Raw genomic sequence first — 576,716 nt, 5'->3', positions numbered from 1 at the left:
CTTCTGCGGCTCCTGGACAAGCATGATCAGAGAGGGCTAGGGGGCATCTTACTGGAAGACATAGAAGAAGGGCTTCCCAATGCACAGAAAGCTATTAAGGTATCGGTACCCTCTCTATTGTAATTGATTTTCACATGAGTTATGACATGTAGCCAGTGTTTTTTATTAACCTTATGAAACATGGTTATTATTCTTTAAGTGTAGTGCTGGATACAGGGTCGGACTGGCCCACAGGGGGTACAGGGTGGGCCCCACTGTCTGAGGGCCCACCTTCTCCTCTAAGGATCAAGTTCTAGACTATGCACATGAGTTATACATATGTCTATCATGCATGCACTAGCAGTATTTACTATATATATTCATTAAGGGGCCCATGCACTCTCTAATGGCTAGCCAAAATCTCTGGGGTGGCTGACCACACCCCTAAACAATGGCCTCTACTACTACATTTCCCTGGTTGGCCTTTCTTGCCCCAGTCCGGTGCTAGCTGGGTATGCAGGGGCACTAATATGTTGCACTGTTGCAGGCCTAGGTTTTTGACCTATATCAATATAGGACACGTGGGTGGAGCTTTAGCTGTATGTAGCAGGGTAGTAATCACTTTCTTTTTAACAGCCGTGGAAAGTATGTAATTTACCTCCTGTGGCTCAGTTTTACGATTTAGTGATCAAGTGAGTTGATGCTCAGTGCCAAAGGCAAAATTAGCGGCGGAGCAGCCAGTGCATTGCACCAGGGCTCACTGCTATGATGGGGCCCACACCCATTGGCATTATAATGAATTATACTGACTCATTACTATGCAGCCGTGCCACTGCACCGTAGGCAGTGACAAAAAGCATGCAAATGCGTTCTGGCTGGAGGGGGGGGGGGGGGGGCAAGAGGCCCTCCGATCATCTCTCCCTACGTCTCTGTCTCTTTAGTTACTGCTGCCAATGAGGGAGACATGGTCTGCTCTTGCTGCTGGGCTTGCCTGGGATCTCTTGATGGCCCTGCCACTGAAACACATCCGTAAGACCAGGTCTGCCCCCTTCATGATTTGCCCCATGGCCCTGTCCCCATACCCCATTACCCTGGTATCTCCTGGCCAAAGAATCACGCCTACCCCCTTCCCCCTATACTTTGCTGTCTCCCGGCAAGAAGACCAGGTTTGCTCCTCCATCCATTGTACCCTGTCTCTCCATTGGACAGATAACCTCGTCATGATAAGTGCATGTGAAGGGAGGTTGTAGGAAGTGTTCATGTTATTATATGGAATGCAGTGCAGTCATGTAGTGCAGCGTACAGTATAGGGGGTATGTAATGCATGGATGTGATGTACTGCGGCTTGTAGGTGGGATGTAGTGCAGCGGATAAGGGGATGTAGTGCGGCTTGTAGGGGGGATGTAGTGTAGTGATGTAGTGTGGCATATAGGGTGTATGTAGTTATTTAGTGCAGGGTATAGGGGATGTAAGGTAGTGATGTACAATACTGTGCAAAAGTTTTAGGCAGGTGTGGAAAAAATGTTGCAAAGCAAGAATGCCTTCAAAAATAGAAGTGTTAATAGTTTTATCAGTGAACCAAATGCAAAGTGAATGAACAGAAGATAAATCTAAATCAAATCAACCACCCCTTGCCTTCAAAACAGCAACAGTTCTTCTAGGTATACTTGCACAAAGTCAGGGATTTTGTAGGATTATAGTCAGGTGTAAAATTAACCAGTCATACCAAATAGATGATAATGATAATCCTTTTCATATGTAGGTTGAAATAGTCATTAAGTGAAATAGAAACAACTGTGTAGGAGGATTAAAACTGGGTGAGGAACAGCCAAACTGCTACAAAGGTAACGTATGTCACAGGTCAGATAGACGGTAGTTATACTGCATCAGCAAGGACTCTCCCAGGCAAAGATTTCAGGGCAGACTGTGGTTTCAAGATGGCTGTTTCAGCTCTTTTGAAGAAGCACAAAGAAAGAGGCAACGTTGGGGACCGTAGATGCTGTAGTCGGCCAAGGAAACTTGCATCAGATGAAAGATACCTCATGCTTACTTCACTTCAAAATCGAAAGATGTCCAGCAGTGCCATCAGCTCAAAACTGGCAGAAACCAGTGGGACCCAGATATACTCATCTACTGTTTGCAGAAGTCTGGCCTGAAGTGGTCTTCATGGAAGAATTGCACCCAAAAAGCCATACCTTTTACGTGGAAACAAGGCCAAGTGACTCAACTATGCACAAAAACATAGGAACTGGGGTGCAGAGATTGGCAGCAGGTGCTCTGGACTGATAAGTCAAAATTAGAACTATTTGACTGTAACAAAAGGCAGTTTGTTGGCCGAAGAGCTGGAGAGCAGTACAAATATAAGTGTCTGCAGGCAACAATGAAGCATTGTGAAGGTTCCTTGCAAGTTTGGTCTGCATTTCAGCAAAAGGAGTTTGGGACTTTGGGCCTAATTCAGACCTGATTGCAGCAGCAACATTTCTCATACGTCCTAGAGGATGCTGGGGTCACATCAAGAACCATGGGGTATAGACGGGATCCGCAGGAGACCTGGGCACTTTAAGACTTTTTAAATGGGTGTGAACTGGCTCCTCCCTCTATGCCCCTCCTCCAGACTCCAGTTTAGATCTGTGCCCAAGCAGACTGGATGCACTCTAAGGAGCTCTACTGAGTTTCTCGGAAAAATACTTTTGTTAGGTTTTTTATTTTCAGGGAGACTGCTGGCAACAGTCTCCCTGCTTCGTGGGATTTAGGGGAGAGAAGTCAGACCTACTTCTAGTGAGTTTAAAGGCTCTGCTTCTTTGGCTACAGGACACCATTAGCTCTTGAGGGTTTGGAACACTAGGTACGCCTAGGGGTTCATTCCCAGAGCCCGTCGTCACCTCCCTTGCAGAATACAGGTGAGTAGAAGAAGAAAAGAAGACTTCAGTGACGGCTTCTGAGGTACCGCACAGTGATCGCGCTGCACGCCATGCTCCCACACACAGCGGCCCTGGGTAGCATAAAATCCTCATATGTGACTGGAAAACAAGGGTATGTGTGCCTAGGCACTAAATCCTGACCCCCGCCAGTATAAATATAATAAAAAATAGCAGGGCTGAAGCGCGCCATTAAGGGGGCGGGGCTTAGCCCTCACAGCTCTCATCAGCGCCATTTTCTATGTAGAGACGCTGGTCCTTCCTCACACTACTGTATACATGAAAAACGGGGGGGGGCGGGGGGGGGGGGCACAGTTTATTTGAGGCAATATAAGTTACTTATAAGGTCTGAGGCAATATATAAAGGTTTCAGAATCGGGATTGAGCGCTGGGTTGTGAGCTGGCAAACTTAATCTGTGTCTTCCTGACAGACTTTACTGTGGGTATGTCCCTTATATGCCCGGGGTGTCGGTGGGTGTTCGGTACACGTGTGTCGGCATGTATGAGGCTGAGTGCTCGGCCCACAAACGGCTGTGGGAGTGACCCTGTCGACACCGCCGGCTCTTGATGCTACTTGGTACTTGTGTGTCGACACGTCGGTGGCTGAATGTTTTTCCCAAGAGAAAACGATACTAGGGACACAGTCGGGTGTGGGTGGCCAAGTATGCACCACCATTAACTGACTGGGTAGAAAATTTGCATATCAGAAAGGGCATATATATATGTATATATAGTAAGGTTGAATAACTCTGTGTCCCCAGCACAGACGTAGAAATGTCATGTTCATAGCTATATTTCCCTCAGACCCCTCGGGGTCGCAAAAATTTTATTTTGCCCAGTTACTACTCCCTGATATCGACACGGATACGATTTCCTATGTCGACCATGATGTTTCCTGATTACATCCGCAAGAAAAAAAAAAGAACATTCAATACATGAGCAGTGCACATTAAAAACGTCACTGAGGACTCTGACTGTTCCTGACAGAAGGGTCTATGTGTGGATATATATATATATATATATATATATATATATATATATATATATATATATATATATATATATATACATACACACACACACTTCCAGGTACGGCGGCGCTCGGATATAAATGCTTTTAAGGCAGAAAGTACAACGTTTCAGAGAACTTTATTTCCACTCCGTCATCAGGTAAGACAAACATTTAAAAAACATACCTTAAATAGAATCCCCACCACGAGTGATGCTTGGCGCGCGGGTCCGGTGGGCGGGCGCCCGCTGATGACGTCCGCACTCAGCACAATCCCGCAAAGGCCCACATGTGACCCAGCGTGCAATGTCAGAGGGCGGACGCTCGTTGATGACGTCCGCTCCCATCCTTGCGTCACCATAGCAACCACTGTAATCAAGAAAAGGAAAATACATTATATTTAAAAACGAAAGGACATGACAAAACCTGTGTCAAGGACACTTTAGCAAAACCCACCCATAGATACAATATAGCTGAAAACATCTGGATGTCACGCATAATGAAATATATCACTTCAATCAGGAAATCAAGCTGTAAACCACTAGAGTACATACAAACTCCACAAAAATACAAAAAAAATTCACAATGATCAAAACAATCTACAAAAAACAATGTTGACCAGGAGTTTCATTAAGACCTCTAGGTGAAAGCGTTCCTAGCTCATGGATCCATCGTGCTTCCTTCTGCAGAAGGCGTAGAGACCGATCCCCACCTCTGAGCTTAGCCGGTTCATGGTCTATTATCATGTACTTAAGTGATGCCAAACTGTGGCCAGTACTTAAAAAGTGGCGTGCCACAGGTTGGTCACTATTACCAGAAGTTAGTGCATTATTACCATGGGTGGGTTTTGCTAAAGTGTCCTTGACACAGGTTTCGTCATGTCCCTTCGTTTTTAAATAATATATGTGTGTGTATATGTATGTATGTATGTATGTGTATATATATATATATATATATATATGTATATATATATATATATATATATATATATGCAAAAAAGGAAAAAATAGCGCCACTTGTGGTATGTTAACCTTCACAGTTATGTATAATATATGTCCAAAAATACACTCCCTTGGTACAAAGGGTGTCAGCAGGCCCCTAAATAAAAACAGCAGTGGTAAGCTGCTGTAAAAAGTGTTATAGAAACCAAGAATATGGGCACAAGCGACCAATGGTGTCTATAGTAAAGGAACGTAAAAAGATTTTTTTATATAAAAAGATAGAGCATATTTATTTTACATGAGTAAAAACACTGATATACTGAATATGGGCACAAGCGACCAATGGTGTCTATAGTAAAGAACGTAAAAAGATTTTTTTATATAAAAAGAGCATATTTATTTTACATGAGTAAAAACACTGATATACTTTTATTTAAAAAAATGCTTAAGCATAAGAATTCATAAAAAATGCATAAAAAATACCCGAAAATGTGATAAAAAGAAGAAAAAAATCTAAAAGTACAAGGTACACATCGGTTTGTAATAAATGTGTAGAAAGTGCTTATCTTAGGTTCAGGAGGTTGGTCTGGGAAAGATCATAGAATACTTTTAGATTTTTTTCTTCTGTTTTTATCACATTTTCGTGTATTTTTTATGCATTTTTTATGAATTCTTATGCTTAAGCATTTTTTTAAATCAAAGTATATCAGTGTTTTTACTCATGTAAAATAAATATGCTCTTTCTTTTTATATAAAAAAATCTTTTTACGTTCCTTTACTATAGACACCATTGGTCGCTTGTGCCCATATTCTTGGTTTCTGTGTATATGTGTATATGTATGTATGTATGTGTATATATATGTATATATGTATGTATGTATGTATATATATATATATATATATATATATATATATATATATATATATACATACATATATACATATAATATATAGAACCCTTTATTTTGCGCTAACGCTAATGAATAATATAGCTCGCACCACTAAGAAATGCCTCCTGTCAGACAAGGCACAGAATTGGGAATAGGAAAAAAAGAATTCTCGTGGGGGCTGAACCACCTCAGATGTCACATATAAATGTATTTATTCTTAAAATTTACCAGTAAATACTGCAATATTACATAAAAACATCAATAAAACAAATGAAAAGTCATATACATTGAGTGAACAATATAGATTTGTAATCGTCTGGCGAATTTTGTTTGATGATATCAACACTTGAATAGGATATCAATTCTTCCACCAGAGATGTCACGATCTAGGTAATTCCTTATCAGTATTTACCTTCCAAATGCCTCCTGAGACTGTCCCAGTGTTCCAAGCCTGGATTCCATCTGCACTGTCTGTACAGCACGCTGCATCTCATTGTCTCAAACATCTTTACTGTGATTCTGGCAGCTTCATGGTTAAAGCTCACATTCAAGTTACAAACAATCTTTCCCTCCAAAAGCTACCATGGGCGCAGCCATGTTTTCCTAATCACATGTTACCTTTCAGCCTATCAGCTGCACTCTGCTCTCAGCCTGATTACACAGCAGCTGCACTCTGGTCTCTGGTTAATCAGCCAGCCAATCCCTGCTTCCCAGCAGGTATAAATATCCTGTTCCTGGGATGGAAAGATGTCAGTGCTTCAATTGTCTTCAGTGATTCCAGTGTGCAGTTCTCCCATGGACTTTCTCTGCAGTACAGCCTGACTCCCTGGTGATTATACTCTGCAGTGTAACCCGACACTCCAGTGATTAACCCTCTACAGTCTACCCTGATTCACCTGTGTCTGAACTCCGGCTTCCCAGCAGCCATTCCCAGCTTCTTCTCCAGCGATCCCCAGCATCACTTCATGCTTCACCTGTGCTTCTAAGTACAATAGTGCATTTCTATCTGCGAACCCCAGCTTCACTCAAAGCTTACCAACGATCCCAAAGTAACCATCGGTGTTCCGTCATCGATCCCAAGTATTTCTCTGAACTGTGTTTCCTATTACCAGTACCAAGTCCTCAGTATTCCTCTGAACTATGTTTAATAAAACCTTTGAACTTTCCCTTGTTGTCGTGGTCACGCCTTCGGGCATTTGTTCTAAAGGTTCCCTGCATGTCCAAGAACCCTGTACTGCCTCCCAGGTACACATATACCTCAGCCCCTACAACTGAGGCTTCCCCCTGGTCAGCACCAGCCCTCAGTTGTGACAGTAAGCACTGACCTAATGGATCCGGCCGGAGACCAGGTCCAAGCGACCAGGCCGATGCAAGAACTTGCAGCCTGCATTGAACGTCAGGAGACTGCACAGGGCCATGTGATCCGCTGTCTCCAGGACCTCTCCTCTCGGCTGGATGGAATACAAGTAACCCTCCGTGGTTCAGGGGCGTCCAGTGTGCCGACTGCAGTACCTTTTGGTGGTATCCCCACCCACCATTCCCGTTTCTGCTCCTTGTCTCCATTTACCGACACCTGCCAAGTTTGATGGTTCCCCAAAAGCCTGTCTGGGTTTCCTAAATCAGTGTGAGATATATTTTGAGTTACAGCCTGGCAGTTTCCCAACTGACCGCACCAAGGTTGCTTACATCATCTCCCTCCTCAGTGGCTCCGCCCTCGATTGGGTATCACCTCTATGGGAGAAGTCTGATGCCCTGCTCTCTTCATATGCAGATTTCGTGGCATCCTTCAGGCGCATCTTTGATGAACCAGGTCGTGTGACCTCTGCCTCCTCTGATATCCTCCGGCTACGTCAGGGGACACGAACAGTCGGTAAATATCTGGTACAGTACCAGATCCTAGCGTCCGAACTTTCCTGGAATGATGATGCTCTTTACTCAGCCCAAGGAGGGGCGTCTGTGTCTACAGCCCAAGGAGGGGCGTCTGTGTCTACAGCCCAAGGAGGGGTATCCAATGTTCAAGCTCTAGTAGGGGCATATGAGTCTTCTCAAAAAGGAGTTTCTGATCTGTCAACCCCAGGAGGGGTGCTGGAGAAAACAACCCTGAGAGAGGTGTCTGATTCATCAACCCCAGGAGGGGTCACCAAAGTTTCAGTCCCAAGGGAAGTATCCAGAGCCAAGTTCCCAGATGGAAATTTTTGTGCTACAGATGCAGTTATGAACTCCTGTTTGCCGTCTTCAGAGAGCACCACCCTGTTGGCATCCAGCATGGACCAGGTCCAGGATGGTCTAACTGAACACTCGGATACCACTCATTCCGGTTCTAACCGGATTCTGACTCCTTCAGTTCCAGCTGATTCAACTGTCTTTAGACTCAATCCGGTTCCATCCGTCTGTCTGAAGATTCCTTCGGTTCCAGCCGATTCCGATATCTCTGGACCCAATCCGGTTCCATCCGTAGGTCCAAAGACTCCTTCAGTTCCAGCTGATTCAACCGTCAATCCGAAGACTCCTCCGGTCCCAGCCGGTTCAAGCTTTTCTGGACCCAATCCGGTCCCATCCGTCTGTCCGGATCAGCCTCCTTCGGTTCCAGCCGATCCCAATACCTTCGGATCTAATCCGGTCCTATCCGTCGGTCTAAAGTCTCCGCCGGTCTCAACCGGTTCAAGGTTGTCTGGACTTAATTTGGTCTCGTCCATAGATCCGGTACAGTCTCCTCTGGTCCCAGCCAGTTCAAGTTCATCAGGATTCAATCTAGATCCTTCCATTTGTTCAGGTAAAGAACTTATAAGAAGTGTCCTGGGGCCACTCCTAAAGGAGGGGGTGCTGTCACGATCTAGGTAGTTCCTTATCAGTATTTACCTTCCAAATGCCTCCTGAGACTGTCCCAGTGTTCCAAGCCTGGATTCCATCTGCACTGTCTGTGTGCAGCACGCTGCATCTCATTGTCTCAAATCTCTTTACTGTGATTCTGGCAGCTTCATGGTTAAAGCTCACATTCAAGTTACAAACAATCTTTCCCTCCAAAAGCTACCATGGGCGCAGCCATGTTTTCCTAATCACGTTACCTTTCAGCCTATCAGCTGCACTCTGCTCTCAGCCTGATTACACAGCAGCTGCACTCTGGTCTCTGGTTAATCAGCCAGCCAATCCCTGCTTCCCAGCAGGTATAAATATCCTGTTCCTGGAGTGGAAAGATGTCAGTGCTTCAATTGTCTTCAGTGATTCCAGTGTGCAGTTCTCCCATGGACTTTCTCTGCAGTACAGCCTGACTCCCTGGTGATTATACTCTGCAGTGTAACCCGACACTCCAGTGATTAACCCTCTACAGTCTACCCTGATTCACCTGTGTCTGAACTCCGGCTTCCCAGCAGCCATTCCCAGCTTCTTCTCCAGCGATCCCCAGCATCACTTCATGCTTCACCTGTGCTTCTAAGTACAATAGTGCATTTCTATCTGCGAACCCCAGCTTCACTCAAAGCTTACCAACGATCCCAAAGTAACCATCGGTGTTCCGTCATCGATCCCAAGTATTTCTCTGAACTGTGTTTCCTATTACCAGTACCAAGTCATCAGTATTCCTCTGAACTGTGTTTAATAAAACCTTTGAACTTTCCCTTGTTGTCGTGGTCACGCCTTCTGGCATTTGTTCTAAAGGTTCCCTGCATGTCCAAGAACCCTGTACTGCCTCCCAGGTACACATATACCTCAGCCCCTACAACTGAGGCTTCCCCCTGGTCAGCACCAGCCCTCAGTTGTGACAAGAGAGTTCAGATGTATACTCAAATTCACAAACACGTAAAAATCCAACGCGTTTCGTCCATGTAGGACTTCATCAGGGGTCGTGATCAAAAAGTCAATATTTGCAAATTTCAAAATCCCATCCAGCCAATGCCGTGGGCATGAACAGTATTCTCAAAGGTAGAAAATATTACAATATTCGTGCATATCACATATAGTTCACCAATATGCAATAAAAGAGTAAAAAATGCTGTGACAATGACCTTTTAAGTATAGTGATATCAACTCCAACTTTGAGTGAGAGCAATAAGATAGGCTCTAAAATCGGTCAACTATATACCCTTAGTAATACCTCAGGATTCACTCCACAGCTATCATGTTTTTACACAAAATCGCGGGACAGAAGCCTGCCGCTGAGGGGGCGGGGCCTTCTTCCTCAGCACTCACCAGCGCCATTTTCTCTCCACAGCTCCGCTGAGAGGAAGCTCCCCAGGCTCTCCCCTGCAGAAGCACGATAGAGAGGGTGAAAAAGAGAGGGGGGGCACATAAATTTGGCGTAAAAACAATATATACAGCAGCTACTGGGTTAACACTAAGTTACTGTGTGATGCCTGGGTCATATAGCGCTGGGGTGTGTGCTGGCATACTCTCTCTCTGTCTCTCCAAAGGGCCTTGTGGGGGAACTGTCTTCAAATAGAGCATCCCCTGTGTGTGTGGTGTGTCGGTACGTGTGTGTCGACATGTCTGAGGTAAAAGGCTCCCCTAAGGAGGAGATAGAGCAAATATGTGTGTGAGAGGGTGTCTCCGTCGACAACGCCTACACCTGTTTGGATATGTGTAAGTGCTAAGGTAAATTTGTTGCACAAAAGATTAGAGAACAGACAGGAAATCTACCCATGTCTGTCCCTATGTCACAGAGACCTTCAGAGTCTCACAATGCTCACTATCCAAAATAATAAACACTGATCTCGACACGGAGTTTGACTCCAGTGTCGACTACGATAATGCAAAGTTACAGCCAAAATGGCAGAAAGGTATTCAATATATGATTATTGTAATAAAAGATGATTTGCATATCACTGATGACTCATTTGTCCCTGACACAAGGGTACACATGTTAAGGGGAAGAAAGCTGAGGTAACTTTCCCTCCTCTCATGAGGAAAAAGAGCGGGAATCTCCAGACAAGAGACTGCAGCTTCCCACAAAGAATTCTCAGGCAGTATCCTTTCCCCAATAGGGCCAGGATATGATGGGAATCTTCCCCTAGGGTGTCACGTTTGCCCAGAAGGTAGCACTAGCTATTCTCGGGGATCTTGCAGATAGCGTGCACATTCTGATACACTACTCAGACCGGCGATTGCGTCGGCATGGGTTTATAGCGCTGTGGCAGCGTGGACAGGTACCTTATCAGCAGAGATTGAGACCCTAGTATGCATATAGATTTATATATGTATATATAGAGATATATATATATATGTATATATAGAGATATATATATATATATATATATATATATATATAGAGAGAGAGATATATAGAGAGAGATATATAGAGAGAGATATATATATTCAAGATGCTGTCTTAAGAGATGTGTATATATATATATATATATATATATATATATATATATATATATATATATATATAACATGCCCAAAGAGACATGAGTATACTGGGTCCTAGAGTCAAAGCTATGTCGATTTCTGCTTGACGTGTCCTGTAGAATATGCAATGGACAGATGATGCCGAGTTAAGAGGCATATGGAAGGCTGAGGATTGTGTGGAGAAGGGTTCTCTGACCTGGTCTCCACAGCTATAGCTGGTAATTCTGATATTTTGCCTTATATTCCTGCACAGCCTAGAAAAGCACGACATTATCAAATGCAGCCTTTCAAATAAAGAAACAAGAAAGTCCGAGGTGCGTCCTTTCTTGCCAGAGGCGGGGGCAGAGGAAAGAAGCTGCACAACACAGCTAGTTCCCAGGAACAGAAGTCCTCCCCGGCCTTTACAAAAATCCACCGCATGTTGCTGGGGCTCCACAGGCAGAGCTGGGCCCGGTGGGGGCACGCCTTCGTAAATTCAGCCACAAGTGGGTTCACTCCCTGTTAGATCCCTGGGCAATAGATATTGTGTCTCAGGGGTACAAGCTGGGCTTTGAGAAGATGCCCCCTCACCGACGGCCCTGCCGGCTTCCCCCCACGAGAGGGAAACAGTGTTAACTGCAATTCACAAATTGTATCTTCACCAGGTGGTGGTCAAGGTTCCCCTCCTTCAACAAGGAGGGGGTTATTATTCGACCATGTTGTAGTCCCGAAACCAGACGGTTCGGTCGGACCCATATTGAATTTAAAATCCTTGAACATATACCTGGAAAGGTTCAAGTTCAAGATGGAATCGCGAAGAGCGGTCATTGCAAGCCTGAAAGGGGGAGATTTTATGGTGACTCGGGGCATAAAGGATGCATACCTTCATGTCCCCATTTATACACCTCATCAGGCGTACCTCAGAATTGCGGTACGGGATTGTCATTACCAATTTCAGACGTTGCCGTTTGGTCTCTCCACGGCCTTGAGAATATTCACCAAGGTAATGGCGAAAATGATGGTGCTCCTGCGGAAGCAAGGTGTCACTATTATCACGTACTTGGACGATCTCCTCCATAAAGCGAGATCAAGAGAGCAGTTGCTGAACAGCGTATCACTTTCTCTGGAAGTGTAACGGCAACACGGCTGGATTCTATATATTCCAAAGTCGCAGTTGGTTCTTACAGCTCATCTGCCTCTCCTAGGCATGATCCTAGACCCAGACCAGAAAAGGGTTTATCTCCCGATAGAGAGAGCTCAGGAGCTCGTGACACTGGTCAGGAATCTATTAAAACCAAAACAGTCCGTGCATCACTGCACTCGAGTCCTGGGAAGGAGGGTGGCATCATACGAGGCCATTCCCTTCGGCAGGTTCCATACGAGAACCTTCCAATGGGACTTACTGGACAAGTGGTCCAGATCACATCTTCAGATGCATCGGTTAATCACACTATCACCCAGAGCCAGGGTGTCTCTCCTGTGGTGGCTGCAGAGTGCTCACCTTCTCGAAGGTCGCAGATTCGGCATTCAGGACTGGGTCCTGGTGACCACGGATGCAAGCCTCCGAGGGTGGGGGGTAGTCACACAGGGAAGAAATTTCCAGGGGCTGTGGTCAAGGCAGGAGACTTGCCTTCACATCATTATCCTGGAACTAAGGGCCATATACAACGCCCTAAGTCAAGCGGAGACCCTGCTTCGCGACCAACCGGTTCTGATTCAGTCAGACAATATCACCACACCGCAGTGGCTCATGTAAACCGCCAAGGCGGCACAAGGAGCAGGGTGGCGATGGTAGAAGCCACCAGAATTCTTCGCTGGGCGGAGAATCACGTAAGCGCACTGTCAGCAGTGTTCATTCCGGGAGTGGACAACTGGGAAGCAGACTTCCTCAGCAGGCACGACCTCCACCCGGGAGAGTGGGGACTTCATCAAGAAGTCTTCGCGCAGATTGTAGGTCGGTGGGAACTGCCACAGGGGGACATGATGGCATCCCGCCTCAACAAAAAGCTACAGAGGTATTGCGCCAGGTCAAGAGACTCTCAGGCGATAGCTGTAGACGCACTGGTGACACCGTGGATGTTCCAGTCGGTTTATGTGTTTCCTCTTTTTCCTCTCTTACCCAAGGTGCTGAGATTCATAAGGAAAGAGGAGTGAGAACAATACTCATTGTTCCGGATTGGCCAAGAAGGACTTGGTATCCAGAGCTGCAAGAAATGCTCACAGAGGACCCATGGCCTCTGCCTCTAGGGCAGGATCTGTTGCAGCAGGGACCTTGTATGTTCCAAGACTTACCGCAGCTGCGTTTGACGGCATGGCGGTTGGACGCCGGATCCTAGTAGGAAAAAGGGATTCCGGATGAGGTTATTCCTACGCTGATAAAGGCTAGGAAGGATGTGACTGCTAAACATTATCACCGTATACGGCGAAAATATGTTGCTGGGTTTGAGGCCAGGAATGCCTCTACAGAGGAATTCCGTCTGGGCCGATTTCTTCACTTCCTACAGTCGGGAGTGACTTTGGGCCTAGAATTGGGGTCCATTAAGTCCAGATTTCGGCCCTATCCATTTTCTTTCATACAAAAACTAGCTTCTCTACCTGAAGTTCAGACGTTTGTAAAGGGAATGCTGCATATTCAGCCCCTTTTTGTGCCACCAGTGGCACCTTGGGATCTTAACGTGGTGTTGAGTTTCCTGAAATCTCACTGGTTTGAGCCGCTTGTGACCGTGGAGTTAAAATATCTCACGTGGAAAGAGGTCAAGAATTGGCGGCTTTGTCATGTAAAAGCCCCTATCTGGTTTTCCATATGGACAGGGCAGAATTACGGACTCGTCCGCAATTTCTGCCAAAGGTGGTGTCATCTTTTCATTTGAACCAACCTATTGTGGTGCCTGCGGCTACTCGTAACTTGGAGGATTCCAAGTTACTTGATGTAGTCAGGGCTTTGAAGATTATGTAGCCAGAACGGCTGGAGTCAGGAAACCTGACTCGCTGTTTATCCTGTATGCATCCAACAAGCTGGGTGCTCCTGCTTCAAAGCAAACTATTGCTCGCTGGATCTGTAACACGATTCAGCAGGCTCATTCTGCGGCTGGCTTGCCGCTTCCAAAATCAGTAAAAGCTTATTCCACAAGGAAGGTGGGCTCTTCTTGGGCGGCTGCCCGAGTGGTCTCGGCATTACAGCTTTGCCGAGCAGCTACTTGGTCGGGTTCAAACACTTTTGCAAAGTTCTACAAGTTTGATACCCTGGCTGAGGAGGACCTTGTGTTTGCTCATTCGGTGCTGCAGAGTCATCCGCACTCTCCCGCCCGTTTGGGAGCTTTGGTATAATCCCCATGGTCCTTACGGAGTCCCCAGCATCCACTAGGACGTTAGAGAAAATAAGATTTTACTCACCGGTAAATCTATTTCTCGTAGTCCGTAGAGAATGCTGGGCGCCCGTCCCAAGTGCGGACTTCTTCTGCAATACTTGTATATAGTTATTGCTTAAATAAGGGTTATGTTATGGTTGCATCAGGTTTGTCTGATGCTCTGTTGTTGTTCATACTGTTGACTGGGTATGTTATCACAAGTTATACGGTGTGATTGGTGTGGCTGGTATGAGTCTTACCCTGGATTCCAAAATCCTTTCCTTGTAATGTCAGCTCTTCCGGGCACAGTTTCCTTAACTGTGGTCTGGAGGAGGGGCATAGAGGGAGGAGCCAGTGCACACCAGTAGTACTAAATCTTTCTTAGAGTGCCCAGTCTCCTGCGGAGCCCGTCTATTCCCCATGGTCCTTACGGAGTCCCCAGCATCCACTACGGACTACGAGAAATAGATTTACCGGTGAGTAAAATCTTATTTTTCAAATTACTGATTCTCCTCCGAACGGGGAGGTATTTTGCGACGCAATACAAAGGTTGTATCAGGATCAGATCATTGGTCTGGTTTCCCCTGTCACAACAGGGAGAAGGCTTTTATTCAAGCCTCTTCGTGGTCCCGAAGCCAGACGGCTCGGTCAGACCAATCCTAAATCTGAAATCCATCAATTTCTACTTAAAGAAATTCAAATCCAAGATGGAATCTCTAAGGGCAGTGATTTCCAATCTGGAAAAAGGAGTTTTTTTTCAAGGTCTCAGTAGACATAACGGAGGCCTAATTAAATTTTTCTCCTCATTAGGCTTACCTGAGGTTTGCAATTCAGGGTTGTCATTACCAATTTCAGAGTGATAGCGGTAATGATGGTTCTCCGTCGCTAGTAAGGAGTCACAGTTGCACTCTCCCTGACCGTTCTTCAACAACAGGGTTGGCTCCTGAACTTGCCTGAATCACTGTTGGTCCCAACGACGCGGTTGTCGGTTTTGAGAATAATACTAGACACAGAACTACAGAGGAAAAGGCTCTGGAGATCCAGAGTCTGGTCAAACAAATTCCGAGACCAGGAAGAGTGTCAATTCATGAATACATTCGGTTGCTGGGAAAGATGGTTGCGGCCTACGAGGCCACTCAGTTTGGCAGGTTCCATGCCAGGGTGTTCCAGTGGGGCCTGTTGGACAAGTGGTCCGGTTCCCACCTACACATACAGGATAATCCTGTCTACCAAGACCAGAATCTCACTCCTAGAGGGGCGCAGGTTCGAGGGGTGCAGTCCTCACCTCCTAGAGGGGCGCAGGTTCGAGATCCAGGACTGGATCCTAGCGACCACGGATGCAAGCCTCCGAGGTGGGGGGGCAGTCACACAGGGGGAAAACTTCCTAGGAAGATGATCAAGTTAGGAAACTTGTCACCACATAAACGGTCTAGAGTTAAGGGCCGTTTACAACGGTTTTCTACAGACGAAAAGCAGAACAGCAATGGCAGAAACCACAAGGGCTTTCCGCTGGGTGGAAAAACATACAAGCGCTCTGTCGGCTATGTTCGTTCCAAGAGTGGACAACTGAGAAGCAGACACGATCTCCATCCAGGAGAGGGGAGACCTCCTCCAAGTAATCTTCGAAAAGGTGACATGTCGTTGGGATTTCCTCAAGTAGGAATGATGGCATCTCGTCTCAGCAAGAAGCTTCAGAGTTCCAGGTCAAGGGACCCTCAAACAGGAACAGTGAATGCACTGGTGACACCGTGGGTGTTTTCAATCGGTATATGTATTCCCTACGGGTTCTCTCGTTCCAAAATCTTGTTCTGGGATCATAAAAAGGAAATTCGAGCGAGCCTTATGGTCCCAGACTGGCCAAGAAAAGCTTGGTATCCAGATCTCAGGAATTAATAGGAGATCCCTGTTTTTTTCCTTTGCGCGAGGACCTGTTGCGGCAGGGGCCGTGCGTGTATTAGGTCTTACCGCGGCTATGACGACATGGCGGTTGACCGCCAAATCCTAGTCCGTAAGGGTATTCCAACGGAATTAGTTCTCCACACTTATTCGGGCTAGAGAAAATACATTTCTTGGTGTGAATCCAAGAAGACTCCTACAGCATAGTTTTCAGCTAGGACGTTTTCTACAAACATGTGTGGATGCGGGCCTAAACTTGGGCTCAATTAAAATCGGCCTTAGCGGGTTTCTTTTAGAATAAATTGGACTCCCTTCCAGAAGTTCAGACTGTCGTGTTGCACATCCAACCTCCATTTGTGCCCCAGTGGCACCATGGGATCTTAATGGGGTGTTGCAGTTCCTTCAATCACATTGGTTTGAAATTTTAAGTAAGGAGGAGTGAATTTCCTCACTTGAAAAGTGGTCGTCATGTTGGCCTTGACATATTCAAGGCGAGTGTCTGAGTTAGCGGCCTGGTCTCACAGGAGACCTTATTTGATCTTCCATGAAGTTAAAGCAGAGTTGGAAACTCGTCAACAATTTCTACCGAAGGTGGTTTTCTTTCCACATGTACCAACCTACGGTGGTGCCTGTGACTACTGAAGCCTTCGCTGAGTCGAAGTCTCTGCATGTGGTCAGAGTTTTGAAAATCTATGTCGCCAAGACAGCTCCATTTAGGAACACAGGCTCTGTTTGTCCTGTTTGCTTCCAACAAGATTGGGTGTCCTGCTTCCAAGCAGACTGTTGCACGCTGGATCTGTGGTACGATTCAGCATGCTCATCTCACGGCAGGATTGCCGTTACCGAAATAGGTGAAGGCCCATTCTACTAGAAAGGTGGGCTCGTCCGGGGCGGTTGACCGGGGAGTCTCGGCATTGCAACTTTGCCGAGCAACCTTTTAGCAAGCAATTTGGCTAAGTAATACGGTTTAAATACCTTGGCCGAGGTTGACCTCATGTTTGGTCATTTGGTACTGCAGAGTCGTCTGCACTCTCCCGCCCATTCTAGAGCTTTGGTATAACCCCATGGTTCTTGATGCGACCCCAGCATCCTCTAAGACGTATGAGAAATTAGGATTTTAATGCCTACCGGTAAATCCTTTTCTCTTAGTCCGTAGAGGATGCTGGGCGCCCGTCCCAGTGCGTACTATATCTGCAGTGATTATTTGTGGTTACACACATGTTGTGTTACGTTTCTTGTCAGCCAGGTGCTGCAATTGTTCATGCCGTTGGCTTGTATTCTGTGGAATGCCACGTTCTGCGGCATGCTTGAGGTGTGAGCTGGTAAGATGCTCACCGTGGTTTAACAATAAATCCTTTCCTCGAAATGTCCGTCTCCCTGGGCACAGTTCCTATAACTGGAGTCTGGAGGAGGGGCATAGAGGGAGGAGCAAGTTCACACCCATTCAAAGTCTTAGAGTGCCCATGTCTCCTGCGGATCCTGTCTATACCTCATGGTTCTTGATGTGACCCCAGCATCCTCTACGGACTAAGAGAAAAGGATTTACCGGTAGATATTAAAATCCTATTTTTTTCTCCAATGGGCAAAGCCATGTGCACTGCAGGTGGGGCAGATGTAATGTGCAGAGAGAGAGAGATTTGGGTGGAGTATGTTCAGACTGAAATCTAAATTGCAGTGTAAAAATAAAGCAGCCAGTATTTACCCTGCAGAGAAACAATATAACCCACCCAAATCTAATATGTCTGCACATGTTACATCTGCCCTACCTGCTGTGCACATGGTTTTACACAGTAGAGAGAGATTTTGCTGCTGCGATCAGGTCTGAATTAGGCCCTTTGTCAGCATTGAGGACACCATAAATACTGACTAATACAGTCAGGTACTTATCCATCATGCAATACCATCAGGGAGGAGTCTGGCTCTAAATTTATTCTGCAGCAGTACGACCCCAAACATACAGCTAGTGTCATTAAGAACTATCTCCAGCTTAAAGAAGAATAAGGAGTCCTGGAAGTGATGATATGGGCCCCACAGAGCCCTGATCTCAACATCGAGTCTGTTTGGTATTTCATGAAGAGACAGAAGGATTTGAGCAAGCCTACATCCACATAAGATCTCTGGTTAGTTCTCCAAGTTGTTTGGAACAACCTACCTGCTGAGTTCCTTCAAAAACTGTGCTAGTGTATCTAGAAGAACTGATGCTGTTTTGAAGGCAGAGGGTGGTCACACCAAATATTGAATTGATTTGATTTAGATGTATCTTCTGTTCATTCACTTTGCATTTTGTCAATTGATACAAATAAACCATTAACACTTCTATTTTTGAAACCATTCTTAAGGTGCCCATACACCTAAAGATTTATCTTCCAATCTGGCTGGTTGAAACGAAAATCTGGTAATGCATGGTAGCAAATGACAGTTGACCATTTGAAATGATCAACTGTCATTTGCTCCCATCCATTACCAGATTTTCGTTCCAACCAGCCAGATTGGAAGATAAATCTTTAGTTGTATGGGCTCCTTTACTTTGCAGCATTTTTTCCACGCTGCCTGAATCTTTTGCACAGCACTATAGTTTAGCATTTGGGGGGGATGTAGTGATGCAATGTGTATTGGGGATGTGGGTAACATGCTACAGTAGGGATGGGGTGTCACTGGAGTAATTTGGGGTCGCACAAGAAAACATGGGGAAAACGCTGCTGCGGATTAAGCACAGGCATTGATAGAAGTTTGTTATGAACGGCCTTGTATTCCTCGGCGGGAGGGGGGGGGGGTGTGGCAGGTGTTTTTTTGTGGGGCCCCCAAGCATATTTTTGCACTTGGGCCCATAATTTGCTAGTTCCACCACTGCTCAGCGCAGTTAGTTTTGGGAATGTTTAGTAAAAACGCAACGTCTGATACTATAATAAATGGTGCTAGGTATGCAAGGGGTTAGGAAATGGGTGGCCGCCGGTCACCATACTGATGCCGGGATCCCGGTGTTTTGATTGCGTGCAGGGGGTGAATGCAACTAAGCCCCTTGCGGGCTCGCTGCACTCGCCACAGGTTCTATTCCCGTTCTGTGGGTGTCATGGACACCCATTCTGGGAATAGTCCCTGTCAGTCGGCATGCCGACTGCCGGGCTTTCCACCGGGCATGATTCCAGCATCGGTATAATGACCACATCCCAATGGAAGTTTTGGTCTAAAGGGCAATGGAAAAATAATCACGGCTCCAAAGGGAAAGAACACAAGAAGATGGTCCTAGGTCAGAGCTCTTGGTGTTGGTGGAACAAATTAATGTCACCACTGAGTATCTGGGAGAGGCAGCCCTTGATTATAAAATATCGGCATTGGCTGTTGCGCTAATACAAGTATTGTGGCTTAAATCTTGTTCAGCTTGCTCAAACCAACCAAGGGGTCTTCTGCTGGAGCTTTTCTGTTTGATGCAGCGTTATACAGGAGATTGCAGATGTTGCAGCTGTGAAAATTGATTTCCTCCCAGTTTGCAGTTCCACATCTACAAGACCCAGGTTTTGTTCCTTTTCAGGAGGTTGGCAGAAGTTAGCAGGAGGTCAGACTTCTTTCAGGACACGTAAGAGAACATCGATCAGGGCACTCAAGCAAGAGTTTCATAAGTGCAAAGGGCCCAGGTCTCCAGATAAGCAGAACACATGATGGAGAGCAAACTTCTACTGAGGTGGGAGCTTGTTTTCTGTTTCCGGAAAGTGGAGAGAATCTTGTCAGAAAGATTGTGATACTGGAATTATGAGGAGAGTCTCCTATGACAGGAGTAGGCCACCTGTGGCACTCCAGCTGCTGGGCATGCTACACAGGGCATGCTGGGATATGTAGGTTTACAGCAGCTGGAGTGCCAAAGATTGCCTACCCCTATCATAGGATCACAACCCATAAGATTTCTTTTTGTACAGCTTTCCAGGAGATGGGAAAAGAGCAGTAGTCTGACAGACCATTTCCTTCCTACTTGTAGTAGGCATTGTCCTGTCCCTCCGAAGCGGAGAAATGAGCAGTATTTCAATCTTTTTCTGATTCAAACCTAGACATGACATTTTGTCTCATCTTAAACCTAAAGTACTTAAACAAGGTGCTTTGAGTAGATACTGTAAGTTAAAGATAGAGAATTGGCAATCATTGTTCTACGTAAGCTGAAGAATTTTTAGCATCTTTAGATTAAAAAAAAAAAAAAGCACAATAGTAAGCAGTCCCTGCAACTCTTGTCAGTGCATGACTGGCCTCTCCATCCGATCCTCCTCATTGCGTGGTCAGCAGCAGCTCCTGTACAGACGAATGTCTGCAGCCTCCAGCCAGGGCATCAGCAGCTGTCACCAGCTTAGCTGTTCCCCACAGCCCACTTGCTGTCCCTCTGCTTATTTCTGGACCAAGCGCAGTTAGGTTCTAAAGGTTGAGAATGTGGCATCTGAAAGTACTGCACCTCACCAGGATCGCAGATTGTCTGGCTAACTTATACATGAATAGACCCCCTGGTGAAAGAAATGCAGAGTCATGTGTTTGGCTAGCGGAAGCTCTAACGCATTTTGTTATGACCTCGTTCACAGAGGTGAACTTTCTTCTTTAGCCCCCTCCCCACCACCCCCACCAATTTTGATTCCTAAGGTTCCTATAGGTCTATTAATGTAGTATTCCATTTTGCGATTAAGTATCACAATATATTGTCATATTGAAGTTGTTTTTCACTAATACTTACCTGTCAGGCGTAGCTGTCTGAAAAGCAGGCCACTCTGCAATACTGGTAGGAAGTGCAGTTCATCCAGAGCCTACGTTTTCGGCTAAAAGGTCCTGAGTGTGCATGCGCATGCAGAGCCACAGGAAGGAGGACGCAGCAGCTCCCTGTAGAGAAATTCCTCCAGTAGCTCACACCAAAGTGGCAGAGGAGCGCCCAAGGAAGGGAGACTCTTCCGCCTACAGATCGCGTTCCCACATCTTAGGAACTGGAAGCCTGCGCACTACTAATGGAGGTATAGGCTTGCAGAGAGTAGTGGGAGGATGTTCTTAGTGGTTTTCATTCCACCATCACTGACTGGCTGGCCGTTTTATGCTATTCTGAGATGCAAGGTGGAATTTAGCAGCCAGCAGCAGTAGTGTGTGTAGCAGCGGCTGCAGGCTGCTTTCCTGCATACTGATAATATTAATCTGTATACGTATTGGATGCTCCGCTGCACCTGGATCATCCCTGGACACTGCACGCAGGCTGCTGTAGGGAGGTTATAGTCTTCTCCGTGTGCTGGTCAGATGCTGAGAGGGAGCGGGAGAGTACAGGCTGCTTTTCTTCCCCCTCAGCAGCCACCGTGCACCATCCTGAGATGGCGAAAAATAAATTTAAAAGCGAAATATAAAGCTGAGCTTTCAGTGCTTCTATGAATCGCTCTCCCTGTTCTGCTGTATGTGGAAGCAATATCTAAACCAGGCATGTCAAACTCAGAATCCCAACTGGGACGAATTATCAAGGTCTAAGTCTTGTGTGGTCCGCAAGAATAAGAGAGAGAGTTTACCACTGCCTGCACCTCCCACCGACGCCTATATCAGAATACAGTCACAATGGTACGCAGGAAAACTTACATTCAGCCACCATTTGCAGGATGACGTCACTCACCTCATCCTCTAAACTTCTGGGATCTCTGCTGCTGCAAGCCGTACATGGAGAAGGACTTGGTGGGAAGCAAGAGGAAGGCCAGTGACGCAGCACCCGAATGAGTGTATTGTATTATGGGTGGAGCAGGCAGAAAAAATCCCGCCCAGAACCAGCCTTCTCTCCTACTGCAGCAGCCAAAACTGGGTGTGGTGAGCGGGGCAGACTAAGGCGGGCGGACAAGGACGCTTTGTGGGCGGATGGAGGAGGAATGCCGGGGACTCGGTTCCACCCCAATTTAACTCTGCCGCATTCTGGCCCAGTTCCCTGCCAGTGAGCAGCATAAAGCCCACGAATTGACACCCCTGATCTAAACTAACCAGGGGCACCACTGTAGAAATCTTACTGCACATAACCCCTTCCGTAAATGGCACCAAGCAGTGAAAAGCTCTGTTATCACTGATAAAGGACTGCTCACTGCTCCATGAATAGACCCCATAGTCACCCAGAACTGTATTGTTTCTTTTTACACATGTACTTGGCAGAGGAGCATTATTTAACCGGAAACGCACAGATCAGCTCTGCATTAGTATTTCACACTTGCTGAATATAAACACAATTAGTGCAATCAGTGCGATTCCTCCCAGCAGCTTACAACTGTTGCTCTTATGTTAGTTGTCTTATTTGTAATAAATATTTTTACTGTATGCTTGGAGTCCTCCTTTAGGGAAACATTTGCTTACCACAGTGTTTTTTGTTTGTTTGTTTGTTTTTCTTTTCTTCTTCTTCTATAAAATAACTTAAGCAAAGGGGGAACAATCTTTCTCATGTTGTTATTTAATTTTGTAAGTTAATTAAGAAGTAGCTCTTTGGTATCCTTTTGTAGTAAGTGCATGCAGCAATTTTTTTATTTTTTTATTGAAAAACTGTCGTAGTTTTATAAGATCTCCATGTTTGCTGCCATGGTGACATTTAAGCAGAGAAAAAAAAATTCTGCTTCCATATGTGTCCTCATACACTACAGCCGTACTTGCGCCAAATGGTCCTACCAGGTCCTGTTAGACTTGGCTTGTGCCTCTCATCTTCCTTGCTCGACTATACATCTTAGTCGCAATTCAACGTGACAAAACCACTTCACGAGACTGCGCTAATTAATTTGATATGTATTAGTAATGTGCACCGGAAATATTTTGGGTTTTGGATTCGGTTCCGCGGCCATGTTTTGGATTCGGACGCGTTTTGGCAAAACCTCCCTGAAAATTTTTGGGCGTATGCGGGTGTGTTTTGGATTCAGGTGTTTTTTTTACAAAAACCCCTCAAAAACAGCTTAAATCATAGAATTTGGGGGTCATTTTGATCCCATAGTATTAACCTCAATAACCATAATTTCCACTCATTTCCAGTCTATTCTGAACACCTCACAATATTATTTTTAGTCCTAAAATTTGCACCGAGGTCGCTGGATGACTAAGCTAAGCGACCCAAGTGGCCGACACAAACACCTAGCCCATCTAGCAGTGGCACTGCAGTGTCAGACAGGATGGCAGATTTAAAAAATAGTCCCCAAACAGCACATGATGCAAAGAAAAAAAAAGGTGCACCAAGGTCGCTGGATGGCTAAGCTAAGCGACCCAAGTGGCCGACACAAACACCTGGCCCATCTAGGAGTGGCACTGCAATTTTCTAGCGAGAGGATGAGTGTTCCATCCTCATGTGAATCTGAACCACTAGTCATGAACATAGGCCAGGGCCTCAGCCGTTCCTTGCCACTCCGTGTCGTAAATGGCATATTGGCAAGTTTACGCTTCTTATCAGACGCTTTTAATTTAGATTTTTGGGTAATTTTACTGAACTTTTGTTTTTTGGATTTTACATACTCTCTACTATGACATTGGGCATCGGCATTGGCAGACGACGACGATGGCATTTCATCGTCTCGGCCATGACTAGTGGCAGCAGCTTCAGCACGAGGTGGAAGTGGATCTTGATCTTTCCCTATTTTACCCATTTTTGTTCTCCATTTTTTAATGTGTGGAATTATATGCCAGTAATATATCAATAGCAATGGCCTACTGTACCGTACTGCTATATATATATATATATATATATATATATATATATATATATATATATATACTGGTGGTCAGCAAAATTCTGCACTGTCCTACTATATACTGCGCACAACTACAGTGCAGCACAGGTATGGACGGATAGTATACTTGACGACACAGAGGTAGAGCAGTGGACTACTGTACCGTACTGCTATATATATATATATTATATATATACTTGTGGTCAGCAAAATTCTGCACTGTGCTCCTACTATATACTACAATGCAGCACAGATATGGAGCGCTTTTCAGCACACTGAGCACAGATAGTTGCAGCACACTGAGCACAGATATTTGCAGCACACTGAGCAGATATTTGCAGCACACTGAACACAGAACTGAGAGAACACAGCCACGTCCTCTCGCTATAATCTCCAAAGCACGAGTGAAAATGGCAGCGACGCGCGGCTCCTTATATAGAATACGAATCTCGCGAGAATCCGACAGCGGGATGATGACGTTCGGGCGCGCTTGGGTTAACCGAGCAAGGCGGGAAGATCTGAGGCTGCCTCGGAACCGTGTAAAATGGGTGAAGTTCGGGGGGGTTCGGATCCCGAGGAACTGAACCCGCTCATCTCTAATATGTATACATCTGCATGCAACTGAGTCTGAATCTGTATACAAAGTGCCACAATGCCACAGCATTCTTTCACATGTTCCTTTGTGCTTCATCTGCGACTTTGTACATATTAAAAACTAAGTCCTGTGCGATTATCGCAGCCCGGCGTCTCTGGTGCAGCATTCATGTAATGCCATGTCGCAATAAAAGGATTTTAATTACCTACCGGTAAATCCTTTTCTCGTAATCTGTAGAGGATACTGGGGTCCACTAGGAGCCATGAGCACTTTAAGAAGTTGTTAGTGTGGGCTGGCTCCTCCCTCTATGCCCATCCTACCAGACTCAGTCTAGGAAACTGTGCCCGAGGAGACGGACATACTTTGAGAGAAGGATATAAAAGGATAGTGGTGAGATTCCGAACCAGCACACAAAAACTAGAGGAAAGCCAAGCTAACCAAACTTTAAACCAGGAACAGCAACCGCTGAACCAGCAATACTTAACCAAGTAACAGCGCAGGGAGAAACGAAGCACTGGGTGGGCACTCAGTATTCTCTACGGACTACGAGAAAAGGATTTACCGGTATATAATTAAAATCCTGTTTTCTCTTGCGTCCTAGAGGATACTGGGGTCCTCATTAGTACCATGGGGATGTACCAAAGCTCCCAAACCGGGTGGGAGAGTGCTGAGGTTCCTGCAGAACTGATTGACCAAACTGAAGCTCCTCAGAGGCCAAAGTATTGAACTTGTAGAACATAGCAAATGTGTTCGAACCAGACCAAGTAGCTGCTCGGCAGAGCTGTAAAGCCAAGACACCCCGGGCAGCCGCCCAGGAAGAACCCACCTACCTAGTAGAGTGGGCCTGTACAGAGTTTGGACACTGCAAACCTGCCGTGGAATAAGCATGCTGGATAGTAAGCCTGATCCAGCGTGCAATTGTCTGCTTTGAAGCAGGACACCCAATTTTATTGGGATCATAGAGAACAAACGAGTCAGTTTTTCTGTGACGAGCTGTCCGCATCACATAGATCTTCAAAGCCCTCACCACATCCAAGGACTTTGAAGTAGCAGAGGTGTCTCTAACCCCCGGAGCCACAATAGGTTGGTTGATCGAAAACGCAGACACCACCTTTGGAAGAAATTACTGACGAGTTCTGAGTTCAGCCCTATCTTCATGAAAAATCAAATAGGGACTTTTGTGAGACAATGCCCCCAGCTCCGATACACGCCTTGCAGAAGCCAAGGCCAACAGCGTGACGGCCTTCCACGTAAGAAACTTGACATCTACGTCCTGTAAAGGCTCAAACCATTCCGATTGCAGGAACTGCAGCACCACGTTGAGATCACAAGGTGCCGTAGGAGGCACAAAGGTCGGTTGGATGTGCAGAACACCCTTCAAAAATGTCTGAACCTCAGGGAGAGAAGCCAATTGTTTGTGGAAGAAAATGGATAAGGCTGAAATCTGGACTTTTATGGAGCCCAAACGTAGGCCCACATCCACACCTGAAAAAAAGGAGAAAACGTCCCAGTTGAAAGTCCACCACAGGAAATTTCCAGTTCTCACACCAAGAGACGTATTTTTTTCAAATACGGTGGTAATGTTTAGACGTTACCCTCTTTCTGGCTTTTATCAGGGTTGTGTTAACCCTATCCGGGATCCCTTTTCAGGCTAGAATGTGATGCTCAACCTCCATGCCATCAAACGTAGCCTCGGCAAGTCTTGGTAGATGAGCGGCCCCTGTTGGAGAAGGTCCTCGCGAAGAGGTAGAGGCCACGGGTCCTCTAGGAGCATCTCCAGTAGATCCGCATACCAGGCCCTTCTTGGCCAGTCCGGAGCAATGAGAATTGCTTGAACCTTTTCTCTAACGTCCTAGTGGATGCTGGGGACTCCGTAAGGACCATGGGGAATAGATGGGCTCCGCAGGAGACAGGGCACTTTAAGAAAGAATTTGGATACTGGTGTGCTCTGGCTCCTCCCTCTATGTCCCTCCTCCAGACCTCAGTTTGAATCTGTGCCCGGACGAGCTGGGTGCTACTTAGTGAGCTCTCCTGAGCTTGCTAGAAAGAAAGTATTTTGTTAGGTTTTTTTATTTTCAGAGAGATCTGCTGGCAACACTCTCTCTGCTACGTGGGACTGAGGGGAGAGAAGCAGCCCTACTCACCGAAGATAGGTCCTGCTTCTTAGGCTACTGGACACCATTAGCTCCAGATGGATCGTACACAGGATCGCACCCTTGGTCGTCCGATCCCGGAGCCGCGCCGCCGTCCCCCTCGCAGAGCCAGAAGTCAGAAGCCGGTGTCTGAAGCAAGAAAACGTCAAAAACGGCAGCAGAAGACTCCAGTCTTCATATGAGGTAGCGCACAGCACTGCAGCTGTGAGCCATTGCTCCCACACTAACCCACACACTCCGGTCACTGTAGGGTGCCGGGCGCAGGGGGGGGGGGGGGCGCCCTGGGCAGCAATTAAGAACCTCTTGGCAAAAAAGCAGCATATATACAGTTGGGCACTGTATATATGCATGAGCCCCCGCCATTATTTTTACATAAACGCGGGACAGAAGCCCGCCGCTGAGGGGGGCGGGGCTTCTTCCTCAGCACTCACCAGCGCCATGTTTTTCTCCACAGCTCCGCTGGGAGGAAGCTCCCCAGGCTCTCCCCTGCAGAATCACGGTAGAAGAGGGTAAAAAGAGAGGGGGGGCACATAAATTTGGCGCAAAAACAGTAATATACAGCAGCTACTGGGTTAATACTAAGTTACTGTGTGATTCCTGGGACATATAGCGCTGGGGTGTGTGCTGGCATACTCTCTCTCTGTCTCTCCAAAGGGCCTTGTGGGGGAACTGTCTTAAAATAGAGCATCCCCTGTGTGTGTGGTGTGTTGGTACGTGTGTGTTGACATGTCTGAGGTAAAAGGCTCCCCTAAGGAGGAGATAGAGCAAATATATGTGTGTGAGGGTGTCTCCGTCGACAACGCCGACACCTGTTTGGATATGTGTAATTAAGTGCTAAGGTGAATTTATTGCACAAAAGATTAGAGAACAGACAGGAAATCTACCCATGTCTGTCCCTATGTCGCAGAGACCTTCAGAGTCTCTCAATGCTCACTATCCAAAATAATAAACACTGATATCGACACGGAGGTTGACTCCAGTGTCGACTACGATAATGCAAAGTTACAGCCAAAATGGCAGAAAGGTATTCAATATATGATTATTGTAATAAAAGATGATTTGCATATCACTGATGACTCATCTGTCCCTGACACAAGGGTACACATGTTTAAGGGGAAGAAAGCTGAGGTAAATTTCCCTCCTCTCATGATGAAAAAGAGCGGGAATCTCCAGACAAGAGACTGCAGTTTCCCACAAAGAATTCTCAGGCAGTATCCTTTCCCCACTAGGGCCAGGATAGGATGGGAATCTTCCCCTAGGGTGTCACGTTTGCCCAAAAGGTAGCCCTGACGTAACAGCTATTCTCAGGGATCCTGCAGATAGCGTGCACATTCTGGTACACTACTCAGACCGGCGATTGTGTCGGCATGGGTCTATAGCGCTGTGGCAGCGTGGTCAGGTACCTTATAAGCAGAGATTGAGACCCTAGTATGTAGATATATATATAGGTATATATAGAGATATATATATATATATATATATATATATATATATATATATATATATATATATATTTAAGATGCTGTCTTAAGAGAGATATATATATAAAACATGCCCAAAGAGACATGAGTATACTGGGTCCTAGAGTCAAAGCTATGTCGATTTCTGCTTGACGTGTCCTGTAGAATATGCAATGGACAGATGATGCCGACTTAAGAGGCATATGGAAGGCTGAGGATTGTGTGGAGAAGGGTTCTCGGACCTGGTCTCCACAGCTATAGCTGGTAATTCTGATATTTTGCTTTATATTCCTGCACAGCCTAGGAAAGCACGACATTATCAAATGCAGCCTTTCAAATAAAGAAACCAGAAAGTCCGAGGTGCGTCCTTTCTTGCCAGAGGCGGGGGCAGAGGAAAGAAGCTGCACAACACAGCTAGTTCCCAGGAACAGAAGTCCTCCCCGGCCTCTACAAAAATCCACCGCATGTCGCTGGGGCTCCACAGGCGGAGCTAGGCCCGGTGGGGGCACGCCTTCGTAAGTTCAGCCACAAGTGGGTTCACTCCCTGTTAGATCCCTGGGCAATAGATATTGTGTCTCAGGGGTACAAGCTGGACTTTGAGAAGATGCCCCCTCACCGACGGCCCTGCCGGCTTCCCCCCACGAGAGGGAAACAGTGTTAACTGCAATTCACAAATTGTATCTTCAACAGGTGGTGGTCAAGGTTCCCCTCCTTCAACAAGGAGGGGGTTATTATTCGACCATGTGGTAGTCCCGAAACCGGACTGTTCGGTCAGACCCATATTGAATTTAAAATCCCTGAACATATTCCTGGAAAGGTTAAAGTTCAAGATGGAATCGCTAAGAGCGGTCATTGCAAGCCTGAAAGGGGGAGATTTTATGGTGACTCGGGACATAAAGGATGCATACCTTCATGTCCCCATTTATACACCTCATCAGGCGTACCTCAGAATTGCGGTACGGGATTGTCATTACCAATTTCAGACGTTGCCGTTTGGTCTCTCCACGGCCCCGAGAATGTTCACCAAGGTAATGGCGGAAATGATGGTGCTCCTGCGGAAGCAAGGTGTCACTATTATCACGTACTTGGACGATCTCCTCATAAAAGCGAGATCAAGAGAGCAGTGGCTGAACAGCGTATCACTTTCTCTGGAAGTGTAACGGCAACACGGCTGGGTTCTATATATTCCAAAGTCGCAGTTGGTTCCTACAGCTCATCTGCCTCTCCTAGGCATGATCCTAGACACAGACCAGAAAACGGTTTATCTCCCGATAAAGAGAGCTCAGGAGCTCGTGACACTGGTCAGGAATCTATTAAAACCAGAACAGGTGTCAGTGCATCACTGCACTCGAGTCCTGGGAAGGATGGTGGCATCATACGAGGCCATTCCCTTCGGCAGGTTCCATGCGAGGACCTTCCAATGGGACTTACTGGACAAGTGGTCCGGATCACATCTTCAGATGCATCGGTTATCACCCTATCCCCCAGGGCCAGGGTGTCTCTCCTGTGGTGGCTGCAGAGTGCTCACCTTCTCGAAGGTCGCAGATTCGGCGTTCAGGACTGGGTCCTGGTGACCACGGATGCAAGCCTCCGAGGGTGGGGGGCAGTCACATAGGGAAGAAATTTCCAAGGGCTGTGGTCAAGTCAGGAGACTTGCCTTCACATCAACATCCTGAAACTAAGGGCCATATACAACGCCCTACGTCAAGCGGAGTCCCTGCTTCGCGACCAACCGGTTCTGATTCAGTCAGACAATATCACCGCAGTGGCTCATGTAAACCGCCAAGGCGGCACAAGGAGCAGGGTGGCGATGGTAGAAGCCACCAGAATTCTTCGCTGGGCGGAGAATCACGTAAGAGCACTGTCAGCAGTGTTCATTCCGGGAGTGGACAACTGGGAAGCAGACTTCCTCTGCAGGCACGACCTCCACCCGGGAGAGTGGGGACTTCATCAAGAAGTCTTCACGCAGATTGCAAATCGGTGGGAACTGCCACAGGTGGACATGATGGCATCCCGCCTCAACAAAAGCTACAGAGATATTGCGCCAGGTCAAGAGACCCTCAGGCGATAGCTGTAGACGCACTAGTGACACCGTGGGTGTTCCAGTCGATTTATGTATTTCCTCTCATACCCAAGGTGCTGAGAATCATAAGAAAAAGAAGAGTGAGAACAATACTCATTGTTCCGGATTGGCCAAGAAGGACTTGGTATCCAGATCTGCAAGAAATGCTCACAGGGGACCCATGGCCTCTGCCTCTAAGACAGGACTTGTTGCAACAGGGGCCCTGTCTGTTCCAAGACTTACCGCTGCTGCGTTTGACGGCATGGCGGTTGAACGCCGGATCCTAGCAGAAAAAGGCATTCCGGATGAGGTTATTCCTACGCTGATAAAGGCTAGGACGTGACGGCTAAACATTATCACCGTATATGGTGAAAATATGTTGCTTGGTGTGAGGCCAGGAATGCCCCTACGGAGGAATTCCAGCTGGGCCGTTTCCTTCACTTCCTACAGTCGGGAGTGACTTTGGGCCTGAAATTTGGTTCCATTAAGGTCCAGATTTCGGCTCTATCCATTTTCTTTCAAAAAGAACTGGCTTCTCTTCCTGAAGTCCAGACGTTTGTAAAGGGAGTGCTGCATATTCAGCCCCCTTTTGTGCCTCCGGTGGCACCTTGGGATCTTAACGTGGTGTTGAGTTTCCTGAAGTCACACTGGTTTGAGCCACTTAAAAAAAATTCTCACGTGGAAGGTGGTCATGCTATTAGCCTTGGCTTCGGCTAGGCGTGTGTCAGAATTAGCGGCTTTGTCACATAAAAGCCCCTATCTGGTTTTACATATGGACAGGGCAGAATTGAGGACCCGTCCACAATTTCTGCCAAAAGTGGTGTTATCTTTTCATATGAACCAACCTATTGTGGTGCCTGTGGCTACTCGTGACTTGGAGGATTCCGAGTTACTAGATGTGGTCAGGACTTTGAAGGTTTATGTAGCCAGAACGGCTAGAGTCAGGAAAACTGAGTCACTGTTTATCCTGTATGCACCCAACAAGCTGGGTGCTCCTGCTTCAAAGCAAACTATTGCTCGCTGGATCTGTAACACGATTCAGCAGGCTCATTCTGCGGCTGGATTGCCGCTACCAAAATCAGTAAAAGCCCACTCCACAAGGAAGGTGGGATCTTCTTGGGCGGCTGCCCGAGGGGTCTCGGCGTTGCAACTTTGCCGAGCGGCTACTTGGTCAGGTTCAAACACTTTTGCAAAGTTCTACAAGTTTGATACCCTGGCTGAGGAGGACCTTGTGTTTGCTCATTCGGTGCTGCAGAGTCATCTGCACTCTCCCGCCCGTTTGGGAGCTTTGGTGTAATCCCCATGGTCCTTACGGAGTCCCCAGCATCCACTAGGACGTTAGAGAAAATAAGATTTTACTTACCGGTAAATCTATTTCTCGTAGTCCGTAGTGGATGCTGGGCGCCCGTCCCAAGTGCGGACTTCTTCTGCAAGACTTGTATATAGTTATTGCTTAAATAAGGGTTATGTTGGTTGCATCTGGGTTGAGCTGATGCTCCGTTGTTGTTCATACTGTTAACTGGGTAAGTTTATCACAAGTTATACGGTGTGATTGGTGTGACTGGTATGAGTCTTGTCCTGGATTCCAAAATCCTTTCCTTGTACTGTCAGCTCTTCCGGGCACAGTTTCTTTAACTGAGGTATGGAGGAGGGACATAGAGGGAGGAGCCAGAGCACACCAGTATCCAAATTCTTTCTTAAAGTGCCCTGTCTCCTGCGGAGCCCGTCTATTCCCCATGGTCCTTACGGAGTCCCCAGCATCCACTACGGACTACGAGAAATAGATTTACCGGTAAGTAAAATCTTATTTTTTATTCTTTTGAGAATCTTTGAGATCAATGGGAATGGTGGAAACACGTACACCATCTGGTAGACCCATGGGGTCACCAGAGTGTCCACCGCCACTGCTTGTGTGTCCCTCGACCTGGAAAAATACCACTTGAGCTTCTTGTTGAGACGAGAGGCCATGATTATGATTTGTGGTATTCCCCACCGACGTGTCAAGTACCTGAACACCTCCGGATGAAGGCCCACTCTCCTGGGTGGAGGTCGTGTCTGCTGAGGAAGTCTGCTTCCCAGTTGTCTACTCCTGGAATGAAGTTCGCGGACAACGCCACAGCGTGCCTTTCTGCCCAGAGGAGAATCCTTGTTACCGCTGACATTGCTGCTCTGCTCTTCGTTCCGCCCTGTCGGTTTATGTATGTTACTGCCGTCACATTGTCCGACTGAACCTGAATGGCTTGACCTTCAAGAAGATGCGATGCTTGTAGAAGGGCGTTGTATATGGCTTAGTTCCAGAATGTTGATCGGAAGAATGGCTTCCTGACTTGACCATCTTCCTTGGAACTGTTCCCCCTGGGTGACTACTCCCCAACCTTTGAGGATTGCGTCTGTGGTTAGCAGAATCCAATTTTGAATCCCGAATCTCCGGCCTTCGTTCAGGTGATAAGTCTGAAGCCACCACAGAAGAGAAATCCTGGCTTTTGGCATCAGACGGATTCTCTGGTGCATGTGAAGATGTGATCCGGACCATTTGTCCAACAGATCCAGCTGGAAGAGCCTTGCGTGAAACCTTTCGTACTGCAGCGCCTCGTAAGCCGCCACCATCTTCCCCAGAAGGCGAATGCATAGATGCACCGATATCCGGGATTGTCTTAGAACATCCCGCACCATCAACTGGATCACCAATGCCTTTTCCAATGGAAGGAACACCTTCTGTGCCTCCATATCCAGTATCATCCCCAGGAACAGAAGCCTCCGTTTTGGTTCCAGATGAGATTTTGGTAGGTTCAGAATCCACCCGTGATCCTGGAGCAGTCGGGTTGAGAGGGCAATGTTTTCTAACAACCTCTCCCTGTATGGTGCTTTTATCAGCAGATCGTCCAGGTATGGTATTATGTTCACTCCCTGTTTGCGGAGGAGAAACATCATCTCTGCCATTAACTTGGTGAACACCCTCGGTGCCGTAGAGAGGCCAAATGGCAGAGCCTGGCACTGGTATTGACAGTCCTGTAAGGCAAACCTTAGATAAGCTTGATGAGGCGGCCAAAGTGGAATATGAAGGTACGCATCCTTGATATCCAGAGACACCAAGAATTCCCCTTCCTCTAGACCTGAGATCACCACTCTCAGAGACTCCATCTTGAACTTGGACACCCGTCAGTACGGGTTTAACGACTTGAGATTTAAAATGGGCCTTACCGAACCGTCCGGTTTCGGAACTACAAACAAGTTGGAATAATAACTCTGACCCTGTAGCTGAAATGGAACTGAAAAACTGACATGAGTCTGTACCAGTTTCAGAATTGCTTCCTGTAAAGTTATACTTGCTTCTTGAGAAACTGGTAAGCCTGATTTTAAGAATATGTGAGGTGGGAGTTCCTGAAACTCCAGTCTGTAGCCATGGGCCATAAGATCTTTGACCCAGGGATCCTTGCATGATGTTGCCTATATGTGATTTGAAGAGTCTCAAACGGGCTCCCACCTGCCTGACTTCCAGGCACTGCAGTCCACCGTCATGCTGAAGGCTTAGAGGAAGCAGAACCGAGGTTCTGTTCCTGTGAACCTGCAGTTGCTGGTTTTCTGGGTTTACCTCTATTGCCTTTAAAGGCCGTAGAAGAAACTTTAGTTTCTCTGACGTCCTAGTGGATGCTGGGGACTCCGAAAGGACCATGGGGAATAGCGGCTCCGCAGGAGACTGGGCACAAAAGTAAAAGCTTTAGGACTACCTGGTGTGCACTGGCTCCTCCCCCTATGACCCTCCTCCAAGCCTCAGTTAGATTTTTGTGCCCGAACGAGAAGGGTGCATACTAAGGGGCTCTCCTGAGCTGCTTAGAGTAAAAGTTTAAAGTAGGTTTTTTATTTTCAGTGAGACCTGCTGGCAACAGGCTCACTGCACCGAGGGACTAAGGGGAGAAGAAGCGAACTCACCTGCGTGCAGAGTGGATTGGGCTTCTTAGGCTACTGGACATTAGCTCCAGAGGGACGATCACAGGCCCAGCCATGGATGGGTCCCAGAGCCGCGCCGCCGGCCCCCTTACAGAGCCAGAAGACTGAAGAGGTCCGGAAAATCGGCGGCAGAAGACGTCCTGTCTTCAATAAGGTAGCGCACAGCACCGCAGCTGTGCGCCATTGCTCTCAGCACACTTCACACTCCGGTCACTGAGGGTGCAGGGCGCTGGGGGGGGGGCGCCCTGAGACGCAATAAAAACACCTTATATGGCAAAAAATACATCACATATAGCTCCTGGGCTATATGGATGCATTTAACCCCTGCCAATTTTTCCATAAAAAAGCGGGAGAAAGGCCGCCGAGAAGGGGGCGGAGCCTATCTCCTCAGCACACTGGCGCCATTTTTTCCTCACAGCTCCGTTGGAGGAAAGCTCCCTGACTCTCCCCTGCAGTCCTGCACTACAGAAACAGGGTAAAACAAGAGAGGGGGGGCACTAATTTGGCAGATAAATATATACAGCAGCTATATCAGGGAGAAACACTTATATAAGGTTATCCCTGTATATATATATATATATAGCGCTCTGGTGTGTGCTGGCAAACTCTCCCTCTGTCTTCCCAAAGGGCTAGTGGGGTCCTGTCCTCTATCAGAGCATTCCCTGTGTGTGTGCTGTGTGTCGGTACGTTGTGTCGACATGTATGAGGAGGAAAATGGTGTGGAGGCGGAGCAATTGCCTGTATTAGTGATGTCACCCCCTAGGGAGTCGACACCTGACTGGATGGTCTTATGGAAGGAATTACGTGACAGTGTCAGCACTTTACAAAAGACTGTTGACGACATGAGACAGCCGGCAAATCAGTTAATACCTGTACAGGCGTCTCAAACACCGTCAGGGGCTCTAAAGCACCCGTTACCTCAGATGGTCGACACAGACACTGACTCCAGTGTCGACGGTGAGGAAACAAACGTATTTTCCAGTAGGGCCACACGTTACATGATCACGGCAATGAAGGAGGTTTTGAACATTTCTGATACTACAAGTACCACAAAAAAGGGTATTATGTGGGGTGTGAAAAAACTACCCGTAGTTTTTCCTGAATCAGATGAATTAAATGAGGTGTGTGATGAAGCGTGGGTTTCCCCCGATAAAAAACTGCTAATTTCTAAAAAATTATTGGCATTATACCCTTTCCCGCCAGAGGTTAGGGCGCGTTGGGAAACACCCCCTAGGGTAGATAAGGCGCTCACACGCTTATCAAAACAAGTGGCGTTACCGTCTCCTGATACGGCCGCCCTCAAGGAACCAGCTGATAGGAAGCTGGAAAATATCCTAAAAAGTATATACACACATACTGGTATTATACTGCGACCAGCAATCGCCTCAGCCTGGATGTGCAGTGCTGGGGTGGCTTGGTCGGATTCCCTGACTGAAAATATTGATACCCTGGACAGGGACAATATATTATTGACTATAGAGCATTTAAAGGATGCATTTCTATATATGCGAGATGCACAGAGGGATATTTGCACTCTGGCATCAAGAATAAGTGCGCTGTCCATTTCTGCCAGAAGAGGGTTATGGACGCGACAGTGGTCAGGTGATGCGGATTCCAAACGGCATATGGAAGTATTGCCGTATAAAGGGGAGGAGTTATTTGGGGTCGGTCTATCGGACCTGGTGGCCACGGCAACGGCTGGGAAATCCACCTTTTTACCCCAGGTCACCTCTCAGCAGAAAAAGACACCGTCTTTTCAGGCTCAGTCCTTTCGTCCCCATAAGGGCAAGCGGGCAAAAGGCCACTCATATCTGCCCCGGGGCAGAGGAAGGGGAAAAAGACTGCAGCAGACAGCCTCTTCCCACGAACAGAAGCCCTCCCCCGCTTCTGCCAAGTCCTCAGCATGACGCTGGGGCCTTACAAGCGGACTCAGGCACGGTGGGGGCCCGTCTCAAGAATTTCAGCGCGCAGTGGGCTCACTCGCAAGTGGACCCCTGGATCCTGCAGGTAGTATCTCAGGGGTACAAATTGGAATTCGAGACGTCTCCCCCTCGCCGGTTCCTGAAGTCTGCTTTACCAACGTCTCCCCCCGACAGGGAGGCAGTATTGGAAGCCATTCACAAGCTGTATTCCCAGCAGGTGATAATCAAGGTACCCCTCCTACAACAGGGAAAGGGGTATTATTCCACGCTGTTTGTGGTACCGAAGCCGGACTGCTCGGTGAGACCTATTTTAAATCTGAAATCCTTGAACACTTACATACAAAGGTTCAAATTCAAGATGGAATCACTCAGAGCAGTGATAGCGAACCTGGAAGAAGGGGACTATATGGTGTCTCTGGACATCAAGGATGCTTACCTCCATGTCCCAATTTGCCCTTCTCACCAAGGGTACCTCAGGTTTGTGGTACAGAAGTCACTATCAGTTTCAGACGCTGCCGTTTGGATTGTCCACGGCACCCCGGGTCTTTACCAAGGTAATGGCCGAAATGATGATTCTTCTTCGAAGAAAAGGCGTCTTAATTATCCCTTACTTGGACGATCTCCTGATAAGGGCAAGGTCCAGAGAACAGTTAGAGGTCGGAGTAGCACTATCTCAAGTAGTACTACGACAGCACGGATGGATTCTAAATATTCCAAAATCGCAGCTGATTCCGACGACACGTCTGCTGTTCCTAGGGATGATTCTGGACACAGTACAGAAAAAGGTGTTTCTCCCGGAGGAGAAAGCCAGGGAGTTATCCGACCTAGTCAGGAACCTCCTAAAACCAGGCCAAGTGTCAGTGCATCAATGCACAAGGGTCCTGGGAAAAATGGTGGCTTCTTACGAAGCGATTCCATTCGGCAGATTCCACGCAAGAACTTTTCAGTGGGATCTGCTGGACAAATGGTCCGGATCGCATCTTCAAATGCATCAGCGGATAACCCTGTCTCCAAGGACAAGGGTGTCTCTCCTGTGGTGGTTACAGAGTGCTCATCTTCTAGAGGGCCGCAGATTCGGCATTCAGGACTGGGTCCTGGTGACCACGGATGCCAGCCTGAGAGGCTGGGGAGCAGTCACACAGGGAAGAAATTTCCAGGGCTTGTGGTCAAGCATGGAAACGTCACTTCACATAAATATCCTGGAACTAAGGGCCATTTACAATGCCCTAAGTCAGGCAAGGCCTCTGCTTCAGGGTCAGCCAGTGTTGATCCAGTCGGACAACATCACGGCAGTCGCCCACGTAAACAGACAGGGCGGCACAAGAAGCAGGAGGGCAATGACGGAAGTTGCAAGGATTCTTCGCTGGGCGGAAAATCATGTGATAGCACTGTCAGCAGTGTTCATTCCGGGAGTGGACAACTGGGAAGCAGACTTCCTCAGCAAACACGACCTCCACCCGGGGGAGTGGGGACTTCACCCAGAAGTCTTCCACATGATTGTGAACCGTTGGGAAAAACCAAAGGTGGACATGATGGCGTCACGCCTCAACAAAAAACTGGACAGATATTGCGCCAGGTCAAGGGACCCTCAGGCAATAATTGTGGACGCTCTGGTAACACGTGGGTGTACCAGTCAGTGTATGTGTTCCCTCCTCTGCCTCTCATACCCAAGGTACTGAGAATCATAAGAAGGAGAGGAGTAAGGACTATACTCGTAGCTCCGGATTGGCCAAGAAGGACTTGGTACCCGGAACTTCAAGAGATGCTCACGGAAGACCCGTGGCCTCTACCTCTAAGAAAGGACCTGCTCCAGCAGGGACCATGTCTGTTCCAAGACTTACCGCGGCTGCGTTTGACGGCATGGCGGTTGAACGCCGGATCCTGAAGGAAAAAGGCATTCCGGATGAAGTCATCCCTACCCTGATCAAAGCCAGGAAGGATGTAACTGTGCAACATTATCACCGTATTTGGCGTAAATATGTTGCGTGGTGTGAGGCCAGGAAGGCCCCTACAGAGGAATTTCAACTGGGTCGTTTCCTGCATTTCCTGCAAACAGGACTGTCTATGGGCCTAAAATTAGGGTCCATTAAGGTTCAAATTTCGGCCCTGTCAATATTCTTCCAAAAAGAACTAGCTTCAGTTCCTGAAGTTCAGACGTTTGTCAAGGGAGTACTGCATATACAGCCTCCTTTTGTGCCTCCAGTGGCACCTTGGGATCTCAATGTAGTTTTGGGGTTCCTAAAATCACATTGGTTTGAACCACTCACCACTGTGGACTTAAAATATCTCACATAGAAAGTGGTAATGCTGTTAGCCCTGGCTTCAGCCAGGCGTGTTTCAGAATTGGCGGCTTTATCCTATAAAAGCCCTTACCTAATTTTTCATACGGACAGGGCAGAATTGAGGACTCGTCCTCAATTTCTCCCTAAGGTGGTTTCAGCATTTCACTTAAACCAGCCTATTGTGGTGCCTGCGGCTACTAGGGACTTGGAGGATTCCAAGTTACTGGACGTAGTCAGGGCCCTGAAAATATATGTTTCCAGGACGGCTGGAGTCAGAAAATCTGACTCGCTGTTTATCCTGTATGCACCCAACAAGCTGGGTGCTCCTGCTTCTAAGCAGACTATTGCTCGTTGGATTTGTAGTACAATTCAGCTTGCACATTCTGTGGCAGGCCTGCCACAGCCAAAATCTGTAAAAGCCCATTCCACAAGGAAAGTGGGCTCATCTTGGGCGGCTGCCCGAGGGGTCTCGGCTTTACAACTTTGCCGAGCAGCTACTTGGTCAGGGGCAAACACGTTTGCTAAATTCTACAAATTTGATACCCTGGCTGAGGAGGACATGGAGTTCTCTCATTCGGTGCTGCAGAGTCATCCGCACTCTCCCGCCCGTTTGGGAGCTTTGGTATAATCCCCATGGTCCTTTCGGAGTCCCCAGCATCCACTAGGACGTCAGAGAAAATAAGAATTTACTTACCGATAATTCTATTTCTCATAGTCCGTAGTGGATGCTGGGCGCCCATCCCAAGTGCGGATTGTCTGCAATACTTGTACATAATTATTGTTACAAAAATCGGGTTATTATTGTTGTGAGCCATCTTTTCAGAGGCTCCTCTGTTATCATGCTGTTAACTGGGTTCAGATCACAAGTTGTACGGTGTGATTGGTGTGGCTGGTATGAGTCTTACCCGGGATTCAAAATCCTTCCTTATTGTGTACGCTCGTCCGGGCACAGTATCCTAACTGAGGCTTGGAGGAGGGTCATAGGGGGAGGAGCCAGTGCACACCAGGTAGTCCTAAAGCTTTTACTTTTGTGCCCAGTCTCCTGCGGAGCCGCTATTCCCCATGGTCCTTTCGGAGTCCCCAGCATCCACTACGGACTATGAGAAATAGAATTATCGGTAAGTAAATTCTTATTTTTGTTATTAAACTTCACTGTCCGAAAGGACTGCAGAGTTGGAGCAGTGTAGGATTTTCTAGCCATGGGAGATGCGGAAGGAAGGTATGTAGACTTACCCGCCGTAGCCTTAGATATCCACGTATCCAGTTCATCTCCAAAAAAGGTTTCACCTGTGAAAGTTAGTCTTTCCACGCCTTTCCTGGAATCCGCGTCCGCAGTCCACTGGCATAGCCACAAGCCCCTGCGTGCTGATACTGCCACGGCAGTGGTGCGTGCATTGAGTAAACCAATTTCCTTTATGGCCTCCACCATAAAGTTAGCAAAATCCTGTATATGTTGTAGGAGTAAAATTATCTCCCCCCTGGATAAGGAATCTAATCCGTCAATTAGATTAGATTAGATTTTGCAATGGCCTTAGAGATACATGCACAACTGTAGTGGGTCTCTGGGCCACCCCCGCAGCTGTGTACAGAGATTTGAGAGTGGTCTCAATCTTATGGTGTGCAGCATCCTTCAAGGAAGCTGCCCCAGGAACAGGTAAAACTATCTTACGAGACAGCCTAGAAACAGATGCGCCAACTATCGGTGGGTTTTCCTATTTTTTCCTATCATCTTAAGGAAATGGGAAGGATGTGAGTAACCATTTTGGGTCCTGAAACTTCTTGTCAGGATTTACCCAAGTTGCTTCAAATAGGGAATTTAATTCCTTAGATGCAGGAAAAGTAGCTGAGGATTTCTTTCTCTCATTAAAATAAGATTCCGCCTCATCCTCTGATACCTTATCAGGAATGTGCAGGACGTCTCTAATAGCTTCTATCAGGGCCTGTATTCCCTGTGACAAAGCAGTAACCCCCCTCCCGAGTCCACCTCACCCTCCTCTGGGTCTGATACATCATCATCATCGGTATCAGCCTGCATAATTTGGGCCAGAGTACGCTTCTGTGGACAAATGGCAGGGGTCTGAGACGCTGGAATGACCACTGAATCTCTATTCATCAGGTCATCAACAGATTGCCGTAAGTATTGCGTCTCCTTCTCATTTTGGGATAATTTATTTGAAATATTCAAAATTATCCCTTTTATTGAATCTAACCATACTGGTTCAGATCCACTAGCCTGAGAATGTGTACTATCCAGAGTACACGGCAGTGAGCCCCCAGATTGAGAGAAACACTCTGCTGTGCATGATACACACTCCTTTGACATAGTAAATGTAAAAGAACGCACACACACATACAGTGATGAATAGGTTAAAAGCATAGTTAACCCACACAGAGCCCCCTAGGGAGACACAGAGTATGATGGAGCCAGCCACACAGCGCCCTTATAGCTAATTATATTGTAGCTGGGTCTCAAATTAAGCATTTGTAATAAAGACTCAGTAGTCTAATACTTCTCCCCCCTTTGCTATGACACCCTGGTACCGCTGAGGCAAGCTGGAGTCCTTGTGGAGGGGCTGCTCTTCCCTGCCAGTCTGTCTGTGTAGATCTGCAGAGGGAAAAAGGCGCTGGTGAGCTGCTGGGAACGCTCATAGTGAAGCCCCGCCCCCGTAATGGTCTTCCCGGTTTTTTATACTGGCTGAGGTATATTTGTTGTTTAACAGTGGGTTAGAACCCTTGTAAGCTAGTTTGCAAGTGTGGGTATTTCATTAGTGGCTCAGCACGCCCCTCACAGCGGGTCACACGCTCTGCATGTCACCCTGGGGCGCAGCGTGCATGTCAGCGCTATGCTCCATACCTTTATACCGCCATAGAAGCCAGTGACGCGTTAACCGGGACACCGGCCATCTATTCACTACTCTTCTGTCTTCAGGCTCTGTTAGGGATGGCGGCGTGCTGCGGGTCTGTACGCTCGCTGTGGTGGAGCTTGCGAATAGGACCCTCAAGAGCTCAGTGTCCTGTCAGTGGGCAACGGGACCATTAACCCTGGAGGAGGTTGGGCCGTCCTCTTCCCCCCCCCCCCCCTCCCCCCCACCCTAAGTCCTACGAAGTAGACAGGTTGTTGCCAAGCAGCGCTGTCTGAAAACAACAAACAGCAAAATAAATGTAGAAAACTCTTTAGAAGCTTCCTTAAGCGTGACCGGCTCCTCCGGGCACATTTTCTAAACTGAGTCTGGTAGGAGGGGCATAGAGGAAGGAGCCAGCCCACACTATCAAGTTCTTAAAGTGCCCATGGCTCTTAGTGGACCCGTCTATACCCCAATGTGGACCCCAGTATCCTCTAGGACGCAAGAGAAATCTTTGAGGGAGAGCACACTTCAGAATTCTTATAAACTTCTCCTGGGTGTTCAAACTGTGCCAGAAGACATTTCATTGTCCCCTGCCCTTCACACTGCTTCTCTTAGCCATGCCCACTGACTGAGAACTCGACTAGAAAACTCCAGAGCACATGCTTGTGTCTACAGAAATGAAGAGAACCTGGTTAGTGGTGGAAACAGTCCACACTTTAAGGTTTATTTCTGTGTGCATTTTATCTAATAATATGCATGTGAGGTTTTCCATTTATTTTTATTAGCCATCATTATTTGACGTCACAAGGATTGCGCAGTGCCTAACAAAGTACATTTCTAATACTAAAACAGTTACTTGGACTGTAAGTCTATTAGATTGCGATGTCTGCCATTAATTAGATAATCTACTTTATTTCCCCTAAGGCACTGGGAGACCAGATTGTTTTTGTGACAAGACCAGACAAAAAGAAGATCCTCTTCTACAATGACAAAAGCTGCCAGTTTACTGTAGATGAAGGTAAAAGACCTGATTCAAATGTCTCCCAATAAAAAAAAAAACACATATAAACTACACATAAAAGGGTCAGTTCAATTAGGAGCATTGCACAGACTGTACGGGTAGTGTGCCATTGTGATAGCGTTTGCACGGCTCCAAAGGACCCTAAATCTCCCATACATCGACCCTACAGCATCCATTTTAGTTTGCAATCCCATAGGAATTTGTATTCAAATACACAAATTAGGCCCATCATATATGTAGTATTCGTACAGGTGTTCATTGTAAAGATGAATGTGTATTAGCCTATACATTAGCAAGGGTGCACTGTCATTTTAAAGGTGAAATGGGTTTGCTGCCTTGAAAGTCATGGGGGTGTTGAGTGTGATAGTTTGTTTTGCCCACTGGATGGCAGCAGATCCCTCATGATATCCTCATTTGGCTATTGCAGAATTGGTATATCAATAACCATTTAAATTGGAAGGATCATTGCGTCCTCAAATTAGTGGGTGTTATTATTTAGGTAAATCAGAAGGTAGCTCTGGGGGGACTTGAGACTATTTCACAGATAAATGTGTAAAATGAATATCCCAGTCACCATTGTGTTAAAGTATTGCTTAGGCCTAACCGCAGTAGTAGATGGAAACCGTCAGTATCATGAAGTTTTGTCCTTTTTATATGGCACTTGTATCACTCTTTACACAGGGCCACACCACAAGGAAATAGTTTGTTTGATAACTTTAGTTAATGGTTTTGGATACAACTGTTTTTTGTTTCCTGTAACTCATCTTCTCCCTTAACTAATCCTGAAATACCAGGAATACTAAGCCATAGCAGTGTCTGGTACATTTCTCTCTCCCTTCATTCCTGGAGAGCAACATAACACATACACTGTCATCACGCACTGCTCACATATATAGGCTGGAGCACAGTGCCATCTGCTTCACCTGCCTTATACTCGGCTGTCAACATATCCAACCTGAGCTGCCACTGGCGCCCAGTTTAATTTATTGTATATGGAGTCTGGTGATTGTGACAGTCTCCTTGTAGATGTACAAGAATCTACATGTATAGAACCAGTGGAAAACCACTCCCACTCATTGTAATTGAATGGGAAAAGTGTTAGCATGGGACTTCTAGGATAGCATAAAACCTTTAATAAACAATGGGGGTCGTTCCGAGTTGATCGCTAGCTGCCGTTGTTTGCAGTGCAGCGATCTGGCAAAAAATCGGCTGTTCTGCGCATGCGTATAGGCCGCAGTGCGCACGCGCAACGTACTTTCACACAAAACGATGCAGTTTTACACAAGGTCGAGCGACTCTTCAGTTGCACGGGTGATTGGTGAGTGATTGACAGGTAAGGGGCGTTTCTGGGAGGTAACTGACCATTTTCCGGGAGTGTGCTAAAAAAACGCAGGCGTATCAGAAGATAACGCAGGCGTGCCTGGGGAAACGGGGGAGTGGCTGGCCGAACGCAGGGCGTGTTTGTGACGTCAAAACAGGAACTAAACAGACTGCAGTGATCTCAAGGAAAAATGTTTTCGAGCACTTCTGCTAAGCTAAGATACACTCCCAGAGGGCGGCGGCTTAGCGTTTGCACTGCTGCTAACAGCAGCTAGCGAGCGAACAACTCGGAATGAGGGCCAATATTAGTTTATGTAAACATACAGTGTATCCTTCACCCATCACTTGGCTCTACAACTCCAGCAATTGTTAGTGTATCAAAGTCCCCAGGAAGAGAGCAAATAGTTTTATGTGCTACAGCCAAGTGCTGACCAATCTCTGCTCTGTGTAACTTTGTATGTTCTACATTGTCAGTACAGCCACCATAGATCCTGTAGGTTTGTGTGTTCTCCTTAATTCTGGAATGTATTGCCCTGTATAACAGGTATAATGTGATGTTTTATGATTTTGGTAGAGTTTCAGAAGCTGTGGAGGAGTGTCCCAGTAGATTCCATGGATGATGAGAAGATTGAGGAGTACCTAAAGAGACAGGGCATTTCCTCCATGCAGGAATCCGGACCAAAGAAAATGGTGAGTCTTGAGCAGTGTAAAATCTGTGCTGCCAATCTGTCGGTCAGCTTCACTCTGAGACAAAACGATCATCACAACTACTTTATTATCATTACCACAATGATCACTACTATGAACATCATCCTTATCTAGAAATAAGAGAAACATTTTGTTGAAAACCTACTATACCCCTTATCTCCTCCAAATACTGAAATATTTAGTTTCAAGAAACGGGATGGAGAAAATGGCTAACCCCTACAAATATCACTTTTACTGTGGCAGATAAGCTATTGTAATTACTGAGCAATCCACTTCTTTTTCTCCCCCCATGGATTTAATTTTTATATCTTGATAGCTTCTTTTGTCTTTACACTATGACCATAATAGAATAAGTAAGGTTCATTGGACATGACTAAATCAAGCTGTTGCAGCTTAATTGTCATTGCACGGTAAATCAAATCAGATCTCTCATCAGGTAAATGCTTTGGCTGGAAAATCAGGTCACCGAATTGCCCTCATTTCAGCAACACATATGCACTCTGCTTTGGTTGTTCTACACTCCGGTTGTGCAACAAGGTTACATACCCCTGAGCCAAGAATGTGTTTATTAACATATTGTTACATGGCACTATGCAGAAACAATTTAGCCATTCACATCAGTCATACAAATGCCACACAGATTGACAATGGTCCGAATCAAACCCGTGACTACAGTGCTGTGAGGCACCAATACTAACCACTGTGCCACCATGTTCTCTCCAATCATAATCTAATCTCCTCATCTTCGTCTATGTTTTTAGATTCCAATACAGAAGAGGAAGAAGTCGACATCACAGAAGAAACGGAGGTTTAAGACTCACAATGACCACTTGGCGGGTGTACTTAAAGATTACACAGATGTTACTCCTGGCAAACAATAGCAGTGGTGCAGTCATCAGGAGTGAGGATGTTTACAGAAGAACTGTGCCGTAGGTTTTCCTTTTGCTCTCATTGCCTTGGAGCCTTAAAGTGTGTCTTGATCATTTTAGACTCTTCAATTCATTTATACAGTCAAGTGTTACCTTTTCCAGGTGTCGCAGGAAGTTTCAGTCCTGTCTTTTGATCTGGTTAAGTATTAAAGTAATGAATTACAATCACAAGGCTGAAATATGATTATTTTGTTCTTGTGAGGCAGCACATGAATGAAAGTGACCACGCTGGCTGCTGTTGTGGAGATCCTGGTGCTCACAGGGGAACAGCAGCAATTCAGCAGTTTGTCTTTATTGTAAATAGCGGCTAAACAAGTTTTGGGGAAAAGTGTTTTTTGTTTTTGTTTTTTTGTTTCTTCTGTTTGAAAACTTTCATAACATCTAAATGACAAAAACAATATTTTATATGCCAGACTGCCATGTCTTATTGCCTTTTTTCTTTAATAAAATAAAAATGATTTCAGGAATGTCCCAGTGAGACGGGATAATTATATGTTTGTCAGTTTATGTATAATATATCAGGGTGTGTATGCATATATGAGCAAGAGGTTCATAACCATATAAAATATATACATTACCTAGACCATTCACGATGTTAGATGTAATAATTATAGTAAGGGGTGTTTCATTTATTGCTGATATATGCATGGACGCAGAATATCGTTGCTTTAAAGTTGAAAAGTAATGAATGAATTAGAAAAGCTAAATAATATTATTCCATCTCCATTTAATAAACCTGCTGACTACCCCTAGCCTGTGTTACAGCACTGACTAATATATTTAATCTAGCACAGACATGTCAAACTCGCGGCCCACCGCGCATACTTTTGCGTCCCAAGTTTACTTTTTTTTTTAAAACAATGGAATGCGGCCCGCTAATGCCGGATGAGTTACTGTTGGCCAATGTCCCGTAATCGATGCTTGGCTCCAATCGGGCAGCATTTACCATTCTACACATACGCGAGGAGATAGTGATAGAGATGGGGAAATGTCCATGGGGGAGCTGCTGGGCATGCCGGCTGCCTTTGCAAAGCTCTGCTTCCCCGTCGTATCCCTGAAGCCCTGCAGGTGTGTGTATCCGACTGCCCTGCGTACCCAGCTGCCCTACTTGCAGGAGGATTCTTCTGGAATCTGGATAAAGAAATGTTTCTCTATGAAGAAGGTAAATTGGAGGGGGCTGGCACTGGGGTTGGTGGCTGAACAGACACAGAGGCTTGTTGCGGGAGTGGACACGGGCATGTGGCTGAACTGGAGGGATAGAGAGGGGCTGGAGAGAGTACTGCGCAGTGATATATGAGTAACACAGCTCCCAGCTTACACTATTAAAGTTATTTTCTTCCTGATACTTGCATATAAGACTTTTTCTTTTTCTTGTGGCACACACAAGACTTAGGCCTTGATTATTCGGCCCAGTTGAGATTTTGAGTTTGACATGCCTGATCTAGCACTTTGAAAAGGCCACCTGGAAGGGGAAGAGGAGAGTGAGCTGGATAACCAATTATTATGGCTTCTGATTGGTCCTCTTGCTCCCATCTTCCCTTCAATTCATCACACAACCCAGGGATGTAAGACGAACCACGCAAAAAAATAAAAAATGCTGCAAACGTATGTACAAAGGTGAAATATTTATTATGTTTGGTCAAACTCTGCATGGATGAGGTATGTTCTAAAATGAACACTCTGATATCATTAGTCACCAAGGGTGCTATTTACAGTTGCTCTTTCTAGTATTCGCTGTGCTCGTATTATGGGGGTCATTCCGAGTTGATCGCTAGCTGAAAATGTTCGCTGCGCAGCGATGATGCAAAAAAAAAGGCACTTCTGCACATGCGTATGCGGCGCAATGCGCACGCGCGACGTACTTTCACGAAGGCCGATGTAGTTTCACACAAGGTCCAGCATTGCATTTCAGTCGCACTGGCTGCCGCAGAGTAATTGACATGAAGTGGGCGTTTCTGGGTGTCATCTGACTGTTTTCAGGGAGTGTTCGAAAAAACGCAGGCGTGACAGGAAAAACGCAGGCGTGGCTGGGTGAACGCATGGCGTGTTTGTGACGTCAAATCCAGACCTGAATGGTCTGAAGTGATCTCAAGCACTGAGCAGGTCTGAAGCTACTCTGAAACTGCACAAAATTATTTTGTACCCGCTTTGCGATCCTTTCGTTCAAACTTCTGCTAAGCTAAAACATACTCCCAGAGGGAGGCGGCATAGCGTTTGCACGGCTGCTAAAAACTGCTAACGAGCGATCAACTCGGAATGACCCCCTATATGCAGATGACCGTAAATCATTCTAAGCTCTCACTTATGATGTTGGATTACAACTTTCATGATCCTCACTGACAGCCTGACCTATGATTGTGGAAATTGTAGTTCTGCATGATGATATGGTGAAGTCATAACACAAATGTAAGCAAGCACAATTTAAAAATTACAAACTATTTGCAAAATACAGCTGATGATGAAAGGGGCCTCCATTAAGAAATATGTTTTTATCTTCTCCAGTCCGATTATTTAATTAGTCCCTTTTGGGTTATCACTTTGTACCTGGCTGTCTGAGCTTACAGTACTTTGCATGAGTCATGGCATAGTCCTGTCTGCAGCTGTAACCTGACCTGTGTGTAATGCATTATAGTGTAACACCCCATGGCCTACATTGGAACATTCCTGGGATTAGCGATTAGTCCATGTTTTCCCCTTGGGATCACCTTGCTCATTCAAATTGCACACATCTGCTCATTCTATCCCCCACATGAGGTAAAATCCTAGAAATGTGTCTCCTTTGTGGAAATATTTACAGCGATCTCTATCTTTCATATAGTCATCTTTCGGCAGCAGGGTACACTGGTATTCCACAGGGAATAACATCGGGGTGTAGAGTTGGATCTTGATCCGAGGCACCAACAGGCTAAAGCTTTGACTGCTTTTTTTGTTTGTCTGGCTATATTATACTATTACAGTATATTATTTCTCTTACATCCGAGAGGATGCTGGGGTCCACATTAGTACCATGGGGTATAGACTGGTCCACCAGGAGCCATTGGCAGTTTAAGAGCGTGGGCTGGCTCCTCCCTCTATGCCTCTCCTACCAGACTCCGTTTAGAAAATGTGCCCGGAGGAGCCGGTCACAGCTAGGGGAGCTCTCCCGAGCTTTTCTAAAAAAGTTTAGTTTAGAGTTTTATTATTTTACAGGGAGGCTGCTGGCAACAGCCTCTCTGCAGCGTGGGACTAAGGGGGGGAGCAGTGTCCGCCCTGCGGGGTCTGAGCCGCTGACTGGACACTGAGCTCCAGAGGGGTCTGATCGGTTTCTGCCACAGGGGAACCGCTCGCCCCAGCAGCATGCCGCGGACCCCTTACAGAGCTGAAGCAAGTGGTGAGTAAGTCACCGACCCCCCTAGCAAGCAGGGGGCCGGTGTGAAGATGGCGGCTACAGGGGATGGAGCGCGGTATTAACCCCGCTCCTGGACGGTACTAGAGGCACGCTGTGAGGGGCGCCCTGGGCCAGCGCTTACCCCTCACACTGGTGAGCAAGCCTGTCGGGGTCCAGGGATCCCAGCCAGCACAACTCCTCAGGAGAGTTTAAACTTCAGAAGAGCGGGAAGACAGCGCCATGAAGGGGGAGGAGCTTCCTCTCAGAGCGGACCCTGCAACGTTCCAGCGTCTTTTTCCTGCATGCAGTAGCTGAAGAAAAATTCTGGTCCCTCCACAGCAGCTCCAGCTTACTGTATAACGGTACCAGGGGGTTGTAGAAGGGAGAGGAGGCCGATAGATTGACTCTGTGTCCTATTAAGGAGCACAAGTCAGCGCAGATAAGGGGTTTCTCCTTGTAAAAAAGCGCTGGTGTAGGTTGGCTCCAATCTCTGTCTCTCTTGCCATTCTTGGGGGGGGGGGGAACTCTGTCTTACCCCAACCTGTGTGTGTGTGGGGTGTGTTTGGTGGTCACCTGCAGCAATGTCCAGGGATACAGTGTCATATGCCGCAGAGGATTTATCCTCCCAGGATGATCCCATTCCATGTAATCAGGTTAGCACTGCCAGGGAACCAGAGTGGTTTTCCTCTATTAAGACTTGGATTTCTGACAGGGTTGCCACTAATGAATCTGCAACCCAGGTATTGCAGTCCTCTATGGCTGTGTGGCCCTTATCAGGTACCTCAGGTCACCCCACTACATACCCCCACAAACGTGCGCTTGTGCAGGTAACACAAGACGACACGGATACCGATTCTGACACTACAGATGGTGATGGGGATGTTTTGCGGGGTCCGCATCTCTTGCAAGAGGGGTACAGTTGTTGATAGAGACTATCAGGGATGTGTTTAATGTTAATGATACCACACCAGAGCAGGTTGAGGAGGCTTTTTTCACTGAAAACAAGAAAGCGTTGCTAACCTTCCCTGCGTCAAAAGATCTGAATGCTATATTTGAAAAGGCCTGGGTGAACCCTGAAAAGAAGTTTCAGATCCCTAAGAGGGTTCTGGTAGCGTTTCCTTTCCCTGAGGAGGATAGGAAAAAGTGGGAAAACCTGCCGATTGTTTACGCATCTGTATCCAGACTCTCAAAAAAGGTGGGTTTACCTGTACCGGGATCTACCGCCTTAAAGGAGCCGGCAGATAGGAAAATTGATAATACTCTGAAATCAATGTACACTGCTTCGGGAGCCATATTACGTCCCACTATTGCTAGTGCATGGATTGCAAAGGCTATAGTGAAGTGGTCGGCTACCTTTAATGGAGGATTTGGATACGATGGATAGGGATGACGTTGCATTGTATTTACGCAACATTCATGATTCTGCAGGTTTTTATGGTAGAATCCATGAAAGACCTGGGTTCCATGGCTGCGGGAATTTCTTCCATGTCTGTTTCAGCTCGTCGGGGACTGTGGCTCCGCCAGTGGTCGACCGATGCGGAATCCAGAAGAAGTGTGGAGTCGCTACCCCATACAGGCCAGGCTCTCTTTGGGGAAGCCCTAGACGCGTGGATATCTACCGCTACAGCGGGTAAGTCTCCGTATCTTCCCTCAGCAGCACCTGCTCCGAAGAGATCCTTCTCCTCAGCTACGCAGCAGTCCTTTCGGCCTAACAAGCCCAGAAAGGCCAGATCATCCAATACCTTCTTCAAGGGAGGTAAGGGTAAATCCAAGAAGCTTGCCGCTGCAGGTTCCCAAGAACAAAAGCCTGCTTCAGGTACCCCAAAGTCCTGCGCATGACGGTGGACGGGAAGGCCCGGAGGTGGGGCCTGTGGGAGCGAGACTCAGACAGTTCAGTCATGTCTGGGTATCGTCCGGCCTGGATCCCTGGGTAGCAGATATTGTGTCAAGGATACAGGCTGGAATTTCAAAGTCTCCCTCCTCATCGTTTTTTCAGCGATTGGAGGACAGCACTGTGCTTCAAGACGCTGTCCAAAAGCTGGTGGAGGCACAGGTCATTGTGCCGGTACCACCGCACATGCTAACAAAGGGTTACTATTCGAACCTTCTTTTCGTGGTACCGAAACCGGATGGTTCGGCCAGGCCCATTCTGAACCTAAAATCATTGAACCCCTTTCTAAAGGAGTTCAAATTCAAGATGGTGTCTCAGGGCGGTGATATCAGGTCTGGAAGAGGGGGAATTACTGGTGTCACTGGATATCAAGGATGCGTACCTTCACATTCCGATCTGGCTGCCGCATCAGGCTTATCTCCGCTTCGCATTGCTGGACTGTCCTTTTCAGTTCCAGGCCCTGCCATTCGGCCTCTCAACAGCACCGAGGGTGTTTACCAAGGTGATGGTGGAAATGATGCTGCTACTCCGCAAACAAGGTGTGAACATCATTCCTTATCTGGATGATCTCCTGATAAAGGCATCGTCCAGGGAGAAGCTGCTGCAGTCCATTGTTCTCACAATGTGACTGCTCCAGAGTCACGGGTGGATTCTGAATTTTCCAAAGTCACATTTGGAACCAACCCAGAGATTGTCATTTCTGGGAATGATCCTGGATACGGAAGTGCAGCGGGTGTTTCTTCCGCGGGACAAGGCGTTGGTGATCCAATCCATGGTCCGGGATGTCTTGAAGCCACCCCGGGTGTCGGTACATCAATGCATTCGCCTATTGGGAAAGATGGTGGCCTCCTACGAGGCTCTCCAGTACGGGAGGTTTCATGCTCGGACCTTCCAACTGGACCTCCTGGACAAGTGGTCGGGATCTCACCTCCACATGCATCAGAGAATTCGTCTGTCGCCAAGGGCAAGGATTTCACTCCTCTGGTGGCTCCAATTGCCTCACCTCCTGGAAGGCCGCAGGTTCGGGATTCAGGACTGGGTCCTGCTAACAACGGATGCGAGCCTTCGGGGCTGGGGAGCAGTCACTCATGGGGTGAACTTCCAAGGATGGTGGTCAAGCCTGGAAGCCGGCCTGCCCATCAACATTCTGGAACTAAGAGCCGTCTACAACGGTCTTCTTCAGGCGGCCCCTCTTCTAAGAAGCTGGGCCATTCAAGTGCAGTCGGACAACGTAACAACAGTGGCTTACATAAACCGATAGGGCGGAATGAAAAGCAGAGCGGCAATGTTAGAGGTCAAAAGAATACTCTGGACGGAAAAGCACGCGCCGGCGCTGTCAGCCATCTTCATTCCGGGAGAAGACAACTGGAAAGCAGACTTCCTCAGCAGACACGATCTCCATCCGGGAGAGTGGGGTCTCCATCCAGAGGTTTTCAAGGAGGTAACAGATCTTTGGGGTCTACCCCAAATAGACATGATGGCCTCTCGTCTCAACAAGAAGCTTCGCCGTTATTGTTCCAGGTCGAGGGACCCACAGGCCGTGGCATTGGACGCCCTGGTGTCTCTGTGGGTGTTCCAGTCAGTGTACGTGTTTCCACCTCTCCCACTAATCCCAAGAATCCTAAAGCTCATAAGGAGAACAAGGGTTCAAGCAATTCTCATTGCCCCAGACTGGCCAAGAAGGGCTTGGTACGTGGACCTTCTGAATCTACTGCAAGAAGAGCCGAGGCCTCTTCCTCTTCAGGAGGACCTGCTACAGCAGGGGCCGTTCGCCTATCAAGACTTACCGTGGCTACGTTTGACGGCATGGAAGTTGAGCGCCTGATTCTTGCTCGGAAGGGTATTCCGAAAGGTTATTCCTACCTTCATACAGGCTGGGAAAGGGGTAACGTCAAAACATTACCATCGTATTTGGAAGAAATATGTTTCTTGGTGTGAGTCCATGAAGTTTCCTGTGGTGGAATTTCAATTGGGATGTTTCCTCCTCTTTCTGTTGGCAGGATTGGATATGGGGCTGAGGTTGGGATCTGTGAAGGTCTAGATTTCAGCCCTATCCATTTTCTTTCAGAAACAATTGGCTGCCCTCCCTGAGGTTCAGACCTTTTTGAAGGGAGTTCTGCACATCCAACCTCCCTTTGTACTGCCTACGGCACCTTGGGACCTTAACGTGGTGTTGCAGTTCCTCCAGTCGGATTGGTTTGAGCCTCTACAGGAGGTTGAGGTCAAATTTCTTACATGGAAGGCGGTCACTTTGTTGGCGTTAGCTTCTGCTAGGTGTGTGTCTGTGCTGGGGGCTTTGTCATTCAAAAGCCCTTACTTGATCTTCCATGAGGATAGAGCTGAGCGCCGGACTCATCAGCAGTTCCTTCCAAAGGTTGTGTCGGCATTTCATATCAACCAACCTATTGTGCCAGTGGCTACTGACTCCTCGATTACTTCAAAGTCCTTGGATGTCATGAGGGCTCTGAAGATTTATGTGAAGAGAACCTCTCGTCACAGGAAGTCGGACTCTCTGTTTGTCCTATACGATCCCAAGAAAATTGGGTGTCCTGCTACTAAGCAGTCTATTTCTCGCTGGATTAGGTTCACTATCCAGCACGCCTATTCTACGGCAGGACTGCCGTCCCCAAAATCTGTTAAGGCCCACTCTACTCGTAAGGTGGGGTCTTCCTGGGCGGCTGCCCGGGTTGTCTCGGCAGTACAGCTTTGCCGAGCTGCAACTTGGTCGGGGCCGAACACGTTTGCAAAGTTCTACAAGTTCGATACTTTGGCCTCTGATGATCTGAAGTTCAGTCAATCAGTTCTGCAGGAGCCTCCGCGCTCTCCCTCCCGTTCTGGGAGCTTTGGTACATCCCCATGGTACTTTGTTTAGTTGAGTACTGCATTATTACTTGGTAAGTAATTTTTCAGCCATTGCTGAATAGTTCAAGCTAGCTGTCTTGACGTGCCTTGTATGTGTGAGCTGGTATGAATCTCACCACTATCTGAGTACAGTTGTCTATCACTCCTCGCATATTCACCAACTTCAAAATTATATACAGCAGCTATATCCCACGACATTCAAGGTTTGGGCCTTGACTTTGCAAAGTAGATGTAACATGTACCGGCAACATTAAATCAGCCCATTTATCCAGTCCATAGATTTAAAAGTACTTGGGCCAAATGTAATAGAGTGAGAATTTCAGATAGAGATTTGGTAAGGTTTTTCAGTTGTTGTTTTTTAAAGTGGCAATCATTCACACTGCAAAACCAGGTTGATCTTGTTGTGTAAATGATTGCCACTTTAAAAAAAAACTGTAAAACCTTACTTTCTGAAACTCTCACTCTATTACATTTGGCCCCTTGTCTTCTGGAGCACTTGTATATGGGCAGCTTTAGTAACAAGTTTTAACCACTGGAAACAAAATAAAATCTTTTATATTGTTCAACATTTTATCTCCAGTTTTTTCCTATAACCCTGTTTGAGGTTTTGTGTTGTGTGTTTGTGTTTGATAGACCTACCTACGCTCTATTCAGACTGCAATGCTTTTCTCATGCTCCATGTATCTTAATGTGATTTAAAATCACAATACTATTTCCCCATTATTTATTATTATGTACTGTTCTGTTTGATTTCACTTGATATCCGGTTCAGGTAGATGGTAGGACCTTGCTTAAGACCACTCATAGAGTACATACTGCTCATATGTATTATTTATTTTATGTGATTGTTTTTGCTCAATTTCTTGAATGGTGACCAACTCTCGACTTGACTGTACCCTATATGAGTGTATATATATTATAGTGGAAGAACCAGTACAACGGACAAAGCTGTAAACAACTTTTAATAGCAGAATTAGTCATAGAGTATAAGAAACATTTGGAATTTAAAGAAAAAATAATAATAATTGTGGTTAGTTGGTCACTTGAGAATTACCAACTACAAAGACCTGAATGCAACTGATAATTCGAGCACAAATTCTAAATGATGCACCAAAGTTAGGTTCTTAAACAGAAAGATTACAGCATCATCTGATTATTTCCAGCTTTGCTTCCCTGTTCATGAATTCCTTTCTGTGCAGTTGCTTGTAAACCATATGATGTAGATAAAAAGGCACGTACAGATGCAGTGGGAGCATATGTGACTGATTACTGCCAATAAAGTTTGCTGCAAAGTACATAGCTCCGGTATGTTGTAATACCGTATATTCTAGTACAGTCGTACAGACCAGTCTCGGCTACTGCATGCAATCATCCTACCCAATCTAGAACCTGACATTTACAGTAGCTGCCTTGCACAGGACTTGCATCTTATTTACAGTACTTTTATTTTATTGTCCATCTAGTAATTGTGCCCATAAGCGGTTAGATCAGTGTTTTGAGTGTCGAATGCAGATCTACGACCTGGCAATGGACAGAAGTACCCCATAACTTCAGATGCTTACTACTAGCTCCTATTTGAATCTGCAAATCTGCCTAGGTCTACAGTATGTGTCATTTTTGGATGTTTTTCTACAGCAGCTGGGGATAAATAACTGACCCACCACAGAATAAGGGGGATAAAACAAATACTTGGAAGAAAAAGCCATGACATTACATGGGAAAATGTGGAGTCCCAGTATGAGGCTGACTCTACAGCATGTGTGTCTGACGACGTGGTTGATGAAACATGACCCTTATTTTGTGCGCACTTTGTAGTGTTGTATAAACGGATCTGGGATTATATGCATGTCACAGGGCCATGTGCAGTCCTGAGAACACAACTAAAATAATATTTATCTGTATATTTTTACCTTACTTCTTAAGTACATAACCACGAAAGGCAATGTGTTTAAATGTGTTACTTTTACCATTTAATGGACACTGTCTTCCTGATCGCTGTGTGTTGTCTAGTTAGAAGTCTCTGACAATGGTGGTGTCAAAGTCGAAAAATATTGCAGTACACACATCATGTACAAACTACACACAGATGGCCTCCATACGCGTACTTGCTCTGCTGTGCGTGCGCATATTCGCAATTTGCGTATGGTCGCTCCCGCGGTCCTGCGCATTAGCGCGTGGTATGAGTATTTACGGTAGAGTTTGTGAATGCATGGAAGGCTATCAAAATACATTACATATTTAATCCAAATAGTGCACAATGTACACAGTCTCCTTGCACCACATCAGAAATTAACATCAGTTTAAATGGTAACAGAACAAAGGGATTCACCTTTACAGGATAGGAGGGGACAGAACAAGGTTACAAGGTGGTGTTTGGTATCCAGCTGTAGGGTATTTTAAGGGAAACATTCCGGTGTTGGTTTGAGGAAGATCGCATGTTCCTGCGGATAGTTATGTGCAGGAGCAGAATATAGATATAAACTGTATTTACTGTACATTATGTATGCGGCGGGAATCCAGAGGAGACCACCCACAAGAGCAGTGAAAATAGACATCGCCCACCTATTCAAACAGACCTGTGACCTCTCCTGTACTGTAAATGACCATCCCTGTGTCCAATGGACAAAGAGATTACAGTATCCATTGTGTTATGTTTTGGATGAAGTGAATAAAGAGAGCCTGCAGCAGGCCTGGTCAGACACAAGACTCACGGGTTGCGCAAGCTTGTCCACTCACGTATGTACCATTGACTCTGTTATATTGTATTGTATTATTTGTATTGTAACCCCCTTTCAGCAATAATACCCTGTGGTGTCGGAACCCAGCGGTTTAATTACAATCTGGTGTCGTGTCTTCATTGCCCTGCTAAGGTTTAAAGTGTATTATCATTGCATTGCTGTAGAAGGTTTAAAGTGTATCTCTGGGTGTGTACGCGCTGTGAGTACTTTATACCGTCAGCGCGGCGTTTGTACGCTAAGTCCGTACACAGCACGGGACTTTGTACGCTAATAGCGTACAAAGTACGTAGAGTGTGTATTAAGTGCAGCGGCTCCATGGTAAAATGTATTAAGGTGTGTTTAAGGTATAGCTTTCATTCCTGCATATAAAACGGCATTGTCAATTGGGGGCTCCTCCGGTTTTCCACATACTTACTACCTAACAGGTCACAGCAGACTTAATCTATCAGCAAAGGGTGGACAGAAAGTTATCCTACGTATCCTTTTCTTGGTCGATGGATGCACTGAAAACCCTACTTGATTGCTGATTAGATGGAGTCTGCTCTGTATGGTTTGTAGAGATGCTGGTAGAACTCGTAAGGTAAACAGGAAAAAAGCTATTTAAAATCTGTGAATTTTTTTTGGCGCCAAAAGCGTACACGGCACCCATACTTTGCATACTCTCTCACATTGTTGCAAAACAAGGTTCAAATAAGTCATGTTGTGTTTGATTCAGATTGGATTGCATCTGTTAAGTAGGGTTAAAAGTACATTTAAAAGTTGCTGCATAGCATTGATATAGTTTTTATGTTTAACTCAGGCCTAAAATAACTTCAGGGGCTTGTATGATGTGTGATTTCTTTGTGACAAAGGAAGCCGCATGGTCTGTCCTCCATTTTGGACTAACCACATGGCCTGTCCACCATTTTGTGTAACCCTCATGGATGTGGAAGGGGGAGGAGCAGCGGCCATTTTGGGAAGGTCTTTTTTCTAAATGGCTGATTTTCACTGCCCAGAATAATCAGCTCTCCTTGGTCACATCAATCACCATTTATGAGTTACCAATGCATTTATTTAACCCATGCCATAGTCAATTACAAATAGTTTCAGCTGGGCCTAGTGAAAGTTAATAGTAAGATGAATACTTGATGTAAGAATTGCACACAGATATAAACAAAGTTTTTTTTGTTTGTTTTTTTTTACCTCTAGGATTTACTTAGAATCTGCTTGCTATAAGATAGCCATTGAAATGCAAATTAACCTGTGTATCTGCTTTTTCTTAGCAATGAAAAACCACTTTTACAGGCAGGCAAAAGCACATAGCTTTCATATGCAAATTAGAAGCACTGAATGGGTAAAGGAGTCTCAGGAGACAAGTGAATGGTACATATATATAATTATTATAATTATGTGTATATTTATATCAGTGTATGTTCTGCAAGATAGCTAACCAATCTGAATCATATCATTTAAATTATTGATTATTGCTAGAGTCATTATAGATCTGTGTGAAATAGGATACATTTGTTGCTATATAGGTAAATATATAGGTAAATTTGAAATAACAGTATTTTAAGGAAGTAAGCGTAAAGACACAAACGCAGTTCTGCATAAAAGTTTATACAGAACAAGTTGTGTCTAGTGGGCAATAGTTAGTATTGCTCACATTTATAGAGCTGTGTGATTTATTGCGGACGCAGGATTTTGTACACGTGTCTCGGACAAAGTAAGGGACACGCACGGTCGCGTGTTTGCGCAAAGTGCATAAGAATGCGGGCGCCGAGTACAAATTATACAATCGTGTCGTTTAGTTCAAAGGTGGGATAGTAGACATTTAATACAATAGCACATAACTATCAGATTTCAAAAGCAGGTTACTCTAAATTTAGTTTAAAAAAAACTATTGCCTCTGGGGTAAAGCTGCCTATCTGAATTTAAATTTTCTGTACAGAAAAATAAAGTGTATTCGAGTGAGCGAATGCAGGAGTGAGTGGATACTGAACCCAAGAACTGAATTGGTCTTGGTGGTCTAAGCTAGGTGGTCTAGGTGGACACACTGGGTTAGTAGAGGCCCGGTGGCATAGGGTTCGCAACCCTGCATTATTAACTAGGTGGTCTTAGTGGACTGAGTGGTATCCCATACAACTCTTAGTGGTCTGAAGTGGTCTGCAGCAATCGTAGGGCATATAGATAACTAGTATCTATAGGCTTTGCTATTGCATCACATGTCCGTTTGTTCTGCACAGCGCAACGTGATATTATTGTGTCATATGCGCTGTGGAAGAGCATACGCAGACGTGATTGTATAGACAAAAGGGTTTTTCTTTGATAACTTCGGGATATCTCCCTGGTGGGCTTCACTGGAAAGGGTGAAAGATAGTTATCTAATTTGTCTGTTTTTCACCCTACAAACAATTCCAGTTGAAAGATACCGAAAAGGAAATTTTCACTGCCTCTCTCAGGAAAATATTCCAAACAGAACTTTCACCGAAAGAAATTACGGTGTAAGGTCTGATAGGAGCCCTAAGTTGGGTACATTGCGATCCGCTACCAACAGTGTATCGTTGTACTGGCCAGCGTGGGCGAGAGCGAGTGGAAGGCGCTCGGGTATACTTCCACCATCTACTTATATTGAGTATTTTGGTGTTTGTGGGAATTTTTTAAAGTTATTAGAAAAGACCCACAAATATGGGAGCCAGTTGCTCAAGTAAGAGATGTTTAGACAGGGTTCAGGCAGAATTGTGGCCAAAAGGCTCAGCAAGGTTTATCATGTGTGAAAAATATGGTTCACACACAGAAGTTTTATGCAATGAGTGGGTATGTAGGACTAACAATGATAGGGAACCATTCCCTAAGGTGAGCAGCTTTGAACCAGAGGTATTACAGAATTTAAGGTTAAAGATATGTCTGATTAAATCCAGAAAACAAAGGATTAGACATAATGATTGTTTAAAATTATGGCAGCAAGCGGGGGATATGCAAAGGGAATTAGCTCGTGCAGCAGGTTCCAAACCTAGCGGGAAAACAATGGCGACCGCACCACCACTACCGTATATTGCGGGGGAGAAGATGGCTACAGTCAATGGTATATCCGTAAAATATAGTAGTATGTAAAAACAATGTATTAACCCGAATTATTTTTTGCAAGATGTATCCTGTTTTTTGAAGTCTTTTCAATGTTATAGGTCACAAGAGGATGATGGACTTGCTGGCAGATCAGTTCCTGTATTTATTTACAGAGAGAGAGAGACATAAGATGCATTGGAGGGAATGGTAATTGTATCGCTGGCCTGTAACTGTAATTGTATGTAACTGTATGTTTTAACTGCTTACTGTATGAGTTGTAACTATAGGTATACTGTACTTTGTAATATATATATTGAATCTATATCTTTTTTTTTTTATAACAAATATATCCAGCCAAATCGCAGCTCTCCTCCAAGCAGTCACCTCGCTGCAGGAAACTCAGGTGGGGCCTGTCCAACCAGGTAGAGCAGTAACAATATTCCCCAATGAAAGAACTGGTGAGGTCACAGCTACCGGTAAGTGTGAGACAGTTCATTGCACAGAGACAACAACACCTCACAGTAAACAGATTAGGAACGGAATGGTAGGATTACACCCTGTCTTGGAAATAGTAACCCCCACTGGGGGAACCGATAGTCAGGGAATAATCCTCACCAGGAATAATGCAATATATTGCCCGTGGCCCAGAGATGAGCTGCGATCAATCATTTCAGAATTCCCCGACCCTCGGAAGCATTTAGCCAGATGTCAGAAATTTTTCAGAGATCTGGGTAATGCGTATGAACCGACAAACAAGCACTGGCGGATATTTTTTAAAGCGTGCCTACCTCCTAATATTGACACCCAAAAATGTATCACTGATTGTAGATTTGAGTCGGATAGTCTTAAGACTGACAAAACACAATCAGGAGAATTTAGAGCAAATTAACATGCAACTAGAGTTGCATTTCCCCACAACTGTTAAGTGGAGAAAAATTTTCTCCATAAAACAGAGGGAAAATGAAATGACATCTGAATACTTCCATCAGGACCTGCAAATAATAGATAGATACATGGGGGTATCAGATACAGGGAACGATGCGAATTACAGGGAGGTAGCTGTTTCTGTATTAATGGACGGACTCAATCAGACAGTAAGGGACAGGGTACAAATTTTTTTTGCCTGATTGGATAGCTTATCGTAGAGAGTGCGCGATTGAACACCATAAGAATATTGCTAGGCGTAGAGAACTGCAGGAGGAGAGGCTGGGGATTGAAAGTATACAGGCTCTTACACCAGAGTCTCATCAGCCTAAACCCCAAAAACCCTGGTGGTAAGAAAAGACAAAGAAATTGTTACATTTGTAAAAAAAATAAAGGACATTTTGCTAGAGATTGCAAGAGTAGTAGAGCACATAGCCAATATAGACCCCTAGACAGAGAAAACAAGCCACGTTATTAAACACATAGACGGGATCAAGGGACATATAGTAAGGATTCACGAGCCATATAGAAAACACAGATTCGGTTAATGGGAAGAATGGAATAAATGCAACTTTACCCTTTTGACAGAACTTACTGGGGTTAGGAGGAGGTCTCTAAACTTCTGCTTCTTTCTCTAGCAGAAGTGACCTCTAATTAATTTAGCAGAAGTTTTGTTAGAGATGGTATACATATAGCGTGCTCCCGCCCAGGAAGTACGAATTATGTTGGATACCCACGAAGACTAAGGTTGCATTTCACTGTTCTAGATACATGTCCATCACAGGTAGAGGAAATTATCTCAAAGATACCGGGTTCCCTATGAATTTAGAATGGACATGACACTGGATTGATGGCTGGGATAGTCCCAGTAGAGATATAACACACACAGATTTTTTTTTTTTTGGGGGGGGGAGCAGACCGAGTAGAGAATCATTCCCCTTAGTGCCCAATCCAGATGTCAAACTTTGTAAAATCTTCTTTGCCTCTACCAACTTATCTGTTACTAAACTCTATGTGATTTGTCTTCAAAGCTTCCTCTTCATCTCTTACGTCCACCATAAGGGTTACAGTTCAGACGCGACAGGCCTACTCGGTCTTTCAGAGTTCTGCCCAAATCCAGTATATCTCACCAGCATAGGGACACCAGTATTAACGCAGTGTGCCTGGTCATGCACAAAGGGTGGAGAATGAGAATACTGGTGAAGGAAGACTGTGTATAGACACCGATATGCATGATGGCGTGACACCCTGATGGTGAACGCAAATCTGAAAAATTTTCTTTTTATTATTTCCTTTCTCTTTTCACTTGCCACAGATGGTTTACTTCACACAACTGATAATACACAACAGTTAAACACATTGAAATGCAAGATTTATGCTCCCTACAGAAAGGCCGCTGACCCGGAGAGAACTCGTGACAAAGAGCAGAGTGTAGAGAACCTCGTATCACTGGAGTGTCTGTTCCGGGAAGGTTGAGAGGCAGGACTGTTGAAGGGCATCCGAGCACAGATCTAGAATGGTTGTAGTATCATTCTTTTTTTTTTCCACCTCCCCCTGCATTTTCCTGTCTGAGATGTATGACGACACCTTCAGGTATACGGGAAGGGAGTTACAAGCTTACAAGAAGGAACTGATTCAGCACAGGATGGTCCTTAATTATATCACAGCCGTGACAGGTGGGTACTGTGTTACGCTGGCAACTCAATATGGGGTGAAGTGCTGTACGTATATTACGAACAGTACTGACGACCCAACGGAGATCATCGATCAAAAGATGGACGATATCTTGTAGTTGAAGTGGGAGTTCAGGAGGAAACACAGCCTTACCTTGGTGACTGTGAGTAATGAACTGACCGGCTGGGTCTCATGGTTGAACCCACAAAATTGGTTCTCAGGTTTAGGAGAGTGGGCTCAAAATGTTATTATGAGTGTAGGGAAGTTTCTCCTTTGTATCCTGGGAGTCGTCATAATTATTGGTTTGATATTTAGGTGTGTTCGAATTCTGACGCGGCGCAAGCACGGCACAAAGTTGATAAGTCTAAGGAGCAAGGGTACTGTTATAGCAGCAGATTTAATTCATGACCCTTCCATAGAGACAGTGATATGATAAGGATTGCAAATGAATTTCATGGCCTGTTTCGTTCACCTGTTTTTCTTTTGTCTCCCCCTCTGCCCAGATACATCCATCCGGAAAAAGACATCAGCCCTACCCAAAATGTTTATGTGAATGTATTTTATTTATATGTCTTCATCTTTGCAACCTTCAGTTAATAGCACACATAGTCGACAGGTGATATCCACATATATCCACATATACTAGCACTCACTTATGTTTCCCCCTCCATGTATCATCAACTAAATGTGCACCCCATTTGTTGGAACAAGAAGCCGAAAAGAGCTCGGTAGTGTTTGTTGGCCCATTTACAGACCCTTAATACGGGATGAGAAGGATTTAATGTATACTTCGCAATACCTCGAAGCTTATATAGAACATATACGGCACGATGATACATGCCCCTGAGACATGGATTCATACATACATACTTTTACTATCCCACTAGGTCATACATTTCCCACCTACAACTCTCCTCTGACAACTCCAAGCTTCTGTAGATATTGTGTAGATATTTTTCTGTTTTTATTGATTAGATAGTGGCAGTTATTGGTGACTGCCAAAGGGTGGACTGTCAAAGTCGAAAAATATTGCAGTACACACATCATGTACAAACTACACACAGATGGCCTCCATACGCGTACTTGCTCTGCTGTGCGTGCGCATATTCGCAATTTGCGTATGGTCGGTCCTGCGCATTAGCGCGTGGTATGAGTATTTACGGTAGAGTTTGAACGCATGGAAGGCTATCAAAATACATTACATATTTAATCCAAATAGTGTACAATGTACACATAGTCTCCTTGCACCACATCAGAAATTAACATCAGTTTAAATGGTAACAGAACAAAGGGATTCACCTTTACAGGATAGGAGGGGACAGAACAAGGTTACAAGGTGGTGTTTGGTATCCAGCTGTAGGGTATTTTAAGGGAAACATTCTGGTGTTGGTTTGAGGAAGATCGCATGTTCCTGCGGATAGTTATGTGCAGGAGCAGAATATAGATATAAACTATTTACTGTACATTATGTATGCGGCGGGAATCCAGAGGAGACCACCCACAAGAGCAGTGAAAATAGACATCGCCCACCTATTCAAACAGACCTATGATCTCTCCTGTACTGTAAATGACCATCCCTGTGTCCAATGGACAAAGAGATTACAGTATCCATTGTGTTATGTTTCTCTAACGTCCTAGTGGATGCTGGGGACTCCGTCAGGACCATGGGGATTAGCGGCTCCGCAGGAGACAGGGCACAAAAATAAAGCTTTAGGATCAGGTGGTGTGCACTGGCTCCTCCCCCTATGACCCTCCTCCAAGCCTCAGTTAGGTTTTTGTGCCCGTCCGAGCAGGGTGCAATCTAGGTGGCTCTCCTAAAGAGCTGCTTAGAAAAAGTTTTTAGGTTTTTTATTTTCAGTGAGTCCTGCTGGCAACAGGCTCACTGCATCGAGGGACTTAGGGGAGAGAAGTCAACTCACCTGCGTGCAGGATGGATTGGCTTCTTAGGCTACTGGACACCATTAGCTCCAGAGGGATCGAACACAGGCCCAGCCATGGAGTCCGGAGCCGCGCCGCCGACCCCCCTTGCAGATGCCGAAGATGGAAGAGGTCCAGAAGCAGGCGGCAGAAGACTTTTCAGTCTTCCTGAGGTAGCGCACAGCACTGCAGCTGTGCGCCATTGTTGTCAGCACACTTCACACAGCGGTCACGGAGGGTGCAGGGCGCTGGGGGGGCGCCCTGGGCAGCAATGTATAATACCTTTTTATGGCTAAAAAATACATCACATATAGCCCTTGAGGCTATATGGATGTATTTAACCCCTGCCAGATCTCACAAACTCCGGAGAAGAGCCCGCCGAAATAGGGGGCGGGGCTTATTCTCCTCAGCACACAGCGCCATTTTCCTGCTCAGCTCCGCTGTGAGGAAGGCTCCCAGGACTCTCCCCTGCACTGCACTACAGAAACAGGGTAAAACAGAGAGGGTGGGCACTTTTTTTGGCGATATTACTATATTTAAGCTGCTATAAGGATACAACACTTATATAGGGTTGTTCCCATATATATTATAGCGCTTGGGTGTGTGCTGGCAAACTCTCCCTCTGTCTCCCCAAAGGGCTAGTGGGGTCCTGTCTTCAATAGAGCATTCCCTGTGTGTCTGCTGTGTGTCGGTACGTGTGTGTCGACATGTATGAGGACGATGTTGGTGTGGAGGCAGAGCAATTGCCGGTAATGGTGATGTCACCCCCCAGGGAGTCGACACCGGAATGGATGGCTTTGTTTATGGAATTACGTGATAATGTCAGCACATTACAAAAATCAGTTGACGACATGAGACGGCCGGAAAACCAGTTAGTACCTGCCCAGGCGTCTCAGACACCGTCAGGGGCTGTAAAACGCCCTTTACCTCAGTCGGTCGACACAGACCCAGACACGGACACTGAATCTAGTGTCGACGGTGAAGAAACAAACGTATTTTCCAGTAGGGCCACACGTTATATGATCACGGCAATGAAGGAGGCTTTGCATATCTCTGATACTACAAGTACCACAAAAAGGGGTATTATGTGGGGGGTGAAAAAACTACCTGTAGTTTTTCCTGAATCAGAGGAATTGAATGATGTATGTGATGAAGCGTGGGTTAACCCAGATAGAAAAGTGCTAATTTCAAAAAAGTTATTGGCATTATACCCTTTCCCGCCAGAGGTTAGGGCGCGCTGGGAAACACCCCCTAAGGTGGATAAGGCGCTCACACGCTTATCAAAACAAGTGGCGTTACCGTCTCCTGATACGGCCGCCCTCAAGGATCCAGCTGATAGGAGGCTGGAAACTACCCTAAAAAGTATATACACACATACTGGTGTTATACTGCGACCAGCCATCGCCTCAGCCTGGATGTGCAGTGCTGGGGTGGTCTGGTCGGATTCCCTGACTGAAAATATTGATACCCTGGATAGGGACAGTATTTTACAGACTTTAGAGCAATTAAAGGATGCTTTTCTTTATATGCGAGATGCTCAGAGGGATATTTGCACTCTGGCATCGAGAGTAAGTGCGATGTCCATATCTGCCAGAAGAAGTTTATGGACACGACAGTGGTCAGGTGATGCGGATTCCAAACGGCATATGGAAGTATTGCCGTATAAAGGGGAGGAATTATTTGGCGTCGGTCTATCGGATTTGGTGGCCACGGCAACTGCCGGGAAATCCACCTTTTTACCTCAGACCCCCTCCCAACAGAAAAAGACACCGTCTTTTCAGCCGCAGTCCTTTCGGTCCTATAAGAAGCGGGCAAAAGGACAGTCATATCTGCCCCGAGGCAGAGGAAAGGGTAAGAGAGGGCAGCAAGCAGCTCCTTCCCAGGAACAGAAGCCCTCCGCGGGTTCTGCAAAGCCCTCAGCATGACGCTGGGGCTTTACAAGCGGACTCAGGAACGGTGGGGGGTCGACTCAAGAATTTCAGCGCGCAGTGGGCTTGCTCACAGGTGGACCCCTGGATCCTGCAGGTAGTATCTCAGGGTTACAGGTTGGAATTCGAGAAGTCTCCCCCTCGCCGGTTCCTAAAGTCTGCTTTGCCAACGTCTCCCTCAGACAGGGCGACGGTATTGGAAGCCATTCACAAGCTGTTTTCTCAGCAGGTGATAGTCAAGGTACCCCTCCTACAACAGGAAAAGGGGTATTACTCCACGCTATTTGTGGTACCGAAGCCGGACGGCTCGGTAAGACCTATTCTAAATCTGAAATCTTTGAACCTGTACATACAAAAATTCAAGTTCAAGATGGAATCACTCAGAGCAGTGATAGCGAATCTGGAAGAAGGGGACTTTATGGTGTCCCTGGACATAAAAGATGCTTACCTGCATGTCCCAATTTGCCCTTCACATCAAGGGTACCTCAGGTTCGTGGTGCAAAACTGTCATTATCAGTTTCAGACGCTGCCGTTTGGATTGTCCACGGCACCTCGGGTCTTTACCAAGGTAATGGCCGAAATGATGATTCTTCTGCGAAGAAGAGGCGTATTAATTATCCCTTACTTGGACGATCTCCTGATAAGGGCAAGGTCCAGAGAACAGCTGGAGGACGGAGTAGAACTAACCCGAGTAGTGCTGCATCAACACGGGTGGATCCTGAATTTTCCAAAATCTCAGTTGACCCCGACAACACATCTGCTGTTCCTGGGAATGATTCTGGACACGGTTCAGAAAAAGGTGTTTCTTCCGGAGGAGAAAGCCAAGGAGTTATCCGAACTTGTTAGGAACCTCCTAAAACCAGGAAAAGTGTCTGTGCATCAATGCACAAGAGTCCTGGGAAAGATGGTGGCTTCTTACGAAGCAATCCCATTCGGCAGATTCCACGCACGAACTTTTCAGTGGGATCTGCTGGACAAATGGTCCGGATCGCATCTGCAGATGCATCAGCGGATAACCTTATCGCCACGGACAAGGGTGTCTCTTCTGTGGTGGTTGCAGAGTGCTCATCTGTTAGAAGGCCGCAGATTCGGCATACAGGACTGGGTCCTGGTGACCACGGATGCCAGTCTGAGAGGCTGGGGAGCGGTCACACAGGGAAGAAACTTCCAGGGAGTATGGTCAAGCCTGGAGATGTCTCTTCACATAAATATACTGGAGCTAAGAGCGATTTACAATGCTCTAAGCCTGGCAAAACCCCTGCTTCAGGGTCAGCCGGTGTTGATCCAGTCGGACAACATCACGGCAGTCGCCCACGTAAACAGACAGGGCGGCACAAGAAGCAGGAGAGCAATGGCAGAAGCTGCAAGGATTCTTCGCTGGGCGGAAGATCATGTGATAGCACTGTCAGCAGTGTTCATTCCGGGAGTGGACAACTGGGAAGCAGACTTCCTCAGCAGACACGATCTACACCCGGGAGAGTGGGGACTTCATCCAGAAGTCTTCCACATGATTGTGAACCGTTGGGAAAAACCAAAGGTGGATATGATGGCGTCTCGCCTCAACAAAAAACTGGACAGGTATTGCGCCAGGTCAAGAGACCCTCAGGCAATAGCTGTGGACGCTCTGGTAACACCGTGGGTGTTCCAGTCAGTGTATGTGTTTCCTCCTCTGCCTCTCATACCCAAAGTACTGAGAATTATACGGCAAAGGGGAGTAAGAACGATACTCGTGGCTCCGGATTGGCCAAGAAGAACTTGGTACCCGGAACTTCAGGAGATGCTCACGGAAAATCCGTGGCCTCTACCTCTAAGACGGGACCTGATTCAGCAGGGACCGTGTCTATTCCAAGACTTACCGCGGCTGCGTTTGACGGCGTGGCGGTTGAACGCCGAATTCTAAGGGAAAAAGGCATTCCAGAAGAGGTCATTCCTACACTGGTTAAAGCCAGGAAGGAGGTGACTGCACAACATTATCACCGCATTTGGAGAAAATATGTTGCGTGGTGTGAGGCCAGGAAGGCCCCCACGGAGGAATTTCAATTGGGTCGATTCCTACATTTCCTGCAAACAGGATTGTCTATGGGCCTCAAGTTGGGGTCCATTAAGGTTCAAATTTCGGCCCTGTCGATTTTCTTCCAGAAAGAATTGGCTTCAGTTCCTGAAGTCCAGACTTTTGTAAAAGGAGTACTACATATACAGCCCCCGGTTGTGCCCCCAGTGGCTCCGTGGGACCTTAATGTAGTTTTGGATTTTCTCAAATCCCATTGGTTTGAGCCACTCAAATCGGCGGATTTGAAATATCTTACATGGAAAGTAACCATGCTACTGGCCCTGGCTTCAGCCAGGAGAGTGTCAGAATTGGCGGCTTTATCGTATAAAAGCCCATATCTGATTTTTCATTCGGACAGGGCAGAACTGCGGACGCGTCCTCATTTTCTGCCTAAGGTGGTGTCAGCGTTTCACCTGAACCAGCCTATTGTGGTGCCTGCGGCTACTAGCGATTTGGAGGATTCCAAGTTGCTGGACGTTGTCAGGGCATTGAAAATATATATTTCAAGGACGGCTGGAGTCAGAAAATCTGACTCGCTGTTTATACTATATGCACCCAACAAGCTGGGTGCTCCTGCTTCTAAGCAGACGATTGCTCGTTGGATTTGTAGCACAATTCAACTTGCACATTCTGTGGCAGGCCTGCCACAGCCTAAATCTGTCAAGGCCCATTCCACAAGGAAGGTGGGCTCATCCTGGGCGGCTGCCCGAGGGGTCTCGGCATTACAACTCTGCCGAGCAGCTACGTGGCCGGGGGAGAACACGTTTGTAAAATTCTACAAATTTGATACCCTGGCTAAAGAGGACCTGGAGTTCTCTCATTCGGTGCTGCAGAGTCATCCGCACTCTCCCGCCCGTTTGGGAGCTTTGGTATAATCCCCATGGTCCTGACGGAGTCCCCAGCATCCACTAGGACGTTAGAGAAAATAAGGTTTTACTTACCGATAAATCTATTTCTCGTAGTCCGTAGTGGATGCTGGGCGCCCATCCCAAGTGCGGATTGTCTGCAATACTTGTACATAGTTATTGTTACAAAAAAATCGGGTTGTTCTTGTTGTGAGCCGTCTGTTCAGAGGCTCCTACGTTGTCATACTGTTAACTGGGTTCAGATCACAAGTTGTACGGTGTGATTGGTGTGGCTGGTATGAGTCTTACCCGGGATTCAAAATCCTTCCTTATTGTGTACGCTCGTCCGGGCACAGTATCCTAACTGAGGCTTGGAGGAGGGTCATAGGGGGAGGAGCCAGTGCACACCACCTGATCCTAAAGCTTTATTTTTGTGCCCTGTCTCCTGCGGAGCCGCTAATCCCCATGGTCCTGACGGAGTCCCCAGCATCCACTACGGACTACGAGAAATAGATTTATCGGTAAGTAAAATCTTATTTTTGGATGAAGTGAATAAAGAGAGCCTGCAGCAGGCCTGGTCAGACACAAGACTCACAAAGTTATCTATCAGATGACCGAGGACCGGCCGGGTTGCGCAAGCTTGTCCACTCACGTATGTACCATTGAATGTAGCCATTTACTCTGTTATATTGTATTGTATTATTTGTATTGTAACCCCCTTTCAGCAATAATACCCTGTGGTGTCGGAACCCAGCAGTTTAATTACAATCTGGTGTCGTGTCTTCATTGCCCTGCTAAGGTTTAAAGTGTATTATCATTGCATTGCATTGCTGTAGAAGGTTTAAAGTGTATCTCTGGGTGTGTACGCGCTGTGAGTACTTTGTACCGTCAGCGCGGCGTTTGTACGCTAAGTCCGTACACAGCACGGGACTTTGTACGCTAATAGCGTACAAAGTACGTAGAGTGTGTATTAAGTGCAGCGGCTCCATGGTAAAATGTATTAAGGTGTGTTTAAGGTATAGCTTTTATTCCTGCATATAAAACGGCATTGTCGGTGATCATTCCGAGTTGATCGCACGTAGCAACTTTTTGCTGCTAATGCGATCAACTTGACGCCACCTATGGGGGAGTCTATTTTAGCATAGCAGGGCTGCGATCGTTTGTGCAGCCCTGCTATGCTAAAAAAGTTTCCTGCAAAACAAGACCAGGGTCAGACCATCTTACCCTGTGCGACAGATCCAGCGACAAAGGTCCCAGGATTGACATCAGACATCCGCCCTCCAAACGCCTGCGTTCGGCTCTCCATGCCCGGAAAACGGTGAGTAGACGCCCCGGAACGCCTCCCCGATGTCAATCTTCTTGCGATCACTTTCTTCTTTGTTCAGGCCGCTGCCCGGCGACGGCGCGCCGTGCGCATCGTTCGCACCGCAGCGAAGAACCGCTGCGTGCGAACGGGTCGGAATGATCCCCAATGTTTTGTTATTTTTTTTTTTTTAAGTTTAACTACTCTGACAAAAGTCGTCTTGGCCGTTCCCATTATGAAAAGTGTGTGTCTAATATACCGCTTGCCAAAGCTTATTGTCTGACAAAGACCACCACTGATAGCAGGGGCGTCAATGGGGTCAGTGGAAAGCACTCCTGAAAAAGAGGTACAGCCTCGTGGGAAGAGGGTGTGGCCAGACCCCCGGTTTATATCAGTCTCTGGGCGTTTCAATAGCATGTGATCAATATCAGGTTCCAAGTGAACGGTAAGAACTGATAGGGCTTATAAAGCTAACATTTTAAAAAGAGGCTATATTTTAACAAAAGACCAATTAGGAAATTCAATTTTATGTGACCCACAGTATAGTGATTCAAATATCCTGAATCTTTTTGTACGTCTGATAATGTATCATTGTTTAATTCTAGAGGTTGCAAACCAAATAATGGTCCCACAAGCCATTTTAGAGTAGGTTCCACTAATATTTTCTTAACCACTTAGAAATTAGGCATTATCTATTAATATATAAAAAGTTTATTAATATTTATCCCCATTTCCGATTCATGTTTGTTATATGTTATGATTTTTAAACAATAATTTGTAGTCACAGGTAAAGTAGCTAGACCTAAATACTTTATCAATTGACAATTGAACTATGAACAATGCAGATTTATTTTAGTACTGGTACTGAAAAAAAACAATTGTCCAGTAACCATTGACCACCAAGGAGTGTCTCAGTAATGTCACTGTTTCCTAGTGACTTCATAGTTTTGCAACTTTAGTAATATTGGTTCAGCTCACAAAATGACTTGCACCACTTGAGCCAAAGTGGCTATTGTCTTGACATTCAGGACAGTCCCAGGTTTTGTCAATGAAAATATTCCTGTTTTCCATTACTGACCAAGCCAGGGCCGTAACTGGGAGAGGGGGGGGGGGGGGGGGGGGGTTGAGGGGCGTCAAGGAGTTACGGAGGAGCAGTTTTGTTTTGTTTTTTTACCAGCAGTGCTGTGCTGCTACAGTGAGACAGCTGACAGCTCCCAGGGCAATGTATCTGACCCACCTGTCTGCCCGCAACTGGCTCCGACGCTGTGCGGGCAGACAGGTCTCTCCCATGTTGGCTACTGTCTTAAACGCTCTTCTTTGCCATGCAATGCTGCGACGAGCATGCGGTGCACCGTACAAGCTATAGAAGTGCACTGTGCACCCAGTTAGCAGTATCAACCTCCGATTTGCCTCCCAGATGGGGGGATTTGGTGTAGCTTATAGGGAGGTGTAGTGCAGTGATGTAGTGTACCATATAGGGTATGTAGTGTGGTCATGTATTGCAGTATATAGGGGCATGTAGTGCACTGATGTGGTGTAGCATATAATGGGATGTAGTGTAGCATCAGTAGCAGCTCTAACTTTTGCCCTGGGCGCCACAAGGTCTAGAACCAGCCCTGTGTAGCATATAGGGTATGTAGTGCAGTGCATAGGGGCATGTAGTGTGTTGATGTAGTTCAGCGTGTAGGGGATGTAGTATAGTGATGTAGTGCAGTGGATAGGGGAATGTAGTGCAGTGATGAAGTGTTATGATATAGTGCAATGTATGGGGACACATAGAGGAGCATGTAATTGAACACGCTGGCGGGTCATGCGACGCATAGGGCATTTGAGGCACATAGCGTAATATTGTCCAGTAGTATCCTCTTTTTTAAAAATTTTTGATAATCTAATTATTTTAGTCTGATAGGGTTTGTTTGTTTTTTTGGGGGGATGTGTGTGTGGGAGGTGGGTGCCAAATTACTGCCTTGCCCCGGGTGACAAAAATCCTAGTTTCGGCCCTGACCAAGCATACAATACAGTTCTTATTTTTCAGTATACTCTTACCGTCTGTTATTCTCTAGGATCAGCAGTTCACATTGAAATGTAGCACAAATTTTAGTAACCCTGACAAGACGTTGATTCAGTGTCTTAGCAGCAAAGTGTCCCTCGAAAATATTTGCAACTATGGCCCCGATTCTGAGGCGCACAGATCTGAATGCGGCTGGATATAACAAGTTTTAGCAACCATGCGCCATAGCGAACATAGGCATCTTTGCATATTTCCAGGTGAGTACATGCAGATGTTTCTCAGACATATTACTCTGGGCGTTACCGAGTATCATCTGTTGACAAATTGGCATATGCATGACAGAACCCATTTTGTGGGAGCGTAGGGGATGCAGTGGCGTTGAGTAGGGGGAGGGGAGCGGGAACTAAGTACCTGGAATCCTTGGAAAAAAACTGTGTCTGCCCCCTTCCCCCATCCCTCCCATCCTCCCTGTCAGCCAGCATCAGCCCCTCCCCGCTGCTGTGTGCTTGGCTGTGGTGAGTCCAGGGAGGCTACTCTGCCTGCAGGTATGAGGAACGATTGCACTGATCGCAGCTGCAGGTGTCTGTACTAATAATGACTGCTCAGAATCATGGTCTATGTGCTTATCTGTATGATCTCTTAGGGCACTCTTCTCGCTTACATACAAACAAAGGGACAGTAAATCAAAATGGCCCCCAGGGACAGTCTGTTACCATTACTGAAAATCCTGCTAAAGTTCCACAAGCTGGACCATACTGGCCAAATATATGTATTTGTCCACCTGTGCTTAGCATGCCATCTGTGTATACCTACCACAGCAATGCCTACCTATTAAAGGGTTTAATCTGTCACCTTACTCCTACACTTTCCATTTTGCAGGCATAGCTGTACACATGGGGGAATTACACCTATTTACACCACACTGCCCTACTATTCTCTGTTCTAGCAGATTGACATCTGGCCACAGTATTGTAATGGGAATCTGTCAGTATTAGGGGGAACAGCAAGCACTTCAGATACAGTATAATGAAGGGAGGAGGGAAGAAGGCAGATGACACTACGGAGGTACACATTAGACTAAAGAGCACACAATGGAGACCTATATGATGGAAGAGAAGGCAGGACTAACATCCGAGCAGCCGGGATGCGTTTACTTTGCTAGCTGTCTGGATCCTGGCGGTCAGGATACTGGTGCCGGAATCCTGACAGCCGACAATGCCACCAGCCGGAATACCGGTGCACCAGGGTTATTCCCACTCGTCGGTGTCCACGACACCCATAGAGTGGGAGTAGATCTTGTGGTGAGCGCAGCGAGCCACCAAGCCTGCAGCATGGCGAGCGCAGTATGTCAAGCTCTTAGTGCTCGCCCCAATGCCGGCATTCTGGAATGGGGATTATTAGCGCTCGCCCCGCTGCTGGCATTCTGGAAAGAGGATTCTTAGCGCTCGCCCCGCTGCTGGCATTCTGGCAGATGGGATGCCGTTGTCGGGACAGGGACAGCCGGCATCCCGTCTGCCGGTAATACATACTAAATCCGAGCAGCCAGGTAGTATGCGCTGCCTATTTCTCTGGTTCTGCTGCAGCTATGCATGTGTGGTTGGAGCTGGTCTTTCACCAATCAGAGTGCAGAAGGTGGGGTGGTGGTGACTTTGCTTAATTGTTCCCTGTAAATCCACCACTGTGGCTGCCTGTGTTTTTCATGAAAAATGCAACCATTTGTACGAAAAGAGAGGAGGTGTGAGTGCTGGTGATGAGTGGGGCAGGGATGCTGCTCTTTTCAGTGATAGCCTTCTAAGTAACATGTTACCAGCCCAACACTTAAAATACATGTAAGAGCATCTTGTAACGTCCACAAAATCATTGTCATAGCTTGATGTGTGGCTGAGAGTGGCCCTGTTTGTGTCCTCCAACAGATGTAAATGTAGTACATCTGAGGACCATAAAACAAATATTCCCTTTCATCACAGCTTTATATAAAATATCTTCAGTTGTGATGAGTGTTTTGCATTTGATGTTACTGACAACTGAAATCTCGGGGGCAGAGCTGTTGACAATTGAAGACTAAGAAAAGCTGCCACATGTGCAGTATTGCCTTTACAAACACATTGTTGCTTTAAACCCTGCAGCAAAACCACTGGAAATTACACTTTTATGATAAATACGTTCCTAAGTGCAGCAAAACAAAACTGTTTCTCTTGTCCTGTGACCAACAGGAACTCATTTTTTTAACAGCAATATGTTTTCTCTATCGTCCTAGTGGATGCTGGGGTTCCTGAAAGGACCATGGGGAATAGCGGCTCCGCAGGAGACAGGGCACAAAAAGTAAAGCTTTTTCCGATCAGGTGGTGTGCACTGGCTCCTCCCCCTATGACCCTCCTCCAGACTCCAGTTAGATTTTGTGCCCGGCCGAGAAGGGTGCAATCTAGGTGGCTCTCCTAAAGAGCTGCTTAGAAAAAGTTTAGCTAGGTTTTTTATTTTACAGTGATTCCTGCTGGCAACAGGATCACTGCAGCGAGGGACTGAGGGGAGAAGGAATCAACTCACCTGCGTGCAGGATGGATTGGTTTCTTGGCTACTGGACATCAAGCTCCAGAGGGACGATCACAGGTACAGCCTGGATGGTCACCGGAGCCACGCCGCCGGCCCCCTTGCAGATGCTGAAATCAGAAGAGGTCCAGAATCGGCGGCTGAAGACTCCTGCAGTCTTCTAAAGGTAGCGCACAGCACTGCAGCTGTGCGCCATTTTCCTCTCAGCACACTTCACACGGCAGTCACTGAGGGTGCAGGGCGCTGGGAGGGGGGCGCCCTGGGAGGCAAAATGAGTACCTATAAAGGCTAAAAATACCTCACATATAGCCCTAGAGGCTATATGGAGATATTTAACCCCTGCCTAAATTTTCTAAATAGCGGGAGACGAGCCCGCCGGAAAAGGGGCGGGGCCTATCTCCTCAGCACACGGCGCCATTTCCTCTCACAGCTCCGCTGGTCAGGACGGCTCCCAAGTCTCTCCCCTGCACTGCACTACAGAAACAGGGTAAAACAGAGAGGGGGGGGGCACATTTATGGCGATATTTTGATATAACAAAGCAGCTATAAGGGAGCACTTATTATAAGGCTATCCCTGATAGATATATATATAGCGCTTTTGGTGTGTGCTGGCAAACTCTCCCTCTGTCTCCCCAAAGGGCTAGTGGGTCCTGTCTTCGTTAGGAGCATTCCCGGTGTGTCTGCTGTGTGTCGGTACGTGTGTGTCGACATGTATGAGGACGATATTGGTGTGGAGGCGGAGCAATTGCCAAATATGAGGATGTCACCCCCTAGGGAGTCGACACCAGAATGGATGCCTTTATTTATGGAACTACGGGATAGTGTCAACACGCTAAAGCAGTCGTTTGACGACATGAGACGGCCGGACAATCAATTAGTGCCTGTCCAGGCGACTCAAACACCGTCAGGGGCTGTGAAACGCCCTTTGCCTCAGTCGGTCGACACAGACCCAGACACAGGCGATGACTCCAGTGGTGACGGTGACGAAGCAACCGTATTTTCCAGTAGGGCCACACGTTATATGATTTTGGCAATGAAGGAGGCGTTACATTTAGCTGATACTACAGGTACCACTAAACAGGGTATTATGTGGGGTATGAAAAAACTACCTATAGTTTTTCCTGAATCAGAAGAACTAAATGACGTGTGTAATGAAGCGTGGGTTGCCCCTGATAAAAAGCTGATAATTTCAAAGAAATTATTGGCATTATACCCTTTCCCGCCAGAGGTTAGGGAGCGCTGGGAAACACCTCCTAGGGTGGACAAGGCGCTAACACGCTTATCTAAACAAGTGGCGTTACCCTCTCCTGAGACGGCCGCACTTAAAGATCCATCAGATAGGAGGATGGAAAATATCCAAAAAAGTATATACACACATGCAGGTGTTATACTACGACCAGCTGTAGCGACTGCCTGGATGGGCAGTGCGGGGGTAGTTTGGTCAGAGTCCCTGATTGAAAATATTGATACCCTGGACAGGGACAATATTTTACTGTCGTTAGAACAAATAAAGGATGCATTTCTTTATATGCGTGATGCACAGAGGGATATATGCACACTGGCATCACGGGTAAGTGCTATGTCCATTTCGGCCAGAAGAGCTTTATGGACGCGACAGTGGACAGGCGATGCGGATTCAAAACGGCATATGGAAGTTTTGCCGTATAAAGGGGAGGAGTTATTTGGAGTCGGTCTATCAGATTTGGTGGCCACGGCTACAGCCGGGAAATCCACCTTTCTACCTCAAGTCACTCCCCAACAGAAAAAGACACCGACTTTTCAACCGCAGCCCTTTCGTTCCTTTAAAAATAAGAGAGCAAAGGGCTATTCATATCTGCCACGAGGCAAAGGTCGAGGGAAGAGACAGCAACACGCAGCTCCTTCCCAGGATCAGAAGCCCTCCCCGGCTTCTACAAAAGCCTCAGCATGACGCTGGGGCTTCTCAAGCGGACTCGGGGACGGTGGGGGGTCGTCTCAAAAATTACAGCGCGCAGTGGGCTCACTCGCAAGTAGACCCCTGGATCCTGCAGATAATATCTCAGGGATACCGGTTGGAATTAGAGACAGATCCACCTCGCCGTTTCCTGAAGTCTGCTTTACCAACGTCCCCCTCCGAAAGGGAGACGGTTTTGGAAGCCATTCACAAGCTGTATTCTCAGCAGGTGATAGTCAAGGTCCCTCTTCTGCAACAAGGGAAGGGGTATTATTCCACTCTTTTTGTGGTACCGAAGCCGGATGGCTCGGTAAGACCTATTCTAAATCTGAAGTCCTTGAACCTGTACATAAAGAAGTTCAAGTTCAAAATGGAGTCACTCAGAGCAGTGATTGCGAACCTGGAAGAGGGGGACTTTATGGTATCCTTGGACATCAAGGATGCGTATCTCCACGTTCCAATTTACCCCTCACACCAGGGGTACCTCAGGTTCGTTGTACAAAACTGTCACTATCAGTTTCAGACGCTGCCGTTCGGATTGTCCACGGCACCTCGGATCTTTACAAAGGTAATGGCCGAGATGATGATTCTTCTTCGAAGAAAAGGCGTATTAATTATCCCATACTTGGACGATCTCCTAATAAGGGCGAGGTCCAGAGAACAGCTAGAGATGGGATTAGCACTGTCTCAAGAAGTGCTAAAACAGCACGGGTGGATTCTGAATATTCCAAAATCCCAGTTAATGCCGACAACTCGTCTGCTGTTCCTAGGGATGATTCTGGACACGGTTCAGAAAAAGGTTTTTCTCCCGGAGGAAAAAGCCAAGGAGTTATCCGAGCTTGTCAGGAACCTCCTAAAACCAGGAAAGGTGTCTGTACATCAATGCACAAGAGTCCTGGGAAAAATGGTGGCTTCTTACGAAGCAATTCCATTCGGCAGATTCCACGCAAGAATTTTCCAAAGGGATCTGTTGGACAAATGGTCAGGGTCGCATCTTCAGATGCACCTGCGGATAACCCTGTCTCCAAGGACAAGGGTGTCTCTTCTGTGGTGGTTGCAGAGTGCTCATCTATTGGAGGGCCGCAGATTCGGCATACAGGATTGGATCCTGGTGACCACGGACGCCAGCCTGAGAGGCTGGGGAGCAGTCACACAAGGAAGAAACTTCCAGGGAGTATGGACGAGCCTGGAAACGTCTCTTCACATAAACATTCTGGAACTAAGAGCAATATACAATGCTCTAAGCCAGGCAGAACCTCTGCTTCAGGGAAAACCGGTGTTGATCCAGTCGGACAACATCACGGCAGTCGCCCATGTGAACAGACAGGGCGGCACAAGAAGCAGGAGTGCAATGGCAGAAGCTGCAAGGATTCTTCGCTGGGCAGAGAATCATGTGATAGCACTGTCAGCAGTGTTCATCCCGGGAGTGGACAACTGGGAAGCAGACTTCCTCAGCAGACACGATCTTCACCCGGGAGAGTGGGGACTTCATCCAGAAGTCTTCCACATGCTGGTAACCCGTTGGGAAAGACCAATGGTGGACATGATGGCGTCTCGCCTCAACAAAAAACTGGACAGGTATTGCGCCAGGTCAAGAGATCCGCAGGCAATAGCTGTGGACGCGCTGGTAACGCCTTGGGTGTACCAGTCGGTGTATGTGTTTCCTCCTCTGCCTCTCATACCAAAAGTATTGAGAATTATACGGCAAAGAGGCGTAAGAACGATACTAGTGGTTCCGGATTGGCCAAGAAGGACTTGGTACCCGGAACTTCAAGAGATGATCACGGAAGATCCGTGGCCTCTACCTCTAAGGAGGGACTTGCTTCAGCAGGGTCCCTGTCTGTTTCAAGACTTACCGCGGCTGCGTTTGACGGCATGGCGGTTGAACGCCGGATCCTAAAGGAAAAAGGCATGCCGGAAGAAGTCATTCCTACTTTGATTAAAGCAAGGAAGGAAGTAACCGTGCAACATTATCACCGAATTTGGCGAAAATATGTTGCGTGGTGCGAAGATCGGAGTGCTCCGACGGAGGAATTTCAACTGGGTCGATTCCTACATTTCCTGCAATCAGGATTGTCTATGGGTCTCAAATTGGGATCTATTAAGGTTCAAATTTCGGCCCTGTCGATTTTCTTTCAAAAAGAATTGGCTTCAGTCCCTGAAGTCCAGACCTTTGTTAAGGGAGTGCTGCATATACAGCCCCCGGTGGTGCCTCCAGTGGCACCGTGGGATCTCAATGTGGTTTTGGATTTTCTAAAATCTCATTGGTTTGAACCACTAAATAAGGTGGATTTGAAATATCTCACTTGGAAAGTGGCCATGCTTCTAGCCCTGGCTTCTGCCAGGAGAGTGTCAGAATTGGCAGCTTTATCTTACAAAAGCCCATATCTGATTTTCCATTCGGACAGGGCAGAACTGCGGACTCGTCCGCATTTTCTCCCTAAGGTGGTGTCAGCATTTCATCTGAACCAGCCTATTGTAGTGCCTGCGGCTACAAGTGACTTGGAGGACTCCAAGTTACTGGACATTGTCAGAGCATTAAAAATATATATTGCAAGGACAGCTGGAGTCAGAAAATCTGACTCGTTGTTTATATTGTATGCACCCAACAAGATGGGTGCTCCTGCGTCTAAGCAGACGATTGCTCGTTGGATCTGTAGCACAATCCAACTTGCACATTCTGTGGCAGGCCTGCCACAGCCTAAATCTGTAAAGGCCCACTCCACAAGGAAGGTGGGCTCATCTTGGGCGGCTGCCCGAGGGGTCTCGGCATTACAACTTTGCCGAGCAGCTACGTGGTCAGGGGAGAACACGTTTGTAAAATTTTACAAATTTGATACTCTGGCTAAGGAGGACCTGGAGTTCTCTCATTCGGTGCTGCAGAGTCATCCGCACTCTCCCGCCCGTTTGGGAGCTTTGGTATAATCCCCATGGTCCTTTCAGGAACCCCAGCATCCACTAGGACGATAGAGAAAATAAGATTTTACTTACCGATAAATCTATTTCTCGGAGTCCGTAGTGGATGCTGGGCGCCCATCCCAAGTGCGGATTATCTGCATAAATTGTACATAGTTATTGTTAACTAATTCGGGTTATTGTTGAAGGAAGCCATCTTTCAGAGGCTCCGCTGTTATCATACTGTTAACTGGGTTTAGATCACAAGTTGTACGGTGTGATTGGTGTGGCTGGTATGAGTCTTACCCGGGATTCAAAATCCTCCCTTATTGTGTACGCTCGTCCGGGCACAGTACCTAACTGGAGTCTGGAGGAGGGTCATAGGGGGAGGAGCCAGTGCACACCACCTGATCGGAAAAAGCTTTACTTTTTGTGCCCTGTCTCCTGCGGAGCCGCTATTCCCCATGGTCCTTTCAGGAACCCCAGCATCCACTACGGACTCCGAGAAATAGATTTATCGGTAAGTAAAATCTTATTTTAAGAAGATTTTTAAGCAGATCCAAATCTAATCCAAAATGTATATGGAGTTACAGGGAAAAGAGGAATAGGGTACTCCAAGACACAATTACAGACTTGATTCAGAGTTGCACATGAACTCTGTGATTTGCGTGCAACTCCGATCTGTGCATGTGCAGAACAGATCCTGTGTCGTTGCATGTAGTGTCCCCTAAGCTGCAGTCTGGTTCACAGGCTGCGGATGTTTGGGAGGGGATCCGGTCTGAAGATCGACAGTGTCTAGGTCGTTAATGTTTAGGTTGACCACTATAGGTCGACAGTCACTAGGTCGACATGGATGGAAGGTTGACAGGGTTTCTAGGTCGACATGTGCTAGGTCGACAGGTCTAAAGGTCGACATGAGTTTTTCACATTTTTTTTTTGTGGATTTTTTCATACTTAACGATCCACGTGGACTACGATTGGAATGGTAAAGTGTGCCAAGCGAAGCGGTAGCGGAGCGAAGGCACCATGCCCGAAGCATGGCGAGCGAAGCGGTGCACTAATTTGGGATCCCGGTCACTCTACGAAGAAAACGACACCAACATTTCCCCCCCCCTCGTGTCGACCTTTAGACCTGTCGACCTAGCACATGTCGACCTAGAAACCCTGTCGACCTTCCATCCTTGTCGACCTAGTGACTGTCGACCGATAGTGGTCGACCTAAACATTGTCGACCTAGATACTGTCTATAAAACGAACCACACCCGTTTGAGAGTAGGGAGGAGGTGGTGCTGGGCAGTGTGATGCCCATGTATTCTGGGAGTGCTGAGGCCAGTGTCTGCGTCTTCCAATGCATTGGATTAAAGTTGGCCATTCTGAGGAACATGGGGATTAATCAGATAGCCAAAAGTGATCCAATGCTGAGTCTTTGGATGCAGCTTCAGATCACAAAAACCGGCAAAAGACACCTCCTGCAGAAGTAGCATAATTCAGGCCCTTAGTACAGTATATCACAGTACACGCTTTCATACAGTAGGATAAACACAGCCTATTGATATCCCTTTTCCACTGCAACCTGGGAAATTGCTGGGTCTATCACCTTGCCAAATGCCCGAGTCTCAGCTCCATTTACACTGACCAACACCTGGATGTTGCATGTTTACATGCAAAAACACGGGATTTTGAAGTCAGTGGAAAAGGGTTATTAGTAAACATGTATTAATATCCATTTAAGATAGACAGACCTAGCATATACATAGTAATAACAATGGGCTAGGAGGTCCTTTCTGCCATTTTCATTTCATAACAAAGTTGAATTTCATTCAAGACTTTAGTATTTTTTTAATCATATTTAGGAACATTAATACTAATACTATGGTGTGACTAGAATACTAAAATTGATCACAAAAGCTTTAAATAAATATTTTGCTGTCTTGGATACATTTTATAAAAACAATAAATAAAAACAAACACAATATAATTAATATTTTTTTATTTAAAAAAAAAATGACAGTAGAAAAGTACCTTTAAACAATTCTAAAGCTCTCATATACCATTTCTATGTCTGCATACACACAACACAAAACAAGAAAAACAATCTTGCAGCTATATTCCATCTTTATTTAATGTCATAGATAATCTCTTAGTAACATAAACTACTCACAAAGGACACAGTTGTCTTTGCTGTATTACGTAAGATTTTGGATTGTTTGTACAATACTAGGCTGTAAACCCAAAATGGAGCCTCAGGAATGTACTATGCCACAAAATAAAAAAAGTTGTGTTTGTGTGAGGTAAAGGTCACAGACAGCCTTGGTATGACTGCATAGGAAAATAATTACTTTCATTTGTATGGCTCCACTAAAGTCACATGATTGGGTGCATCTATGAAACCTGATGTTCACCCAGCTTAATTTGCATAATGAAAGGAGCCTCTGATCAGATGATAAAATCTGTCGGTCAGAATTCAACTTATTATAATAAATGATATGTCGCTATTTGTCACGTTTCCTTTTTCTCAGAATGTATGGTGAAAACAAACATATAACACCATATATGCACAATGTGCCAAATAAAATATAGTTTAAAGTATATATATATATATATATATATATCATATTGTAGTTTAGCCTCCCCATTTGTGCAGGGAACCACCACTGTCCAACCTTATAGGTTATCCTGACACACACACACACACGCACAGATATCAGCTTCAAATCACCTCAACCGCATAAAACAAACTATATAGCAAAGCGATATCAGTAATAAAATTGCAATATTACAACTGCAGCAGTTTTAAGAAACTAGAAGCTCAACTATTAAGTATTATGTTCAGCATTGCAAGAAAACAACTAGTATTGTAAATCGTTTATTGTAACATTTGTGGAATTCAGTGGTTTATAATTATCAATTACAGACTCTTGAAATATAAGGCTCTAAGGGGGACATTTACTAAGCAGTGATAAAAGCGGAGAAGTGAGCCAGTGGATACATTTCCCCATCAACCAATCAGCAGCTCTGTATAATTTTATAGTATGCAAATTATAGATGTTACTCCAGTGCTGATTGGTTGCCATGGCCACTTCTCCACTGGCTCACTTCTCCGCTCTTATCACTGCTTAGTAAATGTCCCCCTAGTACTGGAATGGAATATTAGCATATAATTAATTGGTTAATAATCTGATAATTGAATTAGCAGAATAATCTTTGAGCTATATAAGTGGTTGGTTTAAGTCTGTTTGGCACATTGTAACATGTTAAATAACAGATACCCAAGCAGCATACAAGATCTGTATATCCTCATGTCAGACAATAACTGAGAACTACTAACCTCCACGTGTGAAAACTGGAAAGCATGGCACAATTTCACAAATCAACACAATTATTATCTATTGTTTGAACCAATTGTTAGTATCAGTTATTTGACTTGAATGGGGTTTGAGTGTTCATGAATTACAACCTGCTACTGCACAAACAATTTCCACAGGCTTCAATTTACAAACGTTAGTCCTAATTTTGATGAGACACGCTTCATGTACTTCTATATAATGATAGAAGAATTCACATTTGTCAAAGGAAAAAAAGATGACAAAACAGTGAAGACATTTTACAAAATAATCAGTTCTAACATAGTGGTTTGTTAATAAATATCATTTAAATAAATAGAAATCTAAACCAACATTTGTTTGGAAATTTTGCAAGCTATTAAAGAACTGTAACAATATAGGTGAGGGTTGTTGGAACATGCTAAAATGGGTTATATTTTCAAACCCCATTACATGTGCTGCCTAGCATTAAAACGCCATCAAAATAATGCCGGTGGGTATGAGGCCTAAAGCTGTTATATCCACTCGATTATCTAATGGGGAGATTGGATTAGTGTAAGGTTTCCTCCTAATATAATGCGTGTTATCCGAGAAGAAAACTTTGCTTGTTTTTGCCTCCCATAACTACCCGCAATGTGCATTTACCTCTAATGGGCCCTACACATTAGGCCACCCGCCGCCGAGCTGCCCGACGGCCGATACTGCAGATGGGCGACCCGGCGGCGGGGGGGGGAGTGAAGTTTCTTCACTCCCCCCATCACCCGGCTCCATATGCGTGCATGCTAATATGGATCAGTTTGTCCATATTTGCCTGCATGCTCAAGTGACCCGATTACCAATGCGCGGGGCTGAGCATCGTTCATCATTGGTGCCTACAGACTGACCGATATGAACGAGTTTTCGTACATTAATGAACGAGAACGTTCATATCGATCAGTGAAATCGCGAAGTGTGTAGTAGGGCCCTTAACTGTATGCAACAGAGCTTAAAAAAAGGACACACTGGGTAAAATGTTCCATGATTTTTTTTTGGTTTGTTTGTTTGTTTGTTTGTTTCAAATCAAATCATGGACATCAATTCCACCATATATAGAAAAAGTAATCCCTGAGAGAATTTTATTTTTATTCTTCAGCTACTATCAATTAAAAGTGACCAGCTGGTTTCAGGAATCTAAACTAAACCAATTATATCTGCTCTAAAAGCAAAAAAAAAAAAAACATAAAGGAGACCAGTTCTGTATTGTTGCTACTCTACAGAAAGGTAAGTAATAATTTCTTACTTTCATTTTTAAAGCAAATACTGCAACACAAAAAAAAAAAACCTCGAAACAATATATCATTTGTACAATATGTCAGTGAATATCGCAAATGAAAACCAGCTACTGTATACGGTAACAGAGAACAGATGAATATAAAGATACAGTATATTTCTCTTTAAATATAAACAATCTAAGCTAATTCAAGGTTTTTGTGTTGAATCCTCTCCTTTTCTGGTAAGCTGGTTCCTATATCAGCTGGTTACATAACATGGCTTTAATGCCCATAATTATTGTAGTTTATTCAAGCCATGAGTTCCCTTTAATAGTGATTCATTTCCTACCATATAACTTAGTTGACAACAGTCCATAATTTCCAGGGACAAGTATTAAGAATTAGTCACCAAAAATGTCTCTATTTTTAAGCAATGACTAGCTCAACAATAAAATGTCTCTTTTCTTAATGTCTAATATTCCTTCTGTCTAAAATCCCTAAACATTCTAATCCAATGGAATTTGTCCCCCAATCAATAAGCATGACATCATGAATACATTATGTGATGTAACAAATCAAACACCCCCACTTTTATTGCAAACTCATTGTACCCAATATCATTATGTTGTTAGCACAGCTGAGAAGGGTATGGGACTCCAGGTCGACACCAAAAGGGTTGACACACCTTATGCCGACAAATTTGTCAGCACACCTTAGGTCGACATCTGAAATAGGTCGACATGGACAAGGCCGACATGGAAAAAGGTTGACATGAGTTTTTTAGGTGTTGTTTTCTTCGTAGAGTGACCGGGAACCCCAATTAGTGCACCGTGTCCCCTCGCATGGCTCGCCATGCTTCGGGCATCTGCGCTCGGCACAGATTACCGTTCCAATCGTAGTCCACGTGGATCGTTAAGTATAAAAAGGTTCAAAAAAAAGAAAAAAATCGTGAAAAACTCACGTCGACCTTTTGACCTGTCGACCTAGAACATGTCGACCTAGAGACCCTGTTGACCTAGTTACTGTCGACCAATAGTGGTCGACCTAGTTACTTTCGACCTAGAGTCCGGATCCCATCTGTAACACTGTTTGCAATCACGAGGGGCTGTGTGTTGTTGTGTTCTTACCTCATTAAAGCATTCATGATGTCATGCTGAATGTTTTTAGTACCTAATTATGTAGGATGTTATTTCTTGGTACACTTTGGAGTACTGACAAATGATGCAGGACTAAAACATTGACTAGTCTCCAAGTTACATTTTAAAGACCTAGATGTGCGGTTCTTTGTATTAATTTACTTATCTGAGAACACAGGACTAACTCGTGTGATACAAGCAAGTGTCCATTTCTATAGGCCTTGTGTCTATGTATGTTTATGTTACATTTTTGCAAGGTTAAGGGTTCTGTTTTTATACTGAGCTCTGTAAGTTTTTACTTTACTAAACGATTCTACTTAAATGTATTTGTTGCTCACAAGGACACGTCATTGTTGCAGTCCTTCTAGAATATGGTAGACACAACAGGCTACAATCAAAGTACATACTACAGTATCTAATCTTTCTATGTTACATTAATCTGTCTGGTTATACTAGTCATCACAGGCAGATTCCATAATTCTGACCCTTTGCCAACCAACCAAATCTGTGATCAACTTTGCCATGTGGTTGGCCACTTGCAGTCTGGTCGCAATATAGCCTTTGGCTGATCAGCTTTTTAGTCTGGGCCACAAATACATATCTAGCTCAGAACAATTTACAGAAATTAAATTTTCTTAAGATGCTTGTTAATTACATTAGTCATTTTGTGAACGAAACAACCCAATGTAAAGTGATGATGTTTATTTATTTTTTTCAGGCAAACTGAGAATTAACCATTAACCTTGCCACACACAAACAACTTTCTGATGTCATCATGTGGGCACCAAAGATGGCCAAGATCAATTAAAAGCCATCCAGATATTTGTCCCTAACCATAAATACAATTGGCTGGTGACCGCGATCGTTCGCATATAATAATTTACCAGTTGGACTAGTGAGATCCCATGGGATCCAACCATTAGGCCTGGTGGCTCAGTGTTTTCAGTTGGACCCCTATATGTATGTGTGGCCAAATTAGGCACAGTTCCAGATGTTCAACTATTAGACTGAATGTCCAGATCTTAACATATGTGATCTACGTTAGGATTCATTAAAGTAAATTAAACAATGGCCTTTGCGTTCTCTGAGCATTTTGTATGTATGTATGTATGTATGTATGTGTATATATAAAAAAAAAAAAAATATATATATATATATATATATATATTTATTCTGGGCCACATATAAACCACAATATGAATAAGCATTATAAGTCGCACTGAGACCCTACATTTGCATGTTTCTGGCCAGGATAAATAAAGTATTTACTAAATTTTGCACTATAATGCCTTAAAACAAAGAGTACCATAAAATACATGTATCTATATACAATAAGAGACAAATAAAACTAAACAATATAAAAAAAGAAACAATGTTAAGTATATACTATTGAATTATTTGGACTTAAACATATATCTTACCTAGTCATTTATTAGACTGCAAAAAATTAAAATTCACATGCAGACTGATCACTGCACAGCTTATGTTCTTGCCTTCAAACCAATCCTGTTTTAGATAAGCCTAAAATACCAATTGCTTTATATAACAGCGCTATTAAAAATGTAATAAATATTTAAAGTACAGCTGCAGAGAGCCACCTGGAGGCTTTATGTAGAGGACACTGTATGTATACTAAAAATGTCCTATTACAAACATTTTCCATTCTGCCAAATCAATAGAACTGTCTTTTTTTATGCTGCAAGATCAATAGGGCCAATTCAATTGTTCTGGGCGCCTAAAAATTCAGTCTAAATGGAACTTTTTAGACGCAAATTGTCACTATTAAATTGTGTTTGGTTCCCCCATGCACATCATGGATGTCACACCCAAACAGACCGCGTTTAGCCGCCTAAAACGTGTAAACCCATCTAAACTCCCGATTGGATGGCCAAAGTGCTGAGTTTCCGCACATTTTTAAAATGTCAGCATGTCTAAACGGAGCAACAATTGAATTGCTCCATTTTGCACCCCCTGGTGGTAGCCCTAATATGTATTTTTATTTTTTAGTGGACCTTCAGGTATTTCAGAGTGAGAGTTCTCTTTTGCCAAATTAGTTTGGATTACTATAATAACCTTAATAATATATTTTATATAGAAAATGCAGCCAAAACTTAGACTGACATTTGCTGGCTGGCATAACATGCTTAGAAATGTAGCACCACGACAGCTGGAAAAATCACTGATTAAATAAAAGACAAGAATGGAACTTTTCTATAACCATTACAGGTCATTTATGAACTGCAGAAAATGCAGGATGAGTTGCTTTGTTATTTGAGCAAGAGCACAACTGACTGCAAAGCAGGTAACACTCCCTTTTTTTAAATGATGTGAATTTATCTGGGGTCAGTGGATATTCTATAACGTGCATTGTGGAAGCAATAAAATAACAGTAAAGTACAACGTACTGTACTACTTCCACGTTTCTACCATCCCCTTCATTAACTTGAACTGTATTTTTTTCCTCTAAATTACTGCTCAGTTCAGCTATATATGTACTTTATTACCTGTCATTTTACTGTATCACTAGGGGTGTGTGGACCTCACTGTTTGACACCATCCACGGAGTGACACCAAAATAGTAGCGCTGTTCAGATGGTGTTACCGAGCAGAGGTGATAGCGGTGATGTATGTCGCTGACTCTTGGAGTACTGGAGCTTGACGAAAACAGGAGTGACCCGTGTCACAGCCCCAAATTTAACACACCAGGGGTCATGGCTTCACAAGGACACACCCACTTTCACGCACACAGTCTGCACAGTAAGACACCAACCCCAGTGACATCACTGTAGTTGAATGTTCTTATCACATTGCCCAAAGTAAATTTTGGGGGATTTTTGGAAAAAAGTGTAATTGGAAGGTGCAAAATAACCATGAATGAGATTGGATTTCTAGGTACTCTGCCGAGCTGGACCATTTAACCCCTTTTGCACCTAACTATATAAAGAGTAACACCTCTCTATATGCGCCAGCTCAGTTACATTATCCCAACACCGGCAAAATGAAATATGTTTTCTACTGCAGTGCAATACTAGGAGGACACACCCCATCTTTTAGAGGTTTTCATTATATAGGCAGTGTTAATTTCTCCCAACTGTCCCAAATCAGATGCCCCATTTTCAGGGCTTATCCTAGAATTATCCATCCTTACCCTCTAATTAGAATGTTGGGAATTGTGTGTGGCAAGTAATGTTTTTTTTAAGGGAGGGAGTAAGGGGATGCCTAGTGCTTTCAAATTGGTAGCCATATATCCCCATGATGTGGCCACTCACTCGTCATGGCTTTTTAAGCCGGGTGCACACTAGGCGATATACTCCATGAGTGATATCGCCTAGTGTTATCCCTACCCTCCCGCACGTCCAATATAGTGCGTACACACCGAACGATATCGCTAACAATATTGCTCAGTGACGTAACCCCTCCGCCAGCCCGAACATGCGGTTTTGGCTAACATAGCCAAAATATATCATTAACGACCTGCGGAAGCACGCCTTATTAATGATATAGAGCTTACACACTGGGGCGATATTACAAACGATATCGCTCAAAAGGGTGATCTGTGTGTTGCCTGACCAGTCCCTTCAATTCAGACGTCTAAATCGGAATAGTTGGGACTCCTGTGATCTCTCCAAGTCTCTCAACCAGACCGCACACACTTTTGTGTGCTTGAAGAACCCATCGTCTTGGCCCACAAATCCACAGCCTGTGCCTTAAAATAGGAAGCTTGTTACGTCACTAAAATGTATTCAATATTGGCAGCATTTGTACATTTGTAATTTACCTTTTTGAATGTTAAAATAATTGTAAGAGGGTAGTAATAATTAGTTTAATGATGTTTAATAATATTTTTGAATTAGGCATATTTCGGATTTTTTGTTTTATTACAAACAATGCATAGTTTTATTACACACATGCATCATTTTGTAAGAATACTTTTTCTTTTTTTTTTACGTAGTATACAGTAGTATTGTGTGGCCTGCAGAAAACACTATTACTATTATTGTCTACAAAGAGTATTTATCTGTACAACATCTACAGACACCTGCAAGCAGGTGCCTCAATAATAACAGTAATAATTCTCACAACTTGAAAAAAAAAAAATATATTGTATATTATACAGCGTTTGGGCATTGGATGACAACTAGTGCATCATTTTTAAAATAGTCTAAACATGTTTAAACTTTTTTCGTTGGTGTTTTTAATGGTGAATGAACAATATGATTAAAAAGGTACACTGACCTGCCAATATAACAATATGTGTTTAGTTACCTAAGCATGCCTTAAGCTTGGTACACACTGTATGATCTATTGTATGATATATCGTTACATTGTGGATTAGAACCTTATATCGTACACATCATACAGTGTGTACCCCCAATCCATCAATCCCGGCTGTCGCTCACTGAATCATCACTTTGGATGTTCTGGACGTCCAATGAGACCATTCCACGACAAATGTGCTGTTGTTACATGTAGGATAAGTCCCTGATCCCATGTGTTATCACAGGTTGGGTATGAAATCTCGGCTGTCCGGATGCCTGCAGTCCGGAAACTGACAGCAGAATCCCACCAGGGGAAATCCCAACAGGGGTTGGTAAGTACTCAAACCCTCCCCTTACCCTACCCTGATACTAACCCTCCCATTTAGGTACCTAACCCTAACCCTTCCCTCCCCGAAGCCTAATCCTAACCCCCCGGGTGGTGCCTAAACCTAACCCCCTCCCTGTACCCTAAAACTAACAGCCTCCTGCTTCAGCCTAGCCCTAAACCCCCCTTACCCGCACCCTTAACCTAACCCCCCCTCACCCCTATCCTAAACCCCCCCTCACATCCTAACCCTAAATCACCGGGGGTTGTCCTGTCCCCTTTTGGGATTCTGGCATCGGACTTCCGCTGTGTGTTGGGATTCCGGCGACGGTATTGTGACCGACAGGATATTAACTGCATCTCGTTATCGCTGCTCCGGTGCCTTATTGGGGATTATGTTTTGTCGCATAATTCCCAATAAGTGCCGGTATCGGGAAAAATACGCTGGCATCTGGGCTAATAGGATCACCCACGGTGATCCTATTAGCAGTGGTAAAGTACCGATAATAACAGGATATCCCCCATAGTGTGATAACGTAACACGTGTTGTTGAAGAACGGGACAAAATCGTAGGGCAAGCAAGATTTCTGTCAGTTGTTGCTGGAATTGCAGTTTGTAAAACATGGCTAATAATTTAACTGGAGAACAGATTTTTTTTTCTCTAAGTATAAAAGTATAAACATTTATCATTGGGTGTTTTGACACAAAATTTATATTACATTGTATCTTTAGGAGTACAGTTATCATTAATTTTCCCTTATACCTAAACATGGTTAAACGTTGTACAGTAAAGCCATCTGTTTAAAGAGAAACCATCAGGAAACCCAATTGTGCAGTCAAAAAGTTTTCACGTTCAGCATGTCATTCTATTCTTTGATCAGTATTCTAGTCAAATACCAGAATTAAACTATACTAATGGTCATTTGGAAACATCTAATTAAAATGATAATATGATTATAAACATATTTTATCTTTGCTAATCTATGTATTGAAAGGTCTAAAAGATTTCTTGATCAACAAAATGCATAACAGATATTCGTAGTTCTATAGGTAACTATACTGCCTCCATCCATCAAAGCAATGATTTGAATAGTGAATAATAACTAGGCATGGATGTATGTCACCGACAGCAAGAGGATGGATTTATGGGACTATAGGACTGACAAATACATTTTTAGCATGTAGTCATTTAAGTGGTACACCAATATTTAGAATGGATTGAGCCTATATATGAAAACAAATTGAGCTATTCCAAATGAGAAAACGCCCATGTGGCTGATATACACTTTGAATTGACCAAAGCGTATACAGATCAAGGGCTGGATGTGTTTACGTGGATTATATCTTCTTAATAAGTATGAAGCATCCCTTGCAGTGTGCAACCAACATTCGGCTTCAGCACCAGGAGAAAGGTGGTAGAAATGGAAAGCTGTTTAACTGCACTGCACACCATGGTACTGTAATACAATATGAATGAACACACAATAAATTCCCTTTACAAAGAATCATTAAATAAACTGGTTCTTCTATTTAAAATATTAAGTAGTAGACATTGTTCTTATTAACAGATCACTCTAGTTTTCAATTGGCGTAAGACTTGATAATACTGGAAAAGCTGACCTAGTGTATTAATATATACAGCTCACGTTAACAAAAAATAGTATGGACACAATCTCTATATCTTAAAATACAGTTTTTGTTTAACATAAAAAAAACTAAAGATCTCCAAACATGCAGCTTAAATTTTCAAAAAATAGATCTTTTTTTCTTTATTACAAGCATTAAAATAGGTCAAACTAGTGCCTCTGAACACAGTGTAAAATTTCTTGGGACGGATACTGTGGATTATATGCCCCGGCTGGTTCATTCAGGACTGAAAGCATTTACTAGACCATCATGCATGGCAAGCCAAGCTTTCATATAAGGCACTTGCAGTTCTTTACAGTGTACGAGGGGTAGGGTATATTCACTTGCATTTATCATGTCTGGCAAGGCAGATGTGTGATGGAGGCTTTTTCACAGTCTTGAAGGAATTATGATGTAATGACGATGTGATGTCGGTAGCCTATAAGGAAGAAAATTGAAAGTGTTGTTAGTAAGCAATGCTGGAAGTCATACATGCCTACTTATGAAAATTAATTTCAGGGAGATTATAATTGCGCCAGTGAGGGGTCGTGTCATGCTCCTAACAAAGGACGTGTTCACCTATGGGCACAGTGACGCTTAAATGCTTCTTGCAAGATATTTCTATATAACATTAGTAACAATATGTTGCCCAGAAGCTCCTTGCTAGTTCCTTAGCAGTGCCAGGTGAGTTTAGCTGCAGTGGAGAAACTGAAGAATCCAGCGGGGTATATTTACAATCCGGGGCAGCAGGAGACTCCACACTGAACTGGGAGTCTCCCGAAGATGTAGGAGGGTAGGCATCTATGGCACTGGAGGTTAGCACAGGAAAACAGACAGTGTAAACAAAAACTTGATGGAAAGGATTAATTAATGAATTGCTTGATTACTTTTTAAGCAAACCACGTGTTATGATCCTGATGCTCTGCCCAGGAGCTAAGCAACAGAATCACTATACAATATGGCCACGTATGTGGCTAACAGTCAAGTGGGTCCATGTACTTAGCTTTTAGTCCAAGTGGCCTGATCGCTAACGGCACTAACAGGCTGTTTCTTGTCAGAAAATGTTAGAATACACAAGCAATTAGCAGTCACCTTCTGCCCAAATTATAAACATCCCTAATAATGATCTCCTTGATTCCATAAGTCACAGTCGATTTGAGGTCAATTGCCTGATATCTTTAGTGATATCATACCACGTGTCTAGCATTACTATGGATTGTTCTCAAAAGTAAAAGAATAGAGATCTCCTACTACGAGCTGCTGGGATTCTGAGATCATTTGTGTGACCGACATAGTAACTATTAACAAGCTACATTGAGTAACAGGCACTTCACCAGAATTAGGCCTAGGGAATTCAAGATGTAGAATCACGCCTTCACCATTTTGACCGAAAGTGAAATGAATAAAAAACGATCGCCTTCTGAATGAGCCAGCAATGTGAACATCCTCTACTGAATGTATAACATAAGTAACTAACAGGGAGTGTTGTTCCTCCTATCGCCATTTTGGAGGCATCTCAGGTAACTCTCAATTTACACTCAATGCGACTCAATATAGGGATGTTCCTTGTCTACTGTTATGTCCACTCTATTAACAGTGGACTTAAGTTTCTATAAGCATAATTATCTAAGGGGATGCTACTCTGTGGAAAATACATCAGCAGCAAAAAGCATTGTTGTATGGTTTCTATAGTGGGTGAACCTGTAGCCTATATTTACCTCTCTGCCAATGCTGCTGTAAATTTACTCAGAGATCTGTAGAATGTGACACAATGCCAGAGACTAATTGGTGTATGCACTGGTTTCTAAACCAGTTGTACTCCAGGATTATTTTATCTGTGCATTCAATTGAAATATAAAGCAAAATAGGTATACAAATGCAGATCATTTGACTGCACATTTTTTTAACTGTGGTACAAGTAGCCAGATTTCATAACAGGATATCACCAGGGGCATGTAGGGGGGAGGTGGTAGGTACTAATGACCTAGTCTGGGGATTGTTGGTGGGGCCCCAAGTGCAGCCACCAGTGCCTCCTATAACAATTTTTATTTTAGAGTGTGTGGCCATGCCTCCCCACTTTTGGCCAGGCCACCATGAGTACCTGGAACTGTAGTCACTCTTGGCGGCCCTGGATATCACCGTTGGTTTGCAGCACATACACTGCTCATCACACCTGGCAGTGAATGTTTCTGTGTTTAGTGGTACAAAAGCACAGACAACCCACTACCGCGCAGAGGACATAGGGGGTAATACAGAGTTGATCGTAGCAGCAAATTTGTTGGCAGATGGGCAAAACCATGTGCACTGCATGGGGGGGGGGGCAGATATAACGTGCAGAGAGTTAGATTTGGGTGCGTTATATTGTTTCTGTGCAGGGTAAATACTGGCTGCTTTATTTTTTCACGGCAATTTAGATTTCAGTTTGAACACACCCCACCCAAATCTAACTCTCTCTGCACATGTTACATCTGCCCCCCCTGCAGTGCACATGGTTTTGCCCATCTGCTAACAAATTTGCTGCTACGATCAGGTCTCGATTACGCCCATAATACAGTGAGACAAATCCTCCTTTGCCATTTCTACAAAGTTCACATTTGGTGCCCACCTAAAGAACTCTATGGTCCTGACTGACTGTTTCCAACAGTGAAGTATTATATTGGGTGCATTTTCCCGGCAGATATTCCTTTAGAAGACAAGGTCAATGCTAACCATGTTGCAGAACTTCTTTCTGCTGCGGGGTACACTGGGCTCCACAAGGATTGGACAATGGGGTGTAGAGTAGGATCTTGATCCGAGGCACCAACAGGCTCAAAGCTTTGACTGTTCCCAGAATGCACAGCGATGCCTCCTCTATAACCCCGCCTCCCTGCACAGGAGCTCAGTTTTGTAAGTTGGTGCTGCAGTAAGCAGGCACTTAACAGAGGGGCTGCTCCAAGAAAAGCTTTTTATGAGGTAAAAAGTGAAGACTTCAAGGGCAGCAGTGGTGGTAAATGTCTTGTGACATTCACTGCTGCAGCTCCAGCTCTCCCCAGCGGCGCTGTACCTTCCCGAGCCCTGGTTGCCGGGTACCTACAGCGGAGGCTCCGGTTTTCTTCACGTTAGACACACACGGCTGGGGCTCTCCAGGTGGTAAGTGGGTCCCGCTTGCGGGACCCGGCCTTTATCGTGATCCGGCGCGGTCAGTGGGAGGCGGGCCGCGCACGCTGGCGGTGGACACTGTGGATACAGGCGATCCCACTAGATCACCAGGGCATGGGTGCAGGTCAGGTTTTCTCTCTAAACCAATTCTTATATCGCCCACAGTACCCGGTGTTTTTGCCAGCAGAGGAGATAAGGCTTAGACCTGAAGCCCCTCTCCCAGCCCAGGGCGCCATTTCTAGCCCTGGAGCTGCATCTCTGTCTTTTCCACACTCCCTGTCAGTGTCTGTGGCGCCATTATCCCTCAGCTCACTGTTCCTGGGACTGCTTGGGCAAATCCTCCTATGTAAAGCCGCCTGGTTGTCAGTGCTGTGACTTTACATGACACTTAAGTATTCTACCTGCCTTTTTTAGTCAGTGTTAGTAAGAAAGAGTGCACTTAGTAAGAACTGGATGTATATCACAGGGCAATTGTACTATAAAACCCTGACTGTGTACTGTTATATCTATTGTTATATAGCTGTGTAAGCTAGTCCAGTGCAGTATTCTGCCATACCAACTGTCCATTAATTCTCTAAAGAGCATATAAAGCATTGCCAGGCTGCACATGTGCTTCTTATGTAGCACACACAAGCGGGCACATGTAACTACTAATACACCGATGGGCGGCACACACTGCCCAAGGTGGGGGTGACGGCATGTGATGATGGCAGATGGGGCTAGGGGCCCCAGGGACACAGAGGATAGGGAGGGATGTCAGTGCAGCCACACACCATCACCAGGCAGCAGCCCCCACCTCATGTAAGTGGGCATGGCTATAACTATTAGGGGGGGGGGGGCGTTCGCCCCGTTCGCCCTCCCCCTGGATCCGGCCCTGGTAATAACCTCTACATTGTACAAACTGTGACTATCTGTGTGCATCTGATAGCTGAGTGTTGTCCATTTCGTGTCTTTCACTCAACTTGCTATCCCTATATTCTTCCAAAACTGAGGGGGCTTGGTGCGTCAGGTTTTATCTAATATAGGATTTTCACAAAGATATACTGTATTACGTATTTTTCTCTGTGATTTAGTCACCATATCTCTCCTTTATCTCTGCTGGTGTTGACTACACTGCACAGGGGTTTGGTTTTAGAGGTATAGTGCTGCTGATAATTGTACTGTGTTACCTCATACTGCAAGTATATCATGTCTGCTTCTGAGGGTAACGGTTCTGGGGCTGAACACACTGCCGGTGTTGCTGAAGCCACAGATCCATATGAGAATATAGCAGCTGTGGACTCTGGTTCTGGGGGCTCCTTGCCCCCCAGTGGGACTGTGGCAACGGAGGCACATACTGACCCAACGTGGGCCGCTTTTTCCACGCTACTACATACGCTAGTTCATAAACTAACACCCCCTGTGGGACCCCCAATGCCGGTACAACCGTATGTGGTCCGTGCAGCTAACCCGCCGTGGGCGGACGATTTATCTGCTCAGTTAAAGAAGTTGAACCAGTCCCTGACTACTAAAAAGTCTGACCATCGCTCGCCTAAGTCCAAGGGGTCCTCTAAGCGAGCGCTTGTCTCCTCACAATACACTGCTGTCACTGACACCTCATCTGATGAAGACGGCACGTATACTGACCCCACAGGTTCTGACTCAGATACGGCTGATGGGTAGAGTAGTTCACATGTGGATGTTCCTGATCTTGTGGAGGCTATTAAGTTAATTCTACAGATTACGGATGATCCCGAGCCATCCGTCCCTCCTAAGAAACCAGATAGGTTCAAGCGTCAGAAGGTGGTTAAACAAGTTTTACCTCACTCTGACCACCTAGTGGATATACGTCAGGAACCCTGGGAAAACCCGGGTACGAAGTTTGTGCCTCACAAGAAAATGCTGGCTCGCTATCCCCTCGCGCCAGAGCTGTCTAAGAATTGGGAAACGCCACCTCCAGTGGACTCACATGTGGCTAGGATGGTGGTTTCCTCAGCTCTGCCTGTCACTACCGTCACGTCTCTAAAAGAGCCTACGGATAAGCGTGTGGAAGGTTGTCTTAAAGCGATTTACACCCTCACGGGTGCTGCGCAAAGGCCCACTATTGCAGCTACATGGGCTGCAGAGGCTATTGAAGCGTGGGCCTTGAAGTTAGATACTGAAATCTCCCCTGACCATGCTAGACAATGCTTGTCATATATTGTCACAGCTTCTCGCTATATTAAAGAGGCGGCTTCAGATGCCGTTATCCTAGCAGCCAAGGCCTCTACTACGTCAGTCCTGGCTCGCCGGATATTGTGGCTGAGATCCTGGTCTGTGGATCTGGACTCTAGAAAAACCCTGGAGGTACTCCCTTTTAAGGGAGATATTCTGTTTGGGGAGGACTTAAATAAGATAGTGGCTGACTTGGCTACTGCCAAAACTGCCTGTCTACCAAATACCGCTCCTTCTGTGTCGAAGGCTAAAGGTACGTCCTTTCGCCCTTCAGGTAAAGCAAAAGGTCAGGCATACCAAAAGCAGGCCCGCACTTCCAAACCTGGTAAGCCGAAGCCCAAAAGAGCCTGGGCTGCCCGTCAGCCAGCTTCCAAGACCGATAAGCCTGCCGCATGACGGGGCGGGCCTCCCCCTGGGGGATCCCAGGGTGCGGGGCCGGCTTCTAGGGTATACCCAGGAATGGTTGAAGACCACTTCAGATACCTGGGTACGGGAAGTCGTCACTCGAGGTTACGCCATAGCCTTCAAAAACCGACCCCCTCATCGATTTTGCCAGAGAGACGTCCCGTCGGACCAGACAAAGGCAAACACTCTGCATTCGGTGGTACAGACCCTCCTGGACACAGGAGTCGTAGTACAGGTGCCTCTTGCTCAGAGGGGCCGGGGGTACTATTATCTGCTGTTTCTAGTCCCGAAACCGAATGGGTCCTCCCGGCCCATTCTCAACCTCAAGGCATTGAACAGGTTTGTGAAGGTTTCCAAGTTCCGTATGGAAACCCTTCGCTCTATAGTTCTGGCCTTGGAACCTGGGGACTACATGGTCTCCCTGGATATACAGGATGCTTACCTGCATATTCCTATAGCAGCGTCACATCAGCAATACCTGAGGTTCGCTACTGGCAACCTTCATTACCAGGTTCGGGCGTTACCTTTTGGTTTGACAACGGCTCCGCGAGTCTTCACCAAAGTAATGGTGGTGATGACGGTGGTACTCCGCCGTCAAGGGGTCAGGATACTGCCGTACCTGGACGACTTGTTAATCCTGGCAAATTCCCCAGAACTTCTCCTGTGTCATCTGGATATGACGGTCCGGTTTCTACAAGCCCACGGGTGGCTCATCAACTGGAAGAAATCCTCCCTGGTCCCTGCTCAGAGCATGGTGTACCTGGGAGCGCTATTGGACACTCACAACCAGCGGTTGTTCTTGTCTCAGTAGAAAGTCCAGAAGCTTCAGGACAGGATTCGTTGCTTCCTTTCTCGTCCGCAAGTGTCGATACATTCGGCAATGCAGGTGCTGGGCCTCATGGTCTCAGCATTCGACATGGTGGAGTATGCTCAATTCCATTCTCGCCCCCTCCAGAGGCTGATTCTAGCCAAGTGGGACGGCCTGCCTCACCGGATCAGGTCTCACATGATCTCATTGACTCCGGAGGTCCGTCTGTCGCTACTTTGGTGGCTCCGGGACCAACAGTTGTGCAGGGGCTGTCCCTTCTGGATATCCAACTGGGTCCTGTTGACGACAGATGCCAGTCTAAGAGGTTGGGGCGCGGTGCTGGAGCAACACTCCCTTCAGGGTCGGTGGACCAAGGAGAAGTCTCTCCTCTCGATCAACATTCTGGAATTGCGGGCGGTCTTCAATGCGTTGAACCTGGCCCAGCATTTAATTCAGAACCGTCCTGTTCAAATACAGTCGGACAACGCCACCACTGTGGCTTACATAAATCATCAAGGCGGCACTCAAAGCCGTTCAGCAATGAAGGAAGTCTCACGGATTCTACGTTGGGCGGAACGCCATCTACCAGCCATATCAGCAATATTCATTCCGGGAGTCCTGAATTGGGAAGCAGACTTTCCCAGTCGTCAGGACGTGCATGCTGGCGAGTGGACCCTCCATCCAGAAGTGTTTCAACTCCTAGTGGAAAAGTGGGGTCTTCCAGATGTAGATTTGATGGCGTCTCGACACAATCACAAGGTTCCGGTCTTCGGAGCAAGAACAAGGGATCCTCAAGCAGCATTCGTGGATGCGCTGGCGGTGCCGTGGAGGTTTCGGCTGCCGTACGTGTTCCCTCCGGTGTCACTCCTGCCCAGGGTAATTCGGAAGTTCAAGCAAGAAAAAGGAAATCTGCTTCTCATAGCTCCGGCGTGGCCCAGATGGCACTGGTTCTCAGACCTGCAAGGCCTATCATCAGAGTGTCCACTTCTGCTTCCACAACGCCCAGACCTCCTCGTTCAGGGCCCCTGTGTCTACCAGGACCTAGCCCAGCTGTCTTTGACGGCGTGGCTCTTGAAGCTTCCGTCTTGAGGGCTAAGGGTTTTTCTGAAGAGGTCATTAAAACTATGTTGCGGGCCCGGAAACCGGCTTCTGCTTGGATTTACTATAGGGTCTGGCATTCCTACTTTGGTGCGCATCTAATAATTATGACGCTTCCAAGTTTAGTACAGCCAAACTTTTGGCTTTTCTGCAGCAGGGCCTAGATTTAGGCCTGCGTCTGGCCTCCCTCAAGGTTCATATTTACGCCTTGTCGGTGTGGTTTCAGAGAAAAATTGCGACTTTACCTGATGTTCATACTTTCACTCAGGGTGTGTTGCGTATCCAACCTCCCTATGTCCCGCCTGTGGCTCCTTGGGACTTGTCGGTAGTTTTGGAGGCGTTGCAGGAGCCTCCGTTTGAACCCCTGGATTCAGCTGACCTTAAGTGGCTTTCCCTTAAGGTGGTGTTCTTGCTGGCTATTGCCTCTGCTAGAAGAGTGTCAGATCTGGGTGCCTTGTCTTGTAGTTCCCCATATCTGATTTTTCACCGTGACCGGGCGGTTCTTAGGACTCATCCCGGATATTTACCTAAGGCGGTTTCTTCGTTCCACCTTAATCAGGAGATTGTAGTTCCGGCACTTGTTTCTCCTGATCTGTCTCCCAAAGAGCGGTCTTTGGATGTGGTACGGGCTCTCCGTATCTACGTGAAGAGAACTGCTTCTGTTCGAAAATCTGATTCTCTCTTTGTTTTGTTTGGATTTCACAAACGTGGCTGGCCTGCTCACAAGCAGACCCTGGCCAGATGGATTAGAATGGTGATTGCACATGCTTATGTGAAGGCTGGTCTGTCAGCTCCTGCTCACATTACGGCCCATTCTACTCGGGTCTGTTGGACCTTCTTGGGCGGCCCAACGTGGTGCGACCCTTGAACAATTGTGCAAGGCGGCTACGTGGTCCTCCGGGAACACGTTCATAAGGTTCTATGCCTTCGATACTGCCGCTTCCCAGGATGCTTCCTTTGGACGCCGGGTTCTTGTGCCCGCTACAGTGCGTCTCCTCCCATAAGGAACTGCTTTAGGACATCCCCATTGTCCAATCCTTGTGGAGCCCAGTGTACCCCGCAGCAGAAAACAAGATTTATGGTAAGAACTTACCTTTGTTAAATCTCTTTCTGCGAGGTACACTGGGCTCCACAAGGCACCCACCATGAGGCACTTAGCTTCTTTGGGTTGGTATGGCATTAGCCACTGACACTTCTCTTGTCGTGAGAGTGTGGTGTATGTGGCTACTAACCGTTGTCGTCTCTTTTCCTGCTACTGCATTGGGCTGGTTAACTAAAAACTGAGCTCCTGTGCAGGGAGGCGGAGTTATAGAGGAGGCGGCGCTGTGCATTCTGGGAACAGTCAAAGCTTTGAGCCTGTTGGTGCCTCGGATCAAGATCCTACTCTACACCCCATTGTCCAATCCTTGTGGAGCCCAGTGTACCTCGCAGAAAGAGATTTAACAAAGGTAAGTTCTTACCATAAATCTCGTTTTTCTGATTGGAAGGGTGTATTCAACATTGGTTAGTTGTTAGATGATCTACACTTCTTATAAGTGACACAACTGAGAGTAACCAGAAAAAATTTACAATATCATCATTCTGACACAAAAAAGCATTACGGGCCAATTATGTCACATACTGAAACAGTGGCAGGTAAGTGACAAGGGGGGCAATTCAGACCTGATCGGTAGGGTGCGATTTTTGCATCCCTTCGATCAGGTAGTCGCCACTTACAGGAGGAGGGTATTGTGTGTGTGTGCACGTGTGCGATCGCATGTGTAGCAGAACTGCACAAACATCAGTTTGTGCAGTCTCTGCTCAGCCCAGGACTTACTCAGCCGCTGTGATGATCGAGGCCGGAGCTGATGTCAGAAATCCTCCCACAAAACGCCGGGTCCCTCCGACGTTTTTCCAGACACTCACTAGAAACAGTCAGTTGCTACCCACAAACGCCCTCTTCCTGTCAATCTCCTTGCGATCGCCGGTGTGTTTGGAATTTTTGGAATTTTCGCACCATCCCATCGCTGATCGGCGATCCCCGTTGCTGCGGTCCATCGCGCCTGCGCATTGCGGTGCATACGCATGCGCAGTTCAGACCTGATCGCAGCCTGTGAGAAAACGCACAGCAGCGATCAGGTTTGAATCGGCCCCAAGAACCTGTAGGTTTGTGTTTTATTAGAGCTCTCAGTCTTGTTCTGGATTATATAGTAAATCAGAGGTTCACAAACTAATACCTCAAGGCGTCCTAACAGTTAAGGTTTTAAAGATATCCACGGCTCAGCACAGATGGTTACATCATATTAACTGAGGTACTAATTAAGTCACCTGTAGCCAAGCATGGATATACGTAAAACCTAGGCAGTTAGGCTGCCTTGAGGACCAAGTTTGGGAACCTCTGTAGTAAATGATATGTGCCATTGGCAAGAACATTCTTTTTGGTTTATGCAACATGTAACCCAAAAACAGACATCTGCAGGTACTCACTAATCTAATGAATAGCACACACTGAAATACAATACAAACCTTAGATCAAGATATGTACTAAGCTGAAAGTCTGCCATTATCTTCCATATTACTAATGGGCACCCAGTTTTGTATATTTACTTACTGAATGAATCTCATGATCTAAAACACTAAGGACCTAATTTCTGAGCATGCGGTCAATTCTATAAGCACTTCAGAGCATCTTGCCTCCTCTGGCATGCTCTTGATAGATTTATATTTTGGTACAAAACTTAAAATGCTTTAAAGTTCTTTCAGTGCTGATATCACTCATACTTTGTTAATACTAGATGACAGTATGCACCCAGCGATATTGTTTGTGGGAGGTCCTGATGGGCTTGAGGCATAGGCAAGTGCATACACACTTGCCGATGGTGCGAACGACAGCGGGCGGGGGGCATATTGACTGGGGCCATGATGCATTCGGCACAGCATGGTATTGTCAACGACATCCCAGATTGACCTGCATGTACAGACAATAGAGGATGTAGTTGACGTTCCGCGGGAACGCGCATCATCGACAATCCACTGCGTACAAACTGACCTATGTGAACGATATGTCGTTCCGAAATGTCAAAATCTGGCATATCTACTGTGTACCCAGCATACCTCCATTCAAACACATTTCACATATATTTGGTATATGGGGGGTTCTCATCTTGTTGACCGGAATTCTCACACCACTCAGAATTCCAGCGTTGGAGCACCGACCGCTGACATCCCGAAAGTATCAGGGTGATTGTCAGGGTTAGGGACCGGGAGGGGGGTGTAGCCGCCACCCCTGGAATATTAGCCCTAACCACCACCCAGGCGAGTTAGGGATAAGGTAAGGGAGAGGGGTAAAATAATTACCCCATCCCATGTCAGTATTTTCATTGTCGCCATGCCAGTGTCGGTTATTTGATCGCCATCATCCCGACCACCGGGATAGTGTCTCCCACCAGGGGCGCAGCCAGAACTTTGTGGGCCCCATATCAACATTTTGAAAGGGCCCCTTTTCAAATGCTTCTAGAGAGGGTATCCGATCTCAAGGTCGACCACACTTAGGTCGACAATGTTTAGGTTGACCACTATTGGTCATCAGTAACTAGGTTGATTTGGTTCTAGGTCGACATGTTCTAGGTCAACAGGTCAAAAGGCCAACATGAGTTTTTCACAATTTTTTTCTTCATTTTTTTTATACTTAATGCAGCAGTTACCAAACTTTTTTGAGTCACGGCACCCTAGGGTATCAGAATTTGTACCACGGCACCCCTAGGCTAAAAGATTCCTATTGAGAAAATTGGAAAGAAATAATAAATTAAGTTCATTTTGTTTATATGTCATCCATAGGTTTGGTTGTGTGGTGAGGGACACGATTTGCTACTGTTTGTCCACATATATAACATTGGCAGCCTCCAGCACTGGTTTTGCCTATTATACTGACCATAAATAATTTGAATTGGTGCTGGACCGCCAATCCAAGGCACCCCTGCAAGTGTCCCGAGGCACCCCTGGGAGCCACGGCACACAGTTTGGGAACCACTGACTTAATGATTCACGTGGACTACGATTGGGAATAGTAACCTACCCGAAGCATGGCGAGCGAACACGGTGCACTAACTGAGGTTCCCAGTCACTGTACGGAGAAAACGACACAAAGCGCCCCACAAAAAACCACGCACGTCGACCATTTGACCTGTCGACCTAGAACATGTTGACCTAGAATCCCTGTCAACCTAGTTACTGTCGACCAATACTGTCAACCTAGACACTGTCGACCTAAGTGTGGTCGACCTTCCATGCCACACCCTCTAGAGCAGGCATTTTCAACCGGTGTGCCGCGGCACACTAGTGTGCCGTGACTGGTTGTAAGGTGTGCCGCGGAGCTAGAACCGCTGCCGCACCTTCAAAACAAACTGTGAGCCCAGGCAGCAGCAACGATGGGATCCTCTGGGAGGCACAGACTCGAGCGCGCATGGGCCGTGACCTATGCCATGGAGATGCAGCAGTGACAGCATAGGTCACGCCCGCCGCATCATAGTCATTCCACAAGCCAGGCAGCCCGCCCGCCCGCATCCACACCTACCCTCCCTCCTGCCCGCCACGCTCCCGCATCCACTCCTGCCCGCCACCCTCCCGCATCCGCACCTGCCGCCCGCATGCAGGCACGCACAGCTGTCCGCCTGCTGTTCAGTGCTCACAGCGCTGTATGCAACCCCCGCCATTGAAGGACAGACAAGGAGGAGGACAGATGACGGTAGGGGCTAATATTTGTGGGGAATAAAGTATGGGGGACCAATGTAACTTATGTGGGGGACACTAACTTATTTGGGGAGGAATATATTGCATGTAGGGAACAATGTAATTTATGTGGGGAGCAAAATGGTTTATGTAGGGTGCAATGTTATTGTTTTTTCTATGGGGAATAATGTCATAGTTTTTTTCTGTGGAGGCCAATGTGTGTGTGTGTGTGTGTGTGTGTGTGTGTGTGTGTGTGTGTGTGTGTGTGTGTGTGTGTGTGTATGGGGGGGGCTTTTTGTTGAACTGTGGGGGGCCAACGTCTTTGTTTTTTTTCCCCCGTGGGGGACTGATGGTGTGCCATGGCAATTTAAAAATATTGTTCAGTGTGCCACGAGTTAAAAAAGGTTGAAAATCACTGCTCTAGAGAGACACCTCTCTGTCGCTGTTGTTAATTTTATGCCCGATAATAGTGTTCTAGTTCATTTTCTGAACCATAGTAGTGCCCTACATTATGTCACATTGTAGAGCTGTCAGTACACATTATGCAACACAGCACCCCAATACACATTATGACATACAGTGTCACCAGTATGTCATTTTACAGTGCCCACAGTTTATATTAAGCCACACTATAGTGCCTCCACTTCATATTACGTAACATTATAATGCCCTCCAGTTTATTTTATACCACATTACAATGATCAGGTCCAGGGGTGTAACTAGATATGTTGGAGGCCCCAAAGCAAAAGTTTGCATCTACCAATGGTGAAAAATGTATACAACACATGTAACTGTGACAGGGAAGGTGGGCCCCTCTTAGCTCTGGGCCCCATAGCAGCTGCACTACCTGCACCTATGGTAGCTACGCCCATGTCTCCCACCCATTTGTAGCATGTGCAAATGTTAACGTACTTCATTCTCCATCAGAATACGTAATGTTATGTTCACTATTTTGTATATTCATCATAAATACATATTTGCTTATCAAGCCCAAAGAATAAGAATTATTATTAACATTTATTTCTATAGTGCCAGCACTTTACACATTGGTGTACAGAGAATATTTGTCATTCATATCAGCTCCTGCCCCATTGAAGCTTACAGTCTTAATTCTCTAACAAATGTGTGAGTGTGAGTACACACTAGGGTTAATTTTTGTCAGAATTTAATTAGCCTACCAGTATGTTTTTGGACTGGATGGGAAATTAGCCCACTGCAGTGACGCAGCAATGCTAACCATTGCACCACCTTGGTGCTCACAAGAATATATACAGGAGGAACTGCATCTGATATACAGAATAAGAAATTGTATTGTGCAGATCTCAATATTAAACAATGGTCTTCAGTTACAAATATTTAATTATTCAATAGGTGTATTTCGGACACCTTTGATTACCAATGAACAGGAATAAAGTGATTCGCCGAAAACAACGCTGATACAGTGATTAGTGCAGATGGCATGTCATTAATACTGCTATTAAAACTTTCAGCTTTTTCCAATTAAAACATTCATAAATTAGTTAACAATTTAACAAATTCTAAAAAAAAAAAAAATGATATCCAAACTACGGGCCATATTCAGGTTTGCTAGCAACCTAAACAAGTTAGCAATTGGGTAAAACCATGGGGGTCATTCTGACCTGATCGCTCGTTGCAGTTCTTCGTAGTGCAGCGATAAGGTCAAAACTGCGCATGCACCGGTGCCGCAAACGGACTGCTCTGTGTGTCTGTGACTGACAGGTAGGACTTCCAATACGAAGTCACTGCCAGTCACACTGAAGCCAGTGTAGTCATGAACTGCATCTGGCACGCTGACATTGAGAGGGGTGGCTGATTTTTAGTGGAAGCCCATAGGTCAAATCTGCCACTGTAACCCACCCAAATCTAAATCTCTCTGCACATCTGTCCCACCTGCAGTGCAACATGGTTTTGCACTGCAGGTGGGACAGATGTTTTTGAATTTCACGGTGGTGTTGATGCAGACTTAAACACAAGTCGGTTTCATTTGCACAAACAAATCCGGATATTCACTCGTATGCCGAGCTGTATGCGACTGACTTTGAGCCGCCATTAGATGTAATCTCATTCTCAATGCACATACTCGGTATGGAGCAAGATCTGTCTGTAAAGCAGGCTTGCATGCAGGTCTGCATTGGCCTGTGAGTCTTAGAGAACAGTATGATAAATAATTACCATGTCTCATGGAGTGGTTACTTTGGGGCCTATTTTTTGCCCCTTTCAGAATGCCTGTGGCGGGTCGCACCCAGGAGCCTGACACAGGAGCTCCCAGGGTGCCACCCACCTCAGGCGCCCCGCCGCGGCTGTGAGCAACCTGGCATATTGCCGGGTTGGTGACGTCAGCGGTGATGCGGCAGTGGTAGCGCTTGGAGATCACAGGATCTCCAAGCGCCGCCCGTCCACACATAGTGAACGGGAAACGGGTCACATCACCCCGGCTCCCGTTCACACCGCACAGTGAGCCGTGTTTAAAACGTGTTCAACCCTGCTCGCTACCCGAGCTGGAATACCGGGTCACTCGACCCAGTATTTCAACCTTGGCACCTTTCAGACCACACATGAACACGGGTTATGCACACTCATGTGCCAATTACCCGTGTTCAAGCTGGTGGTCTGAAAGGGGTATTAAGCTGACCCCTCTCAAAAATCATATGGAAATGGAAGTTTCCCTGTGACTTAAGCATCTTGCCTACTTAATGAAAATCTAACTCAGGAAATATAAGAGATGGGCTTTGAAGTGCAGACAACTTTCAACCCTGGAGTGGTAGATGAACAAACCAGTCAGTGAATTGTACACACCAGTCAGTGAATAGTACAAACCAATCAGTGACAGTACAAACTGAATCACTACCTTCTCTCAAAATGCAGGTAAAATATTTACTAGTATTCTCACTGACTATGGGCCTAATTCTGAGTTGATCGCAGCAGCAAATTTGTTAGCAGTTGGGCAAAGCCATGTGCACTGCAGGGGGGGGCAGATATAACATTTGCAGAGAGAGTTAGATTTGGGTGGGGTGTATTCAAACTGAAATCTAAATCGCAGTGTAAAAATAAAGCAGCCAGTATTTACCCCGCACAGAAACGAAATAACCCACCCAGATCTAACTCTCTCTGCAAATGTTATATCTGCCCCCCCCCCCCTCCCCTCCCCCCGCAGTGCACATGGTTTTGCCCAATGTAACCTGGGAGAAACTGAAGATCGGTATAAAGGACTACTAATAGAGGGGACCTAGCAGCTACTTACAGAATGTGGCTTTTACTTGGACCGTACACAAGTCATGCACCCAGGATCTAAGTGGTTAATTTATTAATTCAGCTGTTGTGTGACTGCCCTATATTTCCTGAATGATGAAGCAGCATATAGAATGACCCAGTTTTCCAGAGGAGAGAACACATCTCTGAGAGTGTAAGCTATTTCATAGTTAACTTTAATACTTCAAAGGCAAACTTGACAGTACAAAAGTGGAAAGAGACATCAAGAGAAATGAGAAAAAAGCAAGCGGATTCAAATCACTAGCTCTTCCATAAAATGTAATGCTTCTGGTGTGAATAGTTTCTCAAATATCATGCTACGTATAATACGCAGTACAGATATAGAGGCCGATTCTCAGCCGCAGAGATCTCTCCTAATGGACGCAAATGGAGATTGTGTGCCAGAGCCGGCCTTAGGCATAGGCAAACTAGGCAAATGCCTAGGGCATTTGGTATGCTTAGGGGCACCAGCAGCTTCTGCTGATTAAAATGATATGCGACATGCCTATATTCTGTGTGTGACTGCGGCTGTATCTGCATACAAAATGCTACATTACAGTGTATTCCTGGAAATCACGGTAATGTTGCATTTCGTATGCAGATACAGCCGCAGTCGCACACAGAATATAGGCGTGCTGCATATAATTTTAATCAGCAGAAGCTGCTTGTGCAGCCTAGCCACAAAGTAATGCAAATAATATGATGCATTTTCATAAACAAAAGGCACCCGACATTAGCAGAGCTGCCAGCTGACTCATGCCACACATCTCCTGCAGAACTAGCGGCGGTGCTAGGGGGCACCAGCCAAAATCTTGCCTAGGGCATCATATTGGTTAGGGCCGGCTCTGTTGTGTGCACACGGTGCATACGCAGATGCAAATTGATGCATCTCTGCATATGCCTGTCCTACACAATTTAGCTGAATCGATCTTTCTGTGAACTAGGGCGTTTCATGGTGGGAAGTGGGTGAAGACAATACGATAGCACGTAGCCACATTGACTTATGAGAGTGTCATGGCAGTGTGGTGAGCGTGTACAGTAGCTAAAGATCTGTGTGATTCTGAATCATGCATATGTGGCAGGAAGACTGTATCTTACATATCTACTGCACCTGGCATAGGCACTGCCGCCGAGAGGTGGGGCGAGTACAAACTACCGGGGCCCAGGTCTGACGGAGGGGCCCAGCGGGGGCCCGAGTACACCGCCACTACCCGTGAACCCAATAATTGTTACATTTTGCCATGATGGGGTGGGGACTAGTGACAAAGTGGACAGCAAAGTCTCCTCTCCATGCTTCTCCCGGCGAGGAGAATTGAAATGAACAGTAGGTAGGTATGACATAAGGTGTGTATACACAGTGAGACTCGGGCTAAATCCCGACTCTAACTGTGCGATAAGGACTAGGTCGGTATCGCAAGCATAGATGACTGTGCTTGCGATACTGACTTTGTACGATTTTGGCTAAGGTTCAATCTTTTCTACGAGATAGTCAAAATTTACTTGCCTGCACAGTCTGTCTAGGCTTGCGATAAAAACCTCACGGGACCGCGCATCGCTATTGCATCTGGATCGCAAGGTGACTTTCACCTTGCGATCTGCACTAAGTTTCCTTACAATTTTGACTATATAGTCAAAATCGTAAGAAAAAATCTTACCATATGTACACACCTTTCTTTACAATCAACCTAAATATTGCAGCGTTCCCGTAATACACCTAGATAGTGGTATCACATTATTATTATGATGATTATTATTATTATTATTATTATTATTATTATTATTATTCAGGAAGTAATATTTTTATTGACAGAGATGTGAAACTGTAGAAACAATTTTGAAAGACTTTTAGGCTGTCACAAACCAATGTGTTTTTTTCTGTCTCTTTTTTAATCTGTAATGCTATATATTAAACTGGGTTCAGCCACACAAGGTCACCTCAAAGGCACACCCTGCTCCAGTTATCATAATACAAGTCTCCAACAAAGTGCTGAAAGTCAAAATCCGGAGGTCAAGCAACGGACAAAGAATGCACTGGGATGGAGGAGGTATGGAAATGATGACTCATGCCCTGTACAGTTTAGATTTTACACTGTGGTCTCAGGGGGTCTGTAACTTACCAGCGCACTGTTGTTTTGATGAATAGCCTGAGACTCCAGTGGCCAACAAGGAAGAACACACTAATACCCACAAGACAGACTGTAGCCACCATCACACACCTGGTACCTGTAAAATAAAAACATCTAAAGTTTACTGACTGTTATATGAATGATTAAAAAAAAAAGAGTTTACCTTCCAAAATATTATCATCAATTGTTAACAGTGGTAAACCTTTTGTGAACAGAATTTGGTATAAACCTCAAAGCACTGACGTTGTGGGTTTGATTCCCACCATGGCCCAATCTGTGGGGAGTTTGTATATTTTCCCCATGCTTGAGTGGGTTTCCTCCGGGTACTCTGGTTTCCTACCACAATCCCAAACAAATATACTGGTAGATTAATTGGCTCCAAATTAAAATAATAAGACCTAGTACATATGTGGTAGGAAATATATATTGTAAGCTCCACTGGGACAGTGACTGATGTGAATGGCCACATATTCTATGTAAAGAAATTTGGAATATGTATGCACTATAAAAACTAGTTGGTAATAATAATAAAAAAAAAAATAGATTGCTCTTTGTATCACAGTCAACTAGCAATTAAATGGTATGAGTGAAGTCCATTGTCCCCATACACAGATAAGGACCTAAACTGCCCAAAGCGTTTGAAAATAAGACTTATTTCCCGCTAGGAAGTCCTGTTTCCCGCAGTGAGAGAGAGTGTGGAGTTGTCATTTCGACGTGTGTTCTACAGATATTGGATATTGTTGAGAGGTATTGGACAAGGGGCCCAGAGGTTGTTCACATGAGAGCAGCTGTGAAAGATGTCACACGCACGTGCCACTGGTGTACACAAAATTGAAGGATACTAGTAGCGGAGGAGAAGGGGTCTGTGGGCAGACCAGCGCTAAGAGCTGTAGATTGTGCTTGTTACAACTTTTTTTTAAATAACCCCCATGTTGCCCTTTGGTCTACTGTTGGCCATCTCTGCTATCTATCTATCTATCTATCTATCTATCTATCTATCTATCTATCTATCTATCTATCTATCTATCAATCAATCAGTAAAGGGACCCGGCATATGTCGAGTCATATCAGTCTGCTCCTTCCCCCCCCTCCCACCCACACACTGTCCTGTTGATAGACAAGCCAGAATAGAAGCCAAATGTGTCAACAATATTCAGCAGGGAGGTCAGGGAAGCATCGGCATCATTGAGAAACAGGAGCATATCATCAGCGTACAATGCGATAACATCCTCATGTCCATCAATAGTAATGCCCCTAACAGCAGGGGTCAATCTGACAAAGCTCGCCAGTGGTTCTATAGCTAGGGCAAAGAGGGCAGGGGACAACGGGCAGCCCTGTCTAGTTCCACGATATAAAGCGAAGGGGGACGTAACAAAACCATTGACAGATAGACGAGCCATAGGAGAGGAGTAGAGCAACTGCAACCATCGTATAAATTTGGGGCCAAAAGCAAATTTTCTAAGGACTTCCCACAGGTAATCCCATTCCACGGAGTCGAATACCTTAGCGGCGTCCAAGGAAACCACCACGGCATCCGATCCCGATTGATCCCCCCAGATGACAAAACAGCCGCCTCAAGTTTTGTAGGGTAGACTTGCCTGGCATAAACCCCGTCTGGTTATCATGAATATTTGATGCTATAACAGTATTAAGTCGAATCGCCAAAATCTTGGCCAAAATTTTTACATCAGTGGATAGCAATGATATTGGGCGGTAGGAGTCTGGGACCGTAGGGTCTTTACCCGGCTTAAGGATCACTACAATAAGAGCTTCCGACATAGAAGGAGGCAAGCAGCCACCCTCCAGGAGAGCGTTAAAAAGATTTAGAAGGTAAGGGCCAAAATATTCACTATACTGTTTATAGACCTCAACAGGTATGCCGTCACTACCCGGGGCTTTCTTATTGGGGAAGGAGGCAATAGCCGCCTCAACCTCCTCAACAGAGATACCACTATCGAGAAATTCAATAGCTTGTTGTGATAATTGGGGCAAATCAGCACCAGAGAGGTACTGTTGTAATTGACCTGAGGTATAAGTGCTTCTAGAAGTGTATAGCGAGGAGTAAAAGGACTGGAAAACTTGGGCTATCTCAGGGGTAGTATAGACTATTGCTCCCTGGGGGTCACAAATCTTTTGAATGGATCCTCCAGCTCTCTCCTCCCGTGCCAGAAAAGCTAAATAACTACCACCTGTGTCCGACTGTGAATAGAGGGCATGCTGCGAGAAAAGCAATTTACGTTTGGATTTATCCAATAAGTGGTCAGACCAGGCCTTCCTCGCCATATCCCACCTGCAACGGTCACTAAGGGTTTTGGTACGAAGATAATCAGATTCACTTTGGGAACAGGCAAGCTCCAGGCGTGATTCCTCTTCTCTACCAGATTTCTTAACAGAAGCAATGCGCTGTATAAAGGAGCCCCTCATTGAAGCCTTAAATGCATCGTGCTTAATAAGTGGGTCTAAACAAGTCATATTATGTGTTTCGAAGTCCCTCCACTCATGAACCAGGGCGTCATGATCAGTCAGCAAGGTCAACCAAAAGGGGTTTAGCTTCCACACTTTGGCTCCACAGGCAGGTATCGTATCTAGGACCACCAGCAAGGGCGAGTGGTCCGAGATCCCTCTCTGTAAATATCGGACATCGACTATTCTAGGGGTGAGATCAGGGGAAACCAAGGCCAAATCTATCCTTGAAAAGGTATGGAAACTGGCTGAGTGGCAAGAGTATTGCAACTGCTGAGGGTGTCTTAGCCTCCAAACATCAACAAGCTCAAGTTCAGCAACCAGCCGTGCAAAAGGCGTAGGGGAAGGGGAAATAGAGGGTAAAGAAGGTGGACGTTCAGACCACCTATCCAAACCTCCATCCAAAACATTATTAAAGTGGCCTATGCAGAGGATCGGCGCTGAGGGAGAGGTAGCAATAAATGCCATAGCATGACGAAGTACCTCATTACTGTAAGGGGGGGGGACATAGACAGCAAGTATATGAAGAAGTGTGCGGTTAACATAAGCCCTAAGGAAGACATATCTACCATATTGGTCAATTTGACTATGGACCAAGTGACAGCTGACCGATTTCCTTATCAAAACCGAGACCCCTCGAGAATTCGTGGAAAAGGTAGAATGATATGACAGACCAACCCAAGGCCTCCTGAGAGCTAAGGTCCTAGTACCAGACAAATGGGTTTCAGAAAGACATATAATATCTGCTCTATACTTCTGTAGTTGAGACAAAACGAGAGCACGCTTAATGCGGTCATTCAGGCCCCTCACATTCCAGCCGAGTATGCGGAGCCCATCAATCCCTGTAGCCATGAAGAGAAGAAAGAAGGGACTGAAGGAGATTAAAATCAAGGTGAGAATACAGAGGAACAGAGGAGACGAAGCATCGAAGAGAATAGAGGCACACAGTAAAGAGGAACCTGCATTGGAGAAAAGGAAAAATCAAAAGGGCCTTGACGGCACCCCTCCAGCAAACAAATATGACATAGAGAAACCACAGAATATACACAGTGGAATACGGAATCACATGACAGTTCAAGAAAAAAAAACAAAAAATGACACAGTGACACAGGCATTAATATACTAACAAGAACAAAAACAGACACAAAACAGCCCAACCATCCCCCACCCTGTATATCCATTAGAACCTAGATACACTTGGATCCCCAAAACAATCCTAACTAAAGCTAATAAAAAACCTAAAACAGCCCTGGGGTATAGAGACAAACTATACCTCTATAAAAAGCTATATCCTAGCATTCAGCTCCAAAAACTAAAAGAGCATCCCCGCTGCATAGACAATGAAAAAAGGTACATTGCTGTGAGAAGGAACCCAGCATATATTGTAACGCCTAAAAAAAAAAAAAAAAAATAGCAAGAAAAAACTCTGAGGTATCAGAACACAATGGATAAACGACTAAGCAAACAATTGTCCTCAAGGAGGGGCATGAGGTATACGGTCCAGCCAGGCCTCCACTTCCTGAGGGGTGTTAAAGAAGTGTGTAGAGCCATCATGCACAACCCGTAAGCGCGCCGGAAACAACATGGAGTACTGCAGCTGTCGGTCACGAAGCCTCCTCTTCACGTGAAGAAACTGCACGGGTCTTTTGGACATCCACAGCGAAATCCGGATAAACTGATATAGTTTGGCTGTCAAATTTTAAAGGCCCCTGAGTGCGGGCCAGCCGGAGGAACCGCATCCCGGTCTTTGTAGTGTAGAAAGCGGGCTATGAAAGTACGTGTAGGTGCACCCGGGGGAGGAGCCCTTGCGGGCAGACGATGTGCCCTTTCAACGGAGAACTGAGGACTAAAGTCAGCACGGTTAAACAATTGAAGGAGCCATTTCTCAAGGAATGATTCCGGAGAAGAGCCTTCCGCCCTCTCCGGGAGGCCAACAAAACGCACATTATTACGACGAAGTCTTCCTTCAATGTCAGACAGTTTTGCTTTTACTGCCGACATCTGGGTGGTGAGACTGGAAACCGTACCTTTAAGAGGGTTGGTGAGGTCTTCCAAATCAGAGATACGGTGCTCGGCTTCTCCCACCCTTTCACGTATTTTTTGCATATCATGCCTGATCAGGGTAATATCCACTTGCACCTGGCCGATTTTATCCATAACTCGCTGTTCAGACGTAGATATGGCCAGAAGAATCTGTTGCGTTGACTGGGACGTGTCGTCAGGCTGAGGAGGGTTCCTGGAAGGTGAAGGAGGGGATGGGGGAGCAGCACCTCGGGAGGGTCGAGAGGAGGATGGAGAATCCCTCGCAAATCTTTCAAGCTTGGAAGCCGCAGCGGTATTGCCCCCACGAACCATAATGCAGACCAAGAGGAGTACAGTGGGCAGATAAAAGCAGTATTAAAAAAAAATATATATATATATTTTTATTTTTTTTATTTGCTTAGAGGTCAGGTGATGGAACACCCTCCACTATACTTTGGAGGTGTTCTAAATCAGGGATACAGTAAAGGAGAGTATACGGTAGCACAGTCCCCAAAGTAAAAAGTCACCAAATGGAAGACAGAGAATGTGCATTCACCAGATCCTGCAAGGATCTTAAGTTTCCCCTGACAGGACAGTGCAGGGAGTGCAGAGTCAGTACAGGCAGGCAGAGACTTCCAGCAGGCTCAGCTAATGGATTGCAGAGCCCCTCCAGAAAGTATGCAGCAGGTCTCCGCATACAGCGGTCTGCGGCCCGCCGAACACAGTGTGCAGGAGTACAGGGCAGTGGAGAGCAGGCGGGAGCAGAGGCAGCGGGTATCGCGCTGGAGAGGAGCTCCGGAGTAGCGCGCTGTCAGCCTCCGTTCACAAGCCCCAAGATGGCGCCGCACTTCCGGTCAGACGGAGCCAGGGAGACCGAGCGGCGCAGACCTCAATGAGTCCAGCGGCAGCACCAGGCAAGGTAACCCGCCGGGAGACCACTCAAAACGGGCAGGAGAGGATGTCAGGCAGGGTGAGCAGGGTCAGGGACTTTCAGCAGCGGGGAAGCCAGGATAAACGGAGGATGTTAGACGGAGCTCTCTCAACTAGCTCCTTACAGCATGCTCGGCCAAGCCACGCCCCCCGTCCCACTCCCACTCTTACTGATCTGTCCAACCCTATAGATCATACTGGTGTGTTAATCAGGTGCTTACTTTCTGGTTCATGTATATTAATAACAGTGATACTCCAACATTTTTAAAGTATACAATAAATTATACAAAGAAACTTATAAGAAAGTGAAAGTTGGAGGCTATAACTTGCCATTATTTCTAAGATTCACCTTAGAAAGTTTAAGTGCCAATCCTTGGGAGTCCCTTGGTCATTGCGTACCAATAAGTTATAACAGCAAGCACAGCACTGAACGCAGGTCTGTCCATAGGGCAGGAGCTTTCTGGATTTTAGGGAGTTTTCCTATAATCTCAGTATAGAAGAAACCCTCTTGTAGTTTGTAGGACAGGCCCTGATGACGCAGTTTGATGCAAGTTGGTCCTGTCCCTGCTGCATGATGACACTAATTGGGTTGCTGTGAGCAGGGGCAAATCAAATCATATAGTGAACCCCCCAAAGTTGTCACTTGGACTTCCCCAAGGTCTAACAGATCCACAAAGAAAAAGTTTTTTCAAATGCTGAAATCTTTTAGGTCAATGTATTTTGTGTAAAATCTCCTTTGTGTAAAGTATAAACTACAATAGTAAAATAAGCTGCACTGGACATATTGTTATAGCTAAACAAGGACACATCAGAGCAGACTGACTACTTTGTAACCAGAGGGGAGCCTTGTTCCAAAGAGATTTACACTGCACTCAATGCTTTCCAGCTGCTGAGGCAAATGACTGTTCCAGTAGCAGTAGTAACCACTTTCTGCTGTAAACCTAATTAGAAAGGTTTTACATGCAGCTTCTGCAGACTGCTAGCTGTATTGTGTCTACTTCAGAATCAACTGCGTACCAGAGCTTGAATCCCTTTACACAAGGCCCTTTATTACATTTTAATCATTAGCAATGTAATTTATAACATGGCTGCACTTTGAAAGAATTACTAAGAAGCAACTTAAGCCTAACTGATTACTGCATAGTCTGTATACACCGCCAAATTCCTAATGTGGGAAATAAAAACTGGTAAAAGAAAATGTTCATATACAAAGCTAATGGTATTTGGGGGAACGTTCTGGTTACAGGAAGCAAGTACCTGACCTCAAATTACATTAACTCTATAAAAATAGAATAGTCTATAAAAAAAAGTCTTTTAATGAAGTCTCAAGCTCCAAAGCCTTCAGTTTTTGTCAAGTTTATGCAGAATTTCAAAAACTGTGTTCCATTTTATTTCAAGCAAACATTTTGACTACTTGAACCTATTCAGGCTACACCCATATGGAATGTACTGTTCTGAGTTCCACCTGTACAAGAACACAGGTGTCACATACTGTATGCCCTTTGCAGCAGCTACCAATTCATACTTGCCTACTTTTGAAAAAGCGTTTCAGGGAGATTGTGAAAGTAACACCTATCAGCGCGGATGTGCACTGCTACATCAGAGAGGCGTGTCATAAAAATGACTTATATTGAAATGTAAATGAGCCCCAAAGTTTGTAAGATCTACTTGTTAAAGAAAAGACAATGATATTTTTCAGGAATTGTTTGTATATTGTGTTTTAGAAGAGCTTCCATATACTGTAAGTGGCCAAGAGAAACCTTATTTAAAATGCATGTAGCCATAGGGATCATTGTGCCTTATAACCAATACAGGGAAATGGCGTTGATGTTCCCATTTGAATGTATGTATCTCTGATTTCTTTATTTACCCCAAGAATGTAAAGTAAAATCAGGGAGATTGCTGGTCTATTCAGGGAGTGAGGGAGATTGCTACTGTTTCAGGGAGTCTCCTGCAGAATGAGGGAGGGTAGGCAACTCTGTACCAATTAGTGCAAAATAATTCACAGCAAAAGACTTGGGGCCTCATTGTTGCGTCCAAAGATGCAGCATTGGATCATCTGTGTGGACCTAGGCACTCCCAATAAACGGGGCCAACACCCACCTCCTTTTCTGAAACACTGGCTTTACCTATTTCATCCCCATCCCTAAATGGAAGCAGCATGTGAATCATGCTGGGGCTTAGGGGGCACTGCGACCATTATCACAGACACAGACCTGCACGTAAGCAGTACAGATCCTGTGCATGTGCAGATCTACAACCATCGGAGATCTGTTTGCGTACATCTCTGAATTAGGCTGCTTCGTGTTCTACAGTATGCAGAATGCTGCCCTGTATTCTACTAGCTCTCGAAACATCAGTCAAACCACAGAAGGAGTCCACAGGCCAAAACACACCCAGAATGCACAGTACACCTTGAGTGAGTGCAGGCGCTACCTCATAAAGTTAAATGTCAGTGACATTTGCTATCTCAAGCAATGGTAAAAATAAAGTTAATTCCTATTATTACTTAAGAAATACAAATAACTAAAATACTGTTATGGTTACAGCAATATGAAAAGGAATGGTGAGACAGGTACATTAGTCAAAGGGGATGTAGGTAATATCTTAGCAGTCGGAATCCCGGTGGTCAGAATACCGACGCTGGGATCCCGACTGCCGAGAATGCTGACAGCTGCGCCAAGGCTATTCCCACTCGTGGGTGTCCACGACACCCATAGAGCAGGAATAGAACATGTGGCGAGCAGAGTGAGCCACCATGCCCGCAAGGGGCTTTCTAGCGCTCGTCCCACTGCCGGCATTCTGACGTCCGGGATCCTGGTGTTGGTATACTGACCTCCGGGATTCTGGCTGCTGGGATTCCATCCCCAACCCCAATCAAAGAACTAAAGAGTAAGTATAAGACCATATAGAGGATGTAGGCAGGTAATGACAATAAACAAATCATCAGCTTCCCAGTGCAAAAAGAATAGGAGATATATTTTATTTAAAAAAAAAAAAAAAAAGGACTGTTCAGTACACTATAATCCTGCTATAAGGTCGCAACCTGGTAGTTTTACAGCAAATCAGACACAGCCAGCGGGTGTAAGTATCATCAGCCCGCAAGTCTCCAGCACCTGTGTGACCGGACTGTTCCGTACGAAATCCCTCACCGCTTTGCGTCCTGTCCCCAGTCACAGAATGGAGATTTAGGGCACACGGGACATGGCCAACTAGGGGATTCTCGCTTACCGTTAGTAACTGCCTGTTACTGACTCCACCCACTGCACAGTGGGCAGGTACTATGCTGCCACCACCAGACTCCTCCCTGTCGTGGGGTCTGGGTCAATGGTTCTGCTCTGTATGCATTGACACGCTGTTTTACCACCCCTGTGTCGTGTTGACTAATCCCTAATCGTCGCTTGCCTAAGCACAGCACGGTAGCAGTAGGAAGGCGGAGCTTGGAGACACTGGGTGTACGCTGGACAGCCGGAAAACGGAGTTAGGTTTCGCCTAGCCCTGCAGGTTACAAGATTAAGCGGTCGTCTTGAGGCAGAAGATGTTTATTTGCCCAAAATAGTCTTAAAAAAAGACTCAGCAACACAGCATATGTTTACAGCAGAAAGTAGTTGGTATAATACACTTGGGAGGCTCAAAGGCCTCCTCTTTTTATACAGTAAAACCACACTGCATCTCAGGGGGTAGTCCCCCCTGAGTCCTTTCCATGCAATCAGGATATCTTACAAAATATTAATAAATAAATTACATTTTAAAAGGATATAAATGCATGAAGCAATTTCCTCCTGTCACACACAAAGTTTGGTATCATTTAAACTCCATTTCTTACCACTTGGTAGTTTACAATTCATCCTTTGATACATTTATCATAGAGCTTCAAAATAATAATGTTCCTCATCCAACCTGCATATACCATTCAGGATTAGTATATCAATCAAACCGGGTATAGCATGTGATGCCGGCAGTCGGGCTCCCGGCGGCCAGCATACCGGTGCCGGAATCCCGACCGCTGGCATGCCGACAGCAAATGAGCTCTTTGCCGGCTCGCTGCACTCACCACGCTATCTATTCTCCCTCCAGGGGGGTCATGGACCCCCAAGAGAGAGAAAAGATGTAGGTATGCCGGCGATCGGGATTCCAGCGCCGATATTGTGGTTGTCGGGAGCCCGGCCGCCGGCAACCTGAAGACCACCCCAATCAAACCAGCTACATAAACACTGGTTCCAAACCCATACCAATCCATACCACTTTACATATGGATTAAGGAAATTCCCAGTGATTAACATCTTTCCCTGAGGAACTCACACTTCCAGCCATTACCTGCTGTGCACTGCCCAACATCAAAAGGTTTTTGTCACCAGCTCTGCTAGGAAAGAGCAATTAGCATCCCATTTCCTAGTCACAGAAGATAGGGAATCCTTATTAAATTATATATAGTAAGTGCATTTATCCCTTTAGAATACGTGACCACATCTTAAATATAAATACATTTAAACATGCAATCCTACAACTGTGCACACAGCACTACATATGACAAGTTAAAACTAATCATTAAACATGCATTTACAGAACATGGCGCCAAGCACCAATTCGTACATTAAAATGGCGCTGGGCAGCTGAGGGTTATCCCCTTCAGCACCGCAGCCGCCAGTACACATGTGGCTGGGGGATCTCCGGCCACACTCCTCCCCCCCCCCCCCCAATTCAAGTGGGAAAACCAGCGAGTCATGTCCCAACGGTTTGGCTCCTGGTCCCGCAGTCTCTTGGGGTGAAGGGGACGCTACTTGGGGGAGCTTAGGTTCCAGCCTAGACAGTTCATCCATATTATGGTGGGCCAACTCTTGTGGGGATACAATGCTCAAATAGTCCACATGAAGTCTGAGTCCAAGTCTCCACCACAACAGTCTGGCAATTTTCCCCAAGGAAGGTTGCAACCACCTAACAGGTGAGTGGTAAGTCACTAAGGTGGGGGCCAGTTACACAAACAGAGTAAAAACTGGTCCAAGTTACACACAAGTGCCACCCAAGGTGTCCCAATTGTGGCATACCCCACCTCCCACCATAGCAGTATTCTGCTCAAACAGTCACAGGGTGCTCCTGCCCATATGGCTCCTCCTTGCTCGGTACTGTTCCCAGTCCGTGAAGTGGCGCAATAGTCGTACCACATAGTTCTGTTCAGGAATGTGCGCCATCAGGACTGGAGTGGGTACCAGAGCCTCCTTCAATGACTGGAATGCCAACTCAGAAGCGGGTGCAAAGTCCACTGACTTGGTAATGCCCTTCCTAGTCATCTCTGTAAGGGGGTTCACTACCAAACTAAAGTCAGTGACAACGTGTCTGTAGGGCATTACAGATTCTAAGGTCAGTACCTGTCTGGGTGATGTGGGTCGGGGACAGCCTTTGGTTCCCTCTACCTCCTCTGGTTTGGGCCTACCCCTGTCTCCTCCTACACGGTGCCCTAGGCAATGCACCTCTGTCATTCCTATCTGGCAACTGTCTGTACTAACTGTCAGACCTGCCCTCCAATACCCCTCTGTCGACCTATGACTCTGGAAACTCACCCTATCACCTAGGTCTGCTCTTAACTCCATGTACGCTACCTGTACCACAGTCATGGCGGCCATACCACCAGCCTCTGGATCCTGTGTGGCATCCACTACAAGGAGGCTGCGTGTCTTCCTCGATCTACTGCGCACAAGCAGGGTGCCTGATATGTTCATAGCAACTTGCTGTGAGGGTTCTATGGGCAGGGGCCCAGAGACAACACAAACGCTTGAGTGCCCCAGCTGTCAACGCATGGCACCAGCCTTACAGTTGGTCTGGGCGTCATCTGACATTCCAGACCAAAGTAAGCTCTGTGTCAGGCACTTCAGGGTACGGTCTATCTCCGGGTGAGTGTCCAAAGGGGTTTCGCTGGCAACCGACACTGGTTGGGCAGGAATGCTCCCTGGGGGGACCAGTTGGACACATTCCCTATCTGGTCTATCCCCTCCCACTTTCCTGGCTACCCTGTACCATAACCCTTCCTGCCAGGTCACATTTCCTGCTCCAACCCTGTCAAGGCCGCTGCCAGCTTGGCGCCTCATGCCTTTCAGGGATGGGCCAGAGAGTTGAGCCTCCCTAAACTACTGCCTGTGGCCCTCAATCTCTCCAAAATTGGGACACTCTACAGGGGGATCTAGGTGGGGACTACTAGGGTCAGTCTGGTAAGGGTCAGTAACGGAAAGGTCAGTGTGGTTTCTCATACTCACCGCCAGAGTTGGCAAACCACTTGGGTCAGGAGCATGATTGGGCACCCCCACAGGATCAAACGAGCTGGAACCAACATCTTCTTCATTGCTAGGGGACGTAGGCATACCAGAGGCAAAAGGCATGCGGGGTCGATGTGCTGATCTAGGTGGTTGGCTGTGCTGGCAGTTGTCTAGCAGCTGTAGTCTTTTCCTCTGGGCTAGGCTGTGCTGGACTAGCTGATGTCAACAGTGGTTGTGGAACTTGACTCCAGGGAATGGCGCCAATCCCACCACCCAGATCATTTCCTAGGACCACATCAGTTGGGATATCATCCATGATGGTAACTTCTCGCAACTCTGGTCCAGCTCCCCAGTCCACGTAGACTCTTGCCATGGGAACCTCTTTCTCTGTTCCATCTGCCATAGTGACCTTGGCAGTGCAACCCTGCAATACCGTAGCACGATCGATAGGGTGGGGGCTCACTACAGTGAGTCTCTTAGGCCTTCCCCCTGCAGGGATCCCACTTGGACCAGCTGCAGGTGCCTCCACATATTGTGTAGAGGTCGTTTAGTCATGCAGGTGACTCTCTCCGCAGAGTGCACCTGTTTCTCGCCACACTCCATCGGACTGACTGGAAAGGGAACAGTCTCTGTAGGCTCATCTCCACTCGTTAAACAAGCGAGCCGGGCTCCAGCACTCGGATTTGGGACACAAGTCTGGGGTGCTTGGGGCACCGATGATCTCTGATCACTTGCAGGGACGCTGCGGTGCCACTGCTGGCCAAAAGCACCCTGGTTGGAGGACACTTGTTGGGGGTGATGAGCTGAAGAGAGGTGTCCCCCTGGTGGTACAGTCCTTCGGGGCTGGCCGCTGGTCAGGCGCTTCTGCCCGTGTGGACGAATTGCCACATACTTGTCTGCTAGCTGGGCAGCCATCTTTAAGCTGGGTGGATCCCGGTCTAGCACCCACTCCTTCACTTTTAGGGCACACCTGCGATAGAACTGCTCCCTGCAGATCAGGTCAATCAGTGCGTCACAGGTAGTGGCTTCAGAATCCTTCACCCACTTCACCACGTACTGCCGCAGCTGGGTGGCAAACTGCTCATGGGTGCTGTTAGGGTTCTTGGGTAAGTCCCCGAACTTTTTCCTGTAGGACTTGGGAGTAATGAAGAATCGCTGGAGGAGGGCCTTTGCGACTTTGTCGTAATCCCCACAGTCCTCTGTGGCCACTCCTCGATAGGCCTCCAAGGCCTCTCCATGCAGAGTGGGCACAAGGTGTCTCACCCACTCCGACTTGGGTAAATTATGTAGTTTGCAAGTCCTTTAAAAAACTTGTAAATGTCCATCAATGTCCCCATTACTGTCTGCAAACTTGGCAAACTGTATGCGTCCTGATCTGTGAGCAGCAGCGGACAACGGCTCTCGCTGTACCACGGCCACATCTGGATGATGATCAAGCGCTCTTGCTCCATTGCCCTTTCCCCCAATTCTTCTAGCCGATCCGCTAGGCTATCCATGCCACCCCCCCTGGGACGTTGGGATCCTGGCACTTCTAGGGAATGTGGGGAAACATGGCTGCTGCTAGAGGGGGAGGGTTTGTGGGTCTCACCGGGTCCGTACGAAGGTCCACTGTTGGGCCGTCTTCTTCGATGCTCATGCCCTCAGCGCTCTCTACCTTCACCCGGTGGGACTCCTCAAAGCTCACGGGTGCTGCCCTCATGATGTTGAAAGAGATATCCGCACCCTTCTGCCAACACACGATTTCCAGATCGTACTTAGACATTCCGCTGAAGTCCACCATCTTGTGCGTTCTCCTGTGCTGCAGTTACTTTTCTCCTGAGTAACTCGGCTTCTCCAATCGAGTGACTAAAAAGCCACCAAGGATTATCCCACCGCTATACCACCAATTTCTGTGACAGGAAGGTTCCGTACGAAAGCCCTCACTGCTTCGCGTCCCGTCGCCAGTCACAGAATGGAGATTTGAGTCACACGGGATCTGGCCAATTAGGGGATTCCCGCTTACCTCCTGTTACTGACTCCACCCACTGTGCAGTGGGTGGGTACTATGCTGCCACCACCAGACTCCTCCCTGCTGTGGCATCTGGAACCACGGTTCTGCAATGTATGCGTCGACATGCTGTCTTACCACCGCTGTGTCGTGTTGACTAATCCCCAGGGCCGGTTCAAGGGCGCTCTGCACCCCGGGCAGGAAATGGGGTGTGGCCTAATACAGGGGGCGTGGTCAATTACGCCCCCTGTACATTAAAAGCGCCGCTTGAATGCTGAGCGGTGCGCGATGACGTCATTGCGCACCGCACAGCAAAAGGTCCTCTCCACGAAGAGAAACTAGACGCTATGAGTCTAGTTCCCTTCGTAGAGAGGACCTTTGCTGTGCGGTGCGCGATGACGTCATTGCGCACCGCTCAGCAAAGTTACTCTCCAGGAAGGGAAACTAGACGCATAGCGTCTAGTTCCCTTCAGGAGGCGGACGGGGACGGGGATGGGGAAGGGGACGGCAGCGGAGGCGGACAGGGACACAGCGGGCAGCAGTGGCGGATCTTGCCACGGTGCGGCGCCCTCCGGATGGCGCCAGCGCCCTCCGGAAGGCGGCGCCCCGGGCAAAAGTCCTGCTTGCCCATGGCAAGATCCGCCACTGCTAATCCCTAATCGTCGCTTGCCTAAGCACAGCACGGTAGCAGGAGGAAGGCGGAGCTTGGAGACACTGGGTGTACGCTGGACAGCCGGAAAACTGAGCTAGGTTTCGCCTAGCCCTGCAGGTCACAAGATTAAACGGTCGTCTTGAGGCAGAAGATGTTTATTTGCCCAAAATAGTCTTAAAAAAGACTCAGCAACACAGCAAGACATATATTCTCCCGCTGTTTTGCTATTTAAAGCAGCGGTGAGAGTGCTCCCATGTTCATCTTTTCCTTCCAACAGGACACTGCGGCCAGCAGGTGGGACGAAGAGAAAATCCCTGAAAAGAGTGGCTGCCCTGCTGAAAGTGGGGGACAGTTGGGAGGTAAGTGTAAACCACTTGGGATTTCTGCTTGCATTCATGAGATGAAGAGGACTGATGATTTCTTCATTGCTAGGGTATACAGTATATTAAGGTGTGCCTGTTTAAGCCAAACATATTTTTTTGTACATGAAAAGAGTTATTTCTGCTGTATTACACATATTTTTGCATTTTTTTTAAATAGTCATTTGTTTTGAATCATATATATGGGTAAACACGGCACAGGAGGAATGTAAGTGTATGTGCCTGGGGCATATGCTACTGAACAACATATGAAGACAGTTGCTGCTTTGCATATAACCACAATTAATTTGTAGTTTTTTTAAATTAATGCAAATTTTGGGCACAATTTTGAACCAGAGAGTGAAAATTCTGAAATAAAAACACCAGGAGCTAAATTTAATATGGTGTGTGAAGCCGGAGGTGCGGGAGTTTGCCTGAGAATGCCCGGATTTTTAAAGCAGCAATAATTTACAAGGTAAAACCAACTAATTTACAAGGCAAATCCAGGTTGGTTTTGCCTTGTAAAAGATTGACGCTTTAAAAATACGGGCATTCTCACGCATACTCCCGCACCTCCTGCTTCACGCACCCTATTACATTTACCCCCGGGTGTTTTATTGGTTAATGCTGACTTTGTATTGCTGTTTACTGGTGTTGCTACTAGGAAATTAAGATAACAGAGTGATGCAAAGGATACTTATTGTTTATACCTTCATTCATTAATATTCCACAAAACAAGATTCAATATTGAAGGGAAGGAACAGACTTTAATGTTGTAGCACTATAATGCAAGAGAGAGAGAGAGAGAGAGAGAGAGAGAGAGAGACTGCAACAACTAATGTGAATGACCTAACAGTGGAAGGTATGCGACCCCACTCATATCAGAGCAGTGACATCACATGAATGTCTCACTCTTGTGCTGCCTTTTCTCTTCTGGAATGTATTAAGGGATCAAGCTGTATCAAAAAGGAGAAAAACATGGGTTTAACCAAGTCACCGCTGTGTATTAGGCAGATTAATCTTTTCCACAAAACTAGATGTTAACATATTCATCTTTCTTGTTGGGTAATATAGAAAACATGCAGAGCACAGAGCTGCTCATGGGACAGATGTATTAACCTGGAGAAGGCATAAGGAAGTGATAAACCAGTGATATGTGCAAGGTGATAAACGCACCAGCCAATCAGCTCCCAACTGTTAATTTACATATTGGAGCTGATTGGCTGGTGCGTTTATCACCTTGCACTTATCAGTGGTTTATCACTTCCTTATTCCGTCTCCAGGTTAATACATCTGCCCCAATGTTTGTCCTAATAACAGAAGGAAAGAGAAAACAACACAGAAGGCATTGTAGAGAGATTGCTGGGTAACAGGTTATGATATGAGGGGCTCCCCATTACTGACCTTTACCTCCAACCCCCCCCCCCCCCAACCATTATTGATTTGAAACTATGAACCAAACGTTGCCACCCATTACAAACCTACCTTATCAACCTTAGGTGAGCAAACTAGCTTCAAATAAAGAAATGCAGAGAAGCCACTACATCTATTACAATTGTAAATGTTTGTATATGTTGTAATGGTGTAGGAACGCCAGAATTTTCTTCTGGGCTTGTAACATGGAACATTTGGTTGTCAAAGAGAAATTTGTTGCTTTTACCTGGTCTAAAGCAGAAGGTATATTTAGGGCAAAATTTCAGACAGGCCGTGGAGTTGTTGGGATATCGGCCGGCCAGGGTGGTGAGTGAGCTGAGCTACTGGTGGTATGGGGGGCCTGGAGCTCAATCTCCTTCCGGCCCATTGTTAATCGGCCCTGCTGGGCACTAGGATCCGGAAGCTCTGTACGGAGGTACAACCTTCAACATGCACTTTCTGTGCATGCGCAGCTGATGCCATGTCCCCCCCCCCCCCCCCCACACCACCTCCCATCTTGCTGCTGAAGGGAAGAGGACAGCAAAGAATAGAATGCAGGCTGTCAAAAGAGAAGGTAAATTGAAGGGGACCCAAGAGAGGGTTGGCTCTTGAGGTGGCACAGGAGCCTGGTGTGGTAGAACGCTGGAGTGATGGAGCAGGAGGCTAGAGAGTCATGGGGCTGGAGTGACAGGTGACAGGAGGGTGGAAAGGCAAGAGGATAGGGCAACAGGGGCAGGAGGCTGGAAAGACAGGAGGCTGAAGTGACAGGGGGCAGGAGTGATAGGGGGCAGGAAGCTGAAAAGATATAAAGCTGGATTACAAGGGCTGGGAGTCTGGAAAGGCAGGAAGCTGGAGTGACAGGGGTGCACAAAACCGGAGTCATGGATAATGAGGCTGGAAAGATAGGAATCTAGATTGGCAGGAGGCTGGATTGGCAGGAGGATGGAGTGACAGGGGCAGAAGGCTGGAGTGACAGAGGGCAGGAAGCTGGAGTGACAGGGGGCAAGAGATAGGAGACACATAGGGCATGAGGCTGGGAAGGTAGGGGGTTGAAGTGAGAGGAGGCAGGAGACTGGAGTAACATAGGTCAGGAGGCTGGAAAGACAGGAGGATGGAGTGACAGTGGGCAGGAGGCTGGAAAGACAGGAAACAGGAGGCTAGAGAGACATAGGCCGGAGGCTGAAAGATGGGCAAGGAGGCTGGAGAGACACATGGGCAGGAGGCTTGAGAGACACAGGTTTGCAGGAGGCTGGAAAGGACACAGGGCAGGAAGTCTTGGTGAACATTTGTGTAGTATGATGACACTATATTATATTCCAACACAAACAGAGAAACAGACCATGTGATCTCCTATATAAATAGTGAATACTGAATGAAGACACTGCCAGGGAGGATCAATTTCTTCAGTTTTGCCATTGCGAGAAATCACCATGTAGGTAAGGTGTCGTCAGCGGCATCGTTCATCGGCCATGAATGCATGTCCGATTGGCAATATCGCCAGCGAGGGCCGTGCTGCTCAATACAGTATGGCCCCCGCCGTCGCTCCCAGCATTGGCAAGTGTGTATGCACTTGCCGATGCCGACAGCCCGCCGGGCCCCGCCACACACTATATCACTGGGTACACACTATTGTCTACTGTTCACTCACCATAAGAATTATTTGTTTTTTCATTTTTAAATGTAGTAAATTTAAAAGTACAAAAAAAATTGATTAAATGGAACACACACAAACACATAAAAAGTATTATCCACAAATGTATGTTTATGTTTTACAAACACTTTTAAATGTTATGGATGAATGAGTAGAGTAGGAGGAATGTAGACAGAACATGCCTTGTATATAATAACAAATAGAAATTAAAGTAAATATGTTTTGGTCTTTAACTAGGCTGTAGTTAACTACATGTCAAATATGTTTTGGGTTATAGAAAGGCCTCAAATTCCTCTCGCTATATATTGATGTTAATTAGTAGCTAAGTGCAAAGACTGCTTTTGGTTAAATAGTTATTTGCCTATGAGTTCATTTAATGGCTTTGCAAACAGACAGGCACTAATAAGGTTTTCATTTCACCGATTTTTTGCTGTGCACCATTGTAAAACATACTGACAATAATGCCTATTAGGGAGATCATTTATAGAAACATGAGGAAACCTGCACAATGTGTGCTTTAATATATTATGGCCCTCATTCCGAGTTGATCGGTCGCAAGGCGAATTTAGCAGAGTTACACACGCTAAGCCGCCGCCTACTGGGAGTGAATCTTAGCTTCTTAAAATTGCGACCGATGTATTCGCAATATTGCGATTACTAACTACTTAGCAGTTTCAGAGTAGCTCCAGACTTACTCTGCCTGTGCGATCATTTCAGTGCTTGTCGTTCCTGGTTGACGTCACAAACACACCCAGCGTTCGCCCAGGCACTCCCACCGTTTCTCCGGCCACTCCTGCGTTTTTTCCGGAAACGGTAGCGTTTTCAGCCACACGCCCCTGAAACGCCGTGTTTCCGCCCAGTAACACCCATTTCCTGTCAATCACATTACGATCGCCGGAGCGAAGAAAAAGCCGTGAGTAAAAATACTTTCTTCATAGTAAAGTTACTTGGCGCAGTCGCAGTGCGAACTTTGCGCATGCGTACTAAGCGGATTTTCACTGCGATGCGATGAAAAAGAACGAGCGAACAACTCGGAATGAGGGCCTATGTGCAGAAGAAAGGCATACCAGGAAATACACTTTTAAAACTCGTCTACAGTGGTTCTTGAAAGTTTATGAACTCTGCAAAATTTTTGATATTTCTGCTGAAATTTGGCCTAAAACTACCTCAGATTTTCACAAAAGGAGATAAAAAGAACCAAATCAAACAAATGAGACAAAAATATTAGACATGCTCATTTTTTTATTGAGGAAAATGATCCAATATCATATATCTGTGAGTGTCAAAAGTATGTGAACCTTTGCTTTCAGTATCTGGTAAGACCCCTTGTGCAGCAGTAACTGCATGTAAACGTTTCCGGAAATTGTTGTTTAGTCCTGAACATCGGCTTGGAGGAATTTAACGCCATTCCTCGATACAGAGGCGGATTGGCCATAGGTCTTACAGGGAAGATTCCCGGTGGGCCGTCGCACCCGTGGGGCCTGTTTTGTTTGAGGACATGTGGTCCTTTTTATAGACATAATGGATAAGATGCAAAATAATTTGCATATATGAAAATGACTTTGCCACTTAGGGGTATATGCAATTGCCGGCGAATCGCGGCAATTTTTCGCCCGTTTTTTAATTCGACACAATTCGACCGTCGAATTCCGGCAGGTGGTTGCCGGAATTCTACATATTCAATAAAAAACGGATTCGACAGTCCCGCTGTCGAAAAACGGACGATTTGACAGATTTTGATGAGATTTTAAAAAATGTTAAAAAAACGGGAAAAAAACTGTAAAAAACCCGAAAAAAAATTGCATGGGGTCCACCCTCCTAAGCATAACCAGCCTCGGGCTCTTCGAGCCGGTCCTGGTTCTAAAAATCCGGGGGAAAAACTGACAGGGGATCCCCCGTATTTTTAAAACCAGCACCGGGCTCTGCGCCTGGTGCTGGTGCAAAAAATACGGGGGACAAAAAGAGTAGGGGTCCCCCGTATTTTTTACACCAGCACCAGGCGCTGGGTAGATAATGCCACAGCCGGGGGTCACTTTTATACAGCGCCCTGCGGCCGTGGCATTAAATACGCAACTAGTCACCCCTGGCCGGGGTACCCTGGAGGAGTGGGGACCCCTTCAATCAAGGGGTCCCCCCCCTCCAGCCACCCAAGGGCCAGGGGTGAAGCCCGAGGCTGTCCCCCCCATCCAAGGGCTGCGGATGGGGGGCTGATAACCTTTTGAAAAATGAAAGAATATTGTTTTTTCCAGTAGTACTACAAGTCCCAGCAAGCCTCCCCGCAAGCTGGTACTTGGAGAACCACAAGTACCAGCATGCGGGAGAAAAACGGGCCCGCTGGTACCTGTAGTTCTACTGGAAAAAAAATACCCAAATAAAAACAGGACACAGACACCGTGAAAGTAAAAGTTTATTTCATACATGCCGACACATACATACTTACCTATGCTGACCCGCCGACTGCCACGTCTCCAATGTCGCCGACGATCCGGGGTACCTGTAAATAAAATTATACTCACCTGATCCAGTGTCCTGGTCTTTTATTATAATCCACGTACTTGGCAAAAAAAAAAAACACGAACACCCGGACCAGGCGGACTGAAAGGGGTCCCATGTTTACACATGGGACCCCTTTCCCCGAATACAGAGACCCCCCGTGACTCCTGTCACAGAAAGGTCCCTTCAGCCAATCAGGAAGCGCCACTTCGTGGCACTCTCCTGATTGGCTGTATGCATTGCACAGCCCCCTCCATTACTTTCAATGGTGGGAACTTTGCGGTCAGCGGTGAGGTCACCCGTGGTCAGCGGCTGACCGCGGGTAACCCCACCGCTGACCGCAAAGTTCCCACCATTGAAACTAATGGAGGGAGCTGTGCGATGCGCTGTCTGCCAGCTCAGACGCGCATACAGCCAATCAGGAGAGTGCCACGAAGTGGCGCTTCCTGTTTGGCTGAAGGGACCTTTCTATGACAGGAGTCACGGGGGTCTCTGCATTTGGGGAAAGGGGTCCCATGTGTAAACATGGGACCCCTTTCAGTCCGCCTGGTCCGGGTGTTCGTTTTTTTTTTTTTTGCCAAGTACGTGGATTATAATAAAAGACCAGGACACTGGATCAGGTGAGTATAATTTTATTCACAGGTACACCATGGATTCTAATTGGACAAGTGGACAGAGGTCGGCGTGTGAACATAGGTAAGTATGTGTGTGTCGACATATATGAAATAAAGTTTTACTCTCACGGTGTGCGTGTCCTGTTTTTATTTGGGTTTTTTTTTTCAGTAGAACTACAGGTACCAGCGGACCCGTTTTTCTCCAGCATGCTGGTACTTGTGGTTCTCCAAGTACCAGCTTGCGGGGGAGGCTTGCTGGGACTTGTAGTACTACTGGAAAAAACAATATTCTTTCATTTTTCAAAAGGCTATCAGCCCCCCATCCGCAGCCCTTGGATGGGGGGGGACAGCCTCGGGCTTCACCCCTGGCCCTTGGGTGGCTGGGGGGGACCCCATGATTGAAGGGGTCCCCACTCCTCCAGGGTACCCCGGCCAGGGGTGACTAGTTGGGTATTTAATGCCACGGCCGCAGGGCGCTGTATAAAAGTGACCCCCGGCTGTGGCATTATCTACCCAGCTAGTGGAGCCCGATGCTGGTGTAAAAAATACGGGGGACCCCTACTCTTTTTGTCCCCCGTATTTTTTGCACCAGCACCAGGCGCAGAGCCCGGTGCTGGTTTTAAAAATACGGGGGATCCCCTGTCAGTTTTTCCCCCGGATTTTTAGAACCAGTACCGGCTCGAAGAGCCCGAGGCTGGTTATGCTTAGGAGGGGGGACCCCACGCATTTTTTTCCAGATTTTTACCATTCCATTAAAAAAAAATAAAAAAAAATATTTTAAAAAATATATAAATAATACTTGTGCCTCCAAAATAGACAAACCAAGTACCTAATCCCTTCTAATATAAATAGATATGCTATTACCAATAAGAAAAACACACAAAAAAACATGTTTTTAAATTTTTTTATTAGATTCCGCCAGCAAAGTGTGGTGGATTGAAAATTACGAATTTACTGTCTAAAAGCACTGTTGTCGAATTTACAATCTTCAATTGAATATACTTTTGTCGAATTGCCGCATTTGTACCATTGCAGAAATGTCGAATTTGACAAATGTCGAATTTCAAAAAGTCGAATTTGGAAAGTCCGTTTTTTGACGAAAAGTACTGAATTGCATTGTCGAAAAAAAATTTGGGGCGAAAATGTCCCGTTTTTCGACATTTTCGGGAATTCGACCGCAATTGCATATACCCCTTAGCCTGTGATTGCAGATGATCTAGTTTATGCTCTGTCTGCCTGCTTGGCTGACATATAAGATTGAGTGAATAGTGATTGGGTTACGGCTGGTGTAATAAGCAAGAAAATATATCTTTCTAAAGAATTATATAGTTTCCTAAATTCTGAAGGTGTATCATACAATGTGCTCATAATATTTAATTTTATTTATTTTTAACTTCCCCCTTGATGCTGGACATGCCCACTATCTGGAAAGTCTTGGGGGGAGGGTGCTGCTGCCATGGTCCATGGCTAGACCTTACACCTCTGGTGCTGCCCATGTGAGGCCACTAGCACAAATTTTTCCAGGGCTGCTTTTTGTTCCCAATCCGTCCCTGCCTCCATACAAAACAGCTTCAACTCTGCTTTGTTGGTGAGTTTCCTCCCATGAACTGCTTGTTTAAGGTCCTTCCACAACATTTTGATTGGATTAAGGTCACGACTTTGACTTGGCCATTCCAAAACTTCTTCTTCTTTAACCATTCTTTGGTTAAATGTCTTGTGTGCTTTGGGTTGTTGTCTTGTGCATGACCCATGTGCTCTTGATATGCAGCTCATGGACAGATGTCCTGACATTTTCCTTTAGAATATTCTGGTATAATGTAAAATTCATTGTCCCATCAATGATGGCAAATCATCCTGGGCAAGATGCAGCAAAACAAGGCCAAACTATGATACTCCCACCACCACCACCACTGTGTTTCACAGATGGTATGAGGTTTAAACTGTATTAAAATCCAGATCTCATTGTTGTCTGCCTTGCCTAAAGTTCAATTGGTTCCTGATCTGCTGTTCGCATAATTCATTAGAGCTGTGGCTAAAATCATGAAACGATTAAGCTTCAGGAATTTTGTCTCCCCCACTAGAGGAGGGTTAGGGTTAGGCTGCAGGTGGGAGGAAGTTAGGGTTAGGCTGCAGGTGGGGACTGTTAGAGTTAGGCTGCAGGAGGGGTGGGTTAGAGTTGAAATACTTAACGGGATCTGTTGAGATGTCGCTGTCAGCATTGACTGTCAGCATACTTCCTTTTGAAGTTTTAATATACCAACACTACTACATTTACACTGTACATATGTAGAACTACACTCATATTACTGTAATGTGTTCCCTGATTTCATGTTAGAATAAGTATGCTTTTATCAACCTAAGTAAATTACAGTTAGTAGACTTGTATTGTTACCCAACGTATACTCATGGCTGTTTCTAGCCAATTTGGGTCCCAGTGTGAACATATAGTAATGGGGTGGGGTGAGGGGGGGTGTAGTAATGGGGGGGGCGCTCAAGAAAAGGGGGTGTAGTCTAGCAGAAAATGGCCGTGTCCTTGCTGAATTGGGCCTGGTCTTCCAGGACAATACTACCTTACAAAATATTATGCCCCAAACAATAATGCCCCTAGCACCATATTATGCCCCACACAGTAAAGACCCTAGCATCAAATTATGCCCCATACAGTAATGCCCCGTGCACCATATTATGCCCCACACAGTAAAGACCCTAGCATCAAATTATGCCCCACACAGTAATGCCCCTTGCCCCATATTTAAGACCCACACAGGAATGCCCATTGCCCTTTATTATGTCCCACCCAGTAATGCCCCTAGCACCATGAATCACTTAGTTTGGCCCTGTAACAGCTCATTGTCAAGGGGATGTTTCATACTGCTGGTCTGCTCCCTCTGCTGCCACTGCCAACGTTGCTGCTCCATTCCCGTCTCTGCTGTGCCGTTTTCTGTCTCCTCCCTCCCAGCTCCGTCTTAAATGTCCCTCCCAAAATGGCTGCCACCTCCTCTAGAATCCTTAAAAAATGTCTTCTCCTAGGCGGTGGCCATTTTTTGGAGGAACATTTTCACAGTATTCTGGGGGTCATTCCGAGTTGATCGCTCGCTGCCTTTTTTTGCAGCGCAGCGAACAGGTTACTACTGCGCATGCGTATGCACAGCAATGCGCAGGTGCGTCGTATGGGTATAAATCGAATCGTTGCTGGGCGATGGGTTTTACGAAGAATCCATTCGCACAGCCGATCGCAAGGAGATTGACAGGAAGAGGGCATTTATGGGTGTCAACTGACCGTTTTCTGGGAGTGTTTAGAAAAACGCAGGCGTGTCCAAGCGTTTGCAGGGCGGGTGTCTGACGTAAATTCCGGGACCAAAAAGACTGAAGTGACCGTAAGAGCTGAGTAAGTTCAGACCTACTCAGAAACTGCAAAAAACTTGCTGTGCAAGATATGAGTGAGTTGATCATCTGGAAGCAGATACTGGATCTAAATGGGCAACATGAAACATAAATTTCCAGTATAAGCATGGGAGGAGGTTGCTGCATGCTAAGAAGGTACTTTTTGGAAGAAGTGGAGATATGTAAGAACAGGATCCCGATTCCCTAGGTAGGTACTTGGGCCACAACAAAAAAAAAATGGAGATGCTAAGAAGAGTGTAGATTAGATCTGACACACTCCAGTAAATATGCCCAATAAATTGAGTTTGGGAACAGCAATAGTGCACCAGGCAACTTCTAATACAAACAGGATGGACAATTGCAGTAAAGATGGGAACAGAAATGTAATTATGGTAGTCCATGTGCTGATGGCAGGAAAATCAATTACAAGGAGGACAGATAGTAGTCTGGGCCATGAAATGTACTTTCATTTGATGTATCATGGATCATCCCGACGGTGGAAGGGGCAGGGGAGATCTTGGTGGTCATAAGATATATTGGTACCAATAACAAAGAGGAAAAAACATACTGTATTTTAGGTAATTAGATACAGAAACATAGAACAAAATTATTATTATTATTATTATTATTATTATTATTATTCTGATATCAATAGGGAGCTACAGTATTAATTGTTATTGCACTAAGTGAATTAATACTTGCAGTGGCATACAAGTGTCTATGTGTACTGCCACCAATGTGCATGCTGGTGCTTCTAGTTCTACATACTGTATGCCAGCAAGCAATAAGAGTTATTGGCTGTGAGTGCGTGCTAGCACTTATAGTGCCACAAGTACTTTACACTAATAAACTACTATCAACTGGATGTCTTTATTGCCAGAAGAATTCCCATTACTTAAAGACAATGGGGCTAATTCAGACTGCAGCGATCGCAGTCTGAAGCCCTTGCTGGAGTGCGCACGCGCAGTGGCTGCATTGCGTGTGGGCACCCCGGGACCCCTGTGGAATGCTTTCAGCATCTTAAGGCTGCGACTGCCTCTGACTGATTGACAGGCAGAGGCGGTCGGGGAGGGGGGCGTGCCAACGGCGTTAGAACGCCGTTGGTGGGGCGCGGTCCGGACAACGCAGTTGTGTCCAGACCGTTAGGAGGGTGGGTTGCGTGACATCACACGCAGCCGCTGCGACCCGGGACGCGGCCTGCCAGCGTGCAGGAGCTGCGCTGGCAGGGAGCTACTCGCAAGGTGCAAAAATAACCACCGCTGTGCGATGCTTTTGCACCTGTGCGGGGGGCGGGTTGGGGGTATAGGGCCTGACATGCGGGACAGACCAGCCCTGTGCTGGGAGTCCCCCCGCAGTAAATGATCGTAGATGTGCTACATTTAGATCTGAATCACCTCCAATGTCAGAAGGTAAGTCACTTGCATTCATTTATCAAATTCCTTTTAGCATGCCTTAACCGGATTTGCTCAATCCTCTTTAAGTTTTCTATATGCCACATAAGCCCTACAAGCATACATCATAGCATTTCCAGCATACAGCACACACTATTTTATATAATAGTGTAACTTTAATACCATTGCATACATTTTAAACCCCCTGTGTTTTTGGTCTTTATCCATTGCCTCCAGCTCTCCTTACTGCTAGGCCATTTATACACATCCATCATGGAAAATGCATATCTTTGAATGGGTGGTCTTCAGTATGCCGACTGACGGGATCCCGGCGCACAGTATACCGGTGCCGGAATCCCGACAGCCGGCATACCGACACTTATTCTCCCTCGTGGGGGTCCACGACCCCCCTGGAGGGAGAATAAAATAGCCCATAGTGTGGCGAGCGTAGCGAGCCCGCAAGGGGCTCATTTGCGCTCGCCACACTGTCGGTAAGCCGCCGGTCGGGATCCCGGCGCCGGTATGCTGGTAGCCGGGAGCCCGACCGCCGGCATACCATACTGAACCCCTTTGAATGGCCATTTACTGTGTATACCATGAAAGATGGCATCAGCACATGGCAGCATTTTAACTAATAAGTAGTCCGCCCTAATAAATGAAAACAGCCTGTCTCCATAATCATCTTGATACAACGTAATGCTCACTATTTTGTTTAATGCCACCATGGCCAATTCTGCCAAGAGAACAGAGGACGTAGCATAAGACTATAAAAGTCGGGCCAGAATGCTGGCTGAAGGAATGATCCCTTCCCCAAGCACAAGGCTGAGAACACTACTTATACAGCGTAAAGGAGATTACAGCTCACTAAATCCTATTGCTATTTTTTTATTCTTAAAATTACTATGAGAGAAAATAAACATTAGCAGCATTAGTCATGGAGTATGTTTAAATAGAGATAAGAGGCGAGAAGATGAGATCATCTCCGTCTATGTGGATGATGTCACTCCTTACAATAACAGGCATCAAACATCATGTAGATTCACATGTCAATGAGTAATATTATACACTGCCACACTTTTATTTTCTTCAAAATCAATCATAGCTCAAAATGATGAAATATTAGGGTTAACCACCAGCACATCTCAGAGCATGGTGAAGCAATGTTTAAATAAATCCCACATTAGTGTCTTTGGGGTATATTTACTAAGCTTTGGAGAGAGATAAAGTACCAAACAACCACCTCCTGTTATGTTACAGGCTGTAACATGACAGGAGCATTTGAAAAATGACAGGAGCTGATTGGTAGTTTATCTCTCTCAGCTGTATCTCTCTGCAAGGCTTTACTACATATGTACTATAACATAACAAGTTAGTCATAAGGGGATACGGTCATGTGACCGACATTCGGGATCCCGACGGTTACCATGCCAACGCCGAAATCCCAAACGATCACAATGCCGCAAGGGACTCTGTTATGCTCGCACTCCGCCAACATTCTGCTGCCGGGATCTCACGATTGATATCCAACAGGTCATAAGATATGAGAAATACAAATAGACAGGACCGGGCAAACACAACAGGTGCTTTTTGTCTTTGGCAGTAATTCTGATTAGTTTAGCTGACTGCGTTTATACAGATCTGGAATTACAGTACATATTCATGTTTTGCTATAGAACTGCTGACTTATTATGAAACAAGCAGAAAGCCTTGATACAGCCTCACATAATCAATGTGTACAATTGTATGAATATCTATCCATTTTCACCAGACTTAAAAAAAAACTACTTACACATTACTCAGCAGAACTGGCGGGACTTCCAGCCCTGTGAAGTAGCGTCTGAGGGAGGGAACCAGCGCACCTAAAACAAATGGGAAGATGGAGAGATACTTTAAATCATACCCAAAAAGGACAGTGACAAACATGTACTCCTATTGGGGTCAATCTGGGCTATTTGATAGCTTGAAAGAAAACAACATTTAACATTTGATATTAACATGTTTTGTGTTATCCCAGACAACTAACAAATGTATTATGTAATTAAGAATAATATCCTGTATACTAAAAATCCTAAAATGATCCTGTATTAAAATCAAATAAAATATATCAAAGCAAAGGCAAGCTAGGTTAGTGTCTCTTTTTAAAATGGTTTTAAATTTCCATTTACAGTGTAAGCTCAGAGAAAAATAAAATAAAATAAATAAATAATAATAATAATAAGTTGCCAATTAACTTTGTCTTGCAAGCAGTAGAGTCATTATAGTATGATTCCCAGAAGCCCTTGCTTTAAGAGTTGCTCCCCCATCAGTGCTGGTAAGGCTGCTTCTCCTGGCATTAAAGTTGTGAACACTAATTATTATGAATATTGATTGGACCTACTATTTGGAGTGATCAGGATACATGATAACCTTTTCTATTAGCTGGTAACCATCCCATCTCTTAGATGAGTAAAAGAATGAATATGGACATTTTGCAGTGCATGAATTCACTTTGTTGCATGACACTTATCTGAATGGACATCATACAACACAGTTATGTACATAACTAATTTTAATTCTTTCTGATGATATTGGTAAACACAATCCATACGTGCTGCCAAGGGCTGCCATCAGAAATAATGGGGCCTGGGACTGACAAATTTGGAGGCACACAGAGCTGAGGTTGTAGTCTTTCTATTGAGCCGGCCGACCCCCCTTGATGGCGGGCCTGGTGCTGCCTATTTCAAGGGCAACTATTCTCTTTTTTCCCAAGTAAAACAGTGGAGAATGGTGGTAAGGTGTGTACACACGGTGAGATATTTTCTTTCGATTTTGACTATATAGTCAAAATTGCAAGAATAGTTAGTGCAGATCGCAAGGTGAAAGTCACCTTGCGATCCCTATTCGATCCCGATGCGCGGTCCCGCCAGGTCGGCATCGCAAGAAAAGACAGACTGTTCAGGCAAGTCAATCCTTGCTAGATCGGTGTACTATCTAGTTCATCTTACATGCCAATGACATCTCACATAAGCCAAAATCGTAAGCACACATAGTCCATATCTCAAGAAAAGTTAGTCAAAATCGGTGGTGCTAGGCTCCGGGGAGTTCAAGGGAAATAGCATAGTCAAAATCGGCCATAGCAAGGATCTCACCGTGTATATACACCATTAGAGACATGGATACATGAACATGTAGTGTGCACTTTCATCAATAAATAAATACAGCCATGATATATTCCTTTTACATATTATTCAAATAGATGCTGTTCAGAAGTTGAACATAACATGAAATCAGATGCCATACACTTACTTAGCAAAACTTGTCTTTCATTTGGGAAGCAGTATATAGAGTTCATTCCAGCTCTCTATTTATTGAGAGTTATTTATATAGCGCACACATATTCTGCAGCTCTTTTACCTTATTCACATCAGTTCCTGCCCCGAGGGGAGATTACAATCTATATTTCCTACCAAATATATATATATATATATATACACACACACACACACACACACACACACACACACACACACACACACACACACACACACACACACACACTTTCACTCACTCACTCACTAGGGTTAACTATTATTTTAGTCAAAATCCAATTAACCTGCCACTGTTTTTTGATTATGAGAGGAAACTGAAGTACTCAGAGGAACATAACTCAACCTAGGGCCTTGGTGAGAATCAATCCCAAAATCTCAGTGCTCTAGGGCAATAATACTAACCATTACACCAACCATGCCACTCTAGTACACAATCTTTGTCAAGTCTAAATATGATTTTGATTTGATGCATCATCTAAGGCACTACAAATAAAATACCTGTTTTCAGAATCTCTAGCAATACCAACAAAATGATTGGATTGCTAATGGGATATTGGTAAATGTAGCAGGAATGATGAATGCGGTGTGGATTATTAGATCTACAATAAAAGGTCTACAGTCAATAGGTTGGCCACTAATGGTCAACATGCATTAGGTCGACAAGGTCAAAAAGTCAACATGAAATAGGTAGTTAGTAGAAAAGGTCGACAGTAGAAAAGGTTGACATAGAAATGGTCGACACTTTTTTGGGGGTGTTTTGTCACTTTTCTGCCGCAAACAAGCCCCATTACTGTGCCGCGTCCTCTTGCATGGCGAGCAAAGTTGCCTCCCTCTGCTTCTGCTGTGCTCGGCACAGGTTACAACAGGTTCCTATTCCCAATCGTAGTCCACGTGGATGATAAAGATTGAAAACTTTGAAAAAAAGGAGGAAAAAAACATTGTGTAGACAACATGTGTGTCAACCATTGTCATGTCGACATTTTGACTCTGTTGATCTTTTGAACCGTCTACAATTTTTACATGTTGACCTTTTGACACTATTAACCTAATGCATGTCAATCATTAGTGGTCGTCCTCTTGACTGTAGACCTTTTTAGTGTAGCTCTATAGACTGGATACAGATGAAAGCATGTACAGTATTCCTGTGTGAGCAGTGATCCTCCCAAACCATAACAGGATTCCATGTGTTCTGGCCACTTGGCCCAAGTAATCATATCGGACAGCCATATTGGGGCTTGGGCTGTCCCTTGCGTTAGCAGAAAAAGTTAACTAATTAACCATTAAAAGACTACTGTCACTGCCAATGCTTCACTAAGGGATTGTTGTATCATCCCCTCAAAGCTGCAGTATTGTCTGTGTGTAATAATTTTAAATGTGTGTGTGTTTTAATGTTATTTATGTGTGGGGAATTTGAATGCATATGTGTTTGTGTGCATGATAATGTTGTCTGGGTGAGAATATCTTAAAGTTACCAGTGTAGGGCGGTATTAAGGGCGCTTTAATTTGATATGGGTGTGTTTCTGTGTAGTATTATTATTATCTGGTTGTGTCTGTGTGTAAAGGTTGCTTGGCATAGTTAACAAGTATCTATACTAAAATATATATATATATACATCCAGTCATCAACCTTTTGCATTAATTTATATACATACATTCATTTTGTTTATATATTGCAAAAAAGGTTCAACATTAAATGCAACACCAAAGTGCTACCAGAACCGGAGTTATGGGACCTTACTTATCTTACAGCATAACCTCTTGGTGTTAAGGAAATATTAGAGGTATTAATGACCAGTTAAGGCCAAATTCAATAACAGATTCTTACAGTGCCAGGGCCATTTTTGTCTTGGGGCCTAATTCAGCATGGATCGCTAAATAATATAGACGCAAGTTAATTTGCGTTTATTTGCAATCAATCACAAATCTGCTAATAAACACAATAAATTTACACAATGTAAACTTGCAATAAAAAAACTTCAGTACACTAAACAGGAGGCAGCCGGAGTACCTAGCAATTCAGCTATGTGAGTGTGTACCCTTCAGCAACTTTGCTAAGGTTTGCAATCTGATTTTTTTTTTTTTTGTCTGCTTAACCTAAGAAATATCTAACCCTATATCTATATAGGGTTATATAGAAATATATATCTATTATATCACTTGATGATGTGTAATTAAACAATCAAATCTTCAAACGATGGTAGTGCACCTGTCATGGTGACTTCCACAGTCTGCGCAGCTCCATAGCTACTCATAAGTCAATTTTAAGGTCGCCCCTGAGCAGATTTGTGAATGCACCACCCAGGACACAGGTACGATACACCCACTACACCCCCCCGTTACACGCCCAGTTTTGCAGAATTGCAAAGCCTTCCCACTGATACGCCTCCACCATGAGTTTTCCCTGTTATCTATTGCAACCTCTTAGCAGCCTCCCGCTGCTAATCTAAGACCTCCCACAGCATCTAATCTAAACGCCTCCCGCATCATAACTCCCACTCACAGCCTAACTTCCCCCGGCACCTGATGTGTCCAGATTAAAAGAGGTGCCGGACCATCAGGTGCCGGATAATCGGTGGTGTACCTGTATATACACACACATAGTCATTTTGCATTTTGGACTTGAGGAGCCTGTGGAAATTCCAATTTAAAAAAAATCATTTTTAGTCTTCATACTTCATAAACAGTCCCTAGAAGTATATGTGTCTGAAAAAACTATATTTATATACATATAGTCATTTTGGAGCCTGCACTCAGCATTCGCCAAGTGTCAAGCATCTGTTTTTTCCTTTATTGCTCCTCTCCCTGATGTCATATTAAGACAATACCTCAGTTTCTTTCTAGGTAACTATGCTATACAATAGTGAAAACGTGATCCAAATTCATCCCGTAGTTTTGCGTGATGCCGGAACGGGCAGACAAACAAAAATTCTGTTTTGTTTTGTTTTTGTCTGCATAGATCATACAGAGTTCTAAGGAGTACATTTCTCCAGAAACATTTCTACAGTATGTACAGACACAACTCTTACAACTTTATTTTTAATGTTTTATATGTGATTCATGATTTTATGGTCTAAAACACTACTGGCTGATTATATTCCCACAAGACTACCTATCTAGGAGAGGGGGGCCCAGGATCAACATGTGTGTCAGGGGGTCCATAATTCTTATTGGTGGCCTGCTATGCTGGGAACCAGTGAGGCTGACTGGCAACCATAATTGTCAACCCTTTAATAGGAGAAAAGTTAAAAACAATGGCTATAATATGAAGATTTAAGAGGTAATTAACTTTCAATTTAAAGGAGGGGAAAAAAAGAAAAACATCTACAGTATGTGGGATTGCTGCTTTAACATGCCAGACGGCAACGTATTAATAGTAGATGAGAGGAGATGCATTGCAACAAATGATCATAATACACAACTTATACAGATGTGTCCTCATACACTCATATGTGTCCTCATACATTGGGCATCTTTCCCCCATACACTGGGAGACACCTGGCGTGACATACATGCTCCGAGATGAGTAGCGTACCATAGTTTTCTTAAATTTGCACATTAGCGCAGCGACAAGTCTTTTACAATGATATAGAGATGCTAGGATGTGACTTTAATCGCATTTTAATTGGTTTATTTATTTGATTTATTTATTTATTAACAGTTTCTTATACAGCGTAGCAAATTCCGTTGCGCTTTACAATTGGAAATAACAATGCTATAACAAACTGGGTGATAACAGTCATAGAGGTAGGAATTGGTTTTACACACATACAAAAACACATATGAAGCACAATGGAACTTGGCATAAGAAAAAGCCGCAGTTGCTCGCAGACTCAATATACAGATTTAGTTGCACACAGATGTACAAAACATGTCATTTCAGGGTCCCTGAAGACGGGAGTTGGGAAACACTGCTCTAGCCTATTGCACAACACAGCCCTTTATATTGCTGCTCTTTGTAACAGAACTACCAAAAATTAAATATGGTTTAATTAAATGGTTGAGGAACTTTTGCAGAACTATATAGTTTATGCTTCTTTGTTATCTGAGTCCAATTGTTATATGTAAATGTCAGCTTCATCTGTTAGGAACAGACACAGGTGCAACTACAAATAACTCTACATGTCCAAAAACATTACCAGGCGTCACTTGCTGATAGGTGGCGGCGGACTAGCGGTGCAAGATACACTGCAGCTGGAGAGCTAAGAATAGACACAAATACTCCCACCCACACATAAGTTACTGCGGGGGAAATGTATGAAGCAGTGAAAAGAGTGGAAAAGTGAGTCAGTAGATAAGTCGCCCATGGTAACCAATCAGCTTTGCTATAGCAATATTAAGTGCATTTTATAAAATTATAGGTAGCAGCTGGTTGGTTGCCATGAGCAAGCTCTCCATTGACACACTTCTCCGCTCTTTTCACTGCTTCATACCTCTCTCCCTGAGTCCCGAACATCAAACTCTAAGAAACGAAAATATTTATTAAATGTTTATTTCATATATATATATATATTGCAATTTACAATTATATTGCTGAAGCCTGATCAAAGCTTTGTACAAGTAAGGAAAACAAGTATAAAATCCTATTTAAAATTCCTGTGGGTGCATTTATTACTTATTAAATAACAAAGGGCCTGATTCTGAATTGCACGCAAACCTGATGTTTTTGCAGCTGAGTGATTATGTGCCAAATGTGTATGCGTCTGAGCAGCCCTATGCACGTGCCGTGATGGTATTGCGACGGAGGTCCAAGTGAGGATTTATTCGCAAAGTGATTTGTGGGAGGTAACAGGGAGTAGTGGCAAAAACGCAAGCGTGTCATGACCGTCTCTGCTATCCCGTGTAGAGTAACAGTGGCTTCAGTGTCTCACTTCCTGCAGCCATGCTGCGTGACCATAGAACAACTCAGAAGTCTGATAACTGACTGATCTGTGAGCGACACTGTATGCAGCCGCTGAGACCCACTAAGACACTGGTGGGCATTTAAGTACAAATCCAGGTGGCTGCGGCATTCGCAAGTTTTTGCAGTCGCTACATATAAATTTGCAGCTGCAAATGCATTTCTATGCATTTCTGTACATCTCTGATCAGGCCCATGACTCGTATATATTCTCAGCAAAAACGGTTTTAGATAGCTGCAAGCTACGTAATGGGCACTATCCACCATTTAATGTACATGCTAACATTTTCCCCCAGGATTTTTGAAGTCTTGTATTTATTTTGCGTTTACTATTTATTTTTATTTATTAACAGTTTCTTATATAGTGCAGCATATTCCGCTGCACTTTACAATTGGAAACAACAATAATAACACAAAACTGGGTAATACTAATAATAGACAGACATAGAGGGAGGGCCGGCTTTTTGTATTGGTTCAGTGGGCAGTTCAAAGCAGTGGTCCCCATCCGAGTCTATTAATTGCTTCCCAGCCAGATATCACAGGTTCTGTCTGACTTAAGAGTTTTTCTGAAGGTATACTCCATAAACTGGGACTCTCCCCTTTTGGTGGACACTGGCAGTTTGTCTCTACTATGCCCAGAACCAGAGATATCAGCCTTCCAGCACCTGGTCCCTGCTCCAGCTCCACACAACCTGGTATGAGGTTTTATATTTTCGTTGGTGGATTTCTCTGGCTCCTGAACTCTGATCCCCAAGTTCCCAGAACCTCCTGAAAGGTGGGACTCTTTAGTTTTTTGAAAGCTAATAAATCTATTTTCAGGAACTGGAAATATCTGCAGTCAAGCAAGCTTCCCTCACACCGGAAAATTATGAATATTAAGCCCACTCCACTATCCACCCCGCTCCTACATATTAAACACCACCTACCACCCTGAAGGTTATGTACTAGGGCACCATTCAGCCCAATGAATCTACAGTTTGTGTACTCCCTCCCTGTGCACTAAAGGAGTCCTACATGCTGATCAGAAGATAGAAAAACCTCTACCGCCCATGGGACATCGAAGCTGCCGCTGATAGCACCCCCCACCCCTACCTCTGGAGGATGGCTAGAAGCCCCAGTGCATTGCTTTGCCCAGGGGCCTACACTGCTGTTGAGACTACCCTGCATAGAGGGAGGAAAACCTGCTCGCAAGCTTACACTTTACAGGGAAATAGGTATTGATACACAAGAGTCGGTGCTACCTATTGCATAATGGTCCAGCCAGATTGCAAAGTTTCTTGGTGAGCTGTATGATATAGTCACACAGCAATGTTGACCAGAGGTCAGCAGAATGCTAAATTGAAGAAAAATAAAATACTGTATGGGTGTGTGGACTGTACTGAGGGATGTAATTAGATATGAATATTTATGAAGGTTATATGGGCAGTTATGGAATTTGATAAGCTTGTCTGAAGTGGTGAGTTGTTTCAGGGAACACTTGAAGGTTTGAAGACTAGAGGAGAGTCTTCCTTGTGCATGGGAGGACATTCCACAGAGTATGTGCAGCCCGAAGAAAGTCCTGCAATCGTGAATGGGAGCAAGTAATGCGTGCAGATGCGGATAATGTACAGAGCAAAGAGGTCAAGTTGGGATATATTCTGAGATAAGTGAAGAAATGTATGTTGGTGTAGTTTGGTTAATAACCTTATATGTTTAAGCGTATTACATTGCATTAATCTATAAATAGCTAAAAAATTTAAATAGCGTGAGCGGCTATGAAACTTGAGTTGTTTTGTGAAGTAGTATTGACTATCCAACTCCCTGCAGAGAAAAGAGAATGATTCTAAAAATACCCGTTTATATCCCATTATCTAACCCCACAAACCAAAATCTCATTATTTAATTGCTTGCCCCACAGAACTAGGCTCACAAAATGCAGTGATCTTACCCCACAAACCAATTAGCTTTATTGGAAATCTATATAAAATAATCTCTATCAAGACGTCCCCAAAGGTGATTTTGTACTGTATATCAGCCATTTTGTATATCCTAGATGATGCTCATTTAATGCAGCCATTTGTGGTCTGGACCAATCTTCATGGAATGCTGCCTATCAAACCGCACACTCTGTTTAGATGAAAGACACACTTTGAAGAACATTTTTCTAGACAGAGAAAACATAATATATAATGCCCTGTATTTCATACTCTCAAATAATTAATCAAAAGAAAGATAATAATGTATTAATTGACTTTTCCTTAACCACAGTTTCCTTTGAAATACTACATGTGAATTCCAGCAGCATGGAACAGTGGTCAAACAATTTGAGTTTTCATATAACTGAACATTGTTCAGTCAGAATTTCCGTCAAGATCATCCAGGACTGGCCAAGACAGACATAAACTGGGTGAATAGAACAGAACATGAAGCTTACAGCTTTGTCAAGATGTCAGCAGGCTGAGGATAATGCATTCTGGGTAGTGCCTTATTGCTTATACACTGAGATGTTTTTCTCCAGTTATCAAGGTGAACTAACACTGTATCTGTGCTTTCTTCAGTGTTCTTTCATCCTGTTCACTGAGCCACAGCGTACTTAGAAGGAGTGCTGACACAATGTTCCCAGGCAAATAAAGGGCATCTTCATCTTTCATGTGCTGTCAGAGGTATGAATGAGCCTTTATTATGAGACCTACACGACTAATTAGTAAATATCTACTTCTAAACATGGAATTCATCTAGGTATCTGATGAAAAGCATAAGGGCTGATGTAAGGCTGCTTAAAAATAACCTTAAAATGATCAGGGCTGTACATGGAAACCTCTGCTCAGCAAAGAATGAACTTAGGGGAACATTTACTAAGCAGTGATAAGAGTGGAGAAGTGATCCAGTGGTGAAGTTGCCACATCAACCAATCAGCAGCTCTGTATCATTTTATAGTATGCAAATTATAGATGTTACTTCAGTGCTGATTGGTTGCCATGGGCAACTTCCCCACTGGCTCACTTCTCCACTCTTATCGCTGCTTAGTAAATGTCCCCCTTAGTTCCTATTTTATTTACTGTCCTGTCAGTGATATGCCACTGATTTTATGAGATGGAATGGGACGGAAACTATGGCTTCTGGTAGTATATTGGAAGATATGACTTAACTCATAATTTCTGCAGGTATGCTAAAATTAGTGGTGGAACTGTGCTTGTTGCTTTTATAGCTGACCTGACGAATCTTCTTGGCTTGCCTTGGTTACTACTGAGGCTTATGAAGGAGTTATCAGGCTAAAAATGTAATGCTGGTCCTAGTTATTACCTGCCCATGTTCCCACACCTTACTCCATTGGCTCTTGAAAAATTCTGCCTCTGGCCGCTGGGAGGGAGAGAAAGCAACTACTGTTGCAAAAATGCTGACTCCATCTCCAACACTGATTAGAGTCTTGTCCATTTGCAATGTATACATTCTGATTCACTCCTGTATAGCACAGAGGTTGAGCAGACCAAAATAACCAATATTCACTGTAACATTCTGGTCTGTGATTCATAGACTAATAATCACGTGCAGTACTTATATTAATCTATATAAACATCCTTCTAAACCTTGTTTGTGATCTGTTTGAGACACACTGCATTTATAGACTTTGCTAGATAAACGAAAGCTAGAAGCTTATTGGTTGCCATGGTCAACTCCTCCACTATACCTCTCTTGAAGGTTTGATACATATCTCCCTGTGTCAGAACAGAAATAACAAGAGAAGGAACAATATTAGTGTATGGAACCCACTTTTAAACCGAATATTGCATGATTTATATAGAATTCTGTTGTCCTACCATCCGGTGCACCATAAGGCAGGAAACTTTCATGAATTTATAACAGGCATTATACATTTACAGAGAATATGACAGTGATGATGAAAGAGTTCACACTGTCTAAGACGCTGTGTAATCTAATTGCCACTCAACAACATTTGTCAAGCAGTCAAAGGTTGCAGAATTAGCAAATCTCAGCTGGATACTTCCTTCTCTGCATGACAATTCCCACACGTGTGGGGGAGCCATTGTTTAGCATATTAGCTATAAACCTCATGTGTTTCAGGGAATGAAAAAATAGCTGTCCTTAAGGCCTGTACAGCGTTCTCATATATCCAATCACAACCTATGCTAAAATAATGAAATCACTTTCTATATCTCGTGCTAAGCCATTAGGGATCAGCAATCATCCTGTTTTCCATTCTGAGCTATTCTATTACATACAACATGTAAATGACATGACACGCAACAGAGAAGACAGCCTGTGCATATATAAATTACCCCCATATGTACATTTATACTGTGTCAGAATATTGTAACTGTAATAGCATGACACATTGTATAGGTTAAGATTATGTATTATTTCCTTTCAGTTAAATACCAGTATACCAAATGCAATGTATTTTTTGGATTTTGGCCCAGTCTTGCCTCATTGATTCTGAAAAGTCTTATGTTTTATTTCCATGGATGGTTAAAGGGAAATTATGCTGGACTGATCTTGATTTCATTAAATCAATTACTGGGCTGAGCTTCAAGCTGTTATGGTCTATCGAAAAACTGTGTAATACAGACGTGTCAATGACATTGTATTCCATTACAATCTGGATCAGCACAGTAAGGGAAAGAATAGCATTTACATTATAAGGGCAAGCAATGACAACGGTTCTTATTTTGTATGTACAGTATGTAGTCTATTTATTTATTACTGTGATGCTGGAATCCTTATATACATGAGTCCAAGGGCAAGGATATTTCAAAGGATACAAACTTCTTTTCTACACATTAAGGCCCAGATTTATCAGGCCCTGGAAAATGATAAAGTGCACAGTGATAAAGTACTAACCAAACCAATCAGCTCCTAACTGTCATTTTTCAAAGGCAGCCTGTAACATGTCACTTAGGAGCTGATTGGCTGGCACTTTATGGTACTTTATCACCGTGCAATTTATCACTCTCCAAGGCTTGATAAATCTGGGCCTGAGGGTCATAACCACAAAAGTGCAAGAAGGTACCTCTCAGGTGCAACTGCTAATTTCTGCAATGAATATAGGTTTTACCTGTTATATCGTTGGCATCATCTGAAGGGAGTACGGGATTAGCTGTGCCTTCCATGCTGACCTGAGCTGGGCCCAGGGTTGGACTGGCTCACAGGGGTACAGGGAGGGGATACCCCTGGTGGGCCCCACTGTATGGGGTCCCACCTTCTCCTCTAGGGATCAGGTTATACATATGTTACCTTATACTGTACAGGACTATGGTGTATTTTCTACAGTGCATTGCTGTTACTAATCTGGTACATTATCATACATGCACTAGCAGTATTTACTATATGTATTTGTCAAGGGGCCCAGTCCATGTACCCCAACTAGAGACTGGCCGCAATCCTAAATATGGGCCCCTACCACTACATTCCCCCGGTGGGCCCTTCATGCCCCAGTCCGACACTGGCTGGGCCCGTCAGTCTGCCTAGTAATGCACCCACTCACAAAAAGTTAAATTTCTTTTGCGGGATTTGATTATTTAGGTTAGTTTCCAGGGGGTGCAAAGTGAATAAAATGGTTACAATAGTGCAAAATGTTTAGTAGAGAATTACATGGAAATTTTCTTTACATATTTTCAATGGAAACCAGGGTTCCGCTTATGCTTTTAATGGGATGGCATTTGCACCTTTCAAGCACACTTTATATGAAAAAGAGGTTCTATAGGTTCCACCACCCTGGTGGTGTCTGTCCCACACCCTGATCTGGTCAGAAGTCCAGAGTCAAGTTTGGATCCTATCGGAAATGTCTATTTCTATGTATAATGCCTTGTTGAGTTTCTACTGTATACTGACTATATCACTCATTGATTCAATAAAAAATAAAAAATAAAAAGAAGTCAGGAATCACATCCCTTTCAATGCTTCTCTGCCTAGCAATGAATGGGTATTTGGGTGAGAGAGGTAAATTTACAGCGGGCAATTGACTCACCCGGGGCTATCCTATCAGCCCCGATACCGGAGCTTAACAGTGATTTGATTTCGCCTGCCCCATTTTTCCGCAATAGCTTCCCTGAAAACATATTGGTATGCGGCTTTTTGCTGGCTTTAGTGTATGAGTCATTCCATGTAACTTACGTTACATTTCATGTTAATTTTTAGAAGTTTACATGCAGCACAAATAAAAATAAATCTGAAATTCAACATTTAAAAAATATGATAATAATACATGGTGTAGGTAGCCATACTTATTGTTTAAAAGCAATGTACACACTTAGTAGTTTCATTTTATTGTTTATATGCGTGACTCATGATACAACAATATGGACTTAGGAACTTTGGGGACTTATATATTTACTTAAACCTGCTCTTCTAATATTTTTACAATATGATTGTTATATATATTTTTTGACATATGACTCATGTTACATTTCTATCCCCAGTCACAGAGCTCTGATACAAATTACTCAAACCAGTAGAATCCATGAGAATAAATCAATGTAAGCATGTTCCTAATTAACTGTGAAGATGTATAAAATATTTCATCTGGTGATGATGGCCATATAAAATCCGTTTATAAAATGCGTGGAAATTAGCTTTAGTTTTTTCACCAACTTCCATATATGTTTAAAGTTTACACATGCAGGAAATCGATACGCGATAAATATATTGATTTTCAATTATTACACAATATACTACAAACTTTTAGCAGCATAAATATGCTACAATGTTAGCGTTTATGGTAAATTTAATTTTCATATATTGTGTCCTATGTTTAATGGAATGACCATATGTATTGCTTTTATATCATTAGGCAACATTGCTCTATTGTGGCTCTTGGATAAGAGAGATTGCTGCGGTCTAGAAAGATCAGCATTCTGCGTAAAGAGAACAACAGACAAGTGTCCATTGCAAGCTAAAATATTCATATTTGCGTGATAATATAAATAACTGTTTTAAAATTGCTGAATTAATCCAAGAAAGTAAAGCAAAGCATTATTAAAGAAAGGTATATGAAGCTGGACAATTCCTTAAAGTAAAAGCTTGAAAACTTGAAGTAAAAAAGGATCATTAGTCATTTATCACACTAATTCAGTTTGGGGTGATATCACTGTAATGGAATCAGATTACAATGCTGTAGAGGCCATCAATATTTTAATTCCAAGAACAGCACAACCAAAGACAAAACCCACCTATTAACATAACTCCAACTCCAATTAGCTGCGCTAATTATTTGCATGGAAAGAAATGGATGGTCATTTTTGGGCTATCTAATTATAGCCATTTTTTCCATGCAAAAAAATTATCTCTTATTGCCTGAAAACACATACGGCCTGTGAAAAAACGTTTTCAGGAAATACAGTTAGCCAGAAAATACAGAACAATTGTTTTTTTTATTTTATTAACATAATTTTTTTTTTAATTATTTTATTCTTGCAACAGAGAACAATATTTAGGGGTATATGCAATTAGCGGCAATTTTTCGCCCGTTTTTTAATTCGACACAATTCGACCGTCGAATTCCGGCAAGTGGGTGCCGGAATTCAACATATTCAATAAAAAACGGATTCGACAGTCCCGCTGTCGAAAAACGGCCGATTTGACGGATTTTGATCCGATTTTTTAAAAACCGGAAAAAAACGGTAAAAAACCTGAAAAAAAATTGCGTGGGGTCCCCCCTCCAAAGCATAACCAGCCTCGGGCTCTTCGAGCCGGTCCTGGTTCTAAAAATCCGGGGGAAAAATGACAGGGGATCCCCCGTATTTTTAAAACCAGCACCGGGCTCTGCGCCTGGTGCTGGTGCAAAAAATACGGGGGACAGAAAGAGTAGGGGTCCCCCGTATTTTTTACACCAGCATCGGGCTCCACTAGCTGGACAGATAATGCCACAGCCGGGGGTCAATTTTATACAGCGCCCTGCGGCCGTGGCATTAAATATCCAACTAGTAACCCCTGGCCGGGGTACCCTGGGTGAGTGGGGACCCCTTCAATCAAGGGGTCTCCCCCCCCCCAGCCACCCAAGGGCCAGGGGTGAAGCCCGAGGCTGTCCCCCCCATCCAAGGGCTGCGGATGGGGGGCTGATAGCCTTGAGAAAATTGAAAGAATATTGTTTTTTCCAGTAGTACTACAAGTCCCAGCAAGCCTCCCCCGCAAGCTGGTACTTGGAGAACCACAAGTACCAGCATGCGGGAGAAAAACGGGCCCGCTGGTACCTGTAGTTCTACTGGAAAAAAAAATACCCAAATAAAAACAGGAGACGCACACCGTGATAGTAAAACTTTATTTCACACATGTCGACACATACATACTTACCTATGTTCACACGCCGACCTCTGTCCACTTGTCCAAGTAGAATCCACGTGTACCTGTGAATAAAATTATACTCACCTCAATCCAGTGTCCGGATCTTTTAAAATAATCCTCGTACTTGGCAACAACAAAAAAAACGAACACCCGGACCAAACGGACTGAAAGGGGTCGCATGTTTACACATGGGACCCCTTTCCACGAATGCCGGGACCCCACGTGACTGCTGTCACAGAAAGGTCCCTTCAGCCAATCAGGAAGCGCTACTTCGTGGCACTCACCTGATTGGCTGTATGCGCGTCTGCTGGCAGACAGCGCATCGCACAGCTCCCTCCATTAGTTTCAATGGTGGGAACTTTGCGGTCAGAGGTGGGGTTACCCGCGGTCAACCGCTGACCGCAGGTGACCTCACCGCTGACCGCAAAGTTCCCACCATTGAATATAATGGAGAGGCTTTGCGATGCGCTGTCTGACAGCTCAGACGCGCATAGCCAATCAGCAGAGTGCCAGGACGTTGCGCTCGCTGATTGGCTGAAGAGACCTTTCTGTGACAGCAGTCACGTGGGGTCTCTGCATTCGGGGAAAGGGGTCCCATGTGTAAACATGGGACCCCTTTCAGTCCGTTTGGTCCGGGTGTTCGTTTTTTTTTTTTTGCCAAGTACGTGGATTTTAATCTGGACACTGGATCAGGTAAGTATAATTTTATTCACAGGTACACGTGGATTCTACTTGGACAAGTGGACAGAGGTCGGCGTGTGAACATCGGTAAGTATGTATGTGTCGACATGTGTGAAATAAAGTTTTACTATCACGGTGTGCGTCTCCTGTTTTTATTTGGGTATTTTTTTTCCAGTAGAACTACAGGTACCAGCGGGCCCGTTTTTCTCCCGCATGCTGGTACTTGTGGTTCTCCAAGTACCAGCTTGCGGGGGAGGCTTGCTGGGACTTGTAGTACTACTGGAAAAAAATATTCTTTCAATTTTCTCAAGGCTATCAGCCCCCCATCCGCAGCCCTTGGATGGGGGGGACAGCCTCAGGCTTCACCCCTGGCCCTTGGGTGGCTGGGGGGGAGACCCCTTGATTGAAGGGGTCCCCACTCCCCCAGGGTACCCCGGCCAGGGGTGACTAGTTGGATATTTAACGCCACGGCCGCAGGGCGCTGTATAAAAGTGACCCCCGGCTGTGGCATTATCTGTCCAGCTAGTGGAGCCCGATGCTGGTGTAAAAAATACGGGGGACCCCTACTCTTTTTGTCCCCCGTATTTTTTGCACCAGCACCAGGCGCAGAGCCCGGTGCTGGTTTTAAAAATACGGGGGATCCCCTGTCATTTTTCCCCCCGGATTTTTAGAACCAGGACCGGCTCGAAGAGCCCGAGGCTGGTTATGCTTTGGAGGGGGGACCCCACGCAATTTTTTTTCAGATTTTTACCATTCCATTTAAAAAAAAATAAAAAAAATAAAAAAATAATATTTTAAAAAAATATATAAATAATACTTGTGCCTCCACAAAAGACAAACCAAGTACCTAATCCCTTCTAATATGAATAGATATGCTATTACCAATAAAAAAAAAACACCAAAAAAAACATGTTTTCAAATTTTTTTATTCGATTCCGCCACCAAAGTGTGGCGGATTGAAAATTACGAATTTACTGTCTAAAAGCACTGTTGTCGAATTTACAAACTTCAATTGAATATACTTTTGTCGAATTTGACAAATGTCGAATTTCAAAAAGTCGAATTTGGAAAGTCCGTTTTTTTGACGGAAAGTACTGAATTGCATTGTCGAAATTTTTTTTTTTTTTGGCGAAAATGTCCCGTTTTTCGACATTTTCGGGAATTCGACCGCAATTGCATATACCCCATAATCTTCCTGTTTTGCATTATATATAAAAACTGATTCATACTGTCTAAGCTGGAGAATCCTGTTCAACACAGGCAAACAGTTGTACAGTGTAGAGGAAATGGAATTGGTGATTGTTGATTTTGCAAAAAACACCAAAAGTACTTATTTACGGTAGTTTAAATGGTAGAATTCTGGATATTGGTATACGTTGCTTAAATTGCACACTGTATGGAAGCAGAGTGTTTCATTGTATGTTCCTGCTGTGGTTTTGTTTTATCATTATAATATTTCCCACAAAGCTGCTGTGACATCACTAGTACAATAACAGAAAGCAACATCATCTTTTACAATAAAATTAATAAGATTTGCACTTTCTGTTTGACAAAAAACTATCCCCTGTTTAGGAGAACCATAGGTTGCGATGTCAGGAAGCCTGTGCTTCTCTGGGCACAAAGGCATAGGAAACTTTTAAAGCTAGACATGGGATGTCTATGGTTCTGATAGTTAGGGGCAGATAGATTCATTACAGAATATAATCCCAAATATCTCCGTTATCGAATAGGTACAATTTAATTACATATAAGTCTATATAAATATATACATTTTATTTTTGGTTTTATTCTATTAGTTCTTTTTGTTTATCATGGAAAATGTGAGTTATAGAATTGAATAAATAATCACAGTAATACAAACAATAATAGGTTGTATTTCTGCCAGTAACCGAATTTGTGGTCCCACAATATTGGACATTATTTCAGCGGTCATTTCATACATCCGACTGTGAAATCAACAAGGCAACATTCTGAGCTACAACATCTAATGAGCTGTAAAATGCTGTATCCATTCTGTTCCACAACAATTGACAATAAAAAAAAGAAAATAAATTATGATTGTTATCTGAAGTACACTGACAGACCTGCCCTGATCCCAACAGCCAGGATCTTGAACATATACCCATTGTATTAAATAAGAAACATCTCCTTCATCATTTTCAATATGTTGGATTAAGCTATAGAGACTATGCTTTAATGACCCTTGCGTACACCCATAAAGCTGAGCCAGTGGTGTGATGATTAAACCTAGATGTAAAAATCAGAGATGTAGGGTTCCCGCCACATGAAGAGAGTCTCAAGATGAATGAAGACAAGAGAGGCACGGTGCGCCTCCTTGTAGTGAGCCAGTTAGCCGGTAGAACAAGGGTTAGTGTGTGGAGTGCACAGTGGTACCAGGAAAGGGCAGGTGGGATACAGAGTGAGGACGTGGCTGATTGGTATCAATTACCTGGGCATGCAGTGAAGCAGGATAGGTAAAAGCAGGAGGAGGTAGAGCAGGTGCTAATTCCGCTGGGTAGAGGGGGTACGGCGCCCACACTTCAGGGCTACCCGGGTAAAGTGCAGGCACTGTGAGTTCATCTGCAAGAAAAGAATAAGGACACCATGTTAGTAATAACAATACAGGAGGATCACAGTGAGAACTGGTGGCATGGACATGTTTTGAGTACAGCTTACATGTACTAATCCAGGGAGCAGGGGCAAGCACAAGGTTGGCACAGCGGATCCCAGCTCTGACGGTCACCAACATATAATGCTACTGCTTTCATGTCCATTGTCTTCAATTACTACATACTGTATATATATAGCCAGCATTATATATATATGTCCTACTCCAGAAAATGAGACTTGCCACACAACACAATGCAAGTGTTTGTGAAAAGCTAGGAATTGCAGTGCAATCGTTTTATGAATCAATCCCCCATTGTGGGCATCTGTAATCGCCAAATGCAACTTGTCTTTTGCTCATGATTTTTAGTTTCATAAATAGACCACTTAGATTGAGATTAAGCTGTCTATAAGGTCAGTCTTGTTATCATGGATGCTTTTCACTCACAAGAGTGGTATGAAATGTGGACACCTAATGGTCTGACTGTAAGTATTCACAATGTCGACATAGCACTTTTACAGTGACTGAGCCCTAAGCCTACCCTTAACCGCAGCCTAGCCCTAACCTTATGTCAGTTTATACCCAAAGATTCATAGAAAGAGGTTATACTGAACAACTCATATATGAAGCCATTATTAAAACAAGAGGTATTAAAAGGGAAACTCTCATTAGCAAAATTCAATTGTGGAGAAAGAAAAATCTGAAACAACATGATCTTTCATAAGGCCCATACACACTGGGTGATTTTGAGCTGAAAGCAGGTCACTTTTGGTGTGTTGAGCTGCTTTCAGCTCAAAGCCGTCCAGTGTGTTTGCACAAGCTCCCGCGTCATCGCTGACGGACGCCGTTTATCTACTGGTATTACCAGTAGATGAACGGCGGGGTGAGCAGCTTTCCATAGTGTCCTGCTATGGAAAGCCGTTCACCCCCGCTGACATCGCTGGGCAGGGGGGAAAAGCGCTCAGTGTGTATGCACTGAGCTCTTTTCAGGCCAGCGATGTCAGCGATCATCGCTGTGCATACACGCTGGGCAAAAACGCCCAGTGTGTATGCACCTTTAGACCTGAAACTAAAGAACACAAATGGATATAATTCTACAAAATACATCCACTGTAGAAATGGAATATTTAACATTATAACTAAAAAGAAATGTACAGATTTCACAGGTTCTATTTATTATGTTTCAATTTTCTTTATGTGCAAATATAATGGGCAGCTATCAGGGATGGCTCTTTTAAACCAAATGTATTTGTTTTTGTTTTTTTAACAATCTGGCTATTTTATTATGCTGTGACTACAGGCACGGCGCCGTGACTTCTTTAAAAAAGCCTATTATACAAAAAAAAAATGTATTTTTTTATTTAAAATGTTGAAATGTTTATCCTCCTTTGTGTGTGTTTCTCTGAAAAGTGCTTTTGCATTTTCCATTTTGTATTACTATTTAGATTTATTTAATTATAATAAGTAATAAATAGAACTAATGCTTAACATTAACTTGTTCTTATTTTCAATCTCATCTATGAGTGTACTTTGTATTTATTAATATGTTTAGACTATCTACATATATTCAGATGTAATAGGAATAATAAGCTGTAAAAAATGGTTTTATTTAAAGATGTAAAATAAATCAAATCAAAACCTAATATTATTAATGTTAGAAAGCATCAAAACATGGTTCGATCAAGGCTTCTAACACATGATTCAATATTATTTCATTAAAACATTAATGCTAATAATAATGCTAATAATAATAATAATAATAATAATAAATAATAATAATCTGGTTAAAAAGAATAAAAAAGGTTTAAACCCAAAAAAGATTATTATTTTTTTTAACCTGTTTGGGTTTTTTTCCAACCCTGCCAGCTACACCTTATTACTTATTTAATAATATGGCTCTGAATCCTGTAAAAGTCACTTGGTATGTATATATAGCTACTTGGAGCATATAGCACTTTATTTATTTAAACCACTGATGATGTCACTACTCTGGTTTGCCGTACTGCCTTTCTAGATATAATAGAAGCAGCTGTTCTGCCTGATGCTCAGCTTTGTTCTTACAAATCTATTGCAAACACCTGCATCATCACACATCTATCTCGTACATGTTATTAGTGCCATATTACAGAAAAGCCGTTCAGTGCCCTGTACAGCATTTTATTAAACATTTTTCATAGTTGTTTGATGTATGTATTTAACACAATTTAAAGAAGTTATTTGGTACTGAACCAGTGTGTTCTATGTATTTAAATCACTTTATCATCCCATTGCACATATAAATAGTAAGGGAAGAGTTCCGCTTCATATTCAACACCTGCTACACATGCCCTGTCAGTTGGTAGCAGGCAGCAGTAATATAGGTTATCCAGGAACAGAAAGGTTACTCATTTTCATTTAGATGTCAAGGTTTTGATCAACACTAATGGGGAGATTATACAAGCAATGCAAGCCTGTATGCCTTTCCAGAAAGTTCCGTACTGTAAATATCACTTTTTATTTGCATGAGAACCATAACATCCCAATAGAGACACATCAGGAGCAACTGAATTCCCAGTGATGTGCAGTTACAATGTGAGGCTGCACATATTACTTGGAAATACGGTAGTACAACATTGCATCACTATGGGTTGTGAGGGATAACTTACTATGAGCCATTGCTCGGAATTGAATTGGTCACATCATGCAAGGCTCCTAAGGGATCTCAAACTTAACTGAGTCTCTCCTAGGGCTTCAGTGTCAAAGTGATTTTAAAAATTTCCAGATAATTTATTTACATTTATATTTAGCACATGGTCTATCTCTCACTACCAGCTGAGCACATTTAAGCTTATTGACTTAACCATACGAGCACTATATATATATATATATATATATATATATATATATATATATATATAATTGTAAATAAAAACTGTACCTCCCAACATTTGAAATTTGTAAATTACTATAGAACACAGACTCATCCATGACTGTGTCACATTAGGGGAGTGTATATGTTAAAATAGGCATGGTCATGTTTCAAGGCATGTTTAGCTCTTCTGAAACACTAGGCTGTCCCCCCTCTCTTAATTTGTCATATGCATCTGAGGCACCTGCCGTTGGAATGTCTGTCACTTGCTCACTATGGTGACCTCTCTTCCAAATTCCCAGGAGTCGGAACAAACGTGCTGACAATGGGATGCAAGAGCAGTCCACTCATAATGAGATTATCACACTGAAATTAGGATATATGCAAAATAAAACACCTGAGAAACAATTTGTTACATAGGGCCAGACGTACTAAGCCGTGTGGTGACTTAGTACATCTGCCTCATAGAACATAGAACATCTGCCCCTATGTAGAAAGGTAGGGAAAATGTTTCTCCAACTCCTGCTAAGTTATTAGGAGTGTTTTCAACCCCTAATTTATTACTTGAGACTAATTGCTATTATCTGTGACTGTTCTATTTAGCGCCCGTTGCCCTAATTTGTATACATTTCTATCTATCTATCTATCTATCTATCTATCTATCTATCTATCTATCTATCTATCTATCTATCTATCTATCTATCTATCTATCTCCCTACCTCTATCTATCTACTTATCTATCTATCTCCCTACCTCTATCTACTTATCTATCTATCTATCTATCTATCTATCTATCTATCTACCTACCTACCTACCTCTATCTATCTAAGGGGTCTATTTACTAAGCCTTGGATGGAGATACCGCTGGAGACAAAGGGGGTCATTCCGACCCATTCGCACGCAGCGGTTTATTGCTGTGGTGCGAACGGGTGCGGAATGTGCATGCTCGGCGGGCGCAGTGCGCATGCGCGATGTTGCCGTTACGTCGCGACTTACACAGGAAGAGATCGCAGAGCCGACTGCAAAGAAGATTGACAGGAAGGAGGCATGCCAGGGCGGATCCGGACCGTTTGTAGCTGTTTTCGGGGAGTGGTGAGTAAAACGAAGGCGTGTCCAGGAGAACGGAGGGCGGAGGAGTGACGTCAAAGCCGAGCCCATCATCGCTGGATCCATCGGACAGGGTAAGTAGGTATAGGCCTAGTCTACATTTGCTTGAAACTTTTTTATCTTAGCAGGGCTGCACATGCAATCGCAGTCCTGCTAAGCTAAAATACACTCCCCCATAGGCGTGTACTAGTTGATCGCAGCAGCAGCAAACAGTTGCTGCCTGCGATCAACTCGGAATGACCACCAAAGTCCCAGCCAATCGTCTCCTAACTCCTATCCCACAGGGTGTGTTTGAAAAATGACAGTTAGGAGCCGATTGGCTGGTACTTTATCTCCAGCGACCTTATCTCCATCCAAGGCTTAGTACATAGACCCCATATAGCTATCTATTTACCTACCTCTATCTATCTATCTATCTATCTATCTATCTATCTATCTATCTATCTATCTATCTATCTATCTATTTTTGAGTGGTAGCTAGTTTTATATAGCAATCTACCCATTCTACGGATTTGAAAAAAAGAACAAGCGGCCTGATTCAATGTTGTATGCATACCCGATGATTTGTGTACACCAATAGTGAGACATATGTGCAGGATGTGTACTACGTATGTGCAGGTCTCCATCTGCGAGATCACTCATACTGCCCCCAATCCTTGGGGGTGGGACCAGGCCGACAACTGGTTTTTTTTCTCCAAAACAGGCAATTTCTTTTTTCTTCAGATGTCTCCTGCGGCATTCGCACACTGCATATTGGGGTCATTCCGACCCGTTCGCACGCATCGGTTTGTCGCTGTGGTGCGAACGGGTCCGGAATGCGCTTGCGTGGCGGCTGCACAGCGCATGCGCGACGTTGCCCCGTGAGAGGGGTCGCCGGGTTACGTCGCGTCATACGAAAAAAGCGGTCGCAGAACCGACCGCAAGAAGATTGACAGACAGAAGGCGTTCCTGGGCGGATCCGGACCGTTGACTGGCATTTTCGGGGAGTTGTAAGGAAAACGCAGGCGTGTCCAGGAGAACGGAGGGCGGATGTCTGACGTCAAAGCCTGCTCCAGCATTGCAGAGATCGTCGCACAGGGTAAGTATGTCCAGGGCTGGTCTTGATTTACTTGACATTTTTTTAGCTTAGCAGTGCTGCACAAGCGATCGCAGCCCTGCTAAGCTAGAATACACTCCCCCATAGGCGTGGGCTAGTTGATTGCAGCAGCAGCAAAAAGTTGCTGGCTGCGATCAACTCGGAATGACCACCATTGTACAACAATGAATCGGGCCCAAGATTGCACACATTTGGTTAGTTGTGAGCTCTGAGATGTACATTTCCCATTGGTAATAATAATAGTGCAGATGCTGCAATTAATTGAAGGAGCGCAATCCCCAAAAACAATCTATTCCAGCACAGTGAATATTCTCTGTAGCCAGTGAAAATTATGATGGGGGGAGGGGGTGCTGGTGCTCTAACATGTCATTCGTGTGCTGGGAAGCAGTTTAAAAGACATGTGTACACCCACAGGCCATTTCTTCAGTTCCCATGGATTTAGGATTTGGTTTTAGGAGATATGCTGCTGCTGATTATGTTCCCAGCATCCCTTTGGGACTGTATTCCCATGTCATTATATTAGGTATAAACTGACTACTTCTTGGAAGCTTGGCTTCCTGTAGCTAGCAGCATTTGCAAATACTGTACTATGGCAATGAAATACAAGGCGGCTTACTATTTTAGTAAAGATGCAAAAATCCAACTAATGCTGCTTACATTCCTATCCTACAGGATATACATATACAGGATATATATGTATTGAGTAAAAAAATAAATAAGATTTTACTCACCGGTAAATCTATTTCTCGTAGTCCGTAGTGGATGCTGGGAACTCCGAAAGGACCATGGGGAATAGCGGCTCCACAGGAGACTGGGCACAACTAAAGAAAGCTTTAGGTCTCCTGGTATGCACTGGCTCCTCCCACTATGACCCTCCTCCAAGCCTCAGTTAGGACACTGTGCCCGAACGAGCTGACATAATATGGAAGGATTTTGAATCCCGGGTAAGACTCATACCAGCCACACCAATCACACCGTATAACTCGTGATACTATACCCAGTTAACAGTATGAAATACAACTGAGCCTCTCAACAGATGGCTCAACAAAAACCCTTTAGTTAACAATAACTATGTACAAGTATTGCAGACAATCCGCACTTGGGATGGGCGCCCAGCATCCACTACGGACTACGAGAAATAGATTTACCGGTGAGTAAAATCTTATTTTCTCTGACGTCCTAGTGGAAGCTGGGAACTCCGAAAGGACCATGGGGATTATACCAAAGCTCCCAAACGGGCGGGAGAGTGCGGATGACTCTGCAGCACCGAATGAGAGAACTCAAGGTCCTCCTCAGCCAGGGTATCAAATTTGTAGAATTTTGCAAACGTGTTTGCCCCTGACCAAGTAACAGCTCGGCAAAGTTGTAAAGCCGAGACCCCTCGGGCAGCCGCCCAAGATGAGCCCACCTTCCCTGTGGAATGGGCTTTCACTGATTTAGGATGCGGCAGTCCAGCCGCAGAATGCGCCTGCTGAATCGTGTCACAGATCCAGCGAGCGATAGTCTGCTTAGAAGCAGGAGCACCCAGCCTGTTGGGTGCATACAGGATAAATAGCGAGTCAATTTTCCTGACTCTAGCCGTCCTGGAAACATAATTTTTCAAGGCCCTGACTACGTCCAGTAACTTGGAATCCTCCAAGTCCCTAGTAGCCGCAGGCACCACAATAGGTTGGTTCAAGTGAAAAGCTGATACCACCTTAGGGAGAAACTGGGGACGAGTCCTCAATTCTGCCCTATCCATATGGAAAATCAGATAAGGACTTTTATATGACAAAGCCGCCAATTCTGATACACGCCTGGCCGAAGCCAAGGCCAATAACATGACCACTTTCCGTGTGAGATATTTTAGATCCACGGTTTTTAGTGGTTCAAACCAATGTGATTTTAAGAAACTCAACACCACGTTGAGATCCCGAGGTGCCACTGGAGGCACAACCGGGGCTGAATATGCAGCACTCCTTTTACAATGTCTGAACTTCAGGTACTGAAGCTAATTCTTACTGGAAGAAAATCGAAAGAGCCGAGATCTGTATCTTAATGGAGCCTAATTTTAGGCCCATAGACACTCCTGCTTGTAGGAAATGCAGAAATCGACCTAGTTGAAATTCCTCTGTTGGGGCCTTTTTTTGGCCTCACACCAAGCAACATATTTCCGCCATATGCGGTGATAATGTTTTGCAGTTACATCTTTCCTGGCTTGAATCAGCGTAGGAATGACTTCCTCCGGAATGCCCTTTTCCTTTAGGATCCGGCGTTCAACCGCCATGCCATCAAAACGTAGCCGCGGTAAGTCTTGGAACAGACAGGGCCCCTGCTGCAGCAGGTCCTGTCTGAGCGGCAGAGGCCATGGGTCCTCTGAAATAATTTCTTGAAGTTCTGGGTACCAGGCTCTTCTTGGCCAATCCGGAACCACGAGTATCGTTCTTACTCCTCGCCTTCTTATTATTCTCAGTACCTTTGGTATGAGAGGCAGAGGGGGGAACACATAAACCGACTGGTACACCCACGGTGTTACCAGAGCGTCCACAGCTATCGCCTGAAGGTCCCTTGACTTGGCGCAATATCTTTTATAGCTTTTTGTTGAGGCGGGACGCCTTCATGTCCACCTGTGGCCTTTCCCAATGGTGTACAATCCTTTGGAAGACTTCTGGATGAAGTCCCCACTCTCTCGGGTGGAAGTCGTGTCAGCTGAGAAGATGTGCTTCCCAGTTGTCCACTCCGGGAATGAACACTGCTGACAGTGCTAACACATGATTTTCCGCCCATCGGAGAATCGTTGTGGCTTCTGCCATCGCCATCCTGCTTCTTGTGCCGCCCTGTTGGTTTACATGGGCGACTGCCGTGATGTTGTCTGATTGGATCAGGACCGGCTGGTTTTGAAGCAGAGGCCTTGCCTGACTCAGGGCATTGTAAATGGTCCTCAGTTCCAGAATATTTATGTAGGGAAGTCACCTGACTTGACCAAAGTCCCTGGAAGTTTCTTCCCTGTGTGACTGCCCCCCAGCCTCAAAGGCTGGCATCCATGGTCACTAGGACCTAGTCCTGTATGTCGAACCTGCGGCCCTCTTGAAGATGGGCACTCTGCAGCCACTACAGTAGAGATACCCTGGTCCTTGGAGACAGGGTTATCAGCCGATGCATCTGAAGATGTGATCCGGACCACTTGTCTAACAGGTCCCACTGAAAAGTTCTTGCATGGAACCTGCCGAATGGGATTGCTTCGTAGGAAGCTATCATTTTTCCCAGGACTCGCGTGCAATGATGCACCGATAACTGTTTTGGCTTCAGGAGGTCTCTGACTAGAGATGACAGCTCCTTGGCTTTCTCCTCCGGGAGAAACACTTATTTCTGGTCTGTGTCCAGAACCATCCCCAGGAACAGTAGACGTGTCGTAGGAACCAGCTGTGACTTTGGACTGTTTAGAATCCAACCGTGCTGTTGTAGCACTTTCCAAAATAGTGCTACCCCGACTAGCAACTGCTCCTTGGACCTCGCCCTTATAAGGAGATTGTCCAAGTACGGGATAATTAAAACTCCCCTTTTTCGAAGGAGTATCATCATTCCGGCCATTACCTTGGTAACACCCTCGGTGCCATGTACAGTCCAAACGGCAGAGTCTGGACTTGGTAATGGTAATCCTGTACCACAAAACTGAGGTACTCCTGGCGAGGATAGTAAATGGGGACATGCAGGTAAGCATCCTTGATGTCCCGGGATACCATGTAATCCCCCTCGTCCAGGCTTGCAATAACCGCCCTGAGCGATTCCATCTTGAACTTGAATTTTTTATGTATGTGTTCAAGGATTTTAAATATAAAAAAGGGTCACACCGAACCATGCGGTTTCGGTACCCCAAACCGTGTGGAATAGTAACCCCGTCCTTGTTGAAGTAGGGGCACCTTAAGTATTACCTGCTGGGAATACAGCTTATTAATTGCCTCTAGCACAGCCTCCCTGCCTGAGGGAGTTGTCGGCAAGGCATATTTGAGGAAACGGCGGGGGGAAGACATCTCGAATTCCAGCTTGTACCCCTGAAATACTACTTGAATGAAACAGGGATCCACCTGTGAGCGAGCCCACTGATCGCTGAAATTTTTGAGACGGCCCCCCACCGTACCTGGCTACACCGGTGGAGCCCCCGCGTCATGCTGTGGACTCAGAGGAAGCGAGAGAAGAATTATGATTCTGGGAACAGGCTGACTGGTGCAGCTTTTTCCCTCTTCCCTTGTCTCTGTACAGAAAGGAAGCGCCTTTGACCCGCTTGCTTTTCTGAAGCCGAAAGGACTGTACCTGATAATACAGTGCTTTCTTAGTCTGTGAGGAAAATTGAGGTAAAAATATTTCTTCCCAGCTGTTGCTGCGGATACGAGGTCCCAGAGACCATCCCCAAATAATTCCTCACCCTTATAAGGCAGAATCTCTATGCGCCTTTTAAAGTCAGCATCACCTGTCCAGTGACAGGTTTCTAATACCCTCCTGACAGAATGGACATTACATTAATTTTGGATGCCAGCCGGCAAAATATCCCTCTGTGCATCCCTCATATATAAGACGACGTCTTTAATATGTTCTCATGTTAGCAAACTAGTATGTTTGACAGGGTCACCGACCACGCTGCAGCAGCACGCTCTGCAGGTTTCAGTCTAGTACCTGAGTGTGTAAATACAGACTTCAGGATAGCCTCCTGCTTTTTATCAACAGGTACCTTCAAAGTGGCCGTTCCTAAAACGGCAGTGCCACCTATTTTGACAACCGTGTGAGCGCCTTATCCACCCTAGGGGATATCTCCCAGCGTAACTTATCCTCTGGCGGGAAAAGTTACGCCATCAGTAACTTTTTAGAAATTACCAGTTTCTTATCAGGGGGAACCCACGCTTTTCACACACTTCATTCATTCATCTGATGGGGGAACAAAACACTGCCTGCTTTTTCTCCCCAAACATAAAAACCCATTTTTAGAGGTTAATGTCAGAAATGTGTAACACATTTTTTATTGCCGGGATCAAGTCACGGATGTTCCTAGTGGATTGTGTATATGTCTCAACCTTGTCGACACTGGAGTCAGACTCCGTGTCGACATCTGTGTCTGCCATCTGAATGAGCGGGCGTTTTTGAGCCCCTGATGGCCTTTGAGACGCCTGGGCAGGCACGGGCTGAGAAGCCGGCTGTCCCACAGCTGTTACGTCATCCACCCTTTTATGTAAGGAGTTGACAATGTCGGTTAATACCTTTCACCTAAGCATCCACTCTGGTGTCGGCCCCACAGGGGGCGACATCACATTTATCGGCATCTGCTCCGTCACTATATAAGCCTCCTCCTCAAACATGTCGACACAGCCGTACCGACACACCGCACACACACAGGGAATGCTCTGACTGAGGACAGGACCCCACAAAGCCCTTTGGGGAGACAGAGAGAGAGTATGCCAGCACACACCAGAGCGCTATATAATGTGGGGATTAACACTATAACTGAGTGAATTTTCCCCCATAGCTGCTTGTATATACAATATTGCGCCTAAATTTAGTGCCCCCCCTCTCTTTTTAACCCTTTGAGCCTGAAAACTACAGGGGAGAGCCTGGGGAGCTTTCTTCCAGCTGCACTGTGAAGAGAAAATGGCGCCAGTGTGTCTGAGGGAGATAGCTCCGCCCCTTTTCCGCGGCCTATTCTCCCGTTTTTTTCTGGATTCTGGCAGGGGTATTTACCACATATATAGCCTCTGGGGCTATATATTGTGGTATTTTTGCCAGCCAAGGTGTTTTTATTGCTGCTCAGGGCGCCCCCCCCAAGCGCCCTGCACCCTCAGTGACCGGAGTGTGAAGTGTGTATGAGGAGCAATGGCGCACAGCTGCAGTGCTGTGCGCTACCTTGGTGAAGACTGATGTCTTCTGCCGCCGCTTTTCCGGACCTCTTCTTGCTTCTGGCTCTGTAAGGGGGACGGCGGCGCGGCTCCGGGACCGAACACCAAGGCTGGGCCTGCGGTCGATCCCTCTGGAGCTAATGGTGTCCAGTAGCCTAAGAAGCCCAAGCTGCCTGCAAGCAGGCAGGTTCGCTTCTTCTCCCCTTAGTCCCTCGCTGCAGTGAGCCTGTTGCCAGCAGGTCTCACTGAAAATAAAAAAACTAATTCTATACTTTCTTTCTAGAGGCTCAGGAGAGCCCCTAGTGTGCATCCAACCTCGGCCGGGCACAAGATCTAACTGAGGCCTGGAGGAGGGTCATAGTGGGAGGAGCCAGTGCACACCAGGTGACCTAAAGCTTTCTTTAGTTGTGCCCAGTCTCCTGCGGAGCCGCTATTCCCCATGGTCCTTTCGGAGTTCCCAGCATCCACTAGGACGTCAGAGAAATAAATTATTATTTTTTGCAAGCAGATGGCTGGCAGCTAAGTCATCATAGCGATGCAGAATCACTACAAAAGTTACATTAATGTCACTATCACTCAAAGGGCCAAAACAAACGCTGTATAATACATATCTATGGTGAATAGTTTAAAAGGTAAAAAAATAAAAAACACTAATAATTTGCTCCAGTAAGATAGGATATAAATAATAAATGCATTATGACATGATCTCAGCAATAAACAGTGAACTATTGGGTTGATGTATCAAGCAGTGAAAAGAGAGAAGCTGACCAGTGGAGAAGTTGCCCATAGCAGCCAATGACCTTTGAGTAAAGACTTATGAAGTACATTTCACAAAATAATAGGTAGATCCTGATTGGTTGCTATGGGTAACTTCTCCACTGGTCCACTTCTCTCTTTTAACTGCTTTATACTGTACATCCACCCCACTTAAAGCATACCTCTCAACATATGATGAACGGAATTCAGGAGCCTCGAAAATGGTGTGTGGTCCAGGCTTAACGGGGTATAGTCTTGAGTGTGAGCGTATGGCCTTGCAGCATGTCCCTCATTTTTGTCATTTTGGGGGCAGCTGGGCAGCCTCCTGGCTCACTTCCCTGCACTGAATAGATGCAGTGCGCATGTGGACAGTGACTGTATTGTATGACAGTCACTGGGACGCAGAGGCATCACTTGGGGGTGCAGGGGTGAGACAATACTCTCTACTGGTATCACCCTCTAAGGGGCTAACATCATAATGCCAGATCCTCCTCAGTGAATACCAGGCGCCGAGTGCTGCACTTCGACATTATTGTTCATTGGGGGCTGTTGTGCCGTGAGCCCATGCCCCCTTCCCGTGAGCCCATGAGCCAGTGATGCCCCCTCTGGGATGTATTGTATGGCAATCTTTGGGAAGGTGTCTGTATTGCATGGCAGTCACTGGGATGTATTGTATGGCAATCTTTGGCATGGTGCCTTTATAATATGGCAGCTACTAGGGTGGTGTCTGCAGTCAAAAGGATGCTCTCTGTGATGTATGGAAGTAAATGGGATATGTTATGTATTGAAAGATGGTCACTGTGATGTGATCTGCATTGTATGATGGTTATAGCTATGTAATCTGTATTGTATGGTGGTCACTTGGATGCTCTTCTGTTTGTGTAGCGGTGAGATGCTGCTTGTATTGTATAAAGGTCCCTAAACTGCCTGCTGTTATTGTGACTCTGTGTACCATTACTCCCCTGCCAGAAATGTGGCTACAGATAGTCATGTGCTATGAGGCCACTTTCTGATTTTTTTCAAGGGCCACTTCAAGTTCCCAATACATCCCCGAGAACGGATCACCTTCTGATTTATCTCAGTAGTACTAATGTGTTGGTTAGAACAAGACCTTTCCTCCTCTCTGCAACAGCTGCTCTCACCTATTTCTGCATTCACTATTCCTGAGACAGCTGTATTAGACCTGAACCAGACTCTTGAAACAAGCCTTGATGGAGTGGCTCCAGATACCCATCACACTACCCATAAGCATAGATGTCAACTGTGGCACTCCAAATTAGCAAGACACCTACACTCTCATGTAAAGTTGAACGTAAATGGCATAAATCTCGTATGCCAAGCGACTTCCTCACATTTAAGACTATCTACCACCTCCATCATAATGTCCTGGACACTGCCAAACAAACATATTTCCAATCTCTCATCTCTGCTCAAGCATCTAACCCCAAGCAACTTTGTAATACATTTAAATCACTTCTCAGCCCTCCCAACCTACCCACCGGCCACTATCACTGTGCAAGATCTTGCTTCCTACTTCAAGGACAAGATTGATCAGATCAGAGATGAAATGGTGCGCTCTTCCTCAGCCGTGACCTGCTCAGTTGCCTAACTGAACCTTCTGACATCTTCTCTTAATTTGGTCCCACAAATGAAGATGAATTATCAACACTCTTCTCATCCTCCTGCTCTACTACTTCTCATCTTGATCCTATACCCTCAGCAATAAGTGAAGTTCTATCTCCTCTGCTCATCCCAATCTTAACTAAAATCTGTCATCTCTCTCTACCTCTCTACTGGTATCTATCCTTCACTGTTCAAGAATGCAGTGATTACTCCCATTCTGAAAAAATAAAATTTGATCCAAAGTCTCTCTCAAACTGCCATCCCATCTCTCAGCTCCCATGCCCCTCAAAGCTACTTGAGAGACTTGCCTGCACTCGCCTCATACACTTTCTTAACGCACAAAACTTATTGGACCCACTTCAGTCAGGCTTTCATTCCCAACACCCTACAGAGATAGAACTGACTAAAGTAGTGAATGATCTAGTCACTGCGAAGTCTAAAGGCCATTACCCACTTCTTATTCTTCTAGATCTCTCTGCTGCTTTTGACAAAGTTGACCACTCTCTTCTCATACAAACACTACAATCCCTAGGTCTTCAGGACACAGGGCTTTCTTGGTTCTAAGTCTACCTATTAAATCGCTCTTTCAGTGTCCGCTTCTCTGAATCCACCTCCTCTTGGCTACCAGTTTGAGTACCGCAAGGCTCAGTCATAAGGCCCATACACACGGTGAGATTCGTGCTATGCCCGATTCTCACTATGCGACAGGGGCTAGGTCGGCACATAGTCAGTATCGCAAGCACACTCAGCATGTGCTTGCGATACTGACTATGTGCGATTTTGTCGAAATGTCAATTTTGACTATCTCTTCTGCAGAGATAGTCAAAATTGACTTGCCTGCACAGTCTATCTATTCTTGCGATGCCGACTGCGTGGGGCTGCGCATCGGCATTGAATTGGGATCGCAAGGTGACTTTCACCTTGCGATCTGCACTAACTTTTCTTACGATTTTGACTATATAGTCAAAATTGTAAGAAAATATCTCACCGTGTGTACACACCATTAGACCCTCTGCTTTGCTCAATCTATACTACATCTCTTGGCAAACTAATCAGCGCTTTTGGATTTCAGTATCATCTGTACATGGATGATACTCAAATCTACCTATCCTCCCCTGATTTGGCACCATCTGTGTTGGTCCCAATCACTGAATGCTTTTCTGCCATTTCATCTTGGATGTCATCTGGCCATCTCAAACTTAAAATTTCAAAAACAGAATTGATCATATTTCAACCAACTAATTGCAGTTACCAACCTGATGTCTCTATCATTGTTGATAACTCAACAATCAATCCTACCCCACAAGCTCGCTGCCTAGGCGTCATCCTTTACTCTGAACTGTCCTTTGTTCCCAACATTCAATCAGTCTCAAAATCATGTTACATGCTTCTAAAAAACATATCCAGAATACGACCATATCTTACACAAGACACAGTAAAAACTCTAATCCATGCTCTCATTATCTTCTGCATTGATTATTGCAATAGTTTTCTTACTGGTCATACCAAAATGAGACTCTCACGACTACAATCCATTCTGAATGCAGCTGTGAGCCTAATCTTCCTCAATAGATGTTCAGCGTCTGCGATCCACTCTGTCAGTCCCTCCATTGGTTACCTGTATTTTACCATATTCAATATAAAATACTTTTACTCACACACAAGGCCATTAACCAAACTACACCAACTTAAATTTACATCTCTTTGATTATCTCAAAATATCTCCCAACTTGACCTCTTCGCTCTTCACAAGATCTACGTCTCTTAACAACACTCATTACTCACTCCCATTCACGATTGCAGGACTTTCTTTGGGCTGCACTCTGTGGAATGCCTTCCCAGGCACAATAAGACTCTCCTCTAGTCTCCAAACCTCTAAGTGTTCACTGAAAACTCACCTGTTCAGACAAGCTTATCAAATTCCAGAACCGCCCACATAGCCTTCATAAACTTACCTATACAATTCCATCCCCACTGTACAGTCCACACATACCCTCACATATTTTCTATTTCTTCACTTTCATATCCTCCTGACCCCATTCCAACATTGCTGTGTGACCACATCATACAGCTCAACAAGAACCTTTGCAATCTGGTGGACCATTATTATTATATATTTATATAGCGCACACATATCCCGCAGCGCTTTATAGAGAATATTTGTTCATTCACGTCAGTCCTTGTCCCAGTGAAGCTTACAATCATGCTAGGGTTAATTTTTGTTGGGCGCCAACCTACCAGTATATTTTTGGATTGTGGGAGAAAACCCACGCAAGCACGGGGAGAATATATAAACTCCACACAGTTAGGGCCAACGTGGGAATCAAACCCTACGGCCTTAGTGCGGTAAGGCAGTGATGCTAACACTGTCCGCACTGCCTACAGTATATGCAATAGTTAACACCTCACCTATTCCTATTTCAGTATAGATTGTAAGCTTGCGAGCAGGGCCTTCCTACCTCTATGACTGTGTTATTACTCAGTTTTGTATTATTACTGTTGTTTCCAATTGTAAAGTGCAACAGAATTTGCTGCGCTATATAAGAAACTGTTATTAATAATAATAATGATAATAATAATAATAATAATAAAAATAATAATAATACTGTACATACAACTTTTTTATTTTATTGTCTGTGTGCTTATAACAAATTGTTTGACATATTCCACTTACACTGTTTTTTTTGACTGCAGAATTAGTCTTGCTTATATATAATTAGTTTATTAACAAATGTTCTAGAGTACTGTATGCACACGGTGGGAGTATCTAGGAATGTTTTCAGCCTGATGACTCATGTTGCATGCTTTATGGAGCAATGATCAATCTTTGTTAAAATTCTAGTACATGGATGAACTGGTATTTAGTGATATAAGTTTACGTAAGAATAAGTTTGAATTTAATTTTTCTGGAGAATCTACTTACTGCTATTAAGATGAAAACTATATACATTCTTTAAGAATGAAAATCTGAATGAAAGCACACATAGGGGACAGTATTGTAAACATCTTGTTCTAATTATACACGGAAAAGTAAGATGAATGATATCAAAGTCAACCATCATCCCCTGCCTTAACTTAACAATTTACAGCTCTCATGGCTTTTAAAGCATTGCACATAACAAACTGTATTTAAAGTTCATTTGCAGTTTAGTTTAAACAGATGCTTTAGAGCTGAGTCATTAGTTACATTAGTGCAGAGAAAAAAGACAAAATCACTTTTATCTGAAGTAAAAAAAAAAAATCAAATAACAGATCTTACAGGACTTTCTGAAAATGAGGAACAATGAGGAACAAGGAGTGTAACCCTCAATAGGAGTGTAGCCCACAATACGTGTCGAATTCCTGGAATCCAACTATGAGGTTCCAACAGTAAAGCAGCAGGCCATGAAACATGGAGGAGGAATGCACAAAGCTACAGTATACCTGCCTACTTTCCTGGAATGTCTGAAACACTCCCACATTTCCTGGGAGAGTAAGCAACCTTTCCATATCCTCAGTCTTTCATTATATGTGGGCGTGGCCTTGAGGGCACAGTGTCTTGCTAATTAAGGTCACCATCATTTTACCCCCCACTGTGTGGTGTTGCACCCTGGGAGGTACAAACAATACGCAAACACAGCATGACTATGCCATAAAACATCACAAAATTTGTAAGTGCGCTACTGTTTTATGTATTATTTTCCTATAGGAATTCATTAATTTGATAAGCAAATAAAAAATGTACACTGTTCCAAAGGGCACTTAGATTGAAACGTCATAATGCCAAGGATGCAAAGGGCTTCTACATCACTAAATAGAAAAATAGATAGATAAAGATAGATAGATGTACATATGTATTCTTTCTGTGCACATGGCAAAGGGGGAGTGACGAGAAATCACAGGGTGTGGCCTTGTATTGTACACTGTCTAAGCCGCTCTTGGCCTGCTCACTATGCCTCCAGGTTACAGGACCGGTCCGTCAGGCCACTGGCCCTTCTGGCATCATGCAGCTCACAGGAGGACCGCAAGCAGGAATCCAGCACAGCACCAGGAGGGACAGATCAGGCCCCACCTGGTAGGTGTTAGGGAAGGCTGCACCAGGATGTAGCGGAGACGCCAGGTCCCACCAGAGCTCTACCTGGCACGGCAAGGAGTCATAAGGGCAGTCAGTCAACTGACAGTGGACACTGGACAGCGGACCTGCCAATCAATGCCACCGGGAGTCTAAAGGGAAGATATGGCACCAGGAAGAGCAGTCGGAAACAGCTGAGGGTATGGGGCACAGTCAATAGGCATTAGACTGGAGAGAGGCAGGAGAGCTGTTCCACTACTGATGGGTAAGTGCCTTCAGTAGGTAGATAATGACCCAGGAGATACTAGGCTGCTGTCAAACGGAACCAAACTCTAGTGAAAAAGTGGCAGCAACTTATCCCTGCAATAATCAGCCAATGAAGGTGTCTCTCAAGATGGATAGTAATGCAGAAACAAAAAATATATATAGTAAGAATATAAAAAAACAGGCTCAACTATGAATGTTTCACCAAGCAGCTGTAAGACAGAAGTGTCACGGTCTTGTGCACAATGTTACATTGTTTAGGTGATGACTGGCGTCCTACGGCTGAGGCTTGGGGCTCCAATCGAGGAGACTGAATACAGCTCTTGCGCAAGGAATTTGGGTAGCAGTGAAAACTGCCTTTTGTATGAATTCAGGAGATGGATCACACAGTGGCTCTGTACCGGACAGACCTTCAACTGAAGTAAGCTGGGCAGACTAGGTCCTAAATGAAGAAATGCTAGACCGGACTGGTCACTTGCTCACGAAATACTGGACCAGACTGATACCGACTGAAGTTATCCAACTGGACCGGACTGGTTACCTGTTGAAGAAAAGTTGGACCGGACTAATTACCAGCTGAAGATATGCTGCTGGACCGAATTGGCTATCAGCTAAAGATAAGCTGTATCAGTGTGGCTACCAGCTGAGGAAAGACTGGACAGGAATGGCTACCGAGTTAATATAAACTGGATCGGACTGGCTACCGGCTGAGGATAAGCTGGACCGGATTGGCTACTGGCTGAGGATAAGCTGGGCCGGACTGGTTACCAGCTGAGTATAAGCTGGACAGGACTGGCTACCGGCTAAGGATAAGCTGGACAGGACTGGCTACCGACTGAGGATAAGCTGGACCAGACTGGCTACTGGCTAAGGCCGAGCTGGACTGGACTGGCTACCGGCTGAGAATAAGCTGGACCGGACTGGCTACCGGCGGAGGATAAGCTGGACTGGACTGGCTACTGGCTGAGGATAAGCTGGGCTGGACTGGCTACCGGCTGAGGATAAGCTGGACAGGACTGGCTACCGGCTAAGCATCAGCTGGACTGGACTGGCTACTGGCTTAGGCCAAGCTGGACTGGACTGGCTACTGGCTGAGAATAAGCTGGACCGGACTGGCTACCAGAGGAGGATAAGCTGGACCGGAATGGCTACTGGCTGAAGACAAGCTGGACCGGACTGGCTACTGGCTGAGGACAAGCTGGACCAGACTGACTACCAGCTGAAGAGGTGCTGGGCCTGTTAGTGCTGCACGGAAAGACAATACAGGTTCACTTGTTACACTAGCAATGTAATTAGTTGCACAGGCTCTGAATGCATGCAGCTGGACTTCCTTTAAACCCCCTGTGATTGGCTGCAGGGAAACTGGCTGGCTGGAGTGAGGCTTAGGTTGGTGAAGTGGAGTTCAGCTGGAAATCATGGAATGCAGCAATGTCAGCGAGAATCATAGTACTGCACACAGGAGCTTGAATAGACCTCAGGCAGACAAATAGTTACCAACTGGTCTCAGAACACTGCTGCAATCTGAAGTTTGTGCACCTATGCAATCAGCCTGGGAAGGTGCTGCAATTTGGAAACTAGTATGCACAGCAGCTAATGGAGACCCCAGGAACCCTGCAGAGGATCATCACAGATTGCTGGACGCCGGAGCCCTCCGGTCAGAAGACCTGACGAACACCACCTGCCGCACCCACAGTGACACTGGTGAGTATTTAGGACAAGGAGATAGTCTCCAAGCAATAATACAAAAAAAAAAAAGATACAGTGCTAATAGTATCCAATGTATTTTATCAGGATTTTGCAGTATTCAAAGAGAAAAAAAGGGAACACATATATAAAGTGCACCAGCTCGGTAGTCAATTATTAGGATCCAATTAGCGATGGTCCTAGATGGTAGCGGAGTCCAATGTAAAAAGAATGGTATCCTGTTCCACAGTCCAGATTTCCAGTGGGCAAAAAGTATTACGAGATGTTAGAATGAATAGTAATAGGTCATGTTTTCAGGATTTGCCTTTCTGGAAATGGAATAATTTTGGACCCAGTCAAGACATTTCATTATTACTGTAAACAAGTAAATGTGCCATATGGAAAGTAATAACATTTCAAAATCAACAAAAACTCATGCAATGAACATGCTGAAGTTTTTTCTATAACAATCTGCAAAGGAGAGAAAGATGTGCGTTTTTACGCACATCTAAGATCAGGTCTGAATTAGGCCCTTAGCCTCATCCTATGATTTTAATTCTGCACCTTTCAATAACGTTTCTGGGGCCTATTAAGTCAAAATCATGCAACAACATGATGCAAGGGGAGCGTGGTCAGGCAATGACTACATTACACTATACACAGTGGGGGTCATTCCGAGTTGATCGCTCGCTAGCAGTTTTTAGCAGCCGTGCAAACGCTATGCCGCCCCCCCTGGGAGTGTATTTTAGCTTAGCAGAAGTGCGAACGAAAGGATCGCAGAGCGGCTACAAAATAATTTTGTGCAGTTTCAGAGTAGCTTCAGACCTACTCAGCGCTTGCGATCACTTCAGACTATTCAGTTCCTGTTTTGACGTCACGAACACGCCCTGCGTTCGCCCAGACACGCCTGCGTTTTTCCTGGCACGCCCACGTTTTTCCGAACACTCCCTGAAAACGGTCAGTTGACACCCAGAAACGCCCTCTTCCTGTCAATCACTCTGCGGCCAGCAGTGCGACTGAAAAGCTTCGCTAGACCTTGTGTGAAACTACATCGTTCGTTGTAATAGTATGACGCGCAAGCGCATTGCACAGCATACGCATGCGCAGATTTTTTGCCTGATCGCATGCGCAGATTTTTTGCCTAATTATCTTACCACTCTAATATAACACTATAAGATTTATCAGACTGGCCATACATGTCAGAAAGAGTGGCTAGTTCAGCCACTGTATGACCAGATATACTAAAAAAAACAAAATGACAATCCCATTGTTTGCTATAGTTACAGACCCTTTTCCCTGTGTACCAGTTTTCATACGTGCCCTTTTCTGCGAGGACATTCACTGAAAACCTTCAACCCTGGTCTTGTAACTCATAATAAGCTCATTGACAGATTCCTGACAAGTTCGTTGAGATTACAAAATAGGATCACATTTCCTAATTACTACAGAACAGCATGAGGAATGTGTCATTACCAGCTGTCATGGCTCTGCCTCCTAGAGATCTTTCATACTCACAAACATCACAACAAAACAACTGTAAAACTCTAATTTTTATGTAATCACTTCCTAGCTCATCTTCTGTTTAATAAACTAAAAACATGTTACAGTCTAGATACAGGGTAAGGATTTACTTACTTCACAAACAAAATAATGTAAATTCAGACCACACATTTTAAAACAGGTGATCTGAATACAAATCATTTTGATAATGTATCACCAACAGTATAAGACAGTGGTTCTCAAACTGCGTGCCTAGGCACACTTGGGTTGCTTGGATTGGTGGGCCAGGACCAATTCAAATTATTTATGGTCAATGTAACAGACAAAGCCAGTGCTGGGGGCTGCTAATCATAACATATGAGGACAAACAGGTGCAAATCTTGTCCCTCGCCACACATGTGAACCTAAGAATGACATATAAACACAATTTACTTAATTTAATATTTCATTCTAAATTAAGAAAAAAAAAATGTTGGCCTAGGGGTGCCATGAAAAACCTTCTGATACTCAAGGGCGCCGTGATTTGAAAAAGATTGGGAACCACTGGTATATGATAACATAATATATATAACTGCATAATGATATCTAGCAGAATTTTTTCAAAGCTTTGAGAGATACAGGGGGTAATTCCGAGTTGATTGCTAGCTGCTTTCGGTCGCTGCGCAGCGATCAGGCAAAAAATCGTCACTTCTGCGCATACGTATGCGGCGCACACGCATCGGACTATTACAACGAACGCTGTAGTTTCACACAAGGTCTAGCAAAGCTTTTCAGTCGCACTGCTGGCCGCAGAGTGATTGACAAGAAGAGGGCGTTTCTGGGTGTCAAGTGACCGTTTTCCGGGAGTGTTCGGAAAAACGCAGGCGTGCCAGGAAAAACGCAGGCGTGGCTGGGTGAACGCAGGGCGTGTTCGTGACGTCAAAACAGGAACTGAATAGTATGAAGTGATCGTAAGCGCTGAGTAGGTCTGAAGCTACTCAGAAACTGCACAAATTTATTTTGTAGCCGCTCTGCGATCCTTTCGTTCGCACTTCTGCTGAGCTAAAATACACTCCCAGAGGGCGGCGGCATAGCATTTGCACGGCTGCTAAAAACTGCTAGGCCATCTTACTTGGAAAGGATCAACCGTTGTATAGGGTGGGAATGAAATTGAGCGTACTCTACCAAGTAGAAGGCCGACACCATCAGGCCAAGTACTTGCATCGCTGAATGTATCGACACTCTAGGGAAATGAAGGAAGCATCTTACCCTGTCCTGAAGCTTCAGGACTTTGTCTGGAGACAGGAAGTCCTTGACTGTGTGTGTCCAAGAGTGCCCCTAGGTGCACCATGCGCCGAGCTGGGACCAGCGAGGACTTCTTCCAATTGATTAGCCACCCATGGGCTTGCAGGAAGGTCACCGTCAGTTGCAGATGACCGAGGAGGACTTCGTGGGATTTTGCCAGAATCAGCAGGTCATCCAAGTACGGCAGGATACTGACTCCCTGGCAACGGAGATGGGCCATCATCATGACCATGAACTTGGTGAATATCCGAGGAGCCGTAACCAGTCCAAAAGGCAGAGCCTGGAATTGGTAGTGAAGGTTGTAAACCACAGGAACTGCTGATGCAACATGGCAATAGGAATATGCAGATACTGTATGCATCCTGTATATCCAGGGATACCATATAGGTTCCATAGCCAGCACAATTGAGCGCAGTGTTTCCATATGAAACCTGGACACTCTCACAAACTTGTTCAGAGATTTGAGGCTGAGTATAGGCCAGAAGGACCCATTTGGTTTCGGGACTAGAAACAGGGCCGAGTAGTAACCTTTGCCCCTCTGGGACTGTACTCAGGAGAGAACCCACAACCGTTTGTAGAGCTTGCGCTTTAACGGATCCCAAGGGAGAGTCGTAATGGAGAACTGGTGAGGGGGACGTCTCTTGAAGGTGACAGCGTACCCGTGAGAGACAAATTCCAGCACCCATGTGTCTGAAGTGGTCTTTAACCAGACCTCGGCGAATGTAGAAGTCGACCTCCCACTCTGGGGTCCCCCCGGGGAAGGCCCACGCCGTCATGCAGCAGGCTTGTCACGTTTTGAAGCAGGCTAATGGGCTGCCCAGGAATGTTTTGCCTTGGGCTTGGTGGTTTTGGGAGCACGAGATTGTCTCGGGTATGACTGACCCTTTGCTTTCCCTTGAGTTCGAAAGGAACGAAAAGTGGTACCTTTTTGCCTTCTGTGCAGTAGGATTAGTAGTAGGGAGAAAAGCTGTCTTAGCAGTTGCCACTCCAGACACAATGTTATTTAGGTCTTCCCCAAATAGAATGTCCCCAGTAAAGGGGAGTAGCTCCAAAGTCTTTTTGGAGTCCAGGTCCACTTTACATGACATCAACCACAGTATGCGGCGAGCCAGGACAAACGCGGTCGACGCCTTCGCTGCCAATACACCCGCCTCAGAGGACGCCTTCTGAATGTGATAAGAGGCAGTGGTAATGTGAGACAGGTGTTGTCTGGCATTGTCAGAAATATCCTTGAGCAGCTCTTCCTCTACCTATGCTTCAATACCTTTTGCCACCCAAGATGTGACAATAGTGGGTCTATGAACAGCCCCCGTAAGGGAGTATATAGATTGCAGGCATCCCTCCACATGCTTATCTGTCGGTTCCTTCAGCGAGGTGACAGTTGTGACAGGCAGAGTGGATGACACCACAAGGCGGGTGACATGAGAATCCACCAGTAGTGGAGTGTCCCATTTGTTACACAACTCAGCAGGGAGAGGATAGCGAGCCAAGGCACGTTTAAGCAGAGGGAATTTCTTCCCTGAATTAGACCAGATGTCCACTAGATGATCAGAATGGGGTAATACAGTTTTAACCACCTTCTGCTGTTTAAAGATATCAGTTTTCTTTGCCACAGTAGTGGAATCCTCCTCATCAGAGATTTGTAGGATATGCTTAAGAGCAACCACCAGGGCAGGGACATCAATGTGCAAGGGAGTAACACACGATTCAGTGTCTGACAGGACCGCATGCTCCCCCTGATGTTTCTGATGAAACATCAGATAGGTTTGTAGATTGTGAGAAGGAAGAAGGAAGCAGCCCGCTTAGAGAACCCAGGGACACGGGTGTGACCTGGGGTAGATTTTTGTCTCACCAAGGACTGATTTAGTTGCTGCAGCTGGTTAGACAGATTTTCCGCCCAAGGCGGATTAACCATAGTGACAATTTGTGGCGGTTGTGGAACAGGTGGTCCCATAGGGGGCGCTAGGCGTTCCAACCGAGTACCCAGTAGGTTGGTGAACGCAGCCCAGGGTTGCTCCTGTGTAGGTGCAGGAGCTGCGGACTGACTGGGAGGTGCATGACCAGTAATACACAGACCATCATACAACACTTCCCCCTCTAGTAAATCCTTGGAGCATGCTCTGCATGATGCAGAAGCTTCCACTGATTTACAGCCCTTTCTGTTAGACATTATGAGATATATGCAACAACAGGCCTATTATAGTACGATGAAGCCAGACAAAAACCAATACCTGTGGATAGAACTTGGTATTATGTGACTGTAACACAGTAGAATATACTTATTTGATAAATACTGTATAATACTATTATTATGAGACCCAGACGCACCTACTCGAAACTGAGCTCTCAGTGCCTGGAGGCGGGGTTATAGAGAAGGCCCCTATGCATCCTGGGACAGCTAAAGCTTTAGCCTGTTGGTGCTTCTGGATCAAGATCCACTCTACACCCCAATGTTTTCCCTGTGGAAACCAATGTGACCTGCTGCAGAAATGACAGTTAGGGGCTGATTGGTTGGTACTTTATCACTGTGCTATTTATCACACTCCAAGGCTTGATAAATATGGGCCGAGGTATGTTACTCAAATATCTCCAACACATTCCACATCCTTCATGGGAGGAACATAAGGGGGAATCTTTATCTAAAAACAAACATATACTTGCCCATAAAACGCCACCTAGAATATAATTCAGAGATGTGTTGTCTAAAGAAACAAAAGTGGAAATAAGAGCTATTTACAGTACGCATGATGCTAATCATAAAAAAACACACTGACGGGTAACACTATCCCCCCTCATTAAGTGTTGCCGTGATAGCACCATATCATGAACATACTTTTCCACAGTAGAATTACATATATTACAGACAAATCCTGGTCCAAAAAACTGCCACCCTCTGCCAAAAAGATGAAACTGGAGAGGAAGTTCATCTTTCAACAGGACAATAATCCAGAGCACATTGCATGAGCAACACCAAAGTGTCTTCAAATAAAAAAAATAATTGGCCCAGTACTGATCTTACGGAAATCAGGCAAGACCAAGAACTTACTGGCTATTGGCACGTCCCAACTCACCTGACTGAATGTAATAGCTATGAGAAGTGTGTGTGTGTGTGTGTGTGTGTGTGTGTGTATATATATATATATATATATATATATATATATTACATTTAGTTATTTTATATAAATTTAATTTAACTTGTTTGCGAGAGCAACTACCCCACAATGACAACACTGAGTTTGATGGTTCAGGCATCACACAATAGTGTAAGTGATGTAGATGATGTGCAATAAGGTCACAGAATGTTGATAAGTGGTCAGGTTGTTAAAGAATACAGTTGTGATTTTTCCCCCCCCATAGAAAATGCATTGTGGTGGAGGGGGTGTGTGTATTTTCCCTTTGAGCTGTAAATTGCACCGAAGCCCTTGCCAATTTTTCTCTGCCCTAAATTTAGTTGATATAATGAATTCTTTCTAAATACTGTATCCTGAAAGTTTACTGTATACCAGTAAACTTACGGGATACAGTCAAATTTCCAGATATAGTTAAATGTCAGGATACCGTAAACTGGCGGAATTTAGTAAACTTTAGATGAACGCATTGCAGAACACACAATACTTTTTTTTTCTCTCGATTTCGAGCAATGCGGTTGACTAGTTTTTACTTAATTTATTATGTATTTTTTATATATTGTACATTACTATTTATTTTCTTTTACCATTCTCTTTTTTCCAATCTCCTATATAATAACTCAGATCTGTCACTCTGTGACTGTCTGGATAATGCTGGGCGTGGCTAGGAGCTATCATTGGGTTAGCAGCAGGTCTATCACACCCAGTCCACAGCTGATTGGGCGAGAAACGCCCTCCCACACAGGTTACATCCAATGGGAGGCTCTGCCCTTTGGCTGATGTGTGTTCCCAGAGCAGGATTAACAATGGGGCTGATGGAGCTTCAGCTCCAGGCCAACACCCCAGAAGAGGCCCACTGCATCTGCAGCAACATACCCTCCAACAATTTACACATAAAAATCGGTACAAATTTGAAAAGGGGGCGTGACCACGGGTAAAGGGACGTGGTCACGCCCCTTTTTCCTATACTTTTAATGGAAGTTTGGAGAGCCAGAAATCAGTACAGACGATAAAAAAAAGGTAAAAGGAAATAATTATGGTTTACAACAGGAAAGTAAGTAGAGGCACAGAATAAAAAAACAAAAAACAGCAATAAATAACAAAATAAGTAATAAATGCTAAAAATAAAAGCAAACAAGACCATTACATTCAACTATCACTTCCGGTACCTGCTACTCTCATATAAAACGACCTTCAACACTTTCTATCTTTTGGATCAATGTAGGTCAATAGCAGAACTGCAAAGTTTGCACTACTTACCTACTATTACATTTTATTTATATTATGGTCTTGTTTCCTTTTATTTTTAGCATTTATTATTACTTATTTTGTTATTTTTTGCTGTTTTTTGTTTCTATTCTGTGCCTCTACTTACCTTTCTGTTGTAAACCATAATTATTTCCAGCAACTCACAATGGGTGGGATGCATTAAGCATCCCATTATGCATGCAATGCATTCTGCCAGTCACAGCAAAGATAACGACATTTATTAACAGCATATGCTTGAAGAAAATCAGAAAAGACAGCTCTCCCGGTAAGAGTGGTCCTTTGCGATAGAAGGACTTGTGGGTGTAGGACCCAAGAGTCCTTCTGCACAGGCGTTGAGTAACGCACAAGCAATGGTACATAAAGGGAGTGATCTGATTAGATCCCTTTCAGGGGAAAACATGAAATGAAGCCCATAGGCTTCTGTAGGGTAACGCCACCTGAAGATGGTGTTGCCCACCGCACCCAAGTCCTGGAATATATCACACTCTGGAGCTTGGTGCATATGCGGTAAGCGGCCAAACCTCTGAAAACTGCATTTTTTGGGGAGGTTTGGCTGCAGTTTTAGCTTTTATGAATCCTGCCAAACATCTTAAGGTGCATACACACTGAGCGCTTTTCCCCACTGCCCAGCAATGTCAGCGGGGGTGAGCGGCTTTCCATAGCAGGACACTATGGAAAGCCGCTCACCCCGCCGTTCATCTACTGGTAATGCCAGCGATGCAGCGGGAGCGCGCATTAGCGCTCACCGCTCATCGTTTGGGCATACACACTGGGCGGCTTTGAGCTGATAGCATCTCAACACACCAAAAGTGAGCTGCTTTCAGCTCAAATCGCCCAGTGTGTATGGGCCTTTAGACAAACACCTTTCAAACACACTTTCTACTACTAACCACCACTTCAGTTTATTCTCTTGCATCATTCACATCCTTATATATGTTTTTCCACTTTCATTCATTAACATAATTTATTACATATATACACCAATATTTATCTTACATGCATACTTCCATCCATTGTTATTTCTTTATATATTCCTTTCTCATATTTCAATTGTGTTTCTCCATCCACCTATAAACATTGACCAGTAACAGAACTTTGGTCCTAATTCAGACCTGATCGTAGCAGCAAATTTGTTAGCTGATGGGAAAAACCATGTGCACTGCAGGAAGGGGGGGCCGTAGATACATGTGCAGAGTTAGATTTGGGTGGGTTAAATTGTTTCTGTGCAGGGTAAATACTGTCTGCTTTATTTTCTCACTGCAATTTAGATTCCAGTTTTAAAACACCCCACCCAAATCTAACTCTCTCTGCACATGTTATATCTGCCCCCCTAACCCCCCCCCCCCCCCCCCCCCCGCAGTGCACATGGGGGGTCATTCCGAGTTGTTCGCTCGTTATTTTTTTGTCGCAACGGAGCGATTAGTCGCTAATGCGCATGCGCAATGTCCGCAGTGCAACTGCGCCAAGTAAATTTGCTATGCAGTTAGGTATTTTTCTCACGGCATTACAAGGTTTTTTCTTCGTTCTGGTGATCGGAGTGTGATTGACAGGAAGTGGGTGTTTCTGGGCGGAAACTGGCCGTTTTATGGGTGTGTGCGAAAAAACGCTACCGTTTCTGGGAAAAACGCGGGAGTGGCTGGAGAAACGGAGGAGTGTCTGGGCGAACGCTGGGTGTGTTTGTGACGTCAAACCAGGAACGACAAGCACTGAACTGATCGCAGATGCCGAGTAAGTCTGGAGCTACTCAGAAACTGCTAAGAAGTGTCTATTCGCAATTCTGCTAATCTTTCGTTCGCAATTTTGATAAGCTAAGATTCACTCCCAGTAGGCGGCGGCTTAGCGTGTGCAAAGCTGCTAAAAGCAGCTTGTGAGCGAACAACTCGGAATGAGCCCCATGGTTTTGCCCATCTGCTAACAAGTTTGCTGCTGCGATCATGTCTGAATTAGGACCTTTATCCATCACTGTATTATATATTTCTCGGTACAATCTACGAGACTGGCACTAGAGAAACTCAACCTACACCGACTACAGTCATTCACATTCATCACCATGTATCCACAATAATTACTTCCATCGCTCCGAGTCAACAAGAAGCTAAGTACTTGTATGTTATAAAACTTTAAGGACAACTTTTAATAAGAATTTACTCACCGGTAATTCTATTTCTCGTAGTCCGTAGTGGATGCTGGGTACTCCGTAAGGACCATGGGGAATAGACGGGCTCCGCAGGAGACTGGGCACTCTAAAAGAAAGATTAGGTACTATCTGGTGTGCACTGGCTCCTCCCTCTATGCCCCTCCTCCAGACCTCAGTTAGGGAAACTGTGCCCGGAAGAGCTGACACTACAAGGAAAGGATTTGGAATCCAGGGTAAGACTCATACCAGCCACACCAATCACACCGTACAACTTGTGATAACTATACCCAGTTAACAGTATGAACAACAAATGAGCCTCATTAACAGATGGCTCATAACAAAACCCTTTAGTTAAGCAATAACTATATACACGTATTGCAGAGAGTCCGCACTTGGGACGGGCTCCCAGCATCCACTACGGACTACGAGAAATAGAATTACCGGTGAGTAAATTCTTATTTTCTCTGACGTCCTAGTGGATGCTGGGTACTCCGTAAGGACCATGGGGATTATACCAAAGCTCCCAAACGGGCGGGAGAGTGCGGATGACTCTGCAGCACCGCATGAGCAAACTCAAGGTCCTCCTCAGCCAGGGTATCAAACTTGTAGAATTTTGCAAACGTGTTTGACCCCGACCAGGTAGCAGCTCGGCAAAGTTGTAATGCCGAGACCCCTTGGGCAGCCGCCCAAGAAGAGCCCCCTTCCTCGTGGAATGGGCTTTTACTGATTTAGGATGCGGCAGTCCAGCCGCAGAATGTGCAAGTTGAATCGTGCTACAGATCCAGCGAGCAATAGTCTGCTTAGAAGCAGGAGCACCCAGCTTGTTGGGTGCATGCAGGATAACAGCGAGTCAGTATTTCTGACTCTAGCCGTCCTGGAAACATAGATTTTCAGGGCCCGGACTACATCCAGCAACTTGGAGGCCTCCAAGTCCCGAGTAGCCGCAGGCACCACAATAGGTTGGTTCAAATGAAACGCTGATACCACCTTAGGGAGAAATTGGGGACGAATCCTCAATTCTGCCCTGTCCCTATGGAAGATCAGATAAGGGCTTTCACATGACAAAGCCGCCAATTCTGACACATGCCTAGCCGAAGCCAAGGCCAAATATATATGACCACTTTCCACGTGAGATACTTCAACTCCACGTTCTGAAGTGGCTCAAAACAATGTGATTTTAGGAAAACCAACACTACGTTGAGATCCCAAGGTGCCACTTGAGGCACAAAAGGGGGCTGAATATGCAGCACTCCCTTAACAACGTCTGAACTTCAGGCAGCGTCTTTCCAAGCCTTTAACAGCGTAGGAATCACTTCATCTGGAACGCCCTTTCCCGTTAGGATCCGGCGTTCAACCGCCAAGCCTTCAAACGCAGCCGCGGTAAGTCTTGGAACAGACAGGGCCCCTGCAGTAACAGGTCCTGTCTGAGAGACAGAGGCCATGGGTCCTCCGAGATCATTTCTTGTAGTTCTGGGTACCAAGTTCTTTTTGGCCAATCCGGAACTACGAGTATAGTTCTAACTCCTCTCTTACTTACTATCCTCAGTACCTTGGGTATGAGAGGAAGAGGAGGGAACACATAAACCTACTGGTACACCCACGGTGTCACTAGTGCGTCCACAGCTATCGCCTGAGGGTCTCTTGACCTGTCGCAATACTTTTTTAGCTTTTTGTTGAGGCGGGACGCCATCATGTCCACCTGTGGCCGTTCCCAACGGTTCACAATCTGCGTGAAGACTTCTGGATGAAGTCCCCACTCTCCCGGGTGGAGGTCATGCCTGCTGAGGAAGTCTGCTTCCCAGTTTTCCACACCCGGAATGAACACTGCTGACAGTGTTAGCACGTGATACTCCGCCCATCGGAGAATCCTTGTGGCTTCTGCCAACGCCATCCTGCTTCTTGTGCCGCCTTGTCGGTTTATATGGGCGACAGCCGTGATGTTGTCTGACTGAATCAGCACCGGCTGGTTTTGAAGCAGGGGTTCTGCTTGCCTTAGGGCATTGTAAATGGCCCTTAGGTCCAGAAAATTTATGTGTAGGGAAGTCTCCTGACTCGACCATTGTCCTCGGAAATTTCTTCCCTGAGTGACTGCTCCCAAACCTAGGAGTCTTGCATCCGTGGTCACCAGGACCCAGTCCTGAACGCCGAATCAACGGCCCTCGAGAAGATGAGCACTCTGCAGCAACCACAGCAGAGACACCCTGGCCCTCGGGGACAGGGTTATCAGCCGATGCATCTGAAGATGCGATCCTCACTTGTCTAACAGGTCCCACTAAAAGTTCCTTGCATGGAACCTGCCGAAGGGAATTGCTTCGTAAGAAGCTACCATCTTTTCCAGGACTCGCGTGCAATGATGCACCGACACCTGTTTTGGTTTCAGGAGGTCTCTGACCAGAGATGACAACTCCTTGGCCTTCTCCTCCGGGAGAAACACCTTCTTCTGTTCTGTGTCCAGAAACATGCCCAATATCAGCAGACGCGTCGTAGGAACCAGCTGCGACTTTGGGATATTCAGAATCCAGCCGTGCTGTTGTAGCACTTCCTGAGATAGTGCTACTCCGATCAACGACTCCTCCTTGGACCTCGCCTTTATAAGGAGATCGTCCAAGTACGGGATAATTATAACTCCCTTCTTTCGAAGGAGTATCATCATTTTGGCCATTACCTTGGAATACACCCTCGGTGCCGTGGACAGACCAAACGGCAACGTCTGGAATTGGTAATGTCAGTTCTGTACCACAACCTTGAGGTACTCCTGGTGAGGTGGGTAAAGGGGGACATGTAGGTAAGCATCCATGATGTCCAGTGATACCATGTAATCCCCCTCTTCCAGGCTTGCAATAACCGCCGTGAGCGATTCCATTTTGAACTTGAACTTCCTTATATAAGTGTTCAAGGATTTCAATTTTAGAATGGGTCTCACCGAACCGTCTGGTTTCGGTACCACAAACATTGTGGAATAGTAACCCCGTCCCTGTTGAAGGAAGGGAACTTTTATTTTCACCTGCTGGAGGTACAGCTTGTGAATTGCCGCCAGTACTACCTCCCAGTCCTGGGGAGTAGCTGGCAAGGCTGATTTGAGGTAACGGCGAGGGGGAGACGCCTCGAATTCCAGCTTGTATCCCTGAGATACCACTTGTAGAACCCAGAGATCCACCTGTGAGCGAACCCACTGGTCGCTGAAGTTCCGGAGACGCGCCCCCCCACGCACCTGGCTCCGTCTGTGGAGCCCCAGCGTCATGCGGTGGACTTAGTAGAAGCAGGGGAGGATTTTTGTTCCTGGGAACTGGCTGTCTGGTGCAGCTTTTTCCCTCTCCCCCTGCCTCTGGGCAGAAAGGAAGCACCTTTGATCCGCTTGCCTTTCTGAGGCCGAAAGGACTGTACCTGATAGTACGGTGCTTTCTTAGGTTGTGAGGGAGCTTGAGGTAAAAATGTCGATTTTCCAGCTGTTGCTGTGGATACGAGGTCCGAGAGACCATCCCCAAACAATTCCTCACCCTTATAAGGCAAAACCTCCATGTGCCTTTTAGAATCAGCATCACCTGTCCACTGCCGGGTCCATAATACCCTCCTGGCAGAAATGGACATTGCATTAATTCTAGATGCCAGCCGGCAAATATCCCTCTGTGCATCCCTCATATATAAGACGACGTCTTTAATATGCTCTATGGTTAGCAAAATAGTATCCCTGTCAAGGGTATCAATATTATCTGACAGGGTATCAGACCACGCTGCAGCAGCACTACACATCCATGCTGAAGCAATTGCAGGTCTCAGTATAGTACCTGAGTGTGTATATACAGACTTCAGGATAGCCTCCTGCTTTCTATCAGCAGGCTCCTTCAAGACGGCCGTATCCTGAGACGGCAGTGCCACCTTTTTTGACAAGCGTGTGAGCGCCTTATCCACCCTAGGAGATATCTCCCAACGTGACCTATCCTCTGGCGGGAAAGGGTACGCCATCAGTAACTTTTTAGAAATTACCAGTTTCTTATCGGGGGAACCCCACGCTTCTTCACACACTTCATTCAACTCATCTGATGGGGGAAAAAACACTGGCTGCTTTTTCTCCCCAAACATAATACCCTTTTTAGTGGTACCTGGGTTAATGTCAGAAATGTGTAACACATTTTTCATTGCCGTAATCATGCAACGGATGCCCCTTGTGGATTGTGTATATGTCTCATCCTCGTCGACACTGGAGTCAGACTCCGTGTCGACATCTGTGTCTGCCATCTGAGGTAGGGGGCGTTTGTGAGCCCCTGATGGTCTTTGAGACACCTGGGCAGGCACGGGCTGAGAAGCCGGCTGTCCCACGGCTGTTACGTCATCCAGCCTTTTATGTAAGGAGTTGACACTGTCGGTTAATACCTTCCACATAGCCATCCACTCTGGTGTCGACCCCGCAGGGGGTGACATCACACTTATCGGCACCTGCTCCGCCTCCACATAAGCCTCATCAAACATGTCGACACAGCCGTACCGACACACCGCACACACACAGGGAATGCTCTGACTGAGGACAGGACCCCACAAAGTCCTTTGGGGAGACAGAGAGAGAGAGTATGCCAGCACACACCACAGCGCTATATAATCAGGGATTTACACTAACACAAAGTGATTTTTCCCTATAGCTGCTTTACATATACAGTTTGCGCCTAAATTTAGTGCCCCCCCTCTCTTTTTTATCCTTTGAGCCTGGAAACTGCAGGGGAGAGCCTGGGGAGCTGTCTTCCAGCGGAGCTGTGAAGAAGAAATGGCGCCAGTGTGCTGAGGGAGATAGCCCCGCCCCCTTCTCGGCGGACTTCTCCCGCTCTTATATTTATATTATGGCGGGGGATTTTTGCACATATATAGTTTATTAGACTATATTATGTGCTGTTCGCCATGTAAGATACTCTAATTGCAGCCCAGGGCGCCCCCCCCCCCCCAGTGCCCTGCACCCATCAGTGACCGGAGTATGTGGTGTGCATAGGGAGCAATGGCGCACAGCTGCAGTGCTGTGCGCTACCTTAATGAAGACCGGAGTCTTCAGCCGCCGATTTCCAGGATGTTCTTCTTGCTTCTGGCTCTGCAAGGGGGACGGCGGCGCGGCTCTGGACGACCGAGGCTGGGCCTGTGTTCGATCCCTCTGGAGCTAATGGTGTCCAGTAGCCTAGAAGCCCAAGCTAGCTGCAAGCAGGTAGGTTCGCTTCTCTCCCCTAAGTCCCTCGTAGCAGTGAGTCTGTTGCCAGCAGATCTCACTGAAAATAAAAAACCTAACAAATACTTTCTTTACTAGAAGCTCAGGAGAGCCCCTAGTGTGCAACCAGCTCGAGCCGGGCACAGATTCTAACTGAGGTCTGGAGGAGGGGCATAGAGGGAGGAGCCAGTGCACACCAGATAGTACCTAATCTTTCTTTTAGAGTGCCCAGTCTCCTGCGGAGCCCGTCTATTCCCCATGGTCCTTACGGAGTACCCAGCATCCACTAGGACGTCAGAGAAAAATAATATGCTAATTATTATCTACAGAAAGTGCTTTATTCCACAAGTTGCTTAAATGTCACTGCAAGATTCATTGTGAGGTAAGTTAAAGGCAAGGGTATAGAGTTCTAATACAGGTTGAGTATCCCTTATCCAAAATGCTTGGGACCAGAGGTATTTTGGATATCGGATTTTTCCGTATTTTGGAATAATTGCATACCATAATGAGATATCATGGTGATGGAACCTAAATCTAAGCACAGAATACATTTATGTTTTATATACACCTTATACACACAGCCTGAAGGTAATTTTAGCCAATATTTTTTTACAACTTTGTGCATTAAACAGAGTGTGTGTACATTCACACAACTCATTTATGTTTCATATACACCTTATACACACAGCCTGATGGTCATTTAATACAATATTTTTAATAACTTTGTGTAATAAACAAAGTTTGTGTACATTGAGCCATCAAAAAACAAAGGTTTCATTATTTCACTCTCACTCAAAATAGTCCGTATTTCGGAATATTCCGTATTTCGGAATATTTGGATATGGGATACTCAACCTGTATATTGGAATGTGAGTCAATTAAGTTTCATTAACAGTATTAAGGTAATTTGGTACTAACTAGAATACTGCAGATATAATGCTCCTTGTATTGTTCAGATATTATTAGAATGTTCTCTGTATTGTATAGAGATCACTACAATTGTCACCGTTCACCATAATGCTGTCTATATTGTAGATAGGTCACTAAAATGTTCTATATATTGAATACAGGTCACTAAAATGCTCTCTTTATTTTATATTGGTCACCAGAATATACCTTGTATTGTATATTGGTCACTGCAAAGCTTACTGTTTTGTTTATATGTCATAAGAATGTTCCTTATTTTTTTTATAGAAGTCTCTTAATTGCTGTCCATATTGCACTCTCTATATCATTAGCATGTTACAGGTTGAGTCTCCCATATCCAGAATGCTTGTGACCATAAGTATTTTGGATAACAGATATTTTCTGTATTTTGTAATGTTAGCATACCATAATGATATATTTTGGTGATGGGACACAAGTATAAATACAGAATGCATTTATGTTTTATATACACCTTATACACATAACCTGACTGTAATTTTATACAATATTATTTCATAATTTTGTGCATTAAACAAAGTGTGTGTACAGTGACCCATCAGAAAACAAAGGTGTCACTATCTCAGTCACGCTGAAAAATCTTTATTTCAGAACTTTAGAAATTCAGAATTTTGGATATGGGAGACTCAACCTGCATTAGTATTATAGAGAGGCCACTAGAAGAGTCCCTACTTTGTCAGAGGGGGTTGTATTTAACATATTACATATGCTGTTGAAGCTTCATGTTTTGCTGACATCTGCAAGTGTCTGTCTGGGAGGACCAAATAGAGGAGGAGGCAAGTGAGCGGGATTGGGTGGAGGCAAATTGCATCACTGCAGCACCCGCCCCTACCCTCCCTCCTTCTCCCCCAGTGAAGCTTTGCTGGGATTCTGGATATTGCAAAGATGGGGTCAGGGCCGCAATCACACAATCTTTACCAAATTGCACCAAAATGTCCCACACCCCACCCAATTCGCGGGTTGGTCAACGACATACAGGAGATTTGCCAACTTTATCTGGAGCTGGGTACTCTCTCCCAATTTCCGAAGTCTCCCAGAAGAGTGGCAAGTATGGAGAAATGACACCTTTGTGATTTTTTGTCATGTCCACTTTTGCAGTACTAGTAGAAAAGTCTGACCTACCTGTTTGTGTTTGCCAACATTCAAAAAGTGCCAGCCAACTCCCTGCTGCCAGGACCCCTCACTAAAACAGTAAGTACAGATAAAACCACATGATGTCCTCACTCTATAAGCAGTCACAGCTGAATGTTGCAGAGCAGCCACTGGGAAGCTGATGCTTTGTAGCCAATCAGAGCATACCCTATGCATATAGTGGCACTTGAGATATTAGTTGCATTCCTACTGACTGACAAACAATTCTGATAAATATCCTCACAGGTGTATCTGCATCCACATACATTACTGAGAAAATGTGGCATATTAAACATGTTTACAAATACAGATTGCCTAATCACGACCGAAAACAGGATAGGTGAATCAGAGATTTTTGAAATGAAGAATTTCCCTAATTCACCAATGAATCATCAATCATCGTCATAATTCAATCAGACCTAACAATCTATTTCTACTATGTATTGTATCCTAATACAACATACCAAGGTGCTATCTACAGCATGTACTAACTAACTTGAAAAAAGGCACAACACAGAAAAGAAATAACCTTATCTGTGTATACTTTACACATATCCTATAAACACAGACAACTGTTCATTTATGGTAACCCATTAATCCCTATCCCATCATCAATCTTTACAACCCCCCCCATCTCCCCACCACCACAAAAAAAAACAACTTAGTGTTAAACCCCAAAAAGTTCACAGGAAAATACCCATTATCAATATTCTAATGAGAAATCACCATGCCTGACCTTCCTTCATATATATTTCACCAAATCAGTTATCAAATAACATACAGTATATATGGTCATATGTGTAAGTTGATATTACATTTGATTTTGTAATGTACTGTTTTTACTCTGCTCCTCATATATTTGACATAGAATATGTTGTCTGCAAAACTGCAGAACCAGAATAAACTGAGCCAGTGTTAGAAAACTGATGAATATACTGATTAAATAACTTGAATTTTTGTGTGTTCAAGCAACAGCTTCATACTATATTCTTGGCTGTAAATCCATCAAGATAAGGCAGTACTTACATTGATCCCTGGAGATAAACTGAGGTACATTGTTCAGCTGAGGTGTGCTGGGATTTGGGGTTCCAACAAGTTTGCTTTTGGCCATCTTTGTGTTTGCTTTTGCAAACTCCAGCCGTAACGTCTGAGGAATTTCTGGATCGAAACGTATACCCTGCAACCATTGAATGATAAATATTTATTCACTAGGCTAATAAATCCATACACATGTACAATTTATCTATTACTAAGTGCAAAGAGCAGTAATGTGTTGTAGACCTTGACGAATAGCCACCTAAGGTATGTGATCATGATACCAAAAGTAACAAAAATGTTTAAGTTCTCTTGAGTAATGGTTTTTATATTTTGTTAGGAACTTGTTAACGTTGTATTTTTCCCCACAAGAAACTGTATTATCCTTAGTTATAACAATGAATATTCTTCTTTGTTCAATCATTATGCCTCACCCAGACACTGGCAGATGTATGTGGCTAAACTGCATGGTGTGTATATACGTGTCAGCCATGCATAGAGCAAATTCATGCTAAGAGTGGATGCGGATGCGAGTCTGTTGCGATCTTTCACTGTGCTTGTTTGACTAAATAAATGTTCTGATTACCTAGCGCAAATTCCTTTTCTGATTTTAGTGTGTTGTGAACAGGCTAATGAAAGGTAATATCTAAATGATTGCTACAGGCTGCATCATATTTGCCCTGAACTATTTCATTGCATAAGTACTATAGTTCAGTTTGTGCCTAAATGTATTTGTCTGCAGAACTATACAGAAAGGATAATATGTTACTGAGGAGCGTTGCGCATGCTTTACTGGCAGTCAGGATCCTGGCGGTCAGCATACCGATGCCAGGATCCCGAACTGCCAGCAGGTGGATGAGCGCAACGAAGCCCCTTTCCGGGCTCTGTGGCTCACTGCGTTCGCCACAGGTTCTATTCCAACTCTATTGGTGTTGTGGACACCCACGAGTGGGAATATCCCTGGGCCCCCTGCTGGCATTATGGCGGCCGGGATCCCGGTGTCGGTATGCTGAGCGCCGGGATCCCAAACTGAGGATATGTTGAGAAATACTGTATAGGAGTTATAGCAAAGGCAAATATACGGATATAAGCATACAATGTTTATACCATGAGGTTTAAGCAACACCCTGACCAATAATGTTACTTGATGACGAGAATTTTTTAAAGCATTTCCATTGTTTACAAATATATAAGCCATTTAGCTTTCCTTTTTCTATATGCATTGTGGGCCCTGAGATTGCAAAGGACAGCTCTTCCAATAAGATGCAATGCATTCCAGAGCTTGGTACATACAGGAAATGCAGGCAAAGTCCAAAAACAGCAGTTTTCAGGTTTTTGCCCGAATTTTTCCTTTAGTACATCCCTTCCAATGTATTTACAGGATCAGTATGTAAAACCAGCGGCCGGGATTCCGACCGTCAGTATACTGATAGCCACCGGCCACCGGTATGCCAGCAGCATTGCTGGCATGGTGGCTTGCTGTGCTCGCCACAGGATTTATTCTCCCAGTATAGGTGTCGTGGACCCCCATAGAGGGAGAAAAGCCTGTGGTGGCGTTAGTATTTGAGCACTATTTGGGATTCCGGTGTTGGCATCCTGGTGTGATGTCCGGGATCCCGACTAGCGGTATGGTAACCGCTTCCCATATTTACAATTTAAAGAAATCAGAGCCATTAGAAACAAAAAGACCCCCTGTATTTCAGTTCCGTATTATCATAATAACTAAGACACCTAGCATATCAATTTGTTAGGATCAAAAAGAGAACGTTATTAAATTAATGTAATACGATGTAAATTAGTCATAATGCTTAATATATAAAAAGATAATCATTTGTCTATTATAGAAATGAAAGCAAGTTTCTTAATATGAAAAGGAGAAAGACAGAAATAGAAAAACTCACTTCATTTTTTATGGGGTACGCAGATAGTGTAAACGGAAATGGCTTATGGATTTTCAATACACATCTCCACTAATGATGTCTTAAAAATAAATATCTTTTCTTTAGCACATACAGAAATATAGCAAACAGATCATACATTTACATACAGATGCATATTAAACATGTATATATTGTTTTAATTGCTTGAGATAATACTTAATTTCTGTAATTCCTCAGTGTTTAGCACATATGCTTGATATGTTTGATGTATATGCAGTAGTTGCCCTGAGTAAAAATTCTCAATTCTGAATAACAATATACATTTTCATATATTAAGTTCCTTCAAAAAAGGGATACAGAATGCACATGATCGGCAGCATCCCAGGATTTAGGCCTATAATTTGCTGGGATTCAATCCTGGGATTGGAGCTTCCAATCCCGGGGATTTCGGGATTAGCCAGACCCTTTTTTTTTTTTCAATGTCGGACAGCGTTGAACATCTTCAGCAGGATCAGATGCTGTCTGGCTCCCCCTGCCCCCGGCTGTGCGTACTGTACAGTGTGACATGATGTCAAGGGTCACGCTGCGCAGCCTGATGCCAGTCGCCCAGACCTCACCGCCCGCAGCAGGTGGCCCCTCTCTCTCATCCAGAGGATGGTCAGTTGTGTGGGCTGGGCGGGGCAGGGGGGCTTTGAAAAAATAGGATTTTAATACCTACCGCAGGCCTGGCCAACCTGTGGCTCTCCAGATGTTGTGAAACTACACATCCCAGCATGCCCTGCCACAGTTTTAGCATTCCCTAATAGCAAAATTGTGGCAAAGCATGATGGGACTTGTAGTTTTACAACAGCTGGATAGCCAAAGGTTGGCCAGGCCTGACCTACCGGTTAATCCTTTTCTCTTAGTCCGTAGAGGATGCTTCAAGAACCATGGGGTATAGACGGGATCCGCAGGAGACATGGGCATTTTAAGACTTTAAAAGGGGTGTGAACTGGCTCCTCCCTCTATGCCCCTCCTCCAGACTCCAGTTATAGGAACTGTGCCCAGGGAGACGGACATTTTGAGGAAAAGGATTTATTTAATTATTTTAAAACTAAGGTGAGATACATACCAGCTCACACCGCAAACTCGCCGTACAACATGGCATTCAACAACGCATGCAACGGCATGACCAACATCAGTCATAGACTGACTGAATTTAACTCACATGAGTGTAACCATAACCAAACTGCAGATACAGCCCGCATTGGGACGGGCGCCCAGCATCCTCTACGCACTAAGAGAAAAGGATTTACCGGTAGGTATTAAAATCCTATTTTCTCATATGTCCTAGAGGATGCTGGGGATGCTTCAAGAACCATGGGGTTTATACCAAAGCTCTAGAACGGGCGGGAGAGTGCGGATGACTCTGCAGCACCGATGGACCAAACAAGAGGTCCTCCTCAGCCAGGGTATCAAACTTGTAAAACTTCGCAAAGGTGTTTGATCCCGACCAAGTAGCAGCTCGGCAAAGCTGTAATGCCGAGACCCCACGGGCAGCCGCCCAGGATGAGCCCACCTTTCTGGTAGAATGGGCCTTCACCGATTTTGGTAACGGCAATCCTGCCGTAGAATGAGCCTGCTGAATCGTATTACAGATCCAGCGTGCAATAGTCTGCTTGGAAGCAGGAGCCCCAATCTTGTTGGGAGCCCACAGCAAAACAGAGCCTCTGTTTTCCTAATCTGAGCCGTTCTGGCGACATGGATTTTCAAAGCTCTGACCACATCGAGAGACTTCGATTCTGCCAAGGCGTCAGTAGCCACTGGCACCACAATAGGCTGGTTCACGTGAAATGATGAAACCACTTTTGGCAGAAATTGCTGACGAGTTCTCAACTCCGCTCTAGCAGCATGGAAGATTAAATAGGCACTTTTGTGAGACAAAGCCGCCAATTCAGATACCCGCCTTGCGGATGCCAAGGCCAACAACATGACTACTTTCCAAGTAAGGAATTTTAACTCAACCTTACGTAAAGGTTCAAACCAATGAGATTGCAGGAGCTGCAATACAACATTAAGATCCCACGGTGCCACAGGGGGCACAAATGGAGGTTGGATGTGCAGCACGCCTTTCACGAAGGTCTGAACTTCTGGAAAGGAGGCCAATTCTTTCTGAAAGAAGTTTGATAAGGCCAAAATTTGTACTTTAATGGAACCCAACTTTAGGCCCTCATCCACACCTGTTTGCAAAAAATGGAGCAAACGCCCCAGCTGAAAATCCTCCGTAGGAGCCTTCTTGGATTCACACCAAGATACATATTTCCTCCAAATACGGTGGTAATGCTTTGCCGTTACTTCTTTTCTAGCCGGAAGAAGTGTGGGAATGACTTCACTGGGAATACCCTTTCGGGCTAGGATTTGGCGTTCAACCACCATGCCATCAAATGCAACCGCGGTAAGTCTTGAAACACGCACGGCCCTTGTTGTAACAGGTCCTCCCGTAGAGGAAGAAGCCAGGGATCTTCTATGAGCAACTCCTGAAGATCTGGATGCCAGGCCCTTTTTGGCCAGTCTGGAACAATGAGTATCGCCTGAACCCTTGTTCTTCTTATAATCTTTATCACCTTTGGAATGAGTGGAAGTGGAGGGAACACAAAGACCGATGGAAACACCCACGGTGTCACTAGGGCGTCCACCGCTATTGCTTGAGGGTCCCTCGACCTGGAACAATATCTCGGAAGCTTCTTGTTGAGGTGAGACGCCATCATGTCTATTTGAGGAATTCCCCAACGACTTGTCACTTCTGCAAAGACCTCTTGATGAAGACCCCACTCTCCTGGATGGAGATCGTGTCTGCTGAGGAAGTCTGCTTCCCAGTTGTCCACTCCTGGAATGAAGACTGCTGACAGAGCGCTTGCATGTCTCTCCGCCCAGCGAAGAACTTTCGTGGCCTCCGCCATCGCCGCTCTGCTCTTTGTTCCGCCCTGGCGGTTTATGTATGTCACTGCTGTCATGTTGTCTGACTGAATCAAGACGGGCAGACCGCGAAGAAGATGTTCCGCTTGCAGAATGCCGTTGTAAATGGCCCTTAATTCCAGAATGTTTATGTGCAGACAAGCTTCCTGGCTTGACCATTTCCCCTGAAAATTTCTCCCCTGTGTGACTGCTCCCCAGCCTCGGAGACTTGCATCTGTGGTCACTAGGATCCAATCCTGAATCCCAAACCTGCGTCCCTCCAGGAGGTGACAACCGTGCAGCCACCACAGAAGGGAGATTCTGGTCCTGGAAGATAGGATTATTTTCCGGTGCATGTCCAGGTGAGACCCGGACCACTTGTCCAACAGGTCCCACTGAAACACTCTGGCATGGAACCTGCCAAACTGGATGGCCTCGTAGGCCTCCACCATCTTCCCCATCAACCGAGTGCATTGAAGAATCGACACTCTTGCCGTTTTCTGAATCTGTTTCACCATGTTCTGTATTTCCAGAGCTTTTTCCTCTGGAAGAAAAACTCTTTATAATTCTGTATCCAGAATCATACACAGGAACGACAGATGTGTTGTCGGAACCAGCTGTGATTTTGGCAAGTTTAGGAGCCAACCATGTCGTTGCAGAATCGTCAGTGAGAACGTTTTTCAGCAATTGCTCCTTGGATCTCGCCTTTATGAGGAGATCGTCCAAGTACAGGATAATTGTGACTCCTTGCTTGCGCAGGAGAACCATCATTTCCGCCATTACCTTGGTGAAAATTCTCGGAGCCGTGGACAGACCAAACGGCAACGTCTTAAATTGGTAGTGACAATCCTGAACAGCAAACCTCAGCTAAGCCTGATGTGGAGGATAAATAGGGACGTGTAAGTAGGCATCCTTTATGTCGACAGACACCATAAAATCCTCCTCCTCCAGACCGGAGATCACTGCTCGGAGAGATTCCATCTTGAATTTGAATTTTTTTAGATAGAAATTGAGGGATTTTAGGTTCAGAATCGGTCTGACTGAGCCATCCGGCTTCGGGACCACGAACAGGCTGGAATAAAAGCCTTCCCCCTGTTGTGACGGGGGTACTGTGACAATGACTTGATTTTGACACAGCTTTAGTATTGCAGCGCATACTACCTCCCTTTCTGGAAGAGAAGCTGGCAAGGCCGATTTGAAAAATCGGTGAGGGGGCACGTCTTGAAACTCTAATTTGTACCCTTGAGTTACTATTTCTAATATCCAAGGATCCAGGGCCGAGTGAGCCCAGACCTGACTGAAGAGTTTGAGACGTGCCCCCACCGGTGCGGACTCCCTCAGAGGAGCCCCAGCGTCATGCAGTGGATTTGGTAGAAGCCGGAGAGGACTTCTGTTCTTGGGAACTTGCCACAGCCTGTGACCTTTTCCCCTTCCTCTTCCTCTCGTAGCAAGGAAGGAGGACCCTCGACCTTTTTTGTATTTATTGGGCCGAAAGGACTGCATCTGATAGTGAGGCGATTTCTTTTGTTGTGCAGGAACATAAGGTAAAAATGATGACTTATCCGCGGTAGCCGTAGATACCAGGTCAGTGAGGCCGTCACCAAACAAGACACTACCATTAAACGGTAAAGACTCCATAGTCTTCTTAGAGTCAGCATCAGCATTCCATTGATGAATCTACAATGCCCTCCTAGCCGAGACTGCCATGGCATTGGCCCTTGATCCCAAAAGGCCAATATCCCTTGCAGCTTCTTTTAAATATGCTGCAGCGTCCCTGATATGACCCAGAGTCAAAAGCACGCTATCCCTGTCCAGGGTATCTATTTTAGATGACAAGTTATCTGCCCACTTTTCAATAGCGCTACTCACCCATGCCGAAGCCATGGCAGGCCTGAGTAGCGAACCTGTAGTAACATAAATGGATTTTAGTGTATTTTCCTGCTTACGATCCGCAGGATCCTTCAGGGCTGCCGTGTCAGGAGACGGGAGCGCTACCTTTTTGGACAGACGCGAGAGAGCTTTGTCCACCGTGGGGGTTGACTCCCACTTTTCCCTGTCCCCAGAGGGGAACGGATATGCCACCGGAATTCTTTTGGGAACCTGTACCTTCTTGTCAAGCCTTTTCAAAAAGAGCGTTCAGTTCATGAGAGGGAGGAAACGTTACCTCAGGTTCCTTTCCTTTAAACATACAGACCCTTGTATCAGGAACAGCAGGGTCGTCCGTGATATGGAATACGTCTTTTATTGCCACAATCATGTCCCGAATGCTCTTAGCCAGTTTAGGATTCAATCTGGCATCACTATAGTCGACACTGGAATCAGAGTCCGTGTCGGTATCTGTATCTGCTATCTGGGTAAATGCACGTTTCTGTGACCCCGAAGGGGTCTGAGTTTGCGACAATGCATCCTCCATGGATTTTCTCCATGTCTGGTTCCTAGACTCAGATTTATGTAATCTCTTAGTCAACCGAGCCACATTTGCATTCAAAACACTCAACATATTTACCCAATCATCCGTCAGCGATGCCGACACAGTCACTCCCACAGTCTTTTCTGTCCCCCCTCCAGCCTCCTCCTGGGAAGAGCACTCAGCCTCAGACATGTCGACACAGGTGTACCGACAGCCACAACCACACTGGGCTATAGGGGACAGACCCACAGCAAAGCCTGTTAGAGAAACACAGAGGGAGTTCTGCAGCTCACAACCCAGCGCCTATCCCAGTACTGAAGCGTGTAAAATACAGCCCAGACCTGTTAGCGCTTTTATAGTTAATAAAATAGCACCAAATCTCTTGTGCACCCCGTTTTGCACCCTGTTACTTGTACAGTAGTGTGGGAGGCCAGGCTCAGCGTCTCTGCAGCGTGGAAGAGAAAATGGCGCTGGTCAGAGCTGTGAGGGCTAAGCCACGTCCCCTTAATGGCGTGCTTCAGTCCCGCTTAATTTTATATATTTATACTGGCGGGGGTCTGTATTTAGTGCCTAGGTACTGTATACACTTGTGCCAGTAGCAAATGAGGTTTTATGCTGCCCAGGGCGCCCCCCCATGCGCCCTGCACCCTGCAGTGCTGTTTTGTATGTGGGAGCATGGTGCACAGCGCGGCCGCTGCGCGGTACCTCAAAAGCCGTCTTCTGCCGTCACTGAAGTCTTCTGATCTTCTTCTACTCACCCGGCTTCTGACTTCTGGCTCTGCAAGGGGGGTGACGGCGCGGCTCCGGGAACGAGCATCTAGGCGTACCTAGCGATCAGACCCTCTGGAGATAATGGTGTCCAGTAGCCTAAGAAGCAGAGCCTTGAAACTCACAGAAGTAGGTCTGATTCTCTGCCCTCAGTCCCACGATGCAGGGAGCCTGTTGCCAGCAGGACTCCCTGAAAATAATAAACCTAACATGAGTCTTTTTCTGAGAAACTCTGGAGAGCCTCTCAGTGTGCATCCAGTCTCACTGGGCACAGAATCTAACTGGAGTCTGGAGGAGGGGCATCGAGGGAGAAGCCAGTTCACACCCCTTTTAAAGTCTTAAAGTGCCCATGTCTCCTGCGAATCCCGTCTATACCCCATAGTTCTTGAAGCATCCCCAGCATCCTCTAGGACGTATGAGAAATGTTAATTTAAAAACAACAAGGCAATCCTGGGAATCCTAGGATTGATCATTTTTCAATTCCAATTCCCAGGATTGGAAAAACGGTCTGGGATTGGCCTCCCTAAGAATGCACTTTGAGAGACCACAGCCATTGTTCTTTGAAACAGCCATGTGATTTTTTTCTTGTGCTGCATACATTACAGTATGGCTGAATAGAAAAGCACCTACAGTACATGGAAACAGGATACTAGCCGTGGCTATACAAAAATGCCAGACTCCAGTGACTGCTTTCTTAGGGGGATATCCATTTAGCCCCGGTAATTTACCAGCGCTAATTGTCCTGCCGGGGGCCATCCTACTAGCCCCGACAAGCCAGCACGAGCAGTGGCTTATCGGAGGTTACCTGTTGCTGCACTGGGTGCCGACTGCTGACAGCTACCGGTGCAGCGCTGCTACTCTGGCTCCCCCCGGTCACATGGCTGCTCCCCCATCATGTAACCACTGCCAGGGGAGGGGGGGAGGGGGGGATGCGGGTCACCGCGCCTGCGCCAAGTAGCAGCTTCCGGGCCGCAGCGCCATGCCTGCAGTCCCAGCCTGCTGCAGCGGGCATGGGACAATGAAGGTTGTCCGCGGTCATAGGAGATTTTATTTGGGATCCCCGAAAACAGCCCCATTTTCAAGAGAAAACTTGGCTGTTTCTCACGAAAACACACAGGTTTCACTGGATCTGTGTGTTTTCGGGAGAAAGGGCATTTTTTTTTACAGGTGATCTAATAGGATAGCCTGTAAAAAAAAATCAGTGAAAAAAAATCTGGGGGGGGGGGGGGGGGAATAAAAAAAAAAAAATCGCAATTTTTTTTTTTACGCCTGATGTTTTACCGTGGGTAATAGGATACCCCCTCTTACCGGTGGCTGATAATGCTGCTGCCTTAAATTAGCCACACACACTGTGCCCACCAAATTGTTATTCCTCTACATTAAGAATCTAGTTTCCCCCACACTTTAGCCAAACGAATATACTGTATGCAACAATGACGCCACATTTTCTAATGCCCAAAATAATTATTTGTTGTTCTGCTGTGCTAATTGCTAATCTATTACTTACTTTACGTGAAAATATCAAGACTCTCTAACAACAACGTTAACTAAACAATAAATATTTCACTTGTCTAGGAAATATTTTCATGTCTGACAAATTAAAGAGGCTTTTAAATTAGTAGAGAGCCAGAGGATGTGTGGGAACAATTTAATTAGAATAACAATAAGAAAATGTGATATAACGTAGCTATGCGGGCCTCAGGATAAACGTACCATAGAATCCCTTATATGGGAATATTAACACAAATACAGTATAAGGACCAGCTGGCAGCAGTCTGCCTGTATAGAAGTACAGTAATAATCTAGCCCAATCATTTCCACATAACAAATAACATCTTCATATTTATACGCTGCTATTTATCAATTACTGCATGTAAAGCTCACATATGCTGTAAAATAGTTATATATAAAGAAAGTACAACAAAATAATATGCTGTAGTGGTTGGACTAGCTGGCAAATCCCAGAAAATTGGGACCTATGTTCCTACTCGCCTTGCAACTGGAGTTGTATTTATATGTATGCGTGGATTTGCGCTAGCAGAACAAGGCCTCTGGCCCTACTTTACATTAGCAGAACATTGGATGACGGGGGGGGGGGGGGGGGAGTGACAGAGTAACGACTGTGGCATACCGATGTTTAGATTCCCGACGGGCTGGGAAAGTATGTAAACCCTACCCCCCTAACCCTAACTGTCCCTTGTAGCAGCCTAAACCTAAACCACCCACCCCCCCTTCCCCATCAACCTAACCCCAGCCCTCCCTGGTGGTACCTAAACCTAACCCCCCCCCCCCTCCCCTTCCCACAGCCTAAACATAACCCTCCCCACTCCGCAGCCTAACCCTAGCGCTCCACAGGGTGCCTAAACCTCCGTCCCCGGAGCCTAAACTTAACCCACCCCTTGGCCGCAGCCTAAACCTAACCTTCCTCCCCCAGCAGCTTACCTCTGTGTCGTGCCAGCACACAGACGTTTGGGAACCTGTTGGTCGGTATTCCGACACAGGGATTGTAATTCTATTCGGGATTTCGGCGCCAGCATTCCAAGCAGTGTCAGGATTCCAGTGTCAGTATATTGACTGCCGGGATCCTGAATGGATACCCATTGGTCCACTGCAGGTAATTGGGACTGTACTGTACTGTACTGTGCATCCAGGTACATTATGGTGCCATGCAATGACATGGGAGGCCGGTCAGCTTTCTTGTATGGATGCAGCAAGCTTGTGAAGACAGTAGTGACTTGTCTGTGCAACTTGTATCTTACCATATATTTCATCCAAATTGGCAGATTTACTGTGACTCAGAGGGGGGTATTCAATTGTTTGAAAACTCAGTTGGGTGTCTATTTTTTCCTATCTAATACACAGGGAAAAAAACAGACACCCAACCGACTTTTCAAACATTTGAATTCCCCCCTTACAGAGGGATTAAATTGTTTACTGGGCGACGGAGCAATTCAGTTGCACTGGTTTAGCTGCACAAAGCCACTAAACCTGTCTAAAGTTCTGCTAGGGTGCCCAAATGGACTTTTGGCACATTTTTTCCTTCCACCTCAGAAGTCTGCTGGAAGAAATGTGTTTCCTGTGGTTAATGGGTGCCTTATCGGAGTAACAACTGAATTGCTCCCCCGGGCACCCATTAGTTAAGGCTTGGTAAAACAATTTAATTTCCCCTCAAAATATGGGGGTAAATACGCTATGGGGATCTTTTTTGAATTTCACATGTGTACAACACAGCAAAAGCTCCTTACCGTATATGCAATATGTAAAAGAAATAGTGCCTGTTGTATGCAGTGTGCCTATTTGGCGAATGAAATATCAGGAGCCATAGAATATACATCATCATATAGGTTGAATTTTACCTACTGTATGTCAGTCATGTTAAATGCATTAGACATGTAACTCTAGGCCAAGGGGCTGACATTCATAGATTTATAAATTGATGGTAGGTGAGTCATAGGTAGCAGATGATCCTTTGGTGCTGGCCATATCCAGATTAGACAAGTTATTTCTCTACCTTTTTTGTATATATAAAAGAGAACTCAACGTGTAAAGTGAAGGGAATAGCATATTGCATTCATTTTCCGTAATATACTCCAAATATCTTTTCCTGCACATTTCATAAATTTATGCTTCTAGTGACAGGACACACAGAGCTGCTACCTTTCTGAGCTGCTCCGATCGCTGTTGCGCTCCATGGTAATGAAAAGCAGAAGTGGAATATGATCCACATACCTGGAGATATCAGAAAAGTGCAAAGACAGATGACAGCCTCGAAGCATACCATGAAGGGGGCTGTTGTGGAGAATTAAAGCATTATTGCACTAACATCTTTAAAAGCTCAAGTGAAATTACCTCATTTGTTTGGCAGAGTTCACCATAGCTATCAGGCTCTAAGGCAAAAGCAACATTCCTTCGATCATCTTTCAGCAGCACAGCACCATATTTGGAGGCCTATATCCTGCTTTGCTCTGCTCTTATCCTCTGGCATGCTCCTAGACTAGTATTTCAAAACAGGACCAGAGGAATATAAAGCTTTCAGCCCAAAGTTATAATTAATGTGAATACTTTCTGGGCATTGCGACTCCATACAAAGTGATAAGATTTTAGAGTGAACTGGCAGTCCCTAGCTTATATCTCAGGGCTGCCTTAAAAGCACTAATCTGGCAAGACTTCAACTGCACATCGCTGGGAAATACGTGAAGCTGGGTCCTGCGAGTTCTAACCTTAGGTCAGCTTTTGTTATACACTTTTATATACTCTTATGAGTATGAGAATACACACTTAGGGGAATAGTCATTCCCTAAAGCCCACCACTAATGATGTAACCGACTTACCACAAGTTGCAGAAGTAGATACTAAACTAAAAGCGATTTAATATTGGTCCAGTGTGGGGACAGATGCTCTGAAAAGCCACTGTTCCTGTGAGCTCTACTATAGTTGCTGAATTTATTACCGGCATTGTACAGCAGGGGGCGTTTCTATGATGATGCCATTCAGCACAAAACGCGTCATCAGCCCCTCCCCCTGACCGCCCACTTTCACAGACGGCTGCAGGGGGGTGTAAGCAAGTGCGGGGGAATGCATGCAGTGGAGGCCGACTCCGGAATACTTGCCCACTTTCCCGGGGGGCGAGGAGCGCCACCCAATTTTTGGGAACCTCCCAGCCATTCCGGGGGAGTAGGCAAATATGGCTCTATCACTTACACTTATGCCGCAACTGGCAATAGATGAATTGCTTATGTGTGTCCCCATACTGATGCATTGGAGATAAAAGGCAAAACAGTGACAGGAATGGTGGTCTGAGTTCTCCCCCTGCCCGCTCATCCATTGCGACTGCTCACTGATATATATTTTTTAGTGAGACAGAGAGCTTTGTCTCTATCCCATCGGAGCTCCAAGCAAGCTGTGTCAGTGATGGGAGCTGGCACGCATGCGAGGCAGCTCACAGACATGGCTGAATGTAGGGGAACTGCTGTGGCGGCACGCAGTTCCTCTTAGGCAGTTTCTATGGGCCTTTACATACTCTGTGACTCAGGGGGAGAGGTATGAAGCTATGCGGTATACTGGTATCCGTGCATGTTACGTGCTGCTTCTCCCAATCAGATGTATTAACCTGGAGAAGGCATAAGGAAGTGATAAACCAGTGATATGTGCAAGGTGATAAAGGCACCAGCCAATCAGATCCTAACTGTTAATTTACATAATGGATCTGATTGGCTGGTGCCTTTATCACCTTGCACATATCACTGGTTTATCACTTCCTTATGCCTTCTCCAGGTTAATACATCTGCCTGTGTACTAATGTGGATCAGTGTGTAAGGTGATGGGGGTGCAACTAAATGTATGAATGGTCAGTGACACTGACCGTTCCAACAACTGCAGCTATCGATTTTGACAGAGGAGATTTCTGACTGGTGAATGCGCAGACTGTCAACAAGCGCTGGTCAAAGCAGCCATAAGAGTGATAGTGGACTTCGCCAGAAAGGTCAGTTGACGCTCACCCTCTTCGGCAACATAGCAAATAAAACATTCTGGAGAAGCATGCAACTGCTGCTCATAGCTAAATGGGCGAAGCAGGCCCTGACAAATAACAGGAGTAAGGGCAGTAATCCTACATCTCCCACTGTGTGCGCGGCATGTTCATCAACAGATAAACAAAGATCTTTAGACAGTAACAGCATCAGGTCTTCTGCCAATATGATTATACAGAACAATAATGATCCAAAACACTAAAGTAAATCTACAATAGAAATGGCTGAATCATAATAAACTTTACATGCTGAGTTAGCAGAATTAAAGTCCTAACTAGGGAGGCCAATCCCGGGCCTTTTTTTCAAACCCAGTATTGGGATTGAAAAATGATCAATCCTGGGATACCCGGGATTGGGTTGAAGATTTAAAAAATTAAAATCTTCATTGCCCCCACCCTCTTCCCAGACCCGCCCACAGGGCCGTTTCTAGCCAATTTGGCTCCCAGTGCGAGATTTAAAAATGCGCCCCCCCCCCCCCATTCACATAAGAAAAAATGCACCCCCCCATAGATATAAAGAGGAAAAGCATGCGCGCGCCGAAGGCGCACGCGTTCCCGGCAAGGGCGCGTGGCCTCGTTAAAATGGGTGTGGCTTTGTTAAGATGGGCGTGGCCTCATCTGATCTCATCATCACGGCCACCACAGGATAAAAAAAAAAAAAGGCCTAATTTTACACATTACAGCAGGCACGCGACTCCATTTTACACGGCACGGCAGGCAAGTGTCCCCATTTTACACAGCACAGTAGGCAAGTGTCCCCATTTTACACATTGCGGCAGGCACGTGCCCCCATTTTACACATTGCGGCAGGAAAAAGCGTCCCCATTTTACAATTGCGGCAGGCACGTACCCCCATTTTACACAGTACAACAGGCAAGTGTCCCCATTTTACACATTGCGGCAGGCACTTGCCCCCATTTTACACAGTACGGCAGGCAAGTGTCCCCATTTTACACATTGCGGCAGGCACGTGCCCCCATTTTACACATTGCGGCAGGAAAGTGTCCCCATTTTACACATTGCGGCAGGCACGTGCCCCCATTTTACACAGTACGGCAGGCAAGTGTCCCCATTTTACACATTGCGGCAGGCACGTGCCCCCATTTTACACAGTACAACAGGCAAGTGTCCCCATTTTACACATTATGGCAGACAGGTGTCTCCATTTTACACAATACACAAGGCAAGAGTCCCCATTTTACACATTACGGCAGACTGTGTCCCCATTTTACACATTCCGGCAGGCAAGAGTCCCCATTTTACATATTACGGCAGGCAAGTGTCCCCATTTTACACATTCCGGCAGACAGGTGTCCCCATTTTACACATTAAGGCAGGCAAGAGTCCCCATTTTACATATTACGGCAGGCAAGTGTCCCCATTTTACACATTCCGGCAGACAGGTGTCCCCATTTCTCTAACGTCCTAGTGGATGCTGGAGACTCCGTAAGGACCATGGGGAATAGACGGGCTCCGCAGGAGACAGGGCACTTTAAGAAAGAATTTGGATACTGGTGTGCTCTGGCTCCTCCCTCTATGTCCCTCCTCCAGACCTCAGTTTGAATCTGTGCCCGGACGAGCTGGGTGCTACTTAGTGAGCTCTCCTGAGCTTGCTGTAAAGAAAGTATTTTGTTAGGTTTTTTTATTTTCAGAGAGATCTGCTGGCAACAGACTCTCTGCTACGTGGGACTGAGGGGTGAGAAGCAGTCCTACTCACTGAAGATAGGTCCTGCTTCTTAGGCTACTGGACACCATTAGCTCCAGAGGGATCATACACAGGATCTCACCCTTTGTCGTCCGATCCCGGAGCCGCGCCGCCGTCCCCTTCGCAGAGCCGGAAGACAGAAGCCGGTGAAAGAAGCAAGAAGACTTTGAAATCGGCGGCAGAAGACTCCAGTCTTCATACTGAGGTAGCGCACAGCACTGCAGCTGTGCGCCATTGCTCCCACACTAAACCCACATACTCCGGTCACTGTAGGGTGCAGGGCGCAGTGGGGGGTGCCCTGGGCAGCAAATAGAGACCTCTTGGCAAAAGTGGGCATATATACAGTTGGGCACTGTATATATGCATGGACCCCCGCCATATTTTTACACAGAAACGCGGGACAGAAGCCTGCCGCTGAGGGGGCGGGGCTTCTTCCTCAGCACTCACCAGCGCCATTTTTTCTCCACAGCTCCGCTGAGAGGAAGCTCCCCAGGCTCTCCCCTGCAGAAACACGGTAGAAGAGGGTAACTAGAGAGGGGGGGCACATAAATTAGGCGCAAAAACAGTATATACAGCAGCTACTGGGTTAACACTAAGTTACTGTGTGATTCCTGGGACATATAGCGCTGGGGTGTGTGCTGGCATACTCTCTCTCTGTCTCTCCAAAAGGCCTTGTGGGGGAACTGTCTTCAAAAAGAGCATCCCCTGTGTGTGTGGTGTGTTGGTACGCTTGTGTCGGCATGTTTGACGAGGAAGGCTATGTGGAAGCAGAGCGGGAACAAATGAATGTGGGGTCGCCGCCGACGGCGCCGACACCCGATTGGATGGATATGTGGAAGGTTTTAAATGATAATGTTACTTCCTTGCATAAAAGGTTGGATAAAGCTGAAGCCTTAGGACAGCCGGTGTCTCAGCCCATGCCTGATCCTATGTCGCAGAGGTCGTCAGGGTCTCAGAAGTGCCCACTATCCCAAATTGTTGACACAGATATCGACACGGATTCTGACTCCAGTGTCGATGGCGATGATGCAAAGTTACAGCCTAAATTGGCTAAAGCCATCCGTTATATGATTATAGCAATGAAGGATGTGTTGCACATCACAGATGAAACCCCAGTCCCTGACAAGAGCGTTTATATGTATGGGGAAAAAAGGCAAGAGGTGACCTTTCCCCCTTCACATGAGCTAAATGAGTTATGTGAAAAGGTTTGGGAATCTCCAGATAAAAAACTGCAGATTTCCAAACGGATGCTTATGGCGTATCCTTTCCCGCCAATGGACAGGTTACGCTGGGAATCCTCCCCTAGGGTAGACAAAGCTTTAACACGCTTATCCAAGAGGGTAGCCCTGCCGTCACAGGATATGGCCACCCTAAAAGATGCTGCGGATAGAAAGCAGGAGGGTACCCTGAAGTCCATTTATACACATTCAGGTACCTTACTAAGGCCGGCGATTGCGTCGGCCTGGATGTGTAGTGCTGTAGCAGCATGGACGGATACCTTATCTGAGGAACTTGATACCTTGGACAAGGATACTATATTACTGACCCTGGGGCATATAAAAGACGCTGTCCTATATATGAGAGATGCTCAAAGAGACATTAGCCTACTGGGCTCTAGAATAAATGCAATGTCGATTTCTGCCAGAAGGGTCCTGTGGACTCGGCAATGGACAGGAGATGCCGACTCAAAAAGGCACATGGAGGTTTTACCTTACAAGGGTGAGGAGATGTTTGGGGAGGGTCTCTCGGACCTGGTCTCCACAGCTACGGCTGGAAAGTCAAATTTTTTGCCATATGTTCCCTCACAACCTAAGAAAGCACCGTATTACCAAATGCAGTCCTTTCGATCACAAAAAGGCAAGAAAGTCCGAGGTGCGTCCTTTCTTGCCAGAGGCAAGGGTAGAGGAAAGAATCTGCACAATACAGCTAGTTCCCAGGAACAGAAGTCCTCCCCGGCTTCCACTAAATCCACCGCATGACGCTGGGGCTCCACAGGCGGAGCTAGGCCCGGTGGGGGTGCGTCTCCGAAATTTCAGCCACAAGTGGGTTCACTCCCAGGTGGATCCCTGGGCTATAGAGATTGTGTCTCAGGGATACAAGCTGGAATTCGAGGAGATGCCCCCTCACCGTTACCTCAAATCGGCCCTGCCAGCTTCCCCCTTAGAGAGGAAAATAGTGTTAGCTGCAATTCACAAATTGTATCTTCAGCAGGTGGTGGTCAAGGTTCCCCTCCTTCAACAAGGAAAGGGTTACTATTCGACCATGTCTGTGGTACCGAAACCGGACGGTTCGGACAGACCCATATTGAATTTAAAATCCCTGAACATATACCTGAAAAGGTTCAAGTTCAAGATGGAATCGCTCAGAGCGGTCATCGCAAGCCTGGAAGGGGGGGGATTTTATGCTGTCTCTGGACATAAAGGATGCTTACCTTCATGTCCCCATTTATCCACCTCATCAGGAATACCTCAGATTTGTGGTACAGAATTGTCATTACCAATTCCAGACGTTGCCATTTGGTCTCTCCACGGCACCGAGAATATTTACCAAGGTAATGGCGGAAATGATGGTGCTCCTGCGACGGCAAGGAGTCACAATTATCCCATACTTGGACGATCTCCTCATAAAGGCGAGGTCCAGAGAGCAGTTGCTGATCAGCGTAGCACGCTCTCGGGAAGTGTTACAGCAGCACGGCTGGATTCTAAATATTCCAAAGTCGCAGTTGATTCCTACGACTCGTCTGCCCTTCCTGGGCATGCTTCTGGACACAGGCCAGAAGAGGGTTTATCTCCCGATGGAGAAGGCTCAGGAGCTCATGACACTGGTCAGAGAACTATTAAAACCAAAACAGGTGTCGGTGCATCACTGCACGCGAGTCCTGGGAAAGATGGTGGCATCATACGAGGCCATTCCCTTCGGCAGGTTCCATGTGAGGACCTTTCAATGGGATCTGTTGGACAAGTGGTCCGGATCACATCTACAAATGCATCGGCTGATCACCCTATCCCCCAGGGCCAGGGTGTCTCTCCTGTGGTGGCTGCAGAGTGCTCACCTTCTCGAGGGCCACAGATTCGGCATTCAGGACTGGGTCCTGGTGACCACGGACGCAAGCCTCTGAGGGTGGGGAGCAGTCACACAGGGAAGAAATTTCCAAGGTCTGTGGTCAAGTCAGGAGACTTGCCTTCACATCAATATCCTGGAACTAAGGGCCATATACAACGCCCTACGTCAAGCGGAGACCCTGCTTCACGACCGATCGGTGCTGATTCAGTCAGACAACATCACCGCAGTGGCTCATGTAAACCGCCAAGGCGGCACAAGGAGCAGGGTGGCGATGGCGGAAGCCACCAGAATTCTTCGCTGGGCGGAAAATCACGTAAGAGCACTGTCAGCAGTGTTCATTCTGGGAGTGGACAACTGGGAAGCAGACTTCCTCAGCAGGCACGACCTCCACCCGAGAGAGTGGGGACTTCATCAAGAAGTCTTCGCGCAGATTGCAAGTCGGTGGGAACTGCCACAAGTAGACATGATGGCATCCCGCCTCAACAAAAAGCTACAGAGGTATTGCGCCAGGTCAAGAGACCCTCAGGCGATAGCTGTAGACGCACTAGTGACACCGTGGGTGTTCCAGTCGGACTATGTATTTCCCCCTCTTCCTCTCATACCCAAGGTGCTGAGAATCATAAGAAAAAGAGGAGTGAGAACAATACTCATTGTTCCGGATTGGCCAAGAAGGACTTGGTATCCAGAGCTGCAAGAAATGCTCACAGAGGACCCATGGCCTCTGCCTCTAAGACAGGACTTGTTGCAACAGGGGCCCTGTCTGTTCCAAGACTTACCGCGGCTGCGTTTGACGGCATGGCGGTTGAACGCCGGATCCTAGCAGAAAAAGGCATTCCGGATGAGGTTATTCCTACGCTGATAAAGGCTAGGAAGGACGTGACGGCTAAACGTTATCTCCGTATATGGCAAAAATATGTTGCTTGGTGTGAGGCCAGGAATGCCCCTACGGAGGAATTCCAGCTGGGCCGTTTCCTTCACTTCCTACAGTCGGGAGTGTCTTTGGGCCTAAAATTGGGTTCCATTAAGGTCCAGATTTCGGCCCTATCCATTTTCTTTCAAAAAGAACTGGCTTCTCTACCTGAAGTTCAGACGTTTGTAAAGGGAGTGCTGCATATTTAGCCCCCTTTTGTGCCTCCAGTGGCACCTTGGGATCTTAACGTGGTGTTGAGTTTCCTGAAGTCACACTGGTTTGAGCCACTTAAGACCGTGGAGTTAAAATTTCTCACGTGGAAGGTGGTCATGCTATTAGCCTTGGCTTCAGCTAGGCGTGTGTCAGAATTAGCGGCTTTATCACATAAAAGCCCCTATCTGGTCTTCCATATGGACAGGGCAGAATTGCGGACCCGTCCGCAATTTCTGCAAAAAGTGGTGTCATCTTTTCATATGAACCAACCTATTGTGGTGCCTGTGGCTACTCGTATCTTGGAGGATTCCGAGTTACTTGATGTGGTCAGGGCTTTGAAGGTTTATGTAGCCAGAACGGCTAGGGTCAGGAAAACAGAGTCTTTGTTTATCCTGCATGCTTCCAACAAGCTTGGTGCTCCTGCTTCAAAGCAAACTATTGCTCGCTGGATCTGTAACACGATTCAGTAGGCTCATTCTGCGGCTGGATTGCCGCTGCCAAAATCAGTTAAGGCCCATTCCACTAGGAAGGTGGGCTCTTCTTGGGCGGCTGCCCGAGGGGTCTCAGCATTACAGCTTTGCCGAGCGGCTACTTGGTCAGGTTCAAACACTTTTGCAAAGTTCTACAAGTTTGATACCCTGGCTGAGGAGGACCTTGTGTTTGCTCAATCGGTGCTGCAGAGTCATCCGCACTCAGCCGCCCGTTTGGGAGCTTTGGTATAATCCCCATGGTCCTTACGGGGGTGTAGTACGGGTGACCGGCGGTCTCCTGACCGCCGGTCACCTGGGTCTCCCTGAATAAAGATCACCTTGATTTTCATTATAACTGGCTCCACAGTGTGATCCCTGAACCCCAGGATACCCAGGTCACCCGGTATCCTCACATTTGGTGGCAGCGGTGGGATATCACACAGTTCCTGTAGTGTTTCCAGGGAGAGAGTTTCCAGGGAGCTAATGCACAAAAGTATCAGCATGGAGAGTCAGCCAGCAGTTGTGGCCAGCAGTCAAGGGGAGAATGCAATGAGAGAGCAGGAGAAGTTTTACCGTACAGCTCGGAAACCTCACCTACAAGGATTTTGCAGGATGAAGGGAATTACTTATGATGGGACTGAGACCAGGGAAACTCTGGTACTTCGGTTGTTGGAGTGGGATCGGGGGCACCCAGAGGATCCTGACCACCTGAGTGATGATGAAGAGGGACCAACAGGCATTGGTAGTAATTCATCCAATAAGTTACCAGAGTTGACCGATGCCACTCCTGCCATACTGCAGAGCTTGCTGGGGGCGCTAGGCGAAGGTGCGACCCCACAGGAGAGAGCTGGAGTGATCCAAGCTATACTAGGAGTACAAATTCCTGCTGGCAGTGGAATTCCGGAGTCCCCCCGAAGTTTTGAACAAGAGAAGCGACGCTTGGGATTTAAGGATGTTCCCACATTTCGGGAAAATGAAACAGACATTGACACTCACCTCCAGATCTTTGAAAATCTCATGGGGGTGCATGGAATAGAGCCAGCTGACTGGCCAAAGTACTTGGGGCCAAGTCTCACTGGCAGGGCTCTGGAAGCCTATCGGGCCCTAACCCCCCAGGAATGTGGAGTCTATGCCTTTATAAAGAAAGCATTGCTTGCTAAGTTCCAGATAACTGCAGAATCTTATCGTCTTAAATTCAGGACACTGAATAAAGGTGGAACTGATTCCTACCAAGAGTTTGCTAGTCAGCTACGGCAAGCCTGTGGGAAATGGCTTGAAGGAAGACAGGCCTCCACTGTGGAGCAGATTGTCAACTTAATTGTGGTAGAACAGCTAATGATTAAGATGGCACCAGAGGTACGGGAGTGGGTCGCAGACAGGAAGCCCAGTACACCTGAACAAGCTGCGGAATGGGCTGATGAATATATAGCCAATCGTCCGCAATGGAGAATCTTCAGTGCAGCAGGCGGTACAAGAAACCCACGAGTGGAGAAGCTCTCTGATAAAGAACCGCAAGTCAAAGATAGTAATAAAGGAGGCCCTATCAAAAACATCACTTATCAGCCACCCAGATTCAGAGTGGCTAACCCAGAACCTCGGAAGTGTTATCGCTGCAATCAACCAGGACACGTGCTTAGGGACTGTCCACGCACAAGAGGGCCATTCCCTGGGGCTAGACCGGCTCCAGTCTCTGTGGTATGTTACCCCACGGAGGAGTATGGTGAAGAGGTCGTCCAGTCAGATATGGATGGGATGATGGGTGGGGTGTATATTGTGGACTTGGTTCTGGGGGAGGAGAAGGCGACTCCCTGGAATATGCGAGGGCACCTACAGACTGTGATAGTGGAGAACCAGCAGGTACAGGGCCTACGAGACTCTGGGGCCTCACTTACGTTGATTGAGCCAGACCTGATTCCTGCCTCCCAGGTGATACCTGGACAGTATGTGCGAATTGCCACTGCCGGGGGACAACAGGCCGATATTCCTGTTGCCAAGATACATCTGGACTGGGGAGCTGACCAAGGAATCGTGGAAGTCGGAGTACTCAAGGGGCTACCAGCCAAGGTAATCCTCGGGAATGATCTGGGACAAGGACTAGTGACACGCTTCGTCCAGGTGGTAACCAGAAGCCAAACACGAAGAGAGGTGACCCAGGCTACAGATATGGTCCAGAATCAGCCTACCCAGACAATGGTGAGTGACTCTAGTTCATTGTCCAGTACTTTAGAGGTAGACTTGGGCTGAGGTGGACCGGAGTGAGTTCCGACAGGCCCAACGGACTGACCCCTCCCTGAGCAAATTGAGGAGTGCAGCCGAACTGGGGTTGGAAACAGCTGATAGAAGTAAGATAGTGTGGGAAGAGGAATTACTGTACCGAGTGGTCATCCCTCGGCCCGGACAGGAAGCAGTCATGCCTACTAAACAGTTGGTGGTACCTACACAATACAGAGCACAATTACTAGCTCTTGCCCACGACATCCCTGCAGCTGGCCATTTTGGCACCCGGAAAACATTGGCCCGACTGTTGCGGAATTTCTTCTGGCCACGGATTTCTAGAGACGTTAAGCAGTATCGGGACACCTGTGATACCTGTCAGAGACTGGGAAAGCCCCAACAGAAAGCTTTTCTGCACCCATTACCTATTATAGGGGAGCCATTTGCCCGTGTTGCCATAGACCTAGTTGGACCATTAGCTATTCCCAGTCACACGGGCAAGAAGTACATCTTGACACTGGTGGACTTTACGACACGTTACCCTGAAGCCGTGGCCCTGTCATCCATTGACACGGAACATGTTGCGCAAGCACTGACGGACATATTCAGTCGGGTCGGATATCCACAGGAAGTCGTCACAGACCAAGGGCCTCAATTCCAAGGTGAACTAATGCAAACCCTGTGGGAAAAGTGGGGGGTTCGGCCTCTTCGGACCACCCCTTATCATCCGCAGACCAATGGACTATGTGAAAGATTCAATGGAACGCTGAAAAGACTCCTACAAGCTTACGTACAGTCCGAGGGGAGGGACTGGGAGAGAGCCCTGCAACAGCTTCTATTTGCTTATCGGGAAGTTCCACAAGCATCTACCGGATATTCCCCGTTTGAACTTCTGTACGGCCGGAAAGTGCGGGGGCCCCTAGACCTGGTCAAAGAGAGTTGGGAGGGAACTTTCCAAGAACACCAGCAGCCCATTTTACAATATGTAGAGAACATGCGGAATCGGATGAGAAGATTGCTACAGTTAACCCAAGAGCATCTCCGGGATTCACAAGAGAAACAAAGGGAATGGTACGATGCCCACGCTCAAGACCGTGAGTTGAATCCAGGGCAAAAGGTCATGGTGCTTATCCCAGTGCGTAGAAACAAACTGCAAGCCACCTGGGATGGACCGTATACAGTGGTAAGGCGTACCGGACCGGTCAATTATGTGATCGCCCTGGATAAGGGAGGGAAGCGCCTACGCACCTTCCATATAAATAGAATTAAAGCTTATAGAGATCGTCAAGTAGCGGCCATGATGGTATGTTGCCCTCCGATGGAGACTCCAGAAACTGATCCATTGCCTGACCTTTTGGGAGCTGCTAAAGAGAATAAGGGAGTGGAATCAGTCCAGGTGGGACTACAATTGAATACGGCACAGCAGCAAGAGATGCAGAGGATCTTAGAGGCTGAACAAGCCCAGTTTTCATGTCAACCTGGTCGAACTCACCTGACCACTCACCATGTGGACACTGGGAACAGTAAGCCCATCCGACAAGTCGCTTACCGAATGACCCCAGATGTTATGAGACAGGTGAAGACTGAGATCAAAGAGATGCTAGCTTTGGGGGTCATTGTGCCATCTAAAAGCCCATGGGCCGCTGGGGTCGTGTTGGTTCCCAAGAAAGATGGGACTACACGGTTTTGCGTGGACTATCGCAAATTGAATGAAGTAACCATAACTGATGCTTACCCTATGCCCCGTATTGACGAGCTACTGGACCGGATTGGAGGGGCCAAGTTCGTCTCAACGCTGGACTTAAGCAAGGGTTACTGGCAAATCCCACTTACCAAAGAAGCCCAGGAGCGTTCTGCCTTCATCACACCCATAGGACTCTTTGAGTGTACTTCCATGCCTTTCGGGATGAAGAACGCCCCTGCCACATTCCAGCGAATGGTGAATGACCTACTGGAGGGATGTCAAGACTTTGCACAAGCCTACCTCGATGATATCGCCATCTTCAGCCATACCTGGGCAGACCATTTAACTCATGTGGCAGAAGTGCTCAAAAGGATCAGACAGGCCGGGCTCACCATACGCCCAGATAAATGTCAGATGGGGATGGCTGAGGTTCAGTACCTAGGACATCGGGTTGGAGGAGGATCTATTAGACCAGAACCGGCAAAGGTGGAGGCTATTGTCAACTGGCCCCGACCTGTCAACCAGAAGCAAGTGCGGGCCTTCCTTGGGGTTGCTGGCTATTACAGAAAATTTATACCACATTACAGCACCGTGGCCAAGGCCCTAACGGACTTGACCAAAAAGAGATATGCTCGGAAGATTGAATGGACTGTTGAGTGTGAGCAAGCCTTCACCATCTTAAAAGACACGCTGACTCGAGCCCCAGTGTTGGCTGCCCCTGACTACCATAAAAAGTTTATTGTGCAGACAGACGCTTCGGGGTGTGGACTTGGGGCAGTGTTGTGCCAGGTGGGAGAAGATGGTAGGGAACACCCAATTGTGTATCTATCTCGTAAGCTAGCTGACCGAGAGATAGCCTATGCCACTATTGAGAAGGAGTGTCTAGCCATAGTCTGGGCCTTAAAGAAACTACAACCTTATCTCTATGGTAAAGAATTCACTGTTATTACTGACCATAACCCGTTAAATTGGCTAAACAGAACCTCAGGGGAAAATGGGAGGTTGTTGAGGTGGAGTTTGGCGTTACAAGGTTTCAACTTTTCTATTTCTCACAAAAAGGGACGAGACCATCACAATGCTGACGGGTTATCCAGACGTGAGGAAACAAATGCCAGACTTCGCAGACCTTCGGGCCGAGACAACAGTCAGGACTCCAACATTGGCATCATGCCTGTCTCCTCGATTTAAGAAGGGGGAGGTATGTGAGGAGACCAGGGAAAGGGATGTCTAGGACATGCTTTCATGTTAAAAAGGATAGAGTTAATCCTATGGCCCAAATTCTGAGTTCTTAAATTGAAGCCCTCAGTCTGCAGAAGTCACACACAGGAAGTATCCCAGAAGCATACAGCAGGGGAGTGTTTCTTTTAGAAAAGCCCTCCTCCTTCCCCTCTGGAAAGACTGACAGCATGATCCACCAATCAGAAAGGAGGAGAGAGAAGGAACCAGCAAGGGGGAATTGTGGGGAGAGGAAGTGGCTGGGAGAAGGAGACTGTGTGTGTGTGGAGGTGATGGTGCACAGCTAGACTCACTGGAGGTTGGGGTGTCGTCCCCTCTCAGTGTCATCAGTGACCAGCCACTCTGTGTGCCCTGCTACAGCTGTCATTACTGCCCAGGACTGGAGGAGATATACAGCAGCTGGTAAGGACTTTGCTGAGCTCTGAGTGGACATTATTAGTATAACCCTGCTTGCTGTTCACTGGATTTCTGGGTCTCCCTGAATAAAGATCACCTTGATTTTCATTATAACTGGCTCCACAGTGTGATCCCTGAACCCCAGGATACCCAGGTCACCCGGTATCCTCACAGGATCCCGGCAGCATACCGACGCCGGGATCCCGGCGGGGAGGGGCGAGTGCAGCAAGCCCCTTGCGGGCTCGCTGCGCTCGCCACGCTGCGGGCTCGGTGGCGACCTGCGGTCGCCACGGGTTCTATTCCCACTCTATGGGTGTCGTGGACACCCACGAGTGGAAATAGTCCCTGTTGGTCGGCATGCCGACCATCGGGATAGTGAGCCGTCGGGCTCACAGAGGAGGTCATGTGACTGTCGGTCAGCCGACCGGCGGTCACATGACTACCACCCCCTTACGGAGTACCCAGCATCCACTAGGACGTTAGAGAAAATAAGATTTTACTTACCGGTAAATCTATTTCTCGTAGTCCGTAGTGGATGCTGGGCGCCCGTCCCAAGTGCGGACTTCTTCTGCAATGCTTGTATATAGTTATTGCTTACATAAGGGTTATGTTATAGTTGCATCAGGGTTTATCTGATGCTCTATTGTTGTTCATACTGTTAACTGGGTAAGTTTATCACAAGTGATACGGTGTGATTGGTGTGGCTGGTATGAGTCTTGCCCTGGATTCCAAAATCCTTTCCTTGTACTGTCAGCTCTTCCGGGCACAGTTTCTCTAACTGAGGTCTGGAGGAGGGACATAGAGGGAGGAGCCAGAGCACACCAGTATCCAAATTCTTTCTTAAAGTGCCCTGTCTCCTGCGGAGCCCATCTATTCCCCATGGTCCTTACGGAGTCCCCAGCATCCATTACGGACTACGAGAAATAGATTTACCGGTAAGTAAAATCTTATTTTTACACAGTACGGCAGGTGGGGGGGGGGGGGGGGGGAGAGAGGGAGAGGGGCTGACTTACATTTGAAACGGTTCTTCCCGCTCTTCAGCCGCCTCTCCCTCGTCTGCACGGCTCCCCCTTCTCCCTCCTCCCGAGTGCCCAGCTCGGGGGGCGGGGTTTCACGGAATGACGCGATTGCGTCGTGACGTCACGTCGCAAACGCGTCATTCCGCGAAACCCCGGCCCCCCGAGCTGGGCACTCAGGAGGAGAGGGGAGGGGGGCTTCAAAGTGCAAGAAACGGCACTGCCTGCCCAGCCCACAGAACTACACACCATCCTCTGGGAGTGCAGGCAGGTTCACTTGCTGCAGACGGTGGGCTCTGAAGTGCGATCCGGGCAGCGCGGGCGGCTGGCGTCAGACTGCGCAGCGTGACCTCTGACTTCACATCACACTGCACAGTGCGCACAGCTGGGGGCAAGGGGAGCTGGGAGAAGGGAGCTGGGCAGCGTCTGAGCTTCCTGAGGATGCTCAACGCTGCCTAGCATGGAAAAAAAACAAGTTGATTTTCTAATCCCGAAAAAGAAATAAATACATTTAACCCAATCCAGGCAGACTATGATTAAAGTGAGAGAACCATGGAGTCCAAACTTCATGAAATTTGGCTATTTCGTCGTGTAGAAGAGCAGTAATGCACTCCATAGAAGCAATGTACCAAACCTTGGCCCTCATTCCGAGTTGATCGGTCGCAAGGCGAATTTAGCAGAGTTACACACGCTAAGCCGCCGCCTACTGGGAGTGAATCTTAGCTTCTTAAAATAGCGACCGATGTATTCGCAATATTGCGATTACTAACTACTTAGCAGTTTCAGAGTAGCTCCAGACTTACTCTGCCTGTGCGATCATTTCAGTGCTTGTCGTTCCTGGTTGACGTCACAAACACACCCAGCGTTCGCCCAGGCACTCCCACCGTTTCTCCGGCCACTCCTGCGTTTTTTCCGGAAACGGTAGCGGTTTCAGCCACACGCCCCTGAAACGCCGTGTTTCCGCCCAGTAACACCCATTTCCTGTCAATCACATTACGATCGCCGGAGCGAAGAAAAAGCCGTGAGTAAAAATACTTTCTTCATAGTAAAGTTACTTGGCGCAGTCGCAGTGCGAACTTTGCGCATGCGTACTAAGCGGATTTTCACTGCGATGCGATGAAAAAGAACGAGCGAACAACTCGGAATGAGGGCCCTTATGTATTAAGGCAATAATAAAGGGAGCAGTAGATTGCTTCCAGTCCATAGCTATGAGCAGTTTGGCAGCGTTAAAAACATGTCCACAGAGTTTATTGAAAGGTTTAGACATCCCTGGTATTGGTAAGCATAACAATGCGTGAAGGGGATCTCTAGGTGGTAGGGAGGTGGTGAGACTATCCAATAAAGCAGGGATGGGGGGACCTTCGGCCCTCCAGCTGCTGTTGAACTACACATCCCAGCATGCCCTGCAACAGTTTTAGCATGGCAAAATAGCAAAACTGTAGCAAGGCATGCTGGTATGTGTAGTTCAACAACAGCTGGAGGGCCGAAGGTTCCCCATCCCTGCAATAAAGATACAACATTGGGCCTAATTCAAACCTGATTGTAGCAGCAAATTTGTTAGCAGATGGCCAAAACTATGGCCCTCATTCAGAGTTGTTCGCTCGCTAGCTGCTTTTAGCAGCATTGCACACGCTAAGCCGCCGCCCTCTGGGAGTGTATCTTAGCATAGCAGAATTGCGAACGAAAGATTAGCAGATTTGCGAATAGAAAATTCTTAGCAGTTTCTGAGTAGCTCCAGACTTACTCAGCCATTGCGATCAGTTCAGTCAGTTTCGTTCCTGGTTTGACGTCACAAACACACCCAGCGTTCGCCCAGACACTCCCCCATTTCTTCAGACACTCCCGCGTTTTTCCCAGAAACGCCAGCGTTTCTTCGCACACTCCCATAAAACGTCCAGTTTCCGCCCAGAAACACCCACTTCCTGTCAATCACAGTACGATCACCAGAACGATGAAAATTCCTCGTTATGCCGTGAGTAAAATACCTAACTTTTGAGTAAAATAACTAAGCGCATGCGCTCTGCGAACCTTGCGCATGCGCAGTAAGCGACTAATCGCAATATAGCGAAACTCGGCAACGAGCGAACAACTCGTAATGTAGCGAAACTCGGCAACGAGCGAACAACTCGGAATGAGGGCCTATGGCCCTCATTCCGAGTTGTTCGCTCGTTGCCGAGTTTCGCTATATTGCGATTAGTCGCTTACTGCGCATGCGCTTAGTTATTTTACTCAAAGGTTAGGTATTTTACTCACGGCATAACGAGGAATTTTCATCGTTCTGGTGATTGTACTGTGATTGACAGGAAGTGGGTGTTTCTGGGCGGAAACTGGCCGTTTTATGGGAGTGTGCGAAAAAACGCTGGCGTTTCTGGGAAAAACGCGGAAGTGTCTGAAGAAACGGGGGAGTGTCTGGGCGAACGCTGGGTGTGTTTGTGACGTCAAACCAGGAACGAAACTGACTGAACTGATCGCAATGGCTGAGTAAGTCTGGAGCTACTCAGAAACTGCTAAGAGCTTTCTATTCGCAAATCTGCTAATCTTTCGTTCGCAATTCTGCTGTGCTAAGATACACTCCCAGAGGGCAGCGGCTTAGCGTGTGCAATGCTGCTAAAAGCAGCTAGCGAGCGAACAACTCGGAATGAGGGCCAATGTGCACTGCAGGGGGGAAGGGGGGGACAGTTATAACATGTGCAGAGAGAGAAAAGCTAGGTACACACTATACAATTATCTGTCAGATAATCTGCCAGATCTAGCTGGTTGGAATGAAAATCTGGTAATGGATGAGAGCAAATTATAATCTGTCATTTGTTCCCAAACACTGGGAAACAAACAAAACCTGTTGCTCATACAAATTGGTTAAACACAAATTTAACCAACTTGGATGACCGACTGTTTTTACAGTTTTCCAGATTATCTGACAGATAATTGTATAGTGTGTACCTAGTTTTAGATTTGGGTGTGGTGTGATCAAACTGAAATCTACATTGTAGTGTAAAAATAAAGCAGCCAGTATTTACCCTGCACAGAAACAATATAACCCACCCAAATCTAACTCTCTCTGCACATGTTATATCTGCCCCCCCTGCAGTGCACTATGGGCCCTCATTCCGAGTTGTTCGCTCGTTATTTTCCTTCGCATCGGTGCGATTTTCCGCTAACTGCGCATGCGCGATGTTCGCACTGCGGCTGCGCCAAGTAAATTTGCTAAGAAGTTTGGTATTTTACTCACGGCATTAGGAGGTTTTTTCTTCGTTCTGGTGATCGGAGTGTGATTGACAGGAAGTGGGTGTTTCTGGGCGGAAACTGGACGTTTTATGGGTGTGTGTGAAAAAACGCTGCCGTTTCTGGGAAAAACGCAGGAGTGGCTGGAGAAACGGGGGAGTGTCTGGGCGAACGCTGGGTGTGTTTGTGACGTCAAACCAGGTACAAAACTGACTGAACTGATCGCAATGTAGGAGTAAGTCTCGAGCTACTCAGAAACTGCTAAGAAATTTCTATTCGCAATTTTGCGAATCTTTCGTTCGCAATTTTGCTAAGCTAAGATTCACTCCCAGAGGGCGGCGGCTTAGCGTGTGCACTGCTGCGAAAAGCGGCTAGCGAGTGAACAACTCGGAATGAGGGCCATGGTTTTGCCCATCTGTTAACAAGTTTGCTGCTACAATCAGGTCTGAATTAGTCCCACTGTTCCAATATTCAGAAATAAGGGAGCATTCCCACCATATGTGAAAACAGGTGCCCTTGTGTCCGCATTTACGCCAACATAGATCTGAGGCCCACGGATAAATAGAATGCAACTTTTCGGGTACTATATACCACCGGGAATAAATTTTATATGAATTCTCTTTCAAATTAGCATTAATAGAGGTCTTAGCTACTCTCAGACGGATGACTGACCATTCCTCTTCATCTAAACATTTCCCCAAGTCTTTTTCCCATGCCGCTTCAAAGGTTTTTTTTATCTGTGCAGGGTGAAGAGGCTAACATAGAATATAAGATAGATATAGTTCCCCTTTGTCCCGGGTCGTATGTACAGAGACGTTCAGAAGGGTAGAGATCTCTAAATGTCCGTGATTTGCCGAGGGAATGAATAAAGCTAATTATCTGCATATATGCAAAGTGGTGGATAGAGTTTAACCCAAATTTCTAACATAATTCGTCAAAAGTTCGAGGAGCAAATTATTCCCAAATATTACGTACTCTTGTGATGCCTGCTGCAGCCCACGAGCACATATATGTACCTACACAACCCATAGGGAAATGGGGGTGTCGCCAAAGAGGTGTTAAAGGTGAGGAATACGGACCCAAGTTCAATCGTTTGTTCAAGCTAGCCCAGACCCTCAACGTCGCTCGTACACAAGGAACTGATTGAGAAGTCGGATTGAGATATGTGATCTGAGAGAAGGAGACGGGGGAGCAGCGGAGAGAGCAGGGACCCAGCGACGTCCTGCTTGCTGGAGCCGGGTGGACGCTGCCGTGAGCCTCCACTGCTGCAGCCGCTGTTCCCCCGTCTCCTCCTCTCCTCCGCCGTCCGCTCCGTCTCCTCCGCTCCCCCCCCCCCGGCGCCGCAGACATCACCTCACCTCCAGCGCCGCATCCCGCTTCCCCCTCAGCTCCGGCGCCGGAGCCCGCTCCCCCCTCAACCCCGGCGCCGCTGACCGCTCCCCTCTTCCCCCGGCGCCGCTGACAGCTCCCTCTGCCGCTGCTGTCAGCGCACCCGCAGCGCTGGCAGCAGGACACGGGAGCGGCCAAATCCGACAGTTGGATTTGTCCGCTCTTTTGAATAGGGGTTGTTGGGTCCATTCCGACAACTGCATGTCGGAATAGACCCGACTTTTATTGAATATACCCCATAGTGTTTGTATTGTGCGAAGAAACGTGGTTTTACAGTAATGGGAGTTGTCTGAAATAGATAAAGTAGTCTGTGCAAGATGTTCATCTTGACAGACTTGATGAGTCCTATCCAGGAGATACAGAGGGGAGCCCATTTAGTCAAATCTGATTGAATAGAATGTAAAAGAGGAACATAATTAGCTTTGTACAGATGGTCATATTCTTTCGTAATTTGGATGCCCAGAAATTTAAACGATTTTGGTCACCATAAGTATGTAAATTTACGTTCCAAAAGTGTTAAATCAGAGGGAACAAGGTGAAACGCCCTTGCTTCCGATTTATTCTTGTTAATCCTGTACCCAGAATACTTGCCATACAAAGCCAATTCGTCTTCCAAAGTAGAAAGAAAGGTCGGAAGAGAGGACAATGTCAACACCACGTCGTCCACGAACAACGATAGTTTATATTCTGATTTTGCAACTGAGATGCCTTTAATGTCAGGATTGCCTCGAATCTTAGCTGCTGGAGGTTCTATACTTAATGCATAAAGTAGGGGAGACAGCTGGCAGCCCTGTCTAGTCCCATTACTCAAACCAAACGGCATTGAAGAAAGCCCACTGACAGATACAATAGCTGCAGAGTTACAATATAGATCTTGTATCGCTTTGAGAAAGTCACCGCAGAGGCCATACAGTATGTTTGTAATGCTTGAAACATAAAAGGCCAAGAAAGTCTGTCAAAGGCTTTCTCCGCGTCCAATGAAAGCATAACAGCGGGCAATTTGAGTAGATTAATATGAGCAATGAGGTTGACAGTGCGGCAAGTATTATCAAGAACCTGTCTGGTTGGTACAAAACCAACTTGATCTGCGTCAATTAGTTGTTGCAGGTAGAGATTTAATCTATTTGCTAATATTGTCGCAAATAACTTAATATCCGCCTTAATTAGAGAGATCGGACTATAGTTTCCTAAGAAGTGTCCTTCTTGGGTTTGGGAATAACTATGACTAAGATTTTAAAGTATCAATATGGAAACGTTCTCCTTGCATAATTTTATTAAAAAGAGAAAGCAAGTGAGGCATCAAAACTCCAGAAAAAGATTTGTAATATGATGCCGGAAGCCCATCGGGGCATGGAGCTTTGGAAGGCTTTTGTGATTTTAACGCCATATCTAATTCCTCAATGGTGATAGGTGAATTGAGTTTAGAAAGAGAAGAATTACTTAATTTAGGTCAATTGCAAGAATCTAAGTAAGCTTGTATAGCTGAAGAGTGTGGTACCTGTGCAGGGTCCCCTTCCTGAAGGTTATATAGTGATTTATAAAATGCGTAAAAGGAGTCGTTTATGACAATGGGGTCGTAGCTTAAATGTCCTGTTTTAGATCGAAGAGCTGTGATGGTTTGAGAAGCCCGTTTAGTTTGCAGCTTAGACTGATTTATTGTATCTGATTTATTGCCTTTTTCGTAAAATGTCTGTTTGAGCCACCTAATAGATTTTTCTGTTTGTTCAGCTAATAAGGACTGCGTGGTTTTATGAGTTCTGGACTCACCTTTCCCTGTTGCTGCCTTCTGTGCTAAATGACCTCTCTCTTCTGTGTGTGTGCATTCACACAAATATGCTTCACACACATATGCTCAGGATTCCTTGAAAAAGACCCCAGCGCTGGGGTAGAAACGCGTTGGAAGCGTAGAGACCTGTAATTGATTGCTGGGTGAGGCGGTGACAAGTGGACCCAGGGAGGCTGATCCAGCGCTGTCAAGATCGGTGGGAGCCCGGGACTCACATATTTAATGCTGTTTCTAAACTGTATTAATCAGTTCAAACCTGCTCTGGTAATTTCATTTATCACAGCATCCCAGGCTATCATTACACATTGTATATTATGTGTGGAGCATTAATATGATTTTATTTCTGTATTGTCTGTTGTAATTAAAAACTGTACTTCACTATATACATCCCCTTATGATTTTTTGGGTGGCCGGATTTGATGCCGTTTGATAAAAGAAATATTAGGGGAGAAAGTCTGCAAGGACATCATCTATACAGTAGCGCCGGATAAGTTATAAACCATTTTTTTTCTCTTGGTTTTATAAGTATGTTCGAGACGTTCTAGTTGGGTAATAAGGTCCGCAGTTGGGTAGTTGCGTCTGCTGTTTCTTTCTATGGGAAGAATATTTTATGATGGTGCTGCGAATCACCGCTTTATGTGCCTCCCAAATTGTGGAAAAATGTACATCAGAGGACATGTTAAGGGTGAAATAATCTTCAACCTGGGAGCTGATATGGTCTCTGAATGTGGGAATACGAAGAAGAGCTTTGTTAAGTCGCCAGGAAGGGTGACCGCAGGGCGTGTGGATGGGATCAATGGAAAATGTTATGATTGAGTGATCCGACCACACATTAGGTACTTATATCTACAGCTAGTAAAACATTCAGTACCCCACTACAACGCATGAAGGAGCGATACAAATATATAGCAACAATTATAGCCTATGAAATACCATGCTGCCAGGTGAGTATAAAAAGAAAGGAAAAAAAAATAGGGGGAATGGTTTGATAAGGAAATTTGAATTAAAGACTTCTCAACCGGAAGACAAAAGTTCACAGTGGTTGAGCCCTTGGGTAAAAAGGGAAAATTCGCCCCAATATAAGGGACAAATCCTAGTGGGCTGAAATTCCTGGGAGTACGTATAAGTAAATTACAGTCAGTAGTGAGGGTAACAAACTGTTAGTATACCTCACACTAGTGCCACCGAGTAGAGGGGTGGGGGGGAGTGGAAAGATACAAACAGAGCAATCTCCATCCACCCGGAAATACAATGTGAAACAGAAAAACGTGTTAAACTAACCATGTCACCCGCATAATACAATAATTACAATACATAATACAATAAATAAATAGTAGTACAGTAAGAACAATAAAATAAGGTATGGGGCCAGGGTTTTGCTTCCAGCATGCACTCAATTCATCAAATTAGAGTAAGTATGGAATCTAAACGCTCAGTGCTTAATGAATGTGTCCAAAACGTCAAGGAGATGAGACAAGAGTAGGGAACTCGCACCCATAACATAAAACCAAGCCCACCGAAGTGAAAGACAATATTCTACACTTTAACTGTACCAGAGATGAGCACACGAAGAGTTCAGGTAGAGGAACCATCCTGGTTTTGCAAAGGAGGGTTCGATCCAGTTCCAGTAAGTTTGAGCTTGTGAAGAAGAACTTTACCCTCCTCAGGGTCTCTCATGGAAACTGGACATCCATTAATGTCTACAATTAAGCGGAAAGGGAAAACTCACTTGTAAACATTTCCATTGTCCTTCAGAGTTTTGGTAACATCTCTTAAGTTCTCTATGTTTGGAGATGGTAGAGGGAACCAAATCTTTGAAGATCTGAAGACGTACATCTTCAAAAAGAATATACGAAGACTCTTTGCTACTGTTGACAATTAAATTCTTAGTTTTAAAGGACAGGAATTTCAATATAACGTCTCTAGGTGGGTCACCATCTTTAGGCCTCGGGCGTAATGTCATATGAGCTCGTTCTATAAGCAGAGAGTGATGTGAAAGGTCAGGAACCAACATTAGGAAAAGGCGTTTCAGATAGGGTTCCAGATTCCGAGAGGTGACAGATTCAGGGATGTTACGGATTCTGAGGTTGTTTCTCCTTATCATGAGGGAAGTAAGTTCTCTGTAAAGAAAGTTTACATCCTGGGAGACTTCGCAGAGACTTTTAGTATTAGATTCCATTTTAGATTCCACTGACATGATACGACCAGTTAATGTAGCAATTTCAGGTTTGAGATCAGCAGAGAGATGCTGGAAATTAGCATTAAGGGATTTACCCAGATCAGCAATCTTAGTTGAATATCGCTTTTAGTAGCATAAACAGGAGCAGGAGAAGAGTCCGTAGTGTGCATACCCACTGGAGAAGTTGGTGGAGATTCAGAAGATTGACGAGAGTCAGTACGAGATAAATGCTGCAGAATCCCCTGTTGGTTGCCCCTCTTCACTTTAGGGGCCGTTTTACTCATTTTGTATAATCAAAGATAGAAAAACAATGTGGGTGTGGTGCAATAAGTTCTGGGAGAACTAGAGGAATGGAAAAGCTAGCACATAGCCTGTTGCATAAGCTTAGCAAGTAATCAATTAGCCCGGCAGGCTGAGCGCCTCTGAGTAAATGAATACAGAAGGAGGAGTCGCTTCTAAGAGGCCAGGTCAATGCAAGCCTCAAAGGCAGTTAGAACAGTCCCAGTAGTAATAGAAACAGAGTCTCACAGCTTTATGGAATAGGCTTCAGATCAGTAGAGGCAGTGTTTGATGCAGTAAGTACAGCAACTGCTATGATCGAATCGCTAGTGAACGACCACCAGAGCGTTAACTATGGTCATATGTGTTCATTTATCAACCAAACTATAAACTGCTGCATTACTGTAGGATCCAAAGTACAAACAGCAGGGTACCCAAACTTGTAAAAAAAAAAAACACACAGACCGGCCGAACTTAGTGGTCCCGGTGCGGGGCAGGGAGTGCGCAGCGGGGCCAGCAGGAAATGCGACAATGCCCCAGTAATCCAAGGCAACAGCCAGTTGCGAGATCCGGAACTTCTGAGAGCGGGACAGCAAGAGACACTGCAGCGGTACCCCCTTGCTCAGGGCAACAGAATACACAGTGTACGACCCCAGGGACGGTGTCTCTAACAGCTACAAGGTAACAAGGCACTGTTACTCACAGTCCATGGCTCACAATATGGAGGGCACCACTGAGAGACGAGCAGATGGTTCCAAAATGGGAGATCCTGTAGCAGTGTTACACACTGCAGCCTCCTTGTATGAGACAGCAGGTATGGGTGCAGGCACACTTCCCTGTGTGCTCTCCCGGCATGATGGCAATGTGCGTCAGCTGCAGGCCGGGGTTCAGAAAATCTTTGTGCACCGGTACGCTCCCAATCAACTTCAGCAGGAGGGGGTCGCGGCGGTAGAGGCTCAGAGACAGCCTCGGGCCAGGATGTGAAGTGAAGGGTGTGTTCCAGAAAAGAAACGCCACTAGGATCCAGACGCAGAGATCGCGACTTTCACCGCGCTGCAGACCTCAGTGTGCCGGCTCGTCACCTATGCGGCGGGGAGGTGCTGAACGGAGCTCGGGCTATGCTGTATAGCGTAGGAGGCTAAGGAAACAACTTAGGGATGGGGTACCCCAATTTTTTAACCTCTGTAACGGTCTAGCTGCGGGAGCAAAGGAGAGACAAGTCGTCTCCCTTTGCCAGCTGATATCATCACTTTTTATGACATTGGCAGTCTATATTTCTAGGAGAATTTTATATATTTTGATTATGTAAAAGAGGAAGCAGTCTATACAACATTAAGGGGTGTATCCTATCAGACCTATAATTTTTTGGGGTGCAAAAAACGTGTGTGTGTGATGTGTGTGTGTGGGGGGGGGTTGTTTCACAATTCTTTTTTTACCACTGATTTTTTTTTTTTTGTCAGGCTATCCAAATTGCCCCCATTGTTTCCATCCCAAAATTTTTTTTTTACGTTTTTGCGCAAAAACACATAAGATCCGCAACAGTCGGAGACCTGTGTATTCGCTGCTGTAATCATGGAAAAAAGCCTGCTTTTCACAAAATCCCTGATAAGTTCCAGCATCAAGGCTAACTGGATAGCCCCGGGAGAGGTAATTAGCCATGGTAATTTACCACAGCTGATAGGATACTGCCCTAAGAGTCAATCCTTAAGAAGACACCTCCAACTTTATTATTATTATTATTATTCATTTATTAGTCTCCACATAATTCTGATGACCTGTACAATGGCCAAGTAGAGCAAATAGCAGGTAAAAGAATAAGTTTAACAGCAATATCTATGTATAATTGTGTATGGTTTCTGTCTAGTGCGAGAGTAATGGCCATCATACACTTGGATGCCCCCTGCTGACAGCTACCCGCAGCAGGATTCACAAAAGCACCCAAAGGTGAAAGAAGTTGTGGGGGATTGAAGAGACTACCTGCGCTGCTGATTGCAGTGAGGTGTCCCAGGGCCGTCCAAGAAGCATTGTAGGCCATGGGCAAAACAATGCACTGGGGCCCCTAACCACCCAATCAAGCGAACCAATAAAAAAAAATCATAACTTACCCCTCCTGCAGACCTGTGCCATCTCTCCACACGCTTACATACAGTGAATGGCTGTCAGCACTCTGATTGATGGATAGCTCCAGCCATTCACCATTCAGCATGCTGACAGACATTCAAAGTCTGGCTGCAGGCTGGGAGACCGGTAGAGAATGCTGCCTCACCACTCTGATTATGTGACCACTGCCCACCACTGCTCGGAGACCCCTATAATTTGTGGGTTCCTGGGAAGCTGCCCAGTCTGCCTGTTATGTTAAGATGGCTCTATCCTTTCTCCTTACTTCATAGTGATTAATGGGTCAGAGAGCACCACACAGAATACACAATTTGTTGCTCCCTGCTTAAACTCTAGCAATAGGCAGGGACAAGTGGCTGGTTGGTTGGTTGGTTGGTTGGTTGGTTGGTTGGTTGGTTGGTTGGTTGGTTGGGTGACTGACTGCAGATAACCCAATCAGGGTCACAGACCTGGTGCTGGTGGGAGGTGTCAATCAGAGTGTGTGCTCATCAAGCAAGGATGGTGTTAAACAGGAGGAAGATGTATCAAGCCTTGGAGAGAGATAGAGTGAAGAAATTGCCCAAAGCAGCCCATCAGCTTGTAACTGTCATTTATCTGGCACAATCTTTGAAATGACAGTTAGGAGCTAATGGGTTTCTTTGGACAACTTCTCCACTCTATCTCTCTCTAAGGATTGATACTGTACATTGCATCAATAGGGAGATACAGCCAGAGCCTTCTGAGCACAAGATGCTTAAGCAGGGGATACATCATGCTATCTCTGTGACCGTCTCACATCAGCTAAAATATTGTTTTACAGCTCATGCTTGAAATATACAAGAAACAGACTTCAGGAGGGGTAGATTTACTAAAACTTCAAAAAATGGTGTTGTTGACCATAGCAACAAAATCAGATTCTAGCTATCATGTTGCATCCTAGAAAATTACAGACAGAATTTGGTTGCTATGGGCAACATCACCACTTCTCATTTTTAGAAGCTTTAGTAAATCTACTCCTAAGAGCCCCCCTACTTACAGTAATAGTAAGGAAGCAACCAGAGCTCTATTATTAACAAAATAGAGATACTGAAAGAGAGAAGAAGGGGACACAGAGGGGTCTATTCATGAAGCAGTGAAAAGAGTGGAAAAAGAGTGGAAAAGTGAGCAAGTGGATTAGTTGCCCATGGCAACCAATCAGCTGGTATGTAGAATTTTATAGAATGCACTTTATAAATGTTACCCCAAAACACTGATTAGTTGCCATGGGCAACTTCTCCACTGTCTCACTTCTCCACACTTTTCACTGCTTCATGAACAGACTCCAGAAAGAGAGTGAGAAAGAGAGACAGTGGAGTAAGAAATGGGGAAAGAGAGTGGTAGTGGAGTGAGGGAGGACGTGAGGCAGAGATAGAAAAAGGGGAGCGAGAGCTAGGAGATGGTAAATGTTTTTTTTCCCAAAGCAGTGTAAATGGACAACCGGTAGATACATAACCACAGTATTTGTCATGCAAAGTTATAACAATCAGTGCAAATATGAATACTTTAATACTGATAGCATATGGTTTGGGTCTGCATGCAATAGATGGTTCAGTAGCAGTCACACTAATACCCCTTTCACATCGCCAATGCCGAATCCTACCCGGGAATTGGAAACGGGTCCTTCACAGGTGGGATCCGGCATTGGACCCTAACGGCAAGCTTCCCGACCTGAAAATTTGGCGGATCGGTTGCCATAGCGGCGGGGGGGAGGGGGGGGGCGGCGCTGGGAGATGAGCTCATCTCCGCACTGCCTCTCCTTATGTAGTGAACGGGTCCCGGGTTGCATCAACTGGCACGGTGTTCAACCCGGGAATAACACTGCTTTACTCCCGGGTTTTAAATACCAGGCCAGGGTACCCGGGAATGCGACCATGGCCCTTTCACACCGCACATCGACCCGTGTCGACCCGGCAGTATGACCAAATACATACAAATAGTAAAAATGCAAACGTACAAGATAAAAAATATTTAGAGCTTATCTGTCCATTTAGGGGGTTCAGGTACATCCGTCCTAACGCATTTCAGTATTCAGACTTCATCGTGGGGAAGTATGTATTTGTTGTATTAAGTTTTTAAAACCTTTCACTATCCCTGGCTGTGGATTATTAGTTTGGGACATGTGTGTCCATTAAAAAAGGTTCTTATACAACTAAGTTTGCTTGCTTAACTTACAACGGTATAAAAACTGTACACGCTATGTTATACAGATGTGTCCACATACATCTTTGCTATATCCCGCCATGTATGGCTTGGTTTAACATACTATAGACTCAGAGATTTAGCCATGCCGTGTGATTTTTCTTAACTTGCTTCTTTAATATGTTACTTTATACATATTCTATTATGGCAAACAAAAACTTTAAAATCCATCCACTCGTTACTCGTGAAAAACAGCTTAGCCGTGTTTTGCATGTTGTGCCAAATTTAGCAAATTAGCAAAGATGTAAGTGGACACATCTGTATATATGTTTTGCTTTTTATTTTCATATCATACCTGTGTTGGTCATGTGACTGAAGATTGCTATATCAGATAAGTAGTGTCTATTCATCATTTTTACTTTTGGGTGAAACACTCTTTCTTTTAGACACTAGGAGGCGCCCTTTTCTTTTATATTTCACATTGTTATGTGTGTCCCAACACATACCTCACTGATTTAGGAGCTGCCACTCATTTATATACTGAGGAGTGTCATTATTAACATTCCAGAATTGACCTTCTTTTTGTGTTTGTTATTAAAAAAAAAATTATTTCTCACACATCACGTGCACTACGTGTGTCACTTTTGCCACCTGTGCGCCTCCATATCTATTGCTCTTTATATATATATATATATATACACTGCCCAAAAAAATAAAGGGAACACTTAAACTACACAATGTAACTCCAAGTCAATCACACTTCTGTGAAATCAAACTGTCCACTTTGGAAGCAACACTGATTGACAATCAATTTCACATGCTGTTGTGCAAATGGAATAGACAACATGTGGAAATTATAGGCAATTAGCAAGACACCCCCAATAAAAGAGTTGTTCTGCAGGTGGTGACCACAGACCACTTCTCAGCTCCTATGCTTTCTGGCTGATGTTTTGGTCACTTTTGAAAGCTGGCGGTGCTTTCACTCTAGTGGTAGCATGAGACGGAGTCTACAACCCACACAAGTGGCTCAGGTAGTGCAGCTCATCCAGGATGGCTCATCAATGCGAGCTGTGGCAAGAAGGTTTGCTGTGTCTGTCAGCGTAGTGTCCAGAGCATGGAGGCGCTACCAGGAGACAGGCCAGTACATCAGGAGACGTGGAGGAGGCCGTAGGAGGGCAACAACCTAGCAGCAGGACCGCTACCTCCGCCTTTATGCAAGGAGGAACAGGAGGAGCACTGCCAGAGCCCTGCAAAATGACCTCCAGCAAGCCACAAATGTGCATGTGTCTACTCAAACGATCAGAATCAGACTCCATGAGGGTGGTATGAGGGCCCGACGTCCACAGGTGGGGGTTCTGCTTACAGCCCAACACCTTGCAGGACGTTTGGCATTTGCCAAAGAACACCAAGATTGGCAAATTCGCCACTGGCGCCCTGTGCTCTTCACAGGTGAAAGCAGGTTCTCACTGAGCACATGTGACAGACGTGACAGAGTCTGGAGACGCCAAGGAGAACGTTCTGCTGCCTGCAACATCCTCCAGCATGACCGGTTTGGCAGTGGGTCAGTAATGGTGTGGGGTGGCATTTCTTTGGGGGGCCGCACAGCCCTCCATGTGCTCGCCAGAGGTAGCCTGACTGCCATTAGGTATCGAGATGAGATCCTCAGACCCCTTGTGAGACCATATGCTGGTGCGTTTGGCCCTGGGTTCCTCCTAATGCAAGACAATGCTACACCTCATGTGGCTGGAGTGTGTCAGCAGTTCCTGCAAGATGAAGGCATTGATGCTATGGACTGGCCCGTCCGTTGCCCAGACCTGAATCCAATTAAGCATATCTGGGACATCATGTCTCGCTCCATCCACCAACGCCACGTTGCACCACAGACTGTCCAGGAGTTGGCGGATGCTTTAGTCCAGGTCTGGGAGGAGATCCCTCAGGAGACCATCCACCACCTCATCAGGAGCATGCCCAGGCGTTGTAGGGAGGTCATACAGGCACGTGGAGGCCACACACACTACTGAGCCTCATTTTGACTTGTTTTAAGAACATTACATCAAAGTTGGATCAGCCTGTAGTGTGTTTTTTCACTTTAATTTTGAGTGTGACTCCAAATCAAGACCTCCATGGGTTAATAAATTTGATTTCCATTGATCATTTTTGTGTGATTTCGTTGTCAGCACATTCAACTATGTAAAGAACAAAGTATTTAAAAAGAATATTTTATTCATTCAGATCTAGGCTGTGTTATTTTAGTGTTCCCTTTATTTTTGAGCAGTGTATATATATATATATATATATATATATATATATATATACAGTATATATATCTTCTTTGCTTCTCATTTTAGATGCTCCGAGGTACTTATTAACTTGTGTACTTATTAACTGCGCTATCCAGCCGTTTGCTGCACAGTGTATGCATTGTGTACTGCATTTTGAGAGCTCAACTGCAAACCATGACACCAGCTATACTCCAACTGTGGTGGTCATTCCGAGTTGTTCGCTCGGTAATTTTCTTCGCATCGCAGCGATTTTCCGCTTAATGCGCATGCGCAATGTTCGCACTGCGACAAGTAAATTTGCTATGCAGTTAGGAATATTACTCACGGTTTTTTCATCGTTCTGTTGATCGTAATGTGATTGACAGGAAGTGGGTGTTTCTGGGCGTAAACAGGCCGTTTTAGGGGCGTGTGGGGAAAAACGCTACCGTTTCTGGGAAAAACGCCGGAGTGGCTGGAGAAACGGAGGAGTGTCTGGGCGAACGCTGGGTGTGTTTGTGACGTCATACCAGGAACGACAAGCACTGAACTGATCGCACTGGCAGAGTAAGTCTCGAGCTACTCAGAAACTGCACAGAGATGTCTTATCGCAATATTGCGAATCTTTCGTTCGCAATTTTAAGATGCTAAGATTCACTCCCAGTAGGCGGCGGCTTAGCGTGAGTAAATCTGCTAAAAACAGCTTGCGAGCGAACAACTCGGAATGAGGGCCTGTGTCAGACCCAGGTACGAAAAGGGGAGGGAGGCAACGTTCAATAAGGCCCACTGCATGCTGTCACATTCCAATCTATGCCTTGTCAAACACCATTAGTCTTTCATGGCTCTTGCATACGGCCAATACTTTAAAAAAATTTTTTACATTGTGATAAAAGTAATAATTTGATTGGTTGATATAGGTTAGAGCACATTAATAAGACTTGTTGACTTTTTACCTTTTTTGTTATTGTTTACTAATAAAATAAAAAGTAACTGGTTAAACTAGTATTGAAGGGGCAGTACACCAGGGCCGTAACTAGGTATGTGCGGAGTGTGCCACCGCACATATCGCTGCAAGGTAGGGGGCGCTGTTGGAGTTACTTTTCAATTATCTGTTTTAATTAGTGATGTGCACCGGACATTTTTCGGGTTTTGTGTTTTGGTTTTGGATTCGGATCCGCGGCCGTGTTTTGGATTCGGACGCGTTTTGGCAAAACCTCCCTGAAAATTTTTTGTCGGATTCAGGTGTGTTTTGGATTCGGGTGTTTTTTTACAAAAACCCCTCAAAAACAGCTTAAATCATAGAATTTGGGGGTCTTTTGATCCCATAGTATTATTAACCTCAATAACCATAATTTCCACTCATTTTCAGTCTATTCTGAACACCTCACACCTCACAATATTATTTTTAGTCCTAAAATTTGCACCGAGGTCGCTGGATGACTAAGCTAAGCGACCCAAGTGGCCGACACAAACACCTGGCCCATCTAGGAGTGGCACTGCAGTGTCAGACAGGATGGCACTTCAAAAAAATAGTCCCCAAACAGCACATGATGCAAAGAAAAAAAGAGGTGCACCAAGGTCGCTGGATGGCTAAGCTAAGCGACACAAGTGGCCGACACAAACACCTGGCCCATCTAGGAGTGGCACTGCAGTGTCAGGCAGGATGGCCCTTCAAAAAACACTTTAACAAACCCATCATTTCAGCGACAGGGTCTGCCACACGACTGTGACTGAAATGACTGGTTGGTTTGGGCCCCCACCAAAAAAGAAGCAATCAATCTCTCCTTGCACAAACTGGCTCTACAGAGGCAAGATGTCCACCTCCTCATCGTCCGATTCCTCACCCCTTTCACTGTGTACATCCCCCTCCTCACAGATTATTAATTCGTCCCCACTGGAATCCACCATCTCAGGTCCCTGTGTACTTTCTGGAGGCAATTGCTGGTGAATGTCTCCACGGAGGAATTGATTATAATTAATTTTGATGAACATCATCTTCTCCACAATTTCTGGAAGTAACCTCGTACGCCGATTGCTGACAAGGTGAGCGGCTGCACTAAACACTCTTTCGGAGTACACACTGGAGGGTGGGCAACTTAGGTAAAATAAAGCCAGTTTCTGCAAGGGCCTCCAAATTGCCTCTTTTTCCTGCCAGTATACGTACGGACTGTCTGATGTGCCTACTTGGATGCGGTCACTCATATAATCCTCCACCATTCTTTCAATGGTGAGAGAATCATATGCAGTGACAGTAGACGACATGTCAGTAATCGTTGGCAGGTCCTTCAGTCCGGACCAGATGTCAGCACTCACTCCAGACTGCCCTGCATCACCGCCAGCGGGTGGGCTCGGAATTCTTAGCCTTTTCCTCGCTCCCCCAGTTGCGGGAGAATGTGAAGGAGGAGCTGTTGACGGGTCACGTTCCGCTTGACTTGACAATTTTCTCACCAGCAGGTCTTTGAACCTCTGCAGACTTGTGTCTGCCGGAAAGAGAGATCCAACATAGGTTTTAAATCTAGGATCGAGCACGGTGGCCAAAATGTGCTCTGATTTCTACAGATTGACCACCCGTGAATCCTGGTTAAGCGAATTAAGGGCTCCATCCACAAGTCCCACATGCCAAGCAGAATCGCTCTGTTTTAGCTCCTCCTTCAATGTCTCCAGCTTCTCCTGCAAAAGCCTGATGAGGGGAATGACCTGACTCAGGCTGGTAGTGTCTGAACTGACTTCACGTGTGGCAAGTTCAAAGGGTTGGAGAACCTTGCACAACGTTGAAATCATTCTCCACTGCGCTTGAGTCAGGTGCATTCCCCCTCCTTTGCCTATATCGTAGGCAGATGTATAGGCTTGAATGGCCTTTTGCTGCTCCTGCATCCTCTGAAGCATATAGAGGGTTGAATTCCACCTCGTTACCACCTCTTGCTTCAGATGATGGCAGGGCAGGTTCAGGACTGTTTGCTGGTGCTCCAGTCTTCGGCACGCGGTGGCTGAATGCCGAAAGTGGCCCGTAATTCTTTGGGCCACCGACAGCATCTCTTGCACGCCCCTGTCGTTTTTTAAATAATTCTGCACCACCAAATTCAATGTATGTGCAAAACATGGGACGTGCTGGAATTTGCCCAGATGTAATGCACGCACAATATTGCTGGCGTTGTCCGATGTCACAAATCCCCAGGAGAGTCTATTTGGGGTAAGCCATTCTGCGATGATGTTCCTCAGTTTCCGTAAGAGGTTGTCAGCTGTGTGCCTCTTCTGGAAAGCGGTGATACAAAGCGTAGCCTGTCTAGGAACGAGTTGGCGTTTGCGAGATGCTGCTACTGGTGCCACCGCTGCTGTTCTTGCTGCGGGAGGCAATACATCTACCCAGTGGGCTGTCACAGTCATATAGTCCTGAGTCTGCCCTGCTCCAATTGTCCACATGTCCGTGCTTAAGTGGACATTGGGTACAACTGCATTTTTTAGGACACTGGTGACTCTTTTTCTGAGGTCTGTGTACATTTTCGGTATCGCCTGCCTAGAGAAATGGAACCTAGATGGTATTTGGTACCGGGGACACAGTACCTCAATCAAATCTGTAGTTGCCTGTGAATTAACGGTAGATAACGGAAACACGTTTCTCACCGCCCAGGCTGCCAAGGCCTGAGTTAACCGCTTTGCAGCAGGATGACTGCTGTGATATTTCATCTTCCTCACAAAGGACTGTTGGACAGTCAATTGCTTACTGGAAGTAGCACAAGTGGTCTTCCGACTTCCCCTCTGGGATGACGATCGACTCCCAGCAGCAACAACAGCAGCGCCAGCAGCAGGAGGCGTTACACTCAAGGATGCATCGGAGGAATCCCAGGCAGGAGAGGACTCGTCAGACTTGACAGTGACAGGGCCTGCAGGACTATTGGCTTTCCTGTGTAAGGAGGAAATTGACACTGAGGGAGTTGGTGGTGTGGTTTGCAGGAGCTTGGTTACAAGAGGAAGGGATTTAGTGGTCAGTGGACTGCTTCCGCTGTCATCCAAAGTTTTTGAACTTGTCACTGACTTATGATGAATGCGCTGCAGGTGACGTATAAGGGAGGATGTTCCGAGGTGGTTAACGTCCTTACCCCTACTTATTACAGCTTGACAAAGGCAACACACGGCTTGACACCTGTTGTCCGCATTTGTGTTAAAATAATTCCACACCGAAGAGGTGATTTTTTTTGTAATTTGACCAGGCATGTCAATGGCCATATTCGTCCCACGGACAACAGGTGTCTCCCCGGGTGCCTGACTTAAACAAACCACCTCACCATCAGAATCCTCCTTGTCAATTTCTTCCTCAGCGCCAGCAACACCCATATCCTCATCCTGGTGTACTTCAACAGTGACATCTTCAATTTGACTATCAGGAACTGGACTGTGGGTGCTCCTTCCAGCACTTGCAGGGGGCGTGCAAATGGTGGAAGGCGCCACCTCTTCCCGTCCAGTGTTGGGAAGGTCAGGCATCGCACCCGACACAATTGGACTCTCCTTGGGGATTTGTGATTTAGAAGAACGCACAGTTCTTTTCTGTGCTTTTGCCAGCTTAAGTCTTTTCATTTTTCTAGCGAGAGGATGAGTGCTTCCATCCTCATGTGAAGCTGAACCACTAGCCATGAACATAGGCCAGGGCCTCAGCCGTTCCTTGCCACTCCGTGTCGTAAATGGCATATTGGCAAGTTTACGCTTCTCCTCAGACGCTTTTCATTTTGATTTTTGGGTCATTTTACTGAACTTTTGTTTTTTGGATTTTACATGCTCTCTACTATGACATTGGGCATCGGCCTTGGCAGACGACGTTGATGGCATTTCATCATCTCGGCCATGACTAGTGGCAGCAGCTTCAGCACGAGGTGGAAGTGGATCTTGATCTTTCCCTATTTTACCCTCCACATTTTTGTTCTCCATTTTTTAATGTGTGGAATAATATGCCAGTATCAATAGCAATGGCCTACTACTATATATACTGCGCACAACTAAAATGCACCACAGGTATGGATGGATAGTATACTTGACGACACAGAGGTAGGTAGAGCAGTGGCCTACTGTACCGTACTGCTATATATTATATACTGGTCGTCAGCAAACTGTGCAAAACTGAAATGCACCACAGGTATGGATGGATAGTATACTTGACGACACAGAGGTAGGTAGAGCAGTGGCCTACTGTACCATACTGCTATATATTATATACTGGTGGTCAGCAAACTGTGCAAAACTGAAATGCACCACAGGTATGGATGGATAGTATACTTGACGACACAGAGGTAGGTAGAGCAGTGGCCTACTGTACCGTACTGCTATATATTATATACTGGTGGTCAGCAAACTGTGCAAAACTGAAATGCACCACAGGTATGGATGGATAGTATACTTGACGACACAGAGGTAGGTAGAGCAGTGGCCTACTGTACCGTACTGCTATATATTATATACTGGTGGTCAGCAAACTGTGCAAAACTGAAATGCACCACAGGTATGGATGGATAGTATACTTGACGACACAGAGGTAGGTAGAGCAGTGGCCTACTGTACCGTACTGCTATATATTATATATTGGTGGTCAGCAAACTGTGCAAAACTGAAATGCACCACAGGTATGGATGGATAGTATACTTGACGACACAGAGGTAGGTAGAGCAGTGGCCTACTGTACCGTACTGCTATGTATTATATACTGGTGGTCAGCAAACTGTGCAAAACTGAAATGCACCACAGGTATGGATTGATAGTATACTTGACGACACAGAGGTAGGTAGAGCAGTGGCCTACTGTACCGTACTGCTATATATTATATACTGGTGGTCAGCAAACTGTGCAAAACTGAAATGCACCACAGGTATGGATGGATAGTATACTTGACGACACAGAGGTAGGTAGAGCAGTGGCCTACTGTACCGTACTGCTATAAATTATATACTGGTGGTCAGCAAACTGTGCAAAACTGAAATGCACCACAGGTATGGATGGATAGTATACTTGACGACGCAGAGGTAGGTAGAGCAGTGGCCTACTGTACCGTATTGCTATATATTATATACTGGTGGTCAGCAAACTGTGCAAAACTGAAATGCACCACAGGTATGGATGGATAGTATACTTGACGACACAGAGGTAGGTAGAACAGTGGCCTACTGTACCATACTGCTATATATTATATACTGGTGGTCAGCAAACTGTGCAAAACTGAAATGCACCACAGGTATGGATGGATAGTATACTTGACGACACAGAGGTAGGTAGAGCAGTGGCCTTCTGTACTGTACTCCTATATATTATATACTGGTGGTCAGCAAAATTATGCACTGTACTCCTACTATATACTACAATGCAGCACAGATATGGAGCGTTTTTCAGGCAGAGAACGTATAATACTGGTGGTCACTGGTCAACAAAACTCTGCACTGTACTCCTCCTATATAATACTGCTGGTCCCCAGTCCCCACAATAAAGCAGTGTGAGCACAGATATATGCAGCACACTGAGCACAGATATGAAGCGTTTTTCAGGCAGAGAACGTATAATACTGGTGGTCACTGGTCAGCAAAACTCTGCACTGTACTCCTCCTATATAATACTGCTGGTCCCCAGTCCCCACAATAAAGCAGTGTGAGCACAGATATATGCAGCACACTGAGCACAGATATGGAGCATTTTGCAGGCAGAGAACGTATAATACTGGTGGTCACTGGTCAGCAAAACGCTGCACTGTACTCCTCCTATATAATACTGCTGGTCCCCAGTCCCCACAATAAAGCAGTGTGAGCACAGATATATGCAGCACACTGAGCACAGATATGGAGTGTTTTTCAGGCAGAGAACGTATAATACTGGTGGTCACTGGTCAGCAAAACTCTGCACTGTACTCCTCCTATATAATACTGCTGGTCCCCAGTCCCCACAATAAAGCAGTGTGAGCACAGATATATGCAGCACACTGAGCACAGATATGGAGCGTTTTTCAGGAAGACAACGTATAATACTGGTGGTCACTGGTCAGCAAAACTCTGCACTGTACTCCTCCTATATAATACTGCTGGTCCCCAGTCCCCACAATAAAGCAGTGTGAGCACAGATATATGCAGCACACTGAGCACAGATATGGAGCGTTTTTCAGGCAGACAACGTATAATACTGGTGGTCACTGGTCAGCAAAACTCTGCACTGTACTCCTCCTATATAATACTGCTGGTCCCCAGTCCCCACAATAAAGCAGTGTGAGCACAGATATATGCAGCACACTGAGCACAGATATGGAGCGTTTTTCAGGCAGACAACGTATAATACTGGTGGTCACTGGTCAGCAAAACTCTGCACTGTACTCCTCCTATATAATACTGCTGGTCCCCAGAATAAAGATATTTGCACTGCAGCCCCCTGAAACAAAGTGAGAGGACGCCAGCCACGTCCTCTCACTATCATTTCCAATGCACGAGTGAAAAATGGCGGCGACGCGCGGCTCCTTATATAGAATCCGAATCTCGTGAGAATCCGACAGCGGAATGATGACGTTCGGGCGCGCTCGGGTTAACCGAGCCATACGGGAGAATCCGAGTATGCCTCGGACCCGTGTAAAAAGGGTGAAGTTCGGGGGGGGTTCGGATTCCGAGGAACCGAACCCGCTCATCACTAGTTTTAATTACTTTCACTTGTAGCTTCCCTGCTTTTTGAAGCGAAGCATCTCCTGACTGCCCCTGTCTCCTGCACCCACCCCTTCCATCGCTAATACCTATAAAGCATTCATTAACTTAACTTGAGAGCACTTTGTTATTCAGTAATATTGTCCTTTATTATATTACAAGCTGCTGACATACCCAGGACTCAAACCCATCATCTGTAGCATTACAGTAAACCACCGTATTCATTGAGCTATCTACCATTACATAGAAAGCTGGAAAATGTTAAGCTAGAGAATTCTAACTATTTGAAAAAATAATCAGCATTGCAGCTAAGCAGATCTATGTACTGTGTGGCTGCAAGGGATTGGTTGTGTGACTGCACTCTAAATAGATCTGCTCAATTGCAATGCTGATTATTTTTTTTACAAAGTGCAAGTACCTTCATATAGGGGGTCATTCCGAGTTGTTCGCTCGCAAGCTGCTTTTAGCAGCTTTGCACACGCTAAGCCGCCGCCTACTGGGAGTGAATCTTAGCTTATCAAAATTGCGAACGAAAGATTAGCAGAATTGCGAATAGACACTTCTTAGCAGTTTCTGAGTAGCTCCAGACTTACTCGGCATCTGCGATCAGTTCAGTGCTTGTCGTTCCTGGTTTGTCGTCACAAACACACCCAGCGTTCGCCCAGACACTCCCCCGTTTCTCCAGCCACTCCCGCGTTTTTCCCAGAAACGGTAGCGTTTTTTCGCACACACCCATAAAACGGCCAGTTTCCACCCAGAAACACCCACTTCCTGTCAATCACATTACGATCACCAGAACGAAGAAAAAACCTCGTAATGCCGTGAGTAAAATACCTAACTGCATAGCAAATTTACTTGGCGCAGTCGCACTGCGGACATTGCGCATGCGCATTAGCGACTAATCGCTCCGTTGCGAGAAAAAAATAACGAGCGAACAACTCGGAATGACCCCCATAGTTAGAAAGTTCATGGTTTTTATGCAGGATCAAATAGCTCAATAAGTAGGCTGTTTGACTGGAATGCAGCAGGTTATGGGGTTGAATCCTGGGTACAGTACAGTATGTCAGCATATTGAAATGTGTAAAGGTGGCCATCCACTACTCAGACTTGTCTGAACTGCAGATAGCATCAGATTTCTCTTGAACTCTCCCGGGAGCGTCCCGGGAATCGGATCAGACCCAGGCTTTAATTTTAATTACATTCACTTCAGATATATCTGATGCACACATGCTACATGTGATTGATCTGATGCTGCTGCTGCCGCTGTTCCCCCTCTTGGTGGGTGGGAGTGGTCAGGGAGATGCCAGTCAAGTGACGTTTCATATGAATCTGATCAGATACATCTGAAGTAAAAAAAACAATCCGATGTGCACCAGATTTCTTCAGATTCAGATAAATAGTTGGGGCAGCCTCAGGGATCTGTAGTTCGGATATATCTGACACGGGAGAGCGCATCGGATCGGAAGAGCCATACGATGTGACACTTTTCTTCAGATATGACAGTCAGATGTGTTGAAATCTGAAGAAAACTGCACAAATCGGACTAGTGGATGGGGGCCTTTATCTATTAAATGGTATTGTAACTGTATAACAAATTAACAATGAGTTCTCAAGTTAAGTGCATAAATGTGGTTTACAGAGGATTTGTGTACAAATCCATTTCCTTGCAATGTTCTATAAATGTGTCTCTAAAATATGTATATATATATATTTATGTATGTATAAGATGAATTTATTTAGACAAATATAGCAAATAAAAGTATATTACATAAAGGCCCTCATTCCGAGTTGATCGGTCGCAAGGCGAATTTAGCAGAGTTACACACGCTAAGCCTACGCCTACTGGGAGTGTATCTTAGCTTCTTAAAATTGCGACCGATGTATTCGCAATATTGCGATTACTAACTACTTAGCAGTTTCAGAGTAGCTCCAGACTTACTCTGCCTGTGCGATCATTTCAGTGCTTGTCGTTCCTGGTTGACGTCACAAACACACCCAGCGTTCGCCCAGGCACTCCCACCGTTTCTCCGGCCACTCCTGCGTTTTTTCCGGAAACGGTAGCGTTTTCAGCCACACGCCCCTGAAACGCCGTGTTTCCGCCCAGTAACACCCATTTCCTGTCAATCACATTACGATCGCCGGAGCGAAGAAAAAGCCGTGAGTAAAAATACTTTCTTCATAGTAAAGTTACTTGGCGCAGTCGCAGTGCGAACATTGCGCATGCGTACTAAGCGGATTTTCACTGCGATGCGATGAAAAATACCGAGCGAACAACTCGGAATGAGGGCCAAAATATCTAAACTTGCAAAGAATAAATGAATCGCACTAAAAATGGAGGTTCCTAGACAAACAATCAATAAAAGGTGACACTTATTGATAATTAAAAATCAATAAAATTGTAATAGAAAAAAAAAACTTTGTTGTATTTTTTTTTCTAATGGCAGATGCTCATCTATTTAGAGAGATGCAGTCTGGGATGGCCCAACGTGTTTCGTCAGATAGATTTCATCAAGGGTGTGTGTGTGTGTGTGTGTGTGTGTGTGTGTGTGTGTGTGTGTGTGTGTATATATTAAGATATTACTTACCGGTAAATCTATTTCTCGTAGTCCGTAGTGGATGCTGGGGACTCCGTAAGGACCATGGGGAATAGACGGGCTCCGCAGGAGACAGGGCACTTTAAGAAAGAATTTAGATTCTGGTGTGCTCTGGCTCCTCCCTCTATGTCCCTCCTCCAGACCTCAGTTAGAGAAACTGTGCCCGGAAGAGCTGACAGTACAAGGAAAGGATTTTGGAATCCAGGGCAAGACTCATACCAGTCACACCAATCACACCGTATAACTTGTGATAAACATACCCAGTTAACAGTATGAACAACAACGGAGCATCAGATCAACCCTGATGCAACCAAACATAACCCTTATTTAAGCAATTACTATATACAAGTATTGCAGAAGAAGTCCGCACTTGGGACGGGCACCCAGCATCCACTACGGACTACGAGAAATAGATTTACCGGTAAGTAAAATCTTATTTTCTCTAACGTCCTAGTGGATGCTGGGGACTCCGTAAGGACCATGGGGATTATACCAAAGCTCCCAAACGGGCGGGAGAGTGCGGATGACTCTGCAGCACTGAATGAGCAAACACAAGATCCTCCTCAGCCAGGGTATCAAACTTGTAAAACTTTTCAAAAGTGTTCGAACCTGACCAAGCAGCTGCTCGGCAAAGCTGTAATGCCGAGACCCCTCGGGCAGCCGCCCAAGAAGAGCCCACCTTCCTTGTGGAGTGGGCTTTTACTGATTTTGGAAGCGGCAATCCAGCCGCAGAATGAGCCTGCTGAATCGTGTTACAGATCCAGCGAGCAATAGTTTGCTTTGAAGCAGGAGCACCAAGCTTGTTGGATGCATACAGGATAAACAGCGACTCAGTTTTCCTGACTCTAGCCATTCTGGCTACATAAACCTTCAAAGCCCTGACCACATCTAGTAACTCAGAATCCTCCAAATCACGAGTAGCCACAGGCACCACAATAGGTTGGTTCATATGAAAGGATGACACCACCTTTTGCAGAAATTGTGGACGAGTCCGCAATTCTGCCCTGTCCATATGGAAAACCAGATAGGGCTTTTATGTGACAAAGCCGCTAATTCTGACACACGCCTAGCTGACGCCAAGGCTAATAGCATGACCACCTTCCACGTAAGAAATTTTAACTCCACGGTTTTGAGTGGCTCAAACCAGTGTGACTTCAGGAAACTCAACACCACGTTAAGATCCCAAGGTGCCACTGGAGGCACAAAAGGGGGCTGAATATGCAGCACTCCCTTTACAAACGTCTGAATTTCAGGTAGAGAAGCCAGTTCTTTTTGAAAGAAAATGGATAGAGCCGAAATCTGGACCTTAATGGAACCCAATTTCAGGCCCAAAGTCACTCCCGACTGTAGGAAGTGAATGCAACGGCCCAGCTGGAATTCCTCCGTAGGGGCATTCCTGGCCTCACACCAAGCAACATATTTTCGCCATATACGGTGATAATGTTAAGCCGTCACATCCTTCCTAGCCTCTATCAGCGTAGGAATGACCTCATCCGGAATGCCTTTTTCTGCTAGGATCCGGCGTTCAACCGCCATGCCGTCAAAAGCAGCCGCGGTAAGTCTTGGAACAGACAGGTCCCCTGTTGCACAAGTCCTGTCTTAGAGGCAGAGGCCACGGGTCCTCTGTGAGCATTTCTTGTAGATCTGGAAACCAAGTCCTTCTTGGCCAATCCGGAACAAAGAGTATTGTTCTCACTCCTCTTTTCTTATGATTCTCAGCACCTTGGGTATGAGAGGAAGAGGAGGAAATACATAGACCGACGGGAACACCCACGGTGTCACCAGTGCGTCCACAGCTATCGCCTGAGGGTCTCTTGACCTGGCGCAATATCTCTGCAGCTTTTTGTTGAGGCGAGATGCCATCATGTCCACCTGTGGCAGTTCCCACCGACTTGCAATCTGCATGAAGACTTCTTGATGAAGTCCCCACTCTCCCGGGTGGAGGTTGTGCCTGCTGAGGAAGTCTGCTTCCCAGTTGTCCACTCCCGGAATGAACACTGCTGACAGTGCGCTTACGTGATTCTCCGCCCAGCGAAGAATTCTGGTGGCTTCTACCATCGCCACCCTGCTCCTTGTGCCGCCTTGGCGGTTACATGAGCCACTGCGGTGATATTGTCTGACTGAATCAGAACCGGTTGGTCGCGAAGCAGGGTCCGCTTGACTTAGGGCGTTGTATATGGCCCTTAGTTCCAGGATATTGATGTGAAGGCAAGTCTCCTGCCTTGACCACAGCCCTTGGAAATTTCTTCCCTGTGTGACTGCCCCCCACCCTCGGAGGCTTGCATCCGTGGTCACCAGGACCCAGTCCTGAATGCCGAATCTGCGACCTTCGAGAAGGTGAGCACTCTGCAGCCACCACAGGAGAGACACCCTGGCCCTAGGGGATAGGGTGATTAACCGATGCATCTGAAGATGTGATCCGGACCACTTGTCCAGTAAGTCCCATTGGAAGGTCCTCGCATGGAACCTGCCGAAGGGAATGGCCTCGTATGATGCCACCCTCCTTCCCAGGACTCGAGTGCAGTGATGCACTGACACCTGTTTTGGTTTTAAAAGATTCCTGACCAGTGTTACGAGCTCCTGAGCTCGCTCTATCAGGAGATAAACACTTTTCTGGTCTGTGTCTAGGATCATGCCTAGGAGAGGCAGATGAGCTGTAAGAACCAACTGCGACTTTGGAATATACAGAAACCAGCCGTGTTGCCATTACACTTCCAGAGAAAGTGATACGCTGTTCAGCAACTGCTCTCTCGATCTCGCTTTTATGAGGAGATCGTCCAAGTACGTGATAATAGTGACACCTTGCTTCCGCAGGAGCACCATCATTTCCGCCATTACCATGGTGAATATTCTCAAGGCCGTGGAGAGACCAAACGGAAACGTCTGAAATTGGTAATGACAATCCCGTACCGCAATTCTGAGGTACGCCTGATGAGGTGGATAAATGGAGACATGAAGGTATGCATCCGTTATGTCCCGAGCCACCATAAACTCTCCCCCTTTCAGGCTTGCAATGACCGCTCTTAGCGATTCCATCTTGAACTTGAACCTTTTCAGGTATATGTTCAGGGATTTTAAATTCAATATGGGTCTGAGCGAACCGTCTGGTTTCGGGACTACAACATGGTCGAATAATACCCCCCTCCTTGTTGAAGGAGGGGAACCTTGACTACCACCTGTTGAAGATATAATTTGTGAATTGCAGTTAACACTGTTTCCCTCTCGTGGGGGGAAGCCGGCAGGGCCGTCGGTGAGGGGGCATCTTCTCAAAGTCCAGCTTGTATCCCTGAGACACAATATCTATTGCCCAGGGATCTAACAGGGAGTGAACCCACTTGTGGCTGAACTTACGAAGGCGTGCCCCCACCGGGCCTAGCTCCGCCTATGGAGCCCCAGCGACATGCAGTGGATTTTTGTAGAGGCCGGGGAGGACTTCTGTTCCTGGGAACTAGCTGTGTTGTGCAGCTTCTTTCCTCTACCCCCGCCTCTGGCAAGAAAGGACGCACCTCGGACTTTCTTGTCCCTTTTTCGAAAGGCTGCATTTAATAATGTCGTGCTTTCCTAGGCTGTGCAGGAATATAAGGCAAAATATCAGAATTACCAGCTATAGCTGTGGAGACCAGGTCCGAGAACCCTTCTCCCCACAATCCTCAGCCTTCCATATGCCTCTTAAGTCGGCATCATCTGTCCATTGCATATTCTACAGGACACGACAAGCAGAAATCAACATAGCTTTGACTCTAGGACCCAGTATACTCATGTCTCTTTGGGCATGTTTTATACATACATATCTCTTAAGACAGCATCTTTAATATATATATATATATATCTCTATATATACATATATATATCTATATGCATACTAGGGTCTCAATCTCTGCTGATAAGGTACCTGTCCACGCTGCCACAGAGCTATAAACCCATGCCGACACAATCGCCGGTCTGAGTAGTGTACCAGAATGTGCACGCTATCTGCAGGATCCCTGAGAAAAGCTGTTCTGTCAGGGCTACCTTTTGGGCACACGTGACACCCTAGGGGAAGATTCCCATCATATCCTGGCCCTAGTGGGGAAAGGATACTGCCTGAGAATTCTTTGTGGGAAACTGCAGTCTCTTGTCTGGAGATTCCCGCTCTTTTTCATCATGAGAGGAGGGAAATTTACCTCAGCTTTCTTCCCCTTAAACATGTGTACCCTTGTGTCAGGGACAGATGAGTCATCAGTGATATGCAAATCATCTTTTATTACAATAATCATATATTGAATACTTTTCTGCCATTTTGGCTGTAACTTTGCATTATCGTAGTCGACACTGGAGTCAAACTCCGTGTCGATATCAGTGTCTATTATTTTGGATAGTGAGCATTGAGAGACTCTAAAGGTCTCTGCGACCTAGGGACAGACATGGGTAGATTTCCTGTCTGTTCTCTAATCTTTTGTGCAATAAATTCACCTTAGCACTTAATTACACATATCCAAACAGGTGTCGGAATTGTCGACGGAGACACCCTCTCACACACATATTTGCTCCATCTCCTCCTTAGGGGAGCCTTTTACCTCAGACATGTCGACACACACGTACCGACACACCACACACTCAGGGAATGATCATCTGAAGACAATTCCTCCATAAGGCCCTTTGGAGAGACAGAGAGAGAGTATGCCAGCACACACCCCAGCGCTATTAACCCAGGAATAACACAGTAACTTAATGTTAACCCAGTAGCTGCTGTTTATATTGATTTTTGCGCCTAATTATGTGCCCCCCCTCTCTTTTTACCCTCTTCTACCGTGTAACTGCAGGGGAGAGACTGGGGAGCTTCCTCTCAGCGGTGCTGTGGAGAAAAAACATGGCGCTGGTGAGTGCTGAGGAAGAAGCCCCACCCCCTCGACGGCGGGCTTCTGTCCCGCTTTCATGTACAATTTTGGCAGGGGCTCATACATATATACAGTGCCCAACTGTATATTATGCCAACTTTTGCCAAAGAGGTCTCTAATTGCTGCCCAGGGCGCCCCCCCTGCGCCCTGCACCCTACAGTGACCGGAGTATGTGGGTTTAGTGTGGGAGCAATGGCGCACAGCTGCAGTGCTGTGCGCTACCTCATATGAAGACTGGAGTCTTCTGCCGCCGATTTCGAAGTCTTCTTGCTTCTGTCACCGGCTTCTGTCTTCCGGCTCTGCGAGGGGGACTGCGGCGCGGCTCCGGGATCGGACGACCAAGGGTGCGATCCTGTGTACGATCCCTCTGGAGCTAATGGTGTCCAGTAGCCTAAGAAGCAGGACCTATCTTCAGTGAGTAGGGCTGCTTCTCTCCCCTGAGTCCCACGTAGCAGAGAGTCTGTTGCCAGCAGAGCTCCCTGAAAATAAAAAACCTAACAAAATACTTTCTTATAGCAAGCTCAGGAGGGCTCACTAAGTAGCACCCAGCTCGTCCGGGCACAGATTCAAACTGAGGTCTGGAAAAGGGACATAGAGGGAGGAGCCAGAGCACACCAGTATCCAAATTCTTTCTTAAAGTGCCCTGTCTCCTGCGGAACCCGTCTATTCCCCATGGTCCTTACGGAGTCCCCAGCATCCACTAGGACGTTAGAGAAATATATATATAGAAAGCAGTCGGGGTCCGGCACAGCCACATAATACAGTGTTACATTGGGTGCCCTCACAGCAAAGCAGATAATGGTGTAGAGGTGGACTTTCCCTGGTATCATTTTGTCATGCCACTTTCCCAAAGAGCATGCTATATCCCTATTGGAAAAACAGGGGTAGGGGCTGGGGGGCAATTGTCTTTCTTGTACAGGGCACTAAAAAGTCTAGTTATGGCTCTGCAGTACACTACATCACCAGCCCCTGTAGCAGATTCAGGGTAGGAGTATCCTCCTGTGGATCCTGCTTGGCTCTACTGAACATGCTTTCTCTGCAGAAAAGATATTAAGGGAAATGCTCAGAAGGTGTAAAAAGTAATCAGCCCTTTGGATATAACATATGAGCAAAAAAATATATACAGGTTAGGCACTAAAGAAATGTCCCAACAAATGTCCTTATAAATCTATATAACCTTTACAGATTTTTCTCCATGGTGATGATCAACTGAAATTCATATTGGAGATCCAGACATGTAAAAGTATATATAACATAAACACAATATGGTGTAAGTCTGTAAATGTTTACAGTCACCCAGAAACTGAAGTGACAAAGTGTTCCAGAAACCAAGAGAGGAATCAAAGGAACTAAGAAGTTGGAGGAGTCCATATTAGTTGTTAAATTACCCCCCATAAAAGAAAAGTCCACCATACTGTAAGTGTTGCATCCCCCAACACCGGCGGTAAAATTGTATGTCCATTGCTATATGTCCATATAGCACGGTATTTCACTATGGGGGTCATTCCGAGTTGTTCGCTCGCAAGCGGATTTTAGCAGATTTGCTCATGCTAAGCCGCCGCCTACTGGGAGTGAATCTTAGCATCTTAAAATTGCGAACGATGTATTCGCAATATTGTGATTACACACCTCGTAGCAGTTTCTGAGTAGCTCCAGACTTACTCGGCTTCTGCGATCAGTTCAGTGCTTGTCGTTCCTGGTTTGACGTCACAAACACACCCAGCGTTCGCCCAGACACTCCCCCGTTTCTCCGGCCACTCCTGCGTTTTTTCCGGAAACGATAGCGTTTTTTCCCACACGCCCATAAAACGGCCTGTTTCCGCCCAGTAACACCCATTTCCTGTCAATCACATTACGATCGCCAGAACGAAGAAAAAGCCGTGAGTAAAATTCCTAAGTGCATAGCAAATTTACTTGGCGCAGTCGCAGTGCGGACATTGCGCATGCGCATTAAGCGGAAAATCGCTGCGATGCGAAGATTTTTACCGAGCGAACAACTCGGAATGACCCCCTATGTACTGTACTCCCTGCAGTCTGGCTAGTTGAACCTGAAAGTGTTAACTGAATTTTGCTTATTCATAATTAGCTGACATCAAGAAACTACAAAAATAACTATTGCCTCAAAATGTAAATTAACATCATGTGCTACAATGAACTTAACTAGCAATGAACTCTGTTTCACTGTTTCAACTTAATCTGACTTTTCATATCTTTGTGGTTATAGCATGTTTCAGCAAATGGTAATAAAGCCGGTAATTTTATCTGCTCTGAGCAGTAGCCTCAGATGCTGAGATTGGAAACCAATATAAATCTGTGGATGATACTAATGACCTAATACCAGATCTTTTATCAGATCATGTCCTATATGAGCAGCTACTATACTTAGCACTGTTTTAGTTGGACGGACAAGTTGGGCGAGACCGCGTATCGGCATCGCAAAGTGACTTTCACCTTGCGATCTGCACTAACTTTACTTACGATTTTTACTATAAAGTCAAATTCTTAAGAAAATATCTCCCCGTGTGTACACACCATATATCGTTTTTTTACACAAAATATCACCTTTAAGCTGCACAACTACAAAAGTCCATATTACGAACAGTGATATGGTATAGAGAATAGTTTCTATGTAAATGTCAGTGGTGCAAGTATGCGGGTACGCTCGGGTACGGAGTACCCTTAAGAATTTGGCAGCGGGTACGCAGTACCACCTGCCACACACTTTGCCATTACTACAATTATAATGTGCCACAGAGCAACAAGACCATGGTGCTTGGCAGTATGACGGCTCATCCCACTTTGTCAGGGTTACTGGGAGTGCGACAGTGGCTGTATTTTCCTGTTATAATGGAGGCATTACTATATATTGTTATTAAATTAGGGGCATTACTATATATTTCTATTATACTGGAGGTATCACTATACAGTATATTTCAATTATACTGGAGGCATTACTATATATTTTTAGCCTTGCCTCCAGAATCCTCGAAAAAAGGGGCTGCGTCACGTGGCCACGCCGCTAGTGTCATGTAGCCACTCCCACTAGCAGCATGTGGCCACGCCCCATCACAACACATGACCACGCCCATTTCTCTTACGCCCTAGAGGATGCTGGGGACTCCGTAAGGACCATGGGTATAGACGGGCTCCGTAGGAGACATGGGCACTCTAAAGACTTTAGGATAGAATGGGTGTTCACTGGCCCCTCCCTCTATGCCCCTCCTCCAGACCTCAGTTAGATCCTGTGCCCAGAGGCGACTGGATGCACTGCAGGGGAGCTCTCCTGAGTTTCTCTGAAAAAGACTTTTGTTAGGTTTTTTATTTTCAGGGAGCACTGCTGGCAACAGGCTCCCTGCATCGTGGGACTGAGGGGAGAGAAGCAGACCTACTTAAATGATAGGCTCTGCTACTTAGGCTACTGGACACCATTAGCTCCAGAGGGAGTCGGAACGCAGGTCCCACCCTCGCCGTTCGTCCCGAAGCCGCGCCACCGTCCTCCTCACAGAGCCGGAGGGGGGGGCGCCCTGGGCAGCATTATTAACCTCAAGGGACACTGGCATATACAATAGATACTGCAGAGGCAGTATATTAATAAACCCCCGCCAGTATAAATAATTTGAGCGGGACCGAAGCCCGCCGGTGAGGGGGCGGGGCTTGATCCTTCCAGCACTAACCAGCGCCATTTTCTCCACAGCACACTGCAGAAGCTGGCTCCCCGGACTCTCCCCTGCTGAACACGGTTACAGGGGGCATAAAAGAGGGGGGGGGGGGGCACATGTAATTGGCGCAGTGAAGTGTATTTATATATATATATTACTATAAAAGCGCTGTACTACTAGGATTTTATTTCAGTCCGGTGGCGCTGGGTGTGTGCTGGCATACTCTCTCTCTGTCTCTCCAAAGGGCCTTATTGGGGGAACTGTCTCCATATAGATATATCCCTGAGTGTGTAGGGGTGTCGGTACGTGTGTGTCGGCATGTCTGAAGCGGAAGGCTCATCTAAGGAGGAGGTGGAGCAGATGATGGTGGTGTCTCCGTCGGCAACGCAGACACCTGATTGGTTGGACATGTGGAATGTTTTAAATGCAAATGTGACTTTATTACATAAAAGATTGGACAAAGCAGAGTCCAGGGAAAAAGCAGGGAGTCAATCCATGGCTTTAACTGTGTCAAAGGGCCCTTCAGGGTCTCAAAACGTCCCCTATCCCAAATAGCAGACACTGATACAGACACGGATTCTGACTCCAGTATCGACTACGATGATGCAAGGTTACACCCAAGGGTGGCCAAAAGTATTCATTATATGATTATTGCAATAAAAGATGTTTTGCATATCACAGATGACCCCTCTGTCCCTGACACGAGGGTACACATGTTTAAGGAAAAGAAACCTGAGGTAACATTTCCCCCATCTCATGAGCTGAACGCATTATTTGAAAAAGCTTGGGAAACTCCAGACAAAAAACTGCAGATTCCCAAAAGAATTCTTATGGCGTATCCTTTTCCTGCACAGGACAGGGTACGGTGAGAATCCTCGCCCAGGATGGACAAGGTTTTAACGCGCTTATCCAAGAAGGTGGCGCTACAGTCGCCAATACACATACGGGTGCTTTGCTCAGACCGGCAATTGCATCGGCTTGGGTTTGTAGTGCGGTAGCAGCTTGGACAGATACCTTGTCAGCTGATATTGATACCCTAAAGAGGGTTACCATTTTGTTGACCTTAGGTCACATCAAAGACACAGTCTTATATATGAGAGACGCTCAGAGAGACGTCGGGCTACTAGGTTCAAGGGCCAACGCCATGGCGATCTCGGCTAGGCGAGCACTGTGGACCCGCCAATGGACGGGTGATGCCGACTCAAAGAGGCATATGGAAGTTTTAACTTACAAGGGTGAGGTTTTATTTGAGGAAGGTCTCGCGGACCTGGTTTCCACAGCTACCGCGGGTAAATCTACTTTTTTGCCTTATGTTCCCCCACAGCAAAAGAAAACACCACAGTATCAGATGCAGTCTTTTCGGTCGCATAAGTCCAGAAGAGGTCGGGGCCCTTCCTTCCTCGCCAGAGGTAAGGGTAGAGGGAAAAGAATGCCTGCTACGGCCAGTTCCCAGGAACAGAAGTCCTCCCCGGCTTCTACTAAATCCACCGCATGACGCTGGGGCTCCACTGAGGGAGTCCGCACCGGTGGGGGCATGTCTTCGATTCTTCAGCTACGTCTGGGGTCAGTCGGACGTGGATCCTTGGGCGATGGAAATAGTATCCCAAGGCTACAAGCTGGAATTCGAAGACGTGCCTCCTCGCCGATTCTTCAAATCGGCTTTACCAGCTTCTTCCCCGGAGAGGGAGATAGTTTTAGCTGCAATTCAAAAGCTGTGTCAACAGCAAGTGATTATCAAGGTTCCCCTAATACATCAGGGAAAAGGGTACTATTCAACCCTATTTGTGGTCCCGAAACCGGATGGCTCGGTCAGACCCATTCTAAATTTAAAATCCATGAACCTGTACTTAAAAAGGTTCAAGTTCAAGATGGAATCGCTCATGGCAGTTATCTCTAGCCTGGAAGCGGGGGATTTTATGGTGTCACGTACCCATATATCCTCCTCATCAGGCATACCTGAGATTTGCTGTACAGGACTGTCATTACCAGTTTCAGATGTTCACCAAAGCAATGGCGGAAATGATGGTGCTCCTGCGCAGGCAAGGAGTCACAATTATCCCATACTTGGACGATCTCCTGATAAAAGCGAGATCAAAGGAACAGTTGCAGAAAAGCGTGTCGCTCTCCCTGAGAGTACTACAGCAACATGGCTGGATTCTAAATCTACCAAAGTCACAGTTGGTTCCAACGACTCGGCTGTCTTTCTTAGGCATGATTCTGGACACAGAACAAAAGAGGGGTTTTCTCCCAATGGAAAAAGCCCAGGAACTCCAGAACATGGTCAGAGACCTGTTAAAACCGAAAAGAGTGTCAGTCCATCAATGCACTCGAGTACTGGGGAAAATGGTGGCGACCTACGAGGCCATCCCCTTCGGCAGGTTTCATGCGAGGACTTTTCAGTGGCCTCTTCAAACGGTTGAATTAAAGTTTCTCACTTGGAAGGTGGTCATGTTGTTGGCCTTGGCATCTGTGAGGCGGGTGTCCGAATTGGCGGCCTTGTCTCATAACAGCCCCTATCTCATTTTCCATGTGGATAGAGCAGAGTTGAGGACTCATCCTCAATTTTTACCGAAGGTGGTGTCATCGTTTCATATGAACCAACCTATTGTGGTGCCTGTGGCTACGGGAGACTTGGAGGATTCCAAATCCCTTGATGTAGTCAGGGCCTTAAAAATTTACGTAGCCAGGACGGCTCGGATTAGGAAAACAGAAGCTCTGTTTGTCCTGTATGCGGCCAACAAGGTTGGCGCTCCTGCTTCTAAGCAGACTATTGCTCGATGGATCTGTAACACGATTCAGCAGGCTCATTCTACAGCTGGATTGCCGGTACCAAATTCGGTAAAGGCCCATTCCACTAGGAAGGTGGGCTCTTCTTGGGCGGCTGCCCGAGGCGTCTCGGCTTTACAGCTTTGCCGAGCGGCTACTTGGTCGGGTTCAAACACTTTTGCAAAGTTCTACAAGTTTGATACCCTGGCTGATGAGGACGTCATGTTTGCTCAATCGGTGCTGCAGAGTCATCCGCACTCTCCCGCCCGGTTTGGAGCTTTGGTATAATCCCCATGGTCCTTACGGAGTCCCCAGCATCCTCTAGGACGTAAGAGAAAATAAGATTTTACACCTACCGGTAAATCTTTTTCTCCTAGTCCGTAGAGGATGCTGGGCGCCCGTCCCAGTGCGGACAAAATTCTGCAAGACTTGTATATAGTTGTTGCTTACATAAGGGTTATGATACAGTTAAGATCAGTCGTTGGCTGATACTGTTTTGTTCATACTGTTAACTGGTTACGTATATTCCAGGTTATACGGTGTGGGTGGTGTGGGCTGGTATGAATCTTGCCCTTAGATTAACAAAAATCCTTTCCTCGTACTGTCCGTCTCCTCTGGGCACAGTTTCTCTAACTGAGGTCTGGAGGAGGGGCATAGAGGGAGGATCCACTGCACACCCATTCTATCCTAAAGTCTTTAGAGTGCCCATATCTCCTGCGGAGCCCGTCTATACCCATGGTCCTTACGGAGTCCCCAGCATCCTCTACGGACTAGGAGAAAAAGATTTACCGGTAGGTTTAAAATCTTATTTTTTGTCACTCAGTACCCGTAAGAAAATATTTCTACCTTCACCACTGGTAAATGTATTTATTGGTCTATAGTGCCATATGCTGCACTGTGATGTTCTCTGATGGCTGAAAGCATGCCAGGCAGAATAGAGAGACTCTGAAGATTTATTGGAGGCACAAGGACAACAAAAACAATGTCAGAATGGGGTAACCCAGTCCTGTGAGTACTGAGCCTCCTTATATTTGTTTATATACATCAAAGACATAACCAGATATACATACATACTATATAAACTGCTGTGAATGAAACAAAGTAGAAAATGCATTGTTTCCTTATCTACTCCTCATGTAGCCATTAAACAGGGATCCGGTCTTTAAGTCGACACTCATTAGGTCGACAACTTCTGGTCGACATGCATTAGGTCAACATGGTCACTATGTCGACATGAAAAATGTTGACATAAGTTTTTCACTTTTTTACACCCATGTTTTGAACTTTTTCACACTTTACGATCCACGTGGACTACGATTGGGAATAGTAACATGTGCCGATCACAGCTGTAGTGGAGCGAGGCACCTTTCCTGAAGCATGGCGAGCAAAGCGAGCCATGCGAGGGGACACGGTGCACTAATTGGGGTTCCCGGTCACTTTACGAAGAAAGAAGAAAACACCAAAGAAGTGTAAAAAAAAATCTTGTCGACCTTTTTCCATGTCGACATAATGACAGTGTCGGCCTATTTCAGGTGTCGACCTAGTCACTGTCGACCAATAGTAGTTGACATAATGACTGTCGACCCTATGATCCACACCCATTAAACATTAATAAATAAATTTAATATGTGTGATATCTTTATATATCTTTAATACGTGGGAGATCCTTACAGTATATCGTTTTACTTACATTTAATGCATTCTTGGCAGCTTCTGCTTCTGATCTGCTATCAAAACTCACAAAACCAACAGGCTGTGGGTCAAAAGAAAAAGTAACATTAGAAAGAAGAAACACTTTATATGACATTGTAGTGAGAAATACACAGTATGCAAAATGTTTCATAACGGCTCAATAAGGCTCATTTCCGAACCACAAAACGTGTAGCAGCGCTGCATATGTGTGCTGCTTATTGGGCCTAATTCAGAGTTGATCGCAGCAGCAAATTTGTTAGCAGTTGGGCAAAACCATGGCCCTCATTCCGAGTTGTTCGCTCGGTATTTTTCATCGCATCGCAGTGAAAATCCGCTTAGTACGCATGCGCAATGTTCGCACTGCGACTGCGCCAAGTAACTTTACTATGAAGAAAGTATTTTTACTCACGGCTTTTTCTTCGCTCCGGCGATCGTAATGTGATTGACAGGAAATGGGTGTTACTGGGCGGATACACGGCGTTTCAGGGGCGTGTGGCTGAAAACGCTACCGTTTCCGGAAAAAACGCAGGAGTGGCCGGGGAAACGGTGGGAGTGGCTGGGCGAACGCTGGGTGTGTTTGTGACGTCAACCAGGAACGACAAGCACTGAAATGATCGCACAGGCAGAGTAAGTCTGGAGCTACTCTGAAACTGCTAACTCGTTTGTAATCGCAATATTGCGCGTACGTCGGTCGCAATTTTAAGAAGCTAAGATTCACTCCCAGTAGGCGGCGGCTTAGCGTGTGTAACTCTGCTACATTCGCCTTGCGAGCGAACAACTCGGAATGAGGGCCCATGTGCACTCAGGGGAAGCAGATATAACATGTGCAGAGAGAGTTAGATTTGGGTGGGGTGTGTTGCTCATACAAATTGGTTAAACACAAATTTACCCAACTTGGATGACCAACTTATTTGACAGTTTTCCAGTGTTTGGGAACAAATGATAGATTGTAATTTGGTCTCATCAATTACTAGATTTTCATTCCGACCAGCTAGATCTGGCAGATTAGCTGACAGATAATTGTATAGTGTGTACCTAACTTTAGATTTGGGTGTGGTTTGATCAAACTGAAATCTACATTACAGTGTAAAAATAAAGCAGCCAGTATTTATCCTGCACAGAAACAAAATAACCCAACCAAATCTAACGCTCTCTGCACATGTTATATCTGCCCCACCTGCAGTGCACATGGTTTTGCCCAACTGCTAACAAAATTCCTGCTGCGATCAACTCTGAATTACCCCCATTGTCTCCTGTTGTCTCCCAACAGCATCTGAAAGTGTATGCTGACATCCTGTTCTTTGTAACTGCTCCACACAGTTAGTTTTGCTGATATATCTGAAATGTACATACATATGTGTCCTCATACACTATTGCTGCAGTCGCACCAAACATCTCTTCTTGGCGCACCAGGGTCCCGTGCAACTTGCCTTGCACTGAGCATCTCTTTTGCTCGATTGTGCGCTTTAATTGCAGTATTTGACAAAACTGCTTCACGAGACTGAACTTTGATGTGCAACACTTGTACACTAGCATATCTGTGTTCGAGTGAGCCTGACTCTGTATACAAAGTGATACGATACAGCGGCTGCAGCTTTTTTTTTTTCTAATTCTAATTTTTCTATTGTGCTTCGTATACAGATTCCGACTCAGTTGCACACAGATATACAAGTGTCGCATATAAAATTAATCAGTGCAGTCAAGTGAAGAGGTTTTGTTACATCCAAAAGTGGCTAAAATGCCCATTTGAGTGAAAAAGATACTACACTCCTCAGTTTGTGAATCACACCAGGCATCTCGCACTGCATGAAGTAGTGAGGCTAGGTGTATGAAGAGACACATCTGTAGTGGGAACAGCCTCAGCATTTACAGTGAGAGCTCATGTACTGTATCTACGACACATGACATAACAGAACAGCAATTACACTGTTTTATACGGTATTACAGATAGCTAGTAACCTTTGCAGATTATGTTTGGCTACTGTATCATGGGTTAATACCATAGTATTTATATAGGCTGATGAAACATACCGTGTAAAACATCTTCCACTAGAATTTCTATATTGACATTTTAGCAATGTTAGCCAATATACTGACTCACAGATTGGAAACTTGGCTACAACTAAATTCCAGACAATCCTGATCCAGCCAGGTCTCATCGCTAATTTATAAATTTGATCCCTTGGTACTTTTCTGATTCATCCAGAGACCAATATGATGTAATCGGATCATAATTTAAATAAATACATGATTGAGCTGCATATGCTTTCTTGATCAGCTTAAGCATGTATTTTATCAAGAAGCATAATTGTGCTGTGAAATTGAATATCGCATGCACAGCTTGTGCAGGCCAAGAACATTATTAGAAAATCTTTCAGTACCTGGTATTTCGTTCAGGGAGCTTATTATTAATACTGGATGACTATTATTGAACTGTCTAAAGGCACAAAAGCAATCAGTAGCATATCTAGGGGTACAAGTGCCCCTTGCCAGCAGCTCAGGTGTAATATGTGTAAAGTCTTCCCCAGTGTCATGAGTCCAAAAGCCCCGCAAAGGTCAAAATTTGAGGGTGGCTGAGCCCCTCTCAACCAGCTCGCCTGGCGAGCGCAATCCTGGCCATCTGGTAGTAAAGGTTCTGAAAACTATGTAGGGAAAGGGGCTATGGCCCTCATTCCGAGTTGTTCGCTCGCTAGCTGCTTTTAGCAGCATTGCACACGCTAGGCCGCCGCCCTCTGGGAGTGTATCTTAGCATAGCAGAATTGCGAACGAAAGATTAGCAGATTTGCGAATAGAAATTTCTTAGCAGTTTCTGAGTAGCTCCAGACTTACTCCTATATTGCGATCACCTCAGTCAGTTTCGTTCCTGGTTTGACGTCAAACACACCCAGCGTTCGCCCAGATACTCCCCCGTTTCTTCAGACACTCCCGCGTTTTTCACAGAAACGCCAGCGTTTTTCCGCACACTCCCATAAAACGGCCAGTTTCCGCCCAGAAACACCCACTTCCTGTCAATCACACTACGATCACCAGAACGATGAAAATTCCTCGTTATGCCGTGAGTAATATACCTAACTTTTGAGTAAAATAACTAAGCGCATGCGCTCTGCGACCCTTGCGCATGAGCAGTAAGTGACTAATCGCAATATAGCGAAACTCGGCAACGAGCGAACAACTCGGAATGAGGGCCAATGTTCACTATAATAGCCAATTGAGGTTGTGCCTATGGAAACAGGGTTGAATGGATAGCACAACCTTTATATATCCAGAGAAAACCATGGTCCCCGGTGCACAAGCATTCAGGGAATGCAGCTGCTTCTAGTACAATGGTACTATGCAAAGAAATGCTAGTGTCAGTAAACATACTGGTCCTACCATACATTTTGTGACATTGTGTTTATTCCACATAAAAAATATATATATTAGGTTTTATAGCGATATCAACACAAAAATATGTTTTTAGGTCTACAACATAAAAAAAAGTAGGATTATTGCTAATAAAAATTAAAATGATGTTAAAACATGATTTACAAGGTATATTATTAAGTTGTAGATGATTAATATCAATGGGGATTGCTTATACCCCTTTCAGACCGCCACCTCTGAACACGGTTTATGGGCACATGAGCGCACATAACCCGTGTTCAGGTGCAAGGGTTGAAATACCGGGTCGAGTATCTCAACCCTGGTCGTGAGCAGGGTTGAACACGTTTTCAACCGGGCTCACTGTGCGGTGTGAACGGGAGCTGGGTTGATGTGACCCGTTTACCGTTCACTCTCTGTGTACGGGCGGCGCTTGGAGATCATGTGATTTCCATACACCACCCCTGCCGTGTCACCACTGACGTCACCAACCCGGCAATGTGCCGGGTTGCAGTCTGCAGTAACAGGGCGCACACTGGGAGCTCCCGTGTGCGACCCGCCTCAGGCGGTCTGAAAGGGTTATTAGTAAGTGCCATGCACAATTTCTGCTCTGACAGCTGGTAAAAAAAAAGCTGCATGCAGTGTTTATGTCCAAATGCAAAGCTCATAACAAACCTAAATAAGTCCTTTTTTTTTTTTTTGCTTCCTTCCTGTACATGTCAAACAAGTGATTAAACAGCTGCTGAAAACCAGTTAGTATACTATGTAGACCTATTTCAAGCAGTGATCTTTCTGCTCAAAAATAATATTGAAGGTTTTCTTTACTATTTGCCCAAAAGGCTGTTCCACTCTTCTCAGTGTCACTTTCAATAAAAGTAGCATTCCTGACTCAATTTATGAATTGACCTTGGCTATACTAACATGTTTATAGATTCATGAACAGACTCAAATGTTTACTATTGTTATTACATATTTAAATAATTTTTACTATCATTGTTCTTAGTGCTAGAAGTGTGCATCTGCATCTCTCTTCCTCCAGCATAGTATTAGAAGCCTCAGCATGATAGCACCTCTTGATATCTTTAGTAATAGGATGTGCAATCCAGTTTCCCCCCTTTTTCCTCTATATTTGTGTATATATTGTACACTGGAAGGCAAGGCTTCCTTCCTCTGGCATTGGAACTCCTCCCATTCACCCTCAGGTGTTTTAATTAGCTGGGTTCCTGCATTTCCGATCACACATTGTAAGGGAACTATTTAGAGGTAAGTCCTGTATAAATTTATATAATGTGATAGTATTAGGAATGTTAGGGACCCATGTGATGAAGTCACCTGGCCGTGGTACATGGGCCCGCATATTTGTGCAAATGTGTGCTAAGAACTTCAATTATACTCCATGTTAATTGTGAGGGTTTATTTAAATTATTTTTACTATCAGTGTTCTTAGTGCTAAGAGTGTGCATCTGCATTTCTCTTCCTCCAGCATAGTATTAGAAGCTTCAGCATGATAGCACCTCTTGATATCTTTAGTAATAGGATGTGCAATCCAGTCCCCCCCCCCCCCCCCTTTTTTTTAATTACATATAAAACCAGGACTGCGGTTCCACAGGGTGTGGCTTGTTAATTTTTTTATTTTTTTGGTCTACATGAAATATAATATAATATAAGAAATGAAGTATTGTCTGAGACAGCCCTAGTCATACTTGCTTACTCTCCCGAATCTTGGATAGCGCTCACAGATGCCCAGAATGGTGGGCAAGTTTCCCAGAACTGCCGCAGCCATCCAGCTGCCGAGTGAACGGGTTGGTCCAGACGGCCAATGAAGCAATTTCTGCTGTATTTTATTATAGTGACCTTGTCCTCTGCTTCACAATTTTGTGATAGTGGCATTGGGTAGCGGGGGATGGGCCATGATGACAGAATTGTGCAGTCACGTGTCCCCCCCCCAGTGGTTCCCCTATTGCTACACTACGCCACGTCATCCCCACAGAGCCAGCCTGGTAATTCGGCAGGTGTAGTCCTAGTGGGCAATAATACAGTCACTTTGGGGCTGATGCACAGTTGGATTTACACCAGTACGTGTAGCATAAAACAGGCCATCCATTTATACAAGTTCGCTCATATCTGACTTGCAGATGGTAGAATAAGGGAGGGAAGGGATGTTCTACGGTAGGCTGAGTACTGTAAGGGCATGTTTGTGTTATTGCAATTAGATGTAAACTTGCATGACTAAGCTGTAACAATTTCAGGTTCCCAAGGGTAGGTGCAAATACATGCAACTGATGATGATGGTTCTGACTGGCTAATTGCAGATTCACCTCTGAAACTGATAAGTGTTGGCCACAGATCTGTCTACCTCAACTCAGGGTAAATGTATTATAGTGGCATGGATCGTGCTGCTATAACACTTCCTGCTTTGCCTCATTACCGAGGCGAAACAGGAAGGGACATCAACAAGATATACTAACGTCTTGTCTGCCAAAGCGCTCCCCAATCCAGTGATGTTCCCCGAGCACACAGCACTTCAGCTCAGTGCTTGAATCAATGTGTCTCCCTGTCCCAGCCGGCTCCAGTGCACCTGCGCGGGATCTCGCTACTCACTCGGGATCTCCCTGCGCGCTCTGGAGCCGGCACCTGTCACAGCCAGGGACAGCTCTGTCCCTGCTGTGGTGAATGGGCATCGCCACCTACAGCTGTCGAAATAGATGCTTATCGGGCTGCTATCTGTCACCCTGCAGACACCGCTGCCTTCATACATGGGGGAGAAGCGGCATAGCGCACATAACGTAAGCTGATACCACTTCTCCCCCATAACGAAGGGTAATACATTTACCCACTCATCCCCAAACAGCACTGATAAAGGTTATGCTGCAACATTGTGTAAGTATAAACCAGTGACTTCCATAACAACTAACAAAATCTAAGAAATGACATATTCTTACCTGCTTTGATGTGAGCTTTATTAAAGATCCTTCATAACCCTGAAAAAAATAATACAGAAAACACATTATGTCAGTATCCAAGCACCACAAAGAACAATATTTTGGATTGATCAACACACCGTTACAAATGCACAAAAATAAATAGATATACTGTATGCAGACAGCTTGTACAATATATATGCTGCTCATCACCTATTTACAGAATAATGGGTTTCATATTTTATGTGAATGAGAAACATTTAAGAATATCTGCACTGCCATGCTCTGAATTACCTAGGTTAGGAGGCACAACCGGTCAGTAGACGCTGCAGAGGGAGGACACATAGGATCTTCTTATCGGTTCCAAACCAAGTGTGACAATGTGACAAAGGTGTAAAGGGGGGTACACACGGGGAGATGTGTGCTGAGCGATCTATCATTGGCCCTCATTCCGACCTGATCGCTAGCAGGCTACTTTTAGCACTGCTGTCATCAGGTAGTCACCGCCTACAGGGGAGGGGGAATCGCTGTGCAGGGCTGCGCTCGCTTGTGCAGAGAGCTACACAAACAAAAGTTTGTGCAGTTTCTGCAAAGCTCAGGGCTTACTCACCCGCTGCGATCATCCAGGACGGAGCTGAAATCAGGATCCCTCCCTCGAAACGGCTGGGCACGCCTGCGTTCGGACGGACACTCCATGAAAACGGTCAGTTGACACCTCCGGCCGGCCTCTTCCTGTCAATCTTCTTGCGTTCGTGGGTGCGATCGCTTTCTTCGTTAGTTCTGTCGCTCCCTGGCGACGGCCATCGCCAGGGAGCGATGCGCCTGCGCATTGCGGTCACGGCGCATGCGCAGTTCAGACCCGATTGCACCGCTGCGAAAACTGCAGTGTGCAATCGGGTCGGAAAGACCCCCATAGAACGCTCAGCACACATCTCTCCGCCGCTCAGCACAGCGAAATTGCTTGGAATTTAAGCACACATCTCTACGTGTGCACTCCCCTTAAGTCTCTACCAAAGAATGTTTAGCTTTGTATCACCAAAGTAACATGGCAGTTATTACCTTGTTTAAGCTTCGAAAAATGTGAAATATTTATGGGCAGGAGACTCATGCCCTCCTAATCACTTAGTCACCTAGTCGCTTTTTGCTTTTGGTTGGTTGACTGATGTCTCAAATACAGGATTGATATTCAATTTTATGTGAGTAATATTATATTCTTTTATTACTGACCTAGAGGGCTATAGTCCTTCCCTTTTCATCATTGATTTTACATAGCTAAGCATATTTACCAAATAATGAAACTGCATTACTTTTATTTATTTATCTTACATTTTTTGTTTTTACATTAATCTGACCCACATCAAATAGTGTCCAATGATAATGCCTGATCAATGCTTCAGTGAAATTATCCACATAATAAGTACTGTACCTTAAATGGTCTGAATAATAAGTAAAGCTCCCGAGGTTTGATATCTAAAGGCAATCCACTAACAAATAGTGTCCGCACCTAAAAAAACAGAACACACACAACATAACTAATTGAGGAAAGCATCTCAAGTACCATTTAACAATTATCATAATGCGAGCATACTGTACATGAATATACTGTATAGGGCAGTGATGGCTAACCTTGACACTCCAGCTGTTGTTGGACTACACATCCCAGCATGCCCTGCTACAGTTTTGCTATTTGGCCATGCTAAAACTGATGCAGGGCATGCTGGGATGTGTAGTTCAACAACAGCTGGAGTGTCAAGGTTACCCATCACTGGTATAGGGAGACTTTATAACACTTAGAATAGAAGGCACATAAACTGTATCAGAATTAAAATTAAGGCTTTTCAGTCGCATAATGAAGTTAAAACATTCACTTGTGTTGCAAACTGTCCCTGCCGGACTGGACATCCGCCTCTTCCGGCACGATGGCCTGATGGGCCCGGCCCGGCATAACTGCCTGGCCGAACATATGACAGACAGAGAGACAGGGGCTGGCTGAGCAGCTCCACCGCCTGGAGCTCTGCTTGGCCATCCGACATATGGAAAGATGGGGCCCAGGTGAGCCATGATCTCGTCCCTTAGAATGCCAGGGCTGTTTCGGACCTCAAGTCTGTCCTTGCTCCAAGCAGAATGCATATCTTGTACTTTGTATCTATGGATTCGGTATGAAATCCAGGTGGGTCTACCGGCTCCGGTATCATGATTCCGGTGTTGGTCACATGACCAATGGCATCCCGTCCATCGGGATGCTTAACGCACCCCAAATCTACTAAGTTTGGAGCAGAGGCATATTGGTTGTAAAGATGTAGCTGTCCTTCTCAGCAATAAAGACTGTGATATTTCCAAAACCTGGTACAGGTTGAGTATCCCATATCCAAATATTCCGAAATACGGAATATTCCGAAATACGGACTTTTTTGAGTGAGAGTGAGATAGAGAAACCTTTGTTTTTTGATGGCTCAATGTACACAAACTTTGTTTAATACACAAAGTTATTAAAAATATTGTATTAAATGACCTTCAGGTTGTGTATATAAGGTGTATATGAAACATAAATGAATTGTGTGAATGTACACACACTTTGTTTAGTGCACAAGGTTATAAAAAATATTGGCTAAAATTACCTTCAGGCTGTGTGTATAAGGTGTATATGTAACATAAATGCATTCTGTGCTTAGACTTAGGTCCCATCACCATGATATCTCATTATGGTATGCAATTATTCCAAAATACGGAAAAATCCTATATCCAAAATACTTCTGGTCCCAAGCATTTTGGATAAGGGATACTCAACCTGTACGCACAAACTGCGTTACAAAATGGAAGCTTCATTACAGCTTTAAAAGCATGCAAATTTAATTGTGCAAAATAGAAATTGTCTGGGGGCCTCAGAGATTTTTTAATACTGCACTGAGGACCTTCACTGTAAGGGCAATTACATCCCATGGCACATACAAAGCGTTATGTGCATATGGGAAAACAATCTAATCAAAAACGTAAAACAGACATACTAGTAGACACATGACTTGAACAAAGCCACCCTTGTTTCCTTATTTATCTGTGCTGCATAGCGTGCAGTGAGATATATGTATACCGTCTATACTGTACTAATGATTTCACTGGCTAATAGTTTAAAAGAGACAAGTCAAAAAAACATAAAACCCTCCAAATTATTAGTTAGCTATATCTTATTACTGAGTACAGCTAGTACTATTTCATGAATAGTCATTTTCCAAGTGCATATGGTATGTGCACCGTGGACTCGCGGCACGCCTCCATTTCTATGGAGACGGCAGGGGAGGCGGGGGAGCGGCCAGAGCAGGGAGCCCGAAGGCTGCACTGCGTGCAGCCATCCTGGCTCTCTGTTTGACAGGACCGTCCCACCATCCCATTGGCCCTTCTGGCCTTTGCCAGTAGCGCCAGATGGGCAGTCCGGCCCTGCATGTAAGTCAAATTGGATGCATCACTTTGGGTTAAATCAGGATCTGTTTTTAAAGAGCTGAGGATGTAGGCATCATAGCATGAACCAGGATAGCCAGTTTAAACAATCATGAATTTAAGTTTAATTTATATCATCCGACATAAGAGGTTATACCATCCGACAAAAGTGTCAGATATTGTGCTATGTGGCTATCTATTGCACATCCCTGGACTATGTATAATGACTATTTGTATAAAACATGTGCAGTATTCAACTCATGAAGCTGCTGATGTTGCTCTAAATAATGCTCCTGGGTTTTCTCAGTCAGGTGGTGATTTGCATACTACAGATAGGGGCACCACATACCATAACCTTGGACAGCCATTATTCCTACAGCCACAATGCTCCACATACTTTTGGGTACTTTAAAGTCCTACCAATACAATGGTGTTTAGAAGCACAAATCGAATGTCTAACATGATTCAATTAATTTGGGGATGTGAAGTTTGATTTACACTTCGATTCTAAATTGATTTGCAAATCGAATTTTAGTAAAAGAGGGGATCCTATATTTGACTATGGGAAAACACTGGTATTTTTCAGAAATTTGATTTTGAGTGGGATTTGAGTCGAATTCGATTTTAGAATAGATTTGACATTAATTTTGCCTTTAGTAAATCCCTTCAATGGAAATCAAATGGAAATCGAATGAAAAATTCCCCATGTTAGTTCTCTCCTCCTAGACTTGTACATGAGCAGAGAGCATAGTGCAGTACACAGCCCTAACTAAAATGCTTTCACAGCTGCGGACAGCAATAGCCAAAGTAATACTGGAGTTTGAATTGTTGCTGGGACATGACTATAATGATAAATTACTATGAATTAGCATATCTTATTGCTACAAAATGGAGTTAACCATGAAAAGGCCTCCTTAAGTTGAAACAGGGCTTTACTACAGAATAAGAGAAAACAGGCTGTTCTATGGCACGATTTTATGTTTTTCCTACATGGAGAAAAACACTTTAAATAAAGACATTACTGGGAGGTCATGTATGAGTTTTAATAGCTCTACATACAAGATCAGGTGCATTCTTATCTCACATCTCCTCCCCCAAAAACTAACAAAACCCTTAAGCAATGAATGGCATATTTAAAGAATACAAAACACAACAGTTATCTGAAGGAATGTTTCTAAATCTTTAAATCCTTCGTTGTAATTATTAACTTTTATGGCCCCTTCTCCTAATTTGAAGATGAAAGGAAAGGAACCAGGAGCATATGGAGAGACATGAGTGATTTTGGCAGCAAAACAAACGATTAGTGATTTGGCAGAGGAGCCACCTTTTGCTTTCTAAATCTTCAATCCAACTTAAAAAATATAATGTAAGTACACCCAAAGAGAAACAGCTTGTCATCTAAATGAAGTATACGGAGACATTGCAAACCCATAACTCTTTTTTAGCTTAAATTCTTTTAGGATAAAATATATGAAGTCACAGACATATTTTACGTTAGCCACAGACTCAGCTTTATAACAGGCTTGTGGGAGGCATTTTCCCTATGATGGGCTTCATGGCATAATAATGTAAGATGGTGCAAATATAAATTATATACAGTGGTAAAAACAATATCAGTCAGGTTTATTACTTAATATCTATCATGAAAGATTAAAAAGTATCCAGACTGTTGTAAAAGTCTCTCACTCTCTCTCTCTCTCTCTCTCTCTCTCTCTCTCTCTCTATATATATATATATATATATAGTCTATACATACTATAACAAACTCAGAAAAGTCAAAATATAGCATAAATACCATAATAAAATAAGATTTTACTCACCGGTAAATCTATTTCTCATAGTCCGTAGTGGATGCTGGGAACTCCGAAAGGACCATGGGGAATAGCGGCTCCACAGGAGACTGGGCACAACTAAAGAAAGCTTTTAGGTTACCTGGTGTGCACTGGCTCCTCCCACTATGACCCTCCTCCAAGCCTCAGTTAGGACACTGTGCCCGGACGAGCTGACATAATAAGGAAGGATTTTGAATCCCGGGTAAGACTCCTACCAGCCACACCAATCACACCGTATAACTCGTGATACTATACCCAGTTTAACAGTATGAAAACAACTGAGCCTCTCAACAGATGGCTCAACAATAACCCTTTAGTTAACAATAACTATGTACAAGTATTGCAGACAATCCGCACTTGGGATGGGCGCCCAGCATCCACTACGGACTACGAGAAATAGATTTACCGGTGAGTAAAATCTTATTTTCTCTGACGTCCTAGTGGATGCTGGGAACTCCGAAAGGACCATGGGGATTATACCAAAGCTCCCAAACGGGCGGGAGAGTGCGGATGACTCTGCAGCACCGAATGAGAGAACTCAAGGTCCTCCTCAGCCAGGGTATCAAATTTGTAGAATTTTGCAAACGTGTTTGCCCCTGACCAAGTTGCAGCTCGGCAAAGTTGTAAAGCCGAGACCCCTCGGGCAGCCGCCCAAGATGAGCCCACCTTCCTTGTGGAATGGGCTTTTACTGATTTAGGATGCGGCAGTCCAGCCGCAGAATGCGCCAGCTGAATTGTGCTACAAATCCAGCGAGCAATAGTCTGCTTAGAAGCAGGAGCACCCAGTTTGTTGGGTGCATACAGGATAAATAGCGAGTCAGTTTTCCTGACTCTAGCCGTCCTGGAAACATAAATTTTCAAGGCCCTGACTACGTCCAGTAACTTGGAATCCTCCAAGTCCCTAGTAGCCGCAGGCACCACAATAGGTTGGTTCAAGTGAAAAGCAGATACCACCTTAGGGAGAAACTGAGGATGAGTCCTCAATTCCGTCCTATCCATATGGAAAATCAGATAAGGGCTTTTACATGACAAAGCTGCCAATTCTGACACACGCCTGGCTGAAGCCAAGGCCAATAACATGACCACTTTCCACGTGAGATATTTTAGATCCACGGTTTTAAGTGGCTCAAACCAATGTGATTTTAAGAAACTCAACACCACGTTGAGATCCCAAGGTGCCACTGGAGGCACAAACGGGGGCTGAATATGCAGCACTCCTTTCACAAACGTCTGAACTTCAGGTAGTGAAGCTAGTTCTTTCTGGAAGAAAATCGACAGAGCCGAGATCTGTACCTTAATGGAGCCTAATTTCAGGCCCATAGTCACTCCTGCTTGTAGGAAATGCAGAAATCGACCTAGTTGAAATTCCTCTGTTGGGGCCTTTTTGGCCTCACACCAAGCAACATATTTCCTCCATATGCGGTGATAATGCTTTGCAGTTACACCTTTCCTGGCTTTAATCAGCGTAGGAATGACTTCCTCCGGAATGCCCTTTTCCTTCAGGATCCGGCGTTCAACCGCCATGCCGTCAAACGCAGCCGCGGTAAGTCTTGGAACAGACAGGGCCCCTGCTGCAGCAGGTCCTGTCTGAGCGGCAGAGGCCATGGGTCCTCTGAGATCATCTCTTGAAGTTCCGGGTACCACGCTCGTCTTGGCCAATCCGGAACCACGAGTATTGTTCTTACTCCTCGTTTTCTTATTATTCTCAGTACCCTTGGTATGAGAGGCAGAGGAGGGAACACATAAACTGACTGGTACACCCACGGTGTCACTAGAGCGTCCACAGCTATCGCCTGAGGGTCCCTTGACCTGGCGCAATATCTCTCTAGTTTTTTGTTTAGGCGGGACGCCATCATGTCCACCTGTGGCCGTTCCCATCGATTTACAATCAGCGTGAAGACTTCTGGATGAAGTCCCCACTCTCCCGGGTGGAGGTCGTGCCTGCTGAGAAAGTCTGCTTCCCAGTTGTCCACTCCCGGAATGAACACTGCTGACAGTGCTAGTACGTGATTTTCTGCCCATCGGAGAATCCTTGTGGCTTCTGCCATTGCCATCCTGCTTCTTGTGCCGCCCTGTCGATTTACATGGGCGACTGCCGTGATGTTGTCTGACTGGATCAGTACTGGCTGGTGTAGAAGCAGGGATTTTGCCTGACTTAGGGCATTGTAAATGGCCCTTAGTTCCAGAATATTTATGTGTAGGGAAGTCTCCTGACTCGACCATAGTCCTTGGAAGTTTCTTCCCTGTGTGACTGCCCCCCAGCCTCGAAGGCTGGCATCCGTGGTCACCAGGACCCAGTCCTGTATGCCGAATCTGCGGCCCTCTAGAAGATGAGCACTCTGCAGCCACCACAGCAGAGACACCCTGGTTCTTGGAGACAGGGTTATTAGGCGATGCATCTGAAGATGCGATCCGGACCATTGGTCCAACAGGTCCCACTGAAAGATTCTGGCATGGAACCTGCCGAAAGGAATTGCTTCGTAAGAAGCCACCATCTTTCCCAGGACCCGCGTGCAGTGATGTACCGATACCTGGTTTGGTTTCAGGAGGTCTCTGACTAGAGATGACAGCTCCTTGGCTTTCTCCTCCGGGAGAAACACTTTTTTCTGGACTGTATCCAGAATCATACCCAGGAACAGTAGACGTGTCGTCGGAACCAGCTGTGATTTTGGAATACAGGTTGAGTATCCCATATCCAAATATTCCGAAATACGGAATATTCCGAAATACGGACTTTTTTGAGTGAGAGTGAGATAGTGAAACCTTTGTTTTTTGATGGCTCAATGTACACAAACTTTGTTTAATACACAAAGTTATTAAAAATATTGTATTAAATTACCTTCAGGCTGTGTGTATAAGGTGTATATGAAACATAAATTAATTGTGTGAATGTAGACACACTTTGTTTAATGCACAAAGTTATAAAAAATATTGGCTAAAATTACCTTCAGGCTTTGTATATAAGGTGTATATGTAACATAAATGCATTCTGTGCTTAGATTTAGGTCCCATCACCATGATATCTCATTATGGTATGCAATTATTCCAAAATACGGAAAAATCCCATATCCAAAATACCTCTGGTCCCAAGCATTTTGGATAAGGGAGACTCAACCTGTATTCAGAATCCAACCGTGCTGGTGTAGCACCTCCTGAGATAGTGCTACTCCCACCAATAACTGCTCCTTGGACCTCGCCTTTATTAGGAGATCGTCCAAGTACGGGATAATTAAAACTCCCTTTCTTCGAAGGAGTATATTCATTTCCGCCATTACCTTGGTAAACACCCTCGGTGCCGTGGAGAGTCCAAAAGGCAGCGTCTGGAATTGGTAATGGCTATCCTGTACCACAAATCTGAGGTACTCCTGGTGAGGATAGTAAATGGGGACATGCAGGTAAGCATCCTTGATGTCCAGGGATACCATGTAATCCCCCTCGTCCAGGCTTGCAATAACCGCCCTGAGCGATTCCATCTTGAACTTGAATTTTTTTATGTATGTGTTCAAGGATTTCAAATTTAAAATGGGTCTCACCGAACCGTCCGGTTTCGGTTCCACAAACAGTGTGGAATAGTAACCCCGTCCTTGTTGAAGTAGGGGCACCTTGATTATCACCTGCTGGGAATACAGCTTGTGAATTGCCGCTAGCACAGCCTCCCTGTCTGAAGGAGTCATCGGCAAGGCAGATTTTAGGAACCGGTGGGGTGGAGACGCCTCGAATTCCAGTTTGTACCCTTGAGATACTATTTGCAGGATCCAGGGATCCACCTGTGAGCGAGCCCACTGATCGCTGAATTTTTTGAGGCGGCCCCCCACCGTACCTGGCTCCGCCTGTGGAGCCCCACCGTCATGCGGCAGACTTGGAAGAAGCGGGGGAGGACTTTTGCTCCTGGGAACCTGCTGTTTGTTGCAGCCTTTTTCCCCTACCTCTGCCTCTGGACAGAAAGGACCCGCCTTTTTCACGCCTGTTTTTCTGAGTCCGAAAGGACTGTACCTGATAAAACGGCGCCTTTTTAGGCTGTGAGGGAACATGGGGTAAAAATGCTGACTTCCCAGCAGTTGCTGTGGAAACTAGGTCCGAGAGACCATCCCCAAATAACTCCTCACCCTTATAAGGCAAAACTTCCATGTGCCTTTTTGAATCTGCATCCCCTGTCCACTGGCGAGTCCATAAGCCTCTCCTAGCAGAAATGGACAATGCACTTATTTTAGATGCCAGCCGGCAGATCTCCCTCTGTGCATCTCTCATGTATAAGACTGAGTCTTTTATATGCTCTATGGTTAGCAGAATAGTGTCCCTGTCTAGGGTGTCAATATTTTCTGACAGGGAATCTGACCACGCAGCGGCAGCACTGCACATCCATGCTGACGCAATAGCTGGTCTAAGTATAATGCCTGAGTGTGTATATACAGACTTCAGGATCGCCTCCTGCTTTCTATCAGCAGGTTCCTTGAAGGCGGCCGTATCCGGAGACGGTAGTGCCACCTTTTTAGACAAACGTGTGAGCGCTTTATCCACCCTAGGGGGTGTCTCCCAACGTGACCTATCCTCTGGCGGGAAAGGGAACGCCATTAGTAACTTCTTAGAGATTACCAATCTTTTATCAGGGAAAGCCCACGCTTCTTCACACACTTCATTTAATTCTTCTGATGGGGGAAAAACTACGGGTAGTTTTTTCTCCCCAAACATAATACCCTTTTTAGTGGTACCTGGGTTTATATCAGAAATTTGTAACACCTCTTTCATTGCTTCAATCATGCAACGAATGGCCTTAGTGGACATTAGACTAGACTCATCGTCGTCGACACTGGTGTCAGTATCCGTGTCGACATCCGCGTCTGCCATCTGAGGTAGCGGGCGTTTTAGAGCCCCCGATGGCCTTTGAGACGCCTGGACAGGCACGAGCTGAGAAACCGGCTGTCCCGCATTTGGCATGTCGTCAAATTTTTTGTGTAAGGAGTCGCACGTGCACGCAATTCCTTCCATAAGTCCATCCACTCAGGTGTCTGCCCCGCAGGGGGTGACATCCCTTCTATAGGCATCTGCTCCGCCTCCACATCATTATCCTCATCAAACATGTCGACACAGCCGTACCGACACACCGCCCACACACAGGGAATGCTCTAACAGAGGACAGGACCCACAAAAGCCCTTTGGGGAGACAGAGTGAGAGTATGCCAGCACACACCAGAGCGCTATATAATGCAGGGACTAACTGAATTATGTCCCCTATAGCTGCTGTTATATATACTGCGCCTAAATTTAGTGCCCCCCCTCTCTTTTTTACCCTTTTCTGTAGTGTAGACTGCAGGGGAGAGCCAGGGAGCTTCCTTCCAGCGGAGCTGTGAGGGAGAAATGGTGCCAGTGTGCTGAAGGAGATAGCTCCGCCCCTTTTTCGCGGACTATTCTCCCGCTTTTTTATGGATTCTGGCAGGGGTAATTATCACATATATAGCCCCTGGGGCTATATATTGTGGTATTTTTGCCAGCCAAGGTGTTTTTATTGCTGCTCAGGGCGCCCCCCCCTAGCGCCCTGCACCCTCAGTGACCGGAGTGTGAAGTGTGTATGAGGAGCAATGGCGCACAGCTGCAGTGCTGTGCGCTACCTTGGTGAAGACTGATGTCTTCTGCCGCCGATTTTCCGGACCTCTTCTTGCTTCTGGCTCTGTAAGGGGGACGGCGGCGCGGCTCCGGGACCGAACACCAAGGCCAGTTCCATGCGGTCGATCCCTCTCGAGCTAATGGTGTCCAGTAGCCTAAGAAGCCCAAGCTAGCTGCAAGCAGGTAGGTTCGCTTCTTCTCCCCTTAGTCCCGCGCTGCAGTGAGCCTGTTGCCAGCAGGTCTCACTGTAAAATAAAAAACCTAATTATATACTTTCTTTTTAGAAGCTCAGGAGAGCCCCTAGTGTGCATCCAACCTCGGCCGGGCACAAAATCTAACTGAGGCTTGGAGGAGGGTCATAGTGGGAGGAGCCAGTGCACACCAGGTGACCTAAAAGCTTTCTTTAGTTGTGCCCAGTCTCCTGCGGAGCCGCTATTCCCCATGGTCCTTTCGGAGTTCCCAGCATCAACTAGGACGTCAGAGAAATACCATTCAAGAACACACCTAAATATAAAGTGCAGAAACCAGATAGACCATTCTGGATTGTATAATAACATGAACACTTTCCAAAGCATCAAACAAAATTATATCCTGAAGGTACAGTAGGTGCTAACTGTGAATCTAGTGCTCATGTGACTGGGACAGCCTATCAGAAGAGGCTAGCCCTGTGTGTATTAGCACTTATTATTTTCATTAATGTGCAACTTTTACACAACACTACATAATCACTAATATACTGCAGGTTGTCCTCTGCTGATGGACTGTCCCAGTCATATGAGTGCCGGAGGTGACTTCTGGAGGTCACCAAGTTAGAATGGCGTTTTTTGGTTACTGTCAGATGATTGAAATGTAAACTGTGAAAATAATGCTACATTATGACATTTTTGGTTTTAGTGAATAGACATATATACAGTAATATCAATAGTTTGGGAGGGGGGGGGGGGGGTTGTGATTCAGTGCTCTCCCATGGCTGCCTTTTGTCTTTAGTCACCATATTATGTGTGTGCTATATAAATAACAGTTAATAAATAATAATATTTTTGCATATGACACTGATTAGCAATGTACCTTTTTGCATCTACAAAGTTGGGTATTGCCTACTGACTGTACAGGAGCAGTAAAACAGCAGTAAAAAAAGAGACGTCTGCATTAATGATAATTGTTTATTTATTATTATATTCAGAATTTTATATAGAGCTTTTTCTCCAATGGACTCAGGGTGCTTATATAATTATTTAGATATTATTAATAACTCATTTTATCACCTTTAGCTGCAATAACTTCTTTTACATGAGTTTTTTTATTGTTAGGTCTAAGGAGAGGCTTTTTTCTAGCTTGCCGTTCTTCACACTTGTAGAAGTCTGTGCTGCACTGTTGAAGAATTAATTCCTACAGAAAAAGCCCCTACTGGAGAAACGGGCGTAATTCCGTCATGTAGCAAATCACTAGGTGTCAAAGTTTGCAAATGGTCTCAATGTTGCCAGAAAGCCACCAGAACTAAACATGTCTGATTGCAAGTTGCCATTCTGATTTTTGCAATATTAAAAATAGGATTTTGGTACCTACCGGTAAATCCTTTTCTCTTAGTCCATAGAGGATGCTGGGGACTCCAAAAGGACCATAGGGTATAGACGGATCCGCAAGAGCTTGGGCACACTATAAAGACTTAAACTGGGTGTGAACTGGCTCCTCCCTCTATGCCCCTCCTCCAGACCTCAGTTAGAAAACTGTGCCCAGGAGAGATGGACATTTCGAGGAAAGAATTTATAAACACGGTGAGTGTCATACCAGCTCACACCACGAACATACCGCAGAACGTGGCATTCAATTGAAAACCAGCCTACTGCATGAAAAAGACACAGCCACATGCTGAGAGAATATGTAACATAACCTGTGTGTCAACACAACCAATAATAAGACCCCGCATGCCATGGCATGAACAACGTCAGCAACAGTCTGACAGCGAAGAAACACCACTAGAGTGTAACCAAAACAATAACTGCAGACACAGTACGCACTGGGACGGGCGCCCAGCATCCTCTACGGACTAAGAGAAAAGGATTTACCGGTAGGTACCAAAATCCTATTTTCTCCTACGTCCTAGAGGATGCTGGGGACTCCAAAAGGACCATGGGGTCAATACCAAAGTTCCAGAACGGGCGGGAGAGTGCGAACGACTCTGCAGCACCGATTGAGCCAACAAAAGGTCCCCCTCAACCAGGGTATCAAACTTGTAGAGCATAGCAAAAGCGTTTGAACCCGACCAAGTATCCCCTCGGCAAAGTTGAACCGTCGAGACTCCTCGGGCATCCGCCCAGGAAGAGCCCATCTTCCCAGTAGAATGGGTCTCCACCGACCTCGGTGACGGCAATCCAGCCGTAGAAGGAACATGCCAAATAGCATCACAGATCCAGCGTGTAACAGACTGCATAACACAGTCACCCAAACCATGCTGGGAACATACCAGACAAACAGAACCACTGGTTCTCCAAACTGAGCCCAACTGGCGACCAAAATATTCAAATCCCTGGCTACATCGAGAGAAATTGAATCAGCTAATGCCTAAGTAACCACCGGCATCAAAATAGACCGGTTTCTGCGAAACCCAGAAACCACTCCTGGCAGAACTACTAACCGAGTTCTCAAGTCCTCTCTATCCACATTAAAGATCAAACAAGGCTCTTGTGAGACAAAACTACCACTTCCGACACCCGCCTTGCGGATGTCAAAGCCAAGAGCACAACCCCTTTCCAAGAGAGAAATTTTTGTAAAGAAATTATTAGGCTACACTGCACAGAAATGGAGCCCAACTTTAAGCTCGCATCCACACTGGTTTGTAAAGTATGGATAAGAACGACCTAGCTGAAAATCTTCCATAGGCCTTCCTGGATACACACCAAGAACCATAGTTACGCCAACTACGGTGGTAAAGCTTAGCCGTTACTTCTTCTTAGTCTGAAGAATTGAGGATATGACTACACTGGGAACACCTTTTCAGCTTAGGATATGGCATTCAACCGCCACGACGTCAGACGCAGCCGTGGTAAATCTTGAAACACGCCCTGATCTTGTCGTAACAGATCCTCACGTAGAGGAAGAGGGCAGGAATCCTCTGTGAGTAAATCATGAAAAACTGGATAGCAAACCCTCCTTGGCAAGATCGGATCCAAGAGGATCGCCTGAACCGTTTTTCATCTCCTGCTTATCACCTTCAGAAAAAGTGAAAGCGGAGAGACCACATAGACCGACTAAAAATACCCACGGGGACACGAGGATGTCCACTGCTATAGCTTGAGCGATTGTTGAACTGGAACAATATCCCTGAGGCCTCTCGTTGAGGCGAGACGTCAACCAATCCAATTGTGACATTCCTCAAAGACTTGTAACGTCTGTGAAAACTACTCGATGATGACTGAATTTCTCCCAGGATGGAGATCGCGTCAGCAGATGAAATCTAGTTCTCAGTCGTTCACCTCCGAAACGAAGACTGCTAATATAGCATTTACCAGACTTTCCACCCAATGGCAAAACTGTGCATCTTCTGCCATTGCCGCTCTTCTCCTTGCTCCGCCATAGCGGCTTACTTACGCCACTGCTGACAAGTCGTCTAGCAGAACTAACACGGACAGAACACGAAGAATACAGTTGTCGAAACTAACTCTTAATTCAAAAAAGCTTATAGCAGACAAGCTTTCCAACTTGACCTTATCCCCTGGAAACACGTCCCTTGCAAGAACTGCTCCCCCGTCTCGGAGATCTGTATGCACGGACACCAGGATCTACACCCGGAACCCGAACCTTCATCCCTCTAGAGGGAGAAAACCGAGCCGACACCACAGGAACGATGTCCTGGCCGTTATGATTATATTCAGGTGCATGTGCAGGTGAGACCCGGACCACATTCCCAACTGGTCTCCCGAAAGCCACTGTAGCATTAGACCCGCTCACCAAAAAAAGGCCTCTCAGGCCGCACCCAACCGGTTTAGGAACGGAACACATTGATGAAGCGTCACAGTAAAGCCGATCCAACTTTGGATCATCAGACCTCTTTTCATATTGAAAAATACCGAACCTTAACCAGTCATTAGCTACTCTGAAACCCACCTCCGACATCTGTGTCGTTGGAAACCACAGCCAAGTCCCGTGTCGAAGAACAGTCAGAGAGAAACAATGATGTGCCCCTTTATACAGAGACAACCGGACAATGTCCTGAACCTGACGCACCTCTGTATGGCGTCGCGTACTATCTTCCCTTCCATAGTGGAACGGCAAGAACTATTGGAAAAACAGTAAGGGGAAACAACCGTAACTCAGAATGTTCCCCTTAGGATTCTATAAATAACCCACAGGTCCTAGTCTATTCCTGGACCAACTGAAAATTAGTAGACGAGTGCCCACCGGAGTGGGGATCAGGCCGATAGACTCAGTGACAAGTGGTGGATGTGGAGGAAACAGAAAATGACATCTACTACTGCAAACCCAACAAGGCTGCAGAACTCTTACCTTTTCACCTCCCACTGTCTGCACAGAAAAGGAAAAGAAGACCGGTATAGAACCGGTTAAAACGACAGCATCCCACAAAAGAAAGCGTCACTAACCGTTGAGAAGGAGGCTAACTCACGAAGGTAGACTTACCAGTGGTATCCGCCGAGATTGCCCGGAGACATCCTCAGCATTTTTCCGGTCACACCTCCTGCTGTCACGTGGCAGCCTGCTGTAATGTTATAAGATAGAATCAACATAGACAAGTCTACCCACTCTGGGTAGGGTCATTCTATCGGATGCCTAACCGAATACAACATTCCCTCAAGTGCATACCGTGCAAATAAGGTCCACGTATAGAAATAAAATTTTACTTAGCTGCCTGTGTATGATCCTTTGCGACCGGGCTCTGTGTTGACCAGGAGTTGACTGTCAAAATTTTCTCTCCACGTTGTGAAGAGAATAATATTCGGACTCCTTGAGAGGATCGAAAACCAACCCGTCACGGCCAATCTAGAGCTTAATCAACAGAGCGACCAGCACAGAAGAATACCATAATTTCAGTATTCATGGATATACATCATGTAATACACAATAAAACACATATATCCTAACCATGCATATATAAACCTATATCTACATATATACACATATAGATATAACCTATACGCAAGTGGATTGTCCAGACCTGTCAGGTCCCTAGTGACAGTAATGTGTTGTGACTGACATGCCCCAGATGTGGATCTACCAGGAACGTTATGGTCGACAAAAACTTAGTAAATGTCGACAGCAAGGAATAGTAAGCGGGCAAAATAAAATAATAATAATCTTGGAACCCCGAGGGGTCTGAGGGAAGGATATAAATACAATTTTGATAACACTCCCCCCACATATACCTATAAATATATATATATATATATATATACATATACAGGTACAAGGCAATAACAGCCTGATCATTTTTTTACCCAGGAAATACCATTGATGCCGACAGGGCATCCGCAAACAACTGTATCTCCCCTATCGGGTTTTCTGTTTTAAGCACACAAACACCAATTTTCTAGTACTTAATTTCCCGAATCAAGCACCACCATGCGCTGGCGAAGCCGACAGTTATTCCCACAGCAGCTTGTGACAAAGCCCTCATACCTGCCGACATATGTCGACTAACCAATAGTGGGTACAAACAGGGAAACATTGAATTCATGTAATAGTAGAGTGATTATGCGTCCATTATCAACCATAAAGCTATATGACCCCCATATAGCTTTAAAACACTGTGCCCCCCCTCAATCTTACTGTCCAGCAAGTCCTGGCGGGGATTTGAAGAAAAATGGCGCTGACTCCTATATGAGGGCTAAGCTCCGCCCATTCCCGGCGTGCTCAAGCCCTCTCAAATAAATAAATATATATATATGTAAAGGAGCTGGGGAACCTATATACATATAGGGAGTAAGCCCCCCCCCCCCTGCGCCCCGCACCCACAGAAGCCATTGGTGTGTGGGAGCCACGGAGCGCAGCGCGCACGCTGCGATACCCCGGCGGCCGAAGACACCCGGTGTCCGGGTACGATCCCCCGCCTGGGATAAATCACTAGATGCTGCCCAGGGCCCTCCCCCCCAGCGCCCTGCACCCTGCAGGCCGATGGCGTGTGGGAGCAGGGAGCGCAGCGCTACCGCTGCTGCTCCCGCCCGGTCGCGGCGTACTGGCGGGGCGGGCACCGAAGGATGTCCCCCCGCCAGTGAACTACCTACAAATATATATATACTGCCCAGGGTGCTCCCCCCCAGCGCCCTGCAGGCCGATGGCGTGTGGGAGCGGGGAGCGCAGCGCTACCGCTGCTGCTCCCACCCATTCACGGCGTACTGGCTGGGCGGGCACCGAAGTATGTCCCCCCGCCAGAGATAGTACACAAAATACAAATCTATATATATATATAAATATACTGCCCAGGGCGCTCCCCCCCAGCGCCCTGCATCCCGCAGGCCGATGGTGTGTGTGGGAGCAGGGAGCGCAGCACTACCGCCGTTGCTCCCCCCTGCGGCACACTGGCGGGGTGAACATACCCGGTGCCCGGGCACCTAAATATGTCCCCCCGCCAGCTCCTAGACCCTCAGCAACATGCCCCCAGGGCGCTCCCCCCCCAGCGCCCTGCACCCTCCAGAGACGTTGGTGTGTGGGAGCCTGGAGCGCAGCACTACCGCTGCTGTTACCTCCGTTACTGAAGTCTTCTGCCGTCACTGAAGTCTTCTTTTCTTCCAATACTCACCCGGCTTCTTTCTTTAGGCTTCTGTGAGGGGATTGACGGTGTGGCTCCGGGAACAAGCAGCTAGGCGCACCAAGTGATCTAACCCTCTGGAGCTAATGGTGTCCAGTAGCCGAGAAGCAGAGCCTTTAAAATAAGAAGAAGTAGGTCCTGCTTCTCTCCCCTCACTCCCACGATGCAGGGAGCCTGTAGCCAGCAGGTCTTCCTGAAAATAAAAAACCTATCATAAAGTCTTTTGGAGAAACTCAGTAGAGCTCCCCTAGTGTGTGACCCATCACTCCTGGGCCCAAAATCTAACTGAGGTCTGGAGGAGGGGCATAGAGGGAGGAGCCAGCTCACACCCAGTTTAAGTCTTTATAGTGTGCCCAAGCTCCTGCGGATCCGTCTATACCCCATGGTCCTTTTGGAGTCCCCAACATCCTCTAGGACGTAGGAGAAAATAGATGTTGCAAGATGTTATAAGTAACCACTGAGTTTACATATTGCTGGAAATGTGCCAGAAAAGTCACCAAACTAAAAAGGTGTCTGTGGCCGGCGAGATAGCTGCAAATGTAACTATATCACCCAACACTGTTTGTAAAAAAATAAATAAAATGAATATGTATTCCCACCAACTTTAAATCAGCTGTAGCGCTGACAGGATAGGCTGGTAGTGGTTAAAGTAGTGTGACAAAGAGTGTGAGGTGCCCCCACATTTTCCACCGTTAGTACTAGGCATTACCAGCCACAGCAAGTGGTACTATAGTAGAGAGACACACAGCATAAGGCCTCCCTACCATACTGCCCAACCAGCCCTAGGCCAGTCAGCATGGGGTTGTATTCCGGAGCCCGCAAAATAAATTGGTGTGGTGAAATAAATATTTCTAAGTGTCAGAAAATATGCTTATTTCCTGATGCAATACAGGCCATGGTAAGCTGCATCATACCCAATTTTAGTGGATTCCAGGGCATGCTGTCACTTTGAGAGACATAAGCTGGCATCATGCTCCCACTTGCACACCACTTTATGACCTTACCTTTTCTTTACGGCTTCCACATAGCAGCGACCCAAGATTACCCTGCCATAGAACTATTAGTCCATGAAGGGATGATAAAAGAATTCGATCCCTTTCCTACAATAAATAAGTTAGCAATCTTCAATGATGCCCCGAAAATTAGACCAATGTTCATCTGAAGTTGCCAACAATTACACATTGTGGACCTGATAATGTAACTGGAAGCTTCATTAATGATGTTTTTCAGAGGTCTGAAAAAGTGAGGAAATGAATCTCTGATTACTCCCCTATCCTAATCCGTTGTGAGAAAATATTGCATCTACTCATGATTTAATGTGCTATATAGACTGCACGTATAGATTGTTCTCACTCTATGAAATCAGGAGAAGTACTGTAGGAAGCAAAGCCAAGTGGGTACATCTTTATGGTCGGGAAGGCCACGCATTAGCCACCGCCAGGCCAGCTATAGCCCATTGCTGATCCTGGGCATAGCCACAGGTAAGGATTAAGGGGGACATGTACTAAGCAGTGATAAAAGTGGAGAAATGAGCCAGTGGAGAAGTAGCCCATGGCAACCAATCAGCTGCTCGGTATACTTTTATAGTATGCAAATTATAAATGTTACATCAATGCTGATTGGTTGCCATGGGCCACTTCTCCACTGGCTCACTTCTCCACTTTTATCACTGCTTAGTACATGTCCCCCTTAGACTTTTTATCTGAGGTGCTGGATTCAATATCCTGTTTATCAAGAACATTTATTTTTTTTAATGAAAGTAGTCTTTTTCCCGAGATGATAACCCATAGAATAGTCTAACAGACGTGGTGGCCCTAAGGGCAGGTGCGTGTGGCCATGCCTCCAGTGTGGTATGAACACACCTCATGTTTCTGTGCGAACCTGCTTTGCCCAATGAGATTGTTGGGAGCTATGATAGCACACAGTTCATCTATGGAAGGTTATGAATACACATTCCATTATGGAAGAGATCCTTGTGACACTGAACACTGTTATTACTCAGAGTTGTTGTGCTGAAATCTAGCAGCAGGATGATGTAACAGGATGATGCTTCTCAGTGTGCACAGAGAGTTAGCTCCTGCTAGTAGATGGGCTGTTCTCACTTTCATTAGTAGCCATGACTCTTATTAATAGCCATGGACGCTCAGAACTGCCAAGAAGATGGTCACCTTTATGCTAAAGGTTATGTCAATTATATGGGTGTAGTATGTTTCCCCGGCGCTTGGGATCCCGGTGCTTGGTTTCCCGGAATGCCGGCAGCGGGGCGAGCGCAAAAGGGCTCCTTGCGGGCATGGTGGCGTGCTACACCCGCCACACTATTTATTCTCCATCCAGGGATGTTGTGGAATACTTGTCAGTATAGCGGCGGTCGGGATTCCGGCGTCGGGATGGTGAGCGCCGGGATCCCGACAGCCGGTATATCAGGTGCTACCCCAACTATATACATACTCCACTTTGTAAAACTTTGGTGACCTTTTAAATAAATTAATAATAATAATAATAATAATAATAATACTGGGGTTTGAAAAGGGTCATTTGGCGGACACTATAAAGCTACAGGGGCTGGTTCAGAGTTGAAAGCAAAGCAAAAACAAAAAGAGCAAGTAACTGTGCACCTAGGTACAAGCGCACTGCACGGCAGGTGGGGCTCATGTAACGTGCAGAGAGAGTTAGATTTGGGAGAGGGTCCAAACTGAAATCTATATTTCAGTGTAAAAATAAAGCTGGCCAGTGTTTACGGGCTAGCCAGTATTTACCTTGCAGGTTACATAAACGTATTTGCACCCCTTGCACAGCTGCATGGTTTGCCCAGGGCACGTTGCTCACTACTCAGAACCAGCCACTTAATGTGTCATATTCAGTTAAGTGCTGTCTTTACAGCTGTATGAAACTGGGAGAATATACAAACTCCACACAGGACAGTAGTGGAAATGTAACCCATGACCTCAGTGCTGTGAGGCAGTAATGCTAACCATTACACCATCCATGCTACCCTTGGCAGATATGTTGACTGTTTGATAAATAGGGTTTATCTAGCATCCCCATAAAGCCAAGGGACAGTGGTACAGTGTACAGAGCAGTGTTAACCCTGTCTTAAATAGGGAGAAGTAGAAATAAAGGCTCTTGCCAGCATTTGAGGCCACATAATACTAGTATGTAACAGGACACAACTATAACACATACATACCATGTGTAGAGGATTTGTTCACCACTACCCCTTAGGTCCCTATTAATTCAATATATTGCAGCAATAAGGAATGTTGTTTTTTTTCTGGGGCTTATCATCAAAATGAAGCCTTAATGGAGCCTATTCCAACAAAGAGCAAAAAGTAAAGTGATAGTAAAGGCCGAGTATGTGCAATTGGCCATGTGATGAGCTGCAACCCACCTTAGAAGGATTACAAGATCCCACTATTGACAGTCCGGGTTCTGCAGGAGACACCTGGTTTTTTGGGTAGTCCCCACACCCCCGGAAGAGTAGGCACCCCTTCCACATTCTGCCCACTTCCTAGTGAATTTGGCAGAATGCGGAGTAAAGGAATCGGCAGTACTGATGGAAGGGGGGGGGGGGGGCGGCATAATTATGCCATTTTATGCTGATCATGTGAGGTTAGCCCCACCCATATGAAAATTGTAGCCAATCACGCTGCTTTCCCCATGAGAGGAAAGCTTTAAAGAAGGTAAGTATGGGCTACTGGCATAGCTTTTTGGAGCTTCTTAAATAACCCTTTAACGTAGAATTATACTATGGGGATGGCTGTTGCTCTACTATATCCTACTTCATAGCTTTGAAAAACTGTTGTGAAATGTGATTCTGTCTTAACCATGCGAAAACACCTAAAAAATAGACCCCTTACCTATTCATAAAGGGTTTATGGTGAATAAGCTCACTAGACAAAATTACTGATAAATCCACTTATGTATAAAAAAATGTAACAGGATTTAGATGATACTACATGTGGTTGATGCTTCGTTTCAGTTCGGTTTTGGAATCTGTGTGATGGAACATTTGGCATATGAATGCTTTGGAGAGGCTAATATTTCCATAAAGCATTTGCTTTTTATTAGATCCTGTGAAATAAAGCTGTCAGAGTATATTTTTCAGCCGTGTTTTCGCCCTGCTGGATGTATTATTGATGCTATCTTACTGTTCATCATTTTAGTAGAAGTTTTTGTTTTATTTTCATGGAAACTTACACTCACAATGGTGCTTTCATGAAAGAACAGCTAAACCTCCCGCAGTTATGTTTTTCTATATTAATGGGGAGATGTTCTATAGCGGCACTTATCATGTCGCTATTGCTGTTCTTGCTTCGCCTCTTACAGAGACAAAGCTGGAAGCAATAATGCACTGTAAAGTCTTTCCTCCATGTTCTCGCAAACATAGCAAGATCTCGTGTGCAGCCTGAGACACCCACAGTCGCCGCAGGCTTGTATACATACCGGCAGGTAATCCTGCCAATATGTGAAAACACAATAAGCCACAAAAGGGCACTTATTGATTTTTAATAGCATCTGACTTATTTTTCGTCACCATAACAAAACTTTAGATGTTTGCAGATTACATGAGAACAGTGATCTTGTTTACAATATCTGCTTTCATACATATCAAGGTACAATGTAATACCCCTTTTCGACCTATGAGCACGGGTCGCAGCCTGGAGCCTGACACGGGAGCTGCCCCGCTGCAGCCCGTGCTCAGCCCCTTCCCATCAGCAGTCACCATATTGCCGGGTTGGTGACGCTGCTAGTGACGCCACAGGGGCGGCGCTGGGAGATCACGATTTCCCAGCGCCGCCCTTCCATACAGTGTAAACGGGAGCCGTGTCGCATCGGCACGGCTCCCGTTTACACTACAACCCTACCTGGATCATTCCCGTGTCCTACCCAGGTAGATAGCCGGGTAGGACTCACGGGTCACTTGATCCGGGTTTTTGCGGGGGGACCTTTTCCACTTGCAAAAAACACGGGTAAATGCGCACCCCTGTGCATTTACCTGTGTTTTTTGAGCTAGTGGAAAAGGGGTATTAGTGTCAAACAGCACTGGATATAGTTCATTTAGCACTTATCACCTCTACTTACAGTAGCGGATATTCAATCAGCTGCAGTAATTTTTCGGGAGTAAAAAATTTTTATAGTTCCCCCCCGGGATTTTAATTATTACCCTTTTTTTACTCCTGAAAAATTACCTGTTTTTGGGTGAAAACACAACAGGGATAAGATGTGTTTTTGTGGCAGTGATCACAAAAAATGGGGCATTTTATCAGGAATTTTTATCTGCCTGCTTCAGACAGGTGAATAAAAACCCTGATGGGTGCAGTCATCGGGCTAATTGGATAGCTCTGGCCAGGTTGGCTAATTGAATATCCCCATATGTGAGCCATAAGATCCCCTCTCAGGCTGCTGAATGCTGCCATTTTTGTTCTATACTGAAAGTTGATGGTCTTACTGGAAGTGTTGCTACAAAATTTATTTCAGACCCCCCCCCCCTTTTAGGATTTTTAACTATCCAGTGAGTATTAGAACATACAGTATACAGTGCCTACACGTAATGAGACGTATGCATGCCATTCTAATAATGTACATGAGTAAATGCCATGAAAGTAATTTGATATCCTGCATAGAAACGCTTGCAAATCACCATTAAATATTTAGGTTGCAAATGAGCATTACTGTATATACTGTACAATAAGTTCTGCAGATCTGTACAATTTGTAAGCAGTAGCAAACATTACACAATAATACAATTTAAAATAAAAGGGTGAGGTCATTGATCATCAGTTGCAAAGAGTAAGAATAGCAGTACGCAGAAGATGTCAGATGTTTCTCTTGATATTTTTTTATGTTATCTACAATCATGTTTGTGCATGTCTCACGCTAATGGAAATGTCAAAATCAGACCCAGGTATTTAATCTTTACTTATTTTCATCTCTCATTTTCAATTCTTAGAATATATGTTGTCATTTTTATTGTTAGCTAAAGAATTGCAACGTAGCCATAGAATTACACATAACATGTTGTCACAAAGCTTGTATTAAGAACTTAACTTTAACAGCATGCAGAGCCGGCCATAGGCATAGGCAAACTAGGCAATTGCCTAGGGCATTTGATATGCCTAGGGGCATCAGCAGCTTCTACTGATTAAAATGATATGCGGCATGCCTATATTCTGTGTGTAGCATTTCATATGCAGATACAGCCACAGTCTCACACAGTATATAGGCATGCTGCATATCATTTTAATCAGCAGAAGCTGCTTGTGCATCCTAGCCACATAGCAATGCAAATAATATGCATTTTCATAAAAAAAGGTGCCAGACGTTAGCATTGAGGCAATATTTATAAGGACACATCTGTATCCAAGCAGAGGCAGAGGTCACAGTGTTAGTGGCAGAGTGAGTGCTGTGTGCATGGGAGTGGGTTGGTTGTGCAGTAGTGTTCGGAATCTGTGTAAGGAGCATTATGTGTGTCATGTAAAAATGCATTAATAATGTGCAACATATGTGTAAGGGGCACTATGTGTGTCATTATGTGTATAAGGGCATTATTAATGTGCGGCATATGTGTAACGGTACTACTGTATGTGTGTCATTATGTGTATAAGGGCATTAATAATGTGCAGCATATGTGTAACGGTACTACTGTATGTGTGTCATTAATATGTGTATAGGGGCACTAATAATGTGCAGCAAATGTGTAGGGGGCACTATGTGTCATTATGTGTATAAGGGCATTAATAATGTGCGGCATATGTGTAAGGGACATTATGTGTAAAAGGGCATTAATAAAGGTTGTCATAATGTGTAAGGCACACTATGTTTATAAGGACATTAATAAGGTGTCTCATGTGTAAGGGGAATTACTGTGTGGAATGTGTGTAAATGCATTACTAATGTGTGGCATTATGTGTATAAGGTGCTCTACTATGTGGCGTTGCGTATAGAAAGGGCACTACTGTGTCGTCTAATGTGAATAAAGAGCAATAGGGTGTGGTGTAATGTGAATAAGGAGCAATTCAGTGTGATGTAATATGAATTATGGACACTATCGCATGATCATATGTGAATAAAGTTGCAGTACTGTGTGGCGTAATTGGAATTGGGGTTATTGTGTGGCCATGCCCCTTGCCAGCAAAAGCACACCCCTTTTTGGTCTGTGCGCCAAATGTGCGAACTGTTCCTATTTAAAATATAGGGGGTACAAGGTCAGAGGTGGAACCAGCGGTGGTGCTAGGGGGCACCAGCCAAAATCTTGCCTAGGGCATCATACTGGCTAGGGCCAGCTCTGACAGCATGAATGTATTTGTTATCAATATGGAGATAATCAGATACCCTGGCCCGGATGTAATAAAGTCAGAGTTCAGCGGCCATGCCGGGGGAACTTGTACGTTTTTGTAAAGGTATAATTATGTACAAGACTAAACCATGCATTGTACATGATTGCCCCTTTAAACAAAAACGTCCGAGTTTGGCCTGCATCCCGAACGGCGGCAAAATCACACTTCATTACGTCCCGGCCCTTATTTTTAATTAACAGGCTCTAAAAAAAACACAGTTACCTAAATGCTTCCACAATGACTAGAATTGAAGCCAGGATTCCTTACAGTAAAAGCATAAGTCATTGATTTTCAGGTTGAAAGAAAGGGGAGAAAATTGCTTTAATTACTGTATGTGAACGCAGGAGATATCTTTAATTCATCTCTTGATAAATAGCAGTGATACTAAAATCAGTAGGAAAGGAAACTACTGTTTCCTCAAGAATTTTTGGAAGATGTGGGTAGGTGGGCTGGTTAAATAGGGTTCTTTGTCTTTACTTGGTAAATTACCATGTATATTATTTCCCATCATTATAAGTTAGCATCATTAGGGAATCTAAAAACACAATCTCACTCAATCAGTCAACATATAAATGCAAGAAAAAAGCACTTAGCCATTTTGAAGGAACACAATACAGAAACAATCTCTATTTTTCTGGTTGCCCTGGCTATCGCTTAATAAAGCAAAACCTTCAAGTTTATTTAATCATGTTTTACTTGGGCTAGTTCATGATTGAACTGATTGAACTGGTGATTATGTTATGCCCCCTATACTGCAATTAACTTCTGTCAGCAGATTCCAATAAGCTGGCAATAGTTCCAGGAAAAGCTCAACAGCAGTGCGAGCACCAGAAATTTAACTCTTGGGGAACTGGATGGGTGCACTTTGTTTTTTTTGTTTAGTACAGTTCCTTTTCAGAATAAGAGTGAAGACAATTTGATTTCCTTAGGATTGTGTTTGAAAATCTACAAAGTGAAATCACCCAACTTCATAATGACTGCAGTTAGTTTCTATATAATAACAACTTGCTACAAAAACAAAACCTAGCACACTGACTTCAATTTAAATGAGTTTGATAGTGGTAGAGCACAGGTTCTCAAACTCGGTCCTCAGGACCCCACACAGTGCATGTTTTGCAGGTAACCCAGCAGGTGCACGTGTATTAATTGCTCACTAACACATTTTAAAAGGCCCACAGGTGCAGCTAATTATTTCACTTGTGATTCTGTGAGGATACCTGCAAAACATGCACTGTGTGGAGTCCTGAGGACCGAGTTTGAGAACCTCTGGTGGTAGAGTTTAATAGCTGTAGAACAGGCATTCCCAACCACGGTCCTCAAGGCACACCAACAGTGCAGGTTTTAGTGATATCCAGGCTTCAGCACAGGTAACTTAATTAGTAGCTCAGTTATTTTGATTTAACCATCTGTGCTGCAGCCTGGATATCACTAAAACCTGCACTGTTGGTGTGCCTTGAGGACCGCGGTTGGGAATGCCTGCTGTAGAACTAAACTTTGCTTAAGAGTTCTTGCTTCATGATTGATTGCATACAAGGTTGTATTTATAATGTGTTGCCCTAGGCTAGGGTAAATAAGTATGCCCTAAATTATTAACCTTTTTACTTCATCAATGTTCATGTTTGAAAGCTTAACTATGAAAATACTGTAGGTAGAGACCATTGTGCAACCATCAAGGTGTAATACAGTAAAACTCCCACTCACATTACACAGTATTACCAATTATCTCTGTACCAATATCTCTGCACACTATTATATTAGAAATACAAATATTAACGGGAGTTATGGTAAGCGGCCTCTCTATGGGGATTCAGAGGTCGGCTGTGCAGCACATAAGACGTGACCTCCTGATCCCGAACGTTACTAACAGGTTATCGGCTAACGCTCCTGCATTGGCACTGCATACAGACATATACGCTAAACGGTTGTTCACCCGATATCAGGAAAACAGGGTCGACAATTGTATAGGCGTGTACCCAGCTTACAACATACATGGCAGGTCAGATATGCAGCCTCTTTGCGAACCCTCATGCAGACATCTAAGGCATCTATCACCTGACAAATTGTTATGCCATAGGCAATTACCAGATAACTTTGGCTAGTATTTATTAGCAATGAGGATAGAAAATATAAACCATGGCATTATATAACCATGTTTAGAAAACTTGTTATGATAGGAACTGTGGTGATGGCAAGCCTTTGTGTGCATAGTCTTAACTATAAAATGAGACACATACTGTAATATAGAAGTGATTAAGCCCTCCAAACTGCATTCAGAATAAAGGGGCTGATGCAAAGCTGAATGCAAATCAGTATAATTGCCTCCACATCAATGTGTATATTTGTCTGTATACAGTACCAGAGAAACTTAAGAGAGGATGGAACTCATGTGCAGACTCCTCTGTGTAACACCATCGATTCTGTGTATGCATGGGCCTCTGAAAACATGGTGCCTGCCATGTTCCCGGAGACAAATCTTTACTGCGCATACGCGGATCACCAGGAAAATGGCTGCCACAACACTTACCAAAATGATTTCTCCGGCATCAGCAGCAAAGAAGTGGGACTCCGGAGTGGTAGTAAATAAATATGGGTGGCAGGTATGCTGTGTGGGCCCCCCCTGGGCCCAGGGGCCTGCATGCACCGCAAACACTGCACCTATTATAGAAACGTATATGTGCAGTACACATCTCTACAGTCGGACCACCCCTGCACCTATTATAGAAATGTATATGTGCAGTACACATCTCTACAGTCGGACCACCCCTATCCATAAGCTTGATTTCATAGCCACCATCGTCAACAGTGTGCACTTGCATAAGTAAATGGGCCAAAAGATATGTCTGAAAACAGGCGTAATTATGCGCACATACAACTTTTTATGGCTAATACCCCTCAGCTCCTCTTCTCTCATCTAAATCCTACATGATAAGTATGTAATCTAGGTACCAATTGTCATTGTCTTGGAGCTGTGGTGAGCCATTGAGAACTACTATGCCTTACCGGTGAGGTCCACTTAAGTGTTAGTAAATTGTCTATCCAATGCACAATATTCCAATTTGATTTTAAAGCCCTTCCATACTACTAATCAACGGAATAAAAAATGTCTAAATGCCGTATAAAAGCTTGGAATGAGTCCATCTATGTCTAAAGCTAGGGTTAAATAGAAGTTACCAATGTAATCTTAGAATTTTTTCAAAATAATCCCTTTATCCTTTAATATGCTCAGCTTTAAATGCAGGTTTTTTGTTGTGCTGCTGTCAAGAAGCCGTTCTTGTTCTAATCATGAACCCTAATAAATGGTAAAATGTGCTCAAATCAGACGGCTATTATATTGAGTTTTTAAAAAAAAAAGAATAAAAAGGACCTAAATAACATATATGAATTGCATAACTTTGTTTGTGTTAACTAAAGTTGTAAATTAACTACAGAACTGGTTCTAGTTACAAAATTGTTAACCATTAAGAAATGGCCACTAAATCACTAATTCAATGTACTGGGGGGGGGGGGGGGGGGGGGGGGGTGTCGGCTTATCAAACTTTTAAAAGAGAAGTTGCCCATAGCAACCAATCATTTATCTATCTATCTATCTATCTATCTATCTATCTATCTATCTAGTAAAGTAGGTTGAAAAACAAACATTTTACTATCAATTTAATTAAAAGATAACGGACTACCACCACATTTGTTAATAATACTGTACATTGGGGTAATCTATTATTGTAAATTTGGAGACTGATTTATATTAGGTCATCATGCATGTCTGTGCTCCCACTGCACATTAGGTGTGACATGCATGAGCACATTGGGCGATAGGAGTACGGAGAAAGGAACAGGTAAGTATTGGTAATGGGATGGGAGGGTCAGAGAGCAGTTCGGGAGAAGGGTGGAGAGTATATCATATTTAAGGTGTATCTAGTGGATTAGTATGGGATCCCGTTTGTCGGGATCCCGAAGGTCAGCAAACTGACACCGGAAACCAGAGAGCCAGAATCCTTGTAGCGAGCGCAGAGTGCCCCCTCGCGGGCTCACTGCACTCACCATTCTTTGGACCCGGTGGCGACCTTTGGTCTCCACACTATTATATTCCCCTCAGGTGGTGGCGTGGACCACCACCCGAGCGGGAATATCAGGCTTGGGTAGGGATTCCAACAGCCATAATTTCCCTGGCTGTCAGGATTCCGGCGTTGGTACTCTGACCACCGGGATCCCGACAGCCGGTAATTTAACCACATACCGTATCTAGTCTCCTCAGATTGGCCAATACTGTGGGTCTCGCAGCTCATGAGTTTGATTCTTACCAGGGCCCTATCTTTATGGATTTTATATGTTCTCTCCATGTTTGTGTGGGTTTCCTCACACCCTCTAAAGACATACTGATAGGTTAATTGGTGTCTGACAAAATTAATCCTTGTGCGTGTCTAAACTCCAACATTGCAGGGATTGAAGGATTAAATATTCTCTATGCAGCACAATATGAGAGCAATATAAACAACTGTTTATAATTACAGTAGATACACACCATAGTCAGGGTTGGACTGGCAGACAGGGTCACAGTGGTAATTTCCAGTGGGCCCCACAGCCTGAGGGCCCATCCCCTCTTCTAGTGGTCAGGTTTCATACAATGCATTCAAATTACACATTAAAGGAGCAGATGTATTAAGCCTGGAGAAGTGATAAAGCAATGATAAGTTCAAGGTTATACTGCACCAGACAATCGTTACGGGTTTGAAAAATGACAGTTAGTAGTTGATTGGCTGGTGCGTTATCACCTTGCACTTATAACTGCTTTATCACTTCTCCAGGCTTAATACATCTTCCCCAATATTGTTAGTCTCTAGAGCAGGCATTCCAAACCTTGGTTCTCAAGGCACACCAACAGTGCAGGTTTTAATGATTTCCAGTCTTCAGCACAGGTGGTTGAATAAAAATAACTGAAGTACTAATTAAGTCACCTGTGCTCAAGCCTGGATATCACTAAAACCTGGACTGTTATTGTGCCTTGAGAACCGAGGTTGGGAATGCCTGCTTTAGAGGGTCAGTCAGTTACCTGGGGGAACACAGATGAATGTGGGAATTTGGTTCACTTCTATAAAAATGATACAAAGAATCACCCTCCTGCCTATCAAACTGGGTGATTATGAAACACCCTGGTCAACTCATCTTGTTGGCTCTGGGCTTTAACATAATGGACACACTTCCCATCAGTGACTGGAATGACATTGTAGCTTTGCATTCATACACTAACCTTCAATTAAGTAATTCCAGTGGTAAGAGCTTATTTTTCACAATGGCATGTATTTTACCTTTACAAGACCTAATGTAGTAACAGTTGAAAAAGTCATTCAACTAGTAAGTTAACTCAAACATGTTTGACTTTAAGCAACTAGTCTGAACGATAATTGTTAAGTGCGAAGGAACCTTTTCCCCCAACTGAGCTATTTACAGAAGTATGTGGACACTGTCCACCTCCTTCTGCTCCCTTGGTTAGAACAAACTCTCTTAGGGGTGCAGGCAAGCAAGACCTGCTCAGCATGGTGGGTGATCTGCTCACTGCCAGGTCAGGAGCAGCAGCCCAGTGGATTCCTCGGTCCTCTCTGTAAGAGGAGCTGGAACAGCAGACCAGTGCCTTCACTTTATTGAATTTACTGTATGTTCTGGCCCTGTTATTGTATGCTGGCCGACAGTGTCCAGCTGCTTCTGTGACTTCACAAATTCTTTCAGTCAGAACAGGGATGATTAACAATAAAAAGCTACAAGACACCCTTTGCACAACAGAGGCTACACAGTGATAACTTAAAAACACAAAGCCAATACCTGTCAACCGTCCCATTTTGGCATATGAGTTACATTTTTAGAGCTGTTCCATGGCCTCCCAGTCAGGATGATCATCATGATTTGGTTTCATATCCGCTATCATTATTAGTGCACCCACATTATCCTTAGTATAAACGATGATAAGTCTCAATAAATATACATATGCACCACTCTGTATAGACTATCGTAACTTGGCCTATTTGCAAATGCCATTACCAGCCAGTTACGCGACTTCTGCAACAAATGTGAAGGCGATGTGCATACGACTTAGCATCACCCGTACTTGTGTGCTCTCGATCATGCATAGTACAAAACCACACAATCTGCTATATTGACTTGCATGTGCCCCAATGTATGGCCCTGCACCTTACTAAAACATCTTCTGTATCATAATGTAGGATAAAATGTAGCAGATTTTTATATGGGGCGAACGCTTGCAAACTGATGATAAACAGGCCCACTCCTATATAGAAATACTCATTATACAGGGCTGCTGAGACATCAGACGGGCCCCAGTACCATAGAGGATGCATGGCCAATAATGGGGACTTGGTCATGCCCCACTTAGCATACTGTGCCATGATGGGGCATGACCAAGCCCCCAGATAGGCTTGTACCGGGGTAAACTGTACCTGCCCCACCTTATTCTCTGCAGTCTTGACATTATGTACAGAGATGTGTCATTATAGCTTGGACAACTCATGTTGTTCGGCTGCCCCTGCCACACGAGGTGGATCTGCAATACAGCACTAGTGGTTACAACCCTACATATTTAGCTATGTACGGAGAGAAAATGGCAGACATAAGATTAAATGGTGCTATATTCCCTATGTCTATCGAACATGGTACCTACCAGGAGTTTCAATTAATATAGGCTGGCCCCTGGTATAAAAAATAGAATCATGGCACAGCAATGTTTTCACACCACCTGATACATTTTGCAGCCCTGGGATTTCATTCTGATGGTTTCCCCATTATACATTATATTGAACTGTATGTTAGCCGGTTATGTCTTGTTCTTGTTTCCCATGCATAATAACTCCTGTACTGGCAATTATGTCAGGAACATTCCATACTGATGCTAGATAAGGAACCCTAAGCCTTGAGGAATATGGAGGGAAGACTGTCCTGTAAAGCACAAAGAACAAGGTCTTCTTTTATGCTCTTCAATGCATCACCTCACACAGCACATGTCTATATTTAGTGCAGAATAATTGTCTGGGGCCTCCTAACACATTAAGAGTCTAATGAAACATACTGGTTATTGCACTTAAGAAAATAAGCATTGCTCATACGAACTCATGCAGAACAGGTCATTGCAATTCTTTAGTATAAGGTAAAAAGATGGACACTATAAAGCAATATCTTTAGATGCAGGAGGGCATGAGGCATGACCGAGCCAGTGGAGCAAAGTGAAGTGAAGGTGATCTGAAGGTGGAAACCTCCTTTAACCTTTAAATTGTCCTTAAAGTATTCCATGTATTTGGGGGAATTTGGACATTTGACCTCAAGCATCTTTGGTTGTCTGCAGCTGCATGTAGCTGTGTCCTTTGTCCCTGAACTGCCCACCTATAGTGAAGACTAAGGCTAAAAAGAATGTGTAAAGTAGTGCTTAGTTACGTTACCTCTCATTTCTATGCCCTTATATTATTGGCAGAGCTTCATTTAGAGCATGGATTTTCCAACAGTAGTCTATATGAAATAAAAAGGGGATGAAGATTGGAAAATAAGATTTTAAACCTACCGGTAAATCTTTTTCTCCTAGTCCGTAGAGGATGCTGGGGACTCCGTAAGGCATGGGGTATAGACGGACACCGCAGGAGACATGGGCACTATAAAGAACTTTTAGTATGGGTGTGCACTGGCTCCTCCCTCTATGCCCCTCCTCCAGACCTCAGTTAGAGAACTGTGCCCAGAGGAGATGGACAATATGAGGAAAGGATTTTGTAAATCTAAGGGCAAGATTCATACCAGCCCACACCAATCATACCATATAACCTGGAATATACGCAACCAGTTAACAGTATGAACAAAAAACAGTATCAGTCAAAGACCGATTCCAACTGTAACATACCCCTTATGAAAGCAACAACTATATACAAGTCTTGCAGATGTAGTCCGCACTGGGACGGGCGCCCAGCATCCTCTACGGACTAGGAGAAAAAGATTTACCGGTAGGTTTAAAATCTTATTTTCTCTTATGTCCTAGAGGATGCTGGGGACTCCGTAAAGACCATGGGGATTATACCAAAGCTCCCAACCGGGCGGGAGAGTGCGGATGACTCTGCAGCACCAACTGAGCAAACTCAAGGTCCTCATCAGCCAGGGTATCAAACTTGTAGAATTTTGCAAAGGTGCTTGAACCCGACCAAGTAGCTGCTCGGCAGAGCTGTAAAGCCGAGACGCCTCGGGCAGCCGCCCAAGAAGAGCCCACCTTCCTAGTGGAACGGGCCTTTACCGAATTTGGTAACGGCAATCCAGCTGTCGAATGAGCCTGCTGAATCGTGTTACAGATCCAGCGAGCAATAGTCTGCTTAGAAGCAGGAGCGCCAACCTTGTTGGCTGCATACAGGACAAACAGAGCCTCTGTTTTCCTAACCCTAGCCGTCCTGGCTACATAAATCTTTAAGGCCCTGACTACATCCAGGGACTTGGAGTCCTCCCAGTCCCCCGTAGCCACAGGCACCACAATAGGTTGGTTCATATAAAATGAAGAAACCACCTTAGGCAAAAATTGGGGACGTGTCCTCAACTCTGCTCCATCCACATGGAAAATCAAATAGGGGCTCCTGTGGGACAAGGCCGCCAATTCGGACACCCGCCTTGCAGATGCCAAGGCCAATAACATGACCACCTTCCACGTGAGAAATTTTAATTCCACTGTTTAAAGAGGTTCAAACCAGTGAGATTTCAGGAACCTTAACACCACATTAAGGTCCCACGGTGCAACTGGGGGCACAAAGGGGGGCTGGATGTGCAGCACTCCCTTCACAAACGTCTGGACTTCTGGGAGAGAAGCCAATTCCCTCTGAAATAATATAGATAGGGACGAAATCTGTACCTTAATGGAGCCTAACTTCAGGCCCAAATCCACTCCTGTCTGTAGAAAGTTGAGAAACCGGCCCAGATGGAAATCTTCCGTAGGAGCATTCATGGCTTCACACCAAGATACAGATACGGTGATAATGCTTTGCCGTCACCTCCTTCCTAGCCTTTATCAGAGTAGGGATAACTTCCTCCGGAATACCTTTCCCAGCTAGGATTCGGTGTTCAACCGCCATGCCGTCAAACGTAACCGCGGTAAGTCTTGGAAACACACATGGCCCCTGCTGTAACAGGTCCTCCCTGAGAGGAAGAGGCCACGGATCTTCTGCATTTCCTGAAGATCTGAGTACCAGGCCCTTCGAGGCCAATTTGGGACAATGAGTATTGTCTGCACTCTTCTTTGTCTTATGATTCTCTTTGTTGAGGCGTGACGCCATCATGTCTATTTGAGGAAGTCCCCAAAGACTTGTTATCTCTGCAAAAACTTCTTGATGAAGTCCCCACTCTCCCGGATGGAGATCGTGTCTGCTGAGGAAGTCTGCTTCCCAGTTGTCCACTCCCGGAATGAAGACAGCTGACAGAGCGCTTACGTGATTTTCCGCCCAGCGAAGAATCCTGGCGGCTTCCGCCATCGCCACTCTGCTCCTTGTCCCACCTTGGCGGTTTACATGAGCCACGGCTGTGACGTTGCCTGATTGAATCAGAACCGGTAGGTCGCGAAGAAGATTCTCCGCTAGTTGTAGGTCGTTGTATATGGCCCTCAATTCCAGTATGTTGATGTGTAGACAAGCCTTCTGGCTTGACCATAGTCCCTGAAAATTTCTTCCTTCTGTGACTGCTCCCCATCCTCGGAGGCTCGCGTCCGTGGTCACCAGAACCCAGTCTTGAATGCCGAACCTGCGACCCTCTAGAAGGTGAGCACTCTGTAGCCACCACAGGAGAGACACCCTGGCCCTGGGGGACAGGGTTATTTTCTGATGTATTTGTAGATGGGATCCGGACCACTTGTCCAGAAGGTCCCACTGAAAAGCCCTCGCATGAAACCTGCCGAAGGGGATGGCCTCGTAGGCTGCCACCATTTTCCCCAGAACTCGAGTGCATTGATGAACAGACACTCTTTTTGGTTTTAGCAGGTCTCTGACCATGTTCTGGAGATCCTGGGCTTTTTCCAATGGGAGAAAAACCCTCTTTTGTTCCGTGTCCAGAATCATGCCTAGGAATGATAGCCGAGTCGTAGGAGCCAATTTTGACTTTGGCAGATTGAGAATCCAACCGTGCTGTTGCAGCACTTACAGGGAGAGCGACACACTCTTCAGCAATTGGTCTCTCGATCTCGCCTTTATTAGGAGATCGTCCAAGTATGGGATAATTGTGACTCCCTGCCTGTGCAGGAGCACCATCATCTCCGCCAATACCTTGGTGAAAATCCTCGGGGCCGTGGAAAGCCCAAACGGCAACGTCTGAAACTGGTAATGACAGTCCTGTACAGCGAATCTCAGGTACTCCTGATGAGGGGGGTATATGGGGACATGAAGGTATGCATCCTTTATGTCCAGTGACACCATCAAATCCCCCCCTTCCAGGCTGGATATTACAGCTCGGAGTGATTCCATCTTAAATTTGAACTTTTTCAAGTACAGGTTTAGGGATTTTAGATTTAAAATGGGTCTGACCGAACCATCCGGCTTCGGGACCACAAACAGGGTTGAATAATACCCTTTTCCCTGTTGGACCAGGGGAACCTTGACCACCACTTGCTGTTGACACATCTTTTGAATTGCAGCTAACACTACTTCCCTCTCCGGGGGTGAAGCTGGCAAGGCCAACTTGAAAAATCGTCGAGAGGGCACCTCTTCGAATTCCAGCTTGTAGCCTTGGGAAATAATTTCCATCACCCAAGGATCCACGTCTGAAAGAATCCAGATCTGGCTGAAAAGTCGAAGGCGCGCCCCCACTGGTGCGGACTCCCTTAGGGGAGCCCCAGCGGCATGTGGTGGATTTTGTAGAAGCCGGGGAGGACTTCTGCCCCTGGGAACTAGCCAAAGCAGGTGTTCTCTTTCCTCTACCCTTACCTCTGGCAAGGAAGGAGGAGCCCCGAACTCTTCTGGACTTATGCGACCGAAAGTACTGCATCTAATACTGTGGAGTTTTCTTTTGCTGTTGGGGAACAAAAGGTAAAGAGGTAGATTTACCCGCGGTAGCAGTGGCAACCAGGTTCGCGAGCCCCTCCCCAAACAACACTTCACCCTTGTAAGGTAAAACCTCCATATGCTTCTTTGAGTCTGCATCACCCGTCCATTGGCGGGTCCATAGAGCTCGTCTCGCAGAAATAGCCATGGCATTGGCTCTGGAACCCAGCAGCCCAACGTCTCTTTGTGTGTCACTCATATATAAGACTGTGTCTTTAATGTGGGCTAAGGTTAATATAATGGTATCCCTGTCTAGGGTATCAAGGTCAGCTGACAAGGTATCTGTCCAAGCTGCAACTGCACTACATACCCATGCCGATGCTATTGCCGGTCTGAGCAAAGCACCCGTATGCGCATAAATAGACTTTAAAGTAGTCTCCTGTCTGCGATCAGCAGGATCCTTGAGGGCTGCCGTGTCCGGAGACGGCAGCGCCACCTTCTTGGACAGGCGCGTTAAAGCCTTGTCCACCCTGGGAGAGGATTCCCAACGTACCCTGTCCTGTGCAGGGAAAGGATACGCCATAAGAACCCTTTTGGGAATCTGCAGTTTTTTATCTGGAGTTTCCCAAGCTTTTTCAAATAACTCGTTAAGCTCATGAGATGGGGGAAAGGTTACCTCAGGTTTCTTTTCCTTATACATGCGCACCCTCGTATCAGGGACAGAGGGGTCATCAGTGATATGCAAAACATCTTTTATTGCAATAATGATACACTGAATACTCTTTGCCACCCTTGGGTGTAATTTTGCATCATCGTAGTCGACACTGGAGTCAGAATCCGTGTCGGTACCAGTGTCCACTCTTTGGGATAGGGGATGTTTTTGAGACCCAGAAGGGCCCTGTGACCCAGTCCAATCCGTGGATTGACTCCCTGCTTTCTCCCTGGACTCTGCTTTGTCCAGTCTCTTATGTAATGAGGCCACACTCACATTTAACATATGCCACATGTCCATCCAATCATGAGTCGGCGTTGCCGACAGAGACACACCACACATCTGCTCCACCTCCTCCTTGGACGAGCCTTCCGTTTCAAACATGCCGACACGCACGTACCGACACCCCCACACACACAGGGATATATCTATAAGGGGACAAATCCCCAACAAGGCCCTTTGGGGAGACAGAGAGAGAATATGCCAGCACACAACCCAGCGCCAAACTGACACTGGAATAAAACCGAGATAGCGCTTTTTATATATATATAATCAATGTTATACACTCACTGCGCCTTAAACATGCCCCCCCCCCCTCTTTTCAGCCCTCTGTCACCGAGTTCAGCAGGGGAGAGTCCGGGGAGCCAGCTTCTCTGCAGCATTCTGTGGAGAAAATGTCGCTGTTAGTGCTGAGGGATCAAGCTCCGCCCCCTCCAGCATCGGGCTTCGGTCCCGCTTCAATATTCAAAAAAATGGCGGGGGATCTCTTCATTTACTGCCTCCGCAGCCTAATGTACCCTTGTATGCCAGACCAGAGGTTTATTGCTGCCCAGGGCGCCCCCCCTGCACCCATCAGTGCCCGTTCTGTGTGTGTAGCGTGTGAAGAGTGAAGATCTGAAGTCTTCTGCCGCCTTGAAGTCTTCTTTTCTTCTTATACTCACCCGGCTTCTATCTTCCGGCTCTGCGAGGAGGACGGCGGCGCGGCTCTGGGACGAACAGCGGGGTGAGACCTGCGTTCGACTCCCTCTTGAGCTAATGGTGTCCAGTAGCCTAAGAAGCAGAGCCTATCATTTAAGTAGGTCTGCTTCTCTCTCCTCAGTCCCACGATGTAGGGAGCCTGTTGCCAGCAGTGCTCCCTGAAAATAAAAAACCTAACAAAATTATTTTTCAGAGAAACTCTGGAGAGCTCCCCTGTAATGCACCCAGTCTCCTCTGGGCACAAAATCTAACTGAGGTCTGGAAGAGGGACATAGAGGGAGGAGCCAGTGCACACCCATACTAAAAGTTCTTTATAGTGCCCATGTATCCTGCGGAGCCCGTCTATACCCCATGGTCCTTACGGAGTCCCCAGCATCCTCTAGGACGTAATAGAAAGTAAAAATGGACGATGAGGGATCGATTTACTAAAGCTTCTAATTTACACTTCCCAAGTGGCTGCTGTTGTCTGCAGGCGCTGGAGGGGGGGGGGGGGGGGTCCTGCCATGCTGATCGGCAGCACGGCAATCAGTAGGGGAGAGTGCAGGGAGGCAGTGAGTGACAGCAGCAGCAGAGGGAAGTTTTCCCTGACGCTGCTAACACTATTTATCTGTCTGGTCACATCCTGTGCGACCAGGTCAGATAAAGCACTTGCAGGTATGGATGCATCTGATGCGACCATGCCAGGCAAGTGGTTGAATGTATATATATATATATATATATATATATATATACCACACACACACAATACCTTCATCAGCTTTCCTATTCAATAACCTCCCCTCTGTACTGTCCTCACATATATTCTCTTCCTTCACTTTCCCATCCTACTGACCCCAGGCCAAAATTGCTGTGTAACCATATCATACAGAACCTTTGCAATCTGGTGGACCATTATGTAATATATAACACCTATCCTTGTGTATCAGTGCCTATTTCCCTATACATTGTAAGCATGCGAGCAGGGCCTTCCTACTGTACTTACCCAGTTTTGTTTTACTATTGTTGTCTCCAATTGTAACGCGCAAAGGATTTGAGCATGCGTGCATCCACAGAAGATCTGTGGTTAGTTATCCAAGATGTTTGGAACAATCTCCCTGCTGAGTTTCTTCAAAAACTGTGTGCAAGTGTACCTAGAAGAATTGCTGCTGTTTACAAGGCAAAGGGTGGTCACACCAAATATTGATTTGATTTAGCTTTCTCCTCTGTTCATTCACTTTGCACTTTGTTAATTGATAAAGAATAATCTATTAACACTTCTATTTTTTAAAGCATTCTTACTCTACAGCATTTTTCCACACCTGCTTCCAACTTTGCACAGTACTGTGTAGGTATATAGATAGATATACTGTGTGTGTGTGTGTGTGTGTGTGTGTGTGTGTGTGTGTGTGTGTGTGTGTGTGTGTGTGTGTGTGTGTATATATATATATATATATATATACAGTTGTGCTCATAAGTTTACATACCCTAGCAGAATTTGTGATTTTCTGCCCATTTGTCAGAGAATATGAGTGATAACTCGCAAACTTTTCTTTCACTCATGGTTAGTGGTTGGGTGAAGCCATTTATTGTCAAACAACTGTGTTTACTCTTTTTAAATCATAATGACAACAGAAACTACCCAAATGACCCTGACCAAAAGTTTACATACCCTGGAGATTTTGGCCTGTTAACATGCACACAAGTTGACACAAACGGGTTTGAATGGCTTCTAAAGGTAGCCATCCTCACCTGTGGTCTGTTTGCTTGTAATCAGTGTGTGTGTATAAAAGGTTAGTGAGTTTCTGGACTCCTGAAAGACCCTTGCATCTTTCATCCAGCGCTGCACTGACGTGTCTGGATTCTGAGTCATGGGGAAAGCAAAAGAATTGTCAAAGGATCTGCGGTAAAAGGTAATTGAACTTTATAAAACAGGAAAGGGATATAAAAAGATATCCAAGCAATTGAGAATGCCAATCAGCAGTGTTCAAACTCTAATTAAGAAGTGGAAAATGAGGGATTCTGTGGAAACCAAATCACGGTCAGGTAGACCAACAAAAATTTCAGCCACAACTGCCAGGGAAATTGTTCGGGATGCAAAGAAAAATCCACAAATAACTTCAGCTGAAATACAGGACTCTCTGAAAAAAAGTGGTGTGGTTGTTTCAAGATGCACAATAAGGAAGCATTTGAAGAAAAATGGGCTGCATGGTCGAGTTATCAGAAGAAAGCCATTACTACACAAATGCCACAAAGCATCCCGCTTACAATACTCCAAACAGCACAGAGACAAGCCACAAAACTTCTGTGACAAAGTCATTTGGAGTGATGAGACCAAAATTGAACTTTTTGGCCACAACCATAAACGTTACATTTGGAGAGGAGTCAACAAGGCCTATGATGAAAGGTACACCATTCCTACTGTGAAACACGGAGGTGGATCGCTGATGTTTTGGGGATGTGTGAGCTACAAAGGCACTGGAAACTTGGTCAAAATTGATGGCAAGATGAATGCAGTGGGTGGTATTAATGTGACCGGCGGTCGGGAGACCGACAGTCACATGACCTCCTCCAGCATCCCGACCCCTCACTATCCCGATGGTCAGCATGCCGACCAATAGGGACTATTTCCACTCGTGGGTGTCCACGACACCCATAGAGTGGGAATAGAACCCGTGGAGAGCGTAGGTCGCTACCGAGCCCGCAAGGGGCTTGCTGCACTCGCCCCTCCCAGCTGGGATCCCGGCGTCTGTATGCTGCCGGGATCCCGGCGTTGGTAAGCTGACCGGTGGTCAGCCATACTACACCCGAATGCAGCATGTTATCAGAAAATACTGGTGGAAAATTTGCACTCATCAGCCCGGAAGCTGCGCATGGGATACAAGGCCAAGTCGACCGGTCAATGGCTACAGCAGAATAAAGTGAAGGTTCTGGAGTGGCCATCTCAGTCTCCTGACCTCAATATTATTGAGCCACTCTGGGGAGATCTCAAATGTGCAGTTCATGCAAGACAGCCCAAGAATTTACAAGAACTGGAGGCTTTTTGCCAAGAAGAATGGGCAGCTTTACCATCTGAGAAAATAAAGAGCCTCATCCACAACTACCACAAAAGACTTCAAGCTTTCATTGATGTTAAAGGGGGCAATACACGGTATTAAGAACTGGGGTATGTAAACTTTTGATCAGGGTCATTTGGGGAGTTTCTGTTGTCATTATGATTTAAAAAGAGTAAACACAGTTGTTTGACAATAAATGCCTTCACCCAACCACTAACCATGAGTGAAAGAAAAGTTTGTGAGTTATCATTCATATTCTCTGACAAATGGCCAGAAAATCACAAATTCTGCTAGGGTATGTAAACTTATGAGCACAACTCACACATATACACACACACATATACACACACACATATACACACACACATGTACTCTGTAATGGTTAGCCAAACCTCTGTGGTGGCTGGCCACATCCTTAAGCATGGGCCCCTACAACAGCATTCCCCTGAAGAACACTTCATGCCCCAGTCCGACACTGAATACACACATAGATCTGCTTAAGTTAACATTTCATATTTGCCATTTTATTGTATTATTTCTATACTTTACAGCAGAATTTGGTTGGGAAACTTTTCGAAATTGTGCTCTCCAGTTATCAGCAACATTTTGTGAGTTGTAATAATATTTTTGCAAATCTCCTAATTCAATTATGTCTTTAACTAATGAAAATGTCTTAAAATCCTTATGCTGGAACAATCTATTCGACTACTTTGCAAATCAAAAAAGCAACAACAGCAGCACAGCACAAGGGGAACATGTGCTAATAGTCTAGAGCTTAGCTGTAAAACACTGTATATAGAAAGTAACCTGAATGCAAACTTATGTTCCATGTTACATAATCATCGCTGTTTGTTATTTCCACATTGTCAGCTTTTGTATAAATACAGATAAAATGTGGCATTTTCTTTAAACCGCCCCCCCTCCCCCACCTAAGCTTACACTTCATTAAGGAATTCTGGAAAAAGAAAAGTGCATATGCTAAAACAGACCACAACCTTCACAAAGTCACTCTAACATGTACACTAAATTTATTGCAGTAAAAGACACAAAAATGTGAGCGATAACTCGCAACTTCCTAAGCAGAATAGTCAAGACACAAAAAACAGACTTAGTGCTGTCTAACAAATATGATCTGGATAACGTTAAACCTGAAATTAACATAAACAAAAGTACAGAAAAGAACATAGGCTGACAGCAGAATTTGTCTCTGAGCAGAACAAAACGGAATATTTATCAGTGTGACCATGTAGACACAATCGCAATGACTGGGAAATTTAGATTTTAATTTACATTTTTTAAACACATGTTGAATAAATTGCTAATGTACATAAAGAAACGTAAATTGCTAATGTACATAAAGAAACAGCACTAAGTCATACTTACGGCATCAAAATATATCCTTAAAAACTGGCATGAAAATATATCCTTTTATTATAGGTCCCAATGACTACATACCCAATAATATTTTAGGTATGAAGTATTTGCATTGCAACATGGTTTTTCCATTGCTGCCTGTTCCATTTACCTGTATAAATGCACTGGGGCAGGGGGGGATTGGGACGACGAGATGCCCCCTCCCCGCTACGCACTACTACTACTACTACTACTACTCCCATCCAGCTCCCCTCCTCCCCCCTTATATTCTCCAAGCCTGCCCTCTACTATCCACTACTACTACTTCCAGTCAGTCCCCCTCTGCTCTGCACCCCAAATGTAGAGGCATTAGCCTGAAGTCGCAGACACAACTGCAGCGAAAGACAAAAGGACGCAACAGGGTCCAACTCTGAATCAGACCCTGTGAGGAGGGATCCTGCCCCCAACAGACCCCACCCCTCAACAAACCCAGCCCCCATTAGAGCTGTTTCAATATGTTTCCTGGGCTGCTTTTCCATCTCAATCCGCCCCTGATCTGGGGTCAATGAAGTATCCTCCATTGCATCCCTCACCATCCGACCAAAACGGCAACTTTAGTTTGACATGCAGGGTCATTGACCTTTAACACAACACAAGTACTGGTTAGGGGGAATTCTGCCCTTCCTGTAATGGCTAATATGCTACTGTAATGCAAAATTAAGACTATTCCATTGGGGGTTTGCCCACTTTAACAGATACATAGAAAGTGGGACAACACCTTCAAGTCTAAGGACTACCACTCATGGTTTTTAATTGCCTACAACAGTGATTACCAAACTTTCTTGAATCACAGCACCCAAGAGTATCTGCATTCTTTTCATGGTACCCCTAGGCCAAAAGTTTGTTTTTAGAAATTAAAAAGAAATTATGAAAAAAAGTTGTGCTTACCCGTCTTCCTTAGGGTCAGTTATGTGCTGGTGGTCAGGGTTATAACTTCTGTTTGTCCACATATTTTATGATCGTCAGCCACCAGTTTTTGGCAATCACATTGACCATAAATTATTTTATTTTGTTCTGGACCACCACCCCTGCAGGCGGTATGGGTTATTAGGTCGACAGCAGTTAGGTCGACAGTCATTAGGTTGACCACTATTGGTCGACATGCATTAGGTCAACATGGTCAATAGGTCGACATGTACTAGGTCGACATGGTAAAAGGTCGACATGAGTTTTTGGTGTCGTTTTCTTCGTAAAGTGACGGGGAACACCAATTAGCCATACTGCGAGCAAGGTGCCTTGCTCTGAGCAAGGTGTCTCACTCTGCTACCGCTGCACTCGGCACAGGTTACCGTTACCAATTGTAGTCCACGTGGATCGTAAAGTATGAAAAAGTTCAAATTAAAAAAAAAAAAGAAATTAAAAACTCATATCGACCTAGTACATGTCAACCTATTGACCATATCGACCTAATGCATGTCGACCAACAGTGGTCGACCTAATGAACTAATTGCTGTCAACCTAATGACCATATCCTCCTGCAGGTACCCTGCGGCACCAGTGTGGGAACCACTGGCCTACAAATTTAATCCACCTATTCCTGTTATATTATTCATGCAAATGCACCAACATCTGTTTTGTTCTTCATCTATATAACAAAATTCTACATCTTAACTTGTTTCAAATAAATACAAGTATTTTTTTTTTTTAAGTCATCAATGCTTCTTTTTAATTATTACCTTTCTGAAATCGTATACTTAATCTTATGAGATATGGATTTTTATTACATCAAATTTTATATTACTACTGTCCCTTCATTTCTATACTGCTGGGCATACCAGTGGCATAGCAATAGCCCCTGCAGACCCCACTGTGACTTGGAGGCACTGGGTGGCTTATGGGCACTTGGGGTCTACAGGGGCTATTGCTACGCCACTACCTGGACCTGCAGATACCTGTCTGTGGTCTTGTCACTCCTGCCCCCATTGAAAATACCCTTCCCAAAATGGCCGCCACCTCAGAGGCGACATTTATTAAGGATTGTAGAGGAGACGTTGGTCATTTTGGGAGGGACATTTTTAATGGTGACAGCGGCCGGAGGGGGGATCCCCTGACAACGAGCAGGTACCATGGGGGAAGGGTTGCCTGAAACGTTTTGGACGGGGACGGCGCCTATTTTATAGTTACATCACTGGGGAACACACTGAAGCGATGGGAATTCGTTTCGACATCGGAACAAATGCCTTTGAGCCCAGATTGAGTGTACACACAGGAACGAGTTTAATGAAGGACGTAATGATCATGTTCTGTCCACCATTAGCATAAACAAGGTCGCTAGTGATATTGCTGTTTGATGTGCAGTACAATAAACCTAGCATTTGTCGCTAGCTACTACAGGAGTGTGCAATCACCCGTACACACTGAACGATGTAGGCGATTTGTTACTACGAAGCAGCAAATCTGCCCGATATCACTCCAGTGTGTTCCCAATTTTACTTGCATTGGATTAATGAAAAAAATAAAAAATTAAAGAATTAAATTAGAAAAGTGGTCATGTTTTATCATAACTTGGAATATCCATTATATACTGTAGATATGCATAAATAAATAAATAAATACAGTGCACGTTTTCTGCCACCAGTAAATTAAACAAAGAGACTATTTTGTGAGAGCTTTGATATGTTTCCTAAATTAGGCCTCAAAGACAAATAAGGAGAGGGGGGTGCACTTAATATTGACTTGTTTACTTTTACAAAGTTGAATTGCAGGTCAGCCAACTTTTAAACTGAAATAAGGTTACATTGTTCAGCAAGTGCAGGGAGTGATGCGGAAGGAACACTCAGGGCAGGCAAGGCAAGCACTGCATGGTGGGAGTAGAGCTTGAAAGATTTCTTATCTTCCCAGTAACAGTTCACCAAACACAGGCTGATACAGGCTGCCGAGCTCATAACACAGACAGCTGAACACGTATTACCCAAAGCAGCCCAGTTCACAGCAAATCTGTCACGTTCACTTTACTGCACAGAACATTCTAGTTGCAGAAGAAGAAAATAAATATTCCATTAAGCTAGAAATAGGTGTCAGCCCTTCAACATGAAGAATATGTTCATGTGTAAGTTATTTCATGACATGGCCTTACCATTACTTAGAATATCATACTGTACTTAATTATATAGTTGTTGTTTATGCGTATCTACATATTCCTCAGCAATCAAAGACTTTTTGTTACTTCCCTTTTCAAACTCAAACTCCGTTATACCCCTTTTCCACTACTGAGCACGGGTCGCAGCTGGGAGCCTGACATGGGTGCTACCCGGCTGCGGCCTGTGCTCAGCCCCCTTTCTCACTGCGCTCACCAACCCAGCATATTGTTGGGATGGTGACGCTGCTAGTGACGCGGCAGGGGCAACGCTGGGAGATCACATGATCTCCCAGTGACGCCTTTCCATACAGTGTAAACGGGAGCCGTGTTGCATTGACACGGCTTCCGTTTACACTACAACGCTACCCGGATCATTCCCGTGTCCTACCCAGGTAGCTACCTGGGTAGGATTCCCGGATCACTTGATTTGCAGAGGGACCCTTTTCCACTAGCAAAAAACACAGGTAAAAGCGCGCCCCCGTGCATTTACCCATGTTTTTTGAGCTAGTGGAAAAGAGGTATTAGTATAGATAGCTACCACAATTCTAGGGATAATTTAATCTATCTAAATGATGTATCCATAAATGATATGTGTCTGCTACTACTACTTGCTGTAGACATCAATTGCAAATGGGGTTAGGAGGCTCTATACCCAGGCTACCAGATTAGCCAACGTGCAAGAGAATAATGGATGGTGGCACAAGATTAGGCCACTATGGAATACACTACAATAATACCCCTTTCAGCCTTACATAGCCGGGTCCCATACGAGAATGTGTACACACAGGTGATTCCCGGAAGCGACCTGAGACCCCTTTCTGACTTGTGGCCTGACACGGCATATTGCTGGGTTGGTGACGTCACCGCCAACGCTACAGGAGGCAGCGCTTGGAGATAATAGTCTCCAAGCGTTGCATCCTCCTATGCAGAGAACGGGTGCCGAGTCGCCTTCACTCGGCTTACCCGTTCACACTGTATGCGTCCCATGTCGATTCTGGCTTTAACCCAGGTCATGATTTGGGATGAAATGCCAGGATGCTCGACCCGGTATATTGCTTTAGGACCCTTTCAGACTAAGCAAAATCCCGGGTTGATGCACGTTCACATTCATGTGCGTTTGCTATTCTGAAAGGGATATCAATAAAATGCAAAAAAAACATTTTCAATAAATAAACCCAAAAGTTCTATTTTCTATCACTGAGATATACACTGTCAAATATTTTCAGTCCTATTTTCAAAAATAAAAATTGCCAGGGAAGCTGAGGGATGTTGGCAATATTGGCCAACAGTAGTAAGCACAGCTGTATCACACTGTCCAGTCAGGGTCCCTTTTGTGCATGTGTCAGTGTGGCACATGTGCTAGGTAGTGGAAGCCAGTTGCTTCTTTTAATAACAAGGGACCTAATTCAGGTGTGGTAACAAAGTGGCTATTGTACGCATATCTGTCAATGTTTTCATCCTGCATAAGTGTCTGAGCTGTAGTGCACACGTAAATTGCGATGGTGGTCACAACGAGGGTTTAGTCGCAAAGTGAATTAGCGCTCGCCCCGCTGCCAACATACCGGTGGCCGGAATCCCGCTATCGGTGTACTGACAGCCGGGATTACATACTGATCCCAGTATAGTATGCTGGCGGCTGTACTGGTCTGGTGAGAGGTGTTATGGTGAGGGGAAGGCTTTCCGCTGTCCTCTTCCTCCCTATACAGTATCGGGTGCCTTGCTCCTCCCTATAGTGGCCCCTCCACCTCTGTCGCTCTCTCTATCTTACTGTATATAATATATATATATATATATATATAAAATGTACTATAATATGCATGTATTTATTTTATACTAGAAGTTATAGATCCAGCATCTGCTGGGTCAACCTCAGCCGCACAAGTCTCGTCCCCTCTCTGTCCACCCCGGTCTCTCTCACTCTCCAGCCACCCAGTCTTGCCTGCTCTCCGGCCGCCCCTCTTTTGGCTGGTCTACAGCCATCCATGTCTTGCCTGTGTGTTAATCTGCTTTCTCCTACCACAGTGCAAACAGTCCTCAGGGGTGAGGAGAAGCAGCCTTTCCTGCCAAAGTGTTGCTGATGCCAGTTCTAACTTCTGGACTGGGCAGTGCAGGTTCTCCTAAGCGGCTTAGACGCCTCCTGGGCTGCAACCTATGGAGACAAGACTGTATGATTTCGTAAGACTTGCAGCCACACACTGCACTGTCCATTCTGGCCGCACAGTGCTCGCTGCTCTGTCTCTCTGCAGCCACTGTTGGTTGCTGGTGCCGCCTGTAACTGAAGGATAGGAAGAGACTGGGAGCTCCTCTCTCTTCTCTTGTACCGACAGGTCAGGTAAGTCTCTTGTGGGAGCCAGGACAATAATAAATGTGTTTTTCTTTCCTATGGGGGCCAATGTCTGGTTTTTTTTCTGTGAGGAGAAACATATATTTTTTTTTTCGGTGGGGCAATGTGTTTCTTTTTTATTCCTGTGAGGACCAATGTTTTTTTATAGTTTTTTCCCCATGGGGGCCAATGTGTGTGTTTTTTATCCTGTGGTAGACAATGTGTTTGTTTGTTTGTTTGTTTGTTTGTTTGTTGAAAATCACTGTCCGAAAAGTTTGGAGAGGAAAAGTTTTTCTCTTCTCCATAAATAGTATAAGTTACCTATTCAGACATGCATCACTAAGAGAAGAGATAGGGAAACTCAGTGAAATCAGTTAAGTCACAGCAGTTTTCTCTTCTATAAATAGAGAGAAGATAAAACATGTATTTTCTCCAGATAAAATGCTGGAAAAAATATGTTTTTATGTTTACTAAATAGAGTCTTTGTTCTGCACAGAATGGCACTATCATTTATGTAATGCTCACACGTCTCCTTATTATACCCCCACTACTCCAGTTCCATACAGTGGCTGATATACAGTTGAACACAAGACAGTTTTACAGAAGAATGTTTTCGTACTGCATATGCAGTATAGCAGAGTGCACACGCCTATGGGCAAATGAGGCGTTTATTTACACAACTCATTTGCATCTCCACTAGCTTTTGCATAGTAGGTGTGCTGCGCCACCTACTACTTTTATTTTTTTTTGCAATTGAAGGAGCATAACTGGGTGATAACGGGATGTTTGTATATAGGTAACATTTAGTGAGGATGCCTCAAAGTTATGTCAAAGGAATTTAGATCTATGGAGAGCTGTACATGATAATTATGGGGGTGATTCAGACGCTGATGTGCGTTTTCATAACTGTGCATTCGAATGCACTGCAATGCGCACCCGCGTCGGACAACAACAAGGGGGATTGCGGGTCAGCGACAGGATGGTGCGAAAATTCCAATAGCACTAGCGTTTGCAAGGTGATTGACAGGGGGAAGCCATTTGTGGGTGGTAACTGCCCGTTTACTGGGAGTGTACGGAAAAACGCAGGAGTTCCCAAACATTTTCACGGAGGGTGTGCGACTTCAGCTCTGGCCCTGATCAGCCTGTTCTCATCGCACAGTAGGAGTAACTCCTGGGCTGCGCAGAGACTGCACACAGTGTATTTTTGCAGCTCTGCATACACATGGGATCGCACACTTGCACGGCGAATTTACACTCCTCCTGGGGGCGGCGACTATCTGAACGCAGGACAGGTCTGAATCACCCCCTATGTCTGCTTTCAGGTGGATCTTGTGCACCAGGGCGAGGGCTGATGCAACTGCATATTGGGGGTCATTCCGAGTTGTTCGCTCGCAAGCTGCTTTTAGCAGCATTGCACACGCTAAGTCGCCGCCTACTGGGAGTGAATCTTAGCATAGTAAAATTGCGAACGAAAGATTCTCAAAATTGCGATTACACACCTCTTAGCAGTTTCTGAGTAGCTTCAAACTTACTCGGCATCTGCGATCAGTTCAGTGCTTGTCGTTCCTGGTTTGACGTCACAAACACACCCAGCGTTCGCCCAGACACTCCTCCGTTTCTCCAGCCACTCCTGCGTTTTTCCCAGAAACGGTAGCGTTTTTTCACACACACCCATAAAACGGCCAGTTTCCGCCCAGAAACACCCACTTCCTGTCAATCACACTCCGTTCGCCTGAACGAAGAAAAAGCCGTGAGTAAAATACCTAACTGTATAGCAAATTTACTTGGCGCAGTCGCAGTGCGAACATTGCGCATGCGCACTAAGCGGAAAATCGCTGCGATGCGAAGAAATTTACCGAGCGAACAACTCGGAATGACCCCCATTGATAATGATGACCACGTATATGGAGTATGCAGTCACATAAATGTATACAAATCCGCATACAGACTGTTATCTGCATTTTTATCCATGCACGCAATCCATGTTGTAAAAACATGCAAGATCCGAACCATATGATCATAGCCACGCTATATGTACATGCTGTACATACAGTGCAGCTCCCACAAGTGGCGGAACCCACGTTACTTGTGTCATTTGCTTGGGCGCAGGCCACTACCATGGTAAAAGGCTGACTGACTGTGAGTGGCCTGTCTGTCAATGAACATCGGCCTATTTTTGAACCAGAACTGGCTCATACAGCCCAGGGCTGCTTATGCTTGGGAAGGGGTGCTTGCGACTCTCTCTGTACTGATCTGTGTAGACTTCTGCACACACGCTCCTCACAAATTCGTGTGGCAGGCGGCACTCACAGACTTATTTCAAATAAAGGACCCAGACACTCCTGGGTTCAACACAACGTTTCGGTTTTATAAACCTTCGTCACACAATTCTAAGGTATTTTGCTCACTGCTGCACTAGCTTATCCTTTCCCCATACTTCCTCCAGTATCTGGTCTCTAGGTTAACCAGACTTAGGTCAACAGTCATTAGGTCGACCACTATCGGTCGACATGCATTAGGTCGACATGGTTTCTAAGTCACCATGTACTAGGTCGACAAGACAAAAGGTCGACATGAGTTTTTCACAATCGGTAGCGGAGCGAGGACCTTGCCCAAAGCATGGCGAGCAAAGCAAGCCATGCAAGGGGACATGGTGAACTAATTGGGGTTCCCGGTCACTTTACGATGAAAACAACATAAAAAAACCAATAGTGGTCAACCTAGACACTGCCGAGCTAACTGTGGTCGACCCTATGAACTACACCCCTTCCACCCTAGGTATAGAGACATTACAGAGAGATTCATACAGAGAGTAGCGGATCCAGTGGGGGGGGGGGGCACTCGGACCCGTGCCCCCCCTGTCGTTACCCGTGAGCCGCAGCGCTGTCCTGTACTGTCAATCAGTCCGGTGGGAGGGACGGAACAGAGGGAGGAACTTGGAAGAGGCGGAGACCATGAACAGTGTGATCTCCCGCCCTCCCCTCCTCCTCTGCTCCGCATGCTCTCCACCCTTCCCCCACGATTAACTGACTCTGCTGCTGTACCTGAGGTGGGGGCAGTTCGGTCCCCTGTTCCCCCGGCTGGATGCCGCCGCCGATTCACCTCTTCTTCCTCCTCACCCATGCGGCCGCCCCCTCCGCGTTTTCCGCTCACCGTGGCCGCATACTCTGACTCCAGGCTGGCGGCGGTGTGGCCTCATGCAGATCCACGGACTATACCCCCTGGCCTGACTCCACTGCTGCTGGCAGTGTCCATGGTAAGCGGTGGGGGCCTGGTCCCTGGAGTGTGTTGTTATGGTGGTAGGGTTTCTGGCTGCACTCTCTCCTGCCTCTCTGTCCCTACCCCCTGGTGCCTCTGTCCCTACTCCTTGCTACTTCTGTCCCTACCCCCTGGTGCCTCTCTCTGTCCCTATTCCCTGGTGCCTCTCTCTGTCCCTGCTACCTCTGTCCCTATTCCCTGGTGCCTCTCTCTGTCCCTACTCCCTGCTACCTCTGTCGCTACTCCCTAGTACCATATAAAACGTGTATAACATGCTCTACCTGGCGCAATGTGTATAGAACACTAACTGGCGCAATGTTTGTAATGTCCTCTACCTGGTGCAGTGTGTATAACGTGTTCTACCTGGCGCAATCTATATAACGTGTTCTACCTGGCACAATCTATATAATGTGTTCTACCTGGCGCAATCTTTATAACGTGTTCTACCTGGCGCAATCTGTATAACGTGCTCTACCTGGTGCAGTGTGTATAACGTGTTGTAACTGGCGCAATCTGTATAACGTGCTCTACCTGGCGCAGTGTGTATAACGTGCTCTACCTGGCGCAGTGTGTGTAACGTGCTCTACCTGGTGCAATGTGTATAACGTGCTCTACCTGGTGCAGTGTGTATAACGTGCTCTACCTGGCGCAGTGTGTGTAACGTGCTCTACCTGGTGCAATGTGTGTAACATGCTCTACCTGGTGCAGTGTGTATAACGTGCTCTACCTGGTGCAGTGTGTGTAACGTGCTCTACCTGGTGCAGTGTGTGTAACGTGCTCTACCTGGTGCAGTGTGTATAACGTGCTCTACCTGGTGCAGTGTGTGTAACGTGCTCTACCTGGTGCAATGTGTATAACATGCTCTACCTGGCGCAGTGTGTATAATGTGCTCTACCTGGTGCAGTGTGTATAACATGATAACATGCTCTACCTGGTGCAATGTGTGTAACGTGCTCTACCTGGCGCAATGTGTATAGGGTGTTCTAACTGGCGCAATGTGTGTAACGTGCTCTACCTGGTGCAATGTGTATATAACGTGCTCTACCTGTGTGGTGTAATGTGAATTGGTACTGTTATGTGGCCATGCTCTTTCCCCATGAAGCCACACCCTTAAATTTTTGGTGCGCGCCTTCAGCGCACTGTCCTTAGTTTGAAGTATGGCAGGGGGAGCACCAATTTACTTTCTACCAAAGGGCACTGAAATGTCTAGTTACAGCTCTGGGGCAGAGTGTCCTGTATGCTACACAGCCCAGCAGCATTGTCACCCCCTCCTCCCCCTCGCAATACTTTTGTAGTGTCGAAATCAAGTCTGTTTTGATATTTGAATAATTAATAAGATTAATATGAACCTTCATTCCGATGGGACCCAGAAAAGGACAGATAGGACCCCACTTTTTAAAAGTGAGGGGTCCGTGGGACCTACTTTTTTTTGGGCTCAGCGCGATCACTGACACTTCTTTTTTTTTTTCAAAAGGAGAACCACACTCCTTATCTGGGAGCACGCGTGCCTTAGGTGCATGTAAATATAACTATTACCGTTCCCCTATCATGGTGCCCCCCCTTTCATTTTCTTCTGTATCCGCCCCGGCATACAGATTGTGCATGATCAGTGATGAAAAGAGCATTTTTTAATTACTAGTTAGACTTACGTCAAAGTCTACATCAGCCCCTCTATATGTGTATAGCATAAAATGCTCATTGATCTTTTTCCACTATCTAACTTCATAGACACCAAAATTCCAGATAAAAGATGCTCTACATGTATTTCTAAAAAGCTTTCAATACAGATGCTGGTTTTGTTATAAGAATATAGGCGGTTCCGTGTTTTGTGTTTGTGCTGCATCTTCTTCAGTAGAAGTAGATAAATAAATGCAGTAGGAGACAATGTTTGCACTGCCAGCTTCTCAGATCCACTGCATGCGTCCAAAGACGCAGAATCGGATCACCGACTATCGCAGCAAACATCGGACCTCTGCAACCAAGCTTACTTGTAACTAAGCTGCCAAGGGCAGTGAATCTGCATTGGAAGATGAAGTCATAAGCTTTGGCATGCCCCAGAAAAGGAGGCGACACGCTTGGATTTTCTGAAACGTGCCCCCTTCCCATCCCCAAATACCTATAGCCTCTCAATCTGGCTCTGGCTCCTCCCAGAGTCTGAGTCTGAATCCTGGCCTGAGTTGTTGACATCTGTAAAATATATGTGTTTGGTGAGTAACCCCTATAAAGGACAACAATAATATTTAGTCACACACCAGTGAAACCGCTGGTAATCAGGCTCTGCCAATATCCTGCACATTTCATAATCAGCATGATTTGGTCAATAAACTCAGATTACACCTCTACAGTACTCAAAGGAGGTCATTCCGACCTAATCGTAGCTGTGCTAAATTTAGCACAGCTACTATCACTGACACATGCGGAGGGACGGCCAGCACAGGGCTAGTCCGCCCCGCATGTCAGGCCCGGCCCCACCGCACAAATACAAAAGCATCGCTCAGCGGCAATGCTTTTGTACTTGTAGAGTAACTCTCAGCCAGCACAACTCCTGCGGCTGGCCGGGAGTTACTTGTCGCTGCCAGGGTCGCAGCGGCTGCCGTGACGTCATGCAAACGCGATAACGGCGGTCAAACACCGCTGTGCCACCCCCTCCCACCCAGCGACCGCCTCTGTCTGTCAATCAGGCAGAGGCAATCGCTAGGCAACGACGGCCTTAGGCCGTCTGACATGCGCCGGCGCACTACGGTGCTGGCGCATGTGCAGTTCTGACCCGATCGCACCGCTGCGAAAAACTGCAGCGTACGATCGGGTCGGAATGACCCCCATAATCAATCACAAACACACATGTTCTGTCTGTGGAATATGTCTATACCTGAATGTCCATGTTGTTCTTGATTGCTGCCTAACATTTTTTCCCAAATCCCCCAGAATAGTAAATGTTTCCAAAACATACACCCATATAAGTAAAACAATCTACGGTTTTCAACAGAGCAAATTCATCAAACAGATTTGACAACAGCTAATAATAAACAGCTTTCCCGTACTTGTGAAATTCATCTTTCCAAATCAAGGGTGACTGAAATAACTATCCCTTTCAATGAATATCTTAAAAATGCTTCACACAGATAACATCTCAAGGATCAATGTTACAACCACCCCAGATGTTCAGTGAGATCTGTCAATCTGAACACTTGCATATGGTGTGCTATGCCTTATATGGAAGAAATCATATTGGATAGAATCTATCCTCATGTTATTTATTATTATTACATGGTACATGCAGCTCAAAATCATTTTGTAATTTGTAGATTTTATCATTGGCTCCTTTGTAAACTTAAGTTCCGATCAAGCATGTTGTGAAAACTGTATTATGTGGCACAGATGGAAGATCTACAGTATAGTATAATAGATGCAATGCCACTATATGTGACCAGTGGTGGATCCAGGGGCAGGCTGTTTGTTACTACACACTACAGTATATAGAAGTGTCTGGCAGCCAAGAGCCAGATAAAGGATCCACCTGGCCACTCTGAGTGTGTCAGGCATAACCTTTTACCGCGTGGCCACAATATTTATTAAGTTATTTATATAGCATATATATGTTCCGCAGTGTTTTATTAAGTGACAATTCACATCAGTCCCCGCTCCAGTGGAGGTTACAATCTATATTTCTTAGCACATGTACATGTAATTTTTTGTTGAGAACCAATTAACCTACCTGTATATTTTGGATTGTGGAAGGAAACCGGAGAACCCGGAGGAAACCCACGTATACACTGGGAGAATATACAAACTCCACACAGTTAAGGTCTTGGTGGTAATCAAACCAGTAGAACACTAGTTGGTGTATGGCACTCGTCATCTATCATTCAGAGGGTGGAATTCGAATGTTTGAAAAGTCAGCTGGTTGTCTGTTTTTTCCCCCCTGTCTATTAGATAGGAAAAAACAGACTCCCAACTGACTTTCCAAACATTTGACTCTCCCCCAAAGTGTTGTAAATTTTATATTAAATAATTACTCAAAGCATCCTTTAAACTTCTGTTTTCTATGCATTTGATTCAGAGCAGCAGTGAGAAAAGAATATAATTTGGCAATCCTTATTTTGATATATTTAACATGCAATGATATTTACTAAATCATTGTTTCAAAGTGTACATGTGCAGTAACCCACACCATTTCTGGGGTTTTGGTAAGATCACTAGGGGATCTTAACCATGAAGGCTCCCTTTGTGGCGCACTCTTTTGATAATATATGTTGTTATAGAATTTAAAATAAACTCTTTATTATATTTTGTTAAAATAAGTTGTTCGTATCTGGCTCAGCATACAGTGAGTGCTTACCAGTCAGTATCTATATATAACAGAGACCCCCAATGACAATACAGGTTGAGTATCCCTTATCCAAAATGCTTGGGACCAGAGGTATTTTGGATATCGGATTTTTCCGTAGTTTGGAATAATTGCATACCATAATGAGATATCATGGCGATGGGACCCAAGTCTAAGCACAGAATGCATTTATGTTTCATATACACCTAATACACACAGCCTGAAGGTCATTTTAGCCAATATTTTTTTATAACTTTGTGCATTAAACAAAGTGTGCCTACATTTACACAATTCATTTATGTTTCATATACGCCTTATGCACACAGCCTGAAGGTCATTTAATACAATATTTTTAATAACTTTGTGTATTAAACAAAGTTTGGGTACATTGAGTCATCAGGAAACAAAGGTTTCACTATCTCACTCTCACTCAAAAAAGTCTGTATTTCGGAATATTTGGATATGGGATACTCAACCTGTACTACAATAAAAAGGTAAAAAAAAATAAGAAATTATATATTATATTATATTATATTATAAAAAATGTAACCCATACCAACTAATAAGAAAGTAGCTGTTATCTATCCAGTGCAATAATGGGTAACAAATGGCCCATTAGACCTCACCTACTCCACCAAGCACTACGCCCTCATCTCTATATCATAAAACAGAGAAAAAGACTGAGGGGGGAATATAGCAAACCTTCTAGAGACAGAATGTAGAGAAGTTGCTCATGGCAACCAATCAGCTGCTGTCAGTTTATAGACTGTGCTAGCAAGAGAGAGCGTAAAAAGGTAATGTTGGGCATTTTGGGACGAGTGATGTGGGGTGCCCAGGTTTTATTGGGGCTATTTTCTTATGACTGGTTATGAAGGTTAGAGGGCCACTGATGCCACTCTTAAGTGTATCAGGAACCTACTGTATTACTGTTCTAGAGCAAGTTAAACAAAGCAAATGTCTGTTTGGTTTTTATGCTTTAATGCATGTCTAGCAACATAAGTAAATAACATTTGTAAATACCACTAAGGGGGAATTTAGTTGATCGCAGTAAGTTTTACAGCAAAAAAAGGGCTTTATTGCTATTTTTAGCCCAATGTGTTTGTATATTGGGCAATTTAATTAATGCTATCCCGCTATCGTGCGAAAAACACAGGATCTGTGATAAATTCCCGGATCCATGTGTTTTCGCGATCGCGGCTGCAAAGAAACATCACTTATCACGGATTTTGTTTCTCCTGCCTCTGGGCAGGTGAAACAATATTTCCAATAGTGCCACATATTGGGGATAATTGAATTACCCCCTGGAGATCAATTAGCTCTTTGAATTCCCCTCTTACATGTATTATTTCTAAGAATGCCACAAAATTCTGTACTCTCTTTTGCATACCAGTAACTTGGTAGTGGTTAGACATGTTGGCAGTACTACAAACACAACTCCTGAGAACAGACTGGTCCAAGTCGATCCATAAATTCAACAGAGAAAATAAGGAGTGACAGGTCACAGTGGCTATATAAGAAAATGGTATCAATAGGTCATAATTCAGCTGAACAATGCAGTTAAGTTCTATGACACATTTCTAAATAAATTAAGCAAATATTTTTATAAAAGTGCTGAAGATTTGGGTCTGACATTTGTGCAGCAAAGATAAAATGTATTTTAATAGAAACAATAAATCTAAAGTAGCCACAAAAGGCCATCCATGTTGTGTAGATTATTTAATAACACAGAAAGGGGCAGATTTAACAACGAGTGATAGCCTTGTTATCACTCGTTGTATATGTTAAATGGTGCTCCAGCCAATGAGCTCCTGCCATTTTTCAAACACATGACAGGAGCTGATTGGCTGGAGCACTATTTAACATATGTAACAAGTGATAACAAGACTGTCACTCGTTGTTAAATCTGCCCCAAAATATAGAAATGATAAAAAATAAACTAGTATTAGGGGCACATTTACTAAGCAGTGATAAGAGCGGAGAAGTGAGCCAGTGGAGGAGTGCCCATGGCAACCAATCAGAACTGAAGTAACATCTATAATTTGCATACTATAAAATTAAACAGAGCTGCTGATTGGTTGATGGGGAAATTTCTCCACTGGCTCACTTCTCCGTTCTTTTCACTGCTTAGTAAATGTACCCCTTAATCACAAGTAAAGTGGCTTATTCATCATGAGACCCAATAAACACAGTAAGTGCCCAACTCACTGGGAGTAGCAATGGATACAAAATCATCCAAAGATCGTCGTTCCCATTATTCCTATCACCGCTACTTTAGCAGCAGTGAAACTTAGCACTGACAACTCAGCAGTACTACTGCATGAGTGAACCTGCACACAAAGAACCCGGCGTCAGTGTAAGGTGCCGTACAGATGTGGAGGGATCCAATCGGATGCCTCTTTGCAACCTTCGGAACTTTCATGAGCTAATGGAGACCACCAGACCAGTAAGTATCCAACTTTTTCCCCCGTGCACCGCAGGGTTTTCAAAGCTAAAGCTCGTGTGCATTTTTTTAATTGGATACTGCAGGTATCGGAGAGCGCATAGCCATGGTAATCCAAAATTGGGCGAGAGGTCTGCAAGATTTTTTTGCAGCCAAATCCTCAAGCCCAATTGGATACCCCCAAAGTATCTTAAAAATGTGTTTTTGATTCACTGTGTCAAGTACAAGGGTGATACATAGACACCGTTTTACGCTATACTTTCTTGGCCGCCTATGTGTGTTTGTCTGTTCCAGTGGTCTGGGCAGCTTCTGACTGAACAATGTTAATTATACTAAGATACAGCTGTTATTCCTTTCCGTTTCCAGCAGAGGTCGCCCCTGTAAGCACACCTGCATGTTTTGTTGAGAGGGAGGGTTGTCAGTCATCTTGAGAAAAGAGATGTACAGTATGAGAAGTGTGTTGCTAAGAGAGATATGTGCCAAACTTTTAAAGAGGACAGGTAGAGAAGTTGCCCATAGCAACCAATCAGTTACACAATTTCTTCTGCACCCCATTTTCCCATACAGTATGTAAGACAATTCTTGTTAACTAATCCCCCAGGTGCCCATTAATTTATATCATGAAGAAGGTTTTGTCTCTTTAAGCCTATGAACTAACAGACCTGAACCTATGAAAAAAGCATAGTTTGTGTATAAAATCTGTGTGATACCTGGTAGCACAGGATGCAGAGCATTCTCATGTTACTGTGAGACAGTGTAGGGTTGGGCCAGAAGGGAACACTTTGACGGAGTTGGCAAGTTTGACAAAAGATTACAGTATTTTGGAACAAACATACCTCGACTCTTAGTGGAGGATCACCAAATGGGACTCATTTTGCGGTACCTCATTTCCCAAAGTACCCATTACCACAATGAGGTTCTGCTACATGAGTCCCATTCAATGATCTTCTACTAGGAGTCATGGAAGAAGACAAACCACCTTTGATCTTGTTGTAAGCGTATTTCTGGGGGATGTAGTTATGTGACCGTCACAATACCTCCCCCTGCATCCCGAACATTGACAATCCTGACAGTCGGCAAGCCGTCTAAAAGGGACTATGCCCACTCGTGGGTGTCCACAAGGGGCTTCGTTGAATAATCACGCATTTAATCAATAATCAGTACCTAACATTTGCTCTGTGGTGTATGGCAGAATGTAAGCTAAAGACTACTCTTATTATCATCAAAAGCACCAAGTAAATGAACAGACTAATAAATTGGACCAATAAATTGATTTGAGAAACTTGCCATTGTTGTGTACAACCATAAGGGCTGCCATGGGGGTCCAATGCTACGACCGATGTGCAACTGATGGTGCATCTTTGTAAGCAACTGGTGGATAGGGAATGCTGTCAGTGGGCGTTTCTGTATATTTTCGCAGATCTGCTGTGTGTGTGTGAGAATCAGGCCCACAAACTGCACATTGTATTTTTAGGAGGATTAATAATGCCATATTCATAAATAAATAACTATGCTTAGGACAGGTGTGTGTGTGTGTGTGTGTGTGTGTGTGTGTGTGTGTGTGTGTGTGTGTGTGTGTGTGTGTCGGAGGGGGGGGGGGGCTTCCTCAAGCATTGAGCACATGCTCCAAAGTTAAGCGAAGTGATACATACAGACACATCGCAGTCCCATAATATTCCAGAGGGACTACAGTGCTGGTAGTTTGCAGTGAATATCTCCGATATCTGCTGCGGACCACTTTATACATATGGGGATTGCGGCAAACCTCTAAAAACTGCAGGTTTGCTCTTGAATGGGATTATACCTAAAAATTTTATAATTACCATCACATGCACAATATTTTCCTGTTTACCTGGGTATAGCTGAAATGCAGTGACAATAAATACAATTACAGCACATGCAATAATTCACTTGGATTAAGACAAAAACAATTCCTATCTGAATTCTATGCAAATGTTTTCCACACACAAAAAGAGTTCTGTACAATGCAATCACTTGCAATGCAATAAATATTTAAACAATGCAGTCTAATGAAAAGATCTTTCAAACTGGATGGTTTACGCACAATTCCAATGTTTGTGGGTCAGCACATATGGCTCGCAGCCCCTTCTAAGCCGCAGCCTGATTGACATGAGAGTGGGCACATCAACCACCACCATTTCATAAAACAGGGGAGTGTCACCCTATTTTGTAGTCGTGCTGGGCCCAGGGTCTGCGTCATCACACGTAGTCTTCCTGGACTTTCTGTCCAGATCCCACGGCTAGTCTGAGTAAGCTTTAGACTGACCAAGATCTGCTAACATTGTGAGTCACAAGCTATGATCGCGATGGTGAACTGATGCTGTATCCTCAGACGCAGCACTTGGATCTTATAGCTGCATACAGGAGGTGTCTACCTCCTATAAACGCCTCCCGCTGCATTTGCACTTTATTTGCATGGAATTGCACAATTGCTTCCCTGCAATTCCGTGCGGCTGTGCAATGCCATAAAAATCAGAACCAGGCCCTTAGATCATACAAATTGCTAATTAAGATATTTTAACAAATAATCATATGATCATTGCATGTCTGGGCTTCTTATCAACTAGACTTTTGTCCGCTTTAGCTATGTGTGTAAATGACCAGACAAGACTAATCAAATTGTTTGACAACCTGTCTTTGAACAACCAGTAACATTACGGAAAAATAAGATGTACAATTTGTACATGACCGCACAACAATATACAATAGAGCCTTTACTCTGTTATTTACATACAATACAGACCCATAATACAATGTTATACATGTAAGTCACTGACCATTATACAGTGTAACCCAATCATTTTTTATTAATATACAATTAATCCCAATGATCTCCAACAGATACTGTAAGCAATTCAGTTCCAAATTATAATACTGCCACATGGACAAAGACCAGGGAATAATTAGAAACTTGTGGACCATTAAAGCATAAACTGTAGACTCCTCTCATTTATCGGGATGGCTGCCATTCTGCTGTGCGTCACTCTGCACTTCCCACTCAGCGTGGAAGCAACTCTCAGCTGTCAGATCCCATAGCAGCTGCTGCTCCTCCTACCCTGGTACTTATGGTCATGTCTCTGATTCAAATAAAATAATTTTTACCCATTTTAATCCAGCCCCATGTCCGTTTTCCAGCCTGTACCTTTGAAAGCATAACATTTTATTTATTTAGTTAATTACACACAAACATCATTAGCCTGGTAAACAGTCAGTTGTCACGCTTTACTGTAAAACGTGTAACTACAACAAATACAACAAATAAGATGAATAAACAGCAGATAAGATTAAAATACAATAAAAGAAGATGTACTTCAAAAGAGATAATCAAGACACGCTGGTGTAACTATGTTCTAGTTGTGATGTGTCCATGTTACCTACAGTATCTTGTTTCAGAATGCTGCAACGTTGGTAAGTATGCAAATGGCAAAGGAATAAAGCAGGACGAAATGTGAAAAGGGGGTGTGGATCATTACATCGACAGTGTCTAGGTCGACAATATTTAGGTCGACCACTATAGGTCGACAGTCACTAGGTCGACAGGGTTAGAAGGTCGACAGGGTCAGAAGGTCGACATGTTCTAGGTCGACAGGTCAAAAGTTCGACATGAGGTTGTTTTTTGGTGTCGTTTTCTTCGTAGAGTGACCGGGAACCCCAATCGTAGTCCACGTGGATCGTTAAGTATGGAAAAGTTAAAAAAAAAAAAGATTTTTCTTTCCAAAAACTCATGTCAACCTTTTGACCTGTCGACCTATAACATATTTACCTTCTGACCCTGTCGACCTAGTGACTGTCGACCTATAGTGGTCGACCTAAACATTGTCGACCTAGACACTGTCGATCTTCAGACCGGATCCCGTGAAAAGGAGGAGAACTGCCCATCAGGGAAATGGGAAAGTGTATCTGCCCAAAGCTGAAAGAATGGATTATACAGGAGTTAAATGTTTCCTAGCCCACATATACAATGCAACAGAACTACTCTTATCTGCCAACCAATCACCACACTTTCACCCCACCCTCCAAAAAAACCCGTACAAGTAGAAAGCTTTTTCATCATTAAGAATAAAATCCATTACATATAAGGATTTTGTCACCCATAACAGCTGCTTTTAGTCACTGACTGTTTAAGGTCATCGCAGACAGCAAAATGAGTTGTTTAGAACCACTTCCAAACACTGCCAATCCTGTGTGAGTCTAGCAGTATTTTTACAGATCATAAAGTAAACTCCAATCTAAGGAAACTGACTGTTCTCACTGTTATAAAGAGACAGACAAATAATTGCTGTTCCTGTGCTAGTAAATCTCTCCCTGTGTGTCTTATATCCAGGTGTAAATGTTTATATTTAAACAGTTTTTGACGGAAAAGTAAGCGTGTTGAAACGCAATCATGCTGTAAGCATTTAACGTCTTCATCTGGCTGTATCCTTGAAATGACTTTTGAGGTGCATGTCTTGGATTTGAGTTTATATCTGTTTTTCCTGGAAACTTTACAGTGCCATTTTTCATTTACCAGAAACGTTTTATGTGTTAATCAGTCTAAGAAATAAGATACTTTCTGATTTTGAGCAACAATGATGAGAATTACAAAACAAATAGAAGCAGGTGAGGCAACTGAGGGCTTCTCAGGTCAGACATACCGGGGAAGTATAAATGAATCATCAAATGTATGGAGGGTTATTTCAAAATAAAAGCTTGAGTTCAATTTGATTGTTATTTTCTGTTATTATTTTCTCAAACATGAACAATGCGGTTAGTCACTTAATAAGCTTATACAATATACTGTAGGACAAAATATATCACAGTTATCTCTTTCATTCAAATACCTTGTGCTCACCCTAAAACTTAGAGACTTTGAAAAAAGTGCATCTCAGTTGTACACCCTGATTTTCCCTGTTTCTGTTGCATGTCTAGCTTTAGATGTCTTTTCTACAGCTGTATAGTCAATAGGAAACACTGTTTTTACTGATCATAAAAAGCACCACTTTTGGACAAGACAAATGACACAGAAATTTTATTTCCTACTATTGGAAATAGATAACGCTTTTTGACCAAAGTTAAACCATACATCCAATATTTCAGAGCAATGAATTAGAACAATTGGAAGTGGCTGTGTCACAGTGGAGTCTAGAAATGTTGAAGAGGACATGATACCTCCCAACCTTCCCACATGGGAAAGTTGGGAGGTGTGCTTAATCCTAACACCCAGTGACCCTCCTGGGAGCAATTTCCCCTCTAGAATGTCCATTTAGTGGAAACACCACACAAGCCTGGTCTTAGGCTGGCAGGATTTTCAGCTGAGACAGAATGCCACGTGCTTCATCATCTTACCACATTTCTTTTCATTTGTTCTCTCAAATTTCTGCTATAGTTTTGCAGTTCAAAATACTTATTTAATCCTTATATACTGCATATATATTGTGGTGAGAGGGGTGGTCTCTCATCTGATTTGTTCACATTCTGGTGAGATCAACTCCCTCCAAGGGAGAAGAAAGCAAGACATGCAGTAGAAGTGTGCAGTGTCGGACTGGGGCATGGAGGGCCCACTGGGGGAATGCAGTGGTAGAGGCCCATGCTTAGGGGTGTGGCCAGCTGCCACAGAGGCTTGGCTAACCATGGTATGGGCCCCATGATAAATATATATAGTAAGTACTGCTAGTGCATGCATTATAATGTACCAGATTAATAACTGCAATGCACTATAGATAATATATATAATGTACAATTCAAGTGCACAGTCTGGAACCTGATCCCTAGAGGTGGAGGTGGGCCCCCAGGCAGTGGGGCCCACCGGTGGTTTCCCCTGTACCCCTGTGGGCCAGTCCAACCCTGGAAGTGTGGAACTCTGGACTTTCTGGATTGCACAGCTCCAAGTGGAAAAATAGAAATCCGGGTTTTCCAGCTCACGCAGAGCCATCAAGAAGTCAGAAGCAGGCTCCAGAGGGGTTTAAAACTCCCAAACATCCACTGTGCATTGCACTGATGCCTGTTACGGGCCAGCGAGTAGGACGCAGTTTTGTAGTGCCATGGACTGTGGACATTGGCCGTGTCAGGAGAGCATGGCGGATGGTGGCTGCAAGTCATTGCAGCAGGATAGACTGATAAGCACAAGGAGTGGTGGGACCTTTATGTTTGTTTATTGTGTGACTAGGCCCAAGCCTTTGTATGCTATTCACAGTGTCTGATGCCAGTAAAGACAATGGGGGTCATTCCGAGTTGTTCGCTCGTTGCCGATTTTCGCAACGGAGCGATTAAGGCGAAAATGCACATGCGCATGGTACGCAGTGCACATGCGCTAAGTATTTTATCTCAAAACTTAGTAGATTTACTCACGTCCGAACGAAGAATTTTCATCGTTGAAGTGATCAGAGTGTGATTGACAGGAAGTGGGTGTTTCTGGGCGGAAACTGGCCGTTTTCTGGGAGTGTGCGGAAAAACGCAGGCATGCCAGGATAAAACGCGGGAGTGTCTGGAGAAACGGGGGAGTGGCTGGCCGAACGCAGGGCGTGTTTGTGACATCAAACCAGGAACGAAACGGGCTGAGCTGATCGCAGTGTAGGAGTAAGTCTCGAGCTACTCAGAAACTGCTAAGAATTTTCTATTCGCAATTCTGCTAACCTTTCGTTCGCAATTCTGCTAAGCTAAGATACACTCCCAGAGGGCGGCGGCCTAGCGTGTGCAATGCTGCTAAAATCTGCTAGCGAGCGAACAACTCGGAATGAGGGCCAATGTGTTTTACCAGAAGACCTGCCTTAGAGTCCTTATTTCAAGTACCCGTTTTACATAATATATACAGAGGTTAAAGTGAGCCAGAATGAGGTGGAACTGCATTCCGTCAGTTCCACTTGGAGACGGAATGCAGTTCTGCCTCCTCCGGCTCACTTAACCCGATGTGTGCCTAACCCAATGTGACGCCGGAAGGACTGCAGCGGTCGGACGCGGGAGCGGGGCTTGGTGAGTATTGTGTTTTTTTTTTCATGTTTGAGTGTATTAGCAGTGCTTCTACAAGGGGGGTAACTACAAGGGGGCAAACTACTGGGGGCATTACTACTGGGGAGGCTAAACTACTGGGGGCTAACTACAAGGGGGCTAACTACTGGTGGCAAAATACAGGGGGGGCATTACTACTGGGAGGCATTACTACTGAGGGGCTAAACTACAGGGGGCTAACTAAATGGGGGCTAAACTACTGGGGGGGCTAAACTACATGGGGTGCTACTACTGTGAGCATTATGTGTATTAGGGGTGCTACTACTGTGGGCTTTGTGTATAAGGGACACTAATGTGTGTCATAACATGAATAAGGGACACTACTATGTGGTGTAATGTGAATAAGATTGTGCTACTGTGTGGCATAATTTGAATTGGGGATACTATTGTGTGACCACGCCTCTTTCTTTTTGAGACAATGCCTAAGGCGCGCGCAATACCTTTATTGCATGGGCGCCGGGGGCGGGGAGTTCCACCACCTCTCTAGGACCACTTTAAGCACTGAATATATATATATATATATATATATATATATATACACACATACATACATACATACATATAAAATAAACATTAAAATATATAGCAATAATCAAAATACATTTGTGTGATGGGAATATTGCTGGGATATAATATATTTGATGTGACATGTATTATTAGTCATTAACTGATGGGAGAAAACATCAGCCTACAGTTGTCTGATCATAGTGTGTATGCAGTGAACGGTATAGGGCATGCTGCACTCGTTATATTGTTCCCGACCTCCGAATCTCATATTAGAGCTCTAAAGAAAGTACACACTGAGCAATTGCTGAGCGTTTATGTGTGCGCTGCCAATCCAGTATTCGCTCCGTCGGATTGAAGCGTTTACTGGATCAGTACACACTATAGCATAATCTTACCAAAGCTTTATCTCTGTGTTATTAGTTGCAACTAATTTAAATAAGTCTGCTATTTTCCCCATTTAGTCAGATGTGTCTTTGCAGTAAAATTTACACTAAACATATACTGTAGCTTGTACAGAGCCATATAGAAGACATATAGCTTGTGTGAGAGAATAGATCAGCCACATAAAAGCACTGAGGATAGGATGCAAATGCTTACTGGATTGTCATGAAGAACAGAAACTGCAGACATTACAAAGCAATCTTTTATAATAATAAAAAAACATACTTCCTATAATGGTTAAATGAATGACTTCCGCATAGAAGACAAAGAAACTTGTGTCTAGGAATAGAGCCTAGGTAATTTACACAGAAATGTGTGACAGCTATGTAACTGCAAAACTGACATCACTATAAAAGGATATGTTGACTTCCAGTAGACACATTGTCTCCAGATAGAATTCATATTAAACTACTAAAATAGGATTAATGCAATTATGCGTGTGCACATTCCACAGCCTCCAGCACTAGAGCCAAATCCCCACCCACACCCCTCACCGCAACTACCTTCCTTTCCAACACTATAGGTGCATAACATACAATGCACAAAACCGATCTTTAGGCTGTCCGCATAATAACCCCAGAAGTGTTGTTATACACATACCCTCCAACATGACCCATTCCATTAGGTACAAAATGCTCTGTTCCTGGACTTTCTTGCCAGTGGCAGTTACAGAGGTGAGGCTGCAGCACAGCCCAAAATGTAAACTTGGGAGTCACACCTACTACCAGTGAGTCTTGGCAGGCGATGTTTGGGGTGGCAGTTGGTGAGTCTCCCCTATTCGAATTTTGGACTGTGCTGCAGCATCACCTCTGTAACTGCCACTGGAAGAAAGTCCAGGAACAGAGTATTTTGTACCTAATGGAATGGGTCATGTTGGAGGGAATGTATACATGACTTCAATGCCCACATACTCCAGAGAAATTCACCTCTGCCTCCACTTTACACTATGACCCTCCTCTGACCTCTTATAGGGTGCAACACCCCTGCACTGACAATCCTGGGAGCTTGTTACATCCAACATTGCTGGTTTACCCAATATAGCTGCCCACTGTGAGACTGGTCACAGAATTTACAGGATGGTGCTCTCATTATTATTATTATTATTATTATTAGTAACAGTGATGGACCCCAAATTGAAGCAATAAATGCTTAATCTTGCTGCAACACAATCAGCATGATGAGAGAGAAAAAAATGGGCAATATAACCCTAAAAGTTTTATAACCAGGACTTGTCAAGACTGGGGCTATTTAAAGGTTATTATCCCTCTACTCCATGCAAAACATTGACAGGGGTTTCAGAAGGGGTGGTCTTATGTATGCCGAATGTTGGGATCCCGGCGCACAGTATACCGGCGCCGGAATCCCGACACCCGGCATACCGACAACTATTCTCCCTCTGAGGGTCCACGACCCCCCTGGAGGGAGAATAAAATAGTGTAGTAGCGCGCCACCGTGCCCGCAAGGGGCTCCTTTGCGCTCGCCACGCTGTCGGTATGCCGGCGGTCGGGCTCCCGGCGCCGGTATGCTGGTCGCCGGGAGCCCGAGCGCCGGCATACCGTACTACACCCTTCAGAAGAGTATACTTAGGGATCAATCCAATAAACTGCGAATTCTTTAACAGCACAAGTGAGTGCGGCTATATGTACTTACTCACACCACTTACGGTACAGCCGGACGCGCAGATTTTTGTACGCAGACCCATAAACTTGTGTACAAAGATCTGCGCATAGGGGTGAGAACGGGCCATGAAGGAGACACATTGTGGTGCCTTTGACAGTGATTTTTCTTTTTTAATAACTGTTTATTAAACAGCAAAAAAAAAAATAGAAATTCAATTTGGTAGAAGTTCACACAATACACTTCAAGTTCGATAAAAGGTATCACATCAATTTACAATCAAAAGAAATTCTTGCTGCCTTTCATTTTTTCTTTGCATATAATAATCATTGCTTAGATAAAAAGATTGGAAAGGAACAAATAAAACATGGGTGAAAAATAAAATTTAAAATGAACATAAAATAAAACGAACTTAGCAGAGCTAATATTGCATAATCACCACTTATTGGCTATTAACAGTAATGAGTAGAACAGTCAATAGTTATTAAAAAAAATAATAAGAATTTACTTACCGATAATTCTATTTCTCATAGTCCGTAGTGGATGCTGGGGACTCCGTCAGGACCATGGGGATTAGCGGCTCCGCAGGAGACAGGGCACAAAAGCAAGCTTTTAGGATCACATGGTGTGTACTGGCTCCTCCCCCTATGACCCTCCTCCAAGCCTCAGTTAGGTACTGTGCCCGGACGAGCGTACACAATAAGGAAGGATCTTGAATCCCGGGTAAGACTCACACCAGCCACACCAATCACACCGTACAACTTGTGATCTGAACCCAGTTAACAGTATGATAACAATGAAGTAGCCTCTAAAAAAGATGGCTCACAACAATAATAACCCGATTTTTGTAACAATAACTATGTACAAGTATTGCAGACAATCCGCACTTGGGATGGGCGCCCAGCATCCACTACGGACTATGAGAAATAGAATTATCGGTAAGTAAATTCTTATTTTCTCTAACGTCCTAGTGGATGCTGGGGACTCCGTCAGGACCATGGGGATTATACCAAAGCTCCCAAACGGGCGGGAGAGTGCGGATGACTCTGCAGCACCGAATGAGAGAACTCCAGGTCCTCCTCAGCCAGGGTATCAAATTTGTAGAATTTTACAAACGTGTTTCCCCCTGACCACGTAGCTGCTCGGCAAAGTTGTAAAGCCGAGACCCCTCGGGCAGCCGCCCAAGATGAGCCCACCTTCCTTGTGGAATGGGCATTTACAGATTTTGGCTGTGGCAGGCCTGCCACAGAATGTGCAAGTTGAATTGTACTACAAATCCAACGAGCAATAGTCTGCTTAGAAGCAGGAGCACCCAGCTTTTTTGGGTGCATACAATATAAACAGCAAGTCAGACTTTCTGACTCCAGCCGTCCTGGAATTATATATATATATATATATATATATATATTTTCAGGGCCCTGACAACGTCTAGCAACTTGGAGTCCTCCAAGTCCCTAGTAGCCGCAGGCACCACAATAGGTTGTTTCAGGTGAAACGCTGACACCACCTTAGGAAGAAACTGGGGACGAGTCCGCAGTTCTGCCCTGTCCGAATGGAAAATCAAATATGGGCTTTTGTAAGACAAAGCCGCCAATTCTGACAATCGCCTGGCCGAGGCCAGGGCCAACAGCATGGTCACTTTCCATGTGAGATATTTCAAATCCACAGATTTGAGCGGTTCAAACCAATATGATTTGAGGAATCCCAACACTACGTTGAGATCCCACGGTGCCACTGGAGGCACAAAAGGGGCTGTATATGCAATACTCCCTTGACAATGTCTGGACTTCAGGAACTGAAGCCAATTCTTTCTGGAAGAAAATCTACAGGGCCGAAACTTGAACCTTAATGGACCCCAATTTGAGGCTCATAGACACTCCTGTTTTCAGGAAGTGCAGAAATCGACCTAGTTGAAATTTCTTCGTGGGGCCTTCCTGGCCTCACCCACGCAACATATTTTCACCACATGTGGTGATAACGTTGTGCGGTCACCTCCTTCCTGGCTTTGACCAGGGTAGGTATGACCTCTTCCGGAATGCCTTTTCCCTTAGGATCCGGCGTTCAACCGCCATGCCGTCAAACGCAGCCGCGGTAAGTCTTGGAACAGACATGGTACTTGCTGAAGCAAGTCCCTTCTTAGCTCCCGAGGCCATTAGTCCTCTGTGAGCATCTCTTGAAGTTCCGGGTACCAAGTCCCTCTTGGCCAATCCGGAGCCACGAGTATAGTTCTTACTCCTCTACGTCTTATAATTCTCAATACCTTTGTTATGAGAAGCAGAGGAGGGAACCCATACACCGACTGTTACACCCACGGTGTTACCAGGACATCCACAGCTATCGCCTGAAGGTCTCGTGACCTGGCGCAATACCTGTCCCGTTTTTTGTTCGGGCGGGACGCCATCATGTCCACCTTTGGTCTTTCCCAACGGTTCACAATCATGCGGAAAACTTCCCTATGAAGTTCCCACTCTCCCGGGTGGAGGTCGTGCCTGCTGAGGAAGTCTGCTTCCCAGTCGTCCACTCCCGGAATGAACACTGCTGACAGTGCTATCACATGATTTTCCGCCTAGCGAAAAATCCTTGCAGTTTTGCCACTGCCCTCCTGCTTCTTGTGCCGCCCTTTCTGTTTACGTGGGCGACTGCCGTGATGTTATCCCGCTGGATCAATACCGGCTGACCTTGAAGCAGAGGTCTTGCTAAGTTTAGAGCATTATAAATTTGCTCTTAGCTCCAGTATATTTATGTGGAGAGAATTCTCCAGACTTGATCACACTCCCTGGAAATTTTTTTTCCCTGTGTGACTGCTCCCCAGCCTCTCAGGCTGGCCTCCGTGGTCACCAGAATCCAATCCTGAATGCCGAATCTGCGGCCCTCTAGAAGATGAGCACTCTGTAATCACCACAGGAGAGACACCCTTGTCCTTGGATATAGGGTTATCCGCTGATGCATCTGAAGATGCGATCCGGACCATTTGTCCAGCAGATCCCACTGAAGAGTTCTTGCGTGAAATCTGCCGAATGGAATCGCTTCGTAATAAGCCACCATTTTTACCAGGACTCTTGTGCAATGATGCACTGACACTTTTCCTGGTTTTAGGAGGATCCCGATTAGCTCGGATAACTCCCTGGCTTTCTCCTCTGGGAGAAACACCTTTTTCTGGACTGTGTCCAGAATCATCCCTAGGACCAGCAGACGTGTCGTCGGAACAACTGCGGTTTTGGAATATTTAGAATCCACCCGTGTTGTCGTAGAACTACTTGAGATAGTGCTACTCCGACCTCCAACTGTTCCCTGGACCTTGTTCTTATCAGGAGGTCGTCCATTTTCTTTGAAGACGAATCCTCATTTCGGTCATTACCTTGGTAAGGACCCGGGGTGCCTTGGACAATCCAACGGCATCGTCTGAAACTGATAGTGACAGTTCTGTACCACGAACCTGAGGTACCCTCGGTGAGAAAGGCAAATTTTTTTTTTTTTTTGGGACATGGAGGTAAGCATCCCTGATGTCCCCGGACTCCCGGTTCGCTATCACTGCTCTGAGTGACTCCATCTGGATTTGAACCTTTGTAAGTGTTCAAATATTTCAGATTTAGAATAGGTCTCACCTAGCCTTCTGGCTTCAGTACCACCATATAGTGTGGAATAATACCCCTTTCCTTGTTGTAGGAGGGGTAATTTTATTATCACCTGCTGGGAATACAGCTTGTGAATTGTTTTCAATACTGCCTCCCTGTCGGAGGGAGACATTGGTACAGCAGACTACAGGAACCTGCGAGGGGGAAACGTCTCGACATTCCAATCTGTACCCCTTGGATACTACTTGTAGGATCCAGGGGTCCTGTACGGTCCCAGCGTCATGCTGAGAACTTGGTAGAAGCGTTGGAGGGCTTCTGTTCCTGGGAATGGGCTGCCTGCTGCAGTCTTCTTCCCTTTCCTCTATCCCTGGGCAGATATGACTCTTATAGGGACGAAAGGACTGAGGCTGAAAAGACGGTGTCTTTTTCTGCAGAGATGTGACTTAGGGTAAAAAACGGTGGATTTTCCAGCAGTTGCCGTGGCCACCAGGTCCCATGGACCGACCCCAAATAACTCCTCCCCTTTATACGGCAATACATCTTTGTGCCGTTTGGAATCTGCATCACCTGACCACTGTCGTGTCCATAAACATCTTCTTGCAGATATGGACATCGCATTTACTCTTGATGCCAGAGTGCAAATATCCCTCTGCGCATCTCGCATATATAGAAATGCATCCTTTAAATGCTCTATAGTCAATAAAATACTGTCCCTGTCAAGGGTATCAATATTTTTAGTCAGGGAATCCGACCAAGCCACCTCAGCTCTGCACATCCAGGCTGAGGCGATCGCTGGTCGCAGTATAACACCAGCATGTGTGTGTATACTTTTTAGGATATTTTCCAGCCTCCTATCAGCTGGCTCCTTAAGTACGGCCCTATCTGTAGAAGGTACCGCCACTTGTTCTGATAAGCATGTGAGCGCCTTATCCACCCTAAGGGGTGTTTCCCAACGCGCCCTAACTTATGGCGGGAAAGGGTATACCGCCAATAATTTTCTATCGGGGGAAACCCACGCATCATCACACACTTCATTTAATTTATCTGATTCAGGAAAAACTACAGGTAGTTTTTTCACATCCCACATAATACCCTTTTTTGTGGTACTTGTAGTATCAGAAATATGTAACACCTCCTTCATTGCCCTTAACGTGTGGCCCTAAAGGAAAATACGTTTGTTTCTTCACCGTCGACACTGAAATCAGTGTCCGTGTCTGGGTCTGTGTCGACCGACTGAGGTAAATGGGCGTTTTACAGCCCCTGACGGTGTTTGAGACGCCTGGACAGGTACTAATTTGATCGCCGGCCGTCTCATGTCGTCAACCGGCTTGCAGCGTGTTGACATTATCACGTAATTCCATAAATAAGCCATCCATTCCGGTGTCGACTCCCTAGAGAGTGACATCACCATTACAGGCAATTTGCTCCGCCTCCTCACCAACATTTTCCTCATACATGTCGACACACACGTACCGACATACAGCACACACATAGGGAATGCTCTGATAGAGGACAGGACCCACTAGCCCTTTGGGGAGACAGAGGGAGAGTTTGCCAGCACACACCAAAATGCTATAATTATACAGGGACAACCTTTATATAAGTGTTCCTCCCTTATAGCATTTAATATATATTCATATCGCCAAATCAGTGCCCCCCCTCTCTGTTTTAACCCTGTTTCTGTAGTGCAGTGCAGGGGAGAGCATGGGAGCCTTCCCACCAGCATTTCTGTGAGGGAAAGTGGCGCTGTGTGCTGAGGAGAATAGGCCCCGCCCCCTTTTCGGCGGGCTTCTTCTCCGGAGTTTGTGATATCTGGCAGGGGTTAAATACATCCATATAGCCTCAAGGGCTATATGTGATGTATTTTTCGCCATACAGGTATTATACATTGCTGCCCAGGGCGCCCCCCCCCCGCGCCCTGCACCCTCCGTGACCGCTGTGTGAAGTGTGCTGACAACAATGGCGCACAGCTGCAGTGCTGTGCGCTACCTGATGAAGACTGAAAGTCTTCTGCCGCCTGGTTCCGGACCTCTTCAATCTTCAGCATCTGCAAGGGGGGTCGGCGGCGCGGCTCCGGGACGAACCCCAGGGCGAGACCTGTGTTCCGACTCCCTCTGGAGCTAATGGTGTCCAGTAGCCTAAGTAGCCAATCCATCCTGCACGCAGGTGAGTTCACTTCTCTCCCCTAAGTCCCTCGATGCAGTGAGCCTGTTGCCAGCAGGACTCACTGAAAATAAAGAACCTAAAAACTTTTTCTAAGCAACTCTTTAAGAGAGCCACCTAGATTGCACCCTGCTCGGACGGGCACAAAAACCTAACTGAGGCTTGGAGGAGGGTCATAGGGGGAGGAGCCAGTACACACCATGTGATCCTAAAAGCTTGCTTTTGTGCCCTGTCTCCTGCGGAGCCGCTAATCCCCATGGTCCTGACGGAGTCCCCAGCATCCACTAGGACGTTAGAGAAATACATGTATAATGAGCAAGCGTCATTTTCTTATCCATAGATACAGTATCCATGTAACCCATATAAGGAACCCAGAAATTCTGAAGGAGTATACAATAAAATATAAATCAGAATAACAAACCAGTCCCCTTAGAGAAGGGTGCTTATGTCATACCACTATCATAGCGTAGTTAATCCCTAACTCTGCGTAAAAATCACTTGGTATGTTCAAACACTTTCCAGATATTGGACTGAAGTTGCGCAAGCAACCGATCTATATAATCCCCCATTTTCTTTGACAAACAGTTATTCCCTTCTCAACATTGTATGTGCCTAAGCGTCTTTCATGGTATAACACTTCCAACAAAGCCGTTTTCCACTCCAACAGTGTGGGTGCAGATTTAAAAATCCAATGCTTAAGTATCACTTGTTTCAGAGGCGGTCGTTAGGTTGACAAGCATTAGGTCGGCATTCATTGGGTCAACCACTGAAGGTCGACATGCACTAGGTCGACATGATCATTAGGTCGACATGTACTAGGTTGACATGCAAAAAGGTCGACATGAGGTTTTCACAATTTTTTTCACATTTTTCATACTTAACGATCCACGTGGACTACAATTGGGAACAATAATCTGTGCCGAGTGCAGCAGTAGCGGCACCTTGCCCGAAGCATGGCGAGCGAAGTGAGCCATGCGAGGGGACGCGGTGCACTAATTGGGGTTCTCCGTCACTTTACGAAGAAAACGCCACCAAAAACAATCGTTGCTCCAGAGGTAATATTTAGGGAATGGATATAATGTCTCATTTGTAAATACATTAAAAAAATTGAGCATGAGGGAGGTCGTACTTCTCCTGCAAATCTGAAAATGAAAGAATAAGAGGCCGCCTTAGTGGAGGCCTCCTGTGTCAGATACATTTCTACTAGCCATGATACCTTTCGTCTTCCAGATTTTGAACGACTGATACCCCTTTCACATCGCACTAAAAACCCGGTATCGACACGGCATATTGCCGTGTCGAAACGGATCCGTGTGCGATGTGAAAGGTCCTTTGGTGAATTAGCGGGTCGCCTGACCCGGTAATTCAACCCGGTAAAAAAGAAGGGTTATTACCGGGTTGATTACCGGGTCAGGTGCAGTGTGAATGGGAGCCGTTCCGATGCGACACGGTTCCCATTCACAGCATAGGCAGAGGCGGCGCAGGAGATGAGCTCATCTCCCGGCGCCGCATCCACCCCCGCCCCTGCTGCTGCTGCGCCCTTTGCTGCTATGGCAACCGACCCGGTATATTGCCGGGTCGGAAAGCCAGCAATGGAGCGCAAATGCCGGATCCCACCCGGTAAGTACCCGTTTCTCTTACCGGGTAGGATCCGGCATTTGCGATCTGAATGCAGCATTAGTCATGATAGTGGCTGAAGGGAAGGGTTACCCCAAAGGGGAATATATAAGGACAAAAAGGGGGTTGTCCTTAAACCTTTATTGATATTAATCCATGCCTGATATGTGTCCCAAAAAAGGGTATTTGTTCTGACAGTTAAAGATAATGATGATTTTGGGGAATGAAGCAAAGCAGCCAGTGCATAAGGATAAAATAATGCTTCTTCTAATGTACGATTTCTGTAATGTTCCGATCCCAATAACCAATCCGCTATATACCTAAACAGTGCCGATCTTGCAAAATCTCTTATGCTGGGCACACCAAGACCACCTTTAGTTTTCGCCAAATACTGTGTGTACGAGCCCTACACATCCTAGGCTTACGGTCATTCCAAATAAATTTAGAGAAAAGTTGTGTGCAAAGCAGTTTGTTAGTATGTCTGATAGTAATAGGTAACGTTTGTAGCAGATAAGCCAATTTAGGGAATATAATATTCTTTATAACTACCACATGTCCTAATAACCAGAGTCTTTACAGCCTATTAATTAAGATTTAATTTTGTTGACAATAGGTAAAAAGTTAATATTATATAGCTCCGACAGATTAGCTGGAATATTAATACCTAAGTATTTAATGTGATTCGATTTAATCGTAAACCAGGAAGCTAAGTATACTTGAGAGGATAAAAGGGAGGAAGCAGTAAGCGGGAGCAATTCAGATTTATCGGTATTGATACCATATCCCGCAAACGAGCTAAACCCTTGTATAATCTGTAAAATCGCTGGGATTGTTGTCAGCGGTTTTGAAACAAACACCAACATATCATCTGCGAACAACGATAATTTGTTCACACATAAACCTACTTTAACACCGTGAAAGTCCTGGCATTGGCACAGGGCTATTGCAAGCAGTTAATGGGTGGCAGCAAACAGAAGCGGGGACAAGGGGCATCCCTGTCTTTTTCCCCTCTGAATAAAGAATGGGGAAGAGACTGGTATATGTTGGTTAGGACTTGGGTAGATGGAGTGGCATGCCTTTGACAGTGTTTAAACGCCAACGCAACTGCAACTCGCCCCCATTGCAATTAATTGGATTGACTTCTTAAAATGTAAGATACAAATAAGCACACCCAGACTATTTTCAAAATACATTTTAAGTCAACAAAATACATATGTCTCTAACCATCCTTGTTTGAAACATATTTATTTTCTCTGCTAGAACCATCACAGTCTATTGCTGAGTGTCCCTTTAACCTACCCAGACTGGAAATAGCAAAATAAAAGAGACCAAACAAATGACTCCCACCCTATGCTCCATTACTAGCCTATGTAATTTAATAACATGGGGTAGCTCATTGATTTTGCTATCAGAATGGCTAGACTACACAACCAATTTGATAGGTGGCCAATGTTTCAAACCAGTTGCGGAATCTCTTATGGGAAGGGGTGGGGGGGTGGGGGGGGGAATAAATAGTCTTTTTAGAACATTGCACTTTTAAAAATAGACTGCAAATGCACCAAATATCTGCCATTAAGCAAAACCGGAACTTGAATTCGCCCCACTGAGTATTCAATTGCTGCCCGTATTTGTCCGTTTTTAAGGCATTTTCGCCAATGCCTTTTCACCTTTTTTTTAAGTGAAAAGGAATTGCCGAAAAATGCCTGAAAATCGGTGAAAATGGGACGGGTTTTCGATGGAAAATACGTGGTTTTGCTAATCCACGTGCTTTCTGCCTCTGACGCATTTTTCACATGGGCAAAAATCCAGCCCTGCTATTGCAGAGGGCAAATCACTATTCACCCTAAAAACAATGAAAAGGTCAGATTTTTCACCTACAGATGGAGCACTCCCGCTCCGCCCCCTTGACCTCCCATCAGCCACTGCGGCCTCCCGAGAGGTCAGCCGGCGGTCCATGCGCAGAAGGACCTGACGGCTGACTTCAACACCACTGAGGGGCATTACTGGAGGAGACAGCGTCACTGTAGCCCGTGATATAGCATTGCTTCGCTGGAAGGGTGAGAATACATGAATTGCTACTTGAAACAGCTACATATCGCATCAGACTTGCTGGTGCGATGATTGAGCACCCAGGGGTTGATGTATGAAAGGTCGATACGGGGAGATGAGTGAGCTGATACCGCTTACCCCCCATGTATGACTGCGGTGGTGTGTGCTCAATGACAAAGGTGTATATCGGCGCTGCTCTCTGTAAGACAGCAGGGCAATGGATGAACGGTCAGTAGCACTGACCATTCCGACACCTGCAGCTATCGATTTTGACAGCTGCAGGTATAGTTGCCCTATCTCCACAGCAGGAGATACAGCACACCTCAGCAGCCTCTTGTGATGAAAGAGAAGCTGACTGGGGGTTTCTTTACTTTGGTGATAATGTCCATTTGAGTACACACAAGACATCCTGTTCTGTGAGAGCGGAAGTTCTATTTTAACTGCAAAAGGAACATAGCAAGAATACAATTAGCCTTTTCTGCAGTCTTGTAGAAGCGAACTGCTTTCACTCAGCTTGCTAGGGATAACCATGTACAGTACACGTCTAATGCAAGATAACGTGAATGCTAAAGATAACTTTTTAGATTTGATAAAATCTTACATTATTTTTAGTGTACAGTGTATATTTCTATTAACTTGTTCTCCCTGTGCAAGCAACAGTTACAGTATATACAGTACATATGGCATCATTAAATATACAGACTGACAAAAGCCATATGAAGTGATTTATTTTAAAACTGCTACATGAACTGCTTGTTCTGTTTACACAACTCTTTACACAAAACAGTCTGAATGTAACTACATGTAATTTATACCCCTCTCCCACTGCCGTGATAACCCGGGTTATTGCCAGGTTAGCCCGGGTCGCGGCACAGTGGAAAAGGGTCCCCAAAACATAACCCAGGTCAAGAAACCCTGTAATCCAACCCTAGCAGTGAGCAGGGTTGGACCCCGGAAGCGCCTGGGTAATGGGGCAGTGTAGGTATAGCGAGAGCTGGCTCACCGGCGCTTGGAGATGATGTCATCTACAAATGCTGGCAGAAGATTTACACTGCACACGGGTGCAATGCGACAGGGACCTGACCCGGGTCGGAACCAGGATTTTAGTGGAAATGGGTATTAAAAAGCCCAAGTTAACACAGCATGGCATCAGTTTTAAATCTAAAATCTGTATATATACTGTATCTGTACACAGAAAAAATACAGCAGCACTTGGGGGGACTTGTGAAAAATTCAATCCTGTATTGAATTTCGGGGTGTGTAGCCTCTTTGTCAAGGTGTGAATAAAGGGGCTACTTGCCCTGAAACGTTGGACATGGGGATGTGCCCGCTGTCAGTGAGGCGGGAAGGTACCACTGTCAGTGAAACAGGGGTGTGCCGCTGTCACATTCATGAATGTTCTTGAAAGGGTCTGTAAATGGTACCATATGGAGAAATGAAATGTGCTCCAACCCCGAAGATGTTTATAAAAAAACAGCTTAGGTATACGTATACATAAGGACCCATGTGAAGCACATCTAGGAGCTGCTAGTGCATTCACTGGCCACTATCGGGTATATTTACTAAAGTGCTGTTTTACAGAAGTGGAGATGTTGCCCATAGCAACCAAGAGGGCCGGACTACCCTTCTCGCACTTCTGGCAAATGCCAGAAAGGCTGATGGGCTAGCGGGCCAGTCCTGTCACACAGAGAGTCGTGCGCAGCACAGCCTCCAGCAATCTGATTTGGCCACTCCCCCGCTCCCTGGGTCACAGTTCTGCCTGGCGCATTCCAACGTGAGGTCTGACTGACCCCAACCCCCCCAGTATGTCTTCTGGGATGCAATGTTTCAACTCTGCAGAGTTTTCATCCAAATTCATCCAGTGGCAGGCCCAGAATAGGCCCCTGGGCCAATATTATGGTCAGCGTACAGCAACAAGAGGTCCGACTGGGACCCCAACCACAAATTCATCCAGTGGAAGGCCCAGAACAGGCTCCCCTGGGTCAAAGTTCTGCCTGACGCATTCCGTTGAGAGGTCCGACCGTGAACCCAACACCCCTAAAACCTGGCCAGGATCCAAAAAGACCACCTGGTTTTATCCCAATCGGTGCAGGAATGTCTAAATGCATAACTGAACAGACAAACAAACAAACAAACAAACAAACAGACCAATGAATTTTCAATCTAATCTGTTATAATTCCAACATGGTGGAAGGTGTTTCTATCCTAGAAATGAGATTATTCATTGGCTGCTTCAAATCACGTGACCTAGAATAATGTCACTAATGAGTAAATGAGTATGTAAACAATTAATCAAATCTTACATTTGGAATGATACCTGTCTATCTCTTTATAGAACACAAGTGCAAGAGTTTTCGTGATTAGTGCCTACACTTAGTATACTTGATTCCCAAGCATTTCAGACTAGACGCCTGCATATAGACTTAAAACACGAGAAACACTGAGGTCATCTAGAATTGGCAGCACCTTAATAGAAACTAACAACATGGTATTGTTTATGCTAAATATATAATGATTTGTGTTTCCCAGTATTAGGGCATTGTTATGGTGCCTAATACATCCCCATTAACAGTCTACCAAAGAGGCATAGTATAGTGCTATGGCTGGTTGGCTCACCTTTTCTATCTCACATGGGATCCATACAGTTTTGTTATGTTTTTGGGTTTTTTTTGCTTATGATTTAAATCTTATTCTACAGTATATCTGGATACTTCTGTGTTTGCCATTCTCGTGTACTGTCCATAATCTATTACAGAGATCCTACGCATCTCTATGGAGTTGACATGGATCTTTATAATGTAGGTGAGCATCATTGTGAATGTTATAGCAGCTTAATTATCATGGCTTAGCGATGTAAACATCTGACAACAATAGGTATTGTCAGACTGGAAAGTAGTGACAAGGACAGTACTTATGTTCATTGAATCAATTAATTTAATAGCATATTATTACAGAGAGGTATATGACATCCAACAACATCTACACAGAGACAAGCTAGCATCCTGGCTGCCAGCTGGACAGCCCTGAAGCAGGATATTTAGATGTAGTAGCCACAGTGGAAGAACTGCCATTGGTCCAGAAGGTGCATTGCACCAGGTCCCCTGGGGAATAAGTGGTCCACTACTCCCCTGACCAGAAATTAGTTTTTCCCTGGCCTTCCACTTCAACACTTTGATCAGTGTCAACATGCGCAGGCCATAGGCATTGCCCATCAGGTACAAGTCCAGAAAGTTTTGCTTTCTGTAGCTTGATAAATATGGGTAATGCGGAACGGAATGTCACTATTTTACCCTTAGTACATCCTGCCCCTTGTCACTCACTGCCTTCCTGTCACCGTCTACCTCTGCGTCACCCTCTACCTCACCAGCCGCAGAGGTTGGGCGGACAATAGGGGCCCAATGCATATTTTTGCACATGAGCCCACCACTCACAAGTTTAACCACTGAATAGCCGACTGTTGGGTGAATATTAGCTAGAGATGTGCACTGGAAATTTTTCGGGTTTTGTGCTTTGGTTTTGGATGCGGTTCCGCGGCCGTGTTTTGGATACGGACGCGTTTTGGCAAAACCTCCCTTAAAATTTTTTGTCGGATTCGGGTGGTTTTTTTCAAAAAACCCTCAAAAACAGCTTAAATCATAGAATTTGGGGGTAATTTTGATCCTATAGTATTATTAACCTCAATAACCATAATTTCCACTAATTTCCAGTCTATTCTGAACACCTCACACCTCACAATATTATTTTTAGTCCTAAAATTTGCACCGAGGTCGCTGGATGACTAAACTAAGCGACCCAAGTGGGCGGCACAAACACCTGGCCCATCTAGGAGTGGCACTGCAGTGTCAGACAGGATGGCACTTAAAAAAATTGGCCCCAAACAGCACATGATGCAACGAAAAAAAAAAAAGAGGTGCACTGTGGTTGCTGGACGGCTAAGCTAAGCGACACAAACACCTCAATATCACAGGAATTATTCGTTCTAATCAATGGTATTATTGGTCCAAATCACTGGAAGAAAATGACAAAATCACAGGAATTATTCATTCTAATCAATGGTATTATTGGTCCAAATCACTGGAAGAAAATGACAAAATCACTGGAATTAAATGGCAGTAATGTCGGGAATTATATCAAATGGCAGTACCACTGGACATATACGGAAGTGTCAGACAGGATGGCACTTAAAAAAAAAAGTCCCCAAACAGCACATGATGCAAAGAAAAGAGAAAAAGAGGTGCACTGTGGTCGCTGGACGGCTAAGCTAAGCGACACAAGCACCTCAATATCACAAGAATTATTCGTTCTAATCAATGGTATTATTAATCCAAATCACTGGAAGAAAATGCCAAAATCACAGGAATTATTCGTTCTAATCAATGGTCTTATTGGTCCAAATCACTGGAAGAAAATTACAAAATCACTGGACTTATTTGGCAAGATCACTGTAATTAATAATTATAAATCACTGATATTAATTGGTAAAATCTCGCTATCGCCTGCCTAGTAAAGTGGAATCTAGATGGGATTTTGTACCGGGGACACAATAACTTCATCAATTGTCTAAATCCCAATGCACTAATGGCGGAAAACGGGCGCACGTCTAACAGCGCACTGATTATACTGAGAACTGATTATACTGAGCACTGATTATACTGATCACTGATTTTACTGAGCACTGATTATACTGATCACTGATTTTACTGAGCACTGATTATACTGATCACTGATTATACTGATCACTGATGATACTACGGAGAACTGACACTGAGCAGCGAGAACAGCACTGGATTATTGTACTGTAGTATACTGGTCACCACAATGCAGCACTGACACTGAGCACAGATATTAAGCACTGATCAGGATACTAGAAGTGACACGGTGAAGCAAGATAATGCTATGGTGTACTGTACTGTACTACTATATACTGGTGGTCACCACAATGCAGCACTGTACTACTTTATAATGGTGGTCACCACAATGCAGCACAGATATTGAGCACTGATCAGGATACTAGAAGTGACACAGAGCAGCAAGATACAGCAATGGCCTACTGTACTGTACTACTATATATTGGTGGTCACCACAATGCAGCACTGTACTACTATATACTGGTCACAACAATGCAGCACAGATTGAGCACTGATCAGGATACTAGAACTGAGTCTGACACGGAGCTGCAAGATACAGCAATGGCCTACTGTACTGTACTACTATATACTGGTGGTCACCACAATGCAGCACTGTACTACTATATACTGGTCACAACAATGCAGCACAGATTGAGCACTGATCAGGATACTAGAACTGAGTCTGACACGGAGCTGCAAGATACAGCAATGGCCTACTGTACTGTACTACTATATACTGGTGGTCACCACAATGCAGCACTGTACTACTATATACTCGTCACAAAAATGCAGCACAGATTGAGCACTGATCAGGATACTAGAACTGAGTCTGTCCAGGAGCTGCAAGATACAGCAATAGCCTACTGTACTGTACTACTATATAGTGGTGGTCACCACAATGCAGCACTGTACTACTATATACTGGTAACAACAATGCAGCACAGATTGAGCACTGATCAGGATTCTAGAACTGAGTCTGACACGGTGCTGCAAGATACAGCAATGGCCTACTGTACTGTACTACTATATACTGGTGGTCACCACAATGCAGCACACTGAACACAGATATTGAGCTTTTCAGGCAGAGAACGTAACCACGTCCTCTCCGCTCAATCTACAATGCACGAGTGAAAATGGCGGCGGCGCGCAATTCTTTATATGGAATACGAATCTCGCGAGAATCCGACAGCGGGATTATGCCGTTTGGCCTCGTTCGGGTTAACCGAGCAAGGCGGGAAGAACCGAGGTTGCCTCGGACCCATGACAACCACGAGAAGTTCGGGGGGGTTAGGATCTCAACGAACCAAAGCCGCTCATCTCTAATATTAACATGTGTAGCCCATTTAATCCTTTAGTACACAACAGTAGACAAAAAATGCTTGTTGTGAGATATATGGTATGTTCCTTGACAATCTTTGTGCTAGTGAACTCTAATGAGTTGCACGGTCAGCTTTAATGTGTATAAAAATGTATAGCTAACTGCAGTGAATGGTCTTTAAAAAATGTAAATCAGATATTATTAATGAAAAGAAAGAGCCATGGAATTACAACAGGTAATGAGGAGATGAACTGCCAAGTTTTAGTAATCTTCCACATGTTGTTTGGCAACGTAAGGTCATATTCCTGCCTAGGAACACAAAAGTACTTTCTTAATGTTTTTTTTTCTTCTCTCCTATATTTAGAAATATTTCCTAAAAAGGGCAAAGCTCATGCCTTTGCTGGTGTAGAAAAAGTTAGCGTCTACAATGGAAACATTCAAATAGAGGAACATTTAATTAATTAACTGATGTACAATAGTACATTTACCAAACAAAAGCATGCAAGTGTGCACTGGCACAATTCCAAGTGGGTAAAACATACAATGAAACTATAACATAAAGTGCCACTAAATCTATCATGTAAATGTCTTTCTATGAGTATACACATCAACTACTCATAACAGCCATAAACACACACAGAAGTATGAGACTTCAGAAATAAGAATAAACTAGCTGATGTGCCCAGTTTCGACCAGGCAAATGTTTGCTGGGTGGAACATTTTACCCCTTTTCACCACCTTAAGAGTCGAATTACGAAAAATTCCATCTTAGTGTGTGGCTGCAAATAACTGTCACAGTTTCTAGAGCAATAAGCAGGTCACATGTCCCAGGTCAGCAAGCAGGTGCAAAACAGTGAGAGTTCACCAACTGTCACATTTTCCAGAGCACAATGGTGATACATTTTAAACGGTAGGCGGATGTTTTGCCACATATCTCCGAAAACAAAACAACCAATGACAATATTTCTGCAAATCTACAGACCAAGACCTTTATATATGATGCACCCTGCTCAGACAATGGCATCATCTCATAAAAGTAATTCTTCTGCTATGAATATATAAATAATGAGTAAAAATAACCACTGTCTGACCAGTCCGGGCCCACTGATGTTGCGTCAATCCTCATCCATGCATACAAAATATTTGATTGATTTTCTTTTTGTTCAGTTTCAGACACCTATTAAATGCACACTCTGCTAGATTATGAAAACAAAACAATATACAATGCATCCGGAAAGTATTCACAGCGCTTCGATTTTTCCACATTTTGTTATGTTACAGTCTTATTCAAAATGAATAAATACATTTTTTCCCTCAAAATTCTGCACACAATACCCCATAATGACAATGTGAAAAAAGTTTTTTTAGGTATTCACAGCATTTGCTCATTACTTTGTTGATGCACCTTTGACAGCAATTACAGCCTCAAGTCTTTCTGAATATGAAGCCACAAGCTTGGCACATCTATCTTTGGGCAAGTTCGCCCATTCCTCTTTGCAGCACCTCTCAAGCTCCATCAGGTTGGACAGAGCCGGCCCCAGGCATAGGCAAACTAGGCAAATGCCTAGGGCATTTGGTATGCTTAGGGGCACCAGCAGCTTCTGCTGATTAAAATGATATGCGGCATGCCTATATTCTGAGGAAATCACTGTAATGTAGCATTTCGTATGCAGATACAGCCGCAGTCGCACACAGAATATAGACATGCTGCATATCATTTTAATCAGCAAAAGCTGCTTCTGCATCCTAGCCACATAGTAATGCAAATAAGACGCATTTTCATAAACAAAAGGTGCCCCAACGTTAGCAGAGCTGCGAGCTGACTCATGCCAGGCATGTCCTGCAGAACTAGCGGTGGTGCTAGGGGGCACCAGCTAAAATCTTGCCTAGGGCATCATATTGGTTAGGGCCGGCTCTGAGGTTGGATGGGAAGCGTCAGTATACTGACATTTTCAGAGATATTTAATCGGATTCATGTCTGGGCTCTCGCTGGGCCAGTCAAGGACATTCACAGAGTTGTCCTGAAGCCATTCCTTTGATATCTTGGCTGTGTGTTTAAGGTCGTTGTCCTACTGAAAGGTTTTCTTCCAGGATGTCTCTGTACATTGCTGCATTCATCTTTCCCTCTATCCTGACTAGTCTCCCAGTTCCTGCGCTGAAAAACATCCCCACAGCATGATGCTGCCACCACCATGCTTCACTGTAGGGATGGTATTGGCCTGGCATTAACACCAAAGAGTTCAATCTTTGTCACATCAGATCAGATAATTTTGTTTCTCATGGTCTGAGAGTCCTTCAGGTGCATTTTGGCAAACTCCAGGTGGGCTGCCATGTGCTTTTTACTAAGACGTGGCTTCCGTCTGGCAACTCTACCATGCAGGCCTGATTGGTGGATTGCTGCAGAGATGGTTGTCCTTCAGGAAGATTCTCCTCTCTCCACAGAGAAATGCTGTAGCTCTGACAAAGTGACCATTGGGTTTTTGGTCACCTCCCTGACTAGGGCCCTTCTATCCCGATCACTTAGCTTATACGGCCGGCAAGCTCTAGGAAGAGTCCAGGTGGTTCTGAACTTCTTCCATTTACAGATAATGGAGGCCACTGTGCTCATTGGGACCTTTAAAGTAGCAGATATTTTTCTGTACCCTTCCCCAGATTTGTGCCTCGAGACAATCCTGTCTCGGAGGTCTACAGACAATTCCTTTGACTTCATGTTTGGTTTATGCTCAGATATGCACTGTCAAGTGTGGGACCTAGATAGACAGGTGTGTGCCTTTCCAAATCATGTCCAATCAACTGAATTTACCACAGGTGGACTCCAATTAATCTGTAGGAACATCTCAAGGATGATCAGAGCTTAATTTTGATCTTCATGGCAAAGGCTGTGAATACTTATGTACATGTGATTTCTTAGTTTTTTATTTTTCATAAATTTGCAAAAATTGCAAAAAAACTTTTTTTCACAATGTCATTAGGAGGTATTGTGTGTGGAACTGGGAGGGAAAAAATGAATTTATTCAATTTTGTAATAAGGCTGTAACATAACAAAATGTGAAAAAAGTGAAGTGCTGTGAATACTTTCCGGATGCACTGTAGCAATAGAAATCAGTGGTATAATGTAACACTGTCCATTATATTGGGACCACCACAATCTAGTTGCCCTGGCTCCCAAACTGCACAGTGCCCTGTATAGGGGTAGTAATAGTTCACCCGCTCATGCACTTCTTTGCCTAATAAGTCCCACTGAAAGTTTCATCTTCTAAAATTATTATTGTTTTAATATTTTTTACTTTAAAAACATTACTATCCCTAGGTAATCAGGGCCAATGTTGTGCTCAGGGAATTTTTGTTCGTTTTCAAATCCAAATGAGATGTCTTGTGATTTGTAACTTTTATTCCAAAATTCGTTCAAATTGAGAAAAATCTAATTTCTAGGGCATCATACATCTGTACTGGTGACTTTAGAAATAAAGTAGAGAAGGAGAACAGGAATTGTCCTTCTCTTCTTTGTTCACAAATTCTTAGCTGTTATCTAGTTATCTAGTAAAACTGTCACTTGGGTGGCACTATGAAAAACAAAGGAGCTCATGATCTCAGATGTTTAGGCCATAACATACAAAAATACATCATACAGTATATGTACTGTACTATATACAGATTTGCACTGGGAACGGAAGCACTGACAACAATTTCTCCTTTATTATCTTGTTGTGCAGCTGGCAACCTAAAAATACAGGTGAGAGCTGGTATAATCCTCTCTTTGTTTGTATACATGCTTTTGTGTTATGGAAAGTTTTTATTATACACAGTTATGAATATTACGAGATATATTTTTCATACTAGATCATTTGATATTCTACAATATGAGTTCCAGCCTTACTGTGGAATTATTCATACTTACTCGTTGCTGAATTTACTAAAGCGTATTCTACAGTCTGCAAATTGGGGGAAAAAAATGTAATTTTTTTTTTTCATTTTCATTCTTCTGCTCCTCACAGTGAACTGATACAACTGATTTTATATATGGAGTAATATGGAGTAATAAAAAGTAAGAATATGTTATATTTGTTCTATAAACAATCATTTATTCGCAGGTAATGCTGATGTTCATGGAGATAATCAATTTATTTTTTTTGCTACTACACTTGTGAAAATCCCTAAATACTCATATGACGCATGTGTCTCAAGGTGTATACACACAGAGGTGCAGTTAAGATTGGGATGCACGGTATCAAAAATGTATTGGGATGTACTGGAAGATCCCGGGGGAGCTGACTGGGAGGTGGCTATTCAGATGTAAGAAAATGGTCAGTTTTATGCCTTAGCTCAGGGCCATTTATAGCTGTGCCGGGTCCCGGTACTGTGAGGGGGTGTGGCCAACTTGGAGAGTTGTGGCCAGGCCCCCTCTGTACAAAAATGTAAAAAATAGACTAGTGTTGGTTCCGGTTTGTGCTCAGCCAGGCACAGATGGAGGAAGTGGAGCACATCACTGCCGCACATCACGCAGGGAAAGAGAGGACTGACTGCTGCTGCAGCAGCCTCACTCCACAGCACTGCTAGGCTTGGGAGAGAGGATACTGTAGCAGCAGTCACTTCTTTCTCTCTGACCAAAGTAAATTGCTGCCAGTTACAGGAGTTGGCAGGGCCCCCGCCTTGCCCCCCCCCCCCCCCAACAGGCCAGGCCTGGGTAAAGAGTACCCCCTTCCCTCTCTGTGACACTGCCCAAGCTAAGGGAGTGTCGCTGAAGTAGTTGTGTACACAGGCACGTAATTACTCACTTTGGGGCCCTTAATTAGACGAAAGCATCTGCACCTTCCATAAGGCTGGTGCCAGTTTCGACCAATGGTGGTGTCTAAATACACACCAAGCACAACTGCTGCTTCTGGAGATATTTGAAGTGGGCGTCTCAGTCCTTGTACATTCCGGCATGTTGCACACCAGGGGAAGGGCTGACACTAGCATTAGCATATAGTTGCTAATGCAACTACGGCAACAGATACTAAAGCAGTCGCAGTAGTGTGGTTAAACAGATTTTATAATCCAGTGAGGGCTTTTCAATGAATTCCAGTCTCAGAAAAGGTTAAATATTTGCTAGTTCTGACATATCTGTATGGAGACATATTAAAGTTTTATACACTTGGTCAGTTTAATGCTCATTTGTTGAGTACAGCAATCTCTACTAAAATGAAAGACAAAGTATGATTTTAAAGATATTTCAATGTACGATACTGTACTACCTAACAGTCTCCACCGTAATCCCTGCCCCAATATTCACTAACTGCATAGTAGGAGAACAGCACATGTGAGTAATTTGTATTGCCCCATGCAAAGTGTGTGTACATATAAACAAATATATACACACAAACACAGTCTGCTGTTAATAAGAACCAGCGTTTCAATATTTGATCACATTTTCAACAGTGTTACAATACACAAAGCACAGTGCTCTCCTTTAATATACCAGTCCTTCATGGTTTTACCTTGGAAATGATTGCCTTTAAAAAAACATCTGCATTCAGCCAGCATCCCGCATCTCTGGCAAACTCGGACGCTATTACATCTGGCCCAAGGTCTTGTTACCATAGAAACCATGTATGTACACGAAACGTCATTTAATACTAGGAGATAACTGCTACACATATATAGGAGAGCTATATAAATACCATTTCCTGCAATTTGTTTTGGGAAAATCTAGTATAGTGGCAACGTTTTTTTTCATACAACAGCAAAGTCTTGATGGACAGATTGCTAATACCATAGCTTACCCTAAATGTTACAAATATCTAGAGTTGAGCTACACTAATGGATTACAATATTACACATAGGGGAGAGAGGGGTAAGATGAGTCAGTTTTTCCTTATATTGTCCCCTAGGCAAGGAAAAATGAGACAGAAGTAGTGATGTGCACCGGAATTTTTTCGGGTTTTGTGCTTTGGTTTTGGATTCGGTTCCGCGGCCGTGTTTTGGATTCGGACGCGTTTTGGCAAAACCTCCCTGAAATTTTTTGGGCGGATTCGGGTGTGTTTTGGATTCGGGTGTTTTTTTACAAAAACCCCTCAAAAACAGCTTAAATCATAGAATTTGGAGGTCATTTTGAACCCATAGTATTATTAACCTCAATAACCATAATTTACACTCATTTTCAGTCTATTCTGAACACCTCACACCTCACAATATTATTTTTAGTCCTAAAATTTGCACCGAGGTCGCTGGATGGCTAAGCTAAGCAACACAAGTGGCCGACACAAACACCTGGCCCATCTAGGAGTGGCACTGCAGTGTCAGGCAGGATGGCACTTCAAAAAAATAGTCCCCAAACAGCACATGATGCAAAGAAAAAAAGAGGCGCACCAAGGTCGCTGTGTGACTAAGCTAAGCGACACAAGTGGCCGACACAAACACCTGGCCCATCTAGGAGTGGCACTGCAGCGTCAGGCAGGATGGCACTTCAAAAAAATAGTCCCCAAACAGCACATGATGCAAAGAAAAAAAAGAGGCACACCAAGGTCGCTGTGTGACTAAGCTAAGCGACACAAGTGGCCAACACAAACACCTGGCCCATCTAGGAGTGGCACTGCAGTGTCAGGCAGGATGGCACTTCAAAAAAATTGTGCCCAAACAGCACATGATGCAAAGAAAAAAAGAGGCGCACCAAGGTCGCTGTGTGACTAAGCTAAGCGACACAAGTGGCCGACACAAACACCTGGCCCATCTAGGAGTGGCACTGCAGTGTCAGGCAGGATGGCACTTCAAAAAAATAGTCCCCAAACAGCACATGATGCAAAGAAAAAAAGAGGCGCACCAAGGTCGCTGTGTGACTAAGCTAAGCGACACAAGTGGCCGACACAAACAACTGGCCCATCTAGGAGTGGCACTGCAGTTTTCTAGCGAGAGGATGAGTGCTTCCATCCTCATGTGAATCTGAACCACTAGCCATGAACATAGGCCAGGGCCTCAGCCGTTCCTTGCCACTCCATGCCGTAAATGGCATATTGGCAAGTTTACGCTTCTCATCAGACGCTTTCAATTTTGATTTTTGGGTCATTTTACTGAACTTTTGTTTTTTGGATTTTACATGCTCTCTACTATGACATTGGGCAAGACGACGTTGATGGCATTTCATCGTCTCGGCCATGACTAGTGGCAGCAGCTTCAGCACGAGGTGGAAGTGGATCTTGATCTTTCCCTATTTTAGCCTCCACATTTTTGTTCTCCATTTTTTAATGTGTGGAATTATATGCCAGTATCAATAGCAATGGCCTACTACTATATATACTGCGCACAACTGAAATGCACTACAGGTATGGATGGATAGTATACTTGACGACACAGAGGTAGTTAGAACAGTGGCCTTCCATACCGTACTGCTATATATACTGGTGGTCACTGTCAGCAAACTGCAAAACTAAAATGCACCACAGGTATAGAATCTAGATGGATAGTATACTTGACGACACAGAGGTAGGTAGAGCAGTGGCCTTCCGTACCGTACTGCTATATATACTGGTGGTCACTGTCAGCAAAACTCTGCACTGTACTCCTCCTATATAATACTGCTGGTCCCCAGTCCCCACAATAAAGCAGTGTGAGCACAGATATATGCAGCACACTGAGCACAGATATGGAGTGTTTTTCAGGCAGACAACGTATACTGGTGGTCACTGTCAGCAAAACTCTGCACTGTACTCCTCCTATATAATATACTGGTGGTCCCCAGTCCCCACAATAAAGCAGTGTGAGCACAGATATATGCAGCACACTGAGCATAGATATGGAGTGTTTTTCAGGCAGACAACGTATACTGGTGGTCACAGTCAGCAAAACTCTGCACTGTACTCCTCCTATATAATACTGCTGGTCCCCAGTCCCCACAATAAAGCAGTGTGAGTACAGATATATGCAGCACACTGAGCACAGATATGGAGTGTTTTTCAGGCAGACAACGTATACTGGTGGTCACTGTCAGCAAAACTCTGCACTGTACTCCTCCTATATAATACAGCTGCTCCCCAGTCCCCACAATTAAGCAGTGTGAGCACAGATATATGCAGCACACTGAGCACAGATATGGAGTGTTTTTCAGGCAGACAACGTATACTGGTGGTCACTGTCAGCAAAACTCTGCACTGTACTCCTCCTATATAATACAGCTGCTCCCCAGTCCCCACAATTAAGCAGTGTGAGCACAGATATATGCAGCACACTGAGCACAGATATGGAGTGTTTTTCAGGCAGACAACGTATACTGGTGGTCACTGTCAGCAAAACTCTACACTGTACTCCTCCTATATAATACAGCTGCTCCCCAGTCTCCACAATTAAGCAGTGTGAGCACAGATATATGCAGCACACTGAGCACAGATATGGAGTGTTTTTCAGGCAGACAACGTATACTGGTGGTCACTGTCAGCAAAACTCTGCACTGTACTCCTCCTATATAATACAGCTGCTCCCCAGTCCCCACAATTAAGCAATAAGCACAAATATTTGCATCAACATTAATAAACGGAGAGGACGCCAGCCACGTCCTCTCCCTAACATTTCCAATGCACGAGTGAAAATGGCGGCGACGCGCGGCTGCTTATATAGAATCCGAATCTTGCCAGAATCCGACAGCGGGATGATGACGTTCGGGCGCGCTCGGGTTAACCGAGCCATACGGGAGAATCCGAGTATGCCTCGGACCCGTGTAAAATGGGTGAAGTTCGGGGGGGTTCGGTTTCCGAGGAATCGAACCCGCTCATCACTAGACAGAAGTAAAACAAAAACATCTACCTTTATTTCAGGGTGTCTCCTGTCAATCGACATGATAAGAATGCATCTATGAAAAATGCCTGTGAAAATATGACTTCTCAAAAAAAAAAAAAAAAAGGGGTCTTGTAAGTTTATCCAAATCAATGGGTTCATTGAACCATCTGCATGTAAATTGACTAATAGGCTTTTTCAAGATTAAACATGACCATAATTGAAAAAAAACAAATTTTTATCTGAAAACCGCCTTTTCGCGGATAATAGGATACCCCGCTTAATATTAAAATGTGATGATAATAGACGTGTAGACTAATATAGTTCACATGCTTTAAACATGCAAAAAAGGGCCTAGTCAAATGTTTCCATTATACAAATACATGCTTCGAAGTGTGAATAGCACACTTACAAATCATTTGCATACCTGCAGCATAAATGGGAACTACAGTATGCCCTCATTACACTAGTTTTTCTATTTTTTTTTACAAGCAAACACCTATATATAAGACTGGACTAAGGGCCTAATTCAGACCTGATCGCAAAAGCAAAAACTTTCTCTAATGGGCAAAACCATGTGCAGTGCAGGTGGGGCAGATGTAAAATGTGCAGATAGAGCGTTCGACATGCATTAGGTCGACATGAAATATGCCGACATGGTCATTAGGTCGACATGTAGTTGGTCGACAGGTCAAAAGGTCGACATGGTGGGGTTTTTTTTGCTTTTTTTTTGGTGTAGCTTTCTTCGTAAAGTGACGGGGAACCCCAATTAGTGCACCGTGTCCCCTCGCATGGCTCACTTCGCTCGCCATGCTTCGGGCAAGGTGCCTCACTCCGCTACCGCTTCGCTCTGCACAGGTTACCGTTCCAATCGTAGTCCATGTGGATCATAAAGTATGAAAAAAAATCCCAACAATGGAAAAAAAGGTGAAAAACTCATGTCGACCTTTTGACCTGTCGACCTAGTACATGTCGACCTAATTACCATGTCGACCTAGTGCATGTCGACCTTCAGTGGTCGACCTAATGACTGTCGACCTAAACTGTGCTGACCTAACGACCGTATCCCTGTGACATTTATTTGTCCTGTCTGATTGACTTTTTTATATTTGATCCACTGTGACTGCCGTTCTCCGATAGGAGTTTATTTGTCAAATTACTAATTATTCTAGACTGATAAACAAATTAATTCACCAATGGTAAATCTCTTAATCTTGCTGTAATCCATTTTTCTATGTAAATGAGTATGACAATGAAGGAAATTAAGGGGTTTTACTTAGTAAACAAAAATATGGTCTTTTGTGTAGAATTGTAGCTGGATAAAGCCATACTTTTGTTTTCTCTGTATTAAGTTACATGAAACGTAAGGGGATACCTGTTACATTCCTGCAGCCCTCATCGAATATAATGAGGGCTGTGCAGGAATGGTATTTATATAGATGAGAGAAGCATTGAGGACATGGGAGGACATGGGTTCGATTCCCACCATGGCCCTAACTGTGTGGTGTTTATATAGTCTCCCTGTACTTGCTGGGTTTCTTCCAGGTGCTCTGGTTTCCTCCCCCCCAAAAAAAAAAAAAAACTGGTAGGATAACTGGCTCCCAACAAAAATTAACCCTAGCATGGATGTGTCTGCAAGCACGTGATAGAACATTTAGATTGCAAACTCCACTGGGGCAGGGACTAATGTGACTGGGCAAATATTCTCTATAAAGCGCTGCAGAATATGTGTGCGCTATACAAATAACTGATAAATAATAAAAAAAATTGAGAAACATAACCCCTTCTCTAAAGGACAGAACGGAGCTACTGTGCATGCCCAGTGGCAGTAGCTTCTCCTACCTGGTCTGCTGTAAGTGTGGATCTGCCTGCCCAGATAGCTCATTGGACCAGACAGACCAGAGAGCAGCAGCCGGCAAGAAGAGACAGACGTCTTACTGTGAGGTGGGAGAATATGTACTTAGAAAGCTCAGGTCTCCTACTGATTTATACTATGTACCATGGGATGTTTATTTAACCTTTTCCTGACCACTTACAGGAGTTAAATATGTTTGATATAGAAAGTTAGTTTGTTTAGACTCTTCGATACAGCCTATACTAGATCATCTCTAGTATTAATAATTAATACATTATAGCGTGTATAAGGAGACCTGTGTGCACATATATGTCCAGGGCTGGTGCTAGGTTCTTTCACCACTGCCCCAGACTCCCGATCTTGCTGCGATGCTCTGCAGAGCAGGGTACTTGAATTGTGGAATAGTGCCCAAATGTGGAAAAAGAAATCAGCTCGAGCAGCTGGCCCTATAACCAGAAATAACCGCTTACTGTGTTTGCTGGTCCTGTATATGCCCGAGGTATTACATACACTGCACTTTGTACGAGACAGACTATAACTCGTTATGTACTAATAATGCCCTCTTTATGGTTCACCTTCTATGCTGCTCCCGTCTGGCTTACCGATCAGTGTTGATCTGACGTCACTGATGCTGATAGGTATATGTATAGAGCATGCACACATCTTTCGCAAATGATGTTTGAAATCCCCTCGCTGTGACAGACCTTTATCACAAAAGCTGTCACAGCACTTAAAAAATATGGAGATAAAAGCAAAGCAGAATGCCACTTACGCCTTTTTTTTCTTCTAAAATTGACTGATAATACTGTAACTCACAATGGGTTTCTAGGTACAGCAACATAAGTACAATGAAGGACATTGTAATCAGTCACCACTACTGAGCCTGTCTGAACCATCTACCTTCTACCATGTGTACTCAGTATGCTTTGCTAACATTCACAATGCCCATTAATTATCTACATCCCGTACCATATAACTCTTACTGGAAGTTATCAACATAAAATAATGGGCCTCGAAAGCCATGCCAACTTCTATTGAATGTCATTCTACTTTACTTTGTTTGCTCAATAAAAAAAATAAGTACATTTTTACTGATGTATAACACTCCTTCATGAATTTAAACTTTTTTAATATCAGCCTATTGCCACTGTCTTTTATTCTTACCTGTAAAATAATTATTATTAACTAGCAGCCATAACTTACAAGAATTAGCAGAGCATACATGCTCAGAAAATGACTGCAATCCCAATAATAGCACGCTCAGACACGGCATAACATGCAGTTGGAGGTCCAGCAGCCTATTCCGCAGTGCATTCGATTTGCCAAAAAGAAAGATTCAAACTTGTACGGGTAAATTTAACAATGTTCTTAAAACCCAGCAGCTCATACCTGTTTGTAGGAGAGGGGCTATCACTATCCGTGCTCGGACTTCTGGACAGCCAGGTCCTTGCACCTACTCAATGGAGCAGCGGCATCAGGACTGCATATGTGCAAAACACAGGCTTCTATGGACTGCATCAGCTGCAGTCCATAGAAGTTGGATAAGGCTGCACGAAAGTCAAGTAGCAGCTTCCTACTGGAAGCATGCTCTCTATTAATCGCAGCCTGGCAGTCACAGAGGAAGAAATCACCTCCCCATGGGGCTGCGTGTCATGTGGGTGACTGACAAGTAGTACTCCCAATAGAAAGTCACTGCCAGTCACAGTGAAGCTAGTGCAGTCATGGACTGCAACTGGCTCACTGTGGTGGAAGATTTTACTGGGGGGCTACAATCCTGCAGCCTATATGTAAAAAAAAAAGGGTTTTATATACAATTCTGAGTCATTAACTGTTAATATGATATATTATTATTCTCAGAGGGGAAAACCACAGTTGCGATATCTGGTATTTGGTATACAATGATTCCGCACTTTTCATGTATGTTATATGCCTGAAGCAATAGTAACAGAGACATAACTGTTTTCAAAATGGCCACCCATATGCTACAAGCTTACATATCCACTACAATGTGTAGAAGCTTCAAACAACCCTTACTGTATCATTCATTTTTGCAAAGCGGTGTGTACAGGATAGACCTCTCCAGTTTATGTTTGAAGTCAATATTTATGTTGCCAAAATTAAATAAACAATGACTTCAAGTGAATGAGCCCTGACACAATGATTTAATATTTATCCAGTTAACTAAATATTTGTATTCATCATTGAAGAGCAACACAAAGCAATGGCTCCTATTCGGGAAATACCTCTCATGCAAGTCTATGCACATATGTGTGATTGTAGCTGGATGGTGGCCACCAGGGCACTAAGAACTGTGAAGAGTGTAAAGTACTATATGTCATTTAGTGACCCTTTTAGTCCACTGTTTCTACACTTTAGGCGTAATTCAGACCAGATCGCTGGGCAGTGATTTTTGCAGCCCTGCGATCGGATTGTCGCCGCCTACAGGGGGAGTGTACTTTAGCTGTGCAAGTGTGCGATCGCATGTTTAGCAGAACTGCAAAAAATTATTTTGTGCACCCACAAACGCCCTCTTCTCTTCCTGTCATTCTCCTTGCGTACGCCCATGCGAATGGATCCTTCGCACAAACCCGGCGCTGACCAGCAATCTGCTTTGCAGCTGTCCATCACGCCTGCACATTGCGGTGCATACGCATGTGCAGTTTGGATCTGATCGCCAGGTGTGCGAAAACGCACAGCGGCGATCAGGTCTGAATGACCCCCTTTGCTCATTTTTGCTGTTGTTTAGGTGGTTGTTATACGCTTACAGTAAGTGACACAAATAAATGTTCTTTACAATGAAAGTGTATTGTAGCAAAAAAAAAAATCTAAAATTCTAACTGGCTTATACCTGAGTACATTAAAAACTTACTGTATATTGTAAGGATATTAAAAATAACCACACTGAATTTATATCTGGGGAAATACAATGAAACCCAATTAAAAAAACAACCTTATATATAGACTAGGGTTTAGGGAAGCAATTGTGTTATTACAGACAGATTTTAAATGATGATCTTTTATGTGGCGACACCGAACTCTGCAGTGCCGTACAGTCGCACAACATCACACAACAACAAATCACACACAGAAGGACATACAAGGACATACAAGGCTAACAGAGGCTAACAGAGATGATGAATTTACATTGTTAATACCTTGCAAAACAACTATCAGATTAATTTAATACACAAGTGTGAACTTCTAAAAACATTACAAAACACACTATAGGGTAGATGCATCAAGTCTTGGTTGTAACAAGCCTTGGAGAGTGAAAAAGTGAAGAAGTTCCTCAATGCATCCAATCAGCTTCTGTCATTTATCTAGCACAGTCTTTCAAATTTCAGATTACTTTCCAAGGCGTAATACATCTCTCTCCAAGGCTTTATACATCTTCCCCTATATGCCCCATATAGCTATCTGACTGCATGTGATGCATAATATGTTGGTGCTATTAAAAGATATGATGATGAAATAGGGTTGCACAGATATAATAAACAATAAAATACAAATGCTCTTTGAATCAAACACTAAAGTATTTTTGTGGGGTTCACCTTCCAGATTAGACATTTTTTAAACATAAAGCAGTGATAGTCTTCCAGCGGCCCTAGGGCCTCATGCGAGTCTTCATCTGCCTCCCATATCTCCATCCTTCCTAGATGCCAGATACACTACAACTTGTAACATGTTTACTTTAAATTAAAATGACTGTGGACATATTAAAGATAAGTGTCTGTTTCTTTAATTAAATATATTGTTTCATTACTGAGATTAAGTGTACTGTGATCTAATCGCTGATGTACAGCGTACAGTACATGTATACTCACAGTCTCAGAAGCCACTTCAGTTTGGCACCAATTAAGCTCTTTGTGATATCACACCACCCACATTATGTAGATAAGCTATGATTCTACAAAAGCACAAAATAAATAAACTCATGAAATAATAATCAAATTCACAATCACAAGATACACTAAACAGTATAAACTTATGATCAACATAAGTACACAATTATACCCCTTTCACAGATACAGCAAAAACCCGAGTTTTGTCCCATGAATATGCATCGACCTTGGTTTTTGCTATGTGTGAACAGAAATGACCCAGATGGGAGTCCCGGGTCCACAACCCTACTCGATACCAGAGTTTTTCCCGGGAGAGATCCGGTCACCTGTAGTGCGAGCGCATCCAACTTTTTTAGACCCGAGTTGTAAAAATATTGTCTAATTGGCTGTTTGGTGCAGTTTTCAATGATCTGATTATTGCGAGCCAGAAAAAACTGTTTCTTTTTAATGATACACCAATTCCAGGGCAGACTCGAGTTCAGTGTGAATGCATCCATCCTGCTGTAGGAATTTCCCAGGTTTTGGTGCAGTGTGATTGGGAATGTCGGGCTAAGACCTGGGTTCAATCCGAGTTGATAGACCCAGGTCATAGCTGTGTATTTCCAGGGTCTTATGTGTTAAAGGGGTATAACTTACAGTAGAATTGTATTACTCGAGCAGTTCAACCAACACCTGTACATAGAGGAACAGTTACTACCTAGACAAAGGGGATGCAGTTGAGCTGTCGGCAGTTGGGATCCCGGAGGTCAGGATACCGATGCCGGAATCCTGTCCACTGACAATGCTGACAGCTGGAATCCCGGCTAACAGGGGCTATTCCCACTGGTGGGTGTCCACGACACTGATAGAGTGGGACAAATAACCTGTGGTGAGCGCAGCGAGCCACCGAGCCCGCAAGGGACTCTTTGTGCTCGCCCCGCTGCCGGCATACTGACGATCGGGATGCCGTTGACGGTATACTGATTGCCGGCATCCCGATTGCCGGTAAATATTACTGATCCCAGACAATCATTATATACAGTAGCTCTAGGAAGTAACAAGACATTTAAAATATTTAAGCAGATCCATACTATGCAAAAAATAGGCGAATGTATAGCATCATTCTCATCAAGGGGTGAGACTACATATGACAAACACAAGAAAATAGTACATTACTGCTTTTTATTTGCTTGTGAAATCAAATCCCATTCACCATGTTATTTCCTGTGAGGCATTATACTGATTATGAGCAACCTCCATTGTGTGTATCACTTTCCTGTAAGACAATCAGATGTGCCAATGTCTCCCCTTTTCTGTTCCACATACTCCATGAAAAGTAAGGTAAACATGGCCTCCTTATTTATATTGATACTTCTACTGTAAGCTCTCAATTAGACTGCAGCTCCCTAGACGACTGGTGCCAAATTAAGTAATCACGGCTTAAACATTTTTCCATTCGAACCTTCTAAATAGTAAGATTAATGAGACTGATATAATGTAAGACCACCACGACCAGTGCATTTTGTTTTAATTATAGAATTAATATGCTACTCTTTGGCAATAAACACTCCTATTAGTGGTTTATATTGAATAAACACCGTGCTGCTAAGCAAGCCTCAGATAGAGAGGATTCCGCGGCATCTGCTCCATCTGTGTTTTGCAAATGTTTTACCATAAACCAGAAGCTTAAGGAATTGTTTATGTGAAAGACACTGGACACTCTGTAGAGTTGTAGGAACATTTTGTTTGGTTAATGTGAAAAGATCTGGGATTTGCAGTAATGTAAGGATATATTTAGGAATAAATATGACGCAAAACAGCAACTGACACTTGCTAATCCTGTAATATATCACAGCACTACTTGCTGAAAGCTAGGCCATTGTTTACAAAATACATGAAATGCACCTGTTTGGTGACGGTTGCCAATTTGCTGTTAGATCAAGGTAATATTTATTTATAATCGAAGGAGGCACAGCGGTTAATACAGGTCCTCGAAAGTTTAGATCGGGTTCGATGGCCATGAACATGGTTAGGTATAATCAACAACTGACCCCTATTTTGCCATCTGCAACAGTTAAAAGGTATCAATTTAAGCTCAACACGTTCAAGTCGGTTTATATATTTGCAATCATGGTCATATCGACTCAAAGATGTTCCAATGTCTATAACTGACTTAGCCTCATTGTTTTAGTCTAGCAAAAATGAGAGAGATTTTCCAAACTTGCGTAAAAATGAATCAAACCATTAGAGAAGTGAGGATCGTCTATGGATACATTGTGGACACTGGATGACAAGCTTTTCCTGGGAGTGCAGACTTGGTGGCTCTGCTATACAGATACTACCTCACACATCTGTAATCCTATACTATTGTGGGGACCTAGTAAGTGAGATACCATCCTGGCAAGTAATAGCTACTGTTTTGGTGTACTGTGTGTGTATATTTACAATAAAGGGTATTTGCCACTTTACTAAACTGTTTACCTGAGTGATCTGAGAATCTGTATCCTCACAGAAGCAGTAAACTGTTTGAGCTTCTCTAGCAGTTATCATTACTATTTTACAGTGCTGGGGCCATGAGGGCCATTCAAAACGCGCCATTGTCTATGGAGAGTTGATACCTCCTGGTGCTCTGAATTCTCTCCACAGTGCAAAAACTTTGTGGAGAGTTAGTTTTAGTGCATGGTAAAGAATTTAGTCTTTAAGCACCACTGGGGCCAGGACAGATGTCAATGATTATTCTTTGTAAAACTCAGTATTACATTAGTGTTATATAAATATAAAGTAGCAATCCCACATAGAAGAATTTATTTTTTGAAACAATAGTAAGTTAAGTACTTTTTAAGCAGCTTTGAGTAACCAGGCGCAGGCTCTCAGTGTGTAGGGTGATCACAAAGAGGTGAGAGTGAGAATCAGGAAGTCAACTTGAAAATATAGCACAGAGGGGTGTTTCAACGCATCAACATCATGTGTCACGTGACTGTGGATGCCATGGTAATCACATAATACTAGAAGATCTGCATAATTACCAATCATTAATAGAATCCAATCAATTAATACCAATCATTAACTGAAGAAATAAACTAAGAACAAATTATAAATAGCAAGAAAAAATAAATTATAGCCTGCCAAACTGATTTGAAGGGATTACTGCTTTAATAAAAATATAGGAATGAAGGGATACAGTCATTAGGTCGACACCACTTAGATCGACAGTCATTAGGTTGACCATTACTGGTCGACATGCATTAGGTCGACAGGGTCACTAGGCCAACAGGGTCATTAGGTCGACAGTTCAAAATGTCAACATGAGTTTTTTTTTTTAATTTAAATTTTGGGAGTTTTTCATACTTTACAATCTACATGGACTACAGTTGGGAATAGTAACCTGCATGAAGCATGGCGAGCGGGACACAGTGCACTAATTGGGGTTCCCCGTCACTTTACGAAGAAAACGACACCAAAAACAGTAAAAAAAACTCATGTCGACCTTTTGACATGCCGACCCAATGACCACGTCGACCTCGTGACCCAGTCGACCTAATGCATGTCGACCAATAGGGGTCGACCTAAGTTGTGTCGACCCAAAGACCCATACCCGGATTGAATCTGATATGATTTATGCCAAGCAATTTAGAAACCAGTCAGTGAAATATATGTACCAACTTGGATTGTGGCAAGAAATAGAGAAAATTTGGATCTATAGTAGAAATGAGTGAAATTTCAGAAATGGTTTCACAAAATATGTGCTTCATGCCACATTTGTCCATGTTTCACCAGTGGAATTTATAGTGTTTCCTGTCCTACTCCGACAATACCACACAGCAGATATAACACCCCAACTATATTTGTTTATAGCCTACAGAATTCAAATATACAAATACAGAGTGGAATGGCAAAAGAGGAATGATAAGATTGTATTACCAGTGTATTACACCTTTCCGTATTACCAGTGTATTACACCTTTCCGTATTACCAGTGTATTACACCTTTCCGTATTACCAGTGTATTACACCTTTCCGTATTACCAGTGTATTACACCTTTCCGTATTACCAGTGTATTACACCTTTCCGTATTACCAGTATATTACACCTTACCGAATCAGCTTGTTCTGACACTGAACTATTCACGTGAAATTTCTCTACACATCGATATAAATATAGAAATAAGACATAAATGTATGTCATTTAAAAGGGCAACTGAGTAATACAGGTCCAATGGGTTTTAATTTCCAGCAACCAATAGATTTCCTTTGCTTTTCTCATTTTGATCTAAGCTAACAAAAGATAATTGGGGAGATGTACTAAGCCTTGGAGAGGGATAAAATGGAGAGAGATAAAGTGCCAACCAATCAGTTCCTAGCCCATTTTTTCAAACACAGCCTGTAACATGGCAGTTAAGAACTGATTGGCTGGTACCTTATCTCTCTCCACTTTATCTCTCTCCAAGGCTTAGTACATCTCCCCCCAATATTTGATTGCCTGATGGTGCATACGTTTTAGTTTATAATGCTATTTTTGCAATACTTCTTACACTGGATCTTTGGGGGACATGTACTAAGCAGTGATGAAAATGGAGAAGTGAGCCAGCGAAGAAGTTGCCTATGGCAACCAATCAGCTATGACATAACATTTATAATTTGCATACTAAGTACGGATGGTGTAATGGTTTGCATTACTGCCTCACAGCACTGAGGTCATGGGTTCGATTCCCACCATGGCTCTATACACACGGTGAGATCCCTGCTATGTTCGATTTTGACTATGCGATTTCCTTTGAACTCCCCCAGAGCCCAGATAGCACAGATTGTACAGATTTTGACTATCTGTGCTTGAGATTTTGTCTATGTGCGATTTTGACTAAGTGACAATTTTGACTATACTTTATACTAGATTGTACACTAGATAGTCAAGATTGACTTGCCTGCACAGTCTATGAAGCCTTACGATACCGACCCCACGGGAGCGCGCATCGGGATTGAATCTGTATCGCAAGCTGCCTAACACCTTGAGATATGCACTAACTTTTCATAAGATTTTGACTATATAGTCAAAATCTCAGATTTATCTTACAGTGTGTACACACCCTAACTGTGTGGAGTTTGTATAATCACTCCGTACTTGCGTGGGTTTCCTCCGGGTACTCCGGTTTCCTCCCACAATCCAAAAATATACTGGTAGGTTAATTGGATCCCAACAAAAATGAACCCTAGTATGAATGTGTGCGCGTGTACATGTGATAGGGAATATACTGTAGATTGTAAGCTCCACTGGGACAGGGACCAATGTGAATGGCCAAATATTCTCTGTAAAGCGCTGCGGAATATGTGTGCGTTATATAAATAACTGGTAATAATAATAATAATAATAGTATACAGAGCAGCTGATTGGTTGCCATGGGCAGCTTCTCCACTGGCTCACTTCACCACTTTTATCACTGCTTAGTACATGTCACCCAACAAAGAGATGTTTAACTAGACAGTGGTGATTTTTAAACCTGTATTTGAAATTAAATGACGTCATGTTTAAATGTAAAAAATAATACTGCAATTTAAAGGAGGACAGAGAGCAAGACTTACAGTACAGGCAAAAATTGTGTATAATGATAAGACAACATGCTCTTCAACAGATCTTTAATCATTTAAGTATTTTTTTCTTGAAAGTTTTTAATTCTGTTATTTACATATGACTATATAACAGCCCCATAAGGTGGGGATCAATGAAAATCGCTGTTATCTGAGTTCGGTGATCAGAGCACATGTGGGGCCAAATCTCATGGTCAGGTACTTTCTAGAAAAACTGGAACTGATATGTTTTAATTTAACTAATGTTATTACCACAAATGATTTTTCTAAAATTAAATATAAGAAAATACATTAGATCTACAGCAGAAATGCTTGGGGAGTTTTATGAACGAGATAAAGTACTAACCAATAAGCTTCTGTCATTGTACATGCTATGTTTGAAAAATGACATTTAGGAGCCGATTGGTTGGTACCTTATCTCTCCACTTTATCTCTCTCCAAGGCTTTGACAACTCTCTCCCAAAGTCTGTAATGAAGTTCAATTTTCTAGGAAAACCCCCAGAAACAATCTAATACACCAGTAATGTTTCTACGGTCAATCTCACAGAAAGCTATGTTTTTTTATTTTTAGTGACATATTCTTCCAAATATATTTTGATGTGTGGTTGTTCACATCTGCTGTTCCCCAAATGGATGTGTTCATGTAATAACCTTTCATTGTCCATAACAAGGAACAAGAAACACACCTGCCAACATTCACAAATGAAAAATCAGCACAAAGCCTCACATTTACATGTTGTTGGTTGTGGGCATTTAGGAAATGGGTGTGGCTAGGTCAGAAAGAGGTGTGTCTTCCTGACCAAGCCACACCCTTTCCTTAGAAACCATCAGAAAGCCGAAAGCTTTGAGGGTTATTAAGAGAAGAGCAAGAATATAGCACTATTTAAAAATATATTGTGCTGAAATATTCTAAAACAGTACAGAATTATTATATTTGTACCTAAGTGTAAGAGTTGCTTTTGTTCAAAAGTTGTAGATTGGAAATTAAGCAAGTACTGTATTATAAAATGTACAAATTTGTTGCACTCTTCCACTGTGCTTATGGTTAATTAATTCATTCTACCTTGGTCAAGCTCCAAATCAAACATGTTAATATTGAAAAATTTGTATACAAATTAGCTCGGCAAAATGTTATGCCCATGTGTTTTACTAACCCTTTATAGAAGGATCTAGTTATGATTAGGGAGGCCAATCCCGGGGCATTTTTTCAATCCCGGGATTGAAAAATGCTCAATCCCAGGATTCCCGTAATTGCAGTAGGGATCAGTGTAGGGAGCAGGGAGAGTATATGTGGAGGGCCGCAAGGGAGGGTGGATGTAGGGAGCAAGGGAGGGTGGGTGTAGGGAGCAAGGGAGGGTGGGTGTAGAGAGCAAGGGAGGGTGGATGTATGGAGCAAGGGAGGGTGGGTGTAGGGAGCAAGGGAGGGTGGATGTATGGAGCAAGGGAGGGTGGTTGTAGGGAGCAAGGGAGGGTGGATGTATGGAGCAAGGGAGGGTGGGTGTAGGGAGCAAGGGAGGGTGGGTGTAGGGAGCATGTAAGGAGCAGGAAGGGAGGGTGGGTGTAGGGAGCAGCGGGAGAGTGGGTGTAGGGAGCAGCGGGAGGGTGGGTGTGTAGGGAGCATGTAAGGAGCAGGAAGGGAAGGTGCCGGTGGGTGTAGCGAGCAGGGAGGATGTCAGGAGCAGAGAGGGAGGGAGGGTGTAGGTAGCGATTAGTAAATATTACTTACTCTTCTTAGACGGGCAGAAGCCATGAACACACACACACACTGACCACGCTGGCCGCATTTCATATGTAGCGCTGGCCGCCAGCCAGTCAGAACTGGCAGTCCGTCAGCCAATCAGGAGCCACGGATGCTGCCGCTTCCCTGATTGGCTGCTGGTCTGCCAGCTCTGTTTGGCTGGAGGACGGCGCTACATTTGAAATGCCGCCAACGCGGTCAGTGTGTGTGTGTGTGTCCATAGCTGCTGTAACTACCTCACTGACAGCCGTGCAGCGCTGTGCTATAGTGCTCAGCGCTGTCCGGCAAAACTGCGCATGCGCACTCTAATCCCGTGACTCCCGGGTTTGGAGGCTCCAATCCCGGGATTCAAATCCCGGCATTTTTGGGCCCAAATCCAGGGATCCCGCCGATCCTGATCCTGGGATTGGCCTCCCTAGTTATGATAAAATACGGGATCAAATGAAGAATGAATAAGCAATCCGAGTCACTTTTCTTTTAAAAAAAAAAGTTACAATTTGGCTTAAAACAAGACGATACAAGTTAAATGCATCAGCACAGGATCTGAATTTTTTTGAATATACTGTATAATATTGTACCCTGAATCTCTTTTCAATGAGCTCGAAAAACAGCATAAATGTAATTATGTCAATTAATGAAAGTTTAACCTATACATTTTATGCCATACTTGCTAACTTTTTTTTTGGCCTGGGTGGAAGGCCTGAGTTAGAATTGTGGGTGGTGTGCGTTGACTATTTGCATTAATGCTGCTCACCCACTGCTATGCAATGGGCCTAATTTATGTTTCTACGCAATAGGTGATTATCACGCAATGGGGCAATCAGCAGACTGCGCATGTAGTGCAAGCGAAGGAGCTGCAGCAATTTCGCTCGCAACAGGGATTTCATAGAGAAGTGATTGACAGGAAGTGACCAGTTGGAGGTGTTAATGGAGTGTTTATAGGGAGTGGTTGGTAAAATGCAGGCGTATCATGGACGTGTTCAGGGCATGTATTTGCTGAAAGCTGTGAGTTTGCACATGCAAAAACATGGCGTCTGAGTCACTACTGCTGTGGCCAGTCTGTGCAACCAAAGGGCAACACTAACTTCCTTGTTTTAGCATATAGGCTGCGAATTTGTTCACAACTGCGAATGAGTTTACAATGGCTGCGGTGGGCGTCTCTTTTCATTTCTGGGCGGCAGCTTCACTTGCTAACATTAGCAGCTCCGTAGCCTAGAAAATCGCAATTGCAATTGTGTACATACGTGAATTAGGCCCAACGCCACAAATCACAGCATCACGCTGCAGAAAGGGGAACTCTAATGATGCAATTCACCACAATGATGGGTCATCATGTTCCCAGACCCATACTTCACTGGGAAAGTTGCTAGGATGTGGAAGGTTAGTCTACTTCATTTAGGCTTAACCTTTTATGATCAGATACAGAACAAATAAAGTGCACATTGACACGAGTAGAGCAGGTTCCACACCGAACACACCATAACAATACATTTACTTATATGATGGCCGCCCATCCCATTACTCTGCTGACTACTTCAGAAATATGGCGCCTACACTATATATCTGAAGATATCATTAGAAATATGGCACCAGCGCTATAGTACAACAATACTGCCAGAAATATGGCACCAGTGCTATAGTACAACAATACTGACAGAAATATGGCACCAGCGCTATAGTACAACAATACTGACAGAAATATGGCACCAGCGCTATAGTACAACAATACTGACAGAAATATGGCACCAGCGCTATAGTACAACAATACTGACAGAAATATGGCACCAGCGCTATAGTACAACAATACTGACAGAAATATGGCACCAGCGCTATAGTACAACAATACTGACAGAAATATGGCACCAGCGCTATAGTACAACAATACTGACAGAAATATGGCACCATTTTTTCATAGTGTCATTTGCCACGGCCCTCTCCTGTGTTGAAGCATCTCTGAGATGCAGGGTCAGTGCTGTCATGATAACTGAAATTACCTACAGTATATCAGTTGTCATCAGGACACTGTCCCAAAGACATAGGAGGAACGTTGCCAGTCAGTATTAGCATTGGGTAGGTGCTGCTTTCTAACAGTGCTGCAGTGGGATGAATACTGAACAATATATTTTTATATATTGATTTTTTTAATGCTCAAATTTAAAAATCAAAAATTGGGGGTTTAGTGATCTTCCTATGAAATACAATTCTGCTCTATTATGCTTCTTTCTCTAGCTGAATGGACGAGATCATTAATCTATATGGAGAGACACCAGTGCAATACTTGCGACGGTCTTTGCAAGACAGATGACAGAGCAGGGATGTGGGAAAGTAGAACATGTTCTATTTTCTCTGCCGCTGTTCCTGTTCTGTCATCAGTCTTGGAGAGATGGTTCTATGCACAGAGACGGCTTTTTCTTAAAAATGAATGATTTCTATGCGAGATTCCGCCTTTCATCTATCACCTGTCAGAGGTTACTAACGCGAATGTGAACACTGCTTACAATGCATTTCATGCTTTTCTCATGTATGGATGACCAGACCAATTGCTGGATCCATGTTTGCCTCCAACCAGAAGATATTGAGGACAACAAAAGATTTTCTTGCTCTGGGACTCAATGTAAACAGCCTACAGTATGAAGCGTTTAAAGCTGTCAGTGTTCTTTGTAAAGTCACCTTTAGCTTAGAACACATAGGTTTACATACTTTTCAAAATAATTAAAGGGGTTTTCAAGTAAAATGAAAACTAACAATATTTGGGGGTTATTTCCCGTTGAGCCAGACAAATACTGAAATATAACATGTAAAATAAAAATGAATCATTTTGAAAGGCCTTAAATGCTAATCCAAATTGCATATGACCCAAATGTAACAGCCTGCAAGTTGCAGACGCCGATGCAATTCCGGTGACTTAGCCACAATGGTTTTGCTTTTTAAATAAATGCCACTTTAAATATAAATCATCGTAATAGTGCCGGGGAATATTGACCAATTATAGGCACTTGGTGATACAATCACTTTAATTCCATGTTCGGACCACATGTATGTGAGAGCTGAAGGAATGCTTGGCCAGTACAGATGGTGTAATGGTTAGCATTACTGCCTCACAGCACTGAGGTCACGTGTTAAATTCCCACCATGACCGTAGCTGTGTGGAGTTTGTATATTCTACCCGGACTTGCATGGGTTTCCTCCCACAATCCAAAAATACACTGGTATGTTGACTGGTTCCCGACGAAAAATTAACCCTACTGTGTGTGTGTACATGTGTTAAGGGCAGATTAGATGTACCAAGTGGTTCTTACCTTCCGTCTATGTTTATATGTAACTTAGGGGTATATTTACTAAGCCTTGGATGGAGATAAAGTACCAGCCAATCGGCTCCTAACTGTCATGTCACAGGCTGGGTTTGAAAAATGTCAGTTAGGAGCTGATTGGCTGGTACTTTATCTCCGTCCACCACAGTGGCGTGCGGTGAGGTCAGTGGCTGGTGAGGCACTACAGCCATAATTTACGCCGAATCCTGCCGATGACCCCTACCGCCGACGAGCCAATGCCCGCTACTGCCTCTGAGCCGATGCCTGCTGCAACCGCAAATGGCTTACTATCTCGCCGATCATCAACTGACCCAGAGGCGAGGAGCTACTGAAAGGGTCCCAGACTTGAGGCGCCGGCTAATTTGATGCCCTAGGCAAGATTCTGTCTGGTGCCCCCCCTCCTCCCAAGGGAGATAGTGGACGACTGGGAGAGGGACCAGGACAGATGGGGCAGGAGCGAGGAGTGACAGGAACACAACAGAGGTGACAGGGCAAGGATCAGAGAGGATAGGGACAGGGCAGAGAGGTGATAGTGCTGAGACAGAGAGGACAGGGATATGACAGTGGGGACTGGGACAATACAGTAAGGACAGTACAGAGGTGATAGGACTGAGGGAACAGGACAGTGGTAGGGCAGAGGTCATAGAATCAGGACAGGGGGGACAGGAGAGCGGGGTGACAGGGACAGAACAGAGGGGACAGGACCACGGCAGAGGTGACAGGGCAGGAAAGAGGTGACAGCGACTGGACAGTGATGGCAGAACAAAAGGCAAGCCAGGACAGAGGTGACATGGACAGGGCTAGAACACAGGTGTCAGCACCAGGACAGATGGGGCAGGGACAGGACAGAACAGAAGGGACAGGAGAGCAGAGTGACAGAAATACAATATGGTGTCAGGGCAAGGTCAGAGTGGATAGGGACAGGACATAGGGGACAGGAGAGAGGAGTGATAGCGCTAACCTATTCCCGGTGCTCTCCCCCCTCAGCTCACATCTCACCTGGACACGTGGGTGATCTGGACACTGGCTGGGTGCTGCTGCAGGCAGTTCCAACTCGGCAGTCTGTGGTCGGGATGGTCTCAGCAGGCAGCTCCGGGATGGCAAGAGGAGGGGGCTGTAGCGAGCAAAGCCGCGGCTAGGGCCGGTGGTCAGGGAGCCCACAACACTACGGTGGTTGACGGCAGGGACCATCCTGCGGCGGCTACCCGCGGCACACACAATCCGCTCCCTCTCTGGCGCTACAGCAGGCGGCTCCGCTCAGATATGCAAGAGCAGAGCCGCCAGCAGCGCTGAACATCGGGTGCCCCACAGAGCAGTAGTGGTTGCTGAGCCAGCACCTAGCTGAAGCTAGGGCCGGCTCTGGACGCCAGTTCTTCTAGCTGCAGATCACGGTACTCAGTGGCGGAAGGGAGAGCTCTGAGTCCCTTCCTTGTCCCACTGTGTGATTGGACCAGCGGATCCAGCACTGGATCCGCTGTCCAATCACATGTGCCTCGCTGGCAGGGGCGTGCTTTCCCTGTCAGCGAGGCACTTGTGGAAGTGCCGCTTTCAGTGTTTTTTTGAATGGGCTTTTACAGCCCAGTGTTTGGCCCCGCCCCCGGCTCTGTCCCCGTTCCCACTATCAGCGGGAGGCACTAGCTATCAGTGCCTCCCAAACTAGTTTAATAACCTAAAATAAATAGAATATATAAAGAAGATACATATGACACTGAATATGTGTCATATGTATCTTTTTGTATTATTTTAATCATTGATGACAGGGGAGGCACTGCCTCCCCTGCCTCCCCTGACTGCGCGTCCCTGGTCCACCACCAAACCAAGGCACCCCTGCAAGTGACCTGAGGCACACGAGGGTGCCACGGCACACAGTTTGAGAGCCACTGGTCTATGGTGTTTGCTTTCCTATATAACTATCCTTTTCCAAATTCTGCCAACTGTCCAGATTCTAGTGTAACAGATACAACAGTCACTGACTCACATACTTCTTCCAACAAAGAAATTTACTGTTGGATAATTTTGATCAATTAATAAATGTCTCATTTTAGTTATTTGCCTCTCTTCAAGGGCGTAGCTACCACAGGTGCAGGGAGTGCAGCTGCTATGGGGCCCAGAACTTCCCTGTCACAGTTACATGTGTTATATAAATTTTTCACTATTGGTTGGTACATAGGTGCCCTTTCCATCTTCTGCCTTGGGGCCTACAATATATCTAGTTATGCCCCTGGACCTGCTCATTGTAATGTGGTATAAAATGAACTAGAGGCACTATAGCGTGGCATAATATGAACTGGGGGCACTGTAATGTGGAAATATATGAACTGGGGGCACTGTAATGTGGCATAATATGAACTGGGGACACTGTCATAATGTGAATTGGGGGGTACTGGTGTTACATAATATAAACTGGCAGCCCTACAATGAACATAATGTGAACTATGGTAAATAAAATAAGATAGGGCACTAATATGAGGTACAGTATAATATTAACTAAGGCACTACTGTGGTTCATAAACTGAACTATGGTACAATTATGTGGAATAAAATTAACAACTGCTGTCGAGAGATGTCTCTTTTGAAGCATTGCTACAGGACCCCCTTCAAAATATCGCTATGGGGCTCACACAAATCTGGCTATGCCCCAGGCTCTCTTTGTCTATTTTTATAACGTAGATGACAATCTTACACACTTAAGGTCGCATGCTGATATTCAGAAAACTCTTAATGGTTTGCAAACTTTGCAGCCTTTACTAGATGCACTTATGCTACTGCGTTGTCCAGGGGAGTAGGCATTACACAACATCAGTTCATACTACTGCTCTATGATGTGGCAGTGTGTGAAGTGCCTTGCTGCAATCAGTGGGAGCTCTGCACATAGGGAGTAATTCCAAATTGATCGCAGCAGGATTTTTTTTAGCAGTTGGGCAAAACCATGTGCACTGTAGGGGAGGCAGATGTAACATGTGCAGAGAGAGTTAGATTTGGGTGGGGTGTGTTCAATCTGCAATCTAATTTGCAGGCCCTCTTCCCTCATGTGCTTATCCTTTTCTTACTCTAATAATATTCAACTGCACCAAATCCAGCAGTCTTCTGCCACCTGATACTTATTCCAGTGTCATCTGCTGATGTAGCTATGTTTATTTACCCTGTACTTGTCCTACATTGTCGTCAACTGTAAGTTGCTGTTTTCCTGCTTGATTATTTGTTTATGTACTCTGTAATTGGGCGCTGCGGAACCCTTGTGGCGCCATATAAATAAAGGATAATAATAATAATAAAAATAAAGCAGCCAGTATTTACCCTGCACAGAAATAAAATAACCCACCCAAATCTAACTCTATCTGCACATGTTATATCTGCCTCCCCTGCAGTGCACTTGGTTTTGCCCAACTGCTAAAGAAAAATCCTGCTGCGATCAACTTGGAATTACCCCCATAGTACGTTTCCACACAGAGCAGCAGTGGTGGGCGATGATGTAAAGACTACAGTTGCCCTGCACTAGATTGGGATCTTTGGGGGGAAGGTAGACCAGAATGGCCCACAGGGAACAAGAGGAGAATGGTGGTGAAGTATAAGTGCAAAGGAGAGTGTGGGGAGGGCATGTATCATGTGTTCCCCTACCATTCTCATCTAGTCACATATGATGACCCATTAAATTCATAATGATAATAATAATAATAATAATAATAATAATAATACCCCTCTGCATTCCATGGGTTTCTATACCTGTCCTATTTTTTCCTGTACTGGTTTTCTTGTTTGCTCATTTTATTATGTACTGTGTAATGGGCGCTGAGGATCCCTTGTGGCGCCATATAAACAAAGGTAATAATAATAATACTACACTGTGATGCAATAAGCTGTTAGATATGTAGAGCCCGGTGATACACACTACCTACCTTATACTTTATACCACACAGTTGTATTTGCACCCTCACCCCAATACTTTCTAGCATTTGTCCATTGCATTATTTCAGTTATAAGTACATTAAATGTGTAATTATATGATAACAGGGTTATTTTGTTTTACTTTGAAGTATTACTGATTAAGTATAAGCACGGCCCTCACAATTTTACTCGAGAAAACATTTCACTTAAGACTTTTCGCATACAGTATAACTTTATTTTCCTTGTAGAGTATATTGCAGTCATAAGACTTGTCATCGCCATTACTCCATACATATACAACAGTAAATGAAGCAAAACAAATGGAAATAACTCAAATTGTATCACACCCTGTCTCCTCTTACACGGTTGGTGAGTCCGCCTTACACTTTGTTAAAGTGAGTTTTACAAGCCCAGTAAAATGAATGCAATCTATACAGAACATACAATGCAAACGTTCATGAGTAGATTACATTTTCAGAAAACAGAGAATCAGATCATTATATATAGAAAAGTAAAACTGTTCCACTTTCACAGATGTGTAAGTGTTCTTATGCATTCACTATAATTGATCACCCAAAGGATTTTCTATGAGATCACAGTGCATACTGATAAGACGGGAGCCACATTACATTACTGTTATCATTTATCACACATTGTACATCACTGATCACTATGAAATACAGCAAAGAGTAAGTTCCTTTAAGAAGCTTAGTGATATGGACTTACAGGGATTTACAATACTTGAACTACAGATACATGTAAAATGCATTTTGACCTAATGATTGGCATGTTCACTATGCTGAAACTAAATAACCATTGTTTCTGTTACCTTCTAGTCTCAATAAAAGGTATTTGAGTCACCTGCAGGTTACGGATGATGCCCAACTAATCCATGCATCATTATTTAATAATTTAATTTAGTAGATCCACACAGATTCTGCTTAAGAGCAGATTCATTTAAAATGACAAGACTTTTCCAGGCTGCACCCACTCTGTGAAATGCCTTCCCATGCACAATAAGACTCACCTCTAGTCTCCAAACCTTCAAGCGTTCCCTGAAAACTGTCCTCTTCAGACAAGTCTATCAAATTCCAGACCCACCCATAACCTTCATAAACTATCATATCTAATTACATCCCCACTGTACACTCCACACAGAACCTTACATATTTTGTCTTTCTTCACTTTAAGACCCACCTGACCCTTGGCCAACATTGCTGGGTGATCATATCATACAGCACATTAAGAACCTTTGCAGTCTGGTGGACCATTATACAATAGCTAGCATCTATTCTTGTGTATCAATGGTTATTTCCCTATAGACTGTTAGCTGGTGAGCAGGGCCTTCCTACCTCTATGACTGTCTGTTATTAAACAGTTTTGTTCTATTACTGTTGTTCTAATTGTAAAGCGCAACGGAATATACTGTGCTATCTAAGAAACTGTAAATAAAATAATTACATTTACATGCAAGCTAACGATGGGATTGCGCTTACCTCATCCATTTACGTAGGCAGATGCTGTTTGCATCTCCATAGGATGCTAGCAGAATCTGCATTCTACACTTGACTTGCAGAAGCCACTGTGTCTAATTGAATAGCCCCATAAAATGTATTAATGTTATATAGGAAAGTGGCATATGAATGGATGCGCACCAGGTCACCCAACTGAGTGTCATCATTCTACTGATGATCCAATACATTTGCAGTTGGTCATCTTTTTCTTGAGAACTTATTCGAGGGGTGGTGGGGAGGGGGGCGCGGTGTGTTATCCAAGCTTGGAGAAAGATAAAGCGGAGAGAGTTAATTAAGTATCAATCAATCAATCAATCAACTTCCAGCTGCCATGACAAGAGATGATCCCTTGGTGCCTCTCTCCATTGTATCTCTCTACAAGGTTGTATGCGTCTTCCCCTGTGTATCCACATCTCTGTGTAGGTTCCAGGGTAATAAAAAGCACAGTTTAATATACAAGTCAGCATTCACTGCAAAGCACTAAAAGCAACAACCATGGATACTACTATTCTACTGAATTCATATGCCAAAAGAGAAATGTAAACATAAACATCTGAAGAGGAGATCCAATTCTTTGAAATGACTGTAAAATGCTTCTTTGAAAAGTCGGGTGATGGCGCTTTGATCCCAGAATCATCGCTAATGTCACTCGCATCCCATAAGGGAGCACAGGAAAATGATCAATGCAGAAAATCACTGCGGCAGCACATCCTGAAAACTGATACTCCACCAGAGTATAACGTTTTTACATCTAGATTTACAGTATATATATAAAATTATATTTAAATGAAAGAAGATTTTAGGAACTTTAGCGAAATTGTGATTTAGGTCCAAAAGGTGTACTATCAAATTCTACAAGTACCCTGTAATTCTGCACTGATGGATGTTTGATTCAATTATCCCTGCGTATAAGTAATATCTACTTAGTACCTGGACTCCTGGACTCCCCTTGTTCCAGTTTTCCCAGGACAGATGTCATTTTCAAACAGAACATGTTTAGCTGGTTGTACTTACCTCAACTTATAATTTATACACGTTAAAAGTATTAATGAGATATATAATAAAGCAATGTCCTGATTTGTACTTAGGGCCAGCTCTGCGGGTGACCGAGCACCCCCAGTACTTGTGCTGTTGCAGTCATGTCTATGCATACCCTTTTTGTGGGGATCGGCATGGGATGCCGGCGCACGGGATGCAAAATGTCAGCATACCGACATCGACATCCCTGTATGCCAGAATGCAAGCAGTGGGGTGAGTGCAACAAAGCCCCTTGTGGGCTAGCTGCGCTCGCCACTCTGCGGGCTCAGTGGCGAGTTTTGCTCGTCACAGGTTCTATTCTCCCTTTATGGGTGTTGTGGACACCCACAGAGGGGGAATCACCTACTTCGCTGGTATTCCGGCGGCGGTATAGAACCCCTCTCTGTATCCCGGCGGCGGTATTAAGACAGCCGGGATCCCGATGGGCGGTATTTTAACCGCATACCCTTTTGGTGTCATATGGCGGAATTAATGTGAGTACCTCCAAAAATGTTAAAACGTCTCTCGTGCTGAAAAGAAGCATGCACAAAGCATCAGTAGTACTCTACTGTACGTATGTGGAAGCTCAGACTCCATAGATATGAAAGAGGTCGGAACTTCCCAGACTTATGTCTTGTACACAAGCCAAAGTTTTTTTCTAACAACTGTATGATATGTTTCAGATCTGGCTTAATTAGTCATAGACCGAAGACACACAAAACACAAAGTAATTGCTGCTCTGTAATATGCTGGATGTACACTGCAGTGCGTGTGGATCCTGGCTGGAACAATTGATTATAAATGCACAAAATATTTCTGTGAGTTAACGGCTTACATATATAGTCAACATTTCAGCTGAGGGCATACATCAGCCAAAAGAAAAAGTGTATAAACGTGCTTAAGAAAAAGTTACGCAATTGTAAAAAAATGACTATGGCAGAACTCCAAGGACTGCTTGTATCTGACTGGAAACAACTGCATAGATTTGGGATTCAAAAGCTATAAATAATGAATAATTTACAAAAACATAATGATGTACTACCTAGACACGCAGATACAGTATATGTATGTTATACATACAGTGTACTGCACACCAGTGAGACACAAATCACACACAATATACCTATATTATATATTAGCAGTGGTTGTTTTGAACAAATGTATTTACTTTTGTAGCAAAATAAACATATAAAAAAAAACCAATAAGTTAAACTACAAAACAGAATTAAGTGTCAAGAAAGGGTTTATAATATGTTATTATATATTATATAAGATGTGCCAGATAATATGCTTTAGTGCACAGTACACAGGCTGAGTACATACACATTGACAATGATGTAAGATATTGGGTAAAGGATGTTGTCCTGAAGAAATCACATCTGATGAAGCAATAAATGTACAGTAAGCTATACTGTGTCTGATGCAGAAAGTACATGTACAGGTCTCTGAATATGCAGTCGTTTTATTGAATGCACAATTCAGATGCTATTTGATGTAACAAGCAATGCACTGTATATAAGGCACACTCATGACATTTCTATGAAAGGGTCATACCTCCTCCTCCGGGAGACTGATGTCATCTGGAGAACTCTCCTTCTCTGCTATGTTGCTGTTCATTGCGATCTCCTTGTGCTGTGTTGGTGTGTGTAGCCCTGCACACTTCTTCTGCACAACTGGCAGCAATGAATTGAAAACTTAGAATAAAGCAGTCGGGATACTATTTGAATCAGGAGAACTAAATGTCCTTCAGTTCCAATGGTAAAACAGTGTATTCCCCTGGACAGTGAGCTAAGGAGTTGCTGTATATGGTGTAAGAGTGAGATAAGGAGGAAAGCATGAGAGAGCTAGGGAACGGCAGGAAAGGGGAAATGTTCTGGACTGTTGGTGATTAGGGTTAGATCCAGCCTTTGGTTTCTAAGGCTCTCGGGAGGGGAGGGACTGAAGTTAACTTCACAGCTAGCAACTTAACTCCCAGTTCTGTGGGTGGGAGGTGCTGTGTTTATAGAGGAGATAGAAGGAGGGGGAGAGACAATCAGTATCAGTTCCAATTACTTATAATAAAAAAAAAAATCACTAGTGCTTGAAAGCTTAAAAAAATATGACAATTGCCAGATAAGGTCAAAAGGTGAAATAGAGAGAAACCAGGGAGCAAGAAGGAGATAAGGAAGCTTATAAACTGCCTGGAGTTAGGGGTCCTTTATCCAGACCATTGCCCTGGTTGCATGAAGTATTGCAAGACTTGTGGGTCATCTCCAAAGTTTATGGGATAATCTTGAGCAAACTGCAGTTCATGTGATGTAGCAGACTGGAGACTGGACATGGGAGAGGAAAGGTGCCTATTAAACCATGGATTCCTGCAGGCTGTTCATGCTGGATCTATTAATAATTACACACACAATAGATATTCTGTTTTCATGTGCTCCAACTGTAGTAGCTATGTACAGCAGCTAACTGGCTGTTGTGTCAAGAAAGACCAGGTTTATAATTAATATTTTCACAATACACAAGGCACAGCCCTGTGAACACCAGCTTGCTACTACTGTAAGTTACACTGTATTTTGGAAACGCTTTTGTTTAAAAGAAATTGTAGTAACATAAAAATAGCAAAAGTACCAAAAATATACATACAGTAGCATCCTACAGAAAATAAAAGGAGCAACAATGTCAGTTCACTGTATTGTATTCTCTGCTGCTTGTTGGTGTGTTGCTGTATATATACATATAGGTCACAGTAGTAAAAAATGCTCATACATTTGGGGGCTAATTCAGACCTGAACGCTAGGCTGCGTTTTCGTACAGCGGGCAATCAGGTCTAAACTACGCATGCATATGCGTCGCGCAGGTACAAAGCGGATCGGCGATCAGCAATGGGTTTGTGCGAAGGATCTGTTCGCACGGGTATTCGCAAGGAGATAGACAGGAAGAAGGAGTTTGTGGGTGTCAACTGACCGATTTCTGCGAGTAGGCGTTTTCAAGCATTTGCAGGGAGGGTTCCTGACGTCAATTCCGGTCCCGGACAGGCTGAAGTGTTCGCAGCGGCTGAGTAAGTCCTGGGCTACTCAGAGACTGCACAAAATCTGTTTGTACAGCTCTGCTACACATGTGTTCGCACACTTGCACAGCTAAAATACACTCCCCTTAGGGTGGCGACTATGCGAACGCAGGACTGCAAAAAAAAACCCTAGCGAGCGAACAGGTCTGAATTAGGCCCTTAGTTACTTACATTGAATGTTCAGACTCTGTTTTATCTTGGACTTGACAATATATGGATAGATAGATAGATAGATAGATAGATAGATAGATAGATCCATACATACAATACTATGCGTAAGTTTAAGACAAGTGTGGAAAAAATGCTGCAGAGTAAGAATGCTTTAAAAAATAGAAGTGTTAATAGTTTATTTTTATCAATTAACAAAATGCAAAGTGAATGAACAGAAGAGAAATCTAAATCAAATCAATATTTGGTGTGACCACCCTTTGCCTTTAAAACAGCATCAATTCTTCTAGGTACAGTTGCACAAAGTCAGAGATTTTATAGGATTATAGTCAGGTGTATGATTAACCAATCATACCAAATAAGTGATAATGACCATCAGTTTCATAGGTATGTAGGTTGAAACACAGGCAGGTACTTATCCATCATGCAATACCATCAGGGAGGCATCTGATTGGCTCAGAAAATATTCTGCAGCAGGACAATGACCACAAAGTACAGTTTGATCAATTGGTCACTAAAATCAACAGCAGAGACTCTCCCATAAAAATCACGGCACAGAGTAATTTCAGCTCTCTTAACTACCTGGACGTCAAAGTTAGTATCGATAATAGGAATATTCACACAGAGGTCTTTTACAAACCGACCGACAAAAACACCCTGCTGCGAGCCAACAGTCACCACCTAATGGCGTTGAAGAAAGGCCTCCCCAGATGCCAACTGATGAGGGCCGCAAGAATTACAAGTGACCCATCCAAACTTGACCTAGCCTTGTCCACTGTGGTGAACCGTTTTGTAGTCAGAGGCTACGATTCAAAGCAGCTTCTGAAACATAAACAGGAAATTGCCGACATACCCAGAGAAAGATTGTTATGTCAAAGGCCCAAACATCAAGATCAGATAATACCGCTGGTCACCAAGTACAACACCTCTAGCCCCGTTGTACCCAGAGCCCTTAAAGCCATGTGGCCAATAGTATCTTCGGATAAGAAATTGCCTACATTCAGAAATAAAAGGCCCCTTACTTGTTACAAGAAAGGCAAAAGCATTAAGGATCATCTTGTACACACTGATATTACAGGATTTGAGGAACGTTCTACTTCCAACTTTGTGTCTAAACCTCCAGGATGTTACAGAAACCTTGGGTGCAAGACGTGCACCAACATGCAGCCGGGTGCTTCTTTCACTTCCACCGTCACAGGCAAATCATTTACCATCAGACACGTGGTCACCTGTACCACCACTCACATCGTATATCTGATCACCTGTCCCTGTAAGTTACAGTACGTGGGCAAGACGGTACGTAACGCTCGTGAACGTTTGGCCATGCATAGATCGGCCATCAAATATGCCATCACCGGGAAGTCCTCGGATCAACAGGTCGCAAAACACTATGCAGAATCTAATCATCTCCTCCATGAATTGAATTTTCAAATTATTGAGCACATCCCGAAATCTATGCGGGGTGGTGATCGTGGTGGTCAGCTCCTACGTTTGGAGGCCAGATGGATATATATTTTGGATACCATTTGACCCAAAGGCCTCAACGATAAAATTACGTGGAGTGTTTTTCAGTAATGTTTTTCAGTAATGTTTAAAATGTTTTATTTTTCATTCATGAGGTGTTTCCGGACGGTTTTGTTACCGTGACCATAGAGCATATATATAGACTGGCTTTCATATAGTCTCACCTTTAGTCATCAGTCTATATATTTATAAAGCTGTATTACATTGGTCAAGGTTTTATATACATTAATGGCAATATAGTTTACATATGCATCCCTAGTGGTGTATTTTAGTTTTCCCTTATTAATCTGCTGCACCATATTGCACTTTGTTTTACACACAGCTGCGCCCACGTCTATCCGACGCCTGGTTACCAGCAAGCGCCGGTTGCTATGGCTACCGAGTAAGCTCCGGTTCCCAGGCAACGACGGCCCATGACGTTTGGACGCGCTGACATCACCACGGCCGGAGGAGTACAGGACGGAGACTGCTCCCACCCCCTTCCCCCGGCGTGTGTCCCGTTCGCGGGTCTTCTCTTCATATTTAAGGTATGTTGTTTGCACACTGCACTTGTATCACCTTGACAAAGGGGCGCCACTGCCCCGAAACGTTGGTCACTTGATTCCATGATGAATTAAACACAGTTTGCACTTTATCAGTTTGGGTTGAGTCTCTGAGTGCCACTGCATGTCTCTGCCTGCTATATATATATATATATATATATATATTAACAATAGGCTGGAACCCACAGCACTCATACATCCGCGGTACCAGTGGTATTTGTGACCACACCATTTAAATAAAAAAAATCATACAAATTCAGCACTCACCTAATATTAACACTTCAAACTGTAATTCATCTGAATTCAGGGAATGTTAGTTACAAAATATACAAAATATTTCAATAGTTTGTTAAGCTGACCAGGCACTTCACGGCCATTCCCATTTGGTCAGTCCCTACACTGACCTTTAAAAATCTGAGCATTGCTCTCAGGCATCTTTTGGATTTTAAATACACAGTATGCTTCTATCATGGGTTTAGGCCCTGTCTCACTCATTTAAAGAGACAGGAACAACACCCAAGCAAATCAGTTATTTAAATGGTGTGGTCACAAATACCACTGGCACCGCGGATGTATGAGTGCTGTAGATTCTAGCCTATTGTTTATAATAGGATTTTTATAACCTACCGGTAAATCCTTTTCTCGTAGTCCGTCGAGGATGCTGGGGTCCATTTTAGTACCATCAGGTATAGACGGTTCCGCAGGAGCCTTCTGCAATTTAAGACTTTTTAACAGTGTGAACTGGCTCCTCCCTCTATACCCCTCCTCCAGACCTCAGTATAGGAACTGTGCCCGAGGAGACGGACATCTTCGAGAGAAGAATTTACATTAAACTAGTGGCGAGATTCATACCAGCTCACACCACACAAAACATGCCGAATAACATGGCCTTTAACATAACCCATGCTAACATGCATGCATAATGCAACAGCAACTTCTGTAAAACATCTTAACACATGAGAACCTGTGTAAAAAGACAAAACGTAATTTGCAGGAAAAATGAGCACTGGGTGGGCGCCCAGCATCCTCTACGGACTACGAGAAAAGGATTTACCGGTAGGTTATAAAAATCCTGTTTTCTCTCACGTCCTAGAGGATGCTGGAGTCCATTTTAGTACCATGGGGATGTACCAAAGTTCCCAGTACGGACGGGAAAGTGCTGATGTTCCTGCAGAACTGACTGACCAAATTGAAGGTTGTCAGCAGCCAAGGTGTCAAACTTGTAAAACTTAGCAAACGTGTTTGCACCTGACCAAGTAGCAGCTCGGCAAATCTGCAATGCCGAGACACCACGGGCGGCTGCCCAGGACGAACCCACTTTCCTGGTAGAGTGGGCTTTTACCGAACTCGGTAACGGCAATCCTGCCGTGGAATGAGCGTGCTGAATGGTACCTCTGATCCAGCGCGCAACAGTCTGCTTAGAAACAGGACCCCCAATCTTGTTGAGGTCATAGAGGACAAACAAGGATTCTATTTTCCTTATCCGAGCCGTTCTTGCAACATAAATCCTCAATGCCCTGACGACAACCAAGGACTTTGAAACAGCTGAGGTGTTAGAAGCCACTGGCACCACCACAGGTTGGTTGATATGGAAAGAAGGCACAACCTTCGGAAGAAAATGCTGACGCGTCCACAGTTCTGCTCTATCTTCATGAAAAATCAAATAAGGACTCTTGTGTGACAGAGCCCCTAATTCAGACACTCGTCTGCCTGAAGCCAAGGCCAACAGTATGACCACTTTCCAAGTGAGAAACTTCAACTCCACCTCTTGCAGAGGCTCAAACCAGTCTGATTTGAGGAACTGCAACACCACATTAAGATCCCATGGCACTGCACAAAGGGAGGTTGGATGCACAGAACCCCCTTCACGAACGTCTGGACCTCAGGAAGGGAAGCCAACTGTTTCTGAAAGAAAATGGACAAGGCCGATATCTGGACCTTGATAGATCCTAAGCTTAATCCAGCATCCACACCCGCCTGTAGAAATAGGAGAAGATGTCCTAATTGAAACTCCAACGCAGGAGACTTATTGGCTTCACACCAAGATGCATATTTTCTCCAAATACGATGGTAATGTTTAAAAGTTACCCCTTTCCTGGCCAGAATAAGTGTGGGAATGACTTCATTGGGAATACCCTCACGGGCTAGGATCTGGCGCTCAACAGCCATGCCGTCAAACGTAGCCGCGGTAAGTCTTGATAAACTAACGGCCCCTGCTGAAGCAGGTCCTCGTGAAGAGGAAGAGGCCGAGGATCTTCCAGTAGTAACTCCTGAAGATCTGGATTCCAAGCCCTCCTTGGCCAGTCTGGAGCAATGAGAATTGCTTGAACCTTTGTTCTTCTGATGATCTTGAGAACTTTTGGTATTAGTGGAAGTGGAGGGAACAGATACACCCGACTGAAACACCCACTGGGTCACCAGTGCATCTACTGCTATTGCTTGAGGGTCTCTCGACCTGGAACAATATTTCTGAAGCTTCTTGTTGAGACGTGATGCCATCATATCTACTTGAGGAACGCCCCAACGACTTGCTACCTCCGCAAAGACCTCTGGGTAGAGGCCCCATTCTCCTGGATGGAGATCGTGTCTGCTGAGGAAGTCTGCTTCCCAATTGTCCACTACTGGAATGAAAATTGCCGACAGAGCTTTTGCATGTCTTTCTGCCCAGAGGAGAATTTTTGTCACCTCTGCCATTGCCGCTTTGCTTTTTGTTCCGCCCTGATGGTTTATGTAAGCTACTGTCGTTACATTGTCTGACTGGATCTCTATGGGACTTGAAGAAAGTGTGCCGCTTGATGAAGGCTGTTGTACACAGCTCTCAATTCCAGAATGTTTATGTGAAGGAGTACTACTTGACTTGACCATCTTCCTTGGAAGCTTTCCCCTTGCATAATTGCTCCCCAACCTCGGAGGCTTGCATCTGTGGTCACCAGGATCCAATTCTGAATCTCGAACCTGTGAAATTCTGGCATTTGTTTACAGGATTATCCTCCGGTGCATGTGTAGGTGCGATCCTGACCACTTCTCCAGTAGGTCCCATTGGAAGACCCTGGCGTGGAATCGGCCAAATTGTAGAGCCTCGTAGGCCGCTACCATCTTCCCCAGCAGGCGAATGCACTGATGAATCATTACACGTGCTGGTTTCAAAACTTGTTTGACCATTCTCTGGATCTCCAGAGCCTTTTCCACCGGTAGGAATACTTTTTGTGCTTCCGTGTCCAATATCATTCCCAGAAATAATAACCTCATTGTGGGTTCCAATTGTGATTTTGGAAGGTTTATGATCCAACCGTGCTGTGGAAGCACCGTCAGGGAAAGTGCAATGTTCTGCACTAGTTTCTCCCTGGTTCTCGCTTTTATGAGGAGATCGTCCAGGTAAGAAATTATGTTGACTCCTTTCTTGCGAAGGAGAACCATCATCTCCACCATCACTTTGGTGAATATTCTTGGAGCCGTGGAGAGCCCAAAAGGCAACTTTTGGAGCTGGTAGTGGCAGTCCTGCACCGCAAACCTCAGGTATGCCTGATGTGTAGAGTAGATGGGAACATGTAAATAAGCATCTTTGATGTCCATTGACACCAGAAATTCCTTTTCCTCCAAGCTGGAGATCACCGCTCTCAGGGATTCCATCTTGAATTTGAACCTTTTCAAATAGAGGTTCAGATTCTTTAGGTTTAAAATCGGTCTGACCGAGCCATCCGGTTTCGGCACTACAAACAGGCTTGAATAAAACCCTTTTTCCTGTTATGTCAAGACAACGTAATTTCCTTAGTTCCTGTGTCACAATTTCTGTATTGCGTTCAGCACCTTTGTTCTGTCCTGAACAGAAGCTGGTAAGGCTGATTTGAAAAATCGGCATGGGGAAGGTCTTGAAATTCCAGTTTTTACCCTTGGGATACTATCTGTAATACCCAAGGACCCAGATCTGAGTGAATCCAGACCTGGCTGAAAAACAGTAGACATACCCCCACCTGATCATACTCTCGCAGGGGAGCCCCAGCGTCATGCTGAGGTTTTAGCAGAAGTAGCTGTTGACTTCTGCTCCTGCGAGCCTGATGGTGTTGTAGATTTTTTTACCTCTTCCTTGCCCTCTTCCTGCGAAGAAGGGGTACCCTTTGCCTTTTTGGACTTGTTGGGCCGAAAAGACTGCATCGTATGAGAATGATATCCTTTCCTAGGTGGAGCAGCTGCGGAAGGCAGAAATGCTGACTTGCCTGATGTAGTTGTTGAAATTATGGCATCCAGCTTGTCTCCAAAGAGGGCTTCTCCATTGTAAGGGAGCGTCTCAATATTCTTTTTTGATTCCGCATCAGCATTCCATTGGTGGATCCACAGCTCCCTGCGGGCTGAAATTGCCATAGTGGAGGGTCTTAAACTAAGCAACCCAATATCCTTCATAGCTTCAACTAAGTAACCTGCAGCATCTTTGATATGGCCGAGAGTTAGGACTATTTCATCCCTGTCAACTGTGTCTATGTTAACAAGCAAGTTGTCAGACCATTTTCTCTTACGTCCTAGAGGATGCTGGGGACTCCGTAAGGACCATGGGGGATAGACGGGCTCCGCAGGAGACATGGGCACTTTAAGAAAGACTTTAGGTATGGGTGTGCACTGGCTCCTCCCTCTATGTCCCTCCTCCAGACCTCAGTTTGATACTGTGCCCAGAGGAGACTGGGTGCATTACAGGGAGCTCTCCTGAGTTTCCTGTCAGAAAGTATTTTAGTTAGGTTTTTTATTTTCAGGGAGCCTGCTGGCAACAGACTCCCTGCATTGAGGGACTGAGGAGAGAGAAACAGACCTACTTCTGTGAGTTTCAAGGCTCTGTTTCATAGGCTACTGGACACCATTAGCTCCAGAGGGATTAGTACGCAGGTCTCACCCTCGCCGTCCATACCAGAGCCGCGCCGCCGTCCTCCTCGTAGAGCCGGAAGATAGAAGCCGGGTGAGTATGAGAAGAAAAGAAGACTTCAGAGGCGGCAGAAGACTTCTTGATCTTCACAGAGGTAACGCACAACAGTAAAGCTGTGCGCCATTGCTCCCATACACCTCACACACGACAGTCACTGTAAGGGTGCAGGGCACAGGGGGGGGCGCCCTGGGCAGCATATAAACCTCTCCTTTGGCAAAAATACATATATACATGTACAGCTGGGCACTGTACATGTATATAAAGAGCCCCCGCCAGTTTTTTAAGATTTTTGAGCGGGACAGAAGCCCGTCGCCAAGGGGGCGGGGCTTCTCCCTCAGCACTCACCAGCGCCATTTTCTCCACAGCACAGCGCTGAGAGGAAGCTCCCCGGACTCTCCCCTGCTTACTCACGGTGACATAGGGTTTTCAGGAGGGGGGGGGGGGGGCACATAATTGGCGCATATACATATAAAAGGCGCTACTGGGTAAACATTTTGTGTTTCTTCCTGGGTCATACAGCGCTGGGGTGTGTGCTGGCATACTCTCTCTCTGTTTCTCCAAAGGGCCTGGTGGGGGAAACTGTCTTCAGATAAGAGTTTCCCTGTGTGTGTGGTGTGTCGGTACGCGTGTGTCGACATGTCTGAGGTAGAAGGCACGCCTAGGGAGGAGGGGGAGCAGGGGCGGAACTACTGGCGGGGCAGGCAGTGCATTGCACTGGGGCCCCGCCGCACTCAGGGGCCCACAGCCGCCGGCCGGCATTTAGAACAGATTGACATGCGGACGAGAGTCCGCATGTCAATCTGCGTTCTCCTCTCCCTCCTTGCTGCTCCCCTGCTCCCCCGGCCCCCCCCCCTATGTGTTGGAGGGACACGAGCGCATCGCGCGTCTCTCTGTGTCCCTCCTGGCTCTCCCCCGGCCGCTCTAAGGAAGCATGTGCCGTTCGTGAGCTCTGATTGGCTCACGAACGGCACATGCTTCATTAGACCAGCGGGGGAGAGCCAGGAGGGACACAGGAGAGACGCGCGATGCGCTCGTGTCCCTCCAACACATAGGGGGGGGAGGGGGGACCGGGGGAGCAGGCACTGGGGGGACAGATCTGGCACTGGGGACATATACCTGGCACTGGGGGGACAGATCTGGCACTGGGGACATATACCTGGCACTGGGGGGACAGATCTGGCACTGGGGACATATACCTGGCACTGGGGGGACAGATCTGGCACTGGGGACATATACCTTGCACTGGGGGGGCATATACCCGGCACTGAGGGCATGTACCTGGCACTGGGGGCATATACCTGGCACTGGGGGGGAATATCTGGCACTGTGGGAGAATATCTGGCACTGGGGGGGCATATACCCGGCACTGGGGGCATATACCTGGCACTGGGGGGGAATATCTGGCACTGGGGGCATATACCTGGCACTGGGGGGGAATATCTGGCACTGTGGGAGAATATCTGGCACTGGGGGGGCATATACCAGGCACTGGGAGCATATAACTGGCACTGGGGGAGCATGTACCTGGCACTGGGGGCATATACCTGGCACTGGGGGGGAATATCTGGCACTGTGGGAGAATATCTGGCACTGGGGGGGCATATACCCGGCACTGGGGGCATATACCTGGCACTGGGGGGGAATATCTGGCACTGGGGGCATATACCTGGCACTGGGGGGGAATATCTGGCACTGTGGGAGAATATCTGGCACTGGGGGGGCATATACCTGGCACTGGGGGCATATACCTGGCACTGGGGGGGAAGCAGGCACTGGGGGGGAATATCTGGCACTGGGGGCATATACCTGGCACTGGGGGCATATAACTGGCACTGGGGGGGCATGTACCTGGCACTGGGGGCATATACCTGGCACTGGGGGGGAATATCTGGCACTGTGGGAGAATATCTGGCACTGGGTGCATATACCTGGCACTGTGGGGGAATATCTGGCACTGGGAGCATATGTGGCACTGGGAGCATGGCCCTAGCAACAAGCACTACCCACTAGCAACGAGCATGACACCCAGTGCATGAAACCCCTGGCAACGAGCATGACATCCTGGCACTGTGCATGGAACCAAGTGCATGAAACCCCTGGCAACAAGCAGGTAATTTCTTTTTTTATTTGTTGGGACTGCCTGCCGCAATGTGTAAAAAGGGGGGACTGCCTGCCGCTATGTATAAAAATGGGGAATCTGCATGCCGCAATGTAAAAATGGGGAATCTGCCTGCCGCTATGTGTAAAAAGGTAGAATCTGCCTGCCGTAATGTGTAAAAAGGGCACGCTATCTGCCGTTATGTGTAAAAGTGTATGGTGTCTGCCGTAATGTGTAAAATGGGGACGCTGTCTGCCGTAATGTGTAAAATGGGGACGCTGCCTGCCGTAATGTGTAAAAAGTGCACGCTGTCTGCCGCTATGTGTAACGAGGGCACACTGTCTGCCGCTATGTGTAACGAGGGCACGCTGTCTGCCATTGTGTAAAAAGTGTATGCTGTCTGCCGCTATGTGTAACGAGGGCACGCTGTCTGCCGTTATGTGTAAAAAGTGCACGCTGTCTGCCGTTATGTGTAAAAAGGGGAATCTGTTCGCTGTAAGGAGTAAAAGGGTCTCTACCTGGTGTAGTGGTGCTACTGTGCGGCGTAATTTGAAGAATGGAGACTACTGTGCACCGTTTTATGAATTGGTATTATTTTGTGGACACACCCCTTCCCCACGAAGCCACGCCACTATGTATTTTTGCGCGCGCGCCTACGGCGCGCACTGCCCATGGGGTGTACTTGGATGGGGGGCCCAAAGCATTTTGTTGCACCTGGGCCCACCGCTTGCTTGTTCCGCCACTGAGGGGGAGCGTATGAATGTGAGGTCTCCGACGGTAGCGCCGACACCTGACTGGATGGATATGTGGAATGTTTTAAGTGCTAATGTAAATTTATTGCACAAATGATTAGACAAAGCTGAAGCTAGGGAACAGTCAGGGAGTCAACCCATGTCTGTCCCTATGTCGCCGGGACCTTCGGGGTCTCAAAAGCGCCCACTATCCCAAATAGGAGACACAGATACCGACACAGATTCTGACTCCAGTGTCGACTACGATGATGCAAAGTTACAGCCAAAAGTGGCTAAATGTATTCGTTATATGATTATTGCAATAAAAGAGGTTTTGCATATCACAGAGGAACCCCCGGTCCCTGACACGAGGGTACACATATATAAGGGAAAGAAACCTGAGGTAACTTTTCCCTCCTCACATGAGTTGAACGAATTATGTGAAAAAGCTTGGGAATCTCCAGACAAAAAACTGCAGATTCCCAAAAGGATTCTTATGGCGTATCCTTTCCCGCCAACGAACAGGATACGGTGGGAATCCTCCCCTAGGGTAGACAAAGCATTGACACGCTTATCAAAAAAGATAGCGCTGCCATCCCAAGATACGGCTACCCTCAAGGATCCTGCTGACCGCATGCAGGAGGTTACCTTGAAGTCCATTTACACACATTCTGGTACGTTACTCAGACCGGCAATTGCGTCGGCCTGGGTTTGTAGCGCTGTAGCAGCATGGACAGATTCCTTATCAGCGGAAATTGAGACCCTAGATAAGGATACCATTTTATTGACCCTAGGGCATATAAAAGATGCTGTCTTATATATGAGAGATGCTCAAAGAGACATTAGTCTACTGGGTTCCAGAATAAACGCTATGTCTATTTCTGCTAGGCGAGTCTTATGGACCCGGCAGTGGACAGGTGATGCCGACTCAAAGAGGCATATGGAGGTTTTGCCTTACAAGGGTGAGGAATTGTTTGGGGAAGGTCTCTCGGACCTCGTCTCCACAGCTACGGCAGGTAAATCGAATTTTTTGCCTTATGTTCCCTCACAGCCTAAGAAAGCGCCACATTATCAAATGCAGTCCTTTCGGTCAAATAAAAGCAAAAGAGTATGTGGATTGTCCTTTCTTGCCAGAGGTAAGGGCAGAGGAAAAAAGCTGCACAACACAGCTAGTTCCCAGGAACAGAAGTCCTCCCCGGTCTCTGCAAAATCTACCGCATGACGCTGGGGCTCCACTGAGGGAGTCCGCCCCAGTGGGGGCACGTCTTCGACTTTTCAGCCACATCTGGGTTCACTCACAGGTGGATCCCTGGGCAATGGAAATTGTTTCTCAGGGATACAAAAAAATACATATATACATGTACAGCTGGGCACTGTACATGTATATAAAGAGCCCCCGCCAGTTTTTTAAGATTTTTGAGCGGGACAGAAGCCCGCCGCCAAGGGGGCGGGGCTACTCCCTCAGCATTCACCAGCGCCATTTTCTCCACAGCACAGCGCTGAGAGGAAGCTCCCCGGACTCTCCCCTGCTTACTCACGGTGACAGAGGATTTTCAAGAGGGGGGCACATAATTGACGCATATACGTATAAAAGGTGCTACTGGGTAAACATTTTGTGTTTCTTCCTGGGTCATATAGCGCTGGGGTGTGTGCTGGCATACTCTCTCTCTGTCTCTCCAAAGGGCCTGGTGGGGGAAACTGTCTTCAGATAAGAGTTTCCCTGTGTGTGTGGTGTGTCGGTACGCGTGTGTCGACATGTCTGAGGTAGAAGGCTCGCCTAGGGAGGAGGGGGAGCGTATGAATGTGAGGTCTCCGTCGGCAGCGCCGACACCTGACTGGATGGATATGTGGAATGTTTTAAGTGCTAATGTAAATTTATTGCACAAATGATTAGACAAAGCTGAAGCTAGGGAACAGTCAGGGAGTCAACCCATGTCTGTCCCTATGTCGCCGGGACCTTCGGGGTCTCAAAAGCGCCCACTATCCCAAATAGGAGACACAGATACCGACACGGATTCTGACTCCAGTGTCGACTACGATGATGCAAAGTTACAGCCAAAAGTGGCTAAATGTATTCGTTATATGATTATTGCAATAAAAGAGGTTTTGCATATCACAGAGGAACCCCCGGTCCCTGACACGAGGGTACACATATATAAGGGAAAGAAACCTGAGGTAACTTTTCCCTCCTCACATGAGCTGAACGAATTATGTGAAAAAGCTTGGGAATCTACAGACAAAAAACTGCAGATTCCCAAAAGGATTCTTATGGCGTATCTTTTCCCGCCAACAGACAGGATACGGTTGGAATCCTCCCCTAGGGTAGACAAAGCATTGACACGCTTATAAAAAAAGATAGCGCTGCCATCCCAAGATACGGCTACCCTCAAGGATCCTGCTGACCGCATGCAGGAGGTTACCTTGAAGTCCATTTACACACATTCTGGTAAGTTACTCAGACCAGCAATTGCGTCGGCCTGGGTTTGTAGCGCTGTAGCAGCATGGACAGATTCCTTATCAGCGGAAATTGAGACCCTAGATAAGGATACCATTTTATTGACCCTAGTGCATATAAAAGATGCTGTCTTATATATGAGAGATGCTCAAAGAGACATTAGTCTACTGGGTTCCAGAATAAACGCTATGTCTATTTCTGCTAGGCGAGTCTTATGGACCCGGCAGTGGACAGGTGATGCCGACTCAAAGAGGCATATGGAGGTTTTGCCTTACAAGGGTGAGGAATTGTTTGGGGAAGGTCTCTCGGACCTCGTCTCCACAGCTACGGCAGGTAAATCGAATTTTTTGCCTTATGTTCCCTCACAGCCTAAGAAAGCGCCACATTATCAAATGCAGTCCTTTCGGTCAAATAAAAGCAAAAGAGTACGTGGATTGTCCTTTCTTGCCAGAGGTAAGGGCAGAGGAAAAAAGCTGCACAACACAGCTAGTTCCCAGGAACAGAAGTCCTCCCCGGCCTCTGCAAAATCTACCGCATGACGCTGGGGCTCCACTGAGGGAGTCCGCCCCAGTGGGGGCACGTCTTCGACTTTTCAGCCACATCTGGGTTCACTCACAGGTGGATCCCTGGGCAATGGAAATTGTTTCTCAGGGATACAAGTTGGAATTCGAAGAGGTGCCTCCTCGCCGTTTTTTCAAATCGGCTCTACCGACTTCTCCCCTAGAAAGGGAGATAGTGTTAAATGCTATTCACAAATTGTGTCTTCAACATGTGGTGGTCGAGGTTCCCCTGCTTCAAAGAGGGAAGGGATACTACTCAACTCTGTTTGTAGTCCCGAAACCGGACGGTTCGGTCAGACCCATTTTGAATTTAAAATCCCTGAACCTATACTTAAAGCGGTTCAAGTTCAAGATGGAATCGCTCAGAGCGGTCATCGCCAGCCTGGAAGGGGGGGATTTTATGGTATCTCTGGACATAAAGGATGCATACCTTCATGTTCCCATTTATCCCAACCTCGACCCCTCATCACCCACTAACTACCGCCCCATCTCTCTTCTCCCTTTCGCCTCCAAATTACTTGAACGACTAGTCTACAGCCGTCTCACAAGCTACCTCTCTGAGAACTCCATCCTCGATCCACTACAATCTGGCTTTCGCCCACTCCACTAAACTGAGACTGCCCTGGTGAAAGTCACCAATGACCTGCTTTCGGCCAAATCCAGGGGCCACTTCTCTCTGCTCATCCTTATGGACCTCTCTGCTGCCTTTGACACCGTAGATCACCCTCTCCTCCTCCGCACACTCCAAAACGCTGGCCTCTCTAGCACTGTCCTTGACTGGTTTTCTTCTTACCTAACTAACCGCTCCTTCTCTGTGTCTGCCTCCAGCACCACCTCAGACCCTTCCATCCTTCCTGTTGGTGTCCCTCAGGGTTCTGTCCTTGGACCCCTTCTGTTCTCCCTGTACACCTCTTCCCTGGGTGCGCTCATTAACTCATTTGGCCTTCAATACCACCTCTATGCCGATGACACACAACTCTACCTCTCATCTCCTGATCTGTCCTCCTCTGTCCTCTGTCAGGTTTCCAGCTGCCTCTCCGCAATCTCCTCCTGGATGTCTGAACGCTCTCTAAAGCTCAACATGGACAAAACTGAACTCATCATCTTCCCCCCATCCAGAGCAACACCCCCGACCAATATCTCCATCATTGTTGACAACACCACCATCTGCCCCGTTCCCCAACTCCGCTGCTTGGGCGTCACTCTTGACTCCTCCCTCTCCTTTGCACCCCACATCCAAGCTCTGGCACAATCCTGTCAATTCCAGCTACGCAACATTGCTCGTATTAGGCCATATCTCTCCCAGAGTGCAACTAAACTCATCATCCACTCACTGGTCATCTCACGACTTGACTACTGCAATGTTCTCCTCACTGGCCTCGCTTGCTTCCATCTTGCTCCCCTCCAATCTGTCCTGAACTCCGCAGCTAGGCTTATCTTCCTCTCCCGCCGCACCACATCTGCCACTCCCCTTCGACAAAATCTACACTGGCTCCCATTCCCCTACAGAATCCTCTTCAAACTCCTCACCCTCACATACAAGGCCATCTCTAATTCCACTGCTCCCTACATCTCCAACCTCCTTTCCCTTCATACTCCCTCCCGCCCCCTACGGTCGACTAATGACCTTCGCCTCTCCACCGCCCTGGTCACTGCTTCCTATGCATGAGTTCAGGATTTTGCCCGTGCTGCACCCCTTCAGTGGAACGCACTCCCCCCGCTCCATTAGACTCTCCCCGACCTTGCAAAGCTTCAATCGGGCACTAAAAACCCACCTATTCATCAAAGCATACCCTCCCGATGCATAACCCAGTGCTGAAGCCGCGCCTCCACCCCCCTGCCTCATGCCGTGAACACCTCAGCTTTGCTTGCATACTGCCATCTGGCTACCTCCCACTTGCCTGCACCTCTTGTCATCTGTCTGTCGCCCCTCCCAACTAGATTGTTAGCTCTTCAGAGCAGGGCCCTCTTTCCTCTTGTTATCTAAGCCCTCGTCTCGACACATTTCACTCGCAGCTCTCCCCTACTCTATGACCATCTTTATCCTGCTAGTAAAGGCTCATCTCCATCTATGGCCACCAGCCTCTAGTAGTACGATGATCACTCCATCAATACTTACATCTTAGCTGTATTATGTCTTGAGAACGTGTGGTGCTCTGTTACCTGTACTCTATTTCTGTTATTTATTTACTGTAATGCTATGTTTTGTCTCCCTGTACTGTCCTTTGTACGGCGCTGCGAAACACATGTGGCGCCTTATAAATAAAATGTAATAATAATAATATCCACCTCACCAGGCGTACCTGAGATTTGCGGTACAGGATTGTCATTACCAATTTCAGACGTTGCCGTTTGGGCTTTCCACGGCCCCGAGGATTTTCACCAAGGTAATGGCGGAAATGATGGTGCTCCTGTGCAAGCAGGGTGTCACAATTATCCCATACTTGGACGATCTCCTCATAAAAGCGAGATCACGAGAGAAGTTACTGAATAGCGTGTCACTTTCACTGAAGGTGTTACAGCAACACGGCTGGATTCTCAATATCCCGAAGTCGCAGCTGGTTCCTACGACTCGTCTGACCTTCTTGGGCATGATTCTGGACACAGGCCAGAAAAGGGTTTTTCTTCCGATAGATAAAGCTCAGGAACTCATGACTCTAGTCAAGAACATATTGAAGCCAAATCAAGTGTCAGTACATCATTGCACTCAAGTCCTGGGAAAGATGGTGGCAACATACGAAGCCATTCCCTTCGGCAGGTTCCATGCAAGGACTTTCCAATGGGACCTATTGGACAAGTGGTCCAAGTAACATCTACAAATTCATCAGCTGATCACCCTGTCCCCCAGAGCCAGGGTATCTCTCCTGTGGTGGCTGCAGAGTGCTCACCTTTTAGAAGGCCGCAGGTTCGGCATTCAGGACTGGATCCTGGTGACCACGGACGCGAGCCTCAGAGGGTGGGGAGCAGTCACACAGGGAAGAATATTCCAAGGACTTTGGACAAGTCAAGAGACTTGTCTTCACATCAACATCCTGGAACTGAGGGCCATATACAACGCCCTACGTCAAGCGGAGAACTTACTTCGCGACCAACCAGTTCTGATCCAGTCAGACAACATCACCGCAGTGGCTCATGTAAACCGCCAAGGCGGCACAAGGAGCAGAGTGGCAATGGCGGAAGCCACCAGGATTCTTCGCTGGGCGGAAAATCATGTAAGTGCACTGTCAGCAGTGTTCATTCCGGGAGTGGACAACTGGGAAGCAGACTTCCTCAGCAGACACGACCTGCATCCAGGAGAGTGGGGACTTCATCAGGAAGTCTTCGCACAGATTGCAAGTCAGTGGGGACTGCCCCAGATAGACATGATGACGTCCCGCCTCAACAAAAAGCTACAGAGGTATTGCGCCAGATCAAAAGACCCTCAGGCGGTAGCAGTAGACGCCCTAGTGACACCGTGGGTGTTCCAGTCGGTCTATGTGTTTCCTCCTCTTCCTCTCATAATTTGAAAAAACAATTAGCCACCAATGTGCGCTGTTAATTATATATAGAGCAGCTGGGAGTCAACTCAAATGGTGTTCATCAACCACCAAACATACAATATAGACAGAAGGATGAGTGATTTACCCTGCGCTTATCTATAAAAACATGTAAACATATTCCACCTGAGGTGGAATATGTTTACATGTTTTTATAGATAAGCGCAGGGTAAATCACTCATCCTTCTGTCTATATCCTCTTCCTCTCATACCCAAGGTGTTAAGAATAATAAGAAAAAGAGGAGTGAGAACAATTCTCATTGTTCCAGATTGGCCACGAAGGGCCTGGTATCCGGATCTGCTGGAAATGCTCACGGGAGAACCGTGGCCTCTTCCTCTGCGACAGGACCTGTTGCAACAGGGGCCCTGTCTGTTCCAAGACTTACCGCAGCTGCGTTTGACGGCATGGTGGTTGAACGCCGGATCCTAGCGGAAAAGGGCATTCCGGATGAGGTCATTCCTACTCTGATAAAGGCTAGGAAAGATGTGACAGCGAAGTATTATCACCGGATTTGGCGAAAATATGTTTCTTGGTGTGAGGCCAGGAATGCTCCTACGGAAGAATTCCATCTGGGCCGTTTCCTTCACTTCCTACAGACTGGAGTAACTTTGGGCCTAAAATTAGGCTCCATTAAGGTTCAGATTTCGGCCTTATCCATTTTCTTTCAAAAAAGAATTGGCTTCTCTCCCAGAAGTACAGACTTTTGTGAAGGGAGTGCTGCATATTCAGCCTCCTTTTATTCCTCCGGTGGCGCCTTGGGACCTTAACGTGGTGTTGAGTTTCCTTCAGTCGCACTGGTTTGAACCACTTCAAACGGTGGAGTTAAAATATCTCACTTGGAAGGTGGTCATGTTATTAGCCTTGGCTTCGGCTAGGCGAGTGTTGGAATTGGCGGCTTTGTCTCATAAAAGCCCCTATCTGGTTTTCCATATGGATAGGGCGGAATTGCGGACCCGTCCTCAGTTCTTGCCTAAGGTGGTGTCATCTTTTCATATGAACCAACCTATTGTGGTGCCTGTGGCTACACGAGACTTGGAGGATTCCGAGTCCCTTGATGTAGTCAGGGCTTTGAAAATTTACGTGGCCAGAACGGCTAGAGTCAGAAAAACAGAAGCACTGTTTGTCCTATATGCAGCCAACAAGGTTGGCTCCCCTGCTTCAAAGCAGACTATTGCTCGCTGGATCTGTAACACGATTCAGCAGGCGCATTCTACGGCTGGATTGCCGTTACCAAAATCGGTCAAGGCCCATTCCACTAGGAAGGTGGGCTCGTCTTGGGCGGCTGCCTGAGGGGTCTCGGCACTACAACTGTGCCGAGCTGCTACTTGGTCGGGTTCAAACACCTTTGCAAAGTTCTATAAGTTTGATACCCTGGCTGAGGAGGACCTCCTGTTTGCTCAATCGGTGCTGCAGAGTCATCCGCACTCTCCCGCCCGTTTGGGAGCTTTGGTATAATCCCCATGGTCCTTCCGCAGTCCCCAGCATCCTCTAGGACGTAAGAGAAAATAAGATTTTAAACCTACCGGTAAATCTTTTTCTCGTAGTCTGTAGAGGATGCTGGGCGCCCGTCCCAAGTGCGGACTACTTCTGCGAGACTGGTATATAGTTTTGCTTACATAAGGGTTATGTTATAGTTTCATCAGTTTTGGACTGATGCTACGTTATTTTTTCATACTGTTAACTGTTTAATGGATACACAAGTTATACGGTGTGATTGGTGTGGCTGGTATGAATCTTGCCCTTGGATTAACAAAAATCCTTTCCTCGTACTGTCCGTCTCCTCTGGCACAGTTTCTCTAACTGAGGTCTGGAGGAGGGGCATAGAGGGAGGAGCCAGTGCACACCCATACATAAAGTCTTTCTTAAAGTGCCCATGTCTCCTGCGGAGCCCGCCTATCCCCCATGGTCCTTACGGAGTCCCCAGCATACTCTCCGGACTACGAGAAACAGATTTACCGGTAGGTTTAAAATCGTATTTTTCCACAGCGTTACCCACCCACTCACAAGCAATGGTGGGCCAGAGCACCGTTCCGTTAGCTGTATATATGGATTTCAGGGTTGTTTCTAATTTACGGTCAGCTGGATCTTTTAAAGGGGCTGAACCAGGGGCAGGCAAAAATTTTTTCTTAGACAGCCGAGAAACTGAGATGTCTATCATTGGGGGAGTCTCCCAATTGTGCCTGTCTTCCTCAGGGAAAGGGTATGCTACACGTATCCTTCTGGGAAGGGTACATTTCTTCTCAGGGTTAGCCCAGGATTCTTCAAAGAACGCATTCAAATCCTTTGAAGGAGGAAAAGTCACTTGTTTTTTTATTTAATTTAAAAATAAGATTTTACTTACCGATAAATCTATTTCTCGTAGTCCGTAGTGGATGCTGGGGACTCCGTCAGGACCATGGGGAATAGCGGCTCCGCAGGAGACAGGGCACAAAGTAAAAGCTTTAGGATCAGGTGGTGTGCACTGGCTCCTCCCCCTATGACCCTCCTCCAAGCCTCAGTTAGGATACTGTGCCCGGACGAGCGTACACAATAAGGAAGGATTTTGAATCCCGGGTAAGACTCATACCAGCCACACCAATCACACTGTACAACCTGTGATCTGAACCCAGTTAACAGCATGATAACAGCGGAGCCTCTGAAAAGACGGCTCACAACAATAATAACCCGATTTTTGTACCAATAACTATGTACAAGTATTGCAGACAATCCGCACTTGGGATGGGCGCCCAGCATCCACTACGGACTACGAGAAATAGATTTATCGGTAAGTAAAATCTTATTTTCTCTAACGTCCTAGTGGATGCTGGGGACTCCGTCAGGACCATGGGGATTATACCAAAGCTCCCAAACGGGCGGGAGAGTGCGGATGACTCTGCAGCACCGAATGAGAGAACTCCAGGTCCTCATTAGCCAGGGTATCAAATTTGTAGAATTTTACAAACGTGTTCTCCCCCCGACCACGTAGCTGCTCGGCAGAGTTGTAATGCCGAGACCCCTCGGCAGCCGCCCAGGATGAGCCCACCTTCCTTGTGGAATGGGCATTTACATATTTTGGCTGTGGCAGGCCTGCCACAGAATGTGCAAGCTGAATTGTACTACACATCCAACTAGCAATCGTCTGCTTAGAAGCAAGAGCACCCAGTTTGTTGGGTGCATACAGGATAACAGCAAGTCAGTTTTCCTGACTCCAGCTGTCCTGGAAACCGATATTTTCAGGGCCCTGACAACATCTAGCCACTTGGAGTCCTCCAAGTCCCTAGTAGCCGCAGGTACCACAATAAGCTGGTTCAGGTGAAACGCTGACACCACCTTAGGGAGAAACTGGGGACGAGTCCGCAGCTCTGCCCTGTCCGAATGGACAATCAGATATGGGCTTTTGTGAGACAAAGCCGCCAATTCTGACACTCGCCTGGCCGAGGCCAGGGCCAACATCATGGTCACTTTCCCTGTGAGATATTTCAAATCCACAGATTTGAGCGGTTTAAACCAATGTGATTTGAGGAATCCCAGAACTACGTTGAGATCCCACAGTGCCACTGGAGGCACAAAAGGGGGTTGTATATGCAGTACTCCCTTGACAAACTTCTGGACTTCAGGAACTGAAGCCAATTCTTTCTGGAAGAAAATCGACAGGGCCGAAATTTGAACCTTAATGGACCCCAATCTGAGGCCCATAGATACTCCTGTTTGCAGGAAATGCAGGAATCGACCGAGTTGAAATTTCTTCGTGGAGCCTTCCTGGCCTCACACCACGCAACATATTTTCGCCACATGTGGTGATAATGTTGTGCGGTCACGTCCTTCCTGGCTTTGACCAGGGTAGGAATGACCTCTTCCGGAATGCCTTTTTCCCTTAGGATCCGGCGTTCAACCGCCATGCCGTCAAACGCAGCCGCGGTAAGTCTTGGAACAGACATGGTACGTGCTGAAGCAAGTCCCTTCTTAGCGGCAGAGGTCATGAGTCCTCTGTGAGTATCTCTTGAAGTTCCGGGTACCAAGTCCTTCTTGGCCAATCCGGAGCCACGAGTATAGTTCTTACTCCTCTACGTCTTATAATTCTCAATACCTTGGGTATGAGAAGCAGAGGAGGGAACACATACACCGACTGGTACGCCCACGGTGTTACCAGAACGTCCACAGCTATTGCCTGAAAGTCTCTTGACCTGGCGCAATACCTGTCCAGTTTTTTGTTCAGGCGGGACGCCATCATGTACACCTTTGGTCTTTCCCAACGGTTCACAATCATGTGGAAAACTTCCCGATGAAGTCCCCACTCTCCCGGGTGGAGGTCGTGCCTGCTGAGGAAGTCTGCTTCCCAGTTGTCCACTCCCGGAATGAACACTGCTGACAGTGCTATCACATGATTTTCCGCCCAGCGAAGAATCCTTGCAGTTTTTGCCATTGCCCTCCTGCTTCTTGTGCCGCCCTGTCTGTTTACGTGGGCGACTGCCGTGATGTTGTCCCACTGGATCAATACCGGCTGACCTTGAAGCAGAGGTCTTGCTAAGCTTAGAGCATTATAAATTGCCCTTAGCTCCAGTATATTTATGTGGAGAAAAATCTCCAGACTTAATCACACTCCCTGGAAATTTTTTCCCTGTGTGACTGCTCCCCAGCCTCTCAGGCTGGCCTCCGTGGTCACCAGCATCCAATCCTGAATGCCGAATCTGCGTCCCTCTAGAAGATGAGCACTCTGTAACCACCACAGGAGAGACACCCTTGTCCTTGGAGATAGGGTTATCCGCTGATGCATCTGAAGATGCGATCCGGACCATTTGTCCAGCAGATCCCACTGAAAAGTTCTTGCGTGGAATCTGCCGATGTTATGCACACCAGTGCCTGCAGGAAAGTACTAGTGTCAGAACTGTTATGCACTCCAGTGTCTGCAGGAATGTACTGGTGTTTGAACTGTTATGCAAAACAAATGGACTCACAGACAAACTGGGGAATATGACATAACGTACACAGAAGGTGATAGGGTAACAAAATACACACACAGTGAACAGAGAAGCCCAGAGGCTAAGGAACTGGGTATCTCCCTTGTATTAGAACTGCTCAGATGTAAAAAGCAAGATGTTGTGTTTTAATACGTAGAGAACCCGAAATGCTGTTGCTAAGGGCAACAGCAAAACCCTAAAGGGTTACCAACGGGTGTGGCAGTAAACTCCTTGGTCAGAGATGGAATGATAGACACAAGGAGAGCCTCCACAATCCTGATTCTCACTTGCAGTGCACAGGTTTAAGCTTACTGCCACTAAACTGACCCCTGACACCTAGCACAGTGAGACAGGATTAGACAGGCAAGTGTTAGAATACAGCCGCAAACTTGCTAAGTTCACAGAGTAATAACAGAACCCCAGCAAGCTAAACGACTGACTCCAGTCTTACTGCTAGGTCTGGATTGGCAGAGTGTAATACCAAATCCCCAGGCCTATTTGCAGTAAGCAACAAACAAATACAAAGCTACACAGTACTGGCTAACTTTCATGAACTGACTAACCAACAGAGATTCAGCAGCATCTGCTTACCCTGAAAAGAGGCCTTATAAAGCAGGTGCTGTCCACGCCCCACTCAGACCTCACAGACTGTGAGCACAAAAACCAGCACCGGATCCCCTGCCGTGCACAGAGCCTATAACCACTGCACAGCAAAAGACCCGAACCGGAGTATCAGCTGCGCTCAGGTTACTCCACTAGCACTTGTCTCCCGGTTGCCATGACGACGTGGCAGCACAGGGCAGGAGACCCTAACAGTACCCCCCCTCTGACGAGGGGTCAAAGAACCCCTACCACCGGGTTTATCGGGGAACTGCGAGAAGAAAGAGCGTATCAGTCTGGGGGCATGAAGATCACAACTGCGCACCCACGACCGCTCCTCCGGGCCATACCCCTTCCAGTGCACCAAAAATGACAGCCGACCCCGAACCACCTTGGAGTCAAGAATCCTTTCAACAACAAACTCCCTCTGGCCACGTATCAGAAGAGGGGAAGGTCTTCCACTGGAAGAAGGATTACTAATCGCCCGTTTTAAAAGGGAACAATGAAATGTTTTATTGATACCCAAAGAACGGGGCAGATCTAACTGAAATGCCACCGGATTGATAACCCTGGTGATCTTATAAGGGCCGATGAACCGGGGCCCTAACTTATGAGATGGCTGTCTCAACTTCAAATTCTTGGTAGACAACCAGACGAAGTCTCCTAATTTGAAGCTGCAGGGTCTTTTCCGCTTATCAAAAACCCTTTTGGTCACTAATGACACACACAAGGGCTTTCTTCACTTTCCGCCAAATACCTCTAAGGACCGAAACCACAGAGGAACCACCAGGCGTGGAGTCCAGGGGGTCAAAAGAATTGGCCTTAGGATGATGCCCATACACACAAAGGAAGGGAGAGATCCCTGTAGCAGAGTGAGCCGCGTTGTTATAGGCAAACTCCGCCATGGACAGATGAGCAACCCAGTCAGTCTGACACTTGGAGACATAACACCTGAGGAACTGCTCCAAGGACTGGTTCACCCTTTCAGTCTGCCCATTAGACTGCGGATGGTAGCCTGACGACAAGCTGACAGAAATCTGGAGATCGGAACAAAATGCCCTCCAGAATTTGGCCACAAACTGGGATCCGCGGTCAGAGACCACAAACTTAGCCCCCTCAAGCCAGTGTCTCCACTCCTCGAGTGCATCCTTAATAGCCAACAATTCCCGGTTACCCACGTCATAATTCATCTCGGCAGGCGAAAATTTACGGGAAAAGTAAGCACAGGGATGAAGGCGATTATCAGACACTCCCATCTGAGAAAGCACTGCCCCAATACCCATCTCAGAGGCATCCACCTCCACCACAAAAGGACGCTCTGGATCTGGGTGTCGCAGCACCTTGGCCGAAACAAATGCCCTTTTGAGACGGGCAAAAGCCGCTTTAGCCTCACAAGACCAGTGAGCAACATCCGCCCCTTTCTTAGTGAGTGCCACCAAGGGCGCCACTATAGACGAAAATCCAGCGATAAATCGTCTATAAAAATTCGCAAAGCCCAGGAAACGCTGAAGCGCCTTCAAACTAGTGGGCTGCACCCAATCCAGGACTGCCTGTACCTTGGAACCCTCCATTTGGAAACCTTCTGGGGAGATAATATATCCTAGAAATGCGATTTGCTGAACTTCAAATTCGCACTTCTCCAGCTTCGCCCCAAGCCGGAGGTCTCTGAGTTTCTGGAGGACTAAGCGTACATGCTTCCGATGTTCCTCCAGGGAATGGGAGAAGATTAGGATGTCATCTAAGTATACAACTAAGAATCTATCCAAATATTCCCTGAGCACATCATTCATGAAATCCTGGAAGACTGCCGGGGCATTACAGAGCCCAAAAGGCATCACCAAATATTCATAATGCCCTGAGTGGGTATTAAAGGCAGTCTTCCATTCATCCCCCTCTCTTATTCGGATTAGATTGTACGCACCGCGAAGGTCAATCTTAGAAAAAATGGTGGCAGTACGAAGCTGGTCAAACAAGACCGAAATGAGAGGCAGTGGGTATGAGTTTTTAATCGTGATACGGTTCAATTCCCTGAAGTCGATGCAGGGTCGCAACGAACCGTCCTTTTTACCCACGAAGAAGAACCCCGACCCAACTGGAGACTGTGAAGGTCTGATAAATCCCTTAGCCAAGTTCTCCTGAATGTACTCTGCCATAGCCTGAGTCTCAGGACGTGACAGGGAGTACAACCTGCTCTTGGGAAGCTTAGCATTTGGCAACAAATCAATGGCACAGTCATAGGGGCGATGGGGAGGTAGTACCTCTGCAACTTTTTTGGAGAACACGTCCGCAAAATCTGCATAACACCCTGGCAATCCTGGCAAACTTAGCTGCGAGAGCCTGACTGGAAGGCTCAAGCAACTCCTGAAACAATCAGTACCCCAACTAAGAATCTCCCCAGAGACCCAGTCAAATTGAGGATTGTGGGCCCTTAACCAGGGTAACCCCAACACCAATGGGGCAAAAGTACAGACAGTCACATAAAAGGACAATTTTTCAGAGTGTGTGGCTCCAATAAACAAAGAAATCTGGCTAGTGCAAGAGGTAATTTTACCTTGGGATAATGGTTCCCCGTTTAACCCACAAATCTCAATTTCCGATGCCAAGGGTACTAAGGGAACAGAGTGTTTTAGGGCGAATTGGCGGTCCATAAAAACCCCGTCGGCCCCACTGTCCACAAAGGCCTCAGTCTTGACAGTTTGACCGAGGATCTTCAAGGTCACCGGAATGATAAAAGTCTTCTTGGGAAATTCTGACTTCTGGCCTGACAGGATATTTCCCATCACCCTCAGGCCCTGAAGTTTTCCGGCTTTTCTGGGCATGATACTACCACATGACCTTTATTCCCACAGTACAAACACAACCCCTGCTGTCTCCTCCGCGTCTTCTCACGCGAGGAGAGGCGGGTAGCCCCAATCTGCATAGGCTCCTCAGAAAATTCCTCAGAGTCTGAGGTTCCCTTGGGAAGGAAGGAAATCTCAGTCTCCCTTTCAAGCCTACGCTCTCTCAGCCGTCTATCCACCCGGATGGATAACTGCATGAGCTGATCCAAGCTATCAGGCAAGGGATATTGTACCAGTTGGTCCTTTATCTGGTTAGAAAGACCTCTTCGGTACTGGTGTCTCAGGGCTGGGTCATTCCACTGGGTATCATGGGCCAACCTCCGAAACTCCGTACAGTAAACCACAACTGGCCTTCGCCCTTGCTTAAGGATCGAAATCTGAGCCTCGGCTGAGGCCGTCTTGTCAGGGTCATCATACAACATGCCCAGTGCCGTAAAAAAAGCATCAACACTTTTAAGCGACGGACAGTCAGGCTGCAACCCATATGCCCAGACCTGTGGGTCTCCTTGTAGCAAGGAAATCACTATGCCCACCCGCTGAATCTCCGACCCAGAAGACTGAGGCCTAAGCCGGAAGTATAGCTTGCAGCTCTCCTTGAAACAAAAGAACTGCGAGCGATCTCCAGAAAAACGATCCGGGAGATTTACTTTCGGCTCCTTAACCCCTGCAGGTGCTGCTGCTGCGGGAGCTCCGCCAGCAGCCTGGGAGGTGTGCATTTTAATGGACAAATCATTAAATTGCCGAGTCAGGACCTGCACCTGATCGACCACCTGTTGCAACGTATTTTGAGGGGTATGCTCCATATTCCCACAAAATTTCAACAGGAGTATTAGGCTGCTGAATATGTTATGCACACCAGTGCCTGCAGGAAAGTACTAGTGTCAGAACTGTTATGCACTCCAGTGTCTGCAGGAATGTACTGGTGTTTGAACTGTTATGCAAAACAAATGGACTCACAGACAAACTGGGGAATATGACATAACGTACACAGAAGGTGATAGGGTAACAAAATACACACACAGTGAACAGAGAAGCCCAGAGGCTAAGGAACTGGGTACCTCCCTTGTATTAGAACTGCTCAGATGTAAAAAGCAAGATGTTGTGTTTTAATACGTAGAGAACCCGAAATGCTGTTGCTAAGGGCAACAGCAAAACCCTAAAGGGTTACCAACGGGTGTGGCAGTAAACTCCTTGGTCAGAGATGGAATGATAGACACAAGGAGAGCCTCCACAATCCTGATTCTCACTTGCAGTGCACAGGTTTAAGCTTACTGCCACTAAACTGACCCCTGACACCTAGCACAGTGAGACAGGATTAGACAGGCAAGTGTTAGAATACAGCCGCAAACTTGCTAAGTTCACAGAGTAATAACAGAACCCCAGCAAGCTAAACGACTGACTCCAGTCTTACTGCTAGGTCTGGATTGGCAGAGTGTAATACCAAATCCCCAGGCCTATTTGCAGTAAGCAACAAACAAATACAAAGCTACACAGTACTGGCTAACTTTCATGAACTGACTAACCAACAGAGATTCAGCAGCATCTGCTTACCCTGAAAAGAGGCCTTATAAAGCAGGTGCTGTCCACGCCCCACTCAGACCTCACAGACTGTGAGCACAAAAACCAGCACCGGATCCCCTGCCGTGCACAGAGCCTATAACCACTGCACAGCAAAAGACCCGAACCGGAGTATCAGCTGCGCTCAGGTTACTCCACTAGCACTTGTCTCCCGGTTGCCATGACGACGTGGCAGCACAGGGCAGGAGACCCTAACAGCCGAATGGAATCGCTTCGTAATAAGCCACCATTTTTCCCAGGACTCTTGTGCAATGATGCACTGACACTTTTCCTGGTTTTAGGAGGTTCCTGACTAGCTCGGATAACTCCCTGGCTTTCTCCTCCGGGAGAAACACCTTTTTCTGGACTGTGTCCAGTCCCTAGGAACAGCAGACGTGTCGCCGGAAACAACTGCGGTTTTGGAATATTTAGAATCCACCCGTGCTGTCGTAGAACTACTTGAGATAGTGCTACTCCGACCTCCAACTGTTCTCTGGACCTTGCTCTTATCAGGAGTAGAGATGAGCGCCTGAAATTTTTCGGGTTTTGTGTTTTGGTTTTGGGTTCGGTTCCGCGGCCGTGTTTTGGGTTCGAACGCGTTTTGGCAAAACCTCACCGAATTTTTTTTGTCGGATTCGGGTGTGTTTTGGATTCGGGTGTTTTTTTCAAAAAACACTAAAAAACAGCTTAAATCATAGAATTTGGGGGTCATTTTGATCCCAAAGTATTATTAACCTCAAAAACCATAATTTACACTCATTTTCAGTCTATTCTGAATACCTCACACCTCACAATATTATTTTTAGTCCTAAAATTTGCACCGAGGTCGCTGTGTGAGTAAGATAAGCGACCCTAGTGGCCGACACAAACACCGGGCCCATCTAGGAGTGGCACTGCAGTGTCACGCAGGATGTCCCTTCCAAAAAACCCTCCCCAAACAGCACATGACGCAAAGAAAAAAAGAGGCGCAATGAGGTAGCTGTGTGAGTAAGATTAGCGACCCTAGTGGCCGACACAAACACCGGGCCCATCTAGGAGTGGCACTGCAGTGTCACGCAGGATGGCCCTTCCAAAAAACCCTCCCCAAACAGCACATGATGCAAAGAAAAAAAGAGGCGCAATGAGGTAGCTGTGTGAGTAAGATTAGCGACCCTAGTGGCCGACACAAACACCGGGCCCATCTAGGAGTGGCACTGCAGTGTCACGCAGGATGTCCCTTCCAAAAAACCCTCCCCAAACAGCACATGACGCAAAGAAAAAAAGAGGCGCAATGAGGTAGCTGTGTGAGTAAGATTAGCGACCCTAGTGGCCGACACAAACACCGGGCCCATCTAGGAGTGGCACTGCAGTGTCACGCAGGATGTCCCTTCCAAAAAACCCTCCCCAAACAGCACATGACGCAAAGAAAAAAAGAGGCGCAATGAGGTAGCTGACTGTGTGAGTAAGATTAGCGACCCTAGTGGCCGACACAAACACCGGGCCCATCTAGGAGTGGCACTGCAGTGTCACGTAGGATGTCCCTTCCAAAAAACCCTCCCCAATCAGCACATGATGCAAAGAAAACGAAAAGAAAAAAGAGGTGCAAGATGGAATTGTCCTTGGGCCCTCCCACCCACCCTTATGTTGTATAAACAAAACAGGACATGCACACTTTAACCAACCCATCATTTCAGTGACAGGGTCTGCCACACGACTGTGACTGATATGACGGGTTGGTTTGGACCCCCCCCAAAAAAGAAGCAATTAATCTCTCCTTGCACAAACTGGCTCTACAGAGGCAAGATGTCCACCTCATCTTCACCCTCCGATATATCACCGTGTACATCCCCCTCCTCACAGATTATCAATTCGTCCCCACTGGAATCCACCATCTCAGCTCCCTGTGTACTTTGTGGAGGCAATTGCTGCTGGTCAATGTCTCCGCGGAGGAATTGATTATAATTCATTTTAATGAACATCATCTTCTCCACATTTTCTGGATGTAACCTCGTACGCCGATTGCTGACAAGGTGAGCGGCGGCACTAAACACTCTTTCGGAGTACACACTTGTGGGAGGGCAACTTAGGTAGAATAAAGCCAGTTTGTGCAAGGGCCTCCAAATTGCCTCTTTTTCCTGCCAGTATAAGTACGGACTGTGTGACGTGCCTACTTGGATGCGGTCACTCATATAATCCTCCACCATTCTATCAATGTTGAGAGAATCATATGCAGTGACAGTAGACGACATGTCCGTAATCGTTGTCAGGTCCTTCAGTCCGGACCAGATGTCAGCATCAGCAGTCGCTCCAGACTGCCCTGCATCACCGCCAGCGGGTGGGCTCGGAATTCTGAGCCTTTTCCTCGCACCCCCAGTTGCGGGAGAATGTGAAGGAGGAGATGTTGACAGGTCGCGTTCCGCTTGACTTGACAATTTTGTCACCAGCAGGTCTTTCAACCCCAGCAGACCTGTGTCTGCCGGAAAGAGAGATCCAAGGTAGGCTTTAAATCTAGGATCGAGCACGGTGGCCAAAATGTAGTGCTCTGATTTCAACAGATTGACCACCCGTGAATCCTTGTTAAGCGAATTAAGGGCTGCATCCACAAGTCCCACATGCCTAGCGGAATCGCTCCCTTTTAGCTCCTTCTTCAATGCCTCCAGCTTCTTCTGCAAAAGCCTGATGAGGGGAATGACCTGACTCAGGCTGGCAGTGTCTGAACTGACTTCACGTGTGGCAAGTTCAAAGGGCATCAGAACCTTGCACAACGTTGAAATCATTCTCCACTGCACTTGAGACAGGTGCATTCCACCTACTATATCGTGCTCAATTGTATAGGCTTGAATGGCCTTTTGCTGCTCCTCCAACCTCTGAAGCATATAGAGGGTTGAATTCCACCTCGTTACCACTTCTTGCTTCAGATGATGGCAGGGCAGGTTCAGTAGTTTTTGGTGGTGCTCCAGTCTTCTGTACGTGGTGCCTGTACGCCGAAAGTGTCCCGCAATTTTTCTGGCCACCGACAGCATCTCTTGCACGCCCCTGTCGTTTTTTAAAAAATTCTGCACCACCAAATTCAAGGTATGTGCAAAACATGGGACGTGCTGGAATTTGCCCATATTTAATGCACACACAATATTGCTGGCGTTGTCCGATGCCACAAATCCACAGGAGAGTCCAATTGGGGTAAGCCATTCCGCGATGATCTTCCTCAGTTGCCGTAAGAGGTTTTCAGCTGTGTGCGTATTCTGGAAAGCGGTGATACAAAGCGTAGCCTGCCTAGGAAAGAGTTGGCGTTTGCGAGATGCTGCTACTGGTGCCGCCGCTGCTGTTCTTGCGGCGGGAGTCCATACATCTACCCAGTGGGCTGTCACAGTCATATAGTCCTGACCCTGCCCTGCTCCACTTGTCCACATGTCCGTGGTTAAGTGGACATTGGGTACAACTGCATTTTTTAGGACACTGGTGAGTCTTTTTCTGACGTCCGTGTACATTCTCGGTATCGCCTGCCTAGAGAAGTGGAACCTAGATGGTATTTGGTAACGGGGGCACACTGCCTCAATAAATTGTCTAGTTCCCTGTGAACTAACGGCGGATACCGGACGCACGTCTAACACCAACATAGTTGTCAAGGACTCAGTTATCCGCTTTGCAGTAGGATGACTGCTGTGATATTTCATCTTCCTCGCAAAGGACTGTTGAACAGTCAATTGCTTACTGGAAGTAGTACAAGTGGGCTTACGACTTCCCCTCTGGGATGACCATCGACTCCCAGCGGCAACAACAGCAGCGCCAGCAGCAGTAGGCGTTACACGCAAGGATGCATCGGAGGAATCCCAGGCAGGAGAGGACTCGTCAGAATTGCCAGTGACATGGCCTGCAGGACTATTGGCATTCCTGGGGAAGGAGGAAATTGACACTGAGGGAGTTGGTGGGGTGGTTTGCGTGAGCTTGGTTACAAGAGGAAGGGATTTACTGGTCAGTGGACTGCTTCCGCTGTCACCCAAAGTTTTTGAACTTGTCACTGACTTATTATGAATGCGCTGCAGGTGACGTATAAGGGAGGATGTTCCGAGGTGGTTAACGTCCTTACCCCTACTTATTACAGCTTGACAAAGGGAACACACGGCTTGACACCTGTTGTCCGCATTTCTGGTGAAATACCTCCACACCGAAGAGCTGATTTTTTTGGTATTTTCACCTGGCATGTCAACGGCCATATTCCTCCCACGGACAACAGGTGTCTCCCCGGGTGCCTGACTTAAACAAACCACCTCACCATCAGAATCCTCCTGGTCAATTTCCTCCCCAGCGCCAGCAACACCCATATCCTCCTCATCCTGGTGTACTTCAACACTGACATCTTCAATCTGACTATCAGGAACTGGACTGCGGGTGCTCCTTCCAGCACTTGCAGGGGGCGTGCAAATGGTGGAAGGCGCATGCTCTTCACGTCCAGTGTTGGGAAGGTCAGGCATCGCAACCGACACAATTGGACTCTCCTTGTGGATTTGGGATTTCGAAGAATGCACAGTTCTTTGCTGTGCTGCTTTTGCCAGCTTGAGTCTTTTCATTTTTCTAGCGAGAGGCTGAGTGCTTCCATCCTCATGTGAAGCTGAACCACTAGCCATGAACATAGGCCAGGGCCTCAGCCGTTCCTTGCCACTCCGTGTGGTAAATGGCATATTGGCAAGTTTACGCTTCTCCTCCGACAATTTTATTTTAGGTTTTGGAGTCCTTTTTTTACTGATATTTGGTGTTTTGGATTTGACATGCTCTGTACTATGACATTGGGCATCGGCCTTGGCAGACGACGTTGCTGGCATTTCATCGTCTCGGCCATGACTAGTGGCAGCAGCTTCAGCACGAGGTGGAAGTGGATCTTGATCTTTCCCTAATTTTGGAACCTCAACATTTTTGTTCTCCATATTTTAATAGGCACAACTAAAAGGCACCTCAGGTAAACAATGGAGATGGATGGATTGGATACTAGTATACAATTATGGACGGGCTGCCGAGTGCCGACACAGAGGTAGCCACAGCCGTGAACTACCGCACTGTACTGTGTCTGCTGCTAATATATAGACTGGTTGATAAAGAGATAGTATACTCGTAACTAGTATGTATGTATAAAGAAAGAAAAAAAAACCACGGTTAGGTGGTATATACAATTATGGATGGGCTGCCGAGTGCCGACACAGAGGTAGCCACAGCCGTGAACTACCGCACTGTACTGTGTCTGCTGCTAATATATAGACTGGTTGATAAAGAGATAGTATACTCGTAACTAGTATGTATGTATAAAGAAAGAAAAAAAAACCACGGTTAGGTGGTATATACAATTATGGACGGGCTGCCGAGTGCCGACACAGAGGTAGCCACAGCCGTGAACTACCGCACTGTACTGTGTCTGCTGCTAATATAGACTGGTTGATAAAGAGATAGTATACTCGTAACTAGTATGTATGTATAAAGAAAGAAAAAAAAACCACGGTTAGGTGGTATATACAATTATGGACGGGCTGCCGAGTGCCGACACAGAGGTAGCCACAGCCGTGAACTACCGCACTGTACTGTGTCTGCTGCTAATATAGACTGGTTGATAAAGAGATAGTATACTCGTAACTAGTATGTATGTATAAAGAAAGAAAAAAAAACCACGGTTAGGTGGTATATACAATTATGGACGGGCTGCCGAGTGCCGACACAGAGGTAGCCACAGCCGTGAACTACCGCACTGTACTGTGTCTGCTGCTAATATATAGACTGGTTGATAAAGAGATAGTATACTCGTAACTAGTATGTATGTATAAAGAAAGAAAAAAAAACCACGGTTAGGTGGTATATACAATTATGGACGGGCTGCCGAGTGCCGACACAGAGGTAGCCACAGCCGTGAACTACCGCACTGTACTGTGTCTGCTGCTAATATATAGACTGGTTGATAAAGAGATAGTATACTCGTAACTAGTATGTATGTATAAAGAAAGAAAAAAAAACCACGGTTAGGTGGTATATACAATTATGGACGGGCTGCCGAGTGCTGACACAGAGGTAGCCACAGCCGTGAACTACCGCACTGTACTGTGTCTGCTGCTAATATATAGACTGGTTGATAAAGAGATAGTATACTCGTAACTAGTATGTATGTATAAAGAAAGAAAAAAAAACCACGGTTAGGTGGTATATACAATTATGGACGGGCTGCCGAGTGCCGACACAGAGGTAGCCACAGCCGTGAACTACCGCACTGTACTGTGTCTGCTGCTAATATAGAGTGGTTGATAAAGAGATAGTATACTCGTAACTAGTATGTATGTATAAAGAAAGAAAAAAAAACCACGGTTAGGTGGTATATACAATTATGGACGGGCTGCCGAGTGCCGACACAGAGGTAGCCACAGCCGTGAACTACCGCACTGTACTGTGTCTGCTGCTAATATATAGACTGGTTGATAAAGAGATAGTATACTCGTAACTAGTATGTATGTATAAAGAAAGAAAAAAAAAACCACGGTTAGGTGGTATATACAATTATGGACGGGCTGCCGAGTGCCGACACAGAGGTAGCCACAGCCGTGAACTACCGCACTGTACTGTGTCTGCTGCTAATATATAGACTGGTTGATAAAGAGATAGTATACTCGTAACTAGTATGTATGTATAAAGAAAGAAAAAAAAACCACGGTTAGGTGGTATATACAATTATGGACGGGCTGCCGAGTGCCGACACAGAGGTAGCCACAGCCGTGAACTACCGCACTGTACTGTGTCTGCTGCTAATATATAGACTGGTTGATAAAGAGATAGTATACTCGTAACTAGTATGTATGTATAAAGAAAGAAAAAAAAACCACGGTTAGGTGGTATATACAATTATGGACGGGCTGCCGAGTGCCGACACAGAGGTAGCCACAGCCGTGAACTACCGCACTGTACTGTGTCTGCTGCTAATATATAGACTGGTTGATAAAGAGATAGTATACTCGTAACTAGTATGTATGTATAAAGAAAGAAAAAAAAACCACGGTTAGGTGGTATATACAATTATGGACGGGCTGCCGAGTGCCGACACAGAGGTAGCCACAGCCGTGAACTACCGCACTGTACTGTGTCTGCTGCTAATATAGACTGGTTGATAAAGAGATAGTATACTACTAATATTATATATACTGGTGGTCAGGTCACTGGTCACTAGTCACACTGGCAGTGGCACTCCTGCAGCAAAAGTGTGCACTGTTTAATTTTAATATAATATTATGTACTCCTGGCTCCTGCTATAACCTATAACTGGCACTGCAGTAGTGCTCCCCAGTCTCCCCCACAATTATAAGCTGTGTGAGCTGAGCAGTCAGACAGATATATAATATATATAGATGATGCAGCACACTGGCCTGAGCCTGAGCAGTGCACACAGATATGGTATGTGACTGACTGAGTCACTGTGTGTATCGCTTTTTTCAGGCAGAGAACGGATATATTAAATAAACTGCACTGTGTGTCTGGTGGTCACTCACTATATAATATATTATGTACTCCTGGCTCCTGCTATAACCTATAACTGGCACTGCAGTAGTGCTCCCCAGTCTCCCCCACAATTATAAGCTGTGTGAGCTGAGCAGTCAGACAGATATATATAATATTATTTATATATAGATAATAGATGATGCAGCACACTGGCCTGAGCCTGAGCAGTGCACACAGATATGGTATGTGACTGAGTCACTGTGTGCTGTGTATCGCTTTTTTCAGGCAGAGAACGGATTATAAATAAAACTGGTGGTCACTGGTCACTATCAGCAAAACTCTGCACTGTACTGAGTACTCCTAATGCTCCCCAAAATTAGTAAATCAAGTGTCTCTCTAATCTATTCTAAACGGAGAGGACGCCAGCCACGTCCTCTCCCTATCAATCTCAATGCACGTGTGAAAATGGCGGCGACGCGCGGCTCCTTATATAGAATCCGAGTCTCGCGATAGAATCCGAGCCTCGCGAGAATCCGACAGCGTCATGATGACGTTCGGGCGCGCTCGGGTTAACCGAGCAAGGCGGGAAGATCCGAGTCGCTCGGACCCGTGAAAAAAAACATGAAGTTCTGGCGGCTTCGGATTCAGAGAAACCGAACCCGCTCATCTCTAATCAGGAGGTCGTCCATTTTCTTCGAAGAAGAATCATCATTTCGGGCATTACCTTGGTAAAGACCCGGAGTGCCGTGGACAATCCAAACGGCAGCGTCTGAAACTGATAGTGACAGTTCTGTACCACGAACCTGAGATACCCTTGGTGAGAAGGGCAAATTGGGACATGGAGGTAAGCATCCCTGATGTCCCGGGACACCATATAGTCCCCTTCTTCCTGGTTCGCTATCACTGCTCTGAGTGACTCCATCTTGATTTGAACCTTTGTAAGTGTTCAAATATTTCAGATTTAGAATAGGTCTCACCGAGCCTTCTGGTTTCAGTACCACAATATAGTGTGGAATAATACCCCTTTCCTTGTTGTAGGAGGGGTACTTTGATTATCACCTGCTGGGAATACAGCTTGTGAATTGTTTCCAATACTGCCTCCCTGTCGGAGGGAGACGTTGGTAAAGCAGACTTCAGGAAACTGCGAGGGGAAACGTCTCGACTTTCCAATCTGTACCCCTGGGATACTACTTGTAGGATCCAGGGGTCCTGTACGGCCCCAGCGTCATGCTGAGAACTTGGCAGAAGCGGTGGAAGGCTTCTGTTCCTGGGAATGGGCTGCCTGCTGCAGTCTTCTTCCCTTTCCTCTATCCCTGGGCAGATATGCTTATGGGGACGAAAGGACTGAGGCTGAAAAGACGGTGTCTTTTTCTGCATAGATGTGACTTAGGGTAAAAACGGTGGATTTCCCAGCAGTTGCCGTGGCCACCAGGTCCGATGGACCGACCCCCAAATAACTCCTCCCCTTTATACGGCAATACAACTTTGTGCCGTTTGGAATCTGCATCACCTGACCACTGTCGTGTCCATAAACATCTTTTGGCAGATATGGACATCGCACTTACTCTTGATGCCAGAGTGCAAATATCCCTCTGTGCATCTCGCATATATAGAAATGCATTCTTTAAATGCTCTATAGTAAATAAAATACTGTCCCTGTCAAGGGTATCAATATTTTCAGTCAGGGAATCCGACCAAGCCACCCCCGCGCTGCACATCCAGGCTGAGGCGATCGCTGGTCGCAGTATAACACCAGTATGTGTGTATATACTTTTTAGGATATTTTCCAGCCTCCTATCAGCTGGCTCCTTGAGGGCGGCCGTATCTGGAGACGGTACCGCCACTTGTTTTGATAAGCGTGTGAGCGCCTTATCCACCCTAAGGGGTGTTTCCCAACGCGCCCTAACTTCTGGCGGGAAAGGGTATACCGCCAATAATTTTCTATCGGGGGAACCCCGCGCCTCATCACACACTTCATTTAATTTATCTGATTCAGGAAAAACTATAGGTAGTTTTTCCACACCCCACATAATACCCTTTTTTGTGGTACTTGTAGTATCAGAAATATGTAACACCTCCTTCATTGCCCTTAACAAGTAACGTGTGGCCCTAAAGGAAAATACGTTTGTTTCTTCACCGTCGACACTTGAGTCAGTGTCCGTGTCTGTGTCTGTGTCGACCGACTGAGGTAAAATGGGCATTATAACGTCCCTGACGGTGTTTTAGACGCCTGGACAGATACTAATATGTTTGCCGGCCGTCTCATGTCGTCAACCGACTTGCAGCGTGTTGACATTATCACGTAATTCCTTAAATAAGCCATCTATTCCGGTGTCGACTCCCTAGAGAGTGACATCACCATTACAGGCAATTTGCTCCGCCTCCCAACATCGTCCTTATACATGTCGACACACACGTACCGACACACAGCACACACACAGGGAATGCTCTGATAGAGGACAGGACCTACTAGCCCTTTGGGGAGACAGAGGGAGAGTTTGCCAGCACACACCAAAAACGCTATAATTATACAGGGACAACCTTTATATAAGTGCTTTTCCCTTATAGCATTTTAATATATGTAGTCATATCGCCAAATCAGTGCCCCCCCTCTCTGTTTTAACCCTGTTTCTGTAGTGCAGTGCAGGGGAGAGCCTGGGAGCCTTCCCACCAGCATTTCTGTGAGGGAAAATGGCGCTGTGTGCTGAGGAGAATAGGCCCCGCCCCCTTTTCGGCGGGCTTCTTCTCCCGTTTTTCTGAGACCTGGCAGGGGTTAAATACATCCATATAGCCCCCAGGGGCTATATGTGATGTATTTTTAGCCAGAATAAGGTACTATCATTGCTGCCCAGGGCGCCCCCCCAGCACCCTGCACCCTCAGTGACCGCTGTTATGAAGTGTGCTGACAACAATGGCGCACAGCTGCAGTGCTGTGCGCTACCTTATGAAGACTGAAAAGTCTTCTGCCGCCGGTTTCTGGACCTCTTCACTTTTCGGCATCTGCAAGGGGGTCGGCGGCGCGGCTCCGGGACGAACCCCAGGGTGAGACCTGTGTTCCGACTCCCTCTGGAGCTAATGGTGTCCAGTAGCCTAAGAAGCCAATCCATCCTGCACGCAGGTGAGTTCACTTCTCTCCCCTAAGTCCCTCGATGCAGTGAGCCTGTTGCCAGCAGGACTCACTGAAAATAAAAAACCTAACAAAACTTTTACTCTAAGCAGCTCTTTAGGAGAGCCACCTAGATTGCACCCTTCTCGGCCGGGCACAAAAATCTAACTGAGGCTTGGAGGAGGGTCATAGGGGGAGGAGCCAGTGCACACCACCTGATCCTAAAGCTTTTACTTTTGTGCCCTGTCTCCTGCGGAGCCGCTATTCCCCATGGTCCTGACGGAGTCCCCAGCATCCACTAGGACGTTAGAGAAATAATCCTTTTCCTCTGGGACCAGTGTTCTTTCAGGAAACTCCAACACTTCCTTTATAGCAACTATCATACATTGTATGCTTTTGGCTAATTTGGGGTTTACCCCTCTCAAATCCCCAGTGTCGACGTCAGAGTCGGAATCTGTGTCTGTGTCCCCTTGCATTATCTGGGCCAGAGACCTTTCTGGGAACTGGATGGGACCCGAGTGGATGATATGGAGGGGTCAGTAAACAGTGCATCCTCCACAGACTGCCTCCAATATTTAGTCTGTTGTTCAGACTCAGAGAATTTACACACACACACACACACACACACACACACACACACACACACACACACACACACACACACACACACACACACACACACACACACACACACACACACACACACGGGATCTATTGGGGACAGACCCACACTAAAGTCTTTCAGAGAGACACAGAGGGATTTGCCAGTCCACACACTGCGCCTTATTGTGAATTGTGGAAATATTACCCACTTACAGCGCATATACCAGTAATAGGCCCACAGACCTAATTATAATGAACACTCTCTGCCCCTTCTATAACACCCTGTACTTGTATCAGCGTTGTCATGAGGAGAAACAGCATTCAGGAGCTTCACACTGGAGTTTCTGCAGGAGAAAATGGCGCCCAGTGAGTGTTCTGGCAAGTCTGAGGAGAAGCCCCGCCCTTCAGCCTCAGCAATGTAATTTTTATACTGGCTGGGGATGGCACATCAGCGGCTGTACATGTATGTACCCTTTTTGCCAGTGAGAGTAAGCTTTTAAAACATGCCCTCAGAGTGCGCCCCCCTGCACTCTGCACCCTTGTGCTGAGAGACATGGCGCACAGCGTCCCGCCGCTGCTCGTGTACCTGTATGCCACCAACGATGACCGGAGGATCCCCTCTCGTCAGGACTCCGGTAATATACTCACCAGCCTTCTGACTTCTGGCTCTGTTAGGGGGTGGCGGCAGTGCTGTGGGAGTGAATGCTGGCCAGGCTTGGGCTGTGTTCAGTACCCTTCAGGAGCTAATGGTGTCCTGTCAGCAGAAGCAGAACCATTAACTAATTGAGAAGTTGGTTCCTACTTCCCCCCCCTAAGTCCCACGAAGCAGGGAAGCTGTTGTCAGCAGCTTCCCTGTAAAATAAAAAACCTAAGAAAGTATTTTTCCAGCAAAGCTGTGTAGAGCTCCACTAGTGTGCATCCAGTTTCCTGGGCACATTTTCTAAGCTGGAGGAGGGGCATAGAGGGAGGAGCCAGTTCACACTGTTAAAATAAGAATTTACTTACCGATAATTCTATTTCTCGGAGTCCGTAGTGGATGCTGGGGTTCCTGAAAGGACCATGGGGAATAGCGGCTCCGCAGGAGACAGGGCACAAAAAAGTAAAGCTTTTACCAGATCAGGTGGTGTGCACTGGCTCCTCCCCCTATGACCCTCCTCCAGACTCCAGTTAGGTACTGTGCCCGGACGAGCGTACACAATAAGGGAGGCAATTTGAATCCCGGGTAAGACTCATACCAGCCACACCAATCACACCGTACAACTTGTGATCTAAACCCAGTTAACAGTATGATAACAGAAAGAGCCTCTTAAAGATGGCTCCTTAACAATATAACCCGAATTTGTTAACAATAACTATGTACAGTATTGCAGATAATCCGCACTTGGGATGGGCGCCCAGCATCCACTACGGACTCCGAGAAATAGAATTATCGGTAAGTAAATTCTTATTTTCTCTATCGTCCTAAGTGGATGCTGGGGTTCCTGAAAGGACCATGGGGATTATACCAAAGCTCCCAAACGGGCGGGAGAGTGCGGATGACTCTGCAGCACCGAATGAGAGAATTCCAAGTCCTCTTTTGCCAGGGTATCAAATTTGTAGAATTTTACAAACGTGTTTTCCCCCGACCACGTAGGTGCTCGGCAGAATTGTAATGCCGAGACCCCTTGGGCAGCCGCCCAAGATGAGCCCACCTTCCTTGTGGAATGGGCCTTAACAGATTTAGGCTGTGGCAGGCCTGCCACAGAATGAGCAAGTTGAATTGTGTTACAAATCCAACGAGCAATCGTCTGCTTAGAAGCAGGGGCACCCAACTTGTTGGGTGCATATAGTATCAACAGCGAGTCAGATTTTCTGACTTCAGCCGTCCTTGAAATGTATATTTTTAAGGCTCTGACAACGTCCAACAACTTGGAGTCCTCCAAGTCGCCAGTGGCCGCAGGCACCACAATAGGTTGGTTCAGGTGAAACGCTGATACCACCTTAGGGAGAAAATGCGGACGAGTCCTCAGTTCTGCCCTATCCGAATGGAAGATTAGATAAGGGCTTTTATAAGATAAAGCCGCCAATTCAGATACTTTCCTGGCGGAAGCCAGGGCCAGTAACATAGTCACTTTCCATGTGAGATATTTAAAATCCACCTTTTTCAATGGTTCAAACCAATGGGATTTGAGGAAATCTAAAACTACATTTAGATCCCACGGTGCCACCGGAGGCACCACAGGAGGCTGTATATGCAGTACTCCTTTAACAAAAGTCTGTACCTCAGGAACTGAGGCCAATTCTTTTTGGAAGAATATTGACAGGGCCGAAATTTGAACCTTAATAGATCTCAATTTGAGACCCATAGACAATCCTGATTGTAGGAAATGTAGGAAACGACCCAGTTGAAATTCCTCCGTCGGAACACTCCGATCCTCGCACCACGCGACATATTTTCGCCAAATGCGGTGATAATGTTTCGCGGTGACTTCCTTCCTTGCCTTAATCAAGGTAGGAATGACTTCTTCTGGAATGCCTTTCCCTTTTAGGATCTGGCGTTCAAACGCCATGCCGTCAAACGCAGCCGCAGTAAGTCTTGAAAGAGACAGGGACCCTGTTGTAGCAGGTCCCTTCTCAGAAGTAGAGGGCACGGGTCGTCCGCGACCAACTCTTGAAGTTCCGGGTACCAAGTCCTTCTTGGCCAATCCGGAGCCACTAGTATTGTTCTTACTCCTCTTCACCGTATAATCTTCAATACCTTTGGTATGAGAGGCAGAGGAGGAAACACATATACTGATTTGTACACCCAAGGTGTTACCAGTGCGTCCACAGCTATTGCCTGTGGATCTCTTGACCTGGCGCAATACTTGTCCAGTTTCTTGTTGAGGCGAGACGCCATCATGTCTACCATTGGTCTTTCCCAACAGTTTATTAGCATGTGGAAGACTTCTGGATGAAGACCCCCCTCTCTCGGGTGAATATCGTGTCTGCTGAGGAAGTCTGCTTCCCAGTTGTCCACGCCCGGGAAGAACACTGCTGACAGTGCTATTACGTGATTCTCCGCCCAGCGAAGAATCTTGGCAGCTTCTGCCATTGCACTCCTGCTTCTTGTGCCGCCCTGTCTGTTTACATGGGCGACCGCCGTGATGTTGTCCGACTGAATCAACACCGGTTTTCCTTGCAGGAGTGGTTCCGCCTGGCTTAGAGCATTTTAGATTGCTCTTAGTACCAGAATGTTTATGTGAAGAGACTTTTCCAGGTTCGTCCATACCCCCTGGAAGTTTCTTCCTTGTGTGACTGCTCCCCAACCTCTCAGGCTGGCGTCCGTGGTCACCAGGATCAAATCCTGTATGCCGAATCTGCGGCCCTCCAATAGATGAGCCTTTTGCAACCACCACAGAAGATATACCCTTGTCCTTGGCGACAGGGTTATTCGCAGGTGCATCTGAGGATGCGACCCTGACCATTTGTCCAACAGATCCCTTTGGAAAATTCTTGCATGGAATCTGCCGAATGGAATTGCTTCGTAAAAAGCCACCATTTTTCCCAGGACTCTTGTGCATTGATGTACAGACACCTTTCCTGGTTTTAGGAGGTTCCTGACAGGTCGGATAACTCCTTGGCTTTTTCCTCGGGAAGAAAAACCTTTTTCTGAACCGTGTCCAGAATCATCCCTAGGAACAGCAGACGTATCGTCGGAAAACAGCTGCGATTCTTGGAATATTTAGAATCCAGTCGTGCCGTCGAAGAACTACTTTAGATAGTGCTCTTCCGACCTCCAACTGTTCTCTGGAACTTGCCCTTTTTAGGTCGTGCAAGTAAGGGATAATTTAGATGCCTTTTTTCTTTGAAGAAACATCTTTTCGGCCATTACCTTGGTAAAAAGGCCCGGGGTGCCGTGGATAATTCAAACGGCATCGTCTGAAACTGATATTGACAGTTCTGTACCACGAACCAGAGGTACCCTTGATGAGAAGGACAAAATTTGGACATGGAGGTAATCCTTGATGTCCAGGGACACCATATAGTCCCCTTTTTTCCGGTTCGCTATCACTGCTCTGAGTGACTTTATCTCGATTTGAACCTTTTATGTAAGTGTTCAAACATTTTAGATTTAGACTATGTGTCACCAAGCCGTCTGGCTTCAGTACCACAATATAGTGTGGAAAAATAATACCCTTTTCCTTGTCGTAGGAGGGGTACTTTGATTATCACCTGCTGGATATACAGCTTGTGAATTGTTTCCAATGCTGCCTCCCTGTCGGAGGGAGCCGTTGGTAAAGCAGACTTCAGGAACCTGCGAGGAGAAGATGTCTCGACTCTCCAATCTTTACCCCTGGGATAATACTCGTACGATCTAGGGGTCAACTTGCGAGTGATCCCACTGCGCCCTGAGACTCTTGAGACTACCCCCCCACCTTGAGTCCGCTTGCACGGCCCCAGCGTCATGCTGAGGACTTGGCAGACGCGGTGGAGGGCTTCTTTTCCTGGGAAAGGGCTGCCTGCTGCAGTCTACTTCCCTTACCTCTATGTCTGGGCAGATATGACTGGCCTTTTGCCTGCATGCCCTCATGGGAAAGGAAAGATTGAGGCTGAAAAGACGGTGTCTTTTTTAGCTGAGATGTAACTTGGGGTAAAAAAGGTTGGATTTCCCAGCTGTTGCTGTGGTCCCCAGGTCCGATGGACCGACCCCCAAATAACTCCTTCCCTTTATACAGCAATACTTCCATCTGCCGTATGGGATCTGTATCACCTGACCACTGTCGTGTCCCTGACATCTTCTGGGAGATATGGACAACGCACTTATCTTGATGCCAGAGAGCAAATATCCCTCTGTGCATCTCACATACATATATATAGAATGCATCCTATTAAATGCTCTACATGAATAAAATATTTTCAGTCAGGGAATCCGACCAAGCCAACCCAGCACTGCATCTCCAGGCTGATGGCGATCGCTGGTCGCAGTATAACCACCGTATGTGTGTATATACTTTTTAGGATATTTTTCCAGCTTCCTATCAGCTGGCTCCTTGAGGGCGGCCGTATCTGGAGACGGTAACGCCACTTGATAAGCGTGTGAGCGCCTTATCACCCTAAGGGGTGTTTCCCAACGTACCCTAATTTCTGGCGGGAAAAGGTATAACGCCAATATTTGCTATCGGGGTAACCCTACGCATCATCACACACTTCATTTTATTTTATCTGATTCAGGAAAAACTACAGGTAGTTTTTTCACTCCCACATAATACCCTTTCTTGTGGTACTTGTAGTATCAGAAACACGTAACACCTCCTTCATTGCCCTTAACGTGTGGCCCTAATGAGAAATACGTTTGTTTATTCACCGTCGACACTGTATTCAGTGTCCGTGTCTGTGTCTGTGTCGACCGACTGAGGTAAATGGGCGTTTTTAAAACCCCTGACGGTGTTTCTGAGACGCCTGGACCGGTCCTAATAGATTGTCGGCCGTCTCATGTCGTCAACCGACCTTGCAGCGTGTTGACATTCTCACGTAATTCTCTAAATAAGCCATCCATTCCGGTGTCGACTCCCTAGAGAGTGACATCACCATTACAGGCAATTTCTCCGCCTCCTCACCAACATCGTCCTCATACATGTCGACACACACGTACCGACACACAGCACACACACCGGGAATGCTCTGACAGAGGACAGGACCCACTAGCCCTTTGGGGAGACAGAGGGAGAGTCTGCCAGCACACACCAAAAACGCTATAATTATATAGGGACAACCTTATATAAGTGTTTCTCCCTTATAGCATCTTTTATATATATACAATATCGCCAAAATCAGTGCCCCCCCTCTCTGTTTTAACCCTGTTTCTGTAGTGCAGTGCAGGGGAGAGCCTGGGAGCCTTCTCTCCAGCTTTTCTGTGAGAGAAAATGGCGCTGAGTGCTGAGGAGATAGGCCCCGCCCCTTTTTCGGCGGGCTCGTCTCCCGCTATTTTTGAAGTTAGGCAGGGGTTAAATATCTCCATATAGCCTCTGTGGGCTATATGTGAGGTATTTTTTGCCTCTAATAAGGTTTTTATTTGCCTCTCAGAGCGCCCCCCCCAGCGCTCTGCACCCTCAGTGACTGTTGTGTGAAGTGTGCTGAGAGGAAAATGGCGCACAGCTGCAGTGCTGTGCGCTACCTTTATGAAGACTCAGGAGTCTTCAGCCGCCGATTTTGGACCTCTTCTCTCTTCAGCGTCTGCAAGGGGGCCGGCGGCGCGGCTCCGGTGACCATCCAGGCTGTACCTGTGATCGTCCCTCTGGAGCTAGTGTCCAGTAGCCAAGCAGCAAATCCACTCTGCACGCAGGTGAGTTCACTACTTCTCCCCTAAGTCCCTCGTTGCAGTGATCCTGTTGCCAGCAGGACTCACTGTAAAGTAAAAAACCTAAGCTAAACTTTCTCTAAGCAGCTCTTTAGGAGAGCCACCTAGATTGCACCCTTCTCGTTCGGGCACAAAATCTAACTGGAGTCTGGAGGAGGGTCATAGGGGGAGGAGCCAGTGCACACCACCTGATCTGGTAAAAGCTTTACTTTTTTGTGCCCTGTCTCCTGCGGAGCCGCTATTCCCCATGGTCCTTTCAGGAACCCCAGCATCCACTTAGGACGATAGAGAAAAAGTCTTAAAGTGCCGAAGGCTCCAGCAGAACCGTCTATACCCCATGGCAGTGGCGTAACTAGAAGTTTTTCTCCCCCAAGCCAAAAAAATCTTCGGCGCCCCCCCCCCCCATCCCCCATAATTGGCACTATGAAAGGGATACCGCCAAAAAGGGTGTGTGGCTTCGTTGGAATGGGCGTGGCTTTGCATAAAGGGGCGTGGTATTGCAGGAAAAGACTTCCTTATACCCCAGTTTTGCAACCTGCACGCTCAGACGTTAGCCACCACTGGAAAGAAAAATAATCCTGATTCATGCCCCTTACATTATTTGTCATTTTTCCTCCTTATAGTAATGCCCAGTATACATTATGCCACATACTGCAATGGCCCTTAGACATTATGCCACATACAATAATGCACATGACACAATATGCACACACTGTAAAGCCCCCGACACATTATGCCACACACCGTAATGCCTGTGACACATTATGCCACACACCGTAATGCCTGTGACACATGACGACAGGAATCGCAATGCCCGTTATACATTATGCTACACACTGCAATGCCCCTGATAGATTATAGCACATACAATGCATGTGACACATTATGACACACACTGCAATGACCCTGAGACATTATACCACATACCACAATGCCCGTGATATAGTATACAACACACAATAATGCCTGACACATACCGCAATGCCCGTTATACATTATGCCACACTGCAATGACCCTGAGACATTATACCACATACCACAATGCCAGTGATATAGTATACAACACACCGTAATGCCTGACACATTATGACACACACCGCAATGTCCGTGATACATTATGCCACACTGCAATGACCCTGAGACATTATACCACATACCACAATGCCCGTGATATAGTTTACAACACACAGTAATGCCCGACACATTATGACACATACCGCAATGTCCGTGATACATTATGCAACACACTGCAATGACCCTGAGACATTATACCACATATCACAATGCCCGTGATATAGTATACCATACACCATAATACCTGTGACACATACCGCAATGCCCGTTATACATTATGCCACACTGCAATGCCCCTGAGACATTATACCACATACCACAATGCACGTGATATAGTATGCCACACACCGTAATGCCTGTGACACATTATGACACACACCGCAATGTCCGTGATACATTATGCCACACACCGTAATGCCCATTACACATTATGTCCTACAGTAAGGATTCTAATTACTTTTAAATTACCTGCTCGTTGCCAGGGGTTTCATGCTCTTGGTTCCATGCACGGTGCCAGGGGTTTTCATGCTCGGGGTGTCATGCTCGTTGCCAGGTGTTTCATGCACTGGGTGTCATGCTCGTTGCCAGGGGTTTCATGCACTGGGTGTCATGCTCGTTGCTAGGGGGTAGTGCTTGTTGCTAGGGCTGTGCTCCCAGTGCCACATATGTCCCCAGTGCCACATATTCCCCTACGGTGCCAGGTACTCACATGCCCCCAGTGCCAAATATAGCCCCCCCCCAGTGCCACATATACCCCCAGTGCCAGATATTCCGCCCCAGTGCCAGGTGCTCACGTGCCCCCAGTGCCAAATATAGCCCCCCCCCATGTGCCAGGTACACATGCAGTGCCATATATCCCCCTCAGTACCCCCCCAGTGCCATATATGACCCCTCAGTGCCATATATGCCCCCACACTTCGCCCCCAGTGCCGTATATACCCCCTCAGTGCCCCCCCAGTGCCATATATGCCCCCTCAGTGCCCCCTGTGCATACATGCCCCCTCAGTGCCATATATGCCCCCTCAGTGCCCCCTGTGCCATACATGCCCCCTCAGTGCCATATATGCCCCCTCAGTGCCCCCTGTGCCATACATGCCCCCTCAGTGCCATATATGCCCCCTCAGTGTCCCCTGTGCCATATATGCCCCCTCAGTGTCCCCTGTGCCATACATGCCCCCTCAGTGCCATATATGCCCCCTCAGTGTCCCCCCCCCCTCGCTGCTGTGAAGGAGGGACAAGGAGGGCACAGCGCGCGCCTCTCTCATGTCCCTCCTGCATCTCCGTCTCTCTGGTCTAATAAATGAAGTGCCGGTTCGTGAGCCAATCAGAGCTCACGAACGGCACTTCCTTTATTAGACCAGACGGACGGAGATGCAGGGTGGACACGGGAGAGGCGCGCGCGGCGCGCTGTGCCCTCCGTGTCAGTCCTTACAGCAGGGAGGGAGAGGAGACAGCAGATTGACATGCGGACGCTCGTCCGCATGTCAATCTGCTCTAAATCAGTGGCGCCCCCGCAGCCCCTCGCCCCCAAGCCACCGCGAGGGCTGCGGGGGCAGTAGTTACGCCACTGCCCCATGGTACTAAAATGGACCCCAGCATCCTCTAGGACGTAAGAGAAATAAAATTTTTGTGGTCGCACTTTTTCTTGCATCCCTATTGTCCATATGTAAATTAAATGTTAAGAAATTTCCCATGTGTTTATTAACTGATATGATTGGGTGTGGTTCCTGTCTCTTTAAAAGAGCAAAGGCCCGTATTCACGGGCAGATCTAGGGAGAGATGTGTGCTGAGCGAACCGCTCAGCACACATCTTTCCCCCCGCTCAGCACAGCGTGATGTGTGCTGAGCGTGCGGGGGGGACACTCATTTCACCCCGTGGGTGAAATGAGCGACCTGCTTGATTGAGCCTCCATGCAGGCCAATCTAGCACCAGCGATAGTGATGCGCGGGGCTGCGCATCACTGTCGCTGTTGGGGCTACACACGGAGCGATAATGCTTAAAATCTAAGCAATCTAGTCAGATTGTTTAGATTATCGCTCCGTAAGTACCCCCCTTAGCCACAATCATCTTTGCATCTTTACTTTGCATGTAATGAGTCTATATAATACATTAGTTTCACCTTTTAAGTTGAATTACTGAAATAAATGAACTTTTGCACGATATTCTAGTTTTCTGAGTTTCACCTGTGTGTGTGTGTGTGTGTGTTTGTGTGTATATATATATATATATATATATATATATATATTACAGTCTGTGGTATAATATGTAATGGGCATTTTGGTGTGTGGAATAATGTGTAGGGGGCATTACCATAATGTTCAAAAATGACAAATAATGTAAAGGGCATGAATCAGTTTTTCCCCCTGTGTTTTTTTTTCTTCCTGTGGTGAATAAGGGGCTCTACCTGGTGTAATGTGTATAAGGGGTACTACTGTGTGGTGTAATGTGACTAATGGACACTACTGTGCGGTGTAATGTGAATTGGTACAATTCTGTGGCCATGCCCCTTCCTCATGAAGCCACACCCCTATTTTTGGCACGCACTAGCCCTTTATATTTTCCATACCTTTACTTCAAACGTTCCACTTTGACCACTGTATATATATAAATATATATGAATATATATAAAATTGTATTTTATTTAGATCCTTCTTTTTGCTTATGCTAAACACCGTTGGCTGAGTACTGAAGAGGAGAACGGCTTCATAATAAAGACAAAGCTACGAGTCTGATTTCTACCTATGTCTGTTACGCATATACAGTATATGTGATCACTTAAGGATTTGTCTTAAAAGCACTGAAGGAGGGGAGTTCTACCACTTTGAGACATTTTCTTATGACTTTTTGAAATATTAGTCACTTTGAGAACTCCTCACTTGCTCCAGGGTCACCCACAGCAGCATCCATGCATGTAGTCCCTCCATGCTGACCTACAGGTTCCCTTACTTCTGCCAGTTGGATCCAATCAGCGACTTGTTACCATGGTACCAACTAGAGATGAGCGCCTGAAATTTTTCGGGTTTTGTGTTTTGGTTTTGGGTTCGGTTCCGCGGCCGTGTTTTGGGTTCGAACGCGTTTTGGCAAAACCTCACCGAATTTTTTTTGTCGGATTCGGGTGTGTTTTGGATTCGGGTGTTTTTTTCAAAAAACACTAAAAAACAGCTTAAATCATAGAATTTGGGGGTCATTTTGATCCCAAAGTATTATTAACCTCAAAAACCATAATTTACACTCATTTTCAGTCTATTCTGAATACCTCACACCTCACAATATTATTTTTAGTCCTAAAATTTGCACCGAGGTCGCTGTGTGAGTAAGATAAGCGACCCTAGTGGCCGACACAAACACCGGGCCCATCTAGGAGTGGCACTGCAGTGTCACGCAGGATGTCCCTTCCAAAAAACCCTCCCCAAACAGCACATGACGCAAAGAAAAAAAGAGGCGCAATGAGGTAGCTGTGTGAGTAAGATTAGCGACCCTAGTGGCCGACACAAACACCGGGCCCATCTAGGAGTGGCACTGCAGTGTCACGCAGGATGGCCCTTCCAAAAAACCCTCCCCAAACAGCACATGACGCAAAGAAAAAAAGAGGCGCAATGAGGTAGCTGTGTGAGTAAGATTAGCGACCCTAGTGGCCGACACAAACACCGGGCCCATCTAGGAGTGGCACTGCAGTGTCACGCAGGATGGCCCTTCCAAAAAACCCTCCCCAAACAGCACATGACGCAAAGAAAAAAAGAGGCGCAATGAGGTAGCTGTGTGAGTAAGATTAGCGACCCTAGTGGCCGACACAAACACCGGGCCCATCTAGGAGTGGCACTGCAGTGTCACGCAGGATGTCCCTTCCAAAAAACCCTCCCCAAACAGCACATGACGCAAAGAAAAAAAGAGGCGCAATGAGGTAGCTGTGTGAGTAAGATTAGCGACCCTAGTGGCCGACACAAACACCGGGCCCATCTAGGAGTGGCACTGCAGTGTCACGCAGGATGTCCCTTCCAAAAAACCCTCCCCAAACAGCACATGACGCAAAGAAAAAAAGAGGCGCAATGAGGTAGCTGACTGTGTGAGTAAGATTAGCGACCCTAGTGGCCGACACAAACACCGGGCCCATCTAGGAGTGGCACTGCAGTGTCACGCAGGATGTCCCTTCCAAAAAACCCTCCCCAAACAGCACATGACGCAAAGAAAAAAAGAGGCGCAATGAGGTAGCTGACTGTGTGAGTAAGATTAGCGACCCTAGTGGCCGACACAAACACCGGGCCCATCTAGGAGTGGCACTGCAGTGTCACGCAGGATGTCCCTTCCAAAAAACCCTCCCCAAACAGCACATGACGCAAAGAAAAAAAGAGGCGCAATGAGGTAGCTGACTGTGTGAGTAAGATTAGCGACCCTAGTGGCCGACACAAACACCGGGCCCATCTAGGAGTGGCACTGCAGTGTCACGCAGGATGTCCCTTCCAAAAAACCCTCCCCAAACAGCACATGACGCAAAGAAAAAAAGAGGCGCAATGAGGTAGCTGACTGTGTGAGTAAGATTAGCGACCCTAGTGGCCGACACAAACACCGGGCCCATCTAGGAGTGGCACTGCAGTGTCACGCAGGATGTCCCTTCCAAAAAACCCTCCCCAATCAGCACATGATGCAAAGAAAAAGAAAAGAAAAAAGAGGTGCAAGATGGAATTGTCCTTGGGCCCTCCCACCCACCCTTATGTTGTGTAAACAAAACAGGACATGCACACTTTAACCAACCCATCATTTCAGTGACAGGGTCTGCCACACGACTGTGACTGATATGACGGGTTGGTTTGGACCCCCCCCAAAAAAGAAGCAATTAATCTCTCCTTGCACAAACTGGCTCTACAGAGGCAAGATGTCCACCTCATCTTCACCCTCCGATATATCACCGTGTACATCCCCCTCCTCACAGATTATCAATTCGTCCCCACTGGAATCCACCATCTCAGCTCCCTGTGTACTTTGTGGAGGCAATTGCTGCTGGTCAATGTCTCCGCGGAGGAATTGATTATAATTCATTTTAATGAACATCATCTTCTCCACATTTTCTGGATGTAACCTCGTACGCCGATTGCTGACAAGGTGAGCGGCGGCACTAAACACTCTTTCGGAGTACACACTTGTGGGAGGGCAACTTAGGTAGAATAAAGCCAGTTTGTGCAAGGGCCTCCAAATTGCCTCTTTTTCCTGCCAGTATAAGTACGGACTGTGTGACGTGCCTACTTGGATGCGGTCACTCATATAATCCTCCACCATTCTATCAATGTTGAGAGAATCATATGCAGTGACAGTAGACGACATGTCCGTAATCGTTGTCAGGTCCTTCAGTCCGGACCAGATGTCAGCATCAGCAGTCGCTCCAGACTGCCCTGCATCACCGCCAGCGGGTGGGCTCGGAATTCTGAGCCTTTTCCTCGCACCCCCAGTTGCGGGAGAATGTGAAGGAGGAGATGTTGACAGGTCGCGTTCCGCTTGACTTGACAATTTTGTCACCAGCAGGTCTTTCAACCCCAGCAGACCTGTGTCTGCCGGAAAGAGAGATCCAAGGTAGGCTTTAAATCTAGGATCGAGCACGGTGGCCAAAATGTAGTGCTCTGATTTCAACAGATTGACCACCCGTGAATCCTTGTTAAGCGAATTAAGGGCTGCATCCACAAGTCCCACATGCCTAGCGGAATCGCTCCCTTTTAGCTCCTTCTTCAATGCCTCCAGCTTCTTCTGCAAAAGCCTGATGAGGGGAATGACCTGACTCAGGCTGGCAGTGTCTGAACTGACTTCACGTGTGGCAAGTTCAAAGGGCATCAGAACCTTGCACAACGTTGAAATCATTCTCCACTGCACTTGAGACAGGTGCATTCCACCTACTATATCGTGCTCAATTGTATAGGCTTGAATGGCCTTTTGCTGCTCCTCCAACCTCTGAAGCATATAGAGGGTTGAATTCCACCTCGTTACCACTTCTTGCTTCAGATGATGGCAGGGCAGGTTCAGTAGTTTTTGGTGGTGCTCCAGTCTTCTGTACGTGGTGCCTGTACGCCGAAAGTGTCCCGCAATTTTTCTGGCCACCGACAGCATCTCTTGCACGCCCCTGTCGTTTTTTAAAAAATTCTGCACCACCAAATTCAAGGTATGTGCAAAACATGGGACGTGCTGGAATTTGCCCATATTTAATGCACACACAATATTGCTGGCGTTGTCCGATGCCACAAATCCACAGGAGAGTCCAATTGGGGTAAGCCATTCCGCGATGATCTTCCTCAGTTGCCGTAAGAGGTTTTCAGCTGTGTGCGTATTCTGGAAAGCGGTGATACAAAGCGTAGCCTGCCTAGGAAAGAGTTGGCGTTTGCGAGATGCTGCTACTGGTGCCGCCGCTGCTGTTCTTGCGGCGGGAGTCCATACATCTACCCAGTGGGCTGTCACAGTCATATAGTCCTGACCCTGCCCTGCTCCACTTGTCCACATGTCCGTGGTTAAGTGGACATTGGGTACAACTGCATTTTTTAGGACACTGGTGAGTCTTTTTCTGACGTCCGTGTACATTCTCGGTATCGCCTGCCTAGAGAAGTGGAACCTAGATGGTATTTGGTAACGGGGGCACACTGCCTCAATAAATTGTCTAGTTCCCTGTGAACTAACGGCGGATACCGGACGCACGTCTAACACCAACATAGTTGTCAAGGACTCAGTTATCCGCTTTGCAGTAGGATGACTGCTGTGATATTTCATCTTCCTCGCAAAGGACTGTTGAACAGTCAATTGCTTACTGGAAGTAGTACAAGTGGGCTTATGACTTCCCCTCTGGGATGACCATCGACTCCCAGCGGCAACAACAGCAGCGCCAGCAGCAGTAGGCGTTACACGCAAGGATGCATCGGAGGAATCCCAGGCAGGAGAGGACTCGTCAGAATTGCCAGTGACATGGCCTGCAGGACTATTGGCATTCCTGGGGAAGGAGGAAATTGACACTGAGGGAGTTGGTGGGGTGGTTTGCGTGAGCTTGGTTACAAGAGGAAGGGATTTACTGGTCAGTGGACTGCTTCCGCTGTCACCCAAAGTTTTTGAACTTGTCACTGACTTATTATGAATGCGCTGCAGGTGACGTATAAGGGAGGATGTTCCGAGGTGGTTAACGTCCTTACCCCTACTTATTACAGCTTGACAAAGGGAACACACGGCTTGACACCTGTTGTCCGCATTTCTGGTGAAATACCTCCACACCGAAGAGCTGATTTTTTTGGTATTTTCACCTGGCATGTCAACGGCCATATTCCTCCCACGGACAACAGGTGTCTCCCCGGGTGCCTGACTTAAACAAACCACCTCACCATCAGAATCCTCCTGGTCAATTTCCTCCCCAGCGCCAGCAACACCCATATCCTCCTCATCCTGGTGTACTTCAACACTGACATCTTCAATCTGACTATCAGGAACTGGACTGCGGGTGCTCCTTCCAGCACTTGCAGGGGGCGTGCAAATGGTGGAAGGCGCATGCTCTTCACGTCCAGTGTTGGGAAGGTCAGGCATCGCAACCGACACAATTGGACTCTCCTTGTGGATTTGGGATTTCAAAGAACGCACAGTTCTTTGCGGTGCTTTTGCCAGCTTGAGTCTTTTCAGTTTTCTAGCGAGAGGCTGAGTGCTTCCATCCTCATGTGAAGCTGAACCACTAGCCATGAACATAGGCCAGGGCCTCAGCCGTTCCTTGCCACTCCGTGTGGTAAATGGCATATTGGCAAGTTTACGCTTCTCCTCCGACAATTTTATTTTAGGTTTTGGAGTCCTTTTTTTACTGATATTTGGTGTTTTGGTTTTGACATGCTCTGTACTATGCCATTGGGCATCGGCCTTGGCAGACGACGTTGCTGGCATTTCATCGTCTCGGCCATGACTAGTGGCAGCAGCTTCAGCACGAGGTGGAAGTGGATCTTGATCTTTCCCTAATTTTGGAACCTCAACATTTTTGTTCACCATATTTTAATAGGCACAACTAAAAGGCACCTCAGGTAAACAATGGAGATGGATGGATTGGATACTAGTATACAATTATGGACGGGCTGCCGAGTGCCGACACAGAGGTAGCCACAGCCGTGAACTACCGCACTGTACTGTGTCTGCTGCTAATATATAGACTGGTTGATAAAGAGATAGTATACTCGTAACTAGTATGTATGTATAAAGAAAGAAAAAAAAACCACGGTTAGGTGGTATATACAATTATGGACGGGCTGCCGAGTGCCGACACAGAGGTAGCCACAGCCGTGAACTACCGCACTGTACTGTGTCTGCTGCTAATATATAGACTGGTTGATAAAGAGATAGTATACTCGTAACTAGTATGTATGTATAAAGAAAGAAAAAAAAACCACGGTTAGGTGGTATATACAATTATGGACGGGCTGCCGAGTGCCGACACAGAGGTAGCCACAGCCGTGAACTACCGCACTGTACTGTGTCTGCTGCTAATATATAGACTGGTTGATAAAGAGATAGTATACTCGTAACTAGTATGTATGTATAAAGAAAGAAAAAAAAACCACGGTTAGGTGGTATATACAATTATGGACGGGCTGCCGAGTGCCGACACAGAGGTAGCCACAGCCGTGAACTACCGCACTGTACTGTGTCTGCTGCTAATATAGACTGGTTGATAAAGAGATAGTATACTCGTAACTAGTATGTATGTATAAAGAAAGAAAAAAAAAACACGGTTAGGTGGTATATACAATTATGGACGGGCTGCCGAGTGCCGACACAGAGGTAGCCACAGCCGTGAACTACCGCACTGTACTGTGTCTGCTGCTAATATATAGACTGGTTGATAAAGAGATAGTATACTCGTAACTAGTATGTATGTATAAAGAAAGAAAAAAAAACCACGGTTAGGTGGTATATACAATTATGGACGGGCTGCCGAGTGCCGACACAGAGGTAGCCACAGCCATGAACTACCGCACTGTACTGTGTCTGCTGCTAATATAGACTGGTTGATAAAGAGATAGTATACTCGTAACTAGTATGTATGTATAAAGAAAGAAAAAAAACCCACGGTTAGGTGGTATATACAATTATGGACGGGCTGCCGAGTGCCGACACAGAGGTAGCCACAGCCGTGAACTACCGCACTGTACTGTGTCTGCTGCTAATATATAGACTGGTTGATAAAGAGATAGTATACTCGTAACTAGTATGTATGTATAAAGAAAGAAAAAAAAACCACGGTTAGGTGGTATATACAATTATGGACGGGCTGCCGAGTGCCGACACAGAGGTAGCCACAGCCGTGAACTACCGCACTGTACTGTGTCTGCTGCTAATATAGACTGGTTGATAAAGAGATAGTATACTCGTAACTAGTATGTATGTATAAAGAAAGAAAAAAAAACCACGGTTAGGTGGTATATACAATTATGGACGGGCTGCCGAGTGCCGACACAGAGGTAGCCACAGCCGTGAACTACCGCACTGTACTGTGTCTGCTGCTAATATATAGACTGGTTGATAAAGAGATAGTATACTCGTAACTAGTATGTATGTATAAAGAAAGAAAAAAAAACCACGGTTAGGTGGTATATACAATTATGGACGGGCTGCCGAGTGCCGACACAGAGGTAGCCACAGCCGTGAACTACCGCACTGTACTGTGTCTGCTGCTAATATAGACTGGTTGATAAAGAGATAGTATACTCGTAACTAGTATGTATGTATAAAGAAAGAAAAAAAAACCACGGTTAGGTGGTATATACAATTATGGACGGGCTGCCGAGTGCCGACACAGAGGTAGCCACAGCCGTGAACTACCGCACTGTACTGTGTCTGCTGCTAATATATAGACTGGTTGATAAAGAGGTAGTATACTCGTAACTAGTATGTATGTATAAAGAAAGAAAAAAAAACCACGGTTAGGTGGTATATACAATTATGGACGGGCTGCCGAGTGCCGACACAGAGGTAGCCACAGCCGTGAACTACCGCACTGTACTGTGTCTGCTGCTAATATATAGACTGGTTGATAAAGAGATAGTATACTCGTAACTAGTATGTATGTATAAAGAAAGAAAAAAAAACCACGGTTAGGTGGTATATACAATTATGGACGGGCTGCCGAGTGCCGACACAGAGGTAGCCACAGCCGTGAACTACCGCACTGTACTGTGTCTGCTGCTAATATATAGACTGGTTGATAAAGAGATAGTATACTCGTAACTAGTATGTATGTATAAAGAAAGAAAAAAAAACCACGGTTAGGTGGTATATACAATTATGGACGGGCTGCCGAGTGCCGACACAGAGGTAGCCACAGCCGTGAACTACCGCACTGTACTGTGTCTGCTGCTAATATATAGACTGGTTGATAAAGAGATAGTATACTCGTAACTAGTATGTATGTATAAAGAAAGAAAAAAAAACCACGGTTAGGTGGTATATACAATTATGGACGGGCTGCCGAGTGCCGACACAGAGGTAGCCACAGCCGTGAACTACCGCACTGTACTGTGTCTGCTGCTAATATAGACTGGTTGATAAAGAGATAGTATACTACTAATATTATATATACTGGTGGTCAGGTCACTGGTCACTAGTCACACTGGCAGTGGCACTCCTGCAGCAAAAGTGTGCACTGTTTAATTTTAATATAATATTATGTACTCCTGGCTCCTGCTATAACCTATAACTGGCACTGCAGTAGTGCTCCCCAGTCTCCCCCACAATTATAAGCTGTGTGAGCTGAGCAGTCAGACAGATATATAATATATATAGATGATGCAGCACACTGGCCTGAGCCTGAGCAGTGCACACAGATATGGTATGTGACTGACTGAGTCACTGTGTGTATCGCTTTTTTCAGGCAGAGAACGGATATATTAAATAAACTGCACTGTGTGTCTGGTGGTCACTCACTATATAATATATTATGTACTCCTGGCTCCTGCTATAACCTATAACTGGCACTGCAGTAGTGCTCCCCAGTCTCCCCCACAATTATAAGCTGTGTGAGCTGAGCAGTCAGACAGATATATATAATATTATATATAGATAATAGATGATGCAGCACACTGGCCTGAGCCTGAGCAGTGCACACAGATATGGTATGTGACTGAGTCACTGTGTGCTGTGTATCGCTTTTTTCAGGCAGAGAACGGATTATAAATAAAACTGGTGGTCACTGGTCACTATCAGCAAAACTCTGCACTGTACACTACTGAGTACTCCTAATGCTCCCCAAAATTAGTAAATCAAGTGTCTCTCTAATCTATTCTAAACGGAGAGGACGCCAGCCACGTCCTCTCCCTATCAATCTCAATGCACGTGTGAAAATGGCGGCGACGCGCGGCTCCTTATATAGAATCCGAGTCTCGCGATAGAATCCGAGCCTCGCGAGAATCCGACAGCGTCATGATGACGTTCGGGCGCGCTCGGGTTAACCGAGCAAGGCGGGAAGATCCGAGTCGCTCGGACCCGTGAAAAAAAACATGAAGTTCTGGCGGGTTCGGATTCAGAGAAACCGAACCCGCTCATCTCTAGTACCAACCCCTGGTTGGATCCGGCAGCAACAAACTTTCTGGACCAAAATACTGAGATCCAATGCAAGATCTCTGTGTTTTGCCTCATTTGCAGATCCAGGCCTGGCAGGAAGATCTGGGTCTCGGATACAGTCAGTAACCCCTAAGTTTGGGTAGATTCGGTATCCAGGAAACCAAACCTGCTCATCTATCTGTGATATATGTGTGAATGGGGTGGTCTTTAGTATGCCGGCTCTTGGGATCCCGGCGCACAGTATACCGGCGCCGGGATCCCGACAGCCGGCATACCGACACTTATTCTCCCTCGTGGGGGTCCACGACCCCCCTGGAGGGAGAATATAATAGTGTGGCACCGTGCCCGTAGCGAGCCCGCAAGGGGCTCATTTGCGCTCGCCACACTGTCGGTAAGCCGGCGGTCGGGCTCCCGGCGCCGGTATGCTGGTTGCCGGGAGCCCGACCGCCGGCATATCGTAGTCAACCCGTGTGAATGAGGTGCGGTGACGTCAATGGCCGATGAAGCACTGGCTAGTATCGGAGTTACACACACAAACACATATGATTTGTTGGTGAGTTTTGACTATAAAAATGATTAGACTTATACAAAAAAGATATGAATAATACAAAGATGATATTTATAAGTTATAAATATGTACTTTGTATTATTAGTTATATAGTCAAAACCCTGGAGTGTACTGGAGTATGCCTCCCCTTACTGTATGTCACTGCATACAGTATATGGCTACTGGCTAGGGCCTCACATAGCATTTTCGCGTGACCCGTTTCGCAGGAACGTTGAACAGGAAGTAGCCTGCACATGGTCTTCTATCTGGCCGTCTACACATATGCAGGGGTGCTGCACCTGTCGGATCCAACCAGTGTGTAGCCCTGCTGTATAATGTACTGTAGGTATGATATCAGTGTGTAGCCCTGTTGTGTAATGTAGGTGTGATATCAGTGCGTAGCCCTGCTGTGTAATGTCAGTATGTAGCCATACCTCCCAACAGTCCCGATTTTCACGGGACAGTTTAGTTTGTCGGGGCTGTCCCGCTGTCCCACCTGCAGGTCGCAGTGTCTCACAGTGGGGGCAGTTGGAAAGGCCCCTGTCACTCGCTGCTCTGGTTAGCAGAACGACGGTGAATAGACGCACACAGCTATTCACGGGAGACAGAGGGACTGACGGCATGCCAGCAGCTAACAGAGCGCTGGGTATGCTCCCTCAGTGACAAAAATGGGGTCATGGCTCATGATCGCAGTACTCCTGTGAAGCAATGCCCCCTTTCCATAGGCCATGCCCCCTTTTTTTAAGTGGGTCCCACTTTACATGCTCTCAATGTTGGGAGGTATGTGTAGCCCTGCTGTGTAATATACTTTAGGTGTGTTGTGAGTGTGTAGCCCTGCTGTGTAATATGGGTGTGATGTTAGTGTGTAGCCCTGCTCAGTAATGTGGGTGTGATGTCAGTGTGTAGTCCTGCTGTGTAATGTGGGTGTGATGATAGTGTGTAGACCTGTGGTGTAATGTAGGTGTGATATCAGTGTGTAGCCCTGCTGTGTAATGCAGGTGTGATGTCAGTGTGTAGCCCTGCGGTGTAATGTGGGTGTGATGTCAGTGTGTAGCCCTGCTGAGTAATGTGGGTGTGATGTCAGTGTGTAGCCCTGTGGTGTAATGTAGGTGTGATATCAGTGTGTAGCCCTGCTGTGTAATGCAGGTGTGATGTCAGTGTGTAGCCCTGCGGTGTAATGTGGGTGTGATATAAGTGTGCAGCCTTGCTGTGTAATGCAGGTGTGATGTCAGTGTGTAGCCCTGCCGTGTAATGTGGGTGTGGAGACAGTACTGTGCTTTATACTTTAGATTTCTCATACGTCCTAGAGGATGCTGGGGACTACATCAAGACCATGGGGTATAGACGGGATCCGCAGGAGACATGGGCACGCTAAAGACTTTTCATTGGGTGTGAACTGGCCCCTCCCTCTATGCCCCTCCTCCAGACTCCAGTTTTAGAAATGTGCCCAGGTCGACTGGATGCACTCTGAGGAGCTCTACTGAGTTTCTCTGAAAAGACTTATGTTAGGTTTTTTTATCTTCAGGGAGATCTGCTGGCATCAGACTCCCTGCTTCGTGGGACTGAGGGGGCAGAAGCAGAACCAACTTCCTAAAGAGTTTCATGGATCTGCTTCTGGCTGACAGGACGCCATTAGCTCCTGAAGGGTACTGAACGCTAGCCGTGTCTAGATGACCCCCCTCACAGAGCCAGAAGTCAGAAGACAGGTGAGTATGAGAAGAATGATCTTCAATCAAGTAAGTGACGGCTGAGGTGCGGCGCGGCTGGCGGGAGCGCAGCGCGCCATTGCTGCCCACACACACAGGCACTGCACGGTGCAGGGTGCGGGGTCGAGGGGGGGGTCACCCTGGGCAGCAAGAAAAATACCTCAAACTGGCTAAAAGGGGGCATAAGATGACGCTGGCACAGCCCTACCTCCGTCAGTATAAATATTATGTAGTATACTGAGTGTAAGGATGTGCCATTGTGGGGGCGGAGCTTCTTCCTCAGCAGCCAGCACACTACTCAGCACCATTTTCTCTCTCTCCTCAGGCTGCAGAGAACACGCTGGTCCTCTCCTCCACTTCTGACAAGTACAGGGTGCTATTAAGGGGGGGCACAAAGCGATTGTGGTGCATTTGATAGTATATATTACTATTTAAAAGCGCTGTTTGGCTGTGGACATACTGTGTTCACGGGCAATACTGGCGCTGGGTTTGTAACTGGCTGCCCCTATCCTGTGTCAAAATAGAAATAAAGAGCGCTTGTTAATAGAAATATGTGTATGCGCAAAACCTGTGGAAAAAATTAATGGTTAGTGTGATGTTTACAGCCCTTTTAGGACTTTTTAAGGACCGGGTTCCAAATGAGCAAAGAAAAGGATTTTTATAATTCCTATCTAACCCTATCTAAATACCTGTCAAGCCGTTATGGTGTTTGGAGAGCTTCCACATCAGTGTGCAATACGATCCCTCTGTGGTGTCCGCTCTCCACTGTTAAGATGTATTATCGGCTGCTGGCTCAGATTAGCGGCTGGCGGCTATAATTAGCGGCTGACAGACGGCTGATTCCCCGTCTATGTCACGTTGTTCACGGCGCTCACAGTTTGATGGAAGGTGTGGTGCCCGCTCCACTGTTAGGCTGTAGCAGTGCCGTAACTAGGCATTTTAGCGCTGTGTGCAAGAAACGACAGTGGCGCCCCCCCATGTAAGACAGGGGCAGTGCGCGCCGCAGGCGCGTTAAAAATTTATAGGGGCGTGGCTTCACGGGGAAGGGGCGTGGCCACAAAATAATAGCAATTCATACTACGGTGCACAGTAGTCTACATTATTCAAATTACGCTGCACAGTAGCGCCACTACACCAGGTAGAGCCCCTTTTATACATTACAGCAGACAGCATCCCCCTTTTTACATATTACAGCAGACAGTCCCCCTTTTTACACATTGCGGCAGCCAGTCCCCCTTTTTACACATTGCGGCAGCCAGGCCCCCTTTTTACACATTGCGGCAGCCAGTCCCCCTTTTTACACATTGCGGCAGCCAGTCCCCCTTTTTACACATTGCGGCAGCCAGTCCCCCTTTTTACACATTGCGGCAGCCAGGCCCCCTTTCTCTATCGTCCTAAGTGGATGCTGGGGTTCCTGAAAGGACCATGGGGAATAGCGGCTCCGCAGGAGACAGGGCACAAAAAAGTAAAGCTTTTACCAGATCAGGTGGTGTGCACTGGCTCCTCCCCCTATGACCCTCCTCCAGACTCCAGTTAGATTTTGTGCCCGAACGAGAAGGGTGCAATCTAGGTGGCTCTCCTAAAGAGCTGCTTAGAGAAAGTTTAGCTTAGGTTTTTTACTTTACAGTGAGTCCTGCTGGCAACAGGATCACTGCAACGAGGGACTTAGGGGAGAAGTAGTGAACTCACCTGCGTGCAGAGTGGATTTGCTGCTTGGCTACTGGACACTAGCTCCAGAGGGACGATCACAGGTACAGCCTGGATGGTCACCGGAGCCGCGCCGCCGGCCCCCTTGCAGACGCTGAAGAGAGAAGAGGTCCAAAATCGGCGGCTGAAGACTCCTCAGTCTTCTTAAGGTAGCGCACAGCACTGCAGCTGTGCGCCATTTTCCTCTCAGCACACTTCACACAACAGTCACTGAGGGTGCAGAGCGCTGGGGGGGGCGCTCTGAGAGGCAAATAAAAACCTTATTAGAGGCAAAAAATACCTCACATATAGCCCACAGAGGCTATATGGAGATATTTAACCCCTGCCTAACTTCAAAAATAGCGGGAGACGAGCCCGCCGAAAAAGGGGCGGGGCCTATCTCCTCAGCACACAGCGCCATTTTCTCTCACAGAAAAGCTGGAGAGAAGGCTCCCAGGCTCTCCCCTGCACTGCACTACAGAAACAGGGTTAAAACAGAGAGGGGGGGCACTGATTTTGGCGATATTGTATATATATAAAAGATGCTATAAGGGAGAAACACTTATATAAGGTTGTCCCTATATAATTATAGCGTTTTTGGTGTGTGCTGGCAGACTCTCCCTCTGTCTCCCCAAAGGGCTAGTGGGTCCTGTCCTCTGTCAGAGCATTCCCGGTGTGTGTGCTGTGTGTCGGTACGTGTGTGTCGACATGTATGAGGACGATGTTGGTGAGGAGGCGGAGAAATTGCCTGTAATGGTGATGTCACTCTCTAGGGAGTCGACACCGGAATGGATGGCTTATTTAGAGAATTACGTGAGAATGTCAACACGCTGCAAGGTCGGTTGACGACATGAGACGGCCGACAATCTATTAGGACCGGTCCAGGCGTCTCAGAAACACCGTCAGGGGTTTTAAAAACGCCCATTTACCTCAGTCGGTCGACACAGACACAGACACGGACACTGAATACAGTGTCGACGGTGAATAAACAAACGTATTTCTCATTAGGGCCACACGTTAAGGGCAATGAAGGAGGTGTTACGTGTTTCTGATACTACAAGTACCACAAGAAAGGGTATTATGTGGGAGTGAAAAAACTACCTGTAGTTTTTCCTGAATCAGATAAAATAAAATGAAGTGTGTGATGATGCGTAGGGTTACCCCGATAGCAAATATTGGCGTTATACCCTTTCCCGCCAGAAATTAGGGTACGTTGGGAAACACCCCTTAGGGTGATAAGGCGCTCACACGCTTATCAAGTGGCGTTACCGTCTCCAGATACGGCCGCCCTCAAGGAGCCAGCTGATAGGAAGCTGGAAAAATATCCTAAAAAGTATATACACACATACGGTGGTTATACTGCGACCAGCGATCGCCATCAGCCTGGAGATGCAGTGCTGGGTTGGCTTGGTCGGATTCCCTGACTGAAAATATTTTATTCATGTAGAGCATTTAATAGGATGCATTCTATATATATGTATGTGAGATGCACAGAGGGATATTTGCTCTCTGGCATCAAGATAAGTGCGTTGTCCATATCTCCCAGAAGATGTCAGGGACACGACAGTGGTCAGGTGATACAGATCCCATACGGCAGATGAAAGTATTGCTGTATAAAGGGAAGGAGTTATTTGGGGGTCGGTCCATCGGACCTGGGGACCACAGCAACAGCTGGGAAATCCAACCTTTTTACCCCAAGTTACATCTCAGCTAAAAAAGACACCGTCTTTTCAGCCTCAATCTTTCCTTTCCCATGAGGGCATGCAGGCAAAAGGCCAGTCATATCTGCCCAGACATAGAGGTAAGGGAAGTAGACTGCAGCAGGCAGCCCTTTCCCAGGAAAAGAAGCCCTCCACCGCGTCTGCCAAGTCCTCAGCTTGACGCTGGGGCCGTGCAAGCGGACTCAAGGTGGGGGGGTAGTCTCAAGAGTCTCAGGGCGCAGTGGGATCACTCGCAAGTTGACCCCTAGATCGTACGAGTATTATCCCAGGGGTAAAGATTGGAGAGTCGAGACATCTTCTCCTCGCAGGTTCCTGAAGTCTGCTTTACCAACGGCTCCCTCCGACAGGGAGGCAGCATTGGAAACAATTCACAAGCTGTATATCCAGCAGGTGATAATCAAAGTACCCCTCCTACGACAAGGAAAAGGGTATTATTTTTCCACACTATATTGTGGTACTGAAGCCAGACGGCTTGGTGACACATAGTCTAAATCTAAAATGTTTTGAACACTTACATAAAAGGTTCAAATCGAGATAAAGTCACTCAGAGCATTGATAGCGAACCGGAAAAAAGGGGACTATATGGTGTCCCTGGACATCAAGGATTACCTCCATGTCCAAATTTTGTCCTTCTCATCAAGGGTACCTCTGGTTCGTGGTACAGAACTGTCAATATCAGTTTCAGACGATGCCGTTTGAATTATCCACGGCACCCCGGGCCTTTTTACCAAGGTAATGGCCGAAAAGATGTTTCTTCAAAGAAAAAAGGCATCTAAATTATCCCTTACTTGCACGACCTGAAAAGGGCAAGTTCCAGAGAACAGTTGGAGGTCGGAAGAGCACTATCTAAAGTAGTTCTTCGACGGCACGACTGGATTCTAAATATTCCAAGAATCGCAGCTGTTTTCCGACGATACGTCTGCTGTTCCTATGGATGTTTCTGGACACGGTTCAGAAAAAGGTTTTTCTTCCCGAGGAAAAAGCCAAGGAGTTATCCGACCTGTCAGGAACCTCCTAAAACCAGGAAAGGTGTCTGTACATCAATGCACAAGAGTCCTGGGAAAAATGGTGGCTTTTTACGAAGCAATTCCATTCGGCAGATTCCATGCAAGAATTTTCCAAAGGGATCTGTTGGACAAATGGTCAGGGTCGCATCCTCAGATGCACCTGCGAATAACCCTGTCGCCAAGGACAAGGGTATATCTTCTGTGGTGGTTGCAAAAGGCTCATCTATTGGAGGGCCGCAGATTCGGCATACAGGATTTGATCCTGGTGACCACGGACGCCAGCCTGAGAGGTTGGGGAGCAGTCACACAAGGAAGAAACTTCCAGGGGGTATGGACGAACCTGGAAAAGTCTCTTCACATAAACATTCTGGTACTAAGAGCAATCTAAAATGCTCTAAGCCAGGCGGAACCACTCCTGCAAGGAAAACCGGTGTTGATTCAGTCGGACAACATCACGGCGGTCGCCCATGTAAACAGACAGGGCGGCACAAGAAGCAGGAGTGCAATGGCAGAAGCTGCCAAGATTCTTCGCTGGGCGGAGAATCACGTAATAGCACTGTCAGCAGTGTTCTTCCCGGGCGTGGACAACTGGGAAGCAGACTTCCTCAGCAGACACGATATTCACCCGGGAGAGTGGGGTCTTCATCCAGAAGTCTTCCACATGCTAATAAACTGTTGGGAAAGACCAATGGTAGACATGATGGCGTCTCGCCTCAACAAGAAACTGGACAAGTATTGCGCCAGGTCAAGAGATCCACAGGCAATAGCTGTGGACGCACTGGTAACACCTTGGGTGTACAAATCAGTATATGTGTTTCCTCCTCTGCCTCTCATACCAAAGGTATTAAAGATTATACGGTGAAGAGGAGTAAGAACAATACTAGTGGCTCCGGATTGGCCAAGAAGGACTTGGTACCCGGAACTTCAAGAGTTGGTCACGGACGACCCGTGCCCTCTACTTCTGAGAAGGGACCTGCTACAACAGGGTCCCTGTCTCTTTCAAGACTTACCGCGGCTGCGTTTGACGGCATGGCGGTTGAACGCCAGATCCTAAAAGGGAAAGGCATTCCAGAAGAAGTCTTTCCTACCTTGATTAAGGCAAGGAAGGAAGTCACCGCGAAACATTATCACCGCATTTGGCGAAAATATGTCGCGTGGTGCGAGGATCGGAGTGTTCCGACGGAGGAATTTCAACTGGGTCGTTTCCTACATTTCCTACAATCAGGATTGTCTATGGGTCTCAAATTGAGATCTATTAAGGTTCAAATTTCGGCCCTGTCAATATTCTTCCAAAAAGAATTGGCCTCAGTTCCTGAGGTACAGACTTTTGTTAAAGGAGTACTGCATATACAGCCTCCTGTGGTGCCTCCGGTGGCACCGTGGGATCTAAATGTAGGTTTAGATTTCCTCAAATCCCATTGGTTTGAACCATTGAAAAAGGTGGATTTTAAATATCTCACATGGAAAGTGACTATGTTACTGGCCCTGGCTTCCGCCAGGAGAGTATCTGAATTGGCGGCTTTATCTTATAAAAGCCCTTATCTAATCTTCCATTCGGATAGGGCAGAACTGAGGACTCGTCCGCATTTTCTCCCTAAGGTGGTATCAGCGTTTCACCTGAACCAACCTATTGTGGTGCCTGCGGCCACTGGCGACTTGGAGGACTCCAAGTTGTTGGACGTTGTCAGAGCCTTAAAAATATACATTTCAAGGACGGCTGAAGTCAGAAAATCTGACTCGCTGTTGATACTATATGCACCCAACAAGTTGGGTGCCCCTGCTTCTAAGCAGACGATTGCTCGTTGGATTTGTAACACAATTCAACTTGCTCATTCTGTGGCAGGCCTGCCACAGCCTAAATCTGTTAAGGCCCATTCCACAAGGAAGGTGGGCTCATCTTGGGCGGCTGCCCGAGGGGTCTCGGCATTACAATTCTGCCGAGCAGCTACGTGGTCGGGGGAAAACACGTTTGTAAAATTCTACAAATTTGATACCCTGGCAAAAGAGGACTTGGAATTCTCTCATTCGGTGCTGCAGAGTCATCCGCACTCTCCCGCCCGTTTGGGAGCTTTGGTATAATCCCCATGGTCCTTTCAGGAACCCCAGCATCCACTTAGGACGATAGAGAAAATAAGAATTTACTTACCGATAATTCTATTTCTCGGAGTCCGTAGTGGATGCTGGGCGCCCATCCCAAGTGCGGATTATCTGCAATACTGTACATAGTTATTGTTAACAAATTCGGGTTATATTGTTAAGGAGCCATCTTTAAGAGGCTCTTTCTATTATCATACTGTTAACTGGGTTTAGATCACAAGTTGTACGGTGTGATTGGTGTGGCTGGTATGAGTCTTACCCGGGATTCAAATTGCCTCCCTTATTGTGTACGCTCGTCCGGGCACAGTACCTAACTGGAGTCTGGAGGAGGGTCATAGGGGGAGGAGCCAGTGCACACCACCTGATCTGGTAAAAGCTTTACTTTTTTGTGCCCTGTCTCCTGCGGAGCCGCTATTCCCCATGGTCCTTTCAGGAACCCCAGCATCCACTACGGACTCCGAGAAATAGAATTATCGGTAAGTAAATTCTTATTTTTTACACATTGCGGCAGCCAGGACCCCTTTTTACACATTGCGACAGCCAGTCCCTTTTTACACATTGCGGCAGCCAGGACCCCTTTTCACACATTGCGGCAGCCAGGCCCCCTTTTTACACATTGCGGCAGCCAGGACCCCTTTTTACACATTGCGGCAGCCAGTCCCCCTTTTTACACATTGCGGCAGCCAGTCCCCCTTTTTACACATTGCGGCAGCCAGGCCCCCTCTTTACACATTGCGGCAGCCAGTCCCCCTTTTTACAGCCAGTCCCCCTTTTTACACATTGCGGCAGCCATCCCCCTTTTTACACATTATGGCAGACGGTGACCCCCTGAGAGAGAGAGAGAGAGAGAGAGAGCGAGAGAGAGAAAGAGAGATATACTTACCATCTCCCCGCTGACAGGCTCCTCGTGCAGCTTCCTCGGTGCAGGCAGTGAGGTGAGAAGGAGGAGGAGGGAGGGGGAGCAGGGAGCCGCAGCAGCGCTATTTCATTGGTAGTAAGCGCCGCTGCAGCATCCCCCTCTTCTACCGTATTGGCTGCCTGGCGCTACTGTGGATGCTGGGATGAAGGAACCGCATCCCAGCATCCATAGCAGCGCCGGGCAGCCAATACAGAAGGAGAGAGGGATGCTGCAGCGGCGCTTACTACCAAGGAAATAGCGCTGCTGCGGCTCCCTGCTCCCCCTCCCTTCTCCGCTGCCCGCCGCTGATGTCTTCTCTCTGCACAGCGCGGCGCACAGCGCAGACTTCAGAGGCGGCATGTAATGAGTCAATTTGACTCATTACATGCCGCTGGCCGTGCGCCCTCAGGGCAACTGCGCTGTGTGCCAAGCCCACTTGGCACACACGTAGTTACGGCCCTGGGCTGTAGTATCGGCTGACGGCTGATCACTGTAATTAGTGGCTGGCGGCTGGCGGCTATGATTAGCGGTTAGCAGCCGGCTGGTTCCCCCGTCTGTGTCACGCTAAATATTGCAGTTCAATGCACAGCGTTAGGTCCTTAGAAAATAACTCTTTTATTTATAACCTATCCTGTGTCCCTCTGACAGATTTTACTGTGGGTCTGTCCCCAAAATAAGTCCCAGTGTGTCTGTGAGTGTGCTGTACACGTGTGAGGCATGTCTGAGGCAGGGAGTTCCTCCCCGGAGGAAGTCATTTTAGGGACACACAGTTGTAATGTGGTGGCGCTATCGGTACACCAAGAGCCTGCATGGGTGAAAGAGCTACGTGACAGTATGCATCTGATTAACCGTAGATTAGATAAATCTGAATCTAAGGCTGCATGCTGGAGAAAATCTGTGGAATATGTGATTTTTCAGGATGCTGTTGTTCCTTATGCGGGTGGCCCCTCTGCGTCACATAAGAGACCATTTGCAAATGTTGTAAACACTGATACCGACACGGATTCTGATTCTTGTGTCGACGATAGTGAATCCAGAGAGATAGATCAGAAATTGACAAAAAGTATACAATATATGATTGTGGCTATAAGGGATGTGTTGGAGGTTACAGAAACCACTCCTGTACCTCAGGAGAAGGTTTATTTATGTAAGGAAAAGAAATCCAAAGTCACGTTCCCTTCTTCACACAAACTAAATGCTCTGTTTGAAGGGATGTGGGTGAATCCTGATAAAAAAAATTGTATTCCCAAAAGGATTCTCATAGCTTATCCTTTCCCGGCTGAAGACAGGAAAAAATGGGAGTCACCCCCTGTGTTAGACAGTGCACTTTCCATGTTGACAAAGAAGGTAATTCTCCCTGCTCCTGGCACGGCTTCTCTTAGAGAGCCGTCAGACTGCAAAATGGAAACGACATTGAAATCCATTTATGTTACCAATGGTATACTGCTCAGGCCCACTATTGCCTGCGCATGAGTGAGTCGTGCTATTGAAAAATGGTCAGAAAGCGTGTCATCAGAAATTGACACGATTGATAAAGATTAGATACTCCTTAAGTTAGGGAATATCAAGGACGCTGCCGCCTACATGCTGGAAGCAATGAAGGATATTGGACTCTTGAGTTCACAAGCCGCTACCATGGCAGTATTGGCTAGGCGGGCGTTGTGGATTCGCCAGTGGAACGCGGATGCAGATTCCAAAAGAAACATGGAGGCTCTCCCATATAAAGGTGAGGTCTTATTTGGCGATGGCCTGGATACGTTCGTCTCGGCGGCTACCGCAGGTAAGGTGACATTTTTGCCCTCTGCGCCTGCACCGGCAAAAAAGACCTATCACCTGCAAATGCAGTCCTTTCGACCCAATAAATACAAAAAGACGAAAGGTTCCCCCTTCTTTGCAGGTAGGGGAAGGGGAAGGGGAAAGAAGCCCACACCGGCTCCAGGTTCCCAAGAGCAGAAGTCTACCCCCAATTCTGCCAAATCCCCAGCATGACGCTGGAGCTCCCTTGCGGGAGGCCGCTCGGGTGGGGGCACATCTCAAACTCTTCAGCCAGGATTGGATTCTGTCTGGCCTGGATCCCTAGGTGTTGCAAATAGTATTTCAGGGATACAAACTGGAGTTTCAAGACGTTCCCCCATGCCGATTTTTCAATTCGACCTTGCCAGTTTCTCTGCCAGAGAGAGAAGCAGTAACAGCGGCAATCCAAAAATTATGTCAAGACCAGGTCATAGTCCTGGTACCGTTGTCACAACAAGGGAGGGGTTTTTATTCAAGCCTCTTTGTTGTTCCGAAACCGGATGGCTCGGTCAGACCGATCCTAAATCTAAAAGATCTGAATTGCTGCTTGAAAAGGTTCAAGTTCAAGATGGAATCACTTCGGGCGGTGATTGCCAGTCTGGAGGAGGGGGACTACTTGGTGTCGGTGGACATAAAGGATGCTTACCTGCATGTTCCCATTTATCCTCCTCACCAGGCTTATCTGAGATTCGCGGTTCAGGATTGCCATTACCAATTCCAGATGTTACCTTTCGGTCTCTCCACGGTGCCGAGGGTATTCACCAAGGTGATGGCAGAGATGATGGTCCTCCTTCGTCAGAAAGGAGTCAATATAATCCCTTATCTGGACGACCTCCTGATAAAGGCGAGATCCAGGGAGCAGTTGTTACAAAACATATCCCTCTCCCTGTCAATACTCCAACAACACGGGTGGATCATAAATTACCTAAAGTCACAGTTGGAACCGACGACAAGGTTTTCTTTCCTTGGGATGATTCTGGACACAGAAGTTCAGAGAGTATTTCTTCCGCTGGAAAAGGCTCTGGAAATCCAGAAAATAGTAAAACAGATATTGAAACCATCAAGTGTGTCGATCCATCAGTGCATTCAGTTGTTGGGGAAGATGGTGGCGGCCTACGAGGCCATACAGTTTGGCAGGTTCCATGCCAGAGTATTCCAGTGGGACCTGTTGGACAAGTGGTCGGGGTCACACCTACACATGCACAGAAAGATAATCCTGTCGTCAAAAACCTCACCTGCTAGAGGGACGCAGGTTCGGGATTCAGGACTGGGTCCTGGTAAGCACGGATGTAAGTCTCGGAGGCTGGGGAGCAGTCTCTCAGGGAGAAAACTTCCAGGGACGTTGGTCACATCAGGAAGACTGCCTTCACATAAACGTACTGGAGCTAAGAGCCATTTACAACGGCCTTCAACAAGCGGTACATCTTCTTCAAGACCGTCCTGTGCAGTTCCAGGCGGACAATGTAACAGCAGTCGCATACATAAACAGGCAGGGCGGAACGAAAAGCAGAGCGGCAATGGCAGAGGCAACAAAAATTCTCCGCTGGGCAGAAAAACATCTACAAGCTCTGTCTGCAATATTAATTCCGGGAGTAGACAACTGGGAAGCAGACTTCCTCAGCAGACACGATCTCCATCCAGGAGAGTGGGGCCTCCACCAAGAAGTCTTCGCAGAGGTGACAAGTCTTTGGGGAGTTCCTCAAATAGACATGATGGCGTCTCGTCTCAACAAGAAGCTTCAGAGATACTGTTCCAGGTCGAGAGACCCTCAAGCACAAGCATTGGATGGACTGGTGACCCAGTAGGTTTTTCCGTCAGTGTATGTCTTCCCTCCACTTCCGCTGATCCCAAAAGTACTCAGGATCATAAGAAAAGCAAGGGTTCGAGCAATCTTCATTACACCAGACTGGCCAAGGAGGGCTTGGTACCCAGATCTTCAGCAGTTGCTCATAGAAGATCCTCGGCCTCTTCATCCTCGGGAGGACCTGCTGCAGCAGGGGCCGTGCGTGTACCAGGACTTACCGCGGCTACGTTTGACGGCATGGTTGTTGAGCGCCGTATCCTAGCCAGGAAGGGTATTCCTAAGGAGGTCATCCCCACCCTTATTCAGGCCAGAAAGGGAGTAACGTCGAAACATTACCACCTTATTTGGAGAAAATATGTGTCTTGGTGTGAATCCAAGAAAGCTCCTACGGAAGAGTTTCACTTAGGATGTTTTCTCAATTTTTTGCAGGATGGTGTGGAGGCGGGCCTACAATTGGGATCAATCAAGGTCCAGATTTCGGCCTTGTCAGTGTTCTTCCAAAAACAATTGGCCTCACTTCCAAAGGTTCAGACCTTCGTGAAAGAAGTTCTGCACATCCAGCCTCCATGTAATGAGTCAAATTGACTCATTACATGCCGCCTGTTCTGTGCTGTGCGCCGCCGCGCTGTGGAGGGAGAAGAGAGCAGCGCCGGGCAGGTGAGAAGGAGGAGGAGGGAGGGGGACTGCAGCCGCAGCAGCGCTATTTCATTGGTAGTAAGCGCTGCTGCAGCAGCCCCCTTTCCTTCCGTATTGGCTGCCTGGTGCTGCTGTGGATGCTGGGATGTGGTTCTTTCATCCCAGCATCCACAGCAGCGCCAGGCAGCCAATACGGAAGAAGAGGGGACTGCTGCAGCGGCGCTTACTACCAATGAACTAGCGCTGCTGCGGCTCCAGTCCCCCTCCCTCCTCCTCCTTCTCACCTGCCTGCACCAAGGAAGCTGCACGAGGAGCCTGTCAGCGGGGAGATGGTAAGTATCTCTCTCTCTCTCTCTCTCTCTCTCTCTCTCTCAGACACCGTCTGCCATAATGTGTAAAAAGGGGGCCTGGCTGCCGCAATGTGTAAAAAGGGGGCCTGGCTGCCGCAATATGTAAAAAGGGGGACTGGCTGCCGCAATGTGTAAAAAGGGGGCCTGGCTGCCGCAATGTGTAAAAAGGGGGACTGGCTGCCGCAATGTGTAAAAAGGGGGACGCTGGCTGCTGCAATGTGTATAAAGGGGGACACCATCTGCCGTAATGTGTAAAAAGAAGGACCGGCTGCCGCAATGTGTAAAAAGGGGTACACCATCTGCTGTAATGTGTAAAAAGGGGGCCTGGCTGCCGCAATGTGTAAAAAGGGGACTGGCTGCCGCAATGTGTAAAAAGGGGGACTGGCTGCCGCAATGTGTAAAAAGGGGGACTGGCTGCCGCAATGTGTAAAAAGGGGGACTGGCTGCCGCAATGTGTAAAAAGGGGGACGCTGGCTGCTGCAATGTGTATAAAGGGGGACACCATCTGCCGTAATGTGTAAAAAGGGGGACGCTGTCTGCCGTAATGCGTAAAAAGGGGGACTGTCTGCTGTAATGTGTAAAAAGGGGGACGCTGTCTGCCGTAATGTGTAAAAAGGGGGACTGTCTGCCGTAATGTGTAAAAAGGGGGACGCTGTCTGCCGTAATGTGTAAAAAGGGGGACGCTGTCTGCTGTAATGTATAAAAGGGGCTCTACCTGGTGTAGTGGCGCTACTGTGCAGCGTAATTTGAATAATGGAGATTACTGTGCACCGTAGTATTAATTGCTATTATTTTGTGGCCACGCCCCTTCCCCATAAAGCCACGCCCCTATATATTTTTGTCGTTTCTTGCACACAGCGCTAAAATGCCTAGTTACGGCACTGGACTGTAAATGTACAGTATTATACCGAAAGTTATGATTTCAAAACTTTAGGGAAAGTTCTACCGACTTTACAGTCATTTATCATTTTGCATTGATATCAGATTGTTGCAGTATCCACTTTTAACCTGGGTACACACCCGGCCGATGGATGTAACTATTGGCAAGATGTGTGCACAGACAATCTAGTGCATACACACTTACCAATCTGCAGCACGACTCGCGCACGGCACCTATTCACAGCGTACGGGGAGTCGTGGGGCAGCCCAGCATCTTTGAGAGTGCTGGGCATGCCCCCACAGTGAAGGAAACAGGGGTTCTGAGAAACCCTGCCCCCTTTTCCAAGGCTTCGTCCCCTTTGTGTGTCGGGAGGGGATACAGCTCCCTGAACCACCAATGTTGGGAGGTATGGAATAGCCATGAGGGGGGTCTGTAGGTAAATGTAAAGTGATCATGCATATGTTCACTTCTTCCTGATCGCTAGGTCGTACTCTTATCAGAGCCCGTGTCTTGGCAATTTAAATTGATAATGGAAACAAAATTGTATAACTATTGCCACAATAAGCAGCAAAAAGGATTCTTACTATTCAGGAGCAGAGAATATATTTTAATTAATATGCCCCTTAGAACCTTAAGTATCACTCAGGTAAAGGTGATCACCTTGATGTCTTTGGACTGTACTATTTATTTATGAATTTATGTAATTTGTTATTTATTAGCCCCATAAGGGTAATGTGACTGCTGGATTATCCAGGTGGCAAATTGTCTCTCATAAGATTTGACACAGATTTATTGACTTATATTTTGCCGTATTGATTAGATTCATTTACTTTTGGATGATTTATTTTTTTGGTTTTATATGTGTGAATTATGGAATATGTGTGCCTGTCTAGGCTTTTTGTATATATTTTTTAATATGGATTTAATAAACATTATATATTAATTACATAAATTACATGGGTTGAGGGGATTAGTATGATATACCGACTGACGGGATCCTGACGGTCTAAACGCTGACCCCAGAACCCCGACCTCAAGGGCAGTGTGTCCCCTCGCGGGCTCACTGTGCTCACCACCCTTCGGTCGCTACAAGGTTCTATCCCTCCTCGGGTGGTGGCATGGACCAGCACCCAAGCGGGGTTTCTGGCCGGTGGTCGGGATTCCGTCTGTCGGCATTTCAATGGTTGTCGGGATTTCGGCGTCGGGTATATAACTGCATACCGGGTTGAGTGCCCCTAAACAAAGAAATGGAGGGACAACTTAACCAGCGCTCCTTTGTAGACTCGCTATTCACTTAGTTCTCAATAATCGTCTCCGTTTTGTTTATACAACAAGATAGAAAAGAGAACATATAGTGTAATACAATTTAATCAAATAGACATACAACATACACATGCAAATTCAATAAAACAATGTGGTATAAAATAGTGCATATTATTGAGGCAAAATCCATAAACTGGAGGCTTCTCAGTCATTGCAGACAGAGGGTAACTACCAGGTTTGTTTGAACTGTGGTCAGACAGTTCATAGACAGCACACTCATGTGTTGAGGGGATCCTGGGACTTCCCAAAGAAAACACTGGGCTGCTGCATCCAGAAGCACACTCTGCCGGGTCTGGCTGGAACGCCTCATTACCGACGCATTTCTACCCCTGGCTGCGGTCTTTTTCAAGGTGTAAATAAGGAATGGTCCATTTTTGCCTCCAATAGATATTTAAATCATCATTGTCCAATTGCATCCCTCCGTGCACAGCTGAACCCTGAACACAATTTACTACAAGTCCCATGGTTCCCTGCCGTGCATGCACTTCCGCCCCACGTCCACACTGCGGCTGTTCATATTTTGGTTAATAGCGCCGTGTACTCTTGCTTTCTCTGGATCAGTTTACTTTATTAGGTCCTATTGTTCTTCGGCTTGTGTATATTGAACATTACTGTTGTTATGTACAGAACCCACGTGTGGCGCTGCGTCACTTCCGGTGACGTTTTATTGTAAACACACTGCTGTCACATAAAAGATCCACATCATAGATGTCCACAATCTAAAAATATAAAAAAAATATATAAAATAACATTACACACATCCACAGTAGATTTAATAAACCGTATTATAAAATAGATCAACTAATTAGAATTATACTGTAGTGCATTAAAAGACATTGAACAACACTAAAAACACTAAAAGACTGAAAAAGGGAGGAGGATACTAATTTAAAAAACTTTTAATTTTGAAATCAGCGTTAAGGCCATCTGGTTTTAATTAGTGATGTGCACCGGAAATTTTTCGGGTTTTGTGTTTTGGTTTTGGATTCGGTTCCGCGGCCGTGTTTTGGATTCGGACGCGTTTTGGCAAAACCTCCCTGAAAATTTTTTGTCGGATTCGGGTGTGTTTTGGATTCGTTTTTTTTTTTTTACAAAAAACCCTCAAAAACAGCTTAAATCATAGAATTTGGGGGTCACTTTATTATAGTATTATTAACCTCAATAACCATAATTTCCACTCATTTCCAGTCTATTCTGAACACCTCACACCTCACAATATTATTTTTAGTCCTAAAATTTGCACAGAGGTCGCTATATGACTAAGCTAAGCGACCCAAGTGGCCGGCACAAACACCTGGCCCATCTAGGAGTGGCACTGCAGTGTCAGACAGGATGGGCGATTTAAAAAATAGTCCCCAAACAGCACATGATGCAAAGAAAAAAAGAGGTGCACCAAGGTCGCTGGATGGCTAAGCTAAGCGACCCAAGTGGCCGACACAAACACCTGGCCCATCTAGGAGTGGCACTGCAGTGTCAGACAGGATGGGCGATTTAAAAAATAGTCCCCAAACAGCACATGATGCAAAGAAAAAAAGAGGTGCACCAAGGTCGCTGGATGGCTAAGCTAAGCGACCCAAGTGGCCGACACAAACACCTGGCCCATCTATGAGTGGCACTGCAGTTTTCTAGCGAGAGGATGAGTGCTTTCATCCTCATGTGAATCTGAACCACTAGCCATGAACATAGGCCAGGGCCTTAGCCGTTCCTTGTCACTCTGTGTCGTAAATGGCATATTGGCAAGTTTACGCTTCTCATCAGATACTTTTAATTTAGATTTTTGGGTAATTTTACTGGACTTTTGTAGTATACTTGACGACACAGAGGTAGAGCAATGGACTACTGTACCATACTGCTATATATATATACTGGTGGTCAGCAAAATTCTGCACTGTCCTCCTTCTATATAATACTGCGCACAACTAAAATGCACCACAGGTATGGATGGATAGTATACTTGACGACACAGAGGTAGGTAGAGCAGTGGACTACTGTACCGTACTGCTATATATTATATACTGGTGGTCAGCAAAATTCTGCACTGTCCTCCTACTATATAATACTGCGCACAACTAAAATGCACCACAGGTATGGATGGATAGTATACTTGACGACACAGAGATAGGTAGAGCAGTGGCCTACTGTACCGTACTGCTATATATTATATACTGGCGGTCAGCAAAATTCTGCACTGTCCTCCTACTATATAATACTGCGCACAACTAAAATGCACCACAGGTATGGATGGATAGTATACTTGACGACACAGAGGTAGGTAGAGCAGTGGACTACTGTACCGTACTGCTATATATTATATACTGGCGCTCAGCAAAATTATGCACTGTCCTCCTAGTATATAATACTGCGCACAACTAAAATGCACCACAGGTATGGATGGATAGTATACTTGACGACATAGAGGTAGGTAGAGCAGTGGCCTACTGTACCGTACTGCTATATATTATATACTGGTGGTCAGCAAAATTCTGCACTGTCCTCCTATACTACAATGCAGCACAGATATTGAGAGTTTTTCAGGCAGAGAACGTAGATATTTTCAGCACTGAGCACAGATATTTGCAAGCACACTGAGCACAGATATTTGCAGCACACTGAGCACAGATATTTGCAGCACACTGAACACAGAAACTGAGAGAACGCTGCACGTCCTCTCCCTATCATCTCCAATGCACGAGTGAAAATGGCGGCCACGCACGGCTCCTTATATAGAATATAAATCTCGCGAGAATCCGACAGCGGGATGATGACGTTTGGGCGGGCTCGGGTCAACCGAGCAAGGCGGGAGGATCCGAGTCTGCCTCGGAACCGTGTAAAATGGGTGAAGTTCGGGGGGGTTCGGATTCCGAGAAACCGAACCCGCTCATCACTAGTTTTAATGTCACCTAGTTCATAAATGGCCTTCATTTCAGCTTTGGCTAACTGGCTTACCACACCCTTTCTTCTCCACTGGCCTTTAATTTGTCTAATGCCACAAAAACGCTTGATATCAGATATACAACACTGGTGATGGATTCTAAAGTGCTCAGATGTGCATGAGTCATTAGGCCCTTCTTAATATTTCTCAAGTGCTCACTAATTCTTATTTTTGGTGGCCTAGAGCATAGGTCTGCAAACTCGATGCTCATTACCCCACACAGTGCATGTTTTGCAGGTAACCCAGCAGGTGCACAGGTGTATTAATTACTCACAGACACATTTTAAAAGGTTCGTAGGTGGAGTTAATTATTTCACTTGTGATTCTGTGAGGAGAACTGCAAAACATGCACTGTGTGGGGTAACGAGGACCGAGTTTGCAGACCTATGGCCTAGAGGTACGGCCTATGTACCACATGCCAGATGTACACTCTATAGCAGGGTGGGGAACCTCAGGCCCGCAGGACGTATAAGGCCCGCAAAGCCACTTGATCAGGCTCGACCAGGCTCACCTAACCGAGGGTGATGCCGGGCGCCCGCTGAGATTTTGTTACCAGTGGGCGCCCGGCTCCTTCTCAGCAGCAGCCGGAGGCAGGAGCTCACTCCTGAACTCCGGCTTCCAGCTCAGGCAGTGTACATGTGCGGCTGTACGGGGCTATGGGAGAGATGTCATGATGTGTCTCCCATAGTGCAGAGGAGTGGGCGGCCAGGCGGAGGGCAGCGGTTCGGAAACAGGAGCATGGGTGGTGAGTATTGTGTTTTTTTTAATGTGTGTGTCTAAGCGGCGCTACTAGGGTGCTTAACAACTGACTGGGGGCATATCTAGTGGGGCATAACAACTGACTGGGGGCATATCTAATTGGGTATAACAAGTGACTGGGGGTATATCTGCTGGGGCATAACAACTGACTGGGGGCAGGCTAATTTTTAAGTTGATAATTTTTGTATGGCCCCCGAAGGATTTTATAAATATCCAAATGGCCCTTGGTAGAAAAAAGGTTCCCCACCCATGCTCTATAGCGTAAACAACATTAGAACTGTTACATGTAACGAAGTCCATTATTTTAAATTCATTATTATTTATATTCACTTCAGTTATTTTACTACTGTTGCTATGTATATTTCTACTGTCAAAGTCGAAAAATATAGCGACCTATGATGCCTTGTACTAACCCCATGCGCTTGCCCGCTGCACGTGCACATTCTCTCCCGTGCGTGCGCATATTCGCAGTTGCGTGACGGCACCTCCACGGTCGTGCGTTCAGGCGCGTGGTATGCGCATTTACGGTAGAGTTTGTGTGCGTCTGGCGGGCGACTCGATCGTTACATAGTTAATCTAAATAGTGTATTTTATAGGTTATGGTCCCCTTAATAATATCAGTAAGTTTGTTTAGTGTAACTGGTTCATGGACAGAGAGATCCCTCTTTACATGATACGAAGGGTCAGACAGGTTTTGAGCAGTGGTGTTTAGTATGCAACGGAAGAGTATATTATTAGTAACATTCCGGTGTTGGTTTGAAAGAGATTAATCGCTCCTGCGTATAGTTATGTTTATAAGAAGTTTATGGACATTTACTGTATTTGCAGTTCATTATCCATGCGGTGGGAAACCTGAGATTCCCTCCCACCTGAGCAGTTTGAAATAGTCACAGCCCACCTTTTCGAATCAACCTATGACCTTTCGTTATAATGTGAAGACAGATTCCTGTGTCCAATGAACAATGAGAGTGTAGGGCCCTTTGTAGTGTACTGTATGTTGTGTATATAAGAACAGCCAGCCTGGGCCAGCTCAGTCTTCTCTCCACAAAGGTTTTCATCATTGACTAACTAGAGAGCTGGTTCCAGGACTGCGCTAGCGATCATTTCCCACGTGTGTAAGTTCTCTGTGACCAACTTATTCTCTGTCTGTATTTGCCATACTCTCTCTCTCTCTCACTGTTATTGTTTAGGATTAAGACGCTATTGTATATTTATGTCCAGTTATTCTGTTTAGGTGTTTTATGTTAGTGCTGTAGTGTATAAGCTGTTAACTGATTTCCCCTTTTACATAGCTAAACCTCGTTAGTAAAGGTGTTGGAACCTCAGCAAGGTGTCTGTGTTTCTCTAGCTAGTATAGAGGGTTTCCGAGCGTCTCAATCGCTCAATCAGCTTTTATATAATAGAGGTTAATCAGCGTTACATTGTGTTAACATTACAAGACCAAGGTTTACAGTATAGGCTTAGCCTTTCAGTGTGTTGCATACAAGGTTTACTGTGTGTCATCCTGTGAGCGTCTGCGCCGCTTGTGTTCCTCTCGTGGACACAGCGTCCGCTAAGCTAGTAGCGTAGCATTACGGTGCTCGGGCCGCCTATAGCGTGCTCGATACCCAGCGTAAGCCGTGAGCGAACGTGCCGCTCGTGCGTCTCGACCATGGCCTAGCGTCTGCTACGCTAAGTGCGTACCATTACGGTACCCCGTACGCCCATTGCGTACTGAGTCTCTTACCAATATATAATGAATGTTATAAGATAAATAATTAGCTTTATCACTACAGACCAGACAAAGTGGGTCATTCCGAGTTGATCGCTCGCTAGCAGTTTTTAGCAGCCGTGCAAACGCTATGCCGCCGCCCACTGGGGAGTGTATTTTAGCTTAGCAGAAGTGCGAACACTTGTGCAGCTGCGCTCTGCAAAAACAGTTTGTGCAGTTTCAGAGTAGCTCAGAACTTACTCAGCGCTTGCCATTACTTCAGCCTATTCGTGTCCGGATTTGACGTCACACACCCGCCCAGTGTTCACCCAGCCACGCCTGCGTTTTCCCTGGCACGCCTGCATTTTTCCAAACACTCCCTGAAAACGGTCAGTTGACACCCCGAAACATGTCAATCACTCTGCGGCCGTCAGTGCGACTTAATTCTTCGCTAGAGCCTGGGCAAAATCACATCATTCGTAGTACCGGTACATCACGCGTGCGCATTGCGGGGCATACGAATGCACAGAAATGCAGTTTTTCCCCCCTTATCGCTGCGAAAATCGGCAGCGAGCGATCAACTCGGAATGACCCCCAAAGTCCACACTGGAAAAAACCTTTGGAGTTCACTGTGCACATTGGTCTCTTTGTTGGTTGGGCACTTTTTACCAAACACGTCTTTAGATTTGGAGCCTTTCTAAAGATACATTTAGGTCTCTCTGGCAACAATTGGCCAATTATGGGGTCCTTTTTCAAGATCCCCCAATGTTTATTGAGAGATTTTTCCACGGTTTTATACTGGCTGTTAAATGATGTCACAAAAGCCCAGTCATAGTTTAATCTATTTCCCACGTCATTTTTATTTTTTGGATGCAGCAATTTCGGTCAAGCTTTGCGACTTTCGTTTTGGTTTGATTTATCTTTTCTGGCAGGTATCCTGAAGCCTCAAATTTCGACTTCATCTCTTCTGCCTGTGTCTCATAAGTTTCCAAACTTGTGCAATTGCGTTTTAAATGCATGAACTGACTATCTGGAATTGAACCCAACCAATTCGGGTGGTGGCACTGGTTGCATTAATATAAGCTCCCGAATTGGTGGGTTTAATCATGTAATGCTCCTAAAAGCTGAGAATACTTTCCACTTTCTTTCTTGCAGCACTGTATGCTCCACTCCAGAACTCAACAGGTTCACGCTCATTTACAATTAGATGCATTTGCATCCCGATTCCTGAACATACTGTATGCTGGAAAAGGCACTAGTAGAAAAAAGCATATAGACAGGCCCGGCGCTACCCGCTCAGCGAAGGGATGCAGTGCAGGGAGGCGCTGGGACAGAGAGGCGCTCCCCCTGCTCTGAATCCCTTCACTGCTGCGCCGTCCTGTCCCCCTGCTGCTGCTGTGACTGTCACGGTATGACAGTCACTGGCAGCAGCGCCTGCTGAATGAAAAACCTCCTGCCTCCCCTCCCCGTGTGACAGCTGCTGACGGGCTGAGTATGGGACAGAAGGGGGCGGAGCTAAACGGGGCGAAAGGGGGCGGGGCTAAACGGGACAGAAGGGGCGGAGCTACACTGACCAGGCTGCAGTACAGAGGGAGACTGGCTTAGGTAAGTGGTGTGTGTGTGTGTGTGTGTGTGTGTGTGTGTGTGTGTGTGTGTGTGTGTGTGTGTGTGTATATGTGTGAATTGTGTGTGTGAGGTATGTCTGCGTACGCGCACTTTATGGATGCTAGTATTGGGGGGGGCATTACGTATAATGACGCTACTACTGGGGGAGGCCATTACATGCAAGGACGATACTACTACTAGGGGGGCATTACGTATAAGGACGCTACTACTACAGGGGAGCATTACGTGAAACTACGCTACTACTGGGGTGGCCATTATTTATAAGGACGATACTACTACTAGGGGGGAATTACGTATAAGGATGTTACTACTACTGTGGGTGCACTACGTATAAGGATGCTACTACTACAGGGGGGGCTTTACGCGTAACGACGCTACTACTACTGGGAGGGTGCATTACGTATAAGGACGCTACTACAGGGGGGGCATTACGCGTAACAACGCTACTACTGCTGGGGGGGGCATTACTTATAAGGACGCTACTACTACTACGGGGGAATTACATATAAGGAGGCTTCTACTGGGGGTGCATTATGTATAAGGACGCTACTACTACTGTGGGGCATTACGTATATGGACGATACTACTATTAGGGGGGATTACGTATAAGGACGCTTTTACTACTGGGGGTGCACTACGTATAAGGACGCTACTACTGCTGGGGGGGGGGGCATTACGTATAAGAACGCTACTACTACTTGGGGGCATTATATATAAGGACGCTACTATTACTGGGGGGGCATTACGTACAGGCCCGGCGCTACCCGCTCAGCGAAGGGATGCAGTGCAGGGAGGCGCTGGGACAGAGAGGCGCTCCCCCTGCTCTGAATCCCTTCACTGCTGCGCCGTCCTGTCCCCCTGCTGCTGCTGTGACTGTCACGGTATGACAGTCACTGGCAGCAGCGCCTGCTGAATGAAAAACCTCCTGCCTCCCCTCCCCGTGTGACAGCGGCTGACGGGCTGAGTATGGGACAGAAGGGGGCGGAGCTAAACGGGCCGAAAGGGGGGCGGGGCTAAACGGGACAGAAGGGGCGGAGCTACACTGACCAGGCTGCAGTACAGAGGGAGACTGGCTTAGGTAAGTGGTGTGTGTGTGTGTGTATGCATATGGTGGGTGGGTGTGTATGTGTGTGTATATATGTGTGAATTGTGTGTGTGAGGTATGTCTGCGTACGCGCACTTTATGGATGCTAGTATTGGGGGGGCATTACGTATAAGGACGCTACTACTGGGGGAGGCCATTACATGCCAGGACGATACTACTACTAGGGGGGCATTACGTATAAGGACGCTACTACTACAGGGGAGCATTACGTGAAACTACGCTACTACTGGGGTGGCCATTATTTATAAGGACGATACTACTACTAGGGGGGAATTACGTATAAGGATGTTACTACTACTGTGGGTGCACTACGTATAAGGATGCTACTACTACAGGGGGGGCTTTACGCGTAACGACGCTACTACTACTGGGAGGGTGCATTACGTATAAGGACACTACTACAGGGGGGGCATTACGCGTAACAACGCTACTACTGCTGGGGGGGGCATTACTTATAAGGACGCTACTACTACTACGGGGGAATTACATATAAGGAGGCTTCTACTGGGGGTGCATTATGTATAAGGACGCTACTACTACTGTGGGGCATTACGTATATGGACGATACTACTATTAGGGGGAATTACGTATAAGGACGCTTTTACTACTGGGGGTGCACTACGTATAAGGACGCTACTACTGCTGGGGGGGGGCATTACGTATAAGAACGCTACTACTACTTGGGGGCATTATATATAAGGACGCTACTATTACTGGGGGGGCATTACGTATAAGGATGCTACTACTGGGGGGGCATTATGCATAAGGACGCTACTACTACGGGGGGGGGCATTACATGTAAAGATGCTACTACTGGGGGGGGGCATTACGTATAAGGACGCTACTAGTACTGTGGGGGGGCATTACGTATAAGGACGCTACTACTACTAGGGGGGAATTACGTACAAGGACGCTTCTACTACTGGGGGTACACTACGTATAAGGACGCTTCTACTACTGGGGGGGTCATTACGTATATAAGGACGCATCTACTACTGGGGGTGCACTACGTATAAGGATGCTACTACTACTCTGGGTGCATTATGTATAAGGATGCTACTACTACTGGGGGGGCACTACGTATAAGGATGCTACTACTACTGGGGGCATTATGTATAAGGATGCTACTACTACTGTGAGTGCATTATGTATAAGGGTGCTACTACTACTGGGGTGCATTACATATAAGGACGCTACTACTACGGGTGGGGCATTACGTATAAGATTAATAAGATTGTGCTACATTGTGGCGTAATTTTAAATGGGGGTACTATTGTGTGGCCATGCCCCTTACTTGTGAGACCACACCCCTTTTCCCGGCGCACGCCAACGGAATATGGGAGGGCGCAATTTTATAGTTTGCAGGGGGGCGCCGAACACCCTAGCACCGGCCCTGCATATAGACATGCATATGCATTCAATTTCCTTATTGTATCCACCCATATAATTTCTACATTGTAAGATCATGCAAGCAGCGGCTATTTATCTTCTCTGAATAATTATGCTAATTGCATACTATAATTATGTATTTATTTGAAGCTACAAACTTGTTTGTATCAATCTAATTTTATCTGTTCTATTCCTTTTATATAGTGCTATGGGACTTTGGTGGTTACTTATAAATAATAAATAATTATATGTTATGTTATTAATTTCCAAGTAGGCAGCGCACACATTAGCATATAAATGGCCCAGTGCCCTCCGTAGGTGCTCGCAGCCGCAAGCCCAAATATACAGAGTCTGCAGCACTCCGGGAATAATAGACGAGACCACCAATCAATGTTTCGATCGTACTTTAATCCATCATCATCGTTTTATTATATGTAATAATTTGGGCAGTACGGATGGTGTAATGGTTAGCATTACTGCCTCACAGCACTGAGGTCATGTGTTCAATTCCCACCATGGCCCTATCTGTGTGGAGTTTGTATATTCTCTCCGTACTTGCGTGGGTTTCCTCCGCGTACTCCGATTTCCTCCCAGAATCCAAAAATATACTGGTAGGTTAATTGGCTTCCAACAAAATTAACCCTAGCATGAATGTGTATGCGTGTACATGTGATAGTGAATATAGATTGTAAGCTCCACTGGGGCAGGGACTGATGTGAATGGCCAAATATTCTCTGTAAAGCGCTGCGGAATATGTGTGCGCTATATAAATAACTGATAATAATAATAATAATAATATATGTTCTATTAGAAGTATCTCAAGATGTGTTCATCTGTAAAACAGTAGTATTTTCATTATCTGTGCTGCAGAGGGAGAGAGCGAGGTGGGTGGCTTCTGGACCCAGGCTACTATTTATTTATTAACAGTTACTTATATAGCTCAGCATATTCCGTTGTGCTTTACAATTAGAACAACAGTAATAGAGTAAAACTAGGTAAAAGCAGACAGGCATAGAGGTAGGAAGGCCCTGCTTGCAAGTTTACAATCTATAGGGAAACACTACACCCCCTTCACTTGATATGTTAAGAGTGTAGCCATGCCCCCCCCCACATGATTATTATTATCCTTTCTTTATATGGCGCTACAAGGGTTCCGAGGCACCCCAATTACAGAGTACATAAACAAATAATCAAAACAGGAAAACAGCAACTTACAGTTGAAGACAATATAGGACAAGTACAGGGTAAATAAACATAGCTACATCAGCAGATGACACTGGAATAAGTATCAGGTGGCAGAAGACTGCTGGATTTGGTTCAGTTGAAGATTATTAAAGTAAGAAAAAGGATAAGCACACGAGGGAAGAGGACTCGTGAGAGCTTACATTCTAAAGGGGAGGGGTAGACAGACAGGGGTGACACAGTCGGGGTACATAGAGATCGTGGAACAGAGGGTTAGGTTGAGATTTGGCTGGGTTTGGTGAAGAAGTGGGTCTTGAGAGCCCGTTTGAAGTTTTGTAGAGAGGTGGAAAGTCAGAGGGGGAGAGGTAGGGAATTCCAGAGAAGTGGTGCAGCACGTGAAAAATCTTGGAGGTAGGAGAGGGAGGAAGTAATCCGTAGGCAGGAGAGTCGGCGTGCATTAGCAGAGCGAAGAGGACGAGTGGGAGTGTAAAGGGAGATAAGGTCAGAGATGTACATGGGAGAGGAGTGGGTGAGGGCTTTGTAAGTGAGTGTGAGAAGCTTGAAATTATTATGATAATTAGAAACACCCCTAAGCGCCGTGGTCCGATAGATCTCACGGTCAGACCTTCAAATATGTATACTCATCCTCCAGCATAGTGGACAGATTGCGTTGAGGCTTCACAGTATTGGTAGTAAATGTTGAAGTTTCAACATTATCTGTACACAATAGAGTAATGTAATGAATTGTCATACAAAGAAGAAATAATATTCTGATAACAGTTATTAATAAATACTGCATTTTCAATATAAAATGTCATAAAATGCAAATACAAAATACCACTATGCATACATATGAAAATATAGTAAATTAAATGTAAATGAAGTTAATAATATCTGTTTTTTGTTTGTTTTGTTTATTTAAATAAATTCTTTATGTAAGGTTTTCATAACAACATTTCCAGCATACATTTTGTCATCAAATGTAATTTAGTAATTTTGTCATTACAGATGGAACCAGTTACAGAAACATAACTATTCTTAAGATATCATGTTAAGAATCTTGTTTAATAGAAACAAAGCAAAGATCAGTTCCAGCAAACGTATCTCTTTTTTACATTTTATATAGAATATGTTTTCCTGTAGACACCAATCATGAGCAGGTAGTGTTGCCTACCCCAGCGCCCTTGGGAGATACGCCTCCTGCCAGGCCTATCTGCATTCAGGTCTATCTCAGGCAATTATGCACTTAGAATACTCAGTTTATGACTGCCTGGTGCTTTTGCCTGGCCCTAACGTCCTCATCTTGCCTCTCCAGACATAAAGAGTTGCATGCATACTCTTTCCTTTTTTAGCACACGTGTTTTATGCAAGTGTATATCGTACACAAAAACAACACAATTGTTTTTATTTTTTACCACCAACGGTAAATGAACCTCAAACTGTAAGAGGGAAATTCACTTCTGTGCCAGTATACTCACCATAAGGTTCTATTTCTGGCATTCCAATCGGAGAACACCTGGGTCATGAGCGGGAGAGGCTACCAGGAATGTACTTTAGGAGTATGTATACAGAACACATCAGAATGTAGCATGATCTCTGGAATGTAATAGAGGAGTGTACGTGCCAGCTGAGTCTGCCTTTTACCTGAACAGTTAATTATCCATCCAGTACTGCTTGGTTCCTACATGTCATAAAAAGTATTATATACACTCACTTCGCTACAACGACTCTGCAAGCTGACAAAAGCAAAATGCAAGCTACAAAAAATAAGCATCACCTCATATTATACTTGCCAACTATTGAAATCTAGTTTCAGGGAAATTCTAGTTGTGAGTAGAATGTGCTGTGTTTTGCACAGTGTGCCGTTGAGGGGTTGTGTAATGCTCCTCCCATAGGGCGTGTCTATTTATGTACAAACCCTTCCTGGGTTTTGTATATTAATGTGCCTATAGTAATTACAGCCCTTGGTAAACAAGGCTACAAAGTCACGTAGCTAGTAATAAAGTTATTAACTACAAGATGTGTGGTAAGTCTCATAGGCAACCTGTGCATCATCAGTTGATATGGGGCTATAAGTCTCAGCATTCCTTCTTAACCATAAATGCTAAAAATCCTTATCCGTCCACCTTGTTTTACTTAATGCACATGTTTCAATGTACAATAGTGGCTATTTAATGCAAAAATTTAATAAATAAATAAATAAAAAATAATATATATATATAATAAATGTCAGGTAGCAATATATATATATATATATATATATATATATATATATATATATATATAGAAAACAAAAAACAGTTGTGACCGGCACTCCTACAGCAGAACCTAAATACCTGGGTGCCTTCCCGTGGCACTGCAAGGCCCAGCAGACAAGGTAATGTAATTGGCGGCACTCCAAAGGATTTTCAATAAATGCAACAGCTCACCAGGCCGATTAGTGGCCTGGTGAGCTGTTGCATTTATTGAAAATCCTTTGGAGTGCCGCCCATTACATTACCTTATATATATATATATATATATATATATATATATATATTTTAAATCAGGTTTCAAAAATGTCTGCATCCGATATACTGGTATCATATTAAAAAAAATCAATATTACATGATTATTATGAACAGTTATGAATACAGAATAAGTGCTACAGGACACAGAAGTTGCATACGGTTGCATCACATAGAACAAGTGTTGCATTCAGTGGCCAGAAAGTGTAATATTATTTCTCTGACGTCCTAAGTGGATGCTGGGGACTCCGTAAGGACCATGGGGAATAGCGGCTCCGCAGGAGACAGGGCACAAAAGTAAAAGCTTTAGGATCAGGTGGTGTGCACTGGCTCCTCCCCCTATGACCCTCCTCCAAGCCTCAGTTAGGTTTTTGTGCCCGGCCGAGAAGGGTGCAATCTAGGTGGCTCTCCTAAAGAGCTGCTTAGAGTAAAAGTTTTGTTAGGTTTTTTATTTTCAGTGAGTCCTGCTGGCAACAGGCTCACTGCAACGAGGGACTTAGGGGAGAAGAAGTGAACTCACCTGCGTGCAGGATGGATTGGCTTCTTAGGCTACTGGACACTAGCTCCAGAGGGACGATCACAGGTACAGCCTGGATGGGTCACCGGAGCCGCGCCGCCGACCCCCTTGCAGATGCTGAAGAGAGAAGAGGTCCAGAAATCGGCGGCTGAAGACTTCCCAGTCTTCTTAAGGTAGCGCACAGCACGGCAGCTGTGCGCCATTGCTCTCAGCACACTTCACACCAACGGTCACTGAGGGTGCAGGGCGCTGGGGGGGGCGCCCTGGGCAGCAATGAAAGTACCTATGCTGGCTAAAAATACATCACATATAGCCTCTGGGGCTATATGGATGTATTTAACCCCTGCCAGGTTGTCAGAAAAACGGGAGAAGAAGCCCGCCGAAAAGGGGGCGGGGCCTATTCTCCTCAGCACACAGCGCCATTTTCCTACACAGCTCCGCTGCTAGGAAGGCTCCCAGGCTCTCCCCTGCACTGCACTACAGAAACAGGGTTAAAACAGAGAGGGGGGGCATTTTGTGTGGCGATATTATAATATATTAAGATGCTATAAGGGAAAACACTTATATAAGGTTGTCCCTGTATAATTATAGCGTTTTGGTGTGTGCTGGCAAACTCTCCCTCTGTCTCCCCAAAGGGCTAGTGGGGTCCTGTCCTCTATCAGAGCATTCCCTGTGTGTGTGCTGTGTGTCGGTACGTGTGTGTCGACATGTATGAGGACGATGTTGGTGAGGAGGCGGAGAAATTGCCTGTAATGGTGATGTCACTCTCTAGGGAGTCGACACCGGAATGGATGGCTTATTTAGGGAATTACGTGATAATGTCAACACGCTGCAAGGTCGGTTGACGACATGAGACGGCCGGCAAACCAATTAGTACCTGTCCAGGCGTCTCAAACACCGTCAGGGGCTTTAAAACGCCCATTTACCTCAGTCGGTCGACACAGACACTGACTCCAGTGTCGACGGTGAAGAAACAAACGTATTTTCCATTAGGGCCACACGTTACATGTTAAGGGCAATGAAGGAGGTGTTACATATTTCTGATACTACAAGTACCACAAAAAAGGGTATTATGTGGGGTGTGAAAAAACTACCTGTAGTTTTTCCTGAATCCGATAAATTAAATAAAGTGTGTGATGATGCGTGGGTTTCCCCCGATAGAAAATTATTGGCGTTATACCCTTTCCCGCCAGAAGTTAGGGCGCGTTGGGAAACACCCCTTAGGGTGGATAAGGCGCTCACACGCTTATCAAAACAAGTGGCGTTACCGTCTCCAGATACGGCCGCCCTCAAGGAGCCAGCTGATAGGAGGCTGGAAAATATCCTAGAAAGTATATACACACATACTGGTGTTATACTGCGACCAGCGATCGCCTCAGCCTGGATGTGCAGCGCTGGGGTGGCTTGGTTGGATTCCCTGACTGAAAATATTGATACCCTTGACAGGGACAGTATTTTATTGACTATAGAGCATTTAAAGGATGCATTTCTATATATGCGAGATGCACAGAGGAATATTTGCACTCTGGCATCAAGAGTAAGTGCGATGTCCATATCTGCCAGAAGATGTTTATGGACACGACAGTGGTCAGGTGATGCAGATTCCAAACGGCACATGGAAGTATTGCCGTATAAAGGGGAGGAGTTATTTGGGGTCGGTCCATCGGACCTGGTGGCCAAGGCAACAGCTGGAAAATCCACCCTTTTTACCCCAAGTCACATCTCAGCAGAAAAAGACACCGTCTTTTCAGCCTCAGTCCTTTCGTCCCCATAAGGGCAAGCGGGCAAAAGGCCAGTCATATCTGCCCAGGGGTAGAGGAAAGGGAAGAAGACTGCAGCAGGCAGCCACTTCCCAGGAACAGAAGCCCTCCACCGCTTCTGCCAAGTCCTCAGCATGACGCTGGGGCCGTACAAGCGGACTCAGGTGCGGTGGGGGGTCGTCTCAAGAGTTTCAGCGCGCAGTGGGCTCACTCGCAAGTGGACCCCTGGATCCTACAAGTAGTATCCCAGGGGTACAGATTGGAAATTCGAGACGTCTCCCCCTCGCAGGTTCCTGAAGTCTGCTTTACCAACGTCTCCCTCCGACAGGGAGGCAGTATTGGAAACAATTTCACAAGCTGTATTCCCAGCAGGTGATAATCAAGGTACCCCTCCTACAACAAGGAAAGGGGTATTATTCCACACTATTTGTGGTACTGAAGCCAGACGGCTCGGTGAGACCTATTCTAAATCTGAAATCTTTGAACACTTACATACAAAGGTTCAAATCAAGATGGAGTCACTCAGAGCAGTGATAGCGAACCAGGAAGAAGGGGACTATATGGTGTCCCTGGACATCAAGGATGCTTACCTCCATGTCCCAATTTGCCCTTCTCACCAAGGGTACCTCAGGTTCGTGGTACAGAACTGTCACTATCAGTTTCAGACGCTGCCGTTTGGATTGTCCACGGCACCCCGGGTCTTTACCAAGGTAATGGCCGAAATGATGATTCTTCTTCAAAGAAAAGGCGTCTTAATTATCCCTTACTTGGACGATCTCCTGATAAGGGCAAGGTCCAGAGAACAGTTGGAGGTCGGAGTAGCACTATCTCAAGTAGTTCTACGACAGCACGGGTGGATTCTAAATATTCCAAAATCGCAGCTGATTCCGACGACACGTCTGCTGTTCCTAGGGATGATTCTGGACACAGTCCAGAAAAAGGTGTTTCTCCCGGAGGAGAAAGCCAGGGAGTTATCCGAGCTAGTCAGAAACCTCCTAAAACCAGGCCAAGTGTCAGTGCATCAATGCACAAGAGTCCTGGGAAAAATGGTGGCTTCTTACGAAGCGATTCCATTCGGCAGATTTCACGAGTGGGATCTGCTGGACGAATGGTCCGGATCGCATCTTCAGATGCATCAGCGGATAATCCTGTCTCCAAGGACAAGGGTGTCTCTTCTGTGGTGGCTGCAGAGTGCTCATCTACTAGAGGGCAGCACATTCGGCATTCAGGACTGGGTTCTGGTGACCACGGATGCCAGCCTGAGAGGCTGGGGAGCAGTCACACAGGGAAGAAATTTCCAAGGAGTGTGGTCAAGTCTGGAGACTTCTCTCCACATAAATATACTGGAGCTAAGGGCAATTTACAATGCTCTGAGCCTAGGAAGACCTCTGCTTCAAAGTCAACAGGTGCTGATCCAGTCGGACAACATCACGGCAGTCGCCCACGTAAACAGACAGGGCGGCACAAGAAGCAGGAGGGCAATGGCAGCAAGGATTCTTCGCTGGGCGAAAAATCATGTGATAACACTGTCAGCGGTGTTCATTCCGAGAGTGGACAACTGGGAGGACTTCATCTGGAAGTCTTCCACATGATTGTGAACCGTTGGGAAAGACCAAAGGTGGACATGATGGCGTCCAGTATGAAAAAAAAAAAAAAAAAAACTGGACAGGTATTGCGCCAGGTCAAGAGACCCTCAGGCAATAGCTGGGACGCTCTGGTAACACCGTGGGTGTACCAGTCGTTGTATGTGTTCCCTCCTCTGCCTCTCATACCCAAGGTACTGAGAATTATAAGACGGAGAGGAGTAAGAACTATACTCGTGGCTCCGGATTGGCCAAGAAGGACTTGGTTCCCGGAACTTCAAGAGATACTAAGAAGGGACTTGCTTCAGCAAGGATCATGTCTGTTCCAAGACTTACCGCGGCTGCGTTTGACGGCATGGCGGTTGAACGCCGGATCCTAAGGGAAAAAGGCATTCCGGAAGAGGTCATCCCTACCCTGGTCAGAGCCAGGAAGGAGGTGACCGCACAACATTATCACCGCATTTGGCGAAAATATGTTGCATGGTGTGAGGCCAGGAAGGCCCCCACGGAGGAATTTCAACTCGGTCGATTCCTGCATTTCCTACAAACAGGAGTGTCTATGGGCCTCAAATTGGGGTCCATTAAGGTTCAAATTTCGGCCCTGTCAATTTTCTTCCAGAAAGAATTGGCTTCAGTTCCTGAAGTCCAGAAGTTTGTCAAGGGAGTACTGCATATACAACCCCCTTTTGTGCCTCCAGTGGCACTGTGGGATCTCAACGTAGTTCTGGGATTCCTCAAATCACATTGGTTTAAACCGCTCAAATCTGTGGATTTGAAATATCTCACATGGAAAGTGACCATGCTGTTGGCCCTGGCCTCGGCCAGGCGAGTGTCAGAATTGGCGGCTTTGTCTCACAAAAGCCCATATCTGATTGTCCATTCGGACAGGGCAGAGCTGCGGACTCGTCCCCAGTTTCTCCCTAAGGTGGTGTCAGCGTTTCACCTGAACCAGATTATTGTGGTACCTGCGGCTACTAGGGACTTGGAGGACTCCAAGTTGCTAGATGTTGTCAGGGCCCTGAAAATATAGATTTCCAGGACGGCTGGAGTCAGGAAAACTGACTTGCTGTTATCCTGTATGCACCCAACAAACTGGGTGCTCTTGCTTCTAAGCAGACGATTGCTAGTTGGATGTGTAGTACAATTCAGCTTGCACATTCTGTGGCAGGCCTGCCACAGCCAAAATATGTAAATGCCCATTCCACAAGGAAGGTGGGCTCATCTTGGGCGGCTGCCCGAGGGGTCTCGGCTTTACAACTTTGCCGAGCTGCTACTTGGTCAGGGGCAAACACGTTTGAAAAATTCTACAAATTTGATACCCTGGCTGAGGAGGACCTGGAGTTCTCTCATTCGGTGCTGCAGAGTCATCCGCACTCTCCCGCCCGTTTGGGAGCTTTGGTATAATCCCCATGGTCCTTACGGAGTCCCCAGCATCCACTTAGGACGTCAGAGAAAATAAGAATTTACTTACCGATAATTCTATTTCTCGTAGTCCGTAGTGGATGCTGGGCGCCCATCCCAAGTGCGGATTGTCTGCAATACTTGTACATAGTTATTGTTACAAAAATCGGGTTATTATTGTTGTGAGCCATCTTTTCAGAGGCTCCGCTGTTATCATGCTGTTAACTGGGTTCAGATCACAGGTTGTACAGTGTGATTGGTGTGGCTGGTATGAGTCTTACCCGGGATTCAAAATCCTTCCTTATTGTGTACGCTCGTCCGGGCACAGTATCCTAACTGAGGCTTGGAGGAGGGTCATAGGGGGAGGAGCCAGTGCACACCACCTGATCCTAAAGCTTTTACTTTTGTGCCCTGTCTCCTGCGGAGCCGCTATTCCCCATGGTCCTTACGGAGTCCCCAGCATCCACTACGGACTACGAGAAATAGAATTATCGGTAAGTAAATTCTTATTATATTTACTATGGGTTATTAATTAAAAATAAGATTTCCCAGGGGCACAGGACAGACCCCCAGCCACCAGTATCAGTGTGAAGGGGTCAAGTGCACATGACAGACCCCCACTCACCAGTATAAGAGTGTGCAGGGACACTGGGCACAAGACAGAACACCACTCCCTCCCAAATCACACAATCTGGCACATAATCCTGATGACTTGGGCCACACTGCGCGGACTCTCCAGGGAACTGGATGAACAGCTTCCTTTTGTGGGTGCTCGCTGGGGCAGACACATGTGGGGCTGATGCTGTGGGCTAGATGGAGGGAACAAATGTGGCCTCCTGCTCCAGCGCTTTCAGATGGGTGTGTAGCAGTGGTTGGTGATGATCTAAGACTCCTCTGTGGCAGAGCCATGGCAGGTGTTGTTGCCATGCTGCTTCACCTCTGCCGATAGTCTGCACTAAGAACTGGTTGGGTCACAGACCCTGCCCAGCTCACACACCCAGCTGCTGGATCTGGGCTGTGCAGTGATCGTCTTAAGTAGTTCTGTAGCTCCCAGTCCCTGTACACATGCATCCTCACCATCTGCAGGGGAGAGTCTGGCAGCTCAACCTCAGGAGCCAGGGAGTTTGTGATGTGTTGGATACCTCCATCTTGACATCTCCTCATGTGATGTCCTTCTATCCAGTCCCCGTTACATCCTGATTCCCGAGGGGCCATGGAGAATCCGGAGGATCTGTTTAGCTCTGCAGGACAGCGGGATCCTCTGCTCTGAACCATGAGTCTCCAGCAGAATGTGGGAGGGTAGGCAACTATGCCTCTTATGTTTATGTCCTGCCCGGCTATAAACATATTATTTAAACATCAAATCAGCAGTCAGCTGTGAAGGTTGAGGTTTGCTTCCTGATGTGAACTTGTCCCTTTTGACTTTACAGATATTTCATGTGACAAACGATATTGTTTCTTGCTGCGTCAAAACCTCCTCTCTACAAATTGGTTTTGTATGTTGACTATTGTATTGTGAACCCTCCGACCTTTTATTTCTTTCAATAAAAACAGATTATACAAAAAGAAAATAGCAGTCAGACTGGTGAAGGGAAACAGTTTTCAGATACAAAACCACAATTTCCTGGCATGCTTGGCAATTACTAAAGAGCTCACAAGCCACACTGCTATGCTGGTAGTAAGCTGATCGCACAGGATGTTGTTATATTGCACATATCTGTGACTACAGTCATAGCCATAAGGTAAGCTGTGCGGCGGGCGGAGTGGCCTGGGGGTGACACCCTCAATGCCTGTGCATCTGGATGGCAGGTTTTCATTTGGCACCCTGCAGCCTGATTCACTACTGCAGTGCCAGCCATCGGATCCTTTGGACATACTGGCCATGCACAGTGCTTGGAGCGGCGCTTTCAGGGCTAGATTAAGCCTTGGGGGTACCAGGGGCACTTAAGAAAAGAGGGCCCTGGGGAAGTTGGGGTGTATATTAGATTGTGCATTCCTCCCAGTATGACCCATTACAGGAGGAACAGAATGCTCTCTACCTGGACTTCCCTGTTAATAGATGTTTGGCATCACCCGTGTTCAACTATTAATTGATAAGAAAGATATGTCAACAGAGGTGATTGCAATCATAAACAGCCAGGTAGAAAGCATTTGTCCCTCCTGGAATGGGTCATGTTGGGATGTATGGATTGTGTATATTAAATTTAAACCAATGGTGTATATTAGTTTTAAACTAATAGTTTAATAATACCTGGGTACTGTTTATAGCTCCACCTAATTGAATGACAACTAGTTTATAAAATTCTCTCACAGAACCTCTAGACCCCACACTTGAAATTTGCAGAAGTACTGTAAATATGAAAGTAAAATATATTGTTTAGTATAACCCTGGCATTCCTCTGCACTTACGTTTAAAGAGTAAAAATTAAAAGTAATTGAATAAGGTTATTAACTCTGAACTCTGTTCCAGACAGCTCCTTGCAAATCTTCAGGCCAATGTCCTAATGGGATCTGATATACTGTACAGTAGGTAAAATCTGAGAATGCAGTCATTTCAGGTTCCTGTGACAGGTTTGCCCGGAGTCACTGACTGGGATAGAGAAACATCTTCATCCTGACATGGCACCCTGCAGTGGATGAGTGGAAGTGAAATTTCAGACTTATTTATTATCCGGAGATCAGCCAAAACTCTGGAGAAAACAGTTTCTCAGGTGACTGATGATCATAGGACTTATTAATGGGATAACACTGGAAAAATTATAGATTTCTCTGATCTTAATCCATTTTCTGTCATACAGAAATTCAGGTGTTACCTAAAAACTTACTTTTTCAAGCTAGCTTATTGAATTCATAAATCACCCATATAACCTCTACAAGCTATTATACCCAATTACATCCCCTCTATACAGTACACACAAAACTTTCATGTGTTCTCTTTCTTTATCCACATATCCCCAGGTTAACATTGCTGTGTGGTTTTTTAACATATAGTACACCAAGAACCCTTGTAATTTAGCTCAACAAATCTGCAATATGTAGTGCTTACACTCATATATCAAATCCTTATGTTCCTATAGACAGTAAGCTTATGATCTGGGCCGTCTTACCTCTGTGTCTGTTATTACCCAGTTTTGTTTTAGAATCATTTTATTCCCAACTGACACTATTTAAATAAATGATAATAAATAACTGAACAAGCGGAAAAGCACAGCCTTTCACTGTGAACTACAATCATCGATGTTAGCTTTACTTGTCAATGGGATCCAGTGATGCTGGAGTGGCTTTGCTGGATCCCCTGCCAAGTCAAATCACTATGTGTGTGAATGCTTAAACTTTGGCCACACATAAGCAAATCCCTTCCTTCTTAGTCCAGCAGTGTTAGACTGACGGTGAAATAGACAGAATCATCGCTGAGTTTACATAGGGGTCCCAGAGGAGCCCTGGCATGGTAAATATTGGTGCTATATCATTATGAACAATTGCAATATGCAGTGATTCATAATGATAGTTACTGCAGTTACTTTTCCACCAATGATAACTATTCTTCATGAGAAAAGTTTGTATGGTGATAATCATGTGTTGAACTCCCATCGAGCTCAGTGCAGGTATCGGAGGCATTCATTCATGCCTCATTTACTAAATTATCACTTCCGAAAAGCTGCTTTTTCTGCAGAGACAACTTTTCGGAAGTGCAATATACTTTTCCTGCTTCACCACATTCTCTGTCTCCATGTCTCCTCTCCCCTCCCGCATCATCTCTGCAGGTGTCTCCTCTAAACAAACCTACTTCCTGCATCCTCTCCCCTGTATCTCCTCACCATCCCTGCATCCTGTCGAAGTCAAAAATATTACATACAGAAAACATACAAACTCCACACAGATGAGTCGCTGTGTGTGCGAATACATGCAGCGTGCACAGTGATATATGGTAGCATATGCAGTCACACAGACAAGCTACAAAGATATACTCAACACGTATTTCATACCACACATAAATTAAACATGTCAAGCACCAGACATTATAATGTATTAAATTATAATAGAGTATAACATCATGTATATGTATTAATGGAACGGAACAAGATAAACATGTCATGCTTGGTGTCAAAATAATCAGGGGAATGAGTGTGTTAATTTGATACCTGTGGTTAGATTGTAGCAAATTGCAAGGAGTAGTTATGATTAAATGTATGAATTCTAAAGTCACTCTTATTAGAACAAAGATCATTCCAAAGAAAGCATGTGGGCAGGAAACCAGTGGCCAACCCCTATGATGTCTCCAAGGCTGGACGTTGCTTGCATATGAACTGACCAATAACACATCATGAATGAGAAAGTTCCCTCCCCTGGACCAATAACAGAAGACTCAGTCCCAGACATGCACTCCCCCAAAATACACAGTATATAGGTGATTCGAGTCACACAAGAGGCTCTGTTTTGCTGTTTTTTTCTACTTCTGGTTGTTGCTGTTTGTTGGTGTTGAGGCAGATTCGAAGATGGAGATTACTGTGCATTGAGGGAGAGGGTAATGTATGCTGGCTGTATGGATTCTTTTGTAACAACTGCTTCCTGTGTAATTGTAAATCTGTAACCATATATATATATACTGTACATGTGATATATTGTATACATATCCTTTTAATATCAAATATATATATCACTGAGTGTTGGAACTCAGACAATGTGTGCGAGTGCTTGTTTTCTCTTAAGGGATGTAGTGTTTGCGTCGTACAGCGCACTTTTATCGTATATGGTAATAAGATGCGCCTTGTGTCCGCAGCATATATTAACGCTGGCATTTTAAGTATTTATTAGAAATAATCGGAACTTCACAACCCTCTCCCCCCATTCTTCTTGCATCCAATCTTCTGCTGGCATCTCCTCTTCCTGCTCTCTCCTACATCCAATCTGCTTATGGAACTTAATGAATTACATAATCCCATGTCTCCATACTAAAGTATGAAAAAAGAATTGTAACCAAGAGATATATGTAATATCTCCTGCATTACATAGTTGATGAATGTCCTTGAATTTTATTTTAGTTTTTCAAAAGTAGGTGAAAATGTTAATTTTCACATCGTTTTGTAGAAATTAAGGGATGATAAATAAAATTCTTAAAGTTCTTTACATTTGCATTTACAGCATAAAATAAGCTTAACAGTAGAGAGAACTAAGCATTTGGGTTTTATTGTGTAGGAAGTAAAGGGACATTAGTGAAATGCTTGAGTAAACAGGTAAGTCTTGAGTCTATTTTTGAAAGATTCTAGAGTGGAGGTCTCTCAAACTGTGCGGCGCAGTGAGTTTGAGAGGCAGAGCTAAAAGCTCAACCCCCAGATGAATTCATGGGAGATTCTAGGTACTGTTAATAGTCCTTCATCAATCAGAAGATGCTTCAGGTAGCTTGGGCCTTGGTCATGTACAGCACTGACAGTCATTAAACCAGTCTTGAAATGGATTTGCCATCTTACAGGCAGCCAGTGAAATGGAGTAAAGAATGAGTGGTACATGGGGCTGGTTGGTTAATAGCCTGCAGCTGCATTTTGTACCAGCTGCAAGCGGTGCAATTCGATTGGCGGATTTTAGGCAGATCTTCTGAGGGATAAATAACAGAACCAGGGCTGGCTGTAAGAATCATAAATGTAGAACGGTTTGCTTCATAAAAAAGAATCAAAATGTATTCTATACAATATACATACAGTGTTAAAAAGGTTTATGTAGTAAAAACACAAATTGCATAAGGGGTTATGTAGAAATAATCTCCCCATACGGATCTAGGTTGCAAGTCCACTCATAAATTGATGCACATTATTCAGCAGGTACATTAGGCTAGGACACCTTCCTATTAAATGCAGTCACTGCGAAATGGTATTGTTTTTACCAGATCCGATGAAAGATGATCCCTTTGATGTTGCATCAGCCTTAGGAGTAGTCCATTTCAATAGCTGAAGCGATAGAAGAGTTGCTGTGATCTGGATGCAATAATGAAACGATGTCCAAAAGTTGCCAAATCTGGATGCCAAGTGATCCAATTGAGTGCAAAAGACGTGGAGTGGGATCCGTGGAGATATAGTGAGGGCTCAACGCGTTTCACTGGTTAATACAAGTCCAGCTTTCTCAGGAGCTCCAATTGAGTGCAAGAGATGTGGAGTGGGATCCGTGGAGATATCGGCCCTCATTCCAAGTTGTTCGCTCGCTAGCCGCTTTTCGCAGCAGTGCACACGCTAAGCCACCGCCCTCTGGGAGTGAATCTTAGCTTAGCTGAATTGCGAACGAAGTATTCACAATATTGCGAAAAGACTTTTCTTTGCAGTTTCTGAGTAGCTCGAGACTTACTCTGCCACTGCGATTAGTTCAGTCAGTTTTGTTCCTGGTTTGACGTCACAAACACACCCAGCGTTCGCCCAGACATTCCCCCGTTTCTCCAGCCACTCCCGCGTTTTTCCCAGAAACGGCAGCGTTTTTTCACACACCCATAAAATGGCCAGTTTCCGCCCAGAAACACCCACTTCCTGTCAATCACACTCCGATCACCAGAACGATGAAAAAGCCTCGTAATGCCGTGAGTAAAATACCTAACTTCTTAGCAAATTTACTTGGCGCAGCCGCAGTGCGAACATTGCGCATGCGCATTTAGCGGAAAATCGCTGCAATGCGAAGAAAATTAACAAGCGAACAACTCGGAATGAGGGCCCTAGTGAGGGCTCAACGCATTTCACTGGTTAATACAAGTCCAGCTTCCTCAGGAGCTTCATACTTCTGAGGAAGCTGGACTTGTATTAACCAGTGAAACGCATTGAGCCATCCTCATCAGACACATTAATACCAGGCGGCCTCTAGCATAACCCCAATACTAACTTTTTTATTCCTTTATTCCCGCATGCAATTTCTACCCATAACGTCTCAACAGTATTTACAGTCCCCTCTTGAATATCTTCCAGTATATCAGGTTTTATAAACAGCTTTACGTAAAGACATACCCCTCCACCCCGTTTATTTAGTCTGTCTCTCCTGAACAGCATATAACCTTCTAGATTGACTGTCCAGTCGTGAGATTCGTCCCACCAGGTTTCAGTAATGCCTATAATATCATACTGTTTGCTTGCTGCAAGTATTTCTTGTTCCCCTTTTTACCTGTAAGGTTTCTAGCGTTTACATACATACAATTGAGATAAGTATTTCCCCTTGTGCTAGGAACATCATTCTCTTTATGCAGCAATGATGACCCACAATCGTCGTTAGTGTTATGCTAAAACCTTTTTTAACACCCATGTTAATACCCTTGTCGGCTGCTCTTTCCCTCCCCCCTACTCATCCCCCATTTTGTTCACTAGCGCCATCCCTGCTATTCTCACTGAATGACCCGTAGTTTCTAGCTAAACCCTTCCCCCAGGCACCTAGTTTAAAATCTCCTCCAACCATCTAACCATCCTTCCACCCAGCACCGCTGCCCCCTCCTCATTCAGGTGCAATCCATCACGATAAAAAAGATGGCGCCTGACTGAGAAGTCCGCCCAGTGTTCCAGGAACACAAACCCCTCTTTCCTACACCAGTCCCTAAGCCACATATTTACCTCCCTAATCTCCCTCTGCCTCCCTGGGCTAGCACGTGGCATGGGTATTATTTTGGAGAATATTACCTTAGATGTCCGTTCCTTAAGTTTCTTACCTAATTCCCTATAGTCTTTCTTAAGGACATCCCACCTTCCACTAACTTTGTCGTTGGCGCCGACATGCGCCAAGACCGCAGGGTCATTCCCAGCCCCTCCCAACAATCTGTCTACCCGGTCTGCGATGTGCTGCACCCAAGCACCCGTGAGACAACAGACTGTATGGCGATTGCGGTCCCGGTAGCCGATTGCCCTATCTGTTTTCCTGATAATGGAATCCCCTACCACCACAATCTGACTAGGTTCCTCACTATCTTTTTTCCCAACTGCGCCAGAGGGACCGCTCCTCTAGAGGGAACAATCTCCTCCGGCACCGTCATTTCCTCACTACCATCCACTGAATCCTCGTTCAATCGGGCGCATTTATTTGGGTTTGGTAGTTCAGAGATGTCGAGCCTCCCTCTCTTTTTATTCCTTGTTACTGAAACAAATTGAAAGAGCAGCAGGAGTAGGAGACATAGTAGTGATGGGAGATTTTAACTATCCAGAGATAAATTGGAAAAATGATTCATGTGTAACTGCTAGGGGTAATATGTTTTTAAACATGCTAAATGATAACTACTTAGTTCAATTAATCGAGGAACCAACTAGGTACAATGCAATCTTAGACCTGGTATTAACAAACAATGGGGATTTGGTATCAAATATTATAGTAGGGGAAAAAATAATACAAATATACAGATAGAGTGCGCTGTCAATGGCAGCCTGTACAGGGAAGGTCAGTTCCCTTAAAATATATATATGAAGAAAAAAGAAATGTACTGGCGCCGGCTGAAATTCAATAACGGAATATATATAGATTATATAAAATATATCTTTAATAAATTCAGCTAGGAGATTTAGCTTATCTCTCAAGAATGAAAACAACCACATTAAAAAATTAATCACTTTAAAAAATGAACACTGTAGGAGACCACAGAGTATTAACCCTTATAGTAGGGGAGCCCATAGGAAACAGTGACCACAATATGGTCACACTCAATATCAGTTTTCATAAGCAGTCCTATACTGGCTCAACTAGGACTCTAAACTTTAGCAAAGCCAACTTTGACATGCTGAGGGAAGCTTTTAGAGACATTGAATGGGAAATTATGTTTCAAGAAAAAAATACTACAGAGAAATCGGATGTATTAAAAATACTCACAATTTTTTTCCCTATGAGCAGCAAAAGAAGGAATAAAAACTCCAAACCAATATGGCTTAACAAAAAGGTAAAGGAACTAATGGGCAAAAAAAGTCGAGCATTCAAAAAATACAAATCTGAAGGGAATGCGGAGTCATTTCAGCACTATAAGGATTGTAACAAAATATGCAAAAAAGAAATAAGAGCGGCTAAAGTAGAAACTAAAAAACTAGTAGCAAAGGAAAGCAAAGCAAATCCCATTTTTTTTAAATACATAAACAGCAAGAGATTAAAAAAGGAGAGTATAGGCAATTTAAAAGACAAGTTGGGAGTCATAAGCAAAAATGATAATGACATAGCGAACTAACTAAATTAGTTTTTTTCAACAGTATTTACCAGAGAGGACCAAATGCAGGGTCTAACACAATCTCAATGAAGATAATGTCCCACTGCTAAGTGGGAGGCAGTCTGTGACCGATTACAAAATGTAAAGATTAATAACTCACCTGGTCCCGATGGAATTCACCCAAGGGTTCTGATGGAGCTTCACTCTGAACTAGCAAGACCACTATTTTTGATCTTCAAAGATTCAGTTCTATCAGGTATGGTTCCCAAGGACTGGCGTATAGTGGAGGTAGTGCCAATATTCAAAAGGGAAGTAAAGCTGAACCTGGTAATTATAGACCAGTAAGTCTTACATCTATGGTGGGGAAAGTATTGGAAGGTATTCTAAGGGATAGTATTCAGAAGTTCCTTGAAGCCAATAAGGTCATTATAAGGAACCAACATGGTTTTGTGAAGGACAGATCATGTCAAACCAACTTACTTGGCTTTTATGAAACAGTAAGTGCGAACCTTGATCAGGGTAAGGAGGTGGATGTAATCTTTTTAGACTTTGCCAAAGCTTTCGACACACATGCGACTTATCTATAAGCTACAAGAAATAGGGCTAGGGAGAACAATATGCACTTGGGTTTAGAAATTGGTTAGATAATCGGGAGCAGCGTGTTGTGGTTAATGGATCTTTTTCAAATTGGACTGAAATGCTTAGTGGTGTGCCACAAGGGTCTGTACTTGGACCACTATTGTTCAACATTTTCATTAATGACCTAAGAGTAGGTCTAGAGAGCATGATGTCAATTTTTGCAGATGATACCAAATTGTGTAAGGTTATAAATACGGAGGGGGATGCCGAGTCTCTTCAGAATGACTTAGTTAAACTAGAAGCATGGGCAGCAAATGGAGAATGAGATTCAATACAGACAAGTATAAGGTAATGCATTGTGGTAGCAAGAACAAAAATAACACCTACATACTACTATGGGGTAATATAAAGGGATTCTGTACTGGAAAAAGACTTAGGTGTTCACATAGATAGCAAACTAAGCAGCAGTACCCATAGTAGGATTGCAGCAAAGAAGGCTAATAAGATATTAACATGCATAAAATGGGGAATTGATGCAAGGAACGAGAATGTTATACTCCCATTATATAAATCACTAGTAAGCCACATCTTGAATACTGTGTACAATTTGGGGCACCATACTACAAAAAGGATATCCGGGAGCTATAAAAGGTTCAGAGGCGGGTGACCAAACTAATTAAGGGCATTGAGATGCTGGAATACGAGGAAAGGCTAGCAAGGCTAGGCATGTTTACACTGTAAAAGAGGAGACTAATAGGGGACATGATCAACATCTACAAACATAAGGGGACCATACCTGTTTTTGATAAGATCAGCACAGAGGACACATGGACACTCGCTTAGGTTAGAGGAGATTCCGCACAATGCGGCAAAAAGGTTTTTTCACAGTAAGGTCAATACGTTTGGAATTCCCTGCCTGAGAAAGTAGTAACGGCGGACTCAGTCAACACCTTTAAGAATGGGTTAGATAAATTCCTTTTGGATAAGGATATTTAGGGTTATGGTGCGTAGTCACGCACTATAGTTATTAAAACACAACGGCTGACATTAGCATCAGGCAAAATTAGTCCTAAATTAAAACTGCATAGGAGACTGCAAATAGGTTGAACTCGATGGACAAATTGTCTTTTTTGAACCTTAGATACTATGTTACTATGTATGTATGATTTCCTGCGATTTCGACCTTTCGGACCGATATATCTTGTGAAAAGTGTCACATCGTATGTGTTTTCCATCCGATACGATACGAAGTGCGTACCTGTGAGTGCCGTGTCAGATCCCCTAGGTCGCTAGTGCTGCACTCGTGATATATCGTTATCGCATGGAAAAAGGTGTGTTTTTTTGGGCCTGTGATATATCGCCTGCAATATATCGTAGGAAGTTTGCCTGGCATTCTCAGGACACTCCCATCAGCGGCAGCAGCATCAGTAGTAGCAGCAGCGACGCAGCAGGAGGAGAGCTACAGATATATCCGATTTAATTGGATTTTGCATTGCCCCAAGTATGTATTTAATCCACACTGACCACCAATATCACTGTCCACCTAGCACACTGACAACCAATGTAATCACACTGACCACCAATGTATTCTATTTGTTCACATTTTATTCATTTCTGTGGGCCCAAAGCCATTTTAAAATCCCCTAATGGTCATGTGTTTTCACCGCCACTATACCCCAATGCTGCACCTTGTGTTTATCTGGCCCGAAAGTCTTTTTAACACCCTAATGTCTATGTGTTTTCACAGACACTGTACCCCAATGCTGTACCCTGTGTTTGTGTCCCCAATGTCATTTTAACCCCCAAATGGCCATGTGTTTTCACCGACACTGTACCCCAATGCTGTACCTTGTGTTTCTGTGTCCCCAAAGTCTTTCTAACCCCCAAATGGCCATGTGTTTTCACCGACACTGTACACCCCAATGCTGCACCTAGTTTTTCTCTGGCCCCAAAGTCTTATTATCCCCCAAATGGCCATGTGTTTTCACCAACACTGTACCCCAATGCTGTACCTTCTGTTTCTCTGGCCCCAAAGTCTTATTAACCCCCAAATGGCCATGTGTTTTCACCGCCACTGTACCCCAATGCTCCACCTTGTGTTTCTGTGTCCCCAAAGTCATTTTAACCCTCCAATGGCCATGTGTTTTCACCATCACTGTACCCCAATGCTCCACCCTGTGTTTCTCTGTCCCCAAAGTCTTTTTAACACCCTAATGGCCATGTGTTTTCACCACCACTGTACCCCAATGCTGTACCTTGTTTTTCTCTGTCCCCAAAGTAATTTTAACCCCCAAATGGCCATGTGTTTTCACCGTCATTGTACCCCAAAGCTGCACCTTGTGTTTCTCTGGCATCAAAGTCATTTTAACCCCCAAATGGCCATGTGTTTTCACCGACACTGTACCCCAATGCTGCACCTTGTGTTTCTCTGGCCCCGAAGTCTTATTAACCCCCAAATGGCCATGTGTTTTCACTGACACTGTACCCCAATGCTGCACCATTGATGCTGGAGTAATGAGGAAACTATTTTCAAAAAACAAATTTATTTTAAAACCATATATTTTCCAAATTTAACCATATATACAAACATTTCAAAAGAATATTTTTAACCTTACGTAAAACCATTTTGAAACAGAAAAAACAACTTTATTTTAAAACCATATAGTATACAAATTTAACAATATATCAAAACATTTCGAAAGTATATTTTTAAACTTAAGTAAAACCATTTTGAAAAATAAAAAACAACTTAATTTTAAAAGAAATATTATCCAATTTTGACCATATAACCATATAACCATTTCACCATATACCTTAAGTAAAACCATTTTGAAACAAAAAATATATAACAGTTTTTGCACAACTTTTTTTTCCTTATAGATATGTCTCTGGATCAAGACATATAATTCATCACCGGCCTACTAGACATGTACCGTAGCCATGAATGTCTATGGAAGGTCAAAGCTAAGGGGTATTCCACTAAAGTGCGGCGGAATGTGGCCTTGGAGGAGCTAGTCGATTACAGCAGGCCTGTTGTGTCCAGTGCAGACAAGGACTGGGTTAAGAAGAACCTGTGCACGGTGTTCCTCAAAGAACACAAAAAAATGAAACAATTAAAAAGGTCTGGAGCTGGTTCCTCCCAAGTTTACAAGCCCTCGCTCTGGTACTACCCCTTACTGGAGTTTGTCCTGAACCAGGAGCCTACCCGGACAGGTTTCAAACCCCCTCCCTCGGACTGCCACACCAGAGCCTGAAGAGGGTGAACTATCTCTGTCGGCATCTGTAAGTATATTTTTTGGAATACGTTTTTAAAAGGTTCACTAAAGTTTTTGCAAGTTCCATCAGTCCAACACAGTCCACTTAAATGTGGTCATCCTGCCAATCAACTGCACCCACCCCATTAAAATAGACCTGTTTTGCCTGTACACTCGGCCTAGAATGGAGTGGAGGTGGTTCCACAGAGGGAAACGGTGAAGTATCCTCTGGGTGTTCTGGGTCTGGGTCTCCTGGCGCTGCTCTGGGCAGTGTCCTATGCTTGGTGTTTTCTCTATCGTCCTAAGTGGATGCTGGGGTTCCTGAAAGGACCATGGGGAATAGCGGCTCCGCAGGAGACAGGGCACAAAAGTAAAGCTTTTACAGGTCAGGTGGTGTGTACTGGCTCCTCCCCCCATGACCCTCCTCCAGACTCCAGTTAGATTTTTGTGCCCGGCCGAGAAGGGTGCAATTCTAGGTGGCTCTCATAAAGAGCTGCTTAGAGAGTTTAGCTTAGGTTTTTTATTTTACAGTGATTCCTGCTGGCAACAGGATCACTGCAACGAGGGACAGAGGGGAGAAGAAGTGAACTCACCTGCGTGCAGGATGGATTGGCTTCTTGGCTACTGGACATGAAGCTCCAGAGGGACGATCACAGGTACAGCCTGGATGGTCACCGGAGCCACGCCGCCGGCCCCCTCACAGATGCTGAAGCAAGAAGAGGTCCAGAATCGGCGGCTGAAGACTCCTGCAGTCTTCTTAAGGTAGCGCACAGCACTGCAGCTGTGCGCCATTTTCCTCTCAGCACACTTCACACGGCAGTCACTGAGGGTGCAGGGCGCTGGGGGGGGGCGCCCTGGGAGGCAAATGAAAACCTTTAAAAAGGCTAAAAATACCTCACATATAGCCCCAGAGGCTATATGGAGATATTTACCCCTGCCTAAATGTACTAAATAGCGGGAGACGAGCCCGCCGAAAAAGGGGCGGGGCCTATCTCCTCAGCACACGGCGCCATTTTCTGTCACAGCTCCGCTGGTCAGGAAGGCTCCCAGGTCTCTCCCCTGCACTGCACTACAGAAACAGGGTATAACAGAGAGGGGGGGCAGAATAAATGGCAATATATTAATATAAAAGCAGCTATAAGGGAGCACTTAATCATAAGGCTATCCCTGTCATATATAGCGCTTTTTGGTGTGTGCTGGCAGACTCTCCCTCTGTCTCCCCAAAGGGCTAGTGGGTCCTGTCTTCGTATAGAGCATTCCCTGTGTGTCTGCTGTGTGTCGGTACGTGTGTGTCGACATGTATGAGGACGTTATTGGTGTGGAGGCGGAGCAATTGCCAAATATGAGGATGTCACCTCCTAGGGGGTCGACACCAGAATGGATGCCTTTATTTGTGGAATTACGGGATAGCGTCAACTCGCTTAAGCAGTCGTTTGCCGACATGAGGCGGCCGGACACTCAATTAGTGTCTGTCCAGGCGCCTCAAACACCGTCAGGGGCTGTAAAACGTCCCTTGCCTCAGTCGGTCGACACAGACCCAGACACAGGCACTGATTCCGGTGGTGAAGGTGACGAATCAACCGTATTTTCCAGTAGGGCCACACGTTATATGATTTTGGCAATAAAGGAGATGTTACATTTAGCTGATACTACAGGTACCACTAAACAGGGTATTATGTGGGGTGTGAAAAAACTACCAGTAGTTTTTACCGAATCAGAAGAATTAAATGACGTGTGTGATGAAGCGTGGGGTGCCCCGATAAAAAACTGCTAATTTCAAAGAAGTTATTGGCTTTATACCCTTTCCCGCCAGAGGTTAGGGAGCGCTGGGAAACACCTCCTAGGGTGGACAAAGCGCTAACACGCTTATCAAAACAAGTGGCGTTACCCTCTCCTGAGACGGACGCACTTAAAGATCCATCAGATAGGAGGATGGAAAATATCCAAAAAGGTATATACACACATGCAGGTGTTATACTACGACCAGCTATTGCGACTGCCTGGATGTGCAGTGCTGGGGTAGTTTGGTCAGAGTCCCTGATCGAAAATATTGATACCCTGGACAGGGACAATATTTTACTGTCGTTAGAACAAATAAAGGATGCATTTCTTTATATGCGTGATGCACAGAGAGATATCTGCACACTGGCATCACGGGTAAGTGCTATGTCCATTTCGGCCAGAAGAGCTTTATGGACACGACAGTGGACAGGCGATGCGTAGAGGAGTTATTTGAGGTCGGTCTATCGGATTTGGTGGCCACGGCCACGGCCGGGAAATCCACCTTTCTACCTCAAGTCACTCCCCAACAGAAAAAGGCACCGACCTTTCAACCGCAGCCCTTTCGTTCCTTTAAAAATAAGAGAGCAAAGGGCTATTCATATCTGCCACGAGGCAGAGGACGAGGGAAGAGACAGCAACAGGCAGCTCCTTCCCAGGAACAGAAGCCCTCCCCGGCTTCTACAAAAGCCTCAGCATGACGCTGGGGCTTCGCAAGCGGACTCGGGGGCGGTAGGCGGTCGTCTCAAAAATTACAGCGCGCAGTGGGCTCACTCGCAGGTAAATCCCTGGATCCTGCAGATAATATCTCAGGGGTACAGGTTGAAATTAGAGACAGAGCCACCTCGCCGTTTCCTGAAGTCTGCTTTACCAACGTCCCCCTCAGAAAGGGAGACGGTTTTGGAAGCCATTCACAAGCTGTATTCTCAGCAGGTGATAGTCAAGGTACCTCTTCTACAACAAGGGAAGGGGTATTATTCCACTCTATTTGTGGTACCGAAGCCGGATGGCTCGGTAAGGCCTATTCTAAATCTGAAGTCCTTGAACCTATACATAAAGAAGTTCAAGTTCAAGATGGAGTCACTCAGAGCAGTGATAGCGAACCTGGAAGAAGGGGACTTTATGGTATCCTTGGACATCAAGGATGCGTATCTCCACGTTCCAATTACCCCTCACACCAGGGGTACCTCAGGTTCGTTGTACAAAACTGTCACTATCAGTTTCAGACGCTGCCGTTTGGTTTGTCCACGGCACCTCGGGTCTTTACAAAGGTAATGGCCGAGATAATATTTCTTCTTCGAAGAAAAGGCGTATTAATTATCCCATACTTGGACGATCTCCTAATAAGGGCAAGGTCCAGAGAACAGCTAGAGATGGGTTTAGCACTATCTCAAGAGGTGCTAAAGCAGCACGGATGGATTCTGAATATTCCAAAATCCCAATTAATGCCGACAACTCGTCTGCTGTTCCTGGGGATGATTCTGGACACAGTTCAGAAAAAGGTTTTTCTTCCCGAAGAAAAAGCCAAGGAGTTATCTGACCTGGTCAGGAACCTCCTAAAACCAGGAAAGGTGTCTGTACATCAATGCACAAGAGTCCTGGGAAAAAATGGTAGCTTCTTACGAAGCAATCCCTTTCGGCAGATTCCATGCAAAGGGATCTGTTGGACAAATGGTCAGGGTCGCATCTTCAGATGCACCTGCGGATAACCCTGTCGCCGAGGACAAGGGTATCCCTTCTGTGGTGGTTGCAGGAGGCTCATCTATTGGAGGGCCGCAGATTCGGCATACAGGATTGGATCCTGGTGACCACGGATGCCAGCCTGAGAGGCTGGGGAGCAGTCACACAGGGAAGAAATTTCCAGGGAGTGTGGTCGAGCCTGAAAAAGTCTCTTCACATAAGCATTCTGGAACTAAGAGCAATCTACAATGCTCTAAGCCAGGCGGAACCTCTGCTTCAAGGAAGACCGGTGTTGATCCAGTCAGACAACATCACGGCAGTCGCCCATGTAAACAGACAGGGCGGCACAAGAAGCAGGAGGGCAATGGCAGAAGCTGCCAGGATCCTTCGCTGGGCGGAGAATCACGTGATAGCACTGTCAGCAGTATTCATCCCGGGCGTGGACAACTGGGAAGCAGACTTCCTCAGCAGACACGACCTTCACCCGGGAGAGTGGGGACTTCATCCAGAAGTTTTCCACATGCTATTAAACCGTTGGGTAAAACCAATGGTGGACATGATGGCGTCTCGCCTCAACAAAACACTGGACAGGTATTGCGCCAGGTCAAGAGATCCGCAGGCAATAGCTGTGGACGCGCGGGTAACACCTTGGGTGTACCAGTCGGTATATGTGTTTCCTCCTCTGCCTCTCATACCAAAGGTATTGAGGATTATACGGCAAAGAGGAGTAAGACTAGTGGCTCCGGATTGGCCAAGAAGGACTTGGTACCCGGAACTTCAAGAGATGGTCACGGACGATCCGTGGCCTCTACTTCTGAGAAGGGACCTGCTTCAGCAGGGTCCTTGTCTTTTTCAAGACTTACCGCGGCTGCGTTTGACGGCATGGCGTTGAATGCCAGATCCTAAAAGGAAAAGGCATTCCAGAAGAAGTCATTCCTACCTTGATAAAGGCAAGGAAGGAAGTCACCGCGAAGCATTATCGCCGTATTTGGCGAAAATATGTTGCGTGGTGCGAGCAGCGGAGTGCTCCGATGGAGGAATTTCAACTGGGTCGTTTTCCTACATTTCCTGCAATCAGGATTGTCTATGGGTCTCAAATTGGGATCTATTAAGGTTCAAATTTCGGCCCTATCAATATTCTTCCACAAAGAATTGGCCTCAGTCCCTGAGGTCCAGATTTTTATCAAAGGAGTACTGCATATACAGCCTCCTGTGGTGCCTAAGGTGGCACCGTGGGATCTAAATGTAGTTTTAGATTTCCTCAAATCCAATTGGTTTGAACCACTAAAGAATGTGGATTTGAAATATCTCACATGGAAAGTGACTATGTTACTGGCCCTGGCTTCGGCCGGGAGAGTATCTGAACTGGCGGCTTTGTCTTATAAAAGCCCTTATTTAATTTTCCATTCGACATAGGGCAGAGCTGCGGACGCGTCCGCATTTTCTCCCTAAGGTGGTATCAGCGTTTCACCTGAACCAGCCTATTGTAGTGCCTGCGGCTACAGACGACTTGAAGGACTCCAAGTTGTTGGACGTTGTCAGAGCCTTAAAAATATACATTAAAGGACGGCTGGAGTCAGAAAATCTGACTCGCTGTTTATACTGTATGCACCCAACAAGTTGGGTGCACCTGCTTCTAAGCAGTCGATTGCTCGTTGGTTTTGTAACAAAATTCAACTTGTACATTCTGTGGCAGGCCTGCCACAGCCTAAATCTGTTAAGGCCCATTCCGCAAGGAAGGTGGGCTCATCTTGGGCGGCTGCCCGAGGGGTCTCGGCATTACAACTCTGCCGAGCAGCTACGTGGTCAGGGGAGAACACGTTTGTAAATTTTTACAAATTTGATACCCTGGCAAAGGAGGACCTGGAGTTCTCTCATTCGGTGCTGCAGAGTCATCCGCACTCTCCCGCCCGTTTGGGAGCTTTGGTATAATCCCCATGGTCCTTTCAGGAACCCCAGCATCCACTTAGGACGATAGAGAAAATAAGAATTTACTTACCGATAATTCTATTTCTCGGAGTCCGTAGTGGATGCTGGGCGCCCATCCCAAGTGCGGATTATCTGCAATACTTGTACATAGTTATTGTTAACTAATTCGGGTTATTGTTTAGGAAGCCATCTTTCAGAGGCTCCTCTGTTATCATACTGTTAACTGGGTTTAGATCACAAGTTGTACGGTGTGATTGGTGTGGCTGGTATGAGTCTTACCCGGGATTCAAAATCCTCCCTTATTGTGTACGCTCGTCCGGGCACAGTACCTAACTGGAGTCTGGAGGAGGGTCATGGGGGGAGGAGCCAGTACACACCACCTGACCTGTAAAAGCTTTACTTTTGTGCCCTGTCTCCTGCGGAGCCGCTATTCCCCATGGTCCTTTCAGGAACCCCAGCATCCACTACGGACTCCGAGAAATAGAATTATCGGTAAGTAAATTCTTATTTTTTCTGCACAAATAGTTATGCAGAACACAGCACGCAGTCACCATCCAATCTATCTTCTCCACCTGCAAGTTGATAGCCGTTAGGAATATCCGGAAGTGGCTAGATAGGATGCCAAAAGTGTTCTCTACAATTCTTCGTGCCCTGGATAGCCTATAATTGTAGATCCGCTTCTCCCTTGTCAGGTGCCTTTGGGGGTACGGCTTCATAATGTTCTCGTGGAGTGCGAATTCCTCATCAGCCACGAAAACAAAATTGAGGCCGTGCTGGGTTTGCTCTCTAGATGGCGAGTTCAGGGTCTTTGTGGTGAGCCGCTTGTAGAAGGTGGTATTCTTCAGCGACCCACCGTCTGATGCACGTCCATTTTTGCCAACGTCAATGAACATGAATTCATAGTTGACATTCACCACTGCCATCAGCACGATGCTGAAATACCCTTTATAATTAAAATAAAGGTATCCGCTGTTTGCAGGTGGGTTTGATGTGGACGTGTTTGCCATCTATTGCTTCCCCACAGTTAGGGAATTGCCAGGTGGTGGCAAACTCCTCTGCCACGACTTGCCATTCAGATGTACTTGCAGGGAGCTATAAAAAAATAGAAATAAAAAATTAAAACATGTATTTATACAATGTATTTTTTTTAACAATAATATTTATTGATTTTCTTTTTTCGGCAGCATACAACATAAAGAATACAATCAAACAAGCATTAAGGAGGGGTTAATTAAAAGGAGAAGGGGGAGGGAAGGAAAAAAGAAGAAAACCGTAAATAACATGAAAAGGGAAGGGGAATTGCCAGACCTAGCCAATAATAAGAATAAGAAAAAAAAATGAACCGTTATGCACTCAGTCAGAGAATACGAAAATAAGTAAGCATAAATCGATTCAATAACATTACTACTATCTCATGGTTCCTCAACAGGGGAATTCAACACATTAAAGTCTATGGGCGCACTGTAAATAATAGAATGTCCCATGCGCTCCCTGAACTCTCCCCACTTAAACCACAATATATGACTGGAAGAAGCAGAAGATGAATATGTGGTCTCTGCCGTTTCAAATAAATAGTGCCTGTGGACTTTATCTAAAATAACAGTGTTCGTAGGAATTAGAGTAGATTTCCACAGTTGGGCAATGGAAGCCTTGGTAGCTATTAAAATATGTCCCATAAGGTACCTGTCTCCCTGGGAGAGTGGCCCCGGATAGAAGTGAAATAGAGCCGTTAAGGGATCTGCAGGGATATGGGAGCCCAATACTTCAGTGATCATACTAAATATTTCCCTCCACAGCGGCTGCACAACAGGCCAAGCCCAGAAAACATGGAAAATATCTCCAATCGAGGCGCAGTTCCTCCAACAGAACTGGGAAATTGTATGCCAGATTTTATGCAGCCGCTCAGGGGTGAAATAGGCTCTGTGGAGTAGTTTAAAGAACATCTCCGAGTGGTGAACACATTTGGAAACCTTAACACAAGTACGAAAGATGACATCCCAGTCCTCATCGGTTAAAACTTGAGAGAAATCCTTCTCCCATTTAACCAAAGAGAGCATTTTCCCAGAGGCCCGTACTGACAGCAAATACCGATACCACCAGGAAATATTACCTCTCTGAGCTGATGATTTAAGTTTAGACAATAATAGGGGAGGGAAAGCCAAATTGACCAGGGGGAATGAAATATAACTCTGAATCCAGTGTCTCAACTGGAGATACTTGTAAAAATCTCGAGGTGAAATATTAGCATTGCTCTGGAGGTGAGAAAAGGGAACCAGACCATCAACCCGGAGAATGTCAGTCAATGAGGACAATCCCATTTCAGCCCACGCATCTAGTTGTAAAGAGGGTATTAGGGCAGCTATGGCAGATAAGGACAATTCTAAAAAAGGTAATCTCTGCCTAAGAGGATATAAATCTGCGCCAAACCTGAATAGCTGTAGCAACCGCCTTACAAGTGTGGGTTTGGTGGGGAGTTACCGTAACAGGCAACCATAGGAGATCGGGGAGACTAAAAGGAGACATAATGGAGCCCTCAATAATAGCCCACTGTTTAAGGGGTCCGGATTGGAACCAATCTTTAACTTGGCTCAGTATACATGCGGAATGATACGCCTTGAGATCCAGAAAGGCAGCACCTCCTCTGAGTTTCGGAAGGGAAATGATATGTCTGGCTATTTTAGGCTTAGAGCCCTTCCATACATATTTAACTAGAATATGATTAAACTTATGAAATAATGGTCTTGGAAGAAGTCTTGGAATAGCTCTGTAGAGGTACATTAATTTTGGCAGTGCACCATTTTAGCGCCCGCTATGCGGCCCAACCAAGAGTCTTTGTGTAACATCCAATCCTTGGTCATGGCCTCGAAGGCCTGTAGTAGCGGTTTATAATTGCAATCAGTTAAATCACTCTCTCTAGCCAGGTTGATACCTAAATACTTGATATACTTAGACTGCCAAGCGTACCTAAAATTATCTTGTAGTTCCTGTAATACATCTGCGGGGATATGAAGAGGAAGGGCCTCAGTTTTGGAGGTATTCAATTTGTAGTACGACACTTCATAAAACTGTTTCAGAACTAGGTGTAGAGAAGGGAGAGAAAGCTCAGGTTTCGTTAGACATGAGGATATCGTCCGCAAAAAGACTGATTTTCTGAGAAACATCATCAATAATAGGACCATGGACGTCCGCCGCCAATCTGATTTTCTCTGCCAAGGGCTCAATTGCTAAGGCAAATATGAGAGGTGACAGCGGACAGCCCTGTCTCGTACCATTGGTGATATTGAAAGTAGTAGAAAGGCAACCATTGACAGAAACCCTAGCTGATGGGAAGGAATACAAGGCAAGGATAGAGTCAAGTATACCTCCCCTGAATCCAAAACAACACAGCGTAGCCTGCACAAACTCCCAGTGAAGTCTATCAAATGCCTTTTCGGTTTCTAAAGTAAGTATTAGAAGAGGGGACCCATGGAGATCACAATAGTCCATCACGTCCAGAACCCTACGGGTGTTGTCTGGGGCCTGCCTGCCCGGTATGAACCCCACCTGGTCTGGTGTAATAAGATGAGACAGATAGGGGCAAACTCGATTAGCGATCATTTTGGCATATATCTTGACATCCGTGTTCAATAAGGCTATGAGCCTGTAATTTTGCACTGAGGAAAGGGATTTCCCAGGTTTAGGAATAGTCACAATTCGTGCATCGAGCATTACCTTCGGGAAACACTTAACAGATGTGGCTTCGCTAAACACGGATGCCAGAACCGGAGCCAACTCTGCTTTAAAAGTTTTGTAGAAGCTTGCGAGGAATCCATCTGGGCTAGGGGCTTTATCAGATGGTAACGAGTCAATGGTCGCAACTATTTCATCCATGGCCCAGGGGAATTTCAGGGACAGGCAGGCTGCAGAATCCAAGGAAGGAAGTGATAAGGACTGCAAGAAGGCATCAATGTCTATTTGAGAAGGCTGGGGGGTATCCGAATCATCCCGGAGGTTATAGAGTTGTGAATAATATTCCGCAAACGCGTTAGCAATTTGGTGCGGATCAGATATCTTAGTGCCACCTGAATTAAAAACATGGTGCACACGATCTCTCACCTTTCGCCCCCTCAATTTACTGGCCAATAGTCGACTGGCCTTATTGCCAAAGACATAAAACTTCTGATTAAGTCGCGCTATGTTACGCTGCACCTCACGCAATAAAAAAGAATTAACTTTTTCCCAAGCAAGAAGAAGTCGCTTATAAACAGTTTTGTCAGACGGTTTCACTTTGTGAGCCCTCTCCAAATCAAGAGCCTCCTGTTCAGCTTGTTCATAAGTCCGTTTATAGTCCCTCTTCAATTTCGCAGCAATTTGTATAGCTGACCCTCTAACAACAGCTTTAAGAGAACACCAATGATTAAATATTGATGTGTCGTTGCGGTCATTTTCTCTAAGATAATGGGACACAGACAGCTGAATAGCTTGACGAGCCTCTGGATGGGAGAGGGCCCCAAATCCCAGCCGCCATGGGCCAAGTGTGACCCTCCTGGCACCAATGTCCCACAAAGGGGAGTGGTCCGACCATGTCATAGGTAAGATGTCTATTTTGCTGATAGAGGTTAAAGTCCATCTGTTGGAAAAGGCTAAATCAATCCGAGAGTATGAACGATGGACATGGGAGTAGAACAAATAATCTCTCACTGTAGGGTGCTGAGATCTTCCAATGTCGTAAAGGTCATATTCCGCTATTAGTTGACTAAAACCTTTAGCAAAATCATGAGGGACGGGGCTGCGCAACACGGTCTTCCTGGATCTATCCATAGTCGGGTCGAGAACCATATTGAAGTCACCCAGAACCAAGAGTGCCCCAGTAGCATGGGTCTGTAAAACTGAAAAAAAACTTTTTACAAAAAGATAACTGTCTACTATTAGGGGCATAGCAGGACACCAGAGTGACATCTACATTATCTAACTTCCCTACCAAAATCAGATATCGTCCTTCTGGAACGGGGTATTGAGCGACAGCACTGAATGAGAAATGTTGGGAGACCAAGATAGCGATACCAGCTTTCTTCTCCGGACCATTAGCAGTGTAACAATGAGGGTATTTAGAGTTCCGAAACAGAGGAGGTGCTGCCCTCTTGAAGTGGGTCTCTTGGACCGCGACAACATGCGCTTTGAGTCTATGAAAATAGTTCAGAGCAAGCTTCCTCTTCTGGGGAGAGTTTAGGCACTTGACGGTAAGAGAAACTACATTGAGCATGGATAAGAGGAGGAGGGTTGCAATACACCACAGGCTTAAAAGGTACTGTAATGGGATACAAGGGCTGGCAACAGGATGATAAAACATATAAAATAAAGTATGAACTAACAGGTAAAGAAAGAAAATATAACTGAACTGACCCCACAAGGGGCCAAAACAGGCACCATACCATGGTTGCCTAAAGAATAAACATGGGGGTTAGTGGCCCGAACCCCGTCGCCCTAAAAAAGAGAAAAAAAGGCATCCGTTAGTGAACCCTTCGCGCCGTCTGAAGTAGAGACAAAATCCATCGTTCACTCTGGAGCATCCACCACTAGCCAACAAACAGAACACAAAGGCACGGAGTGTCACCAAATCAGAATACCTAAACAGAGAATACAACAGTCATAACAGTGTATAAGGTCATAAATAGAGAAGGAAAATCACACAAAAAGCCCTCTCTGCTCCTGCTGAAAGTGAGCTAGGGAAAACATTAAACAAATATCCACAGCAGAGGAGCTAAGAGGGACCGCAGTGAAGTAATCAGCTCGATCCAGCCGTGGACCAGTCCCGCTGAAGACCACGAGCTGGGGAGTCACGGTCTGAAGATCCGACTAGGTTCCATCTCTCGAGCATTTCATGCCATCAGGCACGTTAGTGAGAACAATCGTGGAGCTGTCCTTTAATATCAACAATTTTGTGGGGAATCCCCACCGGTAGGGGATGTTAGCCTTCCGTAAAGCACTAGTTACAGGCTGAAATGAGCGTTGTTTCAGTAACGTGTCTCTGGAAAAGTCACCGAACAGTTGGAGGGAACCCAGAGCCCCTGCTGTATCTGAGGATGGCCGAGCTGCCGTCAATATCGCCTCCTTCACATGAAAGAAGTGGATCCGCATCAAAACGTCCTGAGGGATATCGGCAGGTGCAGTCCTGGCCTTAGGTAAGCAACGTATACGATCTATCAGGAGATCATTTGAAGTAAATGATGAGATCAATTTCCAGAATAAATTGATAGTGTAGTCATGTAAACTGCTGTTAGAGACAGTCTCCGGAACACCTCTCAATTTCAAGTTGTTTCTAGTGGATCTATTCTCCAATTCAGTCACCTTATCCTGCAGAAGAGAGACCTCCATTTACAATTGATCATGGGAAGTAATAAGAGCATTGTGAGAAACGACTAACTCCTTTATCTTCGTCTCAAGGTGGTCAGTCCGGTCGCCTAGTTCGTCTATAGTCTGCTGGCACGTTTGAAGGGAGGCTCTAAACTCTGCAGCCACTTCATCTTTGAAGGACAACAGCAATGCCTTCATAGATCCAACTGTCAACGCGTCATTGTCATCCATAGCTTGAGAGGTACCTGCACCGGGGAAGAGGCGCTACTACCAGAAGCCGAAGCAGGAGAGAGTCCTCTGGAGGAGGAGGCGCTAGCCTCTTGTGGTTTAGAGGATTTAGGTGACGGTTTAAAGAAGGCAAACTGAGAAGCAGTTTTGGCGACCTTCACTTTTTTAGGAGGCATAATGCAAAAAAAAGACTTGAGGTATGAGGGGTGTCACTGAGAGAGCAGGTATAAACGAAAGGACAGCTCCACTAGAAGCAGGGCCGGCTCTACCATTAGGCAGCTTTAGGCGGCTGCCTAGGGGCGGCAGTCACTGGAGGGCACCACTGAATTCATCTAGCGAAAAACTGAAGGATGTTTCTGTATGCGGGTCAGTAATGAATTTACAGATGGGGGGATGGAACACAATAAGGAACATACAAATATATGTATGTCTGTGCGTATATACTGTAAGTATGTATACCCATGCAATTAAAAAGATGTAGTTGGCACCCTGGTGGATTGGATGTTGGTGTTCAGAATACCGGCACCAAAATTCAGACACCTTTCAGTATGCCGATACCAGAATACCCACAGCCGGCATCTGAGTTAGGGTTAGCTGTCAAATTTTGTGACTTGTTTACAATATTCTTTATCTCTTTAAAAGTCCTTTGAGTGTTGTTTTACCTTTTCTTTCTATATGAATAAAGATGCAATTCACCCCAGCCCACCTAGTGGCCACCTGCATCTCCCCTTCGGGCGGAGGTGGTGGTTGGAGAGGTTTGCAGGTTAGAGGGTGCTAGGTTGAAGCTTTGCCTAGGGTGCAGTGAAATCTTGCACCGGCCCTGACTAGAAGTATAACTGTTGTAACATTAAACAAAACAAAAGAGCGACATGGGGTTAGAAAAGCATCATCCGCTCTGGAATGAGTTCTCAGCAGAGAGGAGCATCCTCATCCCAGGTAGGAGGCACCAGGTGGTAAATAGCAGATGGTGGCAAGTATAGCGCCGCAAATGAGGCCTCACCGTCTGTGAGAAGTGGACGCAGTGTCATCCAACCAGAAGCCGGTAAATTACAGTGGTAAGTGGGCAGCTGCAGCCCACCTCAGGAGTTATCTGACCCTCCTGACTATTGTCGGTGCAGCCAGTCTGAGCACAGGTTCAGGTGCAGTGGGCACAGAGCCGGAGGCAGAAGCAGGTGGTGGTCAGCACCCTCGCTCTGGCCGAGATTAAATGAGAGGGGACTTGTATGTGACAGGATCACTCCTTCCGATATTCAGGGCATAGGAGGACATGGGGAGTATATGAGAAGGCTGGATGGAGTGCAGCAGTGAGACCATGTGATCTCTCTCCACAGGCTGCAGTCCAGGAGTTGGGGCCTCTCAAACCCTTTATGTGGGGTACTGGGGGAGCCCACAGTCAGGGTGTTGTGGCTAGGAGTGGCTCCTGTGGGCTTCCAGTCGTGTTGCTGCTGTTTGGCCGGGTCCGCGGACTTCCGCGCCATGTGCGCTCCGTTTCCAGGCACGGCCCGCAACTCGTGGCCGCGGCTTCACCAGGGTGACTAGGCCGTGACCCGTAGGTATTGAAAGCTGCGTCTCCAGGGCCCGGGAGCAACACCCTTTTGCTCAGCGAAGGTGCGGGCAGCAGATGGAGCACAATGGGGGTCTATTCCGGTGCTGAGAGCCCTGATCTACAGCTCAAGATGTGGGAGCTCTCCAAGGCTGTGTCTGCTCCCTAAGCTAGCTAGGCCACGCCCCCCATGTATTTTTTTTTTAAATCTACTACAGAGTGACCTCAGTCTACTGGATACAGAGGAACCCCAGACCCAAGATATAACCCCTGAAGCACCAGCTACCCCTGATACCTCTGCAGCTCCAGCTCCTCCGCCGCGCCCCCAGAAGAGAACCCCCCAAAATAAAAGACCGGCCAGGAGGGCAAAGACCTCATCTTTGAGGAAATCAAGTCAAGACTTGCCCAGCCCCCCGACCACTACACAAGATTTGGCAAATTCTTGGCATGTGCAACCTTCCACCTGGGCAAGCCGAGCAGACTGAGCATTTAAATTTAATGATGATAAACAAGGCCCGAAAAGTGAAACTCCACGACAATGTCGTACTGTTCGACTGCCTTCCTCTCACTGCTTCTCCCACCCAACCCCATCCTATTCCGCCCACCCAACCCCATCTTATTCCACCCACCCAACAACAGCCTACACTCACCTGCTCCTCAGAAATATACTCTACTATGCTGGAGGAAGATGAGGAGGACATGCCCCAGTTTGAAAATTTGCAGGCATCCTCTAATTCCCAATAAATATGGTGCGGTATAGGCTATATGGTGTTTTGGGGAAGGATACACGCATGCTGTATTCTCCCAATCAAACCTGTGCCCAAAACACCATATAGCCCTCCATCTTAAAGTACCGCACCATATTTATTGGGAATTAGAACATTGTTAAGGGTCTTGTTTTAAAGTTATTAATTCCCAATAAATATGTTGCGGTATAGGCTATATGGTGTTTTGGGGGCAGATTTTTTGGGGAGGATACATGCATGCTGTAGGTGCATAATAGTGGGGCCGGACCCATTCATTCTGCACTTTACAGCATGTGTATATTCTCCCTATCAAACCTGGATCCAAAACACCATATAGCCCTCCATTAAAGTACCGTACCATATTTATTGGGAATTAGGACATTGTTAAGGGTCTTGTTTTAAAGTTATTAATTCCCAATAAATATGTTGCGGTATAGGCTATTTGGTGTTTTGGGGCCAGATCGTTGTGGGAGGATAGATGCATGCTATATATATATATATATATCCAAATTGAGATTTCGTGTTTTATATTTATATGTGCCATATTGGCAAATCATTGCATAGTTTTTGCACAGTTGTTTACAAGAAGAAAAAAACAACAACTTTTTTTCTATAAACAGTTTAAAAGTAACTACACAGGTGTGGTGTGTATTTTATTTACCTTTAAATACTGGTCCTGCAGCACCTTCACAATGGCCTTGCAGGTGTCAGCGATGATCCGACCCAAAGCCTGGTGGGAGATGAGGATCCCGAACTTCAGGTCCTCCAACGACCACCCTGTAGCCAGGAACCTCAGAGTAGCAGTCAGCCTCTCCTCAGCAGTGATGGCCCTCCGCATCTTGGTGTCCTGCTTCTTGATGTAGGGAGTTACAAGGCCAAGCAACTCCTGCAAGGTATCAACATCCATTTGAAGGTAGTTGCGATAATCTTCAGGGTTGTTATCCCTAATCTCGGTCAGGAGTGACATGTGAGAGAGAGTCCCCATCTTAATCAGCCACTCCTTGCTCCAAACAGACCTCAGCATCTTCCGTTTCAGTTCCCTGTCACGTTTCAGCTTCAGATAGCCATAGGCTAACAGAAGTTGATACCTGTAGGAATCCATCACAGAACAGGATAAAGGGCACTTTGTTCAGAAAAACCAAACAAAGCAAAGTACGCTAGCAATGTGGAACGCTCAGAAGGTATAAACCAGCCTCACTAATCACAGAGCAGCAGTGTGCACATGGCTAAAATTGCTGCTGCTTTTTATATGCCTATTTGGGCCAGCCCCCCTAGCACCCTAATCCAGGACATAATCCAGCCCATCAGATATATCTTATGGTACATGTGAATGCATTACGATAAATAACAAGCAAAAAAAGCCACACATGTACCAAATCATATGGAATCATATGGAACCACTCCCGGGAAGCTCCTGGGAAAGTTCAAGGGAAATTGCCTCCGACTTCTGCCTCAGACATATCGTTGTAGTGTATGGGGCCCTTTAGAGCTCAGTTAGACAGCCATTTGGGGTTATTTGGTTCACAGTACCCAAAGCAAAGGACAGGTACAGTTGTGTATCATCTACATAGCAGTGGTGAACCAGGCCACGATGGCTGATTATTTCACCTAGTGGTAGCATATATACTGCAAACAGCATGGGTGATAGTAAAGAACCTTGTGAAACACTGCATGGCGGTGGCACTGGTGATGATGAGTATAATTCAGAAGAAACTCTCTGTGACCTGCTAGTGACATATGAAGGACTGTGCCATTCAGTCCACAGAATTTTGCTGGCTCTCAATCAGAATCCCATAGTCCACGGTATCAAATGCTGCAGAGAGATCCAGAAGGAGTAAGATTGTACAGTTACCTCTGTCTTTGCCATCATAAGATCATTAAGCACATATACCAGAACTGTTTCAGTGTTATGTCTTCTCCTGAATCCTGACTGGAATAGATCATAAGTATCATGTCTTGACAGGCGGCTTTCTAGTTCAGTTGCAACCACTTCATCAAAAACCTTTCCTAGAAAGGGAAGGTTTGATACCAGCCTGTAGTTGGTCATGCAGTCAGAATCCAAATTAGGTTTTTTAAGAAGAGGTCTAACAATTGCTTCCTTTAGTGCTTCAGAAAAATTGCCTGTCTACAAAGAGCATTGAATTATTTTTGCAAAAGCTGGACCAGCTATGTCAAAGCTGGTTCATGAAAACAAGTCGCTTACATTGGCAGGCTTTGAAATTTGGTACTCCTTTGATGGCACTCCAGTTATTGCATGTCTGTTATTCAGCTCAGAAATACACAGCTTTTAACATAAGAATGTCTAATAGTGGCTTTCACCCTATAGCAGTGTTTCCCAACTTCGGTCCCCAAGGCACACAAACAGTCCAGCTTTTGAGGATATCTATGCTTGAGCACAGATGGTTAAATCAAAATAACTGAGGTACTGTACTAAGTAAGTTAGCTGTGGTCAAGTATAGCTATCCTGAAAACCTTGACCATTTGGGTGCCTTGCGGACCGAGGTTGGGAAACACTGCCCTACACTGAGTAAGATAAAGTGGTAAGAGTGGAGATTCTATAATATTGAAGGTACAGATGGAACCGCGCTCATCTGAGGCATCTCCATCGCAGGCGTGCATCCCCGCCGTGACTAGGCGGTCCGTCTGCCTAGTCACGCCGGGAGTGCACAGAGACGCTCCCATTCTGAGCGTCTCCGTCCGGGCACGCGACGGAGGCGCTCTCCCATTATAGTGAATGGGGCACGTCTCCATTACGGGCGCATGCGTCCGGACGGACGGAGACGCTCACAGCGTTAGGCGCTCCCGGGTGGGCGCTCCATCTGTACTACTGACTTTATGGATAACCAACATTTTAACTGGAAAAGACTAAGCAAGAAGCAACAAGGACATAGGGACTTATGGTATTAAAACTCATTTTGCTTTGTGCACTTCATAAGAGAGTTTACTGCAGTCAGTATTCGTGCAGGTGGTAAGTTTGCATAGTTACCACCTGCAGGAGTATATGTTCATATCAGGAACAACAAAATAAAATGACATTTAATAATAATAAAAGCATTTTTAATATTATATTCATGTAGTAAAAGATATTTTACATTTTTTAGATAAAAGGTATTTTTAAATGTTGCAATTTTACCTCCAATATTAATGGAACTGTAAGATCAAATCAGAACTCATATCTCTAGATCACTGTCACTGGGGCAACACAGAATCACTATTTTTCAGAAACAGCAGCTAGAAAAGATTTTCATTATTGCAATGAGCAGCGTTGTAATGATTAATAGTGGCAACACAATTACAGTATTAAAGTATCCATGCAATAATTTACAAATGTACCAGTTCAGTCAAGTGTAGTGTAGTGTATATACAGTATGTCATGTGAAATACATGCAGACTCAAAGTCTACAGTATGTTAAAAAAATAACAATAATTTACTTTCTAGTATTTTTGTAAAGACTGGAGTAGAGGTCAATACAGCACCATTTTGTGCTTTCTCCACTTTTAGTCTGCTTTAGATAGCTAGCCATATAAACAACAAACTTTCAGACAGAAATCCTGAACGGAAAGAGGAATCTGTACAAAATAATCTGGTATTTGGCTTACTATACATTCACTTAAATATGTATGCTGAATGAATGAATGATATTATATTAAACAACTTGACAGACAAGTCTGGAGAGATGTGTACATTAAGAAAAACATTGTCCTCAGTTTAAGACTTGTTTATTTTACACATTCCAATCCCTGCAAGTAAACTCATTAACTATTAACAAACTAGTCAGGAAAAGACAAACGTAGCAAAAATGTATTGTTGTCTGAGATTAGTCATTAAGCAAGGTGAGCAAACAACAGCTCTTGGTTAGAGCAATTCTTTTAGGTCAAGTTCATAATTTGAACAAACATGGCGTCACAAGTGCACAGATTAAACCGGGGTTCTAGATACCTGTTGGGTCCGGTCGACCTTATAGACATTATTTCCCATAAATTACGGTGTGTGTAAGCTCTATAAATACTGATGATCCTGATAAAAGTCTAACAGGAATATATCAGATCTCGATCTAAATGAACAGGAAATCTGGAAAGACGACAACCATACAGTGGTGCTTGAAAGTTTGTGAACAATTCAGAATGTTCTATATTTCTGCTTAAATTTTGGCTAAAACTACCTCAGTTTTTCATGCAAGTCCTAAAAGTATATAAAAAGAACCAAATCAAACAAATGAGATAAAAAAAACAATTAGACGTGCTCATTTTTTTTTATTGAGGAACTGGATCCAATATCATATATCTGTGAGTGGCAAAAGTATGTGACCCTTTGCTTTCAGTATCTGGTATGATCCCCTTGTGCAGCTATAAGTACATGTAACCGTTTTCGGTAATTGAAGATTAGTCCTGAACATCGGCTTTAGGAATTTTACTTTAGGACTCTTACCTTCAGGCCTGGGCGCATACCGCTCAGCAAAGGGATAAAGAGCAGGTAGGCACCAGGCTAAAGAGGCGCGCTCCCTGCTCTGCATCCCCGCTGATGTCCCCTGTTGCTGCCCGCTGATGCACCTGTCATACTGACAGTCAGCAGCACCGGGCCGGCAGCTTGCACTTGTAGCATCCTTCCACCCCTCTGACAGCAACAATGTTCGGCATGAAAAGGGGCAGAGCTATATGGAACTGGCGGTGGGGCTACATGGGACATAGGTGGCGGGGCTACACGGGGAACAGGATACTACAGCACAGCTCCAGCCAGCTACTGTGTAGACTGTGAATGGTAAGTTTATGGGAAGAGAGCAAGTGAGAGAAAATAAGATTTTAAACCTACCAGTAAATCTATTTCTCCTAGTGCGTAGGGGATGCTGGGGACTCCGTAAGGACCATGGGGTATAGATGGGTTCCGCAGGAGACATGGGCACCTATAAAGAACTTTTAGTATGGGTGTGCACTGGCTCCTCCCTCTATGCCCCTCCTCCAGACCTCAGCTAGAGAACTGTGCCCAGAGGAGAAGGGTACACTGCAGAGAGCTCTCCTGAGTTTTCTGTGGAAAAAATAATTTTGTTAGTTTTTTTATTTTCAGGGAGCACTGCTGGCAACAGGCTCCCTGCATCGTGGGACTGGAGGGAGAGGAGCAGACCTACTTAAATGATAGGCTTCTTAGGCTACTGGACACCATTAGCTCCAGAGGGAGTCGGAACACAGGTCTCACCCTGGGGTTCGTCCCGGAGCCGCGCCGCCGTCCTCCTCACAGAGCCGGAAGATAGAAGCCGGGTGAGTATGAGAAGCAAGAAGACGTCAAAGGTGGCAGAAGACTTCAGATCTTCATGAGGTAAAGCGCGCAGCGGTAAGCTGCGCGCCATTGCTCCCACACACAGACACACAGAAAGCAGCAATAAACCTCATTTTTGGGCAAAAAAGGTCACATTAGGCTGCGGAGGCAGCAAATAGATGATCCCCCGCCATTTTATTAAAATTGAAGAGGGACCGAAGCCCGCCGCTGGAGGGGGCGGAGCTTGATCCCTCAGCACTAACCAGCGCCATTTTCTCCACAGAGGCTGCAGAGAACGCTGGCTCCCCGGATTCTCCCCTGCTGAACACTTCAGAGGGCTGAAAAAGAGGAGGGGGGCACATTGGAGCGCAGTGAGTGGGAAGATTGGCATTATATAATAATATAAAAGCACACACCCAGCTGTCAGTTTGGCGCTGGGTGTGTGCTGGCATACTCTCTCTCTGTCTCTCCTAAGGGCCTGGTTGGGGATTTGTCCCCTTATAGGTATATCCCTGTGTGTGTGGGGTGTCGGTACGTGCGTGTCGGCATGTCTGAAGCGGAAGGCTTTTCCAAGGAGGAGGTGGAGCAGATGAGTGGTGTGTCCCCGTCGGTAGTGCCGACTCAGGAATGGATGGACATGTGGCATATGTTGAATGCAAGTGTGGCATCTTTACATGAGAGGCTAGATAAGGCTGAATCCAGGGAGGCATCAGGGGGTCAATCCTCGGATTGGACTGACTCACAGGGCCCGTAGGGGTCTCAAAAGCGTCCCTTGTCAGTAATTGTGGATACAGATACTGACACGGACTCTGATTCCAGTGTCGACTATGATGAAGCTAGATTGCACCCTAAGGTGACAAAGAGTATTCAGTGGATGATTATTGCAATAAGAGATGTGTTGCATATTGCTGATGAACCCTCTGTTCCAGACACGAGGGTACACATGTTTAAGGGAAATATATACCCCATGGTCCTTACGGAGTCCCCAGCATCCTCTAGGACGTAAGAGAAAGTGTGTGTATGTACAGTATGTCATGTATGTGTGTGTATGTAACGTAAGTGTGTGTATCTGTGTGTGTGTGTTTATGTGTGTATGTGTGTATATCTGTGTGTGTGTATTTTTGCATGTGTGTATATCTGTCTATGTGTGTGTGTGTATGTATGTATATATATATATATATACAACACAAATATCTTTATCTTGCGCTCAAAAGGAAAGCAGCACTACGGGTGAGATCACCGTTGCCAAATCTCAAATTAACAGACCAGAAAAAACAATTCCTGAGTGCGCTGTATTGATTGTATAGATTTGACGGAAGTCCTTCCCAATGGGTATATCTTATACTGTGCACGATTTTCTGGGTTCCTAAAATGGATAACCCCTCACCAGAAAGTCACCCAAACAAATGGCCCAAGGCCAATTAGAATAAAATATTTATATCTTTGGTGGTAATTCACCTGAACACACACATGGCTGCAGTCTGAGAAACTCTCTGGATACAGCCATTGGTCAGTGATCCGGTCTGTGGAAACACTCCCTTTGCTGAACTTACACCTTTTTGAAGGTGAGGGAGTATACATATCTACATCACTTACCGGACACTCTGTTTACTGATGGAATTATTAAGAAATTGTCCATGTATAACATTCTTGAAAGATCTTTTGTAAACGATTTTTTATGAATATTTTGTTATTAAATATTTGATTCTAATTGGCCTTGGTCCATTTGTTTGGGTGACTTTCTGGTGAGGAGTTATCCATTTTAGGAACCCAGAAAATCGTGCACAGTATAAGATATACCCATTGGGAAGGACTTCCGTCAAATCTATACAATCAATACAGCGCACTCAGGAATTGTTTTTTCTGATATATATATATATATATATATATATATATATATATAAATGTGTGTATCTGTGTGTGTCTGGGTAGCAGTGGCGTGCGGTGAGGTCAGTGGCTGGTGAGGCATGCCCGTTACCACCACCGCTATGGCCGATGCCAGTGCCCGCTACTGTACTGCTGCCCATGCCAGCTGCCAATGCCTGTTAAAGTCACTGCCAGCTACCGCCCCAACAGCTAATTCCCAGTCAAATGCCACCACCAAGGCCCGCGAAGCCTGGGGAGTAGCAGCAGCCAGGGTCTGGGCATCAGAGGTGCCTGGGGTTAAGGAGAGCAGTGGAGGGTCTGCCTGGAAGCATGAAGGCGGGATAACAGCTGCAGGCCGGTTGATCGAGACAGTGGTAGTAATCAGCTGATGCCCTTATACCCTGGCACACACGCAGTAATCACCCCTCCCCTTATACCCCAGCAGACACACAGGAATCATCCTATCCCCCCCCTTTACACCCCAGCACATATGCAGTAATCACCCCCCCACGGAGCCTGTCCCGTAGCACTGAAACCTCACAGACCCTGTCACTCAGCACTGACACCCCACAGTCCAGACCCCACAGCACTGACACCCCACAGGCCGGACTCTGTAGCACTGGCACCCCACAGACCAGACTCTGTCCCGCAGCACTGGCACCCCACAGACCAGACTCTGTCCTGCAGCACTGGCACCCCACAGACATTGTCCCGCAGCACTGGCACCCCACAGACACTGTCCTGCAGCACTAGCACCCCACAGACACTGTCCTGCAGCACTAGCACCCCACAGACACTGTCCCGCATCACTGGCACCCCACAGACACTGTCCCGCAGCACTAGCACCCCACAGACACTGTACCGCAGCACTAGCACCCCACAGACACTGTCCCACAGCACTGGCACCCCACAGAATGGCCCCTGTCCCGCAGCACTGGCACCCCACAGAATGGCCCCTGTCCCGCAGCACTGGCACCCCACAGAATGGCCCCTGTCCTGCAGCACTGGCACCCCACAGAATGTCCCCTGTCCCGCAGCACTGGCACCCCACAGAATGGCTGTCCCGCAGCACTGGCACCGCACAGAATGTCCCCTGTCCCGCAGCACTGGCACCCCACAGAATGGCCCCTGTCCTGCAGCACTGGCACCCCACAGAATGTCCCCTGTCCCGCAGCACTGGCACCCCACAGAATGGCTGTCCCGCAGCACTGGCACCCCACAGAATGTCCCCTGTCCCGCAGCACTGGCACCCCACAGAATGTCCCCTGTCCCGCAGCACTGGCACCCCACAGAATGTCCCCTGTCCTGCAGCACTGGCACCCCACAGAATGGCTGTCCCGCAGCACTGGCACCCCACAGAATGTCCCCTGTCCCGCAGCACTGGCACCCCACAGAATGTCCCCTGTCCTGCAGCACTGGCACCCCACAGAATGGCTGTCCCGCAGCACTGGCACCCCACAGAATGTCCCCTGTCCCGCAGCACTGGCACCCCACAGACTCCCCCCCCCCCCCCCTTATACACACAATGCGCACATCTCCATGCCAAGCGCTGCTGTGTACTGACCATGGGCTGCCCTGCTCTCTGAAACACAGAGCGCAGGGCAGCCCATGGTCAGTGCACAGCAGCGCTCAGCACGGCAACGGGGGATGGCTGGTTATACACACTGGCCGGCTCTCTGGCTGCGCTGCGACTACAGCGCGCGGGGGCACTGACCTGTGGTCGGGAGGAATACGTAGTTCCGTGGATGGTGGCGGCGGCTCAAGTACTGTATGTCGGGCTGCGGTGCCCCCTAAGTGTGACGCCAGCACTTACCTTTGCGTCACACTAATCCTGGCGGCAGTGAGAGCGGCAATCAATGAGAGGTGAGCAGTGCAGGGGCCTCCAATAAGGAGTCTGTTCCAGTGAAGGTGGGCTGGACCCCAGGGAAATATGGTGGCCAATCATATATGCCTCAGTGACAGGGACATGCTTTCATATGGGCTGAACACACGCCCCTGTCACTGAGGCACTCACACTAGTGCCGCTTACAGCACTTTTTAAATGGGATTTTTACTTCCCGTTGCTTAGCCCCACCCCCGCTTCCGACCCTTTAGTATTGGCAGCGGGAGGCACTGCTCTCTGTGCCTCCGAAAATAATTTAAGCCTGTTTCTCTAACGTCCTAAGTGGATGCTGGGGACTCCGTAAGGACCATGGGGAATAGCGGCTCCGCAGGAGACTGGGCACATCTAAAGAAAGCTTTAGGACTAACTGGTGTGCACTGGCTCCTCCCCCTATGACCCTCCTCCAAGCCTCAGTTAGATTTCTGTGCCCGACGAGAAGGGTGCACACTAGGGGCTCTCCTGAGCTTCTTAGTGAAAGTTTTAGTTTAGGTTTGTTATTTTCAGTGAGACCTGCTGGCAACAGGCTCACTGCATCGAGGGACTAAGGGGAGAAGAAGCGAACTCACCTGAGTGCAGAGTGGATTGGGCTTCTTGGCTACTGGACATTAGCTCCAGAGGGACGATCACAGGCCCAGCCTGGATGGGTCCCGGAGCCGCGCCGCCGGCCCCCTTACAGAGCCAGAAGAGCGAAGAGGTCCGGAAAAATCGGCGGCAGAAGACGTTCCTGTCTTCAATAAGGTAGCGCACAGCACTGCAGCTGTGCGCCATTGCTCTCAGCACACTTCATACTCCGGTCACTGAGGGTGCAGGGCGCTGGGGGGGGCGCCCTGAGACGCAATAAAACATGATAAAAATACCTTACATGGCAAAAAATACATCACATATAGCTCCTGGGCTATATGGATGCATTTAACCCCTGCCAGAATATACAGAAAAACGGGTGATAAGGCCGCCGAAAAGGGGGCGGAGCCTATCTCCTCAGCACACTGGCGCCATTTTCCCTCACAGCTCAGTTGGAGGGAAGCTCCCTGGCTCTTCCCTGCAGTCACTACACTACAGAAAGGGTTAAAAAAAGAGAGGGGGGCACTAATTAGGCGCAGTATTAAAACATACAGCAGCTATAAGGGGAAAAACACTTATATAAGGTTATCCCTGTATATATATATAGCGCTCTGGTGTGTGCTGGCATACTCTCCCTCTGTCTCCCCAAAGGGCTAGTGGGGTCCTGTCCTCTATCAGAGCATTCCCTGTGTGTGTGCTGTGTGTCGGTACGTTTGTGTCGACATGTATGAGGAGAAAAATGATGTGGAGACGGAGCAGAGTGTCTGTAACAGTGATGTCACCACCTAGGGGGTCGACACCTGAGTGGATGTACTGTTGAAAATTACGTGACAGTGTCAGCTCTGTATAAAAAAACAGTGGTTGACATGACACAGCCGGCTACTCAGCTTGTGCCTGTCAAGACGTCTCATAGGCCGTCAGGGGCTCTAAAGCGCCCGTTACCTCAGATGGCAGATACAGACGCCGACACGGATACTGACTCCTGTGTCGACGGTGAAGAGACAACCGTGATTTCCAGTAGGGCCACACGTTACATGATTGAGACAATGGAAAATGTTTTATACATTTCTGATAATACGAGTACCACCAAAAAGGGGTATTATGTTCGGTGAGGGAAAAACTACCTGTAGTTTTCCTGAATCTGAGAAATAAAATGAGGTGTGTGATGATGCGTGGGTTTCCCCCCGATAACAATTGATAATTTCTTAAAAAGTATTGGTGTATACCCTTTCCCGCCAGAGGTTAGGGTGCGTTGGGAAACACCCCCTAGGGGGGATAAGGCGCTCACACGCTTGTAAGAACAAGGGCTCTACCCTCTCATGAGATGGCCGCCCTTAAGGATCCTGCTGATAGAAAGCAGGAGGGTATCCAAAAATGTATTCACACACATACTGGTGTTATACTGCGACCAGCAATCGCCTCAGCCTGGAGGTGCAGTGCTGGGTTGGCATGGTCGGATTCCCTGACTGGAAATATTGATATCCTAGATAAGGATAGTATATTATTGCCTATAGAGCATTTAAAAGATGCATTTCTATATATGCATGATGCACAGCGGAATATTTGCCGACTGGCATCAAGTATAAGTGCGTTGTCCAATTCTACCGGTAAAATGGTCAGGTGATGCGGATTCCAAACGGCATTTGGAAGTATTGCCTTTGAAAAGGGACATTTGGGGTCGGTCTTTTAGACCTGGTGGCCACGACAACAACTGGGAAATCCCCGTTTGTACCCCAGGTCGCCTCTCAAAATAAGACGCCGTATTATCAGGCGCAGTCCTTTGTTGGCAAGCGGACAAAAGGTTCCTCTTTTCTGCTCGTGACAGAGGGAGAGGAAAAAGGCTGAAGAGATTAGCCAGTTCCCAGGAACAGAAACCCTTTCCCGCCTCTGCCAAGCCCTCAGTATGACGCTAGGGCCTTACAAGCTCAGGCACGGTGGGGGCCCGTTCTCAATGAATTTCAGTGCGCAGTGGGCTCACTCGCAAGTAGACCCCTGGATCCTTCAGGTAATATCTCAAGGGTACATATTGGAATTCGAGACGTCTCCCCCTCGCCGTTTCCAAAAGTCGGTTTTACCGACGTCTCCCTTTGACAGGGAGGCAGTTTTGGAAGCCATTCACAAGCTGTATTCCCAGCAGGTGATAATCAAGGTACCCCTCCTGCAACAGGGAACGGGGTATTATTCCACACTATTGTGGTACCGAAGCCAGACGGCTCGGTGAGACCGATTCTAAATCTAAATCTAAAATCTAAAATCTTTGAACACTTACATACAGAGGTTCAAATTCAAGATTGAGTCACTCAGAGCAGTGATTGCGAACCTGGAAGAAGGGGACTACATGATGTCTCGGGACATCAAGGATGCTTACCTTCATGTCAAAATTTACCCTTCTCACCAAGGGTACCTCAGGTTATGGTACAGAACTGTCACTATCAGTTCAGACGCTGCCGTAGGGATGGTCCACGGCACCCCGGGTCTTTACCAAGGTAATGGCCGAAATGATATCCCTTCGAAGGAAGGAAATTTTAGTTATCCCTTACTTGGACGATTCCCTGATAAGGGTAAGATCCAGGGAACAGTTGGAAGTCGGTGTAGCACTATCTCAGGTAGTGTTGCGGCAGCACGATTGGATTCTCAATATTCCAAAATCGCAGCTGGTTCCGACGACTTGTGTTTCTCCCGGAAGAGAAAGCCAGGGAGTTATCCGAGCTAGTCAGGAACCTCCTAAAACCGAACCAAGTCTCAGTGCATCAATGCACAAGGGTTCTGGGTAAAAATGGTGGCTTCCTACGAAGCAATCCCATTCGTTAGATTCCACGCAAGAACTTTCCAGTGGAACCTACTGGACAAATGGTCCGGGTCGCATTTTCAGATGCATCAGCGGATAACCCTGTCACCAAGGACAAGGGTATCCATCCTGTGGTGGTTGCAGAGTGCTCATCTTCTAGAGGGCCGCAGATTCGGCATTCAGGACTGGGTCCCGGTGACCACGGATGCCAGCCTGCGAGGCTGGGGAGCAGTCACACAGGGAAGGAATATCCAGGGCTTAGGGTCAAGCCTGGATACATCACTTCACATAAATATCCTGAAGCTAAGGGCCATTTACAATGCTCTAAGCTTAGCAAGACCTCTGCTTCAAGGTCAGCCGGTGTTGATCCAGTCGGACAACATCATGGCAGTCACCCACGTAAACAGACAGGGTGGCACAAGAAGCAGGAGGGCAATGGCAGAAGCTGCAGGGATTCTTCGCTGGGCGGAAAATCATGTGATAGCACTGTCAACAGTATTCATTCCGGGAGTGGACAACTGGGAAGCAGACTTCCTCAGCACGACCTCCACCCGGGAGAGTGGGGACTTCACCCAGAAGTCGTCCACATGATTAAAAAACTCGACAGGTATTGCGCCAGGTCAAGAGACCCTCAGGCAATAGTTGTAGACGCTCTGGTAACACCGTGGGTGTACCAGTCAGTGTATGTGTTCCCTCCTCTGCCTCTCATACCCAAGGTACTGAGATTGATAAGATGGAGAGGAGAAAGCACTATATTCGTGGCTCCGGATTGGCCAAGAAGGACTTGGTAACCGGAACTTCAAGAGATGCTCACGGAGGATCCGTGGCCTCTACCTCTAAGAAGGGACCTGCTCCAGCAAGGACCCTGTCTGTTCCAAGACTTACCGCGGCTGCGTTTGACGGCATGCCGGTTGAACACCGGATCCTGAAGGAAAAAAGGCATTCCGGATGAAGTCATCCATATCCTGATCTAAAGCCAGGAAGGATGTAACCGCAAAAACATTATCACCACAATTGGCGAAAATATGTTGCGTAGTGCGAGGCCAGTAAGGCCCGACGGAGGAAATTCAACTGGGTCGATTCCTACATTTCCTGCAAACAGGAGTGTCTATGGGCCTGAAATTGGGGTCCATTAAGGTTCAGATTTCGGCCCTGTCAATTTTCTTCCAAAAAAGAACTCGCTTCAGTCCCTGAAGTTTAGACGTTTGTAAAAGGGGTACTGCATATACAGCCTCCTTTTGTGCCTCCAGTGGCAATTTGGGATCTCAATGTAGTTTGGGTTCCAAAAGTCACATTGGTTTGAACCACTTAAATCTGTGGAGTTAAAATATCTCACATGGAAAGTGGTCATGCTGTTGGCCCTGGCCTGGGCCAGGCGCGTGTCAGAATTGGCGGCTTTATCCTGTAAAAGCCCTTATCTGATTTTCCATTCGGACAGGGCGGAATTGAGGACTCGTCCTCAGTTTCTCCCTAAGGTGGTTCCAGCGTTTTCACCTGAACCAACCTATTGTGGTGCCTGCGGCTACTAGGGACTTGGAGGAATCCAAGTTGCTGGATGTTGTCAGGGCCCTGAAAATATTTCCAGGACGGCTGGAGTCAGGAAATCTGACTCGCTGTTTATCCTGTATGCACCCAACAAGCTGGGTGCTCCTGCTTCTAAGCAGACTATTGCTCGTTGGATTTGTAGTACAATTCAGCTTGCACATTCTGTGGCAGGCCTGCCACAGCTAAAATCTGTAAAAGCCCGTTCCACAAGGAAAGTGGGCTCATCTTGGGCGGCTGCCCGAGGGGTCTCGGCTTTACAACTTTGCCGAGCAGCTACTTGGTCAGGGGCAAACACGTTTGCTAAATTCTACAAACACGTTTGCTAAATTCTACAAATTTGATACTCTGGCTGAGGAGGACCTGGAGTTCTCTCATTCGGTGCTGCAGAGTCATCCGCACTCTCCCGCCCGTTTGGGAGCTTTGGTATAATCCTTACGGAGTCCCCAGCATCCACTTAGGACGTTAGAGAAAATAAGAATTTACTTACCGATAATTCTATTTCTCATAGTCCGTAGTGGATGCTGGGCGCCCATCCCAAGTGCGGATTGTCTGCAATACTTGTACATAGTTATTGTTACAAAAATCGGGTTATTATTGTTGGGAGCCATCTTTTCAGAGGCTCCTCTGTTATCATACTGTTAACTGGGTTCAGATCACAAGTTATACGGTGTGATTGGTGTGGCTGGTATGAGTCTTACCCGGGATTCAAAATCATTCCTTATTGTGTACGCTCGTCCGGGCACAGTATCCTAACTGGGATCCTAGGGGGAGGAGCCAGTGCACACCAGTTAGTCCTAAAGCTTTCTTTAGATGTGCCCAGTCTCCAGCGGAGCCGCTATTCCCCATGGTCCTTACGGAGTCCCCAGCATCCACTACGGACTATGAGAAATAGAATTATCGGTAAGTAAATTCTTATTTTTTACACTGTAAAAATGATTATAATAATATAAAGCATATACTTATGACACAGAATGTGTCATACATATCTTTGTATTATTGTAATCATTAATGATGGTGTGTAATCGGCACTACTACAGGGACATTATATGTAAGCGGCTCTAATACAGGGACATTACATCTAAGCGCCACTACAGGGGCATTATATTTAAGTGGCACTATTACAGGGGCATTATATGTAAGTGCCACTACTTTAGGCGCATTATATGTAAGCTCCATTACTACGGGGTCATTATATGTAAGTGGCACTACTACAGGGGCATTATATGTAAGCGGCACTAATACAGGGGCATTATATGTAAGTGCCACTACTTTAGGCGCATTATATGTAAGCTCCATTACTACGGGGTCATTATGTGTAAGCGGCACTACTACAGGGGGCATTATATGTAAGCCACACTACTACAGGGGATTATATTAAGCGGCACTACTTTGGGGGCATTATATGTAAGCGGCACTATTACAGGGGCATTATATGCAAGCAGCACTACTACAGGGGGCAATATATGTAAGTGGCACTACTACAGGGACATTATATGTCGCGGCACTACTACAGGTGCATTATATGTAGGCGGCACTACTATGGGGGCATTATATGTAAGCAGCACTACTACAGGGACATTATATGTAAGCAGCACTACTCAGGAGCATTATATGTAAGCGCCACTACTACAGGTGCATTATATGTAAGCGCTACTATTACAGGAGCATTATATGTAAGCAGAACTACTATCGGGGTATTATATGTAAGCAGCACTACTTCAGGGGCATTATATGTAAGCAACACTACTTCAGCGGCATTATATGCTAGCGGCACTACTTTAGGGCCATTATATGTAAGCAGCACTACTTTAGGGGCATTATATGTAAGCAGCACTTATACAGGGGCACTATATGTAAGCGCCACTACTACAGGGGCATTATATGTAAGTGGCACTACTACAGGGGCATTATATGTAAGCAGCACTTATACAGGGGCATTATATGTAAACAGCACTACTACAGGGACATTATATGTAAGCGGCACTACTACAGGGGCATTATATGTAAGCGCCACCACTACAGGGGCATTAAATGTAAGCGCCACTGCTACAGGGGGATTATATGTAAGCGGCACTACTATGGGGGCATTATATGTAAGCAACACTACTACGGTGTCATTATGCATAAACGGCACTACTAAGGGGCACTATATGTAAGCAGCACTACTTCGGGGGCATTATATGTATGCGGCACTACTACGGGGTAATTATATGTAAGCTCCACTTCTAGGGGGGGTTCTTATGTGTATGCGGCACTACTACAGGTGTCATTATGTGTAAGTGGCACTACTACGGTGCGTTATATGTAAGCCACACTAATACAGGGCATTATATGTAAGCGGCACTACTTCAGCTGCATTATATGTAAGCGGCACTACTACAGGTGCATTATATGTAGGCGGCACTACTATGGGGGCATTATATGTAAGCAGCACTACTACAGGGACATTATATGTAAGCAGCACTACTCAGGGGCATTATATGTAAGCACCACTACTACAGGTGCATTATATGTAAGCGCTACTATTACAGGAGCATTATATGTAAGCAGAACTACTATGGGGGTATTATATGTAAGCAGCACTACTTCAGGGGCATTATATGTAAGCAACACTACTTCAGCGGCATTATATGCTAGCGGCACTACTTTAGGGCCATTATATGTAAGCAGCACTACTTTAGGGGCATTAAATGTAAGCAGCACTTATACAGGGGCACTATATGTAAGCGCCACTACTACAGGGGCATTATATGTAAGCGGCACTACTACAGGGGCATTATATGTAAGCAGCACTTATACAGGGGCATTATATGTAAACAGCACTACCACAGGGACATTATATGTAAGCGGCACTACTACAGGGGCATTATATGTAAGCGCCACTACTACAGGTGCATTAAATATAAGCGCCACTGCTACAGGGGCATTATATGTAAGCGACACTACTACAGGTGTCATTATGAGTAGGCGGCACTAATACAGGGCATTATATGTAAGCGGCACTACTTCAGGGGCATTATATGTAAGCGGCACTTATACAGGGGCATTATATATAAGCAGCACTACTACAGGGACATTATATGTAAGCAGCACTACTATGGGGGCATTATATGTAAGCGACACTACTACAGGTGTCATTATGAGTAGGCGGCACTACTATGGGGCATTATATGTAAGTGGCACTACTACAGGGGCATTATATGTAAGCGGCACTAATACAGGGGCATTATATGTAAGTGCCACTACTTTAGGCGCATTATATGTAAGCTCCACTACTACGGGGTCATTATGTGTAAGCGGCACTACTACAGGGGGCATTATATGTAAGCCACACTACTACAGGGGATTATATTAAGCGGCACTACTTTGGGGGCATTATATGTAAGCGGCACTATTACAGGGGCATTATATGCAAGCAGCACTACTACAGGGGGCAATATATGTAAGTGGCACTACTACAGGGACATTATATGTCGCTGCACTACTACAGGGGCATTATATGTCGCGGCACTACTACAGGTGCATTATATGTAGGCGGCACTACTATGGGGGCATTATATGTAAGCAGCACTACTACAGGGACATTATATGTAAGCAGCACTACTCAGGAGCATTATATGTAAGCGCCACTACTACAGGTGCATTATATGTAAGCGCCACTACTACAGGTGCATTATATGTAAGCGCTACAATTACAGGAGCATTATATGTAAGCAGAACTACTATGGGGGTATTATATGTAAGCAGCACTACTTCAGGGGCATTATATGTAAGCAACACTACTTCAGCGGCATTATATGCTAGCGGCACTACTTTAGGGCCATTATATGTAAGCAGCACTACTTTAGGGGCATTATATGTAAGCAGCACTACTACAGGGGCACTATATGTAAGCGCCACTACTACAGGGGCATTATATGTAAGCGGCACTACTACAGGGGCATTATATGTAAGCAGCACTTATACAGGGGCATTATATGTAAACAGCACTACTACAGGGACATTATATGTAAGCGGCACTACTACAGGGGCATTATATGTAAGCGCCACTACTACAGGGGCATTAAATGTAAGCGCCACTGCTACAGGGGCATTATATGTAAGCGGCACTACTATGGGGGCATTATATGTAAGCAGCACTACTACGGTGTCATTATGCGTAAACGGCACTACTAAGGGGCACTATATGTAAGCAGCACTACTTCGGGGGCATTATATGTATGCGGCACTACTACGGGGGAATTATATGTAAGCTCCACTTCTAGGGGGGTTCTTATGTGTATGCGGCACTACTACAGGTGTCATTATGTGTAAGTGGCACTACTACGGTGCATTATATGTAAGCCACACTAATACAGGGCATTATATGTAAGCGGCACTACTTCAGGGGCATTATATGTAAGCGGCACTACTACAGGTGCATTATATGTAGGCGGCACTACTATGGGGGCATTATATGTAAGCAGCACTACTACAGGGACATTATATGTAAGCAGCACTACTCAGGGGCATTATATGTAAGCGCCACTACTACAGGTGCATTATATGTAAGCGCTACTATTACAGGAGCATTATATGTAAGCAGAACTACTATGGGGTATTATATGTAAGCAGCACTACTTCAGAGGCATTATATGTAAGCAACACTACTTCAGCGGCATTATATGCTAGCGGCACTACTTTAGGGCCATTATATGTAAGCAGCACTACTTTAGGGGCATTAAATGTAAGCAGCACTTATACAGGGGCACTATATGTAAGCGCCACTACTACAGGGGCATTATATGTAAGCGGCACTACTACAGGGGCATTATATGTAAGCAGCACTTATACAGGGGCATTATATGTAAACAGCACTACTACAGGGACATTATATGTAAGCGGCACTACTACAGGGGCATTATATGTAAGCGCCACTACTACAGGGGCATTAAATGTAAGCGCCACTGCTACAGGGGCATTATATGTAAGCGGCACTACTATGGGGGCATTATATGTAAGCAGCACTACTACGGTGTCATTATGCGTAAACGGCACTACTAAGGGGCACTACATGTAAGCAGCACTACTTCGGGGGCATTATATGTATGCGGCACTACTACGGGGGAATTATATGTAAGCTCCACTTCTAGGGGGGTTCTTATGTGTATGCGGCACTACTACAGGTGTCATTATGTGTAAGTGGCACTACTACGGTGTGTTATATGTAAGCCACACTAATACAGGGCATTATATGTAAGCGGCACTACTTCAGGGGCATTATATGTAAGCGGCACTTATACAGGGGCATTATATATAAGCAGCACTACTACAGGGACATTATATGTAAGCAGCACTACTATGGGGGCATTATATGTAAGCGACACTACTACAGGTGTCATTATGAGTAGGCGGCACTACTACGGGGCATTATATGTAAGTGGCACTACTACAGGGGCATTATATGTAAGCGGCACTAATACAGGGGCATTATATGTAAGTGCCACTACTTTAGGCGCATTATATGTAAGCTCCACTACTACGGGGTCATTATGTGTAAGCGGCACTACTACAGGGGGCATTATATGTAAGCCACACTACTACAGGGGATTATATTAAGCGGCACTACTTTGGGGGCATTATATGTAAGCGGCACTATTACAGGGGCATTATATGCAAGCAGCACTACTACAGGGGGCAATATATGTAAGTGGCACTACTACAGGGACATCATATGTCGCTGCACTACTACAGGGGCATTATATGTCGCGGCACTACTACAGGTGCATTATATGTAGGCGGCACTACAATGGGGGCATTATATGTAAGCAGCACTACTACAGGGACATTATATGTAAGCAGCACTACTCTGGAGCATTATATGTAAGCGCCACTACTACAGGTGCATTATATGTAAGCGCTACAATTACAGGAGCATTATATGTAAGCAGAACTACTATGGGGGTATTATATGTAAGCAGCACTACTTCAGGGGCATTATATGTAAGCAACACTACTTCAGCGGCATTATATGCTAGCGGCACTACTTTAGGGCCATTATATGTAAGCAGCACTACTTTAGGGGCATTATATGTAAGCAGCACTTATACAGGGGCACTATATGTAAGCGCCACTACTACAGGGGCATTATATGTAAGCGGCACTACTACAGGGGCATTATATGTAAGCAGCACTTATACAGGGGCATTATATGTAAACAGCACTACTACAGGGACATTATATGTAAGCGGCACTACTACAGGGGCATTATATGTAAGCGCCACTACTACAGGGGCATTAAATGTAAGCAGCACTTATACAGGGGCATTATATGTAAACAGCACTACTACAGGGACATTATATGTAAGCGGCACTACTACAGGGGCATTATATGTAAGCGCCACTACTACAGGGGCATTAAATGCAAGTGCCATTGCTACAGGGGCATTATATGTAAGCGGCACTACTATGGGGGCATTATATGTAAGCAGCACTACTACGTTGTCATTATGCGTAAACAGCACTACTAAGGGCACTATATGTAAGCAGCACTACTTCGGGGGCATTATATGTATGCGGCACTACTACGGGGGAATTATATGTAAGCTCCACTTCTAGGGGGGTTCTTATGTGTATGCGGCACTACTACAGGTGTCATTATGTGTAAGTGGCACTACTACGGTGCGTTACATGTAAGCCACACTAATACAGGGCATTATATGTAAGCGGCACTACTTCAGGGGCATTATATGTAAGCGGCACTTATACAGGGGCATTATATATAAGCAGCACTACTACAGGGACATTATATGTAAGCAGCACTACTATGGGGGCATTATATGTAAGCGACACTACTACAGGTGTCATTATGAGTAGGCGGCACTACTACGGGGCATTATATGTAAGCTGCACTACTTCGTGGGCATTATATGTAAGCGGCACAACTACAGTGGCATTATATGTAAGTGGCACTACTACAGGGGGCATTATGTGTAAGCCACACTACTACAGGGCATTATATGTAAGCGCCACTCTTACGGGGGCATTATATGTAAGAGACAGTACTACAGGTGGCATTATATGTAAACGGTACTACTACAGGGGGCATTATATGTAAGTGTTACTACTACAGGGGACACTATGAAAACAAAACAACAGAGAGCAGCCGTCAAGCATGGATAGATTTTTCCAAACAAGTCCCAATGGTGGCGACCTGCACTGTTGGTATATATAGAAGGAAATTAAGGGGACACAATTTATCCAGTAGCAAACATCTGTCGTGGCCACAGTAGAAAGAAACCTTAAGACTCATCCTAACACAGAGAGATGTGTTCACAGAAAGGTTTCTTTTATTAATTGGTGTTCACCCTCTTCCGACTGTAATAATCACACATGAGTAGTAACATATGACATATGACCTTATGTGCATCAAAAGGTTTCTTTTTATCACTGATGTCCTCCACAGTCATTTCAGATGGACCAGATATAAAATGTGGGGTTTCCACAATGATTCCAAAAATATTTTAGTTAAAAAAATAAATTTAAGAGTCTATATATATATATATATATATATATATATATATATATATATACAGGTTGAGTATCCCATATCCAAATATTCCGAAATACGGAATATTCCGAAATACGGACTTTTTTGAGTGAGAGTGAGATAGTGAAACCTTTGTTTTTTGATGGCTCAATGTACACAAACTTTGTTTAATACACAAAGATATTAAAAATATTGTATTAAATGACCTTCAGCCTGTGTGTATAAGGTGTATATGAAACATAAATGAGTTGTGTGAATGTAGATACACTTTGTTCAGTGCACAAAGTTACAAAATATATTGGCTAAAATTACCTTCCGGATGTGTGTATAAGTTGTATATGAGACATAAATGTATACTGTGCTTAGATTTAGGTCCCATCACCATGATATCTCATTATGGTAAGCAATTATTCCATAATACGGAAAAATCCGATATCCAAAATACCTCTGGTCCCAAGCATTTTGGATAAGGGATACTCAACCTGTATATATATATATATATATATATACATATATATATATATATATAGAGAGAGAGAGAGAGAGAGAGAGAGAGAGAGAGAGAGAGAGAGAAATGTAATATACATTTAAAAGTTCAATACAAAAAACAAAACAAAACAATGATTCCTGGCATGGTAATAGGTTTTGTTCCACTCTAATCTTGAGGCATAAAAGCATGCAAAAAAGGCATAAGACTTCCTCACCACACTGTTCCCGGGAAAACAACAAGTTTGGGATAAAGTGCTTCCTTAGATGGAAAAATAAGCAAACCTAAAAAGAAAAAAACCAATAGGTACACAGTGAGTGGATGCCAACATCCAGGACACCTCAACACCAACGTGTTTTGGAATGCCTTCCTTCCACAGGGTATAGAGTCAAACAAACAAAATGGGCTTTATATACCCTAGACTTCAGGTCACATGATCATTTCCACCAATCCTTACCTATTTTTTTAAAAAAATACCACATTGTTTATCCATATCTTCCAAAAACAAAATGTATATAATCAACTAGACCTGCATATTATTCGTATACCACAATATCCACAATATAGTGATGACAAAGTGCTTTTTATACAACAGTAATGTAAATCGTTTTAAACAAAAAGATGTCACAGAATTAGGGAATGGTCATCAGTGCCGTAACTAGATATTTTAGCACTGTGTGCAAGAAACAGCATCAGCGCCCCCCCTCCCTCCCCCCTCATATATAGAAAACAGGGCCAGTGCACACCTTAGGCACATGTAAAAAAATATAGGGCCTTGCCTTCATTGGGAAGGGACGTGGCCACAAAATAATACCAATTCATATTACAGAAGACTCCATTATTCAAATTACGCTGCACAGTAGCATCACTTACACACACACACCAGGTAGAACCCCTGTCACACATTATGCCACGTGGAGCCCCTGTCACACATTACATCAGGTAGAGTCCTGTTTTACACATTACTCCAGGTAGAGCCCCTAACATACATTACGCCAGGTAGAGCCCCCTTTTACACATTACGGCAGGCAGAGTCCTCTATTACACATCACACAGACAGAGTACCCTTTTTACACATTACAGCAGCAGAGTCCCACATTTTACACATTAGGCAGAGTCCCCCTTTAGCATATTATGGCAGCAGAGCCCCCCTTATTACACATTAGGCAGGCAGAGTCCCCCTTTTACACATTATGGCAGGTAGATTCCCACTTTTTACACATTAGGCAGGCAGAGTCCCCCATTTACACATTATGGCAGGTAGATTCCTCCTTTTTACACATTATGGCAGCAGAGCCCCCCTTTTTACGCATTAGGCAGACAGAGTCCCCCTTTTGCAAAGAGAGATAGAGTGTGAGTGAGAGAGAGAGAGGGGGGGGGGTGAGGACAGAGGGACAGAGAGAGTGGGGGTGAGTTCAAAAGAGAGAGAGAAAGAGAGAGGGCGGTATGTACTATGCTGGCCCATGGTCCTAAATGCTTTATTACCGCTCCGTTCACTTCTCCAACCTGTTTTCTCTGCGATTCACCGGTATTAACAGCCCCGCCGCTCCTCCGATGCGGCCACTCAGGGCTCGGCGTTAAGGATGCTGTGCTATCCCTAGATACCCGTCCTGCACATGCCTTAACATCTCATGTGTGAGACACCGGATCTCTCTCCTCTATGTTCATACGGAGCCTGTGAAGAACCAATGGGTATCCTATGGGGGCCGGTAACATGACAGAAAGCAGACAGTCGGTGCGGAAACATCGGGAGAGAATGGCAGCGCCGGCTGGCTGAGGAGGAATGTAAGAGGTGAACAGAGCGGTAAAAAGGCATTTAGAGCTGCGGACCAGATTAGTACATCTTCCCGAGAGAGAGAGAGAGAAAGAAAGAAAGAAAGAAAGGAAGAGAAATAAAGAAAGAAAGAAAGAAAGAGAGAGAGAGAGAGAGAGAGAGAGAGAGAGAGAGAGAGAGAGAGACACAGCCAGGGCATATACATCTGCACTCACCCTGGCCGGTGAGGGGGTGAGGTGGCACACTCTCCCTGCAGTGCTGAGGCTGGCTCTGAGCTGTGCTGCTGCCGGTGCCACAATCCCGGACAGCGTGGGTAGAGGTCAGCAGAGCTCCTCCTCAGTTTCAGGGGTTCAGGAAGGCTGCAGACCTGGCTGGTGCTTGTTGGCGCCGTCCTGGGGCTGCTGCTGCTCCTCTGTCTTCTCGGCTCCTCGGTCACCACATGATGCTGCTGGTGCTCCTTGGTCCCCTCTGCTCCTCGGTCACCACGCGCCGCTGCTGTGGCTGCTGCTGCTCCTGGTCTTCTCCCACCACCGCGTCCACTCCCAGAATGCCGTGCACGATGACATCGTGCCCGCACCGGCATTCTGGGAAGGTGGGGGAAAGAGGAAATAACAGAGAGAGGCAGTGGGAGTGTTGAGTGGGAGGCATGGCTGCCAGACTGGCCATGCAGATAATTAGCCACTACATTTCATCATATGTTCAACACTCCGGAACTGTCCTGCTATTATAATCAGTGTCGTGGCTCCCGGCTGACCCCGCAGCGCAGCAGGGGACTCTTCATCACCAGCAAGATGCACTCCCTCCACAAGTGCGCTGTGTGCAAGGCACACTCTGCATACACCTAGTTACGGCCCTGATGTTCAGTAATAATATCCTTTTGCTTACATGAAATCCGATCCACAATCATGGAGAGTCCTTCTATTACAGGTGTTTGCACACCCATAAGCCTTTGCTCTTCCCGCACAAGAGAATAGACATCTGCTGCCATAGCAACATGACGTTCGTCAGTGGAAGTAGTCATCAGCTTAGTATCCGCTCAAGTTCCGGTTTCGGGAGTCCCGTAACGTCACTTCCTGTTTGTGGAACACAAACAAGGAAGTCCACTCCCGCTTGCTGGAACGCATATAGCTCTAAATCCAGAGTCAGAGTCCATGGATAGAACCGTGTAAAAGATAAAATGAAAAGCATATCAGTGATATTAAAAGCAGGACCAGACCTTAAAAAATATACATAAATCACAGTTTACATATACATTAAGCAAACATAAAAGCACTACAATATACCAAATTAATTCCTACATCGATAGTTCTCAGATTATACTGATCCCGCTAAGTGGAGAGAATACTTATAGAAAAACCATTTGGGTTCAAACTCAACGTTGAGTCCCTTGGGAACAAGGGTTCTCAATTCATATATACTCCTCATCTCTTGCTTAGCTAGGACCCAATCTTCCCAATTGTTAGTTCGACAATTGGGCTTAATTGTTTTTATTCCACAAAAACTGATCATATTTTTAATGTCACAGTAATGTTTCTCTTTAAAATGTAAAGATACATTATGAGTATCCAAGCCCTTTTTTATATAACGGATATGCTCAGCTAAGCGTACTTTCAGCATGCGAGATGTACGACCTATATATTGAGCTTTACATGTACATTCCAAGAGATATACACAGTCTTTCGTGTTGCACGTAATAAAATCATTTATAAAATAAACTTTACCTGTGTGGGTTGATCTATACTCGGTAATCTTACTCTCCTTGCTCCTACATAAACGTCACATCTGGCATATACTGCACCTATAGAAGCCCTTGTATTTATTCCTCGTAGTCACTCTGGGTGCAGATATAGCACTTTTAACAATACTGTCCTTTAGAGTACGTGCCTTCCTGTAGACAAATCTAGGGTATTCCAAAATGTCTGGTTTTGATAAGGGATCTTTGTTGAGTACCCCCCAATGTTTCCTAATTAGACACTCTATCTGCTTAGCTGACGGTTAAAACCAGTAATAAAGGGAATCATTTAATTTTTGTTTATTTTCTTAGTTTTCCATTTAAAGTGCTTTTCCTATCTAGTTTTAATGTCTCCTCATTTACTTTCTCAATTTCCTCTTTTTTATATCCTTTCTCCAAATGTATTACTTTAAATTTCCGCTTGTTCCTGATACTTATCAATGTCTGTACAGTTTCGTCTTATCCTTTGAAATTGGCTGATAGGAATACTTCTCAGACAATTCTTATGGTGGTTGCTATTATGCTCAATAAATGAGTTACAATCTGTAGGTTTAATTAAATTTTTAGTTTTTAAACAATTATTTTCCACATATCTACTCATATCTAAAAAGTTGACTATCACTGATATTGAATGTTAAAGCAATATTATTGTGATTAGTGTTTAAATATTCGCAGAACTGGTCAAGGGATGGCCTATCTCCCCTCTATATGAATAAAATATCATCAATATAATGATTCCATGACACCAGACTGGCATAGAACCCATGTTCATTCCATACAAACCTCTCCTCCAAATGAGCCATAAATAGGTTTGCGTAGCTCAGTGCCAGTCTGGTGCCCATAGATGTACCAGTTAACTGCAAATAAAAATTGTCATCAAACAAAAAAAGTTGTTCTGAAGAATAAGAGAAATGCCATTATGTGTTAGCGGCACTACAACTGTGTTCATTATGTATATAAGCAGCACTGCTACTGAAGACATTTTGTGCATAAGTGGCACTACTAGGTGCAGTGTAATGTGAATAAGATTGTGCTACTGTGTGGCGTAATTTTAAATGGGGGTACTATTTTGTGGCTATGCGTCTTCCTTGTGTGACCACACCCCATTTTTCAGTGTGCGCTGTCCCTTTGTAAAGTATGGGAGGGTGCAATTTTTTTGTTTGCAGGGGGCGCCGATCACCCTAGCACTGGCCCTGCTTACCATATTCCTGACCATGTATGCAGTTAACATGTGACTATGATAATAGTAAGATTTTTGCTATCAGTGCTAACAGTAATATACTGCAAATCTGTGTGTATGTAGCAGATAAAAAAGAAGGGGATTTTGTCATATTTTGATCAAAACATTTAAGCTTGCAGACCATTGTCAAGGAACCTCAATTTTCTGCAAGTCCCTAACCTAGCATACAGTATATGCTCAGCACACCATTACATTGCAGTTTCAGGGAGGCATTTGACATGCCGCCTGTCGGGATCCCGGCGCTCACCATACCGACGCCGGAATCCCATCAGCCGGCATACCGACAACTATTCTCCCTAAATAAACAGCGTGGCGCGTGCAGCGTGCCACTGTGCCCGCAGCGTGGTGAGCACAGCAAGCCCGCAGGGGGCTCTTTTGTGTTCACCCCGCTGCCTGCATGCCAGCAGTTGCGATCCTGGCGCCGGTATGCTGGGCGCCGGAGTATCAAGTGCCGGCATAACATACTACACCCGCAGTTACATGTACTCACCTCCCAGATACAGAGGGGAACATCTATACAGGGCTTACTTGTGGGCCACACCCAACTAGGCATTTTATAGCCTTAATTGAAAGCTGCCATGACATTACTTGGCAACATTTTCTGAAACATGGGCTGCCTGCAAGCTTAAAAGCTTTGATCAAAATATGACAAAATCCCCTGTTTTATATAATTTGCACAAACAGATTTGCAGTATATTATTGTTAGTGCGATAGCAAAAGTATTTCTGTTGTATACTGTACATATACAGTATGGCATTAATATTGCCATGCAGCTGGTACCATGTACAATATGGGTAAAAGTGAGCATGGGCATATTTATTTTCTGACTAGATAATAGTACCAACAAGTACATGTATGTTGTGTAAGCAGTCAATATGTGACTATGATAATAATACCCACAAGTATATGTATGACCAAAATTTTATAGAGCAGCTGGATTGGCATTTGGGGTGTGATATGGGATACCAGCGTTTGGGATGCCAGCAGTCATAAGACAAAGACCGGCATCCCGATGCTCAGCGGGTAAGTATGCTTAACCTCTCCCCTACCCCTACCACTAACCCTCACTTCCCAAACCGTAACCCTAACCTCCCCACAGCCTAACCCTATCTGGTGGTGCTTATACCTAACCCTCCCCACAGTCTAACCCTAACCATCCCTTCCCCACTGTCTATCCCTAACCATCCTTGGGGGTGCCTAACCCTAACCCTCCCTTCCCCACAACCTAACCATAACTCCTTCCCGTGCAGCCTAAACCTAACCTCCCCCCATGTGCAAAACCTAGGAGTCTCTGGCATACTTACATTTAAGATGTCAGCAGTTGGTATTCTGTTGTTGGCATTTCAAGTGAAGTTGGAGTTCCGTGGCGTAACTACTGCCCCCGCAGTTCTCGCGGTGGCTTGGGGGCGAGGGGCTGCGGGGGCGCCACTGATTTAGCACAGATTGACATGCGGACGAGCGTCCGCATGTCAATCTGCTCCTACTAACCCTCCCTGCTGTGTTGGAGGGACACGGAGGGCACAGCGCGCGCCTCTCCTGTGTCCCTCCTGCATCATCTCCGGCGGCCGCGGGTCTAATAAACGAAGTGCCGTTCGTGAGCTCTGATTGGCTCACGAACCGGAACTTCTTCTATTAGACCTGCGGCCGCCGGAGATGATGCAGGAGGGACACAGGAGAGGCGCGCGCTGTGCCCTCCGTGTCCCTCCAACACAAACCAGCGGCGGCGGGGGAGGGGCACGCACTGAGGGGGCATATATGGCACTGGGGGGGAATATCTGGCACTGGGGGCATATGTGGCACTGGGGGGGGGGGAATCTGGCACTGGGGGCATATGTGGCACTGGGGGGGGAGGAAATCTGGCACTGGGGGCATATGTGGCACTGGGGGGAATATCTGGCACTGGGGGCATATGTGGCACTGGGGGGGGGGGAATCTGGCACTGGGAGCATATCTGGCACTGGGGGGGGAATATCTGGCACTGGGGGCATATGTGGCACTGGGGGGGGGGATCTGGCACTTGGAGCATATGTGGCACTGGGGGGAATATCTGGCACTGGGGGCATATGTGGCACTGGGGGGCATATGTGGCACTGGGGGCATATGTGGCACTGGGGGCATATGTGGCACTGGCGGGGGGGAATCTGGCACTGGGAGCATATCTGGCACTGGAGGGGAATATCTGGCACTGGGGGCATATGTGGCACTGGGGGTGGAAATCTGGCACTGGGGGCATATGTGGCACTGTGGGGGAATATCGCACTGGGGGGGAATATCTGGCACTGGGGGCATATGTGGCACTGAGGAGGAATATCTGGCACTGGGGGGCATATGTGGCACTGGGGGGGTATATGTGTACCTGGCACACAGGGGGGGGCTATATTGTGCACTGGGGTCATGTGAGTACCTGGCACCGTGGGGTAATATCTGGCACTGGGGACATATATGGCACTGGGAGCACAGCCCTAGCAACAAGCACTACCCCCTAGCAACGAGCATGACACCCAGTGCATGAAACCACTGGCAACGAGCATGACACCCAGTGCATGAAACACCTGGCAACGAGCATGACACCCAGTGCATGATACCCCTGGCAACGAGCATGACACCCTGAGCATGAAAACCCCTGGCACCGTGCATGGAACCAAGAGCATGAAACCCCTGGCAACGAGCATGACACCCAGTGCATGAAACCCCTGGCAACGAGCATGACACCCAGTGCATGAAACCCCTGGCAACGAGCAGGTAATTTAAAAGTAATTAGAAGCCTTACTGTAGGACTTAATGTGCAATGGGCATTACGGTGTGTGGCATAATGTATCACGGACATTGCGGTGTGTGTCATAATGTGTCACAGGCATTACGGTGTGTGGCATACTATATCACGGGCATTGTGGTATGTGGTATAATGTCTCAGGGTCATTGCAGTGTGGCATAATGTATAACGGGCATTGCAGTGTGTGGCATAATGTATCACGGACATTGTGGTGTGTGTCATAATGTATCAGGCATTACGGTGTGTTGTATACTATATCACGGGCATTGTTGTATAATGTATCAGGGGCATTGCAGTGTGTAGCATAATGTATAACGGGCATTGCGATTCCTGTCATAATGTGTCAGGCATTACGGTGTGTTGTATACTATATCACGGGCATTGTGGTATGTGGTATAATGTATCAGGGGCATTGCAGTGTGTAGCATAATGTATAACGGGCATTGCGATTCCTGTCATAATGTGTCGGGGGCATTACGGTGTGTGGCATAATGTGTCGGGGGCATTATGGTGTGTGCATATTGTGTCATGTGCATTATTGTGTGTGGCATAATGTCTAAGGGCCATTGCAGTATGTGGCATAATGTATACTGGGTATTACTATAAGGAGGAAAAATGACAAATAATGTAAGGGGCATGAATCAGGATTATTTTTCTTCCCTGTGGTGGCTAACGTCTGGGCGTGCAGGTTGGAAAACTGGGGTATAACGTAGTCTTTTCCTGCAATGCCACGCCCCTTTATGTGAAGCCACGCCCATCCCAACGAAGCCACACACCCTATTTTGCGGCGCGCACATTTATCCCTTTAATAGTGCCAATTATGGGGGATGGGGGGGGCGCCGAAGAATTTTTTGGCTTGGGGGAGAAAAATTTCTAGTTACGCCACTGGTTCCGACGCCTGCATTCTGGCCGTGTGTCATGATTCCGGTGCCGGGATTTTGAGGGCCGGAATCCTGACCGCATCCCGGCATGTGCATGGCCAGCTTTAGCTATAGGTTTGCTTTCAAGTGATCAAAAGCAATGCACAGACAGCTGTATGGTAGTTATGCACATGTCACCATATTTCTGGTTGGTAAAACCCTTTATAACCTGTCAAAATGTGAACATTGGGTGGTTTGGTTATGTATCACTAGAAATAACTGTTTGTACTGCAGAAGCTGAATGTATTAATACAGCAAAACACATCAGTTGTTCTTTCCCACCCATTGACCAGCATTGAATGCTACCACCTAATGCTTTGACCAATTTCTGAGCTTTAGTCAAGAGGCCTACCATCAAGGAACCTGCATAACCTCCAGTGCTTGTGGTCGGAAACCCTCAGGACACCGTATACCTAGTGACCACAAGATTCTTCCTCCAGCGGTGATAATTGTAGTAAACTACCATCCCTGATGAACTGTCCCCTATACCAAAGAGGTTATTGAACTGCATTTTCTCTCTAAAAGCAAGGAGAGACCCTTAATGCGCTTAATGTCAGTAGCAGCCCTTAGTCACACAGATAAACCTTCACCGTGGTTTTGGACGGTGAACAATATATAACAAAATAGTGAAAGCAAGTGGTGCAGCTTTACACATTCAGTGATAACAAAATTGCTTACACAATAACGATGTACCAAATACTTCCAAACTTCAAATAGATAGTCATACACTTTCCTTTGGATAATCGGTGCTATAAATAAAGAGGAACACTAAACATAGTGCAATCCTGTTGATAATATATGTGAATCTTTATTTGTTACTGGTCCCACTCACATGAAGGAACAAGCAAAATTGCATGTAGAAATCTAGACTCTGGATAAGCACCATTCCACTTCATAAATATGTTAAACACATATTTCCTCCATCAGGCACTTGAAACATAAAATAATAATAGTGCAATACCGTCTTTGAATGTAGTTAAAGAGAATTTTAATAAAATACACTCACAAACACTGATTAAAAACGGCATATAACAAAGAGGTGCTGAGGAGACGTCTGGGGAGCAAGATACCGCAATCCGCAATTACAGGAGTATAGTCACCAAAAGTCCCGGTTACTCAGGTGTCCCCCAGGTTACTTATCATGGCCTACAGCTCCCTGGTTCTCAGAACGGCACACACGATTCCCTGCTTTCGGATGAGTATCCTTCTTCTGAAGCATAAAGTACAACCGTACTGCTAGCTTTAAATACTGTCCTGACTACAAATGTGGAACAGCTGTAACTGGACGCGCCACTAGTGTCCTCCCGGCGTCTGATTCTGCGTCACAGGAAGTGACTTTTTTTGCGTTCCATTCACATTCCTGGAAGGCACGTCACTGGAAGTGACGTTTGCGTGCCATAGCAATCAAGCTATGCATTCCAGCTCACGATACTTGCGTTCCATATTATATAAAGAATCCAAGTCTCTCATAAGACAATCCATGGGCACCAAAACATAAAAACAAATATAATAAACAACATTTGATTGGACATAGTGAAATTGTTCAAGACAATTAATGTTCACTGAAATAAATGAAGAGATATAAGAAATATAAGAACCTACAGGAACCACTTCAGTTCGAAGTCACTATTAAGCCCTGATGGTACTATCTGAAGACCCTGAAGGTCTTTAGAATGTATATCCATTTCATTTCGGTTTTGGAAAGGATCACATCAATTTCTTTATTACGTGGTATTGGGCTAATTGATTGAATCCCCCAGAAGGACTTAAAGTGACATGGTTTGCATGCATGTTTTAACTTAAAGTGCTTGGAGACTGTATGAGTATCCAAGCCCTTTTTTTACATTATAAATATGTTCAGATAGTCTGGTTTTAAGATTCCTACCAGTCTTTCTGACATATATTAAGCCACAGTCACACTCTAGTGCATAGATAACATTTCTCGAATTGCATGTAATGAAATCCCTTATTAAATAAGTGGTACCTCTCACTGTAAATTCTTTCATTTTATTCACTCCCTTTGTGCGAAAACTAATTCAAAAGTAAAATCAGATCCCACTATGAGTATTAGCGAATCTTAACATTTATTGACTACAGAAGCTCTATTTAAAGGCGTCATAACTAGAGATGAGCGGGTTTGGTTCGTTGAGATCTGAACCCCCCCGAATGTCACCTATTTTACACGGTTCTGAGGCAGCCTCGGATCTTCCTGCCTTGCTCGGTTAACCCGAACGGGGCCGAACGTCATCATCCCGCTGTCGGATTCTCACGAGATTCGTATTCTATATAAAGAGCCGCGTGTCGCCGCCATTTTCACTCGTGCATTGGAGATTGAACGGAGAGGACGTGGCTACGTTCTCTGCCTGAAAAGCTCCATATCTGTGCTCAGTGTGCTGCAAATATCTGTGCTCAGTGTGCTGCAAATATCTGTGCTCAGTGTGCTGCAAATATCTACGTTCTCTGCCTGAAAAGCTCCATATCTGTGCTCAGTGTGCTGCAAATATCTGTGCTCAGTGTGCTGCATTTTGGTGACCAACAGTATATAGTTGTACAGTAGGCCTTTGCTGTATCTTGCAGCTCTGTGTCACTGCAAGTATCCATTCCATATCCGTGCTGCATTTTTGTGAGCAGTATATATAGTAGTACAGTGCAGCATTTTGGTGACCAACAGTATATAGTTGTACAGTACAGTAGGCCATTGCTGTATCTTGCAGCTCTGTGTCACTGCAAGTATCCATTCCATATCTGTGCTGCATTTTTGTGAGCAGTATATATAGTAGTACAGTGCAGCATTTTGGTGATCAACAGTATATATTTGTACAGTACAGTAGGCCATTGCTGTATCTTGCAGCTCTGTGTCACTGCAAGTATCCATTCCATATCTGTGCTGCATTTTTGTGAGCAGTATATATAGTAGTACAGTGCAGCATTTTGGTGACCAACAGTATATAGTTGTACAGTACAGTAGGCCATTGCTGTATCTTGCAGCTCCGTGTCACTCAAGTATCCATATCTGTGCTGCATTGTTGTGAGCAGTATATAGTAGTACAGTGCAGCATTGTGGTGACCAGTATACTACAGTACAATAGTCCAGTGCTGTTCTCACTGCTCAGTGTCAGTTCTCTGTAGTATCATCAGTGCTCAGTAAAATCAGTGCTCAGTATAATCAGTGATTGATCAGTATAATCAGTTCTCAGTATAAGCAGTGCGCTGTTAGACGTGCGCCCGTTTTCCGCCATTAGTGCATTGGGATTTAGACAATTGATGAAGTTATTGTGTCCCCGGTAAGAAATCCCATCTAGACCACTTCACTAGGCAGGCGATAGCGAGATTTTACCAATTAATATCAGTGATTTATAATTAATTATTAATTACAGTGATCTTGCCAAATGATTCCAGTGATTTTGTCATTTTCTTCCAGTGATTTTGACCAATAATACCAATGATTAGAACAAATAATTCCTGTGATTTTGTCATTTTCTTCCAGTGATTTGGACCAATAATACCATTGATTAGAACGAATAATTCCTGTGATATTGAGGTGTTTGTGTCGCTTAGCTTAGCCGTCCAGTGACCACAGTGCACCTCTTTTTCTCTTGTATCATGTGCTGTTTGGGGCCAATTTTTTTAAAGTGCCATCCTGTCTGACACTGCAGTGCCACTCCTAGATGGGCCAGGTGTTTGTGCCGCCCTCTTGGTCGCTCGGCTTAGTCATCCAGCGACCTCGGTGCAAATTTTAGGACTAAAAATAATATTGTGAGGTGTGAGGTGTTCAGAATAGACTGGAAATGAGTGGAAATTATGGTTATTGAGGTTAATAATACTATAGGATCAAAATTACCCCCAAATTCTATTATTTAAGCTGTTTTTGAGGGGTTTTTGAAAAAACCTGAATCCAAAACACACCCGAATCCGACAAAAAAATTTCAGGGAGGTTTTGCCAAAATACGTCCGAATCCTAAACACGGCCGCGAAACTGAATCCAAAACCAAAACACTAAACCCAAAAAATTTTCGGTGCACATCTCTAGTCATAACAAAGGATGAATTTGAATTTATTAATATCCAACATCTTTCAATTCCTACAATATATTGCTTACCAAAGGTCCATAAGGATCCTATTCGTCCACCAGGGAGGCCTATAGTATTGGGGATGAATAGCATAACCTCTAATTTGTCAATGCTTATTGATCATTATTTGCAACCTTTGGTTAAACAACCAAATCCTATCTTAAAGATACAGGATGATTTAAGATGGAAGGATAATTATATACTTTTAAGTGCTGCTGTATCCACACTCTATACAATCATAGAAGAGGATAAAGGTATAAAGGCAGTATCCTATTTTCTTAAACTATCTGATTATCCTGCCGATTTAAAGGCTTTTATTTTGGATGGTATAAAATTTATATTAAGAAGTAATTATTTCGCCTTTAATGGCTTTTATTACTTTCAGCATGTGGGGACCTCCATGGGCACCAGATTCACCCCTAGCTATGCTAATCTCTTCATGGCCTACTGGGAGGATCTTGTAGTGTGGCATGGGGATGGGCTGGGGGTGGGCCTGGTGCTGTGGCATCGCTACATTGATGATTTGTTGTTTGTATGGGATAAAAGTTGGATTCTTTTATTGAATTTCTTGGTAATAATCAATTTAATATAAAATTGACTACCACTGTAAGCCAGAAAGAAATAATTTATTTGAATCTATGTATCTATATAGAAAATGGATCACTTAATACTAAATTATATTGTAAACCCACCGACTCCAATAGTTTTATTGAGAGGGCTAGTCAACATCATGAGCATTGGCACGATGGGATACCATATAGCCAATTTTTGAGAATTAAACGTAATTGCACAGACCCAAAGGTTTGTGAGGTTCAGACGAGAGAATTATGCGAATGTTTCATTGAGAAAGGATACACCATGGAAGCATTAACAAAGGCTAAGGAGAAAACTAGTATAGTGAATAGAATAGATCTAATACAAGGTACTAATCGAGAGAAGTCTAAAGAAAATACTCTTAAATGGTCTTTTGTCTCTAATATTCATTCTCAGCATAAAGAAATTGAATTCATTATGAAGAAACACTGGAAGGTACTTAGTAAAGACCCCATTTTAGGTGTTTTATTACCAGATAAGCCTAGATTTATCTATAGGAGATCAAAATCCCTGAAAGATAAATTGGTACATAGCTCAATTGAAGCACCTAAAAGAAGTAGCATCAAAAGTAAAGGGTTTTACAGATGCTGGCTTTATGCAATGTGTAAATGCACAAAGGGAGTCAATAAAATGAAAGAATTTACAGTGAGAAGTACCACTTATCCTATAAGGGATTTCATTATATGCAATTCGAGAAATGTTATCTATGCACTAGAGTGTGACTGTGGCTTAATATCTTAATATATGTCAGAAAGACTGGTAGGAATCTTAAAACCAGACTATCTGAACATATTTATAATGTAAAAAAAGGGCTTGGATACTCATACAGTCTCCAAGCACTTTAAGTTAAAACATGCATGCAAACCATGTCACTTTAAGTCCTTCTGGGGGATTCAATCAATTAGCCCAATACCACGTAATAAAGAAATTGATGTGATCCTTTCCAAAACCGAAATTAAATGGATATACATTCTAAAGACCTTCAGGGTCTTCAGATAGTACCATCAGGGCTTAATAGTGACTTCAAACTTAAGTGATTCCTGTAGGTTCTTATATTTCTTTTATCTCTTCATTTATTTCAATGAACATTAATTGTCTTGAGCAATTTCACTATGTCCAATCAAATGTTGTTTATTATATTTGTTTTTATGTTTTGGTGCCCATGGATTTTCTTATGAGAGACTTGGATTCTTTATATAATATGGAACGCAAGTATCGTGAGCTGGAATGCATAGCTTGATTGCTATGGCACGCAAACGCCACTTCCAGTGATGTGCCTTCCAGGAATGTGAATGGAACGCAAAAAAAGTCACTTCCTGTGACGCGGAATCAGCCGCCGGGAGGACACTAGTGGCACGTCCAGTTACAGCTGTTCCACATTTGTAATCAGGACAGTATTTAAAGCTAGCAGTACGGTTGTCCCTTATGCTTCAGAAGAAGGATATTTATCCGAAAGCGCTCAAGCAGGGGATCGTGTGTGCCGTTCTGAGAACCAGGGAGCTGGAGGCCATGATAAGTAACCTGGGGGACACCTGAGTAACCGGGACTTTTGGTGACTATACTCCTGTAATTGCAGATTGCGGTATCTTGCTCCCCAGACGTCTCCTCAGCACCTCTTTGTTATATGCCGTTTTTAATCAGTGTTTGTGAGTGTATTTTATTAAAATTCTTTTTAACTACATTCACAGATGGTATTGCACTACTGTATTATTATTTTATATTTCAAGTGCCTGAAGAAATATGTGTTTAACATATTTATGAAGTGGAATGGTGCTTATCCAGAGTCTTGATTTCTACATGCAATTTTGCTTGTTCCTTCATGTGAGTAGGACCAGTAACAAATAAAGATTCACATATATTATCAACAGGATTGCACTATGTTTAGTGTTCCTCTTTATTCATAGCACCGATTATCCAAAGGAAAGTGTATGACTATCTATTTGAAATTTGGAAGTATTTGGTACATCATTATTGTGTAAGCAATTTTGTTATCACTGAATGTGTAAAGCTGCACCACTTGCTTTCACTATTATGTTATATATTGCATTTTCTCCCTAGCCACAGTTAAGATTTATTATAGGAACAAGCACAAGTATATGTGATTATTATATATGCTGGGTGGGTGTACAGTATATGAATTTAATTTTTTAATGTGAATATAAAATTATTTATTAAATCCTATAAAATATTTTATCCAGACAATCCGTCATGTTAATTAATTAATTTATAAGTATGCAAGTGCTGCTACTTTTGTCTATTTACATGATTGGAGTAATTGTCCAGTTTAAAATGTAGACAGGACACCAGCCACTTTGAGGCTGGTCAGTGACTACATGATAATAGAAAATATTGATCAACTTTCTCTTCCCCTCTGATTATTACTATTATCCTTTATTTAGAGCACCAGAAGTTGTCTTCTGCACTTTGATAAGTGCATATTCAGTCAGGGCCGGTTCTTGCCCTTTTAGCGCCCCAGGTGGGAAATAGGGGCGTGGCTTCATACAGGGGGCATGGTCAGTTACGCCCCCTGTACAGTCGAGTAGCGCCGCTGAAAATGAAAAAAAAGAATACTTACTTTCCTTGCTCCCGACCGCTGCAGACCTCCACCGGCGCCGCTCCTCTCCTCTCCTTGGATCTGCCATAGACAGACACTAGAGGTCAATTATGACCCATAGCATCTGTCAGTCCCACAATGCTGTGCGGTACTACTTTCTTCAACTAATCGAGTAACCAACTACGTACAATGCAATCTTAGATCTGGTATTAACTAACAATGGGGAATTGATATCAAATATTATAGTAGGGGAGCCCATGGGACTACAATATGGTCCCATTCAATATCAGTTTTCATAAACAGTCCTATATTGGCTCAATTAAAACTCTAAACTTTAGCAAAGCCAACTTTGACATGATGAGGGAAGCTTTAAGGGAAATTTTGTTTCAAGGAAAAAATGCTATGGAGAAATGGGAGGTATTAAATCCCTGCTCGTTAGTAATACTCGCAAATTTATTCCCATGGGCAGCAAACAAAGGACTAAAAATTCCAAACCAATGTGGCTTAACAAAAAAAAAGGAACTTATGGGCAAAAAAAGGTGAGTATTCAAAAAATTCAAATCAGACGGGAATGCGGAGTCATTTCAGCACTATAAGGATTGTAACAGAACATGCAAAAAAGAAATAAGAGCAGCTAAAGTCGAAACTGAAAAGCTGGTAGCAAAGGAAAGCAAATCAATCCCCTCAATTTTTTAAAAATATATCAACAGCAAAAGATTAAAGAAGGAGAGTATAGGCCCTTTAAAGGACAAGCTGGGAGTCTTAATCAAAAACGATAATGACATTGCGGACAAATTAACTGAATTTTTCTCATCAGTATTCACAAGACAGGACCAGATGCAGGGATTAACACACAATCGCAACAAAGATAATGTCTAACTACTAAGTGCTAATTTAAGTGAGGAGGTAGTCTGTGACCGATAAAAAAAATTAAGATTAATAAGTCACCTGGTCCTGATGGAATTCACCCAAGGTTTACTCCAAACTAGCAAGACCACTATTTTAATCTTCAATGACTCACTTAAAACAGGCATGGTTCCCAAAGACTGGCATATAGCGGAATTAGTGCCAATATTCAAAAAGGGAAGTAAAGCTGAACCGGGTAATTATAGACCAGTTGGTCTTACAACTATAGTGGGGGAAAGTCCTGGAAAGTATTATAAAGGACAGTATACAGAAGTTCATTGAAGCCAATAAAGTTATTAATAGGAACCAACATGGATTTGTGAAGGAAAGATCATGTCAAACAAACTTACTAGGCTTTTATGAAATGGTTAGTGCAAACCTTGATCAGGGTAAGGAGGTCAATGTAATCTTTTTAGACTTTGCTAAAGCTTTTGACACAGTACCACACATGAGACTTATCTACATGTTATAAGAACTAGGGCTAGGGAGCACAATATGCACTTGGGTCAGAAATTAGTTAGATAATAGGGAGCAGCGCGTTGTGGTAAATGGAACTTTTTGAAATTGGACTGAAGTAATAAGTGGTGTGTCACAAGGGTCTGTATTAGGACCGCTATTGTTCAACATTTTATTAACGATCTAGCAGTAGATCTGGAGAGAGTGGTGTCAATTTTTGCAGCCGATAACAAATTGTGTAAGGTTATAAATACGGAGGGAGATGCTGAGTCTCTTCAGAATGACTTAGTCAAACTGGAAGCATGGGCAGCAAAATGGAGAATGAGCTTCAATACAGACAAGTGTAAGGTAATGCACTTTGGTAGGAAGAACAAAAATAACATCTACATATTAAATGGGGTAAAATTAGGTGATGCTGTAATGGAGAAAGACTTAGGTGTTCACATAGATAGCAAACTAAGCAGCGGTACCCAAAGTAGGATTGCTGCAAAGAAGGCTAACAAGGTATTTGCATGTATAAAGTGGGTTATTGACGCAAGGGATGGGTGTGTTATATTTCCATTATATAAATCCCTAGTGAGGCCACAATTTTGGGTACCATACTACAAAAAGGCTATCCTGGAACTAGAAAAGGTTCAGAGGCGGGCGACCAAACTAATTAAGAGGATGGAAACGCTGGAATACGAGGAAAGGCTTGCAGGGCTTGGCATGTTTGCACTGAAAAAGAGGAGACACAACAGGATTATGGTGCGTAGTCACGCACTATAGTAAAAAAAAAAAAGAGGAATAAACATAACGGCCGACATTAGCAACAGACAAAATTAGTCCTAAATATAATACAGATAGGTTGAACTCGATGGACAAATTGTCTGTTTTCAACCTCAAAAACTATGTTACTATCTTACTATGTTACTATGTTACAATAAACATTACTGCATATACATTCCTCATACTTAAGTATGATTAGATTTTAATATTTCCAGACTACTGTATCAATTGTGAGGTCACAGACAGCAAAATGTTTGGTAAATTTTTTTAAATTAAAATAAAAAAGTATGTGTAACCCATTTTAGTACTCGTGGGACGGAGAGAGTTTTGTGTTTCTGTATCCTTATCTGCATATCGCCACATATTGGGGGTCATTCCTAGTTGTTCGCTAGCTGTTTTTGTTCGCAGCGCAACGATTAGGTAAAAAAGTGGCACTTCTGCGCATGCGTATGCGGCGCAATGCGCACGCGCGACGTACTTTCACAAAAGCCATTGCAGTTTCACACATGGTCTAGCGACGCTTTTCAGTCGCACTGCTGGCCGCAGAGTGATTGACAGGAAGTGGGTGTTTTTGGGAGGTAACTGACCGTTTTTGGGGAGTGTGTGTAAAAACGCAGGCGTCTCAGATACAAACGCAGGCGTGCCTGGAGAAACGCAGGCGTGGCTGGCCGACTAAATAGTCTGAAGTGATCGCAAGCTAGGAGTAGGTCTGGAGCTGCTCAGAAACTACACAATCTGTTTTTGCAGCAGCGCTGCGATCCTTTCGTTCGCACTTCTGCTAAGCTAAGATACACTCCCAGAGGGCGGCAGCTTGGCGTTTGCACAGCTGCTAAAAGCAGCTAGCGAGCGAAAAACTCGGAATGAGGGCCATTCTGTCAAACTTTCTAGAAAAAGTTGTTATTTTTATTGTTTTTATTTCAAATGGTGAATTTATATTTACATTTTAAATTTTTTTGCAGCTCCTAGCTGTCATGTTTCAGGATGTGTTTTAAAAATTACAGTTAGGAGCTGATTGGTTGGTAGTTTATCACTGTGCAATTTATCACTCCCCAAGGCTTCATAAATCTGGGCCTTAAGCTACCCATACACCTAAAGATCTATTGTCCCATCTGGCTGGTTGGAACGAAAATCTAGTAATGTATGGGAACAAATGACAATTGAACATTTGCTCTGAAATGCCGGAAAACGGACAAAAATGGTCTTTCAGACAAATTGGTTAAATGAAATGGATTTAACCAATGTTACTGATTGACCATTTTTATCTGTTTTTTCAGTGTTTGGGAGCAAATGGTCAATTGTCAGTTGCTCCCATACATTACCAGATTTATGTTCCAACCAGTCAGATTTGACAATAAATCTTTAGGTGTATGGGCAGCTATAGTCACTGGTGTAAGAGTCGCCACCCAAGTTACTTTCATTAACTGATACCTGAGTAAAAGAGGGTTGCTGAAAGAATACACTCATTACACCTTGTCACAGAGGGAGTATAACAGCTGATGAATCAGTAACTTAAGAGGGATATCATGTACAAGGACAGATAGGAGACTTGCATGGTAAAGTAGTGGTGCTGGGGATAATACCCTCATGCTCATGGGAACCCCGATCGGCAGTTGAAGCAGCCAATCACGTTTTTAATATCTGAATAATCTACCCATACTTCTACATTTGTTAAATGAGTCAGAACAATTCTATTTTGCAGCTATGTTTAGTAGAAATGTGCGGCGGACACTTTTCGGGTTTTGTGTTTTGGTTTTAGATCTGGATCTCCGCTCGTGTTTTGGATCTGGATTGGTTTTGCCAAAACCACCCTTTCGGTTTTTGGTTTTAGATCTGGATTATTTTGAAAAAAAAAAACCCCCAGCTAAAATCACAGCATTTGGGGGTAATTTTGATCCTACTGTTACGTTCAATGTACTCGGTACTCAAGAGACAGGGTGGACAAGCTCCGAGTACAGGAACGTGATGCTGCAGCTAGAACTGCGTTTTGCAGCAACCCCTATGGAAACCTTGACTCCGTTGTCTCTCCCACGTGGTTGGTCTACGCCTGTGAGACTATGTGTTCTTGAGCCCATGGCAGCCGCGTTTGAAGGGCGGATTAGGTCTTCCCAACTCTGATGCCCCCCGGTCTTAATTGGAGACAAGGCATAAACCAAGACTGAAAGAGAACATAGGGAACCTCTAACTAAAACAGAACTACAAAGATAGGGGAAACTACTGAACACTACAACGACTGTATGTGCGGCGCGGCCGCAAAGACAAACTGTAACAAAAGCGACGCTGTCCAGATACCAAACACGACACCGTTGTATTTCGGCTAGGACAGCAATGGCGTAAACCTTTGCAGAAAACACCAAAGCAAGCACAAATAAATAAAATAAGACTTCAGCCAAACAGTGCGGCAAAGCCGCTACTCAAGACACCACGAAGTGTGTATGCAAAAGGAACAGGACCCCAAGGCTGAAGGTTCAGGATCACTGGACCGGAAGCTGGAACAGATTCCCAGGACCAGGCTCCAGAAACCACGACACAGGACACAGGAATGGACTGGCTGCAATCAGGAATACTCCGGACGCAGGATACAAACTCCACAGGAAGCTGAATGTTCTCACAGGAACATACTGGTATCATGACAAACTTCTATCACCAGCCCTGCAGGGCTAGCTGGGTAATAGGGGAAACACGCCCCAATCAGTATGGCTGGAACCAGGCACAAGGTAATGGCCAAAATACAGGCAGGTGAGGTACACAGACAAGAGCCAGACTACAGTACAGAGACTCACCACATAATGACCAAATATATGACAGGTGAGGCTTAACACATAGAAACAGGCTGCAGTTACACAGCCTCACCACCGGCGACCAACAAGAGTCTTCTAAACCAGTACAAGAGAAATCCTGGCATGCAAACAGCATTATAACATAAAATTCATAAACAGAAAGCAAACAGGAATGAACCACTGCTTGTGGTTCATAACAGTACCCCCTCCTTAAGGGTGGACTCCGGACACCCCATAAAAACCAAGGGGAACAGAAACAGAAGTATAACATAAAATACATAACCAAAATGCAAAACAGGCTCATAACACCTACGGTATTATTAACCTCAATGACATTAATTTCCACTCATTTCCAGTCTATTCTGAACACCTCACAATATTGTTTTTAGGCCAAAAGGTTGCACCGAGGTAGCCAGATGACTAAGATAAGCGACACAAGTGAGTGGCACAAACACCTGGCCCATCTAGGAGTGGCAGACAGGATGGCAGTTTAAAAAAAAATAGGCCCCAAAGAGCACATCATAGAAAGAAAAAAAAGATGCACAAGATGGAATTGTCCTTGGGACCTTCCACCCACCCTTATGTTGTTTAAACAGGACATGCACAGTTTGATAAACCCATCATTTCAGCGACAGGTGGCCCTGGAAAAAGCTCGCAAAGTTCTCCGAATCATAGCTAGCTACAAACATACCACCTCTTTCTTTGATGACTTATCACATTATGAGAAGAGGTAGAGGAAGAGGACAGTGTCAAAAAGGTGATTGAGACTTGGCAGTAGGACAGCGAGACTGAGAAGGCTGCACCCTGACGCACAGCCCTAATAGTAAAATAATCCTGCTAATTAAAGAATAAAATAATAATAATAACAACACTAATTCCTTGTTGATGCCCCATCAGCTGTGCTCCCCCAGCATCCCAGTCATATGTTACACTTCTGTAGCTACTGCTCTAATTAATAAGCAAGCTTGTTTTTAAGGCCAATTTAAAGCTCCACAATACTGCCTCAGTTCAGTATTCATGAAACATGTTTCCTCAAGATAAACTAAACAGTCAAATGTTTTTTTTCTTTTCTTCTCCCATTCAATAGTTACTTGCTTCCTTGTGTGCAATGCAATAAAAAATGAGACCTTGGCTATGATGCAATAACAGTATATATTTTACATGTCAATTCAGTGTGGAATTTAACTTATACAGTAGTTTAAAGCAAATATGTCAGCACAGAGTTCATATCAAGTTGAAGACTACATTTTTAAGTGTAGCATTGCTGGGTAGATTTTGGTTGTAATTGTGACACGCACAGTCCCTTTACTTTACCAGCCTTTATCTCATTAGCTATTATACTACAAGTCCCAGCAAATTTTGCCACAGACTACCAACCTTAGCCTCAGGGGGAATGTATCAAGTCTCCTAAAGAGTGAGGAATTGGACAAGTGGGGAAGTTGCCCAATGAATGAATGAATTAATCAATCAATCAATCAATCAATCAATCAATCAATCAATCAATCCGCATCTACCTGTAGCTAGCATTTATCAAGTAAATGATAGTTAATAGTTAATTGGTTGCTGAGGGGAATCTTCTCCGCTTGTCCATCTCTAGGTTTGATACATTTCCCCTTGAGAGTGTTTATATGAGTTTAGCTGAGGTACACTATCAGTTTGTCCTTTTCTGTGATAGCCAGCTCTGCGTGTTTTCCTCTGTAAGATGTGGCTCCTATCACAGAACATTTATTAACATCAGAAAATGAATTTAGGTTAGGATACTGGAAAATAAGTTTGTAAAATTGGTACAAAGAACATTGCATATCACATGAAATGGGTCATGTCTGGAAATATTGCCACAAAAATTGCGATGAAGTAGGGAATAGGCATCTGATCAATCTCTCTGCGTTGGATGGTAGGAATTACTGGGGTAACACCTTATCTAAGTAATAAAGACAAAATACAAGACATGGTGATTAAAAATGTGGTCAGCTTTATTGATGAACAGTATGGTGGTGAAAGAAAGAATGGGCAGCTATTCAATGACCACTTGACTTACGCAAGATGACAACCAGGACTTGCAAAGTAAAGCTATCCAGTTCAGCAAGTGATAGGTATGCGGGGCCGGCTCCAGGCCTACTAGCACCCTGAGTGAGAAAATTTGAAAGTGCCCCCCTCCCATACGCGCACCCCTGTAAAAGTGGGTGTGGCTTCACAACTTTATATAATCAGACTATAAATATATTTTCACACCCCTCTATACACACAATTAGCAGCCTTACACATAACACCCACAGTAGCGTACTTTAAAAATAATGTCTCCATTACAGTGTGCAGTTCCAGATATACACGCGCCCCCAGTAGTGCCAAATACACATACACCCCAGTAGTGCCAGATACAAATTATATGATCCCCCCAGTGACAGATACACATGTCCACAGCAGTAAAGTGACAGATACACATGATATGCCCCCACAGTGCCAGATACACATTATATGCCCCCACAGTGCAAGATACACATTATATGCCCCCAGCAGTGCTAGATACACATAATATGCCCCCAGTAGTGCAGTGCCAGACACACATTATACGCACCCAGCAGTGCCAGATACACATTATACGCCCCCACAATGCCAGATACACATTATATGCCACCAGCAGTGCCAGATACACATTATACGCCCCCACAGTGCCAGATACACATTATATACCCCAGAAGTGCCAAATACACATTATAAGCCCCCACAGTGCCAGATACACGTTATATGCCCCCACAGTGCCAGATACACATTATATGTCCACAGCAGTGCCAGATACACATTATATGCCCCCAGCAGTGCCAAATACACTTTCTATGCCCCCACAGTGCCAGATATACTTTATATGCCCCCACAGTGCCAGATACACTTTATATGCCCCCCCCAGTGCCAGATACACATTATATGCCCCCACAATGCCAGATACACATTATATGCCCCCAGCATTGCCAGATACACATTATATTCCCCCACAGTGCCAGATACACATTATATTCCCCCAATGTGCCAGATACTCATTATATGCCCCCAGTAGTGCAGTGCCAGATACACGTAATATGCCCCCAGCAGTGCCAGATACGCTTTATATGCCCCCAGCAGTGCTAGATACACTTTATATGCCCCTAGCAGTGCCAGATACATGTGCCCACCACAGTGCCAGATACACGTGTACCCCAGAGTGCCAGATACACGTGCCACCCAGAGTGCCAGATACATGTGCCCCAAGAGTGCCAGATACACGTGCACTCAGAGTGCCAGATACACTTGCCCACAGATTGCCAGATACACTTGCCCCCAGAGTGCCAGATACACAATGCCGCCACGTGTGTTCGGCCGTGGGACAGCTGCACTGAGTCTGCAGCAGCGTCCGTCCCGCGGCCCGCTCCTATCAGTGGCTGTGTGTGCCAACAAGGGGGAGTGCTGTGGGCAGACTAAGGCAAAGCTACTCTGTGCGCGCTGTGCTGCATCGACATCTGCCGGCGGACGCTGGCGCCGCTCAGCGCGCGCAGATGAGTTTGTCCCGCCCACAGCACTTCCCCTCATCGGCACACACAGAAACAGCAAGTGCAGTGCTGCAGAACCTGTCTTACTCCTGGCTCCTGGCAGGCTCCAATACGTTTAAGGGTGGCGCCCTGCGCGGCCGCTCTATTGGAACATGCCTGGAGCTGGCCCTGTAGGTATGCAACATCCATACAAACTCTGTTTCTTGTGGCAGATGAAAACTCAATAGTGACATTTAGTTGAAAATCAATTTTTTCCATAAAAATAGAATTTTTAATAATTACATGTGTTTAATAACATGGTGCAAAAAAAAAATATAATAATAGGCTTTTATAGAGCTGCTTGTTAAAATCGAATAGGTAACATGGGTGTAATGATTTCCCTATTAGAATAATGAAACCTGCTCAGGCAGACAGAATTAGAATATTTGGTCTGCTATGTATCCTTCTACTGATTTTAGATGAAGAGACCATTCATAAGTCCGTTGTCTGATTTGCAGTCTTACAAGCACCGTCTGGTACATTCTCTGCCATGCCCTTTGGAAATGAATGAACCAGTCCTCTACATATCTCACAGAGGTCAGCAGATGGCTTCTTCTGGTGTCTGGCTGAATTGTAGAAAAGATCTAGCAAATAGTTAGGAACTCTTATTTTGGGGTTTTGGGATGATGTGTTTGGAACGAGATTCAGTTTCTCATTGGCAAGGAATGTATTGGACTATGGCCCTTATTCCCTGACTTACAAACATATTTCAGTCTGTTATCACGTCATTCATTTATTGCTTCATTTCCACTTTCCAAACTGCAGTAAATATTCAAATATAGAATTTTGCTGATTGTAATCTGGATTAAACTTTTCCATCTTGAATCAGCACAGCATAAAGCAAAATGTTGGGAAGACAGTTACAGATGTTTGACATTATGACCTTTATTTTAGAAAAACTAGATCTGTTGGCAATTCAGGTATTTGATTTCTAGCCTTGTGTTCCAAACATGACTTTGCAGGGTGATGAGCAAGAACACCAATTAAATATTTATTTTAAGAAACATGGCTAATGACTGGAAAATCGTAATCAGTGCCAAGCAGGCCAGTTATTCAAAGGTTTCTCATTGTATGTGTTGCTCATATCTGCTCATTTTAATAGTTCTGCCAACATTTGCAGCATGAACAAGCTGAGTTCATATTCTTGCATGGCAGTAAAGAGAACATAATCAGCCAGGCGATGCAAGTACTGACACCCAACTGCGAGGATTGATACAACTGCTGTGAACAAAAAAGACCAGGCCTACTGACGAAGTCGAATGACGAAACGCGTATGGGCGTGGTCTGACGTTTGGATTTGGAATTAAGAATATTCCGTTTGCACGGTGGGGTAAATCATATGCCGGTTATACGAGCGGTGGTTTGACCGCCTTTTATGGTACGGGTTTTACTTGTCACCAATTTGGAATTTTTAAATAAAAATAAAATTCCTGTACTCTTTTAATGCACTATTGGCGCTCCCTGCTTCTTCAATTTTTTGGCAGGACTACCACCCGTCCGGGATCGGGTAACATTGGGAAGGCGACAGCTGGAAATCCCAGAAGTGCGCACTGACAAGTCTCTTCCACCAAATAATATTGGCAGTCAGTGAATTTGAGGAACATTGCTCCTAGTTTATCTTTGGACTTGTAGTTCCACGGGACTTTTCACATATATATATTTAAAAAAAGCTTTTACCTTGTTATTTGCGCTCATACTATCTGTTCATATATATATATATATATATATATATATATATATATATACACACATGTTCAAGTCACATTATTATGACCACTAGTTAATATCCAGGGGATCGGTATGAAATACCTCCAATCAAAATCCCGACACCAATTGACCGATGGTCAAAATCCCGACAAGGTCAAAATCCCGACATGGACAAAATACCGACATTTAAAATACCGACAAGGTCAAAATACCAACATGTAAAATGCCGACAGGTAAAAATACCGACATGCATTCTTGTTTTTTGTGTGAATGTTGACATAAGTCAACATGGACACCATATAAAGTGTACCGTGGCCCCTCACATGGCTCGCTGCGTTTGCCATGCTTCGGGCACGGTGCCTCGCTGCGCTCGGCACACTATTATATTCCCCCTCCAGGTCCACTGGGATGGTAAAGTATGAACAAGTGGGTTTCAAAGAAAAAACTCATGAAAAACTCATGTCGGTATTTTGACCTGTCGGCATTTTACATGTCGGTATTTTGACCTTGTCGGTATTTTAAATGTCGGTATTTTATCCATGTCGGGATTTTGACCTTGTCAGTATTTTGACCATCGGTCAATTGGTGTCGGGATTTTGAACGTCGGGATTTTGATTGGAGGTAAACTGACTGCATCCCATATCCAGAGTAACCGCCTCGGAGGCCCATGCACAGCAGGGTTCACTGAAGTGTCATTTTAGACTAGAGATGAGCGGGTTCGGTTCCTCGGGATCCGAACCCCCCCAAACTTCACCCATTTTACACGGTTCCAAGGCAGCCTCGGATCTTCCCACCTTGCTCGGTTAACCAGAACGCGCCCGAACATCATCATCCCGCTGTTGGATTCTCGCAAGATTCGTATTCTATATAAGGAGCCGCGCGTTGCCGCCATTTTCACTCGTGCTTTGGAGATTGAACGGAGAGGACGTGGCAGCGTTCTCTCCATGAAAAGCTCCGTAATCTGTGCTCAGTGTGCTGAAAATATCTGTGCTCAGTGTGCTGCAAATAATCTGTGCTCAGTGTGCTGAAAATAGCTAGGTTCTCTGCCTGAAAACACTCCATATCTGTGCTCAGTGTGCTGCAAATATCTGATCAGTGTGCTGCATTGTGGGGACTGGGGACCACCAGTATATAATATATATATATATGTCAGGACACACGTGTCACAGTTACACCACTCTGTACTGAATTATATACAATAATTTTAAATAATTTTCTATAGCTTCTATACTGCTTGTCAGGACACATGGGTCACAGTTACACTGCTCTGTACTGATATACAGTAATATATATACTTTTCTATAACTTCTATACTGCTTGTCAGGACACATGTGTCACAGTTACACCGCTCTGTACTGATATATACAATAATATATATATACTTTTCTATAGCTTCTATACTGCTTGTCAGGACACACATGTGTCACAGTTACACCGCTCTGTCCTGAATTATATACAATAATTTTAAATCATTTTCTATAGCTTCTATACTGCTTGTCAGGACACACATGTGTCACAGTTACACCGCTCTGTACTGAATTATATACAATAATTTTAAATCATTTTCTATAACTTCTGTACTGCTTGTCAGGACACACATGTGTCACAGTTACACCACTCTGTACTGAATTATATACAATAATTTTAAATCATTTTCTATAACTTCTATACTGCTTGTCAGGACACACATGTGTCACAGTTACACCGCTCTATACTGAATTATATACAATAATTTTAAATCATTTTCTATAGCTTCTATATTGCTTGTCAGGACACACATGTGTCACAGTTACACCGCTCTGTACTGATATATATACAATAATTTTAAATCATTTTCTATAGCTTCTTTACTGCTTGTCAGGACACACATGTGTCACAGTTACACCGCTCTGTACTGATATATACAATAATATATATATACTTTTCTATAGCTTCTATACTGCTTGTCAGGACACATGTGTCACAGTTACACCGCTCTGTACTGAATTATATACAATAATTTTAAATCATTTTCTATAACTTCTATACTGCTTGTCAGGACACACATGTGTCACAGTTACACCGCTCTGTACTGAATTATATACAATAATTTTAAATCATTTTCTATAACTTCTATACTGCTTGTCAGGACACACATGTGTCACAGTTACACCGCTCTGTACTGAATTATATACAATAATTTTAAATCATTTTCTATAGCTTCTGTACTGCTTGTCAGGACACACATGTGTCACAGTTACACCGCTCTGTACTGAATTATATACAATAATTTTAAATCATTTTCTATAACTTCTATACTGCTTGTCAGGACACACATGTGTCACAGTTACACCGCTCTATACTGAATTATATACAATAATTTTAAATCATTTTCTATAGCTTCTATATTGCTTGTCAGGACACACATGTGTCACAGTTACACCGCTCTGTACTGATATATATACAATAATTTTAAATCATTTTCTATAGCTTCTTTACTGCTTGTCAGGACACACATGTGTCACAGTTACACCGCTCTGTACTGATATATACAATAATATATATATACTTTTCTATAGCTTCTATACTGCTTGTCAGGACACACATGTGTCACAGTTACACCGCTCTGTACTGAATTATATACAATAATTTTAAATCATTTTCTATAGCTTCTATACTGCTTGTCAGGACACACATGTGTCACAGTTACACCGCTCTGTACTGAATTATATACAATAATTTTAAATCATTTTCTATAACTTCTATACTGCTTGTCAGGACACACATGTGTCACAGTTACACCGCTCTATACTGAATTATATACAATAATTTTAAATCATTTTCTATAGCTTCTATACTGCTTGTCAGGACACACATGTGTCACAGTTACCCCGCTCTGTACTGAAATATATACAATAATTTTAAATCATTTTCTATAGCTTCTATACTGCTTGTCAGGACACACATGTGTCACAGTTACACCGCTCTGTATTGAAATATATACAATAACTTTAAATCATTTTCTATAGCTTCTATACTGCTTATCAGGACACACATGTGTCACAGTTACACCGCTCTGTATTGAATTATATACAATAATTTTAAATCATTTTCTATAGCTTCTGTACTGCTTGTCAGGACACATGTGTCACAGTTACACCGCTCTTTACTTATATATAAAATAATTTTAAATCATTTTCTATAGCTACTATACTGCTTGTCAGGACACACATGTGTCACAGTAACCCCGCTCTGTACTGAATTATATACAATAATTTTAAATCATTTTCTATAGCTTCTTTACTGCTTGTCAGGACACACATGTGTCACAGTTACACTGCTCTGTACTGATATATATACAATAATATATATACTTTTCTATAGCTTCTAGTATTACAGTGCAGCATTTTGGTGACCAACAGTATACATATATAGTACAGTACAGTAGGCCATTGCTATTGATATATTACTGGCATATAATTCCACACATTAAAAATGGAGAACAAAAATGTGGAGGGTAAAATAGGGAAAGATCAAGATCCACTTCCTCCTCGTGCTGAAGCTGCTGCCACTAGTCATGGCCGAGACGATGAAATGCCATCAACGTCGTCTGCCAAGGCCGATGCCCAATGTCACAGTAGAGAGCATGTAAAATCCCCCCCCAAAAAAGTTCAGTAAAATGACCCAGAAATCAAAATAAAAGCGTCTGATGAGAAGCGTAAACTTGTCAATATGCCATTTACGACACGGAGTGGCAAGGAACGGCTGAGGCCCTGGCCTGTGTTCATGGCTAGTGGTTCAGCTTCACATGAGGATGGAAGCACTCATCCTCCCGCTAGAAAAATTAAAAGACTTAAGCTGGCAAAAGCACAGCAAAGAACTGTACGTTCTTCTAAATCACAAATCCCCAAGGAGAGTCGGTTGCGATGCCTGACCTTCCCAACACTGGACGGGAAGAGGTGGAGCCTTCCACCATTTGCATGCCACCTGCAAGTGCTGGAAGGAGCACCCGCAGTCCAGTTCCTGATAGTCAAATTGAAGATGTCACTGTTGAAGTACACCAGGATGAGGATATAGGTTTTGCTGGCGCTGAGGAGGAAATTGACAAGCAGGATTCTGATGGTGAGGTGGTTTGTTTAAGTCAGGCACCCGGGGAGACACCTGTTGTCCGTGGGATGAATATGGCCATTGACATGCCTGGTCAAATTACCAAAAAAAAAAATCACCTCTTCGGTGTGGAATTATTTGAACAGAAATGTGGACAACAGGTGTCAAGCCGTGTGTTGCCTTTGTCAAGCTGTAATAAGTAGGGGTAAGGACGTTAACCACCTAGGAACATCCTCCCTTATACGTCACCTGGAGCACATTCATCAGAAGTCATTGACAAGTTCAAAAACTTTGGGTGACAGCTGAAGCAGTCCACTGACAACTAAATCCCTTCCTCTTGTAACCAAACGCCTGCAAACCACACCACCAACTCCCTCAGTGTCAATTTCCTCCTTAGACAGAAAAGCCAATAGTCCTGCAGGCCATGTCACTGGCAAGTCTGACAAGTCCTCTCCTGCCTGGGATTCCTCCGATGCATCCTTCAGTGTAACGCCTACTGCTGCTGGCGCTGCTGTTGTTGCTGCTGGGAGTCGATCGTCATCCCAGAGGGGAAGTCGGAAGACCACTTGTACTACTTCCAGTAAGCAATTGACTGTCCAACAGTCCTTTGCGAGGAAGATGAAATATCACAGCAGTCATCCTGCTGCAAAGCGGATAACTCAGGTCTTGGCAGCTGTGGTGGTGTTAAACGTGTGTCCGGTATCCACCGTTAATTCACAGGGAATTAGAGAATTGATTGAGGTACTGTGTCCACGGTACCAAATACCATCTAGGTTCCATTTCTCTAGGCAGGCGATACCGAGAATGTACACAGACGTCAGAAAAAGAGTCACCAGTGTCCTAAAAAATGCAGTTGTACCCAATGTCCACTTAACCACAGACATGTGGACAAGTGGAGCAGGGCAGACTCAGGACTATATGACTGTGACAGCCCACTGGGTAGATGTATTGCCTCCCGCAGCAAGAACAGCAGTGGCGGCACCAGTAGCAGCATCTCGCAAATGCCAACTCGTTCCTAGGCAGGCAACGCTTTGTATCACCGCTTTCCATAAGAGGAACACAGCTGACAACATCTTACGGAAACTGAGGAACATCATCGCAGAATGGCTTAGCCCAATTGGTTGACATGGGCAACGTCTCCACTGGCTCACTTCTCTGCTCTTATCACTGCTTAGTAAATATCCCCCATAGAATGTTAATGCTTTAACCTGTAACCTGCTGTGAACCACTGTTACAACCATGTGAGTGACCTATCTGCTGGAGAAAGAATAAACCTGCTGTAACAGTTATATCCGATGTAAGTGATCCTTGTCACAATATATAGTATATGTATATGTGTATATTTCTATCTATCTATCTATCTATCTATCTATCTATCTATCTATCTATCTATCTATCTATCTCTCTCTCTATCTATCTATCTATCTATCTATCTATCTATATAAATGGACATATGTATGTGTGTATGTATGTTCCAGCATAACTCTGGAATGCCTGGAGCAATTTACACCAAACTTGGTACACATATGACGTCCATTAAGACTACAAATAATTTAATAGGTTTTTTGTGGTATATAAACTTAATTTTTTAACTTTAAGATTATGGTTATGAATTGTTTGCCTTCCTGCTATCTGTTAAATATTAGATTGTTTGTATATGTTATTATGATTAACATTGTACAAGTGCTAATTATGTGTGTCATTAAGACCCCTATATAAGGGGAAATGTGCCTCTGGTAGATTACCTTTGATAAAGCTGCCAAGTGACAGCGAAATGCGTTAGGTAGCCAGCCTCTGACCAGGGCATCATCAGACCAGTGTTTGGGACCATCTACAGCCGTCAGCAGTTTGTGGCTATTCCAGAATCCACCATTGTGGACACTGAATAAAGGGGAGAACCACCATGGACATTGCGTAGGACAGGAGTATACACTTAACCTCGCTAGGTGGGATACCCGGACCTAACCACTTAGAATCTGGTAAATATCTACCCAAAACTGGATGTCCTTTTAATCCTTTCCATTGCTTGTAGGACACTGGATGACTAAGCCCACTTGCTAAAAAGTCTATCACTGGCTTATTTAGATTGCCCATAAAGAAGACAAATTGTGGTCGAGAGACTGGCACAGAAGCTCCATCTATTAATTTATAACTTTTAACCTTTTATGTATAATACATTGTATTTATTTGTGATATTATTATATATTAAATGATATGAATTATCTTTGAACTAAGCATCTGATATAGCGCTGTTTTTACACAATTTTTTGCTTTTCTCTTCAGGGTGATTGACTATCACCCTATCTGACAGCAGCTTAGGAAATCAGCCCTGTCATTAGTGCCTGAAATTGTATTAAGTAATTAATACATTTGTTTCTTTTTCTTGCCACATATGACTTACAGTCTGGAAACAAACACTGTGGGGGTATAACACCCCTAGCACTCCTATGGGTGGGGGTGGGAAGTAGGTGACGTGAATATCCAGTTTTCGGGGTCGCTGAATAGTTATGGACGCAATAGAAATAGTCCACCAAAGTTGGTAAACATATGACTTACAATCTGGACAAAAATACTGTGGGGTTAAGACACCCCTAGCACCTCTAGGGGTGGGGGTAGGAAGGGGGGGACATGTAAAAATCCATAGTTTTTGGGGTCGCTGAAATGAATAGTGAAGGGCGCAATGTAAATAGTCCACCAAACTTGGCACACATATGACTTACAATCTGGCCAAAAATACTGTGGGGGTAAGACACCCCTAGCACCCCTAGGGGTGGGGGTGGGAAGGGGTGACATGTAAAAATCTATAGTTTTCGGGGTCGCTGAGATGAAAAGTGATGGGCGCAATGAAAATAGTCTTCTTGCATTAAGATGTCCACGCTGGCGAAGCCGCGGGCAGATTATTCTCCTCAGCGCCAGCCTGCCCAGAAGTGCGGCCTGACAAAGATTGGCAGCGGTGGGCGGAGCATGTCCTGTTGTAAGTCTAATTAGTTTTCCAGGAAGTCCTTCAAAATTAAAGTTATAGAGGCCAAACGTTTCCTGTAGTTCTTGACCACGTTTGCACACACTGTAGCAGGTATTTTGGCCCACTCTTCCATGCAGATCTTCTCTAGATCTGTCATGTTTTGGGGCTGTCGCCGGGCAACACGGACTTTCAACTCCCTCCACAGATTTCTATTGGGTTGAGATCTGGAGACTGGCTAGGCCACTCCAGAACCTTGAAATGCTTCTTACGGAGCCACTCCTTAGTTGGCCGGGTGGTGTGTTTGGGGTCATTGTCATGCTGGAAGACCCAGCCACATTCCATCTTCAATGCTCTTACTGAGGGAAGGAGGTTTTTGCCCAAAATCTCACGATACATGGCCCCATTCATCCTCTCCTTAATACGGATCTGTCATCCTGTCCCCTTTGCAGAAAAGCAGCCCCAAAGCATGATGTTTCCACCCCCATGCTTCACAGTGGGTATGGTGTTCTTGGGATGCCATTCATGATTCTTCTCCCTCCAAACACAGCGAGTGGAGTTTATACCAAAAAGTTCGATTTTGCTCTCATCTGACCACATTACATTCTCCCAATCCTCCTCTGGATCATCCAGATGGTCACTGGCAAACTTTAGACGGGCCTGGACATGTGCTGGCTTAAGCAGGGAGACTTGGGTGCTGCAGGATTTCAATCCATGACGACGTAGTATGTTACTAATGGTAACCTTTGTGACTGTGGTCCCAGCTCTCTTGAGGTCATTGACCAGGTCCCCCCGTGTAGATATGGGCTTATTCCTCACCGTACTCAAGATCATTGATACCACATGAGGTGAGATCTTGCATGGAGCCCCAGGTTGAGGGAGATTGTCAGTGATCTTGTATTTCTTCCATTTTTTAATAATTGCTCCAACAGTTGATCTTTTCTCACCAAGCTGCTTGCCTATTGTCGAGTAGCTCATCCCAGCCTTGTGCAGCTCTACAATTTTGTCCCTGGTGTCCTTAGACAGCTCTCTGGTCTTGGCCATGGTGGAGAGGTAGCAGTCTGACTGTTTGACGGTGTGGACATGTGTCTTTTATACAGATAACCAGTTCAACGGGTGCCATTAATACAGGTAACGAGTGGAGGATAGAATAGCATCTTAAAGAAGAAGAAACAGGTCTGTGAGAGCTAGAAATCTTGCTGCTTGGTAGGTGTCCAAATATTTATTTTCCACAAGAATATACAAGTAAATTGTTTAAAAATCATACAATGTGATTTCCTGTTTTTTTTTTTTCAGATTCTGTCTCCCACAGTTGAAGTGTACCTATGATGGAAATTACAGACCTCTCTCATCATTTTAAGTGGGTCAACTTGCACAATCGGTGGCTTTCCAAATACTTTTTTGCCCCACTGTATGTATATATGTATATAGATGTGTTGTTGAAATACACGTTTGACTTGTTTAAGACGCCGAGTGCCGCTTCCTCCTTTTGGCATGTATATATATATATATATATATATATATATATATATAAAAATGCCAAATTGCGCTCACGGGTAGTATCAAGCAGCACCTCTAGATGGACCTTCTTTTAGCAAAGGTTCAAAAACAACACATAAAATACAGATCGGAGAGTGCTCAGGGTTATAAGATAAACCCAAAATTTACCAACAATTCTATACAAATTCTTTAAAACATTGGCTTAATTTTTTTTATTCACAAATAAAACCAATTTGTTTCATATAGGTACAGCCATGTAACAACTTTTTCAAATAAACCTCAGACAGCGAGTCCGGGTATATTTCCTTTGTTGAGGTAAATTCAATGTGCACCAATAAGATGGATCCGATGAAAAACCCAACGCGTTTCGTCCCGCAGGACTTCCTCAGGGGTACTTAATCAGGATAATGAAATACAACTAAATCATTGAAATGTACACATAGTCCATACAATAAAATTCCTCACATAGAGTCATACATACCAATTTGTTAGATACAACGTGATTAAGGTAGCTTGAAAAAGTGGTAGCGTCACTAAAAAATGATTCAGATGAATCTAAAAAACAGTGAATTAAATTTATAGTGCTAGTGTGAAAGAACGGAGTATACAGCAAGGTGATGGTGGAGGAAGGAATACATACCGATAACTGTCTGGTGGGAACACTCTAGACAAATTCTTTATTGGATGAAGGTCTTATATGATAGACCTAAGATCAAAAAACAGACCAAAATATACTTTCAACATTTAGTCAAGGAGAGAAACTTAACATGGTGCACCAGTGTAGAGTGTGGAAATATATTTAATACATACCAGAATGCTGTAACAAAATAAGCATCACTGGACACAAAACAAATGGCACCCAGTCTCCAATGTCAAAATGAAGCGCCTAAAAAGAGGGGGGGGGGGGGGGGGTAGTAAGTACAAATGGATAATTTCATACTATCAATTAACCAATTTTAAACCGTCTACCAGGATCCTTTGTATCTAAATCCCAGAGATGTATAGTTACAAACTATATTAACCCAATGTACAATCGGAACATACAGAAGATTCAATATTCTTCAACAATCCTTATGGATGAACACATATGTACTAATCACTTATTAAAAAGAGTTAACAGGTGGTAAAATTGAACAGTGAAGAACAGCTTCACATATGGACATCAAATACCAATATACAAATAGTAATCAGATACATTACAAAAACATCATCAGTATGTAGGAACATAGAAACAAACTCTCAATAGAACTTAGAGTGTTTATTGGTATTAATATCTATTGACCAATTAGAATCAAAAGGAAGTGATGTCATTTTATAGGAGGTATAAATATGATGTCCTGTTTTCCCTCTCAGTTATCCACTGGACTATGTGAGGAGCAATAGTATCTCTGTAAGTTCTATTGAGAACTATATTTAATTATTATTATTTTTCAAATATGCATCGGGGGTGTCTCGCACCACCCCATGTCCATTAGCACCCATTATAAAATTACTTCCACTCTCCATTTTTTGGACAGAGGTGACAGGGACAGTACAGAACAGAAGGGACAGGAGAGAGGGGTCTCAGGAACAGGACAGAGGTGACAGGGCCAATACAGCGATGACAGGGACAGTCCAGTGAGGAAGAACAAAAATGACAGGACCAAGATAGAGGTGACAGGGACAAGAGAGAGGTGATAGGACCATGACATAGGTGACAGGACCAGGACAGAGGGGAAGGGGACAGGACAGGAAAGGGGTGACATAGGCAGAACCAGGACAGAGGTACCAGGACAGAACTGAAGGGATAGGAGAGAGGTTTAACAGGGACAGGACAGAGTTAGCAGGGTCAGGACAGGGACAGGGGTGGCAGCAGAGCCGGATTAAGGCGGGGGCCCAGGGGGTAAGTACCCCGGGCCCCCTTTCCAAAAGGGCCCCCTGCCGCCCACCGCAGATCCGATCTGATCTACGGTGCTGCGGTCCCTGCTCTCCGCTGTACGTACAGACAGAGCCGGCGCCGCATAGCACTACAGGATAGCTGAGCGACGGCTCAGCTGTCCAATAGCGTGTGAAACAGCAGCCTGCACTCAGTCATTGGCTGGACGCGCAGGCTGCACAGCAGAGAGAAGGAGGAGGGCTGATCCCGGGCGGCATGTGGAGCCCTGTGTCACAGCAGCCTGTCTGCAAACAGTAAGGCTGGCTTTTTATAAGATTTTTCTTCCCCCTGCTGCTAACATTAAAATTTAAATCTTAGGCTGTGGGTCACACACACACACACACACACACACACACACACACACACACACACACACACACACACACACACACACACACACACACACACATATATATGCACATATATATATATATATATGTATATGTATATATATATACATATGTATTTATATATATATATATATATATACATATGTATTTATATATATATATATACGTATATATAAATATATATATATATATACATTATATAGTGTGTGTGTGTATGTGTGTGTATATATACTATATAGTGTGTATGTGTGTGTATATATATATATATATATATATATATATAGCAGTGACTAATGGCGGCACTCTTTGGACTTAGGGGGTTCTTCGCTGCGGTGCGAACGGGTAGGAACTGCTCATGCGTGGCGTGCGCATTGCGCACGCGCGTCGTTGCCCGGCGACAGAGGCGCGCACAGCGAACAAAGAAGACGCAGCGCCGAACGCAAGAAGATTGACATCGGAGAGGCTTTCCGGGGCGGATACTCACCGTTGGATGCCGTTTTCGAGGAGTGGTCGTCCGAACGCAGGCATGTCCAGGCAAATGGAGGGCGGATGTCTGACGTCAAAGCTGGGAGGAACGTCGCTGGATCCGTCGCACAGGGTAAGTATAACCAGCCTTACTCCTCAGCAGCACAAAACTTTTTTAGCTCAGCAGGGCTGCACAAGCGAACGCAGCCCTGCTAAGCTAAAATACACTCCCCTATAGGCGTGGATTAGTTGATCGCACCAGCAGCAAAAAGTTGCTGGCTGCGATCAACTCGGAATGACCACCTTAATACAGAAAGAATCACACACGACTAACAAGTCCTTCTTAGTCGAACATTTCGGTGTTGCCACTTTTAAGTGGCAACACCGAAACGTTGGACTAAGAAGGACTTGTTAGTCGTGTGATTCTTTCTGTATTAAGTCACTGCTGTACTATGAGTGTTCGTCACTCAGGAGAGCACCTTGGCAAGTATTAAATGTACAATTGGAGTGCCGGCCTGCTTTCTCTCTGTATATATGTGTATATATACCTGTGATTATATAATTTATCTGCCTGCCTCTTTATTAGGGGCCCCACTGTCTGTAGTGCTCCGGGCCCCCCATCGCCTTAATCCGGCTCTGGGTGGCAGGGACTGGACAGAGGGGACAGAACGGAAGGGTCAGCAGAGAGAGATGACAAGGCCAGCAGTACAGAGGTGACAGGGATAGGACAGGGGTGACAGCTACAGGAAAGAGGGGAGATAGGGCCAGCACAGAGGTGGCAGGGATGGGACAATACAGGGGTAGGAAAGAGGGGTGACAGGGGACTGGACAGAGGGGACAGGGACTGAACAGAAGTGTCAGCTGAGAGAGATGACAGGGCCGGTAAGAGGTGACAAGGGCAAGACAGGGTGACAGGAGAGAGGGGAGGCAGGGCCAGCACAGAGGTGACAGGGATGGGAAAGGACAGGATGACAGAGACGGGACAGGCGTGATAGCCAAGCACAGAGGTGACAGGTACAGGACAATGGTGACAGGAGAGAGGGTAGGCAGGGCAAGCACATAGATGCAGGAAGAAGGACAGGGGTGAGAGGGACAGGAGAGAGGGGAGACAGGGCCAGGCTTAGGCTTAGTTAAACGACCCTGTGACTTGAGCGGTGACAGCAGCTGGTGTTCTGTCTTCCCCCTCACATGTTCCCCCTCTCCCAAAAGGGCTTACACTTACATAGGGTTCAGTTTTCAGGAGTCCACGCTCCTGCCTGGAACAGCCTCACTTTCCCGCACTGCACACTCTCTCCTGGCGGCTGCTGCTGCTACAGTACGTGTCCTGGCGGGTGGCGGCTCTGGGTCGCGGAAGGATATCACGTGACACCCGTGACCCAGACCAGAGCACAGCAGCAGAAAGCACAGAGAGGAGGAGCGAGCGCCGCTGATGTTGATAGGTGCTGCGCTCGCTCGTCGGCTCCTCTGGCAGCGCCTGCTGCACTACAGAAATGAATCATGTGTGGACAGACGGGGGACAACGGAGCAGTTGCCGTGCACCCTTCAGGGCCATGAGCCCGGCGGCAACGGACTGCGCTGTCTCCGGGAGTTCCGCCCCTGCTGCTATAGTACATTCCGTCCAGAGAGTCTCTGAAGATAGATGATAACAATAACTGTAGCACAGGAGATAGTGAACATAAAGAGGACACTAAGTAAAATGATTGCACAACAGCACAAAGTGTACTGGAACTTGTGTTGATTGCCAACAGAGTGGACTGATGCAGTGTCGGACTGGGGCATGTAGGGCCCACTGGGGGAATGCAGTGGTAGGGGCCCATGTTTGCCTAGCCACCACATTGGTTTGCCTAACCATTTTGCAAGTGTAAATATATATATATATATATATATATATATATACAGTAAATACTGTAGTGCATGCCAGAGCCGGATTAAGGCCCTGGGAGGCCTGGGGTACTAAATTGCAGGGGGCCCCCATGGACTAAAGAACTAATAAAAAAAATATATATATATATATTTTTTTTTATTAGTTTTTTAGTCCACTGAAGGAGGAGGGATTTATATATATATATATATATATATATATAAATAATTTATCTAAGAATCCCTCCTCCTTCAGTTCAGCGTGCGGCGCGCCAATGACTGAGCCGCAGGCTTGCTGAGCCGGACAGCAATTGGACAGCTGAGCCGTCGCTCAGCTGCCCTGACTACAGCTGTTAGAGCACTCTTCTTAGAGCTGTAGTCAGCGCAGCTGAGCGACGGCTCAGTTGTCCAATTGCTGTCTGGCTCAGCAAGCCTGCGGCTCCGTCCCACGCAGGGCCGTTTCTAGACAATTTGGCTCCCAGTGCGAGATTTCAAAATACGCCCCTCCCCCTTGCTATAAAAAAAATTTGCGTGCCCCCCCATATAGCCAGAAAAAGAAAAAGCATGCGCGCGCGCTCCCGACAAGGGTGTGTGGCCTGATTAAAATGGGCGTGGTCTCATTAAAGTGGGCGTGGCCTCGTCTGATATCATCACACCCACCACAGGGGAAAAAAATAAAAATAAAAAAGTCCCCTTTTTACACATTACACCAGGCAAGTGTCCCCATATTACACAGTACGCAGGCAGGTGTTCCCATTTTACACAGTACGGTAGGCAGATATCCCCATTTTACACAGTACGCAGGCAGATATCCCCATTTTACACAGTTTGCAGGCAGGTGTCCCCATTTTATACAGTACGCAGGCAGGTGTCCCCATTTTACACAGTACGCAGGCAGGTGTCCCCATTCTACACAGTACGCAGGCAGGTGTCCCCATTCTACACAGTACGCAGGCAGGTGTCCCCATTTTACACAGTACGCAGGCAGGTGTCCCCATTTTACACAGTACGCAGGCAGGTGTCCCCATTTTACACAGTGCGGCAGGTGTCCCCATTTTACACAGTACGCAGGCAGGTGTCCCCATTTTACACAGTACGCAGGCAGGTGTCCCCATTTTACACAGTGCGGCAGGTATCCCCATTTTACACAGTACGCAGGCAGGTGTCCCCATTTTACACAGTACGCAGGCAGGTGTCCCCATTTTACACAGTGCGGAAGGTATCCCCATTTTACACAGTGCGGCAGGTATCTCCATTTTACACAGTGCGGCAGGTATCCCCATTTTACACAGTGCGGCAGGTATCCCCATTTTACACAGTGCGGAAGGTATCCCCATTTTACACAGTGCGGCAGGTATCCCCATTTTACACAGTGCGGAAGGTATCCCCATTTTACACAGTGCGGAAGGTATCCCCATTTTACACAGTGCGGAAGGTATCCCCATTTTACACAGTGCGGCAGGTATCCTCATTTTACACAGTGCGGCAGGTATCCTCATTTTACATAGTGCGGCAGGCAGGTGTCAAGTGGGGGGGAGGAAGGGTGGAAGAGAGAGAGAGAAAGAGGGAAAAAAAAATACTTACATCTTCCCGCTCTTCGGGTCCCGCTGACTCACGTCCCTCGCGCCGGCCGCCTCCTCCTTCGATGCTTATCTCCTCTCCTCCCTCCCTCTCCCCCCGAGCGCTCCTGCTCGGGGGGCGGGGCTTCGCTGAATGACGCGTTTGCGTCGTGACGTCACGACGCAAACGTGTTATTCCGCGAAGCCCCGCCCCCGCGCAGGAGCGCTCGGGAGGAGAGAGAGGGAGGAGAAAAGTAGTCACAAAGTGCCGCGGCGGGCGCCCCGTGCTCGCTCGCCGCTAAACGGCACTGGCCGCACGCTGTACTGAAGGAGGAGGAGGGACAGGGCAGCGGGGAGCCAGGGCTCGTGAGCGCTGCACCGCAGATCGGATTGAAGAAAGATCCGATCTGTGGTGTGGCAGGGGGCCCTTTTGGAAAGGGGGGCCCGGGGTACGTATCCCCGGGGCCCCCCCCCCTTAATCCGGCTCTGGTGCATGCAAGATAATGTATTAGATTAGTAACAGCACAGTCTGGAACCTGATCCATAGAGGAGGGGGTGGGCCCCCAGGCAGTAGGGCCCACCGGCGGTTTCCCCTGTACCCCTGGGGGCCAGTCCAACTAAGGACACATGCAAAACTGTGGAGAGTGCTTAGCTACTTAGCTGGTACTTGGAGCATAACAGAAAAACACTGGAAACTGTAAAGAGTGAACTGCAGTAATGGCTGGTGCTTGGAGTATAACAGTAGCAGATGGAGTACCCTGAATTTTGGAGTTAACATTGAAATAACTGCAGAATGAAGCTAGCAAGCAGGTTACCACAGAATTTGTTCTGGCAAAGGACCATGACCAGGGAGAGACTTATATAGGACACTCTGGCTACTGATAGGTCACAGGAGTCATGTGCAGGGAATCAGCTTAGAGATTGGTAGAACAGTGGTTAGCCTATCACGGGCAAGATGACGGCGGCCCTGTCCAGACGGTGTTGGCCTCTCATGAGAAAAACAGTCTTTGGCATTAGTACCACATGGAACACATCCAGACAGCCTGGGAGAGAGATGTGCAACTATAAGGCAACAGCACAGGGGCTTGCTAATTCGGCATGTGACATTTTGCTACATATGTGAGTAGTGTAATGTTAAAAGGGACTTTTGGGAGGTATGCTATGGACTGGGGGTAAATTTACTAAGATGGGAGTTCTATTTAAGATGGGATGTTGCCCATAGCTACCAATCAGATTCAACTTATAATTCATTTAGCACCTTCTAGAAGATAATACCTGGAATGTGATTGGTTGCTATGGGCAACATCCCATCTTAAATAGAACTCCCATCTTAGTAAATTTACCCCCTGGTGTCAGTTTTTGTATTGTGATTTTTTTTAGGCACCACTATTGTGAACAAGATTGTGTCATTTGTGAATGTCAAGTGAACAAAAGGGAGTAAGAGAAAAATGGCAAAAGGCCAAAATATCTGACACGTTTACCTGCACCAGTGATGAATATGGATGTCTGTGTAATATATAACTAGTATTACTGATTTACAAAACAGATTACTTAGAACAATGTAATTTATATTTGCAGACTGTGGCCTGTGGCCAAAAAGAGACAGGCATACATTTTTTATGGTATTATTTTAGCTCTATGTAACAAGTTAATAGAGAAATATTGCACCGTGTTTTGGTTTGGTTCTGAACTTGTGCTGCAGATAAACTTTGTGTTTAAAGGTTCTTTTTAATACATGAAGAAACACTGCCACATCTAGACACAAAATATGTTATTTCATTCCTTACATCTACATATATACTCTCACACAAGGATTAATGACAGCATGATGAAGATATACAATGATATTTCCTGTCATTTAAAACCCATCAAGAGAGAATAAAAAGAACCATCAAATTCCTTGCGCTATTAGTGGGAATATAAAGTCTCCAATATGTTGTATAGATATAAATAATTTTAAATATATAACTCATAAGCTGCTAGTTCCTAATTGTTGAATTAGTGACGCAATTCAACCACAATATTCCATCCAATCTTTATCTAATAGTAGAGAGGGTTCTGGTTGCCAGGAAACCCCCCTAATATTAGCCAGTGGTTCAAATAATAACAACAATAGCATATAATATGATTATTAGAGCTGCCATCACAACATGCAGTTGAGCTGCTGCACATGCCCAGTGGTAACAGCTTCTTCTACTAAGTTTGCTGTGTGTGTAGATCTGAGTCCTCAATCAGTGCACTGGACCAGAGTGTAGCTGCCAGGAAGAAGACACAGGCACTTTACCCTGAGGTGGGATAATGTGTGCTTAGAAAGTGCAGTACTGTCTCTACTGGTTTATTTAAACAAACCCTAATATCCTGTTCCTAATACCCTAACACCTAACCCTAATACCCTAACCCAAACTACTAAACAAATCCTAAAACTCTAACCTTAAAGGGCAGACTGAAGGGACCATTTGGTACGTATCTACCGTCAAATTCTATGTTTGTACTATGTTTGTGTATTTATTTATGATAGGTAGTTTAGCCTTTTACTGTCCACTTATGTTATTTAGATTATTTAAATATGTTTGATACAGTCTGTACTATAGACCATCTATAGTGTTAAAGTAAGCTGAGGGCTGCATAAGCCTAAAGCCACATAAGCACCCTGGTTTTTGTGACTATTGTTAAAGTTAGTGCAGGGCTAGACTTAGTGATGTCATTTTGTGGTCAGGTGCCTGTGTCTGCCTATTAGGGAGCTCGTAGGAGGAGTGATGGGGTAGTACTTATAGGCAGGTCGAGCAGAAATCTTTCTCTTTGTCATTTGGAAGCCTCTCCCACCCACCCTGCATTTTCTTTTTCTTTATTTGGTTCACTATTTGGCTCATATTCCATATTTCTAGTCGGCTTTGACAGCCAGATTGGCGGAAAGTCGCAACCAGCCAGCGGTCAAAATTTGCATAAGTGGTCATTGTGGGGCACCCCCTTGCGGGTTCGTCCATTGCTCTGCTAGATTAAAGGGTGGTCAGTCCTACACAATGTGGGTTATGTTGTTAGGAGGCGGTAGTAAGTCCCCTCCTAGGTTTTTTTTTTTTAATAGAGTATTTTTATTCAACAAGAATGAACTCATTGCAGACATTTCAGTATATACTGGGAGCTTCAATTGTTGTTATACAATATATTCATACATAGATCCTTCTCAAACAATATGTGCATATGCGTGGTGTAACAAGTGGTCGCAGGTCCATATAATGTCAACCCACAGATACCAGATTCTCTCAAGTCTGCAAACAAGGTCAAAACACATACTAACATTTCTTATTTTCTCCCCGAAATACTTTGGTAAACCCCCCCAACTATGGGGCCTAATAAAACCTACAAGACGCCCGAGAGAAAAAAAAAAAAAAAGGAAGAAGATAGCATAAACCAAAACAAAACAGACCAAAACAACTCCAGCAAGCCTAGATTCCTACAGTTGTGCGAGATGAGGTGCATTATCCCTATAGTGTAGAATACAGGAGAAGAGCCTGGCTCGTCCCCACGGGTCCAAAGTAGCTGGGCCGCCGTAAAGGCGTACGACAATTTAAGTTAAGTTATAAATCTTTAAATTCTAAGGGCAGGGGAGGAATATGTAGAGTTAATCCAAGAGGACCATATCTTCTCGTGCTTAGAAAGGGCATTATTTTCATATAAATGTACCAATCCTTCAATACTGTGTCATTCACAAGGGCTTTAAATGCAGACATCGTAGGGGAGTGTGGAGCCATCCATGTCCGCGCAATGCACACCTTGGCGAGGGCGCTTATACTACGAGCATACAAGTCCTCCCATTTAGGCCCAGAGTCAGTTCCTCCTGCTCCCAGAATGCAAAATCCTGGAGTCAGCATGCTTCTCGGTATCCCCGTATGTTCCAGAATCGACCCGACCCCAGCCCAGAACGCCTGCAAGGATGGACACTCCCACACCAGGTGCCAGAATGATCCGCCAGCGGTCCCGCACTTAGGACAGGTGGCAGTGCCACCAGCCCCAAATCTGGCCAGCCTGTTCGGAGTCATATATGATCTATGCAGTATAAAGAGTTGGATTTGTTGGAACCGTAGTGATTTGGTGACCTGGCTCGAGTTCCCCAGCTCCACCTCCCAGTCCTCCACTTCTATGGGGCCCACGTCCCGCTCCCAGCGTTCCCGAAGGTTCGAGAGTGGGTCTGCATAAATTGTTTTTATAAGGTATGAGTAAGTGAAGGAGATCACCTTGACCCGACCCAATGAGCATAGAAAGGTCTTTATGGGGAAGGGGAGAAGCACCGGGGGGGAATCCCCGAACTGTGATTGTAAAGCGTGCCTGAGCTGTAGAAATCTATAAAAGTAAGAGTTTGGGAGACCAAACTCTTCCTTTAGTTGCTGAAAGGACTTCAGTGTACCATTGTCGTACAACTGGAATATGGAAGTTACCGAGTACGGGGCCCACACCGCCCCCCTTCCTCCAGAGACCCCAGTTCATGGAGTGATGCGGAGTGCCAAAGGGGAGTATCCGGGTCCATACTATCGTACCCGAGCATACGTATCAAAGCCAACCAGATCTTCATGGCCTGAAAAACAATAGGAGGGGACAGCCGAGAAGCGCTCCCCCTTCACTAGAATCTGTGTCGGAGAGAGGTCCGGGTAGTAACATTGGAGAAACGCCCAGCACAGACCGGCCTCCTCTCCTCCCCGCAACCAGATGCCGATGTGTGCCAGCTGGGCCGCATAGTAGTATAGTTGGAAGTGAGGCAAGGCCAAGCCGCCATCCACTTTTTGTCTAGTGAGAGTATTTAACTTTATTCTAGGCCTTTTATTGGCCCATATCAGAGATGATAGTATACTGTTTAATTTCTTAAAGAAGGCCGGGAATATGTATACAGGGGAGTGCGAAAGAACATATAGTAGTTTGGGCAAAACTATCATCTTAATAAGGCTAACCCTACCTGTCATTGTCAGCGGGAGTTTACACCAAGCCCTCGACTTGCGTACAATCAGCTGTACAAGTGGGTCAAGGTTCAAGGGTATAAAATCCGAAGGGTCATTAGTAACCTGGATCTCAAGATATTTAAACTGGCCTGTCCAGCTCAGCGGTAGGGAAATCTTTGGGACCCGGGGAGGAGAGCCCATAATGGGCATTATAAATGATTTGGACCAGTTGATGCGGAGACCAGAGAAGCCGCCAAAGGTCTCTATGAACTGCAACACCACAGGCATGTCCACACTGTAGTCGTGTAAGAAGAGTAATAGGTCGTCTGCATAAATTGCTATTTTGTCAGTACATGGGCCGGGTGCGATCTGACCAAACAAGACAAGTGTTCAATGACTATGGCAAATAAGGCTGGGGAGAGGGGGCATCCCTGTCTGGTGCCCCGAGTCAGAGTAAAGGAGGAAGAAACATAGCCATTAACCAAGATCCTGGCGCGTGGGCTTTGATATAGCAATTTGATCCATCGTATAAAATTAGGGCCGAAGCCCATACATGTCATGACCCCCCACAGATATGGCCATTCGACACTGTCAAATGCCTTAGCCGCATCCAAGGAAACCACAACCGCGTCCGAGGAGAAGTCATGGGGAGCCTGCAAAATAGTGTATAGCCTGCGCAAATTAATGGACGTGGATTTCCCTGGCATGAAGCCAGATTGATCCTGGTGTATTATAGATGTAATGACCAAGTTGAGCCGGACCGCAAGGATTTTTGCCAGGATCTTGGCATCGGTAGGGATAAGGGAGATCGGCCTATAGGACTCTACTAGTTTGGGGTCCTTACTGGGCTTTGGCAGTACTACAATTACGGCCTCGGACATTGAGGGAGGAAGTTTATTAGTTGCAAATATGTCTGTACACATCTCATGCAGCTTGGGACCAAGGAACTGTATGTATTGTTTATACAGCTCAGTGGGGATGCCATCGCTTCCCGGAGACTTGCCGCTGGGAGACATTCCCACCGCTGCAGTCACCTCCTCCAAAGTTAAGGGCGCGTCTAGAATATCCCTAGCCTCGGGGGAAAGCTTGGGAAGGGGTATATTGGACAGGTACAGGTCTAAGTCCTCTGTGGAGCACGTCGACTGAGAATCATAGACCTCTTTAAAGTATGAAAGGAACATCTGCGCTATGGGGGTATTATCTACTATGGAGCCATCAGGGTCAGACATCTGCACTATCGTGGACCCAGGACGGTCGTAGTGCACCAAATGGGCCAATAAACTACCTGGCCTGTCCCCCTGCATATATATATTGGTGGCCCTGAACAAAAGGGAGCGCGCATTTCTATCCGAGAGGTGAGCTAGCCAGGCCTCCTGAGCCAACAGCCAACTTGCCTTTAGCGCAGAAGTTCCCTGAGCCAAATAACGGGTCTCTAGATCCCTATATTCAGATTCAAGCCGTCTCTCCGTCGCTCTGTACTCTATCTTGCGGGCAGCTATTTTGCCTATCAGCGTACCACATAAATAAGCTTTGAATGCATCCCATATAACCGGTGTCGGGGCCGAGCCCACGTTATATGCAAAGAAACCTTCCCACCTAGGCGGTAAATCCGGGCACTCTCCCAGCTGAATCAGCCAGGACGGGTGCAACTTCCAATATGACTGTCCCCTCCGGCACTCCACATCGAGAGACAGCAACAGGGGCGAATGGTCGGACACCCCCCGTGCCTCATAATGAACATCCGTTATGTTAGGTAGGAGCATGGGCGAGACCAGGGCCAGGTCAATTCTGGAAAAAGAGCCGTACGAACTGGAAAAACATGAAAACTGCCTAAGCGTAGGGTAGCGAGCCCTCCAGACATCCACCCACTGCATGCTATCTATAAAATCCGCAAACTTAGATTGAGATATAGATTTGTGACCCCCCGCCCCCGAATCCATCTATCCAGAGAGGCATCCAACACGTTGTTAAAATCCCCTACACAAATAACAGGAGTATGTGGAGAGGAAGCAATAAATGAGGCCGCCTTCTGCAGGACATCATACGAGAATGGGGGAGGAACATAAACAGACAAAATAAAGAAATTACGGGAGTTCAGCTTGCATTCCAGAAACACAAACCTACCATTTGCATCCGTGTTTACCATAATTAATTCAATCTGTACAGTTCTCTTTATCTTGACTGACACCCCCCTGGAAGAGGAGGAGTGAGAGGAATGATACGCCCAGCCTACCCAAGGCCTGTGGAGCGACAATAGTCTATTACCCTCCAGATGAGTTTCACTCAGACAGATAATATCCGGCCATATTTCTTAATCATTTGAAATACTAAGGATCGCTTTACTTTATTATTAATGCCCCGGACATTCCATGCCAGAATCTTTAAGGCAGATATGTCGTCCTTTGTACCATCTGAGACACAGCGTGCAGAGACCCTACAAGGTGAGAAAGGAGCCCCCCCCATCACCATTATCCAAGTATCTATCTGCCCGTACTCGGTACCATCCCTGGAACCATATCGCCCGCAGGCCCCGGGCCCCCAGCCAAACCCTTCTAAATAGCACAACATCACCTCACAATTTGGTAATTGGTCATATGAAAAACAAAAAACTGAAAAAAGAGAAGTAGAAAAACAGAAAAACAAACATCATCCCAGCAACATCCCCCCTCCCCGTATACCTCCCTGAACTGTGAATTACACATATCCCTAACAGAGCTCTAACCTTGGTGATCCGAAAGCCTACGGCCGTGCTATGCGTAGCATACAGATTCAAACAAAACCCCCCAATACAAAACCCGATGCGTAAAAGTCACTACCCAGCAAAGTCCAGAACAACTAATGCAAAAGGAAGCTCCCCGGACTTATACTTGCATATTGTAGGTCCATGTAGAAAGGACACTGAATGTCAGTCCGGAGCCATCTGGTGGGCACCCGGAGCGTATCTGTCCAGCCAGGCCGCCGCCTCCCTCGGAGAGCTGAAGAACTTGGTTTCCCTGTCCGCCACCACACGTAGCCTGGAGGGAAACAGCATCGAATAGGGAAGATTCAGGTCACGAAGACGCCGCTTGATGGGCAGAAACTGGGCCCGATCCTTCTGGACATCCGCTGCAAAATCTGGAAATGCCGACACCCGAACACCATTTCGAAGCAGGGGGCCCTTCACGCGGCCAGGCGCAGGACGGAGTCCCGGTCTTTGTAGTGCAGAAACTTGGCTATAAATGCTTGCGGAGGTGCACCCGGAGGCAGAGGCCGGAATGGCACTCGGTGCTCCCGCTCCACCGCAAACTGGGGCGTAAAGGATTAAGCGCCATACGCCTCTCTCAGCCAGGACTCCAGGAAATCCTCGGGATGTGCCCCCACCTCCTTTTCAGGCAGGCCCACGAATCTCACATTGTTTCTGCGAAGGCGTCCCTCCATATCCAGGAGTTTAGTTTGCATAGCCGAAACTTACTGGGAGACAGCAGACACAGACCGCTGCAAGGGGCCAGCGAGGCCCTCTAGGTTGGAGACCCGTGTCTCGGTTTCGCCCACTCTCTCTCGGACACGCTGGACATCCTGGCGTAACAGTGATAAATCGCACTGCACCTTCTCCATTTTGTCCGACAGGCGTTGTTTGCTGGCCGCTATGGCCTCCAAGACTTGTTGAATGGAAACAGCAGACGGCTGCATGTCCACACCCATATCGGCCCCGGCCGGGGGAACGGGTCGGGTAGAAGGGGAGGTTTTAGGAGAGGATTGCTTCGGCTGGGTGGGAGGCTGGCGGGCGAACTTCTCCAATTTAGCCACCGCCGCGCTTTGACCACCCCTCACCATAATATCAATGTTCAAGCAGCACTCAAAGCCCAGGTATTCAGTGTCAGGAAGTTCAGCAATGGGCAGTAGTTGCAGTGTCAGCAATGCACCAGGGCCCCAGGCGTCCTGTAATGAAACAGGGGGGATGGGGGCCAGGGGGACCCAAGAAGAAGTGTTATAATATAATATAGGCTGGGCAATGAAAGACCGGGCAGTGTGTCCTGGGTCACTCTATCCAGCCCTGCAGCCCCTGTAGAGTCCCAGAGCAGTGCAAGGCAGAAGGATTAGTGCAGGGAGGAACTTCCTAAATGGCTGCCGGGCCCACTGCCTCACCTCCCTTACCCAGGCACACGGATCTCGGGCACCAGGGGACAGGAGCAGCCAGGTATGGGATCCAGGTGGTGCAAGGGGAGGGTGCCGCTCACCCCACACCGCTGGCAGCGGCAGTGTTCACCGCGGGTCTGCATCCGCGCTCGCCCACGGAGGCGCGGCTGTGTCCCGCAAATCGAGGCCGGGGATGTACTGGCGGCCTAGGCCTGAGAACCGGGCGGCAGCCGGCGCTGGCCGGAGACACGAGCAGAAGTCTCTCAGCAATGTCCGCCGCCTCCCCAGAGAGATTATGAGGGTTCGGAGCCGGGAAGCAGTTTTAGGGGAGCCCAAGGAGTGGATCAGGATTAATAATCCGGGGAGCTCCTGTATCCTGCTTCCTACCCGCTTGCCGCCATGGCCACGCCCCCCGTCCCCTCCTAGGTTATCTAATTTTTATTCTAGTTGACTAGTGCTGGTGAGTTGGCAGCGCCTTTCTTTGCCATCCTCCAATACATAATTAAATCTAGGTCACCAAACAATAAATATCCGTTGACCTTTTAAATCTGCAATAAATAGTGGAAAACTGCTCTAATCAAGCTGGTAACAATCCCCAGGTGCTGCGGGAGGGGGTTACTCTAGACAAGAAATACAAAAGGGATTTTTCCCACGCACTCTGCTGACTGTTAGTAAGAAGAACTATATACTATGTAATAATAGGAAATTTAGAGCTCTTCGTTACATATGTTTTGCAAAAGATATGATAAGCCTCCAGGCCACTTCACGGCTGCTCTATTACTGGAGGTCCCTACCTAAGCATAGGTCCAGGGCTTGGACCCCACAAATTTGGCTCAGGCCCGACCACCCCAGGGCAGCACACCATTGAAATACTAAAGTGTTAATATGTGTTAAGAAAGAAGCAGAGGCTATGGGTTAGAAAGTGCTACAAAAATAAGGGTGTTAATAAAATACTCAAAAGAGTAATATTAGTGAAAAAATAGGAGTGTTACATAAGTGCTAAATAAATAATATGGCATGCTACCCCAAGGTGGCCCAGCCCCACCAGACCTGGGGGGTACCACTCCCCAAACCCATACACAGCATAATAATAATTACAGCCACTATGGGTCATACAATTGCTTAATGTATGGCCACATGATAATGGCACATACAGAACATATCCAGATTGAGAGCTAGTTTACCTGGAGGCACCCCTGTATCCTCCAAACGGCACCACAGGACCCAGCATGCCCTCCTAATGCTGGCTCCATCTATGCCTCTCTGAACTGCAATAAATAGTGGAAAACTGCTCTAATCAAGCTGGTAACAATCCCCAGGTGCTGCGGGAGGGGGTTACTCTAGACAAGAAATACAAAAGGGATTTTTCCCACGCACTCTGCTGACTGTTAGTAAGAAGAACTATATACTATGTAATAATAGGAAATTTAGAGCTCTTCGTTACATATGTTTTGCAAAAGATATGATAAGCCTCCAGGCCACTTCACGGCTGCTCTATTACTGGAGGTCCCTACCTAAGCATAGGTCCAGGGCTTGGACCCCACAAATTTGGCTCAGGCCCGACCACCCCAGGGCAGCACACCATTGAAATACTAAAGTGTTAATATGTGTTAAGAAAGAAGCAGAGGCTATGGGTTAGAAAGTGCTACAAAAATAAGGGTGTTAATAAAATACTCAAAAGAGTAATATTAGTGAAAAAATAGGAGTGTTACATAAGTGCTAAATAAATAATATGGCATGCTACCCCAAGGTGGCCCAGCCCCACCAGACCTGGGGGGTACCACTCCCCAAACCCATACACAGCATAATAATAATTACAGCCACTATGGGTCATACAATTGCTTAATGTATGGCCACATGATAATGGCACATACAGAACATATCCAGATTGAGAGCTAGTTTACCTGGAGGCACCCCTGTATCCTCCAAACGGCACCACAGGACCCAGCATGCCCTCCTAATGCTGGCTCCATCTATGCCTCTCTGAACTGCAATAAATAGTGGAAAACTGCTCTAATCAAGCTGGTAACAATCCCCAGGTGCTGCGGGAGGGGGTTACTCTAGACAAGAAATACAAAAGGGATTTTTCCCACGCACTCTGCTGACTGTTAGTAAGAAGAACTATATACTATGTAATAATAGGAAATTTAGAGCTCTTCGTTACATATGTTTTGCAAAAGATATGATAAGCCTCCAGGCCACTTCACGGCTGCTCTATTACTGGAGGTCCCTACCTAAGCATAGGTCCAGGGCTTGGACCCCACAAATTTGGCTCAGGCCCGACCACCCCAGGGCAGCACACCAGTTCTTCTTACTAACAGTCAGCAGAGTGCGTGGGAAAAATCCCTTTTGTATTTCTTGTCTAGAGTAACCCCCTCCCGCAGCACCTGGGGATTGTTACCAGCTTGATTAGAGCAGTTTTCCACTATTTATTGCAGTTCAGAGAGGCATAGATGGAGCCAGCATTAGGAGGGCATGCTGGGTCCTGTGGTGCCGTTTGGAGGATACAGGGGTGCCTCCAGGTAAACTAGCTCTCAATCTGGATATGTTCTGTATGTGCCATTATCATGTGGCCATACATTAAGCAATTGTATGACCCATAGTGGCTGTAATTATTATTATGCTGTGTATGGGTTTGGGGAGTGGTACCCCCCAGGTCTGGTGGGGCTGGGCCACCTTGGGGTAGCATGCCATATTATTTATTTAGCACTTATGTAACACTCCTATTTTTTCACTAATATTACTCTTTTGAGTATTTTATTAACACCCTTATTTTTGTAGCACTTTCTAACCCATAGCCTCTGCTTCTTTCTTAACACATATTAACACTTTAGTATTTCAATGATGTGCTGCCCTGGGGTGGTCGGGCCTGAGCCAAATTTGTGGGGTCCAAGCCCTGGACCTATGCTTAGGTAGGGACCTCCAGTAATAGAGCAGCCGTGAAGTGGCCTGGAGGCTTATCATATCTTTTGCAAAACATATGTAACGAAGAGCTCTAAATTTCCTATTATTACATAGTATATAGTTCTTCTTACTAACAGTCAGCAGAGTGCGTGGGAAAAATCCCTTTTGTATTTCTTGTCTAGAGTAACCCCCTCCCGCAGCACCTGGGGATTGTTACCAGCTTGATTAGAGCAGTTTTCCACTATTTATTGCAGTTCAGAGAGGCATAGATGGAGCCAGCATTAGGAGGGCATGCTGGGTCCTGTGGTGCCGTTTGGAGGATACAGGGGTGCCTCCAGGTAAACTAGCTCTCAATCTGGATATGTTCTGTATGTGCCATTATCATGTGGCCATACATTAAGCAATTGTATGACCCATAGTGGCTGTAATTATTATTATGCTGTGTATGGGTTTGGGGAGTGGTACCCCCCAGGTCTGGTGGGGCTGGGCCACCTTGGGGTAGCATGCCATATTATTTATTTAGCACTTATGTAACACTCCTATTTTTTCACTAATATTACTCTTTTGAGTATTTTATTAACACCCTTATTTTTGTAGCACTTTCTAACCCATAGCCTCTGCTTCTTTCTTAACACATATTAACACTTTAGTATTTCAATGGTGTGCTGCCCTGGGGTGGTCGGGCCTGAGCCAAATTTGTGGGGTCCAAGCGCTGGACCTATGCTTAGGTAGGGACCTCCAGTAATAGAGCAGCCGTGAAGTGGCCTGGAGGCTTATCATATCTTTTGCAAAACATATGTAACGAAGAGCTCTAAATTTCCTATTATTACATAGTATATAGTTCTTCTTACTAACAGTCAGCAGAGTGCGTGGGAAAAATCCCTTTTGTATTTCTTGTCTAGAGTAACCCCCTCCCGCAGCACCTGGGGATTGTTACCAGCTTGATTAGAGCAGTTTTCCACTATTTATTGCAGTTCAGAGAGGCATAGATGGAGCCAGCATTAGGAGGGCATGCTGGGTCCTGTGGTGCCGTTTGGAGGATACAGGGGTGCCTCCAGGTAAACTAGCTCTCAATCTGGATATGTTCTGTATGTGCCATTATCATGTGGCCATACATTAAGCAATTGTATGACCCATAGTGGCTGTAATTATTATTATGCTGTGTATGGGTTTGGGGAGTGGTACCCCCCAGGTCTGGTGGGGCTGGGCCACCTTGGGGTAGCATGCCATATTATTTATTTAGCACTTATGTAACACTCCTATTCTTTCACTAATATTACTCTTTTGAGTATTTTATTAACACCCTTATTTTTGTAGCACTTTCTAACCCATAGCCTCTGCTTCTTTCTTAACACATATTAACACTTTAGTATTTCAATGGTGTGCTGCCCTGGGGTGGTCGGGCCTGAGCCAAATTTGTGGGGTCCAAGCCCTGGACCTATGCTTAGGTAGGGACCTCCAGTAATAGAGCAGCCGTGAAGTGGCCTGGAGGCTTATCATATCTTTTGCAAAACATATGTAACGAAGAGCTCTAAATTTCCTATTATTACATAGTATATAGTTCTTCTTACTAACAGTCAGCAGAGTGCATGGGAAAAATCCCTTTTGTATTTCTTGTCTAGAGTAACCCCCTCCCGCAGCACCTGGGGATTGTTACCAGCTTGATTAGAGCAGTTTTCCACTATTTATTGCAGTTCAGAGAGGCATAGATGGAGCCAGCATTAGGAGGGCATGCTGGGTCCTGTGGTGCCGTTTGGAGGATACAGGGGTGCCTCCAGGTAAACTAGCTCTCAATCTGGATATGTTCTGTATGTGCCATTATCATGTGGCCATACATTAAGCAATTGTATGACCCATAGTGGCTGTAATTATTATTATGCTGTGTATGGGTTTGGGGAGTGGTACCCCCCAGGTCTGGTGGGGCTGGGCCACCTTGGGGTAGCATGCCATATTATTTATTTAGCACTTATGTAACACTCCTATTTTTTCACTAATATTACTCTTTTGAGTATTTTATTAACACCCTTATTTTTGTAGCACTTTCTAACCCATAGCCTCTGCTTCTTTCTTAACACATATTAACACTTTAGTATTTCAATGGTGTGCTGCCCTGGGGTGGTCGGGCCTGAGCCAAATTTGTGGGGTCCAAGCCCTGGACCTATGCTTAGGTAGGGACCTCCAGTAATAGAGCAGCCGTGAAGTGGCCTGGAGGCTTATCATATCTTTTGCAAAACATATGTAACGAAGAGCTCTAAATTTCCTATTATTACATAGTATATAGTTCTTCTTACTAACAGTCAGCAGAGTGCGTGGGAAAAATCCCTTTTGTATTTCTTGACCTTTTAAATCTAGCAGTTGTTGTCCGCGTGGTTATTTCTTAGTGCTAAGCTAGTTTAAGTTATACGTTTAAGTGTGTCACAATAAAGTTATGGGCGACGTATTATTAATACTGTATTCTGTATACTCTCTAGTGTTTAAAAAGACTAATGTGCACATCTATGTTTCAGTGTTGGCACTAGTTTCTTTTACTGCTCCCTCAGACTCCCACACTTGCTCCAGTGTTCTGCAGAGTGGGATTGGATTTGGAAACCCCCCTCTATAAATCCTGTGTTTTACACTGCCCTGACGGCATTCTGGTGGATGGGATACTTCTATCAGGATGTTGACAGCCGGCATCCCGTCCGCCGGTCACCCATACCGAACCCTTGCTCACTGACTCCCCAACTGCCAGTGCACATAGGGCCAATTAGCTGAGAAGTGTACATGGAAGGAGCCACCTCCAACATACAGATTTGAGAAGGGTGAGTCTCCTATGCAGGACAATTAGAACCAGAGTATGGATCAATTTCAGAATACAGATTTTTAACAATATCTGCTGCACTGATTATTATGCCAGGAAAAGAGAGAGCAACACTACAGCGGTGAGTTGACTGAGGACGGACATTCAGTCTGCAGATTCTCGCTTGGGAGAACTTGGTATAAATACCTTTATTTGCACATAGATCCAGTGCATCACTTATCCACCCTGGGACTTGTAGTTCAACAAGGCTGATTCCTTTATTGATATTGCAGGCCTCACACAGTATATATTTATAATTTTATATGCAATCAATTAATTAAGATCAATGTGAAGTTTTATTATATCATTGATGCGTTTTACAATGGTTATATTTATTTTATGAATACCGATATTATTGCCTATGCTGATTCTTTAGCTAATTAAAAAAATATACTTATTGTGTCTTGGCTTACCTTCCATACCCGTGGTCTACATATACACTACAATTCTTTATGATGGCTTTACTTGCTGATTAAAGTGTTGTTTCTGTCTAATGGGCCCTACACATTGGCCGATCCACCGCTGAGCTGGCCGACGGCGGATACGGCCGACGGGCGACCCGGCAGCCGGGGGGCAGTGACGGGGGGAGTGAAGTTACTTCACTCCCCCGTCACATGGCTCCATAGAACTGCAGGCAAATATGGACAAGATCGTCCATATTGTCCTGCATGCACAGCCGATGGGGGACCAGCGATGAACGAGCACGGGGCCGCGCATTGTTCATGGCTGGTGCCTCCACACTGCACGATATGAACATTATCTCGTTCATTAATGAACGAGATTGTTCATATCGTGCAGTGATGTCGGACAGTGTGTAGGGCCTATAAGAGTTGGTTTGTTATTGCTCGGTGAAGATAATCCAATATTCATCAAGAGATCATTTTATCAGTATGGCAGCCCCCACTCTTCCTGACAGCCTTCTAACATTAAAAATGAAATTTTATAAATGGTGTCCAATATAGTAAAATACACTTTCTCTTACGTCCTAGAGGATGCTAATTTGGGGTCAACAGCTACTTCTGCTAAAACCTCAGCATGACGCTGGGGCTCACCTGCGGGAGTACGATCGGGTGGGGGGTACGTCTACTGTTTTTCAGCCAGGTCTGGATTCACTCAGATCTGGATCCTTTGGTTTTACAGATAGTATCCCTAGGATACAAATTGGAATTTCAAGACCTTCCCCATGCCGATTTTTCAAATCAGCCTTACCAGTTTCTGTTCAGGACAGAACAAAGGTGATGAACGCAATACAGAAATTATGTCAAGACAACGTAATTTCCTTAATTCCTGTGTCACAACAGGAAAAAGGTTTTTATTCAAGCCTGTTTGTAGTGCCGAAACCAGATGCCTCAGTCATACCAATTTTAAACCTAAAGACTCTGAACCTCTATTTGAAAAGTTTCAACTTCAAGATGGAATCCCTGAGAGAGGTGATCTCCAGCTTGGAGGAAAAGG

The 576,716-nt window shown here is 45.4% G+C and overlaps 3 protein-coding genes and 1 long non-coding RNA gene across 5 annotated transcripts in view; 3 read left to right on the top strand and 1 right to left on the bottom strand.

Moving 5' to 3' along the window:
* Positions 1-45,715, top strand: part of GTF2E2 (general transcription factor IIE subunit 2) — a 120,743-nt gene extending 75,028 nt beyond the window's left edge. The window contains exons 5-8 of the mRNA XM_063919421.1: positions 1-99; positions 42,174-42,267; positions 44,165-44,280; positions 45,060-45,715. The exon at positions 1-99 is cut by the window's left edge and continues 84 nt beyond it. Of these exons, the coding sequence (XP_063775491.1) occupies positions 1-99; positions 42,174-42,267; positions 44,165-44,280; positions 45,060-45,179 (429 nt within the window). The 3' untranslated portion in view covers positions 45,180-45,715. The remainder of the gene's footprint in view (positions 100-42,173; positions 42,268-44,164; positions 44,281-45,059) is intronic.
* Positions 45,716-83,612: 37,897 nt separating this feature from the next.
* On the top strand, positions 83,613-85,937 carry LOC134910994 (uncharacterized). Its single transcript, XR_010176287.1, has 2 exons — positions 83,613-83,740; positions 85,585-85,937. It is a non-coding gene; the product is annotated as an uncharacterized LOC134910994 (long non-coding RNA).
* Positions 85,938-89,673: 3,736 nt separating this feature from the next.
* On the bottom strand, positions 89,674-378,262 carry RBPMS (RNA binding protein, mRNA processing factor). Of its 2 annotated transcripts, none has more exons than XR_010176286.1 (8): positions 377,886-378,262; positions 263,861-263,938; positions 262,456-262,494; positions 256,152-256,214; positions 191,091-191,241; positions 136,218-136,287; positions 108,813-108,918; positions 89,674-91,515 (listed from the first exon to the last, which is right to left on the bottom strand). XR_010176286.1 is itself a non-coding variant. In XM_063919382.1 (8 exons), exons 1-7 carry the CDS (start codon positions 377,946-377,948, stop codon positions 136,225-136,227), a joined length of 588 nt encoding a protein of 195 aa, XP_063775452.1. In that variant the 5' UTR covers positions 377,949-378,257; the 3' UTR covers positions 108,830-108,918; positions 136,218-136,224. The 2 variants fall into 2 exon arrangements, 1 of the variants encoding a protein (XP_063775452.1); XM_063919382.1 differs by lacking the exon at positions 89,674-91,515 and adding an exon at positions 154,041-154,171 and having other exon boundaries at positions 108,830-108,918; positions 377,886-378,257.
* Positions 211,408-216,525, top strand: LOC134910982 (uncharacterized). Its single transcript, XM_063919377.1, has 2 exons — positions 211,408-213,172; positions 215,937-216,525. Exons 1-2 carry the CDS (start codon positions 211,463-211,465, stop codon positions 216,063-216,065), a joined length of 1,839 nt encoding a protein of 612 aa, XP_063775447.1. The 5' UTR covers positions 211,408-211,462; the 3' UTR covers positions 216,066-216,525.
* Positions 378,263-576,716: the final 198,454 nt, after the last annotated feature.

Source organism: Pseudophryne corroboree, chromosome 1 (assembly GCF_028390025.1).
Source record: "Pseudophryne corroboree isolate aPseCor3 chromosome 1, aPseCor3.hap2, whole genome shotgun sequence".
Lineage (NCBI taxonomy): Eukaryota > Metazoa > Chordata > Amphibia > Anura > Myobatrachidae > Pseudophryne > Pseudophryne corroboree.
The sequence above is the reverse complement of the archived record's forward strand: the minus strand, read 5'-3'. Positions and strand labels throughout refer to the sequence as shown.

Excerpts from the sequence above, each read along its gene's own strand:
- LOC134910982 (XM_063919377.1), top strand. The coding sequence starts at position 211,463 with ATGCACAAAAGTATCAGCATGGAGAGTCAGCCAGCAGTTGTGGCCAGC. Across the intron at positions 213,173-215,936 it reads ATCAGCCTACCCAGACAATG|GGACGAGACCATCACAATGC; the intron begins GTGAGTGACTCT and ends TCTCACAAAAAG.
- RBPMS (XM_063919382.1), bottom strand. The coding sequence starts at position 377,948 with ATGAACAGCAACATAGCAGAGAAGGAGAGTTCTCCAGATGACATCAGT. Across the intron at positions 154,172-191,090 it reads GTTTATCTCCAGGGATCAAT|ATGAACTCACAGTGCCTGCA; the intron begins GTAAGTACTGCC and ends CTTTTCTTGCAG. Across the intron at positions 136,288-154,040 it reads CTGCTTCACTGCATGCCCAG|GTGCGCTGGTTCCCTCCCTC; the intron begins GTAATTGATACC and ends CATTTGTTTTAG.